The following is a 576716-nucleotide window of genomic DNA, read 5'->3' on the forward strand; positions in this document are numbered from 1 at the left end:
TATATCAGACAATGTTCCACTGCTATTCATAAGGTTTTTACTGGCTAATGCTGTTCAGAAGGAAACTGCCAGGTCCTTCTTCCTAGTCTGTCTTAGTCTGGAAGCTCAGCTGAAATCTGTCCTCCATGGGTGACCCTGCTGATATCTGAATACCGGTGGCATAGCTTCCAGCATCAAAGCAACACACTAGCCCACACAATATGACAAACTGACAGACACATGGGGGTCTTGAGTGATATAGGTCTGTAATTTTCTTTTTTTTCTGTTGTCTGTACCTGGTTTTGGTATCAGGGATATGCTGGCTTCATGGAATGAGTTTGGGAGCATTCCATCCTTTTCTATGCTCTGAAACAGCTTTAGTAGTAGTGGTGTTAACCCTTGTGTGACAGTTTGGTAGAACTCACCAGTGAAGCGGTCCAGGCCAGGGCTTTTTTTTGTTGGGAGTTTTTTAAAATTACGTTTTCAATCGCTTCTTGTTTTTATGGGTTTATTTAGTTGTTCTACTTCTGTTCGTGTTAGTTTAGTTCCGTGTTTCTAGAAATTCATCTGGTTCTTCTAGGTTTTCACATTCGTTAGAGAATTTTTTGTGGTTATCTGATATGATTCTTTTAATTTCACTTGGGTCTGTTGTGATATCGCCCATCTCATTTCTTATTTGAGTTATTTCGTTCCTCTCCTGTTTTTCTTTTGTCAGTTTGGCCAATTGTTTATCAATTTTGTCAATTTTTTCAAAGTACCAGCTTTGGTCTTGTTAACTCTTTAAATTGTTTTTCTGTTCTCTATTTCATTTAATTCTGCTCTAATTTTTATTATTTGGTTTCTTCTGGTGCCTGAGTGTTTCTTTTGTTGCTCTCTGTCTGATTGTTCAAGTTGTGGTAATACTTCTTTGATTTTGACCACTTCTTCTTTTTGTATGTGTGCATCTATTATTATAATTTGACCTCTGAGAACAGCTTGAGGTGTGTCCCAAAGGTTCTGATAGGATGTGTGTTCATTCTCATTGGATTCTACGAATTTCTTTATTCCATCCTTAATGTCTTCTATAATCCAGTTGTTTTTGAGCAGGATATTGTTCAGTTTTCAAGTGTTTGATTTCTTTTCCCTGCTTTTTGTGTTACTGATTTCTACTTTTATGGCATATGGTCAAAGAATATGCTTTTTGCCATTTCCGTGTTTTGGATTCTGCTAAGGTATGCTTTATGACCTAATATGTGGTCTATTTTAGAGAGCGTTCCATGTGCACTAGAAAAGAGAGTGTACTTGATTGCTGTTGGGTGGAGTGTTCTGTATTTGTCTATGAGGTCAAGTTGGTTGACTATGGCATTTAGATCTTCTGTGTCTTTATTGTTTTATTGCTGTCTTCTTTTACATAATGACATCGGTATTTCCCTGTTTTGAGTGTTTTTTTTTTTTATCTTGACTTATTTTTGTGATTTCCCTATCTGGGTTGATGCCTGGTTGCTCTGTTCTGTGTTCTAGTCTTGGGTTGATACCTGATATTATTGATTTTCTAGCCAGAGAACTCCCTTTAGTATTTCTTGTAGTTTTGATTTGGTTTTTATGAATTTCCTCAACTTCTATTTATCTGGAAATGTCCTAATTTTGCCTTCATATTTGAGAGACAGTTTTGCTGGATATATGTTTGTAGGTTGGCAATTTTTGTTCTTCAGTGCTTTATGTAAATCATCCCATTGCCTTCTTGCTTGCATGGTTTCTGCTGAGTATTCCAAGCTTATTCTTTTTGACTCTCCTTTGTAGGTGAGTTTTTGTTTACTTTTTGTTTATCCCTAGCTGCTTTTAAAATCCTCTCTTTATCTTTGGTTTTGGTAAATTTGATTATAATATGTCTTGGTGAGTTCCTTTTGAGATCTACTTTATATGGAGTTCGATGAGCATCTTGGGTAGATATCTTCTCATCTTTCACAATATCAGGGAAGTTTTCGGCCAACAAATCTTCAACAATTCTCTCTGTATTTTCTGTTATCCCTCCGTGTTCTGGTACTCCAGTCACTCATAGGTTATTTCTCTTAGTAGCGTCCCACATGATTCTTAGGGTTTTTTCATTTTTTTAAATTCTTTTTTCTAATATTTCTTCAGATATATTGGTGCCAGGTGTTTTATCTTCAATCTCACTAATTCTGCCTTCTGCATCCTCAATTCTGCTCCTCTGACTTTCTCTTGGGTTGTCTAATTCTGTAATTTTGTTGTTAATCTTCTGAATTTCTCTTTGCTGTCTTTCTATGGATTCTTGCAACTTATTAATTTTTTTATTATGCTCTTGAATAACCTTTTTAATTTCTTCAACTGCTTTATCTGTGTATTCCTTAGCTTGTTCTGTGGTTTGCCTGATTTCTTTCCTCATGTCTTGAAGAGTTCTGTGTATTAATCTTTTGTATTCTGCATCCCGTAATTCCAGGAAGACACTTTGATCCAGAAGATCCCTTGATTTTTTGTTTTGAGAGCTTGTTGACGCAATCATGATCTGCTTCTTTATTTGATTTGATACTGACTGTTGTCTCCGAGCCATCTATTAGTTACTGCATTAATTTATTTTATGTTTGCATACTGTATCCTAGCTTCTTGCTTTGCTTTTGTTTTTATATGCCCACATAGGCTGCTTGAGTGAGCTATTTTGATTATTTTCACATTTGAACCTCTAATGTCTTGTCACCAGATGGCTGGAGCTGTTATCACGTATGTGAGCCCAGCAGTCCATTCACTTTTCTTGTATGGATTCAGCTCAGGTATCCCAGGAGTTGGTCATCAAGTGTGTGGTACAGGCTCTGTCCTACAATCTTAGAAGGTCAGGGGTGATTGGTGTAGGTACAGGTGTCTGGTTGCAGCAGGGGGTCATGCTCTGAGCAAGGCAGGGGGCTGAGAACCATCCCCCGAGTGTGTCTGAGGAAAGGGTGTCCCTGTTCCCTGAAGTGCACAGGTGGGTGGGTTCTGCAGATGGACCTTGGGCACCCAGTGCTTTTGGTTGTAAGGACTGAGTGGTACCAGTTATCCTTGGACCCCTGTCACAGGTGGCTAGGTGATATGGGTGGAGCTGCCAGTCCTTAGGCCCCTGATGTATGTAGGTGAGGACCCTGTTTAATAGGCAAAGCTGTATCAAACATCAAACACCCCCCTCTCTACCGCACTACTGAAACAGTTGCAGTCTGCCAGCAAGGGCCTATTCTCCTGAAATAGGCCCACAGAGGTCCATGCAGGTAGGAAACGTATTCAAAGTCCATGGACCGTTTATGGGTGGACAGGAGCTGCTTCTGTCTTGAGCTCCCCAGCGTAGCGGAGCTGGCAGATTATCTTTTCCCCCAATTGCAAATTTATTCCTTCTCCAAGGCTGTGAGAATGGCTCAGGATGCTCAACAGCGCCTATCTGATGCCCAGGGAAATGATAGCCACTGAAGCCAGGTTGGTGGCTGGGGACGCGGTAAAATATATGCAAGTACTTAGCTTTTGCGGAGAGTGCTACTCTTCCCTGGTTCCAGAGGTGTGAGTAGGCTGTGCAGCTGGCTGTCTCTCTCTGAGGATACTGCGTCTGGGACAGTACTGCCAGCCCAACCATACTCACTCCAGGGAATGGTGCCTGAGGGTTCCCTGCAATTCAGGTCCGGCAACTCTCTGCTTCTGAACTGTCTTTCCCTCCCCCTGCCACTCAATCTGTTTTCTAACTTTGCCTTTGATGGTCAGGGCTCCTAGCTTGTCATAAATATAATCATTTCACTTGTGTTTTCATATCTTTGTTGTAAGAGGGTTCACCAGAAACGTCTGACTACTTGGCCATCTTGCCCCACCTCCAAAATCATTTCTTTTAAAAGAGTTAATTTAGAGTTTGGCTTTGGTTTTATTTTTGCTGAGAAAGTATTTAAAGGAGACTGTAGGATATCCTTTCCAATTAATTGGGAAATGGGAGATTTAATGGAAAATAATTGGTTCACTAGTAGGCACATCACTTTGTTGCAGGAGTGTTTCAACAGAGTACGTGAGTAGTTACCAAGGACAGTGTAAGTTGCTAGGTGTAAGGCCAGCCAGAATTTTATGCTAAGCAGTGTCTCAAGGCAGCTTTCTACTTGGGCATTTTTTCCACTTCCTGAAGAAATGAGAGAACGACATGATTTATTTAATTTGTATTTTATGCCTTTTAAGCAAATGAGACATCTTTAAGTATTTAATGTTTTCTCCAGGTGTTTAAAGCTGTTTAGTCATCTTACCATGTTTTTTTCCTACAGTTGGGCAGCATCCCTGCTGCCCAGCTGTAGTTTTTCCTCAGTTTTGAGTAGTTCTTTTTTTTTTTTAATTCATTTATTTTATCGTATTTTAGGTGAAAGTTTACAGCTCAAGTTAATGTCTCATATGAAAATTTAAACACATACCGTTATGACGTTAGTTGCAATCCCTACAATGTGACAGCACACTCCACCTTTCTACCCCAGGTTTCTTGTTTCCATTCAACCAATCCCTATCCCTTCATGCCTTTTCATCCTGCATCCAGATAGGAGCTGTCCATTTGGTCTTATGTATCTGATTGAACCAAAAAGCACACTCTTCATGAGTATTATTTTATGTTTAATGCCCAGTCTAATCTTTGTCTGAAGAGTGGGTTTTGGGGATGGTTTTAGTTCAGGGTTAAGAGAACATTGTGAGGCCATAGTTTCAGAGGTTCCTCCAGTGTCGGCCAGACCATTAAGTCTGGTCTTTTTATGTGAGTTTTAGTTCTGTTCTGCATATTTCTCCCAGTCCACCTGGGAATCTCTGTTGTGTTCCCTGTTAGGGTGGTCATTGGTAGTAACTGGGCTCCACCTAGTTCTTCTGGTCTCAGGCTGATGAAGTCTCTGTTTTATGTGGCTCTTTTGTCTCTTGGGCTAACATTTTCCTTGTGTCTTTGGTGTTCTTCATTGTCCTTTGCTCCAAGTGGGTAGAGACCAACTGATATGTCTTAGATGGCTGCTCACAAGCTTTTAAGTCCACAGATGTCACAGTTTTGAGTGGTTCTGATCTAAACACATTAAGTTTCAGTTTTGCCTTTTTAACAGAGAGATAGAAAGTTGATTCTGAAAATACAAGCAGAGCTCTTGTATAAGGAGTTCTGTGTTTGCATTCAGAAATGCAAGTATGTAAGCTAGTCTCTAATGGTGTTTATAACTGATGTGAATGACATTTGACATTTAGATATTGGAAAAAAAATATCTCTAAATGCATTGCCTTATATTTTTTTCTTTTCAAATATTTTTTCTTTGTTAATTATATGTCCTTATGTCATGATCATTACAGAGCGCCTTTTGGTATCTATGTGACTCTGTATTAATGACCCAACTCACTGCCATTGAGTTAATTCTGACTCATAGTGACCCCACAGGGTGTCTAAGGTTGTGCATTTCTAAGGAAGCCAACTGCCACATCTTTCTCCTGCAGACCTGCTTGTGGTTTCGAACTGCCAACCATTCAGTTAGCAGTCGAGTTCCTTAATCACTGTGCCAGCAGGGCTCCTTTGATATTAATGAGGCAGGAAATTCAGATTAGATTTTAGGAAGAGCCAGAACTGTGGGAATACTAAGATGGGAAAATCTCTTCGTGGACACATATAAAGAAAAGTTTATTAAGTGGTCTTTGGGAGGCAGTTTGAGTATCTCCTTGCTCACAATCAGGAAGTACATTTAATGATCTCTTGTGACCACTTTAACTTTGTGCTTTTGTGATTCTCCAAATATCACCAAGTGGGAATACTTCTACGTGTCCAGTGTGAGTTTGAACCATTTCATCGTGGAATCTTAGCATGAGAAGGGGCTTTTCTGTGTAGGAATTCTCTCTGACAACTGGAATAGATGGTCATCTATTCATTCCTCAAACACTTCTAATGGTGGAAATGAAGCTTGTTATCCTCTGAGGAGGAGAGTCCGTATTTGGACAGTTCTCATTATTACTTTGGACATGTTATCAGAAGGGACCAGTCCCTTGCGAAGGACATCATGCTTGGTAGAGGGTCAGAGAAAAAGCGGAAGACCATCAGCGAGATAGATTGACACAGTGGCTGCAACAATGTGCTCAAACACAGCAATGAGGATAGCACAGGACCTGGCAGTATATCGTTCTGTTGAACATAGGGTTGCTATGAGTCAGTGCTGACTCAATGGTACCTAACAAAAAATCATTCTTAATGGTGGGCTAAAACCTGCCACTTATTAACCATTCCCGTTGGTTCTAGTTCTACCCCCGAGACAATGTTTAGTGACTCTGCTCTCTTTTAGATGTAATTCCTCAAAAGGTTGAGGATAACTTTTGCATTCCCCCATTAAGTGCTCTCTTTGCCAGAGTGAACCCCCAATTTCAACAGCCTTTCCTCACATGATGTGGGCTTGAGAGACAATACCACCCTGGTTGCCCTCAACATCTTACTAAACTGCAGTGACCATAACTGGTCAGAATTCCCTGGCAGACTCTGCCCAATGTGGAAGACAGGGAAACTATTCTCATGCTTGTCCTGCAGTCTCAGATGGTTTTAGCCCTTTCTGGCAGCCATGCCACACTGTTGTCCATCACAAGCTCACTGCTGTCCTACATCTCTAAGTCTTCCACACGAACGGCATTAATCTGGCCCTCTTCTATCCTTCATTGTGCTGCTGAATTTTTTTTTTTTTTTTTTAACTTAAGTACAGTACTTTCATTGATAGACCGGGAAGTTCATCTTGTTATTGTTGCTCCTGCTGAATTCTTTTTGAATCTTGATTCATAGTAGCTGACCCTCCCAACTTGGCTTTTGTGAGTTGTAAATTTGATAAGGACATCTATGCCACCATTGGTAAACATGTAGAACAGGATAGAGCTCTGGCTGTTTTTTTTGAAAGGCTTTTGTTTTTTCCCAGTGTGGTAACGAAATGGTCAAGCTGGTGGCTGATCGAGTCATGGGTCTCTGTTTGTGGCTTCCTTTTGTGGTGCCTGTGCAGATCCAGTGTCAGCTACTACCTTTGCAAATCAAAAATTCTGTTTTTATTTCAAGTCAAGTATGATATTTAAATCTATTTCTGGACATAGCTTTAATTTTTTTTTTTTAGTTATGAAATATTAGAAATACAGAGAAAAGTATAGCAAATAAAAAAGGCGGCCCTCTTTGATGTTATCATCCAGAGTTAATGAAAGTTTAAAAGTTAATATGTTTCCCTCTTGACCAGAATACTAAAGAATGTTCTCAGTCACAGAGACCCTGTACTGAATACGTGGTACTGAGTACTCTGGCCAAGGAGCGTGGGGGAGCCCCGATGATACTGCTCTTGGCCAGTGAGTGTGACGGCAAGTGACTCTGTGTTGAGTTTGTCCTGCAAATCATGTTGATTCTACTGTGATCACTCCTTCCACCATTTATCTTTTGTTCTAAAGGAGCAGTTTTGATGCAGGATGGCTGATCAAAGGTGTGTGACCTAGTCCCAAGAAACAAAAGAATAGTTTGGTGCTGGGTGTTAAAATGTGAGTTTTACAGCAGCTGAAGGTGCACTTGAGGAAATGAAGGATAAGGATGAGCAGGAAATTAGGAATAGCAGAAAGCTCTGGACATTATGAAGGGCCTTGTGAACATCATTGTAACCGGGAAGGATTAATCAACAATTGTATACAGCTGGAGGCATGTCTTGACTTCAAGAGATTTGAGGAGCATTCAAGAAATTTGCCAGTGTACATAACTGCGTCTCTATAAAGATTTGCTATGAGAGGTTTAAAGGACTGCCTGGCTCAGCCTCGTAACCAGCTGCGTGACCTTGGGCAAGTTTTATAAGCTTTCTCTACCTCAGTGTCCTCATTTGTTAAATGGGGATTATAATAGAACACTTACTACAAAGGGTTGTGTGGGATTCAATGCATTAATATATTTAAAGCAGTTAGTACGGGGCTTGGCAAATTGGTAAATGGCTATGTGTGTTGCTCTAATAATGAGTATGACCATGGATATCACTGATTTTATTTTTTAAGAACATGATTCTTGAGCTAAAGGAGACCAACTAGTTGGCATCGAGTCAGTTCCTACTCACGACAACCCCGTGTGTGTCAGAGTGGAACTGTACTCCATAGAGTTTTTAATGGCTAATTTTTTCAAAAGTAGATCGCCAGACCTTTCATCGAAAGTGCCTCTAGGTGGAATTGAACCTTCAACTTTCTAGTTAGCAGCTGAGTTAAAGGAAGGCTGTTTACAAATGTTGCTTTATGGAGCTCTAGTATTTATTCTAGGTATCTACCATCAAATCAACCCTACTGAAATATTCATGTTGCTGACTAGGTCACCTCGTTTCTAGGATAATGTGGAAAAATTATTGAAAAATTCTCTCTCCGCTTTTTCTATTTCTAAAAGTAATTTATATTATCATTCTTTGTATTTTTCATTGTAGCACCATGCTTTATTCCAACGCATAGAATATGTTAAATTTCTCAGATTTATTTAGTTGCTGACCACATTTTAGGTGAGCTGCTGTGTTCTGTCTGATACTATGGAGGCAGATACTTTCCTTTCCTCAAGAAGTGTTACAAATTACAGTAAGTACACAATTTCACCCAAATTGTGTAGATTTTTGTTGTTGTTGTTAGTCTCAGAGAGTACAACTTCATGAGTTGAAGCTTGTTTTTTATGAGCCTGCACATACCTACGAACCACTTACACTTTTGCTTTTGAAATAGCAATCAGTAGATAATAGATAAATCTGAATTCAAATTGTACCGTGATCTCCTAAATTGTACTGAGCTTCACTTTCCTCATCTAAATTGGGAGTTATAATACCCACTTAACAGTGTTATTATGAGGATTAAATGTATTTCCTAATACCTGGTTAGAATCTTTGAGTCTTTAAACTGACTCTGTGTTGAGTCTTTAATCAAATAATTGCAGACCAACATCTTGGATATTTCTGGGACAGTTTATGTCATCGAGCTGGATTATTTCTTTGCAAAGATCAGTTGAAATGTTTCCAAGGAACATAATTTTTTTCCCTTCCCTGTCTTGCAGCTTTAAAAAAAAAAAAAGGCATTTCTTTTTTTTTTTGGTCCAGAAATGTAGAAAGCTCTTGATGTTCCCTGAGACAAGAATAACCCATTTTTAGCAACTTTGTGCTCAACAGAATTTAGCATATTGGGTTTCAATGGGAATGCTTTAATTTTTGTAATTACTGGGAACATGTTTGCATTGACTCAAGGGGAGTTATATGTGTTTGCTTATATGGTCAAAAGGTTGGGGAGTTGTGTAGTTTGGAAGGAGGGTATAACCACCTAAAAACAGATATGAGACCATGTTTATCCTGATAGGAATGCAATTGCTTCAGGGCTTAGGATAACTTAAGGATTTTTTCAGTTAGACAGATGTCTTTAAAAACTGAAGCCATTGTAAGTTTTGGAGGCGTGCTTTTGCTTTGCTTTTTTCAGAGAGGAGCAGAATTAGTTTTGTGTAATATCTAGTTATCACATTATTTTTAAGGAAATACTTGAACACTGTGGCACGCTCATGAGCATATTTGACAGTCTGCTGTCTTGTAATCTACCTCAAGAAGAGACTCGAAGTTACCCCGTGGCCAGCAAACTACTCTTTAAATTGTTGCTGGTGAAGGGATAGGATAGTTACGGAATGAGAATTAATGTTTGCTTCTCTGATAAGTATACTGTAAAGTCACGTGTGTCTGGAAAACATTCAGCACTCATTAGCTGTGCTGCATTTTTGGGTGATCTGAAGAGGAACAGAGTAGACAGAGCAATTTAATCCAGTGTCAGAATATTCTTTATCAGTAGGTTTGTTGTTTGTCGTTTGCTGCCGTTGAGCTGGCTCCTGGCTTATGGCGACCCAATGCATAACTGAACCAAACGCTGCCTGGTCCGGCACCATTCCCTTGATCGGTTGCAGATTGGACCATTGTGATCCGTAGGGTTTTCGCTGCTGATTTTTTGGAAGTGTATCATCAGGTTTTTCTTCTAGTCCATCTTAGTCTGGAAGCTCCGCTGAAACCTGTTCAGCATCATAGCAACGTGTAAGCAAGTCATGCTTCCCTAACTTTCATCCTCACTACCTCTGCTCTAGCCGACGGGTTTCCTTGCTGTTTCTCAAACACTCCAGACACCTGCCACCTCAGGGCCTTTGCACTTGTTGTTCCTGCTAACTATATAAGGCTCTTTCATAGCCACATGGTTCACTTTGTTACTTTGTTCAGGTCTCTGTTAAAATGTCACCTCATTGGAGGCCTTTCCTACTATCTAATATAAAATCTCTCTCTGCTTACCCCACCTTATTTTTCTTATTAGCTCATATGAATGTCTTATATATAAAACCCATTGCCATCGAGTCACTTCTGACTCATAGCCACCCTATAGGACAGAGTAGAACTGTCCCACAGGGATTCCAAGGAGCACCTGGTGGATTTGAACTGCCGACCTTTTGGTTAGCAGCCATAGTTCTTAACCACTACACCACCAGGGCAGCCTCATATATAAGGTACTTACTTGTTTTTTTATTGTCTGTGTCTTCCTACTTGAAGGTTAGTTTTGTGAGGGCAGGTACTTTGTTTTATCCACTGTACCTAGAACAGTGCCTGGTACCTGATAGGCATTCAGTACATGACTGTGGAATGAATGAACAAACAAAGAGACTTAGGGTCTGCTTCAGGCTGCTTGGAGGACCTTGGGCCAGTCACTTACCTGTCTGTGTCCCTGGGGGTTATATGGTTCAAATGAAATAGCACCCACACAAGGTCTTTGTGACCAGTCAAGCACGAAAGAAGTGAAAGGTTTTATTCTTAACAAGATTCATTGCGCTTTCAGGCTTTTTGGATTTGTTTCTGTGTTGCTACAAGCGTTGCTCTTGGACTGTTGGATTTTGTGCTGAATTAGGAAGAGGGAGAGGACCTCAACTGACTTTTGGTTAAATGCTACCTCCAGTGAAGCCAACATTTGGCGTCTCTGTATGGATACTGGTCCTGTTTCTCTGTCCTAGAGCCCCAAATAGTTGATCCAAGGATTCAGAGAGTTCTAAGTAAAAGGCAAGAAAGGACAAGGCCAGAAAAATGGGCTTCCGCTTCCTAAAGCTATGGCTGATCTTGCCTAAATTGGGACTGAGAATGAGAAAGGAATCTCTGGGTGTGCCGTCCACTTCTCCGTATACCAGTGTAGATGGCACGTGAAAGAAGGGGTTACCAGAATGGGGGTGTGATGGTTAGCTGGATGTCAGGAGTTTGATGCACCACCAACAGACACATTCGAAGGTGCTTCTTTTGCTCTTCATTTTGATCAGATGAAATGTTCTTTGTTGGCCCTAAAACTTATATCCCCCTCCTCCCACACCCCCCTTTCCGCTTTCTCCATCTTACAAAAGTGTTTCCAGATCGTGGCTCCTAGGGGGATGGCTATTTCTTCCTCCCTTCTGTGCCTTTTCACTGATCTGTTTATTTTCTATCTTTCTTGCCCTTTTCCTTTTTCAATTAAATTCCACGTTGTTTTGTTTTCTAGCCCTTTCTCCTCTTGCCATTGTCATCACTCCTCAGCCCACTTGCAATTGTTTATTTCTTTTGCCTTCTCTCCCCACTAAGTCCTCATCCTTGTGTCTTCCTTTCCTCTCCTCTCATGCACTCTTTGCGGGAGGGGGGGACTGGAGTGGAATTCTGGATTTTCTTCTCTCCTTGCCCTGCTGACTCCCTGCTTCTCTATTTTCTGTCCTGCTTCATGGTCTCTGTGCTGCGCCTGGCTGCCTTTTACCTACTTTTGCTCTGAGTTGAGGAGAAGAGCAACAGGCCCTTAAAATGCTCTGTAGTTTAACAAAGGAGAAGACAAGGAAGGGATGTGCTGGGGGCTGGGGAACAGCAGGGAAAGTTGACTGAGTCTGATCCTGACTTGTTTCCATAAAGGCTTTTCCAGTGCCTAGGGGAGGAACAGGGCTCATTTGAGGGTAAGAGGTTGTAGCTGTTCGTGGCTGGTAGCGTGGGGCAGTGGGAAGATATTGGATGTAGGGTAAAGACCTGAGCTTGCCTGGAAGTCTGCCTTATGATGGGACCCAGAGCAAGTCATCCATTGTTTGGGGCCTTATCAAAGGTAAGGTGTCCTTACCTGTAAAGTAAGGACTTTGGTGATGATAGGGCACTAGATGATGAGCTCTAAGGTTTTTTCAGTGGTATATTTTGTGAATTTCTGAATCTGTGCTTCTCTCAGTGAGGATTCTCATTGTTTTATCTTTGGAATGGCTCGACAGGCTCTTTAGTGTTCTTACGTATGAATGTTTTCTGGCCTATAGTTCCTCTGTGTGTGTCCTTCTACGTGTAAAGGGTGGGAGAGTGTCCTGGGCACAGATGCTGGTCATATGAGAGGCAAAGGACTGCTCCTTGCTTTTGTACAAATCTGGTAAGAGGAACTTCCTGTACGCTACCCTGATATAAGAATACAGTTGGTTGACTCACTGTTCTTTGACCAAAAGTGGTCAATTCACAGAGGTTAGGGCTCATTGTATTCCTAATAGTCTTGTTTTTGGTTCAGCATGTTCAGTGCTTTGTCAGCCGACCCAAACTGACCTTCAGTCAACAATTTCTTTACTGTATTACAAATGTAAAGCTTGTTGGAGGTGTGAAATACAAAATGAAGAGGAATTTCTTTCTTAGACTATTAGTAGATGATTATCTATTTGTACTTTGGTGTCCTCCACTATAGACTAGAGAAGGTGTCCCAGGTTAGAGTCAGAGGTGCCCTTGAGACTCCAGACAGGTGGTGTTAAAGCTTTTTCTATTTTAATGAGCGTCTCCCCCGCTCCCCAATATAGTATTATGGGAAACTTTAATATATAAATATATAAAGCTGACAAGAGCATTTTTATTCAAGTTTACATTTTTTAATTCAATGAGAACAATGAATTAGCCTGGCAGTTCAGGTCCTCTCCAGTATATTAAAAATTGGTAAATAATACATTTAAGTGAATGTAATCATGCTGGATTTAAAAATAATTTAACACATCTTTGTTAAAATGAAATTCAAATGGACAGTTTCTGGAATCTTGACACCCCGCCATTAGAAGCAAGGATTCCCCTTGATCTCAGTTAGAAAACCACTAATACAGAAAATGAAAATAAGCCAACTAAGCATTCAAACCAAGGAACTACAAAATAAACCAAAGCAAAGTATAAAGAGTAAATAAATTAAACAAACAAACAAACAAACAAACCCAACAGAGCTTTTATCTAGACCCATTCATTTTTTTTCCAGATTGAAGCAATTCATGTGGAATTAAATACCAGAGATTATAGATTCTGGACTCTTAAGACTAGATAGATTTTTAAGTTTATTAGCCTCATTCTGTCTTTGAACAAACAAGCAAAATGAAAACAAAAACACTGTCTCCTGGTACTGCTTGCCCATCCTGATCCTAAGCAGTCCTTGTCATGGACAACTCTGATCCTTAGAAGGCTCTTACTGTGGAGCTGAACTCTGTCCCCTGTCCTTCCCTCCATTGTTCTGTGCTCTTCCCTTGGGGCCTGCAGGACATGTCTAATCCTTTGTCTGTGTGATAGGCCCTCAGATATTTGCAAGAGTGATCATTTACCCATGAGTCTTCTGTTCTTCAGCAAAACAGTTCCAGTTCCTTCAATTGTTCCTCATGTGACAGCATGGTTTTTGAGTCTCTTTGGGATCCTTGTCATTTTCCTCCAAATGTGTTGTCAGCTTTGCTTATATTTGGATTAAAGTATCGCAAGGCCCAGGTGTTCTTGACCTGTATAGAGCAGAGCTGGACTATACTCTTTCTTAATGGAGTTACTAGATTTTCGTTAATGCAGGATAGGGTGGAACTCGCATTTTTGGGTGGCTGTTTCATGATGACTCATGCTTAATTATTGACCAAAATCCCAACTGGTGTCCATTGGTGCTGCTGTTAAACTGCATTTTGTTTCACCCTTTATTTATGCAGTTGATTATTTTGGGACCAAGTGCAAGACCTTTATTCCTCAAGGAATATCAGGATAATGCAAGACTAGAGATTATAGTTTAAGTCTTCTTATACCCATTCCCAGGGAGTCCTGGGGGCACAGTGGTTAAGCCTCTGGCTGCTAACTGAAAAAATTGGCAGCTTGAACCCACTCCACAGGAGAAAGATACAGCAGTCTGTTGCAGTAAGGGTTACAGTCTTGGAAACCCTATGGGGCAGCTCTATTCCATCCTACAGGGTTGCTATGAGTTAGAATTGATTTGATGGCAACAGGTATACCCATTTCCCACTGCCGCTTCGGAGTATCAGATATTTGCTGTTTATTTCTAGGAGTTCTGTTTTCATGGAATTTGTGGGTACGTTGGTAATTTCAAAAGGAAGCAAGCTGAAGAGCTTTTTTTTAGTCTGCTTCTGGTCTTGTGAGGAATCTAGAGTCATTTACTGACCTCTGTCATGAATTGTTTTTCACTCAATTCAGCTGTGTTCCAGAAACAAAGAGTATTTTAATTCTATGGTGGTGAATCATTCCATCAAGTGTGGAAACCATGGAGAATTTTTGATTTGTGTGTTTATGTTTTCGAATTGCTGAGTTTGATGAAGAGGTTTGAATAATAGGTGGCTTTTAAAAATATTAATATATACATTCATGGTAATTAATCTTTTTATAAGCAATTTGTTATTTGTGTAATTCGAATCTTTTATATCCTTGCCATTTTTTTTTTCCTGCTTGTTCTATCAACTATTGAGAGAGGCCTGTTAACATCTCTATTGTGATTGAGGAAGCCCTGGTGGCTTAGTGGTTAAGAGCTATGGCTGCTAACCAAAAGGTCAGCAGTTTGAATCCACCAGGCACTCCTTAGAAACCTTATGGGGCAGTTCTACTCTGTCCTATAGGGCTGCTATGAGTTGGAACTTACTCGGTAGCAGTGGGTTTGGTTTTTTTTTATTGCGATTGAGGGCATGTATTAGTAAATTTTATTATAATATTTAACTTGTCAATTACCATTTACTTTTATTATGCTTATGTCCTAAAAATCACCCCGTATAAATAGGCTGTATATAATATTACAGTATCTTGGAAAATAGTATATATAAAAACTTTTTTTTTTTTTTTCCGTTTTTTGGAATCTTTAGATGCCTAGGAGAATATGATGAAAACCATAGATCTTTCCTTGGAAAAGTGCACGCAAATAGACATACAAAAACAGTTTTGCTAACAATTTTTGGAGGTTCACAGACTACCTGAAACCCACTGATAGAGTCTTCCCTTGGTCCCAGATTACAAAACCTCACTATAAAAATGTAGACCACCTTGTTCTCATTGTTGTAATTTGGATATACAGTATTTGTTTATTGTTCACCCATGCCAGGTGTCATTTTAAAATCCGGGTAGTTTAGGCTGTTGTCCAGCAAATGACATAGTTACTAACAAAGTGTAAATATATATATAGATGCATTGGATATAGAGGGTAAAAAGGAAGAAAGGGAACGAGGGCAGGAGAACAATAAAACAAGAAAACATAGTGATTAGGCTAATACAGCCACCCAATTATTCAAGACATTAAAAACACAGATTAATGAAAAACTATTTAGAATGTGCAAATTGACATCAATGACCATTTCTGTTTTAAATGCTATTGGAATAGCAGTAGGAGAATAGCATGATAAGTTTACAGTGGCAGAAATATTTAATTACCTTTCAGGTTCTGTCACAGATTGAATTGTGTCCCCCCAAAATATCTGTCAACTTGGCTAGGTCATGATTCCCAGTATTGTATGATTCTCTGCCATTTTGTCACCTGATGTGATTTCCCTATGTGTTGTAAATCCTATCGCTATGATGTAATGAGATGGATTAGTGGCAGTTATATTTGATAAGATCTATAAGATTAGATAGTGTCTTAAGCCAATCTCTTTTGGGATATAAAAAACAGAAGTGAGTAGAGAGACATGGGGACCTCATATCACCAGGAAAGAAGCACCCGGAGCAGAGTGCATGCCTTGGACCGAGGGTTCCTGCATGGAGAAGCTCCTAGTCCAGGGGAAGACTGATGACGAGGACCTTCCTCCAGAGCCAACAGAGAAAGCCTTCCCCTGGAGCTGGCGCCCTGAATTTGGACTTCTAGTGTACTAGACTGTGAGAGAGTAAACTTGTTTGTTGAAGCCATCCACCTGTGGTTTTTCTGCTATAGCAGCAAGATAACCAACACAGAGTCTTTGAGAAGTCCATAGATGTCTCAGCATCTCAGCAGAAGCCTTAGTATTTGAGAATTCTTGATGAGTTTTACAAGTAGAATTTCTGTAAGGTATTGCTTGGTGGTAAAGACCGTTGATTTGATTTATCTGAATTTTGTATGTGTGTGTTTATATTAAAGTGTATTTAATATGACTATAGTTAGTTTGGAGCCCTGGTGGTGCACTGGTTAAGACCTCGACTGTTAACCAAAGGCTGGCAGTTTGAATCCACCAGCTGCACCTTGGAAACCCTACTGGGCAATTCCACACTGTTCTACAGGGTTGCTATGAGTTGGAAATGACTTGATGGCAATGGGTTTTTGTAGCTAGTTCAGCTTTTCTACTATGTTTGTTGTTCCCATTTTCATGTTACCTGGCCTTCAGAGGTTTCACAGAAGTATTCATCAATGCTTTTTATTTGGACATGAGTAATTAAGATGGAAAGAACCCTGATGGTGTAAAGGTTAAGCAACTGGCTGCTAAACCTAAAGGTTGGCGGTTCAAACCCACCCACCAACTCAGTGGGAGAAAGACCAGGTGATTTGCTCCCATTAGGCTCCAAATAGCCTAGAAAATCCTATGGAGCAGTTCTACTCTGTCTTATGAGGTTGCTGTGAGTCAGAATTGATGGGACAGCACCTAAAAACAACAACAGGTAAGATGTGATACACCTTCACTGTTCAGAGGGGACAGGGAATGATTCTGACATGGATCCCAATAGGTTTACTTAGGAAAGTCAACATTTTTGACCCATCTAAGGCAAAGCTTATAGGTGAATTCGGATATGAAATATAAGGGGGAAGACTAAAATTCTTTAAGTTGAAATTTGATGAAGTCACTAACAATGTTGGCACCATTCTGGAATAGGCTTTTATAAAAGTAGACAATACATTTCAGTGGCAATGGGAAAATATGACTTAAATCAGTGAGTCTCTGTTTGTTGTTGTTGTTGTTAGGTGCCGTTGAGTTGGTTCCGACTCATACTGACCCTATGCACAACAGAACGAAACACTGCCTGGTCCTGAGCCATCCTTATAATCGTTGTTATGCTTGAGATCATCGTTGCAGCCACTGTGTCAATCCACCTCTTCGAGGGTCTTCCACTTTTCCACTGACCCTGTACTTTGCCAAGCATGATGTCCTTCTTCAGGGACTGACCCCTCCTGACAACATGTCCGAAGTATGTGAGACGCAGCTTCACCATCCTTGCCTCTAAAGAACATTCTGGCTGTACTTCTTCCAAGACAGATTTATTTGTTCTTCTGGCAGTCCATGGTATATTCAATATTCTTTGCTGACACCAGAATTCGAAGGCGTCAATTCTTCTTCTGTCTTCCTTATTCATTGTCCAGTTTTCACATGCATATGATGCGATTGAAAATACCATGGCTTGGGTCAGGTGCACCTTAGTCTTCAAGGTCACTCTCTGCTCTTCAACACTTAGAAGAGGTCCTTTGCAGCAGATTTACCCAATGCAATGTGTCTTTTGATTTCTTGACTGCTGCTTCCGTGGCTGTTGATTGCGGATCCAAGTCAAATGAAATCCTTGACAACTTCAATCTTTTCTCCGTTTATCATGATGTTGCTCATTGGTCCAGTTGTGAGGATTTTTGTTTTATGTTGAGGTGCAATCCATACTGAAGGCTGTGGTCTTTGATCTTCATCAGTAAGTGCTTCAAGTCCTCTTTGCTTTAGCAAGCAAGGTTGTGTCATCTGCATAACGCAGGTTGTTAATGAGTCTCCCTCCAATCCTGATGCCGTGTTCTTCTTCATATAGTCCAGCTTCTCGTATTAAATGCTCAGCATACAGATTGAATAGGCATGGTGAAAGAATACAACCCTGATGTACATCTTTCCTGACTTTAAACCAATCAGTATCCCCTTGTTCTGTCCGAACAACTGCCTCTTGATCTATGTAAAGGTTCCTCATGAGCACAATTAAGTGTTCTGGAATTCCCATTCTTTGGTATGCTATCCATAGTTTGTTACGATCCACACAGTCGAATGCCTTTGCATAGTCAATAAAACACAGGTAAACATCCTTCTGGTATTCTCTGCCTTCGGCCAGGATCCATCTGACATCAGCAATGATATCCCTCGTTCCACGTCCTCTTCTGAAACTGGCCTGAATTTCTGGCAGTTCCCTGTCGATATACTGCTGCAGCCGTTTTTGAATGATCTTCAGCAAAATTTTGCTTGCGTGTGATATTAATGATTTATAATTTCCACATTTGGTTGGATCACCTTCCTTGGGAATAGGCATAAATATGGATCTCTTCCAGTGAGTTGGCCAGGAAGCTGTCTTCCATATTTCTTGGCATAGGCGAGTGAGCACCTCCAGCGCTGCCTCTGTTTGTTGAAACATCTCAACTGATATTTCATCAATTCCTGGAGCCTTGTTTTTCACCAATGCCTTCAGAGCAGCTTGGACTTCTTTCTTCAGTACCATCAGTTTCTGATCATATGCCACCTCTTGAAATGGTTGAATATCGACTAATTCTTTTTGGTATAATGACTGTGTGTATTCCTTCCACCTTCTTTTGATGCTTCCTGAGTCGTTTAATATTTTCCCCATGGACTCCTTCACTACTGCAACTGGAGGCTTGAATTTTTTCTTCAGTTCTTTCAGAACTTGAGAAATGCTGAGTGTGTTCTTCCCTTTTGGTTTTCCATTTCCAGCTCCTTGCACATGTCATTATGATACTTTACTTTGTCTTCTCGAGCCGCCCTTTGAAATCTTCTGTTCAGTTCTTTTAATTCACCAATTCTTCCTTCTGCTTTAGTGCTCGATGTTCGAGAGCAAGTTTCAGAGTCTCCTCTGACACCCGTCTTGGTCTTTTCTTTCTTTCCTGTCTTATCAATGACCTCTTGCTTTCTTTGTGGATGATGTCCTTGATGTCATTCCACAACTCATCTGGTCTTCATTCACTAGTGTTCAGTGTGTCAAATCTCTTCTTGAGATGGTCTCTAACTTCAGGTGGGATATACTCAAGGTCATATTTTGGCTCTCGTGGACTTGCTCTGATTTTCTTCAGTTTCAGCTTGAACTTGCATATGAGCAATTGATGGTCTGTTTCACAGTCGGCCCCTGACCTTGTTCTGACTGATGATATTGAGCTTTTCCATCATCTCTTTCCACAGATGTAGTCTATTTGATTTCTGTGTGTTCCATCTGGCAAGGTTCATGTGTATAGTTGTCATTTATGTTGGTGAGAGAAGGTATTTGCAATGAAGAAGTTGTTGGTCTTGGAAAATTCTATCATTCGATCTCCGGCCTTGTTTTTATCACCAAGGCCACATTTTCCAACTACCATTGCTTCTTTGTTTCCAGCTTTTGCATTCCAATCTCCAGTAATCATCAATGCATCCTGATTGCATGTTCGATCAATTTCAGATTGCAGGAGCTGATAAAAATTTTCTATTTCTTCATCTTTAGCCCTAGTGGTTTGTGCGTAAATTTGAATAATAGTCGTATTAAATGGTCTTCCTCGTAGGTGTATGGATATTATCCTATTGCTGACAGCGTTGTACTTCAGGATACATCTTTTTTTTTTTTTTCCATGTCCTCTTCTGAATCCAGCTTGAATTTCTGGCAGTTCCCTGTCAATATACTGCTGCAGCGGCCTTTTTTTCGGGGGGGGGGTAATAATTTTTATTATACTTTAAGTGAACGTTTACAAATCAGGTCAGTCTCTCACACAAAAACCCATATACACCTTGCTACACACTCCCAATTACTCTCTCCCTAATGAGACAACCCGCTCTCTCACTCCACTCTCTTTTTTCACGTCCATTTCTCCAGCTTCTAACACCCTCCACCCTCTCATCTCCCCTCCGGGCAGGAGATGCCAACATAGTCTCAAGTGTCCACCTGATCCAAGATGCCCACTCCTCACCAGCATCCCTCTCCAGCCCATTGTCCAGTCCAATCCATGTCTGAAGACTTGGCTTCGGGAATGGTTCCTGTCCTGGGGCAACAGAAGGTCTGGGGGCCATAACCACCGGGGTCCTTCCAGTCTCAGTCAGGCCATTAAGTCTGGTCTTATGAGAAGTGGGGGTCTGCATCCCACTGCTCTCCTGCTCCCTCAGGGGTTCTCAGTTGTGTTCCCTGTCAGGGCAGTCATCGGTTGTAGCCGGGCACCATCTAGTTCTTCTGGTCTCAGGATGATTTAGTCTCTGGTTCATGTGGCCCTTTCTGTCTCTTCAGCTCATAATCACCTTGTGTCCTTGGTGTTCTTCATTCTCCTTTGATCCAGGTGGATTGAGACCAATTGATGCATCTTAGATGGCTGCTTGCTAGTGTTTAAGACCTCAGACGCCACTCTTCAAAGTGGGATGCAGAATGTTTTGTTAATAGATTTTATTATGCCATTGACTTAGATGTCCCCTGAAACCATGGTCCGCAGACCCCTGGCCCTGCTGTGCTGCCCGCGAAGCATTCAATTTATTCAGGATCTTCTTTGCTTTTGGTTTAGTCCAATTGTGCTGACCTCCCCTGTATTGTGTGCTGTCTTTCCCTTCCCCTAAAGTAGTTCTTATCTACTATCTAATTAGTGAATGCCCCTCTCCCACCCTTCCTCCCTCCCTCCTCTTGTAACCACGAAAGAATGTTTTCTTCTCAGTTTAAACTGTTTCTCAAGTTCTTATAATAGTGGTCTTATACAATATTTGTCCTTTTGCAACTGACTAATTTCACTCAGCATAATGCCTTCCAGGTTCCTCCATGTTATGAAATGTTTCACAGACTCCTCACTCTTCTTTATCAATGCATAGTATTCCATTGTGTGAATATACCATAATTTATCCATTCATCCTTTGATGGGCACCTTGGTTGCTTCCCTCTTTTTGCTATTGTAAACAGTGCTGCAGTGAACATGGGTGTGCATATATCTGTTTGTGTAAAGGCTCTTATTTCTCTAGGATATATTCCAAGGAGTGGGATTGCTGGATCGTATGGTAGTTCTATTTCTAGCTTTTTAAGGAAGTGCCAAATCGATTTCCAAAGCGGTTGTACCATTTGACATTCCCACCAGCAGTGTAGAAGTGTTCCAATCTCTCCACAGCCTCTCCAACATCAATTTTTTTGTGTGTGTTTTTGATTAATGCCAGCCTTTTTGGAGTGAGATGAAATCTCATTGTAGGTTTGTTCTGCATTTCTCTAATGGCTAATGCTGGTGAACATTTCCTCATATATCTGTTAGCTACCTAAATGTCTCTTTAGTGAAATGTCTATTCATATCTTTTGCCCATTTTTTAATTGCATTATTTGTCTTTTTGCAGTTGAGTTTTTGCAGTATCCTGTAGATTTTAGAGATCAGGCACTGATCAGAAATGTTATAGCTAAAAACTTTTTCCCAGTCTGTAGGTAGTCTTTTTACTTTTTTGGTGAAGTCTTTGGATGAGCATAAGTGTTGGAGTTTTAGGAGCTCCTAGTTACCTAGTTTTTCTTCTACTTTCTTTATAATATTTTGTTTACTGTTTATGCCATATATTAGGGCTCCTAATGTTATCCCTATTTTTTCTTCCATGATCTTCATCATGTGAGATTTTATATTTAGGTCTCTGATCCATTTTGAGTTAGTTTTTGTGCATGGAGTGAGGTATGGGTCTTGTTTCATTTTTTTGCAGATGGATATTGAGTTATGCCAGCACCATTTTTTAAAAAGACTGGCGTTTCCCCATTTAACTGTTTTGGGACCTTTGTCAAATATCAACTGCTCATATGTGGATGGATTTATGTCTGGATTCTCAACTCTGTTCCATTAGTCTATGTATCTGTTCTTGTACCAGTATCAGGCTGTTTTGACTATTGTGGCAGTTCAGGATACATCTTGAAACATTCTTTTTGACGATGAATGCAACACCATTCCTCTTCAAGTTGTCATTCACAGCATTGTAGACTATATGATTGTCCGATTCAAAATGGCAAATACCAGTCCATTTCAACTCACTAATGCTTAGGGTATCGATGTTTACATGTTCCATTTCATTTTTGGCGATTTCTGATTTTCCTAGATTCATACTTTGTACATTCCAGGTTCTGATTATTAATGGATGTTTGCAGCTGTGTCTTCTCATTTTGAGTCAGGTCACATCAGCAAATGAAGGTCCCGAAAGCTTTATGCCATCCATGTCATTAAGGTCGACTCTACTTTGAGGAGGCAGCTCTTCCCCAGTCATCTTTTTAGTGCCTTCCAACCTGGGGGGCTCATCTTCCAGCACTATATCAGACAATGTTCCACTGCTATTTATAAGGGTTTCACTGGCTAATGCTTTTCAGAAGTAGACTGCCGGCTCTTCTTCCTAGTGTGTCTGAACCTGGTAGCTCAGCTGAAACCTGTCCTCCATGGGTGATGCTGCTGGTATCTGAATACCGGCGGCATAGCTTCCAGCATTACAGCAACACGCAAGCCCCCACAGTACGACAAACTGACAGACACGTGGGGGGAGTCTCTGTTTATTTTCTGTTAATTTAGTAAATAGTAAAATAATAATAAAAAAAAGACAATCAGTTTTTGCAGGTTAGGATGGAAATGATACTCTTGATGATCACAGGTGGGAATGAAAATTGATACAACAATTTTTAGAAAGGAGTTTGGCAATTTGTAACAATTTGTTTACATTAGTGGACACATTTCTGGGATTTTGTTCTAAACCGGCATAAAAATATATATCAAAATGTTTATTATAATATTGTTTATAATGTAAAAAGTGAGAAGTACCTTTAAAGTATAAAAATAGAGGGGTTATTAAGTAAATTATGGAACATCAAACATTTGATGAAATCAATTAAAAATGATGCCAGAGATTATAATAGCTTGGAAAAATGCTTTTTATAGAGGATAGAAAAGCACAACAGTGTGTTTATTTATGCCATGATTATAGCTGTGGAATAATTATCTGTAAGAGCTACAGCTGCTAACCAAAATGTTGGCAGTTCAAATCCACCAGGCACTCCTTGGAAACTGTATGAGAAAATTCTACTCTGTCTTATAGGGTCGCTGTGAGTTGAAATTGACTCGATGGCAACGGGTTTGGTTTTTTTGGGGGGAGCGAAGGAAATAAGAAAATGAAAAAATTTGACATGTTATGGTGGTGTCAGTGTAAATGAAATTTAGATATCTTTAATTGCTATCTTGTTTGTTCAATAAATAAAAAATTTTAGACAGTCTTCTGATTTTATGCATTTGTAGATTTTTAGGTTAGACATTGAATTCATTGGGAATTTAAGCATTTGGTATGAGGTATGTTTTTGTCCCCTAATGAATAGCTGTTTTTCCAAAACCATTTATTGAGTAGCCCATTCTTTCCCCCACTGATTTGAAATGCCACTGTTATTGCATAATTCTCGTGGATATACAGGTCTGTTTCTAGACTCTCAACTTTGTAGTCTATCTCTGCGCCATTACCATACTGTTTAAATTATTATGGTTTTTATGTATGTTTTGCATCCTTTCCTCTGACATTATTCTCTTTCTCAAATCTTTTGTTTCTCTTCTTGTGTATTTACTCTTCCAGATGAACTTTAGAATAAGCTCATTGAGTTTCACTTGAAAGAAATTCAGTCTGGGTTTTGATTAGAGTACATTAAATTTATAGATGAATTTGGGGAGATAATTTTGTGTATTATGCCTTCTTATCTTTCCAGAAGTCTCAGAGAAATACTTAAGTGTTTTCTATTTGAGGTATAGTGAGATAATAGAAAGGTGATAACATATTTCTGTTATTTCTGCATAGAAACAGTAATTCTGATATTGATACCAGCAAATTTACTCAGGAAAGTTTATAGTTTTCAAATGCTTGAAGCAAAGCATGCAATTGAATTCAGTTGGAAAACTGAAGGAGGTACACTGAAATTCTTTAAATTGGAATTTACCTTTGTTATCTATAAAATAGTCCCTGGGTGGTGCAAAAAGTTAAGTGCTTGGCTGCTAACTAAAAAGCTGGAAGTTTTAGCTTGCCCAGAATTGCCTCGGAAGAAAGGCCTGCTGATCTACCTCCTAAAAATCAATCAGTGAACACCGTACGGGCAAAATTCTACTCTGACACACATGGGGTCGCGATGAGTCAGAATTGACTGTATGGCAGCTCTTTTTTGTTTTTGTTTTTTAAATCTATAAAATTAATAGCCTTTTTCAGAAAAGGGCAGATTTTCAGTGGCCACAGTGGTTAGAAGACCTCAATCTTCACTAAAAATTGTTGTCCATGATGGATTAGTTATGCTGTAATTCTACTTTAGCACACTCTTCCAGAAGCCCATTTCACCTCTGGCTTCCTATGTAGCTTTATCTAAATATTCTGTGAGCTTTCTTTAACTTTTCTGAATGAAGGCTTTCTTGTTCTTAGATATTCATATTTTCTTTCTTTTTCTGTCTACCTCTCCTGTCCCCTTCTCTGGCCACCACTTCTATCTCCTTGGTTTCTCTCCACTGGTTTCTGTATCATTCCCCTTCCCCTCTTTATCCTCCCATAATTCCTTTTATCCTGTTTTTCTGGTGTCTTCGTGATTACTAAAAGACTCCTTTTCTCTGCTGAGTATTATTTTCAGTGCTAGAATGCCTGGACTTTACTCTTTAATGAACAGGTCTTATTTCGGACATGATCGCCGTTGTGTGTCTTCTTTTACCAATGTAAAGCACAGTATGGTTCTGGAAAGGGAGGCAAAGCTATGTTATAAGATTATTCTGTTTGGGTGGTATCGCATTAGGGTTGTAAGTAAACTCTTTCATAAGTTGTAGTTCTTGTTCACCAAATAAGTTGTAGTAAGGTCACTGTTTTGCATAGATGCAGATTAGATGTCCTTGTGATCTGTGAACAACTTTGATCTGTTTATACAATTTGTTTTGCATTAAAATAAAATTAAAAAAATAGGTCAAATTCTATCTGTGGATAATTAACAGTCCCTTTAGCAACCAGGAACATGACTAAAGCAAGCTGTTCTTCCTTTTTTAGGAAATGGAATTTCATCTAAGTTTCCTCTCTCAGTCATGTCAGACATTTGTTATTGTTTTTTGCTTTTCAGATCCCCTTCCTGAACTTTTTTTGAAGCTATTGTATGGTAGATTTTTCTTGGCACTTTACTTTCTATTGATTACGTTTGTGTGTGTGTGTGTGTGTGTGTGTGTGTGTGCGCATGCGTGCACTTGTGCTCACTTGCAGAGAAAGGGCAATTGAAATTGCAAACCTGTGTTTATTTCAGAACTCCACAGTTTGTACCTATACCAATTCATAATTTAAGATAACTTCTCCTATGTGTGATGGATTGCAAACTACCAGGAAAAACATAGCTTTTGCATTAAAAAAAAATTGAGTAAATAATCATATGGCTACTGGAAAGAGGAGCCTTGGGCTGATTTTTTTTTGATGCTGTTCGGCCTAAATCTTGACATTCTGTGGCATGTCGCACCGATATTCATTACAGGCAAACATATTACGGAGACGGTGTAGACTTTCTTCTGTTCACCCTTCTCCCCTGTCACAGGGTAGCGAACTTGGGGAGAACAGGTTTGTTTTGTTGGGCAAGCACACAAAAGCCCAGATGCTTCTCCACACTGGGCCAAGCCCTGGAGGCCCTCCAAAGTGGGTGACCCTTTCCACCTTCTGGTTTCCATTTCTCTGCCACTCCCCCAGGTGGGGCAGAATGTGCCCTCTCCCTGGCGGCCCCACTCTGTACTGCCTTTTTGTGTTTGAAGGTAGGGAGTGTCCTGAGTTCTTGGGATCCTCCTGGTTTCCTCGAGATGATCCAGCAGGCCCATCATCTCTGCTGCTCCCATGGGTTAACACCGCTGATTTAGCCCCACCACAAAGCCTCTGCATAGAAATATATTTGGGAGCACTAACCTGCTGCCCAGCTTCCTTTGACGCTTGTGACCTACGCTGGCCGTTTCTGTCCTGGGGACCAGGGAACTTTGTAGGGCTTGATGCCAAACAGAAACTCTGAGGAGAAAATGTGAGGCCAGGGCAGATGAGAAAGAGAACTTGGAACTCCTTCAGAGAAGAGAAATAGCAACCGGAAATGGCATAGAAAGTGTGGGGGCAAGTAGTGCTATTTATTTAGCAATATTGTGAATATTTAAGGTTCTTTCAACCTACTATAGGGTAAAGCCATAACTATGTAGGTATCTTGTCCTGGCTCTGAGAAACCACAATAAGAAGGCCCAGGTCCAAAACAGTGTCATTTGTTCTATCCACTTCATGTGGTTCAGGATCAGAGAAAAAGAAGAAAGCTCTCAACGAGATGAATTGACACAGTGGCTACAACACTGTATTCAAACATAGCAATAATTGTGAGGATGGCACAGTGCTTGGCAGTATTTTGTTCTGTTGTACATAGGATCACTATGAGTTGGAACCAACTTGATGGCACCTAACAACAACAACATAGCCACAACAGTGGACTCAGATGTACTAACGATCACAAAGATAGTGTAGGACTGGGCAGCATTTTGCTCTGTTATACATAAGGTCTTCATAAGTTGGAGCTAACTCGACAGCAACTAACAACAACAACATAGCTATATGTGTAGTATGCGTGCGTACACACAGACACACACACGTATATACACACACATACACATCTTTATAACAGTGGTGGTATTTCAATTACAGGATAGAAATTAATTTAAGCAATGATATTAAGCAGGTAAGAATTTGAATAAAGTAAAAGACAACAAGATATCACACTCACACATTTAGTAAATTAAAAAAAAAAAATTCTTGCCCATGCCCTGAACTTCTTTAACTTTTAAAAACAGAACAGTCTCTGACACCCATACCTAAATGTATCAGGAAGCGTCTTCCCTGTTGTCAAAAATGTTTTTGTTAGAAAGAAGGCTTGATGATATTTGAGCTCACCCATGAAGTGAATAGAAGAAATGACACTGTTTTGGACCCAGGCCTTCTTATTGTGGTTTCTCAGAGCCAGGACAAGGAAGGGTGATGATGCCCAACTTACTCCTTTTTCAGGGGCAGATGACGGTCTACGCGAAGTTTGGCAAAAATGTTTATCTTCCTAAAGATGCTGAGTTTTACTTTATTTACAACGGATCGCATCAGAGACACATCACAATTGCTGAGCGCATTGCGGACAACGTTCTCCAGTCCAGCATCCCAGGTGAGGGGCCCTCTTTATTGCATGATTGGGAAATCAGTCTGTAAGCAGCTTCCCCCAGGGATACAGGCCAGGAAGGGAACCAGGAGGAAAATGAAAACAGTGCTTCAAGGGCAGGAGGACATCAGGAAGAGCACTCATGCTGTTCCCTCACGTCTGAGGTTCTTCTACACTGTTCTCACATCTGAGGTTCTTCCAGCTGTGTGTGCAGCCCCGTTAGGAGCCTTGGCTGAGAATGGGCTTGCCCATTCTGCCATCTGCACCCAACTCTCAAGGTTGGATGTCTTAGCTCCTTAGTGCTGCTATAACAGAAATACCACAAGTGAGTGGCTTTAATGAACAGAAATTTATTTTCTCACAGTTTACGAGGCTGAATTAGGGGCACCAACTCTAGGGGGGAAGGATCTCTTTCTCTGTTAACTTTGAAGGAAGGTCCTTGTGTATTTTCAGCTTCTGTTCCTTGGTTTGGTGTTCTTCATGTGGCCTGTATCCTTCCCTCCTTTTGTGTTTCCTTCTGTCTGCTCTTTTTATATCTCAAAGGTGATTGGTTTAAAACATGCCATATGCTGATATGGTCCATTAACATAATAAAGACAGTTGTATTCCCAAAGGGGATTATACCCACGTAGGGGTTTAGGATTTACAACACATGTTTTGGGGGGACACAATTCAATTTTGGGCATGCTTTGAATGCGGTCCAGTGGAGGAAATGCAAGGTCTTAAGTGCTGTCTCCTGTAATCCCAGGCCGATTGCCAGGGATGGCTGAGACAGAACTGAGACATGGACACAGTTGTCTTGTGCTCCCTTCCCTAGACCCACTTACCCCTGCCTTGCTCCCTTTGGTGTCTAGGGTTCATTCCTCTGCTACCTTGTCCATCCACAGTCTTTCTTGCTGGATCTCAGGCTCCAGAACTTTCCCTCCCTACCTCCAAAATGTTCATGTTCTGAACAGCTCTCTTCTCCAATTTCCATGACTACAGCTGACAAATTAATGTATTGTGCTAATGTGTTAGCACAAGCTGCTAGCCCTTCTCAGATACTGTTGTTTTGTATTTTCCCTGGGCTGTGGGTTGTATATCTAAGAGACGTCAAGCTCCCACCTAAAGGTATAATGGAGATCTCTTATTACCTGAAAGACAGGGAAGATTTTTTGTTTTCATTTCTGTTTGCTGATTGGTTGGTTTTGTTAAGTGTGGGTTATTCTAAAAAAAAAAAAAGGCCCTCTTAAATTGTATCACATAGGGAAACTTCAGTTTTTCTTATAGTTAAGATTGGCCTCATTTTAAAGGCAAATATGTCCCTGAGTGTTTCTGCAGTGTACCTGTTACATGTGGAAAGAAGGTAGGCAGTAAATGTGATGAGAATTGTAGAGAGATACTGGTATCCTCCAGCCCTGCCTGGGTTTGGTTATTGAATTTATCTGTGGTCTGATTTCTAAGACTGTGGGCACGTTTAAGCACTTCTTTCCTTGGCCCAGCATCCCTAGTCCTTCTAAGAGAAATAAAAGGCAAACCTAATCAGTGGCACATAGTTACTTTGGTTGCTGGTCTTTTTTCTCTCTGCCCTTTGCATGTATGTCTTTCCTGCTTTTTGCTCCCCCCTCTTTTCTTGGTTTTCTCTTTTATTAAGGCTGTAGTGGCCAAGTGCTGCAGCTACTAACCAAGAGGTCGGCAGTTCGAACCCACCGGGCACTCCTTGGAAACTACTGGGCAGTTCTACTCTGTCCTATAGGGTCGCTATGAGCTGGAGTCGACTCGACGGCAGTGAGTTTTTTGGTTTTGGGTATAGAGGAAGAATAAAAAGAATTCCTAAGATTCCACTCCTAATATTAAAACTTTTTGTTTTGTCTTTACTTGTGTGTAGGAGTGAACTGCCTTCCCCCTTTTTGTATCTTCAAGAAAATCATTTTGATTATATTGTGGGGTTCTTACCTGCCTTTTAACTGAATCCCTAGAGGCAGGTGCTCTTTGTGAACCATAAATTTCATGTGTTAACAGTGTTATCAGGGTAACCTCTCAGGTATATGTAGAACAGATTTCTGCAGTATATGCTAAATGTGTACAGTCTGGGGTAGGCGGTGCAGTTACATTTTGTCTTGTGCCTGCACCATGGAGCCACCTTTTAAATGGGCGATGTGAAAATGGCGGATGTTCTCATCTGATAAACTTAGGATGCTCTTGTCCTTGCAGCCTTGTTGGGGTAAAGCTTTGGGGAATCAGGCAGGACAAGGATGACTTATCTTGTACCCATCTAGCACTTGCTTAGGGACCAGAGAGAGCTATATACTGGTGGTGGTTCAGTGTTAATCCTTTTTCCATCCAGCCATGATTATCATCATCACAGTGGTCTGGTGGTACTAATACCTGGAAATTTTACCAAGGGACTGGACACCATAAAAATGTACCTGAGTAGAGGTTCACCAACCTTGGCAAAATAGGAGAGCAGGGGAAAGAAGGGGAGTGTAAGAAGGAAGGACAGATAGCAAGATCTGGTAACCATTCATAGCAGAAGTAGTAAAAACATCTCAAGGCACAGGTGTTGTTATCAGAAGTGGGGATGATGAACAGCAAATAGAAATATTTCTGTTGAGCAGCTTCCCTCACTCTAACTCACATTAAAGGAGCTCTGCTTTAAATTAGGATGACCCTGTGTAATTTTGTGGTGCTACCTCATAAAGCTGTCACTTAAGTTAACATGTAAAAATATATGACTCAGAAGGAAATGGCAGACTGGAAAAGAGTAAAGGCCAACACGGTTTAATTCAGGATTCAGGGTGGAGGTAAAAGGTGTGATAACGACAGGAGAAAAGACACTACAATGCTCAGAGCTTATCAAGGTTAACCTTAAAATCAGGAGCCCCCAAAAGAAGATGGGTCAGCCTTAATGTGGCCTCACAGGCTTGGCAACATTTAAAGATAATTGTCTGGATTTCCCTTCTGCTTTGTTCTCCTGGAGAGCATTGTCTGCTTAGGCAGCACAGCTGAGACTAGCACTTTAGACCACTGCCCTTCCCACCCTTTCCTTAAGCACCCCGGAAGATGGGTTAAGGAGCGGCTTCCTTGAAGTGGGAGAGCATCTCCTGCAGACTCTGGTTGAATTGTTTACTGTCTTGTCATCCAGGCCACAGGCTTCAGGAAACTGTGATGGTGTCCATTTGCCTCTGCTCGGAAGGTTACTCCCCGGTGACCATGGGCTCTGGCTCGGTGACCTATGTGGACAACATGGCTTGCAGGCTGGCCCGTTTGCTGGTCACCCAAGCTGATCGCCTCACAACCTGTAGTCATCGGACCCTGCTAACCCCGTTTGCCTTGACGGCAGAAGCATTGCCTGCTCTGGACGAGGAGCTCGTGCTGGCCATGACTCATCTGGAGTTGCCTCTTGGATGGACTATCTTGGGAAATTCTTCACTTGAAGGTGAGTCTTTACCAGAAAACTCAGATGTTTTCTTTTAATGTGAAGTTCAGAAAGTGTCCGACAATTTACTGCCTATCTACCTGAGTTGGGGAGTCTCTCTAGGTGGTGCAAATGGGTAAGTGCTCGACTACTAGCTGAAAGGTTGGTGGTTCAACCTACCCAGAGGCACCTTGGAACACAGGCCTGGTGATCTGCTTTGAAAAAGTCACAGCCTTGAAAACCCTATGGAGCAGTTCTACTCTTCACACATGGGGTCACGATGAGCCAGAATCAACTCAGTGGCAACTAACAACAATAACCTGGGTGAAGTTTCCTGCCCACTTTTTACCTGAGCCTTTTTTCTTTTTTTGCTCTGATGTGGCTGGGTTCTCTGAGGTCCTAATCTACTCATCTATGGCTGGTCGATGCTACTCTGTTCCAGGAGATGTGGGCTGCTCAGCTGTGATGAGCTTTGCCTCAGGGTGGGAAATACTGTTCTTTGTGGCAGGTTCTCGAATCAGCTACTATGGGCTATGACTCTACTTCCCTTGGCAAGTTTTCTTGCTGTGAGAATGGGACATTGCTGCCCTGTTTCCAAATAGGTAGAGGTGTTGGAAAAGGAAGAACTTGCAGCCAACACTGTGAAACATTTAGAAGAAATGTGGCCATGCAGGAAGTATAACCAGTGCACTGACGTCTTCAGAACAGTTGATGCCTCTGAGAGCATTCGTATTATATTTGCACTGACTTTTAGAGTTACCTCTCGATGTCCCCCGTTTACTAAAGATTGAATGTAGCTGTTGTTGTTAGGTGCCGTCGATTCTGACTCGTAGTGACCCCATGTGACAGAGTGGAACTGCCCCATAGGGTTTTCTAGGTGTAATGTTTATGGGAGCAGATCACCAGGTCTTTCTCCTGCGGAGCCACTGGGTGGGTTTGAACCACCAGCCTTTCAGTTAGCAGATGAGTGCTTCACTGTTGTGCCACCAGGGCTCCTAAGACACTATCAATACCAACCATTTGGAATCCGTGTCAACAGTGATACATACAGATGTTGTATGTGGGCCCATACGAGGCATGAGGCAATTACACATTATGTAATTTCACTGGAAGTATAGAGATATTTTCTGTATTTTATTGAACAAAACATGTATCCTTAAATTATTGCTGGTTTTCTGTATTCCTCCCGTGACCTTGGCTTTGTGGTTGGATGATGCTGTTTTTCAGAGTTTCTGCTTCCTGATAAATTCTGGTTACAAGTTACAGGTTGGCTTAATTTGATCCTGGATAAGATTAAATGCATTACTCTAGGTAAAGGGACATGCTTTTTGTAAACAGAATTATAAGGCCATAAGCCATCTTCAGGGAGGATTTCCACCTCTTTCCTTCCATCAGAGTTGTAGTTAAGCTCTCCCGGACACTATGATGTATTTTATTTTTTAAATCTTGAATGAGATACTGCAAGTCTGGTAGTTCAATGATGAGCTACATCTTGCTGTGTGATAGCTGAATGGTATGTATGAAGGAGTAGCTCCCGGAGGGTGTCGGTCATGTCTGTTCTTCCCCCTCATTATCCCCAAGGGCCTAGCAAAGCTCTTGGCACAGAGGAGCTGCTCAAGAAGTATTTGTTGGATGAATGAAGAGTGTATCCTGGTATATTCAAGGAGTCACATATCCTGAAATATTCCTATTGCAGTTCCCCCACATATCATCATTGTCATCCAGTTGCCATCAAGCAGACTCTGACTAATGGTGACCTCATGTGTGTCAGAATAGAACTGTGTGCCACAGGCTTTCAACGGCTGATTTTTCAGAAATAGGTCACCAGGCCTTTCTTCTGAGGTGCCTCTGGGTAGACGTGAACTGCCACGTTAGCAGATAAGCATCTTAATCATTTTCACCACAGAGGGACTCTTCCCTCAAATATATTATCCATATATGAAATGAAACTTTATTTTCTTAAGCCTCTTGGTTTTGTGTCTAACAGTAATATTGGAGGTTTCTGTGGTTTTTTTTTTTTTTTGAGAAAGGACCCACTTTGACAAAGGTACAAAGTTTTTATGATTTCTCACCAATCACTTCATTCAAGCCATGAGTAAAGAACATCATAGCCTCACCAAGAGGTAGATAGAGGTTAGTCCCATGGCTCATTCCCTAGCCTGGTAACTCACTCTGCCCGACAGCCTGGTGTCTGCAGTGGTCCATCGCAAAATTACAAATTTTTGAAGGTTGTGAAACTTCATAATCGCACATGAATAACTTAATCCCAGGATCTTCAAAATGGGATTCACGTTCCCCAAGTACTACACCAGGGTTTTTATTTATATTTGTTTTTCTTCCAAAAAAATGAGAAATAAATGAAGATTTACTAATCTTTAATCCGTGGATTGACAATGGTAGATCCTTATACTTTATATGTTGGAATAAATAAAAAAAAATACTCAAAATTATTTTTGCTGATAGCCTGGAGACCACTGAGCTAAGCAGCAGTTGCCAAGGGTGGTCTTTTTGCAATTTTTATTGTTGTTTGGAGATGCATTCTTGTTCACTTAGCCTCTTTTAGGACCTTTGTTTATCCATAGCCTCAGGCAAAGACTGAATCTTGATGATGTAAAATCTTGCTTGAAAATTTCTAGGAACTTTTTTAGACTTTTGCTAGGAACAGTTGAGAGGACTTGAATGAATTGAAACTGACCAGATGGCAGCGGGTTTGGTTTTTTTGGTTTGGAGCATAGACCTGCAGTAGAACGTTTTAAGGGTTAGAGTTAATACCCATCCATGGTCTAAGTTAAATTTTACTGTAAGGTTTATGATCACCTTAGGGGATTTGATTTAGTCCATGATGTGTTTAAGTCTCTGTACCAGTCTTTTCATACCTCAGCTCTGTTATATATGTATATGATAGCCCATATAAGCTTAATGGCCCATGTCAAATTGGCAAGTCTTAGCAGATGTGTTCATCAGGCTTCTGTTGCCAGAGTTATTCCAGTATTTTTTTTTTAAGAAATAAATTGGGGATTTAAACTAATGAATTTAAATTAAACATAGGTTCTTTTATGTCAGTTTTGATTTTTTACTTTAGAAATTATATTGGATACTGGAGAAGAAACCTGAAGATTTTTATCATAAACTAAACCAAGTGGTTGATCATAAATTAATCATTTTACAGTTGAGAATAAACTAGTAAATTTGGTAAGGAACTAATATCGGTGCACTGGATCAACTGAGTTATATTAGAGTTTTATAATGTACACTTACGCTTTGCATGGATGTACTTTGACCCATTGTCTACTCAAATCCATTTGGTGGGGTTCTCCTTTTTCTGAACTATTTTAGAATTGTTTTTTGTTGTAGGTTACCCTTAATTTAATAGTGTTTTAATCTAAGCAGTTTAGGATCCCTTAAGTGCTCAATGCATTTTTTTCTAGTGTACATATTTTACTAGTGTTGCTTGTCTTTGAAGTAGATGAGCTATAATAATGAGATGAGAAATGAACTGAGGCACGGGCCCACTGGAGTTTATAATGTATTAGTGATAGGTGCATAAGTGGAAAACAGTTTTTTTCCTAGTAATTACTGCTCTTAGTATTTATTTGAAGACGATTTTGAAGCTTCACTATTCACTCTTTGGACGTGTTAGCAGGAGGGACCAGCGCCTGGAGAAGGACATCATGCTTGGTGAAGCAGAGGACGAGTGAAAAAGGGGAAGACCTTTAATGAGATAGATTGACACAGTGGTTGCAACACTGGGCTCAAATGTATCTGCTGTTGGGGGAATGGCACAGGACCCTGCATGGGTCCTGTTGTCCATGGGGTCGCGATGAGTCGGAACTGACTCGACAGCACCTAACAACAGCAACAACATTCACTCTTACTAAAAATACTTTGCATTTATCTATTTATGTTTTCTTTGAGTATAAGTGAATAATACTGAGTATTAATTGATTTCTTAACGATCGTGTCTTGGAAGAGTCTGATCAGAGCCTTACTCTGAAGTATTATTGTATTTCCTTGTATTTTGTAATAAATAACTCATTTCTTTTTTCCTTTTCAATCACTGGGAGTTATTAGGAAGGCCTGAGAGCCTGGAGAAGGACCAGAGTGAGCAGAACGTGCTTTGTAAAGAAAAGCAGAGCCTTCTCTTGGCACTGCATCCTACCCGTCATTACTCTCGGTGCAACTTCATTATGTGCTCTAGGGAAGGAAATATCCCGGATTTTATTTAATTTTGTGTCATAAATAAAATTGGATTTCTATTTCATAAAAGTTAACCTATTCCTTCTGTGAGATAGCTTTTATGATAGAAGATTTTGCAGGGTCCCAGGATTCCAAATTTACAGTTAAGCTTTGAATAGTAACATCATAATTATCCAATAATATGTCACAATTAATTTATCTTTTGGGGGGGAGGTTTTTTGTTTGTTTTAGATAGCAATCTTTTCTCAGAGGGGGCATTATTTTGACAATTAGGTTAATTGGGAGAAAAAAATTCTAATGCTTCATTCTGTTGATGCACAGATAGCTTTTGAGTTAAAAGTCCTCCCTTCCTACTCTACCAAATTCCTTCCTTTCACTTGTGTTCCCAGAAGCCTGGCATGACTGGCAAGCACCAAGCCTGCCACCAACTGTGGCTGCCATTGGGTAAAGAACCCAAGGGGACAAACTCAAATGCCATCTCACAGAACTGATGGTATTGCCCCTGTGAACATAGTAGCTCTGCCCCCGGGATCTAGGGAGTAGGTAGAGCTTGTCCTGATTTTACTTTCTGGTTTAAGAAAAACAAACAAACAAAAAAAACAAAATGTCAACTTACTTCAAAAATTAAAAGTCATATATGTTGTTGTTAGGTACTGTCAAGTCAGTGCAACAGAGCGAAACACTGCCCGGTCCTGCACTATCCTCATAATTGTTGCTATGTTTGAGCCCATTGTTGCAGCCACTATGTCAATCCATCTCATTGAGGGTCTTCCTCTTTTTTGCTGACTCTCTATTTTACCACGCATGGTGTCCTTCTCCAGGGACTGATCCATTCTAATGACATGTCCAAAGTGGATAAGATGAAGTCTTGCCATCCTTGCTTCTAAAGAACATTTTGGCTCTACTTATTCCCAGACAGATTTTTTTATTCTTCTGGCAGTCCATGGTATATTCAGTATTCTTCACCAACACCATAATTCAAAGGCATCAATTCTCCTTTGGTCTTCTTTATTCCTTGTCCTGCTTTCCCATCCATATGAGGTAATTGAAAGTACCATGGCTTGGGTCGGGTACACCTTAGTCCTCAAAATGTAATCTTCACTTTTTAACACTTAAAAGAGTTTTTTTTTTTTTTTTTTTTGCAGCAGATATGCCCAATGCAGTTTGTTGTTTAATTCAAACCAATAAATAGTAATCTGGTAGATTTGAGATTTTTTTTTTGCCAAAGTAAATTTCCATTATTTTAAAAAATGAATTTTGGATTTTTCTATAGTTCTCTAGGTAAAAATAGTTCATATGTTCAAAGATTTAAAAAAAAAATTTTATTGTGCTTTAAGTGAAAGTTTACAAATCAAGTCAGTCTCTCATACAAAAATTTATATACACCTTGCTATATACTCCTAATTGCTCTCCCACTAATGAGACAGCCAGCTCCTTACCTCCACTCTCTCTTTTCCTGTCCATTCCACCAGCTTCTAGCCCCCTCTGCCCTCTCATCTCCCCTCCAGATAGGAGATGCCAACATAGTCTCAAATGGCTACTTGATCCAAGAAGCTCATTCTTCACCAGCGTCTTTTTCTATTCCTTTGTCCAGTCCAATCCCTGTCTGAAGAGTTGGCTTTGAGACTGGTTCTTGTCCTGGGCTAACGGAAGGTATGGGGACCACGACCGCTGGGGTCCTTCTAGTCTCAGTCAGACCATTAAGTCTGGTCTTTTTATGAGATTTTGAGGTCTGCATCCCACTGCTCTCCTGCTCCCTCAGGGGTTCTCTGTTGTGTTCCCTGTCAGGGCAGTCATTGGTTGTAGCCAGGCACCATCTAGTTCTTCTGGTCTCAGGCTGATGTAGTCTCTGGTTTATGTGGCCCTTTCTGTCTGTTGGGATCGTAATGACCTTGTGTCCTTGGTTTTCTTCATTCTCCTTTGGTCCAGGTGGATTGAGACCAATTGATGCATCTTAGATGGCTGCTTGCTAGCATTTAAGACCCCAGACACTGCTCTCCAAAGTGGATATAGAATGCTTTCATAATAGATTTTATTATGCCAATTGACTTAGATGTCCCCTGAAACCATGGTCCCCAAACCCCCACCCCTCCTACACTGGCCTTCGAAGCATTCAGTTTATGCAGGAAACTGCTTTTGGTTTAGTCCAGTTGTGCTGACCTCTCCTGTATTGTGTGTTGTCTTTCCCTTCACCTAAAGTAGTTCTTATCTACTACCTAATTAGTGAATACCCCTTTCCCTTCCTCCTCCCTCCCCCCCATAACCATCAAAGAATATTTTCTTCTCTGTTTAAACTATTTCTCCAGTTCTTATAATAATGGTCTTATACAATATTTGTCCTTTTGCAACTGCCTAATTTCACTCAGCATAATGCCTTCAAGATTCCTCCATGTTATGAAATGTTTCACAGATTCACCACAGTTCTTTATTGATGCATAGTATTCCATTGTGTGAATATGCTGTAATTTATTTATCCATTCATCCATTGATGGGCACCTTGGTTGCTTCCATCTTTTTGCTATTGTAAACAGTGCTGCAATGAACATGGGTGTGCATATGTCTGTTTGTGTAAAGGCTCTTATTTCTCCAGGATATATTCCAAGGAGTGGGATTGCTGGATCATATGGTAGTTCTATTTTTAGCTTTTGAAGGAAGCGCCAAATCGATTTCCAAAGTGGTTGTACCATTTTACATTCCCACCAGCAGTGTATAAGTGTTCCAATCTCTCCACAGCCTCTCCAACGTCAATTTTTTTGTGTGTTTTTTAGATTAATGCCAGCCTTATTGGGGTGAGATGGAATCTCACTGTAGTTTTGAATTGCATATCTCTAATGGCTAATGATCGTGAGCATTTCCTCACATATCTGTTAACTACCTGAATGTCTTCTTTAGTGAAGCGTCTCTTCATATCTTTTCCCATTTTTTAATTGAGTTATTTGTCTTTTTGTAGTGGAGTTTTTACAGTATCATATAGATTTTAGAGATCAGATGGTGATCAGAATGTCATAGCTAAAAACTTTTTCCCAGTCCGTAGGTAATCTTTTTACCCTTTTGGTGAAGCCTTTGGATGAGCATAGGTGTTTGGATTTTAGGAGCTCCCAGTTGTCTAATTTTTCTTCTGCATTGTTAGTAATGTTTTGTAAACTGTTTATACCATGTATTAGGGCTCCTAACGTTGTCCCTATTTTTTCTTCCATGATCTTTATCATTTTAGATTTTATATTTAGGTCTTTGATCCATTTTGAGTTAGTTTTTGTGTATGGTGTGAGGTATGGGTCTTGTTTCATTTTTTCACAGATGGATATCTAGTTATACCAGCACCATTTGTTAAAAAGACTGTCTTTTCCCCATTTAACTGCTTTGGGGCCTTTGTCAAATATCAACTGCTTATATGTGGATGGATTTATATCTGGATTCTCAATTCTGTTCCATTGGTTTATGTATCTGTTATTGTACCAGTACCAGGCTCTTTTGACTACTGTGGTGGTATAATAGGTTCTAAAATCAGATAGAGTGAGGCCTCTCACTTTGTTCTTCTTTTTCAGTAATGCTTTACTTATCCGGGGCCTCTTTCCCTTTCATATGAAGTAGGTGATTTGTTTCTCCATCTATTAAAAAATGTTGTTGGAATTTGGATCGGAATTGCATTAAATCTATAGATCGCTTTTGAAAGAATAGACATTTTTAGAATGTTAAGTCTTCCTATCCATGAGCAATGTATGTTTTTCCCCTTATGTAGGTCTCTTTTGGTTTCTTGCAGAAGTGTTTTCTAGTTTTCTTTGTATAAGTCTTTTACATCTCTGGTAAGATTTATTCCTAAGTATTTTATCTTCTTGGGGGCTACTGTAAATGGTATTGATTTGGTGATTTCTTTTTGTTGGTGTAGAGGAATCCAACAGATTTTTGGATGTTTATCTTGTATCCTGGTATTCCTGTGAACTCTTCTATTAGTTTTAGTAGTTTTCTTGAGGATTCCTTAGGGTTTCTGTGTATAAGATCATGAAATCTGCAAACAGAGATACTTTTGCTTCTTCCTTGCCAATCTGGACGCCCTTTATTTCTTTATCCAGTCTAATTGCTCTGGCTAGGACTTCCAACACAATGTCAGTTAAGAGTGGTGATAAAGGGCATCCTTGTCTGGTCCCGATCTCAAGGGGAATGCTTTCAAGCTCCGTCCGTTAAGGATGATGTTGCCTACTGGCTTTGTATAAATGCCTTTTGTTATGTTGAGGAATTTTCCTTCTATTCCTATTTTGCTGAGAATTTATATCATTGATGGGTGTTGAACTTTGTCAAATGCCTTTTCTGTGTCAATTGATAACATCATGTGATTCTTGTCTTTTGTTTTATTTATGTGGTGGATTACATTAATTGTTTCTCTAATGTTGAACCATCCCTGCTTACCTGGTATGAATCCCACTTGGTCGTGGTGAATCATTTTTTGATATGTTGTTGAATCCTATTGGCTAGAATTTTGTTGAGGATTTTTGCATCTAAGTTCATGAGGGATATAGGTCTGTAATTTTCTTTTTTTTTTTTTGTGGTGTCTTTACCTAGTTTTTGTATTAGTGATATGCTGGCTTCATAGAATGAGTTTGGTAGTATTCCATCCTTTTCTATCCTCTGAAATACCTTTAGTGGTAGTGGTGTTACCTCTTCTCTGAAAGTTTGGTGGAACTCTGCAGTGAAGCTGTCCGGGCCAGGGCTTTTTTTCTTTTTGGGGGAGTTTTTGATTATCTTTTCAATTTCTTCTTTTGTTATGGGTCTGTCTAGTTGTTCTACCTCTGTTTGTGTTAGTTTAGGTAGGTAGTGTGTTTCTAGGAATTCATCCATTTCTTCTAGGTTTTCAAATTTGTTTGAGTACAATTTTTGATAGTAGTCCGATATGATTCTTTTAATTTCAGTTGGGTCTGTTGTAATATTGCCCATTTCATTTCTTATTCGGATTATTTGCTTCCTCTCTTGTTTTTCTTTTGACAGCGTGGCCAATAGTTCATCAATTTAGTTGATTTTTTCAGAGAACCAACTTTTGGTCTTGTTAATTCTTTCATTTGTTTTTCTGTTTTCTATTTCATTTAGTTCTGCTCTAATTTTTATAATTTGTGTCCTTCTGGTGCCTGAGGGTTTCTTTTCTTGCTCTTTTCCTATTTGTTCAAGTTGTAGGGATAATGTTTTGATTTTGGCCATTTCTTCTTCTTTTATGTGTGCATTTATTGATATCAGTTGACCTCTGAGCACTGCTTTTGCTGTGTCCCAAAGGTTCTGATAGGGTATGTTTTCATTCTCATTGGATTCTATGAATTTCTTTATTCCATCCTCAATGTCTTCTATAATCCAGTCTTTTTTGAGCAGGGTATTGTTCAGTTTCCAAGTGTTTGATTTCTTTTCCCTGCTTTTTCTGTTATTGATTTCTACTTTTATGGCCTTATGGTCAGAGAAGATGCTTTGTAATATTTCAGTGTTTTGGATTCTGCTAAGGCTTGCTTTATGGCCTAATATGTGGTCTATTCTAGAGAATGTTCCATGTGCACTAGGAAAGAAAGTATACTTGGCTGCTGTTGGGTGGAGTGTTCTGTATATGTCTATGAGGTCAAGTTGGTTGATTCTGGCATTTAGATCTTCCGTGTCTTTACTGAGCTTCTTTCTGGATGTCCTGTCCTTCACCGAAAGTGGTGTGTTGAAGTCTCCTACTATTATTGTGGAGCTGTCTATGTCACTTTTCAGTGCTGATAGAGTTCATTTTATGTATCTTGCAGCCCTGTCATTGGGTGCATAAATACTTAGTATGATTATATCTTCTTAGTATATTGTCTCTTTAATCACTATATAGTGTCCTTCCTTATCCTTTATGATGGATTTAATTTTAAATTCTCTTTTGTCAGAAATTACTATTGCCACTCCTGCTCTTTTTTGATTGTTGTTTGCTATATATTGTTTTCCAACCTTTGAGTTTTAGTTTGTTTGTGTCTCTAAGTCTAAGGTATGTCTCTTGTAGGCAGCATATAGAAGGATTGTGTTTTTTTATCCATTCTGCCACTCTCTGTCTCTTTATTGGTGCTTTTAGTACATTTACATTCAGCGTAATTATGGATAGGTCTGAATTTAGTGCTATCATTTGGATGTCTTTTTTTGTGTGTTGTTGACTGTCTCTTTTGCACACTTAATTTTTTGTGCTGAGTAGATTATCTTTGTATATTGTCTTTTTCTCACATTCATTGTTGATTGTGTCTCTGCTAAGTATTTTTTTCTTGTATTTTATTTTGATGTGTAGGATAGTTTGTCTCCTTTGTGGTTACCATATTGTTTACCCCTATTTTTCTAAATTTAAATGTAACTTTTCTTTGTATCACCTTGTCTTCCCCCCATATGAAAGATCTATGAGTACATTTCCTAGTCCCTCTTTATTGTTTTAATGTTGTCTTTTTTTTTACATAGTAATATTGCTGTTTCCGTGTTTTGAGCGTTTTTTTTTAATCTTGATTAATTTTTGTGTTTTCCCTGTCCAGTTGACATCTGATTGTTCTGCTCAGTGTTCTAGTCTTGGGTTGATACCTGATATTATTGATTTTCTAACCAAAGAACTCCCTTTAGTATTTCTTGTAGTTTTGGTTTGGTTCTTACGAATTCTCTAAGCTTCTATTTATCTTGAAATGTCCTAAATTCACCCTCATATTTGAGAGACAGTTTTCCTGGAAATATGATTCTTGGCTGGCAATTTTTTTCCTTCAATTTTTTATATAAGTCATCTCATTGCCTTCTTGCCTGCATGGTTTCTGCCAATGAGTCCAAGCTTATTCTTATTGACTCTCCTTCATAGGTGACTTTTTCTTTATCTCTAGCTTCTCTTAAAATTCTCTCTTTATCTTTGGTTTTGGCAAGTTTGATTAAAATATGTCTTGGTGAGTTTCCAGTGAGCATGTTGGATAGATATCTTCTCATCTTTCACAGTATCAGGGAAGTTTTCTGCCAACAAATCTTCAACAATTCTCTCTGTATTTTCTGTTATCCCTCCCTGCTCTGGTACTCCAATCACTCGTAGGTCATTTCTCTTGATAGAGTCCCACCTGATTTTTAAGGTTTCTTCATTTTTTTATATTCTTTTATCTGATTTTTCTTCAAATATATTGGTGCCAAGTGCTTTATCTTCAAGTTCACAAATTCTGCCTTCCAGTTGCTCGATTCTGCTCCTCCAACTTTCTATCGAGTTGTCTAATTCTGTAATTTTATTGTTAATCTTCTGAATTTCTGATTGCTGTCTGTGTATGGATTTTTCCAACTTATTCAATTTGTCATTATGTTCCCGAATAACCTTTTCAATTTCTTCAACTTCTTTATCTGTGTGTTCCTTGGCTCTTTCTGTGTATTGCCGGATTTCCTTCCTGATGTTTTGAAGGGTTCTGTATATTAATCTTTTGTATTCTGCCTCCAGTAATTCCAGGAAGACACTTTCATCTAGAAGATCCCTTGATTCTTTGTTTTGAGAGCTTGTTAAGGCGATCATGGTCTGTTTCTTTATGTGACTTGATATTGACTGTTGTCTCTGAGTCATCTATAAGTTATTGTATTATTTTATTTTGTTTGCTTACCATGGCACGGCTTCTTGCTTTGTTTTTGTTTTGATATGCCCAAAGGGGTTGCTTGAGTGAGCTAGCTTGTTTATTTTTGCCTTTGGAGCTGTGACGTCCTGTCCCCAGATGGCTAGAGCTGTTATCAGGTATATCAGTCTAGGAGTCCAATAACTTTTCTTGTATGAATTCAGCTCAGGTTTCCAGGTAGCTGCTATCAGGTGTGTGGTATTGGCCCTGTCCTATGGTTTTAGAGGGGCAGGGGTGATTCGTGCAGGTATCAGTAGCTGTTTGCAGCAGGGGGTCATGCTCTGAACAAGGCAGGGGGCTAAGAATTGTCCCCTAACTGTCTCTGAGGAAAGCGTGTCCCTGTTCCCTACAGTGTACAGGTGGGTGGGTTCTGCAGATGGACCAAGACCACTCAATGTTTTTGTTGTAAGGACTGGGAGGTACCAGTTATCCTTGGACCCCTGTTGCAGATGGCTGGGTGACCTGAGTGGAGCTACCCTGATGTGGGTAGGTGAGGGCCGAGTTTAATAGGCAAAGTGGTGTCAAACATCAAACACCCAGCTCTCCACTGCACAGCTGAAACAGTTGTAGCCTGCTAACCTTGGCCTATTCTCCTGAAATAGGCCCACACGGGTCCATGGAGTGGGGAAAGGTACTCAAAGTCCATGGACCATTTGTGCCTAGCCAGGGGCTGCTTCTGTCCTGATCTCCCCTGGTTAGTGTAGCTGGCAAATTATCTTTTCCCCCATTTGAGAATTTATTCCTTCTCCAGGGCCTGGAGAATGGCTCTAGGCACTCAGCAGGGCCTATATCAGGCCCAGGGAAATCAACAGCCTCCAAAGCCAGCTTGAGGGCAGGGGTCATGGCAAAATACATGCAAGTACTTAACTTTTACCGAGAGCACTGTTCTACTCTGGTTCCAGAGGTGTGAGTAGGCTGTGTAGCTGGCTGCTTCTCCCTGAGGAAACTGCGGCAGAATGCTAGCACTAGCCTGCCACAGCCACTCCTGGGAATGGTGCCTGAGGGCTCCCAGTGATTCAGGTCCGGTAACTCCTATCCGCTTCTGAACCATCTCTTCCTCCCCCACCCCTTAGTTTGTTTTCTAACCTTGCCTTTGATGTTCAGGGCTCCTGGCTTTTCATAAATATACTAGTTTCATTTGTTTTTCTCAGGTCTGTGTTGTAAGAAGGCTTGCTGGAAGCATCTGTCTATTCCGCCATCTTGGACCTGCCTCTGTTCAAAGATTTTATAGGCAGAAATTCTTTTGTTTTTTCTGTAAGGGTTTGGATTCTTTGTTTTACCCAGCATAAAAACGTAACAAAGCCTGGTTTTTTAAAGGTTATATCATGAGTCTGTAGGGCAGAAACATTAAAATGTTTAATAAAACAAAAAATTATCTATTAGATTGCTTTATCAAGTTTAAAGAGTCAAACTTTCCTCCTGCCTTTACATTTGATCCTTTTAATGGAAGAAGTTTTTATTATATGCCAGTTGAGCATTTGCAACGTTTCTGCAGGGCTGTTCTGAGCATAACGTTTAACACAGCTAGTATGTTTAGGGAGATCTTTCTCATTTTATGAATGTATGGTTGGTTGGAGAGCTGCCCTGAAGAGGAGTAATTTTTGGAACTAGTAGGACCCACTGAGGGTGGCTCCGAGAATTTAATGTTTCCATTATTGATTCCAATGATCAGATTAAGAGTATGCTCTTTAACTTGTTGAGTCCCTGGGTAGTGCAAGCGGTTAATGATCTCATGACTACTAATCAAAAGGTTGGAGCCCACCCAGAGGTGCCTCAGAAGAAAAGCCTGGTGATCTACTTCTGAAGAATCAGCCATTAAAAACCCTGTGGAGCTCAGTTCTACTTTGACACACATGGGGTCACACATGGGGTTCCCAGAACAACCCATTTTTTTCCCCCTTAACTTGCAAAGAGCACTAATGGAGGTATAACAAATATAACAATTTTAAACTTGAATTCAGAATTTAGAAAAATGGCCCAGCAGTTGCTGAATAAATGTAGTAAAGGGCAAGTCCAAGAAGTTTCTGTTTTACAAAAACAAATCACTGCATAATGATACTAGATTGAGAATAAGGACTTAAAAGAAAAGTAGAAAACCTTGTTGTGGACTATGAGTTTCATGTACAGGCAGTGTTGTGCTGTTTCTAAGAATGGTTAACATGATGCTTTACTTTTTTAGTATAAGTTCGCTCTGAAGGGGAATGTTTGTTTTTCTATGCTTTATAACTAAATAGGAAAATAGAAAAGAAATGCAGAAAGCCAAAAGGACGTTGGAAGGAAGCTTGTAAAAGAAGGGGTTATTCAGCAACTGATAAAATGTGCCTTGATTGTTTAGTGTTCACTTAAGGAATTTAAAGAACAGTTTTAATATTGCTTCTTATCTGCAGGAAAAGCCATTAAGTGAGAATTAACAGTTCATTACGAAAAACTCTGTGGGAACTGCCAATTTTCTGTGACATTTACATCTTGCTTCAAGCCACATACCTGGAACCATCACCTTCTTTCTAGGCAACAAGAGAAGGGAATGCACAGCCCAGCAGTGTTTGATGGAGGAAAATATCTGTTTATCTTTCTTTGAATAGAGGAAAGAGATCTGTGACCAGTAAAACGCAAGATTTGTTTAACACTCGAAATAGAGCTTAGCTTGTGTTTTTGCTCTTGAATGCGGTCTGCTGGCTATAGAAACGAGAAAGAAAATAGAGCAAGACTCGGGAGCTGGGCAGTGTTGATTGATCCTGGCTTAGCTGTGTTCCAAGCATTATTAATCAGAGGACTGCGTATTGAATTATGAGACTTGCTTGCTGTCCCACAGACTATGTGAAATGTCAGCTTTGTTCTTCTGCCTCAAAGCTTTGTACTGGAAAGCAAGTTTGAAATAACATCAGCTGAAACACCAGTGGGTAAGAAACCCATAAAGGACAGATTTATTACAGAACACTAGTTTCCAGTTTAAAGTTTTAACGAGTTTTGAAACTAATGTCCTGTGGATAAAGACTGATTCTGGAATTTTGTGTGTTTCCCTTGGAAAGCTTCACTTTTTTCAAACAGTTATACACACTCAAGATTGTTTTATAGCCTTCTGTTACTTCTGATAGTTTCTAACGAGGCACGTATCTCCATACCTCATTTTCTGACATTTCAAGCTAGTATTATATTCCTCCAGACTGGGTGAGTGTTAGTGCTGGATTTTTATGGTAAACTGGTAAAATCATGTCAGAATACTTAGCCATGCACATATGTGTCATTTGTGATGTCTTAAATGCTTACTGTTAAAATGTTTTCTCTATCTGCCATTCTTTTTTTAACTTTTTTTTTTAAGAAACAGGTCTTATGAAAGTAAAGAATATAGAGTTGAACTCTTAAGGAAAACAACCCCCCCCAACATTTGGATTTATTTTTTGGTTTAATTATATTAACTCTTACCGAGCACATTCTCTGTATAAAGTACTATGTTTTAAAGAAGAAATATCAGCTTAAACTCTTCCTTAAAAAATAAGCTTTCTCATACGGAACAGAATTTCAAATTGTCAACATAAGCCAGACTTTTCAGGAGCTACTGAGGCTGGATGAACCCGTGAAACTATGGCCTTGAAATAATCTTTAAATTTCCAACCTTAAACTAAAACTATCCCTTGAAGTCTTCTTTGAACTAAAAAATAAGTAAAGTATGTCTGCCTTGAGCATTGTGCTCTTTCAAAGAGTGTGAGATCAGACTGACCACAGCAACTTAAAAATTTAGGTGAGCTTAAGGGGCTGTGAGTCTAAGTTGGTGGTGGCTGAACAGTTTGGAGGAGGATGGTGAAAATTTTTGTACAACTTGAAGAATATAATCAGTGTCAATGAGTTGTACGTGTAGAAATTGTTGAAATGGTCTATGACTGTATATTTTCACCAAAATAAATAAATAATAAATAAGGGTCCTACTTTTGTCCCTCAGAAATGGCCCTCAGACTGGAATAGAGAATTACGTATTTACTCTCACATCGGGGAAATAGAAAATAGGGTTGTAGTCACTCCCCCACTCATAATTTTCTAGGAAAAAGTGTAAATGAAAGTGTTTTTTTTTTTTTTAATGTTTATTTTTTAAACATTCCACCTTCAATGTGATTCCCTACGGGTCCAGGAGGTTTTGAAGTTCACCTCTGGTTGGCCACGTTGCATGCCTGCTCCTCTCCTCTGGGAGCCCGTCTGAATGCTGCAGGGTGCACATGACGGTTTTTGATTGTGCCCTGGTGACTAGAATTGAATTTGTAAAAGACGGTAGCTAAGGATTCTCTCAAGACTGATCTTGAGGAAAAAAATTTAAATTTTGGTATTTTCATAGATTCCTTTAACAGGATGCAGATGCTGGCAGCTATCCTTATGCTACCTTGTTTTTTTTTAAAAAAACAAAAAACATTGGATTTAAAACTAACAATGCTTGGAGGTTAAAAGGCTGATGGCTGGAGGAAGGAGCATAAGAGTGGCCTAGGAGGACAGTGGGATAGTGACCGAGAAATGATGGTATGTCTCTAGGGAAATGACCATCTCTGTGTTCTTCCTAGGTCCCCATTTACGTGGCCCTAGTGAAGTTTACACAATCCTGCCTTCACTCCCTGAAATATGGGCCTTGGTGTGGGCATGAAGCTGTATGGTTAGAAACCCAAAAAATCCTCTGCACTCCTACTCTGTTATTGTTGTTGTTAGGGGCCATCGAGTCAGTTCTGACTCATAGCAACCCTATGTATGACAGAACGAAACACTGCCCGATCCTGTGCCATCCTCACAATCCTTGCTATGTGTGAGCCCATTGTTGCAGCCACTGTGTCAATCTATCTCGTCTTGGATTGAGAGCCTTCTTCTTCACTGACCTTCTACCTTACCAACCATGATGTCTTTATCCAGGAACTGTTCCCTCCTGATAGCATGTGTAAAGTATGTGAGATGAAGTCTTATCATCTCCTTGCTTCCAAGGAGCACTCTGGATGTACTTCTCCCAAGACAGACTTGTTTGTTCTTTTGGCAGTCCATGGTATATTCAATATTCTTTGCCAATATTCTTTACCAATGCCATAATTCAAAGGCATCAGTTTTTCTTCAGTCTTCATTATTCATTGTCCACCTTTCTCATGCATATGAGATGATTGAAAATATCATGGCTTGAGTCAGGCACATCTTAGTCCCCAAGTGACATCTTTGTTTTTCAACATTTTAAAAAGGTCTTTTAAGCAAATTTGTCCAATGCAATATGTTGTTGATTTCTTTCTTTCTCTTTTTTAAAAAATTTTATTGCGTTCTAGGTGGAAGTTTACAGATCAAGTTAGTTTCTCATTAAAAAATTTATACGTATGTTGTTTTGTGACGTTGGTTGCAGTCACCACAATGTGACAGCACTCTCCCCCTTTTTACCATGGGATCCATGTGTCCATTCTTCCAGTTTTCCTGTCCCTCTTGCCTTCTTGTCTTTGCTTTTGGGCAGGAGTTGCCCATTTGGTCTCAGATAGATTGAACTAAGAAGCATGTTCCTCATGTGTGTTATTATTTGTTTTATAGACCTGTTTAATTTTGTCTGAAAAGTAGACTTTGGGAGTGGCTTCAGTTCCGAATTAGCGGAGTGTCTGGGAGCCATAGTCTCGGGGGTTCTTCCAGTCTCTGTCAGACAATAAGTCTGGTCTTTTTTCATGAATTTGAATTTTGTTCTACATTTTTCTCCCACTCTGTCTGGAACTTTCTGTTGTGATCCCTGTCCAGAGTGATAGGTGGTGGTAGTCAGGCACCATCTAGTTCTTCTGGGCTCAGGCTGGTGGAGTCTCTGGTTCATGTGATCCTTTAGTCCTTTGGGCCAGTATTTTCCTTGTGTCTTTGGTTTTCTTCATTCTCCTTTGCTCCGGATGGGATGGGACCAATATCTGTGTCTTAGATGGCTACTCGAAAGCTTTTAAGACCCCAGATTCTACTCACCAAGGTAGGATGTAGAATATTTTCTTTATGAGCTATGTTATGTCAATTGACCTAGATGTCCCCCAAGACTATGGTCCCCACCCCTCAGCCCCAGCAACTCAGTCCCTCAAGGTGCTTGGAGGTGTCTAGGAAACTTCTATGCCTTTGCCTTAGTAAAGTTGTGCTGACTTCCCCTATATTGTGTGTTGTCTTTCCCTTCAAAGTTGACACTTGTCTACTTTCTAGTTAGTGGTTTCCTTTCCCCTTCCCTCTCCACCCTCATAACTATGAAAGAATGCTTTTTTCTGTGTGTAAACTTTTCCTTGCATCCTTATAATAGTGGTCTCATATTATTTTTGTCCTTTTGTAACTGACTTATTTCACTCAGCATAATGCCCCCCAGATTCATCCATGTTGTGAGATGTTTCGTAGGTTCATCATTGTTCTTTATCGTTATGTAATATTCCATTGCCTGTATGTACTGTAATTTGTTTATCCATTCATCTGTTCATGGGCACATAGGTTGTTTTCATGTCTTTGCTATTGTGAATAGTGCTACAATGAACATGGGTGTACATTTGTCTATTTGTGACGGTTCTTATTTCTCTAGGATGTATGCCTAGGAGTGAGATTGCTAGATTGTATGGTATGTCTATTTCTACCTTTTTAAGGAGGTGCCATATCATTTTCCAAAGTGGTTGCACCACTTTACCTTCCCACCAGCAGTGCATAAGCGTTCTAATCTCCCCGCAACCTCTCCAACATTTGTTATTTTGTGTTTTTTGAATTAGTGCTTGTATTGTTGGGGTGAAATGGTATCTTGTGTAGTTTTGATTTGCATTTCTCTTATGGCTAATGATTGCCAGCATTTCCTCATGTGTCTGTTAGCTGCCAGAATGTCTTCATTGGCGAAGTGTCTGTTCATTTCTTTTGCCCATTTTTAAACTGGATTATTTGTCTTTTTTGTTGTTGTTGTAGTTGAGGTGTTGAAGTGTTTCGTAGATTTTAGAGGTTAGACCCTTGTCAGATTATGTTGTACTGAATTTTTTTTTCTCAGTCTGTATATTTTCTTTTTACTCTTTTGGCAAAGTCTTTTGATGAGGATGTGTTTAATTTCTAGGAGCTCCCAGTTATCTAGTTTATCTTCTGGTGTTTGTGTATTTTTAGTTATGGTTTGTATTGATTTAATACCATGTATTAAGGCCCCTAGCATTGTCTCTATTTTTTCTTCCATGATCTTTATAGTTTTTGGTTTTTATTTAGGTCTGATCCATTTTGAGTTAGTTTTTGTGTGTGTTGTGAGGTATGGATCTTGTTTAATTTTTTGTAGGTGAACATCTAGTTCATCTAGTTATGCCGGCACCATTTGTTAAAGACATTGTCTTTTCCCCATTTAATGGACTTTGGCCCATTTGTCAAATATCAGCTGCTCAAAGATGGATGAATTTATATCTGGGTTCTCAATTCTTTTCCATTGGTCTATGTGTCCATTGTTGCACCAGCACTAGGCTATTTTCACTACTGTAGCTATATAATGGGTTCTAAGATCAGGTAGTTTGAGGCCTCCCACTTTGTTGTTGTTCTTCAATAATGCTTTACTTATCCAGGCCCTCTTCCATTTCCATATAAAGTTGGTGATTTGTTTCTTCATCTCATTAAAGAATGCTGCTGAAATTTGGATCGAGATTTCATTTTACCTGTAGATTAATTTAAGTAATATTTTTACAATGTTGAGTTTTTGTATCCATGAACATGATATGTTTTTTCACTTTTGTAGGTCTCTTCTGGTTGCTTGCAGTAGTGTTTTGTAGTTTTCTTTGTATAGGTCTTTTATGTCCCTGGTTATATTTATTCCTAAGTATTTTATCTTTTTGGGGACTATTATAAGTGGTATTCATTTGTTAATTTCATTTTCTAAGCTCTCCTTGTTGGTGTAGAGGAATCCAGCCAATTTTTATATGTTAATCTGTATCCTGCTACTTTGCTGAAATCTGTTTGTTATAGTAGCTTTCTTGTGGATTCTTTGGGGCTTTCTATGTATAAGATCATATCATCTGTGATTAGGGATAGTTTTACCTCTTCCTTACCAATTTGGATGCCCTTTCTTTTTCTTGCCTTATTGCTCTGGCTAGGACCTCCAGCAAAATGTTGAATAAGAGTGGTGATAGAGGGCATCCTTGTGTGTTTCCCATTCTCAAGGGGAATGCTTTCAGTCTCTCTTCGTTGAGAATGAAGTTGACTGTTGGCTTTGTATAAATGCACTTTATTATGTCAAGGAATTTCTCTTCTCTTCCAATTTTGCTGAGAGTTTCTTACCAGGAATGGGTGTTGGACTTTGTCAGGTGCCGTTTCTGTGCTGAGTGATTCTTTTGATTTATTTATGTGGTGAATTATGTTGATTGATTTTCTAATGTTGCACCATCCTTGCATACCTAGTGTGAATCCCACTTGGCCGTGATATATTCTTTTTTTGATATGGTATTAAATTCTATTGGCTAGAATTTTGTTGAGAATTTTTGCATCTGTGTTCATGAGGGATATTGGTCTGTAGTTCTCACTTTTGTGGTGCCTTTGCCTAGCTTTGGTATCAGGGTTATGCTGGCTTCGTAGAATGAATTCAGGGGTATTCCTTCCTTTTCTATGCTCTGAAATAGTTTGAGTAATATTGACTTGAGTCTTCTCTGAAAGTATGGTAGAATTCTCCTGTGAAGCTGTCCGAGCCTGTGCTTTTTTTGGTTTGGAGTTTTTTTTTCTTACCTCTTCAATCTCTTTTTTTGTTATGGGTCTGTTTATTTTTTCTAACTTAATTTGTGTTAGTTTAGATAGGTAGCATATTTCTAGAAATTTGTCCATTTCCTGTACATTTTCAAATTTGTGGGAGTATAATTTTTTTTAATATTCTGTTATGATCCTTTTTATTTCAGTCGCATCTGTTGTGATATCACTTATTTCATTTCTTATTCAGGTTATTTGGATCCTCTCTTGTTTTGTCAGTTTTGCTAATGGTTCATCTATTTGGTTGAGTTTTTCGAAGAACTAACTTTTGGTCTTATTAATTCTTTCTGTTGTTTCTCTATTCTCTATTTCATTTATTTGTGCTCTAATCTTTATTATTTCCTTTCTTCTGGTGCCTCTGGGCTTCTTTTGTTGCTCTGTTTCCATTTGTTCAAGTTATAGGGTTAATGCTTTGATTTTGGCCCTTCTTTTTCGATGTATGTGTTTATTGCTATAAATTGACCTCTAAGCACTGCTTTTGCTGTTTATCAAAGGTTTTGGTAAGATGTGTTTTCATTCTCATTCGATTATATGAATTTTTTTATTCCATCCTTGATATATTTTATTACCCAGTTGTTTTTAAGCAAGGTGTTGTTCAGTTTTCATTTTTCGCCTGCTATTTCTGTTATTGATTTCTACTTTTATGGCTTTATGATCAGCAAAGTTGCTTTGTATTATTTCAGGGTTTTGGATTTTCTTGAGGCTTGCTTTGTGAAGTAAAATGTGGTCTAATCTGGAGAATGTTCTATGTGCTTTGGGAAAGAATGAATACTTTGCTGCTGTTGAGCAAAGTGTTCTGTATATGTCTATGAGGTTGAGTTGGTTGATTGTGGCATTTAGATCTTCTGTATCTTTGTTGAGTTTCTTTCTAGATGTTCTGTGTTTCACCAAAAGTGCTGTGTTGAAGTCTCCTACTATTATTGTGGAACCATCTATTTCTCTTTTCAATGCTGTTAGAGTTTGTTTTATGTATTTTGGAGCCCTGTCCTTGGGTATGTATATATTTATTATGGTTATGTCCTCCTGGTATGTTGACTGCTTAGCCATTTATAGCTTCCATCTTTATCCTTTATGGTGGATTTTGCTTTAAAGCCTGTTTTATTGGAAATTAATATTGCTACTTATGCTCTTTTTTGCTTATTGTTTGCTTGATTTTTTTTTCGCCCCATCATCTGTGTTTTAGTTTGCTTATGTCTTTATGTCTAGAGTGTGTCTCTTGTAGGCAGCATATAGATGAATCTTTTTTTTTTTTTCATTCTGCCACTCTCTTGTCTTTTTACTGTATGCATTTAGGGCGTTTATATCCAGTGTAATTATTCATATGTATTTTTTTTTTTTTATGAGTGTACTGCTGTCATTTTTTTTTTTTTTGGTGGTGTTGACTGTTTCTTTGTTACCTTTAATTTTCTGTGCTGAGTTCTTTTTGTTTATGGATTTTCTTTTCATTTCTTTCATTATTATTGATTTCATATTTACTGGGTCTTTGTGTTTTTCTTCTTTTTTCCAGTGGGTAAATTTGTTAGCTTCCTTTGTGGTTACTTTGAAACTTACCTTTATTTGTCTAAGTTTAAACCAGTCTTTTATTAATATCATCATGACTTCTTCTCTATTTGGAAGCTCTATGACTACACCATTTATTCACTCTTTTTTTTTTTGCTGTTGTTGTCATTTACATGTTGATGTCTCTGGTTCCCTATTTACATGTTGACGTCTCTGGTTCCCTATTATCAGCCTTAGCTTTGTTTTATTTTTGAAAATTCCGTCTCTGGGTTGGTTTCTGATTGATCTGTCCTGTGTCTTAGTCTCAGATTTTTGTCTCATGTTGTTGGTTCTCTGACTGGAGAACTCCATCTAATATTTCTTAGAATTTTGGTCTAGTTTTTACATATTTCCTTAATTTCTGTTCATCTGGAAATGACCTAATTTCACCATCATATTTGAGAGAAATTTTGCTGGATATGTAATATGTAATTTTTGGTTGGCAAATTTTTTCCTTCAAGGCTTTATACATGTCATCCCATTGCTTTAGGGTCACTATGAATTGAAATTGACTCAATGGCAATGGGTTTTTCTAGGTATTGCCTTCTTGCCTACACGGTTTCTGCTGGGTAATCAGAGCTTAGTCTTATTGGTTCTCCTTTGTAGGAGGCTTTTCATTTTTCCCTAGCTACTCTTAGGATCCTTTGTCTTTGGTTTTGACAAATTTGATTATGATATGTCTCGGTGACTTTCTCTTGGGGTGTATCCTATATGGGGTTCATCGAGCTTCTTGGATAGATGTCTTCTTTTATGATATTAGTGAAGTTTTCTAACAACAAATCTTCAAGAGTTCTCTCTGTGTTTTCCATTATCCTCTCCATTCTGGAACTCTGATCACTTGTAGGTTATTTGTCTTGATATTATCCCACATAATTCTTATGCTTTCTTCATTTCTCTTCAATCTGTTTCCGATTTTTCCTCAAACAAACTGATGTCAAGGGGTTTGTCTTCAGTCTCATGAATTCTGTCTTCTGTTGTTTCAATTCTGGTCCTACGTCCTTCTATTGAGTTGTCTAATTCTGAAATTTTATTGTTAATCTTTTGTTTTTCAGTTGCTGTTTTTGTGTGTTTTCTAGTAGCCTATTTATTCTGTTGTTTTGTTCTTGTATTGTTTTCTTGAATTCTTCTGTTGCTTTGTGTGTTCCTTGGTTTCGTCTATGTTTTCCCTGATCTTCTTCTTGATCTCTTGGCAAGCTCTGTGTAGTAGTCTCTTGAATTGTTTATCCGGTAGTGCCATTGCCTTATCTTCCTCGAGATGATTTTCTGGTTCTTTATTTTGGTTGCTTGCTGGAGCCATCTTGCCCTGCTTCTTTATGTGATTTCATATTGACTATTGTCTCTGAGGCATCAAGAAGTTATTGTATTTATTTATTGATTGTATATTTGTTTACTATGTCCTAATTTTTGTTTTCTTTGATATAGCTGAGTAGGCTGGGCGTGTGTGCTACTGTGGTCATTAATCTTGCCACATTGAAGCTCTCACTTTCTGTTTGTAGGTGAGTGGAGCAGCTACTAGGTATGTGAGCTTGGGACTCTGTTCACTGTTCTTCCGGGGCTGCTGAGGATGTAGGTGACATTTTTTGTGAGGTGATGTATCTGTTTTTGTTGGTTACCTGGCCCCGGGTGCAGGGGGTTTCCCCCATGTCGTTGGGTTGGGTGTTGTGTGTGTGCTCTGCCACTTCCTGGATGATTGTGGCAAAGGTGCCTGGGTTGTCAGTCACTGAGTGAGTGGTACTGAGACTTTCATTTACATTTCTGGGCAGGTAGGGCTGTGTGGAGGTGTTGGAGCAGGCACAAATCTCTGTTAGCAGTAGTGGGTGATGTGGGGGGAGAGGCAGACTGTCAGCTGCCCCTGAATGCCCAGTTGGAAGGTGTGTGACCCTGTCCACTAAAGTGTATAGTGGGAGGTAGTGCAGCTGGTCCTTGGGTGCCTGGTGCTGTTGGCTGGAGGGATTAGGGGGGCACCACCAGTCCTCAGGTCCCTGTCCTGGGTGGTTGAGGTTTCATCTTAGGGGATGGGGTGGTGCTTAATGCCACAGGTCTGCAGTCCCCATTTGGCTGCTGGAAATGGGCTTCAGTTGGGAGCCCTGCCTGCTCTGACCTAATGAGGAAGCACTGTGCCATCTTGGTTGGCAAGGCATTGGTGTTTGGGTGATTGGAGGAGGTGAAGAGCCCTTCAAATCTGTGGCCCTGCTGCACCAGCGGCTTGGCGAAAAGGTGGACACCTTGGGCTGGCTGAAAGCTACTGGATTAGGGAAAGGGTCCATGTTGAATACTACAGATCTGCAGCTCCCACTTGGCTGCTGCAGGTGAAAAAGGGTTTCAGCTGGGAGCCCGGCTCACTTTGTCCTTATAAGGGCTTCCTGTACTGGCTTAGCCATCAGGGCACTGGTGTGGGTGATGGGGCGGGGGAGGTGGAGGGCACTGCAAGCCTGTGGACCCCCTGTGCCAGTGGCTGGGTACAAGGGTGGGCACCTACGGACCATGGCTGTGAGATCCTGCTTTAGAGGGCATGGTGGTATTGAGCACCGCTGGACTGGCATCAGAGCAGGAAGGGGGATGGATGAAGGGGAGGGAGTGCTCCTTGGCCCATGGAGCTCTGGTGGGGGAGCTGTGCTGCATGTGATGGATTGGGAGCATGCACTTAACTTTCACTGGTCTGGTATCACTCCTGATTGACTCTGAAGGTGTGTGTAGTTGTTGCTGCTTAGCTGAACCAAATGGGGTGGCTTTTGGCTTGGGACGCTGCTGCTTGTCTGAAGATGTGCTGTGGGGGTTTGGCTAGCAGGATGCCAGCAATCAGTTCAGTTCTTCAGCTTTGTCTTTGATGCTTAGGGCTCCTAGATTGACATGTATATCCAATTTACTTGTTTTTTCTGGTCTTTGTTGTAAGAGAGATGACACGAAGTGTCTGACTATTCTGCCTTCTTGGTCCCACCCGTTGTTTAGTTATTTGACTGCTGCTTCCATGGGTGTTGGTTGTGGATCCAAGAAAAATGAAATCCTTGGCAACTTCAATATTTTATCTGTTTGTCATAACATTGCTTACTGGTCCACTTGTGAGCATTTTTGTTTTCTTTATGTTGAGGTGTAACCCATACTGAAGGCTGTGGTCTTTGATCTTCATCAGTCAGTGCTTTAAGTCCTCTTTACTTTCAGCAAGCAAGGTTGTGTCATCTGCATAATGCAGGTTGTTAATGAGTCTTCCTCCAATCCTAATGCCACACTGTTCTTCGTATAGCCCAGCTTCTCAGATTATTTGCTCAGCATATAGATTGACTAGGTATGGTGGAAAGATCCAACCCTAATGCACACCTTCCCTGATCTTAAATCACACAGCATCCCCTTGTTCTGTTCCAACAATTGCCTCTTGCTCTACATACAGGTTCCACGTGAGCACAATTAAGTGTTCTGGAATCCCTATCCTTCGCAATGTTATCTATAATTTGTTATGATCCACACTGTCGAATGCGTTTGGATAGTCAACAAAACACAGGTAAACATCTTTCTGGTATTCTCTGCTTTCAGCCAAGATCTACCTGACATCAGCAATGATATTCTTTGCTCCACCTCCTCTTCTGAATCCAGCTCGAATTTCTGGCAATTTCTTGTTGATGTACTACTGCAATTGTTTTTTAATTATCTTCAGAAAAATTTTACTTCCGTGTGATATTAATGATATTGCTTGATAACTTACTCTAGATTCTAGTTAACAGTGGCTTCCACATTCTCACCTTTTTTCCCCACACTTGTAGCTGTGTTGGCTCCAACTCATGGTGACCCCGTGTACAACAGAACTAAATGTTGAACAGTCCTGTACCATCTTCACAATTGTTAGTATGATCAAGTTTATTGTAGTAGCCACTGTGTATTTTGAGTGCCTTCTAACTATGGTGCTTATCTTCCAGCACTATATTGGACAGTGTACTGTTGTAATCCATAGGGGTTTCAATGACTAATTTTCTGAAGTAGATTGCCAGATCTTTCTTTCTAGTTTGCCTTAGTCTGGAAGCCCTGGTGAAACCTGTCTACCATGGGTGGCCCTGCTGCTGGTATTTGAAATACTGGTGGCATAGCTTCCAGCATCACAGGAACATTCAAGCCACTACAGTATAACAAACTGGCATTCGGGCGGTGGCCTGTAGCTGTAGCAGTTTTTATTTTGCAGGTTTGTCTTGAGAGTGTATGTGTGCATGTGAGTGATTTCTGTTTAAATTTTTCCTGTACAACCCAGGTATGGAACACTGGGTAGGCAGCATCATCATAGTTTATATACCGACTTCCTGTTTGTTTTATTCCATTTACGTTCCTCTTCCACTTCTACTCCCTTACTGGAATTCTTCTTTGCTGATTATGACCCTGAAGCTGCAAGAGGGCCTGAGATCACCCATTGCAGCTGTAGCTCATGCCCACAGAGTTTAATCTTTCTCAATCTGGGATTTTGGATGTGGGGTTCTGGCTTCCAGTGCCAGGGCAGTGAGTGGGTTCTGCCTGGCTGCAGATGAGTGGCCGTTCTGGCTGTACTAAATTCGGACTCCCAATACAGACTTCAAAAGGCCATCTCTAAGACTTGAAGAAAGCCCACACTTTTTCTGCTTGTCAGTAATACAGTTAGACTGCAATACATTTTAATGTGTCTCCCAAACAGAACAGGGTCCCTGGAGTTGCAATTGGGAAGGTGCCTGAGAAGTTCAGCTCACCTTTGGAGTTAGGGGAGAGCGGAACAGTGCCCAATGCATAGTAGGCTGTCAGAAATATCTGTTGAATGAATGAATGCTGGACTTGAATCATAGCTTGACAAAATATTAGCAAATGAAAGAAAATCTCTTGCTCAGGGTTGGAAGGGGGCACAACATAATTGCTGCTCTTATAGCACTAATGGCTGCCTGCTGCCCGAGGCACAGGGCTGTGGCACATTTGTTTTAATTATACATCTGGTGTCTTACACTGATGCAATTATCGTGCTTTGTAAGCAGGCAGCTAGTTCCCTGAAATCATGCTGTTAGATTATAACTAGAGAAAAGCTGTTGTCAAACAGACCACATACCTACTTAGTGACTGTTGGTTTTAAGTGCACCTGATACTAACTTTCACAGGTCTCGAGAGCCCTGTCCCTATATGTTATTTTCGTTACAGCCCCTGACAGTCCTGGGTAGTAGGCTGGGCAGATATCACTTCCCTTTTACAGATGAAGCAACTTGAAACTTGAGAATTAAGAGGTCTGCCCAAAGCTATGCTCTGTAAGACCTCAAATCCAGATCTTTCAGCCCTTTGTGCTGTACAATGCTGTGTCTAGATTCTTAATAGCTTCTAATGATGGCCACACTGAATAATTCAGCCTAGAAATGTCCCTAGGATGCGAAGGCCAAAAGTTGGGTTGCCATCTTTGAGTTCTGATAGACTTTTTAAGCATTTCAACTGAGTTAGTACTGTTGTTATTAGGTGTTATCGAGTCGGTTCTGGCTCATGGAGACCCCATGTGACAGAGGAGAACTGCTCCATAGGGTTTTCTAGACTGTAATCTTTCTGGGAGCAGATTGCCAGGTCTTTCTTCCGTGGAGCTGCTGGGTGGGTTCAAACTGCCACCCTTTCAGTTAGCAGACGAGTACTTACTATTGCACCACCTGGGCTCCAATTTAGTAATAGTTCCACAAAAATAAACTTAAGTATAAACAGGTTATATAAAACAGACAATCCAGAAAATACATTCCAGCACTGTATATCACAATATGAATCTTCTGGAATGATTGTGTGTGTGTATGTTTTCCCAGGTTATTTTCCATTAGGGGTTGTTGTAATCTGAGTGTCTCAAATGTATCTGATGCAGAAAAGAAGTTTCAAAGAGCTTAACATCTCCCATTATGCTTGTTTAATACTGCCTTAGTTACCTAGTGCTGCTGTATCAGAAATATCTCAAGTGGGTGACTTTAAAAAACAGAAATTTATTTTCTCACAATTTAAAAAAAACAAAACCCATTGCTTTTCAGTCGATTCTGACTCATAGCAACCCTATAGGACAGAGTAGAACTGCCCCATAGTGTTTCCAAGGAGTGGCTGGTGGATTTGAACTGCTGACCTTTTGGTTAGTAGCTTGGCTCTTCATCACTACTCCATTAGTGGTCACAGTTAGGTGGCTAAAAGTCCTCACTTAGGGCGTGGCTCTAGAGGCACATACTTCCTTGTTTATTTCAGCTCCTAGTAGTTGCCAACAATTCTTGGCGTTCCTAGGTTTGTGGCTACCATATTTTTACACAAATAACGTGCATCTTCTCTGTTTGTTTGCCAACCATCCCTTCTTCCCCAATGAGGTATTTTCCTAAGTGCTGCTATACCACTATTTTTTTTTTACATGTTGCTGTAAAAAGAAATGACCTTGTGCGCTTTCGAAAATACCTCGCAGCCTTGGGGCAGAGGGGGGCGGGGTGTGTGTTTGTGCAATGTCGCAGAACTCACGAACTACATAAAGGAAATAGCTCACGCAGTTGTGGAGACTGGCAACTTCCAAATTTGTGGCAGGCATGGGCCTCTTCTGAACCACGTGCCTGCAGGGGCTGACGAACCCAAGCCGGCAGTTCAGACCCCAGGCTGCTGGCTCACAAGGCTATGGAAGCTGGCGAATCAGGCCATAGGATAGGCCAATGGCCCAAGGGGCTATGGAGACTGGTGAGTTCCAGAATCAGCAGGTCAGACAGCAAGCCTCTGGCTTGAGTCCCAAGAAACAGAGGTCAATTGATCATGAACCAGATGCAGGATCCAGATGCTGAGATAGAGTCCTGCCAGGACACACACAAATATCTTAGAAGCAGGCCATACCTCAGGGAAGGGTGCAACTTGAGTAAGAATAGGACTTGAGTCATGCCCTCCTGCAAGGCTGCTACCCAAGGCACACCCTACACCAATCCTGCCTCATCAACATGTAGAAGTCAGAACTCACAACACATAAAATGGAGGACAACCATACAATATCGGGAATCATGGCAGAGCCAAGTTGACACACAACCCCAACCATCACAGGTTCCATATACCTTATTTGCATAGTCCCGTTCCATCATTGTGTGTGAATCACAAAGACCAGGGCTAGAAGGACCATATTAATTCATTCATTATACCCAGCCGGATAGTTTTCTATTCATACACACTGTATTTAAGACTAGAGCTGTGGTTCATAGGACATTGTCTTCATGGAGAAGATATTTTATTCCTGAACAAAATGGGCTGGCTGTACACTTCTGAAAGGCATGAACCATGTCTTTTTTTGTGCTTCATTCAATAGTTGTTTAGGGAATGACTTAGATGCACAAATTGAGACCCAGTGAATCTATATGTGGCTTTGGAAATCAGAGTAGAGTTTATTTAAGTGAATTGGATTTATGTGAATTAAAAAAAAAATTTGGCCTTCAAAACTTACTGTATGGAATACATTTCAGTGGTTCTGCTCAGGAGTTATGAAATGTTATTAGGCCCTATAAAATACAAGTACTTCTGAATTGTGTTAAAAAATATCATTTGCTTCTAGATTATTGTACCTGTCATATTTTAGCTTTAATATTTTGTAAAGTGTTTAAGTTTATATCCTGGCATAATGTCAAGTAATGTGGAAAACGATTTTCTTAAAAAATTATGTTTCATCGGTGAAATTTTTTAGCAAATAGATCTTAAGAGCTGACAGGGAAGGCAAGGGCATGAAGGGAGATATGTATTTCGTTACCCACTTATTTATTTAAAGTAGCAGATCTCAACTTTGTCTTGGCATTGGAGTCACTTGGGGGTGTTTAGGAAAGATTGATGCTTGGGCCCCACCCCAGAAATTCTTATTTAATTGATCCAAGGAGGGCCTTGAATATAAGTGTGTTTTTAAAAAAACTTTTCATCTTTGGGTATGTCGTGTGTCTGGGGCGGGGGTAAAGGAGAGGGAGAGGAAGACAGGGAGAGAAAGACAGATTGAGAAAGAGATACTATTGGGGCCCCAGAAGCACCAATACTCCTCATTTCTTCCCAATCACATTCCTCTCTTTTTCCCCAGAGGCATTATTCTCAATGTTATAGTAACCATTTCTTTATAGTTTTACTGCCTATGTATGTATCCTTAAACAATATGGCTCTGTTTTTACTCTTTTTCAAGTTCATATTAATTGAAACATTCTATTTTTTGTGTGATTTGATTTTTTCCCCCTCAACTTTATATTTGTTAGATTCTTCAATGTTAGTCTGTAGTTCATTTTTATTGTTGATAGAATAGTATTACAGGATTATACCACAATTTATTCTATTGTTGATAGGCTTTAGAATTATTCCTAATTCTGACCATTTCACATTTTTGTGCATGTTTCCTGGTGCACAAAAAGCAAGCACCTTTCTAGGGTGTAAATATAGGAATGGAATAGCTGGGCATAAGACACTAGTTTCTTCAAATTTATTAGATGATGCCATGGCGTTTTCCAAAGTGGTTGTACCAATATACATTTCCTCTAGCAGTGTAAGTTCATGAAGGCTTGGTAATTTATTTTTTAGTCTTCTGAGCTGAATTTTCTGCTTATTTGAAGGTATAGATAGGCCTTGTGTAGGTATGATGTTGTTGTATGCCATGAAGTTGATTCTGACTCATAGTGACCCTATAGGACAAAGTAGAACTGCTGCGTAGGGTTTACAAGGCTGTAATCTTTATGGAAGCAGACTGCCACATCTTTCTCCTGCACAGTGGCTGGTGAGTTGGAACTGGCTACCTTTTGGTTGTTTGCCGAGCGCTTAACCATCGAGCCTCCAGGGTTTGATTAAAACAAAACCAAATCCATTGCCGTTGATTCAATTCCAACTCATAGCAACCCTATAGGACAGAATAGAACTGCCCCATAGGGTTTCCAAGGAGAGGTTGGAGGATTCGAACTGCCGACCTTTTGGTTAGCAGAGTTTGATAGTGGTGTCAAATTTGGATGGACCTATAAATAAACTCATTTCCCTTTAGTAAAACCACAGTGTATGGTGATCTGCGCACCTGTATTTCAGACCTTCTGAAAGTTCTCTTGGGTGTGTACTGTTCTTCATGATCCTTGTTCATAGTCACCGTTGGTGGGCTCGATTTCAGTTCTCAGTTAACAGAGTGTCCAGGGGCCATAGTCTTGAGGGTTCCTTTAGTCTGTGTCAGGCCAGTAAGTCTGGAATATTTTCATGAATTTGAATTCTGCTCTACATTTTCCTCCTGCTCTGTCTGGGGCTCTCTGTTGTGATCTCTGTCAGGGTGGTTGATGGGCACCATCTAGTTCTTCTGGGTGTCAGGCTGGTGGAGGCTAATTTTTGGAAGTAGATCACCAAACCTTTCTTCCTAGTCTATGTTAGTTTGGAAGCTCTGCTGAAGCTTGTCTACCACGGGTGACCCTGCTGGTATTTGAAACACCAGTGGAATCACTTCCAGCATCTCAGCAACACCCAAGCCACCGCAGTACAACAAACTGGTGCGGAGGTCACGATCCTTACAAACCAAAAACCAAACCTGTTGCTATTGAGTCCATTCTGACTCATGGCGACCTCATGTGTTAAAGAGTAGAACTGCTCCACAGGGTTTTCTTAGCTGTAATATTTATTATGGCAGCAGTTTTCCAGGCCTTTCTTCCATGGAGCTGCTGGGTGGATTTAAACTATCAACTTTTAGGTTAGCAGCTGATTACAGACCGCTCGTGCCACCTAGACTCCTTGTTCACTATAAAAGCAGGACAGGGATGATTCCCTGAGGAACCTTAGATCTTTGGTCTGACAGCCTCATTTTCTAGGCAAAGAAACTAAACCTTGTTAGAGTGAGAAGCACTGGACTTTGAGGTTTCTTCCCTGCCTGGGGCAGATGGGCCTCCTTTTATACCATAATGGGAATGGTTTATTGAATGGCACAGCCTGTTCAGTGCCTTTGTGTCTGGGTGATCTCACTCCTGGGATGTTACAGGTCATACCTTTTAAAGTTTGCCATTAGAGCAATTATTTGTAATTCTGTTTTAGTTACATTAGTGCAAATAACTCCTGGCACCAACTAAACCGGAAGAGATGTATTTATTTGGTGAGAAAACATTTCATTTTAATTAAACAGCCCCTACTCCTGCCAAATTTTAGACCCTTTTCCAGTGTCTGTCTTCCTGAGTGTTGCTAAGAAATCTGAAAGTCTATAAGAAGCAGAATTATCTACCTGTGTCTTGATGTTTCCTAGTTCAAGCTGTCCACCTTACTCTGTACTCTGAACATTTATGCTGAGTGAGAAAGCTCTCTCCCTCTCTTTCTCTCTCAGCTTTTTATTTGCTTTCTTCAAGCAGATCCCCTCTTCCCCTGCCTTTCTACCTCCCTAGGAAGTGGGTAAACCCTCAGAAAGAGAGAGTGTGTCAACAGTGGGTGATTCAGCCCCACATGTTTACTGGTCTTTTCCATTGTACAGGATGTCAGAATGGTGCCAGAAGGGAGAGGACCAGGAGCTGGGACTAGCAGAACAGACTCGGAAAGCTCTTCTGGTGGAAGAAGGGACCTCTGACACTCCCACTGTTGGTCAGGTTGAATGTAGTGAACCACAGTACCGGTCAGTTAGCCACCAGGTTTACTGTATTTAGGGCACTGCACCAATGTAGGTACACTGTTGTTTCTAGCTGCTGTCAAGCCAGCCCCTGACTCATGGTGACCCCATGCACGACTGAACAAAAAGCTGCCTGGTCCTGTGCTATCCCCGTGATTGATTGTGGATCAGACCATTGTGATCCATAGGGTTTTCATTGGTTGATTTTGGAAGTAGATCACCAGGCGTTTCTCCCTAGCCTTAGTTTGGAAGCGCCTCTGAAATCTGTTCAGCATTACAGCAACACGGAAATCACCCCCAGACATGGTGGGTGTGCATGAGGTGCCTTGGCTGGGAATTCTACCACCGTATAGTGTAGGGGTATCATTTCAATGGTTGATACCATACTTGCCTTTACCAACTGAATTATTTAAAAGGGAACACAAATGGTTTAGATGTTCCCTCTTGGGCATATTCTTCTTGGAAGAAAATTGTATCCCATACAACCATGGTGCATTTCTTCCCAGACTCTGGTTGGTATCTCTGACATCGTAGAATGTCTATGGTAATGTGGCTGGTCACAATCTCATGAGACCTATGCTGGAGAGTGTTCATGTGCATGTGTTTGCATGTGTATTTATTTTGTTACCTGACTCTAATTAAACCCAATACAAATGAGTCTTTTCCTGGTTATTATTTTAAGAGGGAAAAAATGGAAATGGTGTCAAACCTGCCCTTTTGGGAATCTGTAAGATTAAAAACCCTACCTTCTAATGAAATGAGCTTAAAGGCCAAAAACTTAAAAGGATAAAAGACTAACTAATTAAAGGTGTTGTTGTTGTTGTTAGGTGCTGTTAAGTCAGTTCTGACTCATAGCAACAGCATGTATAACAGAATGAAATGGTGCCCTGTCCTGTGCCGTCCTCACAGTCACTGCTATCTTTGAGCCCATTATTGTAGCCACTGTGTCAATCCATCTTGTTGAGGGTCTTGCTCTTTTTTGCTGACCCTCTGCTTTACCAAGCATGATGTCCTTCTCCAAAGATTGATCCCTCCTGATAATATGTCCAAAAGTAAGCTAGATGAAGTCTCGTCATCCTCACTTCTAAGGAACATTCTGGCTGTACTTCTTCCGAGACAGATCTGTTCATTCTTTTGGCAGTCCATGGTGTATTTAATATTCTTCACCAACGCCATAATTCAAAGGCATCAATTCTTCTTCAGTCTTCCTTATTCATTGTCCAGCTTTCACATGCATTGAAAATGGCAATTGAAAATACCATGGCTTGGGTAAGGTGCACCTTAGTCCTCAAAATGACATCTTTGCTTTTTAACACTTTAAAAGAGGTCTTTTGCAGCAGATTTGCGCAATGTAATACGTCATTTAATTTCTTGACTGTTGCTTCCATGGGTGTTGATTGTGGATTCAAGTAAAATGAAACCCTTGACAACTTCACTATTTTCACCATTTATCATGATGTTGCTTATCCATTTAGTTGTGAGGATTTTTGTTCTCTTTGTGTTGAGGTATAATCCCTTTAAGTGAGTTCTTTAATAACCTACATAAATTACTTTGATTTTCATAAAGATGAAGATATCAAATACAGTAAACAAATGTTTGCTGGAGTGTACCATCTCATCGGTTTTCAGATGTTTTGGCATTTTGTTATTTTACTCAGAGGGGATCTGTGCTGTGTCACACAAATGAATTATGGAGCAAGTATGTAGTGCCGTCCATCCAGTGCACTTCACAGTTCTACTCTGACACACACAAGATAATCATTAGTCAAGTCAGCAACTATTTTTTTTTAATTTTTACAGTGTGGGCTGGGGGAGGGAGAGGATGGAGTTTGATTAGAATTGGCTGAGGATTAAGTTATAATAGTAGACTTGGCTTTAGGATTTATATACTGTCTCTTGATGCTTCCTACTTAAGAGTTGACGGGTCTTTAGGGAAGCTCCTGTAATGAGCAATCAAGTCACTTACCTGGCAAGAGTCTTCTGGAATAGTAAGGTTATGCTAATGAAGACAATGGAATAGTAAGGTCATATTAAATGTTAAGATAAAATCAATATTAAGCCAGTAATAGAAATTGATTGAAGTTTATTTATTTAATATATGATTTGCAAATTAGGGCAACATTTCCGACTAGAGGTTAAAAATGTTCGAAAGAAGAAAGACTCTTTCCAGAGTTTTATACCCCAGCTTATCGCTAGTAATTATACATCGCCATGGAAACAGGGCCAGAATAATGTTTACAGAAATTGTGGACCTGCCAGATTCCATACAGCATTTTCTTGAAGAACAATTCAAATAATTACTGATCGACCTTAAAACATAGCTTCTAGTATGACCTTTGAAATTACTGTTGTGGAAACTGACTCTACACAGATAATTCTTTAAAAGAGCACAATCCCCAAGGCAAACATTGTTTATTAGGCTTTTGTTTGGCTTAAAGATGGCTTTCCGGAAACCAGTTTTGGGTCAAGGTTTAAGGTTCAAAGATTCCCTTAGGACGATAGTTTTGGGTGTGTCATTTCAACCTCTGTGGCTCCCGAAAGTCTGGATTCCATAAGAATGAAAAAATTCTTCTACTTAAGGAAGACAGTAAGCTGTGTGTGGAAGTAGGTAGTTTTTGTCCTTAATATCTAAGCTGTGTATGGTAGTAGATAATTCCCATGCTCAGATTTTAGTCAAGAGATATCAGAGACTGAAATAAGAATGATTCTTGTTGTTAGCTGTCATCAAGTTGGCCCCTAACTAATGATGTTGTTGTTCTTGTTAGGTGCCATCGAGTTGGTTCTGACTCATAGCGACCCTGTGCACAACAGAACAAAACACTGCCGGTCCTGTGCCATTCTTACAATCGTTGTTATGCTTGAGAGCTCATCATTGCAGCCACTGTGTCAATCCATCTCGTTGAGGGTTTTCCTCTTTTCCACTGACCCTGTACTTTGCCAAGCATGATGTCCCTCTCCAGGGACTGATCCCTCCTGACAACATGTCCAAAGTATGTAAGACGCAGTCTCGCCATCCTTGCTTCTAAGGAGCATTCTGGTTGTACTTCTTCTAAGACAGATTTGTTCATTCTTTTGGCAGTCCGTAGTATATTCAATATTCTTCGCCAACACCACAATTCAAGGGTGTCAATTCTTCTTCAGTCTTCCTTATTCATTGTCCAGCTTTCACATGCATATTGAAAATACCATGGCTTGGGTCAGGTGCACTCCAGTCCCCAAGGTGACATCTCTGCTCTTCAACACTTTGAAGAGGTCCTTTGCAGCAGATTTACCCAATACAATGCATCTTTTGATTTCTTGACTGCTGCTTCCATGGCTGTTGATTGTGGATCCAATAAAATGAAATCCTTGACAACTTCAATCTTTTCTCCGTTTATCATGATGTTGCTCATTGGTCCAGTTGTGAGGATTTTTATTTTATGTTGAGGCGCAATCCATACTGAAGGCTGTGGTCTTTGATCTTCATTAGTAAGTGCTTCAAGTCCTCTCCTAACTTTCAGCAAGCAAGATTGTGTCATCTGCATATTTCAGGTTGTTAATGAGTCTTCCTGCAATCCTGGTGCCCCATTCTTCTTCATATAGTCCAGCTTCTTGTATTATTTGCTCAGCATACAGATTAAATAGCTATGGTGAAAGAATACAACCCTGACACACACCTTTCCTGACTTTAAACCAATCAGTATCTCCTTGTTCTGTCTGAACAACCACCTCTTGATCTATGTAAAGGTTCCCCATGAGCACAATTAAGTGTTCTGGAATTCCCATTCTTCACAATGTTATCCATAATTTGTTATGATCCACACAGTCGAATGCCTTTGCCCAGTCAATAAAACACAGGTAAACATCCTTCTGGTATTGTCTGCTTTCAGCCAGGATCCATCTGATATCAGCAATGATATCTCTGGTTCCATGTCCTCTTCTGAAACTGGCCTGAATTTCTGGCAGTACCCTGTTGATATACTGCTGCAGCTGTTTTTGAGTGATCTTCAGCAAAATTTTGCTTGCATGTGATATTAATGATTTTGTTCTATAATTTCCACATTTGTTTGGATCACTTTTCTAACTAACTAACTCATAACTTTCTAACTCATAACTAATGGTAAAAGATTCTTCAAACAGTAGCTGCGGTCATATATTAAAAGCTAGCTTTTACGGATACTGAACAGGGAAAGAGCCATTGATCTTTTGATGTGTTCATTCATTTATTTGTTTATTCATTCATTCAGGAAATATTTATAGATCACATACCATGTGCCAGGTACTGTGTTAGGGCTGGAGATAAAGTGGAAGAAAAGACAGATAAAGTCTCTATCCACTTGGGGCTTTAACTCCGGTGTGACACAGCATCTGCTGAATATCTTTTAGATTACAAATACCACCAATAAAGTTACTTTGATGTTGTTAGGTGCCATTAAGTTGGCTCTGATTCATATTGACCTTATGTATAACAGAACGAAGCCCTGCCCTATCCTGTGCCATCTTTACAATCATTATAACAACAAAATTTGAGTGCTGCAATTTTCATACTTAGGTTGTTAAAGTAGGGTTGTTTTAAGCTATGTCTTGATGTCTGTGGAGCTCCTGGGCCTAGCTTTTTAAGCAATGCATTAGGATGTCTTTGGCAACACTGGAGTAATCCCAGAAATGTAATAGATGGGAGAAAGTACAGCACGCAGTTTGAGAGGGACAGATCATGGTCTCAAATTTGTCTGGACATATGAATCGTATTTTTGTCCCAGGCTTTCATCAGGAAAGGAGCAGCTCTGGGGATGAAGGACTAGAACTGAGGTTCCTTTACAGTCTTGACCTCAGAGAGTCTGCACGGCCCCAGCAGTATCTCCTTAAATGACTCCTTGGAAGGTGACGAGTGTCTGTTTCCATAGGATGCTCTGTCCCTAGAGCCATTTTCACTGGATGACTTTACTGCCTGCTGAGTCAAAGGTGATGCAAGTGTGCAGCACAGTGGGTGGAAAGGACACCGTACCAGACATAAGTCGGACTTGGCTTCAGTCCTACTGGCCACCTGGCTTTGGACAGATCACCTCACCTCTCCACATTTGTAAAATGAAGTGTTTGGATTAGATGCTTTTTTTTGTGTGTTAATTCCTTCTTTATTTATTGTGCTTTAAGTGAAAGCTTACAAATCAAGTCAATCTCATGCAAAAAGCCATCTTGCTATGTACTTCTAGCTGCTGTCTGCCTAATGAGACAGCACACTTCTCTCCACCCTGTATTCCCTGTGTCCATTCAACCAGCTCCTGTCCCACCCCCGCCACCTTCTCACCTCATCTCCAGACAGGAGCTGCCCACATAGTCTCATGTGTCTACTTGAGCCAAGAAGCTCACTCCTCACCAGTGTCATTTTCTGTCTTATAGTCCAGTCCAACCACTGTTTGAAGATTGGTTTTGTGAATGGCTCCAGTCTTGGGCTAACAGAGGGTGCGGGGACCATGACCTCCAGGATCCCTCTAGTCTCGGTCAAACCATTATGCCTGGTCTTTTTACGGGAATTTGAGGTTTGCATCCCACTGTTCTGCTTCATCATGGATTTGGGTTAGATGCTTTTGATGGTTCTTCCCAGCGCCAATATTCTTGTTATGTCTAAGGACATTTTCTCTTTGATAAATGTATGACACAAACTTTGTAAACAGAGAAACTAATGTCATATGTTTTTCTTTCTTTACAGTCTCTCCACACAGAGAGTCTCTTCTTCACCTGGCCACGAGGTGGGGCTTAGCTAAGCTTTCTCAGTTCCTCTTGTGTCTGCCTGGGGGAGTGCAGGCCTTGGCTTTACCCAATGAAGATGGTGCCACCCCATTAGACCTGGCTTTACATGCTGGACACTCCAAGCTGGTTGAAAACATCACAAAGTGAGTTTGACTCCTTGACAGTTTCTCTCTTAATCTGTTGCTGTAAAGTCTGCCAAGTAGTATGGAAAAGTTTAAATAAAACCACAGGCTAGTATTGGTTTATGTTTTCCTATTGGTTCTGATGTATAAAGCACAGATATATGTATAGTACGTGAACAGATATGAAGAATATCTGTGGTATTAAGATTTCATGTAGGAGAGCCCAACCCAAAAACCAAACCCACTGCTGTTGAGTTGATTCCGACTCATAGCGACCCTATAGGACAGAGTAGAACTGCCCCATAGAGTTTCCAAGGAGTGCCGGGCGGATTCGAACTGCCAGCCTCTTGGTTAGCAGCTATAGCGCTTAACCACTACGCCACCAGGGTTTCCAAAGGACAGCCAGGTAGGAAAAATGTGTGAAAAAGGATCCTTAGTGGGGCTATAACTAATAAAAAAGTTGAGATAACTAGCCTAACCTCTACTTATTGTTCAGGTTTCAGCTTAAATGACATTTCCTCAGATATGCTTTCTGATTAATTCACAATATTAATTATGATTAATAATGACTAACATTAGAATTGATTCACAATATTAATCATAATTTATAATTTTATTTTTATGTGATCATTTGTTTCACATATGTCTCCTAAATCATTTGAGGGTTGGAACTATTTCTGTTATCTCCACCACAATATTTCTAGGGCAGGGTCCGGCACATGATATTTGTTAAAAGAATATAAATATTTGTTAAATCAATGAATAGCAGACAAACTCTATGATACGATGTAGCCAATAGGGTGTTTGCTTGGATCTAATGAGATAATGTATAGGAAACAGTTTATAAATTGTTAAGTTCTCTGTGTTGATAATTGTATTAACACTTCCAGTGAATAATGAGTGTATTGTTTGTTACTTAGAATGGTTTAGATTGGTCGTTACTCTTAGCTTACTCAGGAAAGGGAGATTGTATATAGGAATTTTCTTGGCTCCACTTAATGCCCCCAAAAAGTAAATGGAAAAGTCATTGAAAATTAAAGTGCTATATAAATATTAAATATTATTAGAATATGTATGCCTTAATGGACTGGTTTTTCTTGTTTGACTCATTGAAATCAATGTAATTAAATTATGGTTAAATATAGCATAAACAGACACTAGAGTAGACTTCAGAGGTTTTTTTTTCTTTTTTCCTCATTGGGTCAAATGATCACCAATGAAGAAAAGAGCCTGTTCAAAGGGAATCCCCCCCCTTTTTTTTTTCTAACTTGACCCCACTTTCTTGGCTAAAAAGGGCAAGGCAAAAAGGCTTCCTTTGACCTATTCATCGTGGAGAGTTCAGTGTTACACTGAGGTCTTGAAGGCTGAGCTCTTTATCTGTTGGTAGTTAGCTTTCTATCTTTCTGTTATTCCAAGACCAGAAGGTATTACGTGCTTTAAAAGTCTACCTGTTTGAAATATCCATGCCTGGATGGGATTAAACATAGAGTGTAAGCTAAGTTCTGATTATCGATGGAGATTCCACTTGCTAAATTAATTAAGCAATGCTCTTATCGCTCAGACTCTGAGTCCACCTCACCGGTTTGTCATTGGCATAGGGAGTTATTTTCTGGAAGATTGTGGAGTCTCTGCCAGTTATTACTGTGTTCAGAGTTTTGGGAGGTGCCCTAAATCTTAGAATACACCTGTTCTATATGTATCTCTTTTTGTCACTCCCTGTGATGGAGATAACATTTATTTCATTGAAAGTTTAGTGTATTTTTGTAAAGCAAATATTCATTAACAAAATGAGATTATGGAGGAAGCGGAGAAAGGCATGCAGCTAGTTCTGTGATGTGAGGAATCTGGGAGTCATCTGTTGGCATGTGACAGCATGCTGAGATGGACTGTTATCTGGGAGAACTCAACATTTTCCTCAGGACGCTTCTTTGCTGTTGCTATGTGTAACCTTATAAGCCATCCAGGATATTGTGATACTGACCATATGGCTAATAAGTGTGCAATCGTTCTTCACTAAAACAGAATAGAAAGTAAGCTTACATTCAAGAATTTAGCTTGGGAATATTTTTCCTATGTTTATGAGTGTATTTAAGACTACAACGTGATCAAATTTATGCACATCTTAATTTGCGTGAGACAGTGATTTACAACAGTGGTACCAGTGTATTATGGATAGCTCACTTGTTTATAGCATCCAAACCTCACCATGCTCCCTGGAGATTACATCTATTTTTCACAGTAATCACCTAATAAACTATTGGCTGCCAGCTAATTCGTTCCACTACGTGTGGCCGCATTAAAGTGAGAGTCATCTTTTCAGATTAAAAGGAGAATGAAATATTGAGGTAAAGTATTGTATTTGAAAATCAGTGCTGTTCCATTATTTACATAAAACTTTAAAGTCTATTATTTATGTAACTGGTTTACCAGTAGATATTTTCTCTAGGAAGAAGGGAGATGTCTTTATTAGCAAGTGTTTACATGATCTTATGCATTTATTGTTTGTAGGTGACTTTTAACAGGGTTATTTTGCCAGTTGGATGTGTAATCGCAGGGGTAGTGAGGGTACTGGAACCTTGGGTTTGTTTCTCTGTGAGTGGGTTTTTATTTGTGGTGTTTCAGTTTTCAGGGCAGACATTCTGCTGGCTTCTCCCGATTGCAGCTCAGTGAAGATGCCTTCCTGCAATATGCTCACTCATCAGGAACCTTGACCTTGACATTTAACCACACAGCTGAGTGTTTACTGGAGGCCGACATTAAACTTTTCAGGAAGTACTTTTGGGATAAAGCCTTTCTTTTCAAGGTTTGTGCCCGGTTTTTCTGGTGTAAAATAATGTACACACCTTGAGAGAGTATAGGCATCAGTACGCTAGGAGACAGTGTTTTTAGGGAGTAGCTCCTTTATATTTCCTAATGAAACCTTGAGGGGCGTGGAATTGGGAACTGTGTTAGGTTAGTAGAAAGATGATTATACAATATTTTGGTGGTAGAAGAAGAGTAATTTGTATGACACTCTTGTTTCCTTTATTTTTCATGAGTCATGAAAACTCATGGCTGTGTTTTACTATTCTAATACTGAATTTATTTTCTAATAATGTATTGATCGTATTCTTCTTCTTACCTCAAACATTTGCATTTAGGGATATTTTGTATGTTTTCTTATGGCTTAGATGTACTTAAGCATTTATCCTGCCTACAGAGTCAGTGGTGTAACTGAGAGGGCATGGGGGGGGTGTGAATCACACATGGTGACACTGTCAGAGGGAGTGACACCGAAACGACTGTCTGTAAAAGTACCTCTATAGTTAATTATAACAACAAAAACATTTTTTCGTAAGCCCCACTTACATATATGAATATACCTGTAAGGCTAAGACTCTATACCAATTTAAATTTTGAACCTTCTAATATGCTTTTTTTAATATGCTTTGGTCAAAGCTGTCATTATTACCCAATTACAATGATTCTTTGAATCACGTGGTTTTGTTTGCAAGCGCTGCAGGCACACGCTGTTTTCGTTGCTGCTAGTGTTTTTATAGTCGTTGATTTTTGTCAAGTTTTCTGGTGTTTTAGCCATGATTCTGTTGTAGTTATTATTTGTGAACCTATATCAATAGCTTTTTGAGAATGAAGTAGTCATTAAATGAAAAGAAGGAGTGATAGATGGGAATTACAATTTATAAGCAACAGTACAGAAACATTACTAAGGATTCTCTATGGCCTGGTACAGGAGGAGTCCTGGTACAGGGAGGTGGAGGTGACACCATGAGTTACTGCACTGGGTGACACCAACCCTTGTGATGCCACTGTACAGATTTTTCTTGGAGACTGGTCATTTGAACCAGTTCTTTTTTAATGAGATTTTTTTTCCCTTCCTCACTATGACTCAAACGTCAGCTTTGAGTACTAGCATGCCCATCTCAGAGTTTAAAATATTTAAACCCTGTTATTGTTATTATTATTTTTGTAGAATCTGAAAGAATATAAAGAAAAAAGCACAATATTTGCATCTTCCAATCATTACTAAGCAAAGCATTATCTTGAACAATAGGGCTTAAGTCAGTCTAGCTTACAGTGCTCGGGAGTAGAAAGGACTCACTAACCATACCCTGTGACCTTTTCCTCGTGTTCTTAAGCAGGTGCATTTACAAGACACAGATTCCAAGACTGTATAGGCATGACAGAGTAAAAAATTCAGTTGAAACACTGATACTGCCTCTGTCACCGTTTTGGCTTTTGTAAAATGTTTCCTTTGTATAGTTAAAGATTATAGCCAAAGAACATTATGTATCAAACAAATGTTATTATTGGCTTACTCCATGCAGGTTTTCATTTAAAGAATTAAAACAAAACGTGCTCTTCGAAGTATGAGCTACCTCCTTTTGCTGGGTTTTAGGAAATTTGGTGTATAATTTTCTGATATGCAGTATGTCCTCATTTTACTTAAGGCTTTTCACTTAAAGATACCCAAACTTTCAGCCATCATTGTGGTTTCTCACCAAAGCACCAGTGACGGTCATCCTGGCCAGGCAGAGGCTTGGTTGGCTTTGCCGAGCAGCAGCGTTTCTTAGGATAAGCTCTGCTCCCTGCAGACCTCCAGGGAGAGAGCTTAGCAGTGTGTGGATCCTCGGAAGAGAAGCTCAGAGAGCAGCATGACATGTCGTGACCAAGCTCCTGGAAAACAACAGAACGTGCTTTCTGGATAGCAAAAATTACTAAACATTCACTTCATTATAAAATCTTCCAGCTTTTTAGGTTGGATTGATGATTTCTCGGAACACATTTGAGATATGGCTGTTGACCTTGGGGAAGATTTTTGATGGATAAATCTACGTGCTTCAATAAAAAAAAAAAATTTATTATAGTGGACTTAAAATAATAAAGATCAAATGGGGATTGTGTTCCAGTTTCTCTGGGATTTCTGTTTTATGAAAAACACTTGATAAAAGCATGAGTGAAAATGGAATGTCCTTGTGTTCCAAGTTTCAACACCCCTCTGTTTTTTCTTCCTGCCCTGAGATGTGTGGTTGGGTAATGAGTAGGGAGACTGGGAAGAAAGTAAAGGCTGAGATTCTTTATGACACGTTACTTACCTGACAAAGAGTCCCTGGGTGGCGTAAATGGTTAAGAGCTTGACCGCTAACTGAAAAGTTGGCAGTTGAGTCCATGCAAAGTGCCTTTGAAGAAAGGCCTGGTGATCTGCTTGTGCAAGGGGACAGTCTTGAAAACCCTGTGGAGCACAAGTCTCCTTTACAACACATGGGGTCACCATGAGTCAGAATTGACTAGATGGCAACTGGCTTGTTGGTTACCTGCCTAATACAATGTTTCCATAGTAATACTGATTATAAATTTTTTTTGGTGGCACTTCTTAATTGATTAGATACTATTTTAAATGTAAGCAGGTGGTAATTATTATCTAGGTTGTCCACACTAATGCTTTACAACTTTCACTGAACAAGTATTATGAAAAAAAAAACCATAAAAACCAAAACCATTGTTGGCAAGTTGATTCCGACTCATAGCGACCCTATAGGACACAGTAGAATTGCCCCATAGGGTTTCCAAGGAATGGCTGGTGGATTTGAGCTGCCGACCTTTTGGTTAGCAGACAAATGCCTAACCACAGTGCCACCAGAGCTCTGAAAATACATATTAAAAAAAAATTTTTTTTAAATATATATAGTAATGAAATATTCATGCTTTATGGAATTGTACATGTCTAAAACTATTTTCATATAACAGCTATGGATGGTTAAGTAGCCCTGGTGGTACAACAGTTAAGTGCTTGGCTGCTAACCAAAAGGTTGATGGTTCGAACCCACCCAGTGGCTTTATGGGAGAGAGACGTGGAGATCTGCTTTCATAAAGACTATAGCCAAGAAAATCCTATGTGGCAGTTCTACTCTGTCACATGGTGTTGCTGTGAGTTGAAAATTGACTCGAGGGCACCTAGCAAAAGCAGCATACATATTAGTTTGATATAAGAGACTGATTTTGTTTAACTAAACCACAGTCCATACTAAGCCTTCTGCAAGGAGTATCTTCAGTGTCAAAGTTTGGGCATTGCTTACTTGTCCACAGCACCCTGGAACAACAACAAAACCTTGCTGCAGAAACCTGACTTTGTTTTTACAATCTACAACAGTTGTTCAGATGAACCCATTCAGAAACCATAGTTGTTGAGAGTTGTAAGTGTCTCTTGTTATCACACTACATTACTGTGGTGGCATGACAATTCAGAATGAATATTAAATGCAGAAAATGACAGGTCGGAGCTAAACATCCAGACTGTAAAGATAGATATTAGGAAAGTAAACGATAGGCAAAATCTTAGCTCTGGGCACAGAGGTTTCATTTAAATCAGTGTTGAGAGGGCAAAATTTGCATAGTTACATTGATCTTTGACAGCAGGTTCAAGGCATGACATTTTAAAAATTGTTTATCTATCTTTTGATAATTTTTTTTAGTTATCTCCTCATAATAAAACTTCTTATTGACTGAATGCTGATAATTTAGTTCTAGAACTTGACTAAAATTAATAAGTCAACTTGAAAGTTTAATTTTTCTAAAGTTCCATTCAAAGTTATTCATAAGGATAAAAGTTAAGTTTTAATCCATCCTATCTGCAAAAAAAAAAAAAAAAAAAAGTCCTTATTTTCAGTTTTGTTTTGTCATCAGAAACCAGGATTACCTGATGCCCTATTCACATAGACACAGCCATTCGCCTTATTAAAAGCTGAGGGCTTTGGGGTTAGGGCTGACGCAGTAAACGTGAGAAGCAGGTAGCTGGTTGTCTTAGGTCACTGAGTCTGTGCTGTGACTCCTACTCTAATCCCAGGTGCCCATGTGGTCATCTCGATACCTCCCAGTACAGACCTGCTGGGCCCTAGAAGAGAGAGTACAGTTTTCCTGGGGGCAGGACTGGGGTGAATTTACAGACTATGTTGGGCGGGTGACTGAGCACTTACTCCTCCCCCCACCCCGCCCCTTTGTGGTTTGGTAAATTGTGTATATTTTGACTTTTTTGTTGTTGTTGTTCTGGCTCAGGATGCTGTTCTGAAACAATCAAAGAGCAGGGGACTTGATACACTGAACTTAAGAACATGCCCTGGCATTCAGGGGTCTATGTCAGTTGTATGGTTACCTGCCCGAGTATGCCAGTGTATTTCTTTGGAACATGTGCTAATGCAGTTTTGGGCTGTTTTTAATTTTTGCTTAAATTATGTAACTCTGTGTTTCTTCACATTTCCACTGGCAGCGGGGAATCCATTTGAAAGGGAAATACAGAGTCCCAAGAAGGCAGCTTTTCTTTAAGGCTTTTGGAAGGCTATACCAGGGACAGCCTGTACTAGCGTGTGCCAGCTCACTGCCCAAAGTGCACTTTTCTGACCCATACTCACCCTGGCTCCTCCTGTGATGGCCTATCTACCCCCATCCTGTAGTCCTCGGTGACCCCTACGTCTCAGGGTTTGGATGGAGAGTTGGTCTAAGTTGGCAGATGCATAAACAGCAGCCCTGCTTTCTACTTTCAAGATTTTCTGTCCTCTGTTCCTGAGAACTTTCTGGTAGTTGTCACCTGAAGCAGTAGAAGGATTAATGACAGGGGACATTTTTGGCTCATGCCCCAGGGCTTCCCCTGACTTCTCTCACCCTTCATCCTGAGGTGTTGCTCCTGTGCCCTCCTAGCAGCTTTTGCCCACCCTGGGTAGTATAAGTGATTTTCGGTTTAACTGCTAACCTAAAGGTTGGCGGTTTGAATCCACCCAGTGGCTTCATGGAAGAAAGCCCTGGCAAACAGCTTCTATAAAGATAAAACCAAAAAGCCAAACCCAGTGCTGTCGAGTCAATTCCGACCTATAGCGACCCTGGTTGCGTAGTGGTTAAGTGCTACGGCTGCTAACCAAAGGGTCGGCAGTTCGAAGCCTCTAGGCGCTATTTGGAAACTCTATGGGGCAGTTCTCCTCTGTTCTATAGGGTCGCTATGAGTCTATAAAGATACAGCCAAGAAAACCCTATGGAGCAGTTCTACTGTGATGGATTAATTACTTTCATGTGTGGCCTTTCTAGCTCTGGCCTTGTAACTCCCACCCAGGTGATTGGGCGGGACTGTGTGATAGGGTAATTGTGGCCTACCAAGGGGACTGGTCAGTTTTGCCTTAAAAGAGAGCCAATTCCAGAGCCAAGAGGAGGATCCTACCACCACCAAGGAAGAACAGCCAGGAGCAGAGAGCACATCCTCTGGACCCAGGACCCCTGTGCTGAGAAGCTCCTGGAAGAAGGAGACCGAGGCAGAGAGCAAGCTGTAACCCTGAAGATAGTGAGAAGCAGTGGCAAGAGAGACCTGAAGCAGGAGACAGCGCGGTGTGCTTCCTGGTCCACGGAGAGAGAACGCTGAGCGCCTTTGGGGAAGAGGCCTAGGGCCAGGGAGAGGTGTTCCTGCGAGCATCGTTGGGAAGAAGCTGTCCTGATGGAAAAGCTGCATCCTGAACATTCGTGAGCCTGAATTGTAGCTGTTACTTCCCTGATGAACCCCGTAATTGTGCATATGGTCTGTGAGTTCTGTGTGGCCATTGCAATAAATTACCAAACCCAGCAGTGAAACAGAGTGCTGTGCGAGGGATGGTTGGTGTTAGAACTGGTAAAGATGGCAGAGAGGAGGTTTGTCTGAACTCCGCCTCATGGGAGTCAACCTTGTGCTGTTGATCTTGGTTCTACTTCACCCCTTGTGGGGTTGAAGGAGGTCAGACACCACCCCCAAGTTGTTTTTACATCTACTCTGTAACACGTGGGGTCGCCATGAGTCAGAATTGATTTGATGGCAATATATTTTCTTTCCAGGCCTCCTCAGGCCATGCTCTGGCTTGTTCTTGATTGTGATTTTCATCTCTTTATTGGTTAGATGAAGCCTCAAATGATTTTCAGTGATGTTTTTCTTCATTTCTTAGGCTCTTGATGAGAAGGGAGCCAAGCCAGAGGAAAGACCCACCATGCCTTCCAGCACTGCAGAAACTGAAGAAGGTATGCATGCTCCTTCCCCACCTATGGAACAGAAAGCTCCCAGGACTAACTAGCGAACTAGTAGTTGACATGTGTGCTGAAGCTAGCAGCAACCAAGGGGCTCAAAGGCAAGATGAGGGCTGTGGGATACAAGTCCTCTGGGTCTTCTAACAGCATTAAGGTGTACTGTTTCTTTCAACTTGTTATTCCACTAGCATTTTTTGGAGGGCAGTGACGGTTCAGTGGTAGAATTCTTGCCTTTCAAGCAGGAGACCAGGATTCAATTACCGACCTTTGCACCTCAAGTGCAGGCACCACTCACCTGTCAGTGGAGGCTTGTATGTTGCTATGATGCTGAACAGGCTTCAGTGGACCTTCCAGACAAAGATGATTAGGAAAGGGCCTGGTGATCCATTAAAAAAACATGAAGCATTGAAAACCCTATGGAGCAGATTTCTACTCTGACACGTGGGGTTGCTACGAGTTGGTTTTGACTCAATGGCAGTTTTTTAAAAAATTATTATTATTAATTGCTTTATATTTTTTGTTAGGACATTATACTGATTTTTATTTTTTGAAATTATATGTAAGGATGATGCTTTTGTTAGGTGCCATCAAGTCAGCTCCGACTCCTAGCAACTTTATAAATAACAGAATGAAATGTTGCCTGGTCCTACACCATCTTCATGACTGTGGCTGTGTTTGGATCCATTGCTTTGACTGTTGTGTCAATCCATCTTGTTGAGGGTTTCCCTAATTTTTGCTGACCCTCTGCTTTACCGACCATGATGTCCTTTTCTATAGATTGGTCTTTCCTGATGACGTGTCCAATGTAAGTAAGTGGAAGTCTCGCCATCCTTGTTGCTAAGCAGCATTCTGGTTGTAATGTGAGGGTAGGGTTATATGTTTGGGGGGTATGGTTATGTTACCTCTTAATTTACTTTCAGGATAGTGAAGGAGCAATACAGAATACCTGTTAATGTAAGGAGCATTGCTTTGATAGGTTGAGAACCACCATGCTAACTATGGGGTTAGGGAGAAAGGTGGGACAAGGTCCTTGTCCCTTAGGCACCAATGTTTTTAGCTGGTTAGAATACTTTGATTTTACTTTTAATGGCGGTGTAGAATAATTTTATTCCAAGTGTTTGTTAGGGAGTGTAATCTTGATAACCTTATTCCATGTTCATGAAAAAGTAGTCTTAGAAAAGAAATGTTTATGGTGGGTTGCTGGAAGTCTGTGTGGCCCGTCCTTTGGCTCCAGCAGAGGCTCCTACCCTGACTACATCCCATGAGGCCCCTGTGCAGTGGCCTTTACTGCCTTCCTTTTTGGGTGATGCTGCTGCTGCGTTGGGGGAGCTAAAGCCTGCCCTGTGGCCCAAGGAGGTGGCAGGTTACATCACACTTTCTTCTTGAGACCTGTAGGAGGAGCCTCTTCTGGTCTTTGTGTCAAGAATGGCTGGCTTCTCCTGAGTATTTGGCTTGCTTTCACTGCTGTAACTGTAACTGATCAGGTTTCTTACTTTCAGCTGGCTGATAGAAAGCTTGGAGTTAAGTTTCTGGCCTCCCAATTGCAAACGCTTAGCACACTGCTGACTGCGTTTTTGTCTGACCCTTATTTCTTACTTAAGTCTCCATCCTTGTTTTTTTTTAATCCAATTCTGATTTTTATTTTATCGTCTTGTATATTTTGTCTCCCTTGTATTTACCTTCAAACTAGTTTATAATAAGTACTTAAATTCCATGTTCTTACCCTTAGCAGTTTACAGTTTGGGATTAGGGCAGAGAAACAACTTTTCCCAGCACAGTATGACAAGTGCTACTGGAATTGTATGCAGACAGCACTATGAGAATGCTGTGTAGACTGTGAGGTTGGGTGGTCAGGGAAAGCTTCCTAGAGGAGGTGATTTTGGAGCTGTGATATATTGGAGAGAAGGGATCTAGATGGTGGAAATACATGCTGTGCAGAGTCCTGAACCAGATGATGCCCTGGGGTAAATGGAGGTCATTTTGCAGCCCTGGAATATGGTTATGTGTATGTGTGTATTGAGTTAGGGACACCAGGAACATAGCCTTGAGATGTAGGCACATCAAGGAGGGCCTGTACATGAGGCAAGGAGCTGGAACTCTGCCCTGAAAACTCTGAGAGCTGTTCTAAGCAAATTAGATTATTATATTGGTTTATTATGTTAGAAAGGTCACTCTGGTGGCAGTGTGGAGGCTGGATTGTAGAGACCACAGGGAAGGCAGGGGACCAGTCGGGGGCTGCTGAAAGTAATGCAGAAGAGGATTTGCCCCCTAGCAGTGTCACGAGAGTGGTGGGGACAGATAGAAGTGTCTGGAAGGTGTTAGATCTGTTGGTTGTCAGTGGTGAGAGAGGAGAGCAGTTCCTAACTCCTGGAGTGCATCCTTCGGTGGGATAGGTCTTACAGAAGGCAGAATCATGACAAAAAAAAAAAAAAGTACCCAGTTTTCTACAGGTTGAGTTTGATAGGTCTATGAGGCAGCCAAGCTAATATACCTGGCTTCCAATTAGACTGAGGTCGCTCAGCTGGTAAGTGGAAGAAGAATTTGGAGAGAAACCCAAGCTCCCTAACTAGAATTAATTAATGTGTGCATTTTATAGACCTTTTAGACCATGCTTTTATCTTGTTACATCCTTGGAAGAGATGTTTGAAAGTACCTGCACATTCCAGCAGAGGGCAGTATTCAATTGAAGTGAAATGGTCAATTTTTGTTCATTCATGAGCCTGTAGGAGACTCAACTTAAAATAACAAAAAAATTTAAGCATAGAAAAATTCTTCCTCTTTAAAAAAAAAGAAATGCAAAGTAAACTTTCCCTTTGAGGTCTTCTAAATGATTCTCAAGTCAATTTTTTGTTGCTGTTGTGTATGCTGTCGAGTCAATTCCAACTCATAGTGACCCTATATGACAGAGTAGAGTTGCCCCATAGGCTTTCCTAGGCTATAAATCTTTATGAGAGCTGATCGCCAAATCTTTCTCCCACAGAGCCACCCATAGATTCGAACTAATGACCTTAGGGTTAGCAGTTGAGCTTAACCATTGCGTCACAAGGGCTCCTCTCAAGTCAATAGGTCATGCTTTTCTGTTCCTCGTGGGGACAGCCGGTAGAGAGGCAAGCTCTAAGCTGTGTCTCTAGCTATCATTGATTAAAAGACTATAATAACTTTAGCCTGGAAATTAACTTTGCTGTCTATGTTAGGAGGATAAATGGTTTTATTATTGCCTATGAGCCAATTATGTTTCCATAATTTCATGATTGTAATTGTACTCCCAGAATACAGGGAAGTTATTCCAAATGAATTAAATGAGCAAAATGTCATCTCATTTTTAATATTCTCAGATTAATTACTAATTAGTAGTATTTATTAAGCCACCAACTGATCCTGTTTTGCCCCTTGCCTTCTCTTTCTGTATTTGATCTTTCTACCCAAGGGTTTCCTAAACAGCATTGTATACAATATCAGTCTTGAGAAATGTTCTGAAAAATAAGAATTCTAGGGCGAAATAAATTAGGAAATGCCATATTAAATTTGCACCTTGGAGATGTAGAATGCATTTAACATTTTATAGGTTCTATTAAATTGATCACAGAAGAATTTCTTTTTCACGGTTCTCAACATCTTATAGAACTAGCCTAAAAAAAAGCCTACAGAAGGTAAAAAAAAGTAAAAATATTTTTTATTTTTTTACTACAGAAGGTACTTTGGAAAAATGTTGCTCTTCCTCACCTTTACCAGTCTGCCCCTTTCTGGACCTTGTTTCCTCCTGTTTCACCGTTGCCTAAGTTCCCTCCATCAGAGCAGGAATACTTACTTTGAGGTGGGCCATGGGAGATATTTTTCAAATTATATATGGTCATCCTGAATATTCAGATAACTCATACTTCTCCTCAACTCCCAACTCCAATTCTTGATTTCCTTTGAGAGGCTATCGCCTCCCTGGGGTCTAGGGCCATAAAACAAATTGAAAGCCATTGCAATGCCATTTACTATCACATGAATCCATTTTCTTTTTTGTTCTTTTGTAAAACCTTCTGTGTGTTTGTTATTGTCTCAACTTTTGTGTCACTAGTCTCTTTGTTGACTTCTCCCCATAAATTATCTTCCAAATTGTAATGAATAGGGGCATAGAGAGTTGGGATTGGAATGTGAATTCCTATCGCAAAGGAGGAAGGAGAAAATCATTTCCTTCAGGCCAAGAGGAAACAGCTCCCATCAGGCTGGGGTGGGCTTCCTCCTTTTGAACATATATGGAAGACAGAGAAGTAAAAAACTGGTAACTAGTTCCTGCTGAGTCGACTCTGACTCATGGTGATCACATTTGTATCAGGGTCGAACTGTGCTCCATAGGGTTTCAGTGGCTGGTTTTTTGGCAGTAGATTACCATGTCTTTCTTCTGAAGTGCCTCTGGGTGGACTCAACTTCCAACCTTTTAGTTAGCAGCCGAGGCCTGAACTGTTTGCACCACGCAGGGACTCCTGGATCAAAACACAACTGACTTAGTCTGGGCGGGTAGACAGGAGTCCTGGCAGGCTGGTTTACTCATTCATTCAATAAATACTTACTGAGGGGCCCCTTTTTGCTAGGAACTGTTGTAGGCACTGAGGAAACAGCTGAGAGCAGAATGAAGTTTGTGCCACATTCTAGTGGTCATGAGTAGGGACATTCCTGGAAATCAGGTATCAATTTCCCCCATTTTATTGATGAAGAAATGGTGGCACAGAGAGGTTATATAACTTACTCAAGGTGACACAGCTTGTCCAGGCAGTCAGAACTCAGGTTAAGGGTCTACTCTCTTAACCACCACACTGCAGAACACCCATTACCCCCGTATGACAGAGCATCTGCTTAGTCTTTGAACTGCAGGTCTAGAGTTCTCCCTAGTCTTTGTGTGCCGGAAAAGCACACACAATGGGATCATTGCCTCGAAATGAACTCTATTCCAAATGGCTGCTCTGTCTCTTCAAGGCCTGGTGGGGACATTTGTGACCATGTGCACAGGCATGTTTCATGACACAAACCAGCAACAAGCAGACTCTGCTAGAAACCTCAGCTTTGCCATGAACTGGCTTCTGAGCATTTTGCAAGATACTCAGCTGTGTTTCCTTTCATTCTTACTTAATAGATAGGCTGACATGAGAAAATACACATGAAGCATTTTGACCAGTGTCTGACATGTATGGACACCTAGCAAATGATATCTGAATTCAAGTACATATTATAACATGTGGCTCTAGTGGATTTAGTGGTGAGGATGTATGTGTTGAGATACCGGGAGGTAGTCACTAGTGTTACAGTGATAAGGCGAGCAAACTTTTTTCTGGAACGTTCTTTAGATGAGGGCGCAGCACTTCTCTGTGTGCTCTGGGTGAGTAGAATGTGAAGAGGGAGTTGTGTAGTGGATTTTTCTCATCTGAATATCTCCTGTGAGGTATCAATGGGAGAACAAGGGAGCTTTTATCCACACACAGTTTTCTTTACAAGATTTTTCATTTTAAATGTGCTAACTTGAGGGCTTTTTAAGAGAACTGTTACATAAGATTCAAAGGGCTTGTCAAGATAACCAGTCGCCATTGAGTTGATTCTGACTCACGATGACCTCATGGATGTCAGAGTAGAACTGTGCTTCACAGGGTTTTCAAAGACTGATTTTTCAGAAGTAGACTACCAGGCTTTTCTTCCGAGGCATCTCTCGGTGGACTTGAACCTCCAACCTTTCAGCTAGAAAACAAGTGCTTTAATCATTTGCAGCACCCAGGGACTCCCCTTATCAAGATATAGTACTTAAAACCAAGACAGCTGGCACCTGAGGTGTTGGGGACTTAGGGAAGCTATCAGAAAAACGGATTCTGTAGGGATAGGTATTTAGTTGGATAAACAGGCTCTATCTTAACCCTAAAAAGGAATATCTGTCCAAGTACTTGATTAGTATCGTTCACCTAAAAACAAGGTATTTTGTCATTTTCAGCACAATTAAAAACCATACACAGAGAATGTACCTCCCAGTCCCACAGTTTGTAATTATTTCTTTCATTTTACAAAGCAGCTCAGCTTTTTCTGTACTTTCCGTAGAGACCAACTTTGCCGTTCCACTTTCTCCTTTTGCAAACATAAAAGAACTAGTTTCATCATTAAAGGGCCAAAGGTCAGTCAGAATATTCAGCTTCTATGATGTTCATTTTGTGGATTAGTGTCATAATACTAGAATTTCCTCACACTTGGATAAAAATTCACCCCCTTGCCTCCCCAGTTTATCACAGAATTAAAGAATCATAGTTTGACCTGGAAAGGACCTAAGAGATCATCTGGTTAAACCCACCATGGGTTTGAGTTTACAGCCAAGAGGGTGCCCAGAGCTCACCTTGATAAAACAGATTTTGTTCACGTCTGATGTGGATGCTTCATTCCGACAGGGTTGAATTAGCAGGCTAGGGGGAAAAAACAGGCATTAAACTCAACTCAAGATACTAATAGAGTTGAGATGAGCTTAAGCTGAAAATATTGCCGAAGAGTTATTTTCTTTCTTGAATGAAATAGAGTCCAAGTTTGAAGTCTTAGGGACATAAAGCTAAAACTGAGTTTTGCTTATATCTTTGGAAGACATCTTGCATTATCTTATTCAAGCAATTGATTTATTCGGTAAAATGTCCTGACTTCAATTTGAAGTCTAATGATTTAGAGCTTCTGCTTGGGTGGTAATTGTAACCAAATTTTAGGGATAAGGGTATTTTCTTTCCCATGACTAAATTCTTTACTGCTTGAGATGTTATTGAGGGGTGGGCACTGATGACATAAAAATCTATGTTATAAAAATATGACCCAGTAATTCCACGCCTAGGCATATACCCAAGAGAGTAAGAACATGCCTCCACACGAAAACTTGCACATGAATGTTGGTAGCAGCATTACTCATAATAGCCACGAAGTAGAAACAACCTAAATGTCAGTCAACCAAGGAATGGATAAGTAAAATGGCATATCCATGTAATGAGATATTATTTGGCAATAAAAATGAATGAAATGCTGATATGTGCTGCAACATGGATGAATCTTGACATTATGCTAAGTGAAAGGAGCCACTTACAAAAAAATGGCATAGTGCCATCGGACCTTGTCAAACTTCACAAAGGGGAGGAGAGAGAATCAAAATCATCAGCCCAAGGCTGATTCCTATGAGGTGGAAGTCAGGCATACCTCCTCTCTCTAATCTTTTACCAGTTCCGACGCCAGCCATCCCTCCAATGGCACTCTCTACTTCTCTGCTGGATTCAGTAATTCATTACAACGGCCACACAGAACTCACAGACCATACTGTTATGGGGTTTATTAGGGGAGTACCAGGTTAAAACTTGGGATCAGGATCAACAAATTACAACTGGGGATCAGGACCAAGAAGCCTGTATGTAGTCTTCCATCTTCAGTGTAGGACAGCTCTCTCAGCTCTTCTGGGCCACGCAGGCCTCCTCTCAGCCCCCTGAGGACAGGCCTCCTCTCGGCTCCCTGAGAACAGACTACTCTTGGCCCTAGCCTCAGCCCTGCTTGGACAAGTGTTATAAAGCCCTTTTGCTCTGCTGATAAGTACCCAGAGGCACCCCACTCCCCCAGTAAGCCTCTTGCTTGAAGGCTTTTAGTTCTGTCTTGCTCTGTGGCCCAGGAAGCCCACCACACTGTCTCGTGCTAGCCTCCTGGTTCCTGCTGTCTTACGCAGCTGCTGCTTACAGTGTTATTGTTCTCTCTCTCTCCTGGGTCTAGGAGGTTCTCGATGCAGGGACCCTGGGTCCAAAAGACATGTTCTGCTTCTTCTTCTTCTTGATGGTAGCGAGGTGCCCTCCACCCATTGGGATTGACTCTTTTTAAGCCTAGCAGGATGGCAAAACTGACCAATCCCCTACAAGGGTTCCACAGGGCCCTTATTTGCATAGCCCCACTCCTGTAAGGGTTCTATGCACCTTTTTTGCATTATTAGAAGCCTGTTGAATCCCCTTGGTGGACCATAAGCATCTTATTTGCATAGTTCCACCCAATCATTTTGTGGGAGTTACAAGACCATGCATGGCTAGAAGGGCCAAATTAAGCAATTCACTACGTCGCAACCACGTATTGTATGATTCCATGTATATGAAAAGCAAATGGGCAAATCCATAGAAGCAGAAAGTAGATTAATGGCTGCCTAGGGCTAAGGGAGGGGCTTGGGAGAAATCGGAATTACAAAATTTCTTTTCAGGTAACAGGTACAGGGTTTCTTGTTGGGGTAATGAAAATATACTAAAATTGATTGTGGGGATGGTTATGTAACTTTGTGAGTATTAAATTGTACACCTTAAATGGGACAATTGTATGGAATATGAATTATGGATCAATAAAGCTGTTATAAAATTGTATAGGTGGAGGAGCACATACCCAAAAGGTGTTCTACCATGTAATGGTGATTACATTGATTTTTGTTTCTCAGTCCTTTTCAAGTTTTCTCAATCAATTATGCTTGTGGCTCAAAACAGGTGTTGCAAGTAATTTAAATTAAAAAAACTTTGTATTTCAAAACAGATGTCTTAAATTCTTTCTAAGGCAATGCAGCGTATACATAAATAAAAGGGTATTCTAAAAGAGCACATTTTGAAGTGGCTTGAGGGTGTGGATTTCTTCACTCATCTTGGTATCTTCTCTGCTGGCTGCTGTTCAGTAGGGACAGGTGGATCTTTTGAATTGAGTGGAATATTGGGCCACTTGGACTAATGGGGCTCATTTTGACATTTCTATAGATAAATGCCTCATTGTTTCTCCCAGTAAGTATTTATACTGGGAAGGCCAAGATACAGTTATTATTAGTCTTCCCACTTTTAGAATAAAAAGAATAATTGAATGTTGAAACAAAAGTTCAAAGTAGAATAATGGTCTGTGAATTAAAGCAATAGATAGGTGGTTTCTCACATTTGTTCCCCTTGCCATTTTAATTCGCAGGCTGTTGTGAATTGGACATGCACACTAAGATAAAAATGAAAGCTATGCATGGAAGTAAAATAGTAGTGAAACTACTATTCATATCAATTCATAGCTAGGGAGGAAAGGGTGGCTACTGGACTTACAGAGCTAGAGGGGTGGGAGGAAGCAAGGGGAAAAGCATTCACGCATCTGATCAGCCTGGCAGTTCAGAAGTTGTGCTAAAATAGTGCTAGTACCTGAAGTGTTTGAATTGGTAATTGTCCCAATCTGTGCCTTGCCTAACGATCCACCATGTTCTTATCAGCTATTTTGGTCCACAAGATCTAGGTTGAGGAGAAGAGCATTTATTGAGCACCCATTATGTGCCAGGTACTCTGCTTGGCACCAGGAATACACGTGTTGGGCCACAATTGATTCAGACCCAGCCTCGTCGTAACTCATAGTCTATTAAGACAAAGTTCTGAGGCACTGGCAGTTCAGTGGTAGAATTCTTGCCTTACATGTAGGGTAAACTAAAACCGAACCCATGTGTTGTTGTTGTTAAGTGCTGTTGATTCAGTTCCTACTCATAGTGATCCTAGGTACAATCGAATGAAACACTGCCCAGTCCTGTGCCATCCTCACAGTTGTTATGCTTGAGCCCATTGTTGGAGCCGCTGTGTCAATATCATTGAGGGTCTTCCTTTCTTTCACTGAACCTCTGCTTTACCAAGCGTGATGTTCTTCTCCAGGGACTAGTCCCTTCTGATAACCTGTACAAAGTACATGAGACAAAAATCTTGCCATCCTTGCTTCTGAGAAGGGCACATTCTAGCTGTACTTCTTCCAAGACAGATTTTTTTATTCTTCTGGCAGTCCATGGTATTCAGTATTCTTCACCAACACCATAATTCCAAGGCATCAATTCTTCTTTGGTCTTCCTTATTCATTGTCCAGCTTTTGCATGCGTATGAGGTGATTGAAAATGCCATGGCTTGGGTCAGAGGCACCTTAGTCCTTAAGGTGACATCTTTGCTTTTTAACACTTTAAAGAGGTGTTTTGCAACAGATTTGTCCAATGCAATACGTTGTTTGATTTCTTGACTGCTGCTTCCATGGGCGTTGATTGTAGATCCAAGTAAAATGAAATCCATGGCAACTTCAATCTTTTCTGTGTTTACCATGATGTTGTGTATTGGTCCAGTTGTGAGGGTTTTTGTTTTCTTTGTGTTGAGATACAGTCCATACTGAAGGCTGTGGTCTTTAATCTTCATCAGCCAGTGCTTTAAGTTCTCTTCACTTTCAGCAAGGAAGGTTGTGTCATCTGCATAATGCAGATTGTTAATGAGCTTTCCTCCAATCCTGATGCCATGTTCTTCTTCATATAGTCCAGCTTCTCGGATTATTTGCTCAGCATACAGATTGAATAAGTATGGTGAAAGGATGCAATCCTGATTTTAAACCACGTAATGTTCTAATGATGGCCTCTTGGTCTATGTATAGTTTCTCATGAGCACAATTAAGTGCTCTGGAATTCTATTCTTCACAATGTTATCCATGGTTTGTTATGATCCACACAGTCAAATGCCTTTGCATAGTCAATAAAACTCAGGTAAACAGCTTTCCGGTGTTCTCTGCAGGATGCATCTGACATCAGCAATGACATTCCTCATACCATGTCCTTTTCTGAATCCAGCTTGAATTCCTGGCAGTTCCCTATCAGTGTATCCATACTCAGGTCCAATTCCTGCCTAATGCACCTTTAAGTGGAGGATTATGTGTTGCTATGATGCTGAACAGGTTTCAGTGGAGCTTCCAGACTAAGACAGGCTAGAATAGAGGCCTGGAGACTACTTCTGAAAATCAAACAGTGAAGACCCTTTGTATCATAATGGTCGTATCCCCAGCTCATGGGGATCCAATCATGGGGGTGGTGCATGGCCAAGCAGCATTTCATTCCATTGAGCATGAAGTTCCCATGAGTTGGGGGCCAACTTGATGGCAAATAACAACAGGATTGAAAGAAAAGAATTAATTCCAAAACTATGAACTACCTCCTGTGTACTGCCAGAGAAATACTTGGGGCTCCTATAAGAGCCATCCTAAGGGTTTTTGGCATTTGTGGAGCAGGCAGAGCAAACTGAGACCATGAGCCTTGTTTTCGAGTTGTGCTTTTGGTGCTGCCTGGCAGATCCAATCCAGTGATGGCCCTGGCTGTGGACCACTGAACCTGGAGGGGACAAGATAACAGTGTTGTCTGGGTGGCTCTGATTATCAGTCTGCTCTTCCTATTTTCCTGGGGGTCGGAGTAAGTTGGCACAGCTAAGTGGCAGTTAAAGGGGAATACTGCACGTCCTGCATTTGAGGCGTAAATCTTTTCTTTGCTTCAGTCTAGGCATTGTGGGTCATTTTCTAAAAGGAGACAGTGAGACTTGGATATAGAGTTGAAATCTTTTAGGTGAGCTTGTTTCTTAATGAGTCACTGGTTTTAATCTTGCAGCTACCTGACTTTTAACCCTGTGTGCTGTTGCAGTGTCTCTAGAGAACGTAAGAATTAGTCATTATTTCTTGTTCTGTTATAGTTTGGCAATAAAAAACCATGTGTATCGAGTTTGCTAAATCTGAGTTAAGGGGTAATCCTAACTTCTGGGTGGGCCTTGAAGGCAAGATTAACAGACCTCTAAAACAGAATAGCTTGGAGTTACTGATATCGTTATCTGCTGAACGTTGCTATAGCAATGAGTGGTTTGATTGCACAGTGTAGTTGGTGGTGCAGTGGGTTAGCATAAAAGGATCCTACTAATTTAGCAAAAACTCTGCTGGAGTAATTTAATTAAGCCCCAGGATAATGAGTGCCAAATTCTTTGAAAGCCGTAAGATATAGTTCTGTACAGTCCTAGATTAATCAAAGATACATTATTGTCCTGAGTCTACACATTGTCCCACATATTTTTAGTGACATTACGATAAAGACTTTATAAATTTGGAAGTTGTTTTAAAAATGATGACATAATTTTTATGAAGACTCGATGGTTTTAATATAGTTTGTGGTATTTGTTTAAAAAAAAAAAACTCATTAGGCTACAAGGAGAAACGTAGCGTGGCAGTGTACAAAGGCTAGCTCCAATGGCTATTTGAGGGGACAGGTAGAAGGGGGCTGGAGCCTGAAATACACCAGGGTGAGCACATCCATTGCTTTTGCAAAATGAATTACCAGATGATACAACCTTGCTTGTTAACAATGCTGAATACAATGTGTGACATTCTTCTGAGTACGTGCTGCACACAGCTCTTTAGAAATGCAACAGAATGGTCACTTGAGAGCTTATGATCTAAGATGACGTTAAAGGACTGTCCTGGAGTGGGCAAAATCGAAATGTGTGTGATTCTCTTACTGTCTCTTCAGATGTGTCTGTTGAAACTTTGGTTCTAGTTGCCCTTTCCTTCTTTATAGAAATCTTTGTGATATCTTCTCAACTTTTCCCAATTTTTAGGGTTTGATCTATGTGTTCTAAACAAAGCAAAACAAAACAACCCCCCTATGTGCACCTGTAATGTGGCAAACACCATGTTTGGTGCTTTCATATCAATTTCTGCATCTATGCAGTGGAACCAAAAGCTTTACTCTGACTTTGTGTTTTGGACTGGAGCATTTAAATAGCAGGCTTTGGAAGGTAAGTTGACTGTGTTGACATTGGCATCTCTGACAATGTTTTTCCTGAAAATGTTACTTTACTGCCACCTGGAGGCGTCGTGTGGGATGTACGTTTGAGGGCTGGCTGGGACGACAAGGAACACAAGCTGTAGAGGCTGGGTGTCAGCTAGGGCCTTGTCCTCATTCCCTGCTGAGGTCAGTTGACATGACCACACAAAATGGAAGTTACCACCTTTTTAATTTTATTGTAGAAGCTAATATACATTATACATTTAATAGCAATACAATTTGAGGAGTGCAAATATATAATTACTTGCTTAATATAAAGCGAATTCCAAGTTATTTTATGTACATTTTAAAAACCACATCTTGGCAAGTGGAATTGTTAGCTTCTCTGCTCTATCCTTGTCATATTATGATTTGTCATGGAGAGTTATATAAATGAATTACGTTTTTCTAAGAAGAGACATCAATGAAAACTCCTGGGGTTGTTGCCAGGTAGGGAGAAATGTGAATCAAACCACTTTGAGGTTTGAGGCACTGGTGTTGCTGTTGTTAGGTGCCACTGAGCTGGTTTTGACTCATAGCGACCCTATGTACAACAGAACGAAACGCTGCCCCGTCCTGTGCCATCCTCACAATTGTTATGCTCGAGCCCATAGTTGTAGCCAGTGTGTCAATCCATCTGGTTGAAGGTCTTCCTCTTTTCACTGACTCTCTACTTTACCAAGCATGAGGTGCTTCTCCGGGGACTGATCCCTCCTCGTAACATGTCCAAAGTCTGTGAGACACAGTCTCCCCGTCCTTGCTTCTAAGGAGTATTCTGGTTAGGAGCATCTTCCGGCAGCGTATCAGACAATGTTCTGCTGCTGTTCATAAGGTTTTCACTGGCTAATTCTGTTCCCTCCTGATAACATGTCTGAAGTACATGAGACGAAGTCTCTCCAGCCTTGCTGCTGCTGCTGCTGCTTTTTTGCTGTACAGTAGTAGTTATTGTTACAGTGCTAAAATTCCACCCTCGGGAAGATATTCTAGGTCCAGGAACGGTAGCTAAAGATCAGGAGCACCATCATCTTCCTTCCTGGACAACTCATTTTCCTTTGTAGCCACAACCCCCCCTTGTGCATTAGGGCTCAGGAAAGCCTCCTTACCCACCAACCATTGGTAATAACGTTAGCTTCAGAAGTTACCATTTCCCATGGGGCTTTTTTTTCCCAGCACCCCACACCCGGGAGCTTGGGGAGCCTCAGAAGCAGAGAAGAAGTCATAGCACACAGAACATGAGGGTTTTGATGGGAAGCGGGAGGGCTCGGCCTGAAGCATGGGAGTTCTCCCCAGGAGGGGCAGTGGAGGGTTTTGGTGCTCCCTGCATTCTGCCAAATCTTCCTGTTCTGCCAAGACCCAGCCCCAGTCAGTGGCTCTAAGATTTTGGGTCACTGTGCAGAGGCCTTTCCATGCTAGCTGGGCTACGTGAGAGGCTTCCTCCCTCCTGCCTCATCTGGTCCAGGTCTTTCTGTGTTTCTCCCTGTGTCTTGCAGCCTGGGATCCGATAACAGCAATGCTGACAGACAGACAGACAGACAGATTTCTGGGACAAAGGCCCAGCTCAGGCAAGAACAAAGGGGCCTTTTAGAAACTGAAAGCTGCTGGGCAGGTGTCTTCCATTGGCTCTGGCCCAGTACTTCTGGGAGGGATATGGGATATCTGCCCCTGGGTTGTACAAATGGTTAACATGCTCGGTAGCTAGCTGGAAGGATGGAGGTTCAAGTCCATCCAGAAGAAAAGTCTGGCAGTCTGCTTCTGAGAAACCAGCCATTGAAAACCCTGTGGAGCACAGTGCTTCTCTGACATGCATGGGGTTGCCACGAGTTGGAATCAACTCAATGGCAGCTTGTTCTTTGGTCCCTACCCTGATTCTCCCCAGCCCCTGGCAACAACCCCCCTTTTTAAGGGAACAGCACCCATGGGCACAGGTGGCAATACCTTGCAGGGAAGGACATTTGTGCTGTCCCCAGGGCCAGATGCCATGTCGCTCTTTGAGGACCAGGACCACCATTTGGGCCATTCGGACAAGACGTGGCAGGTCAGGGTCCTGTAGATGGCCACTCTGCCTGCCTTTGCCAATTGGCCACCAGGATCTCTATGCCAAGTCTTCCTCTTGCCCTGCTCTTCTCGCCCATCATTGAAGCAGTGTTAACATTTAGGCTTATTCCAGAAGACAAAGCTTACCTGATTGAACTCCATGAGGGGCTGTTGATTTATCAGTCAACCCATCCTCATGTTGAAAAACCAGCTCCAAACGCTTGCCTGGTTGCCAGGGGTATAGGGAGCATCCAGTATGAAAGCAAGTGCTGTTATAGCATAATTTGGACCAGAAGATGTATTTGAGGTTGCCCACGTTACCCCAGGCCTTCTGGTCTGCTGCTGTGAAATTTGGGGCAATACCATCTTGTCAATGACCCCTCAATTGTCCACTGCCCATCTTCTCCCCACAGGGATTAAGTCTGGCTACAATGCAAGCTTCATTTCCAACAACTTGGTTGAATGTTGCTTTCACATAATCACATCTGCATTCCAGCCCCCTCTGCCAGTCGTGCTCACTCTGCGGGAATAACTGCCTGCCTGGGTATCCTGCCTTTGCTGGCCCCCAGAAGACAGATTCTGGGGTCCCTGGTTACTCAGCCTGGACGCTTCGCCAACCTTGCTTCTAAGGAGCATTCTGAGTGTACATCTTCCAAGACAGACTTGTTCGTTCTTCAGCAGTCCGTGGTATATTCAGTATTCTTTGGCAGCACCATAATTCAAATGCATCAATTCTTCTTTCGTCTTTCTTATTAATTGTCCAGCTTTCACATGCAATGAGGCAAGTAAAAATACCATGACTTGGGTCTGGCGTACCTTAGTCTTCAAAGTGACATTTTTGCTTTTTAACAACTTTAAGGGGGTCTTTTGCAACAGATTTGCCCAGTGCAATACGTTGTTTGATTTCTTAACTGCTGCTTTCATGGGCATTGATTATGGATCTAAGTAAAATGAAATCCTTGACAACCTCAATCTTGTCTGTGTTTACCGTGATGTTGCTTATTGGTCCAGTTGTGTGGATTTTTGTTTTCTTTATGTTGAGATGCAATCCACACTGAAGTGTTTGATCTTCACCAGTAAGTGCTTCAAGTTCTCTTCACTTCCAGCAAGCCAGGTTGTGTCATCTGCATATTGCAAGTTGTTAATGAGTCTTCCTCCAATCCTGATGCTGTGTGCTGTTTTATATAGTCTAGCTTCTGGATTATTTGCCCAGCATATAGGTTGAATAGGTAGGGTGAAAGGAGTCAGCCCTGATGCACACCTTTCCTGACTTTAAACCATGCAGTATCTCCTCATTCTGTCCAAACAACTGCATCTTGGTCTATGTATAGGTTCCTCATGAGCACGATGAAAAAAAAAAAAAAGTGTCCTGGAATTCCCATTCTTTGCAATGTTATCCATAATTTGTTATGATCCACACAGTCAAATGCTTTTGCATAGTCAATAAAACACGGGTAAGCATATTTCTGGTATTCTCTGTTTTAAGCCACGATCCATCTGACATCAGAGATCATACCCCTTGTTCCACTTCCTCTTCTGAATACGGCTTGAATTTCTGGCAGCTCCCTGTCAGTGTACTGCTGCAACTGTTTTTGAATTATCTTCAGCAAAACTTTACTTACGTGTGACATTCATGATATTTTTCAATAATTTCTGCATTCTGTTGGATCACCTTTCTTTGGAATGGGCATAAATATGGATCTCTTCCAGTCAGTTGGCCAGGTAGTTGTCTTCCAAATTTTTTGGCATAGACAGCTATTTGGTATTCTGTAAATTCCTGGAACCTTGTTTTTCCCAATTCCTTCAGGGCAGCTTGGACTTCTTCCTTCAGTAAGATCGGTTCTTGATCATATGCTACCTCCTGAAATGGTTGAACGTCAACCAATTCTTTTTGGTACAGTGACTCTGTGTACTCCTTCATCTTCTTTTGATGCTTCTTTTTGTGTCCAGCTGCCCTTTGAAATCTCCTGTTCAGCTCTTTTCATAATTTGCTGTTTTGCTTTAGCTACTTTTTGTTCAAGAGCAAGTTTCAGGGTCTCTTCTGACATCCATTTTAGTCTGTTCTTTCTTTCCTGTCTTTTGCTTTCTTCATGTTTGATGTCCTTGATGTCGTCCCACAACTCGTCTGGTCTTCAGTCATTAATGTTCAATGTGTCAAATCTGTTCTTGAGATGCTCACCAAATTTAGGTGAGATATACTCAAGGTCATATTTTGGCTCTTGTGGACTTTAACTTTCTTCAACTTCAACTTGAACTTGCATATAAGCAATTGATGGTCTGTTCTGCAGCTGGCCCTGGGTTTGTTCTGACTGATAGTATCGAGCTTTTCCACAGATGTAGTTGATTTGATTCCTGTGTATTCCATCAGGTGAGGTCCATCTGTATAGTAACATTAAAAAACCAAACCAAACCCAGTGCTGGCGAGTTGATTCCAACTCACATTAGGTAACTTAAATTAATAGGAGTGGCAAAGCAGAGTGAGGAATGTCTAGTTAATACACATACTGGGACAACTAGTAGGTTTTTCGTAGAATCAGTATCAAGCAGGGCCATGGGGGGCAGGGAAGCTAGGCTGTGGGATTCTGAAGAGGATCTCCCCACTGTGTTGTCTGTTAATAGAAATTCAGGGTGAGATTTTTAGCCATCTGCCCTTGCTAGGGAGTCCCTGGGTGGTGCAAGCGGTTAATGTGCTCACTGCTAGCTGATAGTTTGGAGGTTTGAGTCAACCCAGAGGTGCCTCGGAAGAAGGGCCTGGTGATTTAGTTTTGACAAATCAGTCATTGAAAACCCTATGGAGCACAGTTCTACTCTGACACACATGGGGTCACCATGACTTGGAATAGACTCGATGGCAACTGTTTGGTTTGGTTTGTTTTTTGCCCTTGGTAGGGGTGTCCAACGATTTTTTTTTCACCTGGCCCAGACTTGCTTTTGGTGGTTATTTCAACATTGGCTCTTGTTTATGGGCATCTGAGTATTTGAGAAGAGAACCAATCAGTCAGACCACAGAGAAAAAAAATACCTCCTTAAATGAATGTTCTTTTCATCCTGGAACATCCCGATGGCTAACATTTCGAGGAAACATTATTCAGAAAGAGGGCACTGGGTGTGCCTGAGGCTTATCACTGCTTAGCTTGGCACTGGGCGGTCAGTGCTGAAGGGCTGTGCTGGCAACTCGACTTTCAACCATGTATGAGGAAAAGCCACCCTTCATCTAGAATGAACTAAGCTCTTACAAATGTTTTTTTAAAAAACGTGTAGTCTGTGGTGTTTGAAGACATAGATGTGTGGGATTTCCTCAGGTGCGTACAAGTCACATCCTTCGAATCTGTGCTATTTTGAAGAGACTTCAGTCAGTGAGCAGCCTTCTTTCTGAAGCAAGGGCATTTGTTTATTGAATGATCTTCTCAGGATTTCCTGTGAGAGCTCCTGGGCTTGTTTACATCTTGGTTCACACAAATAAGACCAGAGCGTGGCCAGTCAGGTTATCTGCTCTGAAGAGAGATGATTTTTGAGAAGCTTAATCTAAAAGCCCAGCTCAGTGCAGACAGTACCTTGGCAACTCATTTGTACTTGTTGTCTAGATTGTTTTTCTTTTTTTGACAAAACTCCTATCAGCAGATCCTGATGAGAATTATTTCCTTTGCAGAAATTAAGAATTTGGTGTCCAGAGGATCCTCGCCTGAGGAGGAGGATGTAAAGGTAACGATTGCCTGCCCTCCTTTCTTCTTTGCACTTTTCTCCAGAGTCAAAGTAGAATTGAAGATATGATGGTAATAGAAATAGGAAAAAAAAAACAAAAAACAAAAACCCAGGAATGTGCCCCAGGTAGCATTCAGAACGCAATTTCCTTTATCAAATTTGTAATGTGTATTCTTTGTGACCAAATCTAGCTATCTTCTGGGTTGTAGTTGTATATGCAAGATGACTATATACATTTTCCAGAAGAAATTTGAATGGAAGATTGGTTATCTGCAGGTATTTACCAGCATTGGAATAGCAGGAGTAAATCTGGGAGATGTGCTCTGAGAATAAAATACCTGTGGACAGCTTTCAAGGCATGTTTCAGCTTGAGACATATCCTTTCCTTTTTTTTAGCTCTTAAATAATATTAAGTACAAGGATAGTTTCTGTTTACATGTTGGTAATTAATGTAACACCTCATGGTCTTTACCGATGTTTTCCAGGGTTGTGTTTACAGTTTACGGAAGTAAACAAATGAACATTAGCAATAGCGTATATGTAATTTTTAAAATGAAACTCCCCAACTTTATCTCTTTCAGTGTGTCAAAATCCCGGAGGCTCAGCTGAATGAACATGAAGACCAGGGCAGCCTAGATTTGGGTATGTTACAAAATACTTCTTCCCCTGACACTTGATGGGGATCACAGACCCAGGTATACAGAAGATAAGAAGAAAAAGAAATATTTTAAGGTGCAATATTTCTTTCTGGGTATCTTGCCTATATCTTGAAGCCCACCCAAGTACATTTCCTTTGCAGTGTCAGTTATAATACCATGACTTCAGGAGCCAGGTCTCCATTTACTACATAAAATAAAACAAACAGAACAGCCAGAGCTTTTCCTGAGCAGCTTCACCCTGAGCCAGATGCTGACTGGGTCTTGGCGTGCGTGACCTTGTTATTCCTTTGAAGTAGGTACTCACAGCTTCAGTTTCAGGTGAAGCAACTGAGGCCGCTGGTGCAGAGTAAGTGGAGCAATGGAGACTCTTAACTTTGTTCTGCCTGGTTCCACAATCCCTGAGCTTCCTACTGTCCCAGTTTGATACCCAGTGGGAGCCTCTTGAAGCTGAGCCTATGCGAGCTACTCATTGGCCTCAGGAAAAGACCAGGTGCTTGTCCTAGGGCTTGGGTCTGATGTGGGTGTCCTTTCAAAGAAACCAGGAGCTTTGTTGCCAAGGTCAAGGTATTTCCTCACTTGGACCTGGGGATGCTTGTCTGATCACAAGTGTTCTAGTTCACAACTCCCCAAGGGCACCTCCCTAAATAGTCTCCCTATGCATTTTCTATTTCTTCAAGGCCCCACACTTTTCCCTTGAGTTATTTAGAGATGTGTAGAGCCTGGTGAGTGATGCCTTAGGGGCGCAGTAGTTAAGAGCTCAGCTGCTCACCAAAAGGTTGGCAGTTTGAATCCACCAGTCACACCTTGGTAACTTTATGGAGTGGTTCTACTCTGTCCTATAGGGTCACTATGAGTTGGAATTGACTCGACAGCAATGGGTTACAGCCTGATGAGAGAGCCCTGGTGGCGCAGTGGTTAAGCACTCAGCTGCTAGCCATAAGATCAGGGGTTCTAACCCACCGGCTGTTCCATGAGAGAAAGATGTGGCGGTTGGCTTCCATAAAGATTTATAGCCTTGGAAATCCTATGGGGCAGTCTACTGTCCTTTAGGGTTGCTGTGAATTGGAATTGATATGATGGCAACAGATTTGGTTTTTGGTTTAAAGCCTGATGAAGAGGGAAGTTGTGGTTCAGTAGTAGAATTCTCTTCCATTCAGGAAACCTGGGTTTGATTCTCATCCAACGTACCTCAGGTACAGCCACCGCCTGTCTGTCAGTGGAGGCATTTGTGTGTCTGTGATGCTGAACAGGTTTCCCTGGAGCTTTCAGACTAAGACGGACTAGCGAGAAAGCCTGGCAATCTACTTCTGAAAATCAGCCAGTGAAAATCCTGTGGATCAAAACGGTCCCATCTTGTTGTACATGAGGTCACCGTGAATTGGGGGCCTGAGTCGATGACAGCAAGCAACAATAACAACAGAGGGTGATGAAGGTGTTCAGGGGTTTGAAGACATAGGCTGGACTATCAGGAGAAATCTTGGGTGGCACCTGGGTGATTTGTGAAGACTTCTGTGGCTGCTAAACAGGAAGCCAATAAGCAGCGAACCTTCTCAGTTGATTTCTTTAGGCTCAGTGAAGCAGAGGCAGCTTACACATCTGGAAAGCGCAGATGGTTGGAGCAGTTCTACGAGTTGCGGGGGGTGGGAGGGAGACAATGGCAGCCAAGTGCTCAGGCTGTTGTGAAATTAAGAAAAATCAAGGCAATGCCCTGAGTGAGTTTAATAGTGAAGGTAGATGGGCCTGCGAAGGCCTGATTGTACAGGGAGCTCTTGGGAGGCCATGAGAGTGTTGTTGGCATGTTTGGCAGACACACCACAGAGAAGTTATAGCAGTTCAGAAATCACGAAGTATAAAGCCAGGCAAGGAGGAAACACCCGCTGTGTCGGTTGACTGTGTAACTAGTAGCTTGGCCAAGAGCCAGAGGTGGTTTGCTGGGTCTTTCTGCATGGGTCTCCTTGCATGAGGTGCTACTGAACTTCGAATGGAGACTTTGACCTGTACCAAACAATACACACACCTATAATGTTTCTGCTGTATAAGATAAGAGTAATAATTGACTTCCAGAAAGGGAGAACAGGAAGGGAGGAATTAAAGCAAACGTCTCCATGTAGATGGCTGTCGAGGGCCACGGAAGCTCGGAGCATAGATAGCTCTTACGCATACAGGATGTCTCATCTATAAATTGCATCATACTCCTAGGAATGTTAGCTTTGAAGAATGTTTACCAAGACAAATTGCTGGTGGGGGAGGAGTGTTGGCTGTTAAAAATATTAAATGGTAGGATTATTTTAATTTTAGACTTTAAAAACTCACTCCATTCTCAGTGCCTTACTGGGTAAGGAGGCATGTGTTAGGGAATTGTGGTAGCCTTACCTAATCTGAGTGCTTTGCCAATAACATCATTGCGTGTGAGGTGGGTTGGAATGAAACATTTGAGAGAGACAAACATGTACATGACCTTAATCCGGTGATTTGTGAGAAAGGTCATGGATAATAGTTTCTTTTGCTAACATTTGCTTTTTTGTTAATTTAAACTCTTTGGGTTGAAAAGTCTCTTGCCTTTATGCAAACAAAACAATAATAGATATTTGAAGAACGTTCTGAGACAGGAAGGGGGCAGCAAGCAGTGAGCAGTGGTCAGATGGATGATAAGCTGGAGTCGGCTGCTCCCCAAGACTGCTTAAAAACTATTTTGTTTTATATGTGCCTATATTCTGCCTCGGAACCCCCCCTCCCCCGCCAAATTTTTTTTTTTTTTAATATTCTGCCTTGGAACCCTGGTGGTATAGTGGTTAAGAGCTACACTGGCTAACCAAAAGGTCAGCAGTTCGAATCCACCAGTTCCTCTTAGAAACCCTATGGGGCAGTTCTACTCTGTCCTACATGGTCACTATGAGTTGGAATCGACTTGATGGCAATGGATTTGGGGTTTTTTTTGGGGTGGGTTTTATATTCTGCCCAGTCTTTGAGGAAATGCTGATAAAAGTATGTGGGATAGAGATGTAAGTCTTTGCTGACTTGTATTATTCTAAATTGCATGATGTGTGGTTCTTGTGGCCTCATAAACTACATCGGTGCTGTCCAATAGAACTTTCTGTGATGGTGGAATTATTCTATACCTGTGCTGTCCAATATGGAGTCTCTAGCCCAGATGTGTACTGAGTAAGTAACTAGCATAACTGAGAAATTGCATTTTTAATTTTATTATGTTGAACAGGGGAGAACCAGGGGAAGTTCCCTTTGTGTTATTCCTACCGATCCCTGAGGACATCAAGAATCACACTGGCCGTTAGTCTATGTACTGAATATACACTGAAAATGACCATTGATTGGAAGAATAATGTCTCTGATAGGTAAAAGCTGGCAAGCTCATCCAAGCTGGTAGCCTAGAACCGCCTCAAGGAGTGAAACAGTAAGGTAACGTTTTTGTTGAGCCTAGGATGACCCGCTTGCTGTGGATGCTGTAAGGACCTGGCATTTGCTGTCACAGTGGAGGGTGGGATTCCTTATATTCTAGGCAAATTGAATAGAGGAAATAGAAGAGACAGTAAATGAAATAGTTCAATACAGAATGTAAGAAGAAAGAAAGGGTCCTTTTGGCTCAAATAAATGTGATTAAGAAATGATACCGAAACTGTAAGCAGAGTTAAGACCAATGATAGGCAGCAGCAAATGCTGTGCCAAGGATAAAGGAAATAACATCTCTTAGGTACAAGTGGATAACCTATGAGCTACGCAATGGGATGGGTAAGCCTCAGCTGCCTTTTTGGAATCTCAGTTGCAAACAAAGATGGTTGAAATCAGCAAAGCTGAATCAGCAAAACTGTGAATGACTTGATTTCTCACTGTCCTGCAAAAAATTTTTTTAATGCTTTTTATTTTTCAGAGCAGTTTTGTATTTACAGAGAAATTGTGCAGAAAGTACTTAGAGTACGCATATACTCCCTCTTCCTCCTGCGCATCCCATCACCACCGCCAGTTGCTGTCAAGTCAATTCTGACTCATGGTAACCTCGTCTGTTTTACAGGAGAATTGCATTCCATAGGGTTTTCAATGGCTGTGATCTTTCAGAAGTAGATCACCAGGGTATTCTTCCAAGGCACCTCTGGGTGGATTTGAACCACCAACCTTTCAGTTAGTAGCAGAGCACTTAACCGTTTGTCCTACCCAGGAGCCTCTCCTGCACACAGTTTCTCCTATTATTAGTATTGTCAGTATTATTAGCTTCTTGTATTAGTGTGGTATATTTGTAACAATTCATGAACCAATATTGATACATTGATAGTCCATAGTTTACATCAGGATTTGCTGTTTGTGTTGTACAGTTGTATGGGTTTTGACAAATGCATAATGTCATATATCCACCTTTACAATATCACACAGAATAGTTACTCTGCCCTTAAAATGCCCCATGCTCCTCCTATTCATCCTTCTCCTTTCTCCCCTCCCCTGGCAACCACGTATCTTTTTACTGTGTGTATAGTTTTGCCTTTTCCAGAATGTCATATTTGGTTGGAATCATATAGTATGTAGCTTTTCAGATTGGCTTCTTACACTTAGTGATATGCTTTTGAGATTCCTCCATGTCATTTTTTAAAATTTATTTTAATTGTTGTTGAGATAAACACAGCAGAACATTCACCAATTCACCAATCTCTACATGTACGATTCGGCGACATTGATTACTTTCTTCTAGTTGTGCAGCCGTTCTCACCCTCCTTTTCTGAATTGTTCTGCCCCATTGACAAACTCACTTCCCCCTAAGTTTTCTATCGAATTTTTCAGTTGCTGTTGTCAAGTTGATTCCATATAGATAGTCCTTAAAAGAACGTAGTGCTCAAGGCAGACATTCCTTTACTAGTTAAGCTAAACCGCTGTTTGGTTTAAAGAAGACTTCTGGGAATATTTTTGGTTTAAGGTTTAAAGATTTTCTCAGGGCAATAGTTTTGGGGGTTAATCCAGCCTCCATGGATTCAGAAAGTCTGGATTCCATGAGAATTTGAAATTTTGTTCTGCGTTTTCCTCCTGCTCCATGGCTTTTTATAACTTGATCGGTCCTTTGTTTTTATTGCTGACAAACTCTACTTTTAGAAGGTTGAATCTGAAAAAATAAAACAGTGTGGTTTTGGTTACAAATTAAGATTTCCAGTTAGTTGTAAGTTAAGTTTGTACTGGAGGACTGTGAAGCAAGCATGCCAGTGACTCAAGTGGATTGTAGAAGACTTCTGGAAGGTGACACTCCTGCTTTCTCAGCAAGTGATGTTCAAGAGTGTGAGTACAGTGGTTGTAACAGGTCAGATTGAATGATGCTCATACTGAAACTGATTTTCCTGCAATGATTTATTAGCCATGATTTGCATCAGACTGAAGATTATTTGAAATTTACCTCGCTAACGCTGTATATCATATGATGTTTTGAATGGAAAAATGAAGGATTAGTGACACTGACGGGTCAAAACAAGCAATATGTGAGCATGTCTTAACTTTCCCCCATAAGGGAAGGTGGTAGGGAGGGAGAGAGCGACACCGGGGGAGGTGGTGTTGGAACTGGCTGGCATCATCCTCCATGCTTGGGGAGTTTCCATACCTGGAAGCTCTGAGCATGAAGCCATACTGTGTCTGGTATTCAGGTCTGGCTGGCAGAGAGTGGGCTTGGCACAAGTGCCAGAGAAGATTTTTCAAAGAACATTTTGCTAAACAATTTAAAAACATAAATTAACATGATCTTTTATAATTATAGAAATAAATGCTCATAGTAAAAAAAATTAGAAATTCTACGAAGAGCAGATAAAAGAGAAAAAAAAAAAATCCCTATAATCCTACCACCCAAAGACAGCTACTATTAAATTTTGGTGTATTTTCTACCAGTATTTTTTACATAGTTGTGATCATGTAGACAATAGGATTTTGTGTCATGTTTTCTTCATTTAGCATTATATACCATAAGTGAGAACTCTTTTAGAGATAGCTTAAAATAATACAGTTCATTTTTCTACAAACAACATTGCTTGCTTGTGTAAGAAGAAAGGGAAAATGCCATAAATTCTCACCACAAGTATTTATCAGCCAGACTAAACAAACAAAAAACAAAACAAAAACCCTGTTTGTAATCTATATTGTTAATTTTATAGAGTGACCTGGTCAGCATAGGCAAGGCTCGAATTGCAGTTATTCTTCAATACTTTGGGTCGCTTCATTCCTACTATTGTCGGTTACTTACACTTAAGAAAAAGAACACTTCTTGGCAGGTGTTGGGACTGGGAATAGGGTGTGCACCGGGGAGACAGATGACCACTAATCCAAAGCTGGAATGCAGCAGGACACTCAACACCAAGAAAAACTATTCCGGCCAACTGGGAAGAGAAGGAAGTAGAAACAGACAGAAACAAACAGCAGGATGTGAGGTGTTTCAGATTGCCCCATGCAGAAGACACAGCCCTTTCGTGACCGTAGGGGCACCCAAGAGGGAGAAACAAAGCCCACAGACAGGAAGTTTGGGGAAAATATCAGCAAAGGGAAACTGGTAGAAAATGATTGGAAGAGCCAAAGAAATAACCACTCCAGAGCAGATTGTTGTTGTGGTGGTTGTTAATACTGTCACGTTGGCCCTCACTCATGGTGACCCTGTGCACAACAGAATGAAATACTGCTTTGTCCTGCAGCATCCTCATGATGGATTTGGATGGGACGAACATGATCCATAGGGTTTTCATTGGCAGATTTTTGGAAGTAGCTTGCTAGGCCTTTCTTCCTAGTCTGTCTTAGTTTAGAAGTTCCACTGAAACCTATTCAGTATCATAGCAACATGCAAGTCTCCACTTGACAGACGGGTGGTGGCTGTGTTTGAGGCGCATTGGCTGGGAATTGAACCGAGAATTCTACCACTAAACCACCACTACCTCCTCAACAGAATGTTAGGTGTAGTATATTTTCTCAAGATCTCCATTTGGGTATGTATCTGGTAGAAGAACAAGCCCATGGATTTCAGCAGTGAGCTGGGCAATGATGGTGCACTCAGTTGTGATAATTTGGCAAATAACCAAATAAGGAGAACTAATTAGTTTGGTCTTAATTTTCTTCTCATACTAACTGAAAGTTTGGATAATGGGATTGTTATGGACTATAAAAGCTTATAAAACAGCAATTTTAAGGCCCCGGTGAAAATAAAAGTTCGAGATGGTTCCAAACAGAATTTTAAGCACAGAATCTTAACATCTAGTGCCCAGGTGAGTGGAAGCTGGTCCTCTCTGTTGTTGTTGTCTTGTGTCCTAGTTGGTTAAGTCTCATGGTAACTCTATGTGTTATAGAGTAGAACTGCACCATAGGATTTTCTTGGCTGTAATCTTTACTGAACCAGGTCATCAGGTCTTTTCTTCCATGGTTCTGCTGGGTGTGTTCGAACCACCAACCTTTTGGTTAGCAGCACAATACAAACAGTTTCTGCTACCCAGGGACCTTACTGGCTCTGTTTGCTGTTATTTATCAACACATGTGTATCTGTGTCGAAATCTCAAGAATGTTACTTTAACATGAAAGAAAATAAAAGAAAAAAAAGGATGTAGGGAAGGAAACTTAGCAGAGCTCTTATCCTTCTGAAAAATAAGAAGCTTTCAAGCCAAATTTTTGGCAGATCTTGCTCTGTGCCCTAAGCTATAGAGGGGGCTGTAGATTCTTCTTCTTCTTTTTTTTTTTCTTCCCTCTCTCTCTCTTTTTTTGGTCACCCCTCCACCACAAACTAACACTTACCAGTGATTTGGTTTTTAAGTAAAGGGGGCTGGGGGTGGAGAAATATCCCAAGAAGATCAATGGGAATGCCAAGTTACTTGAATAAATTTTTTCTCAAATGTTATTCCTTTTGTTCACACCAGTTAAACTTTCTTATTGTGGTTGGTGAGGTTTTAAAAATTGTTTTTGATGGAGAAAAGTGCTGACTTATTGGAATTCTGCTGAGTGTTATAAGCTCAGTTTGGTTCGCTTATCACGAGTGTTCTGCTTTTATATTTATTTGTGGCTTCATTGTTTGGGTAAAAGTCTCCTTGTGGAACAAGAATAGAACCTTTTCTTTAAATTAGACATTTGGAGTATTTATTGACAGACTTTTATCCCAAAAATTAAAAGAAAGAATTTTGAGATTTTTAATGTTAATAGACACTGTAAGCCTAGGAAACATGAAGAAACCTAAAGCCTTACTGGAGGTTATATTCTATCACACTGAGTTCTTCTCTAATTATTAAAAACATTGTGTTAAATTTTAAGTCCAAAATCTAGGTCACTGTCTGGCATAATGATGGGTCCAGTGTTCTATCATTTGCTCACAAATGTTTTAAAAAAAAAATACAGCAAAATAAAAATTGGTTAAGGTTAGGAGTTGCTAATCTAAGCATTTGGTTATTCTATGGTTCTGAAACCTGCCTGCACATGGGAATGACCATGGAGCTTAAAAAATTCTGATGCTGGCCCCATCCCAGGGGAGTTTGATTTCATTGGTCTGGAGTATAGCCTGGGCATCAGGAGTTCTAAAAGCTCCCCTAGGTGATTCCCAGATGCAGCCAAGATTGAGGACCACCGTCATAGATCCTTGAGGGAGCCCAGCTCTGCTGAAGTCACCCCTGACTTGCTGGGTTTTCAGTATTTTTGAATTGTAGAAATACAGTTCTGTTTTTATCTCAACAGACTACAAAAGGAATTAATGGAAGCTCATTTGTATTAGCTTTGAGAACTTTCACTGGTTATCACCATTGATATCCTCGTAGATCTGATATGAAATGTGAAAAACTTGAAAAAAACTTGTTGAAAACCTGCCCATCTACTTGAACCTAAGTGAGGTGATTAAACCCTTAAAGAGTAATCATTTTTAAACATTACCAAAAAACAAACCAAATTCATTGTTATTGAGTCTGCTCTGACTTAGCACCCTGGTAGTACAGTGGTTAAGCGCTCTGCTGCTAAACCAAAAGTTCCGCAATTCGAACCCACCAGCCACTGCATGGGAGAAAGATGTGGCAGTCTGCGTCTGTAAGGAGTTACAGCTTTGGCAACTCTATGGGGGCACTTTTACCGTGTCCTACTATGTTGCTGTGAGAATGAGTTTTCAACATTAGGAATGAATGAATGGAGTTTGTCTGATGTTTTCCCCATGATTAAACCGGGGCAAAATGCCATTTTCATCACATCATATTAAGGGCACACACTTACCAACATGAGTTATCACTACTGATGTTAACCGTAATTACCTGGCTGAGGTAATGTTTGTTAGGTTTCTCCACTGTAAAGTTACTTTCCCCTCTCCTTTCCATACAGTATGCTTTGGAAGGAAGTCACTGAGTGCAGCTCACACTTATGGAGTGGGGAGTTACATACATACTCCTTTGAGGGTAAAGTATCCACAGGAATTATTTGAAATTCTTATGTAAGGAGGGATACCATTTATTTATTTATTCAGTCATTTATATATATCAGTATGGACTCATGAATATTTTATACTTTGAGTAACAATCCAGTACTACTTTATTTTGTTCAAATTGTTCTAGCTTTGGCAGTTGGCTCGTTCAGTTGACTCCTGTGTCCTTCGTACATTCTCCCATCATTGTGGGTTTTATTTTAGGGTAATGCAATTGCTCTGTGTGATACTGTAACTGATAACACCATGCATTTGTCAAAAACTATTGAACTTTACAGCACAAATATCCAAACTTAGTGTATGCAAATTAAAAAAAAATCATTTAGGAGTTTAGGGGATCTCGGGATAGAATTCAGAATGTCAGAAAACAATCTTAACTGTATTACTAATGTATAAAACAACCTCACTAAAGGGAATTGGGGGAAAGGGTGCAGACTTAAGTAACTTTGGAAAAGAGTGGATTCTGTAAGACTAAAGGCAAAAGAAACTGTACATAAGCACTGTCATCTAGTTGATAATGTAGTTTCCCATGGAGGTATGGGTTAACAATTCTGATACTACTATACATGTATCCTGGAATTGAACAATTAAGTAAATGGATGACAGCTGATGGGTGCCAGATTTCTCACAGTTGGAGAGTTTACAGATAAGCCAGGGGAGGAAGCTAGAATGATCCAAGTGCTAATAGATTCGAGTTGTAGATAACAGTATGAAATCATGTTTTGCTTAGGATAGATACACATGGTTATGTATAGAAATATTTAAATATATGCATGTATACATATTACATATATATACATATTATGGAAACCCTGGTGGCGTAGTGGTTAAGAGCTATGGAGCTGCTAACCAAAAGGTCAGCAGTTTGAGTCCACCAGGTGCTCCTTGGAAACTCTATGGGGCAGTTCTACTCTGTCTTATAGGGTTGCTATGAGTCGGAATTGACTCAACGGCAATGAGGTTTTTTTTTTTCTTTGGTTTATACATATTACATACTATATCTCACATACATTGAACGCATTATCAGGAGGGATTAGTCCCTGGAGAAGGACATCATACTTGGTAAAGTAGAGGGTCAGTGAAAAAGTGGAAGACCCTCAACAAGATGGATTGACTCAGTGGCTGCAACAATGGACCTGAGCATAGCAACAATTGTGAGGATGGTGCAGGACTGGGTAGTATTTCATTCTGTTGTACAAAGGGTCCCTTTAAGTCGGAACCGACTTGACAGCCCTAGCAACAGCAATACATGAGTTAGCATACACACATATATTTGCTTGCTCTGTCAGTTGAGAGGGCCTAGAATTAACAACACCCCAGTGGCAGCAAGCCTGGATCTTGGTTCCTCACATGATTTTCCAGTAAAAGGAGCTAGAGCTCCTTGGAGAAATGGCTGGTTCTAGGACTGGGTGCCATGCGATTAATTACATTTGTATGGCCTTCCGAGCCATGGTCTTGTAACTCCCACCCGGGTGATTGTGTGATAGGGTAATTGTGGCCTACCAAAGGGATTGGTCAGTTTTGCCTTAAAAGAGAGTCAATTCCAGAGCAGAGAGGAAGAGCCCACTACCACCAAAGCAGAAGAGACGAGCAGGAGGGAGCCGGTGTAGTGGGCTTCCCAGCCCACTGAGAGAGAAAGCTGAGTGCCTTTGGGCAGGGACTAAGGGCCAGGGAGAGGTGTGCCTGTGAGCATGGCTGGAAAGGGCTATCCTGATGGAAGAACTATATCCTGAGTGTTCCTGAGCCTGAATTGTAACTATTACTTCCCTGATAAACCCCATAATTGAGTATGGTCATTGAGTTCTGTGTGGCCATTGCAATGAATTATCAAACCTAGCAGAGAAGTAGAGAGTGCTTTGTGAAAGATGGGTGGTGTCAGAACTAGTAAAGATGGAGGAGAGAGGAGGCTTGTCTGGCTTCTGCCTCATGGGAGTCAGCCTTGCACTATTGATCTTGATTCTTTTTCCCCCTTGTGGGGTTGGAGGAGGTCAGACAGTGCCCCCAAGCTGTTTTTACACTGGGGCAGAAAATATACAACATGTGCCTACTTTTTTTTTTCTTCAAGCCAAGGTTATCAGTTGCATTTCTTGTGAGTTTTAGCTTCAGAGCTATGAAATTAATAGTTCAAAGTTTATGTTAAAACTAATTTCTTTGCTCAGTTGATACCTCATAGTTAACTTATTTACATGTGACTGACCATATAAAAGTATAAGTAATATGAAGTTGAACTTTGAATTTTGAAAACTGATTAAAAAAATAAGTGAATAAGCCTATGGCAGGTAGGAAACTTTTTCTGAAAGTCTGGGAACTTACTGGAATCGGAAATTATCAGAAACAATTTAAAATGTAACCTTAGGTAGTGTTTTACTTATGTCCCTTGGCTCTTCCTACTAGGAGTAATTTCTCCTTAAGCTGCTTTCCTACCCCTCTTACCCTTTCTCTGTGCAGACTCCTCATTTCCCTCACTTTCAGGACCCTTCACATCCACTATCCAAAGCTGCCACTCCAAAATAAATTCCTCTTAATTTATTATTCAGAACAACTTAGCAAATGTGTCCTAATTCTTCCCTTTCAGGTTATACCCAGGATGTTCAATGTTCAAAACAAAAATAAGTCTGTATTTTTTTTTCCCTTAAGAGAATTGTTTAAGTAGACCTTGTATCCACAGAAATACCAAACATTGGCGGGGCTTCGATAACACATTCCTCTAACATGTTGCCTCAGTCAGGAAATCTATTATTTTTTGGCCCTGAGGTGTTTTGGGTACAGGTAGTCCTCTACTGACTTATGACGGGCTCCTTTCTGATGACTCCGTGGTATAAGATGCTTCTGACATAAGTCGAATACCTCTCTCTCTTTTTAGTTTTCATTATTACTGCCTTTTATTATCGGTGTCCTTATAAACAGTAAATCATAACTTGAACATCTGAGAATGAGACCATTAGCAAATTATGCACTGCAACACTGTATGTAGAGCATATTACCGAGAATGTGCAAAAAAAAAAGACGGTTGTAAGTGAGATTTGTAGTAACTAGAATACGTTGTAAGCCAGTGACTCCCTGTATCTTCTTTTCTTCTTATTACAAGTAGATAAAGCATAATACAAATAATTTCATCTTGTTGGGCTTCTCGGTTGTATTCATCCCTCCTTCCCCCTGGAAAATAGGGTGATACATGGGAGCATGTCAGAACCTTTGAGGAGGCATGTGGATTTTTTGCTCAAATAAATAAAGGTAATAAAGGCAGATAAGGAATCAAAATGATTCTTATTTTTTAAGTAATGTGGTATCATGTACATTCATGTCATAGCATTCTAATTATGACAGCAGTGATTGCAGCATGCTCCCTACTCTGGTCTGTTTTATGCAAATTCAGTTTTATGAGCTCTGCAAAAAAAAAAATAGGGGAGATAGGGTAAAAAAATAGTTTAAGACTTGGAGTGTCTCCAAGTATCATTTTACTCTGAGTGTATGTGTGTCACTGAGTGAACGTGACACTGGAGATGTGAGTGTGATATTCTAAACCAGTGGCTTTGATTTTTCCTGCTTCTCATAGTGAGAGCATCTTGGTACGTAGATATGAGCCTTTCCTTTAAAGATGCTCATTTTCTGTATAACATGGCCTTTAAATGAAAGCCAACCATTACATCTGGTGCCCAACCAAAGAAACAGATTAGTAGCTCTAACAAACAAGAACAGCTTGTGTTAGACTTGCTGAGAGATGATATGGTGCCTTCTTAAGGGATTTTTGAGGACGATTTTGACCATGCCTAGTTTTCACCTACAGCTGCATGTGATCCAGCACGCATTTGACTTGAGCTGTCCTGGCTGAAGTTACTCAGGAAAGGCTTGTCCTGGCATCAGAGGTCTTGCCCCGTCTTGTCTGTACTTTTTATGACTTTCCACAGATGGTGTTAGAGTGTTAAAGACTGTGGTCTTTGGTTAGAGTGTTAAAGACTGTGGTCTTTGGTGGCCAAAAAATTGGAACGGAGGGACAAAGCAAACCCTCCTCTGCTTCCTTCAGAGTCTTTTATTTTGACGTGTAGGATTGTTAGTTTCCTTTGTGATTATCTTAATATTTACCCCTGTTTTTCTAAGTTTAAACCAATCTTTTATTGCTTTATATCGCCTTGACATCCTTTCCATAAAAAGGTCTATGACTACATTTTTTAGTTCCTCTTTTTTGTTTTAATATTGTTACCTTTTACGTAATGACATCTGTGTTTCCCTATTTTGAGTGTTTTAGCTTTGATTAATTTTTGTGATTTCCCTATCTGGGTTGATATTTCGTTGCTCTGTCTTCTGTTCTAGTCTTGGGTTGTTGTCTGGTGTTATTGATTTTCTAGCCAGAGGACTCCCTTTGGTATTTCTTATAATTTTGGTTTGGTTTTTGCAAATTCCCTAAACTTCTGTTTATCTGGAAATGTCCTAATTTCACCAGCATATTTGAGAGACAGCTTTGCTGGATATGTAATTCTTGGCTGGCATTTTTTTCCTTCAAGGCTTTATATATGTCATCCCATTGCCTTTTTGCCTGCATGGTTTCTCCTGAGTAGTCCGAGCTTAGTCTTACTGACTCTCCTCTGTAGATGACTTTTCGTTTATCCCTCGCTGCTCTTATAATTCTCTCTTTATCTTTGGTTTTGGCAAGTTTGATCATAATATGTCTTGGTGACTTTCTTTTGCGATCTACCTCGTGTGGAGTTCAATGAGCATCTTGGATAGATATCGTCTCATCTTTCAGGGTATCAGGGAAGTTTTCTGCCAACAAATCTTCAACAATTCTCTCTGTACTTTCTGTTATCCCCCTCTGTTCTAGTACTCCAGTCACTCGTAGGTAATTCCTTTTGATAGAGTCCCACATAATTCTTAGGTTTTCTTCATTTTTTTAAATTCTTTTATCTGATTTTTCCTCAAATGTGTTGGTGCTGAGTGCTTTATCTTCAGTCTCACTAATTCTGATTTCCATTGCCTCAATTCTGCTCCTATGACTTTCTATTGAGTTGTCTAATTCTGAAATTTTATTCTTAATCTTCTGGATTTCTGTTTGCTGTCTCTCTATAGATTCTTGCAGCCTGTTAAATTTGTCATTATGCTCTTCTCTAATCTTCTTAAGTTCCTCTGTTGTTGTATCTGTGTGCTTCTGTTGTTCTGTGTTTTGCCTGATCTCCCTCCTGATCTCTTGAAGAGTTCTGTATATTAATCTTTTGTATTCTACCTCTGGTAGTTCCAGGAAATTCTCTTCATCCAGAAGATCTCTCGATTCTTTATTTTAGACCTTGCTGAAGCCCTTATGGTCTGCCCCCTTATGTGATTTGATACTGACCGTTGTCTCCGAGCCATCTATAACTTATTGTATTTATTTATTTTATGTTTGCTTACTGTGTCCTAGCTTCTTGTTTTGTTTTGATATGCCCAGATAGGCTCCTTGTGTGAGCTAGGTTGAATATTGGTGCCTCTGAAGCTCTAATGTCCTATCACCAGGTTGTTAGAGCTGTTATTAGGTATGTGAGCCCAGGGGTCCATTTACTTTTCTTGTATGGGTTCAGTCAGGTGTTCAGCTAGTTGATTACCAAGTCTGTGGTACAGGCTCTCACCCACAGTCCTAGACAGGCAGGGGTGATTGGTGTAGGTACAGGTATCTGGCTGCAGTAGGGGATCATGTGCGAGCAAGGCAGGTGGCTGACAGCCATTCCTGTGTGTCTGTGAGGAAATTGTGTCCCTGTTCCCTAGAGTGCATATGTGGGTGGGTTTTGCAGCCAGACTGTGGGCACCCAATGCTGTTGGCTGTAAGAACTGGGAGGTACCACTTTTTATTGGACCCCGGTTGCAGGTGGCTAGGTGGTGTGAGTGGAGCAACCAGTCCTCAGGCCCCTAATGTGGGTAGGCGAGGACCCTGCTTAATAGGCAGAGTGGTGTCAAACATCACGAACTTACCTCTCAACCATGTAGCTGAAACAGTTGAAATTAGACTTCAGGTATGTACCCTGTTGTACAATGCTAATAAAGGCCTATGCTGTTGAAATGGGCCTACACAAGTATGTGCAGGGATGAAAGGCATTCGGTCCGTGGACCCGTTATGCCTGTGCCTAGGCAAAGGAGCTGTTTCTGCCCTGAGTTCCCAGCTTAGGGGAGCCAGCAGATTATTTTTTCCCTGTTTGTTAATTTGTTCTCTCTCCAAGGCCGGGAGAATGGCTCAGGGAGCACTATGGGTCCTACTTCTGGTCACGGCACTCTCTGAAGCTGGCCTGGACCCGGTACAGAGCTGGAAGGGGGCTGGTAAGTGGGAGAGAGGTTTTTCCCAAAGGGGCCATTTTTGATCTGTGCAGCAGGTTAAATGAATGTACTCATCTTTTGCTGATTGAGCATCAGTTTCACTGATTCTGGAGGCATGGGTAGACTCTCTGCTGCTCAGTCTCTTCCGATGTAGAAAATGAGTCCCGAATGCCACTATTTGCCTCACCGCTGGTGCCATCTGATCCCAGCCTGAAGGGTGCCAGTTCCCGCTGGGTCAGGTCTGGCAACTCCTCATTGCTTCTGAACCGTCTCTCCCTCCCCTGCTGCTCAGTCTGATTCCTCAACTTTGCCTTTGATGTTCAGGGCTCCTAAATTGTCACATATAATTGATTCACTTGTTTTTTCAGGACTTTGTTGTAAGAGGGACCACAGGACTCGTCTGACTAGTCCACTATCTTGGCCCTGCCTCTCTTCCTTTAAAGTTTTGATGAGATTTTCTCAGAGCTCCCATGTACATGGTCATGTCTCAGTTTTGAAAATCAAGCCATTAATCCTGAGGTAAAGAAAGTATACCCATTGCTGTTGAGTCAATTCGGATTCATAGCGACCCTATAGGACAGAGTAGAAATGTCCTCTATAGGGTTTCCAAGGAGCAGCTGGTGGATTCGAACTGCCAACCTTTTGGTGAGCTCTTAACCACTGAGTCACCAGGGTTCCAAAGAAAGCATAGTGTTTATAGTGCAGACACTTCAGTGTCAACACTGTAGAAGAAAATAAAATAATAAAAGGGAAACTTTATTTACACTTAATATTTTAACTAAAAATTATTGAAAATTTACTAATGTTAACTTTTTTACTGTGATAATCTCCTCTGACCCTCATAATAACCCTTTGAAGTTTAGATATTATTACCCCATTTTATATGAGAAAACTGAGGCTCAGAAAGTGTGAATGACTTGGTTAAGTCTACTAAGTAAATCAGTGACAGAATCTCAGTTTGAGCCCATGATTTTCTTTTTAGATTAGGCTCCTTAAAAATATGAGTAAGACACAGCACTTGCCCTCAAGGAATTTTTTATCCCATTGGTGGAAAAGAAAACTGTACAAATATTATAATTCAAATCAAAATATAAAAAACTCCTCTTACAAGGCTTAATTTTATCAAAGTCTAGATGAAGTTGGTCAAGGAAAGTTCCCTTCCTATATGGGTGTTCTGGAAAGCTGAAACTTCAAGGCAGCAGCATCTGTGCTGTGCTCATGGAGGTTATTTTTTAAATAAAGGATTTTCTAATTAAGAAGTCTCTGGGTGGTGTACACGGTTCACACACTCAGCAGCTAAGCCAAAGGTTGGAGGTTCAAGTTCACTTAGCAGTGCCTCAGAAAAGAGGCCTGGTTATCCGCTTCAGAAAGATCAGCCACTGGAAACCCTCTGGAGCACAGTTCTACTCTGACACACATGGAGTTGCCATCAGTCAGAACTGACTAGAGGACAACTGATTTAGTCATGAAGCCATTCACACTTTTACATTGTAATGGTTGTATGATATCTGGTGAGAAGGTAGCCTTGAGTTCTGTGAACTATAATTACAATCAGCCAGTCAGAGAAAGCAAAGAAATTAACAAACAATATGAAAGCTGTGTAAATAACTTGAATTAATTTAAGTGGAATAATATTGACAAAATGGAAAAAAAAAATTACTGTAGAAGACAAGGAAGCTAAATGACCCACATTCAGGAAAATTCCTTTGTGAGCAGGAAATGGAGCTGGTCTAAAAATAAAAAAGGACTGTGCAATCACAGTATTTCCTATTTCACATGTAAACTGAACTGTGTATGGTTGTTAGTGGAAATCGTTTCATTCTTTAAAAAATGTTGATAAATAGTAAAGCAAATGAGGACATCGGGGAGTCTCTTGTTATCTGGAGTATTTTTATAGTCAGAATAATTTCTTTATCAATAGCCAATTGATATTTAATTGGTCCACAAAGATCAAGCTTTTGGGAAAAATCAGGGCGATATTTATCTGATGTATCAACCCCTAAAAATGTATTATACAAAGATCTTTCATGACTCTTTGTCTCTATGGTCCTGAAGTGATTTTGATCTGTCATGGATGGTTCTTTAGATCTGTCACCGATGCAGCCCGGCTCCAGGAACTTATTGACCTGGGATTTATCTATCCCCTAGTTAAGTGACTTTAAACCTACACTGGGCATGAGAATTGCCTGGGATAGGGAAGTTCTTGTTCTAACTGCAGATTTCTGGGCCACCTTTAGAGATTCTGGAGTGGGAGTCTCATCATTTGCATGTTAAATTAACAATTGCTTCCCCTTCCCTCATACTGATGACCTCCGATAAATTCAACCTTAGACTCTGCTGTCTATAGTTGCAGCCTTGCTGACACTGTGTCACATTCTGACCAACTTGGCAAATAAGTTGCTTTTATTGTGTTTGTAATATACTCAAACCCCCACATGTCTGTCAGTTTGTCATACTGTGGGGGCTTGTGTGTTGCTGTGATGCTCGAAGCTATGCCACTGGTATTCAAACACCAACAGGGTCACCCATGGCAGACAAATTTCAGCTGAGCTTCCACACTAAAACAGACTAGGAAGAAGGACACAGTGGTCTATTTCTGAAAAGAATTAGCCAGTGAAAACCTTATGAATAATAGCAGTGAAATATTGTCTGATATAGTGCAAGAAGATGAGCCCCCCAGGTTGGAAGGCACTCAGAATATGACTGGGGAAGAGCTGCCCCCTCAAAATAGAGTCAACTTTAATGACATGGATGGAGTCAAACTTTTGGGACCTTCATTTGCTGATGTGGCATGACCCAAAATGAGAAGAAAGAGCTGCAAACATCTATTAATAATCAGAACCTGGAACATATGAAGTATGAATCTAGGAAAATTGGAAATTGTCAGAAATGAAATGGAACACATAAAGATCAATATCCTAGACATTAGTGAGCTGAAATGGCCTGGTATTGGCCATTCGGAATCAGACAATCATATATGGTCAACTATGCCGGGAATGACAACTTGGAGAGAAATAGCATTGTATTCATTGTCAGAAAGAACATTTCAAGTTCTATCTTGAAGTACAATACTGTCAGTGATAGGATAATATCCATATGCCTACAAGGAAGACCAGTTAATATAACTATTATTCAAGTTTATACACCAACTACTAAGGCCAAAGATGAAGAAACTGAAATTTTCTACCAACTTCTGCAGTCTGAAATTGATCGAACATGCAATCAGGAAGCACTGATAATTCCTGGTGATTGGAATGAGAAAGCTGGAAACAAAGAAGAGGGATCAGTCATTGGAAAATATGGCCTTGGTGATTGAACAATGCTGGAGATCCCGTGATAGAATTTTGCAAGACCAATGACTTCTTCATTGCAAATACTTTTTTACACCAACGTGAATGGTGACTATACACATGGACTCACCATGTGGAAAGAGACAATGGAAAACCTCAATATCATCAGTCAGAACACAACCAGGGGCCGACCCTGAATCAGACCATGAATTACTCATATGCAAGTTCAAATTGAAACTGAGGAAAATTAGAACAAGTCCATGACAGCCAAAGTATGATCTTGAGTACATCCCACCTGAATTTAGAGACCATCTCAAGAATTGATTTGACTCATTGAACACTAATGACCGAAGACCAGATGAGTTGTGGAATGACATCAAGAATATCATACGTGAAGAAAGCAAGAGATCATTAAAAAGACAGGAGAGAAAGAAAAGATCTAAATGGTTGTCAGAAGAGACTCTGAAGCTTGCTCTTGAACGTCGAGTAGCTATAGCAAAAGGAAAGAATGATGCAGTAAAAGAGCTGAATAAAAGATTTCAAAGGGCAGCTCGAGAAGACAGTAAAGTATTATAATGACATGGGCAAAGAGCTGGAGATAGAAAACTAGAAGGGAAGAACATGATCAGCATTTCTCAGGCTAAAAGAACTGAAGAAAAAATTCAAGCCTCGAGTTGCAATGGTGAAGAATTCTATGTGGAAAATATTAAATGACGCAGGAAGCATCAAAAGAAGATGGAAGCAATGCACAGAGTCACTATACCAAAAAAAATTGGTCAACATCATTCAACCATTTCAGGAGGTAACATATGATCAGGAAACAATGGTACTGAAGGAAGAAGTCCAAGGTGCTTTGAAGGCATTGGCAAAAACAAGGTTCTGGGAATTGACGGAATACCAATTGAGATGTTTCAACAAACAGGTATAGCGCTAGAAGTGCTCACTCATCTATGCCAAGACATTTGGAAGACTGCTACCTGGACAACCGACTGGAAGAGATCCATATTTATGCCTATAGAAAGGTGATCCAACCAAATGTGAAAATTATCGAACAATATCATTAATATCATATGCAAGCAAAATTTTGCTGAAGATCATTCAAAAGTGACTGCAGCAGTATATTGACAGGGGACTGCCAGATATTCAAGCCGGAAACAGAAAAGGACATGAAATGAGGGATATCATTGCTATGTCTGATGGATTCTGGCTGAAAACAGAGAATACCAGAAAGATGTTTACCTGTGTTTTATTGACTATGCAAAGGTATTCATCTGTGTGGATCATAACAAATTATGGATAACATTTTGAAGAACGGAAATTCCAGAACACTTAATTGTGCTCATGAGGAATCTGTACATGGATCAAGAGGCAGTTGTTTGAACAGAATAAGGGGATGTTGAGTGGTTTAGAGCCAGGAAAGGTGCATGCCAAGGTTGTATCCTTTCACCATACCTATTCAATCTGTATGCTGAACAAATAATCTGAGAAGCTGGACTATATGAAGAAGAACGGGGCATCAGGATTGGAGGAAGACTCATTAACAACCTGCATTATGCAGATAACACAACCTCGCTTGCTGAAAGTGAAGAGGACTCGAAGCACTTACTGATGAAGATCAAAGACCACAGCCTTCAGTATGGATTACACCTAAACATAAAGAAAACAAAAGTCCTCACAAGTGGACCAATGAGCAACATCATGATAAACGGAGAAAAGATTGAAGTTGTCAAAGATTTCATTTTAGCTGGATCCACAATCAACACCCATAGAAACAGTGAAGAAATCAAAACACGCAGGACAAATCAGTTGCAAGAGATCTCTTTAAAGTGTTGAAACGCAAAGGTGTCACCTTAAGGACTAAGGTGGGCCTGACCCCAGCCATGGTGTTTTCAGTTGCCACGTATACATACAAAAGCTGGACAATGAATAAGGAAGACCAAAGAAGAATTGACACCTTTGAATTGTAGTGTCGGAGAGGAATATTGAATATACCATGAACTGCTAAAAGAATGAACAAATCTGTCTTTGAAGAAGTACAACCAGAATGCTCTTTAGAAGCAAGGTTAGTAAAACTATATCTCACATACTTTGGACGTGTTATCAGGAGGGATCAGTCACTGGAGAAGGACATAATGCTTGGTAAAGTAGAGGGTCAGCGAAAAAGAGGAAGACCTTCAACGGGATGGATTGACCCAGTGGCTGTGACAGTGGCCTCAAGCATAGCAACAATTGTGAGGATGGCACAGTACTGGGCAGTGTTTTGTTCTGTTATGTGTAGGGTAGCAACCGACTTGACGGCACCTAATGACAACAACAACAATATACTCAAAAGCTTGTCACCTTTTTTCCCATAGTGCCAGGAAAATATTTTAAGTGTAGTGTCTCTACATCTATAGTAAAGCAAGGAACTATAAAAACCATCACCAATTCAAGGTGAGGATTTTAGTATTTTTAATCTCTTTGAAATTTTTGCACATTAAGGACCCTTTAGGAGGAGAGCTGGAAGAAAGATAATATCTCTTGATCCAACACTTTGATTTCAGTTTTGTGACTGTCTGCATTGGCGGAGTTCCATTCTTTTGGCCTGCAGACATGGAGGTGGATCTACCCACACCTCAGGGAGGAATAGGCTTTCCCGACCCATAACTACTGTTCTTTCAAATGTATGTAGAGGCTATTATGATGAATAAAATGCGAATATATTTACACACTTTATAAGAGTCCTTGTAGCATTTTTGTCAAGTTAAATGTTTTTAACCAGTGGATACTAAACTACTACAGCTGTCATGGAAAGGTTCTTCACCTGCAGGCTGATCTAATAGTATAATTCATTCATTCATTCAGCAAATGCCTATCTCTGATCAGCCAGGTACTGTTCTAGACCCTAAAACTGAGAATGAATAGAAGTACCCATGCAGAAGTGTTTTGTGCATTTTGTTATTAAAGAATCACATGAAGTAAAACTCATACTTGCTGTAAGGGTTGGGAGTAATTTATTCTTATATTTGCACCCAGCCGATTGAAAGACAAAAAGCCCTGGTGGCGCAGTGGTTAAGAGCTCAGCTGCTAATGAAAGGTTGGCAGTTCGAATCCACCAGCCACTGCTTGGAAACCCTATGGAGCAGTTCTAGTCTGTCCTATAGGATCACTATGAGTCAGAATCGACTCAACGGCAATGGGTTTGGTTTTTTTTTTAATTAAAAAAATATGTATTAATTTCTTAAATAAGGCTACAAAATAGAAAATGTATTAATGTTTATTTTCATGTAGTTGCAATGCTTGCAAGTATATTCTGATTGTATTTCATTCTAATCGTATGTTTTATTTATGTAGCAAACCATGCAAAAAGACAGTAGTGATTTATGTAATTCTGATTTTGGCTTGCATTTGCAATTAAGTAGGTTTTCCCCTTTCTCCCCTTTTATCTGTCCCCCTCCCCCGACCCCTGCCCAATCAGACCCTGTGACAGAGCAGGGTAGGCCTCTGTTTCCTTACACAGCATGGCACAATAATGCCAGCAATTTGGGAGAATAATTGCAGTAAAGAGATGAATGTTAATTAAGACACAAATCTGCAGAGTGGAATGGATCCTTGTATTGTTCCCACTCTCCTTTATTTTACTTGGCTATCAGTCAACCTCAAAAACATAATACTTCTTACTATGTCACTACCGTGAAAAGAAATGCCAAAAAGATACTTTCCTGTGAGACTCGGATTTGCTTTTTCTCCCACAGATGTTGGCTGCTGTGCTTGAGCTTATTGGGGCACGTTTATGTGTGTGCCTATAGGGAGCAGGGAAGTCCGTTTGATCACAGTTTGTGAAGGAGGTAGTAATGGGCCCCTACTGAATGCTAATTACCCAGAGTTGTTCAGGGAGACTGGGCAAGAGCTGATGGTTTGTGGTAAATTAGTCACTAGCTCTATTGAGATGGGCGTAAAGTTTAGATCAGAGCCATAAAGGCGCCCAAATCTTTATGATTGTCGGCCAAATGGTGACACATTAAGAAAAATGCTGCCGTTGTGCTAAACAGTAGTAGATGACTGCATGAATCTAATGAGGGGAGTATAATTTTGTATTAGAGTTAAAGCTTCTGCCACGCCAGGGTTAAAAAGATGGGGAGACCTGATGGATGGTTAAATAAATTATCAGAGCTGTTTTGGCTCTTAGATCCTAAAAGCTGCTGAAAGAATAGATTGTTATGGAAAGAGTCCTACCCCGAGGATGAAGGCCTTTATTTGCCAGTGTATCACGCTTTCTGGCTGTCCACACGCGTAAACCTCAACCTTTATCTAACACTGCACAAGGGTGGCTTTTCTGGGAAACTGTACTCTAGCTCCAGAGGAAAACAAGCGTCTGCATTTGGAGGCTTTTCTCGAATCACAGGCGACTTTCTTTCAATTCCCAGTTACCTTCCTTCTTCATTTCCAGTTCCAGCAAGCAGGAGAGGGGAGTTAATGATTCATTTGCTCCCAATGACCTTTTGAATAACTGGACTGCGATGTATCAGCCCGATGCTTAGCTCCCTCTCTCTCCCTCTTCTTCTTCCCTAGTTTGGCTTTAATATTTACAGCCTCCTTCTCCGGCTACATGCCTGAACGCCTGAAGGAAGCAAAACATTTATTGCCTCTCCCTCCTCGGTGTTCACGAGTTATTTCATCCAGCCTCATTCCTTCCTTTTACATCACACGGGGAGATTTGCCTCCTGGCTGGGACGCCCAGAGTTCTTCCTGAGTTGCTGCTGTTTAATCTGTTGATTTCACCAAAACAAAAAGATGGATTCTGACTCGGACTCACCTTTTAACTACTCCTGGCCTTCCTTTCCCAAAGTGAAGATTCGACGAAGGGCATTGAAACAAGGTAGATCACAGTATTTTTTATTTTCCCCCAGAGTAGACAAGCCAGACCTCTTCGTATTCTTACTTTTTTTTTTCCTTATTTCTTTGCCGCTGTTGTCTGATGAAGTACATGCTTATACATGTCTTTATAAAACTATATATGCAGACTTCTGAGGTAAACCTACTCATTCACCTTATTTTCCCTTCACTTTGAATCTAACTTTGTGTTATATTATGCATGTGCAATTCTCTTAAAAAATGGAAGTTTAGTACACGGTCAGTGTTTTGGGTTCACTTAATCAGTTACCTTGGAGTTACCTTGACAATAAAGAGTCTTGTTGATTTAAACAAGTCCAGTGGGTGTGGGATTTGCAGGGCACTACGCATGCGTTCAACACCCAGTTTCTGCTTCTTTTGTGTTTTAGTTTTCAAGTATGGCTTAATTTTTAAAAATGTTTTGCATCTAATTGTTCTATCTGTTTTATACAATTTTACTGATTTTATAGGTGTTATAAGGAACAGATTTAAAAAAATTACTTTCAACAAGAAAGGCTGTATATCTCCAGGGGTATACAATCATATATCGGAAAAGTTTATTAACAGTAATTACCATGTGCAGAGGTCAACAAAAAGAGGAAGAACCTCAAGGAGATGGATTGACACAATTGCTGCAACAAGGGGCTCAAACATAGAAACGATTGTATGGATGGTGCAGGACTGGGCAGAGTTTCTTTCTGTTGTACGTAGGATCACTAAGAGTTGGAATCAACTTGATGGCACCTAACAACAACAACAGCAATAATTATTATGTATGCAAAATCCTTCACTGGTAAAGAAAGGAGAACCATTTAGGTGCAGTGCCCTGGTGGCGCAGTGGTTGTGAACTACGGCTGCTAACGAAAAGTTTTACGTCACTTATTCCCCCTTATGGAAACCCTGGTGGCTTAGTGGTTAAGTGCTATGGCCGCTAACCAAAAGGTCGGCAGTTCAAATCCACCAGGTGCTCTTTGGAAACTCTGTGGGGACAGTTCTCTATACTATAGGGTCGCTATGAGTCAGAATTGACTGGATGGCAACGGGTTTATTCCCCCTTACGTATACTCCACTCTTGTAGTGCAGATCTTGGAAACCAAGGAACAAGTTGGTCTTATAAGTGCAGCTGAGGTGCCTCCAGGAATACGGTTGCACCATTTGCATCTGAGGCTTAGCAGGTGGTGACTGTTGTCTTCTGAGGTTTAACAAGAAAGGTCATGAGTAGCCCTTCCCAGCTTTTGTTTTGTGCAGAGGCTTCTGTGCTTATATTTTTAATGCAAGGAGAACAGGAACATTTTTATGAGCTTACAAGCAGAAGCGGTGTCTTTGAAAGCAGGTTGTGCCTGCAGCATTGTCCTTTGGGAAAAGACCTATTGTATACAGCAGAATTTCCTACTTATTGGCCAGCCTCTGCTTTCCCCAGAGGAGAATGGACTCCAGCAGTTGTCATCCTGGATACCTTAAGGGTCTTTTTCCCTCCTAAAATAAAATAGAGTTGTTCATTTATTCTTTGGCTGGAATCAAGGCCAACCTCATGAATAAAAGGAGTTGACCATCTAGGAGTGGTGGAAAGTCAGCCGAACAAATCTCTCATGCTGCTCAGCTACTATCCTGGAAATCCTATCATTAGGGATTTAAAAAAATTATATTCAACATACTATTTTTCTGCTGTTTTGTTTTAAAATTTAAATACTTCCTATTTAGGGATAAAGGACCATGATATATGCAACTTATTATTAAGTGGTTCAGAAAAAAAATATATACACAAGAGCACAAGCGTGTGCAGGTGAAGGCAAGCTAGTACACAGATGGAAAGAGGAATGAACTGTTAACAATAGGTAAATCTGGGTAAGGGGGATGTAGTGTTCTTTATGCTATTCTTACTCTTTCAGTTTTCTGTAAATTTGAAAATATTTCCAGATAATAAGTTTAAAAAAGCATTTAAATTACTCCTGAGAGGGGCACTACACTAAGTCACTGGGTATTATTTGTTCTGGTACATTGAGAACTTCATGTACCAGTTCTCTAAGACCATGAAATCTTTGTGCCAATTCTAAGCCAGTTAAGTTTTGGGAATAATTGGTTGTATTTAGCTGTGTATTTATATTGTCTGACTGACTGGGTGCCTATGTCATCGGGGACCTGGGCAGCCTAATGACCTGGAGGGATGTAGGGTTAATGATTATGCAGCCAGTGGAGAACCTGAGAGTCCAGTGGATGGATAGGGAGAGCATTCATCATGTTCTTGTTTTAAATGCCAAGTTGGAGCACGGCCAGTTTGAGCCATAGTAAAAGTCATCACCTAGCTACATATAAATTAAACTCAATCCAAGTGAAAGCAGGTATCTGGGACATGGAAGTGATGACCTATTTTGCTGCTAATAAACAAAAAGGCCAGTGAAAATAAGATTGGCAGCAGAGAGCTAAGGATTGTCATACCAGTGTTCCTTTCTTCACTAAACAATGGCGACGCAGTTGTGAATAGTGGGTTGGTTATGCTGTACTGTCAGCTGGGTGGAGTCTCAGAGCCATAGGTCCTCAGAGCTAAAAGGGTTTTAGAGGTGACCTCACCTAACAACCTCATATTACAGATGGGAATGATGGAACCCAAAGAGGTGACGTGATGGGGAGTTATTCATGTGTTTAACAAACATTTCTGAGTGTCAGGCACTGTCCTAGAGGAGGAGCCAGATAGTGAACCGGACAGGTGTAGTCCTTGCTTACAGGGATTGTAGCATTGGGGATGAACCCCATATCTCCCAGGACCCAGACATGCTACCTCCATGTAGCATTAGAAGCCCCAAGACACCTGATTTTTCAGCCCAATGGCCCATTTATGATGTATAGTCTCTAGTTTCTTAGAGGATGATACACATATTTTAGTCAGCCTTTAAAACTAAGATAACTTGAATTTATTCCTCATTCTCTACTTCCTTCTAATCACCACCAACATCTCCATCATCCAACATCATTCTGAGAATGCAGGTTGCAACCACCTGGGAAATCATGATGGAGGTGTTGAGTGCTTGGAACTTCTGGCTTATTAGCAAACCTCGCCTTTATTTGGTCAGAAATATTCTCTTTTATTCTCTACTATTCTTCCTGTCTGGACACTTCTTATTAGTACCCTGTTTGTTTTTAATGGAAACCCTGGTGGCGTGGTGGTTAAGAATTCCGCTGCTAGCGAAAAGGTCGGCAGTTCAAATCTACCAGGTGCTCCTTGGAAACCCTATGGGGTAGTTCTACTCTGTCCGGTAGGGCTGCTATGAGTCAGAATTGACTCGACAGCAGTGGGTTTTTTGGTTTTCTTTCTAATACTCCATCTTTTCCCTGTTATCACTGTTCTTTGATATCAACACGCACGCATGTATATACATGCATACACACACTACTGCTTTGTTTAGAGAAAGATGTGAAAATTTAAAGAGAGGATTTGGTAATAAGAGAAAAACTGGCTAAAAGTGGAGAACTAAATTAACAGGAACCCAAAACCGTGTATGTAGTTTCAAGTAAAAAGAAGGATCTAGTACTTTCTTATTCTCATGCCTTTAGAAGGGAAGAGAAAATGCTGTGTCTGAGAAGTAGCGCCCTTGGAAATGGTCATAGTCTAGAGGGGAGTGTGATGTAAGTAAAGCAGTAAAAGCCGTTAAAACTAAGTTGCCTCAAATGTACTCCTGGGGTTCTCAAAAATTACCCTTCTCTGTTTCACGGGCAGCCCCGGGACACGCTGTTCTGGGAGCCTAGTGGTTAATGATCTGAGTGGGCCAGAATCCACGACTGTTCTGCTTCAAGGACTCCAGGAATGCCTGGAGTTTTGTTTTGTTGATTTCAGTAGATTCAACCAAGAAATTTATTGTTTATTAAGTAAAGATTAAAGAAAAGGCGGGGGGGAGGATTGGACCTTTCCTAAAGTTTCCATAATTATCGTTCCATCTTTAAAATGTGTACTTTACTATAAGTCATCAGAACCCAGGAAATGTTCAACTATTCTTTTCTTTGTGCCTTTCATGCAGTTTGCAACTTCTCACCTTCTTTCCTATCCCAGTTTATATCATATGGCTCTCTAATGACAGGAAGGGTCAAGAAGTGCTTTTTTCCTTTGCTTGTGCAAAACAAACATACATTTGCCAAAGAAGGCAGTGCACATCTGAAAGCTCAACAACCTTGGTTAAATAGTTATAATCAAAATAACTAGTATTAATAACTACCATTCACTAAGCTATAGTTGGTACTTTACATATATGATATCTGATTCTCAGAATAACTCTGTAAAATAGATGTTATATCTGTTTTACCAGTGAGGAAACAGATGCCTAGAGAGTTTTATTTCTGAGGCCATACTAGGAAATGCAAGGAACAGTAACCATGGTAGAACATGGGAGAAGGAATGAATGACAGTCCATAAAGTGTGTTTCATGTGTGTTATCTGGTAAGTTAGATATGATTACTGTCTTCATTTTTACTTGGGACCTCTAAGGCTCAGAGAAGAGAAATGAGTTTCCCAAGATGAGAGCCAATAAATGGCAGAGCGAGACCTAGAGCCAGGATACTTGACTTCAAAGATTTTGTTCTTCCTAGTAGTTTTCACTACCTCCTAGTAGAGGTAAGAGATAGTGAATTCAGTAGGTTGCTGCCTTGTTTTCAAAAGGTGTCATTGTGTCTCACCATCTTACCTTCCCCCTCTCCATTGTGAATCTCTGACTAGGAATAGAGGTGTCAAGGGAAACCCTGGGAAAGAAAAATGGTAGGGCTGTCTTATGTCTTGATATGCCCATACATATACCTACACAGTACTGATGCACATCATAGGTTTTGGGCTGGGAACAGGTGGACAGATGACTGGAACACTGGGTGGACAGTTGAGGAGAGGAGGAGGTGGGACAAACTGAGAAAAGGCTGGGGTGGGAGTGCTTCCAGTGTGTCCTGGCAAGTTAACAGTTTTGTTCCAATAGAGAAAGATAGAGACTAAGTTAGAAAGATTGAGAGTGCTCGGAATGGAGATGAGAATCATGAGACCACTGTTTTGTCCTTTTTCATGAGCTCATTTGATGTTTTGAGGACAGGTCCATAATCTGAACAATAATCTCTGACACAGAAAGTATTTAGAGGTGTGTGAAGACATGTCAGAAGGTTTGGTGATAATTTCTAAAGTTAAGTTACTTTTATCTCATGACATTATTTACTCTCTTCCTCTTTCCCTTCCTCAATTCCTTCCTTTCATGAAGCTTTATTGAATACAGACATGTACGCACACCCATGTGCGTGAGTGTGCGTGTGTGTGCGTGTGTGTATTCAGTCCTGAAATTCCCCCAAAGGTGCTTAAATTCCATAGGAGGAACGAGTCACTACAGACATCCGTGTTAAGGAAGAGAAACATTTTCCTAAAGGTGACTAACCTGCTAAGATTTTTTTGGCTTACAATAAAGATAGTGTTTAACCTCATGCAGGGCAGTTTCAATTGCAGACTTTGCCTTGAGGCCTACCTTTGTGTGCAGAGGAGAGAAGGCCCCATTACAAGCACTTTGCCAAGCAACACGGCTATATATTCCTCATGGCTCCCTGTAGTTAAACAAATACCTTGCCAAATTTTCGAAACGGATTTTTTTCTTTATTTTGGGCTAGCTCAAATTCTTGGGCAAGGTATCTTTCTCCATTAATCTCTGTAGGTGGAATGGAGACAGTATTAAAATTTACTATCCTCATGTTCAGGGTCCCCCTCCCCCCATGGTCCCTCGACCCTCTATGTCCCCGCTCCTGTTTGGGGAAATGACTAATGGTTGTTTATCCAGTTACATCAATTACATATGGTAAAAACCTGTTGCCGCTGAGTCCACTCCGACTCGTAGTGACCCTATTGGACAGAATAGAACTGCCTCATAGGGTTTCCAAGGAGCTGCTGGTGGATTCAAACTGCCAAGGTTTTGGTTAGCATCTGAGCTCTTAACCACTGCGCCACCAGGGCTCCTCGCACATGGTAGAAAGTAGTAAATTCTGTAGGCAAGGTCAGGACAAATTACTGTGGAAGCTCAAGGCAAAGAGATCACTTCAAGCTGGAAGCATCATGAAAGAGATGTCATTGCAGTAGCCTGTGAGGAACTGGTGAGGTTTCAACAGGCAGGGTGGTCCCTCTAAGAGAATGTGCACAGTCAGGTGTACACAGAGTGTATCAAAGTAATGGAAAATAGGCCCCGCCTCGTGGGCTGTTGATTCATGGGGGTATGGAAATGCCAAGTGGTGCCAGATGTTAAAGTCTTTGGGAGCTATTGTGTTGGCCTGGATGATTAGTTTTGTCTGCCTAGCATCTTTCTTCCTGTATGTGCGCAGAACTCATATCCTTCAGGGAGCGGTTCAGCCACTGCTCCAGCTACGGATCCAAATGATGCTGCCCTTTCTCACGTGACATCACCTCTCTGGGCACAATGGGACGGACATCCCATTCTGACTGGGCCAGTCGTAGCTATTGGCCCAGGGTGGGCACGTGACCCAAACTTGGTCAGTCAGAGTCCTTCCTTGGGATTGTTCAAACCAGGATTTGGAGGGAGATATCTTCCTTCTTGGTGGCAATGCTGTAAGGGACTGAATAAAAGGCTGAGTGGAAGGGGCGGATTAACCAGTAAGCAAGGTATGCACAGGCTTACCGTAAGCACGGTATACACGGGTTTAATTGTGTTTACTTACTAATCTGTAGTGCACAATTTCACATGGGTTTCACCACACTTTTGATACTTATTGGGTAATCTGTCCCTAGTGGAAGCCATTAGCTGGAAAAAGCTAGTCTTCAGTAGGAGGAAAAACTGTAATCATGCCAAGAGAAGCAGAACTGAGCCACAAGGTCTACCTCCATTCCAGGGTCTGTTCTAGTCTCTGAGGTCCCTTCCTTTCAAGACTTGGATTTAAATTCTTCTTTTAGTTCTGTGAGCTACCCTCATATGTCTCCAATAAATCTCCTCCGACCCACTTTTATGTTTGTTTTAGTGAATTCAGGGGTATTTCTCCCACTTCCACCTAGAAAACTCTAACTTGTGCTTTAAGATGTAGGTTCAAGGTCTTTTTCCTGGGAAGCCTTTCCTGAATTCCCTCAGAGTTCATAATTTCATTCTCTGTGCCGCCCCATGTGTTTTTGAAAGGTAGCCCCTCTCATTACTGTATTACAGCTGTTATTGACCATCTCTCACCTAAGACGCTGAATTCCTTGAAGGCCAAGCCTGGCAGACCTATTTTCACATCTCCAGGGCCTGGATCACAGAAAGCAGGCAGTAAAAATTGAAAGTGAATTTTGACACAAATTGACCCATACTGTACTCAGTCTGTGTCTTGTGAGGCAGAGATGGGGAGAGGGTCTATTTTAGTCTAATATTGCAAACTTGGTCTGATTCAGAAAACAGCCGTTTTTAGTAAATGCTCAGTCTCTTTAAAATAGTCTTCCAGATTTCTTCCTCCTCCTTGTCTTCCTTGCCAAAGTGGTATTGAATGTGATTGCCCGGTGAGGGTGAGGAGGGGTCCTTCAATCCACTTGGTGCCTTCTGGACCCTTCTGGTCTCTGCTGTGGATTGGCTGGCCTGGGTTCTTCTCTGAGGCATGACTGTTTTATTACTGGTTATTCTGGTGTCTGTGACCAAAGAGGTGGAATCCTCTCCCTGGTGTTGGCAAGGACCTGATGATTCTTCATCACTGACTTGGCCTCACTGAAATTTTGGAATTTCTGGCCTTGGCCACTTATCCAGGCACTTCCCTCAGAAACATCTACCATGGGGTCCCTTCCTCTACACCGTGGTGGGCCCTATGGCAGGCTATGGATACTTGACTCAGCCACTCCCTGCCCCTCTCAGAGGCCCATGGAAACTTAGGGATCCTTTTATACCATTTGGGCAACTGAGAGTAGTCCAAGAAAGCTGGAATTGGCCCTTCTGCCTAACCTCACTCTACCACCGACTGTGCTTTGAGGTGGCTGTCCTCATAAGTATCAGCAGCCTGCAAGGTGCTCTTCTTAAGAGCCCCAGAGGGAAGCAAGAAAAGCCCACCTACCCTCAGAGTAGCCCTAGCTCAGCTAACACTATTCCCTTCAGGCAGGGACACTATTTGTCTCAACCTTCTGATCTCCCCCCCTCCCCCATTTTTCTTTCCTTTTTCTACAATTCCTATGGAGTGAAAAGGATGTGGTTTCTCTTCTCCCTTGCACCATGGGTCTAACAACTCCCTTACCTAATACCCCATGGGCTTTTCCTCCAGGCCTAGGTCTTGATGACATAAATGAGAACTAAAGGAATTTAGAGAAGACCTCTCTGTCTGTGGACATACAGACTTAATTCACGTAACAACCGTGAAGTTACTGATTTTTTACCTTCATGGCTCTTGAAAAGTTATGTCAAGTTTTGAATAATTCATCTTTTTGGGGGGAGGGGTATAAGGAATTTTTTTTTTTACCCTAAAACACACTAAATAAATGATCCCTGTATAAGGAGGATATATTTTGACTTTGTAGTTTCAGTTAAAGAAGCACCAATTTACTTGACAGAGCAGTTTTTAGTCAGAGTAAAATCTGGACATTTAACTTGCACGCTGCCTTTGAATGAACTCCAAATGCTTTGTTTGTGTGTGTGCAGTAAGAGAGAGTGATGAAGAGGGAGCGTCTTCACTGACTCTTCATCTGTGATGCACATGCGCTGTTCCTGCACCTTTCGAAGCACTCTTGTGTTTAATTACTTTTAAGAGTATTTTTTGCCCTACATATTTTTCTTGGCTGTAATTTTTACGTATACTTTGCCTGCAAGATGATAATCAGCCCCCAAATGCCCAAAAACATTGGTGCAGAAAGTAGAAAACAGAAGGACTGCAATTAAGTTTTGTTATGCTGCATTTCAAATTATTTCTTGTATAAACTTATTTTCATTGCTCGATTGTTATTTTTTATACCTGTAAATATTGTTTGAGTATCTTGAGTTGGGATGGGATTCATTGCAGTTTTTTCCAATTAATGCAAATTCTTTTGTTGTCTTTAGCAATTTTTAATTTAGGGACAAAATTTTCAGGGATGAATTAAATTTTTAATCAAGGGATGTTGTACGTGGCCATCAGAGCTAATGAGGAAAGTCAGCTTTGAGAGTCAAAACTGGTATGTTCATAGTTCCCTCTCCTTCCCTTGGTGATGAGCCTCTTGGCTTGTCCGTGGAGCTGGAAGGCTGCAGGGGAATATGATTTTAGGAGGATATGTTACCTGAGCACACTGTACCTGAAGCCATCAGTTGCTTTTAAAAGGGCTCTGCTCTCTGATGATAAGCCAAAAATACATTATGGGAGGTAAGACTGAACTAGTGTTTGTGGGTATGGGAGACAGAGTAAACTAGTGATTTCTTCTTCCTGAAGAGGTCATGTAGAAGCTGAGGACCTTTTCATTAGATTGGGAATAGATACCAGGAGCTCCCTCACCACCTTGGGACTCTTTCTGATTCTAGGTGCCTGACAATGGGGAGTCCTGGTTGTGAATTTTAATGCATCCCATACTAGATCTCATTCATGCCTACCTACCCAGGGATGCCCCAGAGTTGTTCAGGATAATGGAACAGTATTCAGGAATTAACTATGTTCCCCAACTCAGAAAATTTGGAGGATTACCAGGCAGTACTTGGTTTCTGGAGCCCTGGTGGTGCAGTTGAAATATTGTTGGTTCAAACTCACCAGCTGCTCCATGGAAGAAAGATGCGACAACCTGCTTCCGTAAAAATTATAACCTTGGAAATCCTATGGAGCAGTTCTGCTGTGTCCTATGGGGTTGCTGTGAGTTGGAATTTGACTCGACAGCAATGGGTTTTTTTTTTTTTTTGGTGCTTGGATTTCAGCATTTATTCATTCATTAAGTTAAAGTGTTCTTGTTGTGGATACAACACAAAAATAAGTGAAGGGATTTACATTTCAGTGGAGAATTCTCTATTTTGGCAGCATAGTTCCTTGTCTATAGTAGAACTCAATTGCTTTTTAGGGTGTTTAGGGGGCAAAACCACATGTGACTTTAGAGATGGGCCCAGGAGAATTGAAGCTCATTGGGACATTGAAATGGACAGATTGTTTTTGTGTGCCAGTATCTTTCCATAAGATTATACAGTGTTTGAATTATCCATAGACTTCCTTGTGATGGGTCTATAGGAGCATAGTCCTCAAGAGTTTGTTTCTGTTTTTATCTAGAATCACCTGAAGTACTGTCTTCAAAGACCTGCCACTTTATTTGAAGTCTTTCAGTTCTAGCCTGTGTTTGTGTAACATGTTAGTTTTTTTTTCCTCGTCTTTGGTTTGCCAGTTTTTCTTTTACGTAGACTAACTTGCTTTAGGCCTTGGAAAATTGCTTCAAGAAAGAAAGGAATGGTTGATTAAATCTAATCACACCAAAGTCCACACACCACACGTGACTGAATATCTACTTAGGAGCTTGAGGGCAGAAAAAGGTATTTACATATTTGAGAGTCTTTATTATTGAAACATAAACACATGTACTTTTGGAGACTACTTTGTGCTACTGTAAATAGAAATGAGAACTGGGAAAGATATGGGGGAAAATTGTTGTCAGAAAACTATATTTTTTCTCTGTTTCTCTGTCTCTGTCTCTCCACCTCCCCCCCTTCCCCAAGTGCTTCCAGTGTGTTTTGAGAGAAAAGGCTTGTTTCTTCAATAATTTTGATAATTAGGTCTTTCAAAACGGTAGAATATGAGTTTTTTTAATTTATTTTTTGTAAGATCGGATTTTGCAGAACCAAGTTATAACTTGTTACTTAGAAGGGGTTTTAAACTGTGTGCTCCAAGGAAAGGCTGGGGAAACATCTCTCACTCCCAGCACCTCTGGAATCCATTCTCTTGTGTTCCCAGCTGTTATTGTTCTTAGCAGGGCTAGTCTGAGAGTCCTGATCTCATCCCAAGCCTTCCTTTTCTTTTTGTAGGATCCCTGGAAGGTGAGGTAAGTTCTGAGGGTGAATTGGGCATTTGGATGTATGTCAGAGGCTTTCTAATTTGGTGGGCAAAGATTCCCTGGGTTCTCCCAGACACATTTTGGCGTGGACTGAAATCTATAGAGTAACTTTAGCTCACAGGCAACCACAGGAAATGCCTGGACTGAGGATGATTTTGGAATTTGGATGGATCCTTTCGGTAACCTCAAGTCCAACTCAGAAGAGTGAGGCCAAGAGATTGTCTACGCCAAGACTAATATCTGGAAAATTCTAAGGAGACTTTAGAGGAGGCATGAACAAGGAGGTAAATGGCAATTTATCCCTGAAAATGTTCACGCCCACTTGTGAAGGTGGGTTTTTTCATTCTTCTGTCACACTAAGAGCGTTGGTAAAAAGGGCCTTCTGCAAATTTCAGAACTCGGCAAGGTCCCCTTTGTAGGGAAATTTGGGAGATAGTACACGGCTGTGGAAAAGGGTGAGTTTTAGTCTCTGTCAGCACTGTGTTTGCTTTTTGGGTTCATCACTTAGTAGCCTGGGCAGGTTAATCACTCTGTTGGGCCTCAGCTTTCTTATCTACTAAACAAAATATTAACACTGCATGTGGTTATGGTAAGTAGGCATGGCAGATGGTTGAAAATGCACTGTGTAGTATTGGGTAAAACTTTTCCAGCTAATACATTTGCACATATAGTTGATTTACTGATAATCTCCTGTTTTGCATGAAATCACGCAGCAGTTCCTTTATTCAAGGAGGCGGTACATTTTTTAAATATGACTTATTTTTTCTCTTAACTTTAGATGTAAAAATAGTCATTGTCAGAAATGTAGAAATTATAGATAGTAGAAAGTCAAAAATAAAAACCATCCGTAACTCTTTCACCAAGGATAGCAGTTACCACCTTAGTTAACATCTTAGTTTCTCTTTCTAGTCTTTTCTCTTGAGTATGTTGCTTGTTGTTAAACAGAGTGCAATCATCTATTTACTGCTTTATAGAGTGAGTTTTCTCAGCAAGACTCAAACTGCCACATCCTGGTGGCAGATCTCCAGGGTGGATATCACAGGCCCAGGCAGTGGGCAAACACACCTGGGCACCAGTCACACTGTAACACATTAATGAAACTTCTTAATGGGAAAATACCAGTCATTGCTCAAATACCATTTTCTTTGATTCAAAATAGGATACTTAGTAACCCCAAGTATTAAATAAAGTAACTTTGAGCTACCTAGTAGAGTGCCTGCTTAGAGCTGCTGTTTACTAGTTGTGTGACCTTGGGCAGTTACATAAACAATGCCTCAGTTTCCTCACCTGTGGCACAAATGGTTAAGCGCTCAACTACTAGCCAAAAGTTTGGAGGTACGAACCCACCTAGAGGCATCTTGGAAGACAGGCCTGGCAATCTGCTTCTAAAGGTCACAGCTTTGAAAACCTTATGGAACAGTTCTGCTTTGCACACATGGGGTCTCTATGAGTCGGAGTCGACTTGGTGGCAACAACAACAACTTCAAAGGGTTGTTTTGGGGGCCAGTGAGTTTACATACACACACACACAGACACACAGACACACACACACAAATCATATGGAAGAGTGCCCGGTTCATAGTAAGTCCAATATTTATGTTAGCTGTAATAGTAGTGGAGCCCTGGTGGTGCAGTGGTTAAGAGCTCGGCTGCTAACCAAAAGGTCGGCAGTTCAAATTCACTGATTGCTCCTTGGAAACCCTATGTGGCAGCTCTGCTTTGTCCTGTAGGGTCTCTATGAGTCAGAATCAACTCAGCAGCAACGGGTTTGGTTTATAATAGTAGTATTACCTGGTATAATTAGCCAAAATGTACCAGGTATTCAATAGATGGCAACTTCTATAGGACCTATTGTTTTGCTTCTGTTCCTTCTCTTTTAATTTTTTTTTTCTGATTACTTCCTTCTTCCCAGTACCTCTACTTGGCAAGTCTGTCAGATCTTTTCGTTATTCTTTAAGTAAAAGAGTAACCTACCTGCTATTTTGAGTAAAGGGATTAAACATTAATACTCAGGCTACTGCCACCAGAGGGCATGTTTTATGGCATCGCACAGGAAGTGCCTGTGTCCATGTTGTCCGTGTTGCTCAGACCCCAATCAGGAAGTCACTTGTCCTACCAGGAGGAGCAAAATCAAACCTCTTTTCTCGGGAGCGTAGCAGATGATACAGGACAAAACACAGAGGTAATGGGCAGGAAGATCTCAGAGAGGAAGGAAGGCCTCATGGCTGTGTGGAGATATGTCAGGGACCTCCTGGGGACTAGTCAGTAAGGGCTGTGCTTTGAGGATGTTTATGAGTTGGAGATGGAGGCTGAGGGACCTGGGCTGGGCCCAACGGGTAACACAGTGCCTGGCACTTGGTAGGCACTCAGTAAATGTTGAAAGAAAGAAGAATGAATGAATGAAAGAGAGAAAGAGAGAGAGAGACAGAAACTCCCATCACAACCTGGGGTAGAGCAACAACAGCTAGGCAGCAAGTAAGAAAACCTCTAGAATCTGAGAAAACTTTACCATACCAGATGAGAATGTTCTCTTAGCTGAACTAGTGTAAGGTTTCTACTCTTTTCTTAATAAAGAGGAGCTGGAAGTTATTCACCCATTCAGTGACTATTTATTGAGTATCTACTGTGTGCTGGGCATGGTTCTAGGCCCTGGGGAATACAGTAAACAAAACAAAGTCCTTATTCTTGTGGAGCATATGTTGTAGTAGAAAGAAACAGACAAACATACAAATATATAATGTGCCAGGTGGTAATAAGTGCTGTAAAGGAAAATAAAGCAGGATGTAGAGGGGTTCCCTTTAATATATAGTGGTCATAAAGGGCCTCTTTTCTAAGAGAACATTTGTTCAAAGACTTGAAGGAAGTGAGGGAGTAAGGCATCTGATATCCAGGGGAAAAGCAGCCCTGGTGGAGAAAATAAACCAAAACAAAACCTGTTGCCATCAAGTTTATACTGACTCGTAGAGAAAATAGCAAGTGCAGGTGGCCTGAGGCATAAAACAGCAAGGTAACCAGTGTTGCTGTAGAGAGTGGGCACAGAACTTCAGAGAGGGTGGGCAAGGAAGGCAGGTTATGTTAGGTCTGCTGTATACTACCACATTGTAGGTCATGGCAAAGTTTGGCTTTTACTCAGAATAGATGGGAAGCCATTGGGGAATTTTGCAGAGAGGTACAATATGATTTGATTTCCTTTGTGAAAAGATTGCTTTGGCTATGTCATGAAAAGTGGGCTGTAGAGGAACAAGAGTGGAAGCAGAGAGACTGTTAGGAGACTCTTGCAGTAGTCTAGGTAGGAGATTGTGATTGCTTGCCTTGGGGTGGCAACGAGGTGATGAGAAAAGGTCAGATTCTGAATCTGTTTGGTTGTAAAGAAAGACAACAGTCAAGGGCAACTGCAAGGAAAGGTAGAGCCATTTGCTGGGAGGGGCAGGTTTAGAAGGGAAAATCAGGTGTTCTGTTTTGGACCTGTTGTGTTTGAGGTGGCTATTGGACAGCTAAGTGAAGCCGTTGAGGAGGTAGTTGTGAAGGTCAGGGGAGGAGTCTGGGCTGGAGATGAGCATTTGGGAGTCATTGTCATATAATGGTATGTGACACCATGGCATTAAGTGACTGAGGGAATGAGTAGAGAGAGAAGAGGAGAGGTCTGAGGATTGATCCTGCAGCACTGCACCCTGTAAAAATCTAGAATGTGAGGAAGAACCAGGCACCAGGGCTGAGAAGGAAAGGCTGGTAAGATGGGAGGAGAACCGAGAGAGCAGTGTCCTGGAGGCCGAGGGAAAGAAGGGAGGAATCGACTGAGGCCAGAGCTACTGTAGGTCATGTAAGGTGAGGCTGGAGAATTGCCCATGAAATTCTGTCATAGGAAGGCCATTGGTGACTGGAGTGGGACGTGTTTCAGTGGAGTGCTGGGAGTTGAGCTCCAGTATAAATTTTATACATTTTGTGGTGGTTAGTCATTCTCAATAAAGCCTTCTGCTGTGTTTGTAAAATTCTAGGTTTAAAACTAAATATAGTAAATGAATGGATGAATGAATGAATAAAACCCACCCAGCCGTTGTGAGAGATATCTGTATTGAAGGGCCCTTACCTGACTTTTGCAGGTAAGAGCTTGACACCCAGAGTGGGCCAAACCAAGTCAGCAGCAGGCTGACAGGAGACTGCCTTAGCCAGGTTTGTTTGTGTCTGGGTGTACACCTCTTATATAATGAGTCAAGCAGGCCACATTTTCCTTTAACCGCAAGGCCTTTCTCCAGGGAGAGTTGGATTTCATTAGAAATCAGGTTGCAGAGGCCCTAACCTAGCCTGTGCTACTAACCGTTTCTTGCCAGATTTGGGTAGTTGTGCATGTCAGAGAAAAGGAAGCAGTACACAGCTGCCTTTCCTTCTCCACCTTTACTAACCCCACTTCCCCTCCATTCTGTGGGTAAAATGCATTGACTCTCAGTCTCCTCTGTGTCGCCTGACTAGAGCATCTAGATAACAAGTGAAGTGCTGATGAGAATTTCTGCTTCAGGGAACCCTTGTAGTTACACAGATCACGTTACAAAGCCAGGAGAATAATGGGAGCGGGGAGAGCTGGGGATCCCCTCTAAGTTACTGTTTATCCTCTAGGCACTGTGCAGTGAGAAATTGGCCCTAGTCCACTCGGTCATGTTAGAACATCTTATTTTCTGAAATCCTTCCTTTGTTTGTTCTTGGGAAATGCTACCTCTGATCGTCTGACTTTATTCTTTGTTAGTTCTATCGTTACAACCCCTCCCATTTCATGAACCCTGATCCTTGAGTCGTTGGAGGTAAATCTTATGGGCTGTTTGACAGCTTTTTTTTTCCTCTTCACATTTTATATGTTTGTGTTGTCATGTTCAGGGTGGACTTTTAAAAATGACTTAACATGAGCTAAATCTTAAATAAAAGTTATAATATTTTTAATGCCCTTTGTGTAGCAAATGGAATGTTTAGTGCATTCCAGTTGCCTTTCTGGGTTGGTTCTAAACATGTAAAATCAAAGCTAGCATTGAAATAAAATTCTAAAGTATCAAAACTACACAAAAATATCAAGAGTATATAACCTCATTTAATTGTATAGTAACATTTACCGAGTGTTTACTGTAAGAGTCTGTTCTAATCACTTAAAATATTACATTAGTTAATCCTCACAACAGTCCTGTGAGATAGATGCAGTATCATCCCTATTTTACAAATCAGAAAACAGAGGAACAGAGAGGTTAAGTAACTTGCCCAAGGTCACACAGCTAATAGATGGCAGAGTAGGGACTTGAACCAGGCAGTCTGGCTCCAGGGCCAATGTTCTTCACCACTGCAGTGCACTGTTCTTCACAAATGAAAAATTTGCAGCCATTTGGATGCGAGGTGAGCTTTAGGTTACTTTTGTACTGTCTCTGAAATATGGGTTTACCAAATATTAAAAGTTCCTACTATACCAACATTAATTTTTACTAAGAAAAACTGTTTATGAGACATTAGTTTAAGACAAAGAACTGGTATCGTTGCACATTACTTCTATATACTCATTGAAAATGACCTGAAGACCTTTTTTTGGCAATAATTTGTTCACTTAATTTGCTACTAAAGTAGTTACATATGGAAGTAATAAAATTGTATTTCTTGAAAATCTTGGAAAGATTAGTCTTTTTTTATGAAACCATTGTAGACTTTTCTTTGAATTGTCTGAAACATAGTAGAGCAATTAGCCACTTTAATATGTGAAACACATGTATATTTGAAACTTCTTTTGAAGACTTATTGTCTTTCCATAATAAATCCTATTCTGCTGGATTTGAAGGCCATCTGTACAGTAACTAGTGTTGAAGTGAATAAAGGAGTGGAGGTCCTTTTCCTCTGTGCTATCTTCTGGTTTGTTGGTCTGTGCTCACTTCTAGAGCCAATTATCTTGAAACAAGGACCTTCCTCCAGAGACGCCACAGAGAGAAAGCGTTCCCCTGGAGCTGATGCCCTGAATGGATGCTCCAGAGAGTTACATTCAAAAGGACTTTTGTGCCAATTTCACAAATAGACTTTTGCAGCAAGTGACCCAGCTAAATCTACATGACAAGTTATGGGTGATGGAACTAGAGGGGAGACAAAGAGATTTACTTCCTGTTATGGATTGAATTATGTCCCCCCAAAAATGTGTGTATTAACTTGGTTAGGTCATGATTCCCAGTATTCTGTGGTTGCCCTCCATTTTGTGATTGTAATTTATGTAGAGAGGATGAGGGTGGGATTGTAACACCACCCTGACTCGGATCCAATGTAAAGGGAGTTTCCCTGGGGCGTGGCCTGCACCACCTTTTATCCCCGAAGATATAAAAGGAAAGGGAAGCAAGCAGAGAGTTGGGGACCTCATACCACCAAGAAAGCAGCACCAGGAGCAAAGTGTGTCCTTTGGACACAGGGTACCTATGCCTGAGAAGTTCCTTGACTAGGGGAAGGTTGAGGACAAGGACCTTCCTTCAGAGATGACAGAGAGAGAAAGCCTTCCCCTGGAACTAATGCTCTGAATTTGGACTGTTAACCTACTAGACTGTGAGAAAATAAATTTCTCTTTGTTAAAGCCATTCACTTGTGGGATTTCTGTTATAGCAGCACTAGATGACTGAGACGCCTCCTCACTGCTATCCTTATATACAGCCATGTCTTCCTCAACAAGAGTCACTGTCTTAGAGGGGCCATTAGCAGAATGATAGACGGTGACAGGGTCTAGGTCAGTCTTCCAAAGTATTGTATAAATACCTCTGGACATAGTGATCTTGGAGATGGAATGCTGACCTAGCACTAGGTAACATTGAATTACGTAGTAAGACAGGTATTTCCTTTTTAATTTTCTGTTGATCTTTCTGCTGACTCAAAGAGGAGGTCCCAGTTTAGTACTAGCATGCCTGTAACACATCTCTAATCCTTCAAAAAAAGGAGCCCTGGTGGCACAGTGGTTAAAGTGCTTGGTTGCTAACCGAAAGGTCTGTGGTTTGAACCCAATATTCTCTCCATGGGAGAAAGATGTGACAGTCTGCTTCTGTAAAGACTGTTGTTGTTAGGTGCCGTCGAGTCAGTTCCGACTCATAGTGACCCTATGCACAACAGAACGAAACACTGCCCGGTCCTGCGCCATCCTTACAATCGTTGTTATGGTTGAGCTCATTGTTGCAGCCACTGTGTCAATCCACCTCCTTGAGGGTCTTCCTCTTTTCCGCTGACCCTGTACTCTGCCAAGCATGATGTCCTTCTCCAGGGACTTACCATCCTGACAACATGTCCAAAGTATGTAAGATGCGGTCTGGCCATGTGTCTGTCAGTTTTTCGTACTGCGGGAGCTTGTGTGTTGCTGTGATGCTGGAGCTATGCCACCGGTATTCAGATACCAGCAGGGTCACCCATGGAGGACAGGTTTCAGTGAGCTTCCAGACTAAGACAGACTAGGAAGAAGGACCAGGCAGTCTACTTCTGAAAAGCATTAGCCTATGAAAAGCTTATGAATAGCAGCAGAACAGTGTCTGTAAAGACTATAATCTTATAAACCCTATGGGTCAGTTCTATTCTGTCCTGTAGGATAACTATGAGTTGGAATTGACTCGATGGCAGTGGATTTTTTTTTGGGCTTGGAATCGTTCAGAATCTCCCTTTTTTTACAAAGATAGGAGGACTCTCAAGCTCTCAGTTTTGATAAAAACCAGTTACATTGAGTGATTCTGACTCATGGTGACCCCATGTGTGTCAGAGTAGAAGTCTGCTGCATAGGGTTTTCAGTGGCTGATATTTTGGAAGTAGATCACTGGGCCATTCTTCCCTCAGCATTGACAGGCAACTGTATTTAGTATTTAGTCCAAATTTAATTGCATTGTTTCATTTTCATTGTTTAGTGTGTACAAACCAGCCAGTACTGGTTTTCCACTTATAATGGAGATTAGGTATTTCTTTAAAAATAATTTTACTTAAAAAAGGCAAGTCTATCAGAAGAGAAGTAGTAGAGAATACAGTGACACAAGTGATATATGGATAGGCAAAGGTGTGAATTCGGTAGAGGAATGACAAAAGCTTTGGAAATACTGGTCTAATATCTGATATGTTAATTTTGTAGAGGTCCAAAGCTACTCTTTGAAACTCTTAGGACCACATTTATTTGGAATTCGGAATTTCACATCTTTTTGTCATGGTGCTTATGTTGTTGTTAGGTGCCGTTGAGTCGGTTCTGACTCATAGCGACCCTATTCACGACAGAACAAAACACTGCCCGGTCCTGCGCCATCCTTACAATGATGCTTACACCATACATTATATGACACCCACAGGAGACACTGGAGTGGTGTTATCATCAAGCACGTTACTGTGTCTGGAGGAGGATGTATGAGCAGCTGGGGTCCATAAAGACTACATATGGCCTTGTGGGTTCAGGTCAAGTTTTCCCATCAAATATGCTTTAAAAAAACCTTTTCTATTGTGGTGAAATATAGATGACAAAACATTGGTCATTTCAGCAATTTTCACATGTACAATTCAGTGATATCGATTAGGTTCTCCCTGTTGTGCAGCCATCACCACTGCCTATTTCCAAATTTGTTCATCACCCTTACCACCGAATATGTTATGAGCCAAGTTTATACGAAAGTTTTGATTTTCAGAGCTTTCTGAATCTTAGATTTGCAAATAAGAGACTGAGAACCTGTCTTTGGAAATAAAATTATTTCCTGAAACATTGATCAGATTAATTATTCTGAAAACATGACCCCAACTTGGTTAGAGAAACCAAACTCTGCCATCTTTTAGTTTATTTTACTGCCATGGATATAATCTCCTTATAGTCTCTGAGGATTTTTGTCTAGTCGTGAGGATTGGACCAATAAGTAACATCATGATAAGTGGAGAAAAGATTGAAGTTGTCAAGGATTTCATTTTACTTAGATCCACAATCATCACCCGTGGAAGCAGCAGCCAGTAAATCAAGTGACATATTGCCTGGGCAAATCTGTTGCAAAAGACCTCTTTAGAGTGTTCAGAAGCAAAGATGTCACCTTGAAGACTAAGGTGCACCTGACCCAAGCCATGGTATTTTCAATCACCTCATATGCATGCAAAAGCTGGACAATGAATAAGAAAGACTGAAGAAGAATAGAAAGCTTTGAATTGTGGCATTGGTGAAGAATATTGAATATACCATAAACTTCCAAAAGAATGAACAAGTCTGTATTAGAAGAAGTACAGCCAGAATGCTCCTTGGAATCAAGGATGACAAGACTTCATCTTACATACTTTGGACATGTTATCAGGAGGGACAAGTCCCTGGAGAAGGACATCATGTTCGTAAAACTAGAGGGTCAGCAAAAAATAGCAAGACCCTCACAAGATGGATTGACACAGTGGCTGCAACAGTGGGCTCAAGCGTAACAAGGATAGTGAGGATGGTGCAGAACCAGGCAGTGAGGGCTATTATGGGCCAGAACTGACTCAACAGCAGCTAGCAGCAACAACATATTCTCTGACCTGAGACATCAGGTCAGGTAGATTTTGTTCGTAGAAGAAAGTTTGAATCCAAGTGGTTTTACCTGAGTAAGTGAAAACAGAAGTAGTTGCTGTTCCTGCCCATCCTTGAAATGAGTAGTTGGAGTTTTGAACATAGACTCTCTTTTGGTGATTCACAGCATGACAGTCAGAAGGTTGGTCAGTGAGTTCACTGGCAGCGCACATTTTGGGTAATATTTTACTTGGTTCTGTTTTTAAAGTGAAATTTATCAATTGTTTGCTCTTGTCTTGAATATCTTGTTAGTTCGTAGATCGGTGTAGTTATCAGTGAAGCCTTAGTTTGGCAGTGATGGCGAAGTGGTTAAAAAGGAGCATGAACAGTTTCCCAAGTGTGATGGCAGAAATGTCAGGTGTTTTACAGTTGGTGAATTTATGACACTGCAGAGCAGTTAAGCTGGGTTAATTATACACTGGAGGGCCATGTTGAGTTATTTATGATTGTTTTAAAAAGCATTCTGCAAAATGACAAATGAGCAAGTATTTTCCTAACTTCAGAACACGCTGAAAGTGTTTTGTCAGGTTCTTGATTTATAACCTATGGTATGTATTTTTCTTTTGTGTAATTAGAATGAAAATGTATAGTAATTTATCATAAAGGTTATAGTTGTGAACTATTTGTGCTCTTTGTATGTTCTAATGCTGGTTATTTAAATAAATTGGTAAAAGAATACTTTACGGATATAAGAATATAGTGTTTTACTTTTACATTATCTATTTCCTTAATAAAAATCCCACTTGAGTGTTCTTTGGGGAAGGGGCAGATTTAGATGTAGAATCCAAAGCCAAGGCCATTTGACTAGTAGAATTCATACACCTTTGTAATGTTTATAATTATCTAGGAACTTCTATGAAGAGAATAGAATTTTTTGCTCCTGGGATATCAGCTCAACAGTTATTAATCTTTTTTCATTTACCAGTTCACTCCCATGAGCTTACCCAGATTTTATGCTGTGACATAACATCAACAGGTTGTGGGTTATGTGCCATTTCTGGTGGAATAGAGGCAGTATGAACCTTGGTGGTGCAGCAGTTAAGTTCAGCTGCTAACCAAAAGGTTGGCAGTTGGAATTCACCAGCTGCACCTTGGAAACACTGTGGGGCAGTCCTCTGTCCTATAGGGTTGCTATGAGTTGGAATCAACTTGATGGCGATGGGTTTGCTTTTGGTTTTGTTACCCACTCAAGAAAACTTACTAGAATATAAGTGGGAATGATATTTGCTATGGATAAAATTTCCAATTCATCCTAATTAAAATCACAGATACTGATAATCTGTTACTAGTATAACATACTAGGATTAGTATTAATATCAAAACCCTTCTACTTCACACTGAACATGGGTTTTTCATCATATTAATAACAAATATAATAATAATAAAAGCAGCAACTAATATCTATTGAGCACTCACTTAGTGCTCACTTAGTGAATGCTTTGCATGTCTGAACGCATTTAGTTCTCATAGCCACACTATGAGGCAAAAATAATAATAGTTCATTTTTATGAGTGAGGAAACTCCATGAAGGTACATAAGCCAAAAAATCAAACCCGTTGCGGTTGAGTCAATTCCGACTCACAGAGACCCTATAGGATGGATAGAACTGCCCTCTAGGGTTAAAGGCCTTCTTTTTGGTTAGCAGCCATATCTCTTAACCTCTTCGCCACCAGGACTCCATGAAAGTACAGAGATATCAAATAATTTCCCTAAAGTCACAGGAAGTGAGACATTCTGACTCCATGTTTCATTACCTTCAACTTTATGTTCCTTTACAAATACAGTTACGTCTCTACTATCTGAGGCTAAGCTTTGAGCAACCTTGTCTATTTGGAACAAAGCTGAGAACGTGGAAGCAGGCAAAAACCTTCCTGTAATTAAAATAGAAGCAAAACTCTCTGTGTATTTAAGATCATGCATATTTAGCAGCCAGTACAAAGTTATAACCACTAGGCTTTGTGCTAACTTGGGTCCTTTAGTAAAGGGTCAGTGAACCTGAAAAACTTCTGTGGGACTCGAGGATCTTGACACAGTCACTTATGCTTCCAGGTTACTAATAAAGTGAAATTAAGCTTAATTTAATCTATTAGAAATTGAAGGCAAAAATCTAATTTGTTCTACAAAAATCTCTAATGATGGCAAAAAGTACGTAAAGTGGGCAAATATTTATCTATCTGAACTATTCATTCTAATTGCTTCTGAGTTGGCTAAGATCAAGTCTAGAACTATTCATTCTATACGAAGGTTCTGGATAGCTGAGAAGGTTTCGATATGGGAAAGTACTTGCACGTAGATCATGCAAGACAGCGACATGTAATCTAAAAAAAATGCAAAATTGGCTTTTTCCTGATTTTTTTTTTTTACTAAGAAGGTAATGCTTGACTGTAAAAGAAATGCTTTCTGCTTTATTTGTACAATTCTTGTTTTCCTCTTAGACCGCTCCTTTGATATGTTCAAAAAATCCAAGCACCTCCCGACGTTCCTTGCTGCAGGCCGGCTTTCTGACATGCTGAATGGCGGCGATGAAGTCTACGCTAACTGCATGGTGATAGATCAGGTAAAGCCCTGGCTGACACTACAAGGTGGATCTATTCCTCTTTCTAAAACCTGACTGTGTGAGAAAGATATTCCACATGGTTTGGTTTTTCTCAAAATTTCAGTCTAAGAGCAGCCCAGGTACTTACTGCTATGGGTTTCGTTAGCTGAGCAGAGTCCCTAGGTGGTACCAACAGTTAAGTGCTTGGCTATTAACTGAAAGGTTGCAGGTTCAAGTTCACCCAGAGGCACCTTGGAAGAAGAAAGTCCTGACGATCTTCCAGAAAATCATAGCCATTGAAAAACCCAATGGAGCAGTTCTACTCTTCACACATGGGGTTGCCATGAGTTAGAATCAACTTGGTAGCTGGTTTGATTTTTTTTTTTTACTTCAGAACACAACACACCGTTAACCCACCAAGAAGCACTGTAGGGGAGGCATCTTGAGACGTCTCCAAATGAGAGGGGTGCAAGAGCTGTTCAGTGGGTTGCAATGGGAAATGACAGCTGGGAAATCAATTTCTTCTCTACAACTATTCATAAAACAGTGTGTATATTACCTGAAGAAGCAATATTTTATATTCAAATCCAGGAAATAGTCTTGAGCAAGTGCTTAGTGCCAGCACCAAACAATGCTGTCACAGAAATTATGTGTTTTATTCTCATATATCTGTTAATGTGTATTGAGAGTATAGAACTTAAATATTGAAACAGAATGGTGTCATGTTATAGGAAAACTGGAACATTTTAGAATTCTCCACCTATTTCCTGGCAGAGATTTCTAAGTTAAATCTCATAAAAGAATGGTTTGAATGTGCAGACATCTGCATATAGGCTTCTGTTTTGTTCCTTTCTCTGGCTTGGTGATCCTCAAGCTTTGATATTTATAATAATTAAAATATAGTTTTAGATCGGAAAACCTCTGTACACCGTAATTCATAGGAGGCTTAAGGAGTTTTCAAGGGTAAGTTTGGCAACATACATTTTTTACCTTATTCACTGATTTTAAAATCTAATCCATATATCAAACCAAACCCAGTGCGGTTGAGTCGATTCCGACTCATAGCGACCGTATAGGACAGAGTAAAACTGTCCCCATAGAGTTTCCAAGGAGCACCTTGTGGATTTGAACTGCCAACCCTTTGATTAGCAGCCATAGCACTTAACCACTAAGCCACCAGGGTTTCCAATCCATATATAAGATGTACTATATATATTCTCATTAGACAATAAGATATTTTACCCTCATTATTAGTATGAATATATTATATATTTATTTATAATATATAAATGTTACTTATTTATATTATAAATGTTACTTGTAGATTTTTCTGGTGATATAAACTTTTTTTTTTCTGTCCAATAGATCACAATTTCAGCCCTTTAGTTGAATATCTCTGCTTTTTCCTTTTGTTTTATAAAATATTGTTACATCAAATGTATAGAACAAATAGTATGATATTCAAAATGGCAGACAAACCATTAATTCAGAATGAATGTTGGCTGTAAATAACTGGTATAGCTGTTCTGGTATAAACCAGCTAAATGTCAGCCCTAGTTTTAGAAATCTAGGATGAGGTATAGAGTTTAGGATGAAGTAGGAGTTCCAGGGACATTATTTAAAGATACAGTGCAATCAGACTTATAGTTCGGCCACATTCTGATTTTAATGGTTTTATTCTGTTGTCATATTCTCTTAGCAGTTCAAGTGAAATACTTTAAATATCATAATGCTCCGAACAGTAATAGTTCCATTTACTGCAGGTAGCTAAAATTGTGAATGACTATGTTTCAATGTTATGTGGAAAAAAACTATGTCTATATGTTTTAGGGGAGCCCCAGTGGCGCAGTGGTTAAGAACTTGGCTGCTAACCAAAAGTTTGGCAGTTCATATCTACCACCTCCTCCTTGGAAACCTTACGGGGCAGTTCTACTCTGTCCTGGAGGGTCATTATGAGTTGGAATCAACTCAACGGCAACAGGTTTTTGGTTTTTATATGTTTTTAGATACATTAAAAATGCAAAATTTTCCAAGTCAAAGATGAGGTTAGTATATAATTTGTTTGAGAATTATTCTGGGTGAGAGAAGCATTGTTTTAATAATGTGAAGCATACATTTAAAGAGAACTTAAACAGCCTAACTCCGTAAATGGAAATGGCGCAGAGGATCTTTGAATGCGTGCAATGAGAACTGAGAAATAAAAGGAAAAATCTGGAGTTCATTATATTAGTGTAGTGGAGTTATGTAGTCTCTTCTACTGTTCCCGCAGCCACTTGAAAGCGGGCACAATATGAGGAGCCCAAATTGTGCGTGTTTAAAATAATTTCTAGCAATATCAGGAATGACTCATGTCTTATTTCCTTTGTCTCTTTCAATTTGGCACAGAAACATTGCTAGTTTCTGTGCTATGCTATATCCCATTAATTCTCAAGATTATTGACCTGCCTGATGAGAAAATTCATATGATGAAAACTATTTTGAAACCTTTCTGTCATGTAAACTAGAAACTTTTTATTTGGGTGGAGTTTCAGACCTACAGAATTTCAGTATAAAGAATTCCTGTATAGCTTTCTCTCAGAATCTCTAAATACTAATATTTTATTATATTTTCTTTATAATTCTCTCTGCATTATCTATGCAAATAGTTAAAGTATATGTATCATTTTTTGGTAACCATTTGAGAGTGAATTGAAAATATGGTGCCACTGTACCCCTAAATCTTTCAGGGTGTATTTCCTAAAAACATGGACAGCCTCTTACATAAACACAGTCCAGTTATCAAAATCAAGAAGTTGTTATTGATATAACACTGTTAACTCTGTACAGACCTTAATTGGTTTTAGCCAGTTATCTCAATGATGTTCTTGATAGCAAAAGAAAATTCTATTCCATGTGTTGCATTTTGTCATGTCTATTTAGTCTCCTTTAATCTGGGACAGTTCCTTGATCTTTGTCTTTTATGACACTGACATTTTTGAAGAGTACATGCAGATTAAATTTTTTTTTTTTTTTTGCCAGAATGCCCTAAATTTTTGTTTGTCTGATATTTCTTCCTGATTAAATTCAGGTTATACACATTCAGTAGGAGTATCAAAGAAGTTATGTTCTCCTCAGTGGATTGTATTAGGAGGTACATGGCATAAATCTGTCCTGTTACTAGTGATGCTACCTTTGTTCTGCCAGGTCTCTTTTCAGTGAAATTACATTTAAAAAAAATTATTAAGTATCTTGTGGGAAGATATTTCGATTCTTGTAAATAACCTGTTACTCATTAGACTTTTACCAACTAGTTTGTTTTCACCTGTGATTTTTACCATAATAAATTATTACTGTAATAGTTGCCAAACTGTAATTTTCTAATTTCATCATTCCTTTTATTTTTACTAACTGGCACTCTATGTAAGAAGAGCTTTCCCTGTTCCCCTGTTTATTTATATCAGTATGGACTCATGGATTCTTATTTTATTCAGTAGGTTATAATCCTTTACTGTCATTCTTTATTTTGATGCTCAGATTATCCCCTATTTGACCCACGAGAACCTTATCAAATTGTCTCCAGTGTTCTTTTGATATAGTCTCTTAACATTTTTAGAGAATTTTATTGTTGACACAGAAAGACATTATAGCCCCAGTTCTCAAATCAGCCATTTCTCCAAGCAACTCTGGTTCCTTGTAGTAAAGAATGGCACTTAGAAATCAAGATATGGGTGCTAGGTATGTTCATTGCTACTGGATGTTCTTCTTGGCTCTTCAGTGGACATAGCTTGAAAATAAATATACACATGCATATGAATGTTTTTCTATTTCTATGTATTAAAAGGAAACCCCGGTGGTAGTTAAGAGCTACAGTTGCTAACCAAAAGGTCAGCAGTTCAAATCCACCTGGCGCTCCATGGAAACGCTATGGGGCAGCTCTACTCTGTGCTTTAGGGTTGCTATGAATCGGAATCAAGTTTTTTTTTTTTTTTTTCTTAATGTATTCAAAAACATGAGTTCATTCTGGTACCTCCAATTCGAGAGACCACCAACGCTAAGAGTTTATTCTATTCTCCTCCCTTTCTGTATTTGTTACTCTCTGCTGGAACGATAAGAAATCTGGCTCCCATTATCTGTAATATATTAATTAATTTGCTCAATCCTAGAATGCATAAAAAGTAGTTTCAGGATTTTAAAGCTACAACTCTAAAGAAGAAGAAGAAATAAAACTGCTTACCAACTCTAGAGTTAAATACTTGTTTAGAATTCTTTTGATTTTTAGCCTGAGGGTAAGTAGTTGAAACACTTTGTTCAAAAGTTACATGGGACAGAAATCCCCTCCACCCCCACCTTCTTCATTGTGGTTATGGTATTCATTGAAATACAGTTTATGTTGTTTGTTTCTGTTTTTATTTCATCTTAGAGTTTTCCTGCCCGTCCTTATTGATTTTGTTTCTTTTCTCTCTCTCTCCCTTTCTTTTTTGTGAAGCCTTAGCATTTTTTTTAGCATGGTTCCAAAAGGCAGGATTGTATAAAAGGCATACTCGAAGAAGTATCACTACTCTCCACTCTCCTTTCCACCCTATTTCTACCCACTCCACATAAGTAGATAAGCAGAAGGTTTTACCCTTCCTGTGTTTCTTTTTGCTTGAGTGGATACATGTATATATATATTTATTTCCCCTTCTTTCTTATACAAAAATAGTACACTGTAAATACTATTTTGCATTTTGCTTTTGTTTCTTATTGTACCTGGAAAATCACTCTACATCAATCCATGAGATCAGTTGCATAGTGCTTCATTGTGTAGATGTACTATAGTGTATTGAACCACTCTTTTCTGTATGGGTATTTAGGTTGTTCCCAATATTTTGCAATTCAAATGATGTTGCAGTGGAAACCCTTATGCCTAGGTATTTCTGCATTGTTAGATGTGTATCTTCAGGGTGGAGCCCCAGAAGTGGGATTTCTTGGTCAAAAGATAAATACTAATGTAGTCTTTTTAGATGTTGCCAAATTTCCCTCGTTAAGAGTTGCACCAATCTACATTCCTCCCAGCAGTATATGAGTGTCTATTTTCTGACAGCTTTATCAACAAAGTGTTATACGTTTTATTTTTTGCCAATCCAATAGGTGGAAACAGTATCTCAATGTGTTTTTTAATGGTATTTCTCTTACTGTAAGTGAGGTTGAACATCTTTTCATATATTTGAGGGCCATTTTTATATTTTTCTTCAATAAATTTTCTTTTTGCCCACTTTTTTATTGTGTTTTTGGCGTTTTACCCCTCAAATCTATAAAATATATATATATATATATATATATATATAGGGACAATAAAAACTAAATACGTTGTCGCTGAGTTGATTCTGACTTATAGTGACCCTATAGGACAGAGTAGAACTGTCCCCTAGGGTTTCCAAGGAGTGGCTGGTGGATTCAAAATGCTGAACACTTAACTACTGCTCCACCAGGGCTCCCTTTATAATCTATTGCAAATATGTTTTTGTTGTCTTTTGATTTTGTTATGTTACTTTTTACCAACCTTTTTTTCTCGTTATATCTGGATTTGAGTCACAGCCTCTTCTGATACTCAAGTTACAGAGGAATTCACTCATATTTTCTGCTGATACGGTTTCTTTCTTTTTTTTAAACACTTAGATCCCTGATCTATCTGAAGTGTTTCTAATGTATGGTGTGAAATATTTATGTTATTTAATCTTTTACCAAGTAGCTAACCATTTGTCCCCAAACTGTTTATTAACAAGTCCCATCTTTGCCCCAGTGCTTTGAGATGGCATCTCTACCATAAGCTATATGTGGGTCTATTTCTGGAGTATATATACATATATGGGCCTATTTCTGGACGTTTCATTCTATTCTGTTGGTCTGTTTTTGTCAGTTAACGCACTATATCTCACTCTTTAATTATAGAGGCTTTTGTAGTATGTTTTAATGTTGACCATGGCTTGTCTTTCTCCATAGTTTCACCTTTTCAGCTTCCTGACTATTCTTGAGCGTTTATTTTGACATCAACTTAGTATTATCTTTTCACCCCCTAAGAAAGTTATGTTGGTATTTTTATTGGGATTGTAATAACTTTATAAATTAAACTTAGGGAGAATGGGCTCCTTTATGATGTTGACTTATGCTATTTAACTACGAGAGATGTTTTTCCATTTGTTCAAGTCTACTTTATGCCTTTCAGAAATGTTTTGCCAATTTCGTTTTAACTGTTTTCTAATTATTTTATCATCTTTGTGTTATTATCAATGGTGTTTTCCTCTATCTTTATACTCTCTGAGTTGTTACTATTTGAATAAATTAAAGTTAGTAATTTCTGTACGTTATTTTTATATCCTGCTACGTGACTGACTTTTTTTTTTTTTTTTTAATTGTTTGAGTGAATTTTATCATTGATTTGCTAGGGTCTTCCGGATATATCATCATATCATCTGGACTATCCTTATCTTGTTGCTGACTTTAATAGAAATGCATCTAGTGTTTCTTTATTAAACAAAAGCCTAGCTTTAGGACTAAGATATATATACATATATACACAGACAAATGTAAATGCTTGTGTACGTGTGTGCGTGTGTATATATCTATATATATATTTTTTACATGATTGAATGTAATAGTCAATTACTATTTTCTTGAGTGTTTGTTTTGTAAATAAAGAAAAAAGTGATGTATTTGTCAAAGTTTTTTTCAGCATCTATGGGGGATAATTAAGTGATTTTTTTCCCCCTAGAGATATTAATATGGTATATTATACTGATGAATACCCTAACATTGAACTAACCTTGTATTCCTGGAATAAGTAAAACTTCGTCATGGTATATTCTTTTCTTAATGTGGTATTGGATTCTGTTTGCTAATATTTGGAACTTTTGCACAGGTACTCATAAATGATGTTCTGTAATTTTTGTATCCTCTTTATCAGACTTAGATACCAGTGGCATATTTGCTTCATGAATTGAATTAGGAAGTTTTTCTTCATTTTTATTGTTGTGGAACACTTTTTTTGGCCTGGGGACTGTTTGGTCTTTACAGATTTTGCTAGAATTCTCCTACAAAACTTTCTGAGCCTGGTGCTTTTTTTATGGAGTAGTTGTTTGATAACTTTCTCTATTTCTTTTATGAATATTGGTCTGTTTTACCTTTTTATCTCTAGTAGGGTCGACTATCACTAGTTTCCTTAGGATGTTAATCTGTTTTTTCTGAGTTTTCATTTATTTGCACAGGAGTCTGCAATGTAGTCTCGTAATTAAAAACACACACACACATATATCTCCTGTTTCAATGGATGCATACCTTTTTCATTTCTTATTTTGTATATTTGGCTCTCTCCCTTATTTTCTTAATTAAGTAGGCTAGTATCTTAGTCATCTAGTGCTTCTGTAACAGAAATACCACAAGTGGATGACTTTACCAAAGAGATATCTATTTCTTCACAGTAAAGTAGGCTAAAAGTCCAAATTCAGGGTGTCAGCTCCAGGGGATGGCTTTCTCTCTGTGTCAGCTCTGGAGGAAGATTCCTTGTCATCAGTCTTCCCTGGGTCAAGGAGCTTCTCTGGCACAGGGACCCCAGGTCCAAAGGACACACTCTGCTCCTGGTGCTGCTTTCTTGGTGGTATGAGGTCCCCAACTTTCTGCCTGTTTCCCTTTCATTTTTCTCTCTTGAGAGATAAAAGGTGGTGCAAGCCACACCCCAGGGAAATTCCCTTTACATTGGCTCGGGAATGTGACCTGGGTAAGAGTGCTACAATCTCACCCTAATCCTCTTTAGCAGAAAATTACAATCACAAAATGGAGGATAACCAGTCAATACTGGAAATCATGGACCAGCCAAATTGATACACGCATTTTTTAGGGGACATAATTCAGTCCATCACAGCTAGTGATTCGTCTGTTTTGTTAAATCAAGATTCCATTTTAAAAATTATTTATTGGATATACTGTTTTATATTCTATAGCTCATTAATTTCTGATTTATCTTTATTATTTTCTTGTACTTTTGGTTTATTTTGTTAACATCTTTGTAGCTTTTGGCAATTAATTATTTTCATTCTTCTATTTTTATGGATAAAATTTTTGAGACTATGGGTTTAATCTAGTCTCATAGATTCTGATATGTAATGTTTTTATCATTATTTAGTAAAAATTCTGTAATTTTAATTTGTATTTTTCCTTTCACCCAAGAGTTTTCCAATAAAAGTTTTTGTTTTTTTTTTTTTAATTTCCAGATATTAGAGACTTTGTGTTGATTTTGTTAATCATTTCCGGTTTTATTGCATTGTCTTAGAGTGTTGTTTAATATTCCTACTTTATGGAACTTGTGACCTAATACCAAATTTTGTGGCTGTTCATTCTGCTTTGGAGTAAAAGGTGTATTTTCTGTTATCAGGATATAAAGTTAGATGTATATTCATGGCATCTACATTATTGATTACATTGTTCAGGTCTTCCATCTTCTTACTTACATTTGGTATTCTTGATCTACTATAAGGAGTGACGTATTAAGGTCTCTTATTATTTTAATGTTTCTATCTATGACTCCTTGCATCTTCTACAGTTTTTGTTATATAAGAGTATTTGTTGTGTTATTTGTTGCATAGATAGTCATACCTCTCATATTTAATTGTAAAGGTGGCTTTAAATGTTAACAGGTGCCCTCTTTTTGTAATTTTAATGCTTTTGGCTTGAATTCTACTGTGTCTGATATAAGGATTTCTTATTGTTTGCATTTGCTGTTGTATCTTTACCCATTCCTTAATTTTTAACCATTTTGAATCACTTTGCTTTAAGTGTATCTCTTGTATATAGGCGAGGCTTACTTTGTAGGCCAAGCTGAAAATCATTTTCTTTTATTAGTTGGATTATGACCATTAACATTTATTGCTAAAACTTCTTTGGTCTCACCTTTGTCATATAATTTTACAATGTAATTATTATGTCTATTATGTTATATTTGCTGCTGTTTTTTCCCTTCATGATGTGTTTTCTTTAGTCTTTTTTTGTTGTTGTTTTTACAATTCCTTTTGTTGTCATTGTACTTATGTAATTTTAATGTCCTTAATTCTCATTTTCTTACTTATTCTGTTTGCTTTCTCAGTTCGTAATGGTACTCTTTAGCTATTATTTTTTGCCAATATAAAAAATGATGAGCTTGCTCAACTTTCCTTTTTCACACATTCTTCTGTCATTTTTTTAGTTAGATTATTTCTACTTATTCAAAACATATATAACAGATGGTAGAGTTTTCTACCTTCATTCCCACCTTTGCTTTCATCTTAGGTCTAAAATTAAATATATGCTCATTCTTTGTACTTTTGGTGAAATTTCTCTAGTTATTTTTGGTTGGAGAAAGTTAATAATTTAGTGAGTTCCTCAAGAAGAGTTCATGAGTACCAAATTCCCTGAGTTCTTGTTGCATGTTTACAACAATTTTCCTGTAGCCTTAATATTTGAAGTTTAGTGAGGCTAGATATAAATCATTGATTTACACTTTAATTCCTTGAGTTTATAAAAATCTTTCATTTTTGTGTTTTTTTTGGTATGTTGTGTCTGAGAAGTCTGATTCCTCACCCTTAATTATCTCACCTTTATAAGTTATTTGATCTTTTTGCTTGGAACTCATAATATTTTTTCTTTACTTTTAAAGTTTAATAGTTTTACTGGACTATGCCTTGGAGTTGATCCCTTTGGGTACCCAGAATGCAGTACTCAGTGGGCCTTTTCAATTTGTTGATTAAATTTTTCTCTTATTTAGTGAAAGTTTTCTTGAATTTTGTTTAAAATAATAGTTCTGTTTCATTGCTTTGTTTTTCTCTTTCAGAGACTCCAAGCATACATATGTTGTTTCTTCTGTGCTTGTGTATCATTTCAATAACTCTCAGACCCTTTTTATTTCTTTTGTTATCCATTTCTTTTTCTTATTATATTCATGTATTTCTTCATTGACCCTTATTAAATTTTCATTTGACTTTATTCCTTTTGGGTGCCTTGTAAAATTTAATCTTTATCTCTCAGATGATTTCATCTTTTTGTTTCGTTTCTTATTCCTGTGAACCCTTTTCATTTTTTCCTGTCTTTCTCTATTTATGTTTTTCATTTTTGGATTTCAAGTTTCTTTTTTTCTTTGACAGAGTGCAGTGGGGATTTTATCAACTGAGGCATTCCTACTCCCTCCCACAGGGTCGCTATGAGTCGGAATCGACTTGACAGCAACAGGTTGTGGGAGACATTCCCATTTTCTGTTTTCTTATGATTGCTCTGCATAGGTTTAGTTACTTTTGCCTATTTATTTCATGGATTTGAAATGGTTTTCAAGATTTGTGGTTCAAGAGTGCCCTCTTTTGACAATGAAGTACAGAATGTCTTCTCTAATGCTGACGTTTTCCTTTGGTGGTGGGAAGAGAGAGTGAGTGTTCTTTGCTAGGACCCTAGATTATCCTCTTCTTTTTCCCTTCACCACCCAATCTCTAAAGAATGTTGCTCACTTCTTTTTAACTGTCTTCTCCCCTAGAAGTGATGTTCTTTGACAATTGCCACTTCAAATTATGAGTACTTTAAGTCCTTTTCTTAAAGCAAGTGCTTTGATCCATCAGGACTCTTTCACACATGTGGGATGGACTTCCTCTTTCCAGTGGTGATTTTTAGATTAGTCTTAGGGCTCCCACTAGCTTCCATCTTCTTTCTGTCATGCAGATTTTTCTAGACTGCCCTTACCTTCCATGAAGGCTTGTGGTAGGAGCACGAGAGATTCCTTGCTGGGATTTGATGTTTATTTTATTATTTAAAGGCAATTTTAGGTTTGGGAAATTTTCTTCTAGTTATTCTGAGTACATGCATTTTATGTAGTTTTATCAGTTCTTTTTGTTTGGTAATGTTTCAGGGGACTCCTATTTATGCAGCCACAATTACCTTAGTTACTTGGATCTCTATTCCTTTTTGAATAAACCTACCTAATCTTACTTTTTCTCTCAAGTATTTAAAATATTTTCCCCTCATTTTGAGTCGCTAATTCATAAAATGTTAAAAGCATAACCGGTTACTGAGTTTGTAAGCTTTATGAAACACTCATTTGGTTTTCTTCCTTTCTATGGATTATGGGATAGCAGCCAAGTGAATAAAAACATATCAGAAAAGAATTGTATCTTTGTTTACATAAAACAAAAACAAGAACAAATGAGGTAAAAAAGATAAACAGAGTAAAAGGTTTTTAAATTGGGAAAATATTAATTTTTAGCTAAGCCAATTTTTTCTGGTTTTGCTCAGCAAATATTTTTCTTTCAACCACTAGGTTGGTGATTTGGATATTAACTATATTAATATAGAAGGAATCACTGCCAATCCCAACCCTGAACCCATGGGTTCCACTCTTGGGTCTCAGAGGTGCAAGAACATCCTTCCTAGTGAAGCCAGCCCTGATATGCACCCACTAAGTGAGAACAGTGAAGTGACATCAAATGTTGAAGCCCAGCAGCACTTTATATCACCATCTAGTTCATGTGCTTCCAATTTGAGTCTTTCTTTTGGTCTGCATGGACTTGAAAAGGAACAAAGTCATCTGAAGAAGAGAAGGTAAGATACTATATTTTAGAGGAACAAGGTAGAAAATCAGAGAACCTTGTAGTTGGACGTGGAAATTTTTTTTTTTTATTATGCAATATTACCTTATTCACTTTTATTCCTTCATCAGAATGTTGTCCCCTTTTATGTTCTTGTATTTGATGGATTGAAAGTAAGACTAAGCTGACTAAAGTAAAATAAACCAAAGCATAGTGAGAAACCATTTTATACTTACTAGATTGACAACATTAAAAAAGTCTCATAATGCTATGCTTTGGTGAGAAAGTATACAGTGGAAACACCTACGTATTACTGATAGGAGTGAAAAGTGGCACACTAACTTTGGAACAATGTGGCATTACATTGTAAAGTTCAACAGGCATATGCCCTATGACCCAGCAAGCCCATTCCTATGTATTCAGAGACATATACATGACTATAGTGGCAGAAAATAACCCAAATTGGGAATGGATACATAAATTATGGCATTGTTCCACAATGGTATACTGTACAGTAGTGAAAATGAATGAACTGCTTCTACATTCATAATAACGTATGTCTCAGAAACATAATGTTGAACCAAAAAAGTTAGCCACAAAATAGTTAGATTTCATTTTTATAAGATGTAAAATCAATCAGAATTAAACAATTTACTACTATAGGGCATATACACATGTGCTTAAGCTATAAAGAAAAATGAGAAGAAAGAGAGAAACTCAAATTTAAGATCATTGTTATATCTAGTGAGCAATTTAGGGGAATAAGAATGGAAAGGAACATAAAGCTTCAGTGCTTTGGACAGTGTTCAAGTTTGAAGTTGGGTGGATTCACAGGTATTTATTTTTATGCTGTATAACTTACACTCATGTTACATATATTTTCTTATATATATAAAATGTTATTAAAACTGTGGTTCTAATGTATATGATATGATTGCATGTATTTATGTGTATCTGTCCATTCATCCATCATCCATCCTGTTGTCTATTTTCCTCAGGGAATAGCTCAATTTTCACTAATTTCATTTTATTGTGTTGCCCATTTTCTTTAGAAAATAGCCTATTTTTACCTCATATCCTAGCTCTAGGGTGTTATGCTCATTTTAACACATATAACCATGATTCAAAAAGTAAATAAACACACGAATATAAAGGTGTGCAATGTGTCCATATAAATATTTATCCATGCATAAATATCCACATAGGTGAATGAGTATTTGCAGAGATTTAATTGATCAGATTGGAGAGAAAGGAAAGGAGGTGACAATCACTTAGTGCCAGTTACTGTGCTGAGTACTTTGTGCACATACAGAACAACTTGAAGATGTCAAACTCTAAGTGACAGGTTTTGATATTTAGGGGTTATATTTGATACTTAAATAATAAAAGATTTTCTATAGGTTTGTATTTTGTGAATTATATCATTGCTGTAAGTTGAACTGATAGAATATTTTGGGTTTTCAAACGTATCTGCTTGGAACTGTCAGCTACTCTGCTAGGACCAGAGGCTGCCAGTCAAGGCAAAATTCTATACAGTTCTGCAAAAATGGATTTAACTGTGTATGATTAACGTATTCTGGTAGTTTCTTTAAGAACTGTCAAGTTTGTAACGCCCTGGTCTCAAGAGGTGGAGGTGAATATGTTCGTTAGAGGAGGCTTTCTAGGGAAGTTGTTGTTGAGTATTGTCCAGTCAATTTTCTACTCATAGTGACTCTGTGTGACAGAATAGAACTGCCCCATAAGGTTTTCTAGGGTGTAATCTTTACGGAAGCAGATTGCCAGGTCTTTGTCCTGTGGAGCCACTGGGTGGATTCGAACTGCCGGCCTTTTGGTTCGCAGTGGAACTCTTAACCATTGGGCCACCAGGGCTCCTTTGCTGTATGGATCTATGGGAAGAAAAGTCATAGATGAACTCACTGTTCTGCTTATGCAAGTATTCACAGGCTGTCTAAATTATATTTTCTGATCGTGGTCTTGCTCTGAGAAGTTTAAACGTTTCACTGCTAGAGATGGTATTGTGTCTGTTTAGAAAAAAACTATTCAGTCTGAGTCAAGATAATTAGAAGCCTTTGTAAAGGTGTCACAGCTCAGAGGCGAAGGCAAGGAACAAGGAGAAGAAAACCTGCTGACAGGTCCCACTGGCAAACTTTACCTCCTGTGCCCTCCCTCTTCTCTGAATTATGTGGGAATGAGGGGGAGAACTTATAGTCCTCAGAAGCCCTGTTTGGCCCTGGCATAGCTGTGGGACCCTCACTTCATGGGTGGCATGGTAGGAGTTATAACATGTTTGATAATGGATTCAAATGCAGCTAACTCAGTGGTAAGTGAATAAATAGACCAAGAGACTGGGAACTTCTAATGAAGGGGAATTTGGGGGCTCACTATAAAAACTCCCCCACTTGTCTCTCAGTTTGTCATACTGTGGGGGCTTGTGTGTTGCTGTGATGCTGGAAGCTATGCCACCGGTATTCAAATAGCAGCAGGGTCACCCATGGCGGACAGGTTTCAGCTGAGCTTCCAGACTAAGACAGACTGGGGAGAAGGACCCAGCAGTCTACTTTTGAAAAGAATTGGCCAGTGAAAACCTTATGAATAGCAGGAAAACATTGTCTGATACAGCGCCAGAAGATGAGTCCCTCAGGTTGGAAGACACTCAAAATATGACTGGGGAAGAGTTGCCTCCTCAAGTAGAGTTGACTTTAATGATGTGGATGGAGTCAAGCTTTCGGAACCTTCATTTGCTGATGTGGCACGACTCAAAATGAGAAGAAACAGCTGCAAACATCAGTTAATAATTGGAATGTACTAAGCATGAATCTAGGAAAATTGGAAATTGTCAAAATGAAATGGAGCACATAAACATATCGCTATCCTAGGCATTAGTGAGCTGAAATGGACTGGTATTGGCCATTTTGAATCAGACAATCACACGGTCTAATAGGCCAAATGACAGCTTGAAGAGGAATGATGTTGCATTCATTGTCAAAAAGAACATTTCAAGATCTATCCTGAAGTACAACATTGTCAATGATAGGATAATATCCATATGCCTACAAGGAAGACCACTTAGTATGACTGTTATTCAAATTTACGCACCACCCACTAAGGCCAAAGAGGAAGAATTTGAAAATGTTTACCAACTTCTGCAGTCTGAAATTGATCAAACATGTAATCAGGATGTGTTGATAATTACCAGTGGTTGGAACGTGAAAGATGGAAACAAAGAAGAAGGATTGGTAGTTGGAAAATATGACCTTGGTGATAGAAATGATGCCAGAGATCACATGATGGAATTTTGCAAGACCAACAGCCTCTTCATTGCAAATACCTCTTTTCACCAACATAAACAGCGACTATACATGTGGACCTCGCCAGATGAAATACTCAGGAATCAAATCAACAACATCTGTGGGAAGAGATGATGGAAAAGTTTAATATCATTAGTCAGAACAAGGCCAGGGGCTGCCTGGGGAACAGATCATCAATTGCTCATATGCAAGTTCAAGTTGAAACTGGAAAAAATTAGAACAAGTCCACAAAAGCCAACCTTGAGTATATCCCGCCTGAATTTACCACCTATCGCAAGAATAGATTTGACATGTTGAACATTAATGACCAAAAGACCAGAAGAGTTGTGGAGTGACATCAAGAACATCATACATGAAGAGAACAAGAGGTCATTAAAAAGACAGGAAAGAAAGAAAAGACAAAAATGGATATCAGAAGAGACTCTGAAACTTGATCTTATGAGTCGAGTAGCTAAAGCAAAAGGAAGAAATGATGAACAGAAGATTTCAAAGTGTGGCTCATGAAGACAAAGTAAAGTATTATAATGATGCATGCAAAGACCTGGAGATGGAAAACCAAAAGGGAGGAACACACTCAGCATTTCTCAAGCTGAAAGAACTGAAGAAAAAATTCAAGCCTTGAGCTGCGATATTGAAGGAGGGAAACTATTAAACTATGCAGGAAGCATCAAAAGAAGATGGAAGGAATACACAGAGTCATTATACCAAAAAGAAGAATCACTATATCAAAAAGAATTGGTCGATGTTCAACCACTTCAGGAGGCAGCATATGATCAGGAACCAATGGTACCGAAGGAAGAAGTCCAAGCTGCACTGAAGGCATTGGCAAAAAACAAGGCTCCTGGTATTGACGAAATACCAGTTGAGATGTTTCAACAAACAGATGCAGCAGTAGAGGTGCTCACTTGTCTATACCAAGAAATTTGGAAGACAGCTACCTGGCGAACTGCCTGGAAGAGGTCCGTATTTATGCCTATTCCCAAGAAAGGTGGTCCAACCAAATGTGGAAATTACTGAACAATATCATTAATATCATAAGCAAGTAAAAAAGTGGCTACAGCAGTATATTGACAGGGGACTGCCAGAAATTCAAGCAGGATTCAGAAGAAGATGTGGAATGAGGGATGTCATTGCTGATGTCAGATGGGTTCTGGGTGAAAGTAGAGAATACCAGAAAGATATTTACCTGTGTTTTATTGACTACACAAATGCATTTGATTGAGTGGATCATAACAAATTATGGATACCATGGCAAAGAATGGGAATTCCAGAACGCTTAACTGTGCTCATGAGGAACCTGTACATAGATCAAGACACAGTCATTTGAACAGAACAAGGGCATACTGCGTGGTTTAAAGTCAGGAAAGGTGTGCATCAGGGTTGTATTCTTTTACCGTACTTACTCAATTTGTATGCCTAGCAGATAGTCCGAGAAGCTGGGCTAAATGAAGAAGAATGGGGCATTAGGATTGGAGGAAGACTCATTAACAACCTATGTTATGCAGATTACAAAACCTTGCTTGCTGGAAGTGAAGAGGACTTGAAGCTATTAATGATGAAGATCAAAGACCAAGCCTTCTGTATGGATTACCCCTCAACTTAAAGAAAACAAAAATTCTCACAACTGGACCAATAAGCAACATCATGATAAATGGAGAAAAGATTGAAGTTGTCAAGATTTTCATTTTACTTGGATCCACAATCAACACTCATGGAAGCAGCAGTCAGGAAATCAAAAGACAAATTGCACTGGGCAAATCAAAGACCTCTTTAAAGTATTGAAACACAGAGACGTCTCCTTGAAGACTAAGGTGCGCCTGACCCAAGCCATTAGTGTTTTCGATTGTCTCTTATGCACGCAAAAGCTGGACAGTGACTAAGGAAGACCAAAGAAGAATTGACGCCTTTAAATTGTGGTGTTGGCGAATAATATTGAATATACCACGAACTGCCAAAAGAACGAACAAATCCGTCTTAGAAGAAGTATAGCCAAAGTCCTCCTTAGAAGCAAAGATGGCAAGACTATATCTCACATACTTTGGACTTGTTAGCAGGAGGGATCATCCCCTGGAGAAGGACATCATGCTTGGTAAAGTACAGGGTGAGGGAAAAGGGGAAGACCCTCAACGAGATGGACTGACACAGTGGCTGCAACAATGAGCTCAAGCATAACAGCGATTGTGAGGATGGCACAGGGTGGGGCAGTGTTTTGTTCTGTTGTACATAGGGTTGCTATGAGTCAGAACCAACTCGACGGCACCTAACAACAACAGTAAAAACTGAGGCTAACACATGGACAAGGCTTAATGGGGCCTAAGCTTTCTAAGGTTTAAAACAATTTTTTGGTAGAAAGTAAAACATGCAAAAAACAGTAACCATTATATTTTTAAATGAATAGCTATTTTGAGAAGCCGTGAAGGGAGAAATAAGCAATACAACATCTGTTTTAAAAAATGTATGATAATAAATTAGGTGATAGAAGGCAAGTGTTCGTTTAGTTCTAAAACTTGTAGTTTTCAAACCTTTTTTTGTTTTACCAAATCCACAGTAAGAAATGCATGTCACACCGGGAACTGTCCCTTCCCCACTTGCACATATTAGATTTAAACAAAAGTTTTGTGAAATAGTATGTGGAGTATATTCTGATATTTTCTATTCTGTGTTATTTTACAAGAAAATTCTGGTCAGTATCTACCAAATTTATTTCATTTTTCGCCAATGAGATCTTGAGAAACACTATTGTGATACAAAAACCTAGAGATGACCCCAAAGAGTACTATCTATGATACCAAGCATCTTAGGTTAATGACTAAAAAAAAAAAGTAGTGGCCCAGTTTGAATAAGTAAAAAAAAGAAAGTAAGTAAAATAATACTCACTTTTTTTTTTTTTTTTTTGGTATTTCTAAGTTGTATTCATAGTGATGGAGAAACGCTGTATGTAAGTGGAAAGGCTTGTGTTAGAATACGATATTATTGCTGGCAGCCAAGCATTTCATGAACTAATTTTCGATAGTATGGTAGTCACAAGTCGAAAGACAAACGTAGCAACGTAAGATATCCTAAAGCCTTTGACACCCCTTGAGGCCTCCTTTCACCCTCAGGTGATTGTTGAATTAGGAAATTGCCCAAAACAAAAAACCAAACCTGTTGCTCTGCAGTCAATTCTGGCTCATAGGAAGGCTGTAGGACAGATTAGAACAGACCCACAGAGTTTCCGATGAGTGGCTGGTGGATTCAAACTGCCGACCTTTTGGTTGGCAGCTGAGCTCTTAACCACCATGCCACCAGGGCTCTGGAAACTACACAGCACCTTAAAATATTTGTAATTAAATTAAATTACTATGAAAGTCAAAGCACCTGCATTTACCAGAAAGGTTTTCTAACACTAAGCTTCAGTCTTTTATGAGAAGTAATTTGATGAACTCCAAATTATTTGAGTCTTAAATTCAAGCAAAGTGTGAAATCCACCTCCATTTTGCTTCTCCTCCTCAATGCCCTTGATGAGTCCTTGAAGGAGGAAACCTCACTTTGGAAATCCTCAGTGATGCTGAATGTGACCTTTATTTACTGCCCCATTTGCTGGTGTCCAGCTGTTTTTATTTTGGCCATTAAGTAGCCTATGATTCTTTAAGAAAAAGAACCCAAACAGATTAATTCAAGGTTTCATTTTTCTGCTTCTTTATATTTCAAATAAAGACAATTTCATTGTGCTGTGATTAAAATTTTAATTTTAGAGTGATAACAACCAAAGAAAAGTACATTTAATAACCCACATGCCTGTGAAAGCTGTTGGCCTAGAAGTCTGAGTGGTTCAAAATGTAAATGTCCACAAATGTAAATGTGGAATGTACCTGGAATGTGAAAGGTCAAATTCTTTCCTTTTAGTTTTATGGTTATGGAAGTTAAATGAGCAAAGAAAAGCAGTAGTTAAGTAGAATCACTACCTGTTTCTGAGGTGGATTTCTCACAGGAATTGTTTGGAAAAAAAAGCTCTAAAAATAATAATCTAATATGGCATATTTGGAACCTCATACTCCACTCATTTCTGACTTGTATCTTGACAACAACTCTGAGATGTGACCTTCACAGGGCTCTCCTTATATTTCCCTCTGTCCTATGGAGCTTTGCTGCTGACGGACAAGGGAGAGAAGGCCACAGGGCATATTTTCACATGCGAATTCTCCCTGAGGGGAAGCTTAATCCAAATAGCCAGTGGCTCTGCTTCATCTGTATTTAAATATCTGAAGGGTAATTGTTTGCAGCTTGTACTAATTACTTTTACAAAATAGAAGTTAAGATAGTACTAACTCAAACCAGCTTTTGCTTCTTAGAGTACTTGAAATAGTTTTTTCTGGAAAGAAAGGCTCATTTGAAGAAATTTCATTTTTTTTTTTTTTAAGAGATTTGGGAGGAGAAAAAAATGACTTAAATATAAATCTCTTTGGAAATTAACTGAGTATTCTTTGCACCTCACGCCAGTGAGAGGATTTAAATTCAGAAACACAGAAACCGATGACTCACTCAATTACCTGCCTGTCCATCCATCCATCCATCCATCCACCCTTCTACCCCCCACCCCCACACCCACTCACCCATCCAGCCACCCATCCATCCACCCACCCACCCATTCATCCATCCAATCTGTATAATTATTTACTTGTTTAATTACTTAGTCTGTGCTTTAGTTCTAGCCTTGATGCCTTGGATGCTGACAGTGAAGGAGAAGGGCACACTGAGCGGGCCCACATCTGTTACACTCCAGTGTCCCAAAGTTCCTCGAGAACTGGGATTCCTAGTGGCGATGAAATGGACTCTTTTGAGAGCAACACTGAACCAGATTTTAATATCTCCAGGGCTGAATCACTTTCTTTTTCAAGTAATCTGCAGTCAAAGGTATTCTCATGGGTATTAATTCTGTTTATTATTTATCTAATATCATTGTCTAAATCTATCCATCTCTATCTATCTGAAAGGCAAATTATGTTTATTCATCTATGTGAACTATATTTTTTGGAGATCCTTGAGAGGTCTGGGGTGAGCCTTTTTAATCTTTGTCACTCTGTTTTAATTTGTATAGACTTTACTCCTAAAAGCTGATTATGTGTTCATTAATTCATCACAAGTTTCTATAATCTTTCAAATACTTTGCAAAAATTTTACCATTTTATACAATAATTTCTGCCAACATCCCAAGGGAGAAAAACTGGTAGTATTAAATGAGCTTGAGTTCTCAAGCTTACTTTACTCACATACATTTGTATTTGACCCAGACAATGAGGTAAGTAATGTTAGTAAGGCAGAGGGGATGTTTGTTGACCATTCCTGGTTGCATGACCTAACCTGGAACACCGTAAACTTTGTCAACTTTTCCATAAAAGCCAGGTTTTCTCTTGTTGGCCATTTCATATTGGAATTTGTTATGGTTATTTCTTACAAAAAAAAAATCAATTTTTTTCTCTAATCTTACTGAGAAAGCCATTTTGTTTTTGAACATATGTTTTCTTTCTATTTGATTTATATTGTTGTCTACTTGTTTTCTTGTAACATGACTTTACTACTGTAAAACAATATATGCTATGTCAAAACTCCTCTTACTAAGAACATATGGTTATTATAATAATGCCTTATTTTTGGAGTGTGTCCTACAATATAGAAAACATGTTTTAAGTATGTAATAATATATCATTTTCTCATAATTCATGTAGGATGTAAGTAGTGCTTTTATTTTATTTTACTTTGAGCAGATGAGGTTCCAAATGTTAGCTGTCTCATCCAGGCTGCCCAGGCTTAGTGATAGAATCAGAACACAAATCCAGGTCTTCTGACATGAGGTCCTGGGTCCCTTCCTTCAGCTCTGAAGCCTCTAGAGCTGTCTTCATCTTTCAAACCTCAAGGTCATGTGATAGTTTTTGACAATAGGAAACAGGCACAGTTGTTAATGTAGATACTTCTTAGTTTTGTGTCTTAAATGGAATTATGAAAAACTTGTCATTACTTGGAGTAAAAAATAGTCACTCTTTGTAAAACAGTCCCATATTGTTTACTTTTAAAAAGAATCTACTTATAAAGTATATCTTGCCTTCCCTCTGTAACTACCTAGTGAAACTTTTTTCTTAAGGATTCTGGACAATTTTCAAAGTCTCATTATCATGAAAAATGATTACCACATGTGACTTAAATATAGAAGGTGGCATTTGGCTAAGGCCCCTTGTGGCCAGGTCACTGTTGGGGCCATAGGACTGCTTGAGCTGGCCCTTCAGACATGGATTCCAGGCCCTGGGAATGGGGTGGGGATGGGGTTGGGAAACTCTGCTGTCTGACAAGACAGTAGAGAGCTACTGCCCAAGGCCCTTTGCATCAGGGTTAGTTTTCTACTCTCTGTTTTCCTCAAAGCTCTTTAACTAAACCAGTGAACTTAGGGCAACTTCCTGTTTTCACTTAGGGCAAACTATAGAGGCCAGTGTTTGTGAAGGACAGTTGCTGATGGCTTAATTTTAGTAATAAATTTTGCATTATTTTCTTTTAGCCCTAACCTTAAGTGGTGTCTTAAAAATGGATGGATGGAGTCAATCCTAAAGCCACCAGGCATCTTAGGGATGGCCATTGGGTACCATGAATGGCTTTAAGGGAGTTCTATTGCATATTCATTTAAATGTTCTAGAACATATTAAAAAAAAACACATTTTAATCTTTCTGTATATAGTAATTTTACATTTTACATATATTAACAGTATAATAATAGAAATAGTATATAAATGGGAAAACAGGAACAAAAATGGAAAGTCATTTAAAAGGGATAAAATTTAAGACACATCAGTGATATTCAATCATCCCAGAAATAACTGGATGGAAGGCCTATTGAAAAATCAGCATGGATGAGAAAGATTTGTATATTGACCTGGTGTGTCCTTCCCCAGAGACTACAACTAACAGTATAAATTTAAATAGCTGTTTGGAGATTTAAAAAATTCTGATAATTGTAAATGGTTTTTGCTTTACTCCGCCATGTGTCTGTCAATTTGTTGAACTGTGGGGGCTTTTGTGTTGCTGTGATGCTGGAAGCTATGCCACCAGTATTCAAATATCAGCAGGGTCACCAACGGGCAGACAGGTTTCAGCTGAGCTTCCAGACTAAGACAGACGAGAAAGAAGGACCTGGTAATTTACTTTTGAAAAGAATTAGCCAGTGAAAATCTTATGAATAGCAGTGGAATGCTGTCTGATACAGTGCTGGAAGATGAGCCCCTCAGGTTGGAAGGCACCCAAAATACGACTGGGGAAGAGCTGCATCCTCAAAGTAGGGTCAACCTTAATGACATGGATGAGGTCAAGCTTTCGGGACCTTCATTTTCTGATGTGACACAACTCAAAATGAGAAGAAATAGCTGCAAACATCCATTAGTAATCAGAACCTGGACTGTATGAAGTATGAATCTAGGAAAATTGGAAATTGTCAGAAATGAAATGGAGTGCATAAACATATCAATATCCTAGGCATTGGTGAACTGAAGTAGACTAGTAGTGGCCATTTTGAATCAGACAATCATATGGTTTGCTATGCCGGGAATGACAACTTAAAGAGGAATGGTGTTGCATTCCTCATCAAATGAACATTTCAAGATTTATTCTGAAGTACAATGCTGTCAGTGATAGGATGATATCCATACCTACAAGGAAGACCAGTTATTACGACTTTTATTCAAATTTATGTACCATACACTAAGGCCAAAGAGGAAGAAATTGAAGATTTTTACCAACTTCTGCACTCTGAAATTGATCGAACATGCAGTCAGGATGCATTGAAAATTACAGGTGATTGGAATGTGAAATTTGGAAGCAAAGAAGAAGGATTGGTAGTTGGAAAATATGGTCTTGGTGATAGAAATGCTGCCAGAGATCACATGATAGAATTTTGCAAGGCCAATGATTTTTCATTGTAAATACCCTTTTTTTTTTTAACCAACATAAAGTTCAATGTCATCAGTCAGAACAAAGCCAGGGGCTGACTGCGGAACAGACCATAAGTTGCTTATATGCAAGCTCAAGTTGAAACTGAAGAAACTTAGAACAAGTCCACGAGAACCAAAGTATAGCCTTGAGTATATCACACTTGAATTTAGAGATCATCTCAGGAATAGATTTGACATGTTGAACACTAATGACTGAAGACTAGACGAGCCGTGGAATAACATCAAGAACATCATACATGAAGAAAGCAAGAGGTCATTAAAAAGACAGGAAAGAAAGAAAAGACCAAAATGGATGTCAGAAGAGACCGTGAAACTTGCCTTTGCATGTTGAGTAGCTAAAGCAAAAGGAAGAAATGACGAAGTCAAAGAGCTGAACAGAAGATTTCAAAGTGTGGCTCAAGAAGACAAAGTAAAGTATTATAATGACATGTGCAAAGACCTGGAGATGGAAAACCCAAAGAGAAGAACATACTTGGCATTTCTCAAGCTGAAAGAACTGAAAAAAAATTCAAGCCTCAAGTTGCAATATTGAAGGTTTTTGTGGGAAAAATGTTGCACAATGCAGGAAGCATCAAAAGAAGATGGAAGGAATACATAGAGTCACTATACCAAAAAGAATTGGTCCATGTTCAACCACTTTAGGAGGCAGCATATGATCAGGAACCAATGGTACTGAAAGAAGAAGTCTAAGCTGCACTGCAGGCCCTGGTGAGAAACAAGGCTCCAGGGATTGACAGAAAACCTGTTGAGATGTTTCAACAAACAGATGCAACACTGGAAGCACTCATCTATGCCAAGAAATTTGGGAGACAGCTACTTGGCCAACTGACTGGAAGAGATCCATATTTGTGCCTATTCCCAAGAAAGATGATCCGACTGAATGGAGAAATTATTGAACAATATCATTAATATCACACACAAGTAAAATTTTGTTGAAGATCATTCACGAGCAGCCACAGCTGTATATTGACAGGAAACTGCCAGAAATTCAAGCAGGATTCAGAAGAGGACGTGGAACAAGGGGTGTAATTGCTGATGTCAGATGGATCCTGGCTGAAAGCAGAGAATACCAGAAAGATGTGTACCTGTGTTTTATTGACTACACAAATGCATTTGACTGTGTGGATCATAACAACTTATGGATGACATTGCAAAGAATGGGACTTCCAGAACACTTAATTGTGCTCATAAGGTACCTGATCAAGAGGCAGTTGTTCGAACAGAACAAGGGGATACTGTGTGGTTTAAAGTCAGGAAAGGTATGTATCAGGGTTGTATCCTTTCACCATACCTATTCAGTCTGTATGCTGAGGAAGTAATTTGAGAAGCTGGACTATATGAAGAAGAACGGGGCATCAGGATTGGAGGAAGACTCATTAGCAACCTGCGTTATGCAGATGACACAGCCTTGCTTGCTGAGAGTGAAGAGGACTTGAAGCACTTACTGATGAAGATCAAAGACCACAGCCTTCAGTGTGGATTACACCTCAATATAAAAAAACAAAAATCCCCACAAGTGGACCAATAAGCAACATCATGATAAATGGAGAAAAGATTGAAGTTGTCAGGGATTTCATTTTACTTGTATCCACAGTCAACACTCATGGAAGTAGCGGTCAGGAAATCAAAAGACGAATTGCTTTGCACCAAAGACATGATGACCACATACTTCCAAGTCTCATTTAGAATCTTTTTTTTTTTTTTTTAATTAACCTCATTATGTTCTCTTTTAGGAATCATTGATTTCTGGAGTCCGCTCACGTTCTTATTCCTGCTCATCACCCAAAATTTCTTTTGGAAAATCTCGGGTGGTGCGTGATTTTACAGTATGCAATTCAAGTGAAGGTAGGTATTATTTCCCATTTGGCTTTGAAAGCATTCTTTTCCAGAGCAGATTTTCAGTTAGTAAAAGTATATAATATATACAAGAGCAGTAGGTGAGAATTTTCAATTCAATGTTCATAATTTATTTTTGTAAGCTTAGGAAGACTCGTGTCATTGGCTATCAGTCAAGTTGTTGATTTGATTTTGATGAAATCACAGGTATATATACACCTCTCTATTGCTTTGTTCTTTGAATAAAATGTTTTCCTCAAGGATAAAAAAAAAGGATAGTGTAGGCTAAAATTGGTTCTAGATATACTGTTATGAGGTCTTTAGAGAATTGTGTTTAAGTTAATTATAAAAGTTTACTTCTGTCCTATACATAAATTGCTGAAATAATCTAACTCCTCAGAGCCAAAGCATTGTAAAATAAATTTCCTTCCTTTCTTCCTTCCCTTTTTTTTTTTTTTAGCAAGTGACTTCAGAGAGTTGGAATGATAGAAACATGAAACAATAGGAAACATTCAAACAATATTTGAAACACAAGTAAACATATCTCAACATTTTTGTGGTAATGTAAACAATCAGAAATATCACTTTCAGTTGAATTATAGCATATATACACAAATCATCACTGTACAGCTTGATGAATTTTCAAATATTAATTCAGATGAAGAAATAGAACAGTTATGAGCAACCCGGAAGCTGGCCTTATATGCCCTTCCAATCACTGTCTCTGTTCCAACTTTGTTTTGAAATGTAGTTATTTTATACTTTCTGTAAACAATACCATGATATAATATGCCGTTATATAATAATTACATTTGAAAGCATATTAGGATATATTCTTCCCAATCTTTAATAATAGCATTATAACAAAAAATCTTCCCAATATATTAAATAGTTATCTTTTTTGATGCTTATCCAAAGAGTCTTCACAGACTCAAAAAGCAAGAAATGTGCTTAAGTAGTCTCAGTTTCTTAAAATAGACTGTCTTTTACTCCTTCCTCCCCCTTCTCCTTTTTCTTATTCTTGCATTATTACTACTATTATAATTTTTGCATTTTTTACGCCATGTGGATCGAAGTATTGAAACTATAGCCTTTGTGCTAAGAACTACCATCCTAAAACAGTGGCTTGTATATGGTAGATGTTCGATAATGTTTGTTGAATGAATATAGTAGACAAAATATATAAAACACAAAACAAGCGCTACCAAATTGAGTTTTCTTCCCCCTTCTTCTTTCTGGGAAGTGATATTGTAAGAAGAGGAAGCAAGACTGGTAGTAAATAATGTAAGTTTTATTTTTGGAGTGGGAAAATGAGAAAAGACCAAGAGAAAATAAGAAAGGATACAACTACCTTGAGAGGACAGGAAAAAGAAGATGCTTTGAATTTATCCTGGATTTTCATTTTTACACCATGGGTCTTCCTAAGGTCTTCGGGTCTCCCTAAGCTCAGTTTAGGTTGTGGCAGCTTGCTCCCCATCCATGAGCAGTACTGTTAATTTTGCATTGTAATTGTTGGAAAATACTTTGAGATCTTCTGTGCAGTTTGCAAAATGGTTGCCTTGCCTCTATATCTGTGATGTCCCTGATTTGTAAAGTCAGAGTTTGGAACTATTGACCAGATGACAAAGAGGAAGTTGATTATTTATAAGGGAAAAGAGCCCTGACATAGGTATTCTTTAATGAGTAAGAGTAGGTATCTTTGCCTTATATATAATCTATAAATCTTCGCTTTGTAATTGGAAAAAATAAAGAGTTGACATCAATATCTTTGGTTTTTCTGTAAATAAAACCTTATCTTTAGACAGTATGTTTAAAGACATGGCTATGTAAATGAAGTTTAATACTATCCAGAAAGTAAGAATTATAACCAGATAATTTAGGCTGAGGCTACAAACTAAATGTACAAAGATGCCCTTATTCCAATGCATGGATCAGTATGGTTGTAAATGTCAGGATTGATACCATCTAAAAAAAAGCCAAACCAAATCCATTGCATCAAGTCAATTCCAACTCATAGCAACCCTACAGGACAGAGTAGAACTGCCCCATAGGGTTTCTAAGGAGCAGCTGGTGGATTCGAACTGCCGACCTTTTGGTTAGCAGCCGTAACTCTTAACCACTGAGCCACCAGGGCTCCTGATACCATTTAGGTCAGTCAAAAACCATGGACTATGTAGGATAAATTAACTCCTATTGAAGAAGGAGTAATTTTCACTACTTTTATATGGGCAAAACATAGGTATGAAAGCTTGACCAGTTCAAAGGTATTTCTAATGTTTCATTGTTTGTATAGATGACTTAGAAGTAAATTGACATTTGTGTTGTGTAAATCTTTTCTTCAAGAATTTTTAATAGTCCTAAAAATTCTGTTTAAACAGAGTCAGGTATCCTTTTGGACCCATATATATGGGCTGTAATACAAATATAGAAAGATAGGATGCACTTTCCATCCTTATTCTTATTTGTGTTGTTCTTCCTTCTTAATCACCTCCATAGGTTATTATCATATCTCATGCCTTTTATCTTTCTACCGTGTTTTTACACAAATAACATGAATTTCTACATTTATTTGCCAACCACGCCCTTCTCCTGCGAGATATTTTTGTAAGCACCGTGCTAACTTTTTTTTTTTTTTTTTACAGCAACATGTAAAAAAATTGGCATAGTGGCACTTATGAAAATACCTTGTGAGGGGAGGGAGCAGTTGGCAAACAAACGTAGAAAGTGCTTGTTTTTTGTATAAAAATATGGTATCTATCTCAAGAGTACAGTCGTGGCAACTTTATTGTTTAATGCTCTTATGCATAATGCAAAATCCAATCCTATAATTTCCTTTGGTACATTTTGGGTTGAGATAGAAAGAAGCATTGCCAATATTGAAATGGTAATCACGATCTCACCAAGATGACAAAAAAGATTGTACATTTAAGAATTTGAGAAGTGAAATAAACATTTTTAAAGTTATTGTGAACTGGTGTATAGAATCCTATTAGACTTTGCCCAGTTGCCTCAGTTGGGTTCTATCCATAGCTTGATTATTTGTACACATGGCTTATTCTCCTTGCCCTCAGCCTGTTTAAAATATGGACAATGATTTCTGCTCACTACTTAATTTGAAAAACATTCAATAATAGCAATAAAATAAAGCAAGCCTTCAACTTCTTCAAAGTAGATTTTCTATTAGGTACAAGATAGTATTAATACTTACACATTTTGGGGGATATTTATTTATTAGTTTTCTTCCTTGTATATCTGGCTCATCTCCCTTTGCAATGTAGTTTTGCCTCTTCACTGTTCTGGATTGTAATGGTAAAGAATTTGTCCCTGCTACGGGGACCATGGTCTCAGGGAACATCTACCTCAATTGGCATAACAAAGTTCATAAAGAAAATGTTCTACATTCTATTTTGGTGAGTAGTGTCTGGGGTCTTAAAAGCCTGTGAGCAGCCATCTAGGTTACTCCACTGGTCTCACCTCTTCAGGAGCAAGGAAGAATGAAGAAATCTAAAGACACAAGGGAAAGATTAGTCCAAAGGACTAATGGACCACATCTACCATGGCCTCCACCAGACTGAGGCCAGTACAATTAGATGGAGCCCGGCTACTACCACTGACTTCTCTGACAGGGATGACAATAGAGGGTCCCAGACAGACCTGGAGAAAAATGTAGAACAAAATTCTAACTCAAAAAGAAAGACCAGACTTGCTGGCTTGACAGAGACTGGCGAAACCCTGAGGGTATGGCCCCGGACACCCTTTCAGCTCAGTAATGAAGCTACTCCTGAGGTTCACCCTTGAAGCCAAGGATTGAACAGGCCCATGGAACAAAATAAGGCTAAAGGGGCGCACCAGCCCTGGTACGGGGTCTTGAAAGCAGGAGGGAACAGGAAAGCTGGTAATAGGGAACCCATGGTTGAGAAGGGAGAGTGTTGATATGTCATGGGGCTGTTAACCAGTGTCATACAACAATGTGTTTGATGAGAAACTAGTTTGTTCTACAAACCTTCATCTAAAGTTCAGTTAAAAAAAAAAAGTCAATTATTGATACATACAACCAAAAAAAAAAAGAATTTGTCCCTGCTCTGTAGATGGTGTGCTCCCCCACAGTGGCCATTCCCTCCTTCAGTCTCTCTCACTGTCTAAGTCAGGGTTTCTGCTCCATCCCTGTAGTAAGTACTTCAGTTCCAGAAACAAGATGGTGCTAAGCTGCTTGCATGAGCTTGCCTCTTCCAGGCCCCCACAATCCAGTGGGAAAGGTGGTTCTCCCTTTCCCATAAGCCACAAAGCACACCTCTGAACTGGCTGCTGCTAGGATTTTACAGAGGCATTGCAGCTGTATTAAAACGAACTCTTCATTGTGTGGGCCTTCAAGACTTTTCCCTTGAGCTTCTTAAAAAGCAGCTATTTATTGATTCTCTGTGTTGGGGAGTTAGTGTTATGAATGATGAAAGAAACTCTGATGAGAAATTCCAAAAATGGGAAACTAATTTTCTACACCTCTGAAAATGTTTGCTACCCCTTGCTGATGCTAACTCAGTTCATGAAGTCATTAAATGTTGCCATGGTTTGAACTCCTTCCTTCCAGCTTCAAACTATGCAAAGTGATAAAGATACCCAGAGCAATGCCCTATTTATATAAAATTCTTGTTTTCTCATTGTTTTCTAACTGGTGGTGTGCAAAATGTTAAAGGATGGTTGAGTGTATGCATTTCAGACTAACCCACAACTGCTAGTTTGTCTGCCTGAGTTTTGATTTTTTTGTTCTGTGTCTTGTAGAGCAAAGAGATTATAGCGTACTGGAGCCACCAGGAGAAAAAAGGTATTTTCACTGTTGCAAATTTCCTGAGGGACTGCTTGATCATTGCATGTGATCATGATCATATACATGTGTAAATTTGAACGTTTGAATATGTGCACATCATTTTTTGATACCTAATGTCACTAGTTTATGAAATGTTTCTATGTAATGAGCCTGCCTGGGAGCCCTTGCATCTTCTGGCGTCTGTATCAGTGTGGATCGGCCAACCCTCCTCTTTCAGCCCCTGGGTTTGCAGGCTTTAGGACTGGGGACAGGGCTGTTCTGTTTTGGGTCATTTTCAAAGCTAAACACCTTCACGCTCATAAGGCCAAAGGAGAGCAGTGTGAGGACCTCCTACTTTTGAAAGGCAAAAGGTAGTCTCTAGGTCTGTCTGCTGTGAAAAGACAACTTAGTACAGTAATAGGCCCCTGGGTTGTCAATTACAGAAAATGCTTGAACATCTGTGCTGCCTCTTTTTGTAGATATTGCTTAAAACCAAAAAACCAAACCCAGTGCCATCGAGTCGATTCCGACTCATAGCGACCCTATAGGACAGAGTAGAACTGCCCATTAGAGTTTCCAAGGAGTGCCTGGCGGATTTGAACTGCCGACCCTTTGGTTAGCAGCTGTAGCACTTAACCACTACACCACCAGGGTTTCCAGATATTGCTTAGCAGTGTCAAACCTGGAAGCAAACGGTAAACAATGAAGAATGTACTTTAAGCAGCACCAGTTTACTGGTAGACTTGAAGGGTTCACAATGAAGTGTCTTTTTTCTTAGAAAGTAAAATTGTTGCTAGAGCAGAATTTGGAAAGCAGACTAGTGATCGAACATGATTGTTGAGTTCTTTTGGTCTTGAATAGCTGCAGCTCCTCATGAGTCACACTGTGAAATAGCCCTGGGACTGCCAAAGCCTGTGCAAAATAGCATCCGGAATGGCACAAATGTTTGGCTTTAAGAAGCAATATGAAAAGAGGAAAATGGTTTTTAATTTTGGAGGTAATAATGATAAAACTCTGAAACCTTTTAATATATAAAGGTAAACTGTTTTGCTTTAAATCTTGAATAAAGGTATCAATAAGAAAAAAGCCTCTTTTTGTTCATTCCTATTTTTATTGAGACCAAGATAGGACCTTTCTAATGATAAAAATAGAGGAAGACTAAGAATGCCCTTTAAGGATAGGATGATGATGGAGTTGACCCTATGGTGTCGATGATAGCAAGAGCAGCAGTAAATGACATTTATTGCATGCTTTTATGTGCCTTATACTGTTGTCAGCACTTTGTATTTATTACCTTAAGTGATTTACTTCCTAATTCTGGAATTTGATAATCATACTGGTCATCATTTTGATTTGCCATCTTCTCCCTGTCATCTTTTCAACAATTGGAGAAGTAATGAGCTGATTGTAAAGATTTTCTTTAAAAAATTAAAAAAGATTTATTTTCTATCAGGAGAGGTATTTAAGACTGGAGGAGCCAGGTTCATAAGCCTAAAATAACTTGGATGGGATGTGTAGGGAACACCCCTTTCTCTCTCATTCCTCATTCCCTATCACTCTGTCTGTTTTTTTTTTTATTCCGTAAGCTCCCTTGGTCTGCATCCTGTAGGCATCTGACTTTCTTAGTCAATATCCATTTTTGTAGTTAGTAGAATAGATCTTTCATCTTACCTCTGTATTCCTGACATCTTGTTATATATGACAGTAAAATCCTGTACCATACCCAATGCTTTGTTTTGCCATGCTTCATGTAGGATTTACTAGGGTCTGTAGGGCCTGTTGTCTTTGGAATTCTGTTATTTATATTTATTATTTAATTTCCAGTAAAGAATGCAACCAGGTAAAAAGGAGTCCTCTCCAGATCTTGTAGGCTCATTTCAGCAGACACTACATCCATCCAGTTTCTTCAAGATTATATTGCATGACTCAGTTATGCTGTTGCCACCATCTATCTTAAATCTCTTACATCTATTAAAAAAAAATTTTTTTTTTTTATTACCTTCTATATTTTTAAAGACTGGAGCATCTGAGTATTAAAAGAAGTTCCTTCTGTCACAGTTTTCAATTTGGATAGTGGGAACTTCTTTTAAATCCTTTTAACCTCAGATCATTTAAAAAATAGAAGATAATAAATGTAATAGAGTGAAAGATTAAGATAGTGAGGATTCATATTCTTAGAAGTATTTTAAGGCAATAGCAGAAGGCTTTCTGAAAAATGGGGGCTTGGAAAACTTTATTGTGGGTGATTTCCATTGGTTATGAAACTGATAATAGAGATTAAGCATTCTTGTCCTGGGATATTGGAAAGAGGTTAAATTAATTTTTTCTAGATTTTTATGAATTCGAAAGCTATGTAAATTCTAATATGAAGTCAATTGAGGATTTTTTTGTTTTCAGGTATTGTCTAAATTAGCTAATTGTCGTGTAGATGAAGTTAGATTTGAAACATGACATCAGCCTTCTACGTTTGCCCAGAGCTTACATTATATCACCCATTCTCATATGATGTCCGTGACAGTCACATTTCTACCACGTTATGTGAGCTGAGCTTTTAATATTCAGTTTTTCAATATTTTTATGTTTCCTTTGTCATTTCTCAGGCCTTTTATCAACCTTTGAGTTTTAAGGTTAAGTGAGTGTTATGATTTTGTGTAGTTTTGTAGATATATAAAGGATACATGGTAAATTGTGGTATATAGGTTCTTAATAATAACTGTTGTTCTTAACATAGGGAATTGATTATAAAGTTGGATAAGCAAGAATTAATTTTCTTTTATTTGAGAGAGTTTAGTTACGGTACTGCTGGGAAAGAAAGGAGGGGCCTTCTTGACCCAAAACCCATGTGGACCTTAAAACAAACGAACAAAAAACCCGTTGCTGTCCAGCTGATTCCAACTCATAATGACCCTATAGGACAGAGTAGAACTGCCCCATGGGGTTTCCAAGGCTGTGATCCTTACTGAAGCAGACTGCCACATCTTTCTCACAGAGGGGCTGGTGGGTTCGAACCACTGACCTGTTGGATAGCAGCCAAGGGTTTAACCACTGTATCACCAGGTCTCCTTGTGTTGACCTTCTAAGAAAACCAAACCTACTGCTGTCGAGTCATTGCTGATTCATAGCAACCCTGTAGGAAACTGCCCCATAGGGTTTCCAAGGCTGTGATCTTTACAGAAGCAGACTGCTACATCATTCTTCCACGGAGTGGCTGGTGGGTTCGAACTGCCAACCTTCTGATTAGCAGCTGAGCACTTAACTACTCTATCATCAGGGCTCCTGTGTGTTGACCTTACCATTCTTTAATCCTGAGACTTAGGTCCTCTCACCACATTGTGCCTTTCTTTGGTATTGGATTATGTTGATGGAATCACAAAGGGTGTCCTGAGAGAATTCTTTCTAGGCTCTCAAGTGTGTTTTTTCCCTATTCCAAAAGTGAACCTTGAATATTATGACTAGAGTTTTGGAAACTATGTTGCTTAAGACACAAGTGTTCATGGAAAATTTCAGATTTTATTAACCAGTTACCTAAGCTGAAAATGACCAGAGGTGGCGATAGAACTAAAAGGACGTAAGAGGATCCGAAATCCTTTTGTTACTCTTAGTAGTCTAGGCTTTATTCATTTCTGCTCACCCTCTTTCTTTTCTAACTATGTCAAATGTTTCTCTAAGTAGCAAACTCAATTTTGTTCACTGGACAGGATTCGAACAGCAGGACCCATGCTGTCCTGACTGTGCCATTAGGATCTGCAAGAGGCAGCTCTGAATCAAAACTCAAACCCGTTGCCATCGAGTCAATTCTGACCTATAGTGGCCCTATAGGACAGAGTAGAATTGCCCCATAGGGTTTCCAAAGAGCAGCTGGCGGATTCGAACTGCTGATCTCTTAATTAGCAGCGGAGCTCTTAACAACTGTGCCACCAGGGCTCCAGGCAGCTTTGAAGGCATGTATTATTTTTTCTAAATGCATTCATGAATTTGAATTCTAAGGTAGGTATTATAAAGGTTAAATAAAAATTGTGTTATCCGGGAGGCACGTGTTACATTTAATGGTGGGAAGGGACCTTACAAATAATTTAGGCTAAGCCCATCATTAATCAGATGAGGAAAACTGGAGCCCTGGGAAAATGTCATTGAACTCAACATTTTCATGAAATGTAATCGTGTATATTTTGGGGTACAGCAATAATGATTGCTTTTAAGTATTTGCCAGAGATGAGTGTTTTAGCTACCAGTGCTGACCAATGAGAGTTTGGGAAGGGGCAGGGTAGGAGAGATTTCGGTTATGACGTGTTTGTTATAGAAAAATTCAGTCTACAGATGTCTTATCTGATTTGACATGATATTTAAGTTGATCTTCAGCGTATGCTTTCTCTCTTTCTTTCTGCTCCTCCCCTCCCTTTTCCCATCTCTCTGCAGTAATTTTGTACGTAAAGGACTATCAGAGGAAGTTTTAGGGGAAATGTAACTTTTCATTGCTGGGATTTGTTTTGTTTTTAAGGAATGGGTTGGAAGAAAATAAACGATGTTCAGTGTGTTCATAGACTGGGTGTCTGTAGCTTGCCTCTTACTTTGGAGAATATTCATAGCCTTCTTTCCCCTGTAACGTTAGAGAGTCTCAGTCTGTTGGTAGCCTGATTAAGGGGGAAGGACTGAACCAAGACACAGACAGTCTGTGTTGTAGAGGATATATCTACAAAGGAAATGCATGTCTGCTAGTATTATCTCCATGTTCCAAAAATAAATAAAAACTAGTGTCATATTGTTGGTTATTTGACTTCTCTGTGCTCTAGGAAATTTCTGTTAACACAGTAAATGTAGAGATGAGTATTTTTGCAGTGAAATTATAAGTCCAAGATTTTCTTTCTTTCCCTGATATTTTTAAAGAAAAATTCAAATATTCAGAAAATTTTAAAGAATTTTATACAGAATACCTATTTCCCAGTGCCTAGATTCTACAGTTGTTAACATTGTATGACATTTGCTTTATCACATGTCTGTTCACCTATCTGTAATATGTATTTTTAATAGTTTCTACCTTTATCATTAAAACAACCATTAAAACCTGAAAACATATATTCGTTGTTCTTTGTACTGTTTCTCAAGTCCTATAAGCCATGATAACAGATTCTTGTTTGTAGGATTCAGGAAGAAGAATGGGACAGATACATTATGCCTGCCAAATTGGAGTCTGAAAAATACAAAGTGAGCAGAACTTTCAGCTTCCTCATGAATAGAATTAATAGCCCTCGGAATAAATCTAAGGTAATAAGGGTTCTGTATCTATTTTCTATAAAATAGGGATGCCTCGGTTTCTCAGCAACTAATATAGCTTCCACTTCATTTTAATATCACTTATCTTAGAGTTCATGCACACATATTTGAAAACCTCTGTATATGGTATGCCATGTTGTCCAAGTCATTAGAAATATCAAGACAACTACATTTTGGGGAGTATTACATTTTGATGTTATTGTACTCCACTCTCTGCAGTCCTTGTGTTATAATAGTAAATGTAGAGACTTTTCTTGGGTAATTTCTGTAAGATTAGCTCACACCATTTCGCTTTCTTATTTTCCTCTACTTACCTGCTGCTGCTGCTGCTGCTGCTGTATCTGAAGATGAAAAGCAAGGATGCCAAAGACAAAGAGAAACTGAGTCGGCATCAGTTTGTCCCTGGAACATTCTCTGGGGTACTGCAATGTTTGGTTTGTGATAAAACGCTTCTGGGGAAGGAGTCATTCCAGTGTTCCAGTAAGCTCTTGGTTCTGATGTGTGCTGTTTTTGTGCTTTGTCTCTCCAGACAGCAAACTCCTTGAGAATAGGATCCATTGCTAAACATGTTTACACGTTTACATAAACCTTTCCAGTGCTATATACCTGATTTAACAACTTACCAACCTGTGCCTGATAATGGCTAGAGTTGGTGCTTTGTGTCTACAAGTGTTACCCTTCCTATAACTCAGACTTGTACACCTATGTCTAAATGGCATCTCAAACATTACAAGTCTAAAACTGAGCCCCTGATCTCCCCATCCTGTGCCCACCTAACACCTGAGCCTCTTAGTTAATGGCAACTCCATCATTCCAGCCAGATGCTCCTGTGAAAAATCTTGAAGTCTTTGTACCTCTCTCTTTCTCTTACATCCCACATTCAATCCTTCAGCACCCCTCTTGGCTCTCTATCTTCAAAATATATAGAAAATCCAAACATTTCTCGCCACTGCTATGAATGGATTGCAGTTTAGTCTTGGTGTCCTCATTAGTCCACAGTTTTTCAGAAGTGTTAAGATTTACAGTTTTTTTGAGCGAGGAGAGGGAGCGATGCTGATGGCTTAAAATTGGTTATTTATGTTTTTTACACTGGGGAAGAGGATATGACATGCACTGTCCCTGCAGTTTTTGGTGAACAATCCTTTTCCATAGGTATATTTTTATTTTTAATGGTAGAGGTTAATGTATCTGATCTTAAAAACATGATATGCTATAAAACATTATATAACGTATTCAAAAGCCTGGTGTCCTTATTACTTGTAGTTTTCTGTTAAGCCTGAGTGAATTGCCAGTTTTCCATAAAAATTATATTTATATAAAATTTTTCTTGTTTATAAATAGGTTTCACTTATTTTAATGTTACATTATTTGGTGCACAGTTCACAAATCATGCCTTCATTGCACATCGTCACTTTCATCAACATAGAATTATCCTTTTAATGCTTTTTACATTGAATTATAATTAATCTTTTTGTTTGTATTTTCTTTAACTATTTCTGTTTTTTTTTTTTAATTTGGAGTGTGTGTGTCTTTAATTTAGCCATTGATAATCTGTACTGTGACTGAAAGATCTTGTTTTAAAACATTTCTTTCATTTTACATTTAATGTTATGTCTATCAACTATCTCTTATAGTTACTTGCTATTTCCCTTGATACTTGATTTTAGCTATTTAGATCATGTATTATTTGCTTTTATCTTTTCTCTTCTTCCTGTTATTGTTAGGTCCCGTCAAGTCTGTTCCAACTCATAGTGACCCTATGTATGACTTTTTAATACCTACTAATGATAACTTTTTGGAATGATAACTTTAAGGCTGTGTAAGGCTAATAATTTAATACTCTTTTTTTCCCTCTTATGCTCACCCTTTTTTCCCTAGCCTCTGTTAATATAATCTGAATTTTGGGATCCAAATTATCATTAAGTTATTATTTTTACATTTTAATATTTTATGAAAAAATTTCTATACCCAGAATAATTTGACATTTGTTTTTAATTCTGTGATTCTCCTTACAACCATTTTTTTGGATGGGATTTTTGCTTTGCTAGTTTCAAAGCTTACTTTTGCTTCTTTTTTTTTTTAACTAGAGCTGATCCATTCTTGAACTTTTAATTTTGATTCGACACTCAATAGGCTAGAATAGGGTTTCAGGTAATTTTTTTTTTTTTTTCCCTCCAAGAAGGTCATGCGGTAATTTGTTTTCTGAAACCTTGTGTATCTAAGAATATATCTTTGCATCTTTCACAAAGGAACAACAACTTAACTGGCTAATTTAATTCTTGGGCCGAAAACTTATTCACTCAAAGCTCTGTGAACCATGGTCCATTATATTTGGGCATTTAATATTACAGTAGAAAAGTCTGGGGCTTGCTGGACCTTGTTCATTTGTTTGTAACTTGTTTTTTCTGCCTAAATGCTCAGTCTTTTTCTTTTAACTTGTTAATCCTAAGGATATTGTCAAAATATATCTTTAGAATGGGTGTCATTTAATTTTCCTAGAAAATGGTGAAACCTTTTGATTTGCCCTTTTTTGGGTTGTTTTTCAGCTTTATAAAATTTTTGTCAGATGTAGGTTTGACTATTGCTCCTGATCTGATTTTTTAAAATTTATCCCTTAGAGAAGTGTGATCTCTGTTACATCTTCTTTATATGACATCTTATAATTCATAATTATACCTTCTTTTTCTCTGTATTTTGGAGGAAGCTTTCAAGTTTTATTTCATATCAGTGCTTTGATATTTTTGTCACACTGATTCTTCTCAATTCAGTTTAAATTCTACTCTTATCCTTTAACCTTCCTTGGATTCCATTCTCATCTCACAAAGCTGCATTTTTATCTCATCTTGTTGGCCTGTTGTCACAGTCTATTCTCCCTTCATGGTATTTTGGTCCTATTTTATTGATAGAGGTCTTGTGTCCCTTATAGAGAACATGTTTCAGTTATCTGGATTTTTCTTCTATATTTCCTGATTTAATAATGTTCAGGACCTACTCTTCCTATGGGTTTTCAGTATAACTTTCCTCCATGGTATCGTGTAGTTTCTCATTTTTCCTTTTCCTTTCATTCACTCATCCTGGAATGAGGAGAGAACCTTCTGATTTCCATATCTGCCACCAGGGCTGGTACCTGGATTACCCTGAGTTCTGCTAATTGGTCCTTGGATTATTGACTAAAATGTCTCTTCAGACTATAGCTGGAGGACAGTTGTTGAGCTCACTTCCTGCTCAGTTCTCAGTGGGTTGTTAAGAGCTTATCCAGTGTGGCTTTGATGTATGTAATGGAACGGTGAACCTAATGGAATCTTTTACCCCCTACTGGAAGTCTTTCTAATGAAGTTTCTGATAAACCACAGGCTCTCCTACCTAAGATACAGTGTGTGTGTGTGTGTGTGTGTGTTGGGTAGGGGTGCGGAGTAGTGGTAGGTGCTGTCGGGGTGGGAAGAGACAGAAGGCAAGAAGATAGTGACCGGGCAGAAAGTGGTACCCACATAAGTACAGCTTTCTGTGAGAATGGCCTGGGTCTCTGAGCCAGTGGGCAGAAAGGGGTAGGGAAGGGGTTCTTTTGCTTTCTTTCAGTGAGATGATGCCACATTGTTTTATAAAATAAAACAAGAGCAAGCTGCAAAGTTTTCTCTTTGAATTTGCCTGCTTCAGGGTTCTAGTTTGTTAGGAATTCCTGTCAAATCCTGGCAATAGATTTGTTGTGAGTCTGTTTTCTTTCTTTACATCTTCACAGGAATTTTATGTGTGTGGGAGTGGGGAGTTGCTACCAGCTGGATGCCAGAAAACCCTTACAGTATCTCTGTATGACAGTGAATCAGTTCTCAGGTGGACACAGAAGTATCACAGAAGCATATATCATGTATGATCCCAGGGTTCGTGATTAATAAGACCTGTGCAGAAAGGGAACAGTATCGCCACAGAAATTAAAATGTTAAGTGTGTTTGTGTTTGAGTGGTGGTGCTACCTGTGATTTAAATGTTTTTCTTTCCTTGTTACATTTCCTTAATATTTTTAATGTGTGTGTGTTATTTTTATAATAACCAATAAGAATATGATGCAGCCTTACTCATTTCAGATTAGCTTAAATAAGACCTGGACGCTTTTACATATTTTCCCTTTATTTCAGACTGTAGTGCACACATACACAAGAGTTGTAAAGATGCTGCACCTCCATGTACCAAGGTAAGCTCACAGTCATATGTGGATATTATATGTTTATATAGAGGTTAGTTGCATCATGTTATCTGTTTGAGGAAAATCTCTTATTACTGTTTAGATTTCTAAAGTGATAATTGTAGTGATAAAATGGCACATGTTCAGAGGGTATTTATAAACTATGAACTTTTAGAAATAGAAAAAAGCTCGTCTGGCAGTATGTGTTTTAAAGTGTAGGTAGGTTAGGCTTTCTGTCAGGATGTACTAGGTTTACCAGTGCAAACCGTGGGCAGATATGAATGAAGCACAGAACAGTAGTTCTCGTACATCAGCGAGCATCAGAATCACCTGGAGGACCTCTTAAAACAGGTTGCTAGGTCCCGGTCACAGAGTTTCAGATTCTGTAGGTCTGGAGTGGGGCCTGAGAATTTGCATTTCTAACAAGCTACCAGGAGAGGCCTTGCTCTGGTCCCAGGAACATGCTTTGAAGACCACTGGACTAAAGGGATATTCTCTGGGGATGAGCTTGAGTAGATGGAGGTATCTTTGATTCTGTCCTTTTTCCCCACTTTAGAAATCATGTTAAGAATGCCCGTGGGTGAGCATGATGATACTTCCAAAGGAAACTCGGAGTCACAAACCTCCTACTTAATTGAAACACGCATTGTGTCAGATAAACAGATTTGAGGGCTGTTCTAGAATTCAGCATTTTAGCGCTTAAAGTCATGGTCTGTTGCCATCAGGAGGAATAGCTAGGAGTAAGGAGAAAAAGTAAGAGAAAGGCAGTGTTGATAGGAACTCCTCTTGCAGCCTGTGTCTGGCCACAGACTGGCCATTTCTGGTGCCCCCGAGGCTTTGAATGAAGTCGTGCATGTTCATGAGCTAAACCTTCATTATAACTTATGATAACATCTCATTGTCATAACATGTTTTTTTTGTTGCATTTAAAGTCTTTTGCTTTGAATTCCTTTTTGTTGGAAAGAAATAAAATAAGGAAAATTATAGATGAGAATCCTGTTCTGAGCAACTGCGTGGACATTCTCATAGGATAGTGGTACTTTGATCTTACGTTATGTGTTTCTGATCTTCTTTACTAGAAATTCCAAGAGAAATATAACAAGCACAAACCGCAGACCGTCCTTGGAAGTAAGTGATGTGGAAAATGGCAAGTTTTTTTAATTTAATACACACCACAAATTATTTTCCAATGCAAAGTACCTCCTCCTTTTGTTCTCATTTGCTTGTTTATTGCTGATTTCATAACATGTGCTGGGCATAATTTTTAGTTATACAAAAGATGTTAAGAATGATATGTTTCTATGCCAACCTAAGAGTTTTTGCGTTGTGTGGACCATACGAATCTTTTGTATTAGCGAGGGACCTAAGGAGGAGGTACTACCATACTGCCCCAATTCTAAGATGCTGTCTAGTGTAAGATGCACTGTTCTTTTAATAACAACCTTTTGGGGAGAAGAGAAACACTACATTAAATGTACATAATTTTATGTTTTCTTAGAAGTAGCATATACTTATCTAAACAAATACCACATGCTTCTTCAGAATCACAAAGTTCAGGAAAAAAACATCTTCACGTGTGGAGTCTGTAGATTCTTATTGGTTCGTGTTGTCCGATCCTGTGTGACCTGATGCTGTTTATAAGCTGTGCTTGAGACTGGGATAGTCTCAAGGATGGCAGTGAAATTTCAAGGCCTACTGGAATTTAGTTTGCATATTGTTAAGCTTGGTGGTTTTGTTTTGTTTTCCTGAATTATATACTGCTGGAATGGATATAATTTCTCCTGAAAATTGTCAGTGGCATTTGACAGTTCTTCATCATGCACTCATGAACCGGTCATACCAATATCTCCTAAGTTTGAAAACTCTTTGATCTATTGTGAGAGATTTTGCAGTTTCTTCTGCCTCAAATTACATTGCTTGACATGTGGTGGCAATTTTAAGTGCATAATAACTTTTCCTTTCAATGCTGCAACAAAGTGTGAGCAATATTTTTAAAACTGCTTCATTCAGGAACTATTATGTATGCAAATTCAAGGTAACATGCCTTTAGGTGTGATGTTACACAGGTTAAGTTAGCACATCGTAGTCCATTTAAAATATGCGTCAGCCGTGACTTAACTTGCTCCCTGTCTTGGCACAGAGTCCTGTAACATCAGTTGTAAAGTGCTTCTCAGTTTTAAAAGGCTAAATGTGATAATAAAAAGCATATTAAGATTGAGAGCACACTCTGTGTTCTTTCTCTTTATGTGGGAATCATGAGAATAAAATTAAATCAAAGCCTAGACCTATATAAGCATTTCTCTCCCTTCTGCTTGAGAATGCGTATGCTACAGCTGTGATATTAGAAGACTGAAATCTTTTTCTGAGAGTCATTTATAGTACACATTAAGTATAAGTGCCTCCATGCCCATAATATTTTAGAACTGACCAGAAGTATTGAAGCACCATTTAGTTTCCTGCACGTAAGAGGAAGCAGCCAAGTTTTTCTTACAGGTTTTGTTTGCCTGAAATTCTTCTGCTGTAAAGCACAGTCTCCCAGCATCGTTCCAATCCATTGACACTCTGAGTGTGCGTATGCTTGTTTACACGCACCATGTGCATTCTAGTAATAATATCAATAATACCTTGCATCTATTTAAAGCTGGCTCTAAGGAGTACAAGCAGTGGTTTATAGGAAAGCTGGCCCAGTGTTTCCCCATTCCATTTTCCTGTTTGTTTGTATAATCCCAAACCCCACATTCTCCAAGTGGTTGTGCTGTTGGTGACCTGCAGCCTGGGTATCAGGAAGGTGTGAGATGGAAGGGGCATTTGAAGCAGGTGTCAGGATATGGCAGGAAGACTGGTTTCAAGCCTGAGCCTGCAACGCACTCAAAGTGAGCCATTTAAGTGTTTAGCTTTCTGGCTTTTGAGTGACTGCCTGTACTTGTGGCTATTGTCCCTTTACGAAAACCACATGAAGCATCTATTCTGATTTCCAGATTCCTCATTTAGAGACCTTCAACAACCTGGCCTCTCCTTGCACCCTTCTTCTTCCATGCCCATTGGATTGCCAACTGGAAGGAAAGAAACGGCAGGGCAGGTCCACCCATTGTCTAGAAGTGTTCCAGGTACAACCTTGGAAAGGTAAGGCTCAGTGTATTTTTACCTCTTAAAAAAAAATTTAATGGCTCAGAGTTCCTGCTGGGGCTAATTTTCTCCCCTCCCTCCCTCCCAGCTTCAGGAGGTCAGGGACATCCTTGGAGTCTGAGAGTGACAGTAGCAACTGGAGAAGCAGGTCTCATTCTGATGAGCTGATACAGTCCATGGGCTCTTCTCCCTCCACAGAGTCGTTTATAATGGAAGGTGAGGAGAAGACACTTTAGCGTTTTCTTATGTTTCTGTGAGCTGAGAGGAACAGTCAGTCTCTCAAGGATATAAGATGGAGGCCTCTTCTTTTGTTCTGTTTAAAACAATTCTGTTTTATGATGTTTCTTTGGTATAGTTTCTACTTATAAAAAGAATTAAAAATTTAACCCCAGAGGAGACCAGCAGATAGTGGCCAAGGAAATATGATGCATATTTTAAGTGGACATACTTCAAAAAGATATGTCATAAGCACAGTGAAGAAAATGAAACACATTGTGTACTTAATGTTTTTTTTAAAAAAAATATTTTACAGCTATTAATGAATCGAAATGGGATCATACATTAAAATATATATACTTCAGTTGATTAAGACTGGACTCGTCTAGACCTGAGATGATTATCCCAATCGCTTGCCTTTTACTTCTGGGGGAATAAAAGCATTTTTTAAAGTGTATTTTGTAAGATAAGATTTAATCTGCAGAATCAGTTATTGTATCCAAGCCATACCAAAAAGTGAATGAAAATCAAATGAAAGGAGAGTAGTAATAAGGGAAAGGAGTGAACTGTGCCCCAGAAATATGTTTTAATTTTTTTTTAATTTTAAACTTAAGCCCTTTAAATCCATTGTCATCTCATCTTTACTGCTTTGGAGTTGCAATCTCTTTAATGAGTGCCTTTTGGACAAATAGGAAAGTTCTGTCAGTGTGTATGTGTGTGTGTTGTTTAATTCTGTCAGAAAAATCTGTACTCACATGTGACCCCAAGTTCTTGCACTCGGCTTCATTTTATATTAAAAGCAGCAAGCCAAGTAAAAAAACAAATCAAGTGGACCAGTACAAAATTCAGATTTGAATGAATAGTGCAAGATAACCTGGGGCAAAAGAAATCAGTGGGTTCAAAAGTTTGTAAGTACATCGTCATTTCCAAGGTTACAAAAAAATAAAACTAAAATAGAGCAAGCCAAATCAAACAAACAAAAGACTCTTTGCATGTCCTTTTTTTTGCATATATGTAATCATTATTTTAATATCTGATTCTTCTTTTCTTTCATGAAAAGCTGTCTTGATTTGGATCAGTTCAATAGTCTGGTTTCACATGTTTCATGTTCACATTAATAATATTTTGGCTTGGTTGTTTCTATGTCCACAGCAGGTTTATTTACTTGAATGAATCCATAAACATGGTACTTGTGAAGCTCTGTTTGCGTTGTGTGTGTTACAATGCTTCTGGCCTTTATTTTCTTTCTAAATACGTTAGATGTTGTGGACTCTTCTCTGTGGAGTGACCTCAGCAGCGACGCCCAGGAATTTGAAGCAGAATCTTGGAGTCTGGTGGTGGATCCCTCATTTTGTAGTAGGCAGGAGAAAGATGTCATCAAAAGACAGGATGTCATTTTTGGTAAGCATTTCAAATACGGTCTTGGGATCAAAGCAGTGTGTTATAGGGGAAATAAACATGGAATTAGAAACCACACAGGCTTGGGTTCAAGCCCTAATTCTAATGTTTTCTAGTTACCTGATATCAGACAAATTATTTAACTGACTCAAACTTCAGTATCTCCATCTGTAAAACGGGAATAATATCACTTAGCTTTAAAATGTTGTGAGTATAAAACGAGGCATTGGATGTTTCAGGTACAAAAAAGATACTTAGAATTTATTTTTTTCTCATACCCTTTTCGAGTTTGCTTAGGCTTGGCCTATAATTTTTTTACCTTGTCTATGTAAAAATCCCAGTGAGCTTCCACCTATTTTACTGTTGGGTAAAGGGGGCTGTTGTGCAGTTCGTACTATGCAGTCACGGTCTGCCGTTCACGTAGATGGCAGAGCAACAGCGGCACCTGGATCAGAGCCGTGCATGGCTGTGTGCTGCAGTCCTGAGCATAGAATTCACCTCTGGTGGGACTTTACTATTTCATGCTGTTTGGAATAGAGGGTAGGAGGCAAACTACATTAGGGGAAGTCTAAAGTGTAGTCTAGTTAGAAAATAATGCAGCTTAAAATTTTTTCCGAGTATATTTAGTAAAGCAAAATAAACCCTAAAAAGTGGTGCCAAGAAGATACTCTATTGTAAGATGAGGTTAGCTCTCAGTTTTCACTAATCCTGTGTTTACAAGTATGGACCAACAACGTCCGTTGGTGATGAAGACACCTTCTCACCTGCAGCAGGTGTTGATTATGCAGGTCACATGGGATGATATGTGAGCATGCCTTGGGATCTGTCCAGTGTTGGATAGGTGGAAGTCACTTTGGTAAGGAAGATCCTGTCCCTCTAATTGTTCTCATGCAATTTATTTTATACTGTCATTTTTTTCTTCATTAATCTCTCTATTTCATAGATTATTAAGAATAATCTAACCCATTTGGGATGAATTATCATGTAATGGAGTCCCTAGTGTGGCCTTTGGAGTCAGAAAGGCAGCTGTTTGGGGATAAATCCTTCACCCTCTTCCTCATTGGCCCTCTTTTAAAATTGAGGAAAAGAATTCCTAATGTGTAGAGGCAAAATAGGTAAATAGATGAAAGGATCAAATGAAATAAGTAATTGGGTAAAGTACTTCGCACAGAGTAGGCTCTAAAACGTGTTATATAATAATTTAGTGAGTCCCCAGTTAGAGATTTTTTATTTATGGTAAAATAATAAACAAAGCTACATTTAGACCTATTTATGCTCCATGGTATTCCAGATTCTTTCTCAAAATACAGTGAGCTTTGGGCATATTACTTAATATAGAACTTGTACTTCTGGTACTGCCACAAATTTTAAGTTACTGTTCTCTGTCATGATGCATTTTTTCCATTACAGTAATTATTCACATACCATAAAATTCACTCCTTCAAAGTGTACCGTTAAGTGGTTTGAGTATATTCACAAAGTTGTACAACCATCACCACTAGCTAATTCCAGAAAATTTTCGTCACTCCAGAAGGAAACCCTGTAACCATTAGCAGTCACTCACTACATCCCCCTCCCACCAGCCCCTGGCAACCACTAATCTGCTTTCTGTCTCTACGGATTAGCCTATTCAGAACATTTCACATCAGTGGAATGTATAATATGTGGTCCTTTGTGACTGGCTTCTTTCACTTAGCATAATGTTTTCAAGGTTCATTCATGTCGTAGTTGTGCTAGTACTTCCTTCTTTTTATGACTTAATAATATTCCAATGTGTGAGTATCCACATCTTGTTTATCCATTCATCAGTTGGTGGACGTTTTGGGATGTTTGCAATTTTAGAGTCATATTTTAATTCTGTGTTTAAACTTTTGAGGAGTACTAGACTGTTTTCCAATGTGGCTGCACCATTTTACATTCCCACCCGCAGTGTATGAGGGTCCCAGTTTCTCCACATGCTCAACAATACCTGTTTATTGTCACTGATTATAATCATTCTAGTGGGTCTGAAATGGTGTCTCATTGTTGTTTCGATCTGAATTTCCTTTAAGGCTAATGATGTTGAGCATCTTTTCATGTGCTTATTGGCCCTTTTGTATCTTCTCAGGAAAAATATTTTTTCAAATCCTTTGCCCATTTTTTAAATTGAGTTATTTGTCTAATTAGTGAATTGTAAGAATTCTTTATATATTCTGGATACAAGACCCTTATCAGATACATGATTTGTAGATACTTTCTCCCATATTTCTCTGCAGGTTGTCTTTTCACTTTCTTGGTAGTGTTCTTTGATCATGATGCTTTTTTTTTTTTCTTGGAGAAAATGGAATTTTGAAGACAGAACCTGTAGATAGAAAGGATGTACTGTTGTCTGCATTAAAAAATTTTACTTTATTTAATTCATCAAATTAATTGCGCTTGTACTTAATACAAACAAAGTTAGGTATCTTAGAGCATTCGGGAGGGACTTAAAACCTGGTTCCTTGCTGAAGATATCTGAAGACACTAGCTAGTCATGAGAGTTGCAGATACATGAGATTCCCATATATTAGACTTCACGTACACATCTTTTAATATCTAGAAAAAATAAAATAGTATAATATTTTGAGTTTCAATTAGATGTCTAATCAATGCTGACTTCTATAGTGGGAAGAATGTTGTTTCTAAACAGTCCTTCTTTTTATTTGTGTAACATATAGTATTGAGGTACTGATTTAAGTCCGTAGAGTGACTTGCTTTTTAAAGCCTGTTTTTGCTCCATGTTTCAGAGCTCATGCAAACAGAAATGCATCACGTCCAGACCCTCTTCATCATGTCCGAGATCTTCAGGAAAGGGATGAAAGAGGAGCTACAGCTCGACCACAGCACTGTGGATAAAATCTTCCCCTGTTTAGATGAGTTGCTTGAAATCCATAGGCACTTCTTTTATTGTATGAAGGAGCGAAGGCAGGAATCCTGTGTTGACAATGATAGGAATTTTGTGATCAGTCGAATTGGAGATATCCTAGTACAGCAGGTAAGAAAGGCATAAAGGCCCTGACCTCAATAACCTGACAGCTTGCAGAGTTCTACAGTGTTAAAAACTTTTGGAAAAATGGGACTGATTTTATTACTAAAATTGCCTGGTGGGTTTGGTTAGTTTTCATTTATTTGATGTTGGGTTGTGTCTTAGTTATCTAGTGGTACTCTAACGGAAATACCACAAGTGGATGGCTTCAACAAACATACATATTCTCTCAAAGTCTAGTAGGCTAGAAGTCCAAATTCAGGGCTCAGCTCCAGGGGAAGGCTTTCTCTGTCAGCTTTGGAGGAAGGTCCTCGTCATCATTCTTCCCCTGAGCTACGAGCTTCTCAGCGTAAGGACCCTGGGTCCAAAGGATGTGCTGTGCTCCCAGTGCTTCTTTCTTGGTGGCATGAAGTCCCCCTGTCTCTCTGCTCGCTTCTTTCTTTTATATCTCAAAAGAGATTGACTTAAGACACAACCTAATCTTACAGATTGAGTCCTGCCTCATTAACATAACTGCCGCTAATCCCACCTCATCAACATCATCGAGATAAGATTTATAACACACAGGAAAATCACATCAAATGACAACAATGGTGTACAGTCACACAACAGTGGGAATCATGGCCTAGCCAAATTGACAGACATTTTGGGGTGACACAGTTCAATTATGACAGGTTGTATGACTGATGCCTGAGAGGTTGTATGACTCATTGTCATACGACTGATGTCACATGACTTGGCTGAATCATCCTTGGCCCTATTGCTGCCTTTTTCAGGAGTCACCGTCATAAATTAATCCCCTTTTGAAAGTTTTATTAAGACTTTTTGATGTGATAGACTCTCTAATAACATGGCTTACCTAGTGGGCCTTGTGATAACCTCACCAATGCCTTCAAGACACGTGATGACTCATCTTAGGGGCAGTGGAGCAAATCTACTATTATTCAAGCCCTAGAGTTCATTTCTAGGAGGGACAAGAACAAGCAAATCTCACTTAAAGGGGCACCTCTTAGCTGCTTGGAATCCTGGAAGCCTCCGTGTGAAGGGGCTACTCTCCTAATTGCCAGACAACAACAACAACAAACCTACCTTTGGAAATTCTTATTGACCCCCTGGTATCTCTGAAGGGGCTCTCCATTAAAAATATGCTAATAGAGAAGTTAAATAACATGCATTCAGTGACGATAATATGGCTGGCACTTTTAGGGTTCTTCCATTTGATCTTTAAAACACTGAAGTAGATGTTATTTTTCCCATTGTACAAATACAAAAACTGCGGCATGGAGAAGGTAATGATTTCTCAAGTTCACATGCCTCATAAGTGGCACAGCTGGGATTTGCTCAAAATCTGCTCTTTCCACAACATGAGCTAAGAGTATGCTACCTTGAGAATCCATAGCAACAGTCAGAGGAATCATTTACCGTCACTAGACTGTAAGCCCCAGTGAGGTAGGAATGCTTGTCTGCTTGGTTACTGCCGTATCTACAGCACCTAGAATAGTACCTGGCACAATACATATTTATCGAACGAGGGGATCACTTAGGAAAAACAAAACCAGGAATTCACTTAAATGCCATGTTTTGCATTGGCCTAAAGCACCTGGGGAAAGACATGGAAATCCATTCCTAGTTGCTTTAGTATGGCTTTCCAGTGGAGAGATCACCATTGGAAGACTTAACACAGTAAAGATGTCAGTTTTCCCCAAATTGACATAAGAGGTTTAATGTAATTCTTATCAAAATCCCAGCAATGTTTTATAAATATAGACAAAATTGTTGTTAGGTGCCATGAGTCAGTTCTGACTCATAGCAACCCTATGTACAACAGAACAAAACACTGTCTGGTCCTGTGCCATCCTCACAATCGTTATGATTGAGCCCGTTGTTGCGGCCACTGTGTCAATCCATCTCTTTGAGGGTCTTCCTCTTTTTCACTGACCCTGCTGTACCAAGCATGAAGTACATGCTCCAGGGACTGGTTTCTCCTGATAAATGTCCAAAGTATGTGAGATGAAATCTTGCCATCCTAGCTTCTAAGGAACATTCTGTCTGTACTTCTCCCAAGACAGATTTGTTTGTTCTTTTGGCAGTCCATGGTATATTCAGTATTCTTTGTCAACACCATAATTCAAAGGCATCAATTCTTCTTTAGTCTTCCTTATTCATTGTCCAGCTTTTGCATGCATATGAGGTGATTGAAAACACCATGGCTTGGGTCAGGTGCACCTTAGTGTTTGTTCAAGGTGACATCTTTGCTTTCTAACACTATAAAGAGGTCTTTTGCAGCAGATTTGCTCACTGTATGTGTTGTTTGACTAGACAAGATTATTATAACACTTACATGGAAAAGCAAAGGAACCAGAATAACTAAAACAGTTAAACACATGCACACACACAAAGAATAAAATGGGAAGAATCAGTCTACCTGATTTTAAGACTTACTCTGTAGCTACAGTAATTAAGATCGTGTGGTGTTGGCAGAGGGATAGACACATTCATCAGTGGAACAGAATAGAGAACCCAGAACGACCAACTGATTTTTGACAAAGGTGCAAAAGCCTTTTCAACAAAATGTCTGTCATCTTCTTAAAAAATGTGAATTTTTGAAAGATTTTACCCTGTCACACACAGCAGTGGAGTTCAGCTGCTGGTCTGTATGTTAACATGGGGGAATTCATTTCATTGACGTAAATATGTTGAAAACAGATAGTTTTAATGCATAAAACCAAAAAAAGACTTAAGGTTTTTTTGCTCAATAGCTACTTCTACATGTTTAACCATGTAAAAAGTCACATTTGTGGTAAGTTATTAATCAAAGGTTATCTGTTTTGCAGATTATCTTTAAAGACCTAGACCTGTTCTCCCCTCGTAATTCACACAACATTTACAGTGCCAACTCTTAGGGCCAAGTTCAGAGACTATAAAATACTTTGCAAGATAATATCTGAATGTATCTGTGTTTGTGTCTAAGTGAACTTGAACCTGAATACACTCAAAATGAAATGCAAGATTTTTACTCTATTTTGTCATTTGAAATTATTTGCATCTCTCTTTCCTTGGGAGAACTGTTGGTACAGTGGTTAAGTATTTGGCTGCTAACCAAAAGGTTGGCGGTTCAAATCCACCAGCCATTCCTTGGAAACCCTACGGGACAATTCTACTCTGTTCCGTAGGCTCTCTATGAGTTGGAATCGACTCAATGGCAATGGGTTCTTTTAACTTGACTCAAAAATATTTATGAATTTACTGTTATTTTAACTTTCATCATTGAAAACATTTCATTCTTAAGTTACTTGCATAGTTAACAAAAATCGCGGATCTCTATCAATTCTACTTTTATGTATTTTTTGTGACTAAAGTCAGAGATTAATTTAAGGGGCAGGTTTGGGCAGCTGGCTTTCACACAGTAAGAGGCTGGTGGTCCTTTGGATGAAGAACATACTTCCCCTTTGGGGAAAGGGTCCTTGTTTGTCAGAGAAAAGGATTTAAGTTTTCTTTTGTATTCTACTTGTTGGCCATGCCTAGTGGGTGTGGCAAGGGGTACCCTCAATACTTTGTAAATAATGTTGCCTCCTGAAGATTAAATTAGCAAAGTCCGTAGGCAATGGGCACGGGTGTGGCAGTCTGTGGGCACAAAAAGACAGGTAGCTGTTCAAGAATGTCTGACAGGAAAGTCTAGGGGACTTCCACACCTTAGTCATGGTGACTTGATATGATCAAGAGACTGGGCTGGAATGTTATGGTGATTTGGTCAGTGGAAACTTTGAAGTTGGTGAGAAATTATGAACATGAGGAACATGGCCAGTGTAAAGCAGTCATTTTCCAACTTCAGGTACATAAGAGTCACCTGAAGCTTGTTAAAAATGGAGATTCCTGTGCCCCAACTCCCAGTGGTTTTGTTTCAATAGGATTGAGATGAAGTCTGGGGTTTGGCGTTTAAACAATATTTTTTATTTAAAAAAAAATTCGAGTTCGTTGTTGATTTACTTACAATTGTAAGAAATGATACAAAGAGATCCCATGTACCCTTTAACCACTTCCCCCCAGTGATGACATCTTGCAAACCTGGATAATACAATATCACTGCCAGGATATTGGCACTGATAGGTTAAGACACAGAGCATTTCCATTGCCACAAGAAACCCTCATCTTACCCTTTTATAGCCACACTCACATACTTCTCACTCCTGTCCTCTCCTTAAACCCTGAAAACCACTCATCTGGTCTTCATTTCTATAATTTTGTCATTCCTAGAATGTTATGTAAATGGAACCACAGAATATGTTCCCTTTTTTGGATTGGCTTTTTTCACTCAGCATAATTTTTTGGAGGGTCATCCAGGTGGTTGTGTGTATCAGTAGTTTGTTCCTTTTTATTGCTAAGTAGTATTCCATGGTATTGAGACACCATAAGTTGTTGAACCATTCACTTTTCCAAGAATATCTGGTTGTATCCAGTTTGGGGCTATTTCAAATAAAGGTGCTATAAGCATTCATGACCAGGGGATAGTGTGTGGTTTAAAGTCAGGAAAGGTTTGTGCCAGCGTTGTTTCCTTTCATCACACTTGTTCAATCTGTATGCTGAACAAATAATCTGAAAAGCTGGACTATATGAAGAAGAATGAAGCATCAGGATTGGAGGAAGATTCATTAACAACCTGCGTTATGCAGATGACAAAACCTTGCTTGCTAAAGTGAAGGGGACTTGAAACACTGACAAAGATCAAAGACCACAGTATGGATTACACCTCAACATAAAGAAAACAAAAATCCTCACAACTGGACCAATAAAAAAAAGAGATAAATGGAGAAAAGATTGAAGTTGTCAAGGATTTCATTCTACTTGGATCCACAATCAACACTCATGGAAGCAATAGTCAAGAAATCAAAAGATGCACTGCAGCTTTAAAGTGTTAAAAACAAAGATGTCTTCTTGAAGACTAAGGTGCACCTGACCAAAGCTATGGTGTTTTAATTGTCTTATATGCATGCGAAAGCTGGACAATGAATAAGGAAGACTGAAAAAAGAATTGACTCCTTTGAATTATGGTGTTGGCAAAGAATACTGAATACACCACGGACTGCCACAAGAACAAACAAATCTGTCTTGGAAAAAGTACAACCAGAATGCTCCTTAGAAGCAAGGATGGTGAGACTGTGTCTCACATACTTTGGTCATGTTATTAGGAGGGATCAGTCCCTGGAGATGGACATCATGCTTGGTAAAGTGGAGAGACAGTAAAAAAGAGGAAGACCCTCAATGAGATGGATTGACACAGTGGCTGCAGCAACAGGCTCAAGCATAGAAATGATTGTGAGGGTGGCGCAGGACCGGGCAAAGTTTTATTCTGGCATACATACAGTCATTGTGAGTCATAACCGACTTTATGGCACCTAACAACAACAACATAAGTATTCACGTAGAGGTTTTTGTGCAAACCTAAGTTTACATTTCTCTGGGATAAATGCCCAGGAGTGCAATTACTGGGTCATATGATAGTGGTGCAGTGGTTAAGCGTTTAGCTGCCAACCAAAATGTCAGCAGTTCGAATCCACCAGCCCCTCCTTGGAAACCCTATGGGGCAGTTCAACTCATTCCTATACGGTTGCTATGAGTCGGAATAGACTCAATGGCAATGGCTTTTTTTTTTGAAGGGTGGTATGGTAGTCGTATGTTTATGGTAGTTATATGTTTAGTTTGTATTCAAGGAACTGCCAAGCTGTTTTTCAGAGTGGCTGTACCAGTTTACATTTCCACCAACAATGCATAAATGATCCAGTTTCTCCATGTCCTTTCCAGCATTTGGCGTTGTCACTACTTTTTTTTGTCGTCATTCCGATAGGTGTGTAGTGATATCTCATTGTGGTTTTAAATGGCATTTACCTAATGGATAATGATGTTGAACGCTTTTCATGTGCTTATTTACCATCTGTATATCCTCTTCGGTGAAATGTCTGTTTATTTCTTTTGCCTATTTTCTGATTGGGTTGTTTATTTTGTTACGATGAATTTTGAGATTTCTTTATATTTTCTGGGTATTAGTCTTTTGTTCAATATGTGCTCTGCAAATATTTTCTCCCACTGTGTAGCTTGTCTTTTCATTCTCTTAACAAGGTCTTTCACAGAACAAAATTTTATAATTTTGGTGAAGTACAATTCATCAAAAATTTTTTTTTAACAGATCACTCTTTTAGTTTTAAGTTTAAGAACTCTTAGACTAGTTCTAGATCCCAAAGATTTTCTCCTATTTTTTTTTTCCCCTAAAAGTTTTTATGGTTTATATATAAGTCCTTGGTCCATTTTGAGTTAATTTTTATGTTAGGTGTGAGATTTAGGCTGTTTTTTTTTTCTTAATCTGTAGATGTCCTGTTGCTCCAGTACCATTTGTTGAAAAGGTATCCTTTCTCCGTTTAATTGCTTTTGTACCTTTGTCAAAAATCAATTGATCGTCTGAGTTTTCTGTTCTTTCCATTGATGCACATGTCTGTCCTGCCAGCACCACACAATCTTAATCTCTATAGCTGTAGAATAAGTCTTGAAATTGGTTAGACTGATTCTTTTCACTGTATTCTTTTTTTTTCTAAAATTATTTTAGCTATTCTAGTTCCTTTGCTTTTCCATATGTTATAATACTCTTGTCTATATCTATTAAAAAGAAAAAGTTGCTGAGATTTTGATAAGAGTTACATTAAACCTCTACATCAATTTGGGAAAAATTGACATCTTTACTGTGTTGAGTCTTCCAAGGGTGTATCTCTCCATTTGTTTAAATCTTCTTCAGTTTCTTTCACGAGAATCGTGCAGTTTTCATCATACAAGTCCTGTGTGTATTTTGTTAGATTTAGAGTATGCTTTTTTTCTTTGAACAATTTTAAGTGGTTTAATGATGATCTCTTGAGATGATCATTATAGATAAGAGTATAAGCAAAGATGAAAAGATCAGAAATGGTCATATAAATAAATTTTAGGTACTTTCCAAGAAAGGGATGTGTTCTGGTTTCTGTGGCAATGATGTTGAATGTGGACATGTACACATAGGGTCATCACAGTCTGATGTCAGCTAATTCCCCATCCTTTCCATGCCACCTTGAGTCGAAGTTGGCTGTCATGTACATTCTTCTATAGAGATTTTTCTACAAGTAAGCTTATTTATTAACATATTCTAGCCCATATCTCTACTTTTCTCCATCAGTTTATAAATTGGTATTCTGTTTATTTATCATTCTCTTTCATCTTAGTTCATTGTAGTCTACTTCTGCATAACAGATCCATTCTTGATATACTGACAGAAGTCACATTCCCAACTGAGGACTGAGGTCATGGACATGGTCACTTAGCCAATAGAGAAAAACTTGGTGATTCCTTTGGGAGGCCAGACTCTCCTGGAGACCCCCAAATGTGGTCATACACCCTTCTTTCAATCTACAAAAGTATTAAAAATACAAATTGAAATGATAAAATGGTACCGCCATTAAAAATCATAGAAGATATCATATATTTTTCATTTGACTATTTGATAATTGAAGTAGATAAAACATAAAATAATAGAATATAAATTGCCTCCCCCTAACCACTTGATTATTTCCTCTTATTTTTAATTTTAAAAGTTTCTGGGGAAAAGAAGAGCTTCTGTTCACTAATTCTATTATGATTATTCTCTATTTGCAAAAAATTTGTTGAAATATATGAAAACGGCATTTTTTTTCAGTGTTCAATTTAGTGATTAAATTTATAAACTGTTATTTAAATGCTATTCTTCTCAGTTTTCAGAAGAAAATGCAAATAAAATGAAGAAAATATATGGAGAATTTTGTAGTCACCACAAAGAAGCAGTTAGTCTCTTTAAAGAACTCCAGCAGAATAAAAAGTTTCAGAATTTTATTAAGGTCAGTATTTTAAAACGCTATTATAAATTGGTAAGCCAGCATGGGGAAATAGTTCATGCTTGTTTCTTACATGATTTAAACAAGTTTCATATGTAGGCACTCTTTTTCAGGAGAAGGAGAAGGAAGTGGCAAGCTTGTCTTAAAGATGGAAACTATCTTCTCCTGTGTTCGTAAAATATTTCTCCCAAATCATTTCCTTTTTTATCTTATATTTGTGAAGTCATGTCCTCCAAGCTTCTGAGCATATTTATAATATCCTGGGAAACTGTTTCATGCCCTGACAAGTTATAAATCAAGAGAACTAAAGTAAAAATTAAGAGAAAATCCATTCTCTAAATAATAGGGGACAGACACATGGAGTATTTGGGGAGATGGTATTTGACATATATGGGGAGAAGACAGCCTTGTCTGTTTTAATGTTTTCTTTTATAACTGGACTATGGTTGCAGTATTTTAGAATCATAGAGTTTCAGAGTTCAAGAAACTTTGGTCTTCAGCTCGTCCAGTCCCCTGACATGAAGCTCTTCTTCATGAGCTCTGAAAAGTGGACTCTTAACCCTTCCAGTGTCAGGGAACTCCCTAATTTGATGGTTCTAGGCGCCAAGAAATTCTTTGTTATGTTGAAATGAAAAGTATTTCTTAATAACTTCTGTCCCTGTTTCTATATTTGCCCTTGTGTGTGTGTATGGGATGGGGAGTCACATGGAATAAACAGAGAAATACATGACAGGGCAGATTGGCCTAGCAGGTACATTAAAAAAAACCCAAAAAAACAAAAAGCTTTATACCAAGGGAAATTTCAAAGATACACGAGAATAGAGAGGATATTACAGTGGACTCCCACAAACCCATCACCCAGTTTCAATGCAGTAACCATGGCCACTCTTTTGTTTATGCTCATCTTATCCTACCTCTATCCCATCCCTACTAGATTAGTTTAAAGCAAATCCAAAAATTATATAATTCCATCTGTAAATATTTCAGTATGTATCTCCAGACGATAATAGTCTCTTTAAAAAAATTATGATGAAAATGCCGTTATCACACCTAAATAAATTAACAATAAATTCTTTAATATCATGAAATAGCTGACCAGAATTCAGATTTCCCTAATTATTTCATAAAATTGCATTGTTTAAATCAGAATCTGACCAAGGTTCACATATTTTATGTGGCAGTTATAAAAACTCTTTTAGCTGAAATGTTTCCCCTCCCTTTTTCCTTCCAGTTTGAAGAAGTTTGTCCTGTAAAGTTTCCCACAATCTAAATTTTTATCTGGTGTTTTAAGAATGTTACCAGATTCTCTTTCCTCTATTTTTCACATACGTGAATGTTGAAGATTTGAAAACTTAAGAAATACTTTGAGATTTTTAGAAAAAGCTTTCCTTGTTTAGAGGGAAATTTAAGTATTGTAATGACTAATACCAAATGTGGAGGAAGACCTGTTGAGAAAACAAATAGTTACATGAAAACTCGTCCAAACTCTGATTTTTGATTATTTTTCAAAACTTGTGCTGTTCTTAGTGCTTAGATGTAGTGGAACTTGTTTTACTTCTGGAATTAATTACAGATACATCAGAGAAAGGTAAACTTCTTGAACTCTTGGACAGTGGGGAGTGTTGAAATTAATGACAGTGTATACAATTTAATGACAATGAATCATGTTTTAATTAATGACAACACAGATATGTTTAGTCTGAATGGAATTATAATGTAGCAGTTTCCTTGTATTATTAAATTCATGCCTGAAAAGTAAATACAGGTAGAGTTTGTATATAAAAATATATATGCATTTTTTAAAGCTCCGGAATAGTAATCTTTTGGCTCGACGCCGAGGAATTCCAGAGTGTATTCTGCTGGTCACTCAGCGAATCACAAAATACCCTGTCTTGGTGGAAAGGATACTGCAGTACACAAAGGGTAAGTGGTGACCTTTGGAACAACGCTTTGCCTCTTTCATTAGTTTTAAACATAGCTGCCGGTCGAGCCAGTTACTGTCGATTCTGAATCATGGAAACCCCAGATGTGTCAGAGTAGAGCTGTGCTCCATGGATTTTTCAACGTCTAATTTTGCGGAAGTAGATCGCCAGGCTTTTCTGCCAAGGTGCCTCTGGGTGGACTCGAGCCTCCAACCTTCTAGTTAGTAGCTGAGTGCTTTAACCAGCAGAAATAACAGAAAAAGCTATAAATCCGTGTGGTCTCTGATTCACCAAGTTTTTCATTATGGGAAAACTGTTAAAGCCTTAGGATTTGGATTAATTTTGAGAAACTATCTTGTATAATGTAACTTAGCCAATAGTTTGAATTCTTCAAGTAGCCCAAACCAAGTTGCCTTTTTCATACTTTGACCCTGTCTTTCTCCTCCATATTGCCCAATATCCTGATCTTCTTTGTACTTCTTTTCCTTGTCTTCTTATTACCTTCACAGCAGTCTGGTGAAACATAAGCTATTGCTTTGGTCACTAAATGCCAAGCACTGAATTATTAGATTGAGAAAGAATGATGAAGGTGCTGTTTTTGATCCTCTTAATTCATTAAGTTCCAAGGAGTAACATTTGGTTCCTTTAAGAAACCATCAATGCATGTGGCTCCTTGTGGTGGTGGGCTCCGCCTTTCTGCTCTGGAATTGGCCCTATTTTAAAGCAAAACTGACCAGTCTCTTCCATGGGCCGCAGTCATCTTGTTTGCACAGCCCCACTCAGTCAGCTGGGTGGGAGTCACAAGACCATGGCTAGAAAGGCCACATACAGGAGTAATTAATTGCGCCCCGGATTGTTTCAAGTCAGGTAATGCTGCTAGAAGAAACATCCTATGCTAAATTTTCCTGGTTGAATAAAAACAGTTAATTGTTTTTTTGATTGCCTACTGGGTGTCAGAAACTCTAAGTATGATTTATGGTGCCAATATGGTGGCAGAGGAGACACCACCCCCTTTGTTCAGAACTTACTAATAGTCTTCTTTCTCCTGGGACTTCTGGGAACATTGGTTCACTGTGACTTCTGTTATGGCTGGGTTTCTCAAACTTTATTCGGCATAACCTCCCTCTGGAGATCTTGTCTAGATTTGGATTTGGTAAGTCTGGTGTGGGACACAGATCATACATTTCTAATAAACATCCAGGTGAGCTGATGCTGGAAACTCTGGTGGCATTGTGGCCAAGAGCTAGAGCTGCAGTTAAGGTTAAGGTTAAGGTCAGCAGTTCAAATCCACCAGGCACTCCTTGGAAACCCTATGGGGCAGTTCTACTCTGTTCTATAGGGTCACTATGAGACGGAATTGACCCGAAGGCAAGAAGGCAATGGGTTTGAGCTGATGGTGCTACACTTTAAATAACAAGCTTTTATAAGTGTAGGGTTCTTTTTGGCCTTACCCCAAATCACCTTGTAGCTCCATTTCAATTTTCTCTGCTCAACTTTCCCATTTATGAAATTTACTCTTTATAAAGAAGATCATTTTGAGGGAACAGCTTAGTGTCGTAAAGTGTAGTTAAGTAATGAGGTACATTCCTTCATAGGCAGTGAGAAAGAAAAAATTTTCCGTGTTAAAGATGTGTATCAGAATCGGCTCCTTGAGATTTTCTGATCGAACCCACATTTACGTATTGAAGACTTTTAGGGTCTGGGAATGTTTATAACATGTGGGGGGCTTTACTCTCATTCCTTGTGGCTACTATTCCTGAGTGTTTATTTCTGCTGCTCTAGGCTCTAGACAGCCTTCATTTTGTCTGTTGAGGCCATTTGATAATGTAAATCTTTTATAATCAGAGATGTTTAAATGTTCTTTTTGGGAGGTGGTAGAGAGTGATAATATGGAATTTATATTTAATCAAAAATTTTCCTTAGAAGAGTTTTGGTTTTTAGATGATAGGTTTAAGTGTATTTAAAAACGTAAGAAAAAAAATTTCTACTTCAGCATTTGGCCTTACTGTATAGTATTCTTTCTTACCTTTTTTTTTTTTATTTCCTCCATGTAGAAAGAACTGAAGAACATAAAGACTTATGCAAAGCGCTTTGCTTCATTAAAGACATGATTGCTGCAGTGGATTTAAAAGTCAGCGAATATGAGAAAAACCAAAAATGGCTTGACATCCTAAATAAGATAGAAAATAAAACTTGCACGAAGCTCAAAAATGGCCATGTGTTTAGGAAGCAGGCACTGATAAGTAAAGAAAGGACTCTGTTATATGATGGCCTAGTTTATTGGAAAACTGCTACAGGTCGTTTCAAAGGTATTGTCACTTTAACAAACTAATTTCTCCTTTTACACAATTATTCATTTAACAGAGGACTGAATTTTCCACAGAAAAATGGTTCAGACGTGCAGATACATACACACCCTGGGTCAGTTGAAAGATTTTTACAGGACTAAGTTGTGAACTTCAACAGGCAAATGTGGCCAATGTTACAGATCTTCGGTGGGAGTTTGTTGCCCCAAGAAAATACCTTCACATAAATATATTTTATAAATTTATACGTTTCTGATGTTTGAAATAAGACCATAAAATTCTGCAAATTTTTGGCCCAGAAACATTCTGCCAGATGTGGTGGGTTGAAAGTGAAGCACTATACCTTCCCATCTAGAGTCTGTTGTAAGCCAGCTCAGCCCGGGGCTCTCAGACCATTGAGGGGAGAAGTGAAAGAACTCTGACCGCCATCTTTGTTAGTAAATAATATAATGCACAACTCTGCACGCTGACAGTGGTGTAAACTCTTCCTCAGTGCTATTATTTGCTAACAGACATTTACGTACTCTGTTAAGCTGATTATGGTTTAACCTCCTCCCTCCATGATAAAAAAAAAAAAAAATAACTAATTGCCATTGTTTTCAACTTCAACTCATGGTGACCCCATGTGTGTCAGTAGAACTGTGCTCAGTAGGGTTTTCAGTGCCTAATGTTTTGGAAATAGATAATCAGACCTTTCTTCTGAGGCATCTCTGGGTAAATTTGAACCTCTAACCTCTCAGTTAGTAACTGAGTGAGCTAACCATTTGTACTACCCCAGGCCTCCATAGCCTAAAGCAGTTTACAAGAATTTGTAAGGACTGATTAGGTCTCAACCCTGGCCACACACTAGAAGCACCTCAGGAGCTTAAAAAAATTACTGATACTCAAGCCTCATCCTGAGATTTTGATTCCGTTGGTCTGAGATGAAGAGCAAGCATGGGTATTTATAAAAGCTCATAGGTGAGTATGCTGTGCAGCCAGGGTTAAGAACCACTGGCCTAGTCTCCTTGTTTTTAATACTTCATTTTAGTAACTTCCTTAGGTAAACAATGAGAGAAAGAGGTTGTTAAATTCCAGCCTTTCAAAGGTTGTTACCCACTGGAGAATTATAAAGTGTTGATGGTAGTTGCAATGATTGAAATGGGGTTTGCTGATCAGCAGCTGGTGATGTTGATATAGAGTGAAACTCACGAGAGGCAGAACTCAACGGGACTGCATTGTTCTTCTGGGTCTCGGAAGTTTTCTACCTTTGATAGGGTACAGTCTTACAACTTTCCTGTCTCTCGTTTTAGTAGAAAATATTTGAGTTTTCCTTCTCTGACTGGTTTCCAACTTACACACGTTCCAGCTTTTGCAGGTTTTACTGTATATAATAATAAAAAAAAAGTCCATAATCTATAGATCCAGTTGCTACCTGTAATTTGTTCTTTATCCACTTAGTAGGATCAATAGTTTGGTAACTTTGTGTTTGAATATTTGGTGGTTATAGTGAAGATGGGCTCTTGTGAACAATTTGAAAGAGAAGTACAGAATCTCAAACCTTCCTCAGATCTAGATGAAACAAAATAGCAGGTTTATATATATAATTCCAGGCAGAAGCTGCCCTCTAACTTTTTAAATTAAGTGCTTTTTTTTTTTAAAGGTAAGCCTTTTTGCCATTCTATTGTCGTTGGTGTTAGTTGCGTCAAGTTGATTCCAATGCATAGCAACCCCATATGTGCAGAGTAGAACTGCTACATAGGAATTTCAAGGCTGTGACCTTTCGGAAGCAGGTTACCAGGCCTTTCTTCCGAGGCACCTCTGTGGGGGTGTGAACTCAACCTTTTGGCTAATAGTCCAGGGCTTAACCATTTACATCACCCAGGGACTCCTTGACATTCTATTAGAGCCTCCTTTTTTTATTGGATATTTTTCTTCCATTTTCAAAACTACAACACCACAATTTGCAGCAGATTGAACTGTAGCTATAGTCACATACACAAACTTGTACACATGAGCACAGTTGGTCTATTAAACTATCTGTAGAATATATCTTTGGCTATCATGATAGAAGCATTTCTGTGAAAATTTTATGACTAGACTAAATCTTAGTCTTTTTATATTTATTTAATTTATTCAAATTTCAAACATAAAATCAACATAGGTAATAAAGGAATTTGAATTATGATCTGCTTCATTAATACTAGTAATGTTTTCTTCTTTGAAGATATTCTAGCTCTACTTCTAACGGATGTGCTGCTCTTTCTACAAGAAAAAGACCAGAAATACATCTTTGCTGCTGTTGTAAGTAGATGGCCATATGAGGCACACTTTAATTGGTTTAATCCCACATTTCCTTAAAAAATGCCTGGAAGTCCTACTGAAATGTAATGGTCACTGACAAGAATATGCCCTTGTTATATTGCCAATACTATTAGGGATCACTCTATTCAGAAACAAGCATCTAGTTGGCTGGTAGTCAGAGGGTTCAGTTTTTAGTCGTGAAAATATTGAAATACTTCTGTAATGATTGGTAAATAGGCACTACCCAGAACCCCCTTTGATATCCTGGCTCTCTTGGTCTTTCCTCCAGGATTCCTACCTCCCCTCTCCTCAGAATTCCCTGAGATCCAGCAAGTAAAAAGTTAATGCTGGGTCCAGCAGGGCATCTCCAAGCATGTATCAGTTGCTAGCCCCATTTGTAACTGTCATCGTGTTCCATCTGCCAAACAAGGGAACCCCATCCTGACATCTAAGATTTAAAGAAGATTCTTCAGTATTTCTACTAAAAATGTTACCAATTACTAAGGTATTCATGTAACTTTTATCTTTATAGTGTGATAGACTAACCTCATTACGAGCACACAGACTAGCAATATAACCAGTATTTTACAACATTTCCTATGCAGCATCTGGGTGGTCCAAAATGACTTACTTATAGAGCGGGAAGATGTCATCAATTAATTCCTTGACAGCATCATGGATCATCAGGCCTGTTAGAGGAAAGAGTCTAAGATACAATGTGGGTAGTATAATGGTGACTTCTAAAGACACTGATGTTTGTCATCTATTGAATGATAGGATATTCAGGTACCATAGCAAATATCATCAATTCCAACTAGTTTTGGGAAATTCAAAGCTTCAAGGAGTTTCTGCTATGCTGTCCAGAGAAAACACTGAGCATGTCTGCCTGGTGATGGGACTCTAGAGGGGAGAGGGCTGGAACAGTGCCTCACCTGCCTGATAGCCTGCATCATCCTGCTTGGTACATTGCCTCTTATCAGCACACTGATGCTGAGTTGTATAAAGACCAAATATTTCTTTTTTTTTTAATTGTACTTTAGATGAAGGTTTACAGTGCAAATTAGTTTCTCATTAAACAGTTAATACACATATTGTTTTGTGACATTGGTTGCTAACCCCATGGCATATCAACACTCTCCCCTTTTTGACCTTGAAGTCCCTGTTACCAGCTTTCCTGTCCCCTCCTGCCTTCTTGTCCTTGCCCCTGGGCTGGTGTGCCCGTTTAGTCTCGTTCTATTTTATGGGCCTGTCTAATCTTTGGCTGAAGGATGAACCTAAAGATCAAATACACCTTCACTGAGCAACACCAAAGGATAATAAGAGGCCTTAAACATGCCTCCATGTCCCCAATCTATTTCAACTTTCTATATTGCAAATTTCATGAAGATCTACTGATTGGCCTGGGAGCCTCTCCATGCTGTTACCTGGAATGCTCTGGAAGAACATAGAGAACAGAAGTGGGAAGATTGGGACCATTTGGTTTGACCTGTGTGATGGTGAGGGCCATGATGGAAGAGAAAGCAAATTCACTTCATACCCTTATAAAAAACAAAAGTTTCTTCAAAATCAAAGACCCCCCCCCCTAAAAGAAGCAAATCTTGCTGTTTGGGTGGTATCACTGGGCAAATGACCTGCTGATTGCTCAAGAGCTAGACACAAAGTAAAGACAAGGAGCTTGTTTTCTAGGACAACATATTATATGGATTTGGATCAAGCTGTGATGCTGAACTATAGTACGATTTGAACTATGGATCCATTCCTGTTATCTTATACAGTGGTGCCATTAAGGGGGTGTGGGGGTGGGAACTGCACCGGGTGACACTGTCAGAAGCAGGGACACCAAAATGACTGTATATAAAAATATCCCCGTGGTTAGTTATATCAACAAAAACATTTTTTGTAAGCCCAGCTTACATGTATCAACGGATCTACAAGGCTAAAACTCTATGCTGATTTACTCTTTGAACCTTATGATGCACTCTGGTCAAAACTGTCATTATTACCCAATTACAAGGATGCTTCGAATCACATGGTTTTACCTGCACGCGCTATAAACGTGCTGTTGTATTCCTTGCTGCCGGTGTTTTCATAGTTGCTGATTTTTGTCAAATTTTCTGGTGTTTTAGCTACCACGTTGTGCCAATTAGTACTTGTGAACTATATCAGTAACTGTTTAGAGAATGAAGTAGTAATTCAAGGAAAAGAAGGAGTGATATACAAGAATTAACGATTTACAAGTAACATTAGTATAAAAAACATTACTAAGGCTTCTGTATGGTCTGGTACAGGAGCAAGTCCATGGCTGAGGGGCAGGGGGATGACACGGTTGCGCCAACCCTAGTGACGCCACTGATCTTATATGGCCTCTTGAGTTATTTGTGCCACCCATACACTGCATTTACCATTAAGTGGGACATTATGAACGCAGTCCACAAAGGTCTAGAATGAAGGCAGCAGCAATTTAGCTCTTGTATTTGGTCAAATGTATTTGAGTATGGATGACAGTAAAATGACCTGATACTGCTTCCTGAATATGTTATCTTGACACATAGATGCAATTCATTAAGTCCAGCCAAGGCCTTGGCAATGATAGGAGGCAAAAAGAAAACATGATCTTATCCTTAGAGTCAAGTGCACCCTACTGTCTGATCGTTTACTTTTGAATTGCATCTGTCTGACAACAGCCCATGTGTCATAAATACAGTTAAAGTCTTGGGGGAATTAATTCACTAGCTAGAGATAGATAAACACAGATACTGGGATTTCTTAGTTTCCTTCATAGTATTTTAGAAAGTTATTGTCATGCTAATATTCACAGATGAGATACTCTGTTCCTTGTGCCCTTTAGAAAAGCCTTCTTTAGGAAATACTTCTGCTTGCTCCACGTTACAGAGGAAATGACGAATTGGGAAGTAACTAGAAGTAGCTGAAAGTAGCAAAAGGATGGAGTAGCATTTGTACAAGAAAGTTTTTTGTTTTTAAAGAGGTCTCAGATGGAAATGGGAGTAGGTCCAAACCTACAAAATAAACTGGAAAATGTAGATGTGTTCATTAAATCCTGAAATACCGAATCTAAGAGGAATCTCTTGAATATCTAAGAAGATAATTTAAAAATGAACTAACAATAAAAAAGACAAAGCGAACAGGTAGATGTGCGCAAAGTTCAAAATATTAACCAGTCTTAAGATCTCGTTATTACAGCTGAAGCATTTATGGATTTACTCACTAAGAGAACTAACAGCTTCACGGAATAATGAAATGCATACCGTGCAACAATGGAGCTACAGATAACAGCTTCTCTGAAATCTTCCCTCTTACATCAGAGGTCCTCAACTCTGATGCCTACAGAGATTGGGTGGCAACATAAATGAGTGAATTGGAAATGGGTTGATATCAAGGAAGACAATAGAGAGTGGTAGGGAGTGTAGTGAACTAGCTAATGTAGCCCTATCTCAAAGAGGATAGAGATTACTCAGCTATAGCCAGTATTCATGTATGAAAACGTAGACTCAGTATGTCCAATTGCCCGTTTTTCTCAAGAATCCAGAAATCTAGACTTTTTAAAAACATATGGTCTCCAGTTTTTAAATGTAGGCAACTTAGTAAAAAAAGAAAAAAAAAATTTTTTTTTTTTTTAAATTCTATGGCACAAGCAAAGCATCTCTGCAGGTTAGATTAGGCCTTTGACAGTTTCTGACACCTGTCTCCAAAACAAATGTGTTACCTACATTTCTTGGAGATTTTATTTTAATTCTTGTTCATCTCCAGTGTTTCTGTGTGATTAGTATGAATAATCCTGGCCATGTTCCCTGATGCCTCCTGGTCTGATGGTGATTTAATGAATGTACTTTCTACCCACTTACCTATTTTTTACTTTTAGAATATCGTACCCTCCTATATCCCTTCCCCCCAGAACACTAACCAACTGGTTCAAATATTCTACTGTTGCTATTGTCTCAAGCAAATCAAACCCACTTTGTTTCCGTATATAAAAACCCATTGCCGTCAAGTTGATTCTGACTCATAGCGACCCTATAGGTCAGAGTAGAACTGCCCCATAGAGTTTCCAAGGAGAGCCTGGTGGATTTGAACTGCTGACCTTTTGGTTAGCAGCTGTAGCACTTAACCACTATGCCACCAGGGTTTCCGCTTCTTTATATACGGAGACCTTTTTACCTTGTGAGCTGAGGAAGCTAAAAATATAAATTAGAACAAAGGAAGAGGATGAGTTTTAAATAATCAGTTAACATTGAATTGATTCCAATTCATGTCAACCCCATATGTGTCAGAGTATAAGTATGTTTCATAGAGTTTCCAGTGGCTGATTTTTCAGAAGTAGATGGCCTTTCTTCCGCAGCACCTCTGGGTGGACTCAAACCTCCAACCTTTTGGTTAGCAGCCAAGCTCATTAGCCATTTGCACCACCCAGGGACTCCAAGGTCTTGAACAGATCCATAATAGGATATTAACAATGCTCAAGGTATCTCCCTAATCTGAGAAGGCAGCAATCAAGAAGCTCTGCCACAAAGATTCTTCCGCTTCCATTTTAGAGGCAGAACGTAGGACTAAATAGACCAGTGGTTTGTCTCATCATCGTATTTTTTTTCTTAAGCTAAGGAGATTGGGGTGAAGAAGTGCTACGGATACACCCTGGCACACAACTTCAGATGTGGTAAAGCTTTGTAACACTAGGAGAGCAGACGGATCAGCAGTAAGGAGTCAGCAGTGAGGGATAGGGTGGCATGTTCTGGAACAAAGGCGTCGCTCAGTCCATGAGGGAGAAGTAAGACCACATACAGCAACCAAGTCTATAAACAGTGGTGGAAGCCACAAAACCAAAGAAAATTCTTCATATTTACCCCAAAAACTGTTCATTCTGCAGACATTCTTTGGGCCATTCTTTCAGCTATGGCTACGTGTCCAAGTCAGTATTATTCTTGTTCATCTTTGAATCCCCCAAGCTTAGAACAGTACATTGAAGGAACCCCTTAAACACTGATAGAAAAGGTGGTTTAGTCATGGCTTGGAGTCAAAATTTTAGAATCCCACCCCCATTTATAAAAATTGTCCTCTTGCTTCCTCTTCCTCTCTGGTGGAAATATGTTAAATTCTAGTTCTACAGACATTTTTTGAGTGCTTACTCTACACAAGGCTGTCTCCTAGGCTTCAAAGATGAATTTGACTTACCCCTAACCACCTAGGGTTCATCATTCGTGGGGAGAAAGGGCATTTACAGGTAGAACTATAGAAGTTATGTCACTAGAAACTGCACTACGGTAACAGGAGAGGTTGGTTATGCCTGGGGGATCTAAGGACTTGCCTCTTTCTTAACTCGTCAGTTTTATAGTCCATCCCTTTGTAGTTGGAGTTCTGTTCCCAACACCTCAACTGTGTTACTATTAACTGGCAAATCCAACGGGCTCATCTAGGTCCTCCATTCTTCTCAATCTCTTTGCAGTATTTGATGTACAATTTCTTATCCTTTGCCCTTCTAGAAAAAGCCTTCCCTCCTTGGCCACTGCATTTTGATATTTTTCCTACCTCTCTGATTGTTCTCTCTGTCTTCTTAAAAGTTGTCCTTTTATACCACCAATTCTTAAGGACAAACATTCCCCTAAGTCCTGTTTTTCTATCTTTTCTTCTCCAGGCCCTTTCTCTTAGAGATCTTATCGACTTCCATAGCTCTTTTGAAAAAGTTGGAAGTGAAAGAAAGATTTGTCTACTACAGTTGCTGTCCTTAGCCAGTGTCTTTGGTGAGACCCTTCCCTTGGAGATGCTGCTGTTTGATCTGCGCATCTTTGTATTTGATGTAGGACCAGAAGCCGTCAGTTATCTCTCTGCAGAAGCTTATTGCTAGAGAAGTTGCTAATGAGGAGAGAGGAATGTTTCTCATCAGTGCTTCATCTTCTGGTCCTGAAATGTATGAAATTCATACCAATTCCAAGGAGGAACGAAATAACTGGATGAGACGGATCCAACAGGCTGTAGAAAGGTAACGTTTCCTTATGTCCATTTTCTATGGAATGTTCAATTGGGGAAAACATTCTAACCATGTCTCCCCTGTATAAAAACTCTGCATCAGCCAGAATGGCCTGCTTACTGACCCCTGCACCTGCCTGCGATAGGCTCTCATCTGCAGCTTTGTCCTCTGTGCCTCCCTGCATGTAATGCCCTCACCTCCCCTTTGCCTGTTTGAGTCCTGCCCATCTGTGGTGCACCTCACGTCTCACCTCCTTCCTGAAGGCCTCTTCAGTCGGAGTGGTCTCTTCTTTACCTGCAGTTCTTGAACACCTGCTCCCGAAAATATTATGTGGTGCTTGTCATATACTGCCTTGTAGCTTTTGTCTTTTTTTATGTATGTAATACATACAAAAAGATTGAAAGCCCCTTGAGGGCAGGGACCATATCTTATTTTTCTCTGTGTGCCAAGCACCTAGGAATAATTCAATAAACATTTTTAGATTGGTGAATCTACATATTCTAAGTGCATTTATTCATTACTTGTGCAAGGACCATTTTTATAAATGGGAGTGGGAGGTGGAGACTGATTATTTTTAATGGTAGCTTGATTAGTTGGATCTTGAATGATGTTATATAAAAGTTCCTCCATCACACCACACCCCACCCAATCTGATACTCTACCCCCATCCCCTCCAACCCTTCTACTCTACCTCCATTAAGAATGGAACTACTCAAATGTAGCAGAAAGCAAAAATTCTTATTTTGGTTGTACCTAATTCCAGACTTGGCATTGTGGTAGGTATGTGTGAGTGTGTATGTGCGTGTGTGTGTATGTGTGTGAGGGTATGCTTGTGTATATGTGCACTTGTTGGCATATTTGAATTATCATATACTGCAGTCTTTGACAGCTATGTTTTACCAAACCTGTTGCCGTTGAGTTGACTCCAACTCATAGCGACCCTGTAGGACAGAATAGAACTGGCCTCTAAGGAGTGGCTGGTGGATTCAAACTGCCAAACTTTTGGTTAGCAGCTGAACTCTTAACCACTGTGCCACCAGGGCTCCATGTTATGTAATTCATTTATATACTTTAGAAACCCAAATCTCTTAACTGGGTCTGTGATGAATTCTCTTTATGCTGAATTTTCCTCCTTTATAAAGGAGAATTTGTTATGACTAGTTCTATTGCCAAGTTCCCATGTCTTTCTAATGAACTGAAAGATACTTGAATTTGGTTTCAATTGTTGTCCTTGACTGTTGTCGTTTAAAGTTGTCCAGAAGAAGAAGGGGGAAGGACAGGCGAATCTGATGAAGAAAGGCGGAAAGCTGAAGCAAGAGTGGCCAAAATTCAGCAGTGTCAAGGTATGGTGCAGATACCTTGGCTCCCTGGCTGAGACTTTCTCCTTGTATGTTGGGTGTCTTAATCAGGGTTCTCTAGAGAGACAGGGCCAGTGAGATACACACACACACACACACACACACACACACACAGATTGTACTCTACTCTCTGTGTATGTATACATATACACACACACACAGAATGAGGAAGAGAGAGATTGATTTACTTCAAGAAATTGGCTGACATGATTGTGTGGGCTGGCAAGTCAAAAATTTGTAGGTCAGGGGGCAAGCTGAAGACTTTTGCAGGCCTGCATCCCAAGATCCGTAGGTCAGGTGACAGGAAGAATACAGAGTAGAGGGAGAGAGTGAGTTCTGCCAAAATATCTATTTATAGTCTGGAGGCAGAACACTCCCCAAGGAAACTCCCTTTTCAACTGATTGATTAATTATATTACATTAGATTACATTATGGAAGATCATTACATTACATTATGGAATAGTAACTAGTCTAGTGTTTGGCCAAACCACTGGGAACCATAGCCTAGTCAAGTTGGCAGGTAAAATTAACCATCACCTTGGGAAAGCCCAGGTGTTGTGAACTGAAGGTTTTGACTAAATGATTAATTCATTCCTGTGCAGCTAAGGCCGACCTACCTTCACCCCCTCAAAACAAACAAACAAACAAAAACTGGCACTAGAAGTGCTCACATTAGAGGACTGTCTCTTCCTCCTTCTGCCTTAGTGATTAAACATTTATAAATTTATAAAAGCGTATAACACGTATAAAACAACGATTCTGGGCAGTGTGGTACAGATGCCCACTGGAATTGTTGGCTGATGGTCCTGGTGCTGTCATGTCATGGCTGTATGACTTTGGACAAGGAACCCAATTGTTCTAGTCCTCAGTTTCCAAATCTGCGAAATAAGGGAATTAGGTCAACTCAGTGATTCTCAGCTTTGGCTGGACATTAGAATTACTTGGGGGAGGTCTTTAAAAATAGTGCCACCTGGGCCCCACCTTCAACCAATTGAATCATAATCTGTGGGAGGAGGGGTGTAGGGGCTGTTAACTGTAAACTCTTCCAGGTGATTCTGAGGCACAGAGGGCTGAGAGCCTCCGGATTAAATGCTAGCTGAGGTCCCTGTGAGCACAGAGAATTCTATGACATGTTGAAATCAGAGGGAAATGATGCATACAAAGATGGTCAAGGAAATTGGATGTTTGGAAACAAAAGCATAAACCAGTGTGTTTGGTTTTGGCTGAGACTGGCTGCAGCCTGAGGAGATTCAGGTCTTTGCATTGTTTTCCTTTGTGGGTATCCACTCAGCATGGACAGTGCTGCCTCAGTTTGCATTCCTGAGCTTAATGTTTAGTCTTAATAGAAAACAGCCTGGATAAACAAAGAATAGTTTTGCAAGTTTTTCTGGAATAGGAGAATGAGAAGGGGAATGGATATTTATTGAGTGCTTTATTTACAGAAAAGACCATGGAAACTCAAAGAGATGTTAACTCACCTGATGGAGGCCTCAGTCACTAAGTGGGAAAGTCAGGACTTGACCCTGGGTCTATCCTGTTCAACAACTTGTGCTTTTCCTGTTAAACAATAATCAGTTGTCATCACATTGGTCTGACTTATGGTGATCCCATGTGTGTCTGAGTAGAATTGTGCTTCATAAAATTTTCAATGGCTGATTTTTTGAAAGTAGATTACCAGGCTTTACTTCCAAGGCACCTCTGGGTGGACTCAAGCTGCCAACCTTTTGGTTAGTTGCCAAGTGTGTTAAGCATTTGCACTGCCCAGGGACTTCTGTTAGTCCATACTGCCTGCTAATTAGCAACATCTTTATCTTGTAACTTGAATGTTCATGTTAGTTGTTGTACTGATGTTAGTGATAACCTTTATGGTAAATACCATTTCATAGAAATACTCAGTAACCAGGACCAGCAAATTTGCACATATTTGGAGGAGAAGCTGCAGATCTATGCTGAACTTGGAGAATTGAGTGGATTTGAGGATGTTCATCTAGAGCCCCACCTTCTCATTAAACCTGACCCAGGAGAGCCTCCCCAGGCAGCCTCGTTACTGGCAGCAGCAATGAAGGAAGGTAAGTTGCTCCCAAAAGGATTTGATTTGACAAATTTAGCAAATGTTTATTGATCAGCTACTATGTGCCATGCACTGTGATCTTGGTGCTGAGAATACAACAGAACAAGACAAAGTCCAAACTCTCCTATAACTTAAAATATGGGTTATATTGTTGTTTTGTGCTGTCAATTCTGACTCAAAGTGACCATATAGAACAGAATAGTACTTACTGCCTCATAGGGTTTCCTAGGCTGTAATCTTTATGGGAGCAGATTGCTAGCTCTTTTCTCCCATGGAGCCGCTGGTGGGTTAAAACTGCTGACCTTTCAGTTAGCAGCTGAGCACTCAACCATTGCACCACCAGGACCCCTTGTCATGAGGCTAGCCCTGTGGTTTAAAGAAGCCCATCAGATTTCAGTGAAAAATTGAGAATGCTTACGACAAAACACCTCCTTCTGGAGGGAGTTTGAATTCTCAGCCACCTTCCCATTGTTGTCAAATCGATTCCGACTTATGGCGACCTTGTGTGTTAGAGGGTAGAACTGCCCCATAGGGTTTCCTAGGCTGTAATCTTTATGGGAGGACGTCATAGTAGGCTATGGTAAAAAAGATAAATAAAAAATGGAGTGTATTCCAAACGTGATGGAAAGTCATTGAAAGCATTTAATCCATGGGTGTGGCATGATCTGATTTATGTCTTAAGACCAGTGGTTGCTGAATAGAGAAATGATTGGGAGAAGACTAGTTACATGGAGACCTGGTAGGGAGCAGTTAGAGAAGTTGACGTGAGAGACGTTGGTCTAGGCCAGGACTATTGGCAATGGAAGTAGAGAGAAGAGGGTATGTTCAAGAATATATTTTAGAAATAAAGCCAAAAGGACTTTCAAATGGACTGAACCAGCGATAAGGGATAGTGAGGGGTCATTAACATTAATAAAGTCTTTATCGGATAATAACCTACTCTTCATTATATCCAATGGTTTGAACTTTCTCCTCCTTTCCTAACCCTCCACCCCCATCCCAAACTTTCACTACTGCAGTGAGGCAAATCGACCTGCTTTAATTTCCATGGCCCACCACCTGGTGGAGGTGCCAGGAGCAACAGGGCACCCAGCTGATCAAAAGAGAACCCAGAGCAGAAGAGATACTAGATGAGGCCTAGGTTGGATAATCCACCCCTGAGTCAGGGTGATCAGTGCCCAGACAGCAAAACCAAAGAACCAAACCTGTTGCTGTTGAGTTGATTCCAACTTATAGCAACCCTAGGTTTTAGCAGGGATTCTTATCAGTGTGAGGGAATTACTTTCTGTGAAAAAAGGCCTGTTTTGTAATGCACCCTAAATTGTCTTTCTAGGTCTTTGCTCATTCCAGTCCCTCTAATGGACTGCTTAACCCTCCCTTCTCCTCTTCTGTCTCTGCCTGTTGAATTCCATCCATCCTTCAAGGCCTTGCTCAGACTTAATATCCTTAAAGATTTTTTTTTTTTTCCCTAATCCTACTAGCTAAAATAATCGTCCTGCCCCTCTGTGTGACTATAGGACTTTATGATGTCCAAATAGCTTGATGATAGAACTGACCACATGCTATAGTTGAGTATAGTTAATGTTTAGTGTATCTTTAGTGCTTGTGGTATAGTTAGTTGTATATGTTTCTTTCTTCCTCCAATCTGCAAACTCACCATAATAACTATCAAATGCCCAATACCTCCTTTAACAAAGTAGATGCTCAGTGAGTGTTTGTTAAACTGTATTATTGGACAGAGTATTTTAATATTTATTTGCCTTGACTATTTAGTAATCTAATTTACTCTTTGCAAAAACTGTATCTCTTGTCCTTGATTCTTAACGTTAGAAATATTTGTAGAGCCCTCAGAATCATACTGTTCCACATACTAGTTGCCCTGGTGGTGCAGTGGTTAAGAGCTTAGCTGCTAACCAAAAGGTTGGTAGTTTGACTCTACTAGCCACTCCTTGGAAACCCTATGGGGCAGTTCTACTCGGTCCTATGGTTCTACTCTGTTGCTATGAGTCTGAATCGACTCCATGGCAGTGGGTTTGGTTTGATTCCTGGGTGGTGCTCCCAGTCTTGCCAAATCCTCAGAGTAGGCTGAAGGGCAAATCTCTTGTTTTCTCCCCATGGGGAGTCTGATCCTGTAGGCCTAGGGAGAAGATTGGGAGTCTGTATTTTTTAGGCAAGTTTTGGGGAAATAGTTTTTTGAAGAATAGCTAATATTTCTGAGTAACAGCTTTTAAAATCTTAATGCCTGGTATCGTATTTAAATTAATGGACTTCCAGGGAAGTTTTTTCAGTGTACTAATTTACTGAAATTGCATTTAAAATTTTTTTAATATAGTGGATTTATACTTCCCCATTCAATTAATTCTTTATCATAAAAAATGCAAAAGTGCTGGTCCAGATTACAGGTCAGTGGGCTTTTTTCTGTAAGGAGCCAGATAATAAACATTTTAGGCTTGGCAGGCCACATACAGTCTCTGTTGCAAATACTTCTTTGTGTATGTGTTTGCTTTTAAATAACCCTCGAAAAATGTGAAAACCATTCTTAGCTCCTGGGCCATGTGAAAAGAGGCACAGGCCAAATACAGTTTGCTAATCTCTAGTCTAGATTAGAGGGCTCTGGTGGTGCAGTGGTTAAGTGTTTGGCTGGTAACCAAAATGCTGGCAGTTCAAATCCATCAGCTGCTCCTCAGAAACCGTGTGGGGGCAGTTTTACTCTGTCCTTTATAGGGATGCTATGAGTTGGAATCAACTCAATAGTCAATTAAGCTATCTATCTATCTATCTATGCTATTTATTATATATACCTGTTTATTTTTTGTTTTTGTTATTCTTCTTAGCTGAGAGCCTGCAAGTGGCAGTGAAGGCCTCACAAATGGGTGACGTAAGTCAATCATTAGAGGAAAGTCGTGTAGAATCTGGCTTGACAGATATGCTCAGTTCCAGTGATGAACCGGGACATTCTAGTGATGGACCAGGACGTTCTAGTGATGGACCAGGACTCTCTACTGCTTGTAAGTGAAAATTCAGGCCTTTTTAATGAGTCTGAAAACAACCCCTGGAAAATATAATAGTAACATAAAATGGAGTAAATGTCTCTGTTCCTGTTCAAAGGGGACTTGATGTATTTTTTTTAATTAGGAAAAAACCTGAGAATAAATATGCTAGCCTGCTTTACATATAATGATGACTCTGGTATTCCAAGGACAAGAATTTAAAGAGTAGCTGGTGGGTTATATTGCTCTGTTTCCCAGACAAGCTTGGTACTTTTCTCAATCCCTACAGTTGTTCTTTTTTGATACAATTTATTGAATACAGTTTTGAAAGAACTTCTTTTTAAGTTTAAAAGGGTCCCTGCTGTCCATTAGAGGAAAAAAAAACTTTTAAACATAATCTCATTTACACCAACTGAGAAGACTAACTTGTAAAATTAGAAACACACACACGCGTATAAGGTTTGGTGTGTGGTTAAAGGCAGAAATGCTAGAAGATTCTTGACCTACATCATCATAGTTCAGGTTAGAATTCATTTATTAAAACACAGTTTCAATATTTTTTAGATACAGAAAAATAGAATGTAGAGAATTGGCCTAGGTGATTTCTCAGAACCTAATTATACTGTTATGTGCATGGTTGTGATATAAACATTCAGTACCACAAGGTTTTCTGAGATAAGAGCATAAAGAGTATATTTTCCATCATGTATGGGTAGTAAAAGCCTTACTTCTACAAGGTCTTATATGCACGAGATAAAATGTCTTTAGTAGCTAGAGGTTAGAGGATTAAATTGTCTTAGAATTTCTTTGGTTAATTAAAATATATAGAAGTAGTACAGCTTTTTAACTTTATACATTTTTTTTTTTTAACCAAGACCAATAATTTATTTTTCCCTTCTCAAGTTCTGCTTTATCTAATCCTGAGTTTCTATTTTCAGAATGGGCACATATGTTTTTCATTTCTACAGAGCCCAGATTCATCAGGGGAGCTGTACTGCCCTGGGTGATTTCCCTTTTAAAGAAGAGCCTCATTATGCCATTGAGGAAGTTCTATCTAAAAATACATGCGGGGATCTGCGGCTCTCAGCCTCGCCCCAGGGACAGCTGGAGAGGCTCCTTCTCCACTGCTGCAGCTGCTCCGAGCACATGACTGCATCTTGCCTCCCTGCGGGGCAGGCATGAAGGGTCTCCCTGTCTGTGTCCACATCTCCTGTGACTTGGGAGAGTCCCAAGGGGACACCATTGCATCTACTAGAGCCCTTGAGAGGCTTCTATAGTGGTCTGATACCAGATTCATGTAGGGGAGGTGCAGGGTTGGGTTGGCGGGGTCCTGTACCCCAAAGGCCTATTCAGTTCTGGGCTGGATTGAAACATAGTTCTATAAGAGTTTGGTTCTCTTTATCAAATAAAAAAAAAAAAAAATATCAAATGGCTGAGGGAAAATGACTGTTCCTAAATGAAGATCTATAACTGAGTGGGTCCGTTTTATGACTGGCTTTGAGAACTGGCTCCTTCTGAGTTGGGCCCATGTCAATCTGACATTAGAGACTAAGCAAGGCCCCCTATTTTTAGTCCTGAACACACCTGATCAGGTAGATTAATATAATCTACTTTCTGTAAAGTTCTGTCTGCTGGAGAGTTCTTAGATCAGCTTGAAATTGAATTCAGGAATAGGGGACCTGACCTACATTCTATTTTTCTGCCTTCATTGAGTTCACTGTCAACTTCCTTCCCCATTTGATTGTCCTCATTTCTATGATGGAGGATGAGAAAGGGAATAGCTAATTCTTTGGTCATGCCTTTGGAGTTGCCTTAAAAGTTAAGAATAGTACCCAATAGTGGGAGCATCTTTTGAATGACAGGAAAAAAAAAAAAAAACCCTATATAATTTCCTTTCCCTATAAGTCAGTAAGTATTGACCAATTTGTGCAAAATGAACTTAGTTTTTAGCTGATATCACTTGAAGCAGTTTCCACTTAAACAAGCAAAACAGTCTTTTTGTATTAGAAGGGGCCTTTGGCGTTCTAGAGGACTTTCATTTTCCAAAGACATAAATATTTTTATTAATCTAAACAAAGAAAAAAAAAGTATTTCCTTTACCAGAATAAAAATTCAAGATGGCACTGAAAAAAAAAAAGTATAAACGTGTCACAAAGTGAATATTTATTTTATCAGAGTCCTGATTGGATATGGTTCCGGTGAAATCCTATGTGTGAAACTGCTTTGAGAAGTCTAGCTTTAATCAATGCAATGTGAACATAACCAAAAAAAAAAAACCAACCAACCAAACCTGTTGCCGTTGAGTGGATTCTGACTTGTAGCGACCCTATAGGATAAAATAGAACTGCATCATAGGATTTCCAAGGAGCGGCTGGTGAATTCGAATTGCTGACCTTTTGGTTAGCAGCCAAGTTCTTAACCATTACACTACCAGGCTCCAAAATAGTATAAGTTTTAACTGAGTTCACACAGGTAAACAAATGAACAAAATCCCACCAAGGGAGATTTAACGGATAAAGTGAAATCTGTATTTGGTACTTAAAAACACTTCTGGGCTTGTTTCTGTGGATGTAAATTTACAGCATAAGCAAGAAATGTGAGAAAAAAATACATTTGGAAATTGTTTTAAAATAAATTGTTCAGAGACAGAGGTTCTCGGTGTGCCTACGACTATGAGATCATGAAGTATTAGCCATCTTCACCCTTCTTAGAAAGATATCTCACTCCTGCCTTTGGACTCCTTCCTTCTAAACCCTGTTTATTGTCTGCTGCTCTTGTACTGGTCACCAGGGAGCCTTTTTATGAACCTGTTTCCTAAGAGTCGTGCTTGGGTCTGCTAAGAGACCGTGTTTGTCCTACAGCACCAGTTTTAAATTTCATCCTCCCCAGGAGGCTTTTTCCTATTAAGTGAAAGCGAGCTGTAGAATCTCCCTTCTCTATTTCACAAACATCCCATGAACACTTCACTGCAAGAAAGAAATAAAAATTAAAATGTAGATGATAATTCATACCATTGGTCAGTTTGGTATATATTAGTGTGTAAGCCCCATGAGGGCAGGGACTGTATTCAGTAGGTACTATTTTGTGATATTTCTTATTTCAAAATATGTGTCAATTGTGTACAAAAGAGCCCGGTCCTCTGGCTGATGTTTGATGTTGTCCTTTTTGTTTCTGTCTCAATGGTGCACTCCCAGCAGTAGTCACAGAAGGGACAGGAGGAAGAGGCTGTTGGGATGTGGATCCCGGGACCCAGGGTGTTGTAACCGACTTGGCAGTCTCTGATGCAGGGGAGAAGGTATTGTTAACTGATTTGTTGGTCGACAGCACTGGTTACTTTGTGTAATGTTAATAATAATGATAAAAATTACCTCAGGTCCTGTTCTGTCAATAGCAGTGAGTGGAATGAAAGTGTTTCCCTGAATTGTTCTCAATTTAAGTATCTATATTCAAACTTTCTAACTTATTTCTTCTTAAAATGTTCTTGCTCTTCCTAAATCATGTAGGTGTAAACAAAGAAACAATTGAAAAGTTATTAAAAAGATTTAAAAACTGAATGTGTATATGTGTGTCTGCGCTTTCTTCTTTTCTTGCCTTTCTGCGCTGTGAGCCTTTCTTTAGCCTTTCACAGAGGATATTTATCAGCTGTTTGCCTGAGAAGTGGTCCTGGGTACTGGGGCCGTTATACAACCTGGGGGTGCTAGCATGGCTGAAGTAATTTTTCTTTGGAATATTCTTGCTTTGTTCACCTTCTTTGACCTTCCTCTCCTTTCAGATTATTTGTTTTCCTGTCACCAGCCACATTTTCAGCTATTTTTAATAGACTTAATTAACCTGAACAATTTTTGTTGGGGCACAGTGGTTCCAAACACTTCGTCTTTGTTTGACTTATTGTATGTTTAGGTTATAACCCTCTCTTTAAAAATTAAATGTATGAAACTTCCTGTTAAGTTCAAGTAAAATTAAGATATCAGTTATAGAGAGGGAAAAAGAATATGGCTTTGGAGGGGGGGCTAGTCCGCCTCCTTTGGATTATTTGGGGCTCAAGAATTTAGCTTTATCTAGGATTAAATTGCACACATTACCACACAATTAGACATAATGGAACAGGCACAATGGAATAGGCACATATCAGGCACATGTACAGATCTTCTATTGTATATTTAACATATTTTCTATATTGTATATTTTCTATATATTGCATATGATCGAGAAACTAAGTCCAAGAGTTTTAAAAAATGATCACCCCATAGACAGGTGGCTGTGATTTGGTGTTCTTTTTTAAACTTCACAGGCTAAAATGAAAATAGGGAGGCAAGATTTTATTCTATCTATTCTGATGATAATCTTTCAACTTATTTCTTCATAAAGTGTTCCTGCTTTTTATCCTTTTTAATGCAGACAACACTTTTAAGTTCATAACTTCCAACTGCTTTTGTACTACTAACAAAAAGAAGGAAAGAAAGGAACTGATCAATAATCGTTTTCTCTTTATTGGAAAGTAGTGGCGGCTCACATTCGTAATGTCCTTCCCTTCCATGATTCAGTCACAGGTGGATAAGTGAGATTAAGTGTTCAGGTTCCTCTTTGGATTTACCTTTCTGGAACATTTTGTCCTTAATAATGCATTTTGAGAAACTAAACTGAGATATAGGGCTGGGTGCTTGAGATCAGACTTTAAAAATGTATATAATGGATATTTTATCATTAGCTTCTTTAATAAGGTAGGGTTTATTAAAAAATTATCAAGTAAAAAAAATTTAACACAAATGACAGAAATCCTTTGTTTAAATCACCAGCAGCAGCTGTGCACACTTACCACAAGGTGGCAGACCAACTCCATTAAAAAGAAGCTGCGGAGCATTACTGCTTTGTCTCAAACCTGGTGGTTCTTTGATATAAGCAGTCACATGTATCATTATCATAATCCAACTGATTTCTATGTTTCTAATTTTTATAAAAGTTTTTAAAAACTTTTTTTTAAAAAGTTAATTTTTATGTTTTAATTTTTATGAAAGTTCTATACCCTACAACCTTCATGTTCCAAAAGCTGTGGAGTGTAGATAGGAAAGGACAGAACCAGAACAGAAAAAACTTCAAAACTCACTATAAAATGGGGTCTTAGCCTGGGATCCACCAAATCCTGGACCCCAGGGGGCTGGAAAGCCTTTGGAGTTATATGAAAAAGTTCTGTGCAGGGTCATAAGGCATCTGGGGAGTAAAGACACTCCAGGGCTTTCCTCAGTTTCTCAGAGGGGGCTTGAACCCCTCTAAAAAGTAAAGAACAGGACTGTTGGCAGTATTGTCTATATCCTAAATTATAAAATCTTCGATAGAGCTAGGCACAGATTTAATGACTCTAAACTTCATCTCCTTTCCCATCTTTTGTCTTCACCCTATTAGAGGTGTTGCTTAGTCAGGAATTTGCTGATTGCAGTGTTGAGGAAGAGCCTGGGCGCAGGAGGGAAGATGAAATCTGGGTAGCTCATCACAGCCTCATCAGCCCTGAACTGATTGAATTTAGTGACAAGTCCAAAGTTACCTGAGACCATTACTAAGGGTGACAGTTCCTTACTCTTAAATTTAGATCTCCTCAGACAAGAGCAAGAAGGATGGGGATTCTGCTTATCTCCCATAGTGTAAGGAGGACATAGTGGATGCTCAGTATTTATTCGTTGAGTGGGGTATAACCAAATTCAACTGATAGTCATTCATTCAACAAACATTTGTGGAGTGTCCATTACTTGACAAGTATTGTTCTTAGCTTTGGGAATATTTTATTGGGAATATAGCACTGAACAAATAGATAAAGCCCTGCTTAAAAAAAAAAAAAAAATTTTTTTTTTTTTTTTTTAGTAGATGGGTTACATTCTAATAAGAGAAGACAAAAAATAAACCAATAAGCAAATGTTCAGTTTAATTTTGGAAACTGAAAATTCTCACTTTCTACTTGTACCCTCAGTATGTATTGTGGGAAATAGAAAGAATGAGGCATAGACCCCGATCTCTAGGAGCAGATGGTCTCCTGTAGCCTCACTCACGCCCTCTGCTGACAGCACTTCTGCTAAGGGAGTCCCAGGTCTAGTGGACTCAGGTGTGGTAGATTATCGAGCAGGCCAGCAAAGCTACCCTGTGGACAGTCTCTGGGTCTGGTTTCTTCTCACAGTCAATAGCTGTTTGGTCTTCATGAATCGCAAATACTGAGGCAGGGAGCTAGAGGCCAGAGGTGATGTTCTCGAGCTTCCAAATCTGGCCTCCAGGACACAAGGGGCCAGCCTGGCCTGGGAGACAACTACAGCCTGGGCACAGAGAGCTCAATTTACAGTGTGGTTTGCACAAGGTAAATATTGTCACTTACTTAGAGTTTGCAGGGCCTCCTTGCTGTCATCTATGTTATTTTAAGGATTAACTCCCTGCTGGTTGGGAGAAGAGTTGCATTTTAAACACTGCATTTGCACCAAGAGGTGTCTTGGTATCAAGTCATTGTTTTATTCAATAGCCTTTTATTTCTGGGAGGAAACGAGTCACTGTAGGTGAGGTAACCAAGTCTAGAGAGGGAAGTGATTTACCTGAGGTCAGACGTTTTGAAACACTACAGTGCAGCTTTTCAGAAGTAGAGTGGCTGTTCACTTTCTTATGTTTTTATGTATTTTAGGTGGAATATAGAAATTTTCCAAGTTCTTCACAGTCAGAGGTGAGCTATGTATACTCTAAACCTTAAAAAAAAAAAAAACAAAAACCTTATACCATCTCTTTATTTGTGGATAAAGAATGCTTTTTTGAGAATTTGACACTTAGGATCTTATTTTTCAGATGATACAAGCTATACAGAATTTAACCCGCCTCTTATATAGCCTTCAGGTAACTACTCTTCTCTAATCTTTGATGTTGTGAATGTTTTTCTTTTTGCAATTCACTTTATTTGATGATTCCTAGATTTTAAAAATTAGAACAATTGAGGGGTCTTAAAAGAATGCCAACCCCCTAAGTGCAACTCAGCTAGATGTGTTGAACGTAACCTGGTTTTGTAATCATGAGGCAACACCACTGCCACATTTTATATCATTCTTCTCTGACATCATAAAACAGTTCATATCTTTAAAAAAATTGGTGAACGTGATCTGGCTTCAAGTTTACAATGAAACTCTTAGATGAGGGTAGCATGACTTCACGTTTTCTGGTGAAAACGTAAATTCATGCCTGACCATTTTTCACTTCCAAATGTGGCCTTAGGCCTTTATTGTTGTTTTTAGGTGCCATTGAGTCAGTTCCGACTCATAGCAACCCTATGTACAACAGAATGAGGCACTGCCCGGTCCTACACCATCCTTACAGTCGTTGCTATGTTTGAACCCATTGTTGCAGTGCTCGACTGCTACCTGAAAAGTCAGCAGTTTGAACGAGCCACTCTGCAGGAGAAAGATGTGACAGTCTGCTTCAGTAAAGATTACAGCCTAGGAAACCCTATGGGGCAGTTCTACTCTGTCCTATAGGGGTGTTGGGAGTTGGAATTGACTCAATGGCAATGGATAGGCATTTAGAACAGTTAAATTCATATGCACCTTCATTCTTTTGTTTGTTCATCCATCTAAGCATTTATTAAATGCCTTCTGTATGCTGGTACTATGCTGTGGGCTGAACACAGAAGGTAAATGCACTGGAGAACCTACTTACAAATGGCTCCCTGTCTTTCAAAGAAAGACATAAAAAAATCACGCTTGCATTGAGGATCATATGGTTGGACAATCCCTTACACCCTGCACAAGAAAGAGGCTAAATGTACCTAATGGCTTATTTTACTAATTAAACAACCTTTAAAAATGACATTAGAAAAGCAATGTTTGCAAAATTTTAGGAAAATTTGAGAACATAAGTAAGTAAAATAAAAATGACGTTATTTTACAGAAAGAATTACTATTATCGTATTGATGCATTTTCCTCCAGTCTTTCTGCAATAATTTTATATATACTTTTTGCAGCATATATTTAACCCCTTACAGTTCACATTTTTGTGTTATTATAAATAACACTGTAGTGGACATCCTTGATAAACTAATCTATTTGACAGCACCTGAGAGTTTCCTTCGGATGAATTCCTAGAATTTTTTTTTTAGGTTTTTGATAGACATTGCCAAAATGAATCAATCCATCTGTTTTTCTCCATCTGATATTTTCTCCTCCCACATTTGAAAATGGATCAAGGTGTCTGATTATTTTAATTTGTATTTCTTTGATTACTGATGAAACTGAACATTTTTTGTCACCCACTTATTAGCCATTCAGGTTTCTCATACCTGTTGAATATTAAAAGTAATCAAAGTTAAATGTGATTGTGTTTTCACCAGAAAATGTGAAGTTATACTCCATTTGATGTTTTCTTATTTACACTTGGACTGTTGCAGGCTTATTTCTGTTATATTCTATTGAACATCTGTCTATCTTTGCTTCAGTACCATTCTCCCAATTATTAAGGTGTGGATTACATTTGAACATATGACATTACTGCTGTTGTTGTGTGCCGTCAAGTTAATTACTAGTATCTTATTGTTCTTCTATGCTTACCTATATATTCTTTCACAATAGCTGTCAAGTTTCTTAACTCCTACCAAGACCCTTACATTAAAATCTCATTATATTTATTAAATTGTGGAGAATCGGCACATTTGCAATAGTCTTCTTTTCCAAGAACATGGTGTCGTTCTTCTCTTATGTTCTACTTGAAAGCTTTGTGGTCATCTTCATATAGGTATGTGTCTTAGTCATCTATCTAGTGCTACTATAACAGAAATACCACAAGTGGATGGCTTTAACAAAGAGAAATTTATTTTCTCAAGTCTAAAACTCTATGGGGCAGTTCTATTGTGTCCTAAGGGTCGCTATGAGTCAGAATTGACTCGATGGCACTGGGTTCAGCTCGCTAGAAGTCCAAAACCAGGGGGTCAGCTCTAAGGGAAGGCTTCCCCTGTCTGTCGGTTCTGTAGGAAGGTCCTTCTCATCAATCTTCCCCTGGACTAGGAGCTTCTCCGCCAGGAACCCCGAGTCCAAAGGACACACTCTGCTCCTGGGGCCTCTTTCCTGGTGGTCTGAGGTTCCCTCCTCTTTGCTTGCTTCCCTTCCCTTTTATTGCTGGATCAGGGATGTGACCTTAGTAAGGGTGTTACAATCCCCCCTTAATCCTCTTTAACATAAAATTACAATCACGAAATGGAAGACAACCACACAATACTAGGAATCATGGCCTAACCAAGTTGATACATATTTTTCGGAGACACAATTCAATCCATGATTGTATGGTATATTTTTCTTATTAAGTTTATTTCTAGGTATTTGTGTTTTTGTTGCAATTGTGAATGGAATTTTTTCATATGTTTCCCCAGTCATCGTTGCTGGCATAAATAAAGGTATTGATTTCTATGTATTTATTTTGTAATGGCCAACTCATTGATCTTGATTTTTTGTTTTAATAGTTTTCAGTTGATGCTTTGGCGTTTTCTACGTATAAAGTAAAATTTGAAAATAATGATACCGTAGCTTTTCTTCACTTTCATTTTCTTGGCTTACTGCTTTGGCTAGAACTTTGGAAATTGTATTAAATAGTAGTGGTGATAGTAAGCATCCTTGTCTTGTTCAGGATTTAGTGGGAATGCCTTTACTGTGTTACATTTGATATGCTGATCTGGGGTAAATGCTCTTAGAGATTTATCATGTAATGCAAGTATTCTTTCGTTTAAATGTTAACTGAGAAGAGATATAGTTTGGAAAAGTTCATTAACTTTGTAAAAATATCTTATTGTTATTTTGGAGAAAATTTACATAGCAAATTAGGTTCTCATTTAACAATTTCTATGCATATGATTCAGTGACATTGATTACACTTTTCACAAAGTGTCAGTATTCTCATTATTTCCTTTCTAATTGTTCTGCTTGTTCCAGCCTCCTTATCCTCCCTTACCTTCTCATCTTTGGTTTAGGGTAGCTGTTGACTCTTAGGTTTCATTTAGATGATTGTTTTAGGAGCACAGTACTCACGGGTGATATTATTTGTTTTATGAGTCATTCTGTCTTTTGACTGATAGGTGACCTCTGGGAGTGATTTGAATTCCAAGTTTATAGGGTCTCCCAGACTGGTAGTCTCAGGGGTTCCACTAGTTTCTACCAGTCCAGTAAATCTGGACTTTTTTGGAAATTCAAGTTTTGTTCTACATTTTTTTTCCCATTCTATCTGCACCATCTTTGCGTACCTGGTTAGGACAATTGGTAGTGGTAGCCGGGCACCATCTAGTTGTTCTGGTCTCAAGGTAGGTGAGGCTGTGGTTTATGTAGACTATTAGTCCTGTAGACTAGTTTCTTCTTTGAGTCTTTGGTTTCCTTCTTTCTCTTTTGCTCCAGATGTGTAGACACCAATAGTTATATCTCATAGAGTTAATTAATTTTTGAGAGATGAAAACACTGAGCATCCAGGCTTGCATTGCCTGATGAAACACTCTTAAAGTGTTTCAATCTCTTCTTTTCAACTTTGAATGAAGCCTTGTGGGGATTCAAGGTTCAGAAAAGCCCAGTGACCTAGATGACCTAATTTTTGCAAGCTATTTGGTTGGAGCAAAAAAAGGAATGTGGAACTCTATAGTGGATTCTCTTGATCTAGCCAAAAACTTTTGAGCTATATGGGCTCTGAAAGATTTCTATTCATGATACAATCATCTCTTTTGAAGCTGAGTCTCTTATGCATGATTGAAGTTTTTACTTAAGCATTTTTTAAAATCAGATGAAAATGAAATTTGATTCCTGTATGAGAGCAGAGTTAGAGATGAGGTATATGCAGGGCAGAAAGGAAGGGCTGTTCTGGTAAAGAAAAGTTAAAAGACAGTGAGTTGAGAATTTCCCTAAACTTAAAAAGCAAGTGCTGTTCTCTGTCCCAAATATAAATGCAAACTCTAAGTAGGAAAATATATATCCTGTCTTCAAATTTCATCTCTGTATGAGAGAAGGGAATGGTCTTATCCCAAATGCTAACTAAACATGAAGAATACTTCATGATAGCACTTGATTATTCTAATTGTATGCTTACATATGAGTTATCGTAGCCTATGGTAGTTTTGGCATCTAACATATTGGATTTTTGTTTGTTTTATTGTATTGACACCTTAGCATTTATTAGACTTAAGTGGTGATGTGCTGTCTACAATTTGTCCTAGCCAGGTCAGCAAAGCTTTGAATTGTTTATTGCTACATGCTGATTGAGGATCCCTGGTGGTCCAGTGGTTAAAGCGCTTGCCTGCTAACCAAAAGGTCAGCGGTTTGAACCCACTAGCCGCACTATGGGAGAAGGATGTTGCAGTTGGCTTCTGTAAAGATTACAGCCTTGGAAGCCCCTACTCTGTCCTTTAGGGTTTCTATGAGTCAGAATCAACTTGCTGGCAGTGGGTATGGTTTTTGGTTTATGTGCTAAATATTTCATATTTAAAGAGCAAAAATAATTAGTACCTATTTTCAATGATAATCATTGCTCTCTTTATGATTACTTATAAAATCCGTTAATCAGATATTCAGATGAAATTTCAAATGTTCAAATCTGAAATATTATTTTTCAACTTAAAAATATGAGTTTATTTCAAAAGCCCCAGTGAGTACATTTTATATGTTATTATAAGTACCAATTAAAAATGTATCTTAGTTACATAACTTTTTAAAAGTATAGGAAGCTGTTCACTTAACAAAGGAGTAATGGTTAAGTCCCTGTCTTCCCTGCATTTGTTAAATGGACAGTTTTAAAATTTTTAGGAAAGAAAAATATGAAATTATCCCTAGGAGAGCAATAATTTCACATACAGAGTTAAAACAAACACACATACCCAGTATGTGTCCATTTTCAATTTGTCCCTTCTATACTTTTTTTGCACTTTAAATGGGAACTTCTAAAATTAAAAGCTTCCAAGGGCATTCACAGAGTTTTTTTTTTTTTTGGTTTTGTGAAATCCTTCCAAATCTTGGCAATTATTTCCTGTGATGCTGCCAAACTTTTCATAGGCAGATACTGTAACTTAAAATGTTTTTTTTAAATCTGGTTGGTAATGTGCTCTGGGATTTAGGTATCTATTTTCCCTTAATCATTCTAGCCTCCTGTTAGCAATCTATTAAACAAATGAATTTCAGCTTGGTTTTTTATGTTTGACCTTCCTGCTCTAATGCAAAGAAACAGTGGTAACTGGGATAGCTTAAGCCACTTTTATATCTCCTAAAAATAGCATTAACTGCTATTCTTGGGCCTGATATTTAAAAAAATATTATTTACCAAAACTCTTCAAATGGTTTTATTTTCATGTCTTCATGAAGGCAATATAGTTCGAGTAAGTTCTGGTTTGGGACTCAAAAGATACTACTAGGCTTATATAAATTCTTAAATTCTCATGAATTATTGACTGGGGAGACCTCAGCAAGAGAATGAAACATAGATCAGGAATGCAGAGTCTTGAGAATTTATGTACTGAATTTTTATTCAGAAGACTTGCTTAAGTGATATCCAACAAGCAGCAATAAATCACATTTCTCAGGAAGGGGATAAATGTTGCCTTTGTGCTTTATTTCCTTTCTATCTAAATTCCCAGGCCTTACCACTAGGAAGGTCTGTGGGTAAGAGCTCAGCTCCTAACTGGAAGGTTGGCGATTTGAGTCCACCCAGAGGTGTCTCGGAAAAAAAGCCTGGCAATCTACTTCTAAACTTCTAAAAAAAAAAAAAAAAAAGGAATTGGCCATTGAAAACTCTATGGAGTACAATTCTACTGTGACACACATGGGGTCACCATGAGTTGGAATCGACTCAACAGAAACTGGCTGTTTAACTGGTTATCGGTAGGGAATGGGACAGACCGATTAAAAGTGCTGAAGTCTGTCTTTGGAGGAAACTTAGAAAAAGGGCAGAAATATTAAGAGAAGATAATTTGGTCATGCGTTATGTGTTTAGAGCTCGTTCTGGCCCAAAGCTTAAACAATATGGAAAACTTGACTTGTTCTTCTGTTTTGCTCTGACAGGCCGCCCTGACCATCCAGGATAGCCACATTGAGATCCACAAGCTGGTCCTCCAGCAGCAGGAGAGACTCTCTCTTGGCCACTCTTTCCGTGGCAGCCCGTTTCAGGACCAGGATAAGGACCGCAACTTGGAGAAGCAGCGTGAGGAGCTAGCAAACATCCACAAACTGCAACACCAGTTCCAGCAGGACCAGCGGCGCTGGCACCGCAGGTGTGACCAGCAGCAGCGGGAGCAGGAGGCTAAGGAGAGCTGGCTGCAGGAGCGGGAGCGGGAGTGCCAATCACAGGAGGAGCTGCTGCTGAGGAACCGTGGGGAGTTGGCCCATCAGCTCCAGGAGTACCAGCAGAACCTGGAGCGGCTGAGGGAGGGCCAGCGGATGGTGGAGAGGGAGAGGGAGAAGATGCGGACCCAGCAGAGGCTGCTGTGCCGCTGGAAGCACGGCAGGCAGAGCAGCCTACCGGCAGCATTTTCTCCAGGAAGCAAGGAGGTATGTGCACATGGAAGGAGTTTAAGGCAGCTTCTCGATGACGAGTGTAGCCATGGTAGCTCTCTTACCAAACGTTCATCTTTGTGGTTCTCGTGTAAGAGCTCGCAGGAGTTTCTCAACCTATAGGAAGCAGAAGCATGGAACTTTCGGAGACAACGCATATGTATCTTGAGCTAAAATATGGAAATTTTAAAAGCTTAGCTCCTATTGGAACACTGTGCACTGAGATATCCCTACCCCGTGGGGAGAAACGTAGAATTGAGTTGGTCCAATAAGGCAAGGATAGGTTTGTCTTGTAGGCACACTTGCTATGAGCGTGCATTTTTTCTTACATTTGAAGAGCCCACTTTATATAGTCTGTTATAAAGAGTTTGATGTAGGTATCCTTTTTAGTAGATGAATTATCTATCCATGTGTAGTATAGGTACTGAATTTAGCAAGTATAGTATTATTCCGTTATTCCAAGCTTATTCTTTTGATAAATTTGATACAGTAAATTCAAAATCCATTTCACTAGCAGTAGTTAACGTAAGTCATACTAATTAACCACTGTGTAGGATTTTGGAAGATTCTACAATCCTTTTGCATCTCCTCTAACCATGCTTGACAATTCCGTTTCTCCTAGGAATTTATTTTTCTGTGCTATGTGCACACACGCTTTTTATCGATAGTGCACAAAGTTATAAGCATTGATCAGGTTATATAAGATCTATGTTGCTTTTGATTTTCCTTTCAAGTTGGCTAAATCACATTTATTGCAAATTCCTCATGTATATGTGGCTAGGATTTCATCTTTTTTATTTAGCAAAAGTAAAAATGCTGCCCTCTCTGGCTAAAATAAAGTGGAAGCAGTTTAATGGCATAGAACATGACTGTTTTTTTCAAGATCTGTCTGGCATAACCTATTGCTCATTTGGTATTAGCTAATTAAAAGGGGATGTAGGCAGTAAAGGAAAACAGTCTTATTGACCTCACTCTTATTGAAACCTTGATTGTTAAATTTGGTTAGGAATAAATACTTGATGAAAATTGTGAAAGTAACTAGAGAAATTATTGTACTTTTTCTGTATTTCCTTACGCAGGTAATGGACCTTAATCGCTCTGAGAGTTTTTGTCATGAAAATTCATTCTTCATCAATGAAGCTTTAGTACAAATGTCACTTAACACTTTCAACAAACCAAATCTATCAGATACCCATCAGGATGACATTGACCCCCCAAACATATCTCACTCTGATTTGGTAAGGACTAGTGAAAATCAGGTAGACCTGAAGATGGACGTTTCTCAGCCCTTGGATATCAACCATGAACTGTGGACAGCCCCTGGGTCCTGTCATCAGATACCTCCTCTCCACAAAAGCAGCAAGGATTCTTGTAAAAATGGTAATTAATACTTTAAACATCATCTGTAGAATTTGAACAAGGAATTATTTCTCTAAATGGTTGAGTCTTCTTTAGAGTAAATCCAAGTGAGCCCTAGAATGAGAATAAATTGCTACTGCTGAGCTGGAGTTTGTGGCACAAACTTTTCTTTGGGGAAGTCTGGGGAGTGCCTTCACTTGTAAGTGTCTAGACAACCCAGACCATGGTTGGAGGGCTTAGAGAAGGCCGCCACGACGCAGGAGCCAGGAAGGGTTTACAAGTCTATGGTTAAATGATAACATTCCCTTAAAAGTGAAGCAACCTGATATTTATTCCCCGCTGTAAATCCCCCTCCCCTCATCCTGTATACATATTCATTGACTCTCAGAATTGATATATATGGGCAGGGTTTGTGGTAGGACTTTATTGTCTATCAGGGCAATTTCCTGTAACGTTAGTGAAATCTTCTGTACTGCTATTAAACACTCCGAAAGAAACTGTTAACATAATTTGTCATTGTAAAAAAAGGTGTTGTGTCTCCATAAGTACCTCGTAATAACACAATTTGCTAATCCCATTAAGGCATTTGCCAGATATAAATGAAAGGCAGCTCGAGTTACCAACTCCACGTGAATCCAAATGATTTAAATCTATGTCTATTATAAATTGTTTTCTGTGGGCTATGAGGTAGAGAATGAGAAGAACTTGAAACCTCTCTACCAAAAAACAGATGGCATGCAATGGAATAAACAAATGGCTGGCCACATGGAAGTGAAATAAATCACCAACAGCAAAGTGTTTCAGAAACATAAAACAAGCAGTCCTATGTAGATTTTCAGAACTGGACACAGATTTGCTTCCATGCTTAATATATATTCTTAGTTTGTCAGCTGGGAGGGTTATTTTTCAACTAGAAGTTTTGAAAGTATTCAGCTTCTCCTGTTGTTGTTAGGTGCCATCGAGTTGGTTTCAACTCGTAGCAACCCTATGTACAACAGAAGGAGGCACTGTCCAGTCCTGCGCCAGTTTTTAACACTGTCTGCAAGTCGGTTTATTACAGATTTGAAAGATGTTGATTATTAGTGTGGGTAACTCTTTACATCATTTAGTTAGTAATGTAACATTCTTATTTCCAGTCAGCGCATGGGAAACAGTTCTTTAAAATACCATTTCAAAGGCTCTTTAAATAAAAATGAAAAAGATAAAAAGTATAAGAATAGTTCATTGGTTTTAAAAAAATTAAAGGGTCCAGCAGAATTTGGAAAATGTTAGCTACTTTAATATATTATCTTTCAAGCTTAGTGCTGTTGAGACCACATTGCCGTATGCTTTTCTTAGGCACAGGCTCCGTTGCTCTGTTGATTCCTTAACTTGCTATTTACAGTGTTTTATGTATTTTTGTCAGTGTGGTTTTGCATGCTGGTTTCGGTATAACTCAAAAACTCGGTTTGAGTTAAACCACATTCAGCTTTTGTTTAAAAGAAGCATTTCGCTTTTCCTTTTTGTGTATTTCTCATCTTTTTCTATTGACTTAGGCTTCAAAGTAGAAAGCTTTTAAACATTTGGCAGCATACTTGCAGTAGATAGAAAATGTACTAAGGAAATAAACAGTGATAATATACAAAACCTATCTATCCACATGTCAGAAATTAGATACAGCCAAGGGAAATGCTGAGAAAATGCACTTATGCTTAAGAAATTGTATGTCCATTGTTGGCTGAGGAAACTCTGGACATGGACAGAAGAGAGAAAATCAGCTTGGCCCTAATCTCCCAGGAACATCCTGGTGTATAGATGTAGGGATTCGATCAGAAATGCAATGTGCACTGTTAATCACTGGGGTTTTGCAACTAGTGAAAAAAGCTGTTTATATTTGTTTGCGTAAGCATGATAAGCAATTTTTGGAGGTGAGAAATAAAAGGCAGAGATTAGGAGGTGATAGGAAGTGGAATAAAAATTAGATATATATTCTAAAGAGGGTGGTCAGGGCCAGATAATATTGTTCAAACCACTCCAGAGCCTTTACAACTCTTGTAATTAATTCAAGTAACACAAAATAAGCTGCTGGTGGTAGGCTTACCGAGGCTCTGCGGGTGTTCTCTGTCCATGCTCCAGGGGTAGTGAGTGGAAGGGGCTGGACTGGGAGAAGCAGGCCCCAGAGCATGCTGGGAGGAGGAGGGAGTCCATGTGCTAGACTCAAAGACAATCTAGTGTAGGTGTCCCTTCCTTTCAAGTTTTGCTGCTAAATGTTTGAGTGCATGGTCATCAGTGACCACTACTGAGGGTCCCTGTATTTCACAGTTTTCTGCATGACAAAATTAGCCTATAACGTTTTTAGCAGGCCCAAAACTCCATTGCCATCGAGTTGATTCCGACTCATAGTGACCCCATAGGGCAGAGTAGAACTGAACTGTAGAGTTTTCAAGGAGCGCCTGGTAGATTTGAACTGCCTACCTTTTGGTTAGCAGTGGTAAATCTTAACCACTACGCCACCAGGGTTTCCTTTAGCAGGTAGTTTTGTTAAATATGCATTTAGTTGTTTATTAATTTAATTGATTAATATGATGCAGAAGATTTCATTGTTAGGCCCGAAAGTCAGCAGTTTCCAGGCAACACCTTGAAGAAGGGTTTGTTCTTTGTCTGGCCTGGTATGTTTATGTGACTAGTTCAGAGAAAATGGAAATGTGAATTTCTGGAATTGTAAGGCTGATAGAAAGAGCCCTGGTGGCACAATAGTCAAGTGCTTCGCTGCTAATCAAAAGATGGGTTCTAACCCACTAGTTGCTCTGCAAGGGAGAAAGACCTGGTGATCTGCTAGTGTAAAGATCACAGCCTAGAAAACCCTGTGGGGCAGTTCTACTCTGTCACATGGGGTCGCTATGAGTCAAAATCAGCTCAACAGCACCTAACAACAATAAGGCTGATAGAAAAAATTATATTTAGATAAAATTCCCCAAAATAGCCTAGATGAATTTTTAATTGGTTTGTTCAATCTAATTTTAATGTGCTCTTTGCACAATGGTTGTAATTGGCTGTCACTAACAATTACATAACACTTAGCAAATTCTAGGCACTGTGCTAAGGTTTTACATGGAGAAACTCATTTCTCACAGCAACTCAATAGAATTGTTCTATTATTACCTCCATTTGAGAGGAGAAACTGAGGCACAGAGTGGTTAAGTGTCAAGGTCACACAGCTAGTAAGTGGCAGAGCCAGGAATTGAACCTGGGAAATCTGGCTCTGGACTCCATGCTCTTAATCATCACACTATTAAAGAAGTTGGTATAGATATTAGAGTAAATCCTCTTGTGATGCCTAGCAGGATGTTCACAGCTGGCGTGAGTTTTGTTTGTTTGCCCTCCTCCTCCTTTTAACATTACCAATTGGAAAATATTACTAAGTGCATTGAATTGTGGTGACTAACTCTTGCATAGGTTCAAGCATCTTGAGATACCATAGATATTATGTTCTTTAGCTTCACTGTTTTTCTACAGGACATACTCTCTTAAGGGTATTTTGCTTCTCTAATGTTGCCTAATGATACCTCCATGCTATTTGTAAATATTTTTTAAGGTAGCACTTTAAAGAACTTTACTCTCCAGTTTTGGAAGTTGTTTCATGAACAAACTTCTTGGATGTTTGAACATGAAGTTTAAATTGGTATTTGATTTTATTTATATTGGAACAAATTGTTAGTTTAAGAACTTGATCTCTACTCCTCTGCAGGACTCCAGCCAAGGCTACAGAAAATTTAAATTTCTTTATATATAGGACAATAACTATGTAATTGTTATTAGGTGCTGTTGAGTTGAACCCGACTCATAGTGACCCTATAGGACAGAGTGGATTTGAACTGCTGATCGGTTGCTCAGGTGCTGAATTCTTAACCACTACGCCAATTTGTCCTATGAAAGTCTCAGCTGCATTACTTTTCTTAAAGGCAAAAAAGGAAAGCCATTTTATTTCTGTGATTGTTGTTTCTCCCAGCTTTAGATTTCCTGAGGTAATCTATTCAGTGCACCTATTAGTTTGTGATATTTGTGTTTTCATTAATCAGCAGAGAAAATATTTTATGGTATGAAAATTAATCTGAATCCTCTTAGCCCCCCTCAGTTATTTTTATCCCAAGATTTGCAGGTTACCTAAAAAGTTCTCTTCAATACAATAAAGTATTTCAGATTTTGCTGTGCATGTGATTAATTTAAATCAAGAGAGATTGACTTAAAGCTAAATTATGTGTGTAAGAATATAGATGTTAAAAATATATATATCTTTACTAAGTTTGTGTTCCCAAGGGTGTCTCCCTTTACAACATATTAGAATTTGGTTCCTGTGAAAACATTTCCAAAATTCAAAGTATTGCATTAAAAGAATATTTCTTCTTGATGGTATATATATAAAATAGAGACAGCTGTGTTAAACTTTCAATGACAATTTTTTTTTTACGTAAGGCAAAAAAGTAGAAAATTTCCAAACTAAAAGCTGTACTGTAGTTAGTATTTAAGTAGCAGTCTTTAAGAAGAGATAATATGGTAATTTTTAGTGTTTTTTAAAAATATTCCATGATTCAGAAATGGGCACCTTATTTATATAAATTGTGTGGAAATAAGCTTTGCCAAAAGCCTTCAGGTCATTTCCCATAAAACTGAGACTGGCATTAGATACTATAAACTTAAACGACAAAAGTGTGTATTTGAAAATTCTTTAGGCATTAAATAGTGATTTTTCTCCTTGCATTATTTTTGTGTCATGAAAGCTTTAGTTTTGTTTTGAAATGTACCAAAGCTGAACTTTAACTACCACTGTTAATTTTTAGGCTTGGTTTCAGAAATGAATTGAACTTTGTAAAAAAGTAATTATGTAACGGTAAAATTGGGATGAATACCTATGTATATTTAAAGACATAGGTATCTGTTATCAAGCCTATGTCAACATGTAGAAATTAGGGTAGAAAATATTGAGTCTATAGATTCATTAGACGATATTTCCAAGCCTAGGCCTTAACTAAGGGACTTTGGAAGTTTTGAGCTCTATGATTGTGAGAGAGATTTAAAAAAAACAAACCCTTGTTGCTGTTGAGTGGATTTCAACTCACAGCGACCCCACAGGACCAAGTAGAACTGCCCCATATGGTTTCCAAGGAGCGGCTGGGGGATTTGACTGCTGACCTTTTGGTTAGCAGCCAAGTTCTTAACCACTGCGCCACCAGGGTTCCGTGAGGGATATTAGATGACTGTATTGGAGCGCTTAAATGAAAACAAAACTGTAAAGTTGAGAACATTTATTATGGCATCAAGTTATTATCCAGATATGCCTAGGAAAGTTTAAAAGAATTCAGAATAGGGGAATCATTGGGCAACTCCTTTTATTTCTTCTAGAATCTCAACTGCCACTTTTGGTGCTGTTTTAAAGAAGATCACACTATTGCTTGTTCTCTGTAATCTACATTGTGACAAGAGTACAAAGAACTTGGGCTCAAAAGGCTTAATTTTAATCTTTCTCATGGACAAGTGTAGATGATTGACTTCAGCCTTTTGCAGATTTTGTACCAGGAAAGGGAAGCATGACATTTGCTTGTTGAGCTTGGTGAGCCACTGGTGCTCACTGCCAACTTCTGATTGCATAGTTCTCTGGGGCCAGACTGTGTGAGCCAACTGGGCCAGGGCCATCCGCCTTATTGCATAGAGCCCAGTACACAGCAGGAGAGCAAAACCAGCAGGTGGGTGGATTCAGAGGCAGACAGAACAGCCCTGCAGCTGCCTGTTCATCCCGCCCTAGACTCCAGTGTGGTTTGGACAAGCTGCCAAAGTCGGAGTCCATTCAGTGTGAATGGTCCCATAGGTTAGGCCTGGTTTTGAGTCGTCCTTAGCTTAAAAAACAAGGGGGGGGGGGGGAAACGGGGGAGACAAAAACAAAAACAACATGCACACACACATATACATATGTATATACATATGTGGTCTGTGGGCCACATGCTTGACCTCTCTAGTGCAGTGTGGCTTTATTCTGGAAGTGATTAAAGGTTTGTGTTTGGAATGGAAGTTTGTAACCAATTGTCTACCAAACATACCTGAAGCATAAAGTGTGCTATCAGTCACAGTGACTCTTGAAGTTATGATCCAAAACCAGCAAAGGAAGCATTGCCCCTTTCACATATCAGAATCTGGAGACTGTCTCCTTCCTCACCCCTATGTGCATCTAACCATGGAGATTCTTTAGCACTTGCTTAAAATGTTGACTATTTAGCTGAGGGCTGTGGTTTTATAGTTCCTAAAAAAAAAAAAAATTTTTTTTTTTTTTTTTTTTAAGAAGACTATGACCACCTGGTTTAGGAGGTGAAAAACTATTTCTTTAGGGGCCAGATAGTAATTATTTTAGTCTTTGTGGGCCATGGGGTCTTTTTTGCAACTGATCACCTCTGCCATTGTGGCTTGAAAGCAGCCCTAGATAAACAAATGAGATTAGCTGTGTTCTAATAAAACGTTATTTACAAAGACAGATGGTCTTTGTTTGCCTACCTCAGGTTGATTTCCAACCCCGCCACCCCAACTTACTGAAAATGAGGTGTGATGAAGGTTGTACTTCTTCTGATTTGAAATGTTCGTCCAAATTAATATGTGGCACTTAATGGTTTACAGAGCACATTTGAATTCACAGTCTTATTTGCTTTTTAGGTCCCGATCTTTTGAGGTCATGGTCACTGTCCCAGTTTTTTTTTTTTTTCAAATAAAGCAGCTTTTGTCTTTCACTTTTTACTCAGGTTCTGTGAAAAGATATAGCTGAATGTGTTGGCTGAAGTTTATGGGCAGTGGCTTAAAACTTGGAGAGACCCTTTCCCTTCAACTTCCAACATCTTGTGATGGTATGGGAAGGGCCGTCCTCTAACTATGAAGCTAATGAGAATTCAGATACCAGGGGTGGGATATGTTGCTAGAACAGTGGTTACTGTAGCTGGATGCATCAGGATTTCCTGGAGCATGCAACAAAAATACAGATTCCCGACCTCAGAGATTCTGATTCAGTGGGGCTGGCGTAGGGCCAGGGAGTCTGTATCTGACATTCTCCTTAGGTGATACCAAAGTAACCAGCTTGACACCTGTCCCTGAACTACAGGCCTGGTATGTTGGACATGATGTTAGACAACCTTGCTTCAAACCCTGGCTATGGCTTCTGCTGCCTGATTCCTAAACCTTAGTTTCCCCATGGAGTTCCTGGGCAGTGCAAATGGTTAGTGTTCTCGGTTGCTAACAAGAAGATTCTCCAACCTTCTGTTGGAGAACCCCCCATGCAGAGGTGCCTTGGAAAAAAGGCCTGGCGATCTACTCTCAAAAATTCAGCCATTGAAATACCTACGGAGCACAGTCCTACTCTGACACCCATGGATAGGGTTGCCATGAGTTAGAGTCAACTTGATGGCAACTGCTATTTTCCCTGTATGTACAGAGGGAAGGGGAAGGAAGTGTTAACAAGACTAAAAGAAAAGGCCTAGTATATGCTGGGGATCCAATCCACATTAGCTTCCTTCCTACATTCTAGAAATAATTCAGTCTAATTGTGATTCAGGAAGCCCTGGTGGCACAGTGGTTAAGCACTGAGCTTGCTAACCAAAAGTTCGGTGTTTCAAACTCACCAGCAGATCTGTGAGAGAAAGATGTGACAGTCTGCATCTGCAAAGATTACAGCCTTGGAAATGCAATGGGGCAGTTCTACCCTGTCATACAGGGTTGCTATGAGTCGGAATCAATTCGATGGCAATGGGTAATTGTGATTCAGGGGTGCTGATAAAAATTAGTGTCTCCTAAATGCCATTAGGAAGCCAATAGTTTAAAAATTTGATAAAAACTTTAAAACATTAGCTGTAAATTGGAGAATTTTTTTTTAAACTGAGAATGGAGTTACATTCGAATGAAAAGGGTAACTGTATTTCTGTATGGTCTAAGAGGTAGTGTTATTAGTCTCTACCCATAATTGTCCTGTGGAGGAAGCCCTAAGAGACCCACATTTGCTAACCTTTGTTCCTCCCTCTTCCTGTAGTGGAAGAAGTTACATCGGTCAGCCATGTTTTTAGAACCAAATATAAGTACACAGGATCTGATGACAAGACTTAATATTGCCATTTGGGATGTGTTGTTATTGTTGTGTGCTGTTGAGTTGATTCTGACTCATAGTAAATGACCCCCATGTGACAGAGTAGAACTGCCCCATAGGATTTCCTAGGCTGTAAATCTTTACAGGAGCAGATCATTAGATCTTTTCTACCTTGGAGCCACTGGTGGGTTTGAACTGCCAACCTTTCTTTTAGCAGCTGAGCACTTAACCATTGTCTCACCAGGACTCCTTATTTGGGATGTAGTGCTTCCATAACTAAGGACCATCCAACCCTGTTTGGTTACATTATATACATATACCCCCAGACAAACCTCGAACCTTATTTTGGTTTCTAAGTAGGCTTTCCTACTAGGAAGGAAACGTTGAGAGTAGTCAATGTGAGTATACTGATTTAAATCATTTTTCACTTTAAATTTCAAATTTGAGTTCTGGTTTATGACCTCAATCCCTTTCTGAGTTTGCCTATTCTGAATCAATTTGTCCTTGTTAGTCCTGGATAAGCTGATAAAATCAAGGTTCAGAATCAACAGGGAGCAAGTCAGAATTTGACTAAATTACAGGTGTAGTAGTCTGACTTAAGCACAAGTGCCCCACTATAGAATAAGCTTCATGGGGGTGGGTGACCAAGTGTGTCTTGGTTGTCTATTGCTGTTATCACAAGCACCAAGCACAGTGGTTGGCATATAATGAACATTTAGTAAATATTTATTAAATGAATGAAGGAATGGAGGTTCACACCCTGTAGCAGAAATGAAAGTCGCTGTGAGCTTGACCCACACAGCTTGACTCTTTGCTGAGACCTTGATAGAAGTTAAGGAAAGATAAAAGAAGTGCAGGGTGTTTTTCAGTTCCAGTCATGGTGACCCCATGTGTGTCAGAGTAGAACTGTGCTCCATAGGGCTTTCAATGACTGATTTTTTGGAAGTAGATCCCCTGGCCTTTCTTCAAAGGTGCCTGTGGGTAGATTTGAACATTCAACCTTTCAGTTAGCAGCCGAGCACATTAACCATTTGTACTACTCAGGGACTCATATATGGTGTGTGCTAATGGTTTAATGCAATTCAAATCCGCCAGGCGCTCCTTGGAAACTCTGTGGGGCAGTTCTACTCTGTCCTATAGGGTCGCTATGAGTCGGAATCGACTCGACGGCCCTGGGTTAATGGTTTAGTGGAGGCAGGGTGGACAAGTGCCTCAGGCTAGTTAGCTGGGTCTTTGTTGTTAGTGTTATTAGGTGCTGTCAAGTAGGTTCTGACTCATAGTGACTCTGTGTGTAACGGAAGGAAACACTACCCAGACCTGTTCCAGCCTCACAGTTGTTACTATGTTTGAGCCCATTGTTGCAGCCACTGTGTTAATCCATCCTGTTAAGAGCCACCTTCTTTTTCGCTGACCCTCTACTTTACCAAGCATGTCATCCTTCTCCAGAGACAGACTTGTTCGTTCTTTTGGCAGTCCATGGTATATTCAATATTCTTTGCCAACACCATAATTCAAAGGCATCAATTCTCTGGTCTTACTCATTGTCTAGCTTTCGCATGCATATGAGGTGATTGAAAATATCATGGCTTGGGTCAGGCACACCTTAGTCCTCAAAGTGACATCTTTGCTTTCCTGCACTTTAAAGAGATCCTTTGCAGAAGATTTGCCCAGTGCAATATGTCACTTAATTTCTTGACTGCTGCTTCCATGGGCATCGACTGTGGATCCAAGTAAAATGAAATCCTTGACAACTTCAATATTTTCTCCGTTTATCATGATGTTACTTAATGGTCCAGTTGTGAGGATTTTTGTTTTCATGTTAAGATGTAATCCATACTGAAGGCTGTAGTCTCTGATCTTCATCAGTAAGTACTTCAAGTCCTTTTCCTTTAAGCAAGCAAGGTTAGGGCATCTGCATATCTCAGGTTGTTAGTGAGTCTTCAACTAATCCTGAAGCTGTGTTCTTCTTCATCTAGTACAGCTTCTTGAATTAATTGCAGCATACAGAGTGAACAAGTATGGTGAAAGAATACAACTCTGACCCACACCTTTCCTGTTTTTAAATCACACAATATCCCCTTATTCTTTCGAATGACTACCTCTTGGCCTGTCTACAGGTTCTGCATGAGCACAATTAAGCATTCTGGAATTTCCATTCTTCACAATTTTTATCTGTAATTTGTTATGATTCACACAGCCGAATGCCTTTGTATAGTCAATGAAACATAGGTAAAAATCTTTCTGGTAGTCTCTGCTTTCAGCCAAGATCCATCTAACATCAGCCGTGATATCCTTTGTCCAGGTCCTCTTCTGAATTTGGCTTGAATTTCTGGCAGTCCCCTATGGATGTACTGCTGCAACCATTTTTTAATTCTCTTCCACAAAATTTTACTTGCGTATGATATTAATGATACTGTTTGATAATTTCCGCATTCTGTTGGATCACCTTTTTTTGAAATGGGCACAAATATGGATCTCTTCCAGTTGGTTGGCTAGGTAGCTGTCTTCCAAATTTCTCGGCATAGACTAGTGAGCACCTCCAACACTGCATCTGTTATTTGAAACTTCTCATCTCAATTGGTATGCCATCAATTCCTGGAGCCTTGTTTTTTACCAATGCCTTCAATGCGGCTTGGACTTCTTCCTTCAGTACCGTTGATTCTTGATCATATGCTACCTTCTGAAATGGTTTAATGTTGACCAGCTCTTTTTGGTACAGTGACTCCGTGTATTCTTTCCATTTTCTTTTGATGCTTCCTGCGTTATTCATTATTTTGCCCATAGAATCCTTCAATATTGCAACTGGAGGCTTGAATTTTTTCTTCAGTTCTTTCAGTTTGAGAAATGCTGAGTGTGTTCTTCCCTTTTGGTTTTCTAACTCCAGGTCTTTGCGCATTTCGTTACAATCTATACTTTGTCTTCGCAAGCTACCCTTTGAAATCTTCTGTTCAACTCTTTTACTTCATCATTTCTTCCATTCACTTTAGCTACTCTATGTTTAAGAGCAAGTTTCAGAATCTCTCCTAACATCCATTTTGGTCTTTCTTTCTCTCCCGTCTTTTCAATAACCTCTTGCTTTCTACCTGTATGATGTCCTTGATGTCATCCCACAACTTGCCTTTTCTTCAGTTATTCTTGTTCAATACGTTAAATCTATTCTTGAGGTGGTTTCCAAGTTCAGGTGGGATGTACTCAAGGTTGTATTTTAGTTCTTGTGGACTTGTTTTAATTATGTTCAGCTTCAACTTGAACTTGCATTTTAGCAATTGATGGTCTGTTCTGCAGTCAGCCCCTGGCCTTGTTCTGACTGATGATACTGATTTTATCCATTGTCTCTTTCACAGATGTAGTCAGTTTGATTCCTATGTTTTCCATTCAGTGAGACATACGTGTAGAGTTGCTGTTTATGTTGTTGAAAAAAGATATTTGCCATGAATGTCACTGGCCTTGCAAAATTCTATCATGCTATCTCCAGCATTGTTTCTGTCACCAACGACTACTGCTCCTTTTTCTTTGTTTCCAACTTTTGCATTCCAATCACCAACAATTGTCAATCCATCTTGACTGAATGTTTGATCAACTTCAGAGTGCAGAAGTTGGTAAAAATCTTTAATTTCCTCATCTTTGGCATTAGTGGTTGGTGCATAAATTTGAATAATAGTAGTGTTAGCTGGTCTTCCTTGTAGGTATATGGATATTATCCTATCACTGACAGTGTTGTACTTCAGGATAGGTCTTGGGATGTTCTTTTTGACAATGAATGTGATGTCATTTTTCTTCAATTTATCATTTCTGGCATAGCAGACCATATGATTGTCTGATTTACAATGTCCAATACCAGTTCATTTCAGCTCACTAATGCCTAGGATATCGATCTTTATGAGTTCTATTTCATTTTTGGTGGCTTCCAATTTTCCAAGATTCATACTTTGTACATTCCATATCCTGATTACTAATGGATGTTTGCAGCTGTTTCTTCTCATTTTGAGTTGTGTAACATCAGCAAATGAAAGTCCCGAAAGCTTGACTCCATCCACATCATTAAGGTCCACTTTACTTTGAGGCAGCAGCTCTTCCCCAGTCGTCTTTTGAGTGCCTTCCAACCTGAGGGGCTAACCTTCCAGCACTACATCAGACATGTTCCACTGCTATCCATAAGGTTTTCACTGACTACAGTTTTAGAAGTAGATCACCAAGTCCTTCTTCCTAGTCTGTCTTAGTCTGGAAGCTCCACTGAAACCTGTCTACCATGGGTGAGCCTGCTGGTATTTGAAGTACCGGTAGCATCCTTTACAGTATCACGACAACACACAAGCCCCTATAGTATGAAGAACTGTCAGATGCATAGCTCAGTCTAATGAGTTTCAAAACTTTTGGTAAGACTGGGATGTGTTTGGAAATCCTAGTGGGGTAGTGGTTAAGCGCTACGGCTACTAACCAAGAGGTCAGTAGTTCAAATCCACCAGGCGGAATCGACTTGATGGCAGTGGGTTTGGTTTTTTTGGTTTGGGGGTATGTTAAATGGTATTCTCAAGATGTCAAGGTAACTGTAAGATTGTTTGCCTTTAACATCTTACTGAATTCCAGGTGAAGCCTTTAAAATTTACAGATTTTTTTTCCTTCTCATTAATGTTGAAAAAAAATGTGTTTACCAATGTACGGTACTATCATTACGGTCTAAGTACTCCTTGTACAACTATAGGGAGCATCTCTTTACATGAGTTATTTTTTCCATTTAGAACATTGTATGTATAGCCCCATATGGCCATGTAGAGCAAATGATGACTTAAAAAAGTTACAATGTGTTTTCTACAGAATGCTTAATTCTTCTAAACTTGTTGAAATAAATCTATTACTGTCATTTTAGGAAAATGGCACATCAACAATTTAACATTTAATTATTATATTAATAGCAATTAGTCAGTGTATCTGTTCACTGGGGTATTCATTAACTATAAAGCAGCTTGAACATCAGTAAATTAAACATGGGTGACTAGCTCCACGTCAGTACAACACTTTCTTAAACCCTTCTTCTTCTGCTAAATCCTATTTAACAATCTAATGTATCTCCTGAGGCAAAACAATTAGTTTTTGCTTAGTTAAATCCATTCCTAGAATGTGAACAAATTTTCCTACACAGCCTTCTACTTGTCAGGCTCAAAATATTGCTGGAAAGATTATATATTTATTATAGCTATCTTAAAATTAAGTGTGCTGGCATCTTAAGAAATATATTCCTTTGCTTTATCTTGGACTAACGGACTGAATCGTGCCTATGAGATCTCAGTCCATCAATTCTCAGACACAGCTGGCTGAGGAGGAGGAGCCCTGCTCTGTTATTCTGCTCAGACCTTGGGCCAGATAATAAATAAGGCTGGGCCTTGGTTTTGATCTGAGGCGATGTTAATTTGCCATGATAAATCACTGTGGAGTTTCTTTTTATAAAGGGCTAGAGTGTCCATTCTCTTTCTAGATAAGATATTAATTCAATTTAATTTGAAGCATTAATTCTTAGTTTGAAGATTTACCTGAGGGAAAATGTAGGCCTCCAAAGGTTCCAGTAATGCAGGGCAGGAGTCTGTGCTGGTCTCTGAACAATTTTACAGTCAGGCTATGCAAAATTTCATAATTTTCATGGTGACTGTTTTCCATAGCTCTCTTTGTGCAAATTTCCCTGCACTACAGCTTTTTCTTCCTAAAGCATAACATGGTGGATGTTTGGATTAAATACAGAATATTTGGATCGCCCGCCTGAAATACAGGAGGCCCTGCTTCTCTAGTGAATTGAGGCCTTCTTTTTTTTTTTTTTTTTTTTTAGGAATGGTGCCGTAAGGCTTTGGAAGAAACATTTACAAGGAAAACACTGGCAGAGTTTTAATTTTATTTAATGACCTGCTTCCTACCAGTGATCTTGGCATCCTGTGCAGTGATTTGCGATCAATTAATCATCGAGAATGTCGTAACACTGCAATAAGCGCGTTGCACTCTTAAGAGTCTCATAAATCCACAAGAAACAAAAAGGCAGGAATGGCATGCTCAGAGCTTCTTCATGTGAAACCCCAAGTGAGAAGGTTTTATTTTCTGTTTTCTAATGTGTCCTGAGAAGCCACAGTTGTGCCTTGTGGATTCTGAGTTTTGAAGTTCGCATTCCTCAAAGATGGCTGGCCCTTGACTGAGTTCTCAGTATAGGAGTCTGTGTTAGGCCCGTGCCATTTAGACACTGGTGGTTTAGACTGGGGGGAATTCTTGATTTCTCTGGATCACTGAAAGAAAGCTAGGGTTTTGTTTTCTGCCGTGAATTCAAGGCAGTCACGATCAACTGCAATAGGCCGTATTTTTGGGAGTCTTTGCGGGAGTGATTCAGAAAGGAAACATGTTTCCGTCCTGGGAACAACACATTTGCTAGAGGCAGATGGCAGAAGAAAGGATGGTGTGATATTGAAAGTTGAGGAGACTTCACATACTCAACTTTGCCAAAGGCCTCTGAAATCCATGTTTTCAGGATCTTAAGTTTGTATTCTTCTTGGCCATTTCAGATGTATCCTTGCTGTTAACTGTTTAGCTTTAATGGATTTTTTTTTTTTTCTTATTTAGCATAGTAAATATAGAGATGTTAAATATTCTTAAAATTAAATAATCCTAGATCCTTGGATCTATGTATATCATGTTGTCTTTATTCATTTTCATATGGTTCTGTTTTTGGAATGTTCTTGCAACAAGAGTATGGGTGCTTACTATATATTCCATCTGATTAAAGTTGAACTGTCTTTTAAGAAACTGAAGCTGTATTACTTCCAATGTGTCAGTTAAACTTTCGACTCTTGATGAATTTATTCCTACCAAGAAGTTGTAGCATTTTTGTGTACTTGTTAATTTACCCAGGTTAACGTGGTGAATTATGAAGAAGTAGCGCTCATCCTGTATTTTTAGATGCTGGATGCTTCTGTTCAGCATGAGCCCTAAAATATACCCACAGAGTTTTGCATAAGCAGACTACTTTTCACCGGCACACAGTTTGGAGGAAAAAACATATTCAACGTTTGGCCAAAATGTGATGGTCTGTTAGTGAGCACATGATAATGAGGCCATATTTTGGGTTCAGGCTTCAGCGTGAGAAAGTACAGTTGTGCGTTGATGTCTCCCCTGGGACCATGGGTCACAGCCCCTTTGGAAGAAAAATGCAGTAACACTGCAAGGAGGGGTATTTAGCTTGCTTTTAGATATTTTACTCAACTACTGACAGAGTTTTTAATGTTTAGTCATTTTTTGTTGAACAAGCAGTCTGAGGTAAACCTTTGTGGAAGACCAGATGCTAAATTCATCTTTAATGGGCTCCTTCTACTCTGAGCTGGCTATAACCTGGTTACCTGAATGAACAAGAGGCAAATAGCCTAAGTATGGATGGTGTGAGTCTGGGAGCAAACCAAGTACTGTTAAAAATCACATTAAAGTATTCTGCTAGAAGTTATCATTGCCCTTGGTGAGAATATAGAAGGATTTTTCAAATGCTGCTGCCAGTGAAATATTTCCTCTTTGTATTTGTCACATAAGAGCTTCAGATTCAGCCTCTTGCTTGTATTTAAAATATCAAGTTTTTATTGCTTGCTATAATCATGTAGTGGTTAAGACGTATGGTGAGCTATGGCTGCTAACCAAAAGGTTGGCAGTTTGAATCTACCAGCCATTCCTTGGAAACCCTGTGGGGTGGTTCTACTCTGCCTACTCTGTCCTATAGGGTAACTATGTGTTGGAATCGACTCGATAGCAATGGGTTATAGAACATAATTAAATTATTTTTATAAATCAAAGTGGATTTAAAGGTAAAACATTTTTCTCAAGCTTGTACTTCTGTGGTAATGAATTTTTAGTTTTTTTAAAGAGCAATCATTGGCTAAATTTGAGGAGGTATGGTTCAGGAAAATTCTAGAAAATGTGTTCCACGAAGGACTTGGTTAAATGACTTAATTAACACTGACCCAGAAAAAAAAGATTAGGGTTCATACTTGCCTAGTACATCATTTTGACCTGAATGACCAAGACCAGAATCAGACCAAATATTTCTGGAGGAAGGTAGGTGATAAGATTTTTCTCTATCATTTAAGAGTAAGAAGATAAATAATCTTATTGAGATAAAAAATCATTATAAGGTGCTTTTCCAATGTAATGGACATTAAATGCATTTATCAGTACTTATCTTTTAAGTGAGGAGTCCCTGGTGTTGCAAACCGTTAAGCTTTCATCTGCTTATCAAAAGATTGGCAGTTCAAACCAGAGGTGCCTCGGGAGAAGGACCTGGCAATCTGCTTCCAAAAAGTCACGGCCATGAAAACCCTCTGGAGCACAGTTCTACTCTGCAACATGTGGGGTCACCATGAGTCAGAATCAACTCCATGTAACTTTTTTTTAAGAAATCTTAAGTGAAGAATTTGAATTAATGAGTAAAAGAATGGATGAACGAATGACTGCATGAAGGAATTCACGATTAATATTGAACAATGGAGATGGCAGACAAAGTGGTTAAGAGCAAGGGCTTGAGAATTACACCTGGGTTCAGATTCCAGCTCTATCATTTACTACCAGTAAGATTTTGGGCAAGCTTAAACTTACTTGGTGTGGCTCAGTTTCCGTGACTATAAAATTGGGCTTCTAATAATATCTACTTGCAGATGGTATGAGGATTATATAAGACAATACATGCAGAATCCTTACAACCTTGTAAACACCCACTAACATTTATTTTTACCCGTATTACTGTTACTCCTGGTCATAAGGGGTATTATCGTTAGGAAGTGCATTCAGCGACATGAGCTACTAGACTGTTTCCAAAATTGCTGTTCTGATGACCTGAAAGACTTAGGATGTCTCACTTGGGTAGTATCTAAGTAGGCATTTCTCAAAAAATGTTCCACAACTCTATTGTTTGTCACCAGTGTTAGTGGTAAAAGTTCCTATAATGAGATAATATCGGAAAATGCTGTTTTGGAGACAGCACAACTTTTTTGAAACTTCTTTGTGCTCGTGTGCCCAGCATCTTGCAGGACTCCTATTCCTTGAAACATACTTTGGAAAAACACTGATGTCAGTGGATGTTGAAATAAACGCAGTGTATGTGGCACACCCTTCAAATACATGCTTCCTCCCTTGGGAACAATTGAAATCCAAATGACATATGCCAACATGATTTACGGCATGGGTTGCATATTGAAAACCAAATCCTACACCATGATTTCAAGATAGAGCTTTGTTTAGCCCCCAGGCCAGCATGCAGGCCTGTGGAGAAGGCTTGCATCCAGTCCTCTTAGACTGTTTCTGGGTCAGTGTTCTGGGCTTATTCAAACCTTCCATGTGCTGATAGTCACTTAGCCCTGATGAAGCACAGGGGTTACGTGCGTGGGCCTGGAGGTCTGATCTGGCCTCTTGTTTCTCAGCCTTATCCCATCCGACTCTCCCCCTTTTCACCCTGTGGTCAGTCATGTAAAGTTCTTTCAGTTTTGTGACAGGCCAGGCCCCCTACCTCTTATGCATCTTATTTCTCCTGCCAGGAATATCCTCTCCTCTACACTTTCCTCTCAGCCTGCTTAACTCTTACTCATCTTTCAGGACTTAACTCTGGGGTTAAAATTAACTCCTCCTAGAAGCCAACCCAGATCCTCCCAGCCTCTCTGGGTGATCCTCTTATGCTCACTTTTCCCTTTTATTGTCACTTATTTTCCCTCTAGACTCTAAACTGATTTATATTATTTTATTTATTGAGCTTTAAACAGTGCAATGCTCAGACAATGAGTTTACGGTCCAGTCAGTTTTGTTAAATGACTATCAAGATACAGAGCATTTCCTTCATCCCAGAAACCTCCCTTTTACCCCTTCCCAATCAATGCCCACCCCTGGAACCAACCCCTCAACTGATTTCCATCACCGCAGGTGAATTCTGTTTATTCTAGAATGGAATGGAATCAGACAATATGTACCTTTTTGTACCCAGCTTGTTTCATTCAGCGTGGCACTTTTGGGATATGCCCATGTTGTAGTGTGCGCCTGTGCCTGGTTCTTTTTTATTGCTGAGTAGTCTTCCATTGGTGATTATGCCACAGTTTACTTATCACTCTTCTGTTGATGGTTTTGGCTATTATTAATAAAGCTGCTATGAGCATTCTTGTACAAGGTCTTTTTGTGAATCATATTTTCACTTCTATTGGATAAATACCTAGGAGTAGATTTTCTTTGGTCATAGGATAGGAGTCTGTTTAACTTTTAAGAAACTGTGAAACAGTTTTCCAAAGTGATTTTACTGACTATAAACCTCCTGGGTGCTGAGGCCAGGTCTTATTCAACTGGGTTTCCCTGGTGCCCAGCCCAATTCAGGGCACAGACTAAGCCTTCAGTGTTTATTGAATGAACAGATAAGAAGCTCAAAACAATTTTTATTCTGACACATCCTCTACTGACAATGAAAAATGGATGCTTTGTTCATCAAAGGGACGGAGATTTCATTGGCTAAATGTGGGTTCATATATACCCAGTGCCTTATTTCATATATATATATATATATATATGGAGCCCTCTTGGCACAGCGGTTAAGAGTGTGGCTACTAACCAAAAGGATCGCAGTTTGAGTCCACCAGCAGCTCATTATATATATATATACACACACACATGTTGTTGTTTTAGGTACCATCAAGTTGGTTCCAACTCATAGAAACCTTATGTACAACAGAACGAAACACTGCCCGGTCTGGCGCCATCCTTACAGTTGTTGCTATGTTTGAGCCCATTGTTGCAGCCACTGTGTCAATCCATGTTGTTGAAGGTCTTCCTCTTTTTCACTGACCCTCTACTTTACCAAGCATGATGTCCTTCTATAGGGACTGGTCCTTCCTGATAACCTGTCTAAAGTACATGAGATGAAGTCTTGCCACCCTCACATCTAAGGAGCGTTCTGGCTGTGCTTCTTCCAAGACAGATTTGTTTGTTCTCCTGGCAGTCCATGTTACAGTCAATCTTCTTTGCCAATAGCATAATTCAAAGGCATCAATTCTTCTTTGGTCTTCCTTATTCATTGTCTAGCTTTTGCACGCATACGAGGTGATTGAAAATATCATGGCTTTATATATATATATATATATATATATGTATATGTATATGTGTATATATATGTACATATATGTGTATATAAGTTGCTGTTGAGTTGATTCTGATTCATGGCCACCGCACATGCTACAGAGCAGAACTGCATTCTATAGAATATTTAAGGCTATGACTTTTTGGAAGTAGATCACCAGGCCTTTCTCCCGAGGTGCCTCTTCCTAGGTACCTCTGGGTGGGTTCAAACTGCCAATTTGGATAAGTAGTCAAGCCCTTAACAATTTAAGCTACCTAGGGACTCCTGGGTTCATTATAGGCAAGCAAAAAAATGGGGAATACAGCCCCCCTTTCTTCCTGCTCCTGTACCTACTTCTCTTATTTCACACCAGCAATGTGTACAGGTAAAGCCAGGTATGTATCAGACAGTGTATATAGATGAAACCAGGAGATGAGACCATAGAAGGATCCTGATCACCAGTAGCAGCCATGCTTGTCTCCTAAAGTTAAAAATTCCGATACCACCATTCAAGGACCTCCAAAATATACTTTCCAGCTCTTCCCCTTGGTTAACCTGCATGAACTCATATTTGAGCTAAAGTTGACAACTCTCCTTTTCTTGATGAAATCTAGCATTTTCTCCTTTTTGCTATAGTGGCATACTCTGCCTAGAATACAGCCTATATGAGGATGCCATGTGTTCCTGTTGATGTGTCCTGGTCAGCCTTTAAGGCCCAGTTCAGATACTATCATCTCTCTGAAGTCTTTCTTGGTCACTGCATCTGGAAGCTCTCTGCCTCTCTGGAAGTTCTCTGAAGGGATTTTCTCCTACGGGCAGTGTTCACATAGCCGTTTAGACTACCTTTATTGTAGTTGTCTATTATGTCCACATTGTTCTGTGCAGTAACAGGCTTCTTGAGGGCAGCATGCTTAGCCACCTTCAGCAGTCTGGAAGGAGATAGGGCTGCTGGTCACAAAGGGAGGAGCTGAAGCTACTCTTCATGATTCTTGCTCTTGGTAGCTGATTCCACTACAGAAAAGTTTAGTTATATGGTAATATTATGACTTTCTTGGTGGTGTAGTGGTTAAGAACTACAACCACTAACCAAAAGGGCGGCAGTTTGAATCCACCAGGTGCTCCTTGGAAACCCTATGGGGCAGTTCTACTCTGTCTTCTAGGGTCACTATGAGTCGGAATCAACTCAATGGCAACAAGTTTGGTTTTTTTTTTTCTTGAGAAGAGGTGTTTGCAGACTAACAGATCAGTCTAAAAGGAGGAGGATATAGTGCAAATTTGGAAATTTATGTTGGTGGATATTTAAAGAGAAATTAGCTATCTTTCTCTAGGCTCCAGGATTAATCACAGGTCACACGTCAGGAAGTACAAGTATAAGCAACTAGAGTAGATCCATGTCACATCTGTATGCATAAGACAACCTTGAATATTTCCTATATGAAGAGACAGCTCCAAGGAATAGAGCAAGGTTGTCCTGTGACTTACATATTCTTTTGTGATTGCTATTTTCGTAGTTTAAGGTACTAATTTTGGCTCCATTCTGCAAACTGCCTACTTTTCTAATAATAAAATTTATTAAAGTATTTATTTTAAGTTCTCAAACATAAATGTAAAAAGAGTATCCAAAGAAGTTAAAGTCTGCACTGAACAACACATACTTTCTATTTAAAAACTGTAATCATTTTTGAGTAACTGACAAACTCAACACAGCAGTTGGAAAATATATTTCAGGGTTTGACTCCTTAACAAATGTTGTTTCGAGCAAATAATAAGAATTTCAAAATTAACGTTTTTCATTTTTAAAAGGAAAAAAATTTATGTTGCTCTGAAGCCCTGAAAATGGTATCAGTTTCTCAGAATGGAATAGACATGTCAATTCTTTGACACATCATAATTTTGCCATTGATACAAGAGGAAAAAAGAATCACTCATTCGCAGACCTTTAAAATAAAGAATGGGATGCCAGTTTTTGTTTTTTTTTTTAAAGTCTGGTAACAACATTAATTATTAAGTGGCAGGTAGAACTAATTAGCTTGGGTGTGTTTTGATCTAATTGCTTACCTTCTTCTGTTTTAAAGAAAAACACTGTACCTTGTATGCTTAAGAACTTTAACAGCTGCTTTTCCCTCTACTGAACCAGAAAGAAGTAAATGCAGCGTTAAAATTCCTAGGTTAATTTCCTGCCTTATTCAGCTGGCAGAGAAATGAATTAGATTCTTCTTCCCTCAGCAAAATGAGAGGCATAACTCTTTTGGGTGTGGGTGGGGTCATGAGGCATGCAGTTTCCAGAAATTCAGCTTTGTGTCCATGGTACTTAGAAGTCCCTAGCTTTTAGACCCTTAAGAGGAACTCAGTGCCATGAAAATCCTGCCCTATCCTTGTAGCTGTAGACCTAAAAACAAGACCTACATGTCATTAATTCAGCACACTCTTCAAAGGTTATCTGTGTGTCTTAACAGGGACTCCAAGATTTGAATACCTTAATTTGTTTCGATTATTTAAACATCAAACTTAACATGTTTTTTGTCTTCCTGAATGTATTATGGACAATTTCAAACATAATGCAGAAATAGAATAGTCCAGCAACCACTCATGTACCCATCACCCAAATTAAAAAATTAGTAACTTACGGCCAGTCAGTTTTATGTAGACTCTAACCCCACACACACACTGTATTATTTTGAAGCAAAATCTAAAAGTCATCTGTAAACATTTATTTATCCATAAAAACTTCAGTACGTGTCTTTAAAAGATAAGAACTCTCTTTTTTAAAACTGTTATTACACCTATGAAAAATAACCATTATTTCATAGTATCAGTATATAGTCAGTGTTTCAATTTCTAATTATTTCACGAGTGTTGTGCATGTGTGTTTATGTGTATGTGTGTGTACACTTTTTACAGCTTGATTTTTTGACTCAGGATCCAAATAAAGACCACACATGTAATTGGCTGCTATGTATTTCTAAGAATTTTTTAAATATGAAAGTTTTAATTATGAAAAATTTCAAACATGCACAAATATTATATAAAATATACATCATCAATGTATTTAACAAATGTTAACATTTTGCCATATTTGCTTCAGTTGTCTTATTTCGCCTTTTTTCTTTTTTTTTAAGAAATAAAATACTACGGATATAGCCAAAGTTCCTCCCTCTTTTCTAAAATTTTGTATATCATTATTTCCATAGTATGTTTTTGTGCTATTGTCACATATATGTGTGTATCCATAAGTCATATATCACATTTTTTGTTTTTAATGGTTATATAAATAGCCATTAAAAGATAGATACATATATATATATATATATATGTCTTTTTGCCACCTGCTTTTTTGTCACTCAGCACTCATATTCATACATGTTGTTAGTTGCTGTCAGGTCAGTTCTGACTCATGGCAACCTCACATGTGCAGAGTAAAACCACTCTATAGGGTTTTCAAAGCTATGACCTTTTGGAAGCAGATTGCCAGGCCTGTTTTCCAAGGCACCTCTGGGTGTGTGCAAACCGCCATCTTTCCAGCTAGTAGTTGACTTGCTTATCCGTTTGCTTCACCCAGGGACTTCCATTCATAATATTTATTTTAAACTGTAGTACAGTTACACATTGCTTAACCTCTGTGATATGTTCTGTGAAATAGAATGTTACATGATTTGGACATTGTGAGAACACCATATTATGGATGAAGTTCCTTTCAGGCATTCGCTTCCAGGAAAAGGAGGTTTCGTCCATATGAAAAATTTGCTGGAGTAAATACCTTCCTTCTATAATTAGCACTTGCAGACTCACCACTCACTTTCACATTAAGCAGCGAAAAACAAAAAAACGTTGTTTGAAGCGCTTGAACCACCCAGAGCTAGGACTAAACTCTGGTATTGAAGTCTGGTCCTGCTTTTTCCTTAGGCATCTCGAACAAGCTTCCACCTGAGCAGTGATTGTCAACGTGCTGAGAGGGATTCTGTTTTGTGTTTGGTCCTCAATCCATGTCACTAGCAATTTCTCCGTATCTGATATAGGTCCTTCTAGCTTTTATCGTTAGCCTTGTAGCTTTCAGTGGAGCTGATCTTCTGACAGACTGGAGAATTTTTTCTTTGTTTTTGAGGGCCATCGTGACTGTCGAGTGTGACATGCCTAAATCCACTATGTCCCATTCTCTGATCAAGATTTCTGAACTTATTGGTTTTAATTTGTATATCATTTCTCATTTTAGATTTATCAAACATTCCCTTTAAATGGTAACAAACTTAATCTGATTTCATGTTGTAGATATTCTCTTATTTTATTGATTAACCGAGGCTCATAGGATAGTAACAGCTTCAAATGGTAGGGAAGGACATATTTCAAAACACATGTCTTTGGGTAGAGTATAGGATCTGGGTTTGTGTATTTAAAATTTTTCAGTATTAATCACTAAAATAATTTTTGTTTTATAAAAATATGTCTACACGGATGAATTTAGTAAAAGCCTTATAAGAAAAAACAGGAATTCCTAGCCAGTCATGTTTCCTCCTTACATGCCAGTTCCATGTAAGGAGGGTGACCAGTTATCCTAGTGTTAGCACTGAAATTCCTGTTTTCAGGAACCCCCTTGGTTTCTAGCAAACCAGTAGGTGGGTCACCAAACATGTCCAGAAGCAGTCACTTTCAACTCTTCATGCTGTTTCCTTCAGCATTTAGAAATGCATATTTGTAGGTAATAAACTTTTACTGCTATGAATTGATTTATTAATTTGAAAACAATCTGTACATTTCCTATTTTTGTTGGTGAAACTTCAGCTGTCTTATACCCGCTATCATCATCCTTCCAAAATGATATGGCTCAATTTTTGGTTAAATCATTATTTAGTGCATACATTATTATGATAATACGACAGTTCCTGTTGAGTCGATTCTGACATACGGCAACCCGATGTGTGTCAGAGTAGAACTGTGATCTGTAGGGTTTTCAAGGGCTGATTTTTTGGAAGTAGATTTCCAGGGCTTTCTTCCAAAGGCACCTCTGGGTGGACTTGAACGTCCAACCTGTTGTTTAGCAGTCTAGTATGTTAACCATTTGCACATACAGGGGACTATATAAATACTATTTAATGCTCAATTAAGGGAGTATATCATGGTTAAATTTGCTGTGGAGTTTTAATTTTTCCTGGAGTTCATAATTGCATTATTTTTTCATTTGCATAGTGTTTCCCAGCTTCCTACTATTTTTCCCTCCAAAACTCCTATACCACTCTTAATAACTTAAAATATTACTTTACACTCAATAAATCCAATGTCGATCAGTTCCATTTTCTTTCCCGGAAATTCCTGTTTTAGGGTCTTCCTGTTCCAATATGGACTGGCTTCTCTCCAGGCCCTTTATATAGTTGTCACCTTGGGGCATCCCTTCCCATCTCTCCTGTGTTGGATCATCTGTGTTCTTGATCCCATGCTTCATCTTCTATGGTATACAGTAAGTCCCCAGGTTAAGAATGCCTGACTTACAGACAACTTGTACTTAAGTACAAACTGCCATAAAGCCTATTGCATGAAAAACTTGAGTTTAATACAACGGCGTGTAATAATGAACGCATGCACTGTTTTGTGATACTCATGAAAACATTGCCTGGCTTCAGCAGCTCTTTTGTTCTATCTAAACTGCTTTTAAGAACTATTTAATGTTTTTTACAATACCGTGTTATACCTACACACATACACACACACACACACACACACACGCAGTTTGTCTCTTTTTAGTACAGTACCGTATGTAGTTACTTTTATTATTGCTGTATTATTACTATTGTTATTATGTTTAAGATGTTTTAGTGTATTTGGAAGTGTTTCTTAAGTGTTTTATATGCACGGACAGGTAAAATATATGCTATATGCTAAGACAAACATTTAACTAACTGACACTAAAAAGAACCATATGTACCTATTCTGTCCTGGAAACCCTGGTGGTGTAGTGGTTAAGAGCTACAGCTGCTAACTGAAAGGTGGTAATTTGAATTCGCCAGGTGCTCCTTGGAAACCCTATGGGGAAGTTTACTCTGTCCTATGGAATCGACTCAATGGCAACAGGTTTGCTTGTTTGTTTGTTTTTGGTACCTGTTCTCACGTACAATTCAACTTAAAGACAGACTTAGGAACGGATCTTATTCATAACCCGAGGAATGCCTGTATTCTTTTATTTGATAGAGCATATCTCCAGGGCCTTCTTAAGCAAAGATGTAATGGAAATAAATTTTTTGAATTAGTTGAAATTTTTTTTCATTCCATTTATTTATTTGATTTGCTACTTTTACACTTGGTTTATAATTTGTCTGGGTTCAAGACTCTAGATTAAAAATTATTTTCCCTTGGAATTCTGAAGGATTTGATTCTTCCACTTTCTAGGATTATTGCTGAGAAATCTGAGGCCATTCTGATTCCTAATCATTTGCTTGTGACCTGTTTTTACTCTCTGGAAGCTTTTAGGATTTCTTTTTTTATTCCCTCTTGTGTGAACCTCATGAATATACGCCTTAGTGTGTTTTTTTTTTTTTTTTTGTTGAAGTCGTTTTTATGGTTATTCATTAGGTTCTTTCCATCTGGAGACTCATTTACTTTAATTTTGGCAAATTTTCTTTTTTTTTCTCTTCCTCCTTTTTTTGGAATAATTGCTTTAGTTTTATCTTATTTGAACTCTTTTAGTTGGAAATTGAAACTCGTGGATGAATTCTCTGATTTTTCTATCCTTTTTTTAATTTCTGTTTCTCTATATTTTTATTCTACTATCTGGGAGATTTTCTTATCCTTAAGGAGCCCCTTCCTAAGGAGCCCTGGTGGTGCAGTGGTTAAACACTCAGCTGTGAATCAAAATGTTGGTAGTTTGTGGTTTTATCTCCGTGTGTATTTTAGGCTCCCTCTTTCATATTCCACAGTACACCTACCATTTTGGTTGGGTATGAGAATTGAATTAAATAAGATGTATGTACAAAGCAAGTAGACCAGTGCCTGATACTCAAAAGTTATGTTGTTTTTTAATTGTAAAGGCTTTCCACAGCCTTGCTATTTATATTTTAGGATCTCCTTGAAGTACCGCAAAAATAATTATAGACACTGAACCTTTGGGGAGAATACTGTTTAAGTATAAAAAGTTAGTGTTGTAAGAAACCTGAAAAATCTTTCAGATTAAGAATTTTTGCACTTTAATCTGTTTAGAAGTAACCAAGTGATATGTTACAAATAATTGGGCAACTACTAAAGTTTGTAAACCACTAAAATTTGGTATATATAATATAAATTACAGAAAATTGAAATTGCCCTTGTAATAACAATTGTCTCCCTCACTTGCATTCTGACGTATTTCCTGTGGAGAGAAGGACTAGGAGTTACTGCGCTAGCCCAGGAATTGCTAAGAATCTGTAGCCTATATTATCTGTGTAACAGTCCTGAAATTGGGTCAGGCAATGGGGGTGTGCTCTGCATGTGGATATCATCCTGAGTGTTGTGGGGGCGAAAGGTTGAGGACTCCTATCTGGTTCAAGTGCTGAAGTTTACAAATGAGAAAACAGGAGTTCTAGGTGTGATGGTTATTGCCCAAGGCTGAACAACTTTAGTAGCTTAGCAGGAGAATTCCTGTAATGCAATTCTACCTTGACTACATTTTCAAATGGATTCGGCCAAGAAGACAAGGATCAGACTAAATGAAATTTCAAGGCACTTTCTAAACATTAGAATTCCAAACTGATCATGCCTCATGCCTCTAATTAGAGTAGATAGAATTTTTGAATTGAAACCAAAACCAAGCCCACTGCTGTTGAGTCGATTCCGACTCATAGTGACCCCACAGGGTTTCCAAGGCTGTAAATCTTTACGGAAGCAGACTGCCACATCTTTCTCTTGCGGAGTGGCTGGTGGGTTTGAGCCACCAACTTTTGCTTAGCAGCCTAGCGCTTTAACAACTGTGCCACCAGGCTCCATCTAATTTTTGAATTACGCATTCACTCATTCATTCATTCATTCACTTATTTGACAATATGTATTGACACCTAGTATTATTATGACCTGAAATGTATTTTGATGCTATTGGACTAGAAGTACTACTTTTATTTCCTATTTCTTAAATATTACTTTTTAGCTTTAAATAAACTCAGACTTAAAAGATGAAAGAATAGGAATCTAAATACCAAAAGAACCTTATCAATTAATTGCTATGGACAAATGAACCCAGAGTATAAAACAAGATGTTTTCTGAACTACATTTCACCTGGGAGCTGTTATTAGACATTGAGTCAAGGGCAAAGACTATACCTGCACCTATATCTTTTTTTATGGATAGCTGTAAACTCAAATGAACCTTATCAATTTTATGGCATAGAGTCATACAATCTGTGGATCTTCCTAAATAGATAATAAACCCATACACAGCACTTGCCAACAACTTGTCATACAGTTGCATTAAATTGATCCAAATGCACTTGGCATCCGGAGTAGGTCTCTAATTTATTGCTACAAGGTCTCATTTACATCAGAAATATAGAAGTTACATTGTTGGAATAACACAGAACCCTTTACAATCTTAGAGTCTAAATATGCAGAAGGCTATGAACGTAAAAAATTTATTATGAAAATTTTCAAACATATACAAAAGTAGAGAGAATTGTTTAATGAACCCCACGTACCCATCCCCCGCTTAATAATTACCAGCCCACAGCCAATCATGTTTCATCAATGCCCCTCTTTCTTTCCTCTCATATTGGATTACCTTGATGCAGATCCAGGACATCCTATTATTTCCTCCAAAAATAAATCTTTTTTTAAAAGATAAGTACTCTTGGAAAAAAAAGCAATATCATTATTATGGCTATAAAAATTAACATTTGTTACTTAAAATCATACTGTTAGTACTTAAATTTCTCTGTCTCATATAGTTTTTCCCAGTTGGTTTGTTTGCATTGGGATCCAAATAATTCCATAAATTGGATTTGGTTGGTATATCTCTTAAGTCTCTTTTAATCTGAAGTTCTCCTCCTTCTCTCTCTCTTTCTCTTTTTTAATCTTACAATTTATTTGTTGAAAAGACCAGGTAATTTTTTTACTGAAGAATTCCCACATTCTGGATTTTGCTGATTGCATCCCATGGTGTTACTTAACATATTTTTCTACCCCTATATCTGCTGTAAGGGGCCCTGGTGGTTCAGTGATTAAGACCTCGGCTGCTAACCAAAAGGCTGGCAGTTCGTATCCACCAGCCGCCCCTTGGAAACCTTATGGGGCAGGTCTACTCTGTCCTGTAGAGTTGCTCTGAGTTGGAATCGACTAGGCAGCAATGGGTTTGGGTTTGGTTTATCTCTTGTAAAGTATATTTCCTGAGGTGGAAATAGTTGTTTGATTAAAAGCAGGCTCTATTTTTAGATGTGGAAAAAACTTCATAGACCATGTTGTATATTTCCTATTGCAGCCCTTCATGAGTCATGCAAAGTCTGGTTGTCTCTTTTTGTGATGTTAAAATTGAACTGTGGATTCAGACCTTATCAGCTTAATTCATCCATCACAGAGTTCCCCATCAACTTTTTTCCTAATGGTTTTAACAGCTATTGATGATTATTGCCTGGGGCCATTATTTCTATAAGGTTACAAAATCATCCTAGTCTCATCACCAGCTCTTTGGTTATTCTTAGGTAAAAGGTTAGGAGCTTATGAATTTGGAAAATCTCACCTATTTCCAGCTCCCCTCTCCTTCCCCATGCTTTATTCTGGCACGTCAGCCATTTATTGTCTCTTTCTTATTCTATAAGTAGATTCTAATTCTTTACTGCAGTATTTCTCAAAGTGTGTGACCTTGAAGTTAAACTGTGAGAAAAGGCTCCCTGATTAAATGAGTGTGGGGGTGCTGCGTACTGAGTTTCCCTCTCTCAGCTTTATAATGCATGAGAGCATATTAAAGTTTCCAGGAGTCTGTCAATCAAAAAACTTGATTAACACAACATTTCGTCAATTTTTTTTGACCACCGTATTTTTACCCTAATATCTATTAGTATCCTCGCTAGACAAACAAACTTTGAAGTGCTTCTCAAGGAAGAGGGAAAGGTGGAAACACTCGTCCCTTCCTCCCGTGAGGCTTGCTGATGCTGCTGTTACCACTTCTTAGTGGTGATCCTTGGGAGAGCAAAGCAAAGTTGAGGCCGCAGAGAGGACTGATGTATCATGTAACATTTTTTTGATTGCTTCAATTGCTGTGTTTCTTGTCAGCGTTATTTACATAGCCAGCATACGTTTTTCCAAATACATTAATTACTGAGAAGAAAATTAATAAAATCCAACTCTCACAGTCAAAGCTTAAAAAAAAATGATAATGCAGTTTGCTTTCTTGAATTATAAATTTATACTTGTACCTCTCTCCCTCACGCACTCACCCCAGAGCACACACTCCAGTTATTTTATTTCAGGTGTAGTACTGGTACATGAGGGACAGAAATGGAAGTCATCACACTAATGTAGATTCTTTGCTTCAGATATCAACTCTGGGATGGTTTTCATGCTAGAGGCTCATATCCTGTTTGTGACTCACTGTGGAAAATTGAGTTGAGCAAAATTAGAGACAGAGACCAATTTTCCTTTGCTCTGAAGGCACCTCAAGCTCTGCACAATAAATGTTTTCTATTAGAAAGAAAACATTGTACATTAGTGCTCCTAAGAAAAGGTAGAGATTGCCAGTAATGCCATCAGGAAACGATTTTTTAAATGTTTCAGAGTGTAAGCATGAATTGATCATCAAATAGAGAATACAACTTAATTTGCAGAGTTGGAACAATAATGATGAAATCTTTTTTTTTTTTCTCTTTTTGAGGTAAAGTTACTCAAGCAGAGTGAGAATTTTGATTTTAAGAACATGCACAAGGAATACAGTAATAAGTACAAGTCAGATGCTTGATTAAAATAAACAAGTCTAGAGCCAAGGACCAGAAGATACAAAGTTCTGTTCTGTGACCTTTGTTGGCAGGGGTGCAATAGGATAAGACAGGGAGAGGGTGGAACAATGTGTCATTAATGAGCTCAACTTTAGACTAAACATACTTTTTGTAGCTCCAGGCTTCTGAGTGCCTGGCCGTCAAGTATACTGTTGAGCTAAATTCAAACCTTGACAGTTGATGTTTATGATGAAAGTGATGCTGGTTGGTTCTGCGCTTTTATATTTAAACAAAACTTTCATTTAAAAATGATCTTGATTTAAAATGCTTTTCTCTTCAGAAAAAGACGACATTAATTAAATACTTTGAGATGATAGACAACCCTTTTCTACTTGTCACAAACCTGTTCTTTCTGACAAGTTACTCTTAAGTTAGCTGCTCCCAGGAGGTGAACACAAGTGCAGATTTTGACTGTGAACATTATCTCTCATCAGTTTTCCAAATACTAACCTTTGAGGATTGTGTGTGGGCTCACCTCAAATATGTGTTGTTGGGAAGATTGAAGATGGAGGGGTGGGACAAGTGTCTGGTGATTGCCCTAAACACATTGTTTTAAATACAATATAAGGTAATGAGTTTGATTGTACTTCTTAAGTATAAAGTAGTTGAAAATTGCATCTGTTTGTTGCACCTCTAGAATATTGTTTGGTGAGTCACTGAGCCAAAATACAGATGCAAACGTTCTCATACAGTGAAAGATGTTTAAAAGCCCTTACTGGCGTCCTACTTCCGAAAAAGTCGACCGTTGAAAACCCTATGGAGCAATGGAGCAATGGAGCAATGGAGCACAGTTCCACCCTGACATACCTGGGGCGTCCATGAGTTGGAGTTGATTCAATGGCCAGAGGTGGTGGAATAATGATTTTAGTCTAATCCTCCAGGAAGTAAAGCCCGGAAAGGTGAAGGGACCTGCCCAAGGCTGTTTTACCTTGTGCTTTAAAAGATTTCACTTTGCTTCCCAGTTTAGGAGGTACTTTATTGGTGTTGAATTTGGCACTTGGTTACATTTTATACATTGAGGATATAGTCTGGTCTTGAAAATAACCAATTATCCAGTTGGCCCAAGAGAATGATAATGATAGTGAGCCGATGGAGGGAAGATTGATTTTATGTTCGGCCAAGTGCCGGCTTTTCTGGATCTGATTTATATCATTGTATGTCATCGTGGAGCGCACGTTCTCTTCACTGCTAGTTAGAAATTTCAATGGTGGCACACAAGAAAAGTATGAGAATGTTAAACCAAAATGTCAATCAGTAGGCTGCAGCTAAGTGCTAAAAATAAGGAAACTTAGGGAATTGTTTCTGGCTCTCAGAGATGTGTGCAATGCATGACCCTTGGTAGCACAGATATTTCCTGTCCCACATACCTACAAGAGAGAGTGCCAGCCAAATTGTAGACACCTATAATTTTTTTAAAGCTTCATTAGAAGCCTGACTTAGATACCACCCACCAAAAAACCAAACCCACTGCTGTGGAGTCAATTCTGAGTCATAGTGACCCTATAGGACAGACTAGAGCTGTCCCAAAAGGCTTCAAAGGAGCACCTAGCAGATTTGAACTGCCAACCTTTTGGTTAGCAGCTGTAGCTCTTAACCACTATGCCACCAGGGTTTCCTTAGACACCACAGTGTCCCTATAATATAAGAAAGGAGATTACTTGTGGGGTCTGATGTTTTAGTGTATGAATAAAAGCTCAGTTATGTAGTAGAAAAAACTCTGAACCAAGGTTCTACTTCTTCACTTGGCTTAGCCACAATTTTAATCCTTTTTGAATTTCACCTTCTTTGTCTTTTTTTTTTTTAAGGTTAATATTTAGTGTCCAGGGATCAACTTATTTCTTTTATGTCAAGTTAGAAAGTTGTGCTGAGACACTTGGTTGAAAGGTTCCTGGTAGTTTGAAGTTTTGTCTTACTACAATAGTATTTGGTTTTTAGTTAACTCAATTATGATTGTATTAATATTTCTTTGCTTATTAAAAAATGAGACATTCTATTTGTATGTCCATCAATTTATAGGCATTTTATTACAAATGAAATTGGGTGGTTAATTTTACTCCCCAGGAATTCTGCTTTCTGAATCAGTGAAGTTTTATTTTAACCAATGTTTTTTCAGTTTAGAGTTCTGTATGAAGATCATGCTCTCTAGAGTAAAAAGTGTGGAAAAAGGTGGCTGGCCTTGAGAAATATACAATTGCTGTGCTGGAGTCCTTTCAGGGTTGAAATGGAGTAATAAAATCAGAAGTCACAGAACAGTTCCTGATTTCAAAGACAGACTGTCTAACCTTGTCTACATAGTTCAGGTGGAAACCAAGAAGTAACATGGAGAAGGAAATTGAGTTCCCGTCCAGGTGATATACAACCAAAACAACACCCACTTTGTACATCTGGAATTACAATGTGGGCAGTTCACCTCAGGGTCCAGCAAGCTCTCACCTAGAAATGTTTTTCTCCTGTATTTCTATTCTAATGTGAGAAAGCCCTGATTAAATTTCTACACCCAGTGCACACACAGAAAATTAGTTCCCCTACTCCCTGCATTCATTCATGGTTCTCTATCTTCTTGAACTAGAGCCTGTAATTTAATTTAAAAATAATTATTTCTGATATATATTTGGTTCTTTGGCTCTTTTTTTTGAAAAAACGTCTTTTAAAGACATTAAGGGGACTTCCCAGGTACCTAGATTCACCAGTGTTTTGAACACTTTGCTACATGTTTCACTCCCCAGAGGAATGAAACTTAGGTAGTTTAAAGGCTTCCAGTGTGCCTAGCCTTGTCACATTTAACAGCAGTCACCTCCAAGCTGCCTTATGCAATGGATAATTTTTCATTTTCAGTGTAGCATTTCTTGGACCCTGACTGGACCTTCTGCTGCCTAGGAGGTGACACCTGGTGGCTTAGGCAAACTGTTCGCCAATCCATCAGTATCTGGTAGATACAGGCTTTTGAGTTTTTGTTTGTTTGTTTAAATTATATAATGATAACGGTCAGTAGGTAAACTGAGAATTTTTTTTAGAGGTGAGATGGTACAGTGGGATGGATAGCTTTTTATATGGCCTTTCTCACAATGGTACTGTTAACTCCAACCAAATGACTGGGTAGGACTATGGAAATGAGGTGTTTGTGGCCCACCAAAGGGATGGGATAGCTTGCTAATAATGCAAATAAAGTGCATGGCATGCTGTGGGGCTGGGGCCATGCAAATAAGGTGCATGGAACCCAAATGACGGGATTGGTCAGTTTTGCCATTCTGCTGGCCTTAAAATGAACCATTCCAGAGGCAGGGAGAGGGGACCTCACTACCACCAAGAAAGAAGAGCTAGGAGTAGAGTGCATCCTTTGGACCCAGGATCCCTGTGCTGAGAGCCTCCTACACCCAAACAACAGAGAGAGTGGGTGCTGTAACCCTGGAGATGGTGAGAGGCAGTGAGAAGCAGTGGCAGGGAAATGGCAGCAGCAGAGGCAGCAGAACCAGACTAGCAGGAGATGGCACAGTGGGCTTTCCAGCTCACAGAGCAAGAAAACTGAGCACCTTCGGGCAGGAGGCTTGCTGGTGGAGTGGGGTGCCTCTGGGCACTTGGTGGAGCTAGGCTTCTAGACCTATCGACCTAGAGAGCTGAGCTCCCTTGGGCCAAAGTTTACTGTCAGAGTGGGGTGCCTCTGAGCTCTTATTAACGGAGCTAAAGAGCTCTGTAACACTTGCCCACGCAGGGCAGACGCTGGGCTGAGAGGCCAAAGGGCTGAGGGCCAGAAAGAGGCCTGCCTGCAGGCATGGCTGAGAAGAGACTGTCCTGATTAAAGAATCATATCCTGAGTCATTTCTGATCCTGAATTGTAACCTGTTACTTCCTGAATAAACGCCATCATCATAAATATGGTCTGTGAGGTCTGTGTGGCCATTACAACAAATTTATCAACCCAACAGGGAGGTAGAGTGTGCTGTGGGAAACAGGTCTCATGTCAGAATTGGTAAAAAGGTTGGAGAGGGGAGGCCTTCGCTTCATAGGAGTCTGCTTTGGGCTGATGCCGATGGCGATTCTGTCTCCCACTCGTGAAGTTAGAGGAGATCAGATTTCCCCACCATGCCATTTTTACAGACGGCTTCATTCATTCAATAACTGGGAAAAGGAATTGAAAGTGTGAAAGTATATTGTGACCACAGACAGGCATACTTTTTCTTCCAATCCAGTAAAATAGGATGGAGAGCATTATTATAGGTTGATATTCAGTCTTTTTAATAGTGGAATCATTGCCTGGGGAGTTTTGCTTTTGCCTGATTATGAGGGAGGTAGCTAATTCTATAACAGTTGGTGTATCAATTTGAGGTACTCAGAATGTCTTTTGGAGGGGGGCAGTAAATGAGTCTCACAGTGTGGTACTTAAGGGATGGTAAGTGTTAAACATCTAAACCAAACCCATAGCTGTCAAGTTGATTCCAGCTCACAGCAACCTTGCAGGACAGAGTAGAACTGTCCCATAGGGTTTCCAAGGCTGTGATCTTTATGGAAACAGACTGCCATATTTTTCGCCCGTGGAACAGAGCAGCTGGTGTGTTCCAACTACTGACCTTTTGGTTAGCAGCCGAACGCTTGACCACTGCCGACCAGGGCTCCTTTTTAAACATCCAGTGTCTCTTAATTCAGAAAAATTATAAAGTTACTTTCAACTCAACAAGAAATGAGAATCATACAAGAATCTTGATCAGATGAACAGGGAGTCCCAAGTAAAAATGGTCCTCTGAGTTCAAATCTTCCTAGCTGCATGACTTGGGCAAGGAATTTAACTAGCTTGAGCCTCATTTTCCCAGTGTGCAAAGTGTGCGTTACAACATTTTGAAGATTGAAGAGATGATGAACATAAAAGACCTGGGACAGTTTCTGTGTCCAGAGAAGGCACTTGAGAAATAGTTATAGGCATCTTCTGTGGTTATGTTCCCAGTAGTTATTGAGCTCCTCCTGATAGGACCTGGAATCAGGGTCAGTAGAATCTGCACAAATCATCTCAATGCAAATGGATTTTTTTCTTTGTGCCCCATTAGTAATTAAAGGGTCGGGGATAGCCTAAACATTTGAGTTGAGCTGGAGTAGCCTTACCTTCTCACTTCCTCTTTCCCCTATATCCCCACCTCCAGGGTCCTTTAAGCTTCACTGGCCCAGTTCAGCTTTTGGCACTGTTCCTCCAGGTGACCTTTGTCTACTTCTGAGGCCCTGGCTGTAACTGCCTCATTGGCCCCGCCTCCTATTGGAAGAAGTGATGAAATGAGGTGTTGCAAAGGGCACTGCATCACCTTGCCTTCCATTCTAGACAAGCCTTGCTTCCTACCTTCCTAGCAACCAAGGATGCTAGTTAGGAGGGCAAAAGTCACACGAATTTACATCATTAAAATGCCAGCAGTTATGTGCATCCATCTAAATAATAGCGGCTGTGAATAAAACGTGGCAAGGCTATAAGGGCCTCCTGTTAATGAATGAAAAAAGAGCAGATGCAGGCTATACATCCTCCCCACCTGGATTTCCATACATACTCTGCTTTTTGTCCTGACTTCTTGTTGTCATTAGTTGCCTTCATTCAAGTCGGCTGTGCCTCATGGTGACCTTATGTATAACAGAACGAAATGTTGCCCTGTCTTGTGTCATCTCCATGATCGTTGATATGTTTAAGTCCATTGTTGCAGCTATCGTGTCAATCCATCTTCTTGAGGGTTTCTCTTGTTTTCACTAGCCCTCTACTTTTGCCATGACAGAAGCTGGTTATTTGTAATTTTGCCATATGGCCGAGCCTCGGGGAGGGTGGTCAATGGAACAAGTGCAGAGAAAATGGTTTGCAGCTGGTGTCTACCTTTTCTCCACACTAAAACCCACCTTTATTTCCCTTGTAAACCATAATATTAGAGGGTTTACCAGAGAAAGGGAGAATAGACAGTGCCCTGCTGTTGCTAGGCAACCAGAAAAAAACAACCCAAGTCATCACTGATAATGGATGATTTTCCCTAGGAATCTGGCTGTTCCTGCTAAGTAATTCATGCAGTGTTAACAGATTTGCATAATGGTGAGGCTGGAAGCTCTCCATTCTTCAACTCCTTACTCCTTACCTCCTCGCCCACATCAGTAAAGTCCCAGATCCATTATTTAAGTCTTGAGATCAGTTCTTGACTTTGAGATATTCCGAGAGAAGGTGCTAAAAAAAAAAAAAAAAAAAAGGTGCTAGGCAGATGCAAATGGACTTTATTACACAACTAGAGTATATATTGTATTTCTAAGGTCCTAAACCATTTAAAAAAAAATAAATGGATACCCTCTGCTCAGCAGTAACAGTATTTTAACAGTCGGTGGATGCTGACAGGTCTATATTCATTTAATACTTCCCTGGGAGTCTTTTGCAAAGGTAGATTTTAGCCACAGGAGAAGTCTCTGCATACAACCGAGCACATTTGAATGATACTGATTACATTATCAGCTACCAATTTTGTTCCGTTCTCGCTGGGCTCCTCCATTCTCTCAGTGGCTGACTTTATGGCACTGTATTTCCCAGTCTTGGAGGGTACTGACCCTCTAATGATGATGTCACCTGCCTGGTGGGTCCCAAGCTGACTTCCTGTAACCTGTGCTGTATGTTCGTTGCAGATTTGGTCACCTCCCTGACTGAGTTCCCAACCTCCCAAGACTCAACTAGACATCGCCCTCAACCACTGACATTTATAACGGAAGCAAAGCTGAATCTACAGACAGTGACGAGGCAAGATGGAGAGATTGGAGATCCAGCCGAAGAAAATATTGTTTACCTCTAATTGTGTGTTGTTATGTTCCCATACAAAACAAAACACTGGCACTTTTGAGAGAAACTTGTTTTTTTCTTTTCCTGATGTATGTGTAATTGTCTGTGTCCAAATTGTTTTAAGAATGATATTTAATATTTCATGTAAGTTCATAGGTGGAGGGCCATGAATCTAATGATTAAATTATTGAAAGCAGCTCTGTTTGTTTAATCTTTACCTTGTGATACCTAATTTCAGATTCCTGGAGGAGAAATTAACTTGAATAAGTAAAAAGAAGTATTTTAAAAGTTGTTTTGACTCTGGAGCAAAATTCCATATTGCATTTTCTCCTGGATCTTCTGGATTTTGGAAGACCTCCTAAGACCTGGATGAAACAATTTGGATGTAAGGAAGCGATATTGGTAATGGGCCAACTTTCTCAGTCACAGCTGATTATCAGGAATGGCTTCTGGGCTCCCAAAGGCAGAGGAGGCTGGGGGAAAGGGCCATCCAGGCTACTTTTTATGTGCTACTTTCTCTTCAGCACATCAGAAGGGCTACTCCTGGTGGCCGTTCATACCACCGTTCGACCAAGCTGTCCTCAGCACCTGTTCTGACCAGGCAGCCACTGTGCTAGGGACACAATCCCGACACTTTTAAGACCTGAGCTACATGCTTTGCTGCTGCAGGTTCCTGGTTCTGATGCTAGTAGGCTTTCAAGCCACAGTTCAGCATCATCTTTCAACTCAGCCATCAGCAGAGACCCAGGGCACCAGCAAGTCCGTTTTGATTTAAATGCAGAAGTCCACGTGAGCCCTGCACTGGGCCCTGTCCCTGCAGCAACTAGGGAGCATTGACAGCTGCCATTCACTAGAAGAAACTCTTTTCTGCAGGTCTTTAAGGAAAAAAAAACCTCTCTGTGTGTAGCTTGCCTACTGTGTATGCTTTTCCGTAAAGGAAAACTGGCATGTCCTGCCTTCGGAGCAATAAGGGCTTCTGTGTGAGAAAATAAACCAGAAAACTTTTGCATCTTTTTCTTCAGAAATATTTGTATATGTTTTGCTCAGTGTCAATAAATATCTTTTACGTCATTATTTTACGTTGTAATTGTAGTATTAAGTGGAGGGTCATAATAAAATACACATTTCACACACAAACACAATCTCCCCTTGTTGCAAGTGAAAATACTTCAGAAGTATTCAATTTACCCAGAATTGCAACACTGAACAGGGAGAGAGATATGACAGGAAGGGGAAAAAGTTCACCCAGAACCTCATTGCCTATTTTTTCTACTTAAAATTTTAAGTTGTATATCTATATTTATTTTCACTTAGGCAAGTCACATCTTAGTTTTTTTTTTTTTAAAGCTTTTCTTTTTTGGCACTTTTTTCTGAGTCACTTTTTCTGGCCATTTTGGTCATAATCATATTAAAAATTCAGTAAATAATCCTTCCACAAAGTGAATATAACATTAAAAATCTAGTCAATGACTTCACCCCCAAGCATATCTAGCTAGCTGGTTAGCTAGATAGCTAGCTAGCTGCTCTTGGGTCAACTCCAACTCATGTTACCTCATGAAACCTCATGAAACGTTGCCCAGTCCTGCGTCTTCCTCATGATCACTGGCATTTTCAAGTCATTGTTGTGGTTATTGTGCCAATCCATCTCACCAAGGGTCTCCCTCAACCTTGTTGGCCCTCTGCTTCACCAAACATGATGTCCTCCTCCAGCGATTAATCCTTCCTAATAATGTGTCCAAAGCAAGCGAGTCAGACAATGTTCTGTTCTGATCCATAAGATTTTGATTGGCTAATTTGCAGACATAGATCGCCAGGCCTTTCTTCCTAGTCTCAGGCTGTCAGCTCTGCTGAAAACTGCCCCCCATGGGTGACCCTGCTGATATTTGAAATACCAGTGGCATAGCTTCCAGCATCACAGCAATACACAAGCCACCACAGTACAACAGACAGGTGGTGATCCCTAAGCATAACTCCTAAATTATAAGATTCATTTTCCATTCTTAAGAACATCTAGAAAGAAAAACCTTCCTAGTATCCCTTTCTCTCCAATATACTCTATTCCAGAATCCTAGATCCATTGAATGAAAAACACATAGATATTTCAGTCTAAACCCTTGCTCTGATAACTATAAATATCTTCCTTTTTTCCCTAACAGTGGATATAGAGAGAATGAAAATATGTAGAGATGTACAAAATCCCCACGGAGTTCTTTAAAACCGCATGTGCTCAGTTGACTTTCAAGTCCTATAAGCCCAGATCTCAGTGGAGTCCCCCAGGGGAGCCTCTGCATCTTTGAAGACATAGGCTTTTGTTATGAGGATAGATTCCCCCTACCTCCCTCCCACACCATCACAGGGATGACTGCTACATTTCATCTGACTCTCTTGATAGCTGAGCCCTGGTAGTGTAGTGGTTAACAGCTCAGCCGCTAACCAAAAGGTCTGCAGTTCAAATTCACCAGCCGCTCCTTGGAAACCCAATGAGGTAGCTCTACTCTGTCTTATAGGGTCGCTATGAGTTGGAATGGACTTGATGGTAACGAGTAGCAGCAGTAGTAGTGGTTTTGATAACAGCACAAAAAAAAAAGTCAGGAAATCCCCTCCTCCATGTGGGAGAGGATTTTTTGTCTAATTGATATTCATTTTGGGCTCAAAGTTTTTGCTTACCTGCAAACTGGAAAAACTACATTCATAGGTTCCTTTTGGTAATTCTCTTATTTTGGTATTATGACTTTTCAACTGAACGTAACTAAATTTCAAAGCTTTCTTGATAAGTTCTTTTCTCCCCCTTTGTCCCCACTATGTAATGAGGTGAGACCTCAATAGAGAGTCACGCTGTAATTCCAATACAAATTCGCAATTCTTGAGAGAAAATCACCCTCTTTCCCAGGACCACAAATAAGTTGCCCCCAAAGAATCTACTTTCCCCATTAAGTTAAGCCATTGAAGATAACATTCACCCCTTTAGAGACTTGTTGTGGAAACAAAAGTAGCATTTTTCCTCTATCCCTTCCAGGCTGCATGAATCCGTGTGCTATCTCACAGTCTAAGTCCCTCTGAGTTTCATCAGGATGGCCTAACGCCTGGAGTCGGGCAACGCTTTCCAGCGCACTTACAGTTGGAGCTCTGTTCTTTCAGAAAAGGGTGAAAACACAACAGCAGGCGGAGGTGGAGTGTGTGGACATGCGTGTGTGTGTGTATGCCTTCATAGGAGTTCTATAAGGCGATGGTGAGCATGATTAAGTCACGTGAAGACAAAGCAGTAAAACGGAATATGTGTTCCTTCCTGTGATGTAGGATCTCTTTCAAACTCAGAACCAACCTGAGACTGTCAAGGTTCAACCCAAGCTGTCCCAGCCTGAGAGGCAGTAGAGCAGAGCAGTTTAGAGTATAGACTCTAGAGCCTGCTCTGCCACTTACTGGCTGTGTGATCTTGGCAAGTTACTTCACCTCTCTGTGCCTCAGTTTCCTCATCTATAAAACAGGGATGATTACCTAATAGAATTGTTGTGGGGATTAAATGGTTAGTTAATATTTGCAGTGTGCTTAAAACAGAGCCTGTAGCATGTTGTTGTTGTTAGGTGCTATCAAGTTGGTTCCCACTCATAGTGACCGTATGTACCACAGAAGGAAACTCTGCCTGCACCATGTTCATCATCATTGTTATGTTTGAGCCCATTGTTGCAGCCACTGTGTCAATCCATCTCGTTGAGGGTCTTCATCTTTTTCTCTGACCCCCTACTTTACCAAGCATGATGTTTTTCTCCAGGGACTGATTCTTCCTGACAACTTGTCCAAAATATGTAAGACCCAGTCTCACCATCCTTGCTTCTAAGGAGCATTCTGGCTCTACTTCTTCCAAGATGGATTTGTTCTTTTGGCAGTCCATGGTATATTCAATATTCTTCACCAATGCCACAATTCAAAGGTGCCAATTCTTCTTTGGTCTTCCTTACGGCCTGGGTCAGGCACACCTTAGTCTTCAAGGTGACATCTTTGATTTTCAACACTTTAAAGAGGTCTTTGACAGTAGATTTGCCCAATGCAATGCGTCTTTCGATTTCCGGACTGCTGCTGCCATGGGTATTGATTGTGGATCCAAGTAAAATGAAATCCTTGACAACTTCAATCTTTTCTCCACTTATCATGATGTTGCTTATCGGTCTAGTTGTGAGGATTTTTGTTTTCTTTATGTTGATGTGCAACCCACACTGAAGGCTATGGCCTTTGATCTTTACCAGTAAGTGCTTCAAGTCCTCTTTCACTTTCAGCAAGCAAGGTGGTGTCATCTGCCTAACGCAGGTTGTTAATGAGTCTTCCTCAAATCCTGATGCCCCGTTCTTCATATAGTCCAGCTTCTCAAATTATCTGCTCAGCATACAGATTGAATAAGTATGGTGAAAGGATACAGCCCTGATACACACTTTCCTGACTTTAAATCACATAATATCTTCTTGTTCTGTCCGAACAACTGTGTCTTGATCTATGTACGGGTTCCTCATGAACATAATTAAGTGTTCTGGAATTCCCATTCTTTGCAATGTTATCCATAATTTGTTATGATCCGCACAGTTGAATGCCTTTGCATTGTCAATAAAACACAGGTAAACATCCTTCTGGTAGTCTCTGCTTTCAGCCAGGGTCCATCTGACATCAGCAATGATATCCCTGGTTCTCTGTCCTCTTCTGGATCTGGCTTGAATTTCTGGAAATTCCCTGCCGATGTACTGCTGCACTCACTTTTGGATGATCCCCAGCAAAATTTTACTTGGGTGTGATAATAGTGATAAAAAAATACTGTACAATAATTTCCACATTCACTGGGATCATCTTTCTTGGGGTTAGGCATATAGATCTCTTCCGGTAGGCTGGCCAGGTAGCTGTCTTCCAAATTTCTTGGCATAGATGAGTGAGAACTTCCAGCGCTGCATCCATTTGTTGAAACATCTCAATTGATATTCTGTCCATTCCTGGAGTCTTGTTTTTCACCAATGCCTTAAGCGCAACTTGGACTTCTTCCTTCAGTACCATTGGTTCCTGCTCATATGGTACCTCCAGAAATGGTCAAACATTGACCAATTCTTTTTGGTATGGTGACTCTGTGTATTCCTTCCATTGCCTTTTGATGCTTTCTGAGTCCTTTAATATTTTTGTTAGGCCCTTTAAAACTCTTCCAGCCTCTATCCATTCAGCTTCAAAATAACTTCCACTGTGTTATTTCTGTTATAACAGTGCTAGATGACTACGACAGGGGCCACACAGGAAAAGCACATTGGCGGCTAGCAGTGGGACACATCCAAACACTTTGAGGGACAGAATAGCTGGGGCTGCAGCCTGAGGCCATGGTTTTGGGGGACATCAAGGTCAATTGGCATAACAAAGTTTATTAAAAAAATGTTCTGCATCCCACTTTGGTGAGTGGCATCTGGGGTCTTGAAACCTTGTGAGCAGCCATCTAAGATGCATCAATTGGTTCCATCCAACTTGGAGCAAAGGAGAATGAAGAAATCAAAAAAACAAGGAAAATATTAACCCAAGAGGCTAAACGACCACATGAATGAGAGACTCCACCAGCCTGAGACCAGAAGAACTAGATGGTGCCTGGCTACCACCAATGTAAAACACAACAGAGAGTCATCCCAGACAGAGCAGGAGGAAAGTGTGGAGCAGAACTCAAATTTATGTAAAAAGACCAGACTTAACGGTCTGGCAGAGACTGGAGGAATCCCCAAAACTATGGCCCCTGGACACACTGTTAACCCAGAACTGAAACCACCCCTGAAGCCCTCTCTTCAGACAAAGATTAGACAGGACTATAAAACAAAAAATAGTACGTGTGAGGAGTGTGCTTCTTAGCTCAGTCAGGTACATGAGACCAGATGGGCTCCTATCTGGAGGCAGAATGAAAAGGCAGGACAAAACGGAAACTGGTCTAATGGACCCGGGGAACAGAGGGTAGAAAGGGGGAGTGTGCTGTCACATTGTGAGGGTTGCATCCAATGTCACAAAACAATATGTGTAGAAATTTTTGTATGAGAAATTAACATGAGCTGTATACTTTCACCTAAAGCACAATTAAAAAAAAAAATAGGTGCAATAAAGGGATTCATCCTGAAGTGGGAAGTGTGTGAGGCTAGAAGGATAAGCAGAGAGTAGGAAAAATGCAATCCATGCAAGCAGGGTAGCCTGGGCAAAACTGAGTGTGATACAACACTATGTGTGATACAACAGCTGTGAAGGACACTGGAGCACACATTTGGAGATACTGAAGAACAAGTTCTTCCCCTCTAGATTAAGATGTCCAGTGAGAACATCCATCTGTCTTTGCCTCTTTCAAGAACTATTGTACAAGTTGTGGGGGAGCATGGACATTCCTCTCCCTCCCCTCTGGTCAGCTCCATATAAAGCCAGGCCATGGGGGAATGTTTGATTCCACACCTGGATGCTATGTTCTACTTAAAGTGTAACCATATGCCCCTCACTCCCTCAATCTTCCCCACCCACCTCCACCATAAAATAACAGGTTCTGGTCAAATGATCAACTGGATATCTGTGTACTTGATCCCAAGCACAAGATACTGAGAGTAAAGGGGATGGTGAGACCATTTGAAGATCTTATTGTAACAGGGGAGTCCAGAAAGATTCCTTGGGGCATTGCTGTGGGAAGAATTGATAATCTGTGTGATAACCTAAAAGGCAAGGTTTTAAATGGAGAAAGTAAAAAGAAAGAAAAAGGACAGGCTCATTTTGCTCTTCTGCTTTGTTTTCTTTATCAAGTCTGTTGTCACTCCTCTGTCTTAACCTACCACTTAGGGCTTCATAGAGAATGGAAAAGAAAACCAAAAGGAGGGAGACACATGGAAGAAAGATTCCAGGATAATCTTGTCATTGATACAAACAGTTCACCCAGTTCTTTTCTTACGGCCTCTCACATACAGATAACTCTCTGCCAAGTGCAAGAGAAACAGTAAGAAGATAAGGAAAAGTCAAACAGACTTGGACTCTGTTTACTGACTCTCTCCCAGGTCTACAGGGTTGCACAGCACCAGGGGCCATCATTCACATTGTATGGATTTGTGCACCACAGAGCACCTACACAGGTAGAATCCAGCATGTGTGGAATCTCCTGGAGTTGTACCATCCTGCATGCAACCTTACTTCTGAGCTAAGTTGTAATGTTCGTAATAATAATTATAGCCATGCTTTGCAGGGCTGTTGTGAGAACTAGATGAATTAAGCCCAGTCCAGCAAATGGTGCATGGTAAGCACTCTAAATATGGCAGCAGATGTTATATTTAGGGGATAGGTAAGAAGGCGAGGTTGGACATACTTAAGAATCAAATTGTTGGGGCATCATTAGTTCAGTTTTCCATAGCCCATTTTCCTGTGCCCTGAGACACATCCAAGATCAAAGCCTGCTATGAGGCTTCATGATACTTGCTGAATGAAGGGGATGAGTGGATGAACAAGAGTCTTTGAAAATCTGAGATCAAAGAGCCGACAGAACTAGAACTAGAACCCTGATCCTGTTTCCATTACATTTTTTTGCCTCTGGCTTCTGAGTTCAAAGCAGTCATTTCAAGTTGATGACTGAACATTGTTTTGGGTGAAATAACTTGAAGGGGACCATGGTTCAGTAGTTTTTAGAAGCTTCATGGCTGAAAAACTTCAACATGCCATTAATTGAATCCTAGTTGTCTACTACCATTTAAACTATTTGAAAAGCAGAAAGTCAGAAGTTTTAGATACTACTAACTGCCAAAAGCCTCATACAGACAATTGCCTAAGGACAATGAACTCAGCGAGAAAATCCGATTATGCTTTCTTTGCTCATTTCTCTAGATGCCATAGTTTCATTAGAGAACTGGCCCTCACTCTCACAAGAGCCCCCAAACTCCACCTCCTCCAAACATCCCTCTTTTATCTATAGGCCTGAGGACCCCCACAGGTTCCTGGCTCACCTTGGCTTGGTCTCTTAGGTAATCCAGAAATAAATTGTTCCCAGAGCCAATGTCACCAGGTTCCACAAATTCCAGTCACTAGAGGTTGGGAAGGTCCCCACTTTGTTTATAGGCTCAATTGAGTATCCCAATTTTGTATAATAAAGGAGTCTGATTTGTCTACTAAAAAACATTTTTTTTGCCTACCCAAGAGTTTGTCTAAGTTCTTTTCTTCTCCTCAGCTAGATGGGGCTGTTTGGTTATTCATAGAAGGACACAGTAAAAGGGAAATGAGTTAGAACTCCAATGAATGGTTTACTTCTTGTTAGCTGCCCAAGTTAAACATTTCATGATGGAAGCTGGTATGGCCTGAAAGGCCATTTGGGGGTAAATGCCTGGCTTCGGTTTTCCATGCTCTCTTTATCACTTCTCCCTCCAGGCCCCCACTCCATGTGTAATGTCTGAGCAGGTTTTCTGGGCAGTTGTCAGTGCTTATTTTTTGCAATCTCTAACATAACAGCTTCGAATATAAACACAAACATAACCAGCATCAACAAGCTCATCTTTAGACCTTGGAGCAAAAACAGACTCTCAGAAATGTGCTTGACATTTTACTTGGCAGGGTTTATGGCATCCTTGGAAAGCCTTGGTCTACCTCTCCTCTGCTGGCAAGCTCTGCTTTGGACGAGAAGTTGGCAGGGGCCAGAAAGGACAATAGGCTTTTAATTAAGGTCCATAGAGCCAGAAGCTCAAAAAACACACCTCCTGACAAGTTTCTTTTTAACACTTGCATTTCTCCTTCTCATGAACAATAACTGCATGCTCCTTCAAGGTCACTGTTGTCATTAATCACATGGAGCATAAGAATTTCTTATAACATGAAGATAGTAACAGGATTTTTTTTTTTTTTTTTTTTTTTTGCAACAGCTCAAACAAATTAGTGTTGACTTCGATTCTTGGTTGGGGCAGTGGTTTTTACTATGGTGATGCTGAATGTCATCTCCCAAGTTGGTCTCTCCAGGCGAATACTCTCTGTGCAATGTTCTCATTGTATCTGACACTAGAATTAATGTAGACGTATTTTGGTAATGGCCATATTTCGAGTCACTCACTTGGAGGAAGATTTTCCAATGCGGAGTCTGAGCCTGTTAAGCATTGTTGCTATGGAGACTGTAAGAGAGTTGGATTAATTAAGGCCTGAACAGATGTTGTGAAGTGTACAGAATGCACTGTTTTCTGTTTGTAATTAAAAATGGTGCATGTGTACGTGAGATGGAAAGAAAAAGAGAGACAATCGGAGACAAAGCGGTCAGACAGACAGATGTGCTTGGCACTGGACAGGTAACATTCTCTCCAATAAAAGTAACTGCTGATAGCTCTGCTGACACTTCTCTATTTTTTCCTCTCCTCAGGCCAGACAGAACAATTGCTTGAAATGGCCAAGTAGTCCACCCATTCTTCCTTTTTGGTGTGATTTATAAGAGGCATAGGAAGATACAAAAACATGTTCTTGCATCAGTGGGTTCAGCTGACCCATCCATCTGAACACTCAAAAATCAGACTGGGCTGTCTGCGTAAGTGGTTTTTAAACTACCTGCCATTGAGGCTGAGTTTGGCTATCTTAGTGATCCAACCCACTGGGGGTGAGGTCTTGTAATCAGTGAATTGGTAGCCAAGAGAGATTGGCTGCCCAACTGCCATGGAGAGATTGTCATGGAAATGCCTTTGAGACTAGAAAGTGAATGCAGTATGAATCTGGTTTAGGTTAAATTTGGAGAATATTTGATTGTTTTAGTTTTAACAAATGCTGTTGATGTTTCAAACATTAAGTTTCTATTTGCACTTGAGTAAAATATTAATATTAGGGTTAGGTCCGAGTTTGTCAAATTAGGTTCCGCTCGAAACCTGCTTAGTGGCAACAATGAATAGTGTCCCCACGTTGCCTCCTCCTGGTAGGCAAGAAAGAGTTAATGGGTTGAAAACACCTAAAGACTCTGCTGCTGAGCTGGCAACAGTTTGACTTGAATGGGTGGCTTTTGAAGAACAATATTTTTTCTTTGCCTCCCAGCTGTGGAAGTAGAGTGGCCTGAGAGCACCACAGAGTTACTTTGTTCACCTGAGGGGAGAGTGTTCCTAGTGGACCGAACTTGGCTTCTTCCCACCCCTAGAGCATGGAGGGTGAATCATAATGGAATGATGTAATGGAATTATATGTAGGCCAAAGTGTACGTGTGTGTGTATATATGTGTGTGTGAAAGAAAGAGAGAGACATATCTCAAGCCTGGTGTCTGATCACATATGCATGTCCCTGCTGAGCCAGGCACAACCCCAGATACAATTTTTGTCCAGTCTTGCTATGCCACTACTCACCACTGATTGAGTAGAGCTTGGCACTTTACTGTTTCAGTCTATGAAGGAGGCTTTTTCTTTTTTAACCACGAGAAAGCTGCAGACAGCCTGCTTGCATTTTAGAGGTCAGACACTTTACAATTGTGTGTTATTGAGAGACACAGAGACAGGGAAAGAAGGTCAAATTGGATCAATGTGAATTTATCACCACCTGGGGAGAAAACTTAGGTTTGCATCTTCATTTCTGTATTATCATTTCCAGATGTGACCTGTAGTTCACTCACCCTTAAACTTGTTGTTTAAATCTGTTGTATTTTCCTCCCTTTCTCTTCTTTGAGGATTATCTCCATTTCTCTCGTGGGAGAAAGCACTTATGGAGGCTATGGAAATAGAAAGGATTAGTATTTGCCTTTTGAATTAACTGTGATTTATTTCCATGTCTCTAGTTGTTTATAAGAAAAATGACCTTTAAAAAACATAATTCTGTCTGCCCTTCTCTTTTTCCCCAACACATATAGACAAAGAGGAATATATATTCTGGGTGATTTGTTTACCGAAAAATAATTCCATGGAAGAAAACAAGCAAAAAAGCAATCCAGTGGTTTGATGTCTATGGAGGGACATCTGTTAAGTGCTTTATAACAGAGCGACAATGGAAACTGTAAAATGAAATTAATAGGAACAGTGCTGGCTTAGGGAGTTAATGCAGGAGAAAAATACACTTTTTCTCCAAATAGTTAAATTTTGAGAGAGAGTTCACAGGCAGAGCCAAGATGGCGGAATAGACAGACGCTTCCATCGAGCCCTCTTTACAACAAAAACCAGAAAAAACAAGTGAAACGAGTCTATTTGTGACAAGCTGGGAGCCCTGAGCATCAAAGACAAGCTTAGACAACGAACTGAGGGGCAGGGGAAGGAAGAGACGTTCAGAAGCGGAGAGGAGTTACCAGAACTGAATCACGGGGAGCCCTCAGGCACCATTCTCTAAGCGGTGGCAGCGGTGGTGGCAGGCTGGGCCTAGCGTTCGGCTGCAGTTTCCTCAGGGAGAAGCAGCTAGCCACACAGACCACTCACAGCTCCGGAACCTGAGGAGAATGGCGCTCTTGGCAAAAGCTAAGTACTTGCATGTATTTTACTGTGCCACACCCCCAACCCCCAAGCCAGCTTCAGTGGCTGAATCCTTGGCCTGAAATAGGCCCTGGTGAGCACCTAGAGCCATCCTCCTGGCCTTGGGGAAGGAAAAAATTTGCAACTGGGGGGAAAAGATAATTTGCTAGCTCCATTAATCAGGGGAGCTCAGGACAGAAGTGGCTCCTGTCCAGGCATAAACTGTCCGTGGACCTTGAGCACCTTTCCCTTCTGCATGGACCTGTGTAGGCCTATTTCGGGAGAACAGGCCCTTGTTGGCAAACTCCAACCATTTCAGCTGTGCGGTGGAGAGGTGGGTGTTTGATGTTTGACATTGCTTTGCCTATTAAACAAGGTCCTCACCTACCCACATCAGGGACCTAAGGACTGGTAGCTCCACTCAGGTCACCCAGCCACCCATGACAGGGGTCCAAAGATAACTGGTACCTCCGGTCCTTACAACCAATTACTATGGGTGCCCATGGTCCCTCTGCAGAACCCACCCACCAGCACACTCTAGGGAACAAAGACACGTTTTCCTCAGAGACACTTGGGGGTCAGTTCTCAGCTCCTGCCTTGCTCAGAGCATGACCCTCTGCTGCAATCAGATACCGGTATATATGCCAATCACCCCTGCCCCTCTAAGACTGTAGGACAGAGCCTGTACTACATGCTTGATATCAGCTACCTGGGAACCTGAGCTGAATTCATAAGAGAAAACTGAATGGACTCCTAGACTGATATACCTGATAACAGCTCTGGCCAGCTGGGGACAGGACAGCAGAGCTCCAAAGGTGAAAATAATCAAGCTAGCTCACTCAAGCAACCCATAGGGGCATACCAAAACAAAACAAAGCAAGCAGCTACGACACAGTAAGCAAGCATAAACTAATACAATAACTTATAGATGGCTTGGAGACAATAGTCAGTATCAAGTCACATAAAGAAACAGGCCATGATCACCTCAACAGGCTCTTAAAACAAAAAATCCAGGGATCTTCTAGATGAAAGTGCTTTCCTGGAATTACCAGATGCAGAATACAAAAGTTTAATATACAGAACCCTTCAAGACATCAGGAAGGAAATGAGGCAATACGCAGAACAAGCCAAGGAACACACAGATAAAGCAACTGCAGAACGCAGAAAGATTATTCAGGAACATAATGAAAAGTTTAATAAGCTGGAAAAATCCATAGACAGTCAGCAATCAGAAATTCAGAAGATTAACAATAAAATTGCAGAATTAGATAACTCAATAGAAAGTCAGAGGAGCAGAATTGGCAAGTAGAAGCTAGAATTTCTGAACTCGAAGATAAGTCACTTGGCACTAATATATTTGAAGAAAAATCAGATAAAAGAATTAAAAAAAAATGAAGAAATCTTAAGAATCATGTGGGACTTTATCAAGAGAAATAACCTACTAGTGATTGGAGTACCAGAACAGGGAGGGATAACAGAAAATACAGAGAAAATTGTTGAAGATTTCTTGGCAGAAAACTTCCCTGATATTGTGAAAGATGAGAAGATATCTATCCAAGATGCTCATCGAACTCCACATAAGGTAGATCTTAAAAGAAAGTCACCAAGATATACTGTAATCAAGCTTGCCAAAACCAAAGATAAAGAGAGAATTATAAGAGCAGTGAGGGATAAACAAAAAGTCACCTACAAAGGACAGCCAATAAGAATAAGCTCGGACTACTCGGCAGAAGCCATGCAGGCAAGAAGGCAATGGGATGACATATTTTAAAAAATTGAAGGAAAAACATCGCCTGCCAAGAATCATATATGCATCAAAGCTGTCTCTTAAATATGAAGGTGAAATTAAGACATTTCCAGATAAACACAAGTTGAGGGAATTCGTAAAAACCAAACCAAAACTACAAGAGATACTAAAGGGAGTTCTTTGGTTAGAAAATCAATAATATCAGGTATCAACCCAAGACTAGAACACTAGGCAGAGCAACCAGAAGTCAACCCACACAGGGAAATCCAAAAAAACAAAGCAAGATTATATATATATATAAAAAGGCCCAAAACAGGGTAACAGTGATGTTATTATATAAAAGAAGACAACATTAATAAAGAGGGACTAAGAAATGTAATCATTAATCATACACCTTCCATATGGAGAGGAAGATACGGTGATGCAAAGAAATAAAAGTTAGTTTTAAATTTAGAAAAATAGGGGTAAATAATAAGATAACCACAAAAGAAACAAACTATCCTACTCATCAAAATAAAATACAAGGGAAAAATACAGAGTCAGCAGAAACAAAATCAACAACAACAAATATAAGGAAAGGACAATATATAAAGAAAATCTACTCAGCATATAAAATCCAGTGGGAAAAAGAAACTGTCAACACACAGAAAAAGACATCAAAATGACAGCACTAAATTCATACCTATTCATAATTACCCTGAATGTAAATGGACTAAATGCACCAACAAAGAGACAGAGAGTCTCCGACTGGGTAAAGAAACACAATCCGTGTAAATGCTGCCTACAAAAGACACACCTTAGACTTAGAGACACAAACAAACTAAAACTCAAAGGATGGAAAAAAATATATCAAGCAAACAACAATCAAAAAAGAGCAAGAGTGGCAATATTAATTTCTGACAAAATAGACTTTAAAGTTAAATCCATCAGGAAGGATAAGGAAGAACACTATATAATGATTAAAGGGACAATACACCAAGAAGATATAACCACATTAAATATTTATGCACTCAATGACAGGGCTGCAAGATACATAAAATAAACTCTATCAGCAATGAAAAATGAGACAGACAGCTCCACAATAATAGTAGGAGACTTCAACACACCACTTTTGGTGAAGGACAGGACATCCAGAAAGAAGCTCAATAAAGACACGGGAGATCTAAATGCCACAATCAACCAACTTGACCTCGTAGACATATACAGAACACTCCACCAAACAGCAACCAGCTATACTTTCTTTTCTAGTGCACATGGAACATTCTCTAGAATAGACCACATATTAGGTCATAAAGCAAGCCTTACCAAATCCAAAACATTGAAATATTACAAAACATCTTCTCTGACCATAAGGCCATAAAAGTGGATATCAATAACAGAAAAAGCAGGGAAAAGAAATCAAACACTTGGAAACTGAACAATACCCTGCTCAAAAAGAAGACTGGAGTATAGAAGACGTTAAGGATAGAATAAAGAAATTCATAGAATCCAATGAGAATGAAAACACTTCCTATCAGAACCTTTGGGACACAGCAAAAGTGGTGCTCAGAGGCCAATTTATATCAATAAATGCACACATCCAAAAAGAAGAAAGGGCCAAAAAAAAAAAAATTATCCTACAACTTGAACAAATAGAAAGAGAGCAACAAAAGAAACCCACAGGTACCAGAAGAAAACAAATAATAAAAATTAGAGCTGAACTAAGTGAAATAGAAAGCAGAAAAACAATTGAAAGAATTAACAAGACCAAAAGCTGGTTTTTTGGAAAAAAAACAACAAAATTGATAAACCTCTGGCCGAACTGACAAAAGAAAAACAGGAGAGGAAGCAAACAACCTGAATAAGAAATGAAAAAAAAAAAAAATGAGATGGGCAATATTACAACAGACCCAACTGAAATTAAAAGAATCATATCAGGTTACTATGAAAAATTGTACTCTAACAAATTTGAAAACCTGGAAGAAATGGATGAATTCCTAGAAACACACTACCTACCTAAACTAACACAAACAGAGGTAGAACAACTAAATAGACCCATAACAAAAGAAGAGATTGAAAAGGTAATCAAAAAACTCCCAACAAAAAAAAAGCCCTGGTCCAGACGGCTTCACTGCAGAGTTCCACCAAACTTTCAGAGAAGAGTTAACACCACTACTACTAAAGGTATTTCAGAGAATAGAAAAGGATGGAATACTTCCAAACTCATTCTATGAAGCCACCATATCCCTGATACCAAAATCAGGTAAAGACACCACAAGAAAAGAAAATTATAGACCTATATCCCTCACGAATGTAGATGCAAAAATCCTCAACAAAATTCTAGCCAATAGAATTCAACAGCATATCAAAAAAAAAAAAAAAATAATTCACCATGATCAAGTGGGATTCATACCAGGTACACAGGGATGGTTCAACATTAGAAAAACAATTAGTGTAATCCACCACATAAATAAAACAAAAGACAAGAATCACATGATTTTATCAATTGATGCAGAAAAGGCATTTTACAAAGTTCAACATGCATTCATAATAAAAACTCTCAGCAAAATAGGAATAGAAGGAAAATTCCTCAACATAATAAAGGGTATTTATACAAAGCCAACAGCCAACATCACCCTAAATAGAGAGGGCCTGAAAACATTCCCACTGAGATCAGGAACCAGACAAGGATGCCCTTTATCGCCACTCTTATTCAACATTGTGCTGGAAGTCCTAGTTACAGCAATTAAGCTAGATAAAGAAATAAAAGGGTATCCAGATTGTCAAGGAAGAAGTAAAAGTATCTCTATTTGCAGATGACACGATACTATACATGGAAAACCCTAAGGAATCCTCCAGAAAACTACTGAAGCTAATAGAAGAGTTCAGCAGAGTATCAGGATACAAGATAAACATACAAAAATCAGTTGGATTCCTCTACACCAACAAAAAGAATATCAAAGAGGAAATCACCAAATCAATGCTATTTACAGTAGCCCCCAAGAAGATAAAATACTCAGAAATAAATCTTACCAGAGATGTAAAAGACTTACACAAAGAAAACTAGAGTACACTTCTGCAAGAAACCAAAAGAGACTTACATAAGTGGAAGAACATACTTTGCTCTTGGATAGGAAGACTTAACATTATATAAATGTCTATTCTACCAAAAGCTATCTATACATTTAATACAATTCTGATCCAAATCCCAATGACATTCTTTAATGAGATGGAGAAACAAATCACCGACTTCATATGGAAGGGAATGAGGCCCTGGATAAATAAGGCATTACTGAAAAAGAAGAACAAAGTGGGAGGCCTTTCTTTACCTGGTTTTAGAACCTATTATACCTCCCCAGTAGTCAAAACAGCCTGGTACTGGTACAACAGAAACATGGGCCAATGGAACAGAATTGAGAATCCAGACATAGATCCATCTACATATGAGCAGTTGATATTTGACAAAGGCCCCAAAACAGTTAAATGGAGAAAAGACAGTGTTTTTAACAAATGATGCTGGCATAACTGGATATCCATCTGCAAAAAAATGAGACAAGACCCATACCTCACTCCATGCACAGAAACTAACTCCAAATGGATCAAAGACCTAAATATAAAATCTAAAACGATAAAGATCATGGAAGAAAAAATAGGGTCAACGTTAGAAGCCCTAATACATGGCATAAACAGTATACAAAACATTATAAAGAATGTAGAAGAAAAACTAGGTAACTGGGAGCTCCTAAAAATCAAATACCTATGCTCATCCAAAGACTTCACCAAAAAAGACTACCTACAGACTGGGAAAAAGTTTTTAGCTATGACATTTCTGATCAGCGCCTGATCTCTAAAATCTACGTGATACTGCAAAAACTCAACTGCAAAAAGTCAAATAACCCAATTAAAAAATGGGCAAAAGATATGAATAGACACTTCACTAAAGAAGACATTCAGGTAGCTAACAGATACATGAGGAAATGTTCACAATCATTAGCCGTTAGAGGAATGCAGATCAAAACTACAATGAGATTTCATCTCACTCCAACAAGGCTGGCATTATTCCAAAAAACACAAAATAATAAATGTTGGAGAGGCTGTGGAGAGATTGGAACATTTATACAGTGCTGGTGGGAATGTAAAATGATACAACCACTTTAGAAATCAATTTGGTGCTTCCTTAAAAAGCTAGAAATAGAACTACCATACGATCCGGCAATCCCACTCCTTGGAATATATCCTAGAGAAATAAGAGCCTTTACACAAACAGGTATATGCACACCCATGTTCATTGCAGCACTGTTTACAATAGCAAAAAGATGGAAGCAACCAAGGTGCCCATCAATGGATGAATGGATAAATAAATTATGGTATATTCACACGATGGAATCCTACGCATCGATAAAGAAGAGTGAGGAATCTGTAAAACATTTCATAACATGGAGGAAACTGGAAGGCATTATGCTGAGTGAAATTAGTCAGTTGCAAAAGGACAAATATTGTATAAGACCACTATTATAAGAACCTGAGAAATAGTTTAAACTGAGAAGAAAACATTCTTTTGTGGTTACGAGAGGGGGGGAGGGAGGGAGAGTGGGAGAGGGGCATTCGCTAATTAGATAGTAGATAAGAACTACTTTAGGTGAAGGGAAAGACAGCACATAATACAGGAGAGGTGAGCACAATTGAACTAAACCAAAAGCTAAGGAGTTTCCTGTATAAACTGAATGCTTTGAAGGCCAGCATAGCAGGGGCAGGGGTCTGGGGAACATGGTTTCAGGGGACATCTAAGTCAATTGGCATAATAAAATCTATTAAGAAAACATTCTGCATCTCACTTTGAAGAATGGTGCCTGGGGTCTTCAATGTTAGCAAGCAGTCATCTAAGATGCATCAATTGGTCTCAACCCACCTGGACCAAAGGAAAATGAAGAACACCAAGGACACAAGGTGATTACGAGCCCAAGAGACAGAAAGGGCCAAATGAACCAGAGACTATATCATCCTGAGACCAGAAGAACTAGATGGTGCCCAGCTACAACCGAAGACTGCCCTGACAGGGAACACGACAGAGAACACCTGAGGGAGCAGGATAGCAGTGGGATGCTGACCCCAAATTCTCATAAGAAGACCAGGCTTAATGGTCTGAAGCTAGAAGGACCCCAGTGGTCATGGCCCCTAGACCTTCTGTTGGGCCAGGACAGGAACCATTCCCGAAGCCAACTCTTCAGGCATGGATTGGACTGGACAATGGGTTGGAGAGGGATGCTGGTGAGGAGTGAGCTTCTTGGATCAGGTGGACACTTGAGACTATGTTGGCATCTCCTGCCTGGAGTGGAGATGAGAGGGTGGAGGGGGTTAGAAGCTGGTGAAATGGACGTGAAAAGAGAGAGTGGAGGGAGAGATCAGGCTGTCTCATTAGGGGGAGAGCAATTGGGAGTGTGTAGCATGGTGTATATGGGTTTTTGTGTGAGAGACTGACTTGATTAGTAAACTTTCACTTAAAGCACAATAAAAATTATAAAAAAAATTTTTGAGAAAGAGTATTTTACTCTTGACAAACATTATGTATTCTTTCTGTGTATGTGCATACATGTATGTATACGTACATATATCTTTTGTGGTCAATTTAATATACGCTGGCCCATGCAGCCAACATTGCTATTTTTCTTCCATTGTATCCTTCCATACAACTGCCCTATTGCCATCATGCTGCAGGTGCAACCTACAACCCCATGAAGCCAGGAAGACAAATAGGAAGTGCAAAGACAGAGTGTACTGTATATTCTCACTGAGCCATTGGCTGGTTGTCCAGGATTTAAGTCCTCTCCATTATCCATTCAGCAACCATTCATCCAACGTGCATACATGTGCAGGATCTTGCTTGGTGTGAGAACACATCGAGAAATCTAGCATCAGATATCTGTCATCCAGAATGTTACCTTTGATGAAGCAAGTCAAGAGTTATATCAGCAGCGAAAGACCAATATATTTCAGGCAGCATCACAAAGCAATGGAACCCAACCATGAGATGGGCAGCACAGGCACAAAGCTTTAGGAGCTGAGTAGAGTGGGGAGAGCCCTGAGAGCTGGGTGTATTAAGAGAGACTTTGTAGTTGGCAAGTATGTTGGTTTGGTTTTTGTCCAGTGCTGTTGTTTGTATTATTAAGTGCTGTCCAATCAGTTTTGGCTCATAGTGACCTCATGTGACAGAGTAGAACTGCCCCACAGGGTTTTCTAAGCTGTAATCGTTATGGGAACAGATTTCCAGGTCTTTCTCCTTTGGAGCTGCTGGGTGGATTAGAACTGACAACCTTTCGCTTAGCAGCCGAGTGCTTAACTGTTGTGCCACCAGGGCTCCTTTTGTTTTAATCTTGACTCAACAGAAGCAGACCACCCCTCCAGGAGGTGTTTCAAAATGTATGCAAGTATTTTTGGCTGTCACAATAACTGGGAAGCATGACTGGCATTTAATGGAGAGAAGGAGCAGAAAGGCTAAGGTCCTACAATGTGTGGGACAGTCCTGTGCAGAGCAGTTGCCAAACCCAAAAGTCCACTGAAAAACACTGATCTAATTTCAGCTTTTAGAATGTTTTATAAGATGTGAATTCAAAGGCTGGAAAGCACATTAAAACCTTTTATACATCCTGAAAAGTGGCTATTTCTAAATATTAGTAATTTGGAGCATCTTGATTTTTAATCAGAGTTCAGATTTTTAAAGGAGCATATCATAAAAATTCAGAGATCTTTAGTGCAAGCATTCTTAGAAAAAGAATTTCCTTAAAACGGTCAACCAAAAAGTGATAGACAAGGATACCACAAAACTAAAGTTAATGAGGAACTGACACTAAAAAAAAAAAAAAAAAAAAATGCATTCTAACTTTAGCTGACATTTAAATTAAAAAGCCCAGCAGTGTAGCAGGGAGCTGACTGATGTGGAAAGCCTACATGTGAGATAATGAGGGCTCCTCCATGATCCTCCTGCTGATGGGTAATGAAGCATCTATTCCTGGCCAAGAGCAAAGGAGACGAGGCATTTGCTACATTTGAGCTGTAGAAATTTGCACTGCATTGAGGCTAAAGACCATTTAAATACTGCTTTTCTTCTGTTCACTGTAGTATGCAGGTTGTCCCCGGCTTAGGATTTATTCGAGTTACAACAAACTGCACTTACAACCATCTGTTTTTGTATTTTTTTTGTACTTCTTATTGTTAGTAATATGTAGTACATACGATATTGCAGTGCATAATTTGCTGATGTTATCATTCTCATGCCAGTCCCTAAAGATAAATAAAGATATTCATAATCAAAGGCAATAATAATGAAAACTAAAAAAAACCAAAAAACAAAAAACTTTGATCAAAAAAAAAACTTTCATGAGAACCGACTTACGATGCAGTCATCAGAATGGAATCCTGCTGTAAGATGGGGACTATATCTTATATTAACCTTGAAATTGAGAGGAAAAAGACCCTGGTAGGATTTCATGTGTCACAGGCACTAATGGTTGCTTTCTTAAATTTCCCAACAAGCCTTAGACAAACTAGTCTTGTGGCCAACCAAGCAATAATTGATTCTAAAATGAGTTATTCTCGATCTGCCCAGTGTGAAAGATTTGAAAACCTCAGACCAGAAAGGCAAATCAGCTCATCCTCATTCAGGCATTTAGCATCTGCATTGGGAAGAGTGCTGACTTGGGGTTGCCACAGAACCCAATATAATCAGGAGGTTGCGAGTTAGGAAGAGGCATTGACCAAAAGGGGTGCAGGCCCTTCTTGGTTGCTACAAAAGCCAAATGCTTCAGTTTCCCCCATCCATAAAATAGCCTTATGCTAAAGCCCATCCTCTCATTAAAGATTTATGAAGTGAGACTTGTAAAGAATTTTAACAGGAGGATAAACTCCAAGTACTTTACAGCTTTTGGAAATAAACCATTCCAGGGGACATTTATCTGGAAACCAGGATCAACAGAGGCCTTCTGGAAGACAAAAAAAAATCAGCAGGATAAGAGAAAACTTAGTTTAATTTTCAGAAAAAGTAGATGCTCATTTCATCTGTTAAAAGAAGATGAACGCACACTAGGGCTGTCCTAAGAGTTGCATCATCAATGGGCACAAAATTTGGTTTGTCCTTTTAATTGGGTCTGTTCATTGGTCAAAATATGGGTGAAATATTGAACGATGCTGAAAGTATCAAAAGAAGATGGAAGGAATATACAAAGTTACCTTACCAAAAAGAATTAGCTGATTTTCAATCATTTCGGAGGTAACATATGATCAAAAACCGATGGTATTGAAGGAAGAAGTTCAAGCTGCATTGAAGGCATTGGTGGAGAACGAAGCTCCAAGAACAGATTACCAACTGAGATATTTCAACAAACAGATGCAACGCTGGAAGCACTCACTCATCTATGCCAAGAAATTGGAAGGTAGCTACCTGACTAACCAATTGAAAGAGATCCGTGTTTGTGCCCATTCCAAAGAAAAATGATGCAGTCTATTGCAGAAATTATCGAACAATATCATTAATATCACATGCAGGTACCATTTTGCTGAAGATAGCTCAAAAGTGGTTGCAGCAGTACATTGACAGGGAACCGCCAGAAATTTAAGCTGGATATAGAAGAGGACATGAAACGAGGGATATCATTGCTGGTGTCAGGTGAACCTTGGCTGAAAACAGAGTATACCAGAAAGATGTTTACCTATGTTTTATTGACTATGCTAAGGCATTCGACTGTGTGGATTATAACAAATTATGGATAGCATTGAGAAGAACAGGAATTCCAGAACACTTAATTGTGCTCATGAGGAACCTGTACATAGATCAACAGGCAGTTGTTCGAACAGAACAAGAGGATACTGTATGGTTTAAAGTCAGGAAAGGTGTGTGTCAGGGTTGTATCCTTTCACCATACCTATTCAATCTGTATGCTGAGAAAATAATTCAAGAAGCTGGACTATATGAAGAAGAAATGGGCATCAGGATTGGAGGAAGGCTCATTAACAACCTGAGATATGAAGATGAAACAACCTTGCTTGCTGAAAGTGAAGAGAACTTGAAGCACTTACTGATGAAGATCAAAGACCACTGCCTTCAGTACGGATTATACCTCAACATAAAGAAAATAAAAATCCTCACGAATGGACCAATGAGCTGCATCATGATAAATGGAGAAAAGATTGAAGTTGTCAAGGATTCCATTTTACTTAGATCTGTAATCAACACTTATGGAAGCAGCAGTCAGGAAATCAAAAGACACGTTGCGTTGGGCAAATCTGTTGCAAAAGACTTCTTTAAAGTGTTAAAAAAAAAAAAAAAAAAGATGCTGCTTGCACCTGACCCAAGCCATGGTATTATCAAATGTCTCGTATGCATGGGAAGCCAGACAATGAATAAGAAGAATTGATGCCTTTGAATTATGATGTTGGTGAAGAATATTGCATTTACCATGGACTGCCAGAAGAACAAATCTGTCTTGGAAGAAATACAGCCAGAATGCTACTTAGAAAAGAGGATGGCAATGCTTCATCTTATGTACTTTGGGCATGTTAGGAGGCACCAGTCCCTGGAGAAGCACATCATTCTTGGTAAAAGTAGAGGGTCAACGAAAGAGAGGAAGACCCTCAGTGCGATGGATTGACACAATGGCTGCAACAATGGGCTCAAACATAGCAACCATTGTGAAGATGCTAAAGGACCAGGCAGCATTTCTTTCTGTTGTACTTGGGGTTGCTGTTCGTGGGAGCCAACTTGATGGCACCTGACAACAACAACATTCATTGTTCTAAATCAGGGCTTTAAACTGGTTTGTTCCAGTTTGAAGCCCTGCTGAGAATTTGCATTCCTAACAAGTTCCCAGGAACTTATATGTAAGAATCACCTGGGGTTCTTGTTAAAATGCAGATTCTGATTCAGTATATCTGGGGTGGAAATGCAAATTCTCATCTGGGAACTTGCTAGAAATGCAAATTTTCAGCAGGGGTTTGAACTGAAGAACTGGTTCAAAGCCCTGGTCTAAATTAACCTCAGTTCTGATTCTTGTTAAGAAACAGTTGATTCTTCAATTTGGAATGAGAACAAGACATTGTGCCACCAAAATATGTCTCTTGATTTGTACTTCCCTTGAGAGGATATGCTGCTCCAGAACATGTAAAGAATATAATTCCCTTAGGAACCTGAATTATCAACAATCAGCAAAAAAGAAACGATGCAAAACAGTCCCTCCAGTCCTTGAAATGTGGTATATTTTACCCTAATTGGACATTTTCTAAACACATCTATGTGGAATAACTCTGAGGGTATTTATTTTAATTTGTTCCTTGGAGAGGTATTTAATTGTCATTTTTTAGGTGCTTCTTAAGTTGGTTGCTTTTAAACTGTGTCTGAAAATACACCTCTTCCTCCTTGATTTTCCCTCTGGGGCCCATCAAGAGATTGACTTCCAGGCAGCTTAATGAAAGACAAGGGTCCATCAGCCTTGTTTAAGGAACTGTACGGACTATGCTAATTGCCAGAGGCTCTGAGTGCTGGCTGGCAGCCTTCTGTAGCCCTCTGGGGCTCAACTGTCCCACCCTTTGCTCCAACCCTGACTGCCAAAGAAGAAAGCTTGGGAGGACTGTGGAATTCTAACAACTGCCAATGCCAGGCCTGCTGATGGACTCACATGGGCAACATCAGCTTACAAATTAGCATCTAGGAGTGGCTGGCATAATTGCAGCAAGATGAGCCTCCCTGCTGGCCTGCTCATGTACAGTATAAGAGTTTACGCTGCCCATATAGGCATTTTGTCTCCAGTACATTCAACAGAGTTTATATTGAAGTTCCCAAGACTCCTCTAGGGAGGACGGGGGCAAACTAGAGTGTCAATCAAGCTTTGAGGGTGAGGGAGGAGAGAGAGAGAAAGAGAGAGAGAGAGAGAAAGAATTGAGTACGTGTTGGTGGGGAGAAGTGATTTAAGGCTAACTCATCCTGAACTCATTAGGTAGGAATTCATCAGCCAGAATGTGCCAGAGAGAATCCTAGCCTTCCAAACGAATTTCAGCAACATCATTATCTCTATTTCATAGAAATGGCTTAAGTATGTTACAGTAGAACCAGGGACCTTGTAATAGATTGAATTGTGTCCCCCAAAAATATGTGTCAACTTGGCTTAGGCCATGATTCCCAGTATTGTGTGGTTGTCCTTCATTTTATGATTGTAATTGTTTGTAACACCACCCTTACTCAGGTCACCTCCCTGATCCAAGATAGAGGGAATTTCCCTGGGGTGTGGCCTGCACCACCTTTTATCTCTCAAGAGATAAAAGGAAAGGGAAGCAAGCAGAGAGTTGGGGACCTCATACCACCAAGAAAGCAGCACCAGGAGCAGAGTGCATCCTTTGGACATGGGATCCCTGTGCCTGAGAAGCTCCTCAACCAGGGGAAGACTGAGGACAAAGACCTTCCTACAGAGTCGACAGAGAGAAAGCCTTCCCCTGGAGCCAAAACCCTGAATTTTGACTTGTAACCTACTAGACTGTGAGAAAATAAATTTCTCTTTGTTAAAGCCATCCACTTGCGGTTTTCCTGTTACAGCAGCAGTAGATGACTAATACAGGCCTTAACAGTCCTCAGGCAAATGCGAGACGAAGTAGAGGTTATGGGCCTACTTGGATTTGAAGCCCTGTGTTATCACTTACTAAGTTTATGACCTTAGGCCTCAGGAGAGTTATTACTTAACCTTTTTGTGTCTCAATTTCCTCATCTTTCAGCTGGAAATAATGATATTATCTACCAAATAAGGTTATTCTGAGGCGTATGGAAAGCGCTTAGAGAGTGCCTGGTGCTTAAAACCCTCGGTAATTGTATTTGTTTCCTGGGGCTGCCCTGACAAATTGCCACAAACTGGGTGGCTTAAAACAATAGAAATTTATTCTCTCACAGTTCTGGAGGCCAGAAGTCTGCAATCAAGGTGTCAGCAGGGCCATATTTCCTCAGAAGCTTCTAGGGAAGAATCCTTCTTTGCCCCTTCTAGCTTCTGGTGGTAGACAGCAATCCTTGACATTCCTTGGCTTGTGGCAGCATAACTCCAATCTCTGCCTCTGTCTTCACATGACTGTTTTTCCTCTGTGTTCGTGTTTCTGTGTCCAAATTTCCTTCTTTATAAGGGAGCCAGTCACTGGATTAGGGCCTACCCTTACAACTGGACAATAAACAACATCATGATATACGGAGAAAAGATTGAAGTTGTCAAGGATTTCATTTTACTTGGACCTACAATCAACGCCCATGGCAGCAGCAGTCAAGAAATCTGACAACATATTACATTGGGCAAATCTGCTGCAAAAGACCTCTTTAAAGTGTTAAAAAACAAAGGTGTCACTTGCGCCTGACCTAAGCTATTGAAAACCTTATGGAGTACAGTTTTACTCTGATAGCAATTGTTTTTGTTGTTTGTTTTTTAAATTATTACACAGCAACCATTTTTTTTTTAATGATTATATTAATAGCCGTTATTTCAAGCTTACTTTCAGATACTCTGTTTGTATAATGGCTTTCATCACCACCACCACCACCGCTGCTTCACATTCATTGAAATGAAGTTAATTCATAGAGATTCTTTTATTTGAGAAGTCAGAAGTGGATTGCAGACCCCTCATTAATTCTTACAACATCATCATTAAGGAGATAAGAGAACAGGTATAAGCTAGTTTCCCACAGTGAGAAAGAAAAGAGGTCCTTCTAGTAGGATTATTGCCAAAGACGGGAAAATGACGCTGCGTGTTACCAGGTCATCATTAGCTGGCTGGTTCTTTGGTTTTTGTTTTCCCCTCTTGGAATCAAGATAAAGGAGCCCTCATAGTGCAAATGTTTAGTGCTCAGTTGCTCACGGAAAGGTCGGTGGTTCCAACCCACTAGCTGCTCCACAAGAGAAACATGTGGCAGTCTGCTTCCATAAAGATTACATACAGCCTTGGATAGACTATGGGGCAGTACTACTCTGTCCTATAGGGATAACATGAGTTGGAATCAACTTGACAGCAATGAGTTTTGGTTTACGGCATCAAGTTCACGAACTTAGTGATTTCACCTGGGAAAGTAGTGGCTAATTCACCATACCCACAAGAAAGGAGGTTAAGAGAAGAGGGAATGAAGAGAAACTCAGATGTTTGACTTGAGAGGTGCTTATACATGACCTTCTTTTAAATTTATTTTTTTACCATTAGGAACTTCTGCTAGAATTACCACAGAAACCCACAGAGCAAAAGAGAATGGCATTTGTCATTGCTTTGGTAGAAACTACTTCAAAGGCAAGATGCCTGCTTTAGGAGGAAAGTGATCTTCTTGTCCCAGTGTGCTGCACATAACTAACAGGGGTGAGGCAATGGCTGTTAGTTTAGTATACAACATGCCCAAGACTAATTTGGTTTCTACCCATTTCCCGGGGCAAAGATTAGTATACTCCAGGATAGTCTTAGAGAGAAATGAGGCATTTCCCAAGGACAAGGCTTCTGGATGTCTCATATCTGGGTGTCGTAGGAATTGCTATTAGTTACAATTAGTTGGGTACAGTGTGATGTGTTGCTGAATGAGACAGAAAATCTCTTCAGGTAGTGTAGAGGGTAACTGGGTCCAGATCTAATTTTCTTCTCAGACTTGAACTCATTCTCTAAAAAAAAAAAAAAAAATTTTTTTTTTTCATTCTCAGACTCCATAAAAAAGCAGACTACTTTGAATCCATATATTATATAGTATAGAAAGAAAAAAAGGCCTCAGGAACTTGATAGACTCATTAATTCAACCTAGTATCTTTTCTTAAGCCAATAATTTCAACAGAACCATCCGTTTATTATAGGGTTCAAAGATTTCATTTTCTTGGACCACAACGAAGTTCTCCAGTGGCTTTGTGTTACTTCTGTCCACCTTGCCCAAGGTATGACGGTGTATATACTTAGGTAATTCAGTAGCTTCCATGTGACCACTGTGGTTTGCTTATGCAGATTGGGCTACTAACCCTACTCTGGCTGAGCTGATAAACTCTGCTGATCCCAGTGGAAAAAATGAGCCACAAGTGACAACTTGGGAGCCTGGGAGGTGTAGAATTGGAAAGATGAGAGGAGTGAGTCTTTGATCTTACCGGAGAAAGTTGGCATGCTTGTACAGATTTTTCTACGAGATGATATAACATGATTCCCAGTAGCAACATGCAATCTGGCTGCCGTGCTGTCGGTATTGCTCAGTTTCCCACTGGGAAAATTGGGAGGCAGACCAGGCTCAGTGAAATGCCTCCAGCCATTTGGCCTCAATTGCACCCAGTGTGCGCCTTGCTGGTTCTTTGCACCAAGTTCTGAAATCCATCTGCATGTAGAAAGAAATGTTCTCTGCTGCATGAAGCTTCTGCTGAAGCCAATTAGTGTTCTCCATCCTAAGAGTCATTTGATGTCCCCAAAATCTAATCAGCCTTTTTTTTTTTTTAACAGACTGTTTTATTTTGAATGAGAATGGCTCCTGGAACTCAAAAACTGCAAGCAAAGTAAAAGTTGTCCCAAGACCAAGCCAAATGACCTCTCATGTTTACATGAAAAGAAATAACCAACTATCCAATACAACTAGCCAATGACAGGCAGCATTGTAAATCCAGAAGCTCCAGGCAAGACAAGTCCTAGAATCTAGGTGGGAGGTGGGTAACTAGAAGAAGGATGGAGGGTATGGATAATGCTCTCCTTCCTGCCTGAGGGATGGTGTGGCTTTAAACTGGGAGCTGGGATTAATGGACAAGCCTAGGTCGGAAGTGATATCTGGTCAGCGTGTATGGGCCACCATTTATCAGGCACTCATTCTGTGCCAATCATTGTGCTAACACTTCACATGCAGTATTCCTGTAGGCACTGTTATTGTTTTGTTTTACAGGCAAATTGGTCCAGGCTCAGAGAGGTTAAACAATTTGCTCAAAATCAGTGAGTGAATGGTGGAGCTAGTACTCAGCCAATGTCTGACTGACATTGCCATGCGTGGCTTTAACCATATGCTCTGCTGCCACTTGAGGTAAATGTAGATAAAATGGCTTATTATGGACCTTGTGCTGAAGTAGAAAGAATGCTGTGTATGTCTAAGGCTATCTGTTCAGGAAGTGTTCACAGGATTATACTATAAAACTCAATTCTAAAATGTCTATTATTCCTGTAAACTCGGGGTAATGATAGCTTAAATTTATTGAGCATTTATCAGGTGTGAAACACTGTATCAAGCACCTTAAAATAGATGACTTCATCTAATCACCACAATATGGTAGATGTTATGATCCTCATTTTACAGAAAAGAAAACTGAAGCTTGGAGAAATAATGTAACTTGTCTAGGCTCATGTGATATTAGGTTGAAACACATGAAATTGTCATTTAGGTCAAAACATATGACCCATTTTATGGGTCAAAAACAATCAAATATAGTTCAACTTAATACTAACCAGCAAAATTGGGACTTGAGTCCAGGTCTACCACCTAATTAGTCAAGGAAAATCAATGGTGCAAAGTTGGACTCAAATGTCCTTGATGTCATTTGGAAAGCAATGCCCCAGACCAGGGAGTAATGCAGCACCAGAAGCCATTCATGGTGGCTTTACAATGCATGGACCTACGTGTACTTGTAGAATGAACAAGCACAAAAGATGGCTGGCACGCTAAGAGGTGGAATTTACATTCAGCCCTGGAATATCACACCACACCCCTGCCCCCGTCCTCTTGTTGCTTTATGCATGATTCTTCCTGCTTCCCTTCAGCTCTGCCCTGTCTCTGACTCCCAGATTCCTGCCCTTGGATTTACCTCAAGCTCGTGCTTCTCCTGCTTTGACTTGTTTAGACATGGCTCTTCCTTTGGATTGGCCCTGGGCAGTATGTTGCTCAGTGTGACTCATCCCCTTTCCTGGTTCCCACCTCTTCACTCTGGGTCTAGGTCGTTGTGCTTTTAATTTAACCCTCCAGGGCTTCTGGCTCCTGTTCCCAGGCCCCACCCTACCTGGGCAACTATTTACCTGGACTGACCTTGATGTTCCCTTAGCTCCCGGTTTTCTACAAGAGCCACTTTTCTGTCTCACACTCCAGCTAACCCAACTTTCCTCCCCATCCCCCAACCCAGTGTTTAGGCTGTGTGTGTCACAACAGGTTTGAAGGTGTTGGTGATGAGTTTGGAGGAGGTGGTAAAGCTGGATAGCTCTGCTTGGTTTTCACAAAGAAGAAGGAGTTCTTCAGAGAGTGGGCAACTCTGGGAAAGACCATGAGAAGCTGGTGGCTATTTATGGTTCCAGAGAAAGGGTAACTATCCTAAAAGGATAGGATTGCTGGTGGGGAAAGAGGGAGAAAAATAAATAGGAAATTAGGTTCTGTTGGCCACACAAGTGTGCAAATCACTTAATAGCCTCGTTCCCAGAGGAAAGCCACCAACCAGGCAAAAGGAACAACCACATAATGACTTTAGTGAAAGAGATGGAAGGAGGAATTTGTTTGCACAGTTTGACTAAAAAGGAAAATGTGTGAAATCTTCCTCTTTCCCTAAGCAACAGGGGTGCTGGAGGTGGGACAAAATGGCATCCAGAAGGAGAGATAAACTGTTCTGCTTTCCTCCTTCCTTATGGAGCGTTTCTCCCTCCTGGCTAGCCCAAGCATTTTGGCTTCATCTTTCTGGGCCAACTAATTAAAGGGATTGAAAATTTAAAGACCCAGGAGCAAGGACCCAAATGAAGGAGACACTCAAAATTTTTGCAAAGAGAAACCAATCAACTTGACTGGAAAATAAAAGGGATTGTAGTAGATATATTCAGGATGATGGAGAGGTGGCCAAGAGGAAAACACAATGAGTGTGTAAACTTACCTAGGGCTTATCTAATACCTGAAAGCTCTAGGACTAGGCAATAGATCTTATATATGCTTAAAGGCAAATACAGTGAGGAAAGCCCTTTTCCTAAAGCGCAATCATTCTTGTCCTCTCTGAGGTATAATTACATGGATGAGTTGTAGGCACACTACTTGGGCACGGTAGAGAAGGGAGACCTGGGGGATAACAGGAGCGCAGAAATTTTAATCGAGACGTGCAGGAACTCAGAGAGTAATGGAGGTCAGAATCTGAGCTTGGCCATGAGCAGCCTCAGAGGGCTGTAGCCCCCTCCATTTCTATACTAACGCCCCTTCTTCCATTTGATTTGGACATGAAAGTACACTTTCTGACAAAGTGATGAGAGAAGAATCAACTGCAAAGTAGCTGTGTATTTCCTGTCGAGGTATCAAACACCATACATACATAGCCTCTTAGGCAGCAAGGTTACTGAACAGAAGGGTAATTTAGAAGGGCCTGATTTCAAGCCTGTTACTCGATACTTGTTTAATGGAAAATATTTAGTGTCCATTTACTGGAAGTGATGCACCTCGGTTTTGTGGTTCAGTTGGACCACACTTGTTAAAACATGCTTGAGCATTCCATATGCTTGTGGTTAACGAGCATTATACTTTGGTTCTGTTTTCTGTCTTGTAATATCCAGTCTTCCCTGCATGGTATGTGAGAGGAAGGGGGTGGGAGTGCTTTGGAGGCAAGTCAGATTGGAATCAAATTGACTTAAGGAGTTGCTGTGGGTCAATGCATATCCTTGAGCATGTTTGCTTCATTCCGTGCTCAAGTATGGCAATACTTACAGCTTGACTCAAAACTGGCTATAATTAAAAAAGGATAATTATCTCCCTGAACACTGATTGTTTTCTTATGTTTTTACAAATTGAACACATACATAGAACTGCACTTATATAGATATAATATAGTCACATCTCTCCAGCATTATTAGGGGATTAAGTCCTCCATAATAAGAAAGTTTCATTTTAAGTGTGAAACTTATTCCCTTTAAGTGTGAAAATATATTTATTTTAATCATTTAGATGGAAACAGTTTTTGATATGTATAACATTTTTTTCCTGCCTTCCTAAACAGTGATCCTCAATAAAAATTAACCTTTTCTTGATTAAGTCAGAGTGTTAAAAACCCCTACCACTGAACAGATCGGGGCTGGCCTAAGAGCACTCAGGTCCCTTAGGTCTGTTTTAGAATATATTTTGTATCCTTCCTTGCTGGCCATTTCTTGGTATAACTTTTTGCGCGCTCAGGAGTCCTGCTTCTGTGTTTCTCTTTAATTTAAACTGGCTATTCCTATTCTGCTCTGGACAGAGAGACCAGATAATTAATCTTTTTGAACTTTTAAGTAAAAGAAGAGTAAATAGTCTCTGAGTGAGGCTTTCTTGGGAACATATATACATCGCAGTATGTGAACTTTGCGAGACCCATTTTGGCTATTCTAGAGGGGTTTGTGCTTGTTTGGCTGTTTGTCCACCTATTCTAGATTGGGGAAGTTATATGAGATCTGAATTCCAGGTAATTGAGATGTTGTTGCTGTAACCTGGATAAAAGAATATATGATTTTAAATTTGTCTGTCTCTGTGTCCATTAGCTACAGCAGCAATTAGTCTAAGTCTTCCTGATCATTCCAGCCCACATTAACCCCTCCCCTGGTTCTCTAAGGGTATCGCTTTGATCTCTACTACACAGTTAGTAGTTTATTATATACACTAGGCCCCTGGCATTCACCAGAGATATATTCTAAAGCCTTAGTAAATCTCCAAATTTGCAAATATTATTATACCATAATGGTATTCCCCACACAATGCAATAAAGTGTGGCTGAAAAATTTAAGTGCTCCTTCAGACCCTTAATGACTCCATAAATATAAGACTTAACTTACTTATAAAGCATGCTGTCTTTCTTTTTAGGGCTATTTTTTACAAAGAAATAAAATTTTATGATTTCCCCAACATTATTTCATGGGCTTTGATAAAGGGAAGCAAAGCCCAGTTCTGAGGTAGATGCTGTGAATTCAATATTTTGCCCATAGAATCCTTCAATATTGCAACTTGAGGCTTAAATTTTTTCTTCAGTTCTTTCAGCTTGAGAAATACTGAGTGCATTCTTCCGTTTGGTTCTCTAGCTCCAAGTCATTGCACATTTTATTATAATGCTTTACCTTATCTTCTCAAGCCGCCCTTTGATATCTGTTCAGCTTTTTCACTTCATTGTTTCTTCCATGCACTTTAGCTACTCTACGTTCAAAAGCAAGTTTCAGAGTCTCTTCTGACATCCCTTTTTGGTCTTTTCTTTCTTTCCTCTCTCGTTAATGCTCTTTTCCTTTTTTCATGTATGATGATGTCCTAGATGGCATCCCACAATTCTTCTGGTCTTTGGTCATCAGTGTTCCATGTGTCAAATCTATTCTTGAGATGGTCTCTAAATTCAGGTGGGATATACTCAAGGTCATACTTTGGCTGGTGTGGACTTGTTTTAATTTTCTCCAGCTTCAACTTGAATTTGCATAGGAACAACTGATGGTCTGTTCTGAAGTTGGCCTCTGGCCTTGTTTTGACCGATGAGATTGAACTTCCTCATCCTCTCTTTTCATGGATGTAGTAGATTTGATTTCTTTGTATTCCAAGTGGTGAGGCTGCAGTTTATGTTGTTGAAAAAAGGTATTTGCAATGAGTAAGTCATTGGTCTTGCAAAATTCTATTATGCGATCTCCAGCATTGTTTCTATCACCAAGGCCATGTTTTCCAACTACCAATCCTTCTTCTTTGTTTCCAACTTTCGCATTCCAATCACCAGTAATTATCAATCATCTTGTTTGCATGTATTATCAATTTCAGACTGCAGAAGTTGGTAAAAATCTTCAATTTCTTCATCTTTGGCATTAGTGGTTGGTGCGAAATTTGAATAATAGTAGTATTAACTGGTCTTTCTTATAGGCATGTGGATATTATCCTATCACTGACAATGTTGTACTTCAGTATAGATCTTGAAATGTTCTTTTTGACAACTGGACTAAACCAAAAGCAAAGAAGTTTCCTGAATAAACTGAATGCTTCGAATAGGTGGTGAATTTTGTCAAATGCCTTTCTGCATCAATTGATAAAATCATATGATTCTTGTCTTTTGTTTTATTTATAAGATGGATTCTATTAATTGTTTTTCTAATGTTGAACCATCCCTGCATACCTGGTATGAATCCCAGTTGGCCTTGATGAATTATTTTTTTTGATACGTTGTTGAATTCTATTGGCTAGAATTTTGTCGAGGATTTTTCCATTTAAGTTCACGAGGGATACAGGTCTGTAATTTTCTTTTCTTGTGATGTCTTTACCTGGTTTTGGTATCAGGGATATGCTGGCTTCATAGAATGAGTTTGGGAGTATTCTGTCCTTTTCTATGCTCTGAAATACGTTTAGTAGTAGCGGTGTTAATTCTTCTCTGAAAGTTCGGTAGAGCTCTGCAGTGAAGCTGTCCTGGCCACGTTTTTTTTTTTTTTTGTTCTTGTTGGCAGTTTTTTTCATTACCTTTTCAATCTCTTCTTTTGTTATGGGTTTATTCAGTTGTTCTACCTCTGTTTGTGGTAGTTTAGGTAGGTAGTGTTTTTCTAGGAATTCATCCATTTCTTCTAGGTTTTCAAATTTGTTAGAGTACAATTTTTCATAGTAATCTGATATGAGAAACAGAAGAGTATGGGAGAAACAGAAAGAAATAGCAGCAAATTCTTCCAGTTAATTGAAGGAATTGCACTCACGTGACCTAGTAACCAGTTGGAACCAGCAATCACAGACTATAATAGGGGAAAGAGAATGCTGCACAAATTGTATGCGTATACCCTGAGGGAATAAGAAGTAGACGTTACTACTCACGGAAATCTTCATGCAGGGTGTGAATCTTAAACTGGGTCTTGAATGGTGGAGGAATAACTAACTCGAAACCAAAAACCAAACCCACTGCTGTCAAGTTGATTCTGACTAACAGTGACCCTGCAGGGCAGGGTAGAAGTACCCCATAGGGTTTCCAAGGAGCGCCTGGTGGATTTGAACTCCTGACCTTTTGGTTAGTAGCCATAGCTCTTAACCACTACGCCACCAGGGTTGCCAAAATAACTAACTACTCAGAGTTAAAATACAGAGCCTGTTGAGGAATGAGAGATTTGTTTCCTAAAAGCCTCTGAAACTCAAATGCCTTCCCTTAGACACAGTGAAAAATCATCTCTGCATGAATTGTTTATTTGTATATACATAGCATATTTCATGACAGATTAGGTAAAAATGGAAAATGTGTGTGCTTAGAATGTGCCGGATATGTTTGTTAAACATTAAAGTGTGTTCTGTGATAATGAATCCAGGCTTACCGAGCTGTGAAAATTTCGAGTAAGATGAGTTACCAAGTACCTTGGTGCATTTAACAACCCGGGTATGTTATCAGGGCTGGGAAGTTAAATTTAATGCTGCACATTGAACACGCAGCCAAGCACCCAAAGAATGTGGAACTAAAGCAAAGGGAGCCACACATCTTTAGAAAAATCTCCAAACTTGACCAATGACATGTGCATGCTTGATTCCTCAAGTTTCAGCAGGCCGAGAGCCAAATTTTCTGAATTCACTTCATACCTGTGATAGCTTCCAAAACTAATAGTTCTTGGTTTTGTTTGGTACACAGTAGTCATGGATGATATTATAACAAGAATAATAAGATGGAGTGAAAGCCAGAAATGGACAAGGCAGCTTTTGGAAGTCAGAGGTGGAGTTCAGCTGACATCCTAGGCTCTAGCTCAGAATTATGGGCAGGTAGACAGGTAGGGAAAGGCAAACCAAGAGGTTGGTAACATTCTAGTCATGCACAGCTCTGTGCTGGGTGCCATGAGGGGCCCAAAGAAATACAAGTTGTTTGTGTTTGTCCCCAAGGTGCCTAAGGCATGTTCACTTCAAAAATTAAGAGGATACTCCAATGGAGTCAGATGCCCAGTTTCAGGTACCCGCTCCATCACATCATGTATTAGTTTATGATCTTGGGCATGTAACTTAGCCCCTTTGAACCTCATTGCCCTCATCCATAGAATGGGGCTAATGCATCTTACCTGTCTTAGTTACCTAATGCTGTTGTAACAGAAATACCACAAGTAAGTAGCTTTAAAAAACATAAATGTATTTTCTCACAGATCAGGGGGCTATAAATCCAAATTCAAGGTACCAGCTATATGGAAAGGTGCTTTCTGTCACCTCTGGAGGAAGATCCTTGTCTCTTTCAGCTTCTGTAGCTCTGGTGTTCCTTGGTTCCTTGGCATCTTCACGTGGCCTCTATCTTCCTTTGTTTTGGTTTGCTTCTGTGTCTAATCTGCTCTTTTTATAATTCAGAAGTGATTAGGTTTAGGACACATCCTATGTTGATGTGGCCTCATAACAAAGAAAACCCGGTTTCCAAATGGGATTACTTTCATATGTATAGGGGTTAGGATTCCAATACATATTTTGGGGGGAACACAATTCAATCCATAACCTTACCTCATAGGGTTACTGTAAGGGTTTAATGAGTAAAAGTCGAAGAGCTTAGTACAGTTGTCTCCACGCATCGAAGGCTGGCTGGTATCTTTGTAGGGATGATAATTCAGCACTATGCAAAAGCCTGAATTAGAGGTACGTTCTACACTCTGGCCTTCTCATCCAGGCAGATAGATATAAATCACAATATTTGGCCCAAATTGTACCCTTGAATTGTGTTGTGGGGGCAATCTCAATGAAGACTGCCTGGTAAATACAAAGCAAGGTGTGACCTGATGTGATTTTGCATTCTTGGAGCCTAGTGCTGTGTTTGATATCTGTTGCCCTGGGCATAGTGTGTTAACAGATTGGAACAGAACAGATTAAGAGGGACATCGCCAGGCCTCCAAACCCCTCAGTCCTAGAAGTTTGGAGGTGAACGTGATCATAAAAATCATGCTGTATGGACACCTTACTTTATGGAAGAAGAAATTGGGGTATTGGTCCCCTCCACTTATGCTGCAATGCTCAGAGAAGGGATTGCTGACAAGAGTGGCAGCCTGGGGAGGGGTTGGTTTGTGTTACTTTTTTCAAACAGCTCTTCCTCCACTCCCACCTTCTCGGCTAGGCATTCTCTTGCCCCTGGTCAGCCCATGCAGCCCCAGTTCCCACTGAAGGCAGAGCAGGGGAAATGTAGAGAAGGGGATTCTTGAAGGATGGGTTGGTTCCAAGGGTTAGTGTAGCTACCCATCCAGCCTGGGATGGCTTTGGTACAATTCTGTCTAGAGGTAGGGAGATGAACCAAGATGTCTGTCAATAAGTAGAAAAACTCACACTCTGAAATTAAAAAAAGAAGTTTGTTAAGGGAGAAAACAATTCCCAAATTGGGAAACTCAGGGTTGAGAGGTTCTCAACACAGTGCTCTACCTTCACAGGCAAGGCAGGTTTTAAACATTAAAATGTCAGGAACTAACAGTAAAAAATATTCTGATTGGCTAGTTAAAGTAAGTTCTTCTGATTGGCCATTTTTGATAAATCATTAAGGACAAAGCCCAGGCAAGGTCCCTAATTATCTGTGTAATGAAGACATGCCCAGACAAGTTCCCTGTGTAAGTACCTTTCTGGATACTAGTTAACCAACTTTCAACCACATTCTTCCTGAGGGCAAGCTGCCCTTCTCAGGGCTTGCCTGGACTTGTCTCGGCATAGCGACATTGTTTGTTTAATGCTCAGCAGGCATTAGGGAAGTAACATATGGAACTTAAAAGGGAGTCTGAACTTATGTCAAGATTCAAAATGGAGTTAGAGCTCCAGCTGTAAACCACAGCCTTCCACAAACCAAGTGATTTAAATGTTAGGCTTTCATACAGTGTCTTTCCCACCATGCTGCTGACAGTGCTGAAGCCTAAGATTTAAAAGCAATCAATCAATCAATCAATCAATCAAACAAACAAACAAAAGAACCAACCAACAAACAAATGAAATCCCTTTAAAAGAGTGGGGGAGAAGGCGCAAGCTTGGTGTTTCCCTTGGGACCGAGAGGCACATTAACCGGGTCAGTTTATTTGAGTCTGTGCCTCTCTAACCACCCCATGCTTTCTAGAAAATAATTATGTCAGAAAATTTCATTAATTTTATGTCTTTGGGTAATTTACTGACTCTAATTGGCTTTGAGAATGTGGTGATTGCAGAGCCTCTGTGGGTAAGCGCACAAATGAAAACAACCTTTTCTCAGTGTAATGAAATGTAATTGAATGATGACTCCATTTTTTAACAACCCTCAGAACATTAATGCCTTGGGAGTGTAGCTATTGATATTGGTTACAAGATAGCACATTATGCAAGTGCGAACAAAGCACTATGGTGATGGCCAACGGAGGCCATTGCATTTGCCCAGAAATAACAATACAGATGGCTTATATCTGATGAGAGACAGGTAATGTTCTAAACATTAGGTGTATGAATTGATTTAATCCTCACAAAAACTCTATGAGGAGGATGCTATTGCAATTTCTATTTTGTAAATGTGGAAACTGAGGCACAGAAAGATTGAAAAGCTCACCCAAGTTTACGCAGCTAGTATACAGTAATGCCAGCCCTAGAAGACTTCCTAAGCCCCCTGCAAATGCTCATACATTGGACATGTTGGTTTCCTATCTGCTTTCATAATCACTTGGGTTTTCATTTTGCTTCATCCTTTCCTTTACATATCCCATGTATTATATTGGACCATATGAAATTTAACTGGTCAAAAATCATTGAATGTTGGCAGTTTCCTATGGTTCACGCTAATAGTCTGTGGTCCAGGGGTGGCCTCTAATTAATTATATTCATTAAGACAACCAGTACATTTTGTTTTTGTGACATAGTCATCAGTTCAGGAGGAAAGATGTGGCCAAAGTGATCCAATCAGGGTGAATCTCAGGAGTCTGGTCTGGAATGTTAGAAGTTGTCATATACAGATACTAAGTCTAGAACTCCCGTAACCATGTTAATAATAGCTTAAGGATGAAATCTGCCCATATAGGAGAGCAGAGTCAAGAGAATCAGAGAGAGTAGAGCTAGGACTGTGTATGAACCACACTTGATAGGTGATCTGTTTTTTCACTTAAGTGAGTGAATGGATCTTCTTTATAGTTTAAGGTATTTTGAGTTTTTCTTTTTCTTCTTATTCCCAATCACATATCAACCATTCCTGAATGGTTTACAACCTTGCAATTGACATGAGTGATAGAGAAGCAAGAATTGTGCATGACCCATTGTACCTGAGTCCTCTGATTGTTCAGCCAATAAGACACATAATGCTGAGACAATCCTGTCTTCACTACAATACTTGCTTTCCCTTTCTACCTGCAATCTTTTGAACTTCATCCTTGCTGTCTGTCACTATAGAAACAAGTGCATGATGAGAAAGCACAGTGAGATGATGTACTCCTTTTTATTAGCATCGAATCCCTCCTAAAGGGAGATAGAGGAGGCTTAGGCAGAGGAGCTAGAAGGTTATATATGACAGTGGACAGTGTTAAGTTTTACATCTAATGAGGGCCTATACAGGAAAGGTAGGAAATGGGGAGGGGGGGACAAGGTTCTTGTCTTTGTTATGAACTTACTTTGAAATTTACGGGAAGTCATTTCCACATAGTAGGTTACACTTGACCCAAGCCCCCAAGCCACGGTCTTTTCAATTGCCTCACCTTCATATGACAGCTGGACAATGAGAAAGAAGACAGAAGAATCGTGATGCATTCGAACTGTGGTGTTGGTGAAGAATATTAAATTTACCAGGGGCTGCCAGAAGAACAAACAAAGCAGTCTTAGGAAAAAATATAACCAGAACGCTCCTTAGAAACAAAGATGGTGAGATTTCAGCTTGCTTATTTTGGACATGTCATTAGCAAAGGTCATCACTAGAAAAGGATGTCATGTTTGGTAAAGTAGAAAAATCAAACAAACCAAACCTGTTGCCACTGAGTCAATTTCAAATCATGGTGACTCCATGTGTTACAGAGTAGAACTGTACTCCATAGGGTTTTCTTGGCTATGATCTTTACAGAAGCAGATTGCCAGGACTTTCTCCTGTGGAGTGGCTGGGTGAGTTTGAACCGCCAATCTTTTGATCAGCAGCCAAGGGCAAACCATTTTCGCCACCTAGGGAACTGGTAAAATAGAGGGTAAATGAAAATGAAGGAAACCCTCAATGACATGGATTGGCACAATAGCCACAACAAGGGAGTCAAACACACCAACCATCATGAATATGGCTCAGAGCTGGGCAATGTTTCATTCTGTTATATATAACGTCACCACGAGTTGGAGCCGACTCAATGGCAACTAACAACAACAACAACAACAACAATTTTCCCACCTGGAATTAGCAACCACCCATATTTTCCTCTACTTAATGGGGATGATCCCTATGAGTTAGAATCGACTCGACGGCACTGGGTTTGTTTTTGTTTGTTTGTTTTAATGGGGATGTGATGAGGATTAAGTGAGAACATTAGTGCTCTGGCTTCCCCATAAAAGGTAGGTGCTGTTGGTTGCCTACCCAATATCCGTCTTCCTCTATTTCTCCCTAACAGAATCATAATTTTGTACAGAAATCCATGGCATCCATGAGTAAGAATGCTTCTCAGTAGAGTGCATGAGCTAAAGGAAGCCAAACCCAATTACTAAGATGGAAATGATTGTCCCAGTTGCTTAAAGGCATTGCTTTTGTGGTAATTGGTGATTGCTCTGCCTAGGAATACAGAGTGTATATTTCAGTGGTAATATGAGTAACATTCTTTGATCATAAGTGACTTAATTATAGGTCCAAAGACCTTAGAATATGAAGGAGAGCCTTCCAATGTTATTCGGCTGTAAGGGTGTGAGAAACCACATGCCTTTCATAATGGGACTGATTCCCAGAGAGAGATTTTATTTCTGGTCACGGGTGGGGATGGGAAATGAGGAAAAATATCTCCTGGAATTTACTGACCTAAATTCATTTACAACCAGTCAGAGTTCAGCAGGCTGAGGGTATAAACTGAGGAACAAAAGGGCTAAGCCTCCTAAGGTGCTGGTTTCTATTTTCACTCCCCAATAAGACCCCCACAGTGTATACAACACTTTTCTTTCTTGTGAAGTAGGCGGCACCAATGTTTTACTTCAAGTTACTAACCTCACCGGCTTTCTAGTCTGTTCACCCATTAGAACATCTCCTCCTAGGCCTGTAGTGAGACTGAGGACGTTGTCACCGGATGTGGAGGAAGCACACACAAGATCTGGGGATGAATGAAATAAGAGGTCAAGGCTGGTCTGTAGAGCTGGCTGCAAGCACTGGCCATGGCACCTAGTGGCCATGGCAATTGGCGATAGGAAATACTCCAGATTTCTTCAAGAGAAGCCTTAAAATTAAAAAGAAATTTAGCTTGCTGCCTAAGAAGATATGAGGAATGGGTCCCAGGCAGCCCTGCTCAATTGGCCTTGGAAGATCGTGGGAAGAGGTTATATGTCTCAGAAGTTTTGAAAGCATCATCTGACTTTCATCATCTCTTTCTTGATAGTTCGCCGGAATCAGGAAAACTGTCAGCACAAACACTGATTTTACATCTTTGGTGAAGTAGCAAAATGAGAAAAAGAAATGAAAACTTTAGTGTTATTGCATGAAAATCAGACCAGTTACAGTCCTGTAAGTGAATTGCTCCCCATTTGGGCTGCCAGGTGAGGCCATGTATAGCACTTGGTGGTGTGAGACTGACTGTGTGTGCTATTTGATTCATCAAAAAGTTGTAAATTCACGTGCTGAGCATCCAGAGTGAGTTACTCGTATGTCAGGGACATTTGCCTGTGATGTAAATACTGTTAAGAGAGCCCTAATGGGGAGGCTTTTGAACTTGGCTTATGAGGACGAGCCAAATGTTACAGCAACAAGGAGTATGGTTGAGTGTTGGGCCTGGGTCAGGCACCAGCTCTCCAGAAAGCACCAATGCGCCACCCCCTCTCTCAGCTCTGAAAACGCTGAAGTTACCAACAGCCCAGAGGTCACTGGGAAGCCATCCTGACATCACCGTCATGCCAATGACAATAAGAACTCACTTGTTCATTAGGGCTTCCTCTGTGCTTGGTACTGGGCACGAAATTTATACACCTTGTTTCACTGAATTCTCACTATTACTTTATGAGATAGACATTATAGTTTCTACTTTATAGATAAAGTAGCAATGCTCCGGTTATTTAAATTGTCAAAAACCTGAATTCATAAACACCAAAAATTAGTGTAAAAGAATATATTTATTATGAGTAGACACGATTCAAGTCAGGCAGTGTCAAACCATATTGGGAAGGCATTCCAAAGAGGGGACAGTGAAAGCTGGTTATGTAGGTCATTGTTATGTTAATTTATCAAGAGATGACATCAAAGCATGAGCAGAGTTTCAGGGTCCGTGGGATACAGAATCACCAAGAGCACGCCATACAACCTAAAACACAGCCTCTAGTCAGACTCTGGAGTTTTTTCTGCTTCTTGGAGCTGGCTGCACATAGATAATTTTCCAAAAGAACTCACTGCCTAAGGCCAAATGTCTCCACTAAGCTACTTACTAAGCTATTGTTTGACCTGAAGGTGACTCCAGGGAACCAGCTTTTTCAAGGTTCAAAAGGACACCTAAGGGCGGATGGCCTGAGTGGGTCACCCCAACTCCATGAACCCAGAAATCTGGATTCCAGGAGAATCAAACGGGTTTTGTCAAAGTAATTTCCCCAAAGTCACACAGTTGATAAGCTGCAGCGTGGAAAGGCAAGCCCAAATGTGATCTCACAGCCAGAGCCTGGAACCGAACTCACCCAGTGCCAGGGTGGGCGAGAAACCTTAGCAGCACCCTGAGCTTTCGAAGCCATTCTGATGGTAAGTCCTGAGTTCCACACAAGACCTTCTGCCCCCTATGACATTTAGTACCTCTGATGGCTTCAGTCAGATGGGAGTCTCCTAAAATTCACCTGCATGGCAAAGGAGGCTTCACAGCTGCCAATCAAGGAAGCTTCTGTGGGCCTAGGGCTGCTCAGTCCCTAAGCCTTCACTTATCTCCACAGAGCGGCTTTGGAAAGGGTGGCCTCCCTGCCTGCTCGGCCTGCACGCACATCCGCCTGCACAATGATGTGTGACTCTCACCAAAACAGGGCGTAGTGTCTTTGAACAGCCTCCAATTCAGGCTTTGAGCCTCCCTACAAGGAATTGTGTTTTGCCAGCCAGTGATCAGTCAACCATGCCAAACAATTAAAATGGTTCTTGGAAGACTCAAAGAGTTACCTGTAAGATAAGAAATTGCTATCAAATTTCATCCGTGAATGTTCTTCCTCCCTTTTCTCACTCTAGGATTGATTCATCTTGAGTTTCAAGGTAGGAAAAGGTGAGGGCCATGAAGAAATGTATAGGGCAATTCTCAGTGTTTAGCCATAAATATTTTCAAGAGGAATAAAGGCTGTTACTCTATCAATAACCCCCATGCACACAAACAGGCCCTGGAAGCAAAGCACTGGGGGCAGCGAGGGAGTGTGGGAAGGCTAACCTAAAGGGGAAAGCCACTTATCTTTCCCCTTTGCCCCTGGGCGGGCCATCACAGGGCCACTGTTGAAAGTGTCTTGCCCTCCCGATTTGTACTTGATCCCTCTAGACAGGTACGTTCTTTCATTGCCAGGCCCAGATCTATGACAATCGTTTCCATTTTCTCCCCATCTCCCAAGCCGTGAGCAACAAAGGAAAGACATTCTAAGAGCGCCATGAACCGTTTTTATTGGAACCTTGTTCTCCAGAGAGAGATTGAGGAAACAATTTAAGCAATCTTAATAAAAATGTATCCTCCTACTTCCTGACAGGAAATGCGAGAAAGAAAGACGAGCCCGTAAAAAAGCATTTAAAAAAAAAAAAAAGAAAAGTTTGCAAAAGGACAGGAACAAAGAAGAAATGTTAAAAAATTATGCACAAAAGAAGCAAAAACCAGCATGAGATTCAAAAAGAGTCTTTTTTTTTTTTAAGTCTACATATAATATTGCCTTAGGAGAGATCTTGTTTGGGGCATTATGCATTATATTTTAAGTTTTCTAATTAAAGAGATTCATCAAGCTGCGTATATTAGCTGGGAGGAGAATCCCTTATCATTAGCATGACGCCTTATGAGAGCTCCGGATTCTTCCCCGTTGAGCGTTAGGAGAGGATTTGGCAAGGCCACCAGGAGGATTTCAGTTGCTTCGTATTTGTTTGTATAACACTTATTTTGCTAGAACATCGTTTGTTGTTGTTGTTGGGTGCTGTCGAGTTGGTTCTGACTCATATATTTTCATTAAAAAATCTATTTAAAAAACAGAAAACAGACTACAGCTCCATCTCCAGACTCACTGTCCTCTCCCAGCCTCCCAGTTGGGCTGAATATTTTGCTGAGACTGAATCAAAAAAAAATATGCCTCTGCTGAGCCCTCTTCTGACGGCCTTTTTGTTGTGTTTTCCCAGTTCTGCTAGGCTTTGACATTGGTTATTGATGGCTTATCTGTCACTAGAGCAAATATACCTCCAGGCATTTCAGAATCCATGGATTGTGTAAACTTTTCGCAGGAGAACAGCTTCTGTATTTTAACATACAGCTGCTTGGGGATTCTACCTCGATTTAACCGGGATAAACACTAGGAATATGATCAAAAAACCAGTTGCTGTCAGGTTGATTCGGACTCGTGGCAACCCCATGTGTGTCGGAGTGAAACTGTGCTCCATAAGGTTTTCAGTGATTGATTTTTCAGTAGATCCCTAGGTCTTTCTTCTGAGGTGACTCTGGGTGGACTTGAACCTTGGTTAGCAGCCGAGCGCATTAATCGTTTGCACCACTCAGGGACCCAGGAATATGAAGGGCACAGCAACGCATACCTTTCCTCAGAAGGACTCATTTAGTTTTCAATAAACACTTCTCATTTTGGGCTTAATTTCTGCCTTCAGCTCCAGAAGTACTCCTAAGGAGGGAGGGTTGAGGATAGACTGGGAAGACAGTCTCTCCTTCTGTCCCTCTGTGTGCCCAGCTGTGGGAAATGGAACTTCTGTTAGTATCTAAGGATGCCAATCATGAGTGGTGATCATGGGGCAGGTGGAGTGCAAAGGCCTTGGCAGTCCACACCTTACTCCTCTGGTGAGTAGGTAGAGGACTGGAGGGAGGGTTACCTTTGTGGAAGAGGAACAAGGCAGGCCTAGAAGAGCCTGGAGAGAGGGAAATAGGAAAGACATTCTCAGAGCACCATGAAATGTTTATACCCTTGAGGCTTGCAATGAAGCTCCCGCAAATATTCGTGCAGACAAGGCAGCTAACCAATGGCACCCACACTATTAGGTACAGAACCCATGTGGTATGTAAATTCCCTAAATTTCAAAGTACATTATAGAAGAGATGGACAACCTGAACAATACTGGATTATCCAAAAGGCCCAATTTCTCCTTTAAAAAGCTCTTAAGCTTTTAGTGGGAATAAGGCCACAGAAAACAAAGGTAGCAGGCAGCATTATTCCTCTAGGCAAATTTGAGTCAGAATGAGCCTGAATTTTAAAAATAAAAAAAAACTGCTGCCTTACTTAATATATTCACTCGTCTAACAAGCCACCAAGCAGCTGTTGTACTCTCCCAAGCCAATGGACATATATCTTGCTGAGACACATGCGTCCAAAGTCAGGATATTGTCTAGGAAACTTGAGCCTGCAGCCCGTGCAGGGGCTGCCATTGCTGCATAATTCCTTCCAGAAGAATAGAAACCCAGGCACAAGGCAGCAGCACAGAGTCCCCAAAGGACACATTGCCATTTATTTGCAGTGTGATTATTTTCCATTACACACTGTGCAAGAGGCGTTTTTGAATGCTATCTTACTTTCTTTTCATGTCCCTTCATTTACTGCACCCCGAGAGACATTCCAAATCTCCAGGTCACACTCTGCAATAAAAACTCAGCAAGTTTGAAGGATACAACCTGAAGCTTCCCAGACAGGCAGGAAGTTGTGCTGACAGTACTAAAATTCAGGAGCTTCAGCTAGCATCCCAGGCAGGTGTGTGTTTTCAGTGAAGGGGAAGCGGGAATGTTTCCTTTGAGGATGGTTTCTCTTCTTCCTGTGGGCTAAGAGGTGGTATATTTTCTTCCTTGGCTGTCTTAATCCCTGGCTTTGCCACTTCTGGATCCCAGACCAATTTTGGGGGCTTTGTTTGAGTTCCAGAGGTTACTTCCCTCAGGATCATTAGTACTGTTGTGGGCCAGGGTGAATCCTTTCACCTAGGGATTCGGGTCCTTTATGAACCATGATGTAGAGCAGACTCTTTTTCCACTCAGGACTTCTCTAGGATGTCCTGAGAGTAGGATAGCAGAAGACAGTTGCATTGATCCCCGACCTATAAGTGCAAGGCCACCTCTAAAAGTATTCATAGCAGAATAATCCATTTTCCCCACAACAGTAAGCTCATAGGCCCTGATTACAGATGAAGTGGCCCGGAGGTTTTCCTCCTTGTAACCTTGCATGTTGCTGAGGACATTCCCCTACTTCTATGAATTTCTGAACTCTGAGTCAAGGTCATTTGGAAGCATTTTGGAAAATGGCTCGGCTGTATCAGAATCAATGGATCTCGGAACTTTTCCAAGCATCAGAATCACCTGAGGGGAGGACCCTCCGTTACCATAGGGTTTTCAATAACTAATTTTTCAAAAGTATGTCGCCAGGGCTTTCTTCCAAGGCACCTCAGGGTGGGACTGAACCTTCAACCTTTGGTAAGCAGCCTAGCTCATTAACCACATGCACCATCCAGGGACTCCTGAATCTCCTGGAGGGATTGTTAAAACAGCTTGCTGAGCCCCACCTCCGGAGTTTTTGATTCAGCATGTAAGGAGTTCTGGCGGTGCAATGGTTAAGCACTTGGCTTCTAAGTGAGAGTTCAGCAGTGAAAGGGCACCAGCAGCTCTGCAGGAGGAAAGACCTGAGGATCTGCTCCTGTAAAGATGACAACCTAGGAAACCATAGGGGCGGTTCTACTCGGTCATGTAGGTTGCTGTAAATTGGAATCGACTTCACGTACACAATAACATGTCTTATGCGGGACTGGAGAGTTCTTATTTTTAACAAGTTCCTAGAATTGCTGATGATGCTGGTCTGGGAACCACACTTTGAGAAGCTTTGAACAAAATTAATCAGATCATATCTCTCTTCTCCAACTCCTATTCTTCCTCACAGTGTCCACGATAATACATTTTCTTTCTAGAAATAATTCCTGCTTGCATCTGCCAGTTCCTGCTTAATGCCCTGAAGAATTTTCACCAGCTCTGGTTCCTTAATAGTCCCCTGATCTTTTTTACGCCCATATAATCCTTGGGACTCTCTTCCTTCATAGCCCCCTGATCTTTTTTACGCCCATATAATCCCTGGGACTCTCTTCAGCTATATTGTGGTAAAATGGTATCTTTTATCCCCCAATCTGATAGAGAATTGTTACTTCACGTGGATGGATTTTCATCCCTGGAGAAGGACGTCATGCTTGGTACAGTGAGTGAAAAGAAGACGACTCTCAACAAGGTGAATTGACACAGTGGCCACGACAATGGGCTGAAACATACCTACTATTGTGGGGATGGCAGAGGGACTGGGCAGCATTTCGTTCTGTTATACATGGGGTTGCTATGAATTGATGGCACCTATTAATAACAACCCTGGTGGCATAGTGGTCAAGTGCTATGGCTGCTAACCTAAAGGTTGGCAGTTCAAATCCACTAGAAACTCCTTGGGAACTCTATGGGGCAGTTCTACTCTGTCCTATAGGATCACTATGAGTTGGAATCGACTCGAAGGCAACGGGTTTTTTTTTTTTTTAAACAACAACAGTAAAAGAAAGACAGGTAGCAGAAAGCCCCTATGAGAGACATCAGGGAGCTGGAGATGGGGCCAGGGAGAGGGGATTTTAGCCTCAGGAAGACAAGCGTGAAGGGAGAGTTACCCACCTTCAAAGAGCCCTGGTTCCACAGTGGTTAAGCACTCGGCTGCTAACTGAAAAGTCAGCAGTTCGAACACACCAGATGCTCTGAGGGAAAAAGATGTGGCAGTGTGCTCCTATAAATATTTATAGCCTTGGAAACCCTGTGGGAGCAGTTCTACTTTAGTCCTACAGGGCCGCTATGAGTTGGAATAGACTTGACAGCAATGGGTTGGCTGGTATTTGCCTTCAAATATATGAAGTGTTACTCTGCATAAGATGCAGACAGCCCACTTTCCATTCCCACCGAGAATGGGCCAAAAGAAGGTAGGCTTAGGGAGGACGTTGAGTAGCAGAAAGAATTTTCTGAGGTTGAAAGTTTTAAATCACTGGAATGTTGAGGGAGACATTTGAGTAAAGAGAAGACACCTCTTTATTAATTTGATTTCGATGGGGCCCTTCCTGGAGCTAGGGGGATGAACTAGATTGACTTTTGAGGTCCTCTCTGCTCTTTGAGTCTGCAACTTGGAAAAGAAGGTACAATGTCTGCTGCAGAAAATAAATTAACTCAAAGGGAAAAGACACCTCTTTGTTGATATATTTGTGATCTTAGGTAGGGAATCTGTTTGCATTTCTTTTTTTACATTTTTAATGTAATGACTGGAAGACACCATTTTGTGGAGTCAGATTAGTTAAAAGTTTTGTTTTTTAATCTTTCTGGGTTTTTCTGGCCTTGTCAAGTCCAATTTAGCCATTTGCAGAATGGCAGAGGCAGGGTTATTAGTTTTCTATTGCTGCATAACAAATCACCACAAACTTGGAGGCTTAAAACAACCTACACTTATTATCGCACAGTTTCCATGGGTCAGGAGTTTATGAGTTGCCGTTGAATCCATTCTGAATGATAGCAACTCTATATGTGCAGACTAGAATTGTTCCATAGAATTTTCAAGGCTATGACCCTTCTGGAGCAGATCTCTAGGCCTGTCTTCCAAGGCATCTATGGGTGGATTTGAACCACCAAACTTTTGTGTAGTGGTCAAGCACTTAACTGTTTGTGTCACCCAGAGACTCCGGTCAGGGGTCCAGACACAGTCCAACTGGGTCCTCTCCTCAGGATCCACAAGGCTGCAATCTAGGTGTCAGTGGGCTACTTTCCTTCCTAGGATTTGGGGTTCTCTTCCAAGTTAATGTGGTTGTTAGCAGAATTTTATTACTTGTAGGACTGAGGTTCCCACTTTCTTGCTGTCAGCCAGGGCAGCTTTCAGCTCTTAGAGGTCCCAGAGCTCCTTGTCACACGGCTCTCTCACAACATGGCAGCTTACTCCTTCAAGGCCAGCAAGAGAACCTCTTGCTCTAGTCCACTAAGACAAAGTCTTATTTAACCTAATAGAATGGTGGGAGTGACACCCAGCTCTTCTGCCATACCCTATGGGCTAGAAGCTAGTTACAGGTATTGCCTGTGCTTAAAGGAAGAGGATTATATACGATGTGACTCATTGGGTGATTCTTATGTCTGATAAATTTTGAGAACCACTGTCTCCACTGGTGGTTTTCAGAATTGGTCCCTAACCAGCAGTATTAGCATTGCCTGGGAATTTGTTAGAAAGACAGAGGTTACTTCAGTGTAAATACTGTTTAGGGAAGTTCTGAGATGAGTCCCATCCTTGGATTCCAACATGTGGGGGACCCATGAGTGATGGGAACAGGTAGAAAGAGGCAGGTCCAGGGTATCCTGTTCAGCCACTCTGGTACTGGAAACAGGGTAGTGAGTCTCAGGAATAAGTGGTGATCATCTTAGAAGAAAATCTCTGTGCCATCTCTCAGGTGAGATGAAGATAACAATAACGATGCCTAGGCCTGCCAAGTGAGTTCACGGTGTAGCCCAGGGAATAAGGGCACAGACTCTGGAGGCAGGTTTGGTATCTATGACCTTAGACAATTCTTTTAGCCTTTCTTTGTCCCAACTTTCCAATCTCTAAAATGGGGAGCAGACAGAGGCTGATTACCCAATAAGCAAGGTACACACAGGCCTAATTGAGCTTACTTGTGATGATTAAATAAAATAGTGTACACATGAAGGCTTTAAAGTCCTGGGTACATAGTAAGCTCTCAAAAAGTGTCAACTCTAATTATTAAAACTCTGAAACAAACCCATTGCCTTGGAGTTGATTCCAACTGTCTTGGTCATCTCGTGCAGCTATAACTAAAATACCACAAGTGGATGGCTTTAACAAAGAGAAATTTACTTCTTCACAGTAAAGTAGGCTAAAAGTCCAAATTTCAGGGCATCAGCTCCAGGGCAAGGTTTTCTCTCTATTGGCCTTCTCATCAATCTTCCCTGGAACTAATAGCTTCTCCATGCAAGGATCCCGGGTCCGAAGGATGTGCTCTGTTCCCAGCACTGCTTTCTTGGTGGCATGAGGTTCTTACCTCTGCTCACTTCCCTTTCCTTTTAATCTCTTGAGAGGAAAAAGGTGTTGCAGGCCATACTCCACGGAAACTCCCTTTACATTGGATCAGAGATTACAATCCCACCCTAATCCTCTTTAACATAAAATTAAATCACAAAGTGGAGGGCAGCCACACAATACTGGAAATCATGGCCTAACCAAGTTGACACATAGTTTTGGGGAACACAATTCAATCCAGGACACCGACTCATAATGACCCTATAGGATGGAGCAGAACTGCCCCAAAGCGTTTTCAAGGAGCAGCTGGTGCCTTCAAACTGCTCACCTTTTTGTTGAGCAGCCAAGCTCTTAACCACTGCTCCACCAGGCTATTACTAGAGTTATTATTCAGAGGATGCTGAGACTCAACAAAACCAAAACAATCAGACAAACAAATAAAAAACCACAAAGTAGTAAAAGTAAATTTTATGTCCAAATTTGTGACTCTACCTCCTGGGTGCCTGTGCCCCTCCTGTGCTTTTCACGGTCAGGGATTTCTGTCATGTTCAGACCCCTGCTGTTGAAACATATATTGTGAAAAAAGTGTATCCCGAAAAGACATTTTTAAGGTGCCCACATTTCCTATCTCCTGGCAGTGGAAGTGACTTCGAATGACTTTGGGGAAATTTTAGGACTAGTTGGGAATGTCAGTTGCTCTTTCAAGACCATGATATCACAATGGGATGGCCTCATCTGACCAACCAAGAATCACAGCATATTAAGCACCTTCCCAGACTTGAAAATTACTAGGTTTCTGATTCCTGTAGATGTCCCAAATGTTTTAAATAAGAGGTATAGTTGAAAACCAAGTTCAAAAGCTGATTTCAGATGAAACAATAAGGCAAATCCTGAAAGAAATCAGTTGATATCATCTGCTTGGAAAAAGCATTTTAGCATAAAGAGGCCTAAAACTGAATGCTTGGCCTTTTGCAAAAGGCCAGTTCTTGCAAGGGTTGGGAGGAAATGCAGAAAGGCGGGTCTGTTGATGGCTGAGATAAGCCTGAGGGAGAAAGTGCATGCAGCCCTGGCATGTAGCCTTGTGCTTTTTTCTAGAAGCTTATCAGCTAAGGAGAAAAGTGGAATGATTACTCCTGGCTTTGAACTCAGTGCAACAAAGAAAGTTGGTTGATTGGTTTCTTTCTCCTCTGGCAGGAGAGAGAATGGCATCATCCCTTCCCCATCTCCCTGCCCTACCGCCCACCCGCCTCACCCCAATTCAAGCAGGCACAGGATTGCCTAAGAAATGTGCCATTGTCATGGATTGATTATGTCCCCCCCAAAATGTGTGTATCAATTTGGCTGGGCCATGATTTCCAGTATTGTGTGGTTGTCCTCCATTTTGTGATTGTAAGTTTATGTTAAAGAGGATTCGGGTGGAATTTAACACTCTTACCCAGGTCACATCTCTGATCCAATATAAAGGGAGTTTCCCTGGGGTATAGCCTGCATCACCTTTTTTCCTCTCAAGAGATAAAAAGGAAAGGGAAGCAAGCAGAGAGTTGGGGAGCTCATACCGCCAAGACAGCAGCACCGGGAGCAGAGCATGTCCTTTGGACCCTGGGGTCCCTGTGTGGAGAAGCTCCTAGTCCGGGAGGGGGACTGATGAGAAGGCTGACAGAAAGAGAAAGACTTCCCTTGTAGTTGACACCCTGAATTTGGACTTTCAGCCTACTTTACTGTGAAGAAATAAATTTCTCTTTGTTAAAGCCATCCACTTGTGGTATTTGTGTTATAGCAGCACTGGTTAACTAAGATAGCTACCAAAGCTGCAAACTCACCAGGGACCATCAATTTCTGATCTCTGGTTAAAACTCTCCCATATGCGATGTGCTTCTGCCCACTGAGTATCCACAACCCCAATAGTTCAGGTTGGATTTGCCTAAACCCCACATTTATCAGACAGCATACTTATAGGAAGGGGTGCATTAACTAGTAAGCAAGTAACGCAGTGGCTTACAGTAAGCCAGGTACGCATGGGCTTAATTGTGTTTATTCACTAATTTGTAGTGAACGATTTCACATGGGTTTCACTACATGGTAAAAGACAGATGAAACTGTTCACTACAGATTAGTAAGTATGTACAACTAGGGCTGTGCTTACCTTACTTACTGGGTAATCCACCCCTGCTTACAGGAAACACTAGCCCCGAGGATGTATATTTTGGCTGGCTCCTTCCTTTCAACCTGGCTCTGAAAATAGTTCAAGGAAGAAGTCATCCTGGAGTGGTATTATTGGATTATTAATTTTTCTTCTGCTGCTACCCAATTTCTCTCTTTCTCTTTTCTTGAAATTTGAGGCAATAATACTCCTTAAGGAACCTTGCATTTAGAGAGAATGTTACAAATGTGGATAGGGAATAGAACGTGAAGGGCCCACTGAGGACTGTATATGAGGCAGTATCCCACTGCACGAAGGGGCTGGCGCCAGGTCTGGAAAGGATACCTTGCCCAGGGGGAGAAGCCTGCACACAGCAGGCCCCTAAAACACAGCTGCCCTGGCTACCATTGCCTCCTCTACTAGCAGCCAGCTGAGAAGTCCTCTGATGCTCTTCTCTTGTTCCTTTTATCTTTCTGACTCTCATCTTCTCCAACACTGTCAGAAAGAAAAAAAAAAAAAATCTAAATTAAAAAAAAGAAGACAGGAAATAAAAGAAAAAAAACATCAGAAATATGTTCAGCTATAAATAAAAGTCCAGCTTATAGTGGCTTAAACAAATAGAGGTTTATTTTTCTTACGTTATAAGAAGTTTGGAAAAAGGTAACTCCTGGGCTTGGTCACGGATTAAGGTCTTTGTGGTGCTCTTGGTTTTTCCATCATGCTTAAGGCCTTGTGGTCACAAGGTGGCGGCTGCAGGCCTGTCTATCAAGTCTGCCTTCAAGGCATGAAGAAATGGGCAGAGGATAGGAATTTTGGGTTCAACTAACCAATAATATTTGCTACAGAAGGCTACATGGAATCTATTCAAAATTACAGACTCTCCTGCCAGAAACCCCTGAGATTCAGAGCCAGTCAATCGGGGTGCAGTCCAGAAATCTGTTTTTAAACACTTCCTGGTTGATTCTGAGAATCAACTGGTTTAGGGAGCGCTGGGCTATGTAGGACCACTCTGAGTTGGAATTGACTCAATGGCAATGGATTTGGTTTTTGGAGCCCTGGTGGTGCAGTGGTTAAGGGTTCAGCTGCTCACCAAAAAGTCAGCAGTTCAAACCCACCAGCTGCTTCTTAGAAACCCTATGGGGCAGCTCTACTCTGTCCTATAGGGTCGCTATGAGTTGGAAGTGACATGACGGCAATGGTTTGGTGTTATTCAATTTTTTTTTTTTTTTGATCTACACAAGAGTCTCTGTTGCCCCAAGGAACTGAATGGAGATCAATTCTGCTAATAGTGAATTGCTGAACATTACCTTCAGTCTAGAATTTCTTACCCCTTCGACACTCCCTGGATGAAAGAGACTAAAACAAGTAAGTCTGCAAGGTGATAGCATCCAGGGACTGGAGAAGCAACAATTACCTGTTTCTAGACACTAGATACCCAGTTTGTTGACCAGTAAATAGGATGAGAAACCTTGGAGCACAGGCCTTACATTCCATGTAAGTCAGTGTAGTGAGCAGGAAGGATTAAGTCTGAAACCTCCAAAGTGCAAAACTGGAGGGTGAGTAAGGACCAAGGCTTCTCCCATATATGCCAAGTGCAGACGGTTCACTTTGTTATAAGAAATTTTAAGATGCACCCAGATGTTCTCCATCTCTCTGGAACAGACTGTGTTAACCTCTAAGCTGATTATTTGGCCAGAGTCCATGTTCTTCTCCTTCTTGTTTCTGCTGGTGAAAGGGGCTTTGTTCCCAGTGACCTGAGATCCTGAGCCCACATCCAAAGCGACAGCTCAGGGAGGCACTGACCAAAGCCTGAGGCTCAAATTTAATATGGTATCTTCCAGAGGGCTCAGAGGTGCTATGTGTGAAGGGGCTGAGGAGAATGTCAATTATCTGTTGTTCTAGATGAAGGATTCTGTTGGCTCAGAGGGGAACTCCCAGTTTCAAAGCCATTTTTTCCCCTCCAGTATTAATTTTCCCACAAACCAGCAATCATTTCTCAGGTAGGTACACACCTACTTCATTTTCTGTCCAGGTGACTTGAGATATTACCACTCATTGAATGCCCACTAGGTGTCAGGTACTGGGCACAACTGTCTGGTTTATTCTCTTCTTTAACCTTTCAGGGACTCTCTGAAGGAGACTTCATTATCATCCCCACTTTATAGATCAGCACATTGAGGCTTAGGGTGGTGAAATGACTTCTTCACCTTCCCATAGGGAGTAAATGGTAGAGGAGAGATTCAAACCTTGTTCTGTCAACCATTAGTGCCCATAATTCCTTCCTTCTCCACACCTTGAAGGCAGAAACAGAAATAACAGTGGAAATGTTAAGAAAAAACTGTTTTAAGAGCTACAAAGATAGCTGGTATACTCAATGACAAGAGTTTTTTAGTCATTTCTAAGTCCAATTCATTTTGTTGTTGTTCAAACTTATTTGATTGTCAAAACTATGAATGTCAATTATTTTCCAAAATGCTTAGTGCTGGAAAACTATCTGCACATGAGTGTCTACTGGAGGGTCTTGTTTTGAGAAAATACAAATGTACTAAATCAATTGTTGTTGTTACGTGCTGTCTAGTTGATTCAGCCTTTTTTAGGAATTTGAGTTTTGTTCTACATTTTTCTTCCATTCTATCTATGACCTTCTATTGTATCCCTGGTGAGAATGATTGGTAGTGGCAGCTGGGCACCATCTAGTTCTTCTGGTCTCAGGTTAGGAGAGGCTGTGGTTCACGTGGGCTATTGGTCCCATGGACTAGTTTCTTCTTTGAGCCTTTGGGTTCCTTTATTCTTTTTCGTTCCATATGAGTAGAGACTAATAGCTATATTTTAGATGGCTGCTCAAAAGCTTTTGAGACTCCAGACGCTACTCACCAAACTAGGATGTAGAACTTTATCTTTGTGAATTGTGTTATGTCAGTTGACTAAGTTGTCCCCAAGACTATGGTCCCCCATGTGGTTTGGTATGTGGATATATATGTAGTGCTTACAAACGTGTATATACATATGCCTACAAATACACCTGTATGTGCACATGCATTTACTCATACATGCCTTTCTGTATGCATGGATGCATCCATATCTGCTTATGTAACACACACTTTTTTGGTTGTTTTTACTGTTGCAAAATTGTATATGTTACAGCATTTACTGAGGTTGTCCCTTTTTCTCATGTACTTCTTATTGTCTTTACTTACCTTCGTCAAGTTGTGCTGACCTCACCCATATTTGGTCTTGCCTTTTCCCGTCACCAAAAGTAACAAGTATTTCCTATCTGGAAAGTGATTCCCCCTTCCTCTCCCTCCCATCCCTGGCAACCATCAAAGAACGTTGCTTTCGGTGTGCATATCTATTCTTGACTTTTTATAATAGTGGGACTCTACAATATTTGTCTTTTTGTGATTGACTTATTTCACTCAGCATAATGTCTTCCAGATTCATCCATGTTGTAAGATGTTTTGTGGACTCCTCATTATTCTTTATAGTTACGTAACATTCTATTGTATGTATGTACCACAATTTGTTTATCCATTCATCCATCGATGGACACTTAGGTTGTTTCCATTCTTTTTGCTGTTATGAATAATGCTGCCATAAACATAGGTTTGCATGTCTATTTGTGTTACTACTCTTACGTTTCTAGGACATATACCTAGGAGTGGGATTGCTGGATCATAAGGTATCTCTATTTCTAGCTTTTTGAGGAAGCACCGTACTGTCTTCCATCAGGGTTATACCATTTTACAACCCCACCAGCAGCAATGTATAAGAGTTCCAATTCCCCCACAACCTTGCCAGCATTTTTTATTTTCTGTTTTTTTGATCATTGCCATTTTTGCAGGGGTCAGATGGTACCTCACGGTAGTTTGCTTTGCACTTTGGTGCCGGGCACTTTGATGGTGTAGAAGCTTTTCCAGCACTATGTCTTTCCCTAACACCTGACAGTGCTGTAGGGTGGCTAACTGTTCCAGTTTGGGAAATGAAGCACTCGTCCATGAAGTTTCAAGCACTATCCAGGCTCTGTGGATTCAGTCCGTGGCCCTGTTCTTTGAGAAAAGACTTGGCCGATAGCATTGTTTATCCCTTGGGCTTTTACTGAACCATTCCCATCACCTGAAGATCATCAGGGCTCTTTGAAATGTCCTATGATTTTGATTCCCATCAATTTACAAGGGATGTGAAATAAATCTGAATGCACTCAAATTAATGTGTAACTTTTAGAAGCACCCCACCTCTGGTGAGCATCCTGCCTGGATTTCATGGAATCTTATTTGATTCTGGCTTCCCACGGACTCCGGAATCTGGCAGTACAAAGAGCGAGGCAGTCGTTCCTGCTCACTGACACGTTTGGCAGCTTTTGCAGTAAACACCAAGGACTGGCCTCTGCTCTGATATGTCTCAGGTGTTGAATCAATCAAACTACAGGTTGCTGGTAGACCCTGCCAGCCCAGCGCAGGACTGGTGTCCTGAAGGCCCGGATGTTCACAAGTGACCTGTAGTCACAGACCAGGAGGGCCACCTTCATCAGCATGATGCCCTGTGAAAAATTCTATATTGGGAAACACATGACACAGGAATTCCAGGGTGCTCCCTGGCGATACCAGTGCAAAACAAAACAAAAACCAGTACCATAGAATCAGTCATAGTAGAACTGTGCACCATAGGGTTTTCAATGGCTGATTTTTCAGAAGTAGATTGCCAGGACTTTCTTCTGGGGACCTCTGGGTAGACTCGGACCTCCAGGCTTTTGGTTAGTAGTTGACTGCATTAACCATTTGTACCACCCAGATATTGAGGGCTTCCTCTGGGCTAGCCATCCATTGTGCTAGAAATAGCATAGGCGTGACCATTTTTTATCCTCACAATAAACATGAATGGTAGATATTACCCCTCCTGTGTTATAGATGAGGAAGCAGGTGGAAGAGATTAGGTAGGTTACAGAGCTAGTCAGTGACAGAAATGAGGGATGACAGGACCCAATCTGCCTGACAACAGGGCTACTGCTCTGGACTCCGAGAACACGCATTCTAAAATGGGCAGGGAGAAGGTGCTGGAGACAGAGCATATAAAACATGACATTTAGACAGAAAAAGAAATTTTAAAAATCAGGAGTATGGCATAATGATTAAGAATCTGGACTTGGAGTCAAACTGCCTAGTTCTAAATCTTGGCCCCACTTATATATAAAGTGTGTTTAAATGAGGTGCTCTAGTTAGAAGAACATGAAGGTCAGTAAGTATACTGTCAGTAGTAGTTGTTGTGTTGCTCTTACTGTTTTTATTGTTGTTGTTGCTTTCCTGAGTATTTTTGTAGAGGACGTACCTTGAGCTCCTTGCACTTCATAATACCAGGATTCACAGGACGTTGGAAGGTGAAGCTATCCTGAGCAGGACACACTACATGTTCTGTCACATCATGGCATGCTTGGGCTCTTACAGATTTTTTGAAACAGGAAAAAATGAAAGTTCCCAATCCCCAAACTCTGCTAATCCTCATTTAAGAAATGCTGAAGGCTGGGCTGTGTTCAGTGCTCACAGTTGATGCTTAATAGTTAGCAGCTGGAGGCACAATTTGCAGAGACATTTTAATCGCCGCCCCCCCCCCCCATTCCCTGAGTTGAGTTTATTTTATATTCATCAGAGCCACCTAAGATTGTAGAGAAACACACAGATCATGGACTCAAATAGAAAACTTTAAGTCATCTGGTTTAATTTTCTCTCAGTTTCTGGGATCCTTCTCTAGTCCTTCTCACTGCATTTGAATACCTTCAGTGACGGGGCACTCACTTCCTCAAGATGAAGAGTGTATCACTCTTCGCTAACTCAGAGTACTATCAATTCTCTCTTTGAGTTAATCTGAAATCTGCCTCATTCTAATGACATCCATAAAGTGGCCCCAGTGGTGCCATCATGGTAACAGGGAGCCCTGTCTCACCCTCTTCTACAAGAGGGAGACAACACCTAGACTCATAGTTCAGGTAGTTGGCAACTTGTTCCTTTTCAAAACTTGTTTTCTGGGGGAAAATGCTCCAATCCTAAAAGACAAGTCTTAGTATTATGCTGGAAACAATGCACCTACTGTATGGACTGTTTTTTGGACACAAACAACCAGCATTGTTTAACAGTTTTGTGCAAACACGTTCTAATGGCCTTAAATATGAGATTTGGTCATTTCTGCCCAAGGGCGGGCTGGCCTTGTTTCAGGCTTACAATTGAATCACTAGTTCATAATCACCCTTATCACCTGGCTTTCTGGTTTTATTTCCTATATGTGGGATATTTTACCTACTCAGATACCAGTGGAGCCTGGTTATTCTCCATCTTCAAGGTAGAATTTTGATTTTCAGTCTGATGCCTTTGTCTGACATCTAGAAATAGAGAAGTTTCTTTATGCAGGAAACTGCAAAGCCACTGCTTTCCAGGGCTGAAATGAATCACAAGAGGATATTTGCTCTGGTTAAAAAAAAAAAAAAAAGGGTTATTCCACACTCACACTAACAATAACTTCCTTCTCTATAGTCCCTTCCCTTCTGTAATGGAGTTCCAAGTGCTTTACAAGCAGAATCTAATTAGAACATTTTTACTGTTTTTGTTAAATATGATTGATGTACTATCTTACTAGCCACTCTTTATAGAGAGGAGGACGGAGAGGTGGGGAAACCCAGGGCATGGGAAAGAAGGAGGAGTTGGAAATCTGGATCCAGCCCCTGCTTAGGCTATTCCTCACTTGGCTGTGTCCCCCGCCACCCCGCCCCACCCCCACATTCTCTGTTTCATGGATTTGTCAAAGTCCATTTCACGTAAGCTCAACCTTAGGGAGATATTGTCTTCCCAACCACTTGGTTCATGCCTTATGTCTCCTGATTCAGTTAAGGTTTTTGTTTCAAGGCATCTTGATACATGACAATTTGTTTCGGTTGTTTAAGTGTTATCCCTTCAAATATGGAATAAGACTTCCTTAAGGCAAAGCCAAAGGACCTCTGATAGTGCAATGGTTAAGCACTTAGCTGCTAACTGAAAGGTCAGTGGTTTGAACCTACCAGTGGCTCCATGGGAGAAAAGACCTGGCTATCTGCTCCTGTAAATGTTACAAACCAAACCAAACCCATTGCCTTCAATTAGGGTCCAACTAATACAGACCCTATAAGACAGAGCAGAACTGCCCCACAAGGCTTCCAAGGCTGTAATCTTTACAGAAACAGACTGACACATCTTTCTCAGTTCGAACTATTGACCTTATGGTTAGCAGTCGAGCATATAACTGCTGTGCCACCAGCCTTGGAAATACTATGGGGTGGTTCTACTCTGTCCTATAGGATTGCTATGAGTTGGACTCGACTCAAAGGCACATAACAACAAGGCAAAACCAAGGAGCTCTGGTGGCACAACGGTTAAGCACTCAGCTGCTAATTGAAAGATTGGTGATTTGAACCCACCTGATGGCTCTGCAGAAGAAAGACCTGGCAATCTGCTCTGGTAAAGATTACGGCCTAGAAAACCCTATAGTCTGTTCTACTCTGTCACAAGTAGTTGCTATGAGTCAGAAATCAACTCACTGGCACCTAAAAGCAAGACAAAACCAAATCAAACCAATTGTCATGAGTGAATTTTGACTTACGTGCATCAGAATAGAACTATGCTCCAGAGGGTTTTCAATGCTGATTTTTCAGAAGTAGATCACCAGGCCTTTCTTCTGAGGCACCCTTAGGTGGACTTGAACCACCAGCCTTGATTAGTTGCAGAGCACTCAACTGTTCGTGCCAGCCATGGACTCCTCCTGAGGCAAGGGACTATGTAATCTATTTCTTGTTTAGCTCAAATAGCTCTTGTGTAAGGAGTGGGAACATAGCATTTATTCAACAAAGTCTTGGATCCCTCCCATTGATTTAGACGATGAGATGTGCAGTGGTCCCAATGATTGATTATTCATTTCTAGAACATGGGCCTGGAAAGGAAGAGGCCCAACCAATCAACACAATAATTGACTATACGGAGGACATTGCATTAAGTAGCGAGAAGGATGCCAAGAAAGGGAGAACTCTGCCTCTGTGTTCCAGAGGAGCTTTCAGTCTTGTTGAAGGGTAAGGACCTTATAGCAGAGTGTTTCACTGTATAGGATTTACAGCACAGAGATGTGACTTTGGGTTCCTGGTCTGTTGCTTATATGTGGCCTTAAGCAGGTTGTTTAAACTATTTGAGCCTCTGGGTTTCCTTTGTAAAATAAGGATAGTGATAGCGTAGTGTTGATAAATGAGATATCTATAAAGGAATTTGGCTCAGTGTTCATTCAGAGTTAAGATACAAAAAAAAAAAAAAATAGCAGCTATCTTTTACATAAAACAACTCAACAAACAAAAATCCTCACAAATGGACCAATAAGAGATGTCATGATAAACAGAGAAAATTTTGAACTTGTCAAGGACTTCATTTTACTTGGATCCACAGTCAACATCCATGGAAGTAGTAGTCAAGAACTCAAACAATGTATTCTATTGAGCACATCTGCTGCAAAAGGCCTCTTTAAAGTGTTGAAAAGGAAAGGCATCACTTTGAAGACTAAGGTGCACTTGACCCAAGCCATGGTATTTTTAACTGCCTTATACGCATGCGAAAGCTGGACAGTGAATAAGGAAGAGAGAAGAAGAATTGACGCCTTTGAATTATGGTGTTGGCGAAAAATATTGACTATACCATGGACTGCCAGAAAAACAAACAAATCTGTCTTGGAAGGAGTATATCAGAATGCTCCGTAGAAGCGAGGATGGTGAGAGTTCATCTCACATACTTTGGACATGTTATCAGTTAACCAGTCCCTGAAGAAGGACATCATGCTTTGTACAGTAGAGGGTCAGTGTAAGAAAGACAGCACCTTTTGGACTAGGCTGGAAAACAGAGCACCTCATGTATTAGTGGAGATGGAATACCTGAGATGCTGGTGGAATTTAGATCTCAGAGTTGCAAAAAAAAGGCAGGACTCACAGTACTATCTCTGAAGGAATTGTTGTTAGGTGCCATTGAGTCTGTTCTGACTCATGGAAACCCTATGTGCAACAGAGTGAAACACTGCCTGGTCCTGCACTATGCTGACAATCATTATCCCTGAGCCCATTGTTGCAGCCACTGTGTCAATTCATCTCGTTGAGGGTCTGCTCCTTTTTTGCTGACAATCTACTTTACCAAGCATGATGTCCTTCTCTAGGGACTGATCCCTCCTGACAACATGTTCAAAGTATGTGAGACTTAATCTCGCCATCTCTGCTTCTAAGGAGCATTCTGGTTGTACTTCTTTCAAGACAGATTTGTTTGTTCTTTTGGCAGTCCGTGGTATATTCAATATTCTTCACCAACACCACAATTCAAAGGCGTCAATTCTTCTTCGGTCTTCCTTTTTCATTGTCCAGCTTTCACATGCATATGAGGTGATTGAAAACATCATGCACCTGAGTCTTCAAAGTGACATATTTGCTTTTCAATACTTTCAAGAGGTGTTTTGCTGCAGATTTGCCCAATGCAATGCACCATTTGATTTCTTGACTGCTGCTTCCGTGGGTGTTGATTGTGGATCCAAATAAAATGAAGTCTTTGACAACTTCGATCTTTTCTCTGTTTATCACGATGTTGCTTATCAGTCCAGTTGTGAAGATTTTAAGTTGATTTTTGACTCACAGTACCCTATGTGACAGAGTAGAACTGCCTCATACAGTTTTCTAGGTAGTAATATTTATGGGAGCAGATCACCCGTTCTTTCTGCCTCAGAGCCACTGAAGCCTCCACTGAGACATCCCCTTGCTCTGCCACAGTTCCCTGCCCCCCCACCCCCCACCCCGCAGCCTGCTAGGCCACAGCTTCTAACTGTGGTTCGGCCCTATAACCCTGCAGCCATAACCACCGTTTGAATTTGGTGCCAGAATCCTGCAATGCACGAACCGAGATTTTGGCGCATGCGCAGGACCTTAAGAGCTGTGTCAGCTTGTCCTTGGACCTGAACATCGCTGACGTAATTCAACATCCGGACCTCCAAATGTGGACATGGGAGAGCTAAGGGTGGAGAGTTCCGGCCACCAAACCGAACCCCCAGGCATCACTGGAAATAAAAAGCTCCCGTACCCCCTCAGACAGTGAGCACCGGGCCTTATGGTCGCTGGACCTCGCGTTGCTCCTTGTTTGTGCAGACAATGAATTTCCATGTTCTGTTTCCCCTGCAACTGGTGATGTGTCGCCCGTTTTATTTCAATCAGCTAATAGGACAGGGCAAGAACCCTTGTTCAGTTACAGATTTTGGCGACTCTGGTGGGACTTGGGGACTCCAAAACCTGGGTGGTGAGCATCTGGACCCCTGTAGCCCCTTAAGGCACGCCCAGACCCTGTTTCATCAGTAAGGAGTTCCCGGTGGCCACCACCATGATCCCTGCCCTGGGATGACATCCGCTGGGCCCCCACCTCAGCTAGGAAACAGAAATTGAAAACTGGATGGGAAAGTCTTCTGAATTAAAGTAAGCGTGCGTGGGACCAGGTTGTGTCACTGGTCGTCTGAGGGGGGGTTAAAATTCCCCCTAGGGGGGGTTACAGCCCCTCCCCCCGAGCTAGGCAAAGAAGAAGGTGGCAACAGGACAGTCCTAAGACCCAATCCCAAGGGTTATAAAACGAGGACAGTGAGGGTCATAGGCTGTGGGACCCATCCTCAGCCTAGCTGGGGTCCCTCACCCCATTTGAAACCAAGGGTATCGGGTCACTCTGCCATCGGTGATGATTTCTGTCTGTCTGTGATCACCCAAGGTTAACTGGTAGCTAATAATAGAAGGTATTTAAGTCCCTCAGAGGTTGTCCTGCCATTGCAACAATCTTTCTTTTGGGACATTCTTTTTCTCTTTCCCTTTCTTTCTTGCTATCTCTGCTCAAAGACAGCAGAAAATGGGTAATTTAATTTATGGTCATTGATTTTGGTTAAGTCCTGGTTTTAGTTTTGGTTTTGGGTTTAGGGGATGTCCTTTTTGGATTGGTATTCTTTGTCTGTCTGGTAGGCATTCCTCTAGGTTGAGGAGGGGCATGCTTCTGTCCGAATGTGTTTAAAACTGGTGTTCTTTGTGTGTCTTCGTGTGAGTGTGTAGGTTTAGGAACAGGGATAATCCTAAAAACACTCCAAAGCATTCTCCCTTAAGGTGTACTTCAGAGAATTGAAATCAATTTGGTTGTAATCATGGGAAAAAGAGAAAGTCCACCGTGCCTCCACCAGGGTCGGTGATGAACAGCCCTTACAACTCTAGCAGCGTGTGCGGCTCCCTCCTGGACCTGTACTGGGCAGGGGGAAAGGATGGAGAATTAACCAAGGAAAGCAGTTCAAATGTCCTGGAAATTTTCTATTGCCATCACCCCATATGATGGGGGGGACACCCCATGGAGGGACAAATGTGGCCCTGGGTGCCGCAAAGCCAGAACAGAGCCAACAGGGAGGGCTACCCTCCAGCCAGTATCCTCTCCACCAAACAACTCCAGTGGCAAATAGGGGCCAAGTTCCCTTTAGTACAGTGGACCTGATTAAATGGAAGAATAACAACTCAGGATGTTGAGAGAAACCAAAGAAATTGTATGAATTGTTTACTGCCATCTTTAACTCTTTTGATCCCACCTGGGCAGGCTGTCAATCTCTCTTAAACGCCTTCCTCCCCCTGCAAGAGAGGAAAATGGTCCTAGACAAGGCCAGTGAGGAAGCCCAGAGGCGACATGATACTCGATGGACCAAAGATTCAGTCGATGACATCTTTCCCCTTCAAGGCCCCACTGAGACCACAATCACACAGAGGAATATGGTAGGCTCACCCAGTATCAGGACTGTCTTTTAGTGAGTCTTAGATGTAGAGTGCCTAAGCTCTTAGATTGGAACAAAGTATATGAAATCAACTAGTGTAAAGATGAAGACCCTGCAACCTTCCTCAAAAGAGTTATAGAGGGGGGCGGAGCCAAGATGGCGGACTAGGCAGACGCTACATCGGATCCCTCTTACAACAAAGACACGGAAAAACAAGTGAATCGATCACATACATAACAATCTACGAACCCTGAACAACAAACACAGATTTAGAGATGGAGAACGAACTAATACGGGGAAGCAGCGATTGTTTCCAGAGTCTGGAGCCAGCGTACCAGTCAGGTACGGCACAAGCACAGAGAGCTGCTCCACCCCCCTGAACTAACCCCGGGAGGGAGACCAGCCAGTTCCGCGGGCGGCGTGGGACGCAGCCGGTAGGAGAAGTCCCCAGGAGGCAGTGACTGGTCTTGGGGCAGGAAGAGCAGCGTCCCAGCCGGGGAACCGTCTCGCCGGGATTTGGACTGGACGCAGGTACGGCATAAACACGGAGAGCTGCTCCACCCCCCTGAACTAACCCCGGGAAGGGGCCCAGCCGGGTCACGCGGGCCGCGTGGGACGCAGCCGATAGGAGAAGTCCCCGGGAGGCAGCGACTGGTATTGGAGTCGAGAGTGCACCATCCCAGTAGGGGAGCCTTTAAAGTTGGGCGTGGGGCTGGAAGCGGAGGATCTGACCGTGACTCCAGCGGGCCAGACCCCCCGGGGGCAATCTCCACACAGCCAGCACACATAGGCGACGCGCCCACGGGAATCTCAGATATAATAGTCATTCCAAGCAAGACAAGCAACTCTGGCTATATTCTGAGGTGCTACTCTCCTATCTCTCTGTTCCCTCCCCCACCCTCCCCAGGCGGCTTCATTAACATCCAAATAGCCTGAGCCAGAGGGAGAACTCTGATAGGGGTCTGACTGCATTTATTTTTTAGCGGATTTTCTGGAAAAACTAGTTCCCCAGTGATGGCTCGGAGACAACAATCCATATCAAACCACTTAAAGAAGCAGACCATGACAGCTTCTCCAACCCCCCAAACAAAAGAATCAAAATCTTTCCCAAATGAAGATACAATCCTGGAATTATCAGATACAGAATATAAAAAACTAATTTACAGAATGCTTAAAGATATCACAAATGAAATTAGGATAACTGCAGAAAAAGCCAAGGAACACACTGATGAAACTGTTGAAGAACTCAAAAAGATTATTCAAGAACATAGTGGAAAAATTAATAAGTTGCAAGAATCCATAGAGAGACAACATGTAGAAATCCAAAAGATTAACAATAAAATGACAGAATTAGACAACGCAATAGGAAGTCAGAGGAGCAGACTCGAGCAATTAGAATGCAGACTGGGACATCTGGAGGACCAGGGAATCAACACCAACATAGCTGAAAAAAAATCAGATAAAAGAATTAAAAAAAATGAAGAAACCCTAAGAATTATGTGGGACTCTATCAAGAAGGATAACCTGCGGATGATTGGAGTCCCAGAACAGGGAGGGGGGACAGAAAACACAGAGAAAATAGTTGAAGAACTCCTGACAAAAAACTTCCCTGACATCATGAAAGACGAAAGGATATCTATCCAAGACGCTCATCGAACCCCATTTAAGATTGATCCAAAAAGAAAAACACCAAGACATATTATCATCAAACTCACCAAAACCAAAGATAAACAGAAAATTTTAAAAGCAGCCAGGGAGAAAAGAAAGGTTTCCTTCAAGGGAGAATCAATAAGAATATGTTCTGACTACTCAGCAGAAACCATGCAGGCAAGAAGGGAATGGGACGACATATACAGAACACTGAAGGAGAAAAACTGCCAGCCAAGGATCATATATCCAGCAAAATCTCTCTGAAATATGAAGGCGAAATTAAGATATTTACAGACAAACACAAGTTTAGAGAATTTGCAAAAACCAAACCAAAGCTACAAGAAATACTAAAGGATATTGTTTGGTCAGAGAACCAATAATATCAGACACCAGCACAACACAAGGTCACAAAACAGAACGTCCTGATGTCAACTCAAATAGGGAAATCACAAAAACAAATTAAGATTAATTAAAAAAAAAATACACATAACAGGGAATCATAGAAGTCAATAGGTAAAAGATCACAATAATCAAAAAGAGGGACTAAATACAGGAGGCATTGAACTGCCATATGGAGAGTGATACAAGGCGATATAGAACAATACAAGTTAGGTTTTTACTTAGAAAAATAGGGGTAAATAATAAGGTAACCACAAAAAGGTATAACAACTCTATAACTCAAGATAAAAGCCAAGAAAAACGTAACAACTCAACTAACATAAAGTCAAACACTATGAAAATGAGGATCTCACAATTTACTAAGAAAAATGCCTCAGCACAAAAAAGTATGCGGAAAAATGAAATTGTCAACAACACACATAAAAAGGCATCAAAATGACAGCACTAAAAACTTATTTATCTATAATTACCCTGAATGTAAATGGACTAAATGCACCAATAAAGAGACAGAGACTCACAGACTGGATAAAGAAACACGATCCATCTATATGCTGCCTACAAGAGACACACCTTAGACTTAGAGACACAAACAAACTAAAACTCGAAGGATGGAAAAAAGTATATCAAGCAAACAATAAGCAAAAAAGAAGAGGAGTAGCAATATTAATTTCTGACAAAATAGACTTTAGACTTAAATCCACCACAAAGGATAAAGAAGGACACTATATAATGATAAAAGGGACAATTGATCAGGAAGACATAACCATATTAAATATTTATGCACCTAATGACAGGGCTGCAAGATACATAAATCAAATTTTAACAGAATTGAAAAGCGAGATAGATACCTCCACAATTATAGTAGGAGACTTCAACACACCACTTTCGGAGAAGGACAGGACATCCAGTAAGAAGCTCAATAGAGACACGGAAGATCTAATTACAACAATCAACCAACTTGACCTCATTGACTTATACAGAACTCTCCACCCAACTGCTGCAAAATATACTTTTTTTTCTAGCGCACATGGAACATTCTCTAGAATAGACCACATATTAGGTCATAAAACAAACCTTTGCAGAGTCCAAAACATCGAAATATTACAAAGCATCTTCTCAGACCACAAGGCAATAAAACTAGAGATCAGTAACAGAAAAACTAGGGAAAAGAAATCAAATACTTGGAAACTGAACAATACCCTCCTGAAAAAAGACTGGGTTATAGAAGACATCAAGGAGGGAATAAGGAAATTCATAGAAAGCAACGAGAATGAAAATACTTCCTATCAAAACCTCTGGGACACAGCAAAAGCAGTGCTCAGAGGCCAAATTATATCGATAAATGCACACATACAAAAAGAAGAAAGAGAGGCGGGGGCCAAGATGGCGGACTAGGTGGATGCTACCGCGGATCCCTCTTGCAACAAAGACTCGGAAAAACAAGGGAATCGATCACATACATAACAATCTACGAACTCTGAACACCAAGCACAGACTTAGAGACGGAAAACGAACAAATACGGGCAGACAGCGACTGTTTTCAGAACTAGGAGCCAGCGCACCAGGCAGGTGACCTTCGGAGCTCGATCTGGGGCAGAGCCCAGGGGGGCAGACGGCACAGAAAGGGGGACCACCCCTTCCCCCCCGAACCCATCCCGGGAGGAAGTCTAGCAGGTTGGAGCGGGCGGCGTAGGGGCGCAGCCGGAGGGAGAAGGACCCGGGAGGCAGTGACTGATCTGGGAGGGGGGAGAACAGCGTCCCAGCTGGGGTGCCGTCCCGCCGGGAGTTAGGCGAGAAGCCAACGGGGTGCGAGCGGGGGGGGGTCAACTATATTTCCCTAAAGTGACCCCAGGGCGGGGCCCACACGTTCGTGCGGGAGGACGCACACCCAGTCCGCGCGTGTGGCACGGCACACCAGAGGGAGAAATCCCCGGAAGTGTCTGGTCTCAAAACAGGGAAAGCAGCATCCCAGACGGGGAGCCATTCCGCTGGGATCTGGGCACGCGCGCGCGCGCGTGGGCGGGGCATGAGCGCGGGGTCCATTTTTATTACCCTGAATTGACCCGGGGGCGGGACCACCTGGTCGTGCGAGTGACGCCCTCCCAGTTTGCGCGAGAGGTGTGGCACACCGGAAGGAGAAGTCCCCGGGAGGAACTGATTGGTCCCGAAGTGCAGAAAGTAGCGTCCCAGATGGGGTGCCGTCCTGCCGGGGCTTGGGCGCGCGCACTAGCGGGGCGTGAGCGCGGAGTCCATTTTTATTGCCCTGAATTGACCCAGGGGGCGGGCCCACCTGGCCGTGCAGGTGACGCCAAACCAGTTCGCGCGAGAGGTGTGGCGCTCCGGAAGGAGAAGTCCCCGGGAGGAAGTGACTGGTTCCGGAATGGGGAAAGCAGCGTCTCAACCTGGAAGTCATCCCGCTGGGATTTGGGCACGCGCATGGGCGGGGCGTGAGCGCGGGGTCCATTTTTATTACCCTGAATTGACCCAGGGGGCGGGCCCACCTGGCCGTGCAGGTGACGCCAACCCAGTTTGCGCGAGAGGTGTGGCGCTCCGGAAGGAGAAGTCCCGAGGAGGAAGTGACTGGTTCCCGAACAGGGAAAGCAGCGTCTCAACCCGGAATTCATCCCGCTGGGATTTGGGCGCGCGCACAGGCAGGGCGTGACCGCGGGACCTAATTATAATCGCCTGAATAGACCCTGGGGGCGGGCCCACCCGTTCGTGCGGGAAACGCCTACCCAGTGCCCACGAGCGGTGCCGCCCACCGGAGGAAGTCCCCAGGAGGAAGTGACTGGTTTCCGAGCAAGGAAAGCAGTGTCCTAGCCAGGGACCCGTCCAGCCCGGATTTTGGTGAACGGGGGCGGAGCGTGAACGTGGTGTTCAGCTCTATATTCTGTGGTGCTACACTCCTAGCTCTCAGATCCCTCCCCCACCCTCCCCAGGCGACCCCATTAACATCCGAATACCTGGAGCCAGAGAGAGAATTCAGATAGGGATCTGACTGCATTTTTTTTTAGCTGACTACTTGGAAAATCTAGTTTCCCAGTGATGGCTCGGAGACAGCAGTCCATATCAAACCACATAAAGAAACAGACCATGACAGCTTCTCCAACCCCCCAAACAAAAGAATCAAAATCTTTCCCAGATGAAGATACAATCCTGGAATTATCACATACAGAATATAAAAAACTAATTTACAGAATGCTTAAAGATATCACAAATGAAATTAGGATAAATGCAGAAAAAGCCAAGGAACACACTGATAAAACCGTTGAAGAACTCAAAAAGATTATTCAAGAACATAGTGGAAAAATTAACAAGTTGCAAGAATCCATAGAGAGACAGCATGTAGAAATCCAAAAGATTAACAATAAAATTACAGAATTTGACAACGCAATAGAAAGTCAGAGGAGCAGACTCGAGCAAGTAGAATGTAGACTGGGACTTCTGGAGGACCAGGGAAACAACACCAACATAGCTGAAAAAAAATCAGATAAAAGAATTAAAAAAAATGAAGAAACCCTAAGAATCATGTGGGACTCTATCAAGAAGGATAACTTGCGAGTGATTGGAGTCCCAGAACAGGGAGGGGGGACAGAAAACACAGAGAAAATAGTTGAAGAACTCCTGACACAAAACTTCCCTGACATCATGAAAGAAGAAAGGATATCTATCCAAGATGCTCATCGAACCCCATTTAAGATTGATCCAAAAAGAAAAACACCAAGACATATCATCATCAAACTTGCCAAAACCAAAGACAAACAGAAAATTTTAAAAGCAGCCAGGGAGAAAAGAAAGGTCTCCTTCAAGGGAGAATCAATAAGAATAAGTTCAGACTACTCAGCAGAAACCATGCAGGCAAGAAGGGAATGGGACGACATATACAGAGCACTAAACGAGAAAAACTGCCAACCAAGGATCATATATCCAGCAAAACTCTCTCTGAAATATGAAGGAGAAATTAAGATATTTACAGATAAACACAAGTTTAGAGAATTTGCAAAAACTAAACCAAGACTGCAAGAAATGCTAAAGGAGATTGTTTGGCCGGATGACCAATAATATCAGGTACCAGCACAATACAAGGTCACAGAACAGAACGTCCTGATATCAACGCAACTCAAACAGGGAAAGCACAAAAACAAACAAATTAAGACTAATTCTAAAAAATAAATAAATAAACAAAATAATACACACAACAGGAAATCATGGAAATCAATAGATAAACGATCAAAATAATCAAAAAGAGGGACTAAATATAGGAGGCATTGAACTGCCAGATGGAGAGTGATACAAGGCGAAATAGAAGGATACAAGTTAGGTTTTTACTTAGAAAAATAGGGGTAAATAAAAAGGTAACCACAAAAAGGAATATCAATTCCATAACTCAAGAAAAAAGCCAAGAAAAACGTAACGACTCAATAAACACAAAGTTAAACATTATGAAAATGAGGATCTCACAAGCTACTAAGAAAAACGCCTCAGCACAAAAAAGCATGTGGAAAAATGAAATGGCCAACAACACACATGAAAAGGCATCAAAATGACAGCACTAAAAACTTACTTATCTATAATTACGCTGAATGTAAATGGACTAAATGCACCAATAAAGAGACAGAGAGTCACGGACTGGATAAAAAAACACGATCCATCTATATGCTGCCTACAAGAGACACACCTTAGACTTAGAGACACAAACAAACTAAAACTCAAAGGACGGAAAAAAATATATCAAGCAAACAATAAGCAAAAAAGAAGAGGAGTAGCAATATTAATTTCTGACAAAATAGACTTTAGACTTAAATCCGCCACAAAGGATAAAGAAGGACACTATATAATGATAAAAGGGACAATTGATCAGGAAGACATAACCATATTAAATATTTACGCACCTAATGACAGGGCTGCAAGATACATAAATCAAATTTTAACAGAATTGAAAAGTGAGATAGACACCTCCACATATATAGTAGGAGACTTCAACACACCACTTTCGGAGAAGGACAGGACATCCAGTAAGAAGCTCAATAGAGACACGGAAGACCTACTTACAACAATCAACCAACTTGACCTCATTGACTTATACAGAACTCTCCACCCAACTGCTGCAAAATATACTTTTTTTTCTAGCGCACATGGAACATTCTCTAGAATAGACCACATATTAGGGCATAAAACAAATCTTTCCAGAATCCAAAACATCGAAATATTACAAAGCATCTTCTCAGACCACAAGGCAATGAAGCTAGAAATCAATAACAGAAAAACTAGGGAAAAGAAATCAAATACTTGGAAAATGAACAATACCCTCCTGAAAAAAGACTGGGTTATAGAAGACATCAAGGAGGGAATAAGGAAATTCTTAGAAAGCAACGAGAATGAAAATACTTCCTATCAAAACCTCTGGGACACAGCAAAAGCAGTGCTCAGAGGCCAATTTATATCGATAAATGCACACATACAAAAAGAAGAAAGAGCCAAAATCAGAGAACTGTCCCGACAACTTGAACAAATAGAAAGTGAGCAACAAAAGAATCCATCAGGCACCAGAAGAAAACAAATAATAAAAATTAGAGCTGAACTAAATGAATTAGAGAACAGAAAAACAATTGAAAGAATTAACAAAGCCAAAAGCTGGTTCTTTGAAAAAATTAACAAAATTGATAAACCATTGGCTAGACTGACTAAAGAAAAACAGGAAAGGAAACAAATAACCCGAATAAGAAACGAGAAGGACTACATCACAACAGAACCAAATGAAATCAAAAGAATCATATCAGATTACTACATAAAATTGTACTCTAACAAATTTGAAAACCTAGAAGAAATGGATAAATTCTTGGAACAATACTACTTACCTAAACTAACACATTCAGAAGTAGAACAACTAAATAGACCCATAACAAAAAAAGAGATTGAAACGGTAATCAAAAAACTCCCAACAAAAAAAAGTCCTGGCCCAGATGGCTTCACTGCAGAGTTCTACCAAACCTTCAGAGAAGACTTAACACCATTACTATTGAAGGTATTTCAAAGTATAGAAAAAGACGGAATACTACCCAACTCATTCTATGAAGCTACCATCTCCCTGATACCAAAACCAGGTAAAGATATTACAAAAAAAGAAAATTTTAGACCTATATCCCTCATGAACATAGATGCAAAAATCCTTAACAAAATTCTAGCCAATAGAATCCAACAACACATCAAAAAAATAATTCACCCTGATGAAGTGGGATTTATACCAGGTATGCAAGGCTGGTTTAATATCAGAAAAACCATTAATGTAATCCATCACATAAATAAAACAAAAGACAAAAACCACATGATCTTATCAATTGATGCAGAAAAGGCATTTGACAAAGTCCAACACCCATTTATGATAAAAACTCTCACCAAAATAGGAATTGAAGGAAAATTCCTCAACATAATAAAAGGCATATATGCAAAGCCAACGGCCAATATCACTCTAAATGGAGAGAACCTGAAAGCATTTCCCTTGAGAATGGGAACCAGACAAGGATGCCCTTTATCACCGCTCTTATTCAACATCGTACTTGAAGTCCTAGCCAGGGCAATTAGGCTAGACAAAGAAATAAAGGGTATCCAGATTGGTAAGGAGGAAGTAAAGCTATCACTATTTGCAGATGACATGATCGTATACATGGAAAACCCTAAGAAATCCTCCAGAAAACTACTGAAACTAATAGAAGAGTTTGGAAGAGTCTCAGGATATAAAATAAACATACAAAAATCACTTGGATTCCTCTACATCAACAAAAAGAACACCGAAGAGGAAATAACCAAATCAATACCATTCACAGTAGCCCCCAAGAAGATAAAATACTTAGGAATAAATCTTACCAAGGATGTAAAAGACCTATACAAAGAAAACTATAAAACTCTGCTACAAGAAATTCAAAAGGACACACTTAAATGGAAAAACATACCCTGCTCATGGATAGGAAGACTTAACATAGTAAAAATGTCTATTCTACCAAAAGCCATCTATACATTTAACGCACTTCCAATCCAAATACCAATGTCATACTTTAAGGGAATAGAGAAACAAATCACTAATTTCATATGGAAAGGAAAGAACCCCCGGATAAGCAAAACATTACTGAAAAAGAAGAAGAAAGTGGGAGGCCTCACCCTACCTGATTTCAGAACCTATTATATAGCTACAGTAGTTAAAACAGCCTGGTACTGGTACAACAACAGGCACATAGACCAATGGAACAGAATTGAGAATCCAGATATAAATCCATCCATTTATGAGCAGCTGATATTTGACAAAGGACCAGTGTCAGTCAATTGGGGAAATAATAGTCTTTTTAACAAATGGTGCTGGCATACCTGGATATCCATTTGCAAAAGAATGAAACAGGACCCATACCTCACACCATGCACAAAAACTAACTCCAAGTGGATCAAAGACCTAAACATAAAGACTAAAACGATAAAAATCATGGAAGAAAAAATAGGATCTACCCTAGGAGCCCTAATACAGGGCATAAACAGAATACAAAACATTACCAAAAATGATGAAGAGAAACCAGATAACTGGGAGCTCCTAAAAATCAAACACCTATGCTCATCTAAAGACTTCTCCAAAAGAGTAAAAAGACCACCTACAGACTGGGAAAGAATATTCAGCTATGACATCTCAGACCAGCACCTGATCTCTAAAATCTACATGATTCTGTCAAAACTCAACCACAAAAAGACAAACAACCCAATCAAGAAGTGGGCAAAGGATATGAACACACATTTCACTAAGGAAGATATTCAGGCAGCCAACAGATACATGAGAAAATGCTCTCGATCATTAGCCATTAGAGAAATGCAAATTAAAACTACGATGAGATTCCATCTGACACCAACTAGACTGGCATTAATTCAAAAAACACAAAATAATAAATGTTGGAGAGGCTGCGGAGAGACTGGAACTCTCATACACTGCTGGTGGGATTGTAAAATGGTACAACCACTTTGGAAATCCATCTGGCGTTATCTTAAACAGTTAGAAATAGAACTACCATACAACCCAGAAATCCCACTCCTCGGAATATACCCTAAAAATACAAGACCCTTCACACAAACAGATATATGCACACCCATGTTTATTGCAGCTCTGTTTACAATAGCAAAAAGCTGGAAGCAACCAAGATGTCCATCAATGGACGAATGGGTAAATAAATTGTGCTATATTCACACAATGGAATACTACGCATCGATAAAGAACAGTGACGAATCTCTGAAACATTTCATAACATGGAGGAATCTGGAAGGCATTATGCTGAGCGAAATGAGTCAGTTGCAAAAGGACAAATATTGTATAAGACCACTATTATAAGATCTTGAGAAATAGAAAAAACGGAAAAGAACACATACTTTTGTGGTTACAAAGGGGGGAGGGAGGGAGGGAAGGAGGGAGAGGGCTTTTTATTGATCAATCTGTAGATGGGAACTGCTTTGGGTGAAGGGAAAGACAACACTCAAAACAAGGAAGGTCAGCCTAATTGGACAGGATTAAAAGTAAAGAGGTTTCCGAGATAAAATGAAAGCTTCAAAGGATAGCGAAGCAGGGGCTGGGGTCTGGGGAACTTGGTTTGAGAGGACTTCTAAATCAATGGGCAAAACAATTCTATTATGAAAACACTCTGCATCCCACTTTGAATTGTGGCACCTGGGGTCCTAAATGCCAACAAGCAGCCATCTAAAATACATTAATTGGTCTCAACCCACCTGGAGCAAAGGCAAAGGAAGAACACCAAGGTCACACGACAACTAAGAACCCAAGAGACAGAAAGGGCCACTTGAACCAGAGACCTACAAAATCCTGAGACCAGAAGAACTAGTTGGTGCCTGGCCACAATCGATGTCTGCCCTGTCAGGGAACACAACAGACAACTCCTGAGGGAGCAGGAGACCAATGGGATGCAGACCCCAAATTCTCATTAAAAGACCACACCTAATGGTATGATTGCGACTAGAGGAATCCCAGAGACAATGCTCCCCAGAACTTCTGATGGCACAGGACAGGAACCATCCCCGAAGACAAATCATCAGGCATGAAAAGGACTGGTCAGTGGGGGGGAGAGAGATACTGATGAAGAGTGAGCTAATTAAATCAGGTGGGCACGGGAGAGTGTGTTGGCAACTCTTGACTGGAGGGGGGATGGGAAGATAGAGAGAGAGGGAAGAAGGTAAAATTGGCACGAAACGAGAGACTGTAAGGGCTGACTCAATAGGGGGAGAGCAAGTGGGAGAAGGGAGTAAGATGTATGTAAACCTACACGTGACAGACTGATTGGAATGGTAAATGTTCACTTTAAGCTTAATAAAAATTAAAAAAAAAAAAAAAAGAAGAAAGAGCCAAAATCAGAGAACTATCCCTACAACTTGAACAAATAGAAAGTGAGCAACAAAAGAATCCATCAGGCTCCAGAAGAAAACAAATAATAAAAAATAGAGCTGAACTAAATGAATTAGAGAACAGAAAAACAATTGAAAGAATTAACAAAGCCAAAAGCTGGTTCTTCGAAAAAATTAACAAAATTGATAAACCATTGGCTAGACTGACTAAAGAAATACAGGAAAGGAAACAAATAACCCAAATAAGAAACGAGAAGGACCACATCACAACAGAACCAAATGAAATTAAAAGAATCATTTCAGATTATTATGAAAAATTGTACTCTAACAAATTTGAAAACCTAGAAGAAATGGATGAATTCCTGGAAAAACACTACCTACCTAAACTAACACATTCAGAAGTAGAACAACTAAACAGATCCATAACAAAAAAAGAGATTGAAGCGGTAATCAAAAAACTCCCAACAAAAAAAAGCCCTGGCCCGGACGGCTTCACTGCAGAGTTCTACCAAACTTTCAGAGAAGAGTTAACACCACTAGTTCTGAAGGTATTCCAAAGCATAGAAAATGACGGAATACTACCCAACTCATTCTATGAAGCCACCATCTCCCTGATACCAAAACCAGGTAAAGACATTACAAAAAAAGAAAATTATAGACCTATATCCCTCATGAACATTGATGCAAAAATCCTCAACAAAATTCTAGCCAATAGAATCCAACAACACATCAAAAAAATAATTTACGCTGATCAAGTAGGATTTATACCAGGTATGCAAGGCTGGTTTAATATCAGAAAAACCATTAATGTAATCCATCACATAAATAAAACAAAAGACAAAAACCACATGATCTTATCAATTGATGCAGAAAAGGCATTTGACAAAGTCCAACACCCATTTATGATAAAAACTCTTACCAAAATAGGAATCGAAGGAAAATTCCTCAACATAATAACGGGCATCTATGCAAAGCCAACAGCCAATATCACTCTAAATGGAGAGAATCTGAAAGTATTTCCCTTGAGAACGGGAACCAGACAAGGATGCCCTTTATCACCGCTCTTATTCAACATCGTGCTAGAAGTCCTAGCCAGGGCAATTAGGCTAGACAAAGAAATAAAAGGTATCCGGATTGGCAAGGAAGAAGTAAAGTTATCACTATTTGCAGATGACATGATTATATACACAGAAAACCCTAAGGAATCCTCCAGAAAACTACTGAAACTAATAGAAGAGTTTGGCAGAGTCTCAGGTTATAAAATAAACATACAAAAATCACTTGGATTCCTCTACATCAACAAAAAGAACACCGAAGAGGAAATAACCAAATCAATACCATTCACAGTAGCCCCCAAGAAGATAAGATACTTAGGAATAAATCTTACCAAGGATGTAAAAGACCTGTACAAAGAAAACTACAAAGCTCTACTACAAGAAATTCAAAAGGACATACTTGAGTGGAAAAACATACCTTGCTCATGGATAGGAAGACTTAACATAGTAAAAATGTCTATTCTACCAAAAGCCATCTATACATTTAACGCACTTCCGATCCAAATTCCAATGTCATATTTTAAGGGGATAGAGAAACAAATCACCAATTTCATATGGAAGGGAAAGAAGCCCCGGATAAGCAAAGCACTACTGAAAAAGAAGAAGAAAGTGGGAGGCATCACTTTACCTGACTTCAGAACCTATTATACAGCCACAGTAGTCAAAACAGCCTGGTACTGGTACAACAACAGGCACATAGACCAATGGAACAGAATTGAGAACCCAGACATAGATCCATCCACGTATGAGCAGCTGATATTTGACAAAGGACCAGTGCCAATTAATTGGGGAAAAGATAGCCTTTTTAACAAATGGTGCTGGCATAACTGGATATACATTTGCAAAAAAATGAAACAGGACCCATACCTCACACCATGCACAAAAACTAACTCCAAGTGGATCAAAGACCTAAACATAAAGACTAAAACAATAAAGATCATGAAAGAAAAAATTGGGACAACCCTAGGAGCCCTAATACAAGGTATAAACAGAATACAAAACATTACTAAAAATGATGAAGAGAAACCAGATAACTGGGAGCTCCTAAAAATCAAACACCTATGCTCATCTAAAGACTTCTCCAAAAGAGTAAAAAGACCACCTACAGACTGGGAAAGAATATTCAGCTATGACATCTCAGACCAGCACCTGATCTCTAAAATCTACATGATTCTGTCAAAACTCAACCACAAAAAGACAAACAACCCAATCAAGAAGTGGGCAAAGGATATGAACACACATTTCACTAAAGAAGATATTCAGGCAGCCAACAGATACATGAGAAAATGCTCTCGATCATTAGCCATTAGAGAAATGCAAATTAAAACTACGATGAGATTCCATCTCACACCAGCAAGGCTGGCATTAATCCAAAAAACACAAAATAATAAATGTTGGAGAGGCTGCGGAGAGATTGGAACTCTCATACACTGCTGGTGGGAATGTAGAATGGTACAACCACTTTGGAAATCCATCTGGCGTTATCTTAAACAGTTAGAAATAGAACTACCATACAACCCAGAAATCCCACTCCTGGGAATATACCCTAGAGATACAAGAGCCTTCATACAAACAGATATATGCACACCCATGTTTATTGCAGCTCTGTTTACAATAGCAAAAAGTTGGAAGCAACCAAGGTGTCCATCAACGGATGAATGGGTAAATAAATTGTGGTATATTCACACAATGGAATACTACGCATTGATAAAGAACAGTGACGAATCTCTGAAACATTTCATAACACGGAGGAACCTGGAAGGCATTATGCTGAGCGAAATTAGTCAGAGGCAAAAGGACAAATATTGTATAAGACCACTATTGTAAGATCTTGAGAAATAGTAAACCTGAGAAGAACACATACTTTTGTGGTTACGAGGGGGGGAGGGAGGGAGGGTGGGAGATGGTTTTTTTATTGATTAATCAGTAGATAAGAACTGCTTTAGGTGAAGGGAAAGACAACACTCAATACATGGAAGGTCAGCTCAATTGGACTGGACCAAAAGCAAAGAAGTTTCCGGGATAAAATGAATGCTTCAAAGGTCAGCTGAGCAAGCGCGGGGGTCTGGGGAACACGGTTTGCAGGACTTCTAAGTCAATTGGCAAAATAATTCTATTATGAAATCATTCTGCATCCCACTTTGAAATGTGGCGTCTGGGGTCTTAAATGCTAACAAGCGGCCATCTAAGATGCATCAATTGGTCTCAACCCACCTGGAGCAAAGGAAAATGAAGAACACCAAGGCCACACGACAACTAAGAGCCCAAGAGACAGAAAGGGCCACATGAACCAGATACCTACATCATCCTGAGACCAGAGGAACTAGTTGGTGCCCGGCCACAGTCGATGACTGCCCTGACAGAGAGCACAGCAGAGGACCCCTGAGGGAGCAGGAGATCAGTGGGATACAGACCCCAAATTCTCATAAAAAGACCAAACTTAATGGTCTGACTGAGACTTGAGGAATCCCGGCGGCCATGGTCCCCAGATCTTCTGTTGGCACAGGACAGGAACCATCCCCGAAGACAACTCATGAAAGGGACTGGTCAGCGGGTGGGAGAGAGACGCTGATGAAGAGTGAGCTAATTATATCAGGTGGACACTTGAGATTGTGTTGGCAACTCTTGTCTGGAGAGGGGATGGGAGGATAGAGAGAGAGGGAAGCCGGCAAAATTGTCAAGAAAGGAGAGACTGAAAGGGCTGACTCAAGAGGGGGAGAGCAAGTGGGAGTAGGGAGCGAGATGTATGTAAACTTATATGTGACAGACTGATTGGATTTGTAAACGTTCACTTGAAGCTTAATAAAAGTTATTAAAAAAAAAAAAGGAAAAGGAAGCGAGCAGAGAGTGAGGACCTTATACCACCAAGAAAGCAGTGCCATGAGCAGAGTGGGTCTTTTGGACTCAGGGTTCCTGTGCAGAAAAGCTTCCTGACCAGGGAAGGATTGATGACAAGGACCTTCTTCCAGAGCCAACAGAGAGAGAGGGGCTTCCCCTGGAGCTGACGCCCTGAATCTGGACTTCTAGCCTACTAAACTGTGAGAAAATAAATTTCTCTTTGTTAAAGCCAAAAAAAAAAAAAAAAAGCAGTACATCTAAAAAAAAAAAAAAAAAAGGTCAGCTTTCAGAAAGGGCCACATGAACCAGAGACTACATCATCCTGAGACCAGAAGAACTAGATGGTGCCTGGCTATAACCGATGACTGCCCTGACAGGGAGCACAACAGAGAAGCCCTGAGGGAACAGGAGAGCAGTGGGATGCAGACCCCAAATTCTCATAAAAAGACCAGACTTAGTGGTCTGACTGAGACTAGAAGGACCCCGGTGGTCATGGCCCCCAGACCTTCTGTCGGCCCAGGACACGAACCATTCCCGAAGCCAACTCTTCAGACATGGATTGAACTGGAGAGTGGGTTGTAGACGGATGCTGGTGAGGAGTGAGCTTCTTGGATCAGGGGGACACTTGAGGCTATGTTGGCATCTCCTGCCTGGGTGGGAGATGAGAGGGTGGAGGGGGTTAGAAGCTGGCAAAATGGACATGAAAAGAGAGAGTGGAGGGAGAGAGCAGACTGTCTCATTAGGGGGAGAGTGATTGGGAGTGTGTAGCAAGGTATATATAGGTTTTTGTGTGAGAGACTGGCTTGATTTGTAAACTTTCACTTAAAGCACAATAAAAATTATATATATATTAAAAAAAAAAAAGAGTTATAGAGCCTTTAGACAATGTACTGATCAAGATCGAGAGGACCCAACAAATGCTCGCATGGTCAATAATATTTTTATAAGACAATACACCCCAGATATTGGGAACCAACTTCACAAAATAGAGGGAGGAGTAACTATGAGTATCAAACACCTAGTTGAGTTGGCATTCAAAGTCTGTAACAGGGAAGAAGACAAAGGCAGGAAGTGCCAGGTTGCACTACCGGCAACAACAGCAACAGTACAGAAACAATATAGGCCTCTTTGGAAGAAAAGACCCGTGGATCTGGGCAAGGTCCAGCCCTGACCCCCACTAGGAGAGAGCCAGTGTGCATATTGTGAGCAAGAGGGCCACTGACAAAGAAAGTGTCCGAGAGAGATGAGTACCGAGTAACTCAATACCAGACCTCTCTGGTCAGTAATCCCAGTACATCGGTCCAATCTGTTGCTGCTCCAGATTCCGCCACCCCTCTTCCCACTCTGTCCCTGGGAAACTCTGTCCACCATGACTATGTCCAGACAGTGAGCCTGGTCTATGCCAGCTGTCTGGACCCAAAAACTCAACCTCTAAGAGAAGCCAGTTTAGAGATGTTCAGAGGTGAGAGTAGCTTTGTAGAGAGTGACCAAAGGAAAGTGGGCTACACAGGTGTCAGTCGCAACGAGGTCCTCGAGGCAAACACTTTCCCAAATGGAACCTCAGCCCAAAAAGCTGAGCTGGTTGGGGTGATCCAGGCCTTGTGCTGTCCAAGTCCAAGTGAGTGACCATTTATATAGATTTGGAGTATGTGTTGTCAGTTTTACAAGTATGTGAGACTTTGTAGAAGCAAGGAGAGCTTTTAAATTGAGTCAGTAAAAAAATCAAACATGGCTAACAGATTTTACAACTCCTTGAGGCTGTGCCACTGTCTGCCATTCTGGCTGTGGTATACTGCAAAGGACATCAACAGGAAGATACAGTCGTGGCCCAAGGCCACCAAAGGGCAGACTTAGAGGTCAAGTGAGCAGAAATAATGGTGACCCCAATAGTAGTGACTGATTCTAGCTTGCCATAAGCTACAGAAGACCTTTAGAGTTGCAAAAATCGGGGCTGGGCAAGGAAGAAACAACTGATGAGGCTTGGAGGAATAAAAGGGTAGAGAGCAAGAAGAATGAAGAGAAAACAAAAATGTGACAAGGAAGTAGAAAGGTAGAGAAGAAAGGGAGGGATGGCTCCAGACTAGACTGTCCTGGGTTTCTAGGAAAAACCTAAAAGTAAATATATTGATTTATTCTGCTACTGGATCAGGTTTCAGAGTCTTGTGAACAGCTGGCTCTGCACAACTTGTCAGTCTGTATGGTCACTCTCAATATTAAAGACCACTACTTAAAAAAAAAGAAAAAAAAAGGAGACAATGAGATCTTCTTGGCAGCCTAAGAGGAGACTAAGCACCAGGAATATGTTCCAGAAAAAGATTGCAAGAAAAAGATAAACTGGACTGTTGAAGCCCACTGGGCCAAACCTTGCAAGAAGACCTAATTAGCATGGGCTAAGACCCTTGCTGCACCTCAAATTAAACTTAAGGTAAGCCTTTTTGAGCTTCTGGATGGGCATTCCCTCCTTTGTCACTTGTGGGAGGGCTTCTTTACTCTGGGTCCTGAGGACACCTTGGAGGCTAGAGACATGCACAAAGCTAGCTCGCTATTAAACAATATTTGTATTCTATGGCAGATGTGCTTGATTCTCTTTATAGGTACAAGATGTGACAGACTCTTTCACAACCTGAAGTCTTTCTCTCCGCGTCAAGACCTGGAGCACTACAGACCTGGCAATAGAACAAACCCCCAACACTGCAATCCAGATCGCCAAAAAGGGAGCATGGATCCACAACTCTCGCATCGAGCTGGCTCCTACTCACAATACCGACCAACAAGTCTTGCAGAACAGTAAAAATTGGTAAGACAGAAATAATTGAAAAAGTCAGGCTTCAGAAGATTTAAAGTGATAGACAATTGTGCCAGTTGATTGTCATCCCCTGGCAATTGTGCAGGTTGTTATTCATGACTCTGTTCAAGTTTACCACCTATATGCAGCCTTATAACCTGCTTGTTTATTTCCTGTGTCTCTCTAGAAGAAAAACAGGGCCCCCAAAATCACAGGATAATTATCTCATAAACACCTCAAACGCTGTCCACTTAAAAGATCGCTGGGCACGCTTCACCCCCCGCACCAGAAATGAAGACAATGTAGAGGCAGTCTCGGTCCAGGTGCTCCCACCTACTAAAAACACCACTTGATTTGATAGGTCTCCCCCTGGGCCCATCTTTCATTAATTACAACAGGGACTTTGTCCAACAGACTATCCAGAGTCTCACTGACTCCATTGCTAAAATTCCCACAATTAGAATGAGACAACTTATCTCCAGACTAATCTGACCAACCAAGTCTGTTACATGGGAATACCAACTGAGGGAAGATATCCAAGTATTTCCCGAGAACTTTTTATCTGCTCCTTACTATTGCTTGCCCAACAACACGGGGCCTACACCCCTGGACACACTCATTTACCTCCGAAACACATTTACAATGCCACAAGAAAAAAAAATACCAAAGCCCTGAGTGCTGAGTGTGCTGACCTGGGCTTTGTGGTCCCCTGACCCCAAGCTTATAGAGCGGCACTTGGCTCAAACAAGCTGGTACCATCCTCAGTGGCTGTGTCATCATTGAATCTTTGTGTGCCCCTGGTGGAAGTGTCTGAACGCATGGGTCTGACTCATGCCTGGGTGACCGCAGCCTGGCTTATCATTGTCCTGGCTGTGGATAGACAGCTTCTTACAACAGCCCTGTCACAACAACTGGTCAATGTTCCCTAGGATTTTTGTTTCTCTCAGGCACCAGTGTTTGCATGTATTGGGCCTCCAGGTGAGCCTCAGGTTGTAGACTATAGAGGGCACTGGATTTAATCCTAACTGGGGCAGGTGCAGTAACAGGGCTCCTGGCCTCTTGATGAGGACTCGAGTCCCTCTGTAGTAAATGGCTACACAAGTTCAACCAAGGCCCAACTTCACAAGATATCTGGGATATAGTAAAGGCAACAATCTCAAATTTAATATGGTGCCTTCCCCTTCTAAGGTCCTTGGTCATGGTTGTCCTGCTCCTTGTATTCAGGCCTTGTTTGTTTAACCATTTAGTAAAGTTTGTGTCTTCTAGGCTTCAGAAGTTATGTCAGCAAATGATGCTGCGGTGGGGATTGGTAAGGAAGAAGTAAAGGTATCTCTATTTGCAGGTGACATGATCTTATACACAGAAAACCCTGAAGAGTCCTCAGGAAAACTACTGAAACTAATAGAAGAGTTCAGCACAAGATAAATATACAAAATCAGTTGGATTCCTTTACACCAGCAAAAAGAACATTGAAGAGGAAATCACCAAATCAATACCATTTACAGTAGCCCCCAAGAAGATAAAATACTTAGGAATAAATCTTACCAAGGATGTAAAAGACCTATACAAAGAAAACTACAAAGCTCTACTACAAGAAATTCAAAAGGACTTACTTAAGTGGAAAAACATACCTTGCTCATGGATAGGAAGACTTGACATTGTGAAAATGTCTATTCTACCAAAAGCCATCTATAGATACAACACAACTCTGATCCAAATTCCAATGACATTTTTTAATGAGATGGAGAAACAAATCACCAACTTCATATGGAAGGGAAAGAGGCCCCGGATAAATAAAGCATTACTGAAAAAGAAGAACAAAGTGGGGGGCCTTACTCTACCTGATTTTAGAAACTATTATACTGCCACAGTAGTTAAAACAGCCTAGTACTGGTACAACAATGGATACATAGACCAATGGAACAGAATTGTGAATACAGACATAAATCCATCCACATATGTGCAGTTGATATTTGACAAAGGCCCAAAGTCAGTTCAATGGGGAAAAGACAGACTGTTTAACAAATGGTGCTGCCAAACTGGATATCCATCTGCACAAAAATGAAACAAGACCCATACCTCACACCATGCACAAAAACGAACTCACAATGGATCAAAGACCTAAATATAAAATCTAAAACGATAAAGATCATGGAAGAAAAAATAAGGACAACATTAGGAGCCCTAATACATGGCATAAACAGTATATAAAACATTACTAACAATGTAGAAGAGAAACTAGATAACTGGGAGCTCCTAAAAGTGAAACACCTATGTTCATCCAAAGATTTCAAAAGAGTAAAAAGACTACCTGCAGAATGGGAAAAAGTTTTTAGCTATGACATTTCTGATCAGCATCTGATATACAAAATCTACATGCTACTGCAAAAACTCAGCTACAAAAAGACAAATAATCCAATTAAAAAATGGGCAAAAGGTATGAACAAACACTTCACTAAAGAAGACATTCAGGTGGCTAACAGATATATGAGGAAATGCTCACGCTCATTAGCCATTAGAGAAATGCAAATCAAAACTACGACGAGATTTCATCTCACTCCAATAAGGCTGGCATTAATCCAAAAAACACAATAAATGTTGGAGAGGTTGTGGGGAGACTGGAACACTTATACACTGCTGGTGGGAATGTAAAATGGTACAACCACTTTGGAAATTGATTTGGCACTTTCTTAAAAAGCTAGAGATAGAACTACCATATGATCCAGCAATCCCACTCCTCGGAATATATCCTAGACAAAAAAGAGCCTTTACATGAACAGGTATATGCACACCCATGTTCAGTAGGGATTACACCTCAACATAAAGAAAACAAAAATCCTCACAACTGGACCAATGAGCAACATCATGATAAACGGAGAAAAGATTGAAGTTGTCAAGGATTTCATTTTACTTGGATCCACAATCAACAGCCATGGAAGCAGCAGTCAAGAAATCAAAAGATGCATTGCATTGGGCAAATCTGCTGCAAAAGATCTCTTCAAAGTGTCGAAGAGCAAAGATGTTACTCTGAAGACTGAGGTGTGCCTGACCCAAGCCATGGTGTTTTCAATTGCATCATATGCATGTGAAATCTGGACAATGAATAAGGAAGGCCGAAGAAGAGTTGACATGGTTGAATTGTGGTGTTGGTGAAGAATATTGAGTATACCATGGACTGCCAAAAGAATGAACAAATCTGTCTTGGAGGAAGTGTGGCCAGAATGCTCCTTAGAGGCAAGGATGGCAAGACTGTGTCCTATGTACTTAGGACATGTTGTCAGGAGGGATGAGTCCCTGGAGAAGGACATCATGCTTGGCAGAGTACAGGGTCAGTGGAAAAGAGGAAGACCCTCAACGAGGTAGATTGACCCAGTGGCTGCAACAATGAGCTCAAGCATGACAAAGATTGTAAGGATGGCGCAGGACCGGGCAGTGTTTCGTTCTGTTGTGCATAGGGTCGCTATGAGTCGGAACCGACTCGACGGCACCTAACAACAACAACATGTTCATTGCAGCACTGTTTACAATAGCAAAAAGATGGAAGCAACCAAGGTGCCCATCAACTGATGAATGGATAAATTATGGTATATTCACACTGGAATATTACGCATCAATAAAGAACAATGATGAATCCATGAAACATTTCATAACATGGAGGAATCTAGAAGACATTATGCTGAATGAAATTAGTCAGTTGCAAAAGGACAAATATTGTATGAGACCACTATTATAAGAACTTGAAAAATAGTTTAAACAGTGAAGAAAATATTCTTCGAAGGTTACGAGAGTGGGGAGAGAGGGATTTTCACTAATTAGTAGATAAGAACTATTCTAGGTGAAGGGAAAGACAACACACAATACAGGAGAGGTCAGCACAACTGGACTAAACCAAAAGCAAAGAAGTTTCCTGAATAAACTGAATGCTTCAAAGGGCAGCATAACAGGGGCGGGGGTTTCAGGACCATGGTTTCAGAGGACATCTAAGTCAATTGGCATAATAAAATCTATTAAGAAAACATTCTGCATTCCACTTTGGAGAGTGGCGTCTGGGGTCTTAAACGCTAGCAAGCGGCCATCTAAGATGCATCAATTGGTCTCAACCCACCTGGATCAAAGGAGAATGAAGAACACCAAGGACACGAGGTAATTACAAACCCAAGAGACAGAAAGGGCTACATAAGCCAGAGACTACATCAGCTTGAGACCAGAAGAACTAGATGGTGCCCGGCTACAACCAATGACTGCCCTGAGAGGGAACACAACAGAGAACCCCTGAGGGAGCAGGAGAACAGTGGGATGCAGACCTCAAATTCTGGTAAAAAGACCAGACTTAATGGTCTGACTGAGGCTAGAAGGACCCCAGAGGTTATGGTCCCCAGACCATCTGTTAGCCCAAGACAGGAACCATTCCCAAAGTCAACTCTTCAGACAGGGATTGGACTGGACTATGGGATAGAAAATGATACTGGTGAAAAGTGAGCTTCTTGGATCGAGTTGACGCATGAGACTATGTGGGCAGCTCCTGTCCGAAAAGGAGATGAGAGGGCAGAGGGGGTCAGAAGCCAGCTGAATGGACAGGAAAATAGAGTGGAGGGAAGGAGTGTGTTGTCTCATTACAGGGAGAGCAACTAGGAGTACACAGCAAGATGTATGTAAGTTTTTGTGTGACAGACTGACTTGGTTTGTAAACTTTCACTTAAAGCACAATAAGAAAAAAAAAAATGATGCTGCATCGGGGTTATTACCCCATCTCCCCTGAGCAGGTTCCAGCTAGAGACCAGTTCTGTGCCAGTGCCCCTAGCTAGCAGGAAGAAGCTACAGAAGATGAGACCTTCGGCCCTAAACCCCTTCTAAGATTAAAAGGAACCTGTTAGAGGGGGGATTGAAGCACCGGCAGAGATGTCCCCCCCACTCCACCATGCTTCCCCCCCCCATCCTCAAAGCCCACCAAGCCATGCCTTCTAACTGCGGTTTGGCTTGACCACACTGCAGCCATAACCACAGATTGAATATGGTGCCAGAATCCTGCACATGTTCAAACCAAGATTTTGGTGAATGCGCAGGACCGGAAGAGCTGTGTCCTCAATCTGTCCTTGGACCTGAACACCACCGACGTGATTCAACATCCGGACCTCCAAATGTGGACATGGGAGGGCTAAGGGTGGAGAGTTCCAGCCACCAAACCCAAGCCCCAGACACCATTGGAAATAAAAAGCTCCCCTACCCCCTCAGACAGAGAGCACATGGCCTTATGGTCACTAGACCCCAAGTTGGTCCTTGTCTGTGCAGACAATAAATTTCTACTTTCTGTTTCCCTTGCAACTGGTGGTGTGGTATCTGTCTTATTTCAACCAGCTAATAGGACAGGACAGGAACCCTCTTTCGGTTATACCACTGCGTGGGTTTGAAATGCCAACCTTTCAGTTAGCAGCTGAGTGCTTAACTGTTGCCCCACCAGGGAGCCTTCTGAAGGAGTAAGGGTTTAGTGATAAAAATAGAGGAATCTCTTAGTCTCTCCCGGTGTTACAGACCAGAGGTTTTCTGGGAGAGCAATAGGTATTGATTTCTGACATCTCATCTTTGACCCTGAAGTAAGTTTCATCACCTGTTTGAGTTTGTTTGTTTGTTTTAATTTTAGCCAGGTAAGACTTGTGGAAGTTCTAGTATAGCATTTTCAAAATTGTGTTCTGAGGAATGCAATTCCATAGAATGCCATTGAGTGCAACAGGGATTCCGTGGTCATATGAACGTCTTAAACCTTCTTCGCTTCAGATCATCTCAGAGCCCTTTCAATATGCTGGGTGTGTTGTGAATCTCCAGGCAGGGGGTGGGGTAACGGAAGAGAGTTGGGGTGAGGAAAGTATAGTGAATATTGTGTTCCACTAACTTACCTTACCCTGCCCCCCACAAAATAAATCTTCTAGAACTGGTGTTCCATGAAATATCCTGTGGCATACACTGTTTAAGAGGAAGAAGCCCAGGACTGAGTAATGGTTTATTAGGATTTCAGTTTTGGCTGTTTAACTTTGGGAATTTATTTAACTTCTCTAGGCCTCAGTTTTCTCATGGGTAATATGAGGGAGTTGGTCCTGAGGCTTCTGGAATCTTGTGCTTTTGTTGGAGGGCTTCCTCACATTCTTGGTTTTCTGCCTCAAAATGTATTCTGAGGATTCCTTTTAGGTACAGTCAACCCACCACCAGTGCAAGACCCACCCAAGATGAACAAATAAGCCAGTACCATTTCTGTGGTTCACCTACATATTGATACAACCAAGTGGTTTTGAATTTAACAAACATACAACTAGCCAAACCTTCCTGGAAAGAATAATTTATGCAGTTGAATACTTGCTTGACAGATTACTCTCAGAGAACATCAATCACACCTTCAGCTTCAAGTTCATTGAAAACTTATCACACTTTCCACTAGGCTGAGGAGAGTTTTCAATGTGGAGGAAGAAGCAGTCAGTTACCCTGGGGCCTTCTGTCAGAACGATGAAGCAAACTTTGCTAGAGCGGATGCTGTTGTTGTTAGCTGCTGCCTGGAGCAGATAACCAACCGGTTGTTGTCAAGTCAATTCTAACTCAGGATGACCCTTGTGTTCCATGGTAGAACCGCACATAGGGTTTTGAATAACTGTGGCCTTTTTTGGAAGAACACCAGGCCTTTCTTCTGAGGCACCTCTGTGTGGACTGAACCACCAACTTTTCGGTTAGCAGCCAAGGGCTTAACCATTTGCACCACTCTGGGACTCCCTCATAAAATAGCTGTCTGTTGGAGGCTTTGTAACATCTTTGCTGCGCTGCAGGAAAAAACCATTGCAAGCATGGGTGGCCCATGCTAAGTTCAAGGTGAACTGGAAGGCAGAATTACTTGAACTTTTCATTCATTCATTCATTCAACCACTCTATTGAGCACCAACAACGCATCAGGGTGCCAACAACTCTCATCATCATCATAGGGGAGAGTCTTAACACATTCTTGTAAGAACAGGATGTAATAATTTAAAACTCTTTGCTAATTTTAGAAGTGAAAAAAGATACCTTCCTGTGGATGTTAGTATTTGGAATAAATGCCAGGAGAATACCTAGTAATCCATGTGGATGGGGATGATGCAAGGCTGTGAGGCAGGTGGCAGCTCGTGCAATGTATGTGTGTAATAATAAATACCCACCATTCGCCAGGGACAGCCCCAAGTCTTCACTCTGCTCAGCTACCGCACTTTTCTGGCTGTTACGCCTTCCTTTCACCTCGTGCGAGCTGCCATTTCACCTCTATGTGGGACTCATGACCTCCAGGAGTGGCTGGTCTTCTGGCCTGTGTGGGGGTGCAGGACTCCTTGGTCGGTAAAGTGTATTTTGTTTCTGCAGAGGTGGGATACACCTATTACCCAATAACTTTATTTACGTATTAAGGAATTTATTTATTTATTTATCTTCTCTTCCTCAGTTCTTCACATTTATTTAGAATCCTTGTGGGAGAGAAGAAATGTAAACAGCCCATCTGTTTGGTAGAACGGGAGCTCATGCCTGAATAACTCCCACAAGGAAACCCAAATCCTCAGCAAGCTTTGAAGTCAGCCTCTTTGCACCATTTCATTCTTTCCACATCCTTTAAATCCACACGCCACACACTCCAAGGAGGTGTCACAGGGCTTACACGGCAGTGGACTCACTTGGAGAATCTCTGCAGTTCTGTGGCGCCAAGGATCTGGGTAGACAGCCACCTTCCTAATGGTGAAGTTCGCCTCTCCCACTTTACGCTTTTCCAAAAAAATCAACAACAACGACAAAAAGACCTGTTCGTGGTTGAGTTGATTCCAACTCATGGCAACCTCATACGTGTCAGAGTAGAACCATGGTCCACAGGGTTTTTAATGACTTTTCAGAATTAGATCACCAGGCCTGTCCTCTGAGGCACCTCTGGGTAGACTCAAACACGCAATCTTTTGATTAGCAGCTGAACATGCTTGCACCACCCAGTGACCAGCCTACTTTTCCTCCTGCTTAAAAAAGACATGAGGCCCCAGTTGACCCTCTGGCTGACTGAAGACAAGGAGACACCCAGGTCTTTCTCCCCCTATTCCCGCCATTAACATTTAGTTGGGGACTTGGTTGAAGGCAAAGTTTTTACTTTCAGGTTTGATTTTTGCAAGTCAGAACATGATGTTTTCTATCTTAAGAGGCTTAAAGGAGCCCTTTCCGGAGCAGCCTTATTTCACAAATGCATATGAGGCTCTGCGGTTTGATAATGACTCATGATTTTATTCAGTTCTCTACCTGTGAATATCAAGGCAATAGAGGCACCCTCTCTCTCTTCCCTCACCTTGGTATGGATTTGCTGAAGGCTAAAGCCCTCTAAATAATGGGACAGCAATACAGTTAGGATGATTTCTGGGCAACCCTAAGACATCCAACATGTCTACCTGATGATGAGGACAGAGGACATTCTGATGCTGGATATAAGAGTCTGGCTTGTTGGAGATAGTATCCAAAGCAGCTGGTGGATTCGAACCTCCGAGCTTTTGGTTAGCAGCCAAACTCTTAACCACTGTGCCACCAGGGCTCCATTCAAAGTGTAGATTGTCCCCAGAATGTTGTTTCATTTAGTATTCAAGTTGACCGTAGACTTGCTCAAGCTCCCTCCTCCTTCTTCTAATCACCTGTGACTATGGTAAGAAATGGAAGAAAATTGAAAAAAGAAAGAGAGGTTTGGGCCAATGTCCCAAATTTTACTTTCTTTTAAAATTTCTTTAAATTAGAGAAGAGTTAATCACTGGATGAACCCTGAAATAGTTGTCTTTTGAACAACGCCATGCTTAGGTTTTGCGCTGGCAGAGGAGCATGGGTGAAAAGATGTGTGTGAGAACAGAGAAGCAAAGAGTCCAGAAATCTGCTCATGAAGGTTAGTGCTGCTAATTCCATGCCCTGGATCATGATGTCATACTACATGATGGTTCTGTCATTCTGATTAGTGCCACCTTTTCCTAATCCCTCGTGATGGGAGTAATAATTGTACCCACTTCATAGGGTTGTTGAAGGATTGAATGAGTTAATACATGTGGAAAACTCCGACAGTATCTGGTACATAATGAAAGCTCAAAGTTGTTAGCCATTATTGTTATTACTAGTATTAATGATAATGACAGAGTGGCTCCTGTAAACTATAAATAGAAACCTCTGGTCACCCTGAAGGAGCAGAGGACATTAAGAAGGTGATTCCTTTGAATGCTGCCTTCGGAAGAGCTTGCTAGCTGCGATAAAAAACATGCTTTTGAATCTCCTTGTTGCCTTAACCCCTAAAAAAAAAAAAAAAAAATTAACCCCTATTTGATTAAAAACAAATCTATAGCGTGTATCCTCCTGCCCTTCTCCCTGGATTCCTAAAAAATAAATGAAGTAATTTTTTATGAAACATTTTGGAAAGGAAAATGCAAGGTGTCATCTTCATGGTTTTATTTTCAGCATTGGATTTTTTAATTTTTATTTTCAGATTTTCTGTTTTGTTTTTGTTTTTACGTTGTCACCAATACAGGTAAAATAGACTATTTTTTTGTTTGTTTTACTGTCTTTTTTTTTTTTTTTTGATAATAGAATGTTTATAAGAGAAAGAGGCTTTCTGAAAGCAAAAGAGTCACTTTTAGGGCTTACTGTGTTAAGCCAGACTGTTCAGTCGTTAGCTCAGTACCACATTTGTGTCTAGAAAGGCATTGATGTCGAGAAGCACTAAGCAGGCAGTAAGAACACAACACAAAGGAAGTTAGGAGATATTTGTCCAAACAATAGCAGAAAACATAATAAATAGTGAAAACGCTCTGCCTAGAAAAAAGTAGACGTCTCTGGGTGGCGCTATCTCTTAGTGCTTAACTACTGCTAACTGAAAGATTGGTGGTCCAAACCCACCCAGGGGTGCCTCAGAAGAAAGGCCTGGCAAAGTTCACAATCATGAAAACTGTATGGAGCACAGTTCTACTCTGCAACACATACAGTCGCCATGAGTAGGAATCAACTTGATGGCACCGGTTGGTTGGCAGGAAAAAAGTAACTCAATGGACCTAAGAATTGGAGTGGCTGCCTGGGGAAGTCAGACCGCCTCTCTGGAACAAGTAAAAGAAAATTGCAATTCACTGTGAACCTACTAGCAGCCTGTGGTCTTCATCTTTTTTTTTTTTTTTTTTATCATATTTGCTAAAATCTGTTAGATTTCATTTGTGCTATAAGCACTTTCCTATAATGTCTTATATCTTTATAATCCTCATTAATAATCGGATGGGGTAGATATTGTTGCTACACCCATTTTACAGTTAAGCAAAGAGAAGGCAAGAGAGGTTAAGTAACTTGCTGAAGGTGATAGCGAATAAGCAGCCAAGCCTGGACTTAATATGTGATTCTAAACTCACCCTTGTACCCATGTGTACCCATGATGTCATGCTGCCGCCCACATTAGTAAGTGGTACCTCCCAATAGCCTCTGTAGGTACCTGTATTGGAAAGGTAATAAAATGCGCGCCCCAAAAGGAAGTCATCAGTTATAAGACGGATAGGGCAATATTACACTATGCGCTATCGTGCTTCAGACTTTTCAGTCTTGAGACTCTGAACTGATGCCATTAATGAAAAGATACTAGTAAAGGAAAAATACATGCTGGACCCAGTATTTCCACGGTAAGTGAGCTAAGACTTGAGCCCACAAAGAGCTATGCATCACTGCTCCCCAGCAAACCATAAATAATAATGGCAACTAATAAAATCAAATTCATGTGCACCAATGTGATTACTTGAGCGTTAGCCTTTCCAGGGAAAGCCCAACACATCTGCTGCTGTAACTCAACAGAAACCAGACTCCTGGTATTTCTAGTGGGCAGTTTTGGACGGCTACTTTTTCAGAAGTCTGGAATAACCTTACATACTTTTGGTGAAATGCAATTGACAGATAATTTACTTCTCATTCGTCTGCATCCTCAATGAAGGAAAATCTTGGAGTGATTAATATGACTATTTAATGGGGGAGGGAAGGAAAAAAATCAATCTGGAAACTTGGTATCTGGATAATTTATGGGCAGTGTGCCATGGAAAAGGCTGCGTCAGTTTCTGAGCAAGCATGAGTTATGTGTCTCAATAAGGAGTTTATAAATAAACATGAAGCCAAAGCAATCTTGAACTTCAGAATTAATCTGATCTGAACCTATAAGGGACTCAAAGAGGGAAATTGAGGGCGGAATGCCTAGCTCTGTAGATAACCTGGGGAAGCAGAGAGTTTTGGAGAAACGAAAAACTTCTGTTGTTAGTTATCTTTACTTTTAAGCTTAAACATAAGAGGAGCAAAGTTCTTCACACGTAACCTCTGAAACTTTTAAGAGTGTTGAAATCTTATAGTGAAAAGGGCTTTAAAATGCATCTAGTCCAACCTCATTTTAGATAAAAGAAGTGAGATCCCAGAGAGCTGAATAGACTCTGCATACAGTTACATGTCCATTCAGCCTTCATTTCTATTCACAATGTTTCAAAATAATATTTATAATCTTTCTGATTACAAAAATGACAAATGCTCACTGGATAAAAATTAGGAAAAAAAAAACAAAAACAGAGAAGCACATGGGGAAAAAAATTACTCATGAATTCTACCGCTCAAAGGATTCTTCCGCTCAAAGGATTCTTCCACTAGTATTTTGGTGTATTGCTTCCCGTTCTCCTTTTCTAGACATTTATAATGAGTTTGTATTTTATAAAAATGGAATCATACTATAAAAATTATCTTTATTCTGCTTTTGCTTTGGAGATTTTTAATACATTACCAATAGTTTTATTGCCTTTTTATGACTATAAAAGTAATAACATGTTTCTTGTAAAACATTCAGACAACACAGAAGTTACAAAAAAGAACATAAAAATCACCTGGAACCCCACCATCCAAGATAATAATAGTAGTATTATGATTTATTTTCTTCCATAGTTTCTTCCTATCATACATTTGTAACCCAAATGTCCCCCTGTCTTACTCACTTGTGGGTTCGTATGAGGCCACATAAAAACTAATACATCTGCTGGCTCATCACTGCCGGGTGAAGCCTGTGGGGCCTTCCATGATCCCTCAACTTCTCCCCCAACATTTCTGGGAGTCCTGGGGTATTCTCAGGGTCCCACAGGCTCACCTTGTCCTGTTCTTCTCTGGCCTTCATGGGGATGTCCCCGATCATAGAGGCTGGAGGGAGACACAGGACCATCCCTTCCAGGGTACAGAAGCTCTCTGTGAGAGGAGCTCTGCTTCCCTGCTCAGCATGCTGTCTCCTGGGACCTGGAGTCTGCAAATTATTCCTGGTGTCACAGAGATTCTAGGGCCACCTTAGCCTTCCATGTGGCCCACTTCAAAGTGGGGAGATGCTCCTCACTCCACCCCATGTCTTTGTAGGTTCTGCCTTTCTCTCTTTTTGGGAGGCCAGTGTGCTTAAAACCAGCTTCTCTCAGCCTGCCTGCCCCAAGGCAAATCACTTAAGGAAAACAAATGACTGAGGCCCTATCTGCTTTGGCTCAACAGGAGCTGTATCCGGCCACACACCCTTTCCACATGTATGCAAAACAAACTATTTCATGAAACATACTGTGCCTACTATTTTACAACCCATTTTCTCTCTCTTCAGTGGATATGTAACATAGACTTCTCTCCACATCAGTATAGATACATCTACAATACAACATCACGTTTAAAAGCTGCCATCATGTGTGAAACCTCTTCCATAATGCATTTGATCAATCCCTTTTTCCTAGACACTTAGGTTGCCTGCAAATTTTTTCATACTGTAAGTAATACGTCTGGGTCATACATGATTAGGGCCTCAATGCAGATTCCTAGGTGTGGAATTATTGGGTTAAATTGTATTAACTTTTTAAAAAACATTTATATTGAGGTTTAATTAACATGCAGTAAACTGAACACATTTAAAGTGTATAATTTAGTAAGTTTTGACATAATGTATACACTTTAGACTCTCAGCAAAATCAAGATAATCAGCACATTCATCACCACCACCCCCCGCCCCAAATTTTCTCATGCTTCTTTGTAATCTCTCCCTTCCACTTCTCCCTGTCCCCTGATCTCCCTCCTCCTGTCCCCAGGCAACCGTGAATCACTCTATATTAATTTGCATTTCCTAGAACTTTATATAAATGTAATCACACAGTAAGACTCCTTCTTGTCTATCTTCTTTCGCTCAGCATAATTATTTTGAGTTCAGTCCTTGTTGTCGTTGTTATGCTGTTAGGTGCTGCCGAGTAGGTTCCGACTCACAGATACCCTATGAACAATAGAACAAAACACTTCCTAGTCCTGTGCCATCCTCACAATTGTTGCCATGCTTGAGCCCATCGTTGCAGCCACTATGTTAACCCATTTAACTGAGGGTTTTCCTGTCTTTAATTGACCCTCTACTTTACCAAGCACTATGTCCTTCTCCGGTACTAGCCGCTCCTGATAACATGTCCAAAGTACATAGGACAAAGTCTTGCCATCCTTGCTTCTAGGAAGCATTCTGGCTGTACTTCTTCCAAGACAGAGTTGTTCGTTCTGTCCATGGTATATTCAATATTCTTGCCAACACCATAATTCAAAGGCATCAATTCTTCTTTGGTCTTCTGAAAGACCCCTTTAAAGTGTTTAAAAGCAAAGATGTCACTTTGAGGACTAAGGTGTGCCTGACCCAAGCCATGGTATTTTCAGTTGCCTCATGTGCATAAGAAAGATGGACAATGGATAAGGGATACTGAAGAAGATTCTATGTTGTAACAGGTATCTAAAAAGCTATTGATTCCTTTTTATTACTGAGCAGTATTCCATGCTACAGATATATTGCAGTTTGTTCATCCATCAATATATTGATGGACATTTGGGTTATTTTCAATTTTCTACTATTACAAATAAAGCTGCTATGAACACTTGTGCACAAGTGTTTATATGAGTATATGCTTTCATTTTCCTTGGATAAGTATCTAGGAGTGGAATGGCTGGATCATAACGTAAGTGTATGTTTAACTTTTTAAGAAACTGTCACACTACTTTCAAAGTGTTTGTGTCGTTTTACATTCCCACTAGCAGTTTACAAGAGTTCCATTTTCTTTACATCTTGTCAACATTTGGTATGGTCAATTTTTTTTTTTTTAATTTAGACATTCTAACAGTGTGTGGTGATATCTCATTGCAGGTTCATTTTGCATTTCCCCAATGACTAATGATGTTGAACATCTTTTCATGTGCAAATTTGCAATCCACATATTTTATTTGATAAAGCATGTGTTCAAATCTTTTACCTATTCTTTTAAAATTAGGTTGTTTAATTGAGCTTTGAAAGTTTTTAAATATATTCTAGACACAAGTCCTTTATTTGTTGCAGGATTTGCAAATATATTCTCCCAGTCTTTGCTTGTCTATTCATTCTCTTAAAAGTGTCTTGAAGAGCAGAGGTTTTAAATTTTGATAAAGTCCATTTAACAATTTGTTCTTGTGTGGATTGTGCTCTCACTGTGCTATCTAAGAAATGTTTGCCTAACTCAAGGCCACAAAGATTTTCTTCTGGTTTTATTTTTTTCTAGAAGTTTACAGTTTAGGTTTAACACTTACCTCTGTGATCTATTTTGAGTTAATTTTTCCATATGGGGTGAGGAATGGATCAAAGTTTACTTTCTTTGCATAGAATATCCATTTGTTTCAGCATATTTACTGGAAATATTATCCTATCTCCACTGAACTGCCTTGCAACTTTGTTGAAAATCAACTGTCCATTATTACGTAGGAGTTCACTTCGGGAGTTTCTACTTTATCCCGTGTATCTATTTGGCTATATTAATGCCAATACCACATTGCATGATTAGTGTACCTTTATAATAAAGTCTTTGAATTAGATAGTGTTAGTCCTCTAACTTTGTTCTTCTTTTTCAAAGTTGTGTATGCTATACTGTTGTTGCTGCTGTTGTTAGGTGCTGTTGAGTCGGTTCCGACTCGTAGCAACTCCCTGTACCACAGAACGAAGCACTGCCTGGTCCTTCACCACGCTCACAGTCTTAACCCTTGAGACCACTGTTGCAGCCAGCTTGTCAATCCATCTTGTCGAGGGTTTTGCTCTTTTTCAATGACCCTCTACTTTACCAAGCATGATGTCCTTCTCCAGGGACTAGCCCCTCCTGACAACGTGTCCAAAGAATGTGAGATACAGTCTCACCATCCTTGCTTCTAAGGAGCATTCCAGTTGTACTTACTCCGAGACAGATTTGTTCATTCTTTTGGCAACCCATGGTGTAGTCAGTATTCTTTGCCAACATCTCAATTCAAAGGCATGAATTCTTCTTTGGTCTTCCCCATTCGTTGTCCAGCTTTCGCATGCATATGACGCTATTGAAAACACCATGACTTGGGTCAGGCGCACCTCGGTCTTCAAGGTGACTTCTTTGCTTTTCAACACTTTAAGGAGGTCTTTTGCAGCAGATTTGCCCAATGCAATGCGTCTTTTAATTTCTTGACTGCTGCTTCCTTGGGTGTTGATTGTGGATCCAAGTAAAATGAAATCCTTGACAACTTCAGTCTTTTCGTTGTTTATCATGATGTTGCTTATTGGTCCAGTCACGAGGATTTTTGTTTTCTTTACGATGAGGTGTAATCCATATTGAAGGCTGTAGTCTTTGATCTCCATCAGTCAGTGCTTCAAATTTGCTTCACTTTCAGCAATCAAGGTTGTGTTATATGCATAACCTTGGTTGTTCATGAGTCTTCCTCCAATCCTGATGCCCCATTCTTCATATAGTCCAGGTTCTTGGATTATTTGCTCAGCATACAGATTGAATAGGTGTGGTGAAAATATACAACCCTGAGACACACCTTTCCTGACTTTAAACCACGTACTATCCCCTTGTTCTGTCTGAACAACTGCCTCTTAATCTATGTACAGATTCCTCATGAGCACAATTAAGTGTTCTGGAATTTCCATTCTTCTCAATGCTATCCATAATTTGTTATGATCCACACAGTCAAATGTCTTTGCATAGTCAATAAAACACAGGTAAACATCCCTCTGGTATTCTCTGCTTTCAGCCAGGATCCATCTGACATCAGCAATGATATCCTTGCTTTCACATCCTCTTCTGAATTCAGCCTGAATTTCTGGCAGTTTCCTGTCGATATACTGTTAACAGCTGCTTTTGAATGATCTTCAGGAAAATTTTGCTTGTGTGTGGTATTAATGATATTGTTCGATAATTTCTGCATTCAATTGAATCCTTTCTTGGGAATAGGCATAAAAGTGGATCTCTTCCAATTGGTTGTCAGGTAGCTGTCTTCTAAATTTCTTGGCATAGACAAGTGAGCACTTCCAACACTGCATCAGTTTGTTGAAACATCTCAGTTGATATTCCATCAATTCCTGGAGCCTTGTTTTTTGCCAATGCCTTCAGTCCAGCTTGGACTTCTTCCTTCAGTACCACTGGTTGCTGATCATATGTTACCTCCTGAAAAGGCTGAAGGTTGACCAAATTCCTTTTGGTATAGTGACTCCGTGTGTTCCTTTCATCTTCTTTTGATTCTTCCAGCGTCATTTAATATTTTCCCCGTAGATCTCTTCACTATTGCAATTTAAGGCTTGAATTTTTTCTTCAGTTCTTTCAGCTTGAGAAATGCTGAGTGTGTTTTTCCCTTTTGGTTTTCTACCTCCAGGTCTTTGCACACATCATTATAATACTTTACTTTGTCTTCTCGAGCTGCCCTTTGAAACCGTCTGTTCAGTTCTTTTACTTCATCATTTCTTCCTTTTTCTTTAGCTGTTTGACATTCAAGAGCAAGTTTCAGAGTCTCTTCTAACATCCATTTTGGTCTTTTTTTTCCTGTTTTTTTTTAACGACCTCTTGCTTTCTTCATGTATGATGTCCTTGATGTCATTCTAAAACTTGTCTGGTATTATGTCATTAATGTTCAATGCATCAAGTCTATTCTTGAGATGGTCACCAAATTTGGGTGGGATATACTAAAGGTCATATTTTCGCTCTTGTGGACTTACTCTAATTTTCTTCAGGTTCAACTTGAGCTTGCATATTAACAATTGATGGCCTGTTCCACCGTTGGCCCCTGGCCTTGTTCTGACTGATGATACTGAGCTTTTCCATTGTCTCTTTCCACAGATGTAGTTGATTTGATTCCTGTGTATTTTGTCTGGTGAGGTCCATGTGCATAGTCACTATTCACGTTGTTGAAAAAGGTGTTTACAATGAAGAAGCCGTTGGTCTTGCAAAATTCTACTTGTGATTTCTGGCATCATTTCTATCACCAAGGCCATATTTTCCAACTACCGATCCTTCTTCTTTGTTTCTCATTCTAATCACAAATAATTATCAATGCACCCTGATTGCATGTTTGATCAATTTCAGACTGCAGAACCTAGTAAAAAATCTTCAATTTCTTCATCTTTGGCCTTAGTGGTTGCTGCATAAATTTGAATGATAGTCGTATTAACTGGTCTTCCTTGTAGGCATATAGATATGATCCTATCACTGACAGCATTGTACTTCAGGATAGATCTTGAAGTGTTCTTTTTGACGATGAATGCAACACCTTTCCTCTTCGTCATTACTGGCATAGTAAACCATATGATTGTCCGATTCAAAATGGTCAATACCAGACCATTTCAGCTCACTAATGCCTAGGATATTGCTGTTTACGTGATCCATTTAATTTTTGATGATTTCCAATTTTCCTAGATTCACACTTTGTACATTCCAGGTTCCAATTATTAATGGATGTTTGCAGCTGTTTCTTTTCATTTTGAGTCATGCCACATCAGGAAATGAAGATCCCAAAAGCTTGACTCCAGCCACATCATTAAAGTCGACTCTACTTTGAGGAGGCAGCTCTTCTCCAGTAGTCTTTCGAGTGCCTTCAACCTTAGGGACTCATCTTGCGGTACTATATCAGACAATGTTCTGCTGCTATTTATAAGGTTTTCACTTTCACTGGCTAATTCTTTTCAGAAGTAGACCACTGGGTTCCTCTTCCTAGTCTGTCTTAGCCTGGAAGCTCAGCTGAAAGTTGTTCGCCTTTGGTCACCCTGCTGGTATTTGAGTACCGGTTTCATAGCTTCCAGCATCTCAGCAACATGCAAGCCCTCACAGTATGACAAACTGACAGACAAGTGGGTGCTATTCTAGATCTTTTATATTTCCATATGAATTTGAGAATCAGTTTGTTAATTTTTACAAAAAACAGTGGTGGGCTTTTAATTGGGATTGTGTTGAATCTATAGACTAGTTAGAGTAGTGTTGACATGTCAGTAATATTGAATCTTCTGACCCAGAAGCATGGTATATCTTTCCATTTATTAGATCTTCTTTGATTTCTCTCAGTCATGTTTTGTAGTTTTTGTTATACAGATCTTTTATATCTGTTGATTTTGATTATTTGTGTTTATTTGACTCCTGTGCTTGGAGCCTGTTTAATGTCTCAGAATTTGGGTTATAGTATTCACCAAATCTGGAAAATTTTTAGCCATCATTTCCTGGCACTTTTTTTTTCCTGCTCCCTCTGTTTTGGGGATTTTAATTGCACACATATTGGGTTACTTGAAGCAATCGTACAGCTCACTAATTCTTTTTTCATTTTTAAAAACTTCTTTTCTCTCTGGGTTTCACTTTGGATAGTCTCTGTTGCCGTATCTTCAAATTCACAAATCTTTTCTTCTGCAACGTCTAAAATCAAAAAACCAAACCCATTGCCGTAGAGTTGATTCTGACTCATAGTGACAATATAGAACTGCCCCATAGGGTTTTCGAAGCTGTAAATCTTCATGGAAGTAGACTGCCACATCTTTCTCCCTTGGAGTGGCTGATGGATTCAAACTGCCAACCTTTCAGTTAGCAGCTGAGTGCTTAACCACTGGGCATCCAGGGCTCCTTCTGCAATGTCTAATCTGTAATTAATACCATGCAGTGTGTTTTTCATTTCAACATCATAGATTTTATATTTAGAACTTTGATTTAGGTCTCATTCGTATCTTCCATGTCTCTATTTAACACTTTAACGGTTACTGGTAGATAAATGGAGCTCTGGTGGAACAGTGGTTAAGAGTTACTGCTGTTAAACAAAAGGTCTGCAGTTTGAATTCACCAGCTGCCCCTTGGTAACCCTATGGGGCAGTTCTATTCTGTCCTATAGGGTCACTATGAGTTAGAATCGACTAAACAGCAATTTTTTTTTTTTTTTGGTGTAGTAGATAAACCTACTGCTGACATTTCGACACTTCCTGGGCCAAGCAAGGTACCAATGTGTACTGCATGTATGATGAACTTCACCGAACACAGTACCTATATGGCCCGCTCTAAATTAAACTGATAACAAATTTATGTGCAGCAAGTGCAATGTTTATTTAATATTTTGTGCATATTCTTGGAAGGTTGAGTAAGATAGTTCATGGCTCAAGTGTAACCAGAAAGTGTGATGCACTTCCTGGGCCATGGTACCAATGTGTACCGTGTTTTTGATGTACTTCGTGGAACATGGTAGCAATATGGCCTGCTTATAATTAGCACCCTATTTTTTCAAATAATAAAAAGTTACCAACAAGCAATGATTCAGTACCCATCCCATTAGTGAAAAAACATGGCAACACCAAAAAAATGCAAAAAAAAAAAAAAAATTCACCCAGGAAAGGGTTAACTTTTGAACTTACGGAATGCAGTTATAAAAACTGTTTTCATGATCTTTATCTCTTTATTTTAACATCTGTGTTGATTTTGGGTCAGTTTTGGTTAATTGACTATCCTCTTCATTATGGGTCATGTTTTCTGCTTCTTTGCATGACTGTTCATTTTTTATTGGATGTCAGACATTGTGAATTTTACTTTGTTGGGTACTGGATATTTTTGTATTTCTATAAATATTCATGAGCTTTATCCTCGGATACAGTTAAGTTACTTGCATACAGTTTGATTCTCTTTGTTCTTGCTTTTAAGATTTGTTAGGCAGGACCAGAATAGTACAAGTGTAGGACTTAGTATTTCCTACTACGGAGGCAAAATCCTTCTGTGTCCTCTATCCAGTGAATTATGAGATTTTCCAGCCCTGTCTTGTGGGAACATACCCTACCTATCTCCTGCCCTTTTGGAGTGCCAAGCACTATTACCTCTAATCTTATTGAGTGGCTCTTTCCCCAGCCTTGGATAGTTTCCTTAAGGCATGTGCTGATCATTACTCAGCTGAGTACTCAGGGGACCTTCTGCAGAGCTCCCTGTGCAGTCTTTTCCACTTCAGTATTCTGTCCTGAGAGCTCTAAATGCTTTGGTCTCCCTGGACTCTCAGCTCCTTCTCCTCAACTCAGGGAATCTTCTGGGCTCTGCCTGGGGTTTTCCTCCCTGCACCTGGCCTTGAAATTCTCAAGGCAATAAGCTGCAACAATTGCAGGGCTCATTTCATTTGTTTCTTGTCTTTGAAGGATCATTGTCTTTGCCTGATGTCTAGTGTCTTGAAAACCATTGTTTAATATATTATGTCCGCTTTTTTGTAGTTTCTGGCAGGAGAGGAGTAAATCTAGTCCCTTTTATTCCATCTTGCCTGGAAGCAGAAGAATATTAACATGTTAAAGGCGTTTGATACATATTGCCAAGTTGCTCTCCAGAAGGATCCATTAATTTATTCTCCTACCTGCAGTATTGGTGAGTGTCTGTTTCTCTTCAGGATCACCAACATTGGTAGAATAACACCTGCTTTTTATTAGTTGACATTGCATTAGTACCATGTATATATTACCTAATTTAATCCACTATAAATCTCAGTGATGATCTTATTATCTTCATTTACAGATGAAGAATGAAGTTCAGAGAGGTTACAACAGTTGGTCAGCAACATCAGATAATAAATGGCAGAGCAGCTGAACCCAAGTTCATCTGTCTTCAATGTCATTATTTTATTGAAAACGTGCCAATCTGATAAGTGGCAAATAATTTTTTTTTAATGTGCCTTTCTTTTAATTAAGGAGTGGTGGTACAGTAGTTAAACTGCTCTGCTAATCAAAAGGTCAGCAGTTGGAACTCACCAGCTGCTCCACAGTAAAAAGATGTGGTGGTCTGCTTTCATGAAGACTTACAGCCTTGGAAACCCTATGGGGTGGCTCTACTTTGTCCCATAGAGTCACTGTGAGTTGGAATCAACTTAATAGCAGTGAGTTTGGGGTTTATTCTTTTAATTCCCAAAGAAATATAATGTAATTTTAACCTCTTGTCAGCTATTTGTATTTCCTCATTTGTAGTCTCTCCTGTTCATATTCTTTGTCCCATATTTATTAATTTTAAGGAGCACTTGAAAAATTTGCATTCAGCATAAAGGGTGGCCAACAGCCGAGAGGCCAGTCAAACGCCACAGATCCCTGTTCCACAAAGCTGCTCCATGCTCAGAGAGGCTGTGGAACAAGAGGACAGATGGAGTAAAATGGAGAAGCTAAGCCAAGGTGCCTTGAAAGCCAGTCAGCCTGTTACCTAACCCAGAACCCAGAGCATAACCAAACTAGCTCTTTGTGAGCAGCAAACAGAGTTGTAATTAAGTCAAAGAACCAAACTGTTCACAGTTCCTTCCAACAGCGAGCTGCCTATGTGGGTTTGCAGGTGGTAGCCAGTGATCTGGATTTACTGGCAACCTTGCAGAAGTGTGTGTGTGTGTGTGTGTGTGTGTGTGTGTGGCTGGGGGGGTTGTCAAAAAGAACTGTGTTGGTCAGGTCTAAGGTTAGTCATACCTTGGTCTGTAATGTCTGCTTGGGCAAAATAACACTCCCTATTTAAAATAAAGTTCAGTTCATCCTTTGGCCCATTCCATTGAAAACAACAACAATGACAACTTTACAATTTAGTTTGTTCCCTCCATCATTCTGTTTCAGAAGCAAATAGATCAGGGTAAGTAGAGACAGGGGTATCTGAAACACCAGATTTACTTAAAAACAATTTGAAAGTTCTTTTTACAGCCTAAATGTGTTTGATTATACTGAATCTAATACAAGTGTGAGTAAGAACGTTTTACGTTAATGATGGCAATTCCAAAAATGAAGAAATATTTGTTGAATGAAACTGACATGGCTTCTTTCACAGTTACATTTGATTTGTCTGGTAAAGTTATAATAACCTGTAGATTTTCCAATATCTAACTTCTCAAACCAAAACCAAACCAAACCCCTTTGCTGCCTAGTCGATTCTGACTCATGGCAACCCCATGGGACAGAAAAGAACTGTCCCATAGGGTTTCCAAGGCCGTACATCTTTACAGAAGCAGACTGTCACATCACTCCGCTACCAACCTTCTCAATGATCTTTAAAAAAACAATCTGTATACTGAATTAAAACATCATGCTTGTACATAAAATACTCATACAAATATATTTATGCAAATCCCAGGATCGTTATTAGTTTGTGCTTTTACCATGAAGAAATAGGAGATTATTAATGCTAATCCTGGGATTAATTTGCAAGGGATCCCTGTGCTTTGGGGAGGTAGGAAAAATGCAGAAGAATTTAGATTTAATTTCAGGTCTTCTGATGTTAAGAAGGTGTGAGGGAATTGCTACTTCAACCCCTGAAGTCAAGAGCGGTGAGTCTGGGGGGTATTATCTTTGGGGGCAAGAGAATTCACCAAGACACAAGAAAGGGTCAATGAGTTGGATCTGTCTCTGGAAATACTATGTAATATTGTTGTTGTTAGGTGCCCTTGATTCAGCTCTGACCCACAGTGACCCCATGTACAACAGAAAAAACACTGCCTGCTTCTGTACCACCCTCGCAATCATTGCTATGTTCGAGCCCATTGTTGCAGTCACTATGTCAGTCCATCTCGTTGAAGTTCTTCCTCTTTTTCGCTCACCCCCTGCCTTACCAAGCATGATGTCCTTCTCTAGGGACTACTCCTTCCTTATAACACGTATAAAGTAAGTGAGGTGAAGTCTCGCCAGCCTCACTACTAAAGAGTATTTTGACTGTACTTTTTCCCAGACAGATTCGTTCGTTCTTCTGGCTGTCCATGGCATAGTCAATATTCTTCACCGGCACCATAATTGAAATGCATCAGTTCCTTTTCGGTCTTCCTTATTTATTGTCCAGCTTTCCCATGTATATGAGGTGATTGAAAATATCATGGCTTGGGTCAGGTGCACCTTAGTCCTCAAAGTGACATCTTTGTTTTTAACAATTTAAAAAGAGGTCTTTTGCAGCACATTTGCCCAATGAAATATGTCACTTGATTTCTTGATTGCTGCTTCCATGGGCGTTGATTGTGGATCCAAATAAAATGAAATCCTTAACAACTTCGTTATTTTCTCTGTTTATCATGATGTTGCTTATTGGTCCAGTTGGAAGGATTTTTATTGTTTTTATGTTAAGGCACAATTCATACTGAAGACTGTAGTCTTTGATCTTCATCAGTAAGTGCTTCAAGTGCTCTTCACTTTCAGCAAGCAAGGTTGTGTCATCTGTGTTTCACAGGTTTTAATGAGTTTTCCTCTAATCCTGATGCCCCATTCTTCTTCATATAGTCCAGCTTCTCAGAATATTTGCTCAGTAAACAGATTGAATAAGTATGATGAAAGGATACAACCCTGATGCACACTTTTCTGATTTGAAACCATGCAATATCTACTTGTTCTGTTCAAACGACTGCCTTCAGGTCTATGTACAGGTTCCACATGAGCACAATTAAGTGTTCTAGAATTGCCATTCTTCTCAATGTTATCCCATAATTTGTTATGATCCACACAGTTGAATGCCTTTGCGAAGTCAATAAAACAGAAATAAACATCTTTCTGACATTCTCTGCTTTCAGCCATGATTCATCTGACATCACCTGTTCCACATCCTCTTCTGACTCAGGCTTTAATTTCTGATAGCTCCCTGTTGATGTACTGCTGCAGCCATTTATTAACTATCTTCAGCAAAATTTTATTTCTGCATGATATTAATGATTCTATTCAATAATTTCCACATTCTGTTGGATTACTTTTCTTTGGGAGGGGCACATATATGGATCTCTTCCAGTCAGCTTTCCAGGTAGCTGTCTTAACAAATTTCTTGGCATAGGTGAGTGAGCGCTTTTAGTGTTTCATCTATTTGTTGAAACATCTCAATTGGCATTTCATCAATCCCTGGAGCCTAATTTTTCCATCAATACCTTCAGGACAGCTTGGACTTCTTTACACATTACCATTGGTTCTTGATCATACACTACTTTCTGAAATGGTTGAACATCAACCAATTCTTTTTGGTACAGTGAATGTGTATCCTTTCTGTCCTCTTTTGTTGCTGCCTTTGTTATTCAGTATGTTGCCCATAGAATCCTTCAATACCATGAATCCAGGCTTGAATTTTTTCTTCAGTTCTCTCAGCTTGAGACATGCTAGCATGTTCTTTCTTTTTGGTTTTCTAACTCCAGGTCTTTGCATATTTCATTATAATACTTCGTCTCTGAAATCTTTTACTCGTTCAGTTCTTTTACTTCATCATCTTTTCCATTTGCTTTAGCTACTCTGTATTCAAGAGCAAGTTTCATAGCCTCTTCTGACATCCATTTTGGCCTTTTCTTTCTTTGCTGTCTTTTTAATGACCCTTTACTTTCTTCATGTATGATGTCCTTGATGTCATCCAACAACTGGTCTTTCTTTGGTTATTAATGTTCAATGAGTTAAATCTATTCTTGAGATGGTCTCTACATTCAGGTAGGATACACTCAAAGTCATATGTTGGTTCTTGTGGACTTGTTTTAGTTTTCTTCATCTTCAACTTGAATTTGCATATGAGCAATTGATGGTTGTTCTACAGATGGCCCCTGGCCTTGTTCTGACTGATGATGTTGAGCTTTTCTATCATCTCTTTCCACAGATGTACTTGATTTGATTCCTGTGTATTTCATCTGGAGAGGTCCACATGTATAGTCATTGTTTATGCTGTAGAGAAAATGTATTTCTGATGAATAAGTTGTTGCTCTTGCAAAATTCTATCATGCAAACTCCAGTGTTGTTTCTATCACCAAGGCACTAGTAGGCCTGGTGATCTACTTTTGAAAAAAAAAAAAAAATTAGCCAGTGAAAACTTATTGAACATTATTAAGGTTTAATTTATTTCCTTAGGACAACACTAGGAAGTCTTTAAAAAAGTACAATGGATTCTTAATTTTTGAATCCTGTAGGTTACAAGGCTGAGTAAGAAAATAAAAGCTATCATAACATGGTGATATTCACTAAAAAACTAACCAGTTTTAAAATTAGGGCTCACTCAAATGTGTCTTCCTGTTTAATATTAGGATTTATCCAATGGTGTGCTGGAGCTGTCTCATACTGGCCATCAAGAGTCTACTGTACACATCTCTTTCCAACTCCACATTTAGTGGAATTGGTCATGCTGGAAGTATTTCTACTAATGAAAATTGACAAATACTAGAAATAAAAGCTTTCAGTTTTTCTAATAAATGGTTGCTAAAGATTTTCCAGCAAACCACTGGATTTATTCCCGCCTGTTGAGTCAATTGCTGGACCTCTTTATTGCCTATTATTGAAAACATCTCAAAGAAAATAGAAATACAGTGTCAATAAAAGACAGAATGAAATTCTAAATTTTTCAAAAGATGCAAGAATTTATGACATCAAAAAAAGTGATGTTGGCTAGTGTTCAACACACGCACATAGCCATTGACAAGCAAGGATGTGAAAATTTGATTAGTTATCAGCTAAAGAATAGAAATTAAGAAATGCAATGAATTATATATCAAAATATGAAAAAATGATACCCTAAAAAATGATTAAATATTGAATATTTTTACAAAAGCTTTATAATGATGGTACATTTCAAGTTGAAATTATAATGTCCTCATAGATGCTCTCATATAATTTTGAAAAAGTTTGACTTCCAAATATTCTTTCTAGAAGTTAATTCCTAATTACACACAAAATTAATTTTTTTATTGGAAGATAAGATGGCTTATTTTAATAATTTTGACTTCATTTTAAATATAAAATTTAGGTCAATTTTTTAAAATTATTTACAGGTTAAGTGGATATTATTAAAGGGCTTCCTCAGTTCCAATTATGCTCACATAATAAAAACATGCAATTCTCAAAAATGATTATTGATGGCCCTAGTGAATGCTTATTGAAGTGAAGCAAATAGGAGTAGAAAGAAGATTGGTTGAGAATCAATAGCTCTGGGTGTTAGTCCTGTTTCTGTCATTGAATCACATTACCTGTTTGAACTTCACAGGGTTGGGCCAAAGAATTGCCCTGAAGGATTCTTCCTTTTCTAATGCTGTCAGACTGGAATGAAATAGAATGGGAAGGAAAAAAAGGAGATGGGAAGAGTAGTTGTTTAAAAGAGCTATGAGGCCTATTAGCTCTCACAGGGGAACTTGGCAGAAACATTTCTTTGGAGGGGTCTGGAAAAGTACTAAATAAAGTTAGCACGGAGTATCAACTTGCCAGTGACTCTGTTTGAAGACATGAGATCAGAGTCCTATTCCAGGAGCAAGTGACAACCTAGAGCATAAAAAGCAAGTTGGTGACACAGAGAATATCAGGAAATAAAGCCTGGGAACATTAGATTTTAGTCACTCTTCAAGGCAGACAGCATACCTGTTAAGATAAAAAAAAAAAGAAAATTTTTTTTTTTTTTTTTTTTTACTTCTCCCTAATGGAGGCCCCTTTGTTCTGTATCACTCGTCTATGCCAAGAAATTTGGAAGATAGCTACCTGGCCAACCGACTGGAAGAGATTCATATTGGTGCCCATTCCAAAGAAAAGTGATCAAACAGAATACAGAAATTATTGGATAATATCACCAATATTATGCACTAATAAAATTTTGCTGAAGCTAATTCAGAAATGGTTGCAGCAATACGACTGGGAACTGCCAGAAATTCAAGCAGGATTCAGAAGAGGACAAGGAACAAAGAATATCATTGCTGGTGTCAAATGAATCTTGGCTGAAATCAGAGAGTACCAGAAAGATGTTTCCCTGTGTTTTATTGACTTTGCAAAGGCATTCAACTGTGTGGATCATAACAAATTATGGCTAACACTGAGAAAAATAGCAATTCCAGAAAACTTAATTGTGCTCATGTGGAACCTGCATATAGACAAAAAGGTAGTTGTTAGAACTGAACAAGGGAATACTTCGTGGTTTCAAATCAGAAAAGGTGTGCATCAGGGTTGTAATTTCTCACCATACTTATTTAAACTGTATGCTGAGCAAATAATCCGAGAAGCTGGACTGTAAGAGGAAGAATGCAGCATCAGGATTGGAAGAAGACTCGTTAAAACCTATCATATACACATGATACAACCTTGCTTACTGAAAGTGAAGAGGACTCGAAGCACTTACTGATGAAGATCAAAGACTACAGCCTTCAGTACGGCTTACACCTCAACATAAAGAAAACCAAAACCCTCGTCCTCACAACTGGACCAATAAGCAAAATCATGATAAATGGAGAAAAAACTGAAGTTGTCAAGGATTTCATCTTACTTGGATCCACAATCAATGCCCATGGAACAATATTCATCCATCCATCCGTCCATCAGTCCATCCGTCCGTCCGTCCGTCTGTCCATCCATCCATCCATCCGGCCATCTGGCCATCCATCCATCCATCCGGCCATCCATCCATCCGGCCATCCGGCCAGCTGGCCATCCATCCAGCCATCCAGCCGGCGATCCATCCATCCGGCCATCCGGCCAGCCGGCCATCCATCCAGCCATCCAGCCGGCGATCCATCCATCCGGCCAGCCGGCCATCCATCTATTCAGCCATCCATCCATCTGGCCAGCCATCCATCCATCCATCCATCCGGCCATCCAGCCGGCCAGCCATCCGGCCATCCATCTGGCCGGCCAGCCAGCCAGGCAGCCATTCATCCATTTATTTGCCAAACATTTATTGAACATCTATTATGTATTCTTGTTGGTATTAGTTGCTGTCAAGTCGGTTCCGACTCATAGAAACTCCAATGGGATGGAATAGAATTGCCCCATAGGGCTTTGAAGGAGTGGCTGATAGATTTGAACTGCTGACGTTTTGGTTAGCAGCCGAGCTCTTAACCACTGCTCCACCAGGGCTCCCTAAAAAAAAAAAAAATGTATTAGGCAGTATAAAAGGCACTTGAAATACTTAGATGAATAAGAAAATGTTCTTGCTCTTAAGTGCTCAGATTAGCAGAAGTTAAAGTACAACTAGAGACATATGACAATAAGATTACATGCAAAGTCACAGAAGTTTTACAGTGAGGAGACTGGTTAACTCTATAGTGTGGAGATAGGGAGGACCTGAGATCAGAAAGACTTAGCTCAAGTATTACCCCCAGTGAAATCCTTGCCTGAACCTCTGGTCTGGCTTAGGTGTCCTGCACCTGACAGCACCCCATGCAGGCTTCCCCTTGTAATTGTTAGCTTTCTTTGTCTGTCCCCTTCTAGGCTGCATGCATCTTGAGGGCAGAGATGATCTTTGTATCCCTAGAATGTAGCAAAAGCTGTGCTACCTGTTTGATGCTCAGTTTAGGAATAATGAACGAATGAAAGAAAGAATAAATTAAAGATGAAGGGTATTGAGAAGATGGTGCTTAGGAGGAGTTTGAAGAATACTTAGGACTTTATCAGCAGGTTTGGGGATGCAAGGTGGACAGTGAAGGTCACAAAGACAGGACCAAAAAACAGCACACAACATGGCAAGTTTAGGAAACTGCAAGTTGTTTTTTTTTTATCAATGAAGGTTAGGGCAATAGAGCAGTTAGAAAGAGAGCAGAGATCATGATCAGTAGTTTCCATATTTCACATAATTTTTTCCTTGCAGAAAATGGCAGTTTTTCAAGTGTTTCAAACAGAGACCATACCTACCTTTCAAAAACATCACTTTTTGGGCAAAATGGAAGATGGACTGCAAATGGAGAATGGAGTCCAGGAGGCAGGGAGAGATGATGAAAGTTTGAACTAAGGATTATTTTGGGAAGAAAAAATGTTGTATCAGCCCTTGGAATAAGCAGTGGGTGGAGAAGGAGAAGCTAAGGGTAGAGATGGTTTCACTAGGAAAGGGAAGAATAGTTTCTTAGTTCATGTTTGGCCTGAACTTGATTCTTGGAAACTTTGAAGGCTTACTATGTGCCAGACACTGTGTAATAGCTTTACCCACGCTATCACATTTGACACTCATAAATGAGGACAGGGCTGTGATTTGAAGCCAAGTTTAACCAAAAAATTAATGCTCTTAACCATTAAGTTCTACTGCCTCTCCTAAGCAGTGATAGAAATTGAACTGAAGGCTTGTTCTGAAATTTCGTGGAGAAGGCATGGCCTGGGAAAGAGGGCAGCATGTGCATGCGTGTGCGTAGACCGTTGAGTGTGTATATGCCCACGCACACAAAGCCTTAGGGAGCGAAAATGGCGTTGTTGCAGGTTGGGTTTCCAAAGCAGACACTGAGGTGGTGTTTGCAAGATGGTTATTAGGCATCGACACCTGTGGAACAAAAGGGGAGGAAGGAGGATTGGGAAGAGGGAGAAGGTGTACTGTGATTCAGACCTGACAAAGCCTTGGTCAGCCTGGGGTAAGCAGTGCCCATCGAAGTTGTCCAGCATTGTGTTGAAATAGTTTGCCTTTATACCCTCTGTCACCATGTACCAGAGCCCTGGTGGTGCAGTGGTTCAGAGCTTGGCTGCTCACCAAAAGGTTGGCAGTTCAAATCCACCAGCCTCTCCTTGGAAACCCTATGAGGCAGCTCTACTCTGTTCTATAGGGTTACTATGAGTCTGAATCAACTCCACAGCAACAGATATTTTACTGGTTATCATGTGTGGGCTGCCCCAGAAAGGATGTGACCTCAGGCCAGGTGGCTCAACGCAGCTGAGGCAGCCCTGAAGGAGATGGCAGCTGGAGGTAGTCTGCTGCCTGCCCTCCTCAAGCTGGGCGGCAGGTCCTTTCCTGAAGGGAGATCCAGGTGGTGCATCTCTTTAACTACCACAGGCCTAATCTTACCACTCTTGGAATCAGAGAGCCTTGGTTCAAAGCCTGGCTCTCACAGCGGCAACTGTCTTAACCTCTCTGTGCCTCAGTTCCTTCATCTGTAAAGAGTGTATATGTGTGTGTACTAATAATATCCTATCTAATGGGATTGTGATGAAGATTAAAAGATATGACACTTGTTAGAGTGCCTGGCACATATTAATCTCTCAATAAATGTTAGTTATTATTCAACAGACATATACTTTTATGTTTCACATTAGATGGTTTATTGGTTTCCTGGGACTGCTGTAACAAATTACCACAAACTTGGGGGTTTAAAACAATAGAAATTTATTCTTTCACAGTTCTGGAGACCAGAAGTCCAAATTTAAGGTGCCAGTGGGACCATACTGTCTCTGAAAGCTCTAGGGGAGAATCTTTCTTTGCCTCCTCCAGCTTCTGGTTGCTCCTGACATTCCTTGGCTTTAGAGGTATAAATCCAATCCTTTCATCTGGCCTTCTCCCCTGTGTCTCTTATGACTCAGCTCTCTCTCTTTCTCTTACAAGGACATTTGTCATTAGATTTAGAATCCACCCTAAATGCAGGATGATCTCATCTTGCCATCCTCAACTTAATTATATCTGCAAAGTCCCTATTTTTAAAAAAGGTCGCAGGGATTAGGACTTAGACCTAACTTTTGGGGGATACTTTTCAAACCACTACTAATGGTAGAAACCCATTACAAAAAAAAAAAAAAAAAAAAATTTTAAGGCAAATTGCATTTTCTTCTTCCAGAATTAAAAACATAAATGTCAGTTCTACTCAACACAGCTTGCGCTAATTGTACTAATTGACTCCAGTTTTCATACAGGAAGAGAAATAAAAAAAACAATATGCATAATTTTTGAAATATACAAGAAGTTAATATATTTGTTTGTAAATGTCTTTGTTAAACAGAAAACCAGATAATTAATTTAAAAGTGAAAAATAAATTTAGGATGATCTTATTTCCTGAAGCTCATTTCCTCCCTTCCTTTTACAATCCCTGAAAAGAGGAGCCCAGATCTTCTCTCAGCTCACCTGGATTATGGAGGCCTGTGCATGTATGTGCCACCTGAGTGGTTCTCTTGCTGTTTCCCATGAGTGTTTTTTTTTTTTTTTTACCTGGCTAAGTTTTGGGGTAGATTGGAAGTGTCTTAAGGACTGAAACCATGTCTTAATCTTCTTCTAGTAACTCCTAAACTGCAATATTTATTTACAATTTGTCAGTTTGAAGATAAAACAATGGAAGGGTGTAATTTAGAAGCCCCTGGTCCTGATTCATTTTCACACTAAAGGAGCCCAGATGAGCACAATTTTCTCAAGCCAACGTACTCAAGATTTCTCTCCAAATCCACCCTGTTTAGATTCCAATGTTTGGCTCAGTCACAACATTCTATAATTAAATATAAAATCAGTCATCTCTAGTGGAAGACTAAATAACACTCTATGTCTGAGATCCTCTCTTCTGGGAAATTCAAAGTGACTTTTCATTTAATAAACCAGTTGTTGTGGAGTTGACCCTGACTCATGGCAACCCCGTGTGTCTCAGAGTAAAATTTTGCTTCATAGGGTTTTCAATGGCTGATTTTTCAGAAGTAGATCACCAGGCCTTTCTTCTGAGGTATCTCTAGGTAGACTTGAACCTGAAACCTTTTGGTTAGTAGCTGAGCATATTAACCAGTTTTGCACCACTCAGGTATTGAGGGCTTCCTCTGTGCTAGCCATCCATTGTGCTAGGAACAGTGCAGGCATGACTATTTTTCATCCTCACAATAAAGCATAAACCTTTCAGTTAGCAGCCAAGCACATTAACTATTTGTACCATCCAGGGACTTTATTTAATAGCAGGCCTATAAAATGCCTCTCCGAGGAAAAGAGTTCTCTTCTTTTTCAGTGTACACACACAAGCATCTTTCCCTCAGAACTCCACCCTAAAGTGATGGGAGCCGAGACGTCCGGGCTGGGATCCATGACTGGCTGACCATGCCTGGCCCCCAGCAACCTGGCACTGTTCAAATCACTGCAGGGCCGTCAAGAGTACTAAAGGGGCGCATAGATATGTGGGTGGGAAGGGGCAGAAAAAGGCACTTAAAAGCTTAATTATTAGAGATCCATGTCTCATCAGCATTGTAGTGAAAATGTCAATTAAATTTTTTAGAGAGACAATGTCCAACATCCTGCAGTTTTCATGCTGTTGACGGCACGAAGGATAGAAGGAAATGCTCTTTATTCATGGGCTGGTGTGTGCATTATCGCTCCTCATCACAGTCCCCTGCCCCCCTTCCAAAAAAAAAATTCTGCCTCTTTTTTAGCAACTCGACTTTCCTGCCTTCTGCAGGAGTAGACAGGCTTTTTAAACCTGGTATCCTTGTGAAGGCAAAAGCCTCGTCGCCACCTTTACCACCGCACAGACAGCTTTCTTACATCTCTCTGTTGTCCTCTGAAAGTGCCCAGGGCCTGCTACAGTTCTCAGGCAAGACGGGGTTATCCTAGTTTCTCAAAATTGCCTCGTTTCCGTGTCCCTGGTGATTTTTTTTTATATAACGAGTGCTTTTTAAAAGGCATTTTGAAGTCCTTAAAGACTAATTATGAATATATTGGGAAGTGCAGTACTATGAAATGGATAGTTTTACAGACCTAGGAAAAATGCTTCGTATGACTCAGTGGGGCCTGTGGGCATTTTTCAGTGGGTTTCATGGGCTTCTCACAATACAGGGTTGTCTGAAAAAGGGAGGCTCTGCCCAAGGGCTAATTGCATAGACTTTGAGTGTAGTAAAAACTGGCTCCAGAAAAGCCTCTCATGTGATGGTCTGGCTAGAACTGCTACAACTTTGTGCCTCTTCTCTCTGACCCTGAGGACTTTCTACTGGATTAGTTAGCCAAACACACACGTGACACCAGCTGCAGCTGAGTGGACTCTGACTCATGGTGATCCCGAATGTGTTAGAGTAGAAACGTTTAGGATTTTCTACAGGGTTTTCCAACACTGATTTTTTGGAAGTAGATTACCAGGCACCTCTGGGTGGACTTGAACCTCCAAACTTTCAGTTGGCAGCCAATGGCTTAACCATTTGCACCCCCTGGGGACTCCATTCCCTGTTTATCCCAGCCTTTGAGGGGCCACATCAGCATCACCTCAGTTGCCCGTCTGGTCCTGCTCACCCTTCTCTCTGCTCCCACTACTGCAGCTGCGGCTTGGTCACTGTGAGTCAGCAAGCCCGGGGGTGCTAATCACCTCAGGGCTCTGAGACCCAGGCACTGAAGGAAGGAAGGGCAAGCCCTGGTGTCTGTGCTTTTGTACCTGGCACATATATCCAGAAATAGCCAGATATCTAAGCAGGAGGAGCATGGATTTGGAGCTGAGAGAACTAAGTTTGAATCCTGGCTCTTCAGTGATGTGTTGTGGGACCTTCAACTGTCACTACCCCTCTCTGGGTTATGGTTGTTGTTAGCTGCCATGGAGTTAACTCCAACTCCAAGTGACCTTATGTATAACAGACTGAAATATTGCCTGGTCCTGTACATATTCTGTTCTGATCCATAAGGTTTTCATTGACCAAGTTTTAGAAGTAGATCTGCAAGCCTTTCTTCTTAATCTGTCTTAGTCTAGAAGCTACATTGATACCTGTCCACCATAGGTGACCCTGCTCGTGTTTGAAATACCAGCGGCATAGCTTCCATATAAGCCACCACAGTGAGACAAACTGACAGATGGGTGGTGGGGGTTATTGTTACCTCAGCTCTAAAATGAAGGAATTTTACCAGAATCTCTGAGGTCTCTTCCAGCTCTTACATGTGCTGTGTTTTCAACTCTGGTAGCACATAAACCCCCTGGGGGAGCTTTTCAAATTGTCGATGCCCAGGCCACATCCCCAGAGATTCTGATTTTAATTGGCTTGGGGTGGAGCCCCGGTACAAGGGTAGGTCCAGCTTTGTGGGTCCTGAAAATCATACAGTTTGATGACCCTCAATAAGAAGAACCAAATAATACTTTTCTTCTGCAAATTTTACAAAAGTGTGACCTTGTGAACACTTGGCTAGGGCACGTCCCACCTGAGGGCCTTTGGAGGGCTCTGTGCAAATCAATAACCCTGAAAGTTAAGCTTCATTGCTTCAGGGTAAATCTCAGGTTGCCTAGACGGAGTTGGGAACCAACGAAAGAAAGGTCGGCATGCTGTAAAAGTGATTTGGATGTGCCGCCAGGTTTGGGAGTCCCTGGGTCATAGAGCCTGAGCTCTAAGCTCCGTGCCCCAGAGGATGGGAGTGAAAGCACACTGTAATCTGTGGAGCTCTGCTGAAATGTCCCTGTTTTTAAATCTCCTCTCTACGCACCCCTCACTAGATTCCCACTTACTAGTGAGGCTGAGATTTGGGGTCACCTCCTCCAAGAAGCCTTCCCTAATTCTCTGGGTTAGGCGCTGTCTTTTTTATTTGTCTCAGACCAATGCATAGCCTTTACCACACTCCATGATAACTATTTCTTTATACTTCTTTCTTTCCCACGAAATTGTGAGTTCCTTGAGGGCAGAGATTGTGTCTTTGGCACCTGTGCACGCTTCTCAAGCATTTCTAGTGGGCTTTCCTCAAGGAAACCCTGGTGGCGTGGTGGTTAAAAGCTATGCCTGTTAACCAAAAGGTAGGCAGTTTGAATCTACCAGGTGCTCCTTGGAAACTCTATGGGGGCAGTTCTACCCTGTCCTATAGGGTCACTATGAGTTGGAATCGGCTTGATGGCAACGGGTTTGGTTTTTTGTTTGCTCCTTCCCAACATAAGGATCAGAGTTGGCCTATTTGGACATATCTTACACCATAACTCTTTGCCCCTGGGCATGGGGAATTACCCCACAGACCATGTAATTTGGGACCCAGTGGTACCCTCCTTAGCCTGAAACCCCATTGTCCACCTTGAAGGGGAACAGGAACAGCACCTGTAGGTTCTGTGTACTAGGAAGGTAGGGATAAGGGAGGACTGGGCAGCTGGTACTAAGGGACAGCATAATAGCTGCTACACTGGAGGAAGCCAGCAGGGGTGCCCCCTGCGCACCACCCCTTTTGTTCCTATCTGCCCCTGCTCACAGATCCTCTTTCCCGCCTGTGCTTACCTTACTGACCCTTCTTTCTCACACAGGGTGTCAGCATAAGCAGAAAGAAGAACATGCCCTGAGATTTGCCAGGGTAAATGCCCCCTGGGTTCCACTGGTTCACCTCAGCTTGGCTGTCCACCACCATTCCTTCTCTTTCTCTCACTCTGGTTTCTAGAATTGGGAGCATGGCCAGATTACCCATTAAGCAAAGTATATATGGGCCCAACTGTGCCTTCCTACCAATCTGCAGTGCACAATTTCACCCGTTCGCCACCACATCAAAGAAGTGGGGAAACCCGCATGAAATTGCTCACCGCAGATTAGCAAGTAAATACAATTAAGCCCGTACGTACCTTGTTCTATGAGAACTGGTGCATGCCACGCTTACTGGTTAACCTACCCTTGGTTGGGAGAATGGCAACGTAAGGGGGTGAAAAGTAGATGGGATTCTTTTGTTTCTCCGGTACTTAAAGTACGTGTAGCAGGGAGTTTCATAGAAAAGGTGTCACTAACCCTAACCACTTTTGGACTTCCTGGTCTCTTTAAAACTTGTGGTTCAGACTGGGGAGGAGGAATTGGGATCTGGGATGGGGAACATTTGTCAAGAAGATTCTCATTTCCTCTTCAGCTTTCAAGAAAGAATGAGGGTTTCTAATGGACGCAGAACAGTGGTCTCAGCAGGGTTAGGGAAAAACAAAGAATTCCCTTGGTTAAGGCTGAGGGTGGCTTCAGGGAGAGCTGAAGGTACCAGGGTGAGTGAGGCCATCATTCAGAGGAGCTCAAGATGGAGGAGCCTTCAAGGGGCCAGGCTAGGGGAGTGTGCGCTGAGTCCGTCTGTGAGATTGAAGTTGTTAAGGATTTCATTTTATTTGGATCCTCAATCAATACCATGGAAGCAGCAGTCAAGAAATCAAAAGATGCATTGCACTGGGCAAATCTGCTGCAAATGATCTCTTTACAGTGTTGAAAAGCAAAGGTGTTACCTTGAAGACTAAGGTGCTCCTGACCCAAGCCATGGTATTTTGGATTGCCTCGTATGCATGCGAAAGCTGAATAATGAATAAGGAAGACTGAAGAATTGATGGCTTTGAATTATGGTGTTGGTGAAGAACATTGAATATGCCACAGACTGCCAAAAGAACAAACAAATCTGTCTCAGAAGAAGAACAACCAGAATGCTCCTTAGAAGCAAGATGGAGAGATTAAGTCTCACATACTTTGGACATGTTATCAGGAGGGATTAGTCCCTGGAGAAAGACATCGTGCTTGGTAAAGTTGAGGGTCATTGAAAAAGAGGAAGACCCTCAACAAGATGGATTGACACAGTGGCTGCAACAATGGGCTCAAACATAACAACAATTTTGAGAATGGCACAGGCCTGGGCAGTATTTTGTTCTGTTGTACATACGGTTGCTATGAGTTGGAACCCACTTGACGGCACCTAACAACAACAACAACTGCCTGTGCCCAAGCCTCTTGGGCCTGAGGTTGCCAAGATTTCTCCTTTCTCCTTCCTCTGGGCATTGTGACTGATGGAGAGCAGGAGGTGGAATGGCTGTAAGAGACTAGGACCTTCAGTTGTTGTTGTTAGGTGCCATTGAGTTGGCTCCTACCCATAGTGACCTTATGCACAGTAGAATGAAACACTGCCTGGTCCTGTGCCATCCTTACAATTGTTGTTATGTTTGAGCTCATTGTTGCAGCCACTGTGTCAACCCACCTCTTTGAGGGTTTTCCTCTTTTCTGCTGACCCTGTACTCTGCCAAGCATGATGTCCTTCTCCAGGGACTCATCCCTCCTGACAACATGTCCAAAGTATGTAAGATACAGTCTCACCATCCTTGCCTCTAAGGAGCATTCTGGCCACACTTCTTCCAAGATAGATTTGCTCGTTCTTTTGGCAGTCCATGGTATATTCAATATTCTTCGCCAACACCGCAACTCAAAGGCGTCAACTCTTCTTCGGTCTTCCTTATTCATTGTCCAGCTTTCACATGCATATGATGTGATTGAAAATACCATGGCTTGGTTCAGGCGCACCTTAGTCTTCAAGGTGATATCTTCACTCTTCAACACTTTGAAGAGATCTTTTGCAGCAGATTTGCCCAATGCAATGCGTCTTTTGATTTCTTGACTGCTGCTTCCATGGCTGTTGATTGTGGATCCAAGTAAAATGAAATCCTTGACAACTTCAATCTTTTCTCCATTTATTGTGACGTTGCTCATTGGTCCAGTTGAGAGGATTTTTGTTTCCTTTTTGTTGAGGTGTAATCCATACTGAAGGCTGTGGTCTTTATCTTCATTAGTAAGTGCTTCATGTCCTCTTCACTTTCAGCAAGCAAGGTTGTGTCATCTGCATAACGCAGGCTGTTAATGAGTCTTCCTCCAATCCTGATGCCCCGTTCTTCTTCATATAGCCTAGAACAGGGACCCTTAGTTACTTCATACAAAATGCAAGTACCCTGTTAGATTGGGAACACTGTGAGGCAGGTGCCATGGTGTCTTTTTTATAAACCAGCCCCTGGCACCACACCTGATACTCAGTAGGGGATGAATGGTTGTTTATTGAATGAATGAATGAATGAATGAATGAAGACTGAAAATAGTTAATGTTTTACGTTAATTTTCCCTTTAAACACTGTGGTAAATGTGTCCACAATGGCCTGTCCAGCAGGTGGAGTTTTTCTTTCTAGATCCTGGGTGGGAATAGGCACCAAAGTACTGTATTTTTACCCAAATAACACACGCCTTCTATTTTTGTCTGCCAACTGTGCTCCCACCCCAGATATTTTCATAAGTGCGCCATGCTACTTTTTTTTTATTTTACAGCAACATGTAAAGAAAGATTGGCATAGCGGTGATTATGAAAATACCTCTGGGTTGGGGGGGAGGGAACAGCTGGTAAACAAACAGAAACCCTGTGTAAAAGTTCAGTAGGGTAATTCCCTATGTCCACCCACCTCCCACCCCCAACACACACAATAAAACATAACCTGGAACTCCGTACAGGGCTCAAGCCAGCCTTCTGAGCTCTGGGTTCCAAGTATCTGTCTATCCCCCGGTCCCCTAGCAAAACCCTTGCCTGAGAAAAGCCAATGGCAGGCTATGCATCTGACCTTTCTTTTCATTCAGCTCTCAAACCCAAGGCTATAAAGCCAGGCCCAGAGCTCTAGATGGGGTGTGGCTTTGGGGCTTTGGGCGTATGCTTCAGCAGGCAGAGCCTTCCAGATCACAGACTTTGCCCAAAAACAATCTCCCTCTATCTGGGGGACAATGGTGAATAGCCATTCCCTTGCCCAAACTGGAGATTTCTAGGGCCTTAAAAGGCTAATTAGCAATATCCTAGGAGTACGGAATATATCACCACAAAACCAGTGGCCCTGGTGCCTACCTCAGCTCAGTGGCTCCATGACTCAGAGTGCTCCCAGACAGGCTTTAATGGGTGTCAGCAGCACTGCTCCTCTCTACTGTCTGAGGACTGGAGGGAGGTGCTTTCTAGGTGATTGTTGCCTTGACCTGAGTCAATTGAAAACTGGCAAGAAAAATGCTACTATACCCCAGGGAGTTTTCAGTGCTTGAGGAGAGCGAAAGTGAAGACAGGCCACATTGACACAGAATAACCTCGTTTTACAATGGGGTTGGGAAATTGGGTGATCTCATGAGACCCAGTAGAGAATCCTCTGGCTTCTATGCAAAGTCCAGACCTAGTAGATAGGTGTTGTGGATTGAATTCTGTCTCTCCAAAGTATGTTTGGAACGCTAACCCCTATACCTGTGGATGTAATACTATTTGGAAATAGAATTTTCTTTGTTACGTTAATAAAGCCATATCAGTGTAGGGTGTGTCCTAAAACTAGTCACTTCTGAGTTGTAAAAAGAGTAGATTAGACACAGAAGAAAGCACAAACAGGGGGAAGATAAATGCCACAGGAAAATCGCCAATGAACCGAGGACCATGGGGTCTACAGAAGCTGAAAGAGAATCTTTCCCCAGAGCCAATGGAGACTCTTCCCCTATAGCTGATGCCCTAGATTTAGACTTCGAGCTTCCTGAACTGCAAGAAAATAAATTTTTGTTCTTTAGAGTCACCCACTTGTGGTATTTCTGTTATAGGCGCACTAGGAAACTAAGACTGTAGACATAAAGCCATAGAGGGAATTGAGTGTTGTGGTTCAGAGTGGGGCCTATGGCCTCAAATCCCCTAGCTGAGCTACTTGTAGTTGTGTGATTATGGGCAAGTTACTTAGCATCCCCAAGCCTCAGTTTACACATCATTAAAATATTATTATTTTCATAATATAAAAATATGATTAATAATTTAATAATATAAAAATAATCACTGCATAGGTTGTAGTGGAGATTAAATGAAATACCATAATAACTTAAAATAAATGTTTAACAAAACTCACTTTTTTCCTCAACACTCAGCAGGAAGCCTAGGTAAAGTGGATGGGTGGATAAGAAACTCTTTTTGAACATTTATGTTGAATAAAACATATTTCTTTTGTCCCACCACTTACATCAAATCCAGTAAACAAAGACAGACAAAATAGATAAACTGAAATGAAGGGTTGATTCTTTTACTGAATGTGTAGCAAATTCTTCACAGAACCAATTTGTTTAACCAGTATCTAGGGCCACACTGAAATACATCCTGTGGCTACTTAACAAATTTGTATTAAGCATCTACGATTACAAGTTGGCCTAGTAAGATGGCAGCCCTGTTATAAAAAAGTTCATAGTCTAGGTAGGGAGATACATTCGAACGTACAACTTTTGCACTAAGGTGAGGGCTCTTTTGCAGTGGTGTTCAAATCACCTGGCAAGCTTGTTAAAACAGAAATTCTGGACCCTACCCCCACTGATTCTGATTCAAGAGGTCAGGAATCAGTCCCATGGATTTGCTTTCTAATCAGAGCTTCAAACCAGTCCCAACTGGTTCAGTCATGGCTGACAAAGTGAAACTGGAACAGACCCAAATTTTTACAATTTGGGTGATCTGGAATGATAACCAGAATGGGAAAAATTATAAGTTGAAGCCCTATAATTGGGAGACTTAGAAGAGGTGTAGTAAGCTCTTTCAGGAACCTGATGCATGAGATTGGATAATTGGCAGGACTGTAGAAGGTGACACACATTCAAATCAGTATGGTTGGCCACCATCTTTGAGTGGGGCACCGCTGTTCCTGACTCTGCTCAAAACTGACAGACAAGAGATTTGGTTGCTATGTAACACATATGCTGCCCTTGTTTTTTTAAGAGGGAGATTAGAATTCTAGCAGAGCTTTGACCTGTAATTTTTCCCATTCTGGTTATTGTTCTTGTTCACCCAAATTTTAAAAACTTGGGTCTGTTCCTGTTTCAGTTCCTCGGCCATGTCTGAACCAGGAAGAACTGGTTTCAAGCCTTGTTTCTAACAAGTTCCTAGGTGATACTGATGCTGCTAGCTTATGGATCATCCTTTGAATAGCATTGCTATAATAGAATTCAAAAGTTATAGGGTTTATAGAGGCAGAAGAGAGTAATTATTATTATTATTTTGGGGGGGGTGGGTGCTATCTGGAGTGGTTTCATGAAGGAAGCATGAAGTGGTTTCCCAAAGAGTCAGGAAAAGTACAGAGTGCATTCACTAAGCTGAAGAAGACCAGCATGTTTGTGTTAGGTAAAGCAGGGTGGTAAGAGGAAAGGTCAAACATAGGTTTCTAGATGGACGAAGATTTCTATTTGAACTCTGCTCAGGCTGAGGAGGTTGAAGTCACTCTGTAAGTAAAAGGAGGCTTCCAAATATTTTTGAGGACAGAAAAAATGTCATCAGATTGATGACCTGATGTTTTATGCCTGTGTGAGATGGGTTAGAGGAAGTGATGAGAAAGGGGAAGACCAGTTGGCTGGCTGACATTTTAAATTCTCTAAGTGACAAAGAGGTTGTCTGGAAGCCTAAACTAAACCAATTGGAGTAGAAAGACAGATTCAGACATGAAAGACAATATCATCAGGATTTTAAAATTAAATTGCATGTGGTAGATGAGGGAGAATAACAAGTCCAAGATGGTTTGAAGGAATAGAGTGTGAGTATAGCTGCAAGAAGAGGAGATTGGATTATTGGCAGACCGTAGAGGGTGACACACATTCAAATCAGTATGGTTGGCCACCATCTTTTGGAAGAAGAAATATTTCACAAGGAAGATAACAACTTTGGTTTTGTACATATTGAATTTGAGGTGCCTCTCATGGCGCAGTAGTGAAGCGTTCAGCTGGTAACCAAAAGATTGGCAGTTCGAATCTACAAGATGCTCCTTAGAAACACTACGGAGCAGTTCTACTCTGTCCTACAGGATAGCTATGAGTTGGAATCGACTCGAGGGCAAAGAGATTTTTTTTTTTAAAATAGGTGATTTTAAGTTATCTAAGGAGCCCTGGTAGCACAGTGCTTAAAGCACTCAGCTGCTAACTAAATGGTCAGTGGTTTGAACCTACCAGCCACTCCGTGAAAGAAAGATGTGGCAGTCTGCTCCTGTAAAGATTTACAGCCTAGGAAACCCTATGCGGCAGTTTTACTCTATCCTACAGGGTTTTTATGAGTTGGAATCGACTTGGCAGCAGTCAGTAGGATTGGTTTGGTTTTGGTTTTATAAGTTATCTAGTAGTCACAATGCAAGTCTGGGTTTTGTAGACAGCCTAGGGGTTGGTGTTTACATCCGGAATGTCCACATAGAGAAGATTGTGGAAACTAGAAGAGTAAATGACTTCACCAAAGGAGAACACATGCAGTGAGGCAAGAAGAAGGAAGGCAACAGAACTTTTAGACTGTCTACATTTAACTGGTTGGTGGAAGAAGAGCTGACAAAGGAGACTCAGAAGGAGTAGTCTAAGAGGTATGGGAGAGGTGGTTGAACGCTGTGTCCAGAAAGACAACCAAAGAGAGGACTTTAGGAGGGAGTGATTTAGTGTACACTTTCCAAGGTGGGGTAGATCCAGGCTGGAGAGAGTCAAGCAATAAATGGGAGGTGCAGAAGTAGAGGAAGCAGTGTTGAGTGGTGACAGGAAGGAGATAGGACATTAACTTGAGAGGGAAGCAAGGTTATGGGAGGGTTTTGTTGTTGTTTTAGGATATAGGGACCTGCGTGTGTGCGTGTGTGTGTGCGCGCGCGCGCGTGTGTGTGTAGGCCAAGGGGAAAGAGCCAGTGAGAAGAGAAGATTGAAGAGGTATGAAAGAGAGGAGGTGATTGATTCCTCATCGTCTGGGAGAGATGAGATGGTAGGCTGGAAAGTCCTAGGACTGAAGGACCACTTTATAACAAGGTCTCCTGGGGGTTCTGGCAATGAGACTGCCTTGGATGAGATCCAAGCAAGATTTCCCCCTTATTAAAGCAAACAACATGGCAGCACCAAGACAGCACTGAGAATCTCAAATAAGGAGGTGTCTGCTTTTGTCCAAGATCAACTTCTTCACTTTCAAGCATTCAAAAAGGACCAAAGGTCATACTAGAATTTCAAGATGCTAATTTTCCAACAAATTTATTCCTTCCTGGGTTAGCCAAATCAGGGGGTCTTTTCCCTCACCTGGGCTCCCAAATTTAATTAGCCAACTTCCTCTTTCCTCTCTGAGAGCCAGAAAATAGACCTCATTTCTCTCCTTCCCCCTTTGAGCTTTTGCTTATCTAAGCTAAGGGCCCCAGGGGAGCTTTTAGCTGATTTATTTCCGCTGGTCTCTCATAGCCACATTGACTCTGGGTTAACCTTCTCTGGCCCCCCTGGGACAATTTTTAGGAAGGTTTGCTAGGTATTCTGACCTACTAATAGGTCCCTGAAGGGGAAGTCTACACTGTCACAGTAGATCTTACTACCTAACACCTAGTGAAATCCTAGGCTTCGCTGAGCTCAGCCAAGACTTTGCAGGAAACACATGGTCTGGGGTTCCCAGAGAGATTGTCTGAATCTCAAAGAATAATGCTAAACAGGCAGAGTACAAAGCTGTCTGGAATAGAAGGCTTTAGGGTTTTATGTTCAAGAGTCCTCTGTTTTTCTAAAAATTTGGTTGGGAGTAGTTTTGTGACTAAGCATGGGGGATAGATGAAATGTGTTTGTTTCTCAGTGCTGGTATTATTTTCAGGTAGTCTTATGGCATTATTAAACATGAGACAAGCCAGGAGCTGTTTGGTGAGGGGACGTTACTGAGGGTGTTTTCCCTTTTCGTTTTGCCAGGGGAGAGCGGCCTACTCGCCTTGGCACTGCTCCACATGCTAATGTTTTTCTAAAGGCAAGTCATTAGTTTGAGCGACAGAAACATGTTCTGCATCCTTCGGAGAAGTACATTAATCTCTGTTCTTAGAACATTTTCTTGAACATCAAGTTCTGTTCCATACCATTTACACAACCAAAGCACTGGAAATTGTAACTCTGTCTCATTTTTCATGTTAAATCAAAGATGTCAGGAGAGAGAAAATGGCCAAACGTGATTATGAACATGGTGAGTGTAACATGAACTTCTGTTGTCAGACATTTTTTAAAACTTGCTTATAACACAAAGACAAGCAGTTTATTTCCCACTGTCTTTAATGTTTTGTTTTGGGCTTTGAAAATAAGATGTTTATGAAATTATTAGAAATATAGATTTAATAAAATACAGAGAGCAAGCTGTGCTGTAAAATTAGAAATGGAGTAATTAATATAAATTATTGCATTTGGGTTGTATGTTTTTGGTGCAAAAATAGTGCCAATGAGGCTTTATTCTATTTCTGAAGCGTTGATCTTAATCTTTATATTGAACAATTAAAAAAATTTTTTTTAATATTGGTTCACAACACGTAGCAGTCATTTTCCCTGAGAGCGTGTGGCTGCTAACAAAAGTGACTCAATGAGTATTTAAGGACAAGAATTTGCGCATTTATCCTGCTTCACATCTTCTGATGTAAGGAGGCAGGTTGGTACAGTGGTTAGGCACAGATGTTAGAGTTAGGCTGTCTTGGTTTAAATCATGGTTCTGTGTGACCTCATCAGTTTAGCTGATCTCTCAGTGTCTCAGATTCCTCTTCTAGTAAATAGAGATAATAATAATAGTTGTTAGCTGCCCCTGACTCATGGCAACCCCATACAAGTAATAATGGTAACCTACCTGAGAAAATTGCTATAAGGGGCATGTAACTGATGTGTTGGCATTCTATGCAGATCCCTTCTACAAGGTGCCCACACCCATCCCCACCTGCTGTGGATTTGGGCCGCAAACAGCTCACACCTGCAGCCTCTGTAAGAGGCCTACCCTTGGCTAACAGGAACTGTCTTGCTGGAGATACTTGTTACACGCTCCCCCCAACCCCACCCCGCTGGGAATGGCTGGTGGCCAGTGACCAACTGGTTCAGGGTGTAACAACCCAGTGCCTTGCTTCTGGGAGAAATAAACAACAGTGGTACCATTTGCAACCCAGAGCTCCTCGTGGGATCAGACTGAGGCCAGGCTTCTCCTGAAACCCCACTTTTGCCTGGCTTCTTTCTATGCCCTCTCCTGCTTCTCTCGCTCTATTACTGAGTTCTCTTCAATAAAAGCACTTCCTCAATAAATTACCTGGACAGGAATCCCCACTTCAGGCTCTGCAATGGAACTGGACTTGAGACAAGTACTTGCAATCATGCTTGGTACATAGTATACATTCAGCAAAAACCCTGGTGGCTTAGTGGCTAAGAGCTATGGCTGCTAACCAAAAAAGGTCAGCAGCTTGAATCCACCAGGGGCTCCTTGGAAACTTTATGGGGCAACTGTACTCTGTCCTATAGGGTCTCTGTGAGTCAAAATCGACTCTATGGCAACGAGTTTGGTTTGTTTTTTTAATGCTTCAATAAATACTAGGAATTATTAAGGATTAAACATAATCGTTTATTTCCCTCCAAGTTAGATATATGAACTGTAGGAGGCTTTGTTGTTCAGAATTGAATGGCTGGCAAATTTGTCATGGGAGCTGAAAAAGAGCTTCCACAATCAAGCTATTTTTTTTTTTTTTTTTTCTTTTAATGTCTCTGTTTAAAGGTTTACGAGTTGTTGGGGAGTGGTTGGGGGAAGGATTGAGGGTGCACAACACGTCCTAGGGGATGCCAGGGCCCAACCCTATAACAGAATAGTGGCAGGTGGGGTCCCAGGTATCCTGGGTTTCAGGGCCTGTAAGGGGCATACCAGGAGAGGAGGGACATGTCACAGGAGAAGAGGCAAAGCAGTGATGACTCAGAAGGAGAGATTGTTCAGTTCTTGCTCATTTCTTGAGAAACAGGGGAGAGGAGTGAAACCTGGGCCTAAGTTGTTTAGAGGAACCAGGCCTGAGCTATTGCTTAGTTCAAATCATCAGGGCAGAGGAAACTTCTCTCAGTGTTGGGAAGGAAGAGGGAAAGGGGAAGGAAGAAGACAGAGAAAAGGCAGGGAGATTTAAAGGAGCTTTAGCTGTCAGAATGTGATGACCCTTCTTGTCAAAGGGCATCAACTAGCTTAGAGAGAGTGGACAGAGAGAGAATCCTCAGTAAAGTTTAACTGCTAAATTGAATCAGCTGTGTTGATGCTCAGTGTTGAAAAGGCAGGGAGTATTTTCCCTGGTAATATGCCGCTATTGAGGAGAAAAGCAGCGCAAAGCACTAAGGGGCCAGGTTTCAGGAGTACAGCCCTCTCAAAGAAGCGAAGCCGCATGCCCTGAGGTCATAGTGCTGGAAGTGACAGCCAAAATGGGCAGCAGGACTGGGCATTTCATCGTCATAAATCCAAATGCCATGCTGAAAAGGTCTCTTCCATTTACCATTTCATGGCCTGGAAATCAGTGTCATCGTGCCTCAGTTTGTAGTTGTATAATACCTAGTTAGTCAACAGCCACTGCTGGCTTTATCTCCTGGAAGATGCGTGACTGTCATCACCATCGTGAAGGGCAGATAAGTTTGAGACACCGGTGTACAGGAGAAAACCTGGCCTCTTGGGACTGGGAATCAGACACTGATCTGCTTCTGTTCCAAGATCACTCCACGACAAGTAAAAGCGACAGCTAGGAGTGAAGATGGACTCATCTGGAGGTAAGATGGTTAGACTGATGGTACAGTTGGGGTGGGAAGTGTAGAAGAAGCAGTTCTAAGTGGCTCAAGCCCCTAATGGCCAGAAGTCTTAGAGAGGGGGAAGTTCAAGGCTGAAGAGGAGGAAACAGGGAGCGCGGTGGTGGTTTTGTGATGTTTATCAAGGCCCAGCTCCCCAGATCCTGAAAACTCAGTGCAGCTGAAATGCCACAACTACTGTGGATTTGGGCTATTTTAGGGTTAACCATGCACTTTTATAGTTTAACTTGCTCAACAAAGTGATATTGTTACTCCCCTCTTTTTAAAATCTTTTTTTTTTTTTTAAACGAGAAAACCGAGGTTCAGAGAACTGAAATAACACAGTCAGAAAGTGGGAAAGTCAGGTTTTGGATCCTGATTCTTTGCCGGAGAGCCTGGAGTTCTATAAAGAAAAGAGTACAGCCTGGCTATAAACATGTTCTAAGGGAGAGTGTGTCTTACCACACGACAAGCCATGTTTATCTTTTGAATACTATTATATTCATGCTCAAGATACCAAAGAGGTTAAAAATCTCCTTACCATCCATATCCCTTAGCAAGTTTTTCTCCTCAGCCCCCACAGGTAACCACTGTTTTTAGTTTCTTACCCATCTTTCCATAGTCTCTTTATGTTCTGCAAGGACATATAAGATTCTTCTTCCTGCTTTCATACAAGTTAGCTACTATAAACATTGTTTAATACCTTCCTTTTATCAGTTAGCTATATGTCCTAGGGATCTTCTCCTGTCAGTTTATAGGAGTTGTTTTCATTCTTTTTACAACTGTATAATATTCCATTATATGGACGTCTACAACCTACCTTAGAGAAAAGGAAAAAGCATGCTCTCTGGGATCAGAAAGAGTTTGAAACTTGTTCTGCCATTTTTTACCTGTGTGATCTTGGGTGAGTTTTTTTTTTTTAATGTCTCTAAGCTTCGGTTTCTTCATCTGGAAAAGAAGGAAAATAATAGAACCCATCAAACGTGAAGAATAGAGATAATGTGTGGAAAGCACACCTAATACTCAGGAATTGCTATTATTTTGTAAAAGTTATCCCAAATTCCATGCTTATAAACATGTTCTTTAGATCCATGTCATTGAGGGCCCGTCACTGGCCTCTACCTGGCCTCCACATTAATGGCTCAAAACCTAAGCTTCAAAAGTATCTCACTATTGATGTTTTCACTCGTTATGAGCAGTTTATGAGTGGTGTGCCACATCCCGTTGATGATACAGTGAGTGTTCCTCGTGATATGGCCGCATTAAGCTCAAACTACACTCATGTAACATCAAAAGATGCTGGCTCATTTGTTAGTCAGAAAGCCATTTTTCACTATTCAGTCCAGCACCTAAATTGGCCCTTAAAAGCACCAAGGTTTATCTAGGGTCAGATGAGCTTAGAAATACTACAAATAAGGCCACCCACAGCCACATAGTTCAGTGACAGGTGCCTAGGCCTTACAAGATGCAAAGGCCCACAGAATACAGAGCAGACATTTTCAGCTCAGGTCTGAGACGTGTTGCGTCCGGTTCTCTTCCTTCATCTTTTTTTCGTATTTCCTGACACCCAAACCAGCACACAGAAGCCTGTGTCCTCACGGTGAGGGAAATGAATGCTGTTTGATGGCAGTAACGCAATGATGAATTACCTTTATGCTTCCTCATGCCTCTGAATCCATTAAGGGGGGGAGGGGAATTGAATTCCATCTAGTCAGGACCCTTATTCCTTTCCTTAATTTCTTTTTAAACTACTGAAATGAAAAGTTGCAAAGAAGGCACCTATTAGCTATTCATCCCTTCCCAGCCCATCCTTGCCACAGTCCCATCTTCTGCCCTTTGAAGCAGTCCAGCAGCAAAGATGTGCAAAAGCCTAAGTCACTTTTTCCATGCCTGTCACCTACAGATTGTTCAGAAAATTGTGCAAATGGGATTCACAGTTCTTACAAAGGGAAAGAGTGAGATATGAAGTGGCCATTGTGTAAGGGATTCATCAGTGTCATCTGGAGTAGTGAGATCCTGTTGCAACTTCGTCCTGGTTTGAAGTCATTGACAATGTATTTGCATATTCTTTTTTGGACACTTTGATTTAAAAACTGCTGGAGGAAGTCAGTCTAACATCTGAGAATTGCAGGCATTTGAAAATAAAGGAAAATGCTTTCCTAAGCTTATGTTTTTCCTCAACATTTTTATGGCATTATAGAGGAGGTTGAGGGCTAACTGAATGTCAGACATATCTTGGGCAATATGTTTACTGCATTTTTAAAAGATCGGATAAAGATTTGTGGAAGAAATATCAGTCTACAGTATTTGCAGTTTTAGTCTTTTATATTATCAATCAATGGCAACCCTTTGTGCCATTATAGGGATTGAAGTGAAGATGTTCTATGTCTGTGCTGTCCAATATGGTAGCCACTAGCCACATGTATCTTTAAATTTAAACTAAATAAAATAAAAAATCCAGGTCCTTGGTGGCAGTAGTAGCCACGTTCCAAGCTTAATACACGTGCCTGTTGGACAGCAGCTCTAGATTGTAGAAAGTGGTAGACGTCTATTTGTGTGGATGGATCTTGATATCGCAGACTGCAATGGTTAGTCAGCTAACTAGCAGCTTCTTCTAAGAACTTGTCTTCCTTATTAGTGTGGGATTTTACTCCTCCTTTTTAACATCCCTAACTAGGGTTAGCTGTGGAGAGAGAGGCTTGCAAATTAATGATTCAAGGCCTTGTTGAGCATAGATGGGTTGTACATGAGGCCACCACGAGTTTAAGCTGACTTGATGGCAACAAAGCCTGGGTCCACAGTATTCTGTGGGTAGGTGAAGGGAAACAGACTCACAGTTCCAAAACACTTCTGCTTAGAATCTTCATATCTGACAATCAAAACCTGAGTTATAGTTTTTTTTAAAAAAGACTTCCTTTAAAGAAGTACCAAATTAGCCCATTGCTAATAGACTCTTACAGGTTCACTATGAGTCAGAATTGACTCGACGGCAACGGGTAACAGACTTTTCGGAGTCTCTGGATGGTGCAAATGGTTAAGTGCATGGCTACTAACTGAAAGGATGGTGGCTCAAGTCCTCCCAAAGGTGCCTTGGAAGAAAGGGCTGGTCATCTACTTCTGAAAGGTCTCATAGCTAAGAATATGCTGTGGAGCACAATTCTACTCTGAAACACATGAGATCACTGTGAGTCAGCATTGGCTCTACGATATCTTATTTGGTGTTTGGTTTTCCTTTAGTGGGATGGGGTTGGCATCTTTTTCTCTGGAATGGTCATGGGATTTCTAGGTAAAGTGGACACACACAAGTCATAGCCTACTTCTGTTTGTTCGGTTTTTTTGGTTAATAGCTTCTCGGGCATACAAATTAAAGTACAATGTAGTTAAAAAGCAGACTCGTTATCCAGTCAGGAGACCTGGCTGTCTTAGGGAAGCCCATGTGAGTGCACGAGTCAGGACACGCAGCAGGCCCTGGTGTTTGTGTGGCAGCTGGAAATTCACTCCCTACCCCTTATCTGTAGCAGGGTGACTGACAGAAGGTAGGGTTTCAGGGCCAGGGAGAAGGAGAGATGCCTCTTCCCTCTCTGCCTGGGTGGTTTCTTTGTTCCTATCTTCCTGACAAAGATCATTAGATACAGTCCTGGGGTGGGAAGAAACCTCAGAGATCATATAGACCCACCCAAGTTGTGGCTCTGCAGATAAGAAAACTGAACCTCTGAGTGATAAAATGACTTGCCCAGGGTCAGTTAAATGTCAGAGATTATAATCACCAATGTCATCCTAAGAAAGCCCCAATTCTGTCCCAAGCTGCCAAGTAGAACCAGTTTATAATACAGCTTCCTTAAAGGTCTTCCATATTCTTTCTTAGTTAAAGCCTTGGTATATGTTGTTCACATTTGAGCATCCTGAGCAGAGGGAATTGAGGCAAGAGAAATGTTTTTTATTGTTATTTATAATGGGTAATCTGCTAACTGCCTAGAGGAATTTGAGATGAGTTGTAATGGGGGGGGGTGGAGGGCTTATAATAAAACTGTTAAAGTAAATAAATAAAATATAGAAGGACAGGAAAAACTATATAAGACCCCTAGGTTAAAGGCAGTCAAGGGGAAGAGTATGAGTAATTCAATTCTCTTTGTCTATTGAAAGGAAACATGTTAATTATTCAGGTCTACCATACTTGGATAAAAGTTAGTTGGTTGGCTCACTATCAGCTCCCATTTCAGAGTTTTGTTTGGCTTTAACCTACCCAGGGAAAGGGCTCCGCAGTCAGCAATGGTGCTTTATATTAACGCAGGCGTGGACAGTGCCCAGGAGGGAGCAGAAGGCATTTGCACCCACGGTTTCACTGTTACTCTGAGACATACTCTTTTCCAGGTATACTATTTTGACCCCATACTGGTGATTATAGCTTTTAACTGGGCACATTTATTGTTAACTAATACTTTAGTTGTCTTTTAAGAGACTGTTAGGGTCTTTACTTCTCAGTACAGGGACACGTTTGAGGGTACATCTAAGTCAGTGCTTCAAGCTAGGGAGAACTTATTTGAATTCCTTCATCGGATTTCAACAGCATATATTGAGCACCTGCTCCATGCCCCACCTGTGGTGTAGAGCCAGAGTAAGAGGTGAGCTGAGTCTAACTGTGTAGATAGATGTGGTCCAATGACTTATAATACAACATAAATAACGACATAGTATGATATACTATAAAAGAGACATGGGAGAAGGAGACTTCCCAGGGGAGGTAATGCTTTATTTACTCTTTCAACAAATTTTGAGTGTCTATTCTCTTCCAAACACTGTGTTGGATGCTGGGATGATAAAGGTGGTCTTCGTCTCTATTTTCACGGAACTTACAATAATAGGCCATCAACAGAGAGAAAAGGAGACTTCAATAGTGTATTCCAGGAGTTCCTGAGTGACGGAAAATGTTAAACTCTTGGCTACTAACTGAAAGGTTGGTGGTTTGAGTCCACCCAAAGGGACCTCAGAAGAAAAGTCTGGTGACCTTTTGAAAGATCACAGCCATTGAAAACCCTATGGAGTAGTTCTACTCTGAAACACAGGAAGTTGCTGTGAGTTGGAATTGGCTTAACATAATGTATTCCAGAGTGAAAAAGAACCCTATGATTAAAGATAAAAGGAACATGTAAGCTAAAGGATGACCAGATAATGTGAAAGGCATGAAGGAACTTGACTTTGGACTTAATCCCACAGAAGAATTTGAGAAAAGAAGTGGCATAATCAGATTTGTGCTTTAAAGTTAATTAGCCACAAAAATTTAATATGTAAAAAATGAAACTACAAAAGTCCAAGAAAAAATATAGGTAAATATTCATATAATTTTAACTTGGGGAAAATCTTTATGGCATCAAAAAGTTAAAACCTTATAGAAAAAAACTGATAGACTTGAATATATGAAGATCTAAAATTTGTTTGCCACAAAACCACTATTTAAAGTTAAAAGGAAAATGACAAATTGTTGAACTATTAATAGCCTTAATATACAAATGACTCATACATAAATATGAGAAAGAAGAATATCTCATAGAAAATAAGTGAAGAACGTGATCGAGACATTTGAAATAGAAGAAATTCAAATGTCCAAAAAACAGACAAATAATGTTCAAACGCACTAGTATCTGAATAAATTAAAAAAGATAGATATAATTTTTCACTTAACCAGTAGTTTTTTTTTTTTTTTTAAACTGCTAATTCCCAGGGTTACTGAAGGGCTAGAGAAACACTTACAAACACTACTGGTGAGAATGTGAATCAGAAGAGTCATTTGTAATATGTATCAGAGTTCTTAAAAATGAGTAGATACTTTGACTCAGAAATTGGACTTTCAGCAACACATTCGCTGGGAATAAATCAAGTCACAAAAATGTTTGTACACAATGGTTCATCCTAATATTATGTATAATGCTGAAACACACCCTCCCCATAAAACCCCCATAAAAACCAACCCCTCCCCCCAAAACAATCCAAAACAACAAGAGAAGGAAGCAACTTAAATGCCCGACTTTAAAATAAAGAACTGATTAAATAATTGACTGCACAGAAAAGATAGTATGGCTCTGTGTTTACCGACATGGAAATCTGTCTACAGTATATTGGTAAAAGTGAATGGACACACTTGACCTTAGCCAAAAGGCAGAAAAGCAATAGAAGATTGTGAAGAACTATCATAGCAGGATCTCATTTTTGTAAATACATATTTTATGGAAATATACATAACCAAAGTTCCCTGGGTAGCACAAATGGTTTGTACTAGACTACTAAAAGGTTGGCAGTCGGACCCTACCCAATGGTACCGTGGAAGAAAGTCCAAGTGGTGGCTTCCATTAAGATTACAGCCAAAAAAAAAAAAGAGTTCTGCTCTGTAACACATGGAGTCACCATGAGTCAGAATTGACTTGGTAGCAATGGGTTTTGTTTTTATATGTAAGAAAAATTCTGGTAGGATATACAATAAAAGTCAAATGGCACTATTTCTGATTATACCGGGACCAGTTGCCATTGAATCAATTCCCATTCGTTGCAACCCCATGAGTGTCAGAGTAGAACTATGCTGCATAGCACAGTTTTCAATAGCTGATTTTTCAGAAGTAGATTACTAGGCCTTTCTTCCAAGGCACCTCTGGGTGGACTTGAAGCTCCAATCTTTTGGTTAGTAGCTGAGTTCATTAAACACTTATATCATGCAGGGACTCCAAGAAACACCTGTCATTATTAGGTGCCACCGAGTCGAGTCTGACTCACAGTGACCCCATGTGACAGAGTAGAACTGCCCCTTAGAATTTTCTAGGCTGTATGTAATCTTTCAGGAGCAGATTGCCTTGTCTTTCTCCACTGGAGCCACTAGGTGGGTTCAAACAGCCAACCTTTGGGTTAGCAGCCAAGTGCTGAACTGTTTTGCCACCAGGGCTCCTTCTAAGAAACGCCTAAAAACCCAAACCCGTTGATTCCGACTCATAGTGACCCTGTGGGACAGAGTAGAACTGTCCCCATAGGGTTTCCAAGAAGCAGATGGTAGATTCAAACTGCCACCCTTTTGGTTAGCAGCCTGAGCTGTTAACCATGGCACCACCAGAGCTCCAAGAAACACCTAACCCTGGTGTACAACCCAGACCAATTGATTTAGAATGTCTAGGGGTGGGGCTTGGCACTAGTATGTTCTAAAGCTACTCCCCTCCCTTACCCCACCAGGGTCCTCTAAGATGTGCAGCCAGAGATAAGACCACTACTGTCTAAGGCAGTGTCATTTGCAAAGGAAAGGAGGATTTGGACCTGAGTGAGGCTTCAGGAGTGGAATCCCTGAAAAGGATATTCATCTTAATACATCCATGAAGCTAAATTTAGTGGTTTTCCTTTCATTAAATACAGCTTTCAAGGTCAAGTACATTGCTGAGCATGCAGGGGTCCTGGACAGTGGCCTCCGTTGATCTCTCTGTGTTCCGCTGCAGCTGGTGTTGTGGCGTTGGAGGCTGCTTCCATTCTCTGCACGTCTGAGGTGCAACGGTGTTCAGGGACTCATCACCCATCTTCCAAATACTCTAACGCAAGCGAGCAGCTGGTGCCTGGTGGTATAGGCAAGGCAGAGAGCTGTAAGAGTGCAGAGAAAAGATGGCATTTCATATACAAGTGTGAATGTGACTCTTCCTTCCAGGTTGTTTTTTTTTTTTTGGGAGAGGATTTGTGTTAAGGTCTGCTGGGGTTTGCTGTTTCATTGGTAATTGCAATGTGCGTAGGTGTTAGCTAACATTCCAATAACTGAGTGTTTTCGGCAATACCACAATCACTCCCCTTAAGGTTTAAAAAATTATGATTTACTTTTAATTACTACCCTTCTAAATAGGTATTACTCAAACAGGAAGGAAAATGCCACACAGTCTCACAAGCCTTTGAAGCCAGAGGTTATGGAGGCAATTTGAAGAGGTATCTTAAAAGGTGTCATGTAAACATGGGTGAATTTTAATACAGGATCTACATTGACATTTTTATTCTAGATAGTAACAGAGAGACTTTTGTATAGCTGAGGAGGAATTATACCAAATTTTGCCTATGGAGACAGGATTTCTCACTTCCTGTTGGCTGAAAAAAATAAATGAAGCCATTATAAACCGTACTGAAATATTAATCATACCTTCCATAATTAAACACCCCTTTTAAAAATAGAAGTTACACAATCTGTCTTTTACTTCACCTTTGACTGATGGTCTCCAACTGTGCTGTTTTCTCCAGGGAAGAAATGAGGTCTGGTTGGAATCAAACTTAAAACCCACTTTGACTTTGTCAAAAATGACTGTGTGGAGGGGGAGAACTTGACTGTACCTTCTCTCCCACTTGGGGTCAGTGTTTCGGTAGCTGTGGGACAGGAAATGGCAGAGCTTCCACCAAAGGTCAAGGGAGGCACTGAGAGAATGGCTGCCTCTCAGACTCAGCTCTGACAGCCTCTTCAAAGGAGTTCAGTGGTGTAAATACAGACTCAGAAACGCTCCCAAAAGGCACGGTGAGGTCAGGAGCATTAGGGAGAGAGACAGTGCTCAGGCAGAGGCTCAGTTAGCATCTCTACAGTTACCTTTCCAGTCAGCTTTCGACATCAAAGTGGGTATGTCTGCCTTTAACTGGCAGGTAAAAATGCTGTGCAGGTGACAACAGGCCTCTGGGAAGATAAGAGCAGAAACCACTGAGCTTCAGATCATAGATCTTTATGCTTCACTGGAACTGGCTCTCTCTACTGGGGTGTCAATCCCACTGTGATTGACTACAAAACCCACATGGCAGGGGCTGTAGAATTCCCTTCAGCATCCCAGACCCTAATATACCCATATACCCTTAATCAAAATTATCAACATCATCTCCATTTTAATTTTTTAGGATATATGTGTACTTGGTAAAATAAAATTCAAACCATACTAAAAGGTATACCATGAGGAATAGGCCTCTCCTTTCTTCCTCTCCTTGTCTCCTAGAACCATATTTTCTCTCCCTGGACACCCTAGTGGCATGGTGGTTAAGTGGTATGGATGCTAACCAAAAAGGTTGGCAGTTCAAATCCACCAAGCACTCCTTGGAAACTCTATAGGGCAGTTCTACTTTGTCCTATAGGATCGCTATGAGTTGGAATTGACTCGACAGCAATGGGTTTGGTTTTGGTTTTTACAACTCTAGTAATTTCTTAGGCATCCTACCAGAGATTTCCTCTCTTGTGCATGTGCTGTCTCCCTAAATATTTATACACACGCATATCACCACCTGTCTGTCAAATTGCCGTTCTGTGGTGGCTTGCATGTTGTCAGGATGCTGGATGCTCTGCCCTGGTATTTCAAATACCAGCAGGGTCACCTATAGTGGGCAGGTTTCAGTGGGGCTTCCAGACTAAGACAGACTAAGGAGAAAGGCCTGAAGATCTACTTCTGAAAATTAGGCAATGAAAACTTTATGAATCATGAAAGGATATTATCTGACTTGCTTGCTATCTTAGTCATCTAGTGCAGCTGTAACAGAAATACCACAAGTGGATGGCTTTAAAAAAGAGAAATTTATTCTCTCACAGTCTAGTAGGTCACAAGCCCAAGTTCAGGGTGTCAGCTCCAGGGGAAGGCTTTCTCTCTCTTGGCTCTGGAAGAAGGTCCTTGTCCTCAATCTTCCCATGGTCGGGGAGCTTCTCAGGTAGAGGGACCCCGGGTCCAAAGGATGGGCTTTGCTCCTACTGCTGCTTTCTTGGTGGAATGAGGTCCCCAACTCTCTGCTTGCTTCCCTTTCCTTTTATCTCTTGAGAGATAAAAGGTGGTACTGGCCACACCCCAGGGAAACTCTCTTTACATTGGATCAAGGATGTGACCTGGGTTAGGGTGGTGTTACGATCTCACCCTAATCCTTTTTAACATAAAATTACAATCAAACAAAATGGAGGACAACTACACAATGCTGGAAATCATGGCCCAGCTAAATTGATACATAACATTTTTGGGGAGACATAATTCAGCCCGTGACACTTGCCCTGGATACTTCATCAGAAGGATAAATCACTAGAGGAGGTCATCATGTTTGGTGAAGTGGAAGACCTACGACAGTGAGGAGACCGTTGGTGAGATGGATTGGAACAGTAATTAGCTGTGACGATGGACTTGAACACGACAGCAGTAGTGAGGATGACACAGGACTGATCATTGTTTTGTTCTCTTGTACATAGGACCGGCACGAGTTGGAGTCAACTTGATGGCAGCTCTCTATCTATATACTTTTTTTTTTAGTACACGTGGAAGTCAACTTTCTACACTGTTCTCTACTTTGTATGTTCTCTTCCTTCAGGACTTAGAACCAGTTCCTTCTGGTTTGAACACTTGTTGAAAATTTATATTTCTAACAAGTTCCCAGGTGATACTAATGCTGCTGGTTAGAGACCAGTTCTAAGAACCACTAGTAGAGCTGTGGTTCTCAAAATTTATTTATACATAAGAATCATCTGGGGATCTTGTTAAATGGTAGATTCTGATTCAGTATATCTGGGGCAGAAATGTAAAATCTAGCAGGGGTTGGAACAGGGAAGGAACTGGTTCAAATCCCTAGTTCACTTATCACTAGATCCTGGAGACTATTACACATCATTCCATATAGAGCTGACTCACTCTATTAACTACACAGCGCACCCCTGTGAGCTGAACTATCATGTGTTCAACCAGGCCACTAAGAAATGGACTTCATATTTTTTCCTATCTTTGTCAATACTTCAATGAATGTCTTTGTACAAATATCTTGATGTATGTGGGACTATTTCTGAGGGTTTAATTGCTGGAAGTAGAATTTCGCAGTTGAAGAGTATATGCATTTTTAATTTTGGTAGATAGTGACATATTTTCCTTCAAACACTGACTCAATTTATATCCTACCAAGAATGTACGAGACCTTGAAAACATTGTTAAGTGAAAGAAGAGAGTCACAAAAGGCCACATATTGTATGATTCCATTTATATGAAATGTTCAGAATAGGCAAATCCAAAGAAACAAAAAGTAGATTAGTCATTGCCAGGGCTGGAGGGAGGTGAGAAAGTGGGGTGACTGCTGATGAATATGGGGCTTCTTTTGGGAATGATGAAAATGTTCTGGATTTAGACAGTGGTGGTGCAGTGGTTATGAGCTTGGCTACTAACCAAAAGGTCAGCAGTTCAAATCTACCAACTGCTCCTTGGAAACCTTGTGGGGCAGTTCTACTCTGTCCTATACGGTCGCTATGATTTGGAATTGACTCTTTGGCAATGGATTTTTTTTTCTTTTGGTTTGCTCATAGTACAACTCTGTAAATATACTAAATATCACTGAATTGTACACTTCAAAAGGATACATTTTATGGTACGTGAATTATATCTCCATGAAGTTACTATAAAAACAGAATGCCTGAGAGTACCTGTTTCTCCCCGACCCTTGACAGTGTGTATTTACAGTTTTTCATCATCACTATTCTAATTGTAACTGTCATTCTCCTTCCTGAAAGAGGAGGACCAAGCAGAAAATCAAATGATCTAAAGGGGCCAACCTGGGATCTTAGGATTTGAGCTGTCAATTTTACAATCTAATCACAATGGAAATGATTAAGATGGCAACAAGAAAATAGTCAAGTTGTCAGCAATCGCCAGTGAATTCAGCAGCCTTCATAAGACAAACAGGAAATGAGACTTAAGAATTCAAAGGGATGAAAGACATATTTCTCCCAGCCTAAAGGATGAAGAAGGAGCCCTGGTGGCCCAGTGCTTAAACGTTTGACTGTGTTTGCACCTACCAGCTGCTCCGTGGGAGAAAGATGTGGCAGTCTGCTTTTGTAAAGACTTATAGCCTTGGAAACCCCATGAGGCAGTTCTACTCTGACCTACAGGGTTACTACGAGTTGGAACTGACTTGACGGTAATGGGTTTGGTTTTTTGGTTTTTAAAGAATGAAGGACACATTACTCTCAGCCTAAAGGATTCCGAAATCTCCTTTTGTTTATTTAGCCCAGAACATTAGTGTCATATCTGCTGAATGCTGAACTCTTTCCAATTGTCTGCCTCCAGTAAATTATTCTGAAGACCCACGGAGATAAAGAAGGTATAAGAACCAAACTCATTTCCATCAAGTTGATTGAGACTCACAGAGACCCAATGGGATAGAGTAGAACTGCCCCATAGGGTTTCCAAGGCTGTAATCTTTACAGAAGCAGACTGCCATATCTTCCTCCCACAGAGCAGCTTGTGGGTTCAGACTGCTGACCTTTTGGTTAGCAGCCAAGGGCTTTAACCAGTGTGCCACTATACCACACCACACCATGCCACACACCACACCACACCACGCCACACGCCACACCACACCACGCCACACGCCACACCACATGCCACGCCACGCCACCCCATGCCATACCATACCCATTGCCATCGTGTAGTTTCCAACTCATAGCGACCGTATAGGACAGAGTAGAACTGCCCATAGGGTTTCCAAGGAGCGGCTAGTGAATCCGAACTGCTGCTCGGTTAGCAGCCAAACTCTTAACCATTACGCCACCAGGGTTTCTGCTGTGCCACCGGGGCTCCTTAAAGAAGGTATCCAAACTCCAGAAAAAATCCACTGCTGTTGGGTCGATTCCAACTCATAGCAACCCTGTAGGGTTTCCAAGGCTGTAAATCCCTACAGAAGCAGACTGCCAAATCTTTCTCCTGTAGAACCGCTGGTGGTTTCCAACTGCCAATCTTTCAGTTAGCAGTTGATCATTTTAACCACTGTGCCACCAGAGTGCCTTTAATAATAATAAAGGGGGTATAGAACCCCAATAAAAAGCATTATTTTTGCCCCTAACTGCAGAGCTACTGATCGGCTGAAAAATTAACTATTGCTTGCCTCTGTTAAGGCTGACTTGTATTTTCATTGAGATGGGTTTACTTTGGATTCCATTTCACTCCTTTTCACCTTTCACCTCTAGATTAACCCTGGTAAATTCTTCTTTTTTCTATGATGTCTCTTATTTCAACCTTCTTATGCCCTGTGGGATTAAAAGCTAAATACTCTTTAGCAAGAGTAATCCCTTAAGTGGACATGTTTCTGAGATTGTTAGGCATTTTATCACAAATGAAAGAAGAGAAAGGAGAAAGAGGGATGAAAGTGAAGAAAATAGAAAGGTTAGAGATTTTCACCTTAGTCATAGTTGTTTGAAAAGGGGCTCACCAAGCCAATACTTGAATAAGAACAGGCCCATTCTTAATTCCCAAGAGTAAACTCATTTTTCCCCTTCCACTGAGTGGCAATATGGCCCTAAGGAATGGAGCTCAAGCAAGGGAAGCCTTGACACAACTGACATTTTCCAGCTTTTGACTCAGCTTATGTGACTTTAACAATAATAATATCTACAGCTAGCACTTACAAATAGAACATTTAATATGCAGCATTTAATATGGTCTAAGCACTCAGCTTATATTGGCTTGTTTAATCCTCACAACAATCCTATGAGGAAAGCACAATTTGTATCTCATTTTATAGATGAGGAAATTGAGGCCCAGGGAAACTTTATCTACTAATATCTGGAAAGTGATGAAGACAGGACTTAAACCCAGTCAGTCTGGTTCTGGAGTCTGTGTTTCCCACTCTCATGGTTGATTGCCTACGACTAAGGCAACAGTTTCCATGTGTTCTGGCCACTCCTCCTGCCACCTTGAGGCTCCGATCACACTTTCGTCTGAACTTGCAAAAGATTGTGTTCATGACTCCTCTGTAGCTCTCTACATGCTGTGTCCTCTACTTATGTATCAGCCCCTTAAAATCTGGGGCTTTTTTTCGTTTGGGCACCCCCAGTTCCTCATACGGTGCCTGTGTAGGAGTTTAATAAATCTTTATTGGGTAAATATGTGTATAGTAAAGATAATACTGCCTAACCTCACAAAGTTTTATGAATAAGAATAAATCATTGTGAATTCTTTGAAAGTAAGAGTATTTCAGAAGGGGAGGCTGTTTTAGTAATAACTCAGCTAACCAACAGACTGCTCAAGCTACTCTTTTTCCAGTTTCTGTCAAATCGATTCCAACTCGTGACAACCCCGTGTGATTCAGAGTAGGACTGGGCTCCATAGAGCTTTCATGGCCGTGACCATTCAGAAGCAGATCGCCAGGCCTTTCTTCTGAGACTTCTCTAGATGAGTTCAAATCTCCAACATTTTGGTTAGCAGTCAAGTGCTTAAGCATTTGTGTCACCCAGGGAATCCATAATGAGGCCCTAAAATGAGAGATTTCATGCTGTTTTGTGAAAGTCTGAATGGGATTGGGGTACAGCAAAGGGGGCACCCATTTTCTATTTTGCTTTAACTCTTTGCTTCATAAATGTACTGCTGCATATTGCGTTGCCCTGGAAGCAGGCTCTGATATGGTATTTAGTATGCAGAATATTTATTAAAGAGTGCCCTTGGGATTCACATCTGTGAAAGAGAGGGAAATGAAGCAGAACTGGATAGAGGATGAGTAGAGCTGAGATGTAGCCCCAATGGCAGCCTTGGCCAACCCCATAGAGAACTCTTGAGCTAGAATAGCCTTTCATGTTGTACCGAGTTGGGCCAGGTGGTCAGGCCTTCATATTCCATAACAACTCAGTCACGGAGTATGGGTTGCCCGGGAAGGGGCAAGACCTTGGGTGAGGTGACTCCCTACAGCTGAGGCGATCCCTGAAGGGGGTGACAGCTGAGAGCTGTCTGCTGACAGCACTCCCAGCAGCTGGGGAAACAAGTCCTTTATTTCAGGGAGATCTGGATGGAGCCTGGTGGTGTTCTCCACATGAATATTACTTCAGAATGAGTGTTTTGGCAGCACAGGAGCCCAGCATGGAGAGGATTCTCATTATTACAGAATGTTGCTTTCATCTCTTGAGCCAGATTTTCTTTTATTACCCTTGGCAGATACCCAAAGACCCTATGTCTGTGGAGGATCTTTTAAGAAGATTTTCACACACATTATCTACTGAACATGGTTCCCTTCTAAAGGCACTCCACCCCAAAAAATTTAGCTCTAAATTTATTTTTTCATCTTTCCTTCATAGCTCAGAGGAAGCAAGCTCCCTTCTCCTTTCTCAGGTTAATTTTTCTCCTGTACCTTTGACTTAACCCTCTTGTCTTCTGAATTATTCTCTCCTCAATCTCCTATACAGAGTAGGCCCCAGAATATTATCATATAAGTTTTATTGTCTAGGTGATAGGGTCTTAGGTAAGGGACTAACACAAAGATGATAGCATTTTGGAGAGAAGCATCTGGTGACTGGGTACAAGATGGGCCACTGAATCTGGGGCTGGAAGCAGGGAGACCAGAAATGAGAAGCAGTCTCAGTTTATGAAATGGAATTTAATACAACTTAAGCAAGGTTCTTCTAGGAAGCCCGAATCAATAATTCATAGTTGCTGTTACTCTGTGTAGTCCATTAGATTGTATGGGTAGGAAGTCTCACGGAGAAGTGGGAAGAATGTGGTTATGGTAGACAGAGTGCCTAAGGCTGAGTTCTCTAGACAAGTAAAGCCAGTAGAGCATATAAATATGCATAGAAAGATTTATATCAAGGAAATGGCTCATGCAGTTGTAGAGGCTGGAACATCCCAAGTCCGTGGGTCAGGATAGAGGCTTTGCCTGATTCGCATAGCTGCAGGGGCTGGCAAACCTAATGTTGACATGTTGGAGAGCAGGGCTCTTACTAACAGGTTGTGAAGATTGATGAATCCCAAGATCAGCAGGCAAAATGGCAGATAAGTTGCTAGCTCAAGTTCCAAGAACCAGAGGTCAGAGGAACAGGAGGCAGATGCAGGATTCAGGCTAGCAAAAGCCTACAAGCCCCACCAGAATGTCCACTGTCTTAGTCATCTAGAGCTGCTATAACAGAAATACCACAAGTGAATGATTTTAACAAACAGAGTTTATTCTTTCACAGCCTAACAGGCTACAAGTCCAAATTCAGGGCATCGGCTCCAGGGGAAGGATTTCTCTCTCTGTTGGCTCTGGAGGAAGGTCCTTGTCATCAGCCTTCCCCTAGACTAGGAACTTCTCTGTGCAGGAACGCTACTTCAAAGGATGCGCTCTGCTCCAGACACTGCTTTCTTGGTGGTATGAGGTCCCCCTGTCTCTCTGCTCACTTCTCTCTTTTATATCTCAAAAGAAATTGGCTGAAGACACAATTCAATCTTGTAGATTGAGTCCTGCTTCATTAACATGACTGCTGTCTATTCTACGTCATTAACATCATAGGAGTAGGATTTATAATGCATAGGAAAATAACATCCAATGATGAAATAGTGGACAATCACACAATACTGGAAATCATGGCCTAACAAAACTGATACACATATTTTTGGGAGATACTATTCAATCCATGACACTACTTACATTTCATGCAGGCCAGATGCCCAAGGAAACCCCTTTTCAGTTGATGAGTTCCTCACAGTAGATCCCATCATGGATGTGATCGCATTATATCAAATATCATCATGGAAATGATCACAACATCATACAACTGCCAAACTACTAAGAATCATGGCTCAGCCAAGTTGACAGAAAACCTTAACTATCACAGTCCACCTCTTGTCAACTTAGCACCTGTACATAACTCCTTAATCCATACATAATCTCTAAATAAAGACAATTACAGTCATACTGGAGTCTAACATGATACAAAGAACACACACACAACTGAAAATACACTCGCTCTGTTTACATCTTTTATTTTATAACTTAAGAAAATAAAAATATTTGATGCTCACATACAAAGCAGAAATACTCATAACAATTACAGTCCTCGTTTCTGCAACTGGTCATGAGGTCATAACTGGTATTTAGAACTACCTTCTTCCACCATCCATTCTATATTCCCTTTATCCTCCACAAGTACCTTAGCTGGTCATGGTTCTTTGCCTGGTGGGGTGACCCAAGCCTTCATTCCTGAAAGGTCTGAACCGTTAGTAGTTATGACAGAATTAAGTTGCTATAGTTTCCATTGACTTTAATCACAGGGCATGGTAGTACTAAGAGATGCCCTTAGGTATCTTTTGCATTCCAGACATACTCTTCTTGGTAATCAAGATGTGAGGGAAATCTGAGAAGCTGGACTATATGAAGAACAGGGTATCAGGATTGGAGGAAGACTCATTAACAACCTGCGTTATGCAGATGACACAGCCTTGCTTGCTGACATTGAAAAGGACTTGAAGCACTTACTGATGAAGATCAAAGACCACAGCCTTCAGTACTTATTACACTTCAACATAAAGAAAACAAAAATCCTTACAACTGGACCAATAAGCCACATCATAATAAATGGAGAAAAGATTGATGTCAAGGATTTCATTTCACTTGGATCCACAATCAACACCCATGGAAGCAGCAGTCAAGAAATAAAAAAACATATTGCATTGGGCAAACCTGCTGCAAAAGACCTCTTTAAAGTGTTGAAAAGCAAAGATGTCACCTTGAGGACTAAGTTGTACCTGACCCAAGCCATGGTGTTTTCAATGGCCTCATATGCATGTGTAAGCTGGACGATGAATAAGGAAGGCAGAAGAAGAATTGAAACCCTTGTATTGTGGTGTTGGCGAAGAATATTGAATGTGTCATGGACTGCCAAAAGAACAAACAAATCTGTCTTGGAAGAAGTACAACTAGAATACTCCTTAGAAGCAAGAATGGCAAGTCTATGTCCCACATACATATCTTGACATGTTCCACACCATTGGACCCCTAGAAATTTCACTGAGGAGGAAGGCTCCTGAATTTTTGTGGGATTAATTTCCCACCCTCAAGCATGCAAATGTTTTACCAGTAAGTTCAGAGTCATTGACATTTTTTCCTTTCCAGGTCCAATCAGGATAATGTCTTCAATGTAATGGACCAAAGTGATGTCTTGTAAAAGGAAAATGCGATCAAAGTCCCTGTGCACTAAATTATGACATAGCACTGGAGAGTTGATGTGGCCGTGAAGTAGGCAACTGAAGGTGTATTGCTGGCCATCTGAAGGCAAACTGCTTCTGGTGGTCCTTCAAAACAAGTATGGAGAAAAATGCATTAGCCAGGTCAGTAGCTGTGTACCAGTTGCCAGGCAATGTATTAATTTGCTCAAGCAATGAAACAACATCTGGAACAGCAAATGCAATCGGAATCACCACCTGGTTAAGTTTTTGATAATCCACTGTCGTTCTCCAAGATCCATCTGTTTTTTGCACAGTAGGGATCACCACCCCTGCATCCTTCAAGTCCTTGATGGTGGCAGTAATCTCCACAATCTCTCCAGGAATGCTGTACTATTTTTGGTTTACTGTTTTCCTACGTAGAGGCAGTTCTAATAGTTTCCACTTGGCTTTTTCTACCATAATAGATCTTACTCCATTTGTCAGGGATCCAATGTGGGGGTTCTTCCAGTTTCTGGGCATATCTGTTCCAATTATGCATTCCTTAACTGGGGAAATCACTACAGGATGTGTTTGGGGGAACAACTGGACGTACTGTGAGACAGACATGAGCTAAGTCTCCATTTATAACCTGACCTCCATATGCCCCCACTCTGACTGGTGGGCCATAGTGACATTTTGGGTCTCCTGGAATTAGTGTCAGTTCAGAGCCAATATCCAGCAATCCCCCCAAAATCTGATTATTTCCTTTTCCCCAGTGAACAGTCACTCTAGTAAAAAGCTATAGATCCCTTTGGGCAAGACTAGGAGAAAGATTAACAGTATAAATTTTTGGCAGTGTATTGGAGTCCTTCCTCAAGGGGACCTGGCCTCCCCTTCATTCAAGGGGTTTTGGTTCTTTAATCTCGTTCAGGTCTGGGAACTGATTGAGGAACTGTGATTTGAGTTAGACTTCTGTTCACTTGACCTAGAATTCATCTGCTTGTACAGATTAAGGAAATATTTAGTGGATTTCCTATCTATTTCACTCCTGGGGATACTACAACTAAGTAGCCAATGCCATAAGTCCATACGAGTCAGACTATTCTGATTACTGCTTTGACTCTACTGTCCATTACAGTAATCACGCCCACCTTGTCTTTGTCAATTGAGTGCCACCACTTGGCTCCTACCATCATGAGGTCCAATCAACCCTATTGCAGGTAGGTGTCTTAATTCAGTTAGGGCGGTTCCCACTATCAGATCTGACTTAAATAAAATAGCAATCACAGCGGTTTTCAAGGATGCTGGGGCTCCCTTCACAAATTTGTTCCTCACTGTTGTGGTAAAATGTGTGTCCTCTGGGCACACCACATGTGGGTCCGTGGGTCCAACCTGATAAATGACTCAGACAAGGGCTGTTTATTTATTTATTTATTGTACTTTAGATGAAGGTTTACAGAAGAAAGTAGTTTCTCATCAAACAGTATACACATTGTTCCATGATATTTGTTAATAACGCCACGACATGTCAACACTCTCCCTTCTCAACTCTGGGTTCCCTATTACCATCTTTCCTGTTCCCTCCTGCCTTCCATTCCCTGCCCCAGGGCTGGTACGCCCCTTTAGTCTTGTTTTGTTCCATGGGATTGTTCAACCTTTGGCTGAACGGTGAACCTCAGGAGTGACCTCATTACTGAGCTGAAAGGGTGTCAGGGGCCATACTCTCAGGGTTTCTCCAGTCTCTGTCAGGCTAGCAAGTCTGCTCTTTCTTTTTGAGTAAGTATTTTGTTCTACTTTTTTCTCCAGCTCTGTCTGGGACCTTCTATTATCATCCCTGTCAGAGCAGTCAGTGGAGGTAGCCAGGCACCATCTCATTGTATTGGACTCAATCTGGCAGATGCCGAGGTAGATGTGGTCCATTAGTCGGACAATGGCCCTTTAGAGGTAGCTAGGTTAATTTCATTCTATGGGGGTGGAGGGACTAGTGGTTTTACTGGGGAGGGTGGTTTAGCAGACAAAAAGGAGTAATTTCTTCAGATGGGTGTGAGAAGGCTGGCTCTGTTGGCAGGAATGATTCAATGGAATTTAGGGGCCAAGTATCCCCAGCTTCCTGATTATCTGCCCGTACACCCCCATCCCAAGTTTCAGGATCCCATTTCTTCCCAATCGACACTCTCACTTTAACTTCAGAGTCCTGTCGAGATTGGCATTATAATTTAGCCTCTCTTATGATAAGACTCTGGGTTTGGTTTTTGGCAATATCCTCACTGTTACTACAAGAAATAATGCTTTCTTTCAAGGCATAAGTGGAAACTTTGAGGTCGTTTATGCTGCACTTGAGCTTTGACCCTATAGCCCTGAGCTCGTCTTTTTCTTTCACTAGTTTGTCTAGTGAAAGTAGGATCAACCAAAAAGCTTCCTTATACTTCTCATTATGACAAAATTGTAGAAAGGTACCACACATGCAATCACCCAGAGCCTTAGCTTTCACCCATACCTGGTCTACTGGTAATGATATTTTGCATATTTGTATTGCCACCTCATGCCATGGGTTAGCACTGCCCTCTTTACTACTGGAAACAGAGTCATCAACATTTTTAAGACTAACCAGACTTATGAACCAATTTAGGAAACTCATTATTATAATTTGTTTCTCTAGAACCACTCTCAGAACCCAATGTCTTATGCTGGGTTCTCTGGGGAAGCAAAGCTAGAAAAGCATATAAATATTTCAGCTTTCTTATGCATAGACACTCTATATAGAGATTTATATCAAGGAAATGGGTTACACGGTTGTAGAGGCTGGAACGTCCTGCGTCTGTGGGTAGAATAGAGAACTCTCTTGATTCATGTAGCCACAGGGGCTGGCAAACCCAAGGTCAGCAGGTCAGAGGGAAGGGCTCTTGATCACAGGCTGTGAAGACTGACGAATCCCAAGATTAGCAGGCAAGACAGCAGGTAAGCTGCTAGCTCAAGTTCCAAAAACCATAGGTCAGATGAACAGGAGTGAACTGGAGGCTCCAGAGTGACGGAAAGGCCATGAGCCCCACCAGAATGTCCACTTATATTTGATACAGGCCACACGCCTAAGGAAACTCCCTTTCAACTGATTGGCTACTCACAGCAGATCCCATCATGGAGGTGATCACATCAAATCTCATCATGGAAGTGATCATATCATCATACAACTGCCAAACCACTGAGATCATGGCCTAGCCAGGTTGACACACAGTCTTAACCATCAGACAGAATAATGAATCCCCCAAAGATGCCTACTTCCTAATCCTGAAACCTGTGAATATGTTGCCTTAAGTGGCAAAAGTGACTTTGCAGATGAGTTTAAGGATCTTGAGGGTGAAAAGATTATCCTGGATTGTCCGGATGGGCCTGATATAATCACAGGGGTCCTTATAAAAGGAAGGCAGGAATGTCAGAGGCCAGAGGAGGCAATGTGATGAAAAGCAGAAAAGATAACAAGGAGATGTGACAATGGAAGCAGAGGTCATAATGATTCCTTGCTGGAAGGGGGCCATGAGCCAAGGAAAGTAGGCAGCCTCTAGAAGCTGGAATAGACAAGGAATGGATTCTCTCCTAGAAACTCCAGAAAGGAACACAGCCCTGCTGACACCTTGATTTTAGCCCTATAAGACTATTTTTAGGCTTCTGACCTCTATCTGGAACTGTAAGATAATAAATTTGTATTGTTTTAGGCCATTAAGTTTGGGTAATTTATTACATCAGCAATAGAAAATTCAGTGGTTTTCAGAGTTGTTTTTGACTCATAGTAAGCCACTTCCTAGCAGTATGACCCCCAGAAGTTTATTTAACCTCTCTTAGCCTCAGTTTTGTCATCTGGAATATGGGGCTTAATAATGCCTCCATCAAAAGGTGATTGTGAGGTGGGACACTCGATGAGATGACCTAAGTAAAGTCCCTTGCATGGTATGTGGCACACAGTATGTCCACAGTCCATATAATTTCCCTTCCAACTTAAAGGCAGTTCCATTAAATCAGTGGGTTCACAAAGGAACCACCTTTCCTCTGACTCTTTCAAACAAATGGGCCCAATCACTTTCTTACCTTCAGACCCAGTGTCTGAATCCCCATCCTACCTTCAGTGGTATGTCATCTCCTTCTCAATGCAGTTGAGCAGATGTGCTGTGAGCTGAGTGAAAGCAATACTGAACAAATAAAAAGCCAATGTTTTCAGCGTACCCTGAAGTTTGGGAGTATCTAGAACGACGTGTTATAGCTGCCGTGTGGGCTGAATATAGCAAGGTGGTTCCTTGGCACTCAAAAGGGCCTAGCGGGACCTTTGTTAACCTCCCACAGTGTACTAAGGTTAAACAAGATATATAAAAAATTATTTGTCCCTGCTTTTGGGATTTAGCATTTAAGAGTTAAAATTCTTCCTATTCTACGTGTCCCTGAAAATTCATTTTAAATCAACAAGCAAAGAATTAACTATGAAGAAGGGCAGAGGAAAAATAAACTTTATCCTGTAGTTGTATCTTAGGCAAAGAATTACCCAGAGCTTTTCCTTGTTTCAGGAGAAACTTCACTACATGCAGTGGAGAGTTAAAGGACAATGCTTGCATAAAAACCCAGTGCCGTCGAGTTGATTCTGACTCATAGTGACCCTGTAGGACAGAGTAGAACTGCCCCATAGAGTTTCCAAGGAGCGCCTGGTGGATTCGAACTGCTGACTCTTTGGTTGGCAGCCGTAGCACTTAACCACTATGCAATGCTTGTATAGGGAAAAGGAAATAGAGGGTAAACAATCTTTAATCAAGTTAATTAAACTCATGTCCATAAGTGAATTAAAAAAAAAAAAACACTTTGTTGTGAGGAAGTGACTTTTATTTTGATTTGTTTCCTGATTGACTGAGTTGCACTCTACCTTGCACAACACTTTATTTGTCTTGACACTAACCTGGCAGAGGCATGTAGAGGAGCGTCCACAGGCCCAGGTGTCAGGCCTGGGTCAGGGCTCTGGCTTTGCTACCTCGTAGCTGTGAAACCTTGAACACATTTCTCAATCCTCTGAACTTCAGTTTCTTTAACAGTAAAATGGGGTTTTAATATTTGTTTCTTTCCATTATAAACCAAAAATCAAACCAGTTACCATCCAGTCAATTCTGACTCATGACGACCCTATGTGTGTCAGAGTAGAACTGTGCTCCTTAGGGTTTTCAATGGCTGTGATCTTTCGGAAATATTGCCCGGCTTTCTTTCAAGGTGTCTTTGGGTGGATTCAAACCACCAAACTTTTGGTTAGTAGCCGAGTGCTCAATCATTTGCACCACCCAGGGACTCCCTTTGGATGATAGTGTGTGTTAAGCATCATAATGTAATACAAAGTGCCTGGAATGAAGTAGGTATTAAAAACATTAAAGTTCCTTTCTCTTGCTTTTCCTCTCCTCCACCCCGATATGCTGACATTTACCCAATAAAAGTAAATCTGAGGCCAATTCTAAATGCACTGCAAAAATATACAAATCCTCATTTCCAAAATATTTAGTGGTTTTTAGTCATGTGATAAATATCAGTTGCTACTATTTGCCCTATTAGTTACTACTTCCAAATACAGAATATTCCAAGCTTAGTGTTGCTCCAAGTCAGTCTAGATACAGATGAGATTGCTAAGGCAGTTTAGCTCTACAGGTTTGAGTCCAGACTCTGCTACTTAACAAATGTGTAGCCTCGGACAATTTACTCAAGCTCTGTGTGCCTCAGTTTCCTCTTCCGTAAATTGGGGATACTAGTGCATACCTCCTAGGGTTATTGTAGGGATTTAGTAAATTAGTGCCCTGAGTAGTGCCTGGCATTGTAAGAACTCTGTCGGTGTTAGCGGTTATTATTGTTGGCTGTAGTTGATGTTTCTGGCTGTCTGCCCACTCACAGCTCCCATCTTGGGAACTGCCTCCATCCACTCCCTCCTCCGCCCCCAATCATGTTTGTATTACATAAAAGAATCATCCATCTCACCCCTGTGTGTCACAGTTTTTGAAATCCAGAGTCTGATCTGAGCTGGGCAAATCAGAACCATCTCCTAGAAACTTAGTTTGGGAACAGTGAGAGATTGAGTCAGCAAGCTATGGGTTACTGAGCTGAAAGGTTGAGTAGACTCAGGTTTGAGGCCATTATCCCTCCCTTTATGAGTGGACAGAGAAAGTTTTTCTTCTAAAAGAAAAAGGAACATAGGACAGAAATGAGAGAAAAACTGAGAGGAGAAACTGTACGGCTCATAAGGAAAGGTAAGAGGCCTAGGAAATGAAATTTTCCAGTTCCTGAGGCCAAGCCGTGCTGAGTAGTCAGTGCTTGTATTCCTTTGAGGTCTCCAGATTCTTACACAATCACCCCCCAGTTCCCACCTCTTCCTTGGCTAGCCCAATTGGTCCTCTATGCTCTACGCATGAAAAGAAGCCATGATTAGAACACTAAACTTTAGTGGGAAACGGTTTGTATCAGGGGTCCCCAAGCTTTTTGCTCACGTAGTTGCAGAATTTTGAGAAACTATGCACCCCTTCCATTTTCAAGTTGACATCTAAAATCTTTACCTTAGGTTTAGGTATCGTATTTCATAGAATCTTTGGGTCTATTGATTGCAAGATATTAAGCTTTTTTTTTTTATTGCACTATATTACATACGCTAAGAAAAAAAAACACTGTCAATTAAACTAGTACTCAACATCATTTTAAGAAGCATGCCAATTTCACAGATGTTAACACGTGAAAATATTGTGCTCCTTAGAATCACTGAAATGTGGTCTTGCTGAGAGTATAATTCCTTACATATTGTAAATATTGACATTTTAAAATAAAACTGCTACTTTCTTCTCTTAAATGTATTTAAGGAACCTAAATACTGTAAGGATTTGCTATCTACCATGGTCCAGTTAAAAAACAATACGTGAACAAGATTTACCACAACACTGGAAATTTTATATTTTCCCCCTCGAATTTATATTTTCATCCTATGACCCACGAAGAATGTTATCCTAATACAGTGTATTTTTTATCCCTTAATTTCTTTTATTGATCATGCTATCATACTTATCTGCAAGGAAAAAATGTATATGAATTAGAAATCTGTTTTATCTTCTGTGTCCATAAAGTCTGAGCTAACCAATATGGTAGCCACTAGCCACATGTGGCTATTTAAGTTAATTAAATTAAGCAATATTGAACATATTAGTCACATTTCAAGTGCTCAATAACTCCATGTGGCTAGTTAGTGGCTATTGTACTAATACAAATAGAGAACATTTTCATCATCACAGAAAGTTCTATTAGATAGTTCTGCTCTAAAAATTAAAAAAAAGAAATCTTCAGGATTCATTTATCACTATATTTGCTGTAAGTATTCAATTGATCAAGACAACCTAAACATATTACATATTTTTATAATATATATAATATATGTTTAAATATTTTATGATAATAAATATTTAATAAACATAGAAAAAACATATTTTATGCAGGTGTGTCCAGTCAAATAAATGGAGTTGTTTTTCTTAATGGTTTCATGCGTTCATGACTTACTGCTAGAATAAGTTCAACATAAATTCTAGTCCTATTTTTCAGTTTTATAGATGGAAGCATTGAGAAATGTTCTTCACCTAAATATGTACATAAAAATGGAAAGTTCTGTTACAGCATCGGTTACTCAATTCTCTGAACTTCTAAGTTATAAGCCAAAAATCATACAGCGATCTATCATAAAAACTTACATATAAGGATCATTTAGCTGACAACCTAATTGGGCATTACTTCAATTCTGTTCAAGTAAAAGAATTGGAAGTCACCTGACTTGCAAAATGATTTCTGGATTTTTCTTTTTATACCAAATAGGCGTTACCAAGAGTTATCAAATGATTATCAATTAAACCTTTTACTCTTTCACTTCGAGGCACTTTATTTAACTTGATATACTAAAAAAGGATTGGGAACAACAACCCATTGATAATTTTATTGTACCTTTGCCAGTGCAAGAGTTTTTGACAATTGCTTTCATCTTATCATATGTTTTAAATATATTCCAGAAACTGAGATTTAGGTCATTTAAAAGTGTGGAAAATATTGACCCTAAGTGGCAAAGCCCATCTTAATTTTCAAACCCATTGGCTAAATTAGAGTTGCTGCCTGTCAGAAAAACTATGACTTTGACTTTTAATAGAAATAAACATGTTGATACATTTTTTGTTTTTGCTGCTAGGTACCGTCGACCTGGTTCCGACCCATAGCAACCCTATGTACAATAGAACGATACACTGCCCGGTCCTGCACCATCCTCACAATCGTTATGCTCGAGCCCATTGTTGCAGCCACTGTGTCAATCCATCTCACCGTGTGTCTTCTTTTTTGATGACCCTCTACTTTACCAAGCATGATGTCCTCCAGAGACTGTTTGGAGAAATATTAAAATATCCAAAGAAAAATAAATTACAGAATGCATCTTGTAAGACAGGTCAGGTCAAGATTAAAATCGTGACTATCAAATATAATTTGCCCATTTATATAATGTAAATATAGAATAACGGTGTTTTTCTTTTTTTTTCTAATTTGCAAATGCAAAGTAATGTGTAGCTAGGATAATAATTTATACATGAGGCAAGGAGTACATCAAAAGGCATGATAACCTTTAGGTAAATGTGTGTGTGCACATGTATATCAAACTCTGGTTTTGGGAAATAATTTAGAATCATGTATAAAAATTTAAAAATGACTCAATTTCATTAAACATTTTCCTTTGCATTAAATGAAAGAGAAAGGTACATACCAATAAAAGCTAAGTATTTGGCAGCTAGTATATAATTAAATTTTTGAGTATAGGAAATGGAAAATATTAAACATTTTATTAGACAAAAAGAGTTTTGATCATAGTTGGAACAGCTCATAATTTGATAAAATAGACCTTAAATATTTTATTGAATAATACACAACAAATCTGAAAACAAAATCATTTAAAAGTTGTATCCAAGAGGTTTTTACCAGTGTGTCTGAAAGAAGGTAGCAATCCCAGAAAATACTCTGTTTACATTGGAAAGAATAAACATTAGAAGGCTATACTGTTTTGACAGGTTGAATGTGTTTTTCATTTCAGGTAATGACACGTTAAAGGGAAGATTTTGATAATAGCTGGAAATGATAACTTTTAAAAATACATGAGAATAAGCAATTTTCAGAGTTTGATATTTTTTTGGTCTCTTTGGTTTGCTCTGGTTCGACTCCTCCTCAGGGGTGAGGTGCTCTCTGACAACAGTTGGCAGATGGAAGTGGAGAACCCGTTGCCATCGAGTTAATTCCGGCTCAGAACACCCCCAGAGGACAGAGTAGAACTGCCCATAGGGTTTCCAAAGAGCAACTGGTGGATTTGAACTGCTGGCCTTTGGTTAGCAGCCATAACTCTTAACCACTGCATCACCAGGGCTCCACTCAGTGGAAGAGGAGAAGTGATAAAAGGTCATTTTTCCGCCAACCTGTGCTAATATATGACTGAATTCAGAACATCTGGACCTGGGCCAAAATACCCCCATATCTGAGGAAGACTGGGTCCTATGGGTTTCTGGTCCTTAAAGGATGCTCCCCTTTTCCTTGGTGCCCTGGAGATTCCTACCACTGGGCGACACACCAAAGTAAGATTTGAGATGAATTTGCCTTCCTTTTGTACATACTCGAGAAGGACTTTGGGGAATATAGACCTTGTCATTCTCAGACCAGATTAATTTCAGGAAAAAGAGCAATTGGAAGTTGAGAATCCAGAAAAAAGATCCTTTAAAACTGTATGTGCTCACTTCACCCCAGAAAGTATGTGTACTTGTGTGAAAACCATGGGTCTACATGTTTGTTTCTAAAATTGGGCCTTTTTTTTTTTTTTTGGTGTCTGCCATGCCTAATGACCCCTACTTCTGAGGTGGTTAGAACATAGCAGTACAAAACGGAACAGATACAGTTCTTTCAAAATCAAAATATTATATGTTAATTAAAAAAAATTATTGTGATAAAATATATATAACACAAGATTTTACAGTTCAACTATTTTTTATGCATAAAATTCAGTGGCATTAATTACATTCACTATGTTATGCATGGAGCCCTGGTGGCACAGTGGCTAAGAGTTTGGTTGTTAACCAAAAGGCCAGCAGTTGAATCCACCAGTTACTCATTAGAAACTCTATGGGGTAGTCCTACTCTGTCCTATAGGGTTGCTTTGAGTTGGAATTGACTCGATGGCAACAAGTTTGATTTGTTTGTTTTTTTGGTATGTTGTACAACCATTACCTAATTTTAAAATTTATTATTAAAGCTATTTGAACAGCATTAAGAGGAGTTCCAAAAAAAGAGAAAAGAAATATTCACAGTCTTACTGGGTGCAATGGATTGAAATGTGTCCCCCAAAAATATGTGTCAGCTTGGGTAGGCTGTGTGTGGTTGTCCTCCGTATTGTGATTTTCCTATATGTTATAAATCATAATCTCTGCCTGTGGTCAAAAGGATTAGGGTGAGATGTAACACTCTTGCTCAGGTCACCTCCCTGGTCCAGTGTAAAGGGAGTTTCCCTGGGCTGTGGCCTACAGCACCTCTTAACTCTCAAGAGATGAAAAGAAAGGGGAAGTGAGCAGAGAGAGAGGACTTTATACCACCGAGAAAACAGTGCCAGGAGCAAAGCGCATCCTTTGGGTCTGGGGTTCCTGCGAGGAGAAGCTTTTAGTCTAGGGAAAGATTGAGGACGAGGACCTTCCTCCAGAGCCAATAGAGAGAGAAAGCCTTCCCCTGGAGCCGATGCCCTGAATTTGGACTTGTAGCCTATTCCACTGTGAGAGAATAAACTTCTCTTTGTTAAAACCATCCACTTGTGGTATTTCTGTTATAGCAGTACTAGATGACTAAGACACTGGCCTTATACAAACAACTGTCTACAGTCTTTCCTGGGCTTCTACCATCCATATAGATGCTTTTACATAATGGTGATCCTAGCAACCCCCCCCCAAAAAAAAAAAAAAACAAATTTGTTGCCATTGAGTTGACTCCAACTCATAGGGACCCTGCAGGACAGAGTAGAACTGTCCCACAGGGTTTCCAAGGCTGTTGTCTTTACAGAAGCAGACTGCCACATCTCTTTCCTATGGAGCCACTGGTGTGTTTAAACAGCTAGTAGCCAAGTGCTTCACCACTGTGCCACCAGGCCTCCTTGGTGATCTTGGTAGACACAGGGATTTTGTGTTCTGCTTTTTTTCCTCTGTGGCTATCTTGTTGGGTAATACTCCAGATCATACCCAGGGCACGTACAAACCACTCATCATCAATGGTCAGCCCACTTGTTTAGTGCTATTAAGATTTTGTGTTAGTGTTCTATTTCTGTTGTAACAAATTGCCACAAATTTAGTGGCTTAAAACAACCAAATTTGTTATCTTATACTTCTGCAGGTATGAAGTCCTAAAATCAAGATGTTGGCTGCACTGCGTTCCTTCTGGAATCTCTACAGGAAAAATCCATTTCCTTGCCTTTTCAGCTTCTAGAAGCTGCCTGCATTCCTTGGCTCCTGTCCCCTTCCCTCATTTTTACAGCCGACAGCTGTGAAATGTAGTATCTTCAAATGTGTCTTTGACTCTGACCATTCTGCCTTCCTCTTCCACTTATAAGGATCCTTGTGATTATGTTGGATTTACTTGGGTAACCCAGGCTACTCTTCCCATCTCAAGATTTGCCATTTAACTTAACAGATTCACAGGTTTCAGGGATTAGGGTGTGTACATCTTTTGGGGGTGGGCATTATTCTGCCTACCACTGACCCTAAAATCAGTTTGAGTGTCACTGAATTCCCCCTTTATTTTGGAAAAAAGGAAAGAACCATTTGGTGTTATTATCGTTTCATGTCATTTGCCTGCCAACAGCACACAGAGCTCTCCACTCAAACATGTTTAGGAACAGCCTCTGCTCTGTGTGCTTACAAATGTGATTATTGTTAACATTTTTAATTTTTTAACATCTACCGAGCCCCAACATGTGCGAAGTATTCCTCAAAACATACAATTAGTCATGGTGGATGCCTAAAGGGTTTACTAGTGAAATTAGAAAGACATGTCTAAAATCAGACAGATGCTAACATCTATAAATAGCAGTGCTTCATAAAAGAACTGACTATTCCAGACAAATTAGATGTAAAGTTCTGTATTACGTATTCTCCAGACTCTTCTTTACTCCAACGAGACCTAGGAATGGACAGGCTCCAGAAAGTACACATCGAACCTTTATGCAGGCAGGAAAGAAATATTATACAAATGCCATTTACAAGATTTTTTTTAAGTTTGAGACAACTACATGGCATTTTTTTTTTCAGATCTTGTGACAGATAAGGTCTTTTTTGTGTTCTGTGGTAAGTAGGATTCTGCCATGAAAAGAAAATATCTCTTAAAGGGGGCACAGTATGGAAATTTAACAGCTAACTGGAGTAAGACATTTTCAGAAACTGGTGCTGTGAATGACAAGCCCAGCTTGTAAAGGCCCCAGGTGATTTGGGAGGCTGTTTCACAGTATAACACAAGAAGCAACAAGGGAACATTTCCAAAGGTTAGAAGATTGAGCAAACCCTTGTGTTACTGTATTATGATGGTTGGTTGAAGTATGAAGTTTATATACTACTTGTTCTAAACTTCCAATGAACTTCTCTGGCAGTAAATTGCTCCATGTGCCAACAGAATGTAGAAATTATTGAATAATATCATTAATATCACACATAAGCAAAATTTTGCTGAAGAACATTCAATAGCAGTCGCAGCAGTATGTTGGCAGGGAATTGCCAGAAATTCAAGCCAGATTCAGAAGAAGACGTGGAACAAGGGATATCATTGCTGATGTCAGATGAATCATAGCTGAAAGCAGAAAATACAGAAAGATGTTTGTTTACCTTTATTTTATTAACTATGCAAAGGCATTCAACTATGTGGATCATAACAAATTACGGATAACCTTGTGAAGAATGGGAATGCCAGAACATTTAATTGTGCTCAAGAGGAACCTGTAGTTAGACAAAGAGGCAGTCATTCCAACAGAATAAGGAGATACTACATGGTTTAAAGGCAGGGAAGGTGTTGGTCAGGGCTGTATCTTTTCACCATACTTACTCAATCTATATTCTGAGCTAATAATCTAAGAAACTGGTTTATATAAAGAAGAACAGACCATCAGGATTGGAGGAAGACTCATTAACAACCTTTGTTATGCAGATGACACAACCTTGCTTGCTGAAAGTGAAGAGGACTTGAAGCACTTACTGATGAAGACCAAAGACCACAGCCTTCAGTATGGGTTACACCTCAACATAAAGAAAACAAAAATCTTCACCACTGGACAATAAGACATATCATGATAAATGGAGAAAAGATTGTAGTTGTCAAGGATTTCATTTTTCTTGGATCCACAATCAGTGCCCATGGAAATACCAGGCAAGAAATCAAAGGATGTATTGCATTGGGTAAATCTGCTGCAAAGGACCTCTTTAAAGTGTTCAGAAGCAAAGATGTTACTTTAAGGACTAAGATGTACCTGACCTAAGTCATGGTGTTTTCAATTGCCTCATCTGCATGTGAAAGCTGAACAATGAATAACGAAGACAGAAGAAGAACCGATACCTTTGAAGTATGGTTTTGGTGAAGAATATTGACTATACCGTAGACTGCCAGAAAAATGAACAAATCTGTCTTGGAAGTAGTACAATCAGAATGCTCATTAGAAGCAATGATGGTGACACTTCGTCTCACATACTTTGGACATGTTATCATGTGGGACCAGTCCCTGGAGAAGGACATCATGCTTGGTGAAGTAGAGGGTCAGCAAAAAAGAGGAAGACCCTCAACGAGATGGATTGACACAGTGGCTACAGCAATGGGCTCAAGCATAACAACGATTGTGAGGATAGCACAGGACCAGGCAGTATTTCGTTCTGCTGTACGTAGGATCACTGTGAGTTGGAACTGACTCGACAGCACCTAATAACAACAACAACCATTTACAGGAAAGGGGATTGACACGGGTAATAGAACTTATTCACTTGTCCTTTTTTTAAAAAAAGAGAAAATACATTTACAGTATGATTTAGTATACCAACATATTTTGTTAGATGAACTCTAGGGACAAAATGCATGTGAAAGCTGGATAATGAAAAAGGAAGAGCAAAGAAGAATTGATGAATTTAAATTATGGCATTGACAAAGAATATTGAGTATACCATGGCCTGCCAGAAGAAAGAACAAATTTGTCTTGAAGGAAGTACAGTCAGAATGCTCCTAAGAAGGGTGGCTAGAGTTCGTCTCACTTACTTTGTACACGTTATCAGTAGGGACCAGTCCCTTGAGAAGGATATCATGAATGATAAAGTAGAGGGTCAGTAAAAAAGAGGAAGAACTTAGAGGAGATGGATTGACACAGAGGCTGCAACAATGGGCTGTGAGGATGGCGCACGATCGGCAAGGTTTCCTTCTGTTATACACAGGGTCACTATGGGTCAAAGTGGACTTAAGTCACCTAACAACAATAAACAGAGACCCTGAGGTAGAGTGAATTGCTTAAGGTCACAAAACCAACTAATGTCAGAGTCAGAACTAGAAACATGGTCACCTGTGACAGTTGGGTGTTTTCACCTTGATGCTCCTGGTCTGCCTCTTACCTCCATCCTCTGTCCATCTGTTCCCCACTCCAGCGCTTCCCACCTTTTGCTCATATACCATAACTCTTTAGAATAGAAAAAGAAGGGGAAAGTTTCTGTAATGTCATGTATCTATTAACATTGGTTTTTCCCAAATTTTCTTTTCCAAGGTGTCAGGCAGGCTGCAGAAAACATCAACCTAGAGCTGCAAGCAAAAGGCCCAAATCATAGTGTTCCCCAAAGAACAATGAAATGATTCTTCCCTGTCAGGATGATTGATGAGGATTTGACCTTGTCTGGTTGACCTAGCCTATTAGCGCTCTGGGCACAGGCTACGATGGAGCCATCAGCCTGTTCTCAACACAACATGGCGGCTCTACGACAAGGTGTCAGTAATGTGTGCTTTCTGGTGAATGGGACAGATCTTACCTAAATTAAAATTACTTTGTGTTTGTCCAGTCATCTTAGCAGCATCAGGGCCTTTTGTTTCTAGGAATGCTGCTCTTGTTGAAAGAAGGCTCCACAGGCATTTCACCATTTTTATAGTTTCACTTCAGGCTGTGTATCTTCAACCTCGCCAAGTCAATTTTTAAAGTGCCTATTGCCACTTGTCTTAGGCTGGAAACCCTGGTGGCATAGTGGTTAAGTGCTATGGCTGCTAACCAAAAGGTTGGCAGTTTGAATCTGCCAGGCGCTCCTTGGAAACTGTATGAGGCAATTCTACTCTGTCCTATAGGGTCGCTATGAATCAGAATTGACTAGTCAGCAATGGTTTTTTTTTTTTTATTGCCATCTCTCTATGCCAACCTCAACATCATGCTGATTGTATAATGAAGATTGTTTGGATTTAAATCTAGCACCATCACTTACTACCTGTGTAGCAACTGGCAAGTTTTTAAGGCTCTCTGTGCCTTTTTTTCCTCTGTAAAATGTAGGTAATTTTTGTACCCATTTCTGGCATTTATATTAACATTACCTAAAGTAATTTGGCCATTGTCCTTGGTTTCTGAAAGATAATTTTAACCCTTGGAATTTCCAATACAATTGAAATGTCTTTGTTATGTATAAGGAACCCTGGTTGCCATTGGTTAAGCAGTCAGCTGCTAACCCGCTAGATGCTCTGTGAGAGAGAAACATGGCAGTCTGATTCTGTGATATGACAGCCTTGGAAACCTTATGATGCAGTTCTACTCTGTCTTATAGGGTCACTATGAGTTGGAATGAACTGGATAGCAAAGTTTTTTTTTTTCCCTTCGGTGGGGAGGGGGGTTGTTATCTATAGGCCTCCAGAGTACGATGACTCATGTGGGGGGCTGACCAGGCCAGGAAAGACCACCTGGTGATATCAGCTGACCTCACGGGAGGTGTACTGATTCAATCAATCATAACTACATAATAGGGCCCCAATATAGGCTCTGGACTTGGATGCTCCATGGGCTTCCTTGTTGGTGAAAGGCATGCATGCATATGAGAGGGTAGTGCATCCCTTTTTGGGACATGGAAGCTCTGCGTTGGGGACCCTCTGGGGCTTCATCCTATGTGTCTTCATGTGTATCCTTTTGGCTGTAATAAAATGGTAATTGTAAATATAGCAATTTACATGAGTATTATCAATCATTCTAGCAAATTATCAAACCCAAGGGTGTAGTGGGAGCCAACAGGTCAGAAGTGAGGGGACTGGGGCCCTCTGAGCTTATAGCTCAGATATCCTCAGATAGGGAGAACTCCAAATATGTCGCCACAAGTCAGAAGTGAGGGGTGTTGTAGGGACTCCCAAGCTCGTAGCTGGTGTCTGGGCTTTGGGCGGAATTGGCAGTCCAGAGGACTCTCTCCTTTAACCCGTGAGGTCTGACCTAACTTTGGGTGGCTTGGGTCAGTGAGGGGGTGCTGCATGTGCAGTTGGTGTCAGAACAGAAGTGGAACAGAGGGGAACAGAATTGATTTGATTGATAATCATATTATTTCATGGAGTCTCTGAGAGGGTTCCATGAGATAGCATGGGAAAAACACTTAGGAAAACATCAGGTATATCATTAAAGCAAACAAACAAACCCTGTGCCATTGATTCCAACTCATACGACCTATAGGACAGAGTAAAACTACCCCACAGAGTTTCCGAGGAGCACCTGGTGGATTTGAATGGCCAGACTTTTGGTTAGCAGCCATAGCTCTTAACTACTACGTCACCAGGGTTTCCGGTATATCATTCCAGACCAAAACCAAGCCCACTGCCCTCAGTCGATTCCAACTCATAGCGGCCCTATAGGACAGAGTAGGACTGCCCTGTAGAGCTTCCAAGGAGCGCCTGGCAGATTCGAACTGCCGACCTCTTGGTTAGCAGCTGTAGTACTTAACCACTACACCACCAGGGTTTCCAGTATATCATAAACGGTGCAGTTATTCTAGTCATCATTATTGTTCATTTGATACATGTTAAGGGAGCAACTAATATGTGCTTAGTCCTGAGTCAGGTATGAGACAGGCAATTGAGAAGCTTAATTGCTCTTAAGAAGTGCCCAGTCAAGCTGCAGGGACTCCTTTGTAAACAAAGATAATTTGGGAAGACACAGGGAGAAGCTTTCCAAGTAGAAGGTGAATTACCTTGTCTAAGCAGACCTCACAGAGGATGAATGGATCAAGCAGGAAAGCGAACAAGTTCATTTGTGGCCTACAGGGCAAAGATTGTATCTTATGTGGATATCCTCAGCATCTAAGAGAGACAGTTCCTGGTATACTTAGTAAAATTTTAGTAGCATGAAGATTCCCAATTGTGTGTGTATATATATATATATATTTTTTTTTTTCTATTGTGAACAAAATGAAGCAGCTGGACCTAAACTGATTATTATATCATGGAAAGTAAAGAAAAATCGTATTTTTCCATATGTTCCCACTACCTGGATATTAGGTCTAAAATATATTTGAGGAGAAGATAGGTCCAGGCATTCAGTGAATATATTTTTCTGGGGTCTCTAAGTCAGTGCTGATAGAAATATAATGTAAGCCACATATGCAATTTCCCATTTTCTAGTAGCCAAGGGAAAAAAAAAAAAGAAACAGGCAAAATAGATTTTAATAATATATTTAACCCAATACATTAAAATTTTATTATTTTAACATGTAATTGATATACAAACTATCAATGAGCTATTTAAAAAGTTTTTTTGTACTGTCTTTGAACTCTAGAGTGTATTTTATGCTTAGAGTATATCTTGAGTCATACTAGCCATGTTCTAAGTGCTCAACAACCACTTGTGACCAGTGGCTGCCATATTGGACAGCATAGACCTTAAGTTTTTAGAAGATTTGGAATTAAAAGAAAATGACATATATTTGATAATATTTCCTCTTAGAAAATGAAACAAAATATTTTGGAGGATGCTGTACGCACATGCAGTTTTCTAAAGCAGAAAATAACTAACAGTTGTTTCAGTAATCCCCTCTCCAATAATTTTTTAAAGAATAAAGGAAATCACAAATCTTGTCTGATGACTTGCTTGACATGGTGATTAATTAAGACATATGGGTGAGCATAAAGCAAGATTTCCTCCTACAATCAGTCTTCCACTGACCTTCATTAAGGACAAAGCATTTTAATGGATGAAGCCTTCACCTTTAATAAGCCTTTACTCTGTTATTTCCTATGGAACCATTCATCAGATTAACAAAACAATGGTAGCTGGCTAATGACAGTGCTGCAGTCAAAACCCCAGGGATAGCCCTTGTCACCATTAGCGCCTCAAGGCAAAATGTCACTTGGGCCAACGTGTCCAATCTAGTCAAGAAGACTTTGACCTATAATTACATTCAAAGAGTTCAAGAGCTCAAGAGGTTACAGATGGGGTGGCTGGGTCCATGCTTTGCATCATCATGTCAGCTTCAGAAAAAGATGTATGAGTTCCTAAATGAAGATTAATACAGGCAAGGATGAGGCCTATTTGTTTTCTGCTTCCAAGTGATATTCCTGTTTACCATTGACTGAAGTTCTATTCTGTCCTGTAGGGTCGCTATGAGTCGGAATCGACTCGACGGCAGTGGGTTTGTCTTTTGGTTTGGGTTTTGTTGTGTTGTTGCAAAGACAGTATCCACAATTCCTGTATGCCCTTTACCCAGTTTCTCCTTATGTAACTATGATACATTTGTCAAAACCAAGAAATTAACACTGGTAAATAACTATTAACTAAACTCTAGACTTTACATTGATTTTTTTGAAGAAGTTTATACTTCTGAATCTCAGCAGGAATAATTATGTAAGAACAAAACATCAAAACACCTATTGATTTGAATAATAATTATAAAAAATGATAACCTCTATCTTGGAGAGAATAAGGCTAGGGATGAAGGAAGTGGAAAGACATAGTGATGATATCAACCCACGAACTTACCTTTCCAGCAGGAATACAGAGATGAACTTTACCATTTAGATTCAGATCAAAGAGCATCTTATCTCTGAAGCCTTTCTTGATTTTACACCAGCAGTTAGTGTTTGCATTGGAGATCAAACCTTTATAACCCTTTCTGTATTGTATTGCCTGGCACTCAAATGCCAGCTGAAAGAAAGAAAGGGACCACTGTTCTCAAGGAGCAATTATTACAGCTCCCCCCCACCCCCCACTCCTTGCCATGTCCTACCCATGTTAGCTAATATGCTTTCAGAAAGCATCTCTGAAGATTTTAAGTATGAAGAGTTGGAATTACTGGAAGGGAGCTACATATCTCTAATGATATACAGTTTAGAAATTTTCATGGACAACACAGCACATTCAAATAAAGCTACTATTACTCCAGAATGAGTTCAGGGGGAATTGGGTTTACTCAGTTTGCTACTGATTTTAAATTCAATAAATATTATTTGGTACCGTCCTAAGTATGCTCTGAGGGTCATTCCTATTGGAACACAGATACACAGGATGTTACTTACTCTCCACTAAACTCTAAATTCCTTGATGAAAGGGACTGTGAGAACTCTGTCTTAAACAAATAAATAGATAGTTTCCCCATTCTTAGATCCTCAGTGTCTGAAAAAATCCTCAGTATTTATTAGATGCTCAGTGAGTGTTCTTGAATCAACAATGTATGAATAATTATTGAATGGCTAGATGAATGAATGCATGAATTAATGAATGAGGTAATAGATGGGTAATGCCTAGTCACTGCCTTCAGGAACATTAGACTCTGGAAAGAGGCATAGAGAAGGACACAAATGCTTATGGTAGAATAAGGTGAGGAAGGAAGTGCTCTTTGTGTTCAAAGGAGGTGTGGAAATAAAGAAAGGTAAGCAGTACTTGTACTTGAATGGAGCCCTAGTGGTGCAGTAGTTAAGCATTCGGCTGCAAACTGAGAGGTCGGTGGTTCGAATTCACCAGCTACTCTGTGGGAGAAAGATGAGGCAGTCTGCTTCTGTGAAGATTAAACCAAACCCAAACCCATAAAGCCACTGAATTTATTCTGACTCAGCAACCCTGTAGGACAGAGTACAATTGCCCCACAGGGTTTCCAAGGAGCACCTGGAGGATTCTAACTGCTGACATTTTGGTTAGCAGCCGAACTCTTAGCCACTATGCCACCACGGTTTCTTCTGTAAAGATTACAGCCTTGGAAATGCTATTGGGGTGTCTGTCCTATAAGGTAACTATGAGTTGGAATCCACTTGACAGCAATGGGTCTAAGCTGTACTTGAGGTTGTCCAGGAAAGGTGGATAAGATGTCATAATCAGGGGTAAGATGGGAATAAGTGAGGACATTCCAACCTGAGGGATCAGAGTAGATAAACAACAAGGCGGGGGATCAGGAACACTTTGGAGAGTTTAGTTTGGATAGCTTGGGCAGCATGTGCAGGGAAGTAAAGGAAAATAAATGAGACTCCCTTGCTGGTCCACATTATGCAGGCCCTTGAATGCTATGATTTGCTAATTTGGAAGTGATAACAGACACAGAGAACTCAGGAGGAGAAGCTGGCTTAGGGTGGGGGTGGTGAGATAGAATTGCTTAAGCGCATCTTCCAAAAACATGAATCTGAGGAAAAGATTGGAACTGGCCGGGGGTGGGGGGGTTGGTTGTGATAATATAATTTGTTATTAAGTTCTATGATGATACATCAGAAAATCAGAATTTTCCTGTGTTTGTAATGTAGGAATCTATGCCATGTTTAAATTCCTGTATCTGTTCTAAAATGCAAAAAAAAAAAGAAAGAAAGCAGTTTTGTCTAATAAGAATTAAAAAAGCAGGAGCTTTTGAGCCTTTTTTTTTTTATATGTTATAAGTTATGTGATCAAGCCGACCTGAGGGTTCTGAACAGAAGCTGAACAGTCTACTTCACATCATTTAAAAAAAAAAAAAAAATCACATTCTTAAGAGGTGAAAAACCTGTACTGAATTGCAGATCTACTTCTCAGAGTCCAAAGGATAATACAAGCATCTTGTGGGGGCAAAGCACTCTTACAACGACAACAACAAAAATGGTGCAGAGTATCAAATTAATGTCCTTTATTTTCAGACTTTTGATTCGAATGGCCTAACCCTTTAGCCTTCTATGAAAACCTTGTTTTGAAAGGACACATCAAGCCACTTCGTTGGATGCTTGGTGTTTATTTTCATGTATAGGGTCCTCTATTGCTCTTGCTGAGTGTCTTAAATTGCTAACTATGTGAGTGGTAAAGCCCGTCTGTTCCCAGCTCCATGTTTGCTGGGTGTGAGGATAGAGGCTCTCACAGCAATAATTGTTGGATACTCTGTGTTGGCACATCTGCTGTGGCCTTCTGAATTGAGTTTCAGGCCACAGCCAGGCAGCTCCCCCCATTATTTTCACTGTCACACCATTAAAGGAAATGAGATTATGACACCAATTATTCACGTGACTCCAGCCAGGAAGGTTAGCCAGATATTGCAGAGATAATTCCATAGCCACCATGGCCCCTGACAATAATTACAGTGTGACCACAGGGGATCACCTTCTAATAGGCTTTTGTTCATTCAATTCAGAGTCTGTTGTGTGCTCTGAGTTTGTATAATTAAAGTTGTGTCTCAGAAGCCACATGTGGTACCTCATAATTATGTAGTCAAGACTAAGAGGAAGCTGAGGTGACTGACACCCGAGCTGGAGTGAAGAGCAGGGGCCCAGGCAGCAAGGAAGAAGAAAGCCAGTTCCCTCATTTGGGAACAGGGGTATGGTGTTCACCCCATAGCATCAAATGCTTTATTTATTTAAAACAAAAATGAGTAATTATAGCCCTTCCTGGTTCAATCCCTCTCTCTCCAGAGGGACTTTTCCTAGCCCACTCCTATTGCTTCCAACAAAAGAATGGTAGCTGATCTGAGCAATGAAGAAAACATAAATGGCTTATTTAAACACCATAACGGTTTAATTATTTAATCATTTGCATGTCGAGGGATTTGCATTAAAGCAGGAAAAGGCCCATGTTGGAATTTGGCCTGTAATTTCCTCCTGTCTCTCACTGGAGAAAAGATCCCCAAATTTGGCCTCATTTAAGCACTTGAATTTTAGAGAAAAGTGAACTTTGGAAAACGTAGGTTTGTTATTTCAAGCCTATAGTATTAGAAAAGAAAACAAACCAGAAGATGGTATCCCGTCCCTTTGAGCCGTATTTCCGAAGCCAGTCTATGGCTGTCAAAGAAGCAAGAAGATTAATTTTCCCCATGTGGTACACGCTTGCAAAGACATTCTCATGTGCAGGTAGAGGCAGTATGCTTTAGAAACAAATGGCCATTGAGTTGACTTCAACTCATGGCGGCCCCATGTGTGTCAGAGTAGAACTGTGCTCCACAGGGTTTCCAATGGCTGATTTTTCCAGAAGTAGATCATCACACCTTTCTTCCAGAGCACCTCTGGGTGGACTCAAACCTCCACTCTTCAGGTTAGCAGCCAAGTGTGTTAACCATTTGCACCACCCAGGGACTACATCCTCTGGAAAATGGGTGCCTTTTCAGTACTCTAAGACCAGGTCCCAGATTTTCTAAAGACTCAGTGTATAAGAGATAACTGTTTTATTCTGTCTAAAATATGAAATGTTAGCATGGGACATCTTTTGTCTTAAATCTTTAGAATGTTTAGAGGATTCTTGGAATATACTTCTGAAGAGCTTTGAATTCCTGAACCTCAAAAGTAGAATTCTGCTTTATTCTAACATAAAACATCTTTCCCTCAAAGCTTTGCCAGGTAGAGAACAAACCCCATATGCAATCTTTCCTTTCTTTCAAACACTGTTTTCTCTTTCGAAGCACAGCAAATTTATTCTTCACCCAATGTGGAAACAACAATTGATATTCAAAATGCTGCCCTTTCCTAAGCCTTTCCCTTCATGAAATGAAACATATTTGGTACTGAGCACCATATGGTGTTTGTGAAGAGTGGACATGCAGATGCTTGCTCATTAAAGCATTAAAGTTTCTCATGAGCAATGGCAGCCACAGATGATTTTGGCTGGGTGTGTGGGTGTTGGGGGAGGGGGGAGAGGGCTGTAGGTGGTGAAGGATCCCAGGGAGTGGATAAAGTGGTGGGCTGACTCCCAGCTTTTTCAAACACACTCTCTGATTGGTCCTCAGGGAGCAGATAATGGCAAGAGGCAGTTAATTTGAAGATAATTGAGAGATCTCTTTGCTGTCTTCACACAATAAAACAAGGTGTCGGGCCTCAGCTGGCACTTGCACTCTGGCAGGAAGAAAAGGGCCCGGGATTTGTCTGCTAAAGCTGCCACCTCATTTTCACTTCTCACACAAAGCTGGGAAACTCCTGTCCTGTCTTCCACCCCTCCCACACTCACAATCCCAGACTTACACCCATGTTTATTGTTTCAACACATCAGACCATAAATAAGAGTTTCTACAGAGAGTCAATTCCGACTTATAGCGAGCGACCCTTTAGGACAGGGTAGAACTGCCCCATAGAGTTTCCAAGGAGCGCCTGGTGGATTTGAACTGCCAACCTTTTGGTTAGCAGCCATAGCACTTAACCACTACACCACCAGGGTTTCTGAGAGAAGGTTTATTAGAAGACTAAAAATCTCTCCTAGCTGTTGAGTCAATTCGGACTCATAGTGACCCTGTAGGACAGAGTAGAACTACCCCATAGGGTTTCCAAGGTTATCTTTACAAAAGCAGACTACCACATCTTTCTCTCATGGAACGGCTGGTGGGTTTGAACCACAGACTTTTTAGTTAGCAGCTGAGTGCTTAACCACTGCTCCACCAGTGCTCCTTATTAGAAAACTAGAGATGAGCTATTCTCCGGCAAAACAAGGTCTGTACCTCTGAAAACAAAACTCAATGACCAGCCCAAAAAGGAGAATCCTCTCAGGTGTAGAGTTTTCTGTGAGAAGGTGAACTGATTTTTTGAAACCACTATTTTCTTTCTCAGCATCCCTGGTGCTATGTACAAAACTGTTATCAAAGCAATGAAGTCTAAGAGTACTGAGGGATTATCTCAGGTTAACTTATATATTCACTCTCATCTCTTTGTGCTGTTGCTGTTGTTGTGTGCCATTGAGTCTATTCCGACTCATAGCAACCCTGTAGGATAGAGTAGAACTGCCCAAATAGGGTTTCCAAGAAAACAGATTGCCACATGTTTCTCCTGCAGATCAGCTGGTGGGTTTGAACCCTCAACCTTTTGATTAGCAGCCGAACATTTAACCACTGTGTCATCAGAGCTCCTTCCCCTTTGTGCAGACAGGAGCTATAGAAAGGAATGGTTTTAAACAAGGGGAACCTTGGTGGTGCGGTGGTTAAGAGCTACGGCTGCTAACCAAAAGGTCAGCTGTTAAATACACCAGGCATTCCTTGGAAACCATATGGGGCAGTTCTACTCTGTCCTATAGGGTCGCTATGAGTCAGAATTGATTCTGTGGCAATTGGTTTTGTTTTGTTTTTTAACAATTGCCTTAGTAAGTCACACTGCAAAAGGGATGAGGCAAATCCCAACAAGTAAGGAGCGTTTTCTTTGAAGGCTCCCCCGTCTTGGTCCTGCCTACCACCTCAGCTCCTTTCGATTCTCTTTTACAGCAGATTGCTCATAATTTCTAGGAAACCCTTAAGTCAACTATGTGTTAAAATATTCTGGTTTCCTCTTTTAACACGCACACATGACGAATGACTGGAAATTAGGATTACATAAGTGTGAAAAGGAATGCTGCTTTTTTTCCCTCAGGATTGGGAAAGTTAGCGGTGACCAGCTCATGGGTGTAACATTGATAGGGAACATTAAAACAGTGGCGAGAGCTGGATTCACCAGATTTAGTCTACATTAGTAAAGCCCTAAGAAAAAAGCTCAGGGTGGGCTAGGCACATGGAAAGAAGAATGGTGGGGGCAATCCTGATGAGAAAACCAGTCAGGGGGAGCTGACCCGGGCAATTAGCACAGGACAGTTTGGAGTCATTAAAGGTAGCTGGACAGCTGGGTTTGCTAATATGATTTAAAATGTTTTTGAAGTGAAATGTATTTTTCTGTTGTTATTCTGGTATGTAGAAACCCTGGTGGTGTAGTGGTTAAGTGCTATGGCTGCTAACCAAAAGGACAGTAGTTCGAATCTACCAGGCACTCCTTGGAAACTCTATGGGGGAGTTCCACTCTGTCCTATAGGGTCGCTATGAGTTGGAATTCACTCGATGACAGTGGGTTATTCCGGTATGTTGAGTTCAGCACAGTTTTTCTTCCTCTGACCAGTGAGACTGTGATGGCCTTCCTACCAGGAGGGTATCTTAAAGTTTGTTCCTGAGAAGTGCCATAGAGTTGGAAGTATTTACCTATGTCATAATTACATAGAAGAGGCAGAATAGGAATAAAGAATAAACTGTTGGGACCATAAAAATAAATAAAACTAAACTTAACAATTTCAGTTTATCAAATGAGACCATAAAGAAAACGAAGTGAGAAGCTGCAAACTTAGAGAAAGATACATACATATGTAGTAAAACTAAGTTCTGGTTCTAAGGTTAGAGGGTAGGTACAGAGTTTTATCTTGCTTCATAATCCACTTTATATATTAATATAAATATAAAACATAAATATGTATACAAACACATAAACACAGACACTTGTGGGTATATTATCTAAATTTATATATGAATATTTTTGTATATATAATATATTGTGAATACATATTGAAATGTGTATTATATATTTGTATTATACCCATACTTATGTGTATATGTGTCTTTGTGTGTGTGTCCATATGTGTTGGAAGGTCAGTTATGTCATATATTTAAAAACCAGTTGCCCATTTGTCTACTCAGACTCAGGGTGACTCCATGTGTAGGGAAGGTGTAATCATTTTAAAACTGAGCTGGCTGGACGATGAACAGGTGAGATGGCAGTAACTGGAACTTGCTCATGAGCTGTCTAAAATGAGACCACCTCAGATACAGGATTCCCCTTTTTGATAAGATGGCAAATACAAAGACTATTCCTCATTTAAAATTAATTAAAAAAACTCACAGGATATCACATGGGAATTTATTAACAACTGTGACTTACAAACTTTTACTTTACCTTTAAGGGCCTGACGGATAAAGCCTCTTCAATAAAACCTGGGATAGCTTTCATTACCTGTTGGGATGGCTTCCAAATTATCTGGATAGCTGATAATCAAAACAGTTCTAAGTATTTAGAAATAGGAAAGCGTTACTTCGATTTTTTTCATGTATTTATAGAATATTTAAAATCGTCAATCAATGCATCTAAAGATATAAAGTATGATCCAAAAATATAAGAAGTTATCTAAAACTTCTCAGGCCTCATACAAACAATAAAAACTCAAATTGCACTGGCTATTTTCCCTGCTGCTCACACAAGACTTCCAAGTTCCCAGTAATAGTTCCCTAAATGCCTCTCGGGGTCCCTAAGGCATGTCTTATCTGTGCTCGAAAGCGAGCCTTCTCCTGGAGGATACTGCTGCCTTGCTAGGCATTGAATCTTTCTTCCCCTAGGCCCCACTGCAGTCCCTGGTACCTATTCCTGGGAGTCCTCCTTGGAGTCCTGCGTGGTCCTATGTGGCAGGCAGGGGTGAGTGCCTCACGCCTTTTGGGATTATTCTCTGTAGAGGGCTTGAGAGCAGTGTTTCTGGTGCCCAACATCTTACTGGGTTTTAGGGAAATTTATAGCTTTTTATCTTCATAGACCCAAAGGTGCTCCCAGGCCACTAGGATGGGGACAGAGTTGAGTGGCACCATGCTGGACTCAAGATCAGTCAGGCCCTGTATAACTAAGGTTTTGTTACTGGACAAGTTTATACATCTGGCTCCTTCTTTCCTTAGGAAATGCTTTCTCCAAGGAGGGTACTCAGGACTTTTCCTCCAAACTGCCTCTACAAAGAAAAAGAACAAATGAACAATAGCTTTTGGACATGTCTAGCCATTTCTGAAATTCAGTGGTGACTATTTTCTAGAGATAAATTAATCTACTTATATGTAGATGTGTGTGTGTGTAGTGTTCACACAAAATTGAAAACGTTCGACATCAGTGAGCACAATAATCCCCCCTCATTTTATTAATCCTTTAAAATTTTCCTTTATGTTTTCCACAATGTGTCACATTTATAATGAGAAAAAGATATTAAGTATAACGATCCATATGCTCTTGAAGACATCTTCTTGTTAGCTGCTGTTGAGTCAGCCCCAACTCATGGCGACCTCATGCACAAAGGAATTAAACGCCACTGGTTCCTATGCCACCCACGATCAGTTGCCAGTCAGACCATTGTGATCCATACGGTTTTCACTGGCTATTTGAAGAAGACCTCCAGGCATTTCTTCTTAGTCTGTCAGTCTTTGGAAACCCGTTGTCATCAAGTTAACTCTGACTCCTAGCGACCCTTTAGGACAGAGTAGAACTTCCCCATAGGGTTTCCAAGGAGCAGCTAGTTGGTTGGAACTGCTGATCTTTTGGTTAGCGGCCATAGCTCTTAACCACTGCGCACTCTGGAAGCTCCACTGAAACCTGTTGAGCATTACAGCAATAGGCAAGTCTCCACGCACAGACAGGTGGTGGCAGCATATGAGGTGCATTAGCCAGGAATCAAGCCTGGGCCTCCCACGTGCAAGGTGAGAATTCTACCATTGAACCACTAATGCCTCAAAGATAACTACAAAGCCTTAAACAAATACAATCATAAGCTTTTCCTCCCTGTGCTATAAAAAGAATAAAGGCTATTATTTTAATTTGTTTATAACAGAGTATTTTAAACTAATTTTCCTCTGATTTAGTAGAATTGGTAGGACAGGACAGTAAAGTCATTGAAGAGTAAATACGTCAACAAATATCAATACTTTTTTTTGTAGATCAGCAATAATAGGTTAGAATATAAAATGGAAAACTATCCTACTCACAATAGCAATAAAAGGCATAAAATAACTAGAAAACCTTAACAAGAAATGTTGTGACCTACATAAATAAAATGATGAAACTTTTTTGAAAGATATAAAATAATAATTGAATATCCCAAGTCATATACAAAGTGGCTGAATGGGAATATTGTTTGTTATAAATATATCAGTTCTTGACAAATTAGCTTACAGTTGTAAGACAAATATGATTAAAATCTCAGAGAGGGAGAAATTGATAAAATTACTTAAAAAATAATCTGTAGGTATAAACTGTAAAGGATAGCTAAGAAAACGTTGAAAATGAAAAGGTGGGGGATTGAGATGTTTCAACAAACAGATGCATTGCTGGAGGTACTCACTCATCTATGCCAAGAAATATGGAAGACAGCTTCCTGGCCAACTCACTGGAAAAGATCCATATTTATGCCTATTTCCAAGAAAGGTGATCCAACCGAATGTGGAAATTGTACAATAATATCATTAATATCACATGCAAGCAAAATTTTGCTGAAGATCATTCAAAAATGGCTGCAGCAGTATATCGACAGGGAACTGCCAGAAATTCAGGCCGGCTTCAGAAGAGGACATGGAACCAGGGATATCATTTCTGATGTCAGATGGATCCTGGCTGAAACCAGAGAATACCAGAAGGATGTTTACCTGTGTTTTATCGACTATGCAAAGGCATTTGACTGTGTGGATCATAACAAACTATGGATAACACTGCGAAGAATGGGAATTCCAGAACACTTAATTGTGCTCATAAGGAACCTTTACATAGATCAAGATGCAGTTGTTCGGACAGAACAAGGGGATACTGACTGGTTTAAAGTCAGGAAAGGTGTGCGTCAGGGCTGTATTCTTTGGCCATACCTATTTAATCTGTATGCTGAACAAATAATACTAGAAGCTGGACTTTATGAAGAAGAACAGGGCATCAGGATTGGAGGAAGACTCATTAACAACCCATGTTATGCAGATGACACACCTTGCTTGCTGAAAGTGAAGAGGACTTGAAGCACTTACTAATGACAATAAAAGACCACAGCCTTCAGTATGGACTGCACCTCAACATAAAGAAAACAAAAATCCTCACAACTGGACCAATGAGCAACATCATGATAAACGAAGATTGAAGTTGTCAAGGATTTCATTTTACTTGGATCCACAGTCAACAGCCATGGAAGCAGCAGTCAAGAAATCAAAAGATGCATTGCATTGGGTAAATCTGCTGCAAAGGACCTCTTCAAAGTGTTGAAGAGCAAAGATGTCACCCTGAAGACTAAGGTATGCCTGACCCAAGCCATGGTATTTTCAATCGCATCATATGCATGTGAAAGCTGGACAATGAATAAGGAAGACTGAAGAAGAGTTGATGCCTTTGAATTGTGGTGTTGGCAAAGAATACTTAACATACCATGGACCACCTAAAGAATGAACAAATCTGTCTTGGAAGAAGTGTGGCCAGAATGCTCCTTAGAGGCAAGGATGGCAAGACTGCATCTTACATATTTTGGACATGTTGTCAGGAGGGATCAGTCCCTGGAGAAGGACATCATGCTTGGCAGAGTACAGGGTCAGTGGAAAAGAGGAAGACATTCATCGAGGTGGATTGACACAGTGGCTGAAACAATGAGCTCATGCATAACAACGATGGTGCAGGAACGGGCAGTGTTTCGTTCTGTTGTGCGTAGGGTCGCTATGAGTTGGAATCAACTCCACGGCACCTAACAACGACAACAACAACTGGCTGTCTCAGCCAGTAGTAAGAAGAAAGATGGATTTCAGGAACTAAGAAAAAAAAAATGTGAGAAACTCCTGGGGAGACTGAAACCTCAGTGTGTGTGTGTGTATGTGTGTGTGATGGAGGGATGGTGTGACGTGATGGTGGCTGCATCCAGGACACAGAGCAGCCATAGGCATTTGGGAGAAGATAGGCTGGAGAAACAAAGTTCTCCCATGTTGCTTTTGGATAATCATTACCTGCCCCAGGGCCATAGAAAGAGGCTCCATGGCTCAGGCCACTGATATCCCACTAATATCAGGGCAGTTTTTTTTTTTTTTAATAACCCTACTGAGAGGAGCAGCTGTTGAAAGGATATCCAGCCTTGCTTCCCTTTTTCCAAATCCCAAGATTTGGTGGATTGCCATATTTTAAAAACTACCTTCTAAAAATACTGCTTCTTTGAGCATACAAAAAGATGCTCAAACTTATTACTAATCAGAAAAATATAAATTAAACAAAAATATTTCTTTATAATCATTAGAATGAGATCAATAAAATGACAGAGCTAGATATTACCAAACTTCGGTAAGAATAAACCTGTTGTCATTGAGTCGATTCCATCTCATAGCCACCCTATAGTGCAGAGTGGAACTGCCCGTAGGGTTTCCAAGGAGGGACTGGTGGATTGCAAATGCTGATCTTAGTCAAGCTCTTAACCACTGTGCCGCCAGGGCTCCCATGCGACATTGGTGAGAGTGCAGACTGATGTAATTCCAGAGAGCCATCTCCTACTACTTAATCAAATTACGTGTATACACCATAGTTTTAAACAAATAATATGCACCTTCTATGTTTGATTGCCAACCACTCCCTCTAGAAGGTGCATTATTTGTGTAAAAATATGGAATACTTATGACCCAGTAATTCTTCTCCAGGGTTCGTATTTGAGAAAAATACTCCCATGGACACATAAAATGTATGTTCATTGTAGCTTTGTTTGTGATTGCAGTTAATTGGATGTCCTTTACTAAAGTAGTAGATGGTGCATATACATGGAATAGTGTACATCAGTTAAGAGCTATGGACTAAATGACTACACAAAACTTGCATGGATATGAAAACCATAAAGCTCATTGAAAAATTAACAAGCAGAGTGATACCTATAGCATAAATTATGTAAATTAAAAGCACCTCACACAACGCAAATTACTAATATCTGGAATTAAAGGAGAGACACCACTACAGGGCTTATGGACAAGGAAAGGGTAAGAAGAGAATATTATGAGCAATTTTATGCCAACACATTCAACAATTTAAATGAAATGGACACATTCTCTGAAAAACACAATTTACCAAAACTGATTCAATATCAAATAGAAAATCTAAATAGCCATCAGTATATTTTTTAAAAAATGAATTTATTGTTTAAAAATTCTCCACAAAGTAAACTCCAGGTGCAGATAGTTTCCCTGGTGAGTTCTATCAAACATTAACAAAGGTATAAAACCAACTGAATACAATCTCTTTAACGAAACAGAAGAATAAAAGAACACTTTCCAAATTGTTTTATGAGACCAGCAAAACCTTGATAGCGAAAACATTACAACAAAAAAGTTATCATCCAATATCCCTTGTGAACATTAATGCACAATATAGTCAGCCATATTAATAGAATAAACGAGGAAAACCGCATGATTGCCCTATTAGATACTGAAAAAGCATTGGGCAAAATTCAACATCTATTCGTGATGAAAATGCTCAGCAAACTAGGAATAAATTGAAACTTCCTCAATATGATTAAAAACATCATGAAAAACCTACAAGCATCATGCTTAATGGTGAAACACTGAACACTTCCCCTCTAAGATCAGGAACAAGGCAAGAATATCCACTCTACCACTTGTATTCAACATTGCAGTAAGGAAAAAAATGAAAAAAGAAAAAGGCACAAAGATTGAAAAGGAACAAGCAAAACTGTCCCTACTAACAAATAGCATTATTGTTTACACAGAGAATCCTAATGAGTCAGCAAAAATGATAAGAACTCATGAGTATAGCAAAGGTATAAGGTTAATATTGTATACAAAATTAACTTAATTTCTATATACTGACAAAAATCTGTTAAAAATCAAATCCAAGAAAGAACTCCATTTTAAATACAATTAAAAACAAAATACTCGGAAATAAATTCAACAAAAACCAAACCAAACCCACTGCCGTCCAGTCAATACCAATTCATAGTGACCCTATAGAACAGAGTAGAACTGCCCCATATGGTTTCCAAGGAGCACCTGGTGGATTTGAACCACTGACTTTTTGGTTAGCAGCCGTAGCCCTTAACCACTACACCACCAGGATTTCCAACAATTCAATAAAAGATATATAAAATCTCTATACTAAAACTGTAAAATATTACAGGAAGATATTAGTAAATTATGGTTCAGCAATATTAAAAACTTCTGCTTGTTTAGAAACAACATTAAGAAAATGAATAGGCGAGCCACAGATTGGGTGAAAATATTTGCAAAATATGTATCTGTAGAAAGACTTACATCCAGAATATATAAAGAACTCTCTAACTCAAGAATAAAAAGCTGAACACACCAACAAAAACTTGAACAGATACTTCACAAAGAAAGATGTATGTACAAACAATAAGTACATGAAAAAGTGGCCAATATCTTTATTTACAGGGAAATTCAAATTAAAACCACATCGAGATACCACATACACACTTTAACCAAAGGTCGGCGGGGGGGGAACCATTGCCTTCGAGTTGATTCCGACTCATAGCGATCCTATAGGAGAGAGTAGAATTGCTCCACAGCGTTTCAAAGGAGTGGCTAGTGGATTGAAACTGCTGACCTTTTGGTTAGCAGCCAAGCTCTTAACCACTGCACCACCAGGGCTCCATACACCCACTAGAATGTCTAGAATTTAAAAAAGACTGATGATGCCAAATATTGAAAAGGATGCGGATCAACTAGAACTTCCATATACTGATGGTGGCAAAGACAAACAAAGGGTGAGCACGAGGGAGTGGTTATCAGGGTGTAGGCAATAAGGGGATGTATGCACTGTCTGCAGATAATTTTAGAGCAATAATAAAACTGACAAGTCTACCTACTTTTTATTTTGGATATATGCTGGCTATCCTAAACAACGTTAGTGATAAAATACGGCCCCTCCCCAAATTATTTTTGTTGGTTTAAGTGCTAAACAATTATTGAAGTTGCTCTAGAGTTTCAATAATGTATATGTAAGCTGCAGATTAGCACGTTTTTACTATTTATCCTTCAATGTTTTTGCTGTTAGGTGCCGTTGAGTCAGTTCTGACTCATAGCAGCCCTATGCACAACAGAGTGAAACACTGCCTGGTCCTGCGCCATCCTCACAATTGTTGCTAAGCATGAGCCTATTGTTACAGCCACTGGGTCAATCCGTCTTGTTGAAGGTCTTCCTCTTTTTCACTGATGCTCTACTTTACCAAGCATGATGTCCTTCTCCAGGGACTGATCCCTCCTGATAACATGTTCAAAGTATGCGAGATGTAGCCTTGCCATCCTTGCTTCTAAGGAGCGTTCTGATTGTACTACTTCCAAGATAGATTTGTTGTTCTTCTGCCAGTTCATGGTATATTTAATATTCTTTGTCAACACAATTCAAAGGCATCAATTCTTCTTTGGTCTTCCTTATTCATTGTCCAGCTTTACCATGTGTATGAGGGAATTGAAAACACCATGGCTTGGGTCAGGCGCACCTTGGTCTTCAAGGCGACATCTTTGCTTTTGAATACTTTAAAGAGGTCCTTTGCAGCAAATTTACCCAATGCAATACATCTTTTGATTTCTTGACTGCGGCTTCCATAGGTGTGGATTGTGGAATCCAAGTAAAATGAAGTCCTTGACAACTTCAATCTTTTCTCCATTTATCATGATTCTGCTCATTGGTCCAGTTGTGAGAACTTTTGTTTTCTCTAAGTTGAGGTGTAATCCATACTGAAGGCTGAGGTCTCTGATCTTCAGTAATTGCTTCAAGTCCTCTTCACCTTCTACAAGCAAGGTTGTGTCATCTGTATAATGCAGGTTGTTAATGAGTCATCCTCCAATTCTGATGGCACATTCTTCTTCATATAGACCAGCTTCTCAGATTATTTGCTCAGCACACAGGTTGAATAAGTATGGTGAAAGGATACAACCCTGATGCACTTCTTTCCTGACTTTAAACCACGTGGTAGCTCCTTGCTCTGTTGGAACGACTGCTTCTTTGCCAGGTGTCAAAAACTCTAGGTACACTACTGTCTGGTGGGAATCTAAATGGCACAAACACTTTAAAACAAGGTTTGAAAGCCTCTTATAAAACTAAACATACACCATCTACTCTTGGTCCAACAGTTTTACTCCTAGGTGTTTATCCAAGAGAAATGAAAACGTGTCCTTATAAAGACGTGCACAAGACTGCACATAGGAGCTTTACTCACAATGGCCAAAAACTGCATTGGAAAGCAACCCAGATGTTCAACAACAGGAGAATGATTAAACAAACTGTGGTATTGTCCATAAATAAACTACTTTTCATCAGTAAAAGAACAAACCTGTGATATACGTGTGGTATGAATGAATATCACAGACTTTATTATGCTGAGTGAGGGAAGACAGAAAAAAAATAATATACACTGTGTGATTTCATTTCTATGAAGTTATAGAACAGGCATATGTATACTTTTGCCATGTGTTTGAAGATATTTCATGAACTTGATCTTCCAGGTAACTAACTCAAGTGCGAATGGCTGAATATCCTTTAATTCGTCAATTGAATTTCTTAAATATATAAATCAAATCAATGGTTTATTCTGATGGGGATTGGGGGACTCCGCTGGGAATGAACAGGAGGAAACATTCTGTGGCAGGTAAAATGCTCTCCACGATAATAGGTGTGTGGGTTACATGGCTGTATACACTTGTCAGGATTGTGTCACCAATTGGGGCTTGTGCATTGCAATATGTATAAATCTTACCTAAAAAACAAAGAACTCTAAAAAAATAAAAATAATCAAGTGGAGGGGGTGAGGAGTAGGTGGAGGTGGAAATGGCATTAGAACAGCAGAATGCTGATAACTTTTGAAGCTGAATGGTTAGTACATGGATCTTTACTATGCCATTCTGTTTTCTTAGTATTTGCAGAAAATTTTTATAATGAAAAGTAAGCATAATATATGCATACAAAACAATGCATGACTATGTTTTATAAGAGCATATATTGATAAAAATACAGATATCAAACACATTACAATTGCTTGTGGAGGGAGTAGGAAAATAGGAGTGGGGGAATGGAGGTAATATGGAACAAAGAAATAAAGCAAGAGAAGGGCCTGGCACAGAACAATCATAGTCTGTTGCAAAATGTGCGGAAAGATTATCCCAAGCCTCTAAACTCAATGTCTCTTCCTCCCTGCCCACCAAAAAATTTATGAGGGTATTTACCTCATAATAGATTCAACATAACTCATAGAGCCTTAACTATTCAAGCTGTGTAGTACTGAGGCAAAGCTAGAACTGTAGATTGGTGACCCACCTGAGACATGAGATAGTCCAGAAACAAATCTTAGTCTATACAAGAATTTGGTATTTGCTAAAGGCATCATCTCAGATCAATCAGGCAAAAGAAGTGGTCCTGGAGTAATTAAGTAACTATTGGGGGAGGATGATCAAATTACAGACTCAGCTCACACCATATACAAAGAAATACACTAATATTTTGCAAATGTCTGGATTGCTAAATTGAAAAACAATAGAAAAATAGTTTAAAAAAACTGGAGATTTACCTGCAAAAACATTAAAATATCTTCAAGTAAAAAAACAGCATGAAGAAAACCAATATGAGTACAAGAGACTGGAAGAAATGCTTGCAAAATAAAATGTCTTTTTTACTCTCACACTTATAGAATTCTATGTAGGAAATTACTTTCTCTCCTAATTTTGAAGTCCTTGTTCCAGTATATCCTAACTTCAGATATTGATGGGTGAAGTCTGATGTCACTGTGAGTCCAGATATTTTTTCCCCTCCATGGAATCTTTCAAAGGAGCCCTGATGCCACAGTGGTTAAAGCGCTCCAAACCCCCCAGCCACTCCATGGAAGAAAGATGTGACAGTCTGCTGCTGTAAAGAGTACAGCCTTGGAAACCCTACAGGGCAGTTCTGCTCTGTCCCGTAGTGTGGCTTAGAGTTAGAAATCTACTCAATGCACAGTGGAGTATAGGGATGGAAACTTTTAAGATCTTTTTATCACTAAACAAAAACCCACCACCGTCGAGTTGATTCTGACTCATAGCGACCCTATAGGACAGAGTAGAACTGCCCCATAGAGTTTCCATGAGCAGCTGGTGGATTCAAACTGCTGACCTTTTGGTTAGCAGCCGTAGCTCTTAACCACTACGCCACCAGTGTTCTCAAATTTTACAATGATTTCGTGTGTGCGTGTGTGGATATTTTTGCTTTCATTTTGTTAGCAGTTTGGTTATAACCCTAAATATGACGACTCATGTTCATCAGTTTTGGGGAATTTTTAAACTATTTTTTGTAATTTTCTCCCTTTGTTTTCTTTATCTTTATGGACCTACAATTAATGAAGCATTGGATCTCCATGGTTTCAGGAGTTTCTCTAGTCTCAGTCAGCCCCTTAGGTCTGGTCTTTTTATGTGAGTTTGAATTCTGTTCCGCGCTTTTCCCTGGCTCCCTCAGGGACTCTGTCGTATTCCCTGTCAGGGCAGTCATTGGTGGTAAGCAGGCACCATCTAGTTTTCTGGTCTCAGGCTAATGGAGCCTCTGGTTTATGTGACCTCTGTCTCTTGGGCTAATATTTTCCTTGTGTCTTTTGTGTTCTTCATTCTCCTTTGCACCAAATGGATTGGGATCAATTGATGTATCTTAGATGGCTGCTCACAAGCTTCTAAACCCTAGGCACTGTTCACCAAAGTGGCATGCGGAACAATTTCTTAATAAACTTCGTTATGTCAATTGACCTATATGTCCCCTGACACCATGATCCCAGACCCCAGCCCCAGCTACTCTGTCCCTCAAAGTGTTTGGTTGTATTCAGGACACTTCTTAGCTTTTGGTTTAGTCCAGTGGTGCTGGCTTCCCCTGTATTGCACATTGTCCTTCCCTGTACTCAAGATGATTCTTGTCTACTATCTAGTTAGTGAATTCCCCTCTCTTTCCCTCCCCACCTTTGTAACCATCGAAGAATGTTGTCTTCTGTGTTTAAACCTTTCATTGAGTTCTTATAATAGTGATCTCATACAATATTTGTTCTTTTACGACTGACAAACTTCTCTCAGCATAATGCCCTCCAGATTCATCTATGTTGTCAGATGTTTATCAGATTCTTCCTTGTTCTTTATCTTTGCATAGTATTCTATTGTTTATCCATTTGTCTGTTGATGGGCAGCTCAGTTGTTTCCATCTTTTTGCTACTGTGAACAACGCTGCACTGAACATGGGTGTGCATGTATTTATTTGTGTGACAGCTCTTATTTCTCTAGGATATATTCCAAGAGTGGAATTGCTAGATTGTATGATACTACTATTTTTATCTTTTTAAGGAAGCACCAAATCGATTTCCAAAGTGGTTGTACCATTTTACATTCCCACCAAGCTGTGCATAAGCGTTCCTGTCTCTTCACAACCTCTCCAACATTTATTGTTTTATGTTTTTTGGATTAGGGCCAGCCTTGCTGGGGTGAGATGGTATCTCATTGTAGTTTTGATCTGCATTTCTCTAATGGCTAATGGGAAACCCTGGAGGTGTAGTGGTTAAGAGCTGCAGCTGCTAACCAAAAATGTCCGCAGTTTGACTCCACCAAGCACTTCTTGGAAACTGTATAGGGCAGTTCTACTCTGTCCTGTAGGGTCACTATGAGTCAAAATTGACTTGACTGCAATGGATTTGGTTTGTTTTTTTTTGAATGGCTAGTGATTGTTAGCATTTCCTCATGTATCTGTTAGGCACCTGAATGTCTTCTTTGGGAAAGTGTCTGTTCATATCCTTTAATATCCTTTGCCCATGTTTTAATTGGGTTATTTGTCTTTTTGTTGTTGAGGTGTTGGAGTATCTTGTGGATTTTAGAGATTAGACCCTTGTTGGATATGTCATAGCCAAAAATATGTAATTCTTGGCTGGCAATTTTTTTCCTTCAAGGCTTTATATATGTCATCCCATTGTCTTCTTGCCTGCATCGTTTCTGCTGAGTAGTCAGAGTTTAATCTTATTGACTCTCCTTTGCAGGTGACTTTTTGTCCATCCCTAGCCACTCTTAAAATTCTATCTTTATCTCTGGTTTTGGTAAGTTTGACTATAATATGTCTTGGTGACTTTCTTTTAGCATCTACCCTGTGTGGGGTTCAATGAGCTTCTTGGGTATATATCTTCTCATCTTTTGCAATATCAGGGAAGTTTTCTACCAACAAATCTTCAAGAATTCTTTCTGTATTTTCTGTTAGCCCTGCCCGTTCTGGTATTTCGATCAAACGTAGGTTATTCTTCTTGATGGAGTCCCACATAATTCTTAGGGTTTCTTAGTTTTTTTAAATTATTTTATCTGATTTTTCCTTAAATAAATTGGTGTCAAGTGCTTTATCTTCAATCTCACTAGTTCTGACTTCCATTGCTTCAATTCTACTCCTATGACTTTCTATTGAGTTGTCTAATTCTGAAATTTTATTGTTAATCTTTTGGATTTCTATTTGCTGTCTCTCTCTGGATTTTAATAGCCTGTTAAATTTATCATTTTTATAGCTTTCCTAAATTCCTCTATTGCTTTGTCTGTGTGTTCCTTGGCTTGGTCTGAGTTTTGCTTGATCTCCCTTCTGATCTCTTAAAAAGCTCTGTATATTAATTTTTTGAATTCTACTTCCAGTAATTCCAAGACCTTATCTTTCTGTGGGAGATTTCCTAGTTCTTTGTTTTGGTCACTTGTGGGAGCCATCATGGTCTGCCTCTTTATGTGATTTGATATTGACAGCTGTCTCCTAGCCATCAATAAGTTATTATATTTATTTATTGTATGTTTGCTTACTGTGTCCTAGCTTCTTGTTTTGTTTTGATATGTCCAAATAGGCTGGGCATGTGAGCTACATTGATTATTGGCATCTTTGAAGCTCTCACGTCCTTCACCAGATAGTTAGAGCTGCTAGTAGGTATGTGAGCTTGGGAGTCTGTTTACTTTTCTTGTGTGGATTCGGCTCAGGTATCCAGGTAGTTGGTCACTGAGTGTGTGGTACAGGCTCTCACCTACAGTCCTAGACCAGCAGGGCTATATAGCGGAGATTGGAGTAGGCACCAGTATCTGGCTACAGTAGGAGGTTATGTGCTGAGTAAGGTAGGGGGCTGACGCTGTCCCCGAGTGCCTGGGTGGAAGGCATGTCCCTGTCCCTTAGCATGTAGGTGGGTGGGTTTTGCAGCTGGACTTTGGGCACCCAATGCTGTGGGCTGTAAGGACTCGGAGGCAGCACTTATTCTTAGATTTCTGTCATGGACGGCTAGTTGTAGTATGGGTGAAGCTGCCAATCCTCAGGCCCCTGATGTGGGTGGGTGAGAATCTTGCTTAATTGGAAGAGTGGCTTCAAATATCATGAATCTGCCACTCTCCCTTAGCTTCAGCTATATACCCTGCTGTGCTATGCTAATGAGGGCCTACTCTGTTGAGTGGGCTGACACAAGTCTAGGCAGGAGTGAATTGCATTCGAGGTCAGAGGACCCCTTATGTCAGTGCAAAGGCAAAGGGGCAGTGTCTGCCCTGAGTTCCCAGCTTAAGGGGCACGGCTCTTTTTTAAAGCCACAAGGCTGGTTTGGGCACTGTTTGTTCTGAGGGCCCAGCTTAGAGGAGCTGGTGGTTTCCTTTTTTATTTGTTCATTTGTTTATTTTTCCCTCCCCAATTTTTTTTTTTTTCAAAGCTGGGAGACTGGCTCTGTGCAAGGGATTCCATTTCCGACCCAGGGGCATGGCAACCACTGAACTCTGCTGGACCAGAACTGCAGCAGAGCAGAGAGGGAGCAGGTGAGGGGAAGAAAGGCACATCCCAGAGGCAGAAGGGTTATTTTTGATCCTGCGAGGTAGGGTAGAATCTTGCATGTAACTTTCGTGAATCCAGTGCCGCTTCCCCCGGCTCTGGAGGCTTGTGCAGACTCTCTGCTGCTCAGTTTCTCCCAACGTGGTAAAAACACGTCCCAATCACTCCTGCTTGCCTCAGCCCGTGTGTGCCAAATGGTCCAACCTGCAGGGTGCCAGCTAGGTCAGGTCTGGCACTTCTTTGTTGCTTCTGGGCTGTCTCTCTCTCTCCCTTCCACTCAGTCCGATTCCTCAACTTTGTCTTTAATGTTCAGGGCTCCTAGACTGTCATATATAATTGATTAACTTTTTTGGCAGGGGTCTTTGTTGTAGGAGGGACCACAAGAAGCATCTGACTATTCTGCCATCTTGGCCCCGCCTTTATTTACCTCGTTTTAAATAAGTTTTAGAAGAGAGAGAATATAAACATATATGGTCAATATACCATATTTAATGAGAAGTCTATAAATAATTTTGATGGCATAGATGATTTTATAATGCTTAGTGCAAAAAGCAGGTACAAATTTTACATACAGTGTGACATCAAGCAGGTTAAAATGCGCAGAAAAAAGATAAGAAAAATACCAAAATGCTTTATTAATTACACCTGAATGACGGTATTAATAATGATTTTTAGTTTCTCTTAGATCCTTTTATGTTCAAGTGTCCTTGTGGAGCATAAAAGACTTTTATAAGTGGAATAAAGTAAGTATTAAAAAAAAATCCTTTATAAGAGTAAGATCACAAAGTAGAGAAAATATTAAGGAGCAATTAAAAGATAATTTCAGTTGGAAGTATCTTTCTATAGGCATAGTGTGCATAACTGAAATTAGATGCTGCTGATTCTATTGCCCATGAATAAGTAGACACACACAGTGCTATTTATAAGAATGGTAGCTAACATTTTTTGTGTGTTTGCTATATGCCAAGCACTCTTGCCATTATCTCATTTAACCATTATAGCAATCATAGAGGTAGGTATTATTTTCATCCCAATTTATTGATGATGAAGCTAAGGCACAGGTGTGGTGCATTCACGGTGCTATATTGGTAAGTGACACAGCCAGAGTTTGGAACCAAGAAGCCTAACTTTAGAGAGGTACCCTTAACCATTACATTATAGATATACGTATATGTATATATCCTTATCTAACTCTTTATACTTATTTGTACTTTATACACATTTACACATAAGTGTTAATATAGTCAAGAATATGCTAGAATCTGAGCAAATTGTAAAGAAAGAACAAGAATTGAAGTCTCTGGGAACCATGATAATAAACACCAGAGGTGACTACACAACTAACTCTAGGGCCTAAATTTTCTCCTTTTCTTTCTCCCATTTTGGCCACATCAATAGTCTCCCTCAAATGGAGTAAGGAAACCTTGGGCTGCTGATTCCATTCAGGAAACAAAAACACTCACACCGGTTTCAGCTTACACTTTCTGATAGGTTTAGAGGTACAATGTGGCCCTAGGTCTTTATTTTGAGAAAAATGGGTGGAGAGGGGCCTCTTGCCAGTCAGGATGCATTAAAAGTTCATGGCAGCTGCCTACGAGCTACTGTGATGTTTCCTATTAAAGATGAATAAACTGGTTTAGACTTCCAAGTATTTCCAGGAATGTAGGAGTTTTTGATGCTGTTGTTCTCTCCATTCTATTATTTCAGAACTCTGATTAAACAACGGCACAGGTATACTCTAACACTCCCCAAGGCCTTAAGAAAGATGATTTGTATTATTAAGGATGGTCTGACAGTCTTCAAAAAGCTCACAAGTTTTGGAGACTTTCTTATTTGTAGGCATTTATTCCTGGTGTATAGATGATATTCCTGATGGTCACCCTGTTGCTACACGCTTATTTACAGTTGGCAGAGGATTTGCCTTATGTGCAATTTCATCTACATAGTTCTCATTTGTTTCGTAACCTGGAGTACTTCTCCAGATTTTTTTTTTGTAGAGGATTTATTGAGATGTAATTCACATACCATACAACTCACTCATTTAAAGTGTACAACTCAATGGTTTTTAATATATTCATAGAATTGTGCACCATTGCCATCTATTTCAGAACATATTTATTATACTAAAAAGAAACTGATCTGGTGGGTATTATGCTGAGTGAAATTAGTCAGTCACAAAAGGACAGATATTTATGAGACCACTATTATAAGAATTCAAGGAAAGGTTTAAACACAGAAGAAAACATTATTTGATGGTTACGAGGGTGGTGAGGGAGGAGGAAGGGAATTTACTGACTAGATAGTAGACAAGAATCATCTTGAGTAGAGGGAAGGACAATGTGCAATACAGGGGAAGTCAGCACCACTGGACTAAACCAAAAGCTAAGAAGTTTCCTGAACACAACCAAACACTTTGAGGGACAGAGTAGCTGGGGCTGGGGTCTGGGGACCAGGATTTTGGGAGACATTTAGGTCAATTGACATAAGAAAGTTTATTAAGAAAACGTTCTGCATCCCACTTTGGTAAGTGACCTGTAGGGTCTTAAAAGATTGTGAGTGGCCATCTAAGATGCATCAATTGGTTCCAACCCACCTGGAGCAAAGGAAAATGAAGAGCACCAAAGACACAAGGAAAATATTAACCCAAGAGACAAAAGAGCCACATAAACCAGAGACTCCCTCAGCCTGAGACCAGAAGTACTAGATGGTGCCTGGCTACCATCAATGACTGCCCTGACAGGGAACACAACAGAGAGTCCCTGATGGAGTGAGGGAAAATGTGGAGCAGAACTCAAATTCAAGTATAAAGACCAGACTTAATGATCTGACTGAGACTGGAGTAACCTCCAAAGCCATGGCCTCCGGACGCTCTGTTAACTCAGAACTAAAACTGTTCCTGAAGTCCACTCTTCAGACAAAGATTAGACGGGAGTATAAAACATAATACTCATGAAGAGTGTGCTTCTTAGTTTAAGCAGATACATGAGACCAAATGGGTGGCTCCTGTCCAGAGGCAGGATGAGAAGCCAGGAAGGGATAGGAACTGGTTGAATACTCACAAGAAACCTGGGGTGGAAAGGGGGAGTGTGCTGTCACATTACAGGGATTGAAACTAATGTCACATAACAATATGTATAAATTTTTGAATAAGAAATAACTTGAGCCAGAAACTTTCACCTAAAGCACAATAAAAAATAAATAAAAGAAAAAAATTGCATATGAGAAATTTAGATTAGTGCATCCATTGTGTGAAGATGAAGCAGAAAAACCTCCAATCCAAAAATTACTGGAGGCAGTATAACAGACATTAAGACCCTCACCCATATCTGAAGAAATGAAAAACCAAGGATTCAAACTCCCTTGCCTCTGAAAGGAACATGGAGGAAACTCTCTTTGGATGCTAATCGTAACCCAGTGAGCAGGAAGACAAGCTGGACCACTTAGCCAGTGATTTTGATTCATTAAATATCTGATATAAAAGTAAAAGACAAGTGTGCCATAAAAGGAATATTTTTCCCAGTTTCTTCTCCTGTCCCCAATCACACTTCATCTCACCCACCTTGTCACTCCTCTGTACCTTAGGCAAAGTTAGAATTTTGTCACCTCCTCTGCTTGCCACTCCCCACCCACCCCCCCCCCCCAAAAAAAAAGAAACTCTGGAGCAAACCTAACGCCCAGACCTTAATTTCTAACACTGTTATTCAGTAGCAGAAACCAAAGATCCTTGAAGAAATGGCTGATTCTAGGACTGGGGTAGAAAATATACAAAATGAGCCTGGAGTATCTTGTAGCATCAGAAGTTAAGGCAGTGCTCAAAACAAAACAAAACCACCCTACAATGATTGGGGTATATGAAAGGGACACAGGACCCAAGTGAAAGGTCTCCTAATGGCCAAAGCCATTTAAAATAGCATCAAAATGAATAAATTATTTTGGAACAAATTTAAGAAGTACAAAGCTTATACTGTGGAAACTACAAAATATTGCTGAAAGAGTTTAAATAAGATCTAAATGAATGGAATGACATTCTGTTTTCATCGATTGGGAGACTTAATGTTGTTAAGATAACAGTACTCCCCAAATTCACCTACAAGTTCAAAGAAATTCCTATCAAAATCCCAGCTATCTCTTTTCAGACATTGAACGGCTAATGCTAAAATCTATATGAAAGTTAAAAGGACTCAGAATAGCCAAAACAATCTTGAAAAGGAAGAACAAAGTTGGAGGACTCAAACTTTCTAATTTCAAAACAAACTACCAAACCATCCAGCAGATTCTGACTAATAGCAACCACATAGGACAGAGTAGAACTGTCCCATAGGGTTTCCAAGGCTATAATCTTTAAGGTAGCAAACTGCCACAGCTTTTTCCCATGGGTAGCTGGTGGGTTTGAACTGCCAACATTTTGATTAGCAGTTGAGTGCTTTAACCACTGTGCCACTAGGGCTCCTTTAAACTAACTACAAAGTTACCATGATCAAGACAGTCTAGTACTGGCATAAAGATTGTTGTTGTTAGTTTCTGTCAAGTTGACTCCAATTCATGGTGACCACATGTGTGCAGAGTAGAACTTTGCTCCACAAAGTGTTCAAGACTGTGAACTTTAGAAAGCAGATCACCAGGCCTGTTTTCCAAGGGCCTCTGAGTAGATTCAAACCATCAACCTTTTGGCTAGTGGTTGAGCGCTTAGTGATTTGTACCATGCAGGGATGCAAATATATATGGAGATCAATGGGAAAAAAATTGAGAATACAGAAATGGACCCTCTCATTTACAGTCAATTGATTTTTTGACAAGGATACTAAAACAATTCAATGATGAAAGAATAGTCTTTTCAACAAATAGTGCTGAGACAACTAGATACCCACATGGAAGAGAATGAAGTTCAAGCCTTACCGCGCACCATAAATAAAATTTAACTCAAAATGCATCAAAGACCTAAATGTAAGAGCTGAAATTATAAAACTCTTAGAAGAAAACCTGGGCATAAATCTTTGCGACGCTGGATTAGAGAATGGTTTCTTACATATGACATCAAAAGTACAAAAAGCATCAAAAGCAACAACAAAAAATAGGTAAATTGGAATTTATCAAAATTGAAAACTTTTGTGTTTCAGAAAATAGAAAGAACGGAAGAAAATATTTGGAAATAAGATATCTGATACAAAGAGCTCTTACAACTCAATATTGAACAAAAAACTCAATTAAAAATTGAGCAAAGGGTCTTAATAGACATTTCTTCAAAGATATTCAATGGGCAATAAGCACATGAAAAGATACTCAAGGTCATTAGTCACTAGAGAAATGTAAATCGAAGTCATAATGAAATACACTTCACTTCCACTTTTTCCTTAGGATGGCTAATATAAAAAAGACAGAAAAAAACACACCTACAGAGGATATGTAGAAATTGGAACCATCATATACTGCTGATATTAATGTAAAATGGTGCAGCCACTCCGGAAAACAGTTTGGCAGTTTCTCAAAAGAGTAAATACAGAATCATGTCATCTATGAAAAGATTTGGATGCCTTTTATTCTTTTTCTTGGTTAATTCCTCTGGCTAGAACTTCTAGTACAATATTGAAGAGTAACAGTGAAAGCGGGCACGCTTGTCTTGTTCCTAATCTTAAGAGGAATGTTCTCAGCCTGTCTCCACTGAGTATAACGTTAGCTGTGTTTTTTTTTCGGAAATGTCCTTTATCGGGTTGAGGAATTTCTTTTCTATTCCTATCTTGTTGAATGCTTTTATCGCGAAAAGGTGTTGGATTTTGTCAAAAGCCTTTTCTGAGTTGATTGAGAGCTCATGTGGTTCCTTTCCTTTGATCTACTGATGTGGTGTATTACATTGATTGATTTTCTAATGTTGAACCACCCTTGCATTCCTGGAATAAATCCCACTTGATCATGGTACATAATCGTTTTAATATGCTTTTGGATTCTGTTTGTTAAAATTCTGTTGAGGATTTTTGCGCCTATATTCTTCAGAGATATTGGTCTGTAGTTTTCTTTTTTTGTGGTCTCTTTTTTACAGATGACATGGTTCTATACAAAGAAGACCCCAAAGAATCCACAAGAAAGCTATTAGACCTAATTAATAAATTCAGCATGTGGCAGGATACAAGGTCAACACACAAAAATTCGGGCTTTTATACACCGTCTATGAGCAATCTGAAAAAGAAATTAAGGAAACAGTTCCATTTATAATATCATCTAAAAGAATAAATTTAAACAGAGAGGTGAAAGACAACACACTGAAAACTATAAAGCATTGCTGAAAGCAATTGAGGATGATCTAAATAAATGGAAGGACATTCCATGCTTATGGATTGGAAGACTTAATATTGTCAAGATGTCAATACTACCTAACGCAATCTATAGATTCAATGCAGTGCCCATCAAAATTCCAACAACCTTCTTTACAGAATTGGAAAAACTAATCCTCAAATTTATATGGAACTGCAAAGGACCACGAATAGCCAAAGCAATCTTGAAAAACAAGAACAGAGTAGGACTCACTCCCTGATCTCAAAACATATTATAATCTGTAGCAATCAAAACGGCCTAGTACTGATATAATGATAGGCACATAAACCGATGGACTAGAATTTAAAGCCTAGAAATAAGCACACACATCTATGGTCAATTACTATTCAAAAAGGGTGATAAATCCATCAAATGAGGAAAGAATAATCTCTTTAATAAATGATGCTGGGACAACTAGATTTCCATGCAAAAGAATGAAGTTAGACCCATATGTCACAACATATCTGAAAACTAATTCAAAATAAATCAAATAACTAAAGCTCTTAAAAGAAAACATTGGGGCAATGCTTTAAGACCTAGTCTTCAACAACAGATTTTTATATTTGACACTGAAAACACAAGTAATGAAAGATGAAATAAATAACTGAATCTCATCAAAATTTAAAACTTCTGTATATAAAGGACTTTACTAATAAAGTGAAGAGACAGTCTATAGAATGGGAAAAAAAAATTGGGGAACCAAAAATCTGATGAGGGCTTAATATCCAGAATATATGAAGAACTCCTACAACTTAACAACAAAAAAAGACAAACAAACCAATTTTGGCATGAGGGTGGGCTGGGGAAGAGAAGTTGGGGTTTCAGTAATCTTGGACCACCATGTCTGGGGTAGAGCCTCTGACCTATGAGTAAGATTAAGTAGAGGAAGGAAGCTCCCAACCTCTTGGCTGTAAACCAGAAAAATCAAACTCATTGCTGTGGAGTGAATTCTGACTCATAGTGACTCCACAGGGCAGAGTAGAACTGCCCCACAGGTTTTTCAAGGAGCATCTAGTGGATTCAAACTGCTGGCCTTTTGATTAGCAGCAAAGCTCTTAACCACTGCACTACCAGGGCTCCTTCTTGGACACAGTCACCAGGAAGTTAGCCTCTGCAACTTGATGCTACAGAGAATGAGAAATGCTGGAGTCCTTTTCCTCCCAAGAAGTTACTATATCCCTTGATTGGGAATAGATGGAAGAGGGAGCCCCTTCTTCTTGGTCACACCCACCAGACTGGAGCTTCCATCTTGCTGAGCTGGGGGGAGGTGGAGAAGCTAGAGAATGGGTTGTAGCTCATATACCATAGACTCTTGCTGTTCTTATCAAGATTTAGTTAAGTTTTTTGAATAATATTTCTTAATTTACTGCATGCCCTTAGGACAATTTCCAGAGACTTTAAATGGCTGATTTTAAAAATAATTTTTACTAGTTATGGTTGTTTTGCTGGGGAATGGTTCTACGGGGCTCCTTGCAGCTCCATTCTGAAGCTCTATTTTCTTGCCTTAGGCCTAAATCATGGTTTATTTTCCTAAACCTTCTGGTGTTTGATAGTCTGTCTACCCAGGTATGAATCTAGATTTCCTGTATGACACATTGATGACTGTATGATCTGTTATGAACCTAGATATTTCTGTATGATGCTTTCTCAGGAGAATGAAATGGGGCCAACTTCTCTATAGAGAAAAGTGGAGGGAGATCGGAGGCCAGATTGTGCAGTGACCACTCAGGTATGTGACACTCAGCTGCACAATATTCCCAATGTGCTGTGTTCAATGATTGAGTCCCCAAGAAACAGAGTGCTAAGCCTGTGAATTCTGTGATACAAACCCATGAGACCAAGAAAACACATAAAAGAGCTCTCTCCTCCAAATTAACCAACCAAGTCAGTTGAATTATTTTTTACAAACTGTAGAACATTGGATGATTTTATATAGCATATGACTAATATTTTTTTGGTTGGATGCATCTAGGTTTATTAAAAAAAAAACTGGTGTAAAAAGATGGATACATGTGAATATAGATATAGATTTATGTAGAGAGTGCTTTCTTAGCACACGGTTATATTAAAGATTCATGACAGGCAGCAAATACTGCAATGTCTCCTTTTAAAAACAAACCAGTTTAGACACCCACATACTTCTAGGAATGAAGGAGGTTTCTGATACTGTTTTTCTTTCCATCTTATTATTTCTGTGCTCTAATTAAAGAACTCCACATACATACTTTATTATTCTCCAAAAATAAAGAATGTTATTGTTCTTTATTTTTATCATCTGAAAATTTGGATAATGGGGTAGTACATTTAAAAGATGATGTATGTACAAAAACATAGACACACACATACAGAGCACATCAAAATTGTAATTTTACAATATTCATTGCTTAGACAAGGTTAAGGCTTACTTTCTTTTAAGTAAGCCAGTTTGAAAGTGATTCACAGACATAGCAAAAACTGTGAAAGTGTCATGAAATTGATTGAAGTTTGAGAAAAAGTGTTAAACATCAGGTGAAAAATTTACATGATACCAAATCTGTTTAGACAAAAGTTCTAATTGGTTGTTTGACTATAAGCATAGCAAGAAGGTGCATTCAGAATTCTCTTCTAATTAGCTACGCCAGACAACTTAAACAATAGGGGCCTGAACCAGACAAAAGAGGTTCTTCCTCTTCCAACCACAGAAACTTCTCATTTGCAGCTTCAGGAAGGGGTAATCTTTTCCTTTCCATTCTTTTTAAAGCATTCTCAGGATTAGTTTGAATGAGCAGACAGTCCCAGTTAACTTAAAAGAGGAGTACCTGATGAATCATACAGTTAGCAAAACAGAGGTTAATTAGGGGAGAACGAGCAGAACCACAGTTCAGGAGGACCCAAAGCCTTCAGTCAATTGCTGGTCATATTGTCATTTTCAAGCTTAAGAGCAACCTTCTAGGGAAGGCTTCTGATCACTTTCATGGGTTGGTCGCCATCTAGACCACTGTGAATGTAAACTCACAACATTGTTTTTTGTCATCATCTCTTTTGTTCTCAAGTGTTGGTCCTAAAACAGCTTTCAAGCTTATAAATACATCAGATCAGGCTACTGCTGAAACGGTAGTTATGATTCTAGCCCTACACATCTCAGGTCAGCCTTACGCCTGGCTTTCCAATGGCATCATCTGTAAATATTTGTGTTTCACACTATGTGTCTCTTCTTCCTGGTCAATCTTACCTCTACTTCCCTCTTTACCCTCTGAGAAGAGGATCAAGTTTCAGGGAAATGGATGCACTCAGGCTATCCCTCTATTTAAAAGAAATAAAGGAGTTTTTTGAAAACCAAGCTTAAGTAAATGTAATAGGGAACCTACATCTCCCCCACCCCTCAATTCATTGCCAACTGTCCTTATTCATCTCTATCTTGATTAACCAGTTTTGCCAGTGGACTTCTAAGTGATAGCCTTAACTGACAAGGTTTTGCTTTTTCTTGCCTCACCTGGCCCTTGTTAACAAAAACCCAAACCTGGTGCGGTCAAGTCGATTCCGACTCATTAGAAGATCTAAATAACTGGGCAGTACAAGGGAACATAATGGAGAAATCCAAGGAGCAATGTGTCTGGAAATTTCTTGGCAAAAGGGGAGGACTGGCCACAGTTATTTATAGATATATGTGTGGTAGTAACACATCTAGTATAGGACTCATCCCCTGGGACTTGTAGATTCTCCTGGCCTCACCTTTCTCCCAGACCTTCAGCTCCTACACTGGCAGCTGGAGTGCATGGTTCCCCTGTGTTGCCTTCAGCTCTTCTCCCACTTACGTTCTGGTAAAGTAATGGTCCCATCACAGACTACAGGATCTGTTTCCTCAGTGGTTGCTAAAGGTGCCAGATGATCTAACCCAGAAATGTAGGGGAGTTAACTCCCCATGGAGTGAATTTTGATAAATGGCAAAGAGGAGGCAGAAGGGAGTCAGCAGAAAGACTTTCTCTCTGTTTTCCTTCTGATGCATGGTTCCCAGGTTTTTCATACAGCTTGTCCGGACACATCCTGCACCTGTCAAGCAACTGGTTGTGTCACTTTGTGGCATGGTGTGACACAGTGACCAATGCGGTAATTCATGTCCTTGAATTTGCTTCCCAAACTTTCTTCACTCCCTTTTCTCTCACTCTTGCTTCTCTGTGATTGTACTTCCCAATAAAGCATTGGCACTTAACCGTTGCCCTGGGCATTATTTTTTTTCTTCCAGGCAACTCCTGTAAGGATCTAAAATCTTCTAGGACTGTCCCAAGTATTCTGCTTCTTTATCTCTCTACATGTTTTGGTGTTTGGCCAAAGTACTTGATCCCTTCCTTCCCCCTCTCCCCCTTCAGAAAATGCCTGAGATGGGATGTATAAGATTTGGCTCTTTAGTTCAACTTTCAATTTCTGTCTTTGATTTACTGTCCTAACTTTCCAATGAACTTCAATTCTCTGCTTTTATGTTTCCTTGCTTCTCTCCCTGGCAACATTTGACTTACCTTCAAAGCTAGTTGAATTTTATTTTCTGGGTGAAGCCTTTCTTGACACTTCTACTCACACCTGCCAGGCCAGTTGATAGTATCTCAAGCTTCCTAGAGTACTTACACTGTGTTCTTGTTTGTTGGATGCAATGTGACTATGTGTTCTCTCTTCTCCCATCAAGTCTTACTGATATTTTTATCTCCAAGATAGGCCCAAGGAAGGTGCTCAATAACGTTTGCTGAATGAAGGTGGTTTAAGTTCTCCATTATGTATCTATCATGACTGTATCTATGCCAGCCCAGACAGGCCCTTGGACAGTACAGTGACCTCTTAGCCTCCCTACTGTCAGTCTCCTTCTGACAGTGCAATCTGCATAAAACTACCAGGCTGGCCTTCCTAAAAAATTGTTTGCATCCTCTCCACCCAGGCCTCCAGTGCCTATTGAAAAGAGAGAGTATGCCCTAGAAATAATGTAAATGCAGACAGCATAGACAATAATTGTTGTTAGTTACTATCAAGTCAGCTCTGACTCATGGTGGCCCCATGTACAACTGAACAAAATATTGCCCAGTCCTGCACCACCTTCATGATTGTTGGAATGCTCCAGTCCTTTGTTGTAGCCACTGTGTATTTTGAGTGCCTTTCAACCAAGGGGGTCATCTTCCAGAAATATACTGAACAATGTTCTGTTGTGATCCAGAGGTTTTCATTGGCTAATTTTCAGAAATAGATTGCCAGGCCTTTCTTCCTACTCTGTCTTACTCTGAAAGCGCCACTGAAACCTGTCTACCATGGGTAACCCTTGAAATACCATCATACTAGCAGCACTGAAGCCACCACAGTAAGACAAACTGACAGACAGTAATGTTGCTGTTGTTGTTGTTGTAGTTAAATGCCATTAAGTTGGTTCCAACTTATAGTGACTCCACGTAAAACAGAACGAAATGTTGTCTCGTCCTGTGTCATCCTCAAAATCGTTGCTATATTTGGGCCCATTATTGCAGCCACTGTGTCAATCCATCTCACTGAGGATTTTCTTCTTTTTTGCTGACCCTCTACTTTACCAAGCAGGATGTTCTTCTCCAAGGATTGGTCCCTCCTGATAGCGAGTCCAAAGTAAGCGAGGCAAAGTCTCGCTATCCTCGCTTCTAAGGAGGATTCTAGCTGTACTTCTTTCAAGACAGATTTATTTGTTCCCTGACAGTCCATGGTATAATCAACACTTTTCAGCACCACTGTAATTTTAGTATGTCAATTCTTCTTCGGTCTTCCTTTTTCATTGTCCAGCTTTCACATGCATATGAGGCAACTGAAAATACCATGGCTTGGGTCAGGAGCACCTTAGTCATCAGTCATCAGTAATAGCACTTAGTAAATGTTACAGACACAATGTCTTTTTCTGGCATTCAAGGTTCTATTCAGCCTAACTCCTCCCACTGACATGAACTCTGTTCAGATTTGGCTCTCTCCCCCTACCTCAGCCTGCTCAATTATTTTTGCAGTAACTCCTAGCCCCCCTGCACCTGTCCAAACCCTGTCCACTTTTCAATCTCCTGCCTTCATAGACCCTTGTGGAATTGCTATAACCAGAGAGATTTCCTCTTATCTCAATTTTTATAGCGTCAAACCTGTGCCAACCAGTTTTCCAGGCTTTAGACCTGATTTCGCAGGTTTTTCTTTTCTCTACAAAACCACAAGCTTTCCGAGAATGGGAGCTATGCTTGATAAAAACTAGTGGATAGTTCTTTAATAATCCTCCTAGTACCCGGGCAAGCAAAGACTTAATGAATATTAGCTGATTGATTAATTGCTATAGAAATTAGCCTGATCAATTGGACCGGGCATACAAAGTTAATGATCAAACTACTTCTGGTTATTTAAAAGAAAATTCAGACATACGATCATTAGATTTTAAATTAAAAAAAGGAATTTTCTGTTGTTTTTACTTATGTCAGCATATAAGGAGAAAAACATGACACACACGGTTTTTACATGCCTAGAAGGAGGAATACTGCTTACTATATGCTATAATAGTTCATTAAAGCATTCTTCTGTTCCATGTCCTAGCAGATGCTATGAATCTTCATAGCAGTCAGGGTGCATTTTTTTTCCAATTAATTCTTCTCTTTTGCTTTACTGGCAGTCAGTTTTTCTAACAGTCATTTTTCCAAGTCAAACACTTTAATTAAAGTTAGAATGAAAAATCTGATTAAAATCTAAATTGGCTGTGATCTTTCGGTCTGTTCTTCGCAGTTATATAATTCATGCCCCAAATTGCTACATGAGGACTTTCAGTCCATTTTCCTTATCCTAAGGATTTAGAGAAAGTCTGGAGCCCTGAACCAAATAATCCTAATTTGGGAGCTATTGCATACTCAATGTCAAGAATTTCAAGCCCAGCAATAGGTTATGGAGTGAATTTCCAAAATGATTTAACTTTTGAACAATTTCAAAAGACAGATACCCAATTTCTTTCCTGCTGGTTGCCTTTGCCATCCTAATCTGTTATTTAAATAACTTTAATGCTCATCTTAAAGCTCATTCTAGGTGATAGATGCTCTGCCACAATCCAGAAGGAGCCAATTAGTTTTGAATATATAAATGAGCACTCAGTAAGAAAAAGGCCATGTGGCTTAAATACGCTTACCTTTTTCTCTTTTCCCAAAAACCTTTTTGATGATAAATTTTTAAAGGTAGGAACTTAAAACAGAAAAATTAATATCTTGAAAAAAAAAATCTGAACCACAGACTAAGTAGATAAATCTGATTCCCACTTGGTGTCTCAGGTGGGTGAATTAATAAGTTTCATAAAAAATTTATAAGACCGTCAGGGGTATTTGAATTAGAACTAAAGCCGAGAGAACAAAGGTAACAAAAATGGGGAGCATCTATGAGATAGAAATAGAAGTTACTCGGGCGTGTTGTTTTTCAAGTTCAGCTTGTAGGGGTCAGACGGAGTAGCTGGGCCTATTTCTATTCTCTACAGATTGAAACTGGCTGCCTTGGGCAAAGGTCACCCCACGGTATCAATTACTTGCTGCTACCTGGAAAATTTAATTTCATGCCCTGCAGTGGATCTGCTTTCTTCTCTAGCATGAATGGCAACTGTTCCTGAATCGTAACAAGAATAACCCATTTCCTTGGAGTCATTAGACTCTAGAAGCTTATCCATGCAAAAGGGCCTCTGCAGACTCCTGGTATAGCTGAAAGATCCTCTGCACTTATATGCTGAGTGACTGGAATAAAAGCTCTCTTTTTGCCCTCTCCTTAACCTTCTAAGATATTGTTTGGTCTCCGATTTGCGGTGGGGTCAGTCCTTTGTGTTCAAATGATATTTAGGTTAACATAGATTTCTCCATGGAAATCCTCAAAGAAGGGAATATCTAGGGACATTAACAGAGAAAGTCTATATTTTCAAACAACAGGGATCTGATTGAAGGAAAAACCTGTACTGGGCTTATTTTTGCCTGAAAATATTGTTAAGAGTCTATAAGATAGCCTCTTTCTCTCTCTCTCTCTCTCTTAAAAAAAAAAAAAAATTTTTTTTTTTCATAGTCTTTGGAAGGATGAGGTAGAAGATGTTTCTGATAACAAGATTAATATTGCACTAGGGAGCTGATAAGAATATTTCAAACCAACAAAGAAATAAACAAACAACAAAGAATAAACCCATTCCATTTGGCCTGCTGAGAGCTAGAATAATGAGAATACACAACTGCCAGAAATCCTTGGTGGCAAATGACCAGAGTGAAGCATTTGTAAATAGATCGTATAAATGCTCCTCATTTTTATTACCTTCATTCCCTTGGCCTTAGTTTTAGTTCAGAAAGTTCCTACTGGTTTTATCAGCATTGCAAAGAAAGAACAAAATTCCACAGTATCTAAAATTAAAACAAAAAAGTAGAAATAAAAATTTAGAGTTATTAAATGGTGCTTCTTGAACAGCGCGTGTATGGGGATGTTTATGCACACACCGTACATCATACATAACACCCTACCGCTGCAGTTGTGAGCAGAAACCTTGAGCCTGCTAACCTGTGATAGAAATCCTAGGAGAACACAAAATAGACCTTATGTGCAACTTCTTCCTTTGCAAAGAATCCTGCCAATTCTCAGGAATAAAATCAAATCTGTCCAGGTCATAAAAGCATATAAGGGAACAGGAGAACTCTAGGGCTTTAAATTTGAGGCATCTCAGGGGGGTGGGGAATAGTAGGGGAAGCAGGGGTGGATGAGATAGGTGAGAATTTTTTCTTCTCTGCCTTTAGTTCCAAGAACAATTGTCCATCTAAGAAGACCTGGCCTTGCCAGAGGAAACAGCAATATTTCCTGCTGAGGGCCAGGGATCTTCAAATTATTCTATTCTTTTAGACACAAAGAGTCATATTCTACCCCTTCTCCCCCATGCTAAGAAATAAACGAACTAAACATCATGTGTTGCTTTTGACTGATTAACCAGCATTATTATTTCCCCCATGTGTCTTTCAGTTTGTCATACTGTGGGGGCTTGCATGTTGCTGTGATGCTGGAAGCTATCCCACCAGTTATTAAAATACCAGCAGGGTTACCCACGGTGGACAGGTTTCAGCTGAGCTTCCAGACTAAGATGGATTAGGAAGAAGGACCTGGAGGTCTACCTCTAAAAAAAATTAGCCAGTGAAAACTTTATGAACAGCAGTGGAACATTGTCTGATACAGTGTCAGAAAATGAGCTCCTCAGATTGGAAGGCACTCAAAATGCAACTGGGGAAGAGCCAGCTCCTTGAAGTAGAGTCCATCTAAATGATGTGGTTGGAGTCAAGCTTTAGGGACCTTCATTTGCTGATATGGCACAACTCAAAATAAGAAGAAACAGCTGCAAATATCCATTAATAATCAGAAAGTGGAGTATACAAAGTATGAATCTAGGAAGATTGAAACTCATCAAAAATGAAATGGAACTCATAATGATTGATATCCTAGGCATTAGTGAGCCGCAATGGACTGATATTGGGCATTTTGAATTGGAAAATCATATGATCTACTATGCCAGGAATGACAACTTGAAGAGGAATGGCGTATTCATCATCAAAAACATTTCAAGATCTAAAGTACAATGCTATCAGTGGTAGGATAATATCCATATGCCTACAAGGAAGACCAGTTAATACAACTATTATTTAAATTTATGCACCAATTGCTAAGGCCAAAAATGAAGAAATTGAAGATGTTTACCCACATCTGCAATCTGAAATTGATCAAACATGCAATCATGATGCACTGATAATTACTGGAGATTGGAATGCAAAAGTTGGAAACAAAGAAGAAGGATCAGTAGTTGGAAAATATGGCCTTGGCGATAGAAATGATTTTGGAAATCAAATGATAGAGTTTTGCAAGATCAATGAGTTCTTCATTGCAATTACCTTTTTTCACCAGCGTAAACTGGTGACTGTATACCTGGACTTCACCAGATGGAATACACAGGCATCAAATCGACTACATCTGTGGAAAGAGACTAAGGAAAAGCTCAATATCATCAGTCAGAACAAGGCCAGGGGCCTACTGTGGAACAGACCATCAACTGCTCATATGAAAGTTCATGCTGAAGCTGAAGAAAATCAGAACAAGTTCATGAGAGCCAAAGTTCTACCTTGAGTATATCCCACCTGAATTTAGAGATCATTTCAAGAATAGATTTGATGTGTTGGACACGATTGACCAAACACCAGATGAGCTGTGGCATGACATCAAGGACATCATACATGAAGAAAGCAAGAGGTCATTAAAAGGACAGGAAAGAAAGGCAAGACCAAAATGGCTGTCAGACGAGACTCTGAAACTTGCTCTTGAACGTCAAGTAGCTAAAGCAAATGGAGGAAATGATGAAGTAAAAAAAAAGCTGAACAGAAAGTTTCAAAGGGCAGCTCAAGAAGACAAAGTAAAGTATTATAATGACATATGCATAGACCTGGAGTTAGAAAACCAAAAGGGAAGAACATGCTCAGCATTTCTTAAGCTGAAAGAACTGAAGAAAACATTCAAGCCTCAAGTTGCAATGGTGAAGGATTCTATGGGTAAAATACTGAACAATGCAGGAAGCATGGAAAGAAGATGGAAGGAATACTGTACCAAAAAGAATTGGTCGACATCTGCTCATTTCAAGAGGCACCATGTGATCAAGAACAGATGGTACTGAAGGAAGAAGTCCAAGATGCACTGAAGACATTGATGGAATACCAATTGAGATGTTTCAAAAAACGAATGCAGCACTGGAAGTGTTTACTCGTCTATGCCAAGAAATTTGGAAGACAATGACCTGGCCAACAGACTGGAAGAGATCCATATTTATGCCTATTCCTAAGACAGGTGATGTAACTAAATGTGGAAATTATAAAACAATATCATTAATATCACATGCAAGTAAAATTTTGCTGAAGATCATTCAAAAGCAGTTGCAGCAGTACATCCACAGGGAACTGCCAGAAATTCAAGCTGGATTCAGAAGAGGATGTGGAACAAGGGATATCATTGCTGATATCAGATGGATCATGGCTGAAAGCAGAGAATACCAGAAAGACGTTTACCTGTGTTTCACTGACTATGCAAAGGCATTTGACTGTGTGGACCTCAACAAATTATGAATAACATTGTAAAGAATGGAAATTCCAGAACAGTTAATTGTGCTCATGAGGAACCTGTACATAGATAAAGGGGCAGTCATTCGAACAGAACAAGAAGATACAGCATGATTTAAAGTCAGGAAAGGTGTACATTAGAGTTGTATTCTTTCATCATACTTATTCAATCTGTATGCTGAGCAAATAATCTGAGAAGCTGGACTATATGAATAAGGATGTGGTATGGATTGGAGGAAGACTCATTAACAACCTGTGATATGCAGATGTCACAACCTTGCTTGCTGAAAGTGAAGAGGACTTGAAACACTCATAAAGACCAAAGACTACAGCCTTCAGTATGAATTACACCTCAGCATAAAGAGAACAAAAATCCTCACAACTGGACCAATGAGTAACATTATGATAAATGGAGAAAAGACTAAAGTTGTCAAGGATTTCATTTTACTTGGATTCCACAATCAACACCCATGGAAGCAGCAGTCAAGAAATCAAAAGACGCATTGCTTTGGGCAAATCTGCTGCAAACCAAAAAACCAAACCTAACCCGTTGTCTTTGAGTCAATTCCGACTCATAGCCACCCTATAGGACAAAGTAGAACCACCCCTCATTGTTTCCGAGGAGTGTCTGGTGGATTCGAACTGCTGACCTTTTGGTTAGCAGCCATAGCTCTTAACCAGTACACCACCAGTGTTTCCTAGATCCACAATCAACACCCACGGATGCAGCACTCAAGAAATCAAAAAGACACACTGCACTGGGCAAATCTGCTACAAAAGACCTACTTTAAAGTGTTAAAAAGCAAAGATGTCACTGTAAGGACCAAGGTACTTCTGAATCAAGCCATGGTATTTTTAATTGCTTCATATGCATGCCAAAGCTGGGCAATAAATAAGGAAGATTGATGAAGAATTGATGCCTTTGAATTATGGTGTTGGTGAAGAATATTGAATACACCATGGACTACCAAAAGAATGAACAAACCTGTCCTGGAAGAAGTACAGTCAGAACACCCCTTAGAAGCAAGGATGGCAAAACTTTGTCCTACATACTTTGAACATGTTATCAGGAGGGATCAATCCCTGGAGAAGGACATCATGCTTAGTAAAGCAGAGGGTAATCGAAAAAGAGGAAGACCCTCAATGAGATGGATTGACACACTGGCTGCAACAATGGGCTGAAAAGTAACAGGCAGTGCCAATCTTTAATAATCTTCAGTTTTGAACCTCTCTTTGTCTAAGATCACAAAAATGGGTGACCAATTCCCCTTCTGGTTCCAGTGTCTCTTATTTTTCTAAATGAATATCAGATAGGGCTTGCCAGGGACCTCTCTGACAAGCATGTGAGGTCATATGCTTGGGGCATTGCATATATCTAGCCAAGTCTTTATATCTGATATAATCATGAGGACGGTGCAGGACCGGGCAGCGTTTCCTTCTGTTGCACACAGGGTCACTACAAGTCGGAAGTGACTTGACAGCACCTAACAACCACTTCTTTTTTAAAAGATTTTTAAAATGCAACTGAGCGAAATATCTAATGCTCTCAAGATAATAATGGAAAACATTCTTTGAAAAAGAAAGAAAAGGAAAATTATATGTCTTGATTCCTTAGATTATATGTGGAGAAAGAAACGAAAGATTTTCTAATGTAGCTCCCTTGTTTTACAGAATGAAAAATGGGGTCTCAAAAAGTAAAGTGACTTGTCCTAGGTCATAGAGCTTCTTAGAATCAGAATTGATATTAAAATCCATGTCTTTTAAACCTGTGACAATTTGAGCATCAAAATAATTGATTGCCATGTACCACGACTATTGAATAAAATAAAAATTCTGAGTCCATACTGTTATAAACAAACAAACAAACGAATGAATGAATGAGTAAATAAGAGAACTAACTGGGGAAGAAGGAAAAGTTCTTTATTAACTAGAATGCCAACTAATAGATATAGAAGAAATGACAGATTTATAAAATTATCTAAAGGATGCTAAAACTAGAGAATGAAAGTTTTAATGAGAAATGTATTTGCCTAGTCTCAAGGGATTTCCCCGCAAATTGAAAGTAAAAGGGGGGAAAAAACCCTATAATGGTGAAACCTGATAAATGCCACTAAACAAATGATCAAAGTTAACATGATTAGTATTGGAATAAACTCCTACGCCTCCTGGGATGCTACACTGAGAAGGGCACACTGTCACCACAGTGGTACTCTTGCCAAAAATGCACAGCCCAGATCTAACTGTAAAGAAACATGAGACAAATCAAACTGATAGACACTCTACAAAGTAACTGCGGCTATACCCTTAAAAGATGTCAAGTTTAAGAAAGAAAGACTAAGGAACTATTTCAGATGAAACGAGTTTAAAGAGACAAGACAATGGAATGTAATGCATGATCCTAAATTAGATTCAGCAGAGTGGGAGTGGGGGCTTTAATGGACGTTGCTGAGGCAATTGGTGTAATTTTAATATGGATTGTGGATTAGATAATAATACTTGGTCAATGTTAAATTTTCTCATTTTGATAATTGTACTGGTTATATAGGAGAATGTCCTAATGCTTAGTGAATACACACTGAAGTCTTTTTAGGGCCATGATGTCTACAATTTACTCTCAAAACTGTTTAGAATAAGCATGCATGCATAGATAGACGAGTCATTGGGTGACACAAATGATTAAGTGCTGAACTACTGAGAGGCTGGTGGTTCAAATCCACCTGGAGATGCCTTGGTAGTTAGACTTGGTGATCTGCTTCCAAAAGGTCACATCCTTGAAAATGCAATGGAGTGAAGTTATATTCTGCACATGTGAGGATCACCATGAGTCATAATCAATTCAACTGCTGCTAACAACAACATCATAGATGATAGATAGGTAGGCAGGTAGGTAGCCAGGGTTAGCTAGATAGAATAACAGAATGATAAAGCAAATGAAGCAAAATGTAAACAATTGGTGAATCTGTGTAAAGGGTAGATGGTGTTCTATGTACTTTTTTTTTTTGTAATTTTCTGTAAATTTGAAATTATATCCAAATAAAAAGTAATATTAAAAAAAAAAAAAAAAGAACAGGGCTTCTGACCCCTACGCCAGAGCCTACTTCCATACACTTAAGAACCAAAGATCTTTTAATCTTTTCATATTCTCAAGGTTTACATATTCATTTATATATTTGTTTATATCAGCACGGACACAGTATATTCACCCCAGGACACAACTCTAAGCTTATTAAAACATTTGAGTAGACCAATGTTTAAATGAATCTTGTTTGCACAAGCAGAATTTCTACAATGTCCAATACAATAAAGACATCCAGCTTGTCTCAAACACCGCATTATAAAAAAAGGAATCTCTGTACCATGTGAACTTCTAAAACGACAAGTATTTTATGTATGTGTTTTACAACATAAAATGATAGTTCAGACTTCTTTTGAGAGGAAGCCATTTAAGCAAAGGATCAAATACTGAAAAAGTTCAGATAAACCCTGAATGGTAGAATATTATTAACAGGCTCTTAAGGGCTAACGTGGAGTCCCTGGGTGATACGAATGGTTAATGCGCTCAGATGCTAACTGAAAGGTTGGAGGCTCAAGTCCACCCAAAGGGGCTTTGGAAGAAAGGGCTCTTGACCTGCTTCTGAAAAATCAGCCATTCAAAACCTTATGGAACACGTTTTTACTCTGATACACATGAGGTCACCATGAGTCTGGGGTCAACTTGACCTTCAGCTTAGCAGCCATCACAGACTCAATTATTTTCAGTGTCTTAGAGTATGATTCAACAGGTTTTATTTTTATTTTTTAGGTTGGAGTTGACTAGACTCACTAATCTAGACTCACAGAAGCTGATATACAACCAGAATGCTCATTTATTATTTTTCATTGAAAAATATGATAGCCAAGTCAAGCAGGTATACAAATGGGCTGTCCAAAGCTCTCTCCTTACAGACAATGTCCTAAGGAAGCAAAATTAGCAGAAGTTTGTCTATAGGATTAGAGCTCGGAAAGTTAGCTCTACAATGGGAATTGACAGTCATATGTGTGTGGACATATTGGGATGCCATTTGGCCTGAAAGGGCACGTTGTTGTTGTTGTTGGATGCCGTTGTATGGATTCCGAATCATAGCAACTGCATGTGACAGAGTAGAACTACCCCATAGGGTTTTCTTGGCTGTAATCTTTAAGGAAGCGGATTGCCAGGTTTTTCTCCTACAGAGCTGCTGGGTGGATTTGAACGATCAACCTTTTGGTTAGCAGTGAAACTCTTAACCACTAGGCCAGAGACAGGCAGTGCCAATCTTTAGTAATCTTTAGTTTTGAATCTCTCTTTGTCTAAGATCACAAAAATGGGTGACCAATTCCCCTTCTTGTTCCAGTGTCTCTTATTTTTCTAGATGAATATCAGATAGGACTTGCCAGGGACCCCTCTGACAAGCATGTGAGGTCATATGCTTGGGGCATTGCATATATCTAGTCGAGTCTTTATATCTGATATTTTAAGCCTCTGAGAGCAAAGTTTCCCTCACAAGTTCTTGAGGAGCAGCTCTTATCACTCTTGCCAGGGAGGGCTGACCTCTTCCATAAGGATATGAGTCTGTTAACAAGGTATTTGGCTTTATTTTTATCTTTCTGTTAGAAAAAGTCTGAGAGTAATTGATGTTTGTATCTCAGTTTGGATGCTCATTTTCTCTCAGTCCACTGGTGATCTCCCTGGTTACCATCCCTTATGACCAGGCAGGCTGAGATGCTCCTTTCTCTCATGCTCCTTCAAAAGTGCATTCCTTTAGGATAGCTTTTATATTTCATTGTGTTTATTTTACAGTTCTACCGCCTCCTGTAAACCATCAGCTCACAAGGGTAAAGACCCTGCTTGACTCACCTTCGAGTTTCCTGGGAGAATGGTCAAGATCTGGTCTTTAGAGCCAGGCTGTCTAATCAGGGTCCCTGCTTTAGTGTTTCTTCTAAGTTCTCCCCGCTATAAAAAGGTAACTGCCTTTCCATATCCTATTTTTATCAAATAACACATGCTTTCTAGGTTTGTTTGCTAACTGCTCCCACCCCCAGGTATTTTCTTAAATTCTAAAATTTAAAAAATTTGGGTGAACTGGAACAATTACCAGAACAGGAAGAATTACGCGTTGAAGCCCTGCTGGAAACCTTTATCTTCCTCTTAGAAAATAAGGGCAGTACATGCATTGCATAGCAATCAAGTCTCTTGCCCTTTGAATTTTGGCAGAGTTGGATTACAGAATTAGCCCTTAAAGATGGCAGCGGACTGTATCACTTTCAATGGATGTCACTCTCCACCCACAGGCCTGCCAATAATCCAATCTCACAACTCAGGCTCCTAAAAGGGCTCACTACACCTCTTCTGAGTCTCCCATTCCAGAACTTTAACCTGTACTTTTTCTCATTCCAGTTATTGTTCCAGATCACCCAAATTGTAAAAATTTGGGTCTATTCCAGTTTCACTTTATCGGCCACAACTGAACTGGTATTTTCTTAAGTGTGTTATAGTGATTTTTTTTACAGCAACACGTAAAAAAAAAATTAGCATAGCGGTGCTTATGGAAAATACCTCACGAGGGGAGGGAGCAGTTGGCAACCAAACATAGAAGGCATGCGTTATTTGAGTAAAAATATGGCAACTACCTTATAGATTGTTGGGAGGAATATGGAATGACACAGTCTTTGCCATGTAAAAATATGCACTAAATATTAATATTTTATTAAGTGCTCAGCTGCTAGCTGAAAGGTTGATGGGTTCAAACCAAGGCTTCAAACCAGTTGGAACCAGTTCAGTCGTGGCCGATAAAGTGAAACTGGAATAGACCCAAATTTTTACAATTTGGGTGATCTGGAACAATAACTGGAATGAGAAAAAGTACAGGTTAAAGTTCTGGAATGGGAGACTCAGAAGAGGTGTAGTGAGCCCTTTTAGGAGCCTGAGTTGTGAGATTGGATTATTGGCAGGCCTGTGGGTGGAGAGTGACATACATTGAAAGTGGTACAGTCCGCTGCCATCTTTAAGTGCTAATTCTGTAATCCAACTCTGCCAAAATTCAAAGGGCAAGAGACTTGATTGCTATGCAATGCATGTACTGCCCTTATTTTCTAAGAGGAAGATAAAGGTTTCCAGCAGGGCTTCAACGCGTAATTCTTCCTGTTCTGGTAATTGTTCCAGTTCACCCAAATTTTTTAAATTTTAGAATTTGAGTCTGTGTCCATTTCACTTCCTTGGCCATGACTGAACCAAGAAGAACCGGTTCAAAGCCCTGGTTTGAGCTCACCAGCTGATTCTTGGGAGAAAGATGTGGCAGTCTGATTCCATAAAGATTACAACCCTATGGGGCAATTTTGCTCTGTCCTATAGGGTTGCTATGAGTTGGAATTGGCTTGATGGCAGTGGGTTTGCTTTGGTTTTTAGTAATTTAGTTAGCAGTTCGTTAGTAGTGCCTGGCACATGGTAACTCAAAGAAATGTGTACTGAGTGAATGAATAAGAGGTACATCCAAGCCCATGAATGAAGTCACAAATAGAGCTCAAAACTGCAAAATGGGACCCCCAAAATAACTCATAAACACACAAAGACATCTATTAAATGTGACTGTGGTAGGAGGAGGAATTTTGGTCACTACCACAGATGGGCAAATGAATAAGTCTAACCTGGGCTTCCTCAGACCTTTAGCTCCTCATTCTTTGCCCAAAGGGGCATTTCCCATAAAGTTCCATGATGAAGACCCAGCCCCATTGGATTATAGAATCATCCTGTGAGGAAGGGACATTAGAGATTATGGAATCCAATGCCCTCACTTCAGAAGTGGGAAATTTAAGCCGAGAAAACAGAGGAGGCTTCTGAGGTTAAAGGATAATTCTTTTCCAGTCCTTTTCTGCCAACCCCTAAAAAGTCAGGGCTAAGATGGTTGGAGGTAGGAGTAGGGACACATAGTGAAGAGTGTCTTTATATGGAAGGGCAAAGGTTAACTACAAAGTCTTAAGGCCTTTTTTGAGGGGAGGGTTCTTGAAAGGACTGCTTCAGCACGCATGCACTGGCATATGTCACAGTGACAGGTAGACACATCTTAAAACAAACCTCACAAATACAATCCAAAACAAACCCAGGTCTGTAAAAACTGGTTCCTTATGTGAGCTCATCAAGTTCATCCCCTTGTCAGGAAGAATAGAATCTCCAGGTAGAAGGCAAAACACTTGATCCTTTCCAGAAGGCCACTTGGATTTAACTTCTTTCCCTTCCAGAACTGATAAGATCTCAAATAACCACATCAACCTGGTGTACACAAGGAGCTAGACCTTGTTCTGCTAAGAAGCGGGTAGTCGTTAGTGGCTTGAAGCCCCTGAACGGAGGGATTTTCAACTACCTGGCTGCACTTATGTTTGGTTTTACATCAGGCCTTCTCGCCCAGGGCTTACCTCACCGGCTTGCTATGTAGACCAAATGAGATGCGTCCAACAGGGGGTTTAAGAGAGCTGCAAAGCTTGATGCATATGTGATTTGTCCTCATTCTTAAGGTCATTGTTAATATATGATTCTTAACCCTGAAGAGCTTTCAGTTTAAACTTGTTATAATCTGCGCATTCATAAGCTTCACGAGTGTGTAATTCTGATAAATAAAATGGACTTGAATGACAGCTCCTCTCCATGGGAGAGAGCAGAATGGGAACAGAGCACTAGACCCGGGAGCTTGAAGTGCAGTTTTGCAGTTACATGTGTAACTCAACTCTCCCTCGGCCTTCCAAGTCTAAGGGTTGTTGTTGTTAGTTGCCATTGAGTAGGCTCTGACTCATGGCAACTTTACGTATAACGGAACGAAATGTTGCCCCGATTTGTGCCATCTTCATGATCATTGGTATGTTTGACGCCATTGTTGTAGCTGTGTGTCAATCCATCTCATTGAGGGTTTCCCTCATTTTTGCTGATCCGCTACAAAACACGTTGTCCTTTTTTAGTAATTGATCTTGCCTCACATCGTGTCCAAAGTAAGCAAGCCAAAGCCTGCTACTCCTACTACAACCAGTTGCCACCAAGTCAGTTCCGAATCATGGTGCCCCCGTGTGTGTAGAGTAGAACTGCACTTCATAGGGTTTTCAAGGCTGTGACCTTTTGGAAGCAGATCCCCCTGGCCTCTTCTGAGGTGCCTCTGGGTGAGTTCGAACCTCCAACCTTTTGGTAAGTAGCTGTGTGCTTAACAGTTTTTGCCACCCAGGGATTCCAAGTTAATAATTAGCCCAATTCCATCAACTCTCATCCCTACTTGTTCACTAAGAGCTCAGTTCCCTGTAATGTGCCCCTCATATATTTTGATCTGTCACTGAATGTTATGCTACTCTGCCATCTCCCTGTGGGCACCGTCATCTTCCTCTTCCAGGTCATACCCTGGGCACCACATGCACAGCACAGCCGAGGCCCTGGTGTGTGCAAGGGGCCAAAGTGGCCCAAAGTTTTCTCTCACTTTCCATCCTGAACTGTAGCATGACATTTCAGATTGAAGGGAGTGTGAGTTTCGTTGTGCAATATAATTAAGCGGACAGGGCAGAAAAATAGGCACCCAAGACGAATTCTCTTTGCTTTGGAAAATTTTCAAGATCCTCTTCTTTTCTCAGATACCAGATGATTGCAAGATGCTCTTCGCTTCAGAAATTAAGACCCAAGCAATAGACTCACCCTACAGTCCCTTGTGCTTCTTGGAGGGTCTGAGGTGGGAATGAGAGGAGGAAGGGAGAGGGGCAAATCTTCCTACCAAATCCTCTCTTTCAAATTCTTACCCTGCCTCCAACCTCTCCTCCATTCTGACACTCAGACGTTCAGGAACATCTAATCCAGGTGCAGGTAAGCACCCTACAGGAGAGTCACTGCTTTTGGCGATTTGCTAAAATCAGTAAGCCAGAATTCCAGTGCCTGGGTTATAATGAGTGGGGATGTGATTGTGTCGTGAGAGTGAAGAAGTTAGGTTTGAGCTGAGGTACTTTGCAAGAGAGTTCTAGAGGAGCTGTTGTGGCTTAGGTTAGGCTGAGGCCAGCCTGATGGGTCTCAGGTGGGGTGGAAAAGAGGAGGTGCGGCAGAAAGGGAGGCATCCCTTCTTCACAGTTTGCTGAAGACGCTATGGCAAATGCTACATCACCAATATTTGAACTCTAGTTCAGCTCTTGGAGCCCTGGTGGTGCAGTGGTTAAGAGCTTGGCAGTTTGAATCCACCAGCTGCATCTCGGAAACCTGATGGGTCAGTTCTACTTTGTCCTATAGGGTCACTGTGAGTCGTAATCAACTTGACAGCAGCAGGTTTGATTTTCTTTTCTTTTTTTTTTTTTTTAAGTTTACCTCTTAATGGTATGGTTAGCCATGCTAAACTGCCTGTAGCTCCTTTGATGTCACATGCACTCTGTCATATGGGCATCCCGACTTTTGCACATGCACGCTACCCATGCCCTTCCCCAGCACATGACACCTTGGTCTTATTCCTGAGGAATTCTTTCCACTCCAATTTGGTCTTCCTGTCCTTTGGGAAGCCTTTTCTGACTACCCACCCCCCAATTCTGGCTTGGGTGTCCTACCTATGTCCCCATAGGGCTTCCTTCTCATCCCCAGAACCCATCCCACTGTCAAAAATGTGGTGAAACCCATGTGAAATTGTTCATTACAGATTAGTAAGTAAACACAAGTAAGCCTGTGCATACCTTGCTAAAGTAAGCTGGTGTGTACTGTGCTTACAGGTTAATCCACCCCTGCCACCACCCATCTGTCAGTGGAGGCTTTCACGTTGCTATGATGCTGAACAGGTTTCAGCAGCGCTTCCAAACTAACGTGGAACTAAGAAGAAAGGGCTGGCTATCTACCTCCAAAAATCAGCCAATGAAAACCCTATGGATCATAATGGTCCCATCTGCCATTGTGAAGATGGCACAGGATTGAACAGGGTTTCATTCCCTTGTACATGGGGTCACTGTGAGTCAGAGACCAACTGTCTTAGGCTGGGTTCTCTAGAGAAGCAAAATCAGGAAAACATATAAATATCTATATAAAGAGATTTATATCAAGGAATGGTTCACACTATTGTAGAGGCTGGAACTTCCTAAATCTGTAGGTCAGGCTGAAGGCTTCTCCTGATTCACATAGCTGCAGGGGCTGGCGAACCCAAGATCAGCAGGTCAGACAGCAGGGCTCTTGCTCACAGGCTGCAAAGACCAATTAATTCCAACATTGGCAGGCAAGACCACAGGTAAACTGCTAGTTCAAGTCCCAAGAACGGGAGGTCAGACGAACAGGAGCCGGCTGCAGGATCCAGAGCAAGAAAAAGCCCATGAGCCTTGCCAGAGAGTCCACTTACATTCAATCCAGGCCACACGCCCAAGGAAACTCCCTTTCAGCTGTTTGGCTACTCACAGCAGATCCCATCACGGAGGTAATAACGTTATATCAAATCTCATCATGGATGTGATAATATCATCCTCTGACTGCCAAAATATATCATAGCTGCCAAACCACTGAGAAATACGGCCCAGCTAAATCGACACACAACCTTATCCATCACAACTCAACAGCAGTTAGCAACAACAATGCATTCCCGCCAGCTGCGGCTCATCCTGCCCTCTGGCTGAGGAGAATGTGTCTCCAGAGACCAGTGCAGGAGTGAGAAACCAGCCTCCTGCCCATCCCTTTCCTCCCTGACCACGGCCCCATTATCCAGGCTTCAAATGGGGTAGGGCAGGGGCAAGAGGCGAGAATCCTGACTTCTTTGCCTTGAAGACATTGCCATGGCCTTGAGGACCTTGAAGGACAGGTTTTGCAGAACACTTTATGTGCTGAAATGCTAAGATTTTTGAAACTGTTTTCTTAAAACAAGTCAGGGACAAACTCAGAAATTGGCTCTTGCCCTAGAATGCAAAATCTGTGTCCAAGTATTTGGTCAAAATCCTAAATGAACATGAGCCATTGGTAAACATAAGGCCAGAGCTAATTTTTTTAATTTAATCATGTTCGGTCAATCCTGGGTGGATTCCTAGGCAAGTAGATGGGCAAACATTGGGAGGCTTGGTAGTGGGTGGTGGTGGTGATGGGGGGCTGGTGAGGGAGGGGTGGAGTAGACGGCAAGGAAGGACAACTATCCTTGTTCATTGTTCTTCCCACATTTTAGACTGATAACTGAGCTGTGCTTACTTTACCTTCATCTTGCCCTTAGTGACACATGAAACTCACTTGTTTCAATGTATTTTTAAAAAATGAGTTCCCCCACTGGATTTTCATCTTTGTTATTAAATCAGGACCACATTTGGCATGCTGATTATACAAGAAGCATCTTATCATCTTGTGGATTCTTCTGTCAGAGGAGAAGGAATGTCCCCACAGAAGTAACTAGCCTCAGGTGAGTTGCATTGGGGCACTTGTGATGTTAGACACACTCCAGCAATTGAGAACAAATGTGTGTTTATTCTAGAAAGGGAAACTTCGGGTCTCAAAAGGACAATGTTTCGAGTTTGCATTTTTTCCTCATTCCCTTTAAGACTACCAAAGTTTTTTATGCATTGCAGAATCTACTTTGTATTTTAAAATCTGCTGCCCTTTGATTAATTTTAAAGTTGGAAGGGGTTTCTCTCTCCTTTCTCCACCCAAACCAAGGCCGGGAAAGTTTAGGTGACAGGCCCGGTATTGTGTTGCTCCGCAGAGGCAGAGCCTGCAGTTCCCAGAGTGGTTGCTTCTCCTATACCCTCAGTGTCTCCCACAAGATGGCCATGGACTTATCGGATTGAAAAATAGCTTGGAAATATTCCCTTCTAAAGCAGGGGAAGGAGTGGTTCTGGGGGCCTGTCTTGGCAGACTCAGATTCAGTGTAAATACTTGCTGAATGGAGAAGCCAAACAGACCCCGCCCTGGGCTCTGTCTTTAAGTCTTCAGCCTAACACATGCCAAGTCTGGTGAGGAACTTAAAGAAACAAACACTCGCTTTTGATTTTCTCCACAGGATGAAGTCACCCAGGCTACTTGTAAAGCGCAGAACAATGTTTTATAGACATGTAACTTCCCTTGCCCTTGTTCTTTCTCCTGTTTCAAGGGATATTACAGCAACTAAGTCTGTTAAGTCTGTACCTGCAGGTGCCAGAAGACCTTCACGTTGACTTTCCTTGGACAAACAACATCAAAACCAAGTCTCCTTTGTATACAGATTAGAGAAACCTAACCACCTGTAAAGTACAAAATGCAAACCTACCAGTTTCTGGACTCCTTAGGAGTTTGGTAACTCTTTATTCTTTATCTGCCTCTGGGAAAAAGGGTGTCTCAACTTTAGGGAAAGCCCTGTCGTGACTGTCTGGCAATTTTGCCTTCCCAGCATCTGAACCGTGAAGATCTGTTGGAGTCAGGGCTTGCCTTTCACCTCAGAAGCAGGTCTGATAGTTCGTCTCCAAGCAACCTGGCCACTAGCATGTGCGGTTGGATGCAACTGCCCTGGACTCTGAATCTGAAACGAGTGATGCAGAGAAACATGGGATCATTAAAAGATTAATTCTGGCAGTATCAGTAACATTAAACGATGCTTAATGGTCAGGATTTTGGGGGCAGCTGCAGTGACATCCAAACCTCCAAACACCAAACCATACTCTTTTGTGGCAAGACCTTGGCTGTGACTCCAATACCGAGTCTCGTTTGGTCCCTGTCCATGTCAAAGCCAGCAGTCTCATCAATTTTCTCAGTTAGCCAATCTCCATTCAATACATTTCTTTTCTGCATGTATTAATTTCTTAGGGGCATCATAACAAATTACGACAAACTCGGTGGCTTTAAACAATTCAAATTTACTCTTACACAGTTTTGGAGACCAGAAGTCTGAAATCAAGGTTTCGTCAGAGTTGGTTCGTTCTGGAGACTGAGGGAGATACCCTTGTATGTCTCTATCATAGCTTCTGGTAATTGCCAGAAATCCTTGGCATTCCTTGGTCTGTAGATGCTCATCACTCCAATCTCTGCTCCTGTCTTCACATCACCTTCTTCTCTGAGTCTCTCTCTGGGTCCTCCCCTCATTTTATAAGGATACCAGTCATTGGATTTAGGGCTCACCCTAAATCCAGGGTGATTTAATTTTTTTTTATATAATTTTTATTGTGCTTTAAGTGAAAGCTTACAAATCAAGTCAGTCTCTCACACAAAAACCCATATACACCCCGCTACACACTCCCAATTACTCCCCTCCTAATGAGACAGCCTGCTCTCTCCCTCCGCTCTCTCTTTTCGTGTTCATTTCACCAACTTCTAACCCCCTCCACCCTCTCATCTCCCCTCCAGGCAAGAGATGCCAACATAGTCTCAAGTGTCCACCTGATCCAAGAAGCTCACTCCTCACCAGCATCCCTCTCCAACCCATTGTCCAGTCCAATCCATGTTTGAAGAGTTGGCTTCGGGAATGGTTCCTGTCCTGGGCCAACAGAAGGTCTGGGAGCCATGACCACCGGGGTCCTTCTAGTCTCAATCAGACCATTAAGTCTGACTGTCAGACCATTAAGTCTGTGGGGTCTGCATCCCACTGCTCTCCTGCTCCCTCAGGGGTTCTCTGTTGTGTTCCCTGTCAGGGCAGTCATCGGTTGTAGCCGGGCACCATCTAGTTTTTCTGGTCTCGGGATGATGTAATCGCTGGTTCATTTGGCCCTTTCTGTCTCTTGGGCTTGTAATCACCTTGTATCCTTGGTGTTCTTTATTCTCCTTTGATCCAGGTGGGTTGAGACCAATTGATGCATCTTAGATGGCTGCTTGCTAGCGTTTAAGACCTCAGGTGCTACTCTTCAAAGTGGGATGCAGAATGTTTTCTTAATAGATTTTATTATGCCAATTGACTTAGATGTCCCCTGAAACCATGGTTCCCAGGCCTCTGCCCCTGCTACGCTGGCCTTCGAAACATTCAGTGTATTCAGGAAACGTCTTTGCTTTTGGTTTAGTCCAGTTGTGCTGACCTCCCCTGTATTGTGTGTTGCCTTTCCCTTCACCTAAAGTAGTTCTTATCTAATATCTAATTAGTGAGTGCCCCTCTCCTGCCCTCCCTCCCTCCCCTCTCGTAACCACAAAAGAATGTTTTCTTCTCAGTTTAAACTATTTCTCAAGTTCTTATAATAGTGGTCTTATACAATATTTGTCCTTTTGCAACTGATTAATTTCACTCAGCGTAATGCCTTCCAGGTTCCTCCATGTTATGAAATGTTTCACAGATTCCTCACTGTTCTTTATAGATGCATAGTATTCCATTGTGTGAATGTACCATAATTTATTTAACCATTCATCTGCTAATAGGCACCTTGGTTGCTTCCATCTTTTTACTATTGTAAACAGTGCTGCAGTAAATATGGCTGTGCATGTATCTGTTTGTGTAAAGACTCTTATTTCTCTTGGATATATTCCAAGGAGTGGGATTTCTGGATCATGTGGTAATTCTATTTCTAGCTTTTGAAGGAAGCGCCAAATTGATTTCCAAAGTGGTTGTACCATTTGACATTCTCACCAGCAGTGTAGAAGTGTTCCAATCTCTCCACAGCCCCTCCAACATTTATTATTTTGTGTTTTTTGGATTAATGCCAGCCTTGTTGGAGTGAGATGAAATCTCATTGTAGTTTTGATCTGCATTTCTCTAATGGCTAATGATCATGAACATTTCCTCGTATATCTGTTAGCTACCTGAATGTCTTCTTTAGTGAAGTGTATATTCATATCTTTTGCGCATTTTTTAATTGGGTTATTTGTCTTTTTGCAGTATCGTGTAGATTTTAGAGATCAGGCGCTGATCAGAAATGTCATAGCTAAAACCTTTTTCCCAGTCTGTAGGTAGTCTTTTGACTCTTTTAGTGAAGTCTTTGGATGAGCATAGGTGTTTGATTTTTAGGAGCTCCCAGTTACCTAGCGGAAACCCTGGTGGCTTAGTGGTTAAGTGTTACGGCTGTAGGCGGTTCAAATCTGCCAGGTGCTCCTCGAAAACTCTACAGGGCAGTTCTGCTTTGTCCTATAGGGTCACTATGAGTCGGAATCAACTCGACGGCACTGGGTTTGCTTTTTTTGGTTAGTTACCTAGTTTTTCTTCTACAATCTTTATAATATTTTATATACTGTTTATGCCATGTATTAGGGCTCCTAAAGTCCCTATTTTTTCTTCCATGATCTTTATCATTTTAGATTTTATATTTAGGTCTTTGATCCATTTTGAGTTAGTTTTTGTTCATGGAGTGAGGTATGGGTCTTGTTTCATATTTTTGCAGATGAATATCCAGTTATGCCAGGACCATTGTTAAAAGGACTGTCTTTTCCCCATTTAACTGTTTTGGGGCCTTTGTCAAATATCAACTGCTCATATGTGCATGGATTTATGTCTGGATTCTCCATTCTGTTCCATTGGTCCATGTATCTGTTCTTGTACCAGTACCAGGCTGTTTTGACTACTCTGGTGGTATAATAGGTTCTAAAATCAGATAAAGTAAGGCCTCCCACTTGGTTCTTCTTTTTCAGTAATGCCTTATTTATCCAGGGCCTCTTTCCCTTCCATATGAAGTTGGTGATTTATTTCTCCATCTCATTAAAGAATGTCATTGGGATTTGGATCGGAATTGCCTTAAATGTATAGATCGTTTTTGGTAGAATAGACATTTTATAATGTTAAGTCTTTCTATCCACGAGCAAGGTATGTTCTTCCACTTATGTAAGTCTCTTTTGGTTTCTTGCAGAAGTGTATTGTAATTTTCTTTGTATAGGTCTTTTACATCTCTGGTAAGATTTATTCCTAAGTATTTTATCTTCTTGGGGGCTACTGTAAATGGAATTGATTTGGTGATTTCTTCTTCGATGTTCTTTTTGTTGGTGTAGTGGAATCCAACTGATTTTTGTATGTTTATCTTGTATCCTGATACTCTGCTGAACTCTTCTATTAGTTTCAGTAGTTTTCTGGAGGATTCCGTAGGGTTTTCTGTGTATAAGATCATGTCATCTGCAAATAGAGATACTTTTACTTTTTCCTTGCCAATCTGCATGCCCTTTATTTCTTTATCTAGCCTAATTGCTCTGGCTAGGACTTCCAGCACAATGTTGAATAAGAGTGGTGATAAAGGGCATCTTTGTTTGGTTCCTGATCTCAGTGGGAATGTTTTCAGGCTCTCTCCATTTAGGGTGATGTTGGCTGTTGGCTTTGTATAAATGCCCTTTATTATGTTGAGGAATTTTCTTCTATTCCTATTTTGCTGAGAGTTTTTAATCAGTGAATGAGCTTTGAACTTTGTCAAATGCCTTTTTTGCATCAATTGATAAAATCATGTGATTCTTGTCTTTTGTTTTATTTATGTGGTGGATTACACTAATTGTTTTTCTAATGTTGAACCATCCCTGCGTAAAAAAAAAAATTTTTTTTTTGTTGAGGATTTTTCCATCTATGTTCATGAGGGATATAGGTCTATAATTTTCTTTTCTTGTGGTGTCTTTATCTGGTTATGGTGTCAGGGATTTGGTGGCTTCATAGAATGAATTTGGTAGTATTCCATCCTTTTCTATGCTCTGAAATACCTTTAGTAGTAGTGGCGTTAACTCTTCTCTGAAAGTTTGGTAGAACGCTGCAGTGAAGCTGTCCAGACCAGGGCTTTTTTTTTTGTTGGGAGTTTTTTGATTACCTTTTCAATCTGTTCTCTTGTTATGGGTCTATTTAGTTGTTCTACCTCTGTTTGTGTTAGTTTAGGTAGGTAGTGTGTTTCTAGGAATTCATCCATTTCTTCTAGGTTTTCAAATTTGTTTGAGTATAGTTTTTTGTAGTAATCTGATATGATTCTTTTAATTTCAGTTGGGTCTGTTGTAATATTGCCCATCTCATTTCTTATTCAGGTTATTTGCTTCCTCTCCTGTTTTTCTTTTGTCAGTTTGGCCAATGGTTTATCAATTTTGTTGATTTTTTCAAAAAACCAGCTTTTGGTCTTATTAATTCTTTCAATTGTTTTTCTGCTTTCTATTTCATTTAGTTCAGCTCTAATTTTTATTATTTGTTTTCTTCTGGTGCCTGTGGGTTTCTTTTGTTGCTCTCTTTCTATTTGTTCAAGTTGTAGGGATAACTCTTTGATTTTGGCCCTTTCTTCTTTTTGGATGTGTGCACTTATTGATATAAATTGGCCTCTGAGCACCGCTTTTGCTGTGTCCCAAAGGTTCTGATAGGAAATGTTTTCATTCTCATTGGATTCTCTGAATTTCTTTATTCCATCCTTAATGTCCTCTATAATCCAGTCTTTTTTTTGAGCAAGGTATTGTTCAGTTTCCAAGTGTTTGATTTCTTTTCCCTGCTTTTCCTGTTATTGATTTCCACTTTTATGGCCTTATGGTCAGAGAAGATGCTTTGTAATATTTCAATGTTTTGGATTCTGCTAAGGCTTGCTTTATGACCTAATATGTGGTCTATTCTAGAGAATGTACCATGTGCACTAGAAAAGAAAGTATAGTTGGTTGCTGTTGGGTGGAGTGTTCTGTATATGTCTGTGAGGTCAAGTTAGTTTATTGTGGCATTTAGATCTTCCGTGTCTTTATTGAGCTTCTTTCTGGATGTCCTGTCCTTCACTGAAAGTGGTGTGTTGAAGTCTCCTACTATTATTGTGGAGCTATCTCACTTTTCAATCCTGATACAGTTTGTTTTATGTAGCTTGCAGTCCTGCCATTGGATACATAAATATTTAATATGGTTATATCTTCTTGGTGTATTGTCCCTTTAATCATTATATAGTGTTCCTTATCCTTTCTGATGGATTTAACTTTAAAGTCTATTTTGTCAGAAATTAATATTGCCACTCCTGCTCTTTTTTGATTGTTGTTTGCTTGATATATTTTTTTCCATCCATTGAGTTTTTGTTTGTTTGTGTCTCTAAGGTATGTGTCTTGTAGGCAGCATATAGACGGATCTTGTTTTTTAATCCATTCTGCCACTCTCTGTCTCTTTATTGGTGCATTTAGTCCATTTACATTCAGGGTAATTATGGATAGGTATCAATTTAGTGCTGTCATTTTGATGTCTTTTTTTGTGTGTTGACAGTTTCTTTTTCCCACTTAATTTTATGTGCTGAGTAGATTTTCTTTAAATATTGTCCTTTCCTCATATTTGTTGTTGTTGATTTTGTTTCTGCTGACTCTGTATTTTTCCCTTGTATTTTATTTTGATGAGTAGGATAGTTTGTCTCCTTTGTGGTTATCTTATTATTTACCCCTGTTTTTCTAAATTTAAAACTAACTTTTATTTCTTTGTATCGCCGTATCTTCCTTTCCATATGGCAGGTGTATGATTACATTTCTTAGTCCCTCTTTATTTATTTTAATGCTGTCTTCTTTTATATAATAACATCGCTGTTACCCCGTTTTGGGCTTTTTTTTTTTTTTTTAAATAATCTTACTTTGTTTTTTTGGGGGATTTCCCTGTGTGGGTTGACTTCTGGTTGCTCTGCCCAGTGTTCTAGTCTTGGGTTGATATCTGATATTACTGATTTTCTAACCAGAGAATTTCCTTTAGTATTTCTTGTAGTTTTGGTTTGGTTTTTATGAATTCCCTCAACTTGTGTTTATCTGGAAATGTCTTAATTTCGCCTTCATATCTAAGAGGCAGTTTTGATGGATATGATTCTTGGCAGGCAATTTTTTTCCTTCAATTTTTTGAATATGTCATCCCATTGCCTTCTTGCCTGCATGGTTTCTGCTGAGTGGTCTGAGCTTATTCTTATTGGCTCTCCTTTGTAGGTGACTTTTTGTTTATCCCTCGCTGCTCTTATAATTCTCTCTTTATCTTAGGTTTTGGCAAGCTTGATTATAATATGTCTTGGTGACTTTCTTTTAAAATCTACCTTATGTGGAGTTCGATGAGCATCTTGGATAGATATCTTCTCGTCTTTCACAATATCAGGGAAGTTTTCTGCCAACAAATCTTCAACAATTTTCTCTGTATTTCCTGTTATCCCTCCCTGTTCTGGTACTTCAATCACTCCTAAGTTATTTCTCTTGATAGAGTCCCACATGATTCTTAAGGTCTCTTCATTTTTTTAAATTCTTTTATCTGATTTTCTTCAAATATATTAGTGCTAAGTGATTTACCTTCAAGTTCAGAAATTGTGCCTTCCAGTTGCTCAATTCTGCTCCTCTGACTTTCTATTGAGTTATCTAATTCTGTAATTTTACTGTTAATCTTCTGAATTTCTGATTGCTGTCTGTCTATGGATTTTTCCAGCTTATTAAACTTTTCATTATGTTCCTGAATAATTTTTCTGAGTTCCTCAGTTGCTTTATCTGTGTGTTCCTTGGCTTGTTCTGCATATTGCCTCATTTCCTTTCTGATGTCTTGAAGGGTTCTGTATATTAAATTTTTGTATTCTGCATCTGGTATTTCCAAGAATGCACTTTCATCTAGAAGATCCCTGGATTCTTTGTTTTGAGAGCCTGTTGAGCTGATCATGGTCTGTTTCTTTATGTGACTTTATATTGACTGTTGTCTCTGAGCCATTTATAAGTTATTGTATTTAGTTTATGCTTGCTTACTGTGTCATAGCTGCTTGCTTTGTTTTGTTTTGATATACCCCTATGGGTTGCTTGAGTGAGCTAGCTTGATTATTTTCACCTTTGGAGCTCTGGTGTCCTGTCCCCAGCTGGCTAGAGCTGTTATCAGGTATATCAGTCTAGGAGTCCATTCAGTTTTCTTGTATGAATTCAGCTCAGGTTTCCAGGCAGCTGATATCAAGTGTGTAGCACAGGCTCTGTCCTACAGTCTTAGAGGGGCAGGGGTGATTGGCATATACACCGGTATCTGATTGCAGCAGGGAATCATGCTCTGAACAAGGCAGGGGGCTGAGAACTGACCCCCAAGTGTCTCTGAGGAAAACGTGTCTTTGTTCCCTAGAGTGTGCTGGTGGGTGGGTTCTGCAGAGGGACCATGGGCACCCATAGTAATTGGTTGTAAGGACTGGAGGTACCAGTTATCTTTGGACCCCTGTCATGGGTGGCTGGGTGACCTGAGTGGATCTACCAGTCCTTAGCTCCCTGATGTGGGTAGGTGAGGACCTTGTTTAATAGGCAAAGCAATGTCAAATGTCAAACACCCACCTCTCCGCCACACAGCTGAAATGGTTGGAGTTTGCTAGCAAGGGCCTATTCTCCCAAAATAGGCTCACACAGGTCCATGCCGAAGGGAAAGGTGCTCAAGGTCCACGGACAATTTATGCCTGGACAGGAGCCACTTCTGTCCTGAGCTCCCCTGGTTAATGGAACTAGGAAATTATCTTTTCCCCTCAGTTGCAATTTTTTTTCCTTCCCCAAGGCCGGGAGGATGGCTCTAGGTGCTCATCAGGGTTTATCTCAGGCCCGGGGATTTAGCCGCTGAAGCTGGCTTGGGGGTGGGTGGGGGGGGCGCGGTAAAATATACGCAAGTACTTAGCTTTTGCCGAGAGAGCTGTTCTCCTCAGGTTCCAGAGGTGTGGTAGGCTGTGCGGCTGGCTGCTTCTCCTTGAGGAAACTGTGGCCGAATGCTAGGACCAGCCCGCCGCCGCCGCCACCGCCACCGCTGCTTCTGGAATGGTGCCCTGCTATTCAGGTCCGGTAACTCCTCTCCACTTCTGAACGGCCTCTTCCTCCCCCTGACCCTCAGTTCGTTGTCTAAGCTTGTCTTTGACACTCAGGGCTCCTAGCGTGTCACAAATATACTCGTTTCACTTGTTTTTTCGGGTCTTTGTTGTAAAGAGGGCTCGACGGATGCGTCTGTTTATTCAGCCATCTTGGCTCCGCCAGGGTGATTTAATTTTAAGATCCTTAAATAATTCCATCTGCAAAGACTCTGTTTCCAAATAAAGTCACATTTTGAGGTTCCAGGTGGATATGAATTTGGGAGGGGGAGCGCTATTCAACCTACTACACTGCTTAAGTTAATGAGATATAGTTTCTGTTGTTTGAAACCACAGATCTTGACTAGTCCAGTATCCTTAAAGTTGTTTCAAAGGATGGGTAAGTATTTGAGGAGTGAGCTGTGTTCATAGCATCTTATTAAAAGGGAGTGAGAATGATGACCTTCGTGATTGAGGCTTGAAAGACTTTAACTTCTCCAGCTGCTGGCAGTGGGGAACAGGAAAGGAGGTCATTTAGACCCAGCAGGAGGTGGTGGTCCACATTAAATCACCCATGTGGCTGTGCTAACGTTCCCATACCCTCACCTTAAAAGCAGGTACTGACAGGCATCCCATGGATTTGTTTTTCCAGCTCTGCCCTCTCTTTCTGGTTCTCCTTTCCAGCCAAAAGTCAGGCCCCACAGCTGGATGAAATAAAATGGTTATATTGGGAGGCCTTAAAATTAACATGGTTCAATATGTCTTAAAGTTGGGGCCATTCCCTGGGTGGAGAATGGAGGCTTTTCTCACTTTCTCTGCTGCAGCTGCTGGGGATAAAGTCAGAAGCTGTCTGTTCCAGTGGTTCCCCCAACCCAGGTCTCATGTCCCCACCCCTTCCAAAGGCAATCACTGTGATACTCACCACGTACCAGAGTGAAAAACAACCCCACTCCATCAATGGCACATTATCATGTGGCTTTCCATTTTTCTTAATCACCTTATTCCTTTTCTCTTCCAAAGTTGAGGATAAATTATTTAACAAGTCTCCAGGGGTTGACTTTATGGGAACTTAAAGCCAGTGCCCATCTGCTGTAGGTTAGAGTGAGCCAAATGCTGAAAACCAATCCTTCTTGTTCCACTCTGGAAAACACCCAGCCAAGGCACACACACGTGTACACATGTGAGCAATCACAAACCCACAGCCCCTACAACAGCGCCTCCCAAACCACATGGCCCAAGTAGTAAAACATCAAGGCTTGATTCACTACCCTCAGGCCAATAAAAATTTAACTTTGTGGCCTCATAGAGTTGAGCTGGTGCTTGCAAATTATCCCCCATGCTCCTGATCCTATGACTGAAACACTGTTGTGCCTTTCAGACAAGGGAGTATGTGCCATTTAAATATTTAAACATTCATATGCACATATGCCTTTCTGATATATGCATTGACTGTATGAAATAACAGAGATGAAAGGAAATATATAAGATATACATACACATACCGTATTGTTTAACTTTATAATTTATTAATTTCATCTCAATTTATTTTATTTTAATGTCCAGAGATCATCTATTGTAATAGTATTTAATTCTTTACCAGAGAAAATCAAAAAACCCAAACTCGTTGCCATCCAGTCAGTTCTGACTCACAGCAATCCTAGAGGGCAGAGTGGAACTGCCCCATAGGGTTTCCAAGGAGTGGCTGGTGGAATTGAACTGCCAACATTTTGGTTAACAGCCGTAGCTCTTAACCACTGCCCCACTAGGGCTCCAATTTACCAGAGAAGTGGGATGGAAACCTGGCTCTCTCACATTCCCACAGAAGGATCTCCTAAGACAGAGCACAGTTTCTTTATCTCTAATATAAAGCGATAACAATAATAGTTACTATTTTCCTAGCTAATAATAACATTTACTGTGTGCCAGATTCTGTATTAAGATCTTTCCTTTGAGAGCTCATTTAGTATATGACTGTTGTGACAACTAAACTAGCCTAAATGAAAAGTCTAAACACAGAAGCTGGCCGGCAGTAAATGCTATTATTGGCTAGGAAAATGCTTTTATTGTTATTAATCCCTGAATGGATTCTATTTTGAAGGAATTTGCCACAAACCTGCATTTGTGAATTAATAATAAATTCATTCTTCATATCTTTTAGTATTCAGAAATATTGCTGTTACCCAGTCAGAGTTTCTTATATGAGAAAGCCATTGCTAATAACTACCACAAAGGGTAAGGACCATTTTTAACTAAGTTTAACCCAAGGAGCCTTTTTGTAAATGAGCAATGAACATTAGATTTTTTTTTACATATTTGATATGACTATTCACATAGAACTGGCCTAAAATAATTTATCCATTTTTCAGAAGAGGAAACTGATGTTCAGAGAGAAGGCCTTGTGTCTGGCCACAAAGCAGAAATAAGAACCCAGGTCTTGAACCACGAGGCCTGCTTTAGTCTACTTCAGCCTTTGTTCAACAAAGAAACTATGGCCTGATTTCAGACTTCTGGTTGTTACATTTTATAGCCCATATCGTAATTCAGGAACTGTAGTGGAAACCTATTGGGTTATATGTCCAGCAACTCAGCCCCATCCCACTCCTAGCCTTTTGAGGAACTGTTCCCCACCAAAAACCCGCTCTGGCCACATGGGAGTGTCTTTTGGTGGCCATGTTTGTAGGGTATGAACCATCCCCTGGCCACAGGTCCAGGAGCAGGCAACACGTCCAGGTTGGGTCAATAGGCATATCTCTTCTTAGGAATATGGAATGAGGTGGAGAGAGAACTAGTCTTTTTCAAGGTGAATAGACACCATTATTGCTTATATTTGCAACAGTGCTGTCCAGAGAAGTAGAGGAAGCCATCGTGTAAAAAAGCAGATCCAACATGGTCAGGAGATAGAAGAGTCAAATATCTTATGGATTTTGCACCTCAAATTCTCATTTATTCTGAGATCTCCTCCATACCTGCCCTTGGGTTTCTGGAAACATTGCTGAATCAGTTCTTCTTTCATGATTTAAACTAACTTGAATCATTTCTCAACTCCCTGCATACCACAGTAGTTACATTTCTGGAGCTGGAAGCACTAAGGAATCCATGCTATAATGTCTATTAGCATATCATCCCTATGGAGAGATATTTTCTCAGCATTAGCAATGGCTCTTCCATCACTTCAAGTCTCTTAAAGTCATGGAATGTCTCTGGCAACAGTCTCTTCATCTTTTTTTTTTTTAATTAACTTTTATTAAGCTTCAAGTGAAAGTTTACAAATCCAATCAGTCTGTCACATATAAGTTTACATACATCTCACTCCCTACTCCCACTTGCTCTCCCCTTCTTGAGTCAGCCCTTTCAGTCTCTCCTTTCGTGACAATTTTGCCGGCTTCTCTCTCTCTCTATCCTCCCATCCCCCCTCCAGACAAGAGTTGCCAACACAATCTCAAGTGTCCACCTGATATAATTAGCTCACTCTTCATCAGCGTCTCTCTCCCACCCGCTGACCAGTCCCTTTCATGTCTGATGAGTTGTCTTCGGGGATGGTTCCTGTCCTGTGTCAACAGAAGGTCTGGGGACCATGGCCGCCGGGATTCCTCTAGTCTTAGTCAGACCATTAAGTTTGGTCTTTTTATGAGAATTTGGGGTCTGTATCCCACTGATCTTCTGCTCCCTCAGGGGCAGTCTCTTCATCTTATCCAGTATACAATTGTGCCTCAGTTCTCCCAACTATTGTGATATTTTCATTGCAGAAAATGCCTGTTACAGATTGAATTGTGTTCCCCCCAAGATGTGTGTCAACTTGGCTGGGCTGTGATTCTCAGTATCGTGTGAATGTCCACCATTTTGTGATCTGATGGGATTATCCTATATGTTGTAAATCCTAAACTCTGTCAGAGCCCTGGTGGCGCAGTGGTTAAGAGCTATGGCTACTAACCAAAAGGCTGGCAGTTGGAATCCACCAGCTGCTCCTTGGAAACCCTATGGGGGAGTTCTAGCCTATCCTATAGGGTTGTTGAGTTGGAATTAACTTGAGGGCAATGGGTTTGGTTTTTTGGTTTATGTTAATGAGGCAGAATTACAGGCAGTTATGCTAATGATGTGGGACTCAATCTATAGGATTAGGTTGTATTTTGAGTCAATCTCTTTTGAGATATAAAAGAGAGAATTGAGCAGAGAGGAGAGGAACCTCATTACCACCAAGAAAGAAGAGCCAGGAACTGAGTGTGTCCTTTGGACCTGGGGTCCCTGCACTGAGACGCTCCTAAACCAGGGGAAGATTGATGACAAGAACCTTCCCCCAGAGCTAACAGAGAAAGAAACTTTTGAGCTGGTGTCCTGGATTTGGATTTTTGTCTCCTAAACTGTGAGAGAATAAATGTCTGTTTGTTAAAGCCATCCATTTGTGATATTTCTGTTACAGCACCACTAGATAACTAAGACAGTGGCCTAAGGATTTCTACCAGGCCCCAACAGCCTTCTGGTCTTTTTCCTCTGTTTCTACCGCCATCTCCTTGAAGTCTCCTTGGGCCTCCATAAAACTTGCATTTTATCGTCCAGTGGAATATTCCTTATTTCCATTCGAAAGCTATGGCACCAACACTTGTGTACCTTCTGTCAGCGGTCAGAGATTTAAACTGTTGCCCTGGAGCACAAGTTAAATGGCTGAGAGAGAGATCAGAATGGAGCAAACACTGGGAACAGCAGAACACGCTGAACTCAGGAGTGCAAGGGAGAGCGCACTCACGGCTGAGAGCCAGTAGATGTTTATGCTGTGGCTTCTGCTGAGCAGTGGAGCTTTCTCTGGTCCTTTGGGCTCAGGGAAATGTATCTGAACAATGTCCTCAACTGGACTGTTAAGTGTGCAAATGTAAATAAGTGTCTGTGTATATAAAAGTTTTAAGGAAAATACTTCAGAGGCAGGTAGGATTTTAACAAATCAGCCCTGTGTAACATATATGCATTGGTGGTCAAAAGCGTGTTTACTTATTGTGATGGTTAATGTTATGTGTCAGCTTGGCTGGGCTATAATTCTCAGTGGCTTGGCAGACACTGGATTGGTTCCTCTTCCGTAATGTAATATAATGTAATCACCCTCCATGATATGATCTGATGTGAGCAGCCAATCAGTCAAAAAGGGAATTTCCTTGGGGTTGCTGGCTGTCTTCAGTATATAAATGGGTGTTCTGGCAGAGTTTACTCTCTCTCTTGATCCTGCACTCTTCTCATTGTCTGACCTCCAGTTCTTGGGACATAAGCCTTGAGGAGTCTCTGGCCTGGCACCCGGCCTATGGATTTGGAACCTGCCAGCATCCACAATTGCATGAGCCATTTCCTTGAAATAAATCTCTGTTTATACATATATATGTCTTATTGGTTTTGCTCCTCTGGAGAACCCAGACTAGGACACTTATGCAGGAGCAAAGAAAGTTTGTTAAAAACTATGAGAGATATTTGCACTTATTCACTAAGCAAATATTTTTGGGGTGCCTGTTGTTGTTAGGTGCTGTTGAGTCCGTTCCAACTCATAGCAACCCTATGTACAACAGAATGAAACACTGGCTACTATGTGCCATTTAGCAATGAACAAAACAACTGAAACTTCTTGTCATCATGGAGCTTATGGGAGTCCCTGAGTGGCACAAACAGTTAAGCGCTCGACTACTAGCTGAAAGGTTGGTTGTTCAGAAATCCAGCCAGAGGCACCTCGGAAGACAGATCTGGGGATCTGCTTCCAAAAGTTCACAGCTTTGAAAACTGTATGAAATAGTTCTACTTTGCACAAATGGGGTCACCATAAGTTAGAATTGACTCAGCAGCAACAACACAGAGTTTATATCTGAAGGCATGAAAGCCCTAATGAAAATACTGGAAGTGGCAAGCAGCAGTAAAAGTGCTGTCTGTTCAGTGTCAATTGTCTTGAAGTATTGTGCTAATGTGGTTTTTATACATTATTTCATGTTATACTAGATTATAGACTCCACAAGTCAAGAGTCTGTGTCTTTTTATATATCATTCTATCTCCAGTGCCTGACACATATTGTTGTTGTCATTAGGTGCTGTCAAGTCAGTTCTGACTCATAGTGACCCTATGTACCACAGAACAAAACACTGCCCAGTCCTGTACAATGCTTACAATCTTTGTTATGCTTGAGCCCATTGTTGTAGCCACTGTGTTGATCCATCTCATTGAAGATCTTCCTCTTTTGCACTGACCCTCTACCAAGCATGATGCCTTTCTCCAGGGACTGAACCTTCCTGACAACATGTCCAAAGTATGTAAGATGCAGTCCCACCATCCTTGCTTCTAAGCAACATTCTGGTTGTACTTCTTCCAAGGCAGATTTGTTTGTCCTTTTAGCAGTCCATGGTATATTCAATATTCTTCTCCAACACCACAATTCAAAGGTGTCAATTCTTCTTCAGTCTTCCTTGTTTGTTGTCCAGCTTTTGTATGCATATGATGCAAATGAAAATATCATGGCTTGGGTCAGGTGTACCTTAGTCTTCAAGGTGACATCTTTGCTTTGCAACACTTTAAAGACTTCTTTTGCAGCAGATTTGCCCAATGCAATGGGTCTTTTGATTTCTTGTCTGCTGCTTCCATGGATGTTGAGTGTGGATCCAAGTAAAATGAAATCCTTTACAACTTCAATCTTTTCCCTGTTTATCATGGTGTTTCTTATTGGTCCAGTTGTGAGGATTTTTGTTTTCTTTATGTTGAGGTGTAATCCATACTGAAGGCTGTGGTCTTTGATCTTCATCAGTAAGTGCTTCAAGTCCTCTTCATTTTCAGCAAGCAAGGGTGTGTCATCTGCATAACACAGGTTGTTAATGAGTCTTCCTCCAATCCTGATGCCCCGTTCTTCTTCATATAGTCCAGCTTCTCGGATTATTTACTCAGCATACAGATTGAATAGGTATGGTGAAAAGATACAACCCTGATGCACACCTTTCCTGACTTTAAACCACGCAGTATCTCCTTGTTCTGTCCAAACAACTATCTCTTGATCTCTGCACAGGTTCCTCACAAGCACACTTAAGTGTTCTGGAATGCCCATCCTTTGCAATGTTATCCATAATTTGTTATGATCCACACAGTCAAATGCCTTTGCATAGTCAGTAAAACACAGGTAAACATCCTTCTGATATTCTTTGCTTTCACCCAGGATCCATCTGACATCAGCAATGATGTCCCTGGTTCCACATCCTCTTCTGAATCTGGCCTGAATTTCTGGGAGTTCCCTGTTGATATACTGCTGCAGCCACTTTTGAATGATCTTCAGCAAAATGTTACTTGTATGTGATATTAATGATACTGTTCGATAATTTCCACATTCGGTTGGATCACCTTTCTTGGGAGTAGGTATTAATATGGATCTCTTCCAGTCGGTTGGCCAGGTAGCTGTCTTCCAAATTTCTTTGCATAGACAAGTGAGTACTTCCAGCCCTGCGTTCGTTTGTTGAAACATCTCAATTAATATTCTGTCAATTTCTGAAGCCTTGTTTTTTGCCAGTGCCTTCAGTGCAGCTTGGACTTCTTCCTTCAGTACTATCAGTTCCTCATCATATGCTACCTCTTGAAATGGTTGAATGTCTACCAATTCTTTTTGGTGTAATGATTCTGTATAAATGGCTCTGACACATAGTTGGTCCCAATAAATATTTATTGATTGAATAAAGGAATGATCCTCCCATAAATATTATAAATTTGGTCTTATTATGCCCATTTAACAGATGACAAATTGAGGCTCAGGGAGGTTAAGTAATTTGCCCAGAGTAATAGAGCAAGAAAAGCCAGGATTAAAACCCAGATTGTTTTCAATTATGCCAAAATACTCCTTTTGTATGTGTCAGCTGGATTGTGCCTTTCCCAGAGCTCAGCAAGATAAGCTGGGCCTGTAAGGATGAATTGTAGCACTTTCTCCCCCTGGGATGCTATTCTACGATAACAGGAGAATGCGATTCTTTGATAACATGAGAATGCCATTCCTGACAAAAGTGTGGCATTTGTGTTACTTGTATGTCCTGGGCTTCAACAATGCAATCAAGCCTGTGTTTCACCCTGTCTTCAGGCTCTTCAGCATCCGTTTCCTTACATAAATCCAGCCGCTGTTCCAACCGCTCCAGCCCCACCATGCTCTCACAAATACTTCTTGAACCTCCCAACAGCAACTCACACAGATCTCAAACCCATCTGTGAGCCAGGCAACAGCCATCAGTGGCTATCCACAGCTCCTCTGCTACAGCTTTGCTTTGTCAACCTTTACCGTGCAAGAAGCTGTTGGAGGGAGTGCAGAGATTCTCACACATGTTCACAGTACCAGGAAGTCTTAACGTTCTTTGTGAATTTGTTGACATATTAAACATAAAATAACTAAGTACTAGACTTTGATCCATGATATATCATCTTGTTAGCTGCTATCAAGTCAGCCCCACTCATGGCGACCTCATGCACAATGGAGTGAAACACTGCCTGGTCCTTTTCCATTCCCATGGTTGGCTGTGGATTGGACTGTTGTGATCCACATGGTTTTCGCTGGCTGATTTTTGGAAGGAGATTGCCAGACCTTTCTCCCTAGTTAGTCTTAGTTGGAAAGCTCTGCTGAAATCTGTTCAGGGTCATAGCAGCAAGCAAGTCTCCACTGACAGACAGGTGGTAGCTGTGTGAGATATGCATTCACTGGGAATTGAACCTGGATCTACCACATGGAAGGCAAGAATTCTACCACTGAACCACTAATGCCCCTACACTAATTCTTCACAAGTAAGAAAATTTAGCTCACTAATTGTGTGTGTGTGTGTGTGTGTGTGTGTGTGTGTACTTGAAAGAGAGATTGGAAGAAGGTCTATGTCATTTTATTTTAACCATGTGGTGGCATAGCCTGTGGAACACCAGCGTTCTGAAGGAGCCAGGTCTGAGAAGCACAAGACAGTGGTTGATCCTGAAGGCTGGTCAACTGACTCAGTGAGTGCTATTTGAAGCTCTAAATCTGTGCAGTGTCAATCTTCTGAACCATAGTTCCTCATCTGCAACATGAAGTGGTTAGACATGCAGTTCAATAGTCCTCCTCCAGTTTTAGCCCTCCGAGATTCCTTCTGAAGTTGGTAAGTCATGGCATAGAGAGCTTTGGGGTAAAAGAAAACGTTGTAGGGAGGGACATGCCAAGTGAGGAGGTTTATTAGGTGGTAATAAGTTTATAATACAGCACAGGACCTCCCTGTGGTCTGTGTCTACAAGGGTGGCACTGTAATTACTAGGAATTTTAAAGGGAACATTCCCAGCCAGGAATAATATAATTTCAGTCTTTTATCCAAGCTTCTCAGTTCAGGGCACATGGACTTTTTAAGCCCTGCAGACTCCCAGAGTGAGTCGTAAGTATCATTGAACCTTTCAGGCAATAAAAGGAACTGTGGCCACAGAGCATGTTACCTCAGTGCTCCCAGAGTTACATGCCAGTTCAGTGGTCTGCCAGGGGTAGTCCAGGCCACCCTCGTGGTTTGCAGTAGACTTCCAAGGGTATGCAGGCTGATGTCTTGGAGTAGTCATGCTTCATCAATAGCATCATCTCTGCACATGCTCCAGAAGGAATTTATAATTTACTTATGTAACGCCTTCTGATAGTTGTTGTGTGCTATCGAGTTGATTCCAACTCCCAGGGACTCTATAGGACAGAGTAGAATTGCTCCATAGGGTTTCACAGGCTGGTTAAGAGCTCAGCTGGTAACCAAAAGGTTGGCAGTTCGAATCCACCAGCCTTTTCTTGGAAACCCTATGGGGCAGTTCTACTCTGTCCTATAGGGCTGCTATGAGTAGAAATTGACTCCATGGCAATGGGTTTGTTTTTTTTTCTGTTAATCTTTTAAAGGTATAGATAACCAGGTCTTTTCTCCCGTAGGGCCTCTGGGTAGGTTTGAACTATGGACCTTTTGGTTAGCACCTAGCTGCTTAACCATGGCTTAGCCAGAGTTTAATACAGTTCTTCACATTTCTCCGTGTAATATTGTCTATGCCTGTCTCCCTGCCCCCATTTTTAAGGATGCTAAGTAATTGAAAGTGTTAGGCAGCCTGAGTGTTTGCCCCAAAAAGTGTTTGCCGGTTCTTACAAAATAGCCCTTTACTCTAAGGTGTTAGATTTCCCTGGCTCATCCTGGGTTTTAGTTAACATGACATCCTAGGATGCTGAAATCCAGACCTGGAGCTGGGCATGACATTGCTCTGGGGTGTTAGCATGGAAGCATCTCCTGTTTTAATAACATTTGTTTTTCAGTGTTTTCTTGCTTAGTAAAAGGCCAAGAAAGGCAACCATGAAAAACAAAATATTTGTAGGTCAAGGTTTGTTATTCAACATCAAGTTTTCATTTTAGTGGAGAGACAAGAAAAAAACATCCATACATCCACGTAAACAGTTTATTAATGGTCACTTTATTTTATTTTGTTATTTGCTGTTATTTCAAAGGCTCTTAAAAGTATATATGGAATCATATTTTTTAAAGTATTAACTGTTTACAAAGTTTTACATTTCAAGTAGCAGGTTCTAACTATTGGCTCGATTTTTCAATAAATGAACCTGTGAACTACAACAACCTGAGATCCCCGGAACCATACATGGTTTGCCAACCTAACCAAAAAAAAAAAAAAAAAATGCCTGAAATTATTTAAATCTTCTCTCTTTAATTTTTTTTCTTTACAATAAAATTTCACATCCGGGCTGACAAGTGTGGTGCCCAGTTTCAACCTAATGCAATTTCAGATGGAGAGCTATTATGTTCAAAGGGGCAAGAAAACTCCGGTGGAGTAGCTTGATAGTCTTTTGCCCACAACTTGCTGCTATAATGACCTTATAGCTCTGCTTAGTGACCAGTTAACTCGAATTTCTGCTACAGACCATCTTTCCAGAAGAAAAATCTTGATTTTTTCATTCCCTCCTTACAAATTATCAGGCAGGAACCGAATATCTGGACTTTTCCATTTATGTCGTCTGTGCCAATAAGTGCTCCCATAAGCCTAGGTGTGAGACTCAAGTCAACAGTGATACAGCTCATTCCAACAAGTCCTTTCTCAAAGGGCCAAGGCTCTCATATTAATCACTTCCTGATTCTCTTTCCTCTGCACACAAACAGTACTTCATTCAAAACCTAATATAAAGTTTCTGTAACAAACAAAGCTCCAAATGCCTAATGGCTCAAGTGTGATCAAAGCTTATTATTTCTGACTTATATAAGTTCCCAAATGTGTTTCTGATCGGCAGGCTTCTCTGTTGCAAGATGCGGTACAGGGCCCAGGGTTCTTCACTCTGGCTTTGTCATTTGTCGCACATAGTCCATCTGTATCAACCTAGTGCTGGGGGGAAGAGCTTGGGGAATCACATCTGGGAGAGTTTTTAGGGTTGTTCTTCATTCTTTTTTTTTTTTTGGTAAAGATATACTCAGATAAACATACATCAGTTCAATGGTTTCTGCTGTGTACAATTCTGTGTCATTGATTACATTCAAGTTGTGTCACATTTCCTGATATTCTTTTCTGAATCGTTTCACCATCAACAACACAAACTCACTGCCTATTAAGCTTCTCATCTAACCTTTCGACTTGCTGTTGTGAATTTGATTTAAAAGAATACAATGCTCAAGGTGGACATTATTTTCTAATTAAGGTAAACTATTGTTTGGTTTAAAGGCAAATTCAGGGGATAGTTTCAATTTAAGATTAAAGTTTAAAGATTTCCTCAGGATAATAGTTTCAGGAGGTCATTCAGCCTAAATTCCATGAAAATTTAAAGTTCTGGTCCACTTCCCCCACCCCCCCACTTTGATCAGGATTCTTCCATAGAATCTTTAACCAAATCGTTCAATAATGACAGCCAGGCACTATCCAGTTCTGGTCTCAGGCAAAGGAGGCAGTTGTTTATGGGGGCAATTGGACACCTAATCCAGTTCCTCCTCCAATTCCTGACGTTAGGGTCATTCTTGGAGTGTCAACACCACTTCTGTTCACGTTTCTTTAGCTAGAATTCAGTCATGAGGCCGAGCTGAACCATAAATAAATCTGGGGATTGTGGCCAGGAAGAGGAGGAAGTGTGTATGTGAAACAGGACCATCTCTGTCCCACCACAGTTCGAGCCCTGACACTTACTTTTATAGCATTCCACCTCAAAAGTTATAAGGGTCTCTGGAGTTCTACTCTGTCCTATAGGGTTGCTATGAGTTGGAATCGACTCGATAGCAAGGGGTTTGGTTTGGGTTTAGCCTTAGTACTGAGCCTGATTTAGGGGTGAATAAATGGATAAATTTCAGCCATAAGAGGAATAGTGTAAAAGTGTTTTATGAATCTTAGACTTCCTTTTTTTGAGAATAGACAGTGAGGCAGAACAGATGTAGCCGTTCAGGTTACCTTTTGCAAAATTGTAAAAAGATTCTTGTCTTTTCTAATGACAAAAATAATAAGTGCTCGTTGTAAACAGCCAGAAAAAATGCTGAAGATATTTTAAGGAAGGAGATAAAAATTATCAATAATCCTTTTTCCCAAGAGAAGCTAAAAATTTTCTTGTTTATATTCCTGATAGACTTCTTATGTGCATATAATTTGTGCCTGTAAAATTGAGATCATACTGTACATAATATCCTGCTTTGTAATCTGGTTTTTTTTTTATTTAAAAAATATGCTTTGAACATCAGTACTTGTAAATATAGATCTGCATCATAATTTTGGATGCATACTATTCCATTGTATAGATGTGTGTAAGAGTAATCGTATAACGTATTTAGCTTAGCTGAGCAAGTGTAGACTTGACAGTAAGGCCTGGGACTATGCCTATGTTGTTCATCGGTTTGGAGTCTCTTTGTGGTGTAAACAGCTAAAGTACTCAGGTGCTAACAGAAAAGCTTGAAATTTGAGTCCATCTGGAGGCACTTCGGAGCTCTGGTGGTTCAGTGGTTAAGAGTCATGGCTGCTAAACAAAAGGCTGGCAGTTTGAATCTACCAGCTGCTTTTTGGAAACCCTACGAGACAGTTCTACTCTGTGCAATAGGGTCACTATGAGTTGGAATAGACTCAACAGCAATGGATTTGGATTGGGTTTTAGAGACGCCTCAGAATAAAGGCCTAGCAATCTACTTCTGAAAAATCAGCCATTGAAACCCCTGTGGAGCAGAGTTCTACTCTGGCACACATGGAATTGTCATGAGTTAGAATCGACTTGATGGCAATTGGTTGTTATTTGTTAGCCTATCCCCAAAGCAAGATAAAAAGTCTTGCTCATGATAGATACTCAACAGTCCTTTGAGTAAGCAGGGCTCAGCAAGATAGGGAGTAATTCTAAAACTTTACTGTACATATAAATTACATGGGGATCTTGTTAAAACACACATTCTGAGTCAAAAAGTCTGGGTGGAATCCACAATTCTGCAATTTTAACAATCTTCCAGGTGATGCACATGCTGCTGGGCCATGAACTATATATTGAATAGCAAGGACCTAGACCAGTGGCTCTCAGATTGGGTGATTTTGCCTCCAGGGGACACTTGGCAATGTCTAGAGATATTTTTGGTTGTTACAATGGGGCAGTGGTGCTGCTGGCATCTAGTGAATCTACTGCAAAACATCCTACAATGCACAAAACAGCCCCTACAGCAAAGAATTATCTGGCCCAGAATGTCAATAGTGCCACTGTGAGAAACTCTGATCTAGACCAGCCTTTCTCAACCAAGAGTTCTCATCTGAACCACAGGACAGAGGAAATGACTTGTGTGACTATGTTCTCAGTTCTTCTAAGGATGATATGTAACTAGTACTAGTCTAGATGCATAGAAGACAAGTTAACTCATGATGTACAATGGCTGCTTTAGGAAATTCTGGCTTAATTCTTTCCCAGAGCCCTGGTGTTTAAAGGTGGTTGTGTGACTATCTTGTTTCGGGGCTTAAGGGAAGTCAAAATCCCACAGAATATTCTCTCTCTCTGTCTCTTTCTCCTCTTCCCTTCTTCCCTCCCTCCCTCCTTCTCACCCTCTTTCCTTTTTTTCCTTTCATGGAAAGAGGGCTCTAGAATAATGACTTGTACTTTGTGAATGTAAAGAACTCCTTGAGTGCTGAATAAATAACTTCTTGGGAAAAAAACACTGAAGTATACAGAATACCTGGATTATTTAGCTGGAGAATATTCAGAAGAGCTTCTGTATAATGCTGTGACCCTAATGGACCAGTCTTAATGCAGAGTTGCACTCAAAACACAGTCCAGCCATTGAAAGGTACTCAAGTTCTTCACCTGAATTTCTTGAACACCATGAACGGCATAATAGAACACAGCGATATTTAAAAAAAGAAAACATACAAACCTTTTGTTTTCTTTGGAGTCCTTATTTTCTTCATTTTCTCATATACCATAGCTGTCCCCTCACCTTTCTTGATGCAAATAACCCTCAATTCCTCTTCCAGCCTTAACTTTCAGGCCCCTTGTCTTTCTACCCAGTCGCTCCCGATTCTGTATCATAAAAGGCAAAAGAATCAGCCTTGCTGAGAAGAACACTTCTTGGTGGGCACAAGAGATGTAGAATCTCTCTGAACAAAGCCAGAATTCTCATTAGAATGAAGAGGGAGAGGATATACTGAAAATTTTTGTCCTATCCCATTTATGCAAATACTCTGAGCTCCCACAAATGCCTCTACTCAGTTATTTCTGCTGCTGTAAATTTTCTGGAAGCTTCCCTCCATTTGGGGGCCAAGGCCCAACGGTGTAATATAGACAGACAGACAGGACAACAGGATTGTGAAGTGTGATATTAGCCTGAGGTCTCCTGACTCTGAGCAAAGTTGTTAACAAACTTGGATTTGAAGGCCAACTTTGCTTCAAATGGGACTAGCAATCTCTCAGGGCATTTCTATAACAATGAAAGGGCAAGTGTATCTATCCAGCATAGTGTTTGAAACACAGAAGTGGCTCAAAAGAAAGCAACTGTAAAGGGAGGGAAGACAGCTGAAGAGCTGACTCACACAGAGGGGGTGATTAAGGACCGGTAAGGGCATGTCTTCAGGAGTGGCACAAGCCTTGTAGGTTTGATGTTGTTAGCAGCCATTGAGTTGCCCTGCCTCATGGAGACCCCATGCATAACTGAACAAAATGCTGCCTGATCCTGCACCAATCCCACAATAGGTTTCAGATTGGATCACTGTAACCCACAGGGTTTTCATCAGCTGGTGATCAGAAGTAGATCACCAGGCCTTTCTTCGTAGTCCATCTTAGTCTAGAAGCCCTGCTGAAACCTGCTTAGTATCCTAGCAACATACAAGCCTCCACTGACAGAGGGGTGGTGGCTGTACATAAGGTGCGTTGGCTGGAGATCGATCCAGGTGTCCTTCATGGAAGGCGAGAATGACTCCCAGCTAAATGCCTTCCTAGCTGTGTGACCTTGGGCAGGCTGCTGAACTGCTCTGAGTCTACATTTTCTAGTCAGTAAAATGGGGCTGTTGGGGAATTAAATTAATTATAGAGATCATGCCCCCAACATAGTATTTAACACTAAGTAAGTACTTCTGCAGTTTTAAATCTGAAACAACACCCCCCTTCCTTTACTCCTTAACAGCTCTTTTGTATCTTCAGGCAGTGAGTAGTTCCAGACTTACTGAAACAAGGGAAGAACCCTGTTTTAAAGTATTGGCCAAAGATCAGCGGACCCTCCCTGCTCCTTACCAGGACCCACATTAGCTAACAGAGTCTTTTTATTAAGCAGTGAGTGAAAAGATTGAGAATTCCATGAAACAGGTATCAGCTGGAAGGGATTTTCAACAGATTCTCTTAGATTCCATTTCTACTTAAGACATCATTCCATAAAATTGCATAGTCTGCTGGCGAGACATCTTTTTTTTTTTTTTTTGAATAATCACAAAGGTCCAAGCAGGTCTGGAGAAGCCTCCTTTCTGAGGAAGATCTTGGAGAAACAGGCCCAGTAAAGGCCACGCTCTACAGACAACTTCAGAACGGCTTCTTGTTCAGCAAGTGACCGGCCTCTGTTACCTCTGATGGAGATAGCTGACAGTGATTGCGCCCAAGACGAACTCTTCTCTTCTCGTTTAACACTGCAAAGCAGACTTCTTCTCTTTATAAACAGGGCTATCACAAAGTAGCCTGCATATGAAAATTCTCACGATATAGGGGACGGACGACGTGAAGAGTGAACCTCACCTTCTGCCACATTTAAATTATCTAATGGGCCTGGAATGGCCCGAGCCTTGCAGTACCACCTTCTCCTGATGTCAGGTTACTAAGGCTGAATATTCAAAGAGTAAGGAACATTGTAACTTTGCAGGTGATCAAACCAGAATTGTCGCAGAGTTCCTGACATATTAATGCCCCACGGTGATTTTGATGTTCAGTGAGTTAGGCTCTTGGCTGATTAGGGTGGTCCCATTCCTCCCCAACAGGGCCTGTGTCCTCATTTTACCAGGTACCTTCCCACTTGGTGTCGGATGGATGTCCTGACTCTTCTAAGGGACTGGGACCTCTGTAGGGCCAGATGGCCTCCTTCCTCCATTCCCCAGGTGTCTGGTATTTACCCTGGAGCAGACTTTGAGTCCCCACAGATGCTTAAGTCAGGGGCACCAACTAATGTTATGTTAGCTAGAGAATATTTGCTGAACAAATTAAGAGTGCAAATAACATTGGAGGGAGGTAAAGATGGGTTTAAATGTTAAAAGGCTTGAGGACAAACTACGCTGAAGCATCTTAGAAGCCTTTGTTAATATGTAAGTAACTGAAAGTTAATTGCAAACTTATCATCATACCTATTCTATCAGGCCATTCTTTTTTTGCCTACACATATTTGTCTGCTTAGCTGAAAATAAGGAAACGGCAACTTTTGAACTGTTCTACGATCCATGCTTTTTTATTTACATTTTCAAGCATCCGCAACATTACCAGCCTATAGATTTGAATGAAATGATGTGACTCTTACTGCCCGTATTTTGGAAACCCCAGGCTCCCAACTGTTCATATAGTACCTTACATGAGCCTCCCACATATACACAGGCAGTCCCCGGGTTATGAACAGGATTCATTCCTAACTGTGTGCTTAAGTCATTAAGTCGAATTTGTAGGTAGATCAGAGCAGTGCATACGGTTCTTACTTAGCCTTCCTTTAGTTCAAGAAGAAGCACGTAGCCTTTTCAATGACTTAAAATCTGCACATGCAGCAAGTGAAGGTGACTGTGATGAAGAATGTGCTGTGAGTAGGGGTTGGTTCTATTGTTTCAAAGTGAGGGCAAATTTACATAATATTAAAGGGATAGTACGAGTTGTCCTTATGTTGGACGTTCATAACCTGGGGCCTGCCTGTATGCTTCTTCCCAAAAAGAGTGACTTACATCCCTCTGTGAATCAAGCAAAGGACATTACCCCTCACCGCCTCTGCTATCCACATTCAAACTACAAGGGACTCTGCTGTCTACTGCCCTCCACTGTCTTCACCTCCACCACCCTGCCTTGGCCTTGGCTATTTGCAGCTGGCAGTCAGCAGACCCCCGCCTCCCTGAGCCACATTCCTGGCTTTGACCTGGACAACTTCCAAGGGGCCTCTGCCCTAGAAAGGTTCAGCTAATTCACTCCGGCCACCAGTGTTGTCAGTCAGCACAGGGTCATGACAGCTTCACAGTATCTTGTAAATTAGAAAGGAAAACATTCACTCCCTTTATGTCACCTTCAGACATGGGCCCCCACTGCACGGATCCTTGGGTGTCTGATTATTACAAGGTTTATTGCAATACCTGTCAGTTTACACACAGCTCCTATTCTTCGAGGAGTGGACAAACACCACCAGAGCAACAGGGATGGGGAGGATTCCAAACCTAGATACCATGCTTCATGCTTCAGGAACCTCTGCCCCTCTCTGAAGCTCAGGCAGACCCCGTGGCAAGGCCTGGCTGACAGAGCCACATTTTTTTTTTTTCATTCCATGCAGTAAATTCTCCCTTGAGGACCCTTCCCATTCTCCCCCACATACATTCCCCACTGCCCCATCTCTCCAAATATGTCTGCATACATTTGAATCCCATTGAGAATATGGTAAGGAACCCTGGTGGTACAGTGGTTAAGCATTCGGCTGCTAACCAAAATGTAGGCAGTTTGAACCCACCAGTTGCTCTGTGGGAGAAAGATGTGGCAGTTTTCTTCTGTAAAGATTTACAGCCTTAAAAACCCTACGGGGAAAGAGTCCCCAGATAAGTAAAGCATTACTGAAAAAGAAGAGCAAAGTGGAAGGCTTCTCTACCTGATTTTAGAACCTATTATACCATCACAGTAGTCAAAACAGCCTGGTACTGGTATAACAACAGATACATAGGCCAATTTGGAACAGAATTGAGAATCCAGACATAAATCCATCCACATATGAGCAGTTGATATTGGACAAAGGCCCAAAGTTAGTTAAAAGGGGGAAAAGACAGTATTTTTAACAAATGGTGCTGGCATAACTGGATATCCATTTGCAAAAAAGTGAAACAAGACCTATACCTCACACCATACACAAAAACAAACTCAAAATGTATCATAGACCAAAATGTAAAATGATAAAGATCATGGAAGAAAAAATAGGGACAACGTTAGAGCCCTAATACATGGCATAAACAGTGTACAAAACATTACCAACAATGCAGAAGAGAAACTAGATAACTGGGAGCTCCTAAAAATCAAACACCTATGCTCATCCAAAGACTTCACCAAAAGAGTAAAAAGACTACCTACGGACTGGGAAAAAGTTTTTAGCTATGGCATTTCTGATCAGTGCCTGATCTCTAAGATCTTCATGATACTGTAGAAAATCAACTAAAAAAAGACAAACAGCCCAATTAAAAAGTGGGCAAAAGATATGAACAGACACTTCACTAAAGAAGACATTCAGGTAGCTAACAGGTACATGAGGAAATGCTCAGGATCATTAGCTGTTAGAGAAATACAAATCAAAACTACAATGAGATTCCATCTCACTCCAACAAGGTTGGCATTAATAATAAAAAAAACACAAAATAATAAATGTTGGAGAGGTTGTGGAGAGCCTGGAACACTGGTGGGAACGTAAAATGGTAAAACCACTTTGGAAATCGATTTGGTGCTTCCTTCAAAAACTAGAAATAGAACTACTGTACGACCCAGCAATCCCACTCCTTGGAATATATACTAGAGAAATAAGAGCCTTTACATGAACAGATATATGCACACCCATGTTTATTGCAGCACTGTTTACAATAGCAAAAAGATGAAAGCAACCAAGATGCCTAACAAAGAATGAATGGATAAGTAAATTATGGTATATTCACACAATGGAATACTATGCATCAATAAAGAACAATGATGAAACTGCGAATCATTTCATAATATGAAGGAATCTGGAAGACATTATGATGAGTGAAATTAGTTGCAAAAGGATAAATATTGAATAAGAACACTATTATAAGAACTTGAGAAATAGTTTAAACATGGAAAGAAATATTTTTTGATAGTTACGAGATGGGTGAGGGAGGGAGGGAAAGGAGTTTTCACTCATCTGATAGCAGATAAGAACTCTTTTAGGCGAAGGGAAAGACAACACACAATACAGAAGAGGTCAGCACAACTGGACTAAACCAAAAGCAAAGAAGTTTCCTGAATAAACTGAACGTTTCGAAGGCCAGGGTAGCAGGGGCAGGTGCTTGGGGACCATGGTTCCAGGGGACATCTAAGTCAATTGGCATAATAAAATCTATTAAGAAAACATTCTGCATCCCACTTTGGAGAGTGGCACCTGGGGTCTTAAATGCTAGCAAGTGGCCATCTAAGATGCATCAATTGGTCTTAACCCACCTGGAGCAAAGGAGAATGAAGAACAACAAAGACACAAGGTAATTACGAGCCCAAGAGACAGGGCAACTAAAACCAGAGACTACATTAGCCTGAGACCAGAAGAATTAGATGGTGCCCGGCTACAACCCATGACTGTCCTGACAGGGAACACAACAGAGAACCCCTGAGGGAAAAAGAGAGCAGTGGGATATAGACCCCAAATTCTCATGTAAAGACCAGATTTAATGGTCTGACTGAGACTAGAAGGACCCCAGTGGTCATGGTCTCCAGACCTTCTGTTAGCCCAAGACAGGAACCATTCCCAAAGCCAACTCTCCAGACAGGGATTAGATTGGACAATGGGATAGAAAATGATGCTGGTGAAGAATGAGTTTCTTAGATCAAGTAGACACATGAACTATGTGGGCATCTCCTGTCTGGAGGGGAGATGAGAGAGCAGAGGGCGTCAGAAGCTGGCCGAATGGACATGAAAAGAGAGAGTGGAGGGAAGGAATGTGCTGTCTCATTAGGGGGAGAGCAATTAGGAGTAGATAGCAAGCTGTACATAAATTTTTGTATGAAAGACTGACTTGATTTGTAAACTTTCACTTAAAGCACAATAAAAATAAAAAAAAAAACTTAAAAATATAAAACCTTATGGGGGCGCTCTACCCTCCCCTATAGGGTCACTATGAGTTGGAATCGACTTGACAGCAGTGGGTTTGGTTGGTTTTGGTGAGGTTTGGGTTCGAATTCTTTTCTCAGGCAGCAACTCATCCCAGTGTTACTCAGTTGCAGCAAATAGATTTAGGGTGGAGGTAGGATTGGGGGAAATAAAAGGGAACCCAGCACATCTGGTTTGAAGCCACCCAGAGGCACCTGGGGAGACAGGCCTGGTGATCTGCTTCTGAAAGGTCCTAACCTTGAAAACCTTATGGAGAAGTTCTGCTCTGCACACATAGGGTCTCCATGTGTTGGAATCAACTCAATGACAACTAACTACAACAACAGCACATAAAATCAAATATGTATTTAGTAACCTCAGATTTAGCTCAGCCAAGCTCCCTGTTATATATGAATCCATATTAGATTTTCTTCAGGTCACTGAGTTTAGGTACTTCAGAAGTTCATGTACTTATAAACTTCTAACCTGGGAGCACTAATAAAGAAAACCAAAGTATATGGGAATAATATTTTGAAAAGTTATGATGTATATTTCCCATTATTTTTTTAAAATTTATTTTGTTGTCGAGAATACACATAGCAAAACATACAGCAATTCAGCCGTTTGTACATGTATAATTCAGTGACATTGATTACATTCTTTGAGTTGTGCAACCTCTGAACACTCCCATTGATTTTTAGAAATACTTTTTATACTTTTTTTATTTAACATATAGTAAAATTGACTTTTTTGGGAGCAGTTCTATACATTTTAGCATATGTAAAGATTCTTGTGACTCTCACCCAATCAAAATACGGAATAGTTCCATCACCGTAAAATACTCCTTTGTGCTATCCCCTAATCCCTGCTACCCACTGATCTATTCTGTCACAACAATTTTCTTTTTGAAAATGTCATATAAATGGAATCATAGAGAGTATGCAACCTTTTGTTGTATGTATCAATAGTTCATTCCTTTTTATTGCTGAATCATATTTCACTGTGTGCATGTATCACCGTTTGTTTACCCATTCACTTGCTGAAATACATTTGGGTTGCTCCAGCTTTTGGAATTTATAAATAGAGTTGCTATAAGCATTCAAGTAAAGGTTCTATGTGTGAACCTAAGTTTTCATTTCTCTAATGTAAATATCTAAGAGTGGGGCTGCTGGATCATGTAGCAACTGTATGCTTAATTTTATAAGAAACTGCCTATCCATTTCCCTGAATGAGTGTAACATTTTACACTCCTATCAGCAATTAAAAAGTATTCCAGTTGCTCTGCATCTTCCTCAACACTTGCTATGATCAGTATTTTTTTTTTTTTTTAATTTTAGCCATCCTAAGAGGTGTGTAATGGTATCTCATTATGGTTTAATTTTAAGTTTTCCCAGTAACTAATGACGTTGAACATCTTCTCATGTGTTTATTTGTTTTCCATTTATCCTCTTTGGTGAAGTGTCTGTTCATGGCTTTTGCCCATTTTTTAATTGGATTGTTTATTTTCTTAATATTGAGTTTTGAGAGTTCTTTATACATTCCATTTTTTTTTTTTTTATAGGGTTGCTATGAGTTGGAATTGACTCCACAGCAATGGCTTTTTTTTTTTTTTTAAATATATATTCTAGGTATGAGTACTTCATCAGGTATGTCATTTATAAATATTTTTCTCCCAGTCTGTAGTTGTTCTTTTTGTTCTCTTAATAGTGCCTTTATACAGCAAAAGTTTTAAATTTGAATGAAGTACAAGTTATCATTTTTTTCAATTATAGTTTATACTTTCGGTGTCATATCTAAGAATGCTTTAACCTCTGATATTTCTTTTTACTACTCTCTTCATCCCTATTTATGGAGTCCCTGGGTGGTGTAAATGATTAAGCACTTGACTGCTAACTGAAAGGTTGGCAGCTTGAACCCAGCAGAAGCACCTTGGAAGATATGCCTAGTGATCTACTTCTGAAAGGTCACAGCCTGGAAAACTCTATGGAGCACAGTTCTACTCTGCAACATATGGGGTTGCCATGAGTCAGAACGACTCAATGGCAACTGGTTTCATTTTTTTATATCCTTATTTAGACAGAGACAAACTGAATTGCAAAATAATCAAAATCTTAAATTTTAATTTCAAAAGTTGAATCCAAAACTGAGGACAACAATTTAGAGGAAAAAGTGACTAGATCCAGGTTTTTTCTTTGTTTTTTTTTACATCCACTTCTCCTTTTCAACCCTATATACGGTTTTCAGTGGCTGACTTTTTGAAAGTAGATTGCCAGGCCTTTCTTCTGAAGTGCATTGGGGTGGACTTAAACCTCTAACCTTTCAGTAAGCTTCCAACAGTTTAAACAGTTTACACCACCCAGGGATGCTCTGGGCTGAGCACAATCCCACCAAATTTCCAGTAGCCCCTGAGTAGTAACCACTAGTAGATGCAGAAATAAGAAGGGAGCAAGGCCTGGGGGCTTCTAAGGTTGGGAATTAAGACATGACCTAGCAGCATCTGACTGATTTCAACAACCAAAGTCCTTACGGGACAAATTACATCTCAATAAATGCCAAAATTCTAAGGTCTCAGCTCTAGCAAATCCGTATACTTTCACTCCTACCAGAATTTAGAAATCTCCTACGGGCAAAGGTATGGAGAGGAACCTGAATTGATTGAGATTTAGTCTAAACTGACAGTGAAATGGAGACTTGAAATGAAAATTAGGGTGAATTTTAGAAAAAAAAAAAACTTCAAAATGTTACATTTCATTTATATTTGAGTTTAAAGACTGAGATTTTTACCTATTACTAATGCTTCAGATCAGATATGCCTGCCAGTTTGGCCTCCCACCAATGAATGATGACAGCAGTTGAGTGCAGTATGAGGAAAGTGGAAATAATTATTTTAAATAGAAAATAATGAAAAATGACAAACTTTTTCATGTGAGAGTATTGCTTAGTACAAATTATTCCAAAGGTCAAAGAGTGAATAATACGATATGTAAAAAGTTACATAGCCATGTGCTTTTCAAAGGGCCTTAATTCCAAATTTTCTCCAATTTCCTAAACCTTTATTTGTAGAGCATTCCAAGAAAGCTACAGAACAAAACATTAGTAGGAGACTAGAACGTTAGAAGTTGGAATCTTTGAGAGCCATCCCATTGCCATCTCCATGACCCCACTACCAAAAAAAGCTTTTTTCTTGGAAGGATTAGAGAGCTAGGAAAAGAGTTACCTAGACTTTGCCTTTGGTTCTTTGGTTTTGCTAGTTACAAATGTTGCCCTCGGAGATTTTATCTTTTCCTATGGTTTTAACCTCTACAAAAATGATGCCCAAATCCGTATCTCGAGCCTTGATCTCTGCTGAACTTTAACATTGGATATGCAACTCTCCAGAGCCACACCTAGCAATCCTCTTCCCCTTCTAAAGTACAATGTCTAAAACCAAACTCATTCATTTCCTTTTCCTCAAACCAAATCTGTCTCCAGACTTGTCCATTTCAGTCATTCATTCTGTTTTATAATTTCAACTACTGCAGGAAACTTGGTACAAATGTTTCAAAGGACTGAGAGACTTAAAAAAAAAAAAAAAAGTAGTTTACTCTCTAGCACTGAGGTGGAAGTGTTTCCATTTCTCTTACTGCTCTTCTGAAGGAAGGAACAAAGGTGAGTGATAAGCAGAAGAACTTGGCAGCTGCAGGAGAGAATGAGAAGGAAGGAAGCTACCACCTCTAATTGGCTGAGATAGAGAGTGGGAAAGGATTCCAGCACCAAATGCCGTTTTAGGCTGAGGTGTGATGCTGGGTGTGGTACCTCTACTGGATGTGATGCAGTGTTTCAAGCCAGCACTGCCATATGCAGATGTATGCTAAGAATCCAGATGATGTCACAAAAAGCACAGCTGTCCTAATGCCCACCTTGGGTCTTACTCGTAGCCTGGATTAAGCCTGGGCCTGGCTGGACTTGAGCAAATTTTTTGCTTCCTGGTTCAGTCCAGGTCATCCTTTGGCTTTGCCCACCCATTTACTACCAAATGGGGAGCTACAGCTGCTGCTACTCACAGCCTGTTCTCCATGGTCTTGTTCTATGCCAATGTCAAGAGCAGGAATGTGGACTGACAGCTGACATTGATTGGCTCTTTGTTTTCTTGTTTAACAAAACATGTTGAGGGGTGAGGGGAGCTAAACTATCCCAACTTTTCTTTTTCTTTTTCCCACTCCTTAATTTCTCAGATGGGGCATGTGTTCATTCTCCTCTTAGTGGCTGAAAGCCCAGACTCTGTAATCTGGCAACCTGAGTGCAAATCTTGTCTCTACCATTTTACAAACTGTGATGTTCAGCAAATTACTTATCTTCTGTGTGCCTCAGTTCCCTTCTCTATTAAGAGAGGATAACGTTGCTACTTATCTCATAGATTATTATGGGAATTGTTAGGTGCTGTTGAGTTGGTTCTGACTCAGAGTGACCCCATGTACCACAGAACAAAACACTGCCAGGTCTTGCGTCATTCCCATGATTGTTATTATGCTTGAGCCCATTGTTGCAGCCACTGTGTCAATCCGTCTCACTGAGGATCTTCCTCTTTTTCCCTGACCCTCTACTTTAGCAAGCATGATGTCCTTCTCCAGGGACTCATACCTCTAAATAACACGTCTAAAGTATGTGAGATGAAGTCTTGCCATCCTTGCTTCTAAGGAGCATTCTGGTTGTACTTCTTCTAAGACAAATTTTTTCATTCTTTTGGCAGTCCACGGTATATTCAATATTCTTCACCAATACCATAATTCAAAGTTGTCAATTCTTCTTCATTCATTGTCCAGCTTTCACATGCATGTGAGGGGATTGAAAGCACCATGGTTTGGGTCATGTGCACCTTAGTCTTTAAGGTGGCATCTTGGCTTTTCAAAACTTTAAAGAGGTTTTTTGCAGTAGATTTGCTCAATGCAATGCATTTGATTTCTTGACTGCTTCTTCCATGGGCGTTGATTGTGTATCCAAGTAAAATAAAAGCCTTGACTTCAATCTTTTCTCTGTTTAATGTAATGTTGCTCATTTGTCCATTTGTGAGGATTTTTGTTTTCTTTGTGTTGAGAAGCAATCCATACTGAAGGCTGTGGTCTTTGATTTGCATCAGTAAGTTCTTCCAGTCTTCTTCACTTTCAGCAAGCAAGGTTGTGTCATCTGCATAATGCAGGTTGTTAATGAGTCTTCCTCCAATCCTGATGCCCCATTTTTCTTCATATAGTCCACCTTCTCAAATTATTTGCTTAGCATACAGATTGAATGGGTATGGTGAAAGGACACAACCCTGACGCACACCTTTCCTGACTTTAAACCACGCAGTATCCCCTTGTTCTAGTCAAATGGCTACCTCTTGATCTACATACAAGTTCCTCATGAGCACAATTAAGTGTTGCAGAATTCCCATTCTTTGCAATGTTATCCATAGTTTGTTATGATCCACACAGCCAGATGCCTTTGCATAGTCAATAAAACACGCGTAAACATCTTTCTGGTATTTTCTGCTTTCAGCCGGGATTTACCTGACATCAGCAGTGATATCTCTAGTTCAGAGCCCTGTTCTGAAATTGGCTTGAATTTCTGGCAGTTCCCTGTCAATGTACTGCTGCAACCACTTCTGAATGATCTTCAGTACAATTTTACTTGTGTGTGATATTAATGATATTGTTCAATAATTTTCATATTCTGTTGGATCACCTTTCTTGGGAATAGGTATAAATATAAATCCCTTCCAATCTGTTGGCCAGGTAGCTGTCTTCCAAATTTCTTGGCACAGACTGGTGAGCACTTCCAGTGCTGCATCAATTTGTTGAAACATCTCAGTTGGTGTTCTGTCAATTCCTGGAGACATGTTTTTCACCAATGTCTTCAGTGCAGTTTGTACCTCTTCCTTAAGTACAATGGTTCTTGATCATACACTACCTCTTGAAATGATTGAATATCGATCGGTTCTTTTTGGGAATTATGTGAATTAATATATACAAAGAACTTAAAATAGTTCCTGATCTATTATAGTTTTTATACTGAGAAGATATTCACTCCAAAACAGTCATCTATATCATAGTTTAAATTCTACCATTTCTAAGCTAGATATTTATTAACAACAATAATAATGGTTAATATTTGTTTAACACTTTGCAATTTTAAAGCACTTATTTTTACTATTTCACTAAATCTTGTGAGATAGACAAAGCAGAGATTTTTGTTACACCTAACATGTAGAGGAAACTCAAGAAAATTTTAATGACTTACATAAGATCACAGAGTTTGCAAGTAGCAGAGTTAAAACTTAAATCCAGGGTCGTTAGATTCCAAATTCCATACTCTTTCTACTATATTAAGCTTTCGAAATTTGTATTGATCTGTTTAATCAATATTTGTTGAGTGCTGTCTTAGCAATAACCAAAAAAAAAAAAAAAAACCAAACCTGCTGCTGTTGAGTCGATTCCAACTCATGGCAATCCCACAGGTTTCTAAGGCTGTAAATCTCTACTGAAGCAGACTCCTACATCTTTCTCCCACAGAGCCACTGGTGGTTTGGAACTGCCGACCTTTCAGTTAGCAGTCAACCACTTCAACCACTGCACCACTGGAACAGGTGAAACGAAACTGTGTGTGGTGAAAAAATGGCTGCCAACAACATGACTCAAGGTAGACAAATTGACTTACAGCCATTCACCAAAGAGTTGTGCTTCACATATGCATAAAATTTAGTGGTTGTACGATGGATAATGGATTGGGTCAGCTTAGTATGTAAAGAAACCTTTTTGGAAAGTAACCCACATCAGTCAGAGTTTGATTAGAAAATCAGAAAACCACAGTAGGTATTTTAGCAGGAAGGGATTTAATACAGAGAATTATGTGCCTATAAAACTATTAGAAGGGCTGGGGGAATGCAAGTCACAGAGAACCTCTACTGCCTCTGGGGAAGTCAGAAAGTTCCTTCCAAAGCTCTAAGACAGGTAAGTCACAATTACTCACCTGGAAGCCACCGTAAACCTCACATCTTTCTACCAGCCTGCGTGCTGCTGCCAGAGAGAGAATAATAATTGCTTATTCTCTTCTGCCTTCTAAATCTTACGTTAGTGACTTTCAGTGGCTGAATGACTATCAGAACTCTGCTGGCAAAGAAGTCTGGGAAATTATTTTTTTGGCTTCCAGCTCTGTAATACAGGAAATAGCTTGGAAGGGCATGGGCATTGCTAAGTATCAGTTAATACTATGTAGCACTCCTCTCATTGATTTTTTAAGTGCCTAATGATAGGGGTGATTCTCTTCCCCACTTTCTGGAAGCTAAATATTGTTTACTGGAAGTAAGTCTCACCTTTGTCTAGTCCTAAACAAATAAAAGTGCTTTGTCGCCATCTTATTTATCGGCATTAAAGCTCCTACAGAAGTGTTTTAGGGTGTGGCTTTTAAGAGTCCTGGTCCCATGTAAGGGAGGTTGTCCATCTGAGTCGCAGAAGATCTTGGGGCTTGGGTTGGTGTCACTTGTGTTAGATGAAAAATATGTGAGTGATTTGTAAGTAGCAGTCAGGGAAATGCCCTCACACTGTACACTGCTCCTGTGGTTCCTCAGCACAATAGTAGATAATATTCTCTTAAATGGTGATCTAGAAGCAAGGACATGATTCCCATGCAGTTCAAGCTGATCTTCCCCTTCATGCTGATTCTTTCTTCTCTACGTGGTACTTCAAGTCTACCAGCCCAGTCTTTGGGAGAATATGCCCCATCCATCTCTCTTCCCCTCCCCTGCCCCAGTCTAGGGGTAGGGAGGAGTGTGTCTCCCACTGTCATCCTTCCAATTCCAAGCTAACACTCTTCCCATTTCCTTTCAGTTTTGAAGGGCTTTTCCTGTCGTGACAAAACCTGACTCTAATGAATACAAAATGCTGGCTTTGAAAGCAATTGTTTCTGATAAGGGGTGTAAGAGCTTATTTTGAAAGTAAAAAAAAATTTACATCAAATATTTATCTCTAGAAATATTTCCAGAACTAGATCTATCGATCTATCATCTATCTATCTATACCTATTTTATTCATGACAGAGGCATAGTTCAATGAGGAGATGATGGCCTTTTTCATAAATTGTGTTGGAACAATTTGCTGTCTATATGAAAAAAAAATATCTTTGACCCATACCTCACACTATACCTAAACATTTATTTAGGACAGATAATAGCTTTAAAGGGGAAAGTAAGTTAATAAATATTCTAAAATAAATATGGGATCATATCTTCATGACCTTGGGATAAGTAGAAATTTTTCTTAAACAGAATACAAAAAATACTAACCATAAAAGAAAAAGCTAAATTGGACTTCATTAAAACTAAGAATTTCTGTTCATCAAGAAGCATCAATAAGAAAGTCAAAAGGCAAGCCACAAACTAGATATTGGGATACATACACCTGACATAATATAGAAAGAACTCCTACAGATCAATAAGGCAAAGAAAAATAACCAAATGTGAAAACATATAGGAAGAGAATATCTAAATGGCCAATAACTATAAGCAAAAATGCTCAACATCATTATTAACCATCAGGGTAATGCAAATTAAAGTCACAATGAAATGCCATTAAACACTCCAAAGAATGGCTAAAAAATTAAAAAAAATGGACAACACCAAGTGTTGACAAGGATGTGAGCAACTGGAACTCTCATACACTGCTGGTAGGAGTATAAAATGGTAAATGACTTTGGAAAACTGCTTGGCAATATCTACTTAAGCTAAACAGTTTTCCTAGATATATATCCAAAAGAAGTAAGTGTTTACATCCACTGAAAATATTCACAAGAACGTCCACAGAAGCCTTATTCGCAATAGTCAGAAACTGGCAATAACTTAAACAGCAGAATGACTTAAACTAGAAGTATGATTTGGACAGTAGACTGGAAAATACATTGTGATATATTTATATAATGAAATACTACCCAGCAATAAAAAAGAATGAACTACTGCTCTACCAAATAACACAGAGAAATCTTAAAGACATTATATTAAGTGGAAAAAAAAAAAAAAAAGACCACAAAAAAAAGAGTACAAGACTGCATTTATATAAAGTTCAGGAACAGGCAAAACTAGACTACAACAATAGAAGTTAGGATAGAAGTTAACTCTTGGGAGTGGGTGGGTGTTGACTGGGAAGGGGCCAAGAGAGCCTTCTGGAGTTTGTGGGAATGTTTGTATCTTGATCAGGGTGGTGGTTACATGGATGTATACCCACATTACATGGATGTATACATTAGTCAAAATTCACTGAGTCATATAGTTGAGATTAGTGCACTTTACTGTAGGCATGTTATGCCTCAATTTAATAAGAGGGCAAGGAGCCTATCTGGGAATTTAAAAAGTTGAGCATCAAATATTTCTGTCTTTTTTTTTCTTTTCTCTTCTGATAACGATTTTAATTCTCTTCCAAGAAATGTATACTCCTCTGATTGACTTGAGGAAAGGCTATGAACTAGAGAGGCTGGGAAAGAAAAGAGCATACATTTGAAGAGACACATTTGTACCAGAACAGATGGCAGAAGGTGAAACAAGGAAACAACCCTATCAGGCTGTCTCTAATAGTTCCAATGCCTCGCATAGTGTTTTCCACACACAACAGCAATAAATATATGCTAATTTATTAAGTGGTGGGTTTCTTTAATTTATTAAGACCTGGGGTGGTGCAAACGGTTAATACGCTAGGCTGTTAATTGAAAGGTTGGAGATTTGGGTCCACCCAGAGGCACCTGAGGACGAGAAACCAGCCATCAAAAACCCCATGGATCACAGTCCTGCTGTGACACGCATGGGGTCCCCGTGAGTCCGAATCAACCTGACAGCAAATGGTTTTTGACTGGCTTAATTTTTTAAGTCTTTATAAGCAGAGGAGGCCTGGATGAAGCCATAGGAAACAAGCTTCAAAGGCGCACATGCTTATCCTTTAGAGTGGACTTCTCCCTCCATGCGGAGATAGCTGCTGGGCTCAGATGAACCACACTCTTTTCTGTGCTTGCAGGCTTATTCTCAACTTCCGGTTAGTCAGGATAGCCCTCTCTTAGGAGACTGTGGGTTCACCTCATTGTTGCTTGTCTGGCCTGGGAAAGTCCCTTCTATTTAAAACTTCCTGGCCCACCTCCCATTTCCCCTCCTGCTTTGTTTGGTGGTCTCTGGGTCAACTAGACATGCTGCATTTGAACAATCCCGTCAGCAGCAGACAAGCTTATCGCCGTCTAGCCACAGACTTAAAAGTACCTGCACTTCCTGTTTTGGAAAATCCATCCTGTGTCTACAGAAATGAACATCTCCTCCCATGAGCTCCTAATAAATATCTGGAAGATCTCAAGGAGTGAACCTTGGCTGACCCACTTGTGCACATCTTTGAAATCCTTCCCTCCCGCGCTTTGCACGGAGCTGGACTAGTGGTCTGAAAACCCTTGAACACTTTGGTGAACCATAAATTCAGAGAACTGTTAGTTTGGGGATTTGAAGAACAGATTTCAGGAAGTAGCAAGGAATAATCATGTTTTGGGTCATTTCATCATTGTCTGTTCCCAAGGGTTTACATATGTTCTCTGCCTATTTCCCTACAGATCTGCATTTCCTGTTGGCAGGAACAGAACCAAGTCAGTATTCAATTTGCAAATGATATTAATCAAAATTGTATTTTAAGTGACAGCTCTTGGTAATGTGGGGATAGCTACATGTCTCACAGAACATCTATTCTGTCTGCTTGAATGTGAATGTAAAGCAATGTATGTCCTCTCTGCATAAAGAATTGTCTCATAAATATATATTTCTTTCCCGTATGGCACATCCTTTTTCTGCCGTTGTTATGCATACGTTCAGATGCAGCAGGCAGTAGCTTTGAGCTGTGTGACCAAGGTCATGTTACTTTAAGGGTTTGACCTCAGCTCAGTCATATTTAAAATGAATGCGTTCTTTGTTTTGCAATTGTCAAATAGAAATTCTTTGCTTGATGAGTTTATCTCACCATCTCTATATGAAGGAATAAATTGAGAGAGTTGTAATTAGGAAAAGAATCATTCATTCTCTCTGTGTAGAAACAGAGACTCCACAGGGTTTGGGTTCCTGCCTAAAATCTTTGGTATTTGAATTGATTTTTTTTGGTCAAAATGTGACTATGGGGAGAAAAGGATTAGAAGGTTTTTTGAATGACTTCAAAAAGTGTCTTAGATATCAAAAAAAGGGTTATATAAAACAACATTTTAATGATTTAATGTAAATAGACCAGAAATGGATATATTGTATTTCCTTTAAAAGCACACAGAGTTTAAAATTAAAGGGGAAATGCTTACAGATAGGTTTTCTATTTTTATTGAAGCAAAACAGTTTCTAAGACTGATTCTTTGCTGGATAGAATTAAAAGAGAATGGATTGCTTTCCTAAAAAAGAAAGTAATTTGATATTTTTAACTCATAATTCCATATGAGTGAACAGTGTTTAAACACAAATTATCTTTACTCATTATTGAAAACGCATGATAACGATAGACTTTTTTTTTTTTTTTTTAACTCACACTGAATAGCAACTCTATGGTGACTCTGAAAAATGGGGAGTGTGAAATATGCGTTCTCAGCAGAAACTCTAAGCACATGTTAAGGTAGAGCCAATATTGTTGTTAGGTGCCATCAAGTCAGCTCCTCCCACCTCCACTTGTGGGGACCACACTCACAACATGCGGATTGGATCCTTGTGATCCATAGAGTTTTCAATGGCTAATTTTCAGAAGTAGACCAGCAGGCCTTTCTTCCTGTTTTGTTTTTGTCTGGAAGTTCTGCTGAAACCTATGCAGTGTCATGGCAACATACAAGCCTCCACTGACAGACGGGTGGTGGCTGTACATGAGGCATATTGGCTGGGAATGGAACCCAGGTGTCCCTCATGGAAGCTGAGAATTCTACCACCGAACCACCACTGGCCCAGGGGTTGAATCTATTCTGTGCTTCTGTTTTATTGGACTCAGCATTCAAAATGTTTTTGAAATTATTCACCAGCATTTAAAAATTAGATAATTTGACCAGACATTCAAGATTTCTAGCTTGTCTTGACAAATCAGGAAATCTGACTGTGGTGTGCCAGGTTCCTGCATGGCACCCAGGAGCTGGCGCTGAGGGCAAGCAGCCTCTTCAGATGTAGCGTGAGTCCTGCAGCTGGCCACAGCACCCGCCTGAGCTGCTTCAACCAGTCATGTCACCTGCCTGGCTGTCCTAAGCTTTGAGTGTATGATCTGTACCCAGGAAAAGAAATAGAATGAAACTCCCCCTGAAAACTGTATTCTCCTTAACTAAGACACAGAGCACTTCTGCTCTATGTTCTTCAAGTGAAAAACCAACTCTGGATTATTCAAGGTTTGAATAGTTCTCAAATGCAAGGTCTTTGTTTTACTGACACTCTGTCCCAGATCTCTACCTTGTCGTCTAAAGACCCTTCATCTAAAGGTCAGAAGAAACACAGGGAGCCACATCTCTGGGCAATAGTTCACCTGCTGATACAGATGCTACAAAGAAATTGCCCTTGAAAATAAAATTGAATTTTAGAATTAATTATGAGAATTGATTTTCCAAGTTCTATTCTCAGCCACTGAGAAGTGGAACTTGCCTGTTTCACTTGGGCCTACTTAAATACTGCCTGCAATCTTTGGTAGACACAAGGTAGCAGTTACTGTAGTTCTATTGGCCCAAGTCTTTCGGTAGCTCACCAGATAGCTATTGAGTCCTTGGGTGACACAAACATTACGTGCTCTGCTACTAACTAAAAGGTTGGTAGTCCTAATCTACCCAGAGGCACCTTGAAAGAAAGGCCTGGAATTCCATTTCCAAAAGATTATAGCCATGGAAAACTCTTTGCAGTTCTGAAAAACATGGGGTTTCTGTGAGTAGGAGTCAATTCCATGGCATCTGGTTGGTTTTTGGTAATTACATTTCAGAATGATGTTATTGTTCGGTGTTGTCAAGCTGATTTTCGACTCATAGCAACTCCATGTAACAGTAGAACTGCCCCCATGGGGTGCTCTAGGCTGCAGTCTGTGTGGGAGTGGATCACCAGGTCAACATAGTAGAACTGCCCCCATGGGGTGCTCTAGGCTGCAGTCTGTGTGGGAGTGGACCACCAGGTCTTTCTCCTGTGGAGCAGACGGGTGGGTTCAAACCACCAACCTTTCGGTCAGTAGCCAAGTGCTTAACTGTTGCACTACCAGGGCTCCTTACAACTTAGAATAAGACCATATGATATTAGAAGAATGCCACAACCACAGGCTTATGTAGAACTAGTAAAAGCATTTAGTAGAACTCTGTGCTAAAAACAAAAGTTGATGCCCAGAGTTTACCAAGACCTTCTAGCATGACTAGAATTGGGGTTTGATCACATACCCTTTTTCCTCCAACCGATACAGAGGCAGACAAGGCGCACTTTCATCACCATCATGCAAGAAGGATTCAATTATCTCTTTTACTTGTGCTTCTCCTTCACCTTTCTTGGGTCCAAGTCCTACCACAATTGCTACTGAAAAAATTTCCTGGAATTGTCCTTTTCCCTCCATCGTGCAGAGCTCAGCTGTGGGAATGCCTGAGTATCACTTTTCAATGGGAGTCCAGCAGGCATGGTAAAAACATCAGTGAGTAGCTAGTCCCTAATGAGATAAAAAAAAGTTTTGAATTGTTGCCATAATTGATAACATCTATTTGCTTCCCTTCTAGATGTAGTCAATCAATTTATTACCAATATTTATTGGCTATTTTTATGTACTTCAGGCCAGATATAGTTCTTAATCTATACCATTTAATTAGTTCATCAGCTACTTTTTTCTTCTCAATATCTCCAGGGATGGAAAATAAAACCTTCACTCTGCAACCCTTGGTAGTATATTATCTTCCACATAATGACATACTTTCTCATGGCTTGTCAAATTTTTTCGTACTTTTCATATCACATTTATCAACTTAAGATTACTCATTAATTTTTTTTCTGCTCCTGAAAACACTTCACAATAACATATCATGGACAGGAATTAAATCACTGTTTGGATGCTCTTTTATTTTCTTTCAAATGAGTTGAATGCATTTAGATGGAATATTTTTGGTGGATGCCTTGTCCTCCTAATGAAAAAATAAGACAATTTCTTTATTTTTAATACTCTGTTCCATCCAGAAATGCAAATTTGTCACTTTGTCATTACCATTTGTGATATGTGGGCTGGGCAGATGTCATGGATGGTGTTCTTATTATCAGCTCTCTCAGGCTATCTCAGAAGTCACCATAGTTGCCTAGAGTTGCAGAAGTGTCTATATAGAGAAGAGGTTCCCAACAGTTAAGTTACTAGCTGAGGAGTAATATAAGGAAGCACAATGCCATTAGAATAATGCCCCTAGCAGCATGAAGACATCATAGCACCATGCTGCTGTATCTGACTCAGCCTCCTCAGTAATTCAAATCTAAAGGGCTTCACTTGAAAGAGGTTCATTGTACAACCAGAGGACTTTTCAACAAAGACATCTTGAAGGAACCTCCTTTAACCAAGCTGTACAATCTACAGAAAAAGAAAATTGTACTAGATGCCAGACACCTGAAATTAGGCACAAGAAAGGCTGAAAGAAGCATGAGAGAAGAAAATTCTTCTATCTTTCTCTTAGGATGGATGCTTGATTGCTTTGAAATTCAGTATGGTGTCACGAAACCTGATTTACCATGAGATTCAAGTGAAAGCTAATTGCTAGTGATTTTGGTTAAAGGTAACTCTCACAGGAAGTCAAGATGATATAAAGAAATAAAAGATCGGTTTAAACTTAGAAAAATGGGGGTAAATATTAAGGCAACCACAAAGAAAACTAACAATCCTACACATCAAAATAAAAAAACAAGAAAAACATAAAAACTCAGCAAATACAAAATCAACAACAAAGAAAAAGATGAAAAGAAAAATATATAAAGAAAAACAACTCAGCACAGAAAATTAAGTGGAACAAAGAAACTGTCAACAACACACAAAAGAAAACATTAAAATGAGAGCACTAACTCGTATCTATTAATAATTATGCTGAATGTAAATGGACTAAATGCACTGATAAAGCAACAGAGAGTGGCAGAATGGATTTAAAAAAAAAAAAAGAAACACACAACCTGTTTATATGCTCCCTACAAGAGACACACTTTAGACTTAAAGACACAAACAAACTAAAACTCAAAGGATGAAAAAATATGTATATCAAGCAAAAAAAAAAACAACAATCAAAACAGACTAGGAATGGCTATATTAATTTCTGACAAAATAGACTTTAAAGTAAAATCCACCACAAAGGATAAGGAAGGACACTATATAATGATTAAAGGTTCAATACACCAGGAGTACATAACTAACCATAACAAATATTTACCCACCCAACAACAGGGCTCCAAAATACATAACACAAACTCTAACAACACTGAAAAGAGAGATAGATAGTACCACAATAATAGAAGGAGACCTCAACACACCATTTTTGGTGAAGGACAGAACATTCAGAAAGAAGGTCAGTAAAGACATAAAAAAAAAACAGACAGGGAAGATCTAAATGCCACAATCAACCAACTTGACCTCATAGACATATACAGAACACTTCACCCAACAGCAGCCAAGTCTGCTTTCTTTTCCAATGCACACGGAACCTTCTCCAGGATAGGCCGCATATTAGGCCATAAAGCAAGCCTTAATAGAATTCAAAACATCAAAATATTACAAAGCATCTTTTCTGGCCATAAAGCCATAAAAGAAGAAATCAATGAAGGAAAAAGCATGGGAAAAAAATCAAACACATGGAAACTGAACAACATCGTGTTCAAAAACTACAGGTTATAGAAGAAATTAAGAATGGAATAAAGAAATTCACAGAATCAAATGAGAATGAAAACACATCCTACCAGAACCTTTGGAACACAGCAAAAGCAGTGCTCAGAGGTCAATTTATAGCAATAAATACAAATAAATACACACATACAAAAAGAAGAAAGGGCCTAAATCAAAACATTAATCCTACAATTTGAACAAAAAAGAAGGAGAGCAGCAAAAGGAGCCGTCAGCCACCAGAAAAAAGCAAACAATAAAAATTAGAACAGAATTAGAGAATAGAAAAATAATTGAAAGTGTTAACAAGACTAAAAGTTGGCTCTTTGAAAAGATCAACGAAAATGATAAACCATTGGCCAAACTGACAAAACAAAAAAACAGGAGAGGAAGCAAATAACCTAAACAACAAATGAGATGGGTGATATCACAACAGACCCAATTGAAATTAAAATAATCATAACAGAATACTATGAAAAATTGTACTCTAACAAATTTGAAAACCTAGAGGAAATGGACAAATTTCTGGAAACATACTACCTACCTAAACTAACACAAACAGAGGTAGAACAACAAAATAAACCTATAACAAATGAAGAGATTGAAAAGATAATTAAAAAACTCCCAACAAAAAAAAAGCCCTGGTCCTGGCAGCTTCACTGGAGAATTCTACCAAACTTTCAGAGAAGAGTTAACACCACTACTACTAACAGTATTTCAGAGTACAGAAAAGGATGGAATACTCTCAAATTCATTCTATGAGGCCAGCATAACCCTGGTACCAAAACAAGGCAAAGACACTACAAAAAAAGAAAATTACACACCAATATTCCTCATGAACATAGATGCAAAAATTCTCAACAAAATTCTAGCCAATAGAATTCAACAACATATAAAAAAAATAATTTACCATTTCATACCAGGTATTTCTTTTTTATGTAGGGTTGATTCAACATTAGAAAAACAATCAATGTAATCCATCATATAAATAAAACAAAAGACAAGGACCACATCATCTTATCAATTGATGCAGAAAAGGCATTTGACAAAGTCCAACACTCACTCATGATAAAAACTCATAGCAAAATAGGAATAGAAGAGAAATTCTCAGCATAATAAAGGGCATTTATACAAAGCTAACAGCCAATATCATCCTAAATGAAGAGAGTCTGCAAGCATTCCCCTTGAGAATGAGAACCAGACAAGGATGCCCTTTAAAGCCACTTTTATTCAACATTGTGCTGGAGGTCCTAGCCAGAGCAATTAGACTAGAAAAAGAAATAAAGGGCATCCAGATTGGTAAGGAAGAAGTAAAAGTATCTCTATTTGCAGATGATATGATCTTATATACAGAAAACCCCAAAGAATCCACAAGAGAACTACTGAAACTAACAGAAGAGTTCAGCAGATTATCAGCATAAAAGATAAACATACAAAAATCAGTTGGACCCCTCTACACCAACAAAGAGAACGCTGAAGAGGAAATCACCGAATCAATACCATTTACAATAGCCCCCAAGAAGATAAAATACTTAGGAATAAATCTAACCAGAGACATAAAATCCTATACAAAGAAAACGACAAGACACTACTGCAAGAAACCGAAAGAGACCTACATAAGTGGAAAAACATACCTTATTCATGGATAGGAAGACCCAACATTGTGAAAATGTCTATTCTACCCAAAGCTATCCACACATAAAATGAAATCCCCATCCAAATTTCAATGGCATTTTTTAATGAGATGTAGAAACAAATCACCAACTTCATATGAAAAGGAAAAAGGCCCCGGATAAGTAAAGCATTACTGAAAAAGAAGAACAAAGTAGAAGGCCTCACACTACCTGATTTTAGAACCTATTATACTGCCACAGCAGTCAAAACAGTCTGGTACTGGTACAACAACAGATGTGTAGACCAATGGAACAGAACTGAGAATTCAGACATAAATTCATCCACCTATGAGCAGCTGATATTTGACAAAGGCCAGAAGTCTATTAACTGGGGAAAAGACAGTTTCTTTAACAAATGGTGCTGGCATAACTGGATATCTATCTGCAAAAACATGAAACAAGAACCATACCTCACACCATGAAACAAGACCCATACCTCACACCATGAAACAAAAACTAACTCATAATGGATCAGAGCCCTAAATATAAAATCTAAAACGATAAAGATCATGGAAGAAAAAATAGGGACAATGCTGGGAGCCCTAATACATGGCATAAACGGAATATAAAACATTACTAACAATGCACAAACACCAGAAGAGAAGCCAGATAACTGGGAGCTCTTAAAAATCAAACACTTATGGTCATCAAAAGACTTTACCAAAAGAGTAAAAAGACAACCTGCAGACTGGGAAAAAAATTTTGGCTACAACAAATCCGATCAGCGTATAATCTCTAGAATTTGCAAGGTACTGCAAAACTTCAACAACAAAAAGACATATAACCCAATTAAAAAATGGGCAAAGGATATTTACAGCCACTTCACCAAAGAAGACATTCAGGCAGCTAACAGACACATGAGGAAATGCTCACAGTAATTAGCCATTAGAGAAGTGCCAATCAAAACTACAATGAGATACCATCTCACTCCAGGAAGGCTAGCGTTAATCCAAAAAACACAAATAATAAATATTGAAGAGGTTGTGGAGAGACTGGAACACTTACACACTGCTGGTGGGAAAATTGATTTGGCGCTTCCTTTTAAAAAGCTAGAAATAGAAGCACCATATAATCCAGCAATCCCACTTCTTGGAATATATCCTAGAGAAATAAGAGCCATCACACGAATATATGCACACCTATGTTCCTTGCAGCACTGTTCACAATAGCAAAAACATGGAAGCAACATAGGTGCTTGTCATGGATTGAACTATGTCCCCCCAAACATGTGTGTATCAATTTGGCTGGGCCATAATTCCCAGTATTGTGTGGTTTTCCTCCATTTTGTGATTGTAATTTTATATTAAAGAGGATTAGGGTGGGATTATAACACTGTTACTAAAGTCGCATCACTGATCCAATGTAAGGAGGTTTTTCTGGGGTGTGGCCTGCTCAGTGGAGCTCCTAGTCCAGGGGAAGACTGATGAGAAGGACCTTCCTCCAGAGCTGACAGAGAAAGAAAGCCTTTCCCTGGAGCTGACGCCCTGAATTTGAACTTCTAGCCTATTTTACTGTGAGGAAATAAATTTGTCTTTCCTAAAGCCATCCATTTGTGGTATTTCTGTTACAGTAGCACTAGATAACTAAGACAGTGCCCATCAACAGATGATTGAATAAATAAATTAGGGTATATTCATTCAATGGAATACTACGCGATGACAAAGAACAACTATGAATTCCAGAAACATCTCATAACATGGATGAATCTAGAAGGCATTATGCAGGTGAAATTAGTCAGTCACAAAAGGACAAATATCGTATGAGACCACTATTATAAAGAACTCAAGAAAAGGTTTAAACACAGAAGAAAACACTCTGATGGTTACGATGGTGGGGAGAGGGGTAGAGGGATAGTCACTAATTAGATAGTAGACAAGAATTATCTTAGATGAAGGGAAGGACAACACACAATACGGGGGAAGTCAACACAACTGGACTAAACCAAAAGCTAAGAAGTTCTCTGAATACAACAAAACACTTTTAGGGACAGAGTCTGAGGACCATAGTTTTGGGGGACATCTAGGTCAATTGGCATAACAAAGTTTATTAAGAAAATGTTCTGCATCCCAGTTTGGTGAGTAACATCTGGGATTTTAAAAGCTTGTAAGCAGCCATCTAAGATGCATCAACTGATCCCAACCCACCTGGAGCAAAGGAGAATGAAGGACACCAAAGACAAAAGGAAAATATGAGCCCAAGAGACAGAAAGGGCCACATGAACCAGAGACTTCATCAGCCTGAGACCAGAAGAACTAGATGGTGCCTGGCTACTACCAATGACTGCCCTGACAAGAAACACAACAGAGAGTCCTTGATGGAGCAGGAGAAAAATGGGGTGCAGATCTCAAATTCTAATAAAAGACCAGATTTAACATCTGACTGAGACTGGAGGGAGTCCAGAAGACATGGCCCCCCGGACTCTCTGTTAGCCCCGAACTAAAACCATTCCTGAAGCCAACTCTTCAGACAAAGATTAGACTGGACTATAAGACATAAAATGATACTTGTGAAGAGTGTGCTTCTTAGCTCAAGTAGATACATGAGACTAAATGGGCAGCTCCTGTCCAGAGGTGAGATGAGAAGGCAGAGAGGGTCAGGAGCTGATTGAATGGACACAGGAAATACTGAGCGGAGAGGAGGGGTGTGTTGTCACATTATAGGGAGAGCAACTAGGGTCACATAACAATGTTTATATAAATTTTTGTATGAGAAACTAATTTGAACTGTAAATTTTCACTTAAAGCGCACACACACACACAAAAGATAACCCTCACAGAGAAAAAGTATATTCAAATATACTGAAACATGCAATCAAGTGGAGAAATACGTGTTTATTAATTTGGTGCACAAACTCAATAGCCACTTACACCTGTTTTTATGAGTGTATCTTCTGCTAAGAAGTGATGAGTGCAATTGAGACAATTGCACTCATCACTTCTGGTGACAGATCCCGGAAGCAGTTTTCATACCATACAGCATGAATAGAAGTACACATTAAGCATGTTTCAGCTTTGCAGTCTGCATTTCCAGCTTTAACCTTGTACAACAGCCTGATCAGCTACCAGGACTAGACTTAATTTTTACCCTTGAGTATAAATTAGTCCAGCACACTGGCTGCAGGACTCTGGAGCTCAGCTCAAACCCAGCTTGTCTAAACCCTACCATGCACTGCAGCCAGGTCTCTTAAGTCCACCAGGTAATTAATCTTACTACCTGAAGGGAGAATTTGAAATGTATGGGTGTTATATAATAGTTATAAGTGCAATGCTACTGAGATGGTAAGCAAAAGAAAGGGCTGTGTCTTCTCTAGGAGTCTCAGATGTATTCAATTTTATAAATGCATGTTTATTTAATGCCTACAGAGTTTAAGGCATGTCCAAAACATGGAAATTACAGTATTTCTTAATGTTTTTTTGTTTGGAAAGATGGTTACCGGAAAGAATTATATATCTGACTCAAACTAAAAAGTGTTCAACCCAAAAGTACTCCAGAAGCATTAGATCAGTTTATATTACATATAATTGGATTAATTGCTCATTTTATTGAGGGACTAGTAAGACACCATCCTGATATATTTACTCTTCTCTTTTTTATAGTGGGAAACTCAAGAATAGGTGTACAGTTGGAACAGAAAAAATTACTGGGAAACAACCTCAGTAGCCAGCAAGACATGGAACATTGCTGTTAGAAAATACTGCAGAATAAAAGGGTCATTGACAAGAGAGGGGTCAGAAGTTTGAGAAAAACATCAACTATTTTCCATTGGCAGGATTGCACGTTATCACATAAGAAAATAAGAATGTATGACTGAATGTTAAAGCTGACCTGGAAGAAGTCAGTGATTTGGTGTCAACTGGGGGGAAGAATTAAGTGATAGCCTACATAAGTCCAGGAGAGGCCCTTCCACCAACCAACATTACATTTGATAGAGAAAAGAACCCAATGAGCCTTTTGGAGGATAGTTGAAAAAAAAAGAAACCTGTACAGTGAAAATGAAAATTAAATATAGCTTAAGTTTGATAAATTAGAGAAGGAAGCTGAAGCCAGTAAATTGAGGTGACAAAAAGACAAATTGTTAAATGCTCCTGAAGAAGAGAATAATCAAATTCGCAGCAGAGCAGCAGTCAGCGGGGCTCTGAGGAAATAGCTGAAATTTATAATCAATGATTCACTGCACACATATGAATGATGTTGCCTCCCTGACAGATGCTATGAGAAGAGTACAGTAGGGTGGATTATAACTTGGCAGTACAGGCCTCACCTCGGGGTGATCTGATGAAAGCAATCGACACTATAAAATGTTTAAGGTATTGATGCAGAGATAATTGAAAATACATGGGGAAAGAAGGCTGATGTTGGGTTTTTGCAGCTCCGTAGGTAACCCCCAAGTATTATCTATAGATAGAACCAGTAAAGACACCCTTAGATGCATTATTTTTCAAATATATGCACGTGGAAGCATGATGATGTCAAGAACTGTGAAGGGTCTGAGATTTTTACCCGACTTACAAGCTAACAAGTTAGCATGCCACAGTTCCATGGATACTGACAGAGGATCCATGAAACTGGTTCAGGGACAAGAGACATTGTGTTACTTACAGCAGTAGTGACTGCCAGAATGTCATCATTTTCTTGTGTCAGTTCTCTGAATACAAACTTTTGAGTCCTTTTCAGTTATTAAAACTTAGTTTGGTTCACTTTTAAAATTTCGATCTCTTTCCGATTCCTACTCTTCCACTCCAGCCCAGGCTAGGCTTGTGGTTTAAGGGGCCTGGAGTGGAGCGGCATGTGTTTTTTTCTTTACAGTTCATCTTCTCCCTTTTCTAGGTTCAGATTCCAGTTTGGCACGCAAAGAAGAGGGAGGGAGTTAAAAAAGAAATATCTCGATAATTAGCTATGTGAGGTCACAAACATCTCCTTGTTGGTTGTGGCTGCTTTTCTATCACAGGCTTGCCACCAACCCTCTCCATGGCCGGTGTCCAGAAGCCTCCTCTGTCATGGAGTTGCATACTGAGTTCTCCAGAAGCCTGTGAGAACATGAGAGAGCTAGCTCCAGCTTGACCTCTTCCACCTCCCCACTCTAAAAGTCTGCCCACCAGCCTCTTGCTTCTAGGATCACCTGGACATCAGGCAGTCCTTTTATTTATTTGTTTTTGGCTTTAACAAAGAGAAATTTATTTTCTCACAGTCTAGTAAGTTACAAGTCCAAATTCAGGGCGTCGGCTCTAGGGGAAGTCTTTCTCTCTCTGTCGTCTCTGGAGGAAGGCCCTTGTCGTCCATCTTTCCCTGGTTGAGGAGCTTCTCAGGCACAGGGATCCGTGTCGAAAGGATGCACTCTGCTCCTGGTTCTGCTTTCTTGGTGGTATGAGGTCCCCCACGCAGTCCTTTTAGGAGGCTTTCAGGACCTTCCAAAGCATCCATGGGCCCCCAGAAAACTGACATGACAATGGGAGTACAGAAAGTCCTACCAATGCCCTTTCTTCCCACCTTACCAACTCTCAAGTCTCTTTTCCCCAGTCATGATGACACAAGAGCAGATGATTCCAGTCCATTGGCTAAGCACATGTCCAATCTAAGACATGAAATGCCAGTCTCCCCTTCATTTTATTGTGGTAAAACATACATATATACATGAAAAAACATTTGCCAATTCAACATTTTTTACATATACAGTTCAGTGACATTGATTATGTTCATCATGTTGTGTAACCATCACTACTGTTTCCAAATTATTCCACCACCATTAACAGAAACTCAGTGCCCCTTAAGAAAAGACTCCCTTTTTATTTCCCCCTCCCACCCCCGGTAACCACTAATAAGCTTTGGTCTCTATAAATTTGCCTATTTAATATAAGTGGAATCATATGATATTTGTCCTTTTTTAGACTGACTTATTTCACTCAGTTCAAAGTTTTCAAGATTCATATATGTCGCAACATGTTTCAGGACTTGATTTCTCTTTTTGACTGAGCAATATTCTGTCGTATGTATATATACCTCGCTTTCTTTGCCCATTCATCTGTTGATGGATACTTGGATTGTTTCCACCTCTCAACTGTTGTGAATAGTGTTGCAATGAACATTGGTGTAGAAATATCTGTTTGAGTCACTTCTTTCAAGTCCTTTGGGTATCTACTTAGGATTGGGATCACTGGGTCATATGGTAGTTCTATGTTTAATTTTTTGAGGGAGAGCCGAATTGTTTCTCACCCTTCTTTTAGCCACCCTAAGTCTTTATAAATGATTCTTTTGGGGTTCCTCAGCTCCTCACTTGAATTAAGAAAGGGAAATCAACCCTCTCTCAAATATCCACGGTCACAAACCTTAGGTTTTCAGCAACTCTCTCTCTTCTAAGTCCCTTTATACAAGCTGGGGGAGATTCTTGACTGAGGATAGTAGGACTGTCTGGGTGGCTATTAGTATATACCGAAGTAAGCAGCTCTCACTAGATTGTAGGGATAATTAGCAACTGTTTTCAGCTTTAGCTTCAGGCATAATTCTAGACTCCTATAAATTAACTAACTGACAAATCAATCAACAAGTATATTTTTCAGCACATATTCAATGCAAAGAGATATCTGCTGATGCAATGGTGAAAGCACTGGGCTGCTACCTGAGAAGTCAGTGATTCACACCCACCAGTCGCTCTGAGAAAGATGTGGCAGTCTGCTTCTGTAAAGATTTACAGCCTTGGAAACTCTGGGGCAGTTCTACTCTGTCCTATAGGGCTGCTGTGAGTCAGAATCAACCCAGAGGCAGTGGGTTTGGTTTTGGTTTGGGGTTTCGTTCAATATATCATGGAATGAAATGGAAAGAGAATCCATTAGTTAGGTTAATTGTAAGGGACCTTAGTAGCTCCCCAGCAGCTGGAGAAAGGGCAGGTTAAATATCTACAATAAGAAATGGAGTTTGGAAATTGTAGATGAGAGAGAGAATTGGTCCTCATTGGGGACTAGATGTAATTCTATGTTGGCAATTTATCCAGTTTTCTTTCCCCATTTCCCTCATTGCAGCAGCACTAATCGTAGGCAGGGGAAGGTAAACCCCGCGTAACAAAATTGGATTATTTTTTATTGTTTCCACAGGAACCACACCATGTGGGAAATGTTTGTTCAGGGAATATGTTGTGTTTGTATTCATTTCATCCAATTGTTCACAAGAGTAATTGAATTTTATGTTCTGTAACTTTAATACCATGACAAACTCTTCAAGTATATCAGTTTTAAACAGTATAAGGATTTCAAAACTCCGGAGCTGTCCCTTTGCACTATCCTTCCGTGTCCCTGTGTTCTGTGATTATTTTATTAATTGATCCTCCTGGAAGTTCATTTACAAACCTCTACTGTTGAGCTTGGGGCCTCAGGTTTTCTGCCTGGTGGTCACTGCCCTGGTAAGGAGTATAATGTGATAGGTCTTCTATTTCCTCACCATTTGGGTTCTGGAGGGAAATAAGATATCAGGCAGTCATGGCTGAGAGTTCAGGTTTCACCTGGGTTCGTATTCAAGTGGCCCCACTTAGCAGCTCAGTGACCTGGAGAAGTTGCTTACACTTCCTGAATCTCCATGTTATTATTTGTGCAATGTTGATGAAAATATTACCTACCTAAGTGGGCTGATGAAAGGACTAGATGAGATAATGCATGCAAATCCCTTAGGACAGTGCCTGACACATAATAAACCCAGTGCCGTTGAGTCGATTCCGACTCCTAGCGACCCTATAGGACAGAGTAGAACTGACATAATAGTGCTTAATAAATAGGATGGGTTCTTCTGGATAAGGGGACTGGGTGGGGTGGACAAGGCAAGTTCTTAGTAAATGTGCCCAGTGTTACTAGAAATTTTGTAAGTGCTATAGCATTTTTGTGGACTGTGCTGTCTCCAAGAGGGATATATAGCTTTTCATTAGGTTGGAGGGCCTTCTGCGTGAAGAAGGAAATTATCTCATCAGGGTTCATGTTCCACGGTTGCAGTGCCTGCTGATGTTGATTTAGCTCACTTACAAAGCCACACACCACGCAACAGCCTACATAGCGCTCCACATTAGCTTATTAATTCTTGCTTATTCCTCTACGGTTGGAGGGCATTTTTGCTTTCCAGCTGAGGCCCCATGAGGTGAAATAACGTGTCCCAACTGGGACAGGCAAGGAGTGGCCGAGCTGACTCTGTCTCTGTCAGCTGTCTCTCCTGCTTCCCACCATGCTCAGGGGTTTCATTTGCACTGAAGATTTTTTCTCCCTAAAAGTGCTGTTTTAATTGTAGGCATTTTATTTACTAAGTGATCACCGGAGAGTGGTGGATAATAGAGTCTAAACTGGACCAGTAATGAGCTTTGGCTTTTAGTTCCTTCCCTGATCTCACTGGCTAATGAAACTTCCCCAGCCATCACTCCTACATCTATGCAATGCAGGATCCAGGAAACAATCTAGAAGTTTCCTTCCAATGCAAAAACACTCCATGAATTGATTTCTTGGAGAGTGAAAGCAATGCTTTTTGGTGACCTTAAAATCTTATTAAATTAGGAGAGATTTTAATTGTAGAAATTGCTTCTTTGTAATTAAATAGTATTGTGCTAGTTTTTGACCTATCAGCAAATGACAGCCAGGTATTGCTCTGGGCATCTTCAGGCCCAAAGGAAGTAAAAGGCAAGCAGTCACAGGGTGTCTTGACTCTGCCAAGGTTGAGGATCCCTGTGCTGGTCCCACCCCAACCCTCCTGGCTTTCTTCTGATGCTATGGGTGGTGTAGCTTCCTGCAGGGCTTCCTGGCAGCTGCTGTTGTTGGAGCCCTGCTTCTGAGGGTTGCCAAAGACAGTGAGCTCATGGCATGGCTGTCTGGGCCCACATGCAGCTCCAAGGTCTCTTTTCTGCAAAGGCCTCTCTCCGTTCTCCTCATAGGCAAATAGCTCAGCTGGCTTAGGTAACATCAAACTGCAGTATAATCACTCAACTGTTCTCTGAATATGTTGGGGGTTCTGTTCTACCCTCTCCAGGGTAGATGTGTGCACCTGACAATGCTCTTGGTTGTTCTTGCAGACACTCTGGTAATGCACCATTGTTTCCCATGAATATATCACATAGGGAGAAGCTTAAGGAAGTCAATAATTTGCTATATTCATTTTTTCAAAATGTTGCTTTCTGTGTTCTTCAAGAAGTCCCTGGGAAATGTGGCACAGATTTTAAAGGCTGGTTCTTTATCCCTCATGGCTCACTGCAAAAGATACTTCTTTGGAGGGCAACCTTGAATCTACCTGGCTGCCCAGCAGCCAGTTTTTCTTGAAGGCTAAATACTTGGCTATTCGAATTGGAAACATTTCTGATAAGGGAAGGGAATGAGGATGGTATTAATACTAAGAGTCACTATTGTTTGAGGATCTTGTGGGTGGAGCATCTCACATGTCAAATACTTCTATTATTACCACCATCTTAGAAATGAGAAACCTGGGGACTGGGAGAAACTTCTTTCTCAAAATCACAAAGCTCATATGTGTTGAAACTGGGACTTAAGTTAGGATGAGCCTAGTTCCAAAGCCTGGAGGAAAGGGACTGATGGTGGGGAGCTGAGGCTTACTGTGTAGACAACACTTGCTGCTGAGGTGGCCATGTAGAGCTCTGTTTTATGGGCAATTGGTATCTCTGTGCAATGTTATGGATTAAACTGTGTCCATCCAAATAATATGCTCAAGTCCTAACCCCTGGTATCTGTGAATGTGACCTTGTTTAGAAACAGGGTCTTTAAGGATGTTATCAGTTACTGTGAGTCATACTGGGGTAGGATGGGGCCTAACACAATACAAGTGGTATCTTTATAATAAAGAGAAGAAACAGAGACACACACACAGGGAAGACAGCCGTGTGAAAATGGAGGCAGAGATTGGACTGACGTATCTACGAGCCAAGGAAAACCAAGGATAGCTGGCCATCACTAGAAGCTAGGAGAGAGGAATGGGACAGATTTTCCCACAGAGCCCTCAGAAAAATCAACACAGCTGACATCCTGATTTCAGGCTCCAAATTCTAGAACTGTGAAAAAATAAATTTCTGTTCATATATGCTACCCAGTTTGTGGTATTTTTTATGCCTGCTATGTAAATGAGCTAAAGATGGCCTCTGTGTATTGGTCCCAAGCTGTTTACTACTTTGTAGCAAATTGGAACCCTTTATCTAAAAAAAAAAAAAAAAATTTTTTTTTTATCCCAAAAAAGCCTGCCAGTTCCAAACTTGAAGTTGTACACATCCAATTGTTTCCAAAATTGTTTTAAAAAGGACATTATGAAGATGCACATCCATTCTTCTCTCGCCTGAAATTCTTCAGCCCTGGTGGCACAGTGGTTAAGAGCTTGGCTGCTAACTAAAAGGTCGGCAGTTCAAACCCATCAGCTGCTCCTTGGAAAACCTATGCGGCGGTTCTACTCTGTCCTATAGGGTTGACCCTATGAGTCGGAATTGATTCTATGAAGATGGGTTGGGTTTGGTTTTGTGGTTCTTTCTGGTGGCTCCCTGCACTGCTGGCCTCTGGAAGATCTACTGTGGAGGACCGCCCCTACATGTGGCTGTCAATGAGTTGCCCCAGTAAACAGCTTGTTGTGCAACACTGCTATTTCATGTTCATATCTTTTTTCTTGATCAGCCCTGCATTCCCTCTAACTCATTACACAGTCCCAGAAGACTAATACATTCAGGGAATGCAGGTGTGTCCGGTGCTGTTTTTCTATTTACTTAGGCAGTCACTTCTGGAAGTACTTATCAAGCACTGTTTGAAATAATTTGGGAGTGATAAACCTTGCCTGGAGTCCCTGAGTGGTGCAAACAGTTCAGGCACCCAGCTGCTAACTGAAATGTTGGTAGTTCAAATCCACCCAGAGGCACCTCAAGAGGCCTTGGGATCTAATTCCAAAAAATCAGTCACTGAAAACCCCAGTAAGTACAGTTCTACTGTGACGCACATGTGGTCACGAGTCAGAGTTGACTCAACAGCAACTAGAAAAAAACCCTGCCCAGTACTTGAAGAACAAAAAAAAAGCCAAACCAAACTCGCTGCCTTCGAGTCGATTCTGACTGATAGCGACCCCATAGGACAGAGTAGAACTGCCCCATAGGGTTTCCAAGGAAAGCCTGGTGGATTTGAACTGCTGACCTTTTGGTTAGCAGCTGTAGCTCTTAGCCACTGCACCACCAGGGTTTCCTGGAGAACAAAAGGCCCCTGAAAACGAAGGTGCCACTCTTTGTAGAAAGTGCCTCTCCATCATCCAAAATGACACCCGCCACAAACTGCAGAACACCCTGCAGAGTTGGGGCCAGTTGGCCTGTGGGAGAATTAATCAGCATTTGTTGCACCGGCTTTAGTCACACCTCTGCTTTCTCAGTCTTACTTTTTTCTACAAGCCGTAGGGTTTTTTCAGATAATTTTTTTTTTTTAATTTTATCGTGGCAAAATTTACATAACAAGATTATTTACCGTTTTAATAGTTTTCAAGTGTAGGATTCAGTGCCATTAATTGTATCCACCATGTGGTACAGCCATCACCACTATCCATTTCCAAACAGAAACTCAGTATTCCTTAAACAATAACTCCCCATCTCGCCCTCCTCCTAGTCCCTGGTAAACCGCCAGCCAACTGCTGTTTCTACGCATTTTGCCTATTCTAGATATTTTGTATAAGTGCACTTGTACTGTATTTGTCCATTTGTGCCTGACTTACTTCACTCAGCATGTTTTCAAAGTCCGTCCATGTCGTAGCACATATCAGGACTTCATTTCCCTTTATGGCTGAGCAGGATTCCATTGTATGTACGCACTGCGTTTCAGGAAACATTATGGAAGAATAATGTATATCCACAAATGGGCACATTTCCTAAGTATACAGGTTGATGACTTTTTGACTGCTTGAACACACTTGCCCTAACCAGCACCCAGCCCTAGAAGCAGAACACTAGTAGCACCCCAAAAGGAGCTCTTTGTTTTCACCCACAAGAACGACCATTACCCGGACTTCTAGCGTCATAGATTAGTTTTTCTTGCTTTTATATTTTATGTAAATGGAATCATACATATGTGTTCTTTTATGGCTGATTTCTCCTACTCAACATCATGTTTGTGAGATTCACCCGTGGTATTACATGAGGTTGTAAATGGTTCGTTCTTATTGCTATTATGTATTTCATTGTGTGAATATAGCAATGTATTAATCCATTCTACAGTTGATGCACATTAGGGTTTCCATTCAGGCGCTATTATAAGTTGTTGTATGCCTTAATTAAAAAAAAAAAATGGGTAAAGCTTTATCCTATGAGCTGAAGGCTCTGGAATGATCACCTTTGTCCTGGAGTCAGCTGGGCTTAGTTGGGAGTCATTTCTGGATGCCTAGGGTTAGCAGGTGAAGTCAAGGAAGTCCTGGAAAGCCTGCAGTGCCAAGCTTATTTAACATTTTATTGTACTTTAGGTGAAAGTTTACACAGCAAAATAGTTTTCCATTCAATAATTCATACACAAGTTCCTCTTCAACAAAGGTTGTAATCCCTGCAATGTATCAGCACTCTCCCCATTTCCACCCTGGACTCCCCGTTTCTATTTGTCCAGCTTCCCTGTCCTTTCCTGCCTTCTCATCTTTGCTTTTGGACAAATGTTGCGCTTTTAGTCTCATATAGTTGATTGCCCTATGGAATACATTCCTCACAGGTGTTGTTTATTTTATAGGCCTGTCCATTATTTGGCTGAAGGGTGGCCTCTGGGAGTGGCTGCGGTTCCAAGTTAGAAAGCTGTCTTAGGGTAATAGTCTCAGGGGTTCCTTCAGTCTCTGTGAGATCAGAAGTCTGATCTTTGTTTTATGAATTTGAATACTGTTCTACATTTTTCACCCATTGTAACCAAGACCTTCTATTGTGCACCCAGTCAGAGTGGTCGGTAGTGGTAGCCAGGCACCACCTAGTTTTTCTGGTCTCAAGTTAGAGGAGGCTGTAGTTCACAAGGGCCATTAGTCCTTTATGAAAATACTGTCCTTTATGAACTGTTGTTAGGTGCCGTCCAATTGGTTCCGACTCATAGTGACCCTATGCACAAAGAAACGAAACACTGCCAGGTCTTGTGCCATCGTTACAATCGTTCTTATGCTTGAGCCCATTGTTGCAGCCACTGTATCAATCCACCTTGTTGAGGGTCTTCCTCTTTTCCGCTGACCTTGTACTTTACCAAGCATGATGTATTCCTCCAGGGACTGATCCCTCCTGACAATATATCCAAAGTATCTAAGACACAGTCTCTCCACCCTTGCTTCTAAGGAGCATTCTGGTCATAATTCTTTCAAGACAGATTTGTTCATTTATTCGTCAATCCATTGTATATTCAATATTCTTCGCCAGCACTACAATTCAAAGGCATCAATTCTTCAGTCTTCCTTATTCATTGTCCAGCTTTCGTATGCATATGATGGGACTGAAAATACCATGGCTTGGGTGAGGTGCACCTTAGTCTTTAAGGTGACATCTTTGCTTTTCAACACTTTAAAGAGGTTCTTTACAGCAGATTTGCCCAATGCAGTGTGTCTTTTGATTTCTCGACTGCTGCTTTTATGGGTGTTGATTGTGGATCCAAGTAAAATGAAATCCTTGACAACTTCAGTCTTTTCTTTGTTTATCATGATGTTGCTTATTGGTCCAGTTGTGAGGATTATTGTTTTCTTTGTGTTGAGGTGTAATCCATGCTGAAGGCTGTGGTCTTTGATTGTCATTAGTAAATGCTTCAAGTCTTCTTCACTTTCTGCAAGCAAGGTTGTGTCATCTGCATAATGCAGATTGTTAATGAGTCTTCCTCCAATCCTGATGCCCCATTTTTCTTCTTATAGTCCATCTTCTCAAATTATTTGCTCAGTATACAGATTGACTAGGTATGGTGAAAGGACACAACCCTGATGCACACCTTTCCTGACTTTGAACCACTCAGTATCTCCTTGTTCTGTCTGAACAACTGCCTCTTGATCTATTTACAGGGTCCTCATGAGCACAACTAAGTGTTCTGGAATTCCCATTCTATCCACAATTTGTTATGATCCACACAGTTGAATGCCTTTGCATAGGTAAACATCTTTCTGGTATTCTCTGCTTTCAGTTAGGATCCACCTGACATCAGCAACGATATCCCTGGTTCCACATCCTCTTCTGAATTCAGCCTGAATTTCTGGCAGTTCCCTGTCAATATACTGCTGTAGCCCCTTTTGAATGATCTTCAGCAAAATTGTGCTTGTGTGTGATATTAATGATATTGTTCTATAATTTCTACATTTGGTTGGATCACCTTTCTTGGGAATAGGCATAAATATGGATCTCTTCCAGTCAGTTGGCCAGAAAGCTGTCTTCTATATTTCTTGGCATAGACGAGTGAGCACCCCCAGTGCTGCATCTGTTTATTGAAACATATCAATTGATATTCCATCAATTCCTGGAGCCTTGTTTTTTGCCAATGCCTTCAGAGCAGCTTGGACTTCTTCCTTCAGTACCATCAGTTCCTGATCATATGCCACCTCTTGAAATGGTTGAACACTGACTAATTCTTTTTGGTATGATGACTCTGTGTATTCCTTCCATCTTCTTTTGATGCTTCCCGTGTCATTTAATATTTCCCCCATAGAATCCTTCACTATTGCAACTCCAGGCTTGAATTTTTTCTTCGATTCTTTCAGCATGAGAAACTCCGAAGGTGTTCCTCCCTTTTGGTTTTCTATCTCCAGCCCTTTGCACATGTCATTTTAATACTTTACTTTGTCTTCTAGATCCACCCTTTGAAATCTATTCAGTTCTTTTACTTCATCATTTCTTCCTTTTGCTTTAGCTGCTTGACATTCGAGGGTAAGTTTCAAAGTCTCTTCTGATGTCCAATTTGGTCTTTTCTTTCTTTCCTGTCTTTTCAATGACCTCTTGCTTTCTTCCTGTATGATGTCCTTCCACAACTCGTCTGGTCTTTGGTCACTAGTGTTCAATGCGTCAAATCTATTCTTGAGGTGGTTTTCAAATTTAGATGGGATATACTCAAGGTCGTATTTTGGCTCTTGTGGACTTGCTCTGATTTTCTTCAGTTTCAGCTGGGACTTGCACATGAGCAATTGACGGTCTGTTCCACAGTTGGCCCCTGGCCTTGTTCTGACTGATATTGAGCTTTTCCATTAACTCTTTGCACAGATGTAGTCGATTTGATTCTGGTGCGTTCCATCTGGCAAGGTCCATGTGTATAAAAAAAAATAGTCGTTGTTTATGCTGGTGAAAAAGGTATTTGCAGTGAGGAAGTCATTGGTCTTGCAAAATTCCATCATTAGATCTCTGGCATTGTTTCTATTGCCAAGGCTGTATTTTCCAACTATCAATCCTTCTTTTTTGTTTCCAACTTTTTCATTACAATCACCAATAGGTGTCAATGCATCCTGTTTGCATGTTTGATCAATTTCAGACCACAGAAGCTGATAAAAATCTTTAATTTCTTCATCTTTATGAACTATGTTATGACAATTGACCTAGATGTCCCCTGAGACTATGGTCCTTAGCCTTCAAGCCCAGTAGCTCAGTCCCTCGAGGTGTTTGGTTACATCTAAGAAGTTTCCATTACTGTGCCCCAAGTGCTCTGTTACATATATGAATATGCATGCAGCATTTACAAACATGTATGTAGGGATATCCACAACTATACCTATATATGCACATGGGTGTACTCACTTATGACCACCCCCACCTATTTAGCATATGTATCCACTCACAAATTATTGTTTCTTTTATTGTTGCAGGATTATGTATTGTATGGTTGCCCTTTATTCTTGCATACCTCTCAGTGTCTTTCTTTGTCTTGTCATGTGCTGACTTTCCCCCTATTGTGTATTGACTTTCCCTTCTCCAGAATTAATACCTGTCTACTATCCAGTTAGTGATCTTCTTCCCTACCTCTCCCATCCACAGTAAGCATTGAAGAATGTTTTTTCTATATGTAAACCTATTCTTGACTTTTATAATAGAGGTCTCATATAATATTTGTCCTTTTGTGATAGACTTATTTCACTCAGCATAATGTTCTCCAGATTCATCCAGGTTGTGAGATGTTTTGTGGCTTCATCATTTTTCTTTATCATTGCATGTATGTACCACAATTTGTTTATCCATTCATCCACTGATGGACACTTAAGTTTTTTCCATCTCTTTGCTATTGTGAATAATGCTGCAAAGAATGAGGGTATGCACGTGTCTATTTGTGTCATAGCTCTTCTTTCTCTAGGATATATACCTATGAGTGGGATTGCTGGATCATATGGTATTTCTATTTCAAGCTTTTTAAGGAAGTGCTATATGGTTTTCCATAATGGTTGTGCCATCATACAGATGCACCAGCAGGTGTATAAGAGTCCCAATCTCCCCACAGCCCCACAAGCATTTGTTGCTTTCTGTTTTTTTTATTTTTTTGATCAGTGCCATTATTTGGGGGGTGAGATAGTCTCTCATTGTAGTTTTGATTTGCATCTCTCTAGTGATTAATGATCTCAAGTGTCGTTTCACGTGTTTGTTAGCTGCCTGACTGTCTTCTTTGGTGACATGTTTGTTCATGTCCTTTGTCCAATTTTTAATTGGATTGTTTGTCTTTTTGTTGTTGAGGTTTTGATGTTTTCCATAAATTTTAGAGATTAGACTCTTGTCAGATATGTCGTTGCCAAAATTTTTTTCCCAGTCCGTAGGCTCTCTTTTTACTCTTTTAGTGAAGTGTTTCGATGAGCTTAAGTATTTAATATTTAGAAAGTCCAAGTCATCTAGTTTATCTTCTACTGTTTGTACATTTTTGGTTATGTTTGATAGTCTATTAATGCCCTAGCTTTGTCCATATGCTTTCTTCCTGAATTTTATAGTTTTAGGTTTAATATTTAGGTCTTTGATCCATTTTGAATTAATTTTTGTGTGTAGTATGAGGTAAGGATCCTGTCTCATTTTTCTAAAAATGGATGTCCAGTTATGCCAGCACCATTTGTTAAAGAAACTCTCTCTTTCCCATCTAATGGACTTCTGCACTTTGTTGAAGATCAGCTGTCCATAGCTGGATGAATTTATTTCTGGACTCTCAATTCTGGTCCATTGGTCTATGTTTCTGTCATTGTACCAGTATCAGGCTATTTTGACTATCATGGCTGTATAGTAGGTTCTGAGATCTGGAAGTGTGAGGCCTCCTACTTTGTTCTACTTCTTAGATAATGCTTTAATTATCCAGGACCTCTTTCCTTTCCATGTAAAGTTGGACATTAGTTTTTACATTTCCTTAAAGAATGTTGTTGGAATTTGGATTGGGATTGCATTATATCCAAAGATTGTTTTGGATAGTATTGACATTTTCACAATGTTGTCTTCTTATCCATGAGCATGGTATGTTTTTCCATTTATGTAGGTCTGTTTTGGTTTCTTGCAGTAGTGTTTTGTAGTTTTGTTTGTATAAGTCTTTTATGTCCCTAGTTAGATTTATTCCTAAGTATTTTATCCTTATGGGGGCTAGTATGAATGGTATTGTTTTCCTGATATCCTTTTCGGAATTCTCTTTGTTAGTGTAGAGGAATCCAACTGATTTTTGTATGTTGCTCCTGTACTCTGCCACTTTGCTGAACACTTCTATTAGTTCCTTTAGCTCGCTTGTGGAATATCTGTGGTTCTCTATGTGTAGGATCATGGCATCTGCAAATAAGGCTAGATTTATTTCTTTCTATTTGGATGCCCTTTATCTCCCTTTCTTGCCTTATTTGCTCTAGCTAGTACTTCCAGTACAATGTTGAATTAGAGTGGTGTTAAAGGGTATCATTCTCTGGTTCCTATTCTCAAGGGGAATGCTTTCAGTCTCTTTCCATTGAGGATAATGTTGACCATTGGTTTTCCATATATGACCTTAATTATGTTGAGGAGTTTCCCTTCTATTTCTATTTTGCTGAGAATTTTAATCAGGAAAGGGTGTTGGATTTTACCAAACGCATTTTCTGTGTTGATTGAGATGATCATGTAATTATTTTCCTTTATTTTATTTATGTGATGGATTACTTTGATTCATTTTATAATGTTGAAGCATCTTTGCATCCCTGATATGAATCCTAATTGATCATGATATGCTCTTGAATTCTATTGGCTAGAATTTTGTTGAGAATTTTTGCATCTGTATTCATGAGCGTATTGTTGTGGTTGTTGATAGGTGCCATTGAGTCAGTTTTGACTCATAGTGACCCTATGTACAACAGAACAAAACACTTCCTGGTTCTGTGCCATCCTTATAATTGTTGTTATGCTTGAACCCATTGTTGCAACCACTGTGTCAATCCATCTCACTGGTGGTTTTCGTCTTTTTTGCTGACCCTCTACTTTACCAACCATGATGTCCTTCTCCAGGGACTGGTTACTCCTGAAAACATGTCCAAAGTATGTAAGACAGAGTCTTTCCACTCTTGCTTCTGGCAGTCCACGGTATATTCAATATTCTTTGACAACATCATAATTCAAAGGCATCAACTCTTCTGTGATGTTCCTTGTACATTGCCCAGGTTTGGCATGCATATGAGGTGACGAAAAACACTATGGCTTGGGTCAGGCACACTTTAGTCCTCAAAGTGACATCTTTGCTTTTTAACACTTTAAAGGGGTCTTTTACAGCAGATTTGCCCAGTGCAATATGTCTTTGATTTCTTTACTGCTGCTTCCATGGGTGTTGGTTGTGGATCCAAGTAAAATGAAATCCTTGACAACCTCAATCTTTTTTCCATTTATCATGATGTAGCTTATTGGTTCAGTTGTGAGGATTTCTGTTTTCTTTATGTTGATGTGTAATCCATGCTGAAGGCGGCAGTCTTTGATCTTCATCAGTATGTGCTTCAAGTCCTTTTCACTTTCAGCAAGCAAGGTTGTGTCATTTGCATAACACAGGTTGTTAGTGAGTCTTCCCCCAATTCTGATGCCTTGTTCTTCTTCATATAGTCCAGCTTTTCTGATCATTTGCTCAGCATACAGATTGAATAAGTATGGTGAAAGGATACAACCTGACTCACATATTTCCTGATGTTAAACCACACTTTATCCACTTGCTTTGTTCAAATGACTGTCTCTTGGTCTATGTACAGGTTACTTATGAGCACAATAAAGTGTTCTGGAATTCCCATTCTTCCCAATGTTACTGATAGTTTGTTATGACCTATATAGTCAAATGTGCCTTTACATAGTCAATAAAACACAGATAACCACTTTTCTGGTATTCTCTGCTTTCAGCCAAGATCCATCTGACATCAGCAATGATATTCCTCATTTCATGTCCTCTTCTGATTCTGGCTTGAACATCTGACAGTTCCCTGTTGATGTACTGCTGCAACCACTTTTGAATGATCTTCAGCAAAATTTTACTTATGTGTGATATTAATGATATTGCTCAATAATTTCCTCATTTTGTTGGGTCACTTTTCTTTGGAATGGGCACAAATATGGATCTCTTCCCGTCGGTTGGCCAGGTAGTCTTCCAAATTTGTTGGTATAGACAAGTGAGCACTTCTAGTGCTGCATCCATTTGTTGAAACATCTTAATTCGTATTCCATCAATTCCTGGAGGCTTGTTTTTTGCCAGTACCTTCAGTGCAGTTTGGGCTTCTTCCTTCAGTACGATTGGTTCCTGATCATATGCTACTTCCTGAAATGACTGAATGTCGACCAATTCATTTTTGGTACAGTGACTCTGTGTATTCTTTTCATCTGCTTTTGATGCTTTCTGCATCGTTCAATATTTTCCCCATAGAATCCATCAATATTGCAGCTTGAGCCTTGAATTTTTTCTTCAGTTCTTTCTGCTTGAGAAATGCTGTGTTCTTTCCTTTTGATTCTCTAACTCCAGGTCTTTGCACATTTTATTATAATACTTTACTTTGGCTTCTGAAGCTGCCCTTTGAATCTTCTGTTCAACTCTTTTACTTCATCATTTCTTCCACTCACTTTAGCTACCCTGTGTTCAAGAGCAAGTTTCAAAGTCTCTTCTGGCATCCATTTTAGTCTTTCCTGCCTTTTTAATGACCTCTTGCTTTCTTCATGTATGATGTCCTTAATGTCATTCCACAACTCATCTGGTCTTCAGTCATTAGTGTTCAATACATCAAATCTATTCTAGAGATGGTCTCTAAATTCAGGTGGGATATACTCAAGGTCGTATTTTGGCTCTTGTGGACTTTCTATAATTTTGTTCAGCTTCAACTTAAACTTACGTAGGAGCAATTGATGGTCTGTTCCACTGGCGGCCCCTAGCCTTCTTCTGACTGATGATATTAAGCTTTTCCATTACCTCTTTCCACAGATGTAGTCAGTTTTGTTCCTATGTATTCCATCTGGGGAGGTCCATGCGTATAGTCACTATTTATGTTGCTGAAAAAAGGTATTTGCAATGAAGTCATTGGTCTTGCAAAATTTTATTACGTGATCTCCGTTTTTTATCACCAAGGCCATAGTTTCCAATGATTGATCCTTTTCCTTTATTTCCAACTTTTGCATTCCAATCACCAGTAATTATCAATGCACCTTTGCATGTTTGATCGATTTCAGACTGCAGGAGTTGGTAAAAATCTTCAATTTCTTTATCTTTGGAATTAGCAATTTGTGCCTAATGTGAATAATAATCATATAAAGTAATCTTCTTTGTTGTGGTTAGGTGCTGTCAGGTCAGTTCTAACTAATAGCTACCTTAGGTGCAACAGAACAACACACTGCCTGGTCTTGAGCCAGCCTCACAATCGTTGTTATGCTTGAGTCTATTGTTGCAGCCACTGTGTCAATCCGTTTCGTTGAGGGTCTTCTTTTTCGCTGATCCTCTACCAAGCATGATGTTATTCCTTATAAAAAAAAAAATGCATATGGATATTATCCTATCACTGACAATGTTGTACTTCAGGATAGATCTTGAAATGTTCTTTTTGATGATGCATACAATGCCATTCCTCTTCAATTTGTCATTACTGGCAGAGTAGACTATATGAATGTCTGATTCAAAATGGCCAATACCACTCCATTCCAGGTCATTAATGCCTGGGATATCCATCTTTATGCAGTGCATTTCATTTTTGATGACATCCAATTTTCCTAGATTCATACTTCATACTTTCCACATTCTGAGTATTAATGAATGTTTGCAGCTGCTTCTTCACATTTTGAATTATGGCACATCAGCAAATGAAGGTCCCGAAAGCATGACTCCATCCATGTCATTAAATTTGACTCTACTTTGAGGAGGCAGCTCCCCAGTTGTACTTCAAGTGATTTCCAATCTGAGGGGCTCATCATCTGGCATATATAAGATAATGTTTTGCTACTATTTATAAGGTTTTCACTGACCTGTTTTTTCAGATGTGAACTGCCAGGTCCTTCTTCTTAGTCTATCTTAGTCTGGAAGCCTTGCTGAAATTTCCATGGTTGACCCTGCTGGTATTTGCAATACCAGTGGCATAGCTTCTAGCATTACAGCAATATGCAAGCCACCACAATATGACAGACGAGTGGTGGTCATGAGGGATATTCGTCTGTAATCTTCTTTTATTAGTAGTGTCCTTGCCTGGCTTTGGTGTCAGGGTTATGCTGGTTTCATAGGATGAGTTAGGGAGTATTCCTTTCTTTTCTATGTTCTGGAATAGTTTGATTGGAATTGGTGTCAACTTTTCTCTGAACGTTTGGTAGAATTCTCCAGTGAAGCTGTTTGGACCAGGGTCTTTTTTTATTGGGAGCTTTTTTTTTTTTTTTTAATGACCTCTTCAATTTCTTCTTTTGTTATGAGTTTATTCAAATTTTCCACCCCAGTTTGTGTTAGTTTAGGTGGGTAGTGTTTCTATAAATTTGTCTATTTCTTCACTTTCAAATTTGTTGATGTATGATTTTTCATAATATTCTGGTATAATGCGTTTTATCTCAGTTGCTTCTGTTTTAATGTCACCCATCTTGTTTCTTATTTTGGTTATTTGCATCTTCATTCTTTTCCTTTGGCAATTTGGCCAGTAGTTGGTCAATTTTATTGATTCTGTCAAATACCTACTTCTAGTCTTGTTGATTCTATATGTTTTTTTTTTTTGTTTTCTGATTCCTTTATTTCAGCTCTAATCTTTGTTATTTCCTTTCTTTTGGTGACCTTGTGCTTCTTTTGCTCTTCTTTTTCTCTTTGTTTGAATTGTGGGGTTAAGCTATTGATTTTGCCCTGTCTTCCTTTTTATGTGTGCATTTATTGCTATAAATTCTCTGAGCACTGCTTTTGCTGTGTCTCAAAGGTTTTGATATGTTGTGTTTTCATTCTCATTTGATTCTAGGAATTTATTTCATTTTGAATTTCTTCTATTGCCCACTGGTTTTTAAGCAAGGTGTTGTTCAGATTCCATGTATTTCATTTTTTTCCTTGCCTCTCCTATATTGGTTTCTAGTTTTATAGCATTGTGATCAGAGAAGATGTTTTGTAACCAAGTTTATTTTTGACAGGTACTGTCTGCATTGGAGTCCCTGAGTGGTGCAAATGGTTAACATGGCCAGCTGCCAATGGAAAGTTGGAAGTTTGAGTCCACCTAGAGGCATCTTAGAAGAAAGACCTGGCAATCTACTTCTGAAAAATTAAACACTAAAAACTCTATTGAGCACAATTCTACTCTGACATGCCTGGTGTTGCCATGAGTCACATGCTCCGAGATGCCACCAAAAATATTGTGGGAGCCCAAAGCCTTCTGCTGGCCAAGAATCCTATCAGTCTCTGTCCCACAGCGAAAACCTTGTTCCAGCAAAAAGTCTTCGAGACTGTTAGGAACATTGTAATTAATGGCCCAGATCACTCAGATTTCATGACACAGTTAGAGGATGGGGGCCTTGGGGTCTGTAGATTACATTTTGAGGTAAAACTCTGTGACCACAAATTCAATGTTTTTGCTTGCTCTAAACATTTCAGGGAAGACTTGTTTTTAGGCAACCTCAAATGGCCAACATTTTAAACTACATATTTTAAATTACAGCATAACTTGTAAGTAGAAATACATAAACAAAAGATGTTCTAAAGGTCTTTAGTCATTGGAAAATATCCAATTACATACTGTCCTGCATTCAGAAAAGCAGACTAAGTGAGTGAGAGAATCTGATAACTGGTAAACAGCTGGGGAAGGGTCCTGGAAACTGAGGAACCAGAAAGCCTTGTAACTACTGGAATCAGAGATAAATGCATATTTTAAATTATTGAAATTTAATAAATTAACTTTTTACTACCTTCTCCACCTTTTCAAAAAAGTGGCAATAGATGTAAAATTTCTCCAACCTAATGACACTAAGAATTTGTTTTCTGACTCTTAAGTAACACAGAATCATTTTAGCAAAACTCCATAATCAGAAATGCGAAAAGAGGAAAATAATCCCACCAAGGATTTTACATGTGAGAGGCCTCAGTTCAACTCCTGACCAGTGTGCCACAAGCACAGCCACCACCTGTCTGTCAGTGGAGGCTTGTCTATTGCCATGATGCTGAACAAGTTTCAGAACTCCCAGACTAAGACAGACTAGGAAGAAATGCCTGATGACCTACTTCTGAAAATCAGCCAGTGAAAACCCTATGGATCGCAACGTCTGATCTGCAGCAGATCACGGGGGTGGCAGCAGGACTGCACAGTGTTTCGTTCCATTGTGTATGGGGTCACCAGGAGTCAGGGGCTGACTCAATGACCGCTAACAACAACAACAACATAATCCCATGGTGCCTGTTAACATTTTGGTATACTTTCTTACCACCGTTGTGATTTTTACCTACATTTCTTCCTTTCTCTCTCGCTTAGTCTATAATTGGGTTCATATTATATAATAGTATTTTAAATCCGTTTTTAAACTGACTTTTATATTGTGAATATTTTCACATGTTTAAATAGACTTCAAAAGAATTACTTTTGTCTATATAATAATGTATCATATGGATACATATGATACATTACTTAGCTTAGAATTTGCTTAGCTCCCTTCCACCCCATTTTATGGTGATGATACTGTCTACCTTGCTGCATTCCTCGGTTCCAATTTATCAGTTAGACTCCCCCCAAATTATAATTTAAACATATGAAAATTACCTAGTATACATACAATGTGGCTACACACTTTCCTGTTTTCTCTGAGGGAAGCAAAATTGTGATTTGTGGCTTTTTCCTTAGCAAACACGTTCTGTTCACCTTTGTGGTGAGAATTCATTTACTATAGTACTCAGCTGAAAAGCCCATGAACTTCTTACCCAGAATCAAGATGTCAGCCAGAAGGAAGTTCAGGAGTTTGGAATCCTTGGCAGAAGGATGCCATGCCTCAGTTATCTTCACCACACTTAAACGTCAGCATTTTTCACACAAGAAACCAAATGCCATCGCATCTCAAGTGCAATTTATAGTCTGGCATAGCATTAAGTGGACTGGCTGCATTACCTACAGTGGCTTCTGTGGCATTATCATTTGAACCTCTCTCTGCCAGAGAACTGCTCTTCTCACTGGACATCCAGGAAGTCACTTCCTTCCCACACCCCACACACCAAACATGTGAAACTGATATCCAGATCACAGTTTGTCCCAGGGAGTCATCAGCAGGTTATTGGGACCAGCAGCTGCCCCTGAGAGAGGAAGGAAACTGACTTCCCAAGGAGGGAAGACCTTACTGTAATTCACTGGCCACGGCGCAATTGCTCAGATGATGCAGGCTAGTCCTGGTGAAGCCTGAGTGACCCCCATGAATCCTGTTACGGGTTCAACTGTGTCCCCCAAAAAGATACGTTGAGGTTCTAACCTTTGGTACCTGTGATTGTGACCTGATTTAGAAATAGTGTCTTTGCAGATGTAATCAAGTTAAGAAGAGATCACTAAGTGGCCCTAATTCAAAATGACTGGTGTCCATATAAGAAGAGGAGAAGACATACAGAGACAGAGAGACACACGGGGAGAATGCCATGTGACGATGGAGACAAAGATTGGAATGATCCATCAGCTACAAGCCAAGGAATGCCAAGGATTGCCAGCAACACCAGAAGCTAGGAGAAAGGCAAGGAACAGATTCTCTCTTAGAGCCTTCAGAGAGAGCGCGGCTCTGCTGCGCTTTGATTTTGGACTTCTAGCCTCCAGAATTGTGAAACAATAAATTCCTGCTGTTTTAAGCTACCCAGTTTACAGTGTTCTGTTACAGCAGCCCTGGGAAACAAATACAAATCCATCCAATGCTTTATATGTCTTTAGTCTCTTCTGTTGCTGTTAGGTGTCATCAAACCAGTTCCAACTCATAGTGACCCTATGTACAATCTAATGAAACACTGCTTGGTCCTCCGCCATCCTCACAATTGCTGTTATGCTTGAGTCCATTGTTGCAGCCACTGTGTCAATCCATCTTGTCGAGCGTCTTCCTCTTTTTTGCTGACCCTCTACCAAGCATGATGTCCTCTTCAGGGAGTGGTCCCTCCTGAAAACGTGTCCAAAATATGTGAGACAAATTTTCTCCATTCTTGTTTCTAAAGAGCATTCTGGCTGTACTTTTTCTGAGACAGATTTGCTCCTTCTTCTGGCAGTCCACTGTATATTCAGTATTCTTGGCCAATGCCATATCTCAAATGCATCAATTCTTCTTCGGTCTTCATTATTCATTGTCCTGCTCTCACATTCATAGGAGGCAATTGAAAAAAAACATAGCTTGGACAGGTGCAGGTGTTAGTCCTCAAAGTGGAATCTTTGCTCTTCAACACTAAAAGAAGTCTTTTGCAACAGATTTGCCCAATGCAATATGTCATTTGATTTCCTGACTGCTGCTTCTATGGGCATTGATTGTTGAGCCAAGTAAAATAAAATCCTTGACAACTTCAATATTTTCCCTGTTTATCATGATGTTGCTTATTGGTCCAGTTGTGAGGATTTTTGTTTTCTTTATGTTGAGGTATAATCCATATTAAAGACTGTAGTCTTTGATTATGGATCCAAATAAAATGAAATCCTTGACAACTTCAATCTTTTCTCCATTTTTTGCGATGTTGCATATCGGCCTGGCCGTGAGGATGGTCTCCTCTGGGGAGGGCAAAAATAGGAAATGACTCACTCTACACACATGTGCATGCACACACGTACACACCAAGCTCTAACTTCCACCTTGCAAAGATGTGCATCCTGGGCATTCTGGCAGGCAGAATTCAGTAAGAGTTAAACTATTCTTTCCAACAGAAGTGCATGGTCTCCCAGGTGTCCGTGTCTCTTCCTTGTTGTGTAGACCCATACCCCTTCCTTTCCAATTTCCTCTGTTCATCTAGTGTTGGCCTCTTCCCAGCCTCCCCGTAGGATTGCTAATGTTTGTGCAGGAACATTCTTGCCACCTGGAGTCATCTCTCTGTATCTTTTTGTCTTTGTTTCATTTCAGTTCACAGCAGGGCACCATGATTTTCTCCATTTCTCTTAATAAAAATTAAGCAATCAATTTCCTTCCCCTCCATTACACCTAATTCCCTCTGTAACTCAATTATTATTGCAACTCTGGCAAGTGCTTGGCAAGGCAGACGGCAGGAAAGACACGTTGCCAAAATAAAAGGCATTGTTTGCAGAGGAATATTGTTTACTTGGAGGTGATGACACTTTCCTTTGAAGGACAGATTATTTTTTCTAAAATCAAATTTGTGTAACTGTATTAACATCATAAGTTTATGCAAGTGCAGCCAAGGTTAATACAAGCACGTGTAACAAACCCTAGCAACCACTAAAAATACTTTATTCATATTGTACTCCTTATTTGGGAATTGGGAGAAGTTAGGATAAACCTGTTACATGGTTTTTTATTCTCAGAACAATAAATGCAATGAACTCATTGCCTTTCTCAAGTACTGAAGTATTTGATTTATAAAGTTTTTCCAGGTGCTATGTATTGTACTTGTCACAGTGTAGAGCAAGCCTGGTAGGTTACGGTCTGGTCCTTTGTAATGATACTCTGGAAGGTTCTGTTTGGCCTGGAATGGCAAAAGGGTCCTAGCTCAAATACAAACTCCAGTTGATTGGTTGATGACTAATAACTGCCCATGCTGGGGTGGGAGGGAGATGAGAAAAAAAAGGATCAACTTCCTCATAATATTCGTGACTCCTGAGGATGCCAGAGAGAGGGGAAGGACACCTTCCCCAGGTAGACTTCCTGCCCAAAGGTGAGGACCTGCAAGGATTGGGTGAGCTGTTTCTGGATTGTATTCAATAGGACTATAGAATAAAAAGGCCATTTCTCTGAGCCAGCTATTAAGCCATTCTTCTTCACATTACATTTATAACACTTTCTGCCTTTATTGTAAACCCACCTTCATTTTTCCTGCCCCTGTCTTCCTGGGTCACTCTTCTAGCAATTTGGAGCTCCCAGAACGCCGTGAAGTCCCTGAAAAATTGATCTCAGAGCAATGATTTACCCATGTTGGTGTGTGACATCTCCTTGTACTCAGGAGAACTGGGACATCTGTGTTCCATTGATTTCCAGAGTGGTTGTGAGTTTATAGGAACATATGAGGCTGGAGTGTCTGGTCAGGATTTCCCTTCTCCTTTTTAAATAACTTGGATAGTAATTACATAAGTAATTAACAGACAGAGCTGTAAAAATAGTCTTTCTTTATACAATACTTTTATACAAAGTATTGTACAAAAACTCCTTTTTTAATACAGCAAGAATCCATATTTATCGTTGAAAACCCAGAAAATACAGATAAGCATAATAAAAACAAAATAAACACACATAATTCCACCTTATGGAGGTAACAGCCATTGGTATTTTATTGTATCTCAACAGCATTTTCTATGGATATATGCTCTTTAAAAATGGGATCAACCATGTACATTTGGTTATAACCTGCTTTTTTCCTTCAGTAGTATTAGTACTGTTTCCATTTTATCAAATATGTTTTGGCATCACTCTTAATGGATACAGAGTATTGTTACATGGCTACACCATCATTTATTTTAAATAGTTCCCTATGCATTTAGAAGATTTCTGAAGGTTAGGTGATCATAAACATCATTTCAACTGACTTACTTATTGCTAAGACACTGTATTCATCCGTGATTGCTACCTTAGGACAAGTTACTAGAAGTGAAATTCCTGAGTCAAAGGTTATTAAAAAATTATAAAAGAGTTTTGATAGCTATTGCCAGACTGGCTTCCTGAAAGGCTATATGATACTTTGTCAATTATAATCTTTCAAGGCTGCATAATTTGATGTTCATTTTCAGTGTCTGAAAAGGCATTACGTGTACATAGGTTTTATGTATGTTTCATTCAGCTATGTGGCTAGTCCTACACCTCGGTGTTCTTTCAGAGCGGTAATAAGTAGTACCCTTTTAGCGTACCGGTTTTTTGATGCTCACCAGTTTTTTGAGAAAAATTCTCATTTATACTGCTATTGTCATACTCAGCATTACAAATTAGTGGCCCTAGGCTTGAAATGGGATTCAGATGTCTGTTCACTTTGAGTCATTTTCATAATTTATTTGAAGAATTTTGCTCAATATTCATAAAGCCAAATGTTCATATAGTTTATTTGCCAGGTTATTATAGCCCTGTCATTGTATGTGAAGCCCTTGTGTCTGAGGCAGGACTGGCAGCCACTCCCCGGCTCTGAGGAGCACAATACAGGTAACGTTCCCTTGGCTCCACTCCCAGAACTACACCACACAGATGGTGGAGAACAAAAGGCCTGCCTGGTCTACTATGTTTCAGCTGTTCTCCAAGCCTTCTCCCAACCCTCCTGGGCTGACTCCCTCTCCCTTCTCTCTGCTCCCCTCCAGAGAGCACCTTGGCCACTGACCATATTCAAAGTACCCCAAATGTTGGTTCAATGCGGTAAAGCTAAAAGGGAAGCGATTTAATGTCACTCAGTTCTCTTATTTACACTTTGTCTTCACCCTCCTCTTCCAATGTCAGAGAAATAAAGTCCAGCTAGGTGCCAACAAATGCTTCAGATAGAGCGGTTGCTATGGCAACTTTATGGTGATGAATTAAACAGTAAGCCATGCAGTCAGAAGGTGTTGGCTAGGAAACAGCTCCGCGTGGTGCACCACCTTCTTTTGAAACTAGACTGTTCTCTGTGACCCAGAATCTATTTTACATTACTGTGTGTCAGGCACAATCCTTTGTTAAGGTATTTGATTTAGTACAGAATTAAGACTCCCAGAGGGGGAGAAGAACAAGGGGGGTGGGGAGTAGCTGAAAGATTGGAAAAATATGACAAATACAGAAGGATGATTTAAAAAAAGGTTGGGGGGGGTAGTTAAAATAGAATCAATTCATTCAAAGCCAGGTGCAGAAGACTGATGTAAATTCTGTGCTCTGTGAGAGGGTCAAACAAAATCAGCTCTATCTAACGTGTGGGCTGGTCTAAAATAAACCTCATGCTATTATTAACATAATCCCTGCTTTGTAAGCCCTGACATTTAACCAGGTGATTAAATAATAATTGAATAAGTCTGCGAGGCATAAAACCAGGCAGAAAGGCACATTCCCCCGAGGTGATTTTTATCAAATATTGACTTACTCTTCAATATTAATGATGGGAATTTAATGTTATATTTTATATTTACATACTAACCTTGCTTGAAAGACCCATTGTAATTTATAGGGTCTCAAGTTGCACATGTGACTTGAATTAAATACACACACACACACACACACACACACACACACAATCCAAAGGGTGGGGCATGTCCAAATGTAAGGTGTGGAGTAGGAAGGGGGTAGGCAAACCTTCCCTGTAGTTAGTTAAGGGTCTCTTACTTACTGTGACCTTCTTATATTCATTTTAAACAATCTAAGAGTTCTTGTTCTACAAAGACACTTGTTCCATGCTGGGTAGAAATGGCGCTTCCTTTCTGATGAGGCTCCCATCCTTTCACTGGCTTTCTGGGTGCACCAGATAGAAACGGGTGTGGTCTCCCAACACCAGACATGTGCAGATAAATGTGTAACAGCCTACTGTCCATAAAGAAATGTGTGCATGTGGCTATTGATTTAGGAAATAATATTGGATTCATTATTTCCTGTCCTTGAGCATAGAGAATGTGACCCAGCTGGAGCTGGGCTCACAAGGGCTCACAAGGACTCACAAGGACACATCAACTGAGCCCTGAGATAAAGACAATAGATAGGACAATCCTGGAAAATATTTTTCAGGGGACCTTTCACATAAGCCAGAACACAGAAGATTTTCCACTCTTATCATTTTTCTATTAGCATTTAGTGAATAGAAATTTGTTGGACCAACGAAGACCCTCCTGACTGTTGTTACTGAAGCCTATACCAATGATTGTTGAGAGGGACAATTCAAAATGTAGGATCATAGTTTCTAGCCAATCCGTGAAAAGGTGAAGCCTTCAATGGTTTTGCCCTTTTTGTAGTGTTACTATGTACTGATGACTCTATAATATTCTCTGGACTAGGGCAGACACAGCTGTGGCAGCATGCTTGTCCGTTTTCCCATTCTTGCCTATTCTGTAATATTCTCTGAACTGGGCAGACCTGGCTGTGGCAGCATGCTTGTCAGTTTTCCCACTCTTGCTTATTTCCTTGGACTCAGGCAGACATGGCTCTAGCAACAGGCTTGTCCGCTTCCCACTTCTGCCTTTTTGAATATATGCCGAATAAAACTTCCTTTTTGCTTTACTAAACTTTGTGATGTTTTTACCCTACAACACTATGTACAAGGTTTATTATAAATTCTATTGGTAAAAAGGATGTGTAGCACACAAGAATAATAATAAAATACACAATACTCTTTTCCTTAAATTTCATATAGCCAGCTGTCTCACAAAATACCTTTTGCCTTCTGTGTTTTGCTGAACTCTTGTCTCTGCAGTCAACCTTTGGCTCCTATGCCAACATCACTCATATCTTCATTTATGTTAAGGAGCGTGATGTGAGTGAAACAACAAAAACGTGTTGGCCTTCCCTCTTGTCTGAATCAAATTATTGTTTTCAAGTGCTGGAATAAACTCTCAATGTTTTGTGCTATTTAGAATGCAATGGGTATAGACATGACACATTTTAAAGTCCAATTTGCATTGTTAACATTTTTTTTTATCACTTCCTTAAATCTATGTATTAATGAGACAACAGCTTAAGTCCTGATTTGCAGCTTTGGCAATTTCTATTCCGACCCTGGCAGATTCCAATCTACCAACATGGCGCCACTCAATGTGGAGTTGGGAGGAGATGCACGGTCATCCACCATTGTGTAGTATTTCCACAAAACAGATACAAGAGAGGTGAATAACCTCGAGGACATGGATGACAATAAGATGTAGTAAAAATAATTAGGAAATGATGTGTTTTGAGTAGTTATTTTTACTTTTAATGTGATTTACTTAATTGTAAGTTCAAATAATTTAATCTTAATAATGACTGTGGTCAACAACCATCTTGCAAAATTCCTGAGAGTGTAATAATTGCTCTTGGAAGCTGGGAAAAACTGGCTCTAGTACACCAGCGCACCCTGACCCTTCCTGTATCAGCTCTGCCTGTAGCCTGTGTTCAGGTTTCTGTCAAAGCTGGTCCCACTGTAGGTATTCTCAGCAACACCCTCCACCATTAAACACAGCACAACTACCATTGACAAAGCACTCATTCTGCACCATGCCCCTCAAATGCCCAGCTGGCCCATGGGGCTGTGGCCCTGTGTAGCTTCTCAGCTGTTCCATCTGTTTCATGCTCTGGATGCCCGGCTCTGGCCCATACCTCCACAGCCTGCAATGTGCTCCCTAAGCAGCAAGTACACCAGTCATCCAGCCATACCCTGCCCTGCCCTGCCCTGCCCTTCTGTCTGTCTCAAGGCCTTGCTCTACTCTTCCTGAGTTCCTTCATACCAGCCATGTCAGCTCTATTCTCCCAACAATTAGAGAATTAGACATAATCTCTAACTACCACTTCTGCTTTGGCGCTCAAGAGTTATACTCTAGAAGAAGGACAGAATAGAATCTATCATTCTCTTGGTTCCTTTCCAGGGTATCCTTAAATCTTGCTTGGGGCACTCATTGCCACAGCCCGCCCCCTTCAATTTAGGATGTACTACTTACCTACTCCCAGAAGACATTGTCAAAAACAACCAGCTTAGCTTTCTACCAGGTATATACTTTAGTGGTATACCCAAACTCACTGTGCGTACATGTGATATAGGGAAAGAAAATGGCAGCAGACAGCCAATCTTGTATTAGGCTGAACTTTTTTGGTTACTAGTGACAACTGGATCAAGCAAGAAAACCAAGGGGATGCACTGAATCATATAAGCAGGATGTCAAGAAGCGAAGTTTGCTTTAGGCCAAGCTGTATCCAAGGGTTCAAATAAAAATGGTGTCATTTATTTCTCTCCCTTTCTCCCTTGCTTTGCATCTCTTACTCTACTTCCTTCTGTCTGTTGGCCTCATTCTTTTCCTGCAAATAAATTTTTCTACGAGTCAGGATCAACTCTACAGCAATGTTTTTTGTTTTTTTTTAAATGGGGCAAGGAGCTCTGCTGGCACAGCGGTTAAAGCGATCGACTGCTAACTGAAAGGTCAGTGGTTTGAAACAACCAGTGACTCATGGGAGAAAGATGTGGCAGTCTGCTTCTGTAGAGATTTACAGCCTCAGAAACCCTATGGGGCCTCTATGAGCCAGAATCGACTTTGACGGCAGTGGGGTGGGTTTAATGGGGCAGAGGAAGATGCCTAAATGGCAACTTCAGTCTGGCACAGTCTCATTTAGCAACCACAGTGGAAATAGAGCATCTCTCTTCGTATGCGCAGAAAGTGGAGAAAGGCTTGTGTTAGCACTACATATGTCATGTGCCCAAGCCAGTCCAACCACTGGTGCTGTAATGGACGCTACTTCTAGCAAGGGAAGAGGGAAGGGATAGCAGGGTCTGTCAGTATCCCACAATTACCCCTCGGCCTTTACTCTTCAGTACTCACCTGCTAGAACTCCCAGTATCAGGCCTGTTTCTCTTTGCCTGAGGGCTTTGTCTGGCCACAGCCTGTTCTGCCTGCATGCAAGGCAGCCCTGAAGTGCCTGGGATCAGCTCTTAACCATGGAGTTTGTGTATAAATACCCCAGCTCTCTTGCCCCCTCACGTGGGCTAACTTTGAGTCTCATTCTTTACACTGCTTCTCAGAGTTCCCCATTGGGTTTAAGCCCCATGCCCACAGTGGTTTGGCACATGGTGTGATGGACACCCTTTATTGACTTCTGCCCATCTCCTGTCCGAAGTCTGAACTTTCTTACCAGTAATTGCAGAGATTGCCTCACAAATAAACTACTAGCGCTCAAATATTTGTCTCAGGGTCTGCTTTTGGGGATCTCAAACTAAGACGCAAAGAACTCATGATTACCCCCAGTAGGGTCATATGGAATATAAGATACTTCCCCAAAGGAAAAAAAGGTGCTGAGATATCCAAAACAACAGAGGTCTACTTTACCTCCAGCCATTTTCATGATGCTTCCGGCACCAAGGACCTGATCTTTCCATCTCAGTTTTCAGGATGAAGTCATTGAGATCCCAACTCTAAGATTCCCCCAATACTTTGTACTTCTGTTCTAGCATCCCAGGTTCCTACACAAATGGCTTTCAGGAAGTTAGTCTCTACTTTCCCATCCCTTTCATGGAAATACTGAAGCCTAGAGGGACTGGACTACTCACCACAGGATTCTCTAGTCTGCCTATTCTTTTATTTCAATTTTAAATAATTAAACACATGATTTCTAAGATTTTCCAAAGTGTATTTTTGTTGTTTGTTGTTAGGTGCTGTCAAGTCGGTTCTGACTCATAGCAACCCCGTGAACAACAGAACGAAACACTGCCTGGTCCTGCGCCATCCTTACAATCATTGTTATGTTTGAGCCCACTGTTGCAGCCACTGCGTCAATCCATCTCTTTGAGGGTTTTCCTTCTTTTTCTGCTTCTAAGAAGCATTTGGTTGTACTTCTTCCAAGACAGGCTTGTTTGTTCTTTTGGCAGTCCATGGTATATTCAATATTCTTTGCCAACACCTCAGTTCAAAGACATCAATTCTTTTTTGGTCTTCTTTATTCATTGTCCAGCTTTCCCATGCATATGAGGTGATTGAAAACATCACGGCGTGGGTCAGGCGCATCTTAGTCTTCAAGGTGACATCTTTGCTTTCCAACATTTAAAAGAGGTCTTTTGCAGCAGATTTGCCTAATACAATGCATCTTTTGATTTCTTGACTGCTGCTTCCATGGGCAGTGGTTGTGGATCCAAGTAAAATGAAATTCTTAACAATTTCAATTTTTTCTCAGTTTATCATGATGTTGCTTACTGGTATAGTTGTGAGAATCTTTGTTTCCTTGATGTTAAGGTGTAATCCATACTGAAGGCTGTGGTCTTTGATCTTTACCAGTAAGTGCTTCAAGTCCTCTTCACTTTCAGCAAGCAAAGTTGTGTCACCTGCATAACGCAGCTTGTTAACTAGTCTTCCTCCAATCCTGATGCCCGGTTCTTCTTCATATAGTCCAGCTTCTTGGATTATTTGCTCAGCATACAGAGTGAATATGTATGGTGAAAGGATATAACCCTGACACACATCTTTCCTGATTTTAAACCACACAGTATCCCCCTGTTCTGTTCAAACGACTGCCTCTTGATCGATGTAGGGGTTCCTCATGAGCACAGTTAAATGTTCTGGAATTCCCACTCTTTGCAATGTTATCCATAATTTGTTATAGACCACACAGTCAAATGCCTTTGTATAGGCAGTAAAACACAGATAAACATCTTTCTGGTATTCTCTGCTTTCAGCCAGGATCCACCTGACATCAGCTATGATATCTCTGGTTCTACATCCTCTTCTGAATCTGGCTTGGATTTCTGGCAGCTTCCTGTCAATGTACTGCTCCAGCCACTTTCAAATGATCTTCAGCATGACAAACTGACATATTTTTAGGATATTATAAATATATATTTGTCATACTGGGTGGCTTGCATGTTGCTGTGATACTGAAAGCTTTGCCACCGGCATTTCAAATCCCAGCAGGGTCACCCTTGGTGGACAAGTTTCAGCTGAGCTTGCAGACTAAGACAGACTAGGAATAAGGACCTTGCAGTTTACTCTGAAAAAATTGCCTAGTGAAAATCTTGTGGATAGCAATAGAACATTGTCTGATACAGTGCCGGAAGATGAGCCCCTCAGGTTGGAAGACACTCAAAATATGACTGGGGAAGGGTTGCCTCCTCAAAGTAGAGTTGACCTTAATGACATGGATAGAGTCAAGCTTTCAGAACCTTCATTTGCTGATGTGGCATGACTCAAAATGGGAAGAAACAGCTGCAAATATTCATTAATTATTAGAATGTGGAATGTAGGAAGTATGAATATAAGAAAATTGGAAGTCATCAAAAATGAAATGAAAAGGATAACGATCAATAACCTAGGCATTAAAAAAAAAAAAAAAAAGCTGAAATAAACTAGGTATTAGCCATACTGAATCAGGCAATCGTAAGGTCTATTATGCCGGGAATGCCAAATTAAAGAGGAATGGTGTTGCATTCATCATCAAAAAGAACGTTTCAAGATCTATCCTGAAGTAGAATGCTGTCAGTGATAGGATAATATCTATATGCCTATAAGGAAGACCAGTTAATACAACTATTATTCCAATTTATGTATCAACCACTAAGGTCAAAGATGAAGAAACCGAAGAATTTTACTATATATATATATATATATGTACATATATGTGTGTGTGTATATATATAAAATAGGACAATGGCCTCTGGATAAATAAATGTCATTTTATTTGATTCATACAAATATACTTTGAAAGAACTATTTCCATCTCTGGCTCAATGGAAAAGAACAGTGATACATTACATCAGTTTGCCTTATGGATTTTTGGTTAATATTCAAAAGAACTTTGCAGGATGTGTGATAAGAAGAGCGACATCTTAGGGCTGACTCTGCTGGTACCTTCTTAGCTGGTTTGGTATTGAGCGTTGATTCCAAAGTGAAGTCATAACGAACACACATTAAGAACCAAGACCACCTACTAGCCCCACCGCAACTATGCCTGTGCTGCAGCCTAGAGGAGGAATAAGACCCCAAGACCAAAACTTTACTCTTTAAATTGTCTCATTTTGGACAACACCCTGGCAGCTGCCATCTGGTCAGTCTCACCAGATTGGGTGCCTAGGTGGGGGCAGCCTGCCAACTTGCCACCTGGGGACTATTTTTCTCTGCCAACTTGATTTCTGATTTTGTTTTGTTTTGATCTTATGTGTTCAAGTTTGGCCAAAAGGAAAAAAAAAATAAAAGTCCTCAGTTAATCCAAGTGACCATACTACGTGCATGGGAGAGAGAAAACCTGCAACCCTCTTCTGGCTGCCTTACTGATGGCCGCAAATTGTTCTCAAACATGTGTGAACAGAGCAGAGCCAGAATTTCCGTAGGACCCCAACCAGGAAAATCTGGAGATGCCTCCTTTTTAGAGAACTACTTTCAGGTTTTCATGTTTTCCTGCCAACTCTACACCTATGGTAGAAATATGACTTACTGTTGTGTTTAAGAAGACATCGCTGACTTCGACAGAAGCTAAAATGCAATCCAAGGAGGGAGTAGAACTTCTAAAACTTGAGTCAAAAGTAGAGGAGCTAACATACTCTCACTTACAAAGCCAAAAAAAGAAAAAAAAAAAAAAAGACTTCTGAAAATATTTTTAAAACTCAAAGTGAAATTCTGTGTATTTATCTAAGCTATTTCTCTCTAAGTAATTAAAAAATGGTCAATTCTCTCCCCCACCAAGTATGCAGTTTAGTGCTACACTCTGAGAGTTTGAGGTTTTAATTATGGAAGGGCAATGGGAGGGGAAGGGGATCATAGGACCATATTTTTCTCCATCAGCATCTAAGTTGCTGAGCGGCATCACTGCTTAAGTCAGGAGGGATACAAAGATCCCCCGGCTAGCTTTTGAATCCATAAGACTTTCTGGTAGGGCAGATATGAGACTTTTCCACACCCAGGCTTAGCAAGAGAAAGGGTTCAGAACTTCTCTGCAAATACAATTAAGTTGTCAAGGACAAACAGCAGTTCTTAATTAGGACCATGAATCTTTCATCTGGGCCTACCTGACATGGAATGGCAGGAAAGGTGCCTCCCGTGCAACTTCAGTGCTAGGAATGTCTGGCACTGTAGTCCTGGAGCCTGAGGAAGCTGATGCCTACTCACCTGAGCTCTAGGTCCAGAGCTGGACCAGTGAGATGGATGGGAGTCTTACCTGCCTTGCAGCATCAGAGATCAAAGTGAGATGGGAAAAGCTTTGCTCTAATATTTGGAGCCTGGAATTAAGAGTAAACTTGAAGGCTCAAGTTGAAAGAGAGCATTCTCCCATCCTCTCCCTTCTAGCTCCCACCTTCACAGGTACAGGTTAAGAGGGAAATAAGGAGTCCTGGTGGCACAGCAGTTAAGCACTCAGCAGATCACCAGGTCTTTTTTCCCATGGAACTGCTGGTGGGTATAAAACACTGACCTTTCAGTTATCAAGCTAAGCATTTAAACATTGTGTCACCAGGGCTCCTTACTAAACAAATAATGCTTTTAAATGTAGTTTGCTCTTTCTAAAAATGGCTGAGCTATTTCAGCATTTGGGATACACCTATGTTTCATATTACCACTTTATACGAAAGCATGTAATGCTTTTCTTGTTGGTGGTTGTCTTAGGCCAGGTTCTCTAGAGAAGCAAAACCAGTAAAATGTATAAATATACACACAGAGAGAGATTTAAACCAAGGAAATGGCTCACATGGTTGTAGATGTTGGAAAGTCTTAAGTCTCTGGGTCAGACTGAAGGCTTCTACAGACTCACATAGCTGCATGGGCTTGTGAACCTAGTATCAGCAGGTCAGATAGCAGGGCTCTGGCTCACAGGTTGCAGAGATCGACGAACCCCAAGATCAGCAGGCAAAACAACAGGTATGCTGGTAGCTCAAGTCCCAAGAACCGGAGGTCAGACAAACAGGAGCCAGCTGCAGGATCCAGAGCAAGCAAAAGCCCATGAGCCTTGCCAGAAAGTCCACCTCTATTGGATGCAGGCCACATCCACAAGGAAATTCCCTTTCAACTGATTGGGTACTCACAACAGATCTTATCATGGAGGTGATTGCATTGTATCAAATCTCATCATGGAGGTGATAAAATCATTATGTTGTTGGTGTTAGTTGCCATCGATTCCAACTCAAAGCAACCCCTATGTACAACAGAATGAAACACTGCCCAGTCATGTGCCATCTTCACAGTCCTTGCCATGCTTTAGCCCATTGTTGCAGTCACTGTGTCAATCCATCTTACTGAGGGTCTTCCTCTCCTTCACTGACCCGCTACCCTACCAAGCATGATGTCCTTCTCCAGAGGGACTGATGCCCCCTGATAACATGTCCAAAGTATGCGAGATGTAGTCTCGCCATCCTTGCTTCCAAGGAGCATTCTGGTTGTATTTCTTCTAAGACAGATTTGTTCATTCTTTTGGCAGCCCATGATATGTTCAATATTTTTCACCAACACAATTCGAAGATGTCAATTCTCCTTTGGTCTTCCTTACTCACCGTCCAACTTTCACAAGCATATGAGGTGATTGAAAGCGCCATGGCTTGGGCCAGGTGCATTTTAGTCTTCAAGGTGACATCTTTGCTTTTCAACACTTTAAAGGGTTGCAGCAGATTTGCCCAATGCAATGTGTCATTTGATTTCTTGACCGATGCTTCCATCGGTGTTGATTATGGATCCAAGTAAAATGAAATCTTTGACAACTTCAATTTTGTCTCCATTCATGATGATATTGCTTATTGATCCAGTTGTAAGGATTTTTGTTTTCTTTATGCTGAGGTGTAATCCATACTGAAGGCTGTGGTCTTTGATTTTCATCAGTAAGTGCTTCAAGTCCTCGTCACTTTCAGCGAGCAAGGTTGTGTCATCTGCATAACACAGGCTTATAATGGGTCTTCCTTCAATCCCGATGCCCCATTCTTCTTCATATAGTCCAGCTTCTTGAATTATTTACTCAGCATACAGATTGAATATGTATAGTGAAAAGATACAACACTGATGCACACCTTTCCTGATTTTAAACCATGTGGTAGCTCCTTGTTCTGCCTTTTGATCTATGTACATGTTCTCACGAGCACAATGAAGTGTTCTGGTATTCCCATTCTTCTCAATGTTATCATAATTTGTTATATCACATCTCATCATGGAGGTGATCAGATCATTATATGACTGCCAAATTATATCATAATAGCCAAACCACTGAGAATTATGGCCCAGCCAAGTTGACACACAACCTTAACAATCACAGTGGTATTATTTTCTTCTGTAATTCTATACCAGACTACTCTTTGAAGAAGCTCACAGCATGGTATTATTATTTGGGTCATACAAATAAGCACAACTTTGCTGTTACAGGTTAAAATATAGTTTTGCTAAGTCATATTGTAATTACCTAGAACAGTAAAGTTTACACTTTAAAAAAAAATTGTTATGTGACACAGAAGAAACTTGAGCTAATGTTTATTAAGAGGAAAGATGTAGGTTAATTGCGTTTACATTTACATAATGAATTAATACTGATCATCTGTCTTGGTTTTACAGCTATTACTGACTTGGAATATCTTCGGCTTTCACATTTATGTGCTAATTGTATGTTTCATATTCCCTAGCAGCAGTCAGGACCCCCTTTATGTTTTCAAATAATACACACTTTTCAGAAAGTTACAATACCCTTGTAAGCTAGCAAAATGTTCATATTGGCATTGTGGGCAGAATTCTAATTAATGGATTTTAAATATTTTTCCCTTTTCGGAGTATAATATTTTACTTCAAAGCACAAGGTGAATGCTAAAACTTCTTTTTAAATATTATTACGCTTTATAGGTGCATGTCTAACTAAGTAAATGTCCTCTTTAACATGCTCTCTAGTTCCCCTTGCTCACTGATTTCAGGTGGAGCCTGGCTGTGGTATTTCTGATATCAAATTGTTTGGCACTAATTTGGAGACAGTTTCTACAGACCAAGTGAAGAGGGTATTTACTGGAGAAACTTTAGTTTAATTTGAGCACTGGCTAAAGCCAAATTCAATCCCAGATCAAAATCTTATTTGAGATCTAGAACAAGTTTTCCGTTTGAAACAGACAAACAAATTAGATAGTTATGAGTGATAGTATAAACAAAGTCTTTCCAACCAAAATCTCAAAGCTACCTGCCTTCTCAGTGCTGAACGATGGAGACAGGACTTCAGACCCTCAATCTCTTCTCAGCACTGTAAGAAAGAAAGCTTGAAAAATGGATACTGGCTTGGCATGTGGACGAGGGTCCCCTATTTATTGTTCAGAGGATACACAAAGGTACATCTCATTTTATGGCCGTGCTTGCGGGCCTACAGGCCCGCATGTTTAAGAAAAACCTGAAACCAGTCTGATGACTTTGTGCATTGTGATGAATGCAATCATGGTATTGGTAAGGGAGGATTGCAGACCCAGAGCTGATCAAATAAATCAGTAAAGAACTTGCCTTGATTACTTGAAAACCCGTGACTTCTTAAAACATCTCCAGTTGCTTCCCCTCACCCCCACCACATAAAATAAAGTACAAGTCCCTAAACGTGGCATATGAAGCTCTCCATGATCTGAACCAGCTTGACATTCCCAACTGAGTTGTCTCTACTCACTGTCTCAGTGTAGCTGGAGACTGAAGCATGAGGAGGCTGGGTGACAATATGGCCAGGCCAAGAGAGGTGAGTCACATACCACAAAATAAGCTCTCTACCCTCTTTAAGGGCTGTAAGAAAGGCAGCTTTCCTTAAGAGGCAGTGTCGACAGGCTGATAAGTCTGGTTCTCTGGTCACCAGGCTAAGAGGAACTTCGACAAGTAATTTGCCTTTCTATTCTTTTTAAATGCCTTATAATTTACATATGGTTAAATGTGTAGATCTTAAGCGTACAGTTTTGTGTTTTCACAAATACATACTCCCATGTATCACACACCCCCCTACCAAAATAGAGAACATCTTCATTACCCCAAAGTTTCCTCAGGCTCCTTCACAGTCAGTCCCTCCTCCACCCACAGAAGCAAGCACTCTTCTGATTCTATCACCATACGTTAGTTTTTCCTGTTCTAGAACTTCCTATAATGAAATCATATAGCACTTACTCTTTTGTATCTGGATCGTTTCTCTCAGCAGTATCTGTGAGATTCATCCATGGTATTGGATGTATCAGTAGTTTGATTCTCTTTATTGCTGAGTAGGCTTCCAATGTATGAATATGTTTCATTTGCTTATCTACTCATCTGTTAATAAACACTTGAATTTGTTCCAGCCTGAGGTTCTTATGGATAAAACTGCCGTGAGCATTCTTATAAAAGGCTTTTTGTGAACTTGTATTTTCAGTTCTCTTGGATAAATGCTAATAAATGGAATTGCTGAGTCATAGCTTTTCAAAATGGTTGTATCATTTTACACGCCTATCAATTTTTTATGTTTAATACTTTTTATATCCCTCCAATAAATATTTGTTCACCACCAAAATTACAAAGATATTCTCCTATATTTTCTTCTAGAAGCTTTATATCTTCAACCTTAAGTTTGAGCCTATGATTCAGCTTGAATTAATCTTGGGGGTGGTATGTGGTGGGGGTCAAGATTACTTCAGTCCATGTATTTATCCATTTGTCCCAGCACTATTTGTTGAAAAGACTTAACTTTCCCTATGGACTTGCTTTGTTTACTTTGTAAAAATTTAATTGACTCTGTAAGTGAAGGTCTAATTCTAAACTCTTTATTCTGTTCCATTAATCTATTTAACTATCTTTCTGCCAGTACTAGAATATATTGATTATTGTAATTTTATAGTATGTATTGAAATCAGGTAGTATGAGTCCTCCAATTCTGTCTTTCTTCTTCAATATTATTTTTGCTTTTTTTTTTTTAGTCTTTTGCTCTTCCATATACATCTTGGAAGGAACGTTTCCAATTTTACAAAAAGCCTGCAAATTGGGATTTTTACAGACTTTTTGGTGGGATTTTGATTGAGATTGCACCGAATCTATAGAATAATAGGAGAAAAATGATATCTTAAAATGCTGAGTCATCCAATTCATGAAAATATTAAATCTCTCCATTAATTGAGGTCTTCTTTAATCTCTGTTGCAATATTTTGTAGTTTTCAATACAGAGTTATTACGTCTTTTGTTAAATTTTCTGTATTTAATTTTTGAATGCTATTTTAAATGAAATTTCTTTGATTCTCATTTTTCGATTGTGTGCTTTTAGTATATGGAAATACAATGATTTATGCACTTTGGTTTTATAACCTGCAATCTGCTAAATTCACTTATTAGTTCTAGCAGTTGATTTGTAGATAAATGAGGATTTTCTAGGTAAACAATTATGTCATCTGCAAAGAAAAGGAGTTTTATTTCTTTTCTGATTGATAAGGCTTTTATTTCTTTTGCATTGGCTATAATCTTTAGCACAATGCAGGATAGAAGTCATGAAGATGGGCATTCTTGCCTTGCTCTGGATCTTACAGGGAAGAACTTAATATTTCATTGTTAAGTATAATGTTAACTCTCAGACCTGTTTTTTGTTGTTGTTGTTAAATCATATTGAGGAAGTTTTCTTCTATTTCTACTTTGCTAAGAATTTTAATTATTAATAGATGTTGAATTTTGTCAAATGCTTTTTCAGCGTCTACTGAAATGATATTATTTTTCTCCTTTATCCCATTATTATAGAAAATTGCATTGATTGGTTTTCTAATATTAAGCCAACTTTACGTTCCTGGGATTAACTTTACTTGGTCATCATGTATTATACTTCTTATGTATTGTTGGATATGATTTGCTAATATTTTGTTAAGGACTTTATGTGCATAAAGAATTTTGGTTTGTTATTTTCTTCTTTTTTTTTTTTTTGTAGAATCTTTGTTAGGTTTTGGTATCAGGGTTATGTAGTTTCACAACGTGAATTCCTCCTCTATTTTCTGAAAGAATTTTGTAAGATTAATGTCATTTTTTATTTGAATGTTTGATAGAATGTATCAGGAAAATCAGCTGAGCTTGAAGCTTTCTTGATACGAAATTTTTTTATAACAATTTTATTTAGTAGATATAGGACTATTCAGATTTTCTATTTCATTTTTCAATTTTAGTAACTTATTTTTCAAGGTATTTGTCCATTTCATCCAAATTGTTGAATTTTTTGCCATAGAGTTGTTCATAATATTCTATTTTTTAAATGTCAGTGGTATCCTATAGTATCTTGTAGTGATTATCTATCGTTCCTAATATTGGTGATTTGTATTTGGTTTTTTTTTTTTTTTTTTTCCTTTATCCTCTAGCTAAAGGTTTGTTAATTTTAATGATCTTCTCAAAATTTTTGGTTTTGTTAATTTTCTCTGTTTTTATTATTTTTTATTGTCTTGATTTCAGCTCTTATATCCTTTCTTCTACTTATTTATTCTACTTTCTTTGGGTTTACTTTGCTCTTACTAGATTTACTCTACTGGGTTTGCTCTTTGAGCTTGCTCTTATTCTGACTTTTTGAGGTAGAATCTGAAATTACTGATTTGAGACTTTCCTTCTTTTTTAAAGCTTCTTTTCTCTTAATATAAGCATTTAAAGCTATTTATTTCACTCTAGGAAACTCTGGTGGTGTAGTGGTTAAGTGCTACGGCTGCTAATCAAAAGGTCAGTGGTTCGAATCCACCAGACACTCCTTGGAAACTCTGTGGGGCAGTTCTACACTGTCCTATAGGGTCACTATGAGTTAGAATCAACTTGACAGCAACAGGTTTGGTTTTGGTTTGGTATTTCACTCTAAGCACTGCTTTTGCTAAATCTCACAGTTCAATTTTAATATGTTGTATTTCCAATTTTTTTAATTTACTCTTTCACCCTCAGTTTACTTAGAAGTACGTTGTTTAATTTCCAAATATTTGGAGTTTCTCTGGATATCTTATTGTTATTGATGTGTTGTCACTAAAGAACATACTTTGCATGATTTCATTCCTTCTAAATTTATTGAGGCATTTTATGGCTCAACATATTTACCTATCTTATGTAATGTACCATGTACACTTGAAAACAATGTCTTTTCTACAGGTATTGGGTATAGTGTTCTTGAAATATCATTTGGGTCAGTGATTGGTAGAGCTATTTAGATTATCCATATATTTACTCTTTTTTGTTGTTGTTGTTCTAGTTTTCCATTGGCTGCTGAAAGAGCAATGTTAAAATCACCTACTATTATTGTTGCATTTTCAATTTCTCCCGGTAATTTTGTAAATTTTTAAAAAATATTTTAAAGTTCTGTTACTAGACCTATAAATATGATTGTTGATTCTTTCTGATGAATTGACCCTTCTTCATTACTAGTACCAGGACTACTAACTTATTCCTTATATTCCCCTGTGTCTAATATTTGCCAAGTACAAAAAGGGTCTCAGTAAATGGTTATTAAATTTATTAATAAATATAAACCCAGATTGTGCTGACTTTATCCTTTCTGAGAGAATTCAATGCTAACCATTAGTTAGTTTTGTTCAGTGTCACGAAAATCTCCCATGAAGCAACTTCTCCTTCTTGCCTGAGACAGCACAGAGCAAGCAATCCTTTCTTCCTGTCTCATTTCTTTCTTTCTACCCCATGCTTTTCCAGAGGTGGCTACAAAAAGTCAAGCACCTAGAAGTAAAATGATTCCTGTCTCCATCAGCAGTTCTTTAGAATGAGGACTTGAAGGTCTTTATACGAATTTTTCAGTTAGAGCTTAAACATTTGGATGTTGCATATGGATTTCATTTAGTTGTAAAAGTCAGCACAGATAAAGAATAAATGAAATGAGAGATGGTCAGCCCTTCGCTGTACCTTCTCATTCTCGCTCTCAGTATCATGATGTCTCTTTTGCTTCATCACCCACGCCCTCCCTACATATACCCAACAACATATACCCTCGCCCCATCTTTACCATCTGTTCACAGATGTAAAATCTACTTTAAATAGCTTAGGAACTCTAAAATGCCTAATAAAAAGTGCTTAGCTATTTAACAGATAAATAGGACACCTTGTGAGGAAAATATGGCTGGCACAGTACCATCATTATGTCCCTCACCATCACGATTTTGCACCTGCCCATCTGCTCAGGCGGTGCTGCTGACAGTTGGCAATGCACTTGGGTGCAATTTGAAAGACCCACAACTTCCGAGCAGCTTTCTTTCTTGCCTTGCATACATCATGATGCCTTTCTTGTTATTCTGCCATCTATTCCTATGGCTTAAATGCAATCTTATTTCTTTTCCCACCTAGCCAAAAGCTCAGTTCTATTAGTCTCCATTTAAAAGTGAAACATAGATAGATTTTATGATGTGTGTAATTGAGAAGACACGTCAGACTGTGTAAACAGACAGGGTTAAGACAACTGAGTGAGCTAATGTATAACCCAACGGGCTGTGACTTGATAGCTGTGTAGAGAAATTGTTAGAAACAGATTCTTTACTGAATTATACATGTAGAAAGTGTTGAATTGGCAAATGTTTTGTTATATATTTACCATACATACACAAAACAAAGAAACAAACATAAAAACAGGTTCTTAATCAACCTCTGTGGGTTTGGATATCACTTTTATTACTTGCTAGCTTTGTGAACTCCTTCCTTTACCATAACATGACTGTTGTGAAAATGAAAAAGAACGGGATTATGTCTACCTTGACCACTGTATTCTTTTAAGAATTATTTATGTGGGGTCAAATTGACAACAGCAACGCAAAAAATCAGAAAACTTAGAGGACAGTAAATTCATGTTAATGGGGGAAGAACAATTCAGAAAAGGAGGTGAGAATGGTTGCACAACTTGAAGAATGTAATCAATGTCACAGAATTGTACGTGTAGAAATTGTTGAATTGTGTATGCTCTGTTGTGTGTATTCTCAACAATAACAGACACATACACAAAAGAAAGAACAGCATTGGGTACATAATTTGCAGAGCTCAGTGCAAAATGAAAATGCAGGCCCCTTGTCCAGAAAGTTGCAAAAATTGTCATCTTTGGGAGATACTGCCATATAGTGTATAAAAGGAAACCCTGGTGGTGTAGTGGTTAAGAACTACAGCTGCTAAACCAAAAGGTTGGCAGTTCAAATCTACCAGGTGCTTCTTGGAAACTTGATGGAGCACTTCTACTCTGTCCTATAGGGCCGCTATGAGTCAGAATCGACTCAACGGCAATGTTTTTTTTGTTTTTAACATATAACAAGGTTTCTTTTCTTCTGTGGTTCTGAGCATGAGGATACTCACAGCCACTACAGACTCTCACAGATACCCAAGGACCCCATCCTGCAATTGGGCACTTGCATTGGCCCATTGGCTGCCAGTTCACCCCTCCTGCAAGCTGTCAAGC

General features: G+C 40.1%; 1 protein-coding gene across 1 annotated transcript; it reads left to right on the forward strand.

Moving 5' to 3' along the window:
- The first annotated feature begins 26861 nt into the window (after positions 1-26861).
- On the forward strand, positions 26862-269716 carry ARHGEF28 (Rho guanine nucleotide exchange factor 28). Its single transcript, XM_023545541.2, has 34 exons — positions 26862-27266; positions 30385-30678; positions 68912-69095; positions 71697-71877; positions 78023-78095; positions 96401-96453; positions 97035-97095; positions 143863-143984; positions 155248-155528; positions 163509-163716; positions 168527-168638; positions 173406-173448; positions 178569-178692; positions 179049-179181; positions 182831-182886; positions 183957-184005; positions 185856-186000; positions 186092-186219; positions 187480-187620; positions 190383-190630; positions 198385-198507; positions 200310-200427; positions 202481-202735; positions 204939-205015; positions 210829-211007; positions 212247-212338; positions 214241-214423; positions 217260-217433; positions 220610-220710; positions 224068-224106; positions 224226-224273; positions 230442-230927; positions 232010-232310; positions 269032-269716. The coding sequence occupies exons 1-34, from the start codon at positions 27092-27094 to the stop codon at positions 269193-269195; spliced, it is 5151 nt and encodes a 1716-aa protein (XP_023401309.2). The 5' UTR covers positions 26862-27091; the 3' UTR covers positions 269196-269716.
- The last annotated feature ends 307000 nt before the right edge of the window (positions 269717-576716 follow it).

The sequence above is a fragment of the Loxodonta africana genome, chromosome 2 (genome assembly GCF_030014295.1).
Source record: "Loxodonta africana isolate mLoxAfr1 chromosome 2, mLoxAfr1.hap2, whole genome shotgun sequence".
NCBI classification, from domain to species: domain Eukaryota; kingdom Metazoa; phylum Chordata; class Mammalia; order Proboscidea; family Elephantidae; genus Loxodonta; species Loxodonta africana.

Bases quoted from the DNA above. Each gene is read 5' to 3' on its own strand.
- ARHGEF28 (XM_023545541.2), top strand. From the start codon at position 27,092: ATGATGCCCAACTTACTCCTTTTTCAGGGGCAGATGACGGTCTACGCG. The intron at 155,529-163,508 runs GTAAGATACTAT...TCTGTGCTTTAG, and splicing joins AGTCATCTGAAGAAGAGAAG to TTCTAGCCTTGATGCCTTGG. The intron at 205,016-210,828 runs GTAAGTAGATGG...TATTTGATGTAG, and splicing joins AATACATCTTTGCTGCTGTT to GACCAGAAGCCGTCAGTTAT.